The 576,716-nt window shown below is 47.3% G+C and overlaps 4 protein-coding genes and 2 long non-coding RNA genes across 13 annotated transcripts; 3 read left to right on the top strand and 3 right to left on the bottom strand.

The window, feature by feature from the left end:
* The first annotated feature begins 32,898 nt into the window (after nucleotides 1-32,898).
* HSD17B7 (hydroxysteroid 17-beta dehydrogenase 7) lies at nucleotides 32,899-49,026 on the top strand. The gene is made up of 9 exons (XM_084636396.1): nucleotides 32,899-33,046; nucleotides 33,816-34,019; nucleotides 35,710-35,802; nucleotides 37,954-38,068; nucleotides 38,653-38,847; nucleotides 39,885-39,989; nucleotides 42,311-42,367; nucleotides 43,043-43,141; nucleotides 46,546-49,026. The coding sequence occupies exons 1-9, from the start codon at nucleotides 33,012-33,014 to the stop codon at nucleotides 46,645-46,647; spliced, it is 1,005 nt and encodes a 334-aa protein (XP_084492522.1). The 5' UTR covers nucleotides 32,899-33,011; the 3' UTR covers nucleotides 46,648-49,026.
* A 32,711-nt stretch (nucleotides 49,027-81,737) lies between these two features.
* On the bottom strand, nucleotides 81,738-100,698 carry CCDC190 (coiled-coil domain containing 190). The gene is given in 5 exon segments (XM_084637681.1): nucleotides 81,738-84,472; nucleotides 84,474-84,834; nucleotides 86,952-87,081; nucleotides 88,140-88,350; nucleotides 100,650-100,698. Coding segments are annotated over 5 exon segments (981 nt in total). The 5' UTR covers nucleotides 100,656-100,698; the 3' UTR covers nucleotides 81,738-84,199.
* An 8,164-nt stretch (nucleotides 100,699-108,862) lies between these two features.
* Nucleotides 108,863-118,367, bottom strand: LOC311525528. The gene is made up of 3 exons (XR_014712801.1): nucleotides 114,556-118,367; nucleotides 113,731-113,850; nucleotides 108,863-112,842 (listed from the first exon to the last, which is right to left on the bottom strand). It is a non-coding gene; the product is annotated as an uncharacterized lncRNA (long non-coding RNA).
* Nucleotides 118,368-126,381: 8,014 nt separating this feature from the next.
* OLFML2B (olfactomedin like 2B) lies at nucleotides 126,382-223,279 on the top strand. 3 transcript variants are annotated; one of them, XM_084636796.1, is made up of 8 exons: nucleotides 126,382-126,741; nucleotides 128,467-128,730; nucleotides 150,289-150,396; nucleotides 176,924-177,100; nucleotides 184,953-185,178; nucleotides 196,495-197,127; nucleotides 219,767-219,943; nucleotides 221,492-223,279. In XM_084636796.1, exons 1-8 carry the CDS (start codon nucleotides 126,562-126,564, stop codon nucleotides 222,091-222,093), a joined length of 2,367 nt encoding a protein of 788 aa, XP_084492922.1. In that variant the 5' UTR covers nucleotides 126,382-126,561; the 3' UTR covers nucleotides 222,094-223,279. The 3 variants fall into 3 exon arrangements, with proteins under 3 accessions (XP_084492922.1, XP_084492921.1, XP_084492923.1); XM_084636795.1 differs by having other exon boundaries at nucleotides 221,477-223,279; XM_084636797.1 differs by lacking the exon at nucleotides 150,289-150,396 and having other exon boundaries at nucleotides 221,477-223,279.
* On the bottom strand, nucleotides 147,163-567,061 carry ATF6 (activating transcription factor 6). Of its 5 annotated transcripts, none has more exons than XM_084636803.1 (16): nucleotides 566,961-567,061; nucleotides 566,208-566,284; nucleotides 550,681-550,768; nucleotides 550,273-550,364; nucleotides 546,190-546,301; nucleotides 544,111-544,320; nucleotides 521,619-521,770; nucleotides 493,811-493,996; nucleotides 491,943-492,034; nucleotides 442,670-442,810; nucleotides 434,857-434,970; nucleotides 431,449-431,551; nucleotides 395,506-395,570; nucleotides 384,180-384,294; nucleotides 276,402-276,486; nucleotides 147,163-147,341 (listed from the first exon to the last, which is right to left on the bottom strand). In XM_084636803.1, exons 1-16 carry the CDS (start codon nucleotides 567,031-567,033, stop codon nucleotides 147,313-147,315), a joined length of 1,734 nt encoding a protein of 577 aa, XP_084492929.1. In that variant the 5' UTR covers nucleotides 567,034-567,061; the 3' UTR covers nucleotides 147,163-147,312. The 5 variants fall into 5 exon arrangements, with proteins under 5 accessions (XP_084492929.1, XP_084492926.1, XP_084492927.1 ...); XM_084636800.1 differs by lacking the exon at nucleotides 147,163-147,341 and adding an exon at nucleotides 230,726-236,010; XM_084636801.1 differs by lacking the exon at nucleotides 147,163-147,341 and adding an exon at nucleotides 230,726-236,010 and having other exon boundaries at nucleotides 384,180-384,291.
* Nucleotides 366,430-402,415, top strand: LOC311525055. 2 transcript variants are annotated; one of them, XR_014712667.1, is made up of 6 exons: nucleotides 366,430-366,761; nucleotides 369,163-369,284; nucleotides 394,743-394,782; nucleotides 395,567-395,673; nucleotides 400,241-400,360; nucleotides 402,126-402,415. It is a non-coding gene; the product is annotated as an uncharacterized lncRNA (long non-coding RNA). The 2 variants fall into 2 exon arrangements; XR_014712666.1 differs by lacking the exon at nucleotides 369,163-369,284.
* Nucleotides 567,062-576,716: the final 9,655 nt, after the last annotated feature.

The raw sequence follows: 576,716 nt of genomic DNA, 5'->3' as shown, positions 1-576,716 counted from the left end.
ACTCTGTGCACTGCCCTGTCCACAGGCACCACCCCTGCAACTCCCATTGGCCACAGTTCCTGGCCAATAGGAGCTGCAGAGGCTGCACTTGGGGCGGGGGCAGTGTTTGGAGGGGGGACATGCTGCTGCTTCTGTGAGCCATGCAGAGAGGGGCAAGCCCTCAATCCCGCTCCCCGGTGGGAGCTCAAGGGCTGTAATAAAATGTCTGAAGGCCCCCCAGGGCATAGTTTGCTCCTCCCTCCCCCCCAGTCTAGCTAATACTTAGTCCTGCCTTGAGTGCAGAGGACTGGACTAGATGACTTCTCGAGGTCCCTTCCAGTTCTATGATTCATCTGTTTAGCCTTGTGCTTCTCTGTAAATAGTTTGAAGTGTTGTTAGTTAATAGTTAAGTACCAGTTAAGTGTTTAGTTAGATAGTGTCCCAGTGGGGACTTTGCCATGCCCGGATCTCCAGGTTTCAAGCCTGTTCACAGTGTAACAGGCTTATGCCTGTTAGTGACCAGCACAAAAGTTGTTTGCAGTGCCTTGGGGAAACCCATATAGAGGAGTGTTGTCGTATCTGCCAGAACTTTTGTAAAAAGACTCAGAAGGAGCACGGCATCCACCTCAGGGCACTCCTGATGCAGGCTGCCTGCATCCAGCTTCAGAGTCAGTGAGGCCCGAACTGGCACCCAGCTCTTCAGCTTCGGTGCATAGCGCACCTCCAGCACCAGGGTCCTCCCGGCACTGATCCCTGTCACCGGTGCCAAAGAAGAAGCCTAAGAAGATGGTATCAGCCAAGCCTGACAAAGGGGGTCTGGGCAAAGGACCCTGTTCAGGCCTTCCGCCTATTCCGGACCCGTTGAAGGGTTCAGCCACGGAGGGTTCCTCCCACAGAATGGACCCGCCACCAACTCTGGGGAGCGGTAAAGGGCCTAAGCAAATGGCGCAACAGGTCCCCTCTGAAGGTCCAGCCCCGGGAGAGTCCTCAGCACCTCCGCTGCATGTGGCAAAGGACCCGGCTAAGTCTCGCCATGAGGGCAAGCCCGCTGGAAAGGCCTTGCACAAATCAGGTGAGCGCCGCCAATCTCCAGAGCCAAGACAGCCAGAGGTCGCCACTTTCTTGGTCTCCGCATCAGCCCAGGTCTCTGGCTAGCTACTACGAGTCTCTGACACCGTGGTCTCAATCTCCGTCATTGTGCCAAGGTTCGCTCAGGCATTGTTGATCACCCCGGTACTGGTCCTCATCCTACCGTCTGTCACCGTTGCCGAGACCTTGAGGACGCTCCTGACATGACGCCGGGACACCTATCCCCGGCACTGGTTGGACTGGTCCTGGTCTCCGGCGATGACCATGAGCCATCAGACTCAAGCCTTCACAGCTTTGCCCTGGTCGCCGGAAGGAGACAATTTCTCGGGCTCGGAGGCACAATTCAGTCCCTCACCCAGACAGTGTGAGTGGGCTCTGGAGGGTGCATCAGTGGCATTGGTGCTGACCTGGCAACAAAGCCAGTGGCTGACCCAATGGCCATACTGGAACACATGGGGCATTCCTGTCATGTGCGTGCCTCACTCCCGTCAGCCCTCAGTCGCCACATCAGACAGACCACAGGCGGCACCCCCGGCACCTGCAGCACTGGGCTCAGTGCAGGACATCCCGGTGACCACCTCAGATGAGGAACCAGCACCCACCACAAGACTGCAGAGGCCCCCCCAGCCGTCCAGTCATCTTCCTCCTCCCCGGACGAAGTGGTAGCGGGACCATCCAGAGCTAGCCCATTGGACAATTTTCGCGAGCATCAGACTCTGCTCCGTAGGGTGGCGGCTAACTTGGGCCTCAAAGTGGAGGAGATGGCAGAGCAGACGGACACGCTTTTTAACTTGCTTTCTGCATCTGTCCCAACCTGGGTCGCACTTCCGGTTCACGAAGCGGTTCATGGCCATCTGGCAGACCTCTTCCTCCATCCCGCCCACCCTTATATACTTGTCCGCCACCAGGTTCATTGGTTGTGTCAGCTACTTGACTGTGTACTACTTGACACAGTGCTCAGTGATTTCAGCTCGTAGTAGTGGGAGCCTTAGTGCTGGTGCACCATAAGGCTGAAGTGAATTCAGCACAGTACCTGTAACAAAACTCTTAATAGACCCAAAATTAGCTCTGACATTCCACAGTGGAGAGAGACAGAGGTGCAATTGGTGCTTCAGGCCCTCACAAAGGGTCCTGCACCAGGCACTAATACCTGTCTCAAGTCTCTCTCAATTCACAGAGTTTTGGAACCCATGTCCCTTGCCTAGTGAGTGCTACTCAGTTGATGGTGAGTCCTCCATCATAACAAAAAGGCCAAGTACAGTTCCAAGCACAGTTCCCATAATCAGGGTAATAACAATTTATTCTTCCCGCCCCAATAACAGAGACACTGGGGATCCCACAACAGCCAAAGTGACCATTTGGGCAGTTATGGCCTCATTCTAGGCGGGGTGGGTGTGCCTATGCAAATGAGATCAGCCCCTGACGTTCTTTTCCACAACTTGCCACACCTCACCACCAGATGTCAGGGTGGAGCCCACCCTGTCTCTGCTTACACTTAAATAATCATGTTACAATATGTTAGGATTGGTTAGTTAAATTTCAGGAAAATGATTGGTTAAGGTATAGCTAAGCAGAACTCAAGTATTACTATATAGTCTGCAGTCAATCAGGAAGTAAAGGGTGGGGAATGGGAACAGGGAATGGGGGTGGGGAATTGGAATCATGTTTGGCTAAGGGCGGGGAATGGGAACAAGGACACAGGTGTAAGGCTCTGTGGTGTCAGAGCTGGGAAGGGGGACACTAAGGAAGGAAACTGGAATCATGCTTGCTGGAAGTTCACCCCAGTAAACATCGAATTGTTTGCACCTTTGGACTTTGGGTATTGTTGCTCTCTGTTCATGTGAGAAGGACCAGGGAAGTGAGTGGGTGAAGGAATAAGCCCCCTAACACTGCTGATCCACAGGGTCCTGCTCAAGGTGAAGTGAGACAAAGCTTCAGTCATCCTCATAGCCCCGGCGTGGCCTCGTCAGCACTGGTTCGCCGTGCTCCTGAGGCTTTCGGCAGTCACCCCATTACAGTTGCATCTTCGGCTGGACCTACTGTCCCAGAATCACGCAATCTGCTGCACCCAAACCTGGCAATACTGCACCTGATGGCCTGGTTTCTGTGTGGCTGAGTTGGAAGGAGCAGCAGTGTTCCGCCGGTGTCATAGCACTCATAGAACTCATAGAATATCAGGGTTGGAAGGGACCTCAGGAGGTCCTCTAGTTCAACCCCCTGCTTGAAGCAGGACCAATCCCCAATATCCCTAAATGGCCCTCTCAAGGATGGAACTCACAACCCTGGGTTTAGCAGGCCAATCCTCAAACCACTGAGCTATCCTTCCCCCCGAGGTCTTGATGGGCAGGTCTTGATGGGCAGCAGGAAGCCCTCCATCAGGGCTACCTACGTATCGGGGGGAGGGATAGCTCAGTGGTTTGAGCATTGGCCTGCTAAACCCAGGGTTGTGAGTTCAATCCTTGAGAGGGCCATTTAGGGATCTGGGGCAAAAATTGGGGATTGGTCCTGCTTTGAGCAGGAGGTTGGACTAGCTGACCTCCTGAGGTCCCTTCCAACCCTGATATTCTATGAAATGGAAGCAGTTCATGTGTTGGGCCACAGATCGCCGTATCTGGGCAGTGGAGGCCCCCCTGCAGGATGTCCTGGACTATTTGCTACACCTGAAGCTCCAGAGCCTGTCGCTGTCCTCAATCAAGATGCATCTGGTGGCCATTCTGGCTTTCCAACCTTTGTTTCAGGGAAGGTGGTCGGTCTTCGCCCATCCCATGACGGCATGGTTTCTGAAAGGTCTGGAGCGCCTTTACCCGCATGTCCGAGACCTGGTCCCTCCTTGGGACCTGAACCTTGTGCTCTCCAGGCTCACAGGACCCCTCTTCAAGCCCCTGGCTTCCTGCTCCCTTCTGCTGTTATCCTGGCATGTCTCTGATTTGGTCGCTATAACTTCGGCCCATAGGGTGTCTGCGGAAGGGCGCTCACGTCAGAGCCCCAGTATACAATCTTTTATAAGGACAAGGTCCAGTTGCATGTACACCCGGCCTTTCTGCCCAAGGTTGTCTCCCAGTTCCACATGAGTCAGGACATATATCTTCTGTTCCTTTGCCCGAAGCCTCATGTGATGAATGAGGAGCGCAGGCTGAACACCTTGGACGTTAGACAGGCTCTGACCTTCTACACAGAAAGAACAAAGCCATTCCGTAAGTCTACGCAGCTGTTTATTGCTGTCGCAGACCGAATGAAGGGTTGTCTAGTGTCCACCCAGAGGATCTCGTCCTGGATCACGGCTTGTATCCGCTGCCACTATGAGCTGGTGATGGTGCCCCTGCCACCGATTGTGATGGCCCACTCCACTAGGGTGCAGGCCTCGTCATCGGCCTTCCTCGCTCAGGTGCCAATCCAGGAAATTTACCGTGCCACAATCTGGTCATCCGCCCACACGTTTGCCTCGCACTATGTGCTGGTCCAGTAGGCTCAGGCTGATGCTAGTTTCAGAAGAGCAGTACTACAATCTGCACGACTGTGAACTCCAAGCCCATCTCTTGGGATTCTGCTTCAGTCGCCTACAATGGAATCGACATGAGCAAGGACGCAAAGAAGAAAACACGGTTACTCACCTTTTTGTACCTGTTCTTCGAGATGTGTTGCTCATGTCCATTCCATTACCCGCCCTCCAGCCCCTCTGTCAGAGTAATTGGCAAGAAGGAACCGAGAGGGTGCAGGGCTGATGGCCATGAGCGTGGCACTCCTAGAGGGCGTGACAGTGGGCCCTACGGGTACTGCTAAGGCAAAACTCTTCAGCTGCACACGTGGGCATGCACACACCTACAATGGAATGGACACGAGCAACACATCTCAAAGAACAATAGTTACAAAAAGGTGAGTAACCTTGTTTTCCCTTTTAAACTGTATTGCTATGCAGCCTGCCACGCCTTCCCTCAGGCTTCAGACTGCACTTTACCGGCACACTTACAGATAGGGACACATCCAGCTGCAGCTATACACAGAGATGCTGAGATCAGCTCTGCATGGGAAGACTCAGCTCAGGAATTGCCCAGTTACTCAAGTGCACATCCCCCCACTGGAGTGTAAACCCCAAAATGTACCATCTTTCACTGCACAGAGAACTGTACAGCATAAGCTCATGAAATTTGCCCCCTCCCTCAATGTGGAAAGGAATATACACAGCTTTCTGCCCCCAGTTATGATTTCCACACACACTGGTTTTCGACAAAACAAAAACAAGTTTATTAACTATAAAATATAGATTTTAAGTGATTATAAGGGATAGCAAACAGATCAAAACTGATTACCTAGCAAATAAAACAACCATGCAATCTGAGCTTAATATCTCACCCTAAATGTTGTTTTAGACAGATTGCAGAGATTCTTGAAGGCAAGCTGTACTTGCTTTCAGCTTAAAACTCCAGATATTCCTTTCACAGGCCAGACACCCTCTAGTCTGGGCTCAGCCCTTCTCCCTTAGTCCAGCCTTTTTGTTCTCAGGTGTTTCCAGCTGTCCTCTTTCTTGGGTGGGGAGTCAATGAGGAACGAACCATGATGATGTCACTCCCCTGCCTTAAATAGTCTTTGCATATGGTGGGAATCCTTTGTCTCCCAGTTTGATTCCTACCCCTGGTTAGTGGAAAAATACTAGTATTATTATGGAGTCCAGTACCAGGTGTCTTGGGCACATGTCTTTCCAGCCGTAACCCAGAGGCTGTTTGCAGAGTCCCCACGAAGACTTCCTGGTGGGAGATTAGCATCTTCAAAGACCTGTTGTTCTCCCTAATGGCCCTTCCCAGACAGCCCTCTAGATTGATTGCATTCTGTCTAGTGGACATTCCCCAGGTTTAAACATATTTGTAATAGATGCATATACAATATTCCTAACTTCAGATACAAAAATGGTACATGCATACAAAGAGGATAATCATATTCAGTAAATTATAACCTTTTTAATGATACCTCACATGCCTTATCTTGCACAATATACATCATAGTTATGCCATAATCATATCATAACAATATCTTTATGAAGACTATGGGGGCATAGTGCCACAGTGTTCATAGCTGCAAGGAGTGATTTTCTGCACTCACCCAGAACTTTAGCCTATCAACAATTGCAGAGGTGCTTGAAGCTGTGGCTCCGCCAGCCAGATGATAGGGGCTCTGATGCCCCACCCATGTTCCCTTTCTTGTATTTGGATTTCCCCTCAAATCCCTAGGGCTCTGCCCACTGCTACCTAGAACGTTCCCTGAAATTTTGGAACTGAGCAGATGTGGCATTCAGAAAGCAAAATGCTCTCCAAGAGAGTGTGCAGTCTCGCAAGCTTGCCCAACCAGGACTCAGGAACAAGGATTTAAGGTGCTACACTGGCTAAGCCCCATAGACTCTAGCATTTGGCAACTCCACCTAAGCCTGGCTCAGAGGGAAGGATGATTCCTGTGAGCTGGAACCCCAACCCACAGCTTCCCTGGGCTGACTAGCCTAATGATAACAATTAACTATAAAGAGAGCAGCTCCTAGCTTGGCTATGGGGGTGACCATGAGAGGGTTAGGTTTCCTTTGCCCACATCCACAAAGGGACTGAGGTGTTATCAATGCTGAGCATCACGGCGCCTAACCTTTAGGTGCCTAGAAAGTCCCAGGAACAGCCATATGATTCACAGAGCCTGATTAGACACCCAGCTTCCCAGTACAACGAGTGGGAAGACAGAGGGGCCTTGTAATGGGATTCACAAAAGTCAGTGTGGGTGGGTGCCTGTCTAAGCTAGGCAATGGGAGATGCCAATGAGATGGGTGTGCTAAGCTCCCCACCCCCCCACAAGGTCCAGGCTGCTGGGAGGTACCTATCTGTGCCAGTGATGCACAGCTGGGAACTCCTCTCCTGGAGGCAAGTGGGTAAGTTGTTTCTTGTGAGAATGAGTTTGAGGCCTGCCAGCGAGGAGGCATCCACCTTAAACTTTTAGCTCAGTGATTAGCCAACTCCCCTAGGATGTGGGAGACCCAGGTTCAATCCCCTCCTCTGCTTGATGGGGAGAAAGGATTTGAACAGGGTCTCATGGGTGAGAGCTCTAACCATTGTGCCATGTGATATTCTGCTGTGGGGCTCCCTCCATCTCTCCCGCTGAAGCTGTTGCACTGGGGATAACTACTTAGTCACTGGAGCAGGGGCAACTAGACCCTCTGTCTCCCACCTCCCAGGTGGGTGCCCAAGCCACTGAACTGCAGAGTCATTTCCTTGGGCTGTACTCCAATGACTATTTAAGTGTTTATCCCCAGTGGAACAGCTTCCACAGGAGACTGAGGAAGCCCCACATCAGAATGTCTCACAGCCTGGTGATTTAAGCACTCTCCTGAGAGCTGTGAGAGAGTCTTACTCGAAGCCTTTCTTCTCCCCATCAAGCAGAGGGAGGAATTGAACCTTGGCTCACACATCCAAAGTGCGTGTGCTATCCTCTGGGCTCCCAGTGGTAAGGTGGGCTTCTCCTCTGGCCAGATATTGAACAGGAGTCCTGTAGGGTGGCCTCTGCGGACGCCTACCGGATCAGACCCCATGGGAGAGAGACAGGGGAGCACCTATCCGTGTTCCTGTCTGGCCGCAAAAGAAGCCATCAAGGGCCACACACCTGATTACAGCAGGAGTAAACACAGAGGCGTAGCCACAGATGGGCCTTGAGGATATGTAGGGTGAGGTTGGGTATGGGGAAGGGTGAGGTGGGGGGGCAGTCATGGGGGAGCTTGGGGCATGCAGGACTATGGCAGGAAGAGAGGACTCCCCCCAGCCCCAGGGCTGAGGTGGGGAGAGAGGGCTTTAAAAATATATATTTATTATATCTAGGGTTTTTGTTTCTACTGGTGGCACACATCTGCACATTGCCTTGATATTGCCTTGGTGCTGCACGTAACAAAATTCATTCCGCACATGGAGGGAAAAAAATAGAGGGAACATTGGCACCTATCTTCCCCCAGTGTGTGGATCGCACTGGGGCTTTGGCAGGCCATAGTCCAGTCGTGGAGGGAGGCAGCAGTGCATGTGCCCGGAGGCAGAGACTTAGGTGCTGAGCAAACATTTACAGAGGAAATGTAGATGCTGAGTGAATTCAGGCACCTCCAGAGCCCACTGGCAGCTGAGTGGAAGTTTTATGGATTGCGGTGGAGCCTAGAACTGGGATTTAGGGACCACAGTTCCTTTGTGGATGTGGCCCTTTGTGCCTAGCCCCAGGTACTCCCTCTGCCCATCCCTCCCTAGAATCCCCCTGGCCAGGGCTCACAATGGCAGTAGGTCTGTGTGGTGTCCTGCACTGATAGAGTGCCCCCTGCCAGCAGGCTCTCAGCAGATGGAGTGCCTGGAGTCCTGCCAGCACTCCTGCATCACCCCTTCATTACACACTTTATGGTGTGTTTCTCCCTTAGCTAATTTTAGTCAGTGAATGAGGTTATGAAACCATTCACAACTGAATCCAGTTGCCAGCATGTCTTTTTCAATCCAAGTGTGGCTCAGTTGTGCTTTCATCCGTGGTTTGGAAGCCCATGCCACTTGAGGATGGACAGCCCCCAACCCACATTAGCTTGGGTTGACTGAGGGCTTTAGGGGCTAGATCCACAAAGGGGTTGAGACACCTAACTCCAAAGCTTCAATCTGCAAAACTCCCATTCAGCTGCCACCTAACACTGTAGGTACCCATGTTTCTCTTGGCCATGCAAAAAGCCACCCAAGCTCTGATACCACCTAGCTCACATCTAGCCCTGGAGGGATTCTCAAACTAGATGTTCACTTGCGGGGCTTGATCTGTAGGCATTCTCATAGCATACCTACCCCACGGAGGTGGTGGTGGTGTGTGTCCAATAGCCCAGTGGTTAGAGCACTCACCTCTGGTGTGAGCAACCCACATTCAAATCCTCACTCTGCCTGATGGGGAACTCAAATCTCCCACCTTCCAGGCCAGTGCTCCAAACCCTGGGTCCTAGGGTATTTGGCGGGAGGGGGGAAACTCCCAAGCACTCCGTTGAAGCTGTTCCACTTTTTATAAAATAGTGAAATATCCACTGAGACAGAAAGAGAGTGACTCTGTTGCCCTGTGGCTAGGGCACTCACAGGGGAGACCCAAGGTATGTCCCTGTTCCTCCTCTGTCTGTTTTTCAGGAGAAAGAGCCAACCAACACAGGCATCTAAGTCCAAGAGCAGACTCACAGCTGTGAATCCCTAGCAAATGGAGGGACCTTCCTTTGGCCTAGGCGTAGGCACCTAAGGGCATGTCACCCTGCCAGCTGATGGGCTCACAGCATTACCCTGCTGGTAGGGCTCTGGGTCTGGACCTTTAGTTGAGAGACTAGGAGATACACTTCATAAAACGCATGTTGTTTATTGGACAATACTATATCATATGTACACTGTAATAAAACAATGCATGTCCACAGGGCTCCAGGGGGTGCTAGGGCTGGTCATACGGATACCACAAAGGGAAAAAAAATCTCTGGCAACCGTGCTTGTGGCGCATACACACCTAATGTGGAATGGATGTGAGCAACACATCTCGAAGAACAACAGTTATGGAAGGTTAGTACCCCTTTTTCTGGCATCTAACTCTCCCCGTGCATTGTATATGGAGCTTGGGCCCCCAGCTCGAGGCTGTGAATTCCACTGGGTAGTATGGCACCTAGACCTATGCACTGTAATGCTAAGCTGAAGTCCCTTCTGTGGATTTACCCCTTTGATAATAGCTAAATATTTTGAATGACAGTATTTCTGCGAAAGTTATGCTTTTTTCTTGATGATCATCCCAATTTCACTCTGTCTTATCCTCAAGCACCATTCTAAGTGGAACATTTAAACATGACAAATTAGGGACGAATTTGCTTAGATGGGATGACATTGTGACGTTCCCCTCTGGTGTTATCTGGACCGGTGATCTGCTAGGCCAGGGGTGGGCAAACTACAGCCTGCGGGCTGTTTTTATCCGGCCTGCGAGCTCCGGCCGGGGGAGCAGGGCCGGGAGCTTGCTGTGCTCCACCGAGCGCTCCTGCCGGGGGAGCAGGACTATGGGTTTGCTGCTCTTTGCCTGGAGCTCCGATGGAGTGGGACCGGGGGTTTGCCGCACTCCACCCGGTGCTCGTCAGTGATGAGCAGTCATTTTCAGCATCATCTTCAGGGAAGATTCTGCACACAAAATGCCACATTCCTCAGGTATGACCTCAGCACCCCTGCACAGCAGCGTGCCAAATCCCCTCCCTGTTTCCTATGGCCCCATCTTTGAGTGGAGGGAAACAACCCAGGGCCGCAGCTGCTCCCACCTGGGTTCCTCTGCATGTGGCACAGCTGCCTTGGTGTCACACTGCCAGCAGGTCCTGTAGGAGTCCCTGGTACCACCCCATGAAGGCCCCTGCGCGTCACCCCTCACGAGTCCTCTCACCACACCACAGTAAAATCCCTTATTATATTCAAACTTTTAATGAACACAACCGTGCAAACAGAACTCAAAGTACAACAGTAAGAACTTTTTTGGGGGGAGGCTGGGGCATAAAGTTACAGGTGAGTTTACACCTGCCTCTTCTTGTCCACATGGATTCTGAGATAGAGCGCCATGGCTCAAAATTGTCAGGGGCACTGACCCGACAGTGCATGCCATCTTGTAAACAACAGTTTGAAATAAGAGCAGCAGTTAGGATTTTCTTTTCCCTTTCAAAAATGAGCACTGCAAAAAAAAAAGTGGGCAATGAGCATTGGGTTTTCCTCAAAGAATGGAATACAAAATTTTTTTCACAAACAGGAACTCTAAGGCTGTATGCCTCATTTGTCAGGAGAGCATCGCGGTGTTCAAGGAGTACAACTTGAATCGCCATTTTTCAACAGGTTTCAGAGTAACAGCCGTGTTAGTCTGTATTCGCAAAAAGAAAAGGAGTACTTGTGGCACCTTAGAGACTAACCAGTTTATTTGAGCATGAGCTTTCGTGAGCTACAGCTCACTTCATCGGATGCATACCGTGGAAACTGCAGCAGACTTTATATATACACAGAGAATATGAAACAATACCTCCTCCCACCCCACTGTCCTGCTGGTAATAGCTTATCTAAAGTGATCATCAGGTGGGCCATTTCCAGCACAAATCCAGGTTTTCTCACCCTCCACCCCCCCCCACAAATTCACTCTCCTGCTGGTGATAGCCCATCCAAAGTGACAACTCTTTAGACAATGTGCATGATAATCAAGTTGGGCTATTTCCTGCACAAATCCAGGTTTTCTCACATCCCCCCCACCCCCATACACACACAAACTCACTCTGCTGCTGGTAATAGCTCATCCAAACTGACCACTCTCCAAGTTTAAATCCAAGTTAAACCAGAACATCTGGGGGGGGGGTAGGAAAAAACAAGAGGAAACAGGCTACCTTGCATAATGACTTAGCCACTCCCAGTCTCTATTTAAGCCTAAATTAATAGTATCCAATTTGCAAATGAATTCCAATTCAGCAGTTTCTCACTGGAGTCTGGATTTGAAGTTTTTTTGTTTTAAGATAGCGACCTTCATGTCTGTGATTGCGTGACCAGAGAGATTGAAGTGTTTTTTTGTTTTTCAACAAAACATCCTAATTATGGCAGCAATTTAACAACTGAGGAAAGGGCAAGAAAAGCTGAGCAACTCGCCCCAAACTTAAAAACTCAGCAAAATATTTGTGTGTCACAGTCTGCAATTCAGGAAGCCACTACAAAGGCAAGTTATGTTCTGGCATTTAAAATCGCTAAACAAAATAAATCTTTTGCTGAAGGAGAGTTTTTGAAATAATGCATGGTTGATGGTTCTGGCATGCTGTGCCCGGAATACCAAAACAAATTTGAGAACAGTCGTTTGTCATAAAGAACTATTACTTGCTATGTAGAAGTGATGGATGAACATTTGGCTTCTGAGTTGAACAAGAAAGCACAGGGCTTTACCTTGTTTTCATTAGCATTTCATTTCAATGACAGCAGTGACATTAAGGAAACAGCACACTTACTGATTTTTGTCAGAGGAATTGATGACATTTGAAATCACAGAGGAATTTTTATCAATGGACTCAATGAAAGGCACAACTAAGGGATCGGGTGCCGTGAACATCTGAAAAGAGTCCTGTAGCACCTTATAGGCTACCAGGTGTATTGGAGCATAAGCTTTCGTGGGTGAATACTTACTTCTTCAGATGCATCGGGTATGCATCTGAAGAAGTAAGTATTCACCCACAAAAGCTTATGCTCCAAAATGTCTGTTAGTCTATAAGGGGCCACAGGACTCTCTGCCGCTTTTACAGATCCAGACTAACACGGCTACCCCTCTGATACTTGAGCATCTGAAGCTCCTCTGCAGTAAACTGGCAAATATCACCACAGATGTCTCACCAAATTTAACAGGGAAAAACATCGGACTTTTAAAAAGAATTCAGGACAAAGTAAAAGAAGACAACCCTGATAAAGAGGTGATTTTTCTGCATTGTTTTATACATCAGGAGGCCCTCTGCAAAAAAAGTCCTGGACATTGATCATTGATGCCTGATTAATCTAATTGCCTTCTATGATGAGATTACTGGTTTTGTGGATGAAGGGAAAGCAGTGGATGTATTGTTTCTTGACTTTAGCAAAGCTTTTGACACGGTCTCCCACAGTATTCTTGTCAGCAAGTTAAAGAAGTACGGGCTGGATGAATGCACTATAAGGTGGGTAGAAAGTTGGCTAGATTGTCGGGCTCAACAGGTAGTGATCAATGGCTCCATGTCTAGTGAGCAGCCGGTGTCAAGTGGAGTGCCCCAGGGGTAGGTCCTGGGGCCGGTTTTGTTCAATATTTTCATAAATGATCTGGAGGATGGTGTGGATTGCACTCTCGGCAAATTTGCGGATGATACTAAACTAGGAGGAGTGGTAGATACGCTGGAGGGCAGGGATAGGATACAGAGGGACCTAGACAAATTGGAGGATTGGGCCAAAAGAAATCTGAAGAGGTTCAATAAGGATAAGTGCAGGGTCCTGCACTTAGGACGGAAGAACCCAATGCACAGCTACAGACTAGGGACCGAATGGCTAGGCAGCAGTTCTGCGGAAAAGGACCTAGGGGTGACAGTGGACGAGAAGCTGGATATGTCAGCAGTGTGCTCTTGTTGCCAAGAAGGCCAATGGCATTTTGGGATGTATAAGTAGGGGCATAGCGAGCAGATCGAGGGACGTGATCGTTCTCCTCTATTCGACATTGGTGAGGCCTCATCTGGAGTACTGTGTCCAGTTTTGGGCCCCACACTACAAGAAGGATGTGGATAAATTGGAGAGAGTCCAGCGAAGGGCAGCAAAAATGGTTAGGGGTCTGGAACACATGATTTATGAGGAGAGGCTGAGGGAACTGGGATTGTTTAGTCTGCAGAAGAGAAGAATGAGGGGGGATTTGATAGCTGCTTTCAACTACCTGAAAGGGGGTTCCAGAGAGGATGGTTCTAGACTATTCTCAGTGGTAGAAGAGGACAGGACAAGGAGTAATGGTCTCAAGTTGCAGTGGGGGAGGTTTAGGTTGGATATTAGGAAAAACTTTTTCACTAAGAGGGTGGTGAAACACTGGAATGCGTTACCTAGGGAGGTGGTAGAATCTCCTTCCTTAGAAGTTTTTAAGGTCAGGCTTGACAAAGCCCTGGCTGGGATGATTTAACTGGGAATTGGTCCTGCTTTGAGCAGGGGGTTGGATTAGATGACCTCCTGAGGTCCCTTCCAACCCTGATATTCTATGATTCTATGACTCTGTGATATAAGAGTGAGGGTACTTAATCATTGGCAATTCATTTCCTTTCTTGAGGACACTGATGCTGAACACCAGGACTTTATCATACAAATGTCCGCTGGCTCAGCCTAGGAAAGGTATTGCAGCAAGTGTGGGAGCTCAGAGATGAAATCCACACTTTTCTGGAGATGCCAGGGACAGAAAATGATTTCCCTGAATTAAAGAATTCAAACTGGGTGTGTGACCTTGTTTTTGGTGTGGATATTTTGGCACACTTAAATGAACTTGATGTAAACCTGCAAGGAAAGAATGTGTTTGTACACAAATTGTGTTCTAGTGTGACAGCTTTCAAAGCCAAGTTAGTCTTGTTTTCAAAACAAATTAAGGACAAAGTGTTCAATCACTTTCCAACACTGAAATACTTTGAAGTGTCACCAGAGCAGACAGGAAGTACAGCAAAATTTTGAGTGACTTGCATGGAGAATTTTCTTGTCAATTCTCTGACTTTGAGAAGATAGAGGAGACACTGGAGCTGGTGTCATGCCCACTATCATTTGGCTACAAGAAAGGCCCACAAGAATTACAGCTGGAGCTCATTGATCTCCAGAGCGATTCCACCTTGAAGGAAAAGTACAATTCAGAAAAACTGAATGAGTTTTATGTTTCACTCAAGGAGGCAAAGTTCCCAAATATCCACAAGGTGGCAAAGAAAATCCTTGTTGTGTTTGGCTCCACCTATGTGTGCGAACAGACGTTTTCCCTGCTGAATTACAACAAATCTCCGTATAGAACCCAGTTAACTGATCAGCATCTCAGCGCGGTATTGCTGATTTCTGCAATAAGAATGACACTGGACTTTAATGTCATTGTAAAAAAAGGGTGACCAGCTGCATTGTTCACATTAATCAAAGAGGGTGTGGAAAGGGGTTAAGTTTGGTTTAATTTTAATGTTTGATAGTATATTTATAATAAGTAAGATTTTATGTTTATTTCCACTAAAATGTATCTTTATTAAATAGAGTTTATTTGAATATCTCTGAATTGTTAATTTTGTGAGCGTTCATGGCCCACCATGAGGTGGGAAGGGGCAGGGGCCAGGCGCCAGGCTGTTTAGAGGGGCACAGCCTTCCCTACCTTACCCTCCATACAGTTTTTCAACGCTGGTGTGGCCCTCAGGCCAAAAAGTTTACCAATCCCTGTGCTAGGCCTCTCTAATCCTTGACTCTGGGAACCAGCCTTACCCTGCTCTGCTGTGAGAACCGCCATTCCTGGGTTGTTCATGCACAGCCTCTGGTATGTAAGCGGCTCCCAGCTACTTGCAAGCTAATGACACTAGCCAGTATCTCTGGGCCTAGAAACAACCCTAGGAACCTCCATTTGCAATGTCCAGTTATGCCCATTGGATGCTGCAAGCTTATCTAAAGTTTGTCAGTTTAAGACATGGATATCTACCAGGTTTGTGATCCCAAGAGGAGTCTGACACACTGGCCACTCATCATTGGCAAGGGGTTAGGCAACAAATCTTTCATTTTGTTTACATATTCCCCATTACTCATATCAATATCCATCTTAAGATTCCTAAATTTAACTCTATATGTTTCAGGGGTAATCTGAAAACTTCGCAAAACAGTATCTTTAAATTTACAATAGTCTAAAGCATCCTCAATAGGCATTCCATTGAATACATTTTGAGCTTTACCAGTTAATTTCAGAATCAGGGTAGGAACTCTCTTATCATCAAGGATTTAATGTATTACACACAGCCTTTGGAAGGTAGTCAGATAGTCAGCAATATTATCAATCTCACTGTATGATATGGTCTCACTTGCCAGCAAGTTAAAAAAGTATGGATTGAATGAATGGACTATAAAGTGGATAGAAAACTGGCGAGATTGTCGGGCTCAACTGGTAGTGATCAACGGCTCGATGTCTAGTTGGCAGCCAGTATCAAGCGAAGTGCCCAAGGGGTTGGTCCTGGGGCCAGTTTTGTTCAACTTCTTTATTAATGGTCTGGATGATGGGATTAATTGGACCCTCAGCAAGTTCGCAGATGACACTAAGCTGGGGAGAAAGGTAGATATGCTGGAGGGTAGGGAAAGGGTCCAGAGTGACCTAGACAAATTGGAGGATTGGGCCAAAAGAAATCTGATGAGGTTCAACAAGGACAAGTGCAGAGTCCTGCACTTAGGAAGGAAGAATCCCATGCACCACTCCAGGCTGGGGACCGACTGGCTAAGCAGCAGTTCTGCAGAAAAGGACCTGGGGATTACAGTGGATGAGAAGTTGGATATGAGTCAGCAGTGTGCCCTCATTGCCAAGAAGGCCAACGGCATATTGGGCTGTATTAGTAGGAGTATTGCCAGCAGATCGAGGGAAGTGATTATTCCCCTCTATTTGGCACTGGTGTATTGCGTGTAACACCTGGAATATTGCATCCAGTTTTGGTCCCCTCCACTACAGAAGGGATGTAGACAAATTGGAGAGACTCCCGCGGAGGGCAACAAAAATGATTAGGGGTCTGGGGCACATGAATTAAGAGAAGAGACTGACGGAACTTGGGTTATTTAGTCTGGAGAAGAGAAGAGTGAGGGGGGGATTTGATAGCAGCCTTCAACTACCTGAAGGGGGTTCCAAAGAGGATGGAGCTAGGCTGTTCTCAGTGGTGGCAGATGACAAAATAAGAAGCAAAGGTCTCAAGTTGCAGTGGGGGAGTGTAATGTTGCATCCCATAAGGCTTTATGGAAATATGGTTATGAACGTATATATGACATAACTGGAATATGTCTTATGCTACATATGCCATGTAACAGATCTCTGTAAAGGTTATGATCTACTGAATATATTCCTCCTATTTGTATGCATGTATCACTTCTGTGTTCAAAGTTACGAATATTGGCTCTGTACTTGCTTGATTTCTAAGGCTACGCTTACATTTTATAGTGCTCTAACTTGCTGGCTCAGGGGTGTGAAAAATCACCCCCCTGAGCCAAGCAAGTCAGAGCGCTTTAAAGCGCTAGTGTAAACAGGCTCCGAGCGCTAGGAGCTGCACACCCAGCGCTTGGAGCTAATCTCCTCGTGGAGTGGATTACCAGGAGCTCTCCGCGACCACACTCGCACTTCAAAACACTGCCACGGGAGCGCTCCCGTGACAGTGCTTTGAAGTTTCCAGCGTAGCCATGCCCTTAGTAAAGCATTTGGTCAGCTTCTTGAGAAAGGAATATGCAAGTTAAGTGCCCAATCAAAAAACACTTAACGAACAATGGATCTTGGAAGGCTCCAATCCACAGAAGAAATCTACTTGAGGACGTTCAAGGTAGCATGTGAACAATGGCTGCTACCTGTAAGTTCTGAGTCATGCATGGACATGTGACTTGCCCAGGTAAAATGGATTTATTTGGGCTTTGGATCCCATTGGGAGTTGGGCATCTGAGTGTTAAAGACAGGAACACTTCTTAAGCTGCTTTCAGTTAAGCTTGCAGTTTGTGGGACGTGGTTCAGACCTGGGTCTGTGGTTGTGGCCGGCAAGTGTGCGTGGTGCAACCAGGCAGTGTTCTGGAGTCCCAAGCTGGCAAGGAAGGCAGGGGCAGAAGTAGTCTTGGCACATCAGTTGGCAGTCCCAACGGAGTTTCTGTGATCCAACCTGTCACAGGGAGGTCTAGGTTGGATATTAGGAAGCACTATTTCACTAGGAGGGTGGTGAGGCACTGGAATGGGTTACTGAGGGAGGTGGTGGAATCTCCATCCTCAGAGGTTTTTAAGGCGCGGCTTGACAAAGCCCTGGCTGGGATGATTTAGTTGGGGATTGGTCCTGCTTTGAGCAGGGGGTTGGACTAGATGACCTCCTGAGGTCCTTTCCAACCCTAATCTTCTATGATTCTATGCAGGACATAAGTGTTCCCATTTGTGGATTTTTGAAGTGATGGGACTCGTTGGGGTCAGGAGGTTCTGGTTCTGCTTCTCTAGCAGGTCCAGTTGGTGTTTTTGCTCGCTCTCTCTCTCTCTTTCTTTTTCTTCCATGGCCCTTCTGTGTGCAGCTTCCTCCCTGGCTGACTCTTTTTCTTTTTCGTTTATCTCCAGTTCTTTCAGTTGGAATAATCTCTGGTGCTCCCTCTCCTTTTCTGCTGACTGAAGCCTAAAAAGCTCCAACTTCTCAACTGCTTCACTGCTTTCACTCATTTTCCTGCTTTCCTGTTCTTACTTCCCTTTCCCGAAATAAGCAAACTGCTCAAAGGAAGGGGGTGACTCCCTCGAGGGTCTAACAGATTCTTTTGTTGCTGCCTAAGACAGTGTCCATTGTTCCTGTGAGGCTGGGCTGGGTTTGTCTCATCCATGCCCTAACGAGGCGTGAACTGCCTCTCTGTTCTTGGAGAGTTTTTGCTTGGGCTTGCTTTAAGCCAAGAGGATACATTTTCAGCCTCATAACCATATACATGAAATTATAACCTATAACTTTACAAGAACATTACTTATGCCCAAATAAATTTGTTAGTCTCTAAGGTGCCACAAGGACTCCTCATTGTTTTTGCTGATACAGACTAACATGGCTACCATTCTGAAACCTATAACATTACTGTAACAATTACTATAACATCACTATAACCATGCTCAGTGCATTATGAGCCTTCCAAAGACATGCAATGTGCCAAATATTTCCTTGGATACTCAGGGGTGAAAGTAACTCAGGACTTACCGGTACGGGGCTGGGGTGGCTCCAGCCTCTGGAAGGGGCGGGGCCTCAGGCGGAAGGGGTGGGCCTGGGGGTCAGCATCCCTCAGCCAGCCCTTCCAGGCTGCCTGGTCCACGCGGCCCGGGGTTCCCGTGTTGATTTAAAAGGTCCGTGGCTCCGGATGCCACTGCTGCACTAGTGGCAGTGGCATCTGGAGCCCCGGGTCTTTTTAATTGCAGGCAGCTGCTCCCTTTGTCCCCCCCAGCCCATTGGCAGCTGAGGGGGTGCTAACGGGGCAGGGACGTTAAAGCGCTGCAGGGTCCTTTGCCATGGCAGTGCTTTAACATTGCTGCGCCTTCCCCGCCTTGGGCCGCTGCGCTTTAATGTCCCTGCCCCTTTTGCCTCCCCTGTCAGTGGCCCTGCTGATACGGACCCTACCAGCAGGACCACCAACGGGGGAGGCAAAAGGGCCAGGGACATTAAAGCGCTAGCATGGCAGTGTTTTAATGTGGGCTGGGTACAGGCCAGTGCGGGTTCTTACCGGTACACCATACCAGCCCGTACCAGCTCACTTTCACCCCGTGGATATCACACAGTCATTTTATAAAGATGAACATGGGGGTGTAGGGTGTACAGAGCATCACAAACATGTTAAAAAAAAAAAAGTTTCCTGGTGACTCTTGTCTTCTCTGTCTCTCTCTGAGACAGTCTACATGCCACAGAGTTCACCATCTTTATATTTGTGTTATTAAATGTCAGGCTCATTATTGGTGTTAATTAAATGAATGAAATATTAACAGGGCGTGATGTGCTTGCACTCATTGCCTGGCTGTTTCATTTGGGGAGAGCTGCTGGTTTTATGGCACTGATGATTAGAGCCCTGGATTGGGGCATTTCTGTGTGTGGAGGATAGGTCCATTAATGGCTAATAGCCAGGATGGGCAGGGATGGTGTCCCTAGCCTCTGTTTGCCAGAAGCTGGGAATAAGAAACAGGAAATGGATCACTTGATGATTACCTGTTCTGTTCATTCCCTCTGGGGGACCTGGCATTGGCCACTGTCAGAAGACAGGATACTGGGCTAGATGGACCTTTGGTCTGACCCAGTAAGGCCATTTGTATGTTCTTAAACACACCTTTGAGTTGGATGAAGTAAAGTGACCTATCACTGAAGATGATGCCAAAATGAAAATGAAAATTTACTGAAGAACTAAAGACAACATTTCTGTGTTTTCATAGTGGTCGAGTAGAGGGAAGCCAAGTGCTTGATATGCACAGCTGGTACATATATCTCAGTTGGAAATAAAAGTGCTCTTGATTTACAAGCTCATGTAGATTCTGAGAAACATAAGAAGTTTGTTCGAGGAGAGAGCTCACCAGCAAAGTTAATAGATTATTTTGTTAAACCAGGCAGCAAATAGGAGGATGCTGTTACTACAGCAGAAGGCAGTTCTACTGTTTCACACTGTCCTGCATCATAATAATTTCAAGTCAATGGAAAGTTTTTGGAAAGGGTAGGGAACAATTTCCTGGTGCAAGTGCTGGAGGAACCAATTAGGGTCAGAGTTCTTCTTGACCTGCTGCTCACAAACTGGGAAGAATTAGTAGGGGAAGCAAAAGTGGATGGGAACCTGGAAGGCAGTGACCATGAGGTGGTCGAGTTCAGCATCCTGACACGAGGAAGAAAGGAGAGCAGCAGAATACGGATCCTGGACTTCAGAAAAGCAGACTTTGACTCCCTCCGGGAACTGATGGGCAGGATCCCCTGGGAGAATAACATGAGGAGGAAAGGAGTCCAGGAGAGCTGGCTGTATTTTAAAGAATCCTTATTGAGGTTACAGGGACAAACCATCCCGACGTGTAGAAAGAATAGTGAATATGGCAGGCGACCAGCTTGGCTTAACAGTGAAATCCTTGCTGATCTTAAACACAAAAAAGAAGCTTACAAGAAGTGGAAGATTGGACAATGACCAGGGAGGAATATAAAAATATTGCTCAGACATGCAGGAGTGAAATCAGGAAGGCCAAATCACATTTGGAGTTGCAGCTAGCAAGAGATGTTAAGAGTAACAAGATATGTTACAAGATATGTAACAAGATATGTTAGCAACAAGAAGAAAGTCAAGGAAAGTGTGGGCCCCTTACTGAATGAGGGAGGCAACCTAGTGACAGAGGATGTGGAAAAAGCTAATGTACTCAATGCTTTTTTTGCCTCTGTCTTCACGAACAAGGTCAGCTCCCAAACCGCTGCACTGGGAAGCACAGCACGGGGAGGAGGTGACCAGCCCTCTGTGAAGAAAGAAGTGGTTCAGGACTATTTAGAAAAGCTGGACGAGCACAAGTCCATGGGGCCGGATGCGCTGCATCCGAGAGTCCTAAAGGAGTTGGCGGATGTGATTGCAGAGCCATTGGCCATTATCTTTGAAAACTCATGGCGATCAGGGGGAGGACCCGGACGACTGGAAAAAGGCTAATGTAGTGCCCATCTTTAAAAAAGGGAAGAAGGAGGATCCTGGGAACTACAGGCCAGTCAGCCTCACCTCAGTCCCTGGAAAAATCATGGAGCAGGTCCTCAAGGAATCAATTCTGAAGCACTTAGAGGAGAGAAAAGTGATCAGGAACAGTCAGCATGGATTCACCAAGGGTAAGTCATACCTGATTAATCTACTTGCCTTCTATGACGAGATAACTGGCTCTGTGGATGAGGGGAAAACAGTGGATGTGTTGTTCCTTGACTTTAGCAAAGCTTTTGACATGGTCTCCCACAGTATTCTTGCCAGCAAGTTAAAGAAGTATGGGCTGGATGAATGGACTATAAGGTGGATAGAAAGCTGGCTAGATTGTCGGGCTCAACGGGTAGTGATCAATGGCTCCATGTCTAGTGGGCAGCCAGTATCAAGTGGAGTGCCCCAAGGGTTGGTCCTGGGGCTGGTTTTGTTCAATATCTTCATTAATGATCTGGAGGATGGTGTGGATTGCACCCTCAGCAAGTTTGCAGATGATACTACACTAGGAGGACAGGTAGATATGCTGGAGGGTAAGGATAGGATACAGAGGGCCCTAGACAAATTAGAGGATTGGGCCAAAAGAAATCTGATGAGGTTCAACAAGGACAAGTGCAGAGTGCTGCACTTAGGATGGAAGAATCCCATGCTCCGCTACAGACTAGGGACCGAATGGCTAGGCAGCAGTTTTGCAGAAAAGGACCTAGGGGTTACAGTGGACGAGAAGCTGGATATGAGTCAACAGTGTGCCCTTGTTGCCAAGAAGGCCAATGGCATTTTGGGATGTATAAGTAGGGGCATTGCCAGCAGATCGAGGGACGTGATCGTTCCCCTCTATTCGACACTGGTGAGGCCTCATCTGGAGTACTGTGTCCAGTTTTGGGCCCCACACTAGAAGGATGTGAAAAAATTGGAAAACATCCAGCGGAGGGCAACTGGAAAATGATTAGGGGACTGGAATACATGACTTATGAGGAGAGGCTGAGGGAACTGGGATTGTTTAGTCTGCGGAAGAGAAGAATGTGGGGGGATTTGATAGCTGCTTTCAACTACCTGAAAGGGGGTTCCAAAGAGGATGGATCTAGACAGTTCTCAGTAGTAGCAGACGACAGAACGAGGAGTAATGGTCTCACATTGCAGTAGGGGAGGTTTAGGTTGGATATTAGGAAAAACTTTTTCAGTAGGAGGGTGGTGAAACACTGGAATGCGTTACCTAGGGAGGTGGCGGAATCTCCTTCCTTAAAAGTTTTTAAGGTCAGGCTTGACAAAGCCCTGGCTGGGACGATTTAGTTGGGGATTGGTCCTGCTTTGAGCAGGGGGTTGGAGTAGATGACCTCCTGAGGTCCCTTCCAACCCTGATATTCTATGATTCTATGATTGCACGTCTTACTGAAATAGCCAAAAAATCTGAGATAGCCCAAAAACTTTCAACTGCTTGAACAAAGACAGAAGTGATTGTTAACTCTGTACTTGCACCACATTCTGCTGACACTGCTCTGAAAGCACTTGAGTACAATGATATATCTTATTGTGGAGTTACTACAGAAGAAGCAACCATGGTGCTGTGAAAATATTTCCAGCAATAATTCAATATTTTGACTGGAAGAACGGTGGGTTACAATCAAAGCTAATCAAGGTCCAGAACACACCTAATGAGACTGCAGATATGATTGCACAATACAGCAAGAAAATTCTGGAAAAGAAAGGTTTGTCTGAGAAGTGTGTCTCATTTGCGGGTGACAACTGCAGTACAATGTTGGGAGGACTCTGGCATGATGGAGAAGGTAAGACCGTGTTTGCAAATTTAAAGAAGCTGCTGCAGAAAGGGACTTTATTCGGCGTAAGTTGCCTATGCCTAGCACACATTTTGAATAGTTGTGCCCTTCACTGGGCAGACAAACTTGATGTTGACATTGAGAGCATTATTTTGAAACTTTACAACTATTTTCATACGTACACTGGCCAAACTGAGATTCTGAAGGAATATTGTGAGTTTGTTGACAATGAATACAGAGATACAGACACGATGGCTGTGATATAGGTATTATTATCCAGGTATTTACAGATGTTTCCGCTCTTGAAGTTGTTCTTCCTGTCACAGGACAAACCACCCACTGTGATTAAGAAATTTTTCGAAGATGAGTTCAACGAGATTTACTCTGGCACATGCACTCACTCATGAGTGCATTCCATTCACACATTCAGGAACTAGAAAGGGAAAACAACTCCATTGTGGAAGTGGGGAAAAGTTTGGACTCTGTGCACACTATTCTTGAACACAAGATCCAGAACCTCATGTCACTGAAAGTGAAGGGACTACTGGCTGTGACGTACCCCAGGTACAATCTGTACTGCTGAATAGCTGTCTCCTCAGGCCTTGGCTACACTTGCGCGTTATAGCGCAATAAAGCCGCCAAGAGCGCTCTACCTTACTACCCGTCCACACTGGCAAGGCACGTAGAATGCTCTGACTCCACGGCTGGTGCACTCCTGGTACTCCACCTCCCCAAAACGAATAACATTTGTTGCGCTCTCGCTGGAGCACAACGGCACCAGTGTGGACACCTAATGCGCTCTGATTGACCTCCGGAAGTGTCCCACAATGCCTGTTCTAGCCACTCTGGTCATCATTTTTGAACTCTGCTGCCCTGTCCACAGGTGACCAACTGTCAGACTTGCCGTTTAAATTCTCTGGGAATTTTGAAAATCCCCTTCCTGTTTGCTCAGCCAGGTGTGGAGTGTTCTCAGCACATCTTTCCAGGTGACCATGCCTCCACTCACCAGGCGAACCCCAGTATGGAGCAATGGCGAGGTGCTGGACCTCATCAGTGTTTGGAGGGAGGAAGCTTTGCAGTCCCAGCTGTGCTCCAGCAGTAGGAATTACGATACCTTCGGGCACATATCAAGAGCCATGACGGAAAGGGGCCATGACTGGGACGTCATACAGTGCAGGGTTAAAGTACAGGAGCTGCGGAATGCTTACCGCAGAGCCCGTGAGGCAAACGGCCACTCCGGTGCTCCCCCTGCGACCTGCCATTTCTACAAAGAGCTGGATGCAATACTTGGGGGCGACTCCACCTCTACTCCAATGACCACCATGGACACTTCCGAGCCCAGCACAGCAAGGGGGGAGGAGGAGAAAGAGGAGGAAAACGTGAGCAAGGGTGCCGAGGCAGGGGGAGACACCCTGGAATCCCCAGATAAATGCAGCCAGGAGCTTTTCTTGAGCCAGGAGGAAGGCAGCCAGTCACAGAGTCCGGTGCTTGGGGAAGGACAAACACCAGAGGAGGTTCCCGGTAAGCAGCTTTTCTTTTCGGGAAGGAAGTTCTTTGGTGCGGGCTCTTTGGTGAGGAGGGTTTGGAATGCATGCATGCCTAGATGCAGAATAGCGCATTGATGTGGATCACATCACAGCAATCGGCATCAGTGATCTCTTCAAAAGTCTCAGACAGAACGTGGGCAATGAGCTTGCGCAGGTTTATTGGGAGAGCCAGTGTGGTTCTTGTCCCAGTCAGGCTAACATGTCTGCGCCACTGTGCCGCAAGGGGCAGGGGGACCATTGCTGCACATAGGCAAGCTGCGTATGGGCCAGGGCAGAAGCTGCATTGTAGTAGAAGACCCTCCCTTGCTTCCCCAGTCACTCTCAGCAGCGAGATATCTTCCAGGACGATCTCCTGTGGAGAATGTTGTGACAGTGTTCAGTGTATGTTTCCCCTGCAGCTGTTGGCTCTCCCCAAGACACAGAAACCCAGAGGACAGTACATCCATGAAACAATCAGTCCCCCTGGACCCTGTGCTTTCTCACCATTTCTGGGCCTCCTGTGGGTTATATGAGCTCACTTTGGGACAGGCAAAGTATGGTTTTGTATGGACTGATTGCCCTCCTTAAGTGCGGGGGAATCATTATTCTGTCTGGTGTGTACAATGCTTCCTCTGTTGAGTGTTGCATTTTGCCTGCATAGGTGCAACCTTGAGATCTCAGCCGCCAGTGTTATCACCGGCTGACAGACTGAGAGCGCTCAGGAAGAGGCCCCGTAAAAGCAAAGAAGACATGCTGCAGGAAGTGATGCGGCAGTCTGTGGAAGAGAATCGAAAGGCACAGAAGTGGAGGGAGAGTGAAAAGAGGATTCGTGAGAAGAATGATTCATAGATTCATAGATATTAAGGTCAGAAGGGACCACTATGATCATCTAGTCTGACCTCCTGCACAACACAGGCCACAGAATCTCACCCACCCACTCCTGCAATAAACCTCTCACCTGTGTCTGAGCTATTGATAGTTTAAAGCCATGGTTTAAAGACTTCAAGGAGCAGAGAATCCTCCAGCAAGTGACCCATGCCCCATGCTACAGAGGAAGGTGAAAAACCTCCAGGGCTTCTTCCAATCTGCCCTGGAGGAAAATTCCTTCCTGACCCCAAATATGGCAATCAGCTGAACCCTGAGCATATGGGCAAGATTCACCAACCAGATACCCAGGAAAGAATTCTCTGTAGTAACTCAGATCCCACCCCATCTAACATCCCATCACAGGCCATTGGGCCTATTTACCATGAATATTTAAAGATCAATTAATTGCCAAAATCATGTTATCCCATCATACCATCTCCTCCATAAATTTATCGAGTTTAATCTTGAAGCCAGATAGGTCTTTTGCCCCCACTGCTTCCCTTGGAAGGCTATTCCAAAACTTCACTCCTCTGATGGTTAGAAACCTTTGTCTAATTTCAAGTCTAAACTTTCCAATGACCAGTTTATATCCATTTGTTCTTGTGTCCACATTGGTACTGAGCTTAAATAACTCCTCTCCCTCTCTGGTATTTATCCCTCTGATATATTTATAGAGAGCAATCGTATCTCCCCTCAACCTTCTTTTGGTTAGGCTAAACAAGCCAAGCTCCTTGAGTCTCCTTTCATAAGACAGGTTTTCCATTCCTTGGATCATCCTAGTAGCCCTTCTCTGTACCTGTTCCAGTTTGAATTCATCCTTCTTAAACAAGGGAGACCAGAACTGCACACAGTATTCCAGATGCGGTCTCACCAGTACCTTGTATAACGGTACTAAAACCTCCTTATCTCTACTGGAAATACCTCGCCTGATGCATCCCAAGACCGCATTAGCTTTTTTCATGGCCATATCACATTGGCGGCTCATAGTCATCCTGTGATCAACCAATACTTCAAGGTCCTTCTCCTCCTCCGTTACTTCTAACTGGTGCGCCCCCAGCTTATAACTAAAATTCTTGTTATTAATCCCTAAATGCATAACCTTACACTTCTCACTATTAAATTTCATCCTATTACTATTACTCCAGTTTACATGGTCATCCAGATCTTCCTGTATGATATCCCGGTCTCTCTCTAAATTGGCAATACCTCCCAGCTTTGTATCATCCGCAAACTTTATTAGCATACTCCCACTTTTTGTGCCGAGGTCAGTAATAAAAAGATTAAATAAGATTGGTCCCAAAACTGATCCCTGAGGAACTCCACTGGTAACCTCCCTCCAGCCTCACAGTTCACCTTTCAGTAGGACCCGCTGTAGTCTCCCTGTTAACCAATTCCTTATCCACCTTTCAATTTTCATATTGATCCCCATCTTTTCCAATTTAACTAATAATCCCCATGTGGAACTGTATCAAATGCCTTATTGAAATCGAGGTAAATTAGATCCACTGCATTTCCTTTGTCTAAAAAATTTGTTACTTTCTCAAAGAAGGAGATCAGGTTGGTTTGGCACGATCTACCTTTTGTAAAACCATGTTGTATTTTGTCCCATTTCCCATTGACCTCAATGTCCGTAACTACTTTCTCCTTCAAAATTTTTTCCAAGACCTTGCATACTACAGATGTCAACCTAACAGGCCTGTACTTTTTTTAGCTTTCTTAAAAATAGGAACTATGTTAGCAATTCTCCAATCGTACGGTACAACCCCTGAGTTTACAGATTCATTAAAAATTCTTGCTAATGGGCTTGCAATTTCATGTGCCAATTCCTTTAATATTCTTGGATGAAGATTATCTGTGCCCCCCGATTTAGTCCCATTAAGCTGTTTGAGTTTCCCTTCTACCTCAGATATGGTAATATCTACCTCCATATCCTCATTCCCATTTGTCATGCTACCATTATCCCTAAGATCTTCATTAGCCTTATTAAAGACTGAGGTAAAGTATTTGTTTAGCTATTGGGCCATGCCTAGATTATCCTTAACCTCCACTCCATCCTCAGTGTTTAGCGGTCCCACTTCTTCTTTCTTTGTTTTCATCTTGTTTATATGGCTATAGAACCTTTTACTATTGGTTTTAATTCCCTTTGCAAGGTCCAACTCTACTTGACTTTTAGCCTGTCTCACTTTATCCCTGCATGTTCTGACCTCAATAAGGTAGCTTTCCTTGCTGATCCCTCCCATCTTCCACTCCCTGTATGCTTTCTGCTTTCTTTATCACCTCTCTGAGATGCTTGCTCATCCAGCTTGGTCTATAACTCCTGCTTATATATTTTTCCCCCTTTCTTGGGATGCAGGCTTCCGATAACTTGAGGATCGCCAGCAGCAAAACACGGTGCTCTGGCAGCAAAGCACAGATTGGCTGATTAGCATAATGGAGCACCAAGCGGACTCTATCCAGGCGCTCGTCGACATGCAGGCAGAACACTACCGCACTCGCCCCCCCACCCCCGCAGACCTTGTCCCAAAATTCTTTCCCTTGTGTCCCCATGTCCCCTCCAACCCACTTTCCCCAACATCCGGGTTCTTACCGCCCCCAGCTGCCTCCTACACCCCTAGCTTCAGCATCCACCCATGAAAACTATGACCCTTATCCACTGCACTCAACTCCCCTCAACATGCCTTACAGCCATCCTGAAGTGCAACACTCAGTGCATAGCACTCCAGACAGTATTCCAGAGTATGAAATCAGGACATACTCAAGTCTGTGAGTGAACCGGTCCCCACCCCACCCCCTTGCCATTGTGGTATTGCTGAGTTACTTTGTTTTTATTTCAATAAATGAATTTTTTTTCAATAAATGGAGTTTTTCACGTTGATAACACACTTTATTAGTGCATAAAGCAAAATATACCTTAGCCCAGGAAAGCAACAAGCACTACAATTCAGTGTACCAAACACAGCCACTGCACTTAACTCCTGTGCAGAGCAACAGACATTACTGGTGGCTTTCAGCCTCAAATTGCTCCCTCAAGGCATCCGTAATCCTTGCAGCCCCACGCTGGGCCCCTCTAATAGCGCTGCTCTCTGGCTGTTCAAGTTAAGCCTCCAGGTGTTGAACCTCTGAGGCCCATGCCTGAGTGAAGCTTTCACCCTTCCCTTCACAAATATTATGGAGGGTACAGCACGCAGATATAAGCGCGGGGATGGTGGATTCGGCCAAGTCCAGCTTTCCATAAAGAGAGTGCCAGCGACCCTTCAAATGGCCAAAAGCACATCCACAGTCATTTGGCACTGGCTCAGCCTGTAGTTAAACCGTTCCTGGCTGCTGTCCAGGCTCCCTGTGTAGGGTTTCATGAGCCACAGCATTAAAGGGTAAGCGAGGTCTCCAAGGATCACAATGGGCATTTCGACTTCACCTACGGAGATCCTCTGCTCTGTGAAAAAAGTCCCAGCTTGCAGCTTCCTGAACAGGCCAGTGTGCCGAAAGATGCATGCATCATGCACCTTTCTGGGCCAGCCTGCATTAATGTCAATGAAACGCCCATGGTGATCCACAAGCGCCTGGAGAACCATGGAGAAATACCCCTTTTGGTTAACATACTCGGAGTCTAGGTGGTCTGGTGCCAGAATAGGAATATGCACCCCATCTCTCGCCCCTCTGCAGTTAGGGAAACCCATTTGTTCAAAGCCAGCCACAATGTCATGCATGTTACCCGGAGTCACAGTTCTTCTGAGCAGGATGCGATTAATGGCCCTGCAAACTTGCATCAACACAATTCCAACAGTCAACTTTCCCACTCCGACTGGTTAGCTGGAGTTGCCAGCTTCCAGATTGCAATAGCTACCTGCTTCTTCACCATCAGGACAGCTCTCAATCTCGTGTCCTTGCGCCGCAGGGTGAGGGCAAGTTCAGCACACAGTCCCATGAAAGTGGCTTTTCTCATCCAAAAGTTCTGCAGCCACTGCTCATCATCCCAGATTTGCAGAACGATGTGATCCCACCACTCAGTGCTTGTTTCCTGAGCCCAAAAGCAGCATTCCAAGGTGGAGAGCATGTCTGTGAATAAGACAAGCAATTTCGTGTTAAATGCGTTACTTGACTCCATATCGTTGTCGGACTCCTCACTGTCACTTTGGATCTTAAGGAGTAGCTCAAATGCTAAATGTGACATGATGGCGAGACTCGTCAGCATCCTCCTCAGCAGTTCGGGATCCATTCCCACAGACCGAAAGGGAAGACAGAGTGTGCCGCACAGAAACCATTGAAAGATGGCGCCAAATGTGGACAGAAACACGGGGATTGCTGGGATGCGACGTGATGCATCACAGGGCGTTGGGACAGGATCCAAAATGCCCCGCACCCCATGCCCCCTTCCCACAAGCCACAGCGCCAGAATGGGAAGAGGTGCTCTGTGGAATAGCTGTCCATAATGCACCACTTCCAATGCCGCTGCAAGTGCTGCGAATGTGGCCACGCCAGTGCGCTTGCAGCTGTCAGTGTGGACAGACCAGCTTTCCCTGGTGCACTCTCCGAAGGCTGATTTAACCCAAAGCGCTGTACAGCTGCAAGTGTAGCCAAGCCCTCAGTTCTCCAACCTGGGATGCCTTTAACACTGCTTTGCTAATGAACAGCTACTCCTGGCCCACCACACACAGCCTCCAGCATGTAACTTGCTCCCAGCTACACAGTATTGCTGCTAGCTATTCACTCATGAATTACATTGCAGAAGAATACCAGCAGATTCCCAGTCCCAGATTTCCAGAAATATGTATCTTGTACTGCTCAGTACCCTCCTAAACAATACAAGCTCTGAGAAAGTATGTCATTTTATCAAAGAAAAATGGTATGCACAAGGCTTGTTATTGGAAGTGGAGTTCCCCACGCACTTTAATCTAAACACACTGATCGATAAAATCTATCTTTCTGTTGTTAATAAACTTAAGTGATTACAAGTGCTGATACATAAAAGTCAGGACTGATTACAAAAGGAGGGACTTGATGACGCATGTAATGCATTCTCTGCTAAAGTAGAGAATGCATCACAACAAGTCGGTGCTGAGAGCATGTGGAATTGGTCGACGCTATACCTGGCTCATGAGACAGCTCACGGTGTCTGACACCGTCAGGTAGTCCAGAGACATCTACATGGAGCACATCATGTGACACCGTCAGTACCAGGTTGTCAAGGTTCCTTCCCCACTCTGAATGCTAGGGTACAGATGTGGGGACCTGCATGAAAACCTCCTAAGCTTACTTTTACCAGCTTAGGTTAAAACTTCCCCAAGGTACAAACTATTTTACCCTTTGCCCTTGGACTTTCGCTGCCACCACCAAACGTCTAACACCGGTATTATTATTAGGAAAGAGTTTGTTTGGAAACATCTTTCCCCCCCAAAATCCTCCCAAATCTTAACCCCTTTTTTCTGGGGAAGGTTTGATAAAAATCCTCACCAATTTGCATAGGTGACCACAGACCCAAACCCTTGGATCTTAAGAACAATGAAAAAAGCATTCAGTTTTTTAAAAGAAAAATTTTAATAGAAGAAAAAGTAAAAAAGAATCACCTCTGTAAAATCAGGATGGTAAATACCTTACAGAGTAATTAGATTCAAAACATAGAGAATCCCTCTAGGCAAAAGCTTAAGTTACAAAAAGACACAAAAACAGGAATATCCATTCCATTCAGCACAGTTTATTTACTCAGCCATTTAAACAAACAGAATCTAACACATGTCTAGCTAGATTACTTACTAAGTTCTAAGACTCCATTCCTGTTCTGTCCCCGGCAAAAGCATCACCCAGACAGACCCAGACCCTTTGTTTCTCCCCGCCGCCAGCTTTGAAAGTATCTTGTCTCCTCATTGGTCATTGTGGTCAGGTGCCAGCGAGGTTATCCTAACTTCTTAACACTTTACAGGTGAAAGGGTTTTTCCTCTGGCCAGGAAGGATTTTAAAGGTGTTTACCCTTCCTTTTATATTTATGACACAGGTCAAGTAATCAAGAATGCTGGTCAGGGAAATAACCCACTTCCTTCCTTCGCTGATGACCCAAGGGGCACACCACACCCATGTACTTATTCACTACACCAACACTGACTTGGACTCTAAATACATTCTGTGGGTGGCGTACCCGAGATCACTCATCCACTGACGTCTCAAAAACTCCCGCACCCCAATCTGGGTCTATGCTGGTTATCTGCTATGTATATATCTTATGAACCTTGTAACCAACACTAGTAATCCCTCATAACCCAAGCCTGATCACAGATGTACAGTAACTTCCTTCTTAACTTGCATAAATTTGATTTTAAACATTAACTTTAATAAAATCGTTGTCTGTACAGCACATGCTTAGAGTATCTGGAGCTGTGGATGGAACCCCTGGATACTTCTCTTGTTTCATGTGGACAGGATTGCCCTGAGTAAGACACTAAATTGGAATGATGTGGAGTCTTGTATCAAATACTTGACAGAGAAGGGGGTAAAAATTGATGACATTAAGCGCTTTGATCAGTTCAGCAATATCAAGAAATGTATGGAAGGTTCTTACAGTGATGAAAAGCTCAATAATTTCCTAGTAAATTACCAAAAATGGATCAAATATTTTGAGAAGTCCAAAATCATTGAATGTTGCTGTTAAAGTTTGCACAGTTCATCTTTACTGTTCCCTCTCACAATGCAAATGTAGAGCAAGTTTTTTCACTGATGCCAAGCCGGCCCACAAAGGAAAGGAACTGAAGACTGCTGCATTGCTGAAAAGGATCCTGCTTGTACAGTACAACATCAGGCCCACATCTTGCAAAGACTTCCATGGCTCCTTGCTGAGCCATCAGCCACTGCTGGGAAAGATGAGCTCTTCAGAGAAATACGCCTGGGTGGCCTGTCTACAGGAACACCGGACTGATAGTTACTTGGGAGGCTATTACACTTATTTACACATTAGATTAGAGAGTAGCAGCCGTGTTAGTCTGTATCCGCAAAAAGAAAAGGAGGGCTTGTGGCACCTTAGAGACGAACAGATTTATTAGAGCATGAGCTTTGGTGAGCTACAGTTTACTTCATCAGCTGCACGCGATGAAGTGAGCTGTAGCTCACGAAAGCTTATGCTCAAATAAATCTGTTCGTCTCTAAGGTGCCACAAGCCCTCCTTTTCTTTTTACACGTTAGAGATTCCAAGTAGAAACTGTACCCCGCTGCTGCACCCCCTACTGGGGAACTGGAACTATGCTAACCCTAAGCCCCGAGCCCGCGCCAGGATCCCCTCCTGTCACCAGGGCCCGCTCCAGCTTTTCTGCAGAGAAGAAAAATCCGATTGAGCGGCCGCCGAAGACCCGGACCTGCCACCCCTTGCTATTTTTTTTTTTTGAAGCAGAAAAGAATTTTATTTGTATAACACTTACAAAGAATCACCAAAAAGGATAAAGCAAAACTATGCAACAGAACAGAAGCAAACACAAGGTATAACACAGCAGGCAGACGTGTTCACGCTAGCCTGGGCCCAGAGCGGGGTGCTTCCGCCACACTCGTGGTCGCCCCTCGCTATTGGCCGCCCCAGGCACCTCCTTCTGGCGCCCGGAGCCGGCCTTGCCTGTCACTGCCGGCGGGGCTCCACTCGGCCCAGCCCACCCTTGCAGAGCGCCCAGGCAGCCCCGCGATGATTGGGCACCGCTCAGCCCGTGCCCGCCCATGAGCCTACAGTCACGCCACGGCGAGGGCCCCCGCGAGCGTCCCGATTGGTAGGCTGCTGTGCGGGGCGGGGCCTACGGGAGCGAGGCGGGGCCCGCCGAGGGAGCGTGGCCGGGTCTGGGCCGTGCGCGCGGTCTGTAACGGCGCGCGGAGACACTCGCTAGTTTACGGTGCCCGCTCGAGGCTGCGGGATGCAGCCCGTGGTGCTGGTCACCGGCGCCAGCAGGTGAGGAGGGGCCAGGCGGAAGCAGCCTCGTCCATCTGGCGGGGGGCGGGCTCGCTCGCTCGCTCGGGGGTGCCCTATGCAGCCCGCTCACCGGGGGTTGTGTGGGACCCTAGGCCACCCCCCGGGGTCTGGGAGGCAGGAGCTGTTGGGGAGCACTTTTGGCGGCTCCACAGGCGCAGGGGGCTGGGAGCAGCCGGCTCCGCTTCCCTGGCCCCAGCCGTGTCGCTTGGGGGAAGGGATCACCCTGCTCTCACCGGCGGCGGGAAGTGCCGTGCCCCGGCTGGGAGCTGGCGGAGTGGAGCGGGCTGAGGCCAGGTTGTCCCGCTTCCCGCCGCTGCCACTGAGTGTGGGGTCGCTGGGGGAGGAGGTGGAATGGGGGCGGGGGGAACGGTAAGGGGCCGGGTGGAGCGGGGGGGGGGGAACGGTAAGGGGCCGGGTGGAGCGGGGGGGGGGGAACGGTAAGGGGCCGGGTGGAGCGGGGGGGGGGGGAACGGTAAGGGGCAGGGCGGAGGGAGTTGTCCGGGGCCCAGCACCCCCCTAGGGAGGGGCCTGCCCCTTGCAGTGGGCACAGCCTGCTCGGAGGCTGGCCGGGGGCCAGGGCTTGTCGTGGGGGCTTGTGCTGCCTTGTATACAGCACACAGCTGCCTAGGTCACCGTGAAATTTGGGGTGATTTGGTGCCCTAAACTTCCTGGTGCCCTCCGCAGCTGCGTATGCCTAAGTGGTGCGGTGCCAGGCTGACTGGGCTCTTGTCTCCCTGGACCGTTGCAGTGGCATCGGCTCCGCCCTATGCAAGCGGTTACTGCAGGAGGATGCTGGGGTCCGGCTGTGCCTGGCCTGCCGGAGCATGCAGAAGGCTGCTGCCACCAAGGCCATGCTGCTGGCTGCCCACCCTGCCGCCCAGGTTACCTTCGTGCACCTGGATGTCAGCAGCCTGGAGTCTGTCCTGCAGGCAGCCAGCGAGATCCAGTGCAGGTGTGTGGAGCCTGCCCGGGCTCAAGGTGGGTGGGTGCTGTGCCCCTAGCCCTGGCTGAGGAGAGTGAGCAACAGGGACCTCTCTGGTTCAATCCGCTGCATCCAGCAGGTGTGTCTTGCCGGCCCTCAGGCCTGGGAATAAGCCTGTAGCACAGTCAGTTCTTTCACTCTGAGTAGGGGGAAAGGGCTGAGATGTGTCCTCCTTTAGCTCAGCTGGTGGTGGTCAAATGCCATCCTCTAGTGTGTGTAGGGCAAAGAGGGGACTCTTTGCCCAGCTTGCATTTGTTGCAGGCAGCTGTCATAGAATCATAGAAAATTAGGACTGGCAGAGACCTCAGGAGGTCATCTAGTCCAATCGCCTACTTAAAGCAGGACCACCCCCAATCGCCTACTTAAAGCAGGACCACCCCCAACTAAATCAAGGACCAACACCAACTAAGTTCCTGTCAGGCTCTGCAAAGTCCTTGTGCAGCCAGTGGTTTGGGCACCATGCTTCACAAAATGTGGAAATTCAATGTGTACACAGCATAGGAATGTTACAAGCCCCCCTTCTGTTGTGCCCCGTATTCCTCTCTCCCCCCACCCCCCAACTACCAGTCTTACCTCTTCAGCTACTGCAGTGACCTCTTTCACCTACCACAGTCCAAAAGTATACCACTGAGCCTGACCTGCTAAAGCGTTTCCTTGAAACCAGGAGCACTGGATAGCTCCAGACAGGAAGTGATCTGTTTGCCACTTGCCTTAATGTTGCTGGCCACAATGTCCTGTCTTGAACAGGAGAGTCGCAGAACTTAATGATACAAGTTACAGATTTTACAATTGCATTTGAGCGTAACACTCCCCACTGTTGCTTCCACTAGCTCTCCTGGAATAGGAGAGCCACAGGTGTGTTGAGCACCCTGCCATCTAGATCTGGTCTGAGAGGGTTAGACAACACAACAAAAATGCATCCGCCTCAGGAACCTTGTATGTACTAAGGCTCCTGGTATTGCTTCCAACCTCCCAAAAAGAGCTGAACTGGTGGTGGCAACAATAGGAAATCTGATTCTTCCACTGCAGGTCAGGTCACTTCTGGGTTTGTTTCAGGGGTGGTGAAGTTTTGTTTATACACTGCTTTGAGATCTTTAGTTGGAAAGTAGTAACTGCAGAGTTACTCTGGTGATATCTGTGTTATAAAAATCCCAGTCCAAGAAGATATTAGCCTATGGAAGTTAGGTGCCTAAATTCCTTTGAATTAACCTAATCTTATTTTCTCTTGAAAATCCTGGATAGCTAACTGAAATTTGAGGCATACAGAAGTTTGGAAAATGGATTACTTGTGGGCATCAGTTATATTTTAAGAACTCTAGATTTGACCCGCAACACTCCAGATTTTGTGGGATTTTTACATTCAGAGTGAATTTTACAGTTCAGATCCCTATAATGGACTCAATCAAGAACTCTCAGAATCTGGGAAACTTATTCTGGATCCCAGCTCTGGATCATGTCTAGTTTTATTTTGCAAAATGACATTATCATGATTAGCTTAATATTCTTTGAACTTCAAAATAAAGAAATGACTTGTCTCTGAGCTTCTGTCTCCATTGTGGGCTAGCATTAGCTGTGGTGGTTTTTGTTTTTGTTTTTTATTTTTTATGAGATGCTCTAGTAATAGCCATAACCAACCATACTGTTTGTTTCCTTTGTGTAGGTTCCAGCGCTTGGACTGTCTCTTTCTGAATGCTGGGACCATGCCAAATACCCATGTTAGCTTCAAAGCACTGATCTCTGGTCTCTTCTCTGGGTACAGAATACTATCCTTAAGTAACAGTCAGATACTTTTCTCTTCCTGGTTTTGTCCTTGGATGAGTGAGGGGAGATACAAAATGGGTGATGGCATGAATGAATGTTCCAGTGATTCACTGAGATTTTGGATGGCTGATAATGTGAGGGATGGTTAACGAAACACTGAATGAGTGGGTGGTTTAGCTAAAAGGTGAACAGATCTTCTTTCTGTTATAGTCATTACTTAGGAAGTCATAAATGTGCATGGTAGTCTACAAAAGCCTTCTGCTCAGAAGAGTTTGCAGTCCAGGTAAAGCAGAAAGGCTTACCAAACTGGATTCAATGGATTATAACAGGGGTTCTCAAACTGGGGGTCATGATCCCGCAGGGAGTTGTGAGGTTATTACATGGTCACCAAAAAGCTTGTTATGAGAACCCCTGGTCTAGAGAAGGTACTTGAAAGAATAGGGGAAACAGTATGTTTAAGACAGTGGGGAAGGTGTGGGAAGACTGAGAAGGAGGGAGAAACATGTATTGAGGTAGAGAATGGTATTAAAGGTATAGCAGGCAGAAGTAAGGGGCTTCTGAGGTTTGGGCCTCTCGTGAAGGAGGGGAGTGAGGTGATGGTGAGCAACTTCTCTGTTTAAAGAGACCAGCATGATCTTGCTTGGCAGATGAAAATGAAGAGCTGAGACTGCTGTGGAGGCATGCTGGGAATGCCATAGTTAAGGTATCAGAGTAGCAGCTGTGTTAGTCTGTATTCACAAAAAGAGAAGGAGTACTTGTGGCACCTTAGAGACTAACCAATTTATTTGAGCATAAGCTTTCGTGAGCTACAGCTCACTTCATCAGATGCATTCAGTGGACATAAGGTAGTATCGGGTCTCTGCCTCTGATAGGAACTTAACATCTGTGTTTAACAGCTTGGGAACAGGAGAAGAGAAACTGGATGTGGGATGTGAGCCAAGGCTGGGGATGGTTTGAATAGTTTGAGAAATGAGCAAATGGATCTAGGCCTTGTCCAAACATGGAAAACTTTAACTCTACTGGTATGGCTGGAGGGGTACAGCTCACATCACACCATCGGTCACTGGTATACAAGTGCTTATACTGGTACAGTTGATCCTTGTATGGGAAGGGGAAGTAAGCTATACTGGTATAAGGCATTTTTTTTACCAGTACAACCATCTCAGTAAAAAAAAAATCATACCCTTAATGTAGGCTGGTGTATGCACAGGTCTTGTAACAGCATAAAAGTGTGGAGATAAAACTGGTGCTGTAGGTGGAGACTATGGATTTGATAGCTGGAATGAGGAATTAATTCCACCAGACAAGTCAGATGTGTTAATGGCCTACTGGGCATGAAGGGGGCTGTGGGTGGGGAGGCAAAAATATTAATAGAGAAAAATGGGTCACCATGCAGCCCGTAGGTGTGCACAGGAGGCTGGGAGAGAGCCGGAGATCAGCAACAACATTGCAGGGGCATCAAGTTCTTCTCAAATAGCAATGAATTATGGTTTGTTGTATCCCTCTGAAGTAGGGAAATAGGTCATCCCCCTCACCTCCATATATAGGAAAGCTGAGTCATGGAAGTTAAGTGAGTGAAAATTCAGTGACTGACAGAGCCAGGAACTCCTAACTCTTATTTGCTTTAACCTCTAGACTGCTTTTCCTCTGAGTTACAGCCCATGTTACAGGCTCCCATTTAGTTTGTGAGCAGCAAACTGGAAATCAGTTTTGTGTTTTGTTTTAAAAAAAAACTGTTTTCTGTTGTAATAACAAATCTCTAAAATCAAATCTCAGTAAAAATTGGAGCTGGCTGAAGTCTTTCAAAGTTTAGTTGAAAGACTTTTAAACAATTTTTTTGTTTTTAAAAATACAAAGTAAACAAAACACCCTGACACTGGGATCTTTGCTTTTCAAAATGTATGCTGTTAAATATTTAAGATTATCAGAATTTTTCCTTTTTTAAAAAGTGATTTTGAAAAAACAGACTATTTTGAACCTTCAGAATGGAAAACTCCTTGCAGAACCAAATTCAGAAGTAATTTTCAATCTGTTGTAGAGCTGGTCAAAATACTAAAAATGATAAGAATTGTTCAATAAAATTATCACCTGAAGAAGCTATAGCTCTGTCTAAAATTTCCTCTCTCCTCTCCTTGTATTCCAGGAAAGCAGTCCATATGCTGAGCACAGCAGAGGGGCTGTTAACTCAAGAAGACTTCATCACTGCAGATGGCCTGCAGGCTGTGTTTGAAACCAACCTCTTTGGGCACTTTATACTGGTAAAACTGCTACTGACAGTCAGGCCCCGATTCTGCGTCAGTGTGCAGTTTTGGGTAGAGCAGGAATTAAATGGGTCGGTTCACCTCTCTTCCAATGTTCCTGTACACTGACCCAGTCTGGAGTGTATCTGAGTAATGTGCAGTGGTCCAGGCATAGGGCAGGAGGCCGCACCATCCCCTGTACATACCCTGGCCTGGTCAGCTATCTCCTAGTGGCTGAATGACAGCCAGGTTTGGGATTTCCCAATGTGCAGGCAACATTTCTTACTGAAAGAGTTAGAATCACTTCAGGGTTACTCTGCACAGCTAGCAGACATGTTGGCTCCTAAGAGAAACAAAGGCCTGGTTCTCCCTACTTTGCAGCCTGTCTCCTGTGCAAAGTGAATGCAAACAGGCTATAAAATGCTACCAACCAGGATCTGGGTCTGAGGTATACCAGTGACATGATTCTCTGCTTACTTGTTTCTTTTGCGGTCAGTTAACCCAAACCCCTGCCCTCTAGACTAGCGTAACTGAAGTGGGAATTATTTTCAAATATCCTGGGATAACTGCTGAAATGGATAATCACTCTCTTATCTCCTTAGATTCGGCAGCTTAAGCCTCTGCTATGTTGCCTTGAAAAGCCCTCCCTGCTCATCTGGACATCTTCCAGCAATGCCAGGAAGTCTGCTTTCACTCTCACTGACTACCAGCACAGCAAAGGCAAAGAGTCTTACAGTTCCTCCAAATATGCCATTGACCTAGCTAGTGTGGCTCTGAACAAGCACTTTAACAAGCAGGTGAGGCTGTTTACCCTATGGTACGATGCGGAAAGCTGTTGCACTTGAGCATGTTGGTCTGAGAAATGTTGATAAGGTGGCATGCTCGTCAGTGGCAGTAGTATGTTGATGCATAGAAGTACCACGTAGCAGTGTTCAATTGTGTAATAGATTGCTTCATGGATGTGAAGGAGCTTAGCTAGGGTGAGTTTCAAGTAAGTATGATTGGTAGGATGTGGTAGGGAATGTTTGGTATAGAAGTTGCAGTTTTAAACCTCACAGAATTGAGCTCTTACCTTCAGAATATTTGGAAGCTGTAGCCTTGGCTTTGGGACAGACATTATCTCTCTTTGCTGGCTGCATTGTATTGATATTTAATAAACCTTCCACTCTGTGGACTCATCCACATGGTGACTGGCCTGATCTGTCACATGAATTAAGCAGTCCATCTAGTCTAGCAACCTGTCTAAGACTGGCTAAGAAACATTTTAGAGGAAGGTGCAAGAAACTCATATGGGACAACTATAGAATAACTTGCCTGTAAGGGAAACTTCTGCCAACTGATGTGCCTTTTGCTCAGAGGTAGGAGTTGATAGGGCAAGTATTTTTAGAAGGGCCATCTGATATGACTGGATGGCCTGTAAAATCTGTGGCATCGCAGCAGATACAGGCATGGGAGCTGTTGACTATCCCACACTAGAATCTTGGACAAGAGGCAGGGCCTTCCCTGTCATGGGCCTGTGACTGGAATTAATGCTGCTTTCCCTTGTTCTGTGCCAGTCCATAAGTGGCAGCCTTCTTTCTGGAAAGAGTTGCCATCCCTTACTGCTGTTTAACTGCTATTTGGTGGGAGAGGGCTTACCTATATGTTGAGGATGAGGAATGTATGTTTCTCTACACATCTCTGCTCAATGCTGCACAGGGACATCTGCTGACTTTGCATTGTGAGGCCTTTTGGAAGGTGTGAGACACCTTGTAATACTTTTTCTGGTGTGTTCTTTCCAAGCAGATATGCAGCATTTAGTGTTGGCTTGTATCCTCTCTTCCTGCTTCTGCAGGGGCTGTATTCCAGTGTAGTTTGTCCAGGTCTTGTGATGACTAACCTGACTTATGGAATTCTGCCATCTTTCTTCTGGAAGCTGCTTATGCCCATCATGTGGATAGTGAGTAATCCATCTGAAAGTGTGGGTTTATTTCCAACTCTTTGGGCTGGGATGGTCTTGGGCATTTCACTCCTAGGGGTATACACAGTGCCCTGTCTGCCTTATCACCAAGCCGGTTATACAGTGTCCTTTGCTCAGAGTGTGAATGGAAATGTAGCAGATTGCTTCACGTTGGGTTGGGAAGTAGCCTTTTGCCAAAGTGACTCTTCGGCCCTTAGGACCAGCAGGGTCAGTTTGGAAGATGGAGTTTCGGCAAATAGATGCCTAGATAGCTTGGGGCTCCTTATCTGCAGAGGCTTGGAGAGGGCTGGTGAACAGCCAGCCATTTTTTCCCCCATTCATATATTTGTAAATGGGTGCAAAGCCAGGGCTACCAGTTATGTGGTGCCCCATGGTTATGTGACTCGTGGTGGGATACTGCTGTGTGCCATGTGCTGCAACAGCCAGAGAAGAAGCTGTATCTTGATACAGTGGTCCTTTGCCATGCATGTTGTAACAGAATGGCAAGGGTCTCCTGCTGTTTCACTCTGTTAGGTGTTGAAATTCTTAGGGCACTGTAGGTGAATTATGTTCCACCTTGATAGCAGGCAGGTAGAGGTAGCCCTCTGGGGAATCAAGAGCTAGCATCTGGGACAGGCATAGGCTAGATGAGAAAGGAACCTTTATACAGCCACGCCTGGAAAGGAGGCTTAGGCTGAGTTTCAGGGACCTCCGTGAATTTCCCTTCAGTTAATTTAACCCAAAGCACAAGAGTAGGATCATGCTCTGCAGCGAGTGAGACTTTCTGGAGCTGGGACTCTACCACCAATCACCTTTTATGGCCCAAGATCAATATTGCTGCTGAGAGATGGTAGTGGGGGACCCTAGATGGGGAAGCTGATTTTAACCATGGCCTTTGATCTCTGGTTGCTCAGCCTCATGCCTTAGGCTCATTTCCCAGAGGCACTGAGCACTTACCACTCCAATAGCCCCCATCAGAATTATTGGTGCTCAGCACCTGTGGGAATTAAGCAGAAACTGGGCAACTAAAAGCAGATGGACCCCAAATCTGAGACTGTTCTTGATCACCTGAACCATAGTTAATAACTAGGCTGGTATTTTCAAAGCACTAAGCATTGGCATATGGTAAACTTCCCACTCCAGTAGGAACAGAGCTAGGTAATCCATGCCTCTGAACGGCTCACACTCAATTAATGTTCCTACACATGGAAAATGATTCCTAAGAGAATACAAACTTCAGCAGTGAAGTCACCAGCTTTTAAGTGTGTTTTGTTTCTCCCTGGCACCTCTGGTGGAAAGTGGCCTCTTCAACATGCTTCACTTTCTTTCACCTCCCTTTACTCTCCCCACCCCTACACCTTTCCTTTACTATCTCATCCTGTGCCTGTTCTCTTCGTCTGCAGCCCTCAGTTTTCCAGCCTTGCTAATATTCCACACACTATCTACAGACAGCCAGACTTCCTATGTCCATCAGCCAGGCACCTTTCCATCTGTCTTACGAGCAGCTGCCTGTATTTGGCCTTAGCACTGCTGCCACAAACTACTACCTGCTTGCTGTTGGGACCTGCCTGTGCCAGCCCCAAATAAGTCTGCTCTCTCTGCTGGCTGCCACCTCCTAGAATCGTAGAATATCAGGGTTGGAAGGGACCACAGGAGGACATCTAGTCCAACCCCCTGCTCAAAGCAGGACCAATCCCCAACAAAATCATCCCAGCCAGGGCTTTGTCAAGCCGGGCCTTAAAAACCTCTAAGGAAGGAGATTCCACCACCTCCCTAGGTAACACATTCCAGTGCCTCGCCTCCCTCCTAGTGAAAAAGGTTTTCCTAATATCCAACCTAAGCCTCCCCCATTGCAACTTGAGACCATTGCTTCTTGTTCTGTCAATCACTTTTCACTCACTGAATCACTTTTCATTGGATGACAAGGTGTCATAAATTGTACTCCACCCACAGCTTGGGAGCCAGCTCAGAAAGGAGGTGGCTGGAAGAAAGGTATATCGGGGGGGGGGGGGGCGGGGGCTTAGCTGGTCCCCTGCATGCCTGCCGCCCACCTGCCCCCAGCAGCATGGAGAGACTTGTTGGCCGTCTGGATGGTTGTAGTAAATTTGCAGTGGCCCTGGGCTGAAGGGAGTCACCTGGTCATCTAGCTAGAGGCAGGTGGCCCTTACTCAAGGGGTGGGGGAGCTGTTGGCTAGGCCACAAGCAGCAGAGGACCTTGTGCCTTAACACGACTGCTGACCTCCAGGGAGCTCAGTCTTGATTCCTTGCTCCAAGGCATAGGTGTTAGTAAGTTTTATGTCTCGTTTCTTCTTCTCTTTCAGATCCGCTTTTTCACCAAGTCTTACACACTAACTCCATACAATGGAGCAGAAGCTCAGGTATGTAACATGGCTTGCACCTCAAATCACTACTTGTCTGCAGTGTGCAACTCCTCCTAGCCCCCAGGTGTCTGGTACTGGCTGTGAATGCGTCCTCTGCCAGATGAATATATACAAAGCAGTGTTTCTCTCCTCTTGCCCTGTACATCTGAATCACTTTCCACAGTAAGTGCTAAGACACTGAGCTGGTATTTGAGGTTCTTCAAACAAATGTTTTTTCACCCTCTTCTTCCTCACCTATTCAGAGAGACCCTGTGGTCTCTAGATCTCACAGTGATGGTCCCTTCTGCCCTTACCCAAGCCAGGACCTGTATCCCTTCTGGCCTTACAGGTCAGAGCAAATGGTTGTAACACAAGTCATCGAACTGAACCCAGTAACTCCTACCTCAAGCAGAAACCACAAATGGCTTGTGTTGAACCGTGGCATATCTCGCTAAAGACATGGTAAGTGTAACTACTGTCTATTAGGAGCATGGACTGTGGTGTTCCCAGTACCACAGGGAGCACAGCAGCCAGCTGCCTCTCTGGAGCTTAAGTGGAATATCTCATTGAGGAAACTGGGCAGTTTGGCATCCTCTTCCCTCTTCATGTTGTCAAGCTGTTTTGTTCTAAACTGCATGGCTGTCCAAACAAGCTGGACTGCCTGCCCACACAACTATGCTATTGTCTTTAAAGGTATGGCTCTTCAAACAAAAGCCAGAGTCACTGGATGCACTAATGAAATATCACAGCTGTACTTCACCAATGGGGAAGAACTATGTGGAGTCCCAAAAGGTAAATATAGCAATGACTCTGAAGTCCAATTTACTCTTGAGGCAATTCTGCACCAAGAAAACAAAAATCCTGTGCACAATAGTTTAGTTTAAAATTTCTGCAAACTTTATTGGTCAAATAGATGAGAAGGCTCCAGCATGGCAGGGGGGACACAGGTCTCTGGCTGTGCGGAGTGAGATCACCCTGTAGCTCCATCCCCCCCAGGGCACAGATTTGGTGATGAGGTTACACCTGACCGACACAGCACAAGGGCCAGGACTGCCCCAGAAACATCCTGGGGGGCCTGCCCTCTGTCAGGCATGTGGGCAGGCAGGTTCAGCCTGGCAGGATTCAGGTGTGGGGTGAGGGTTCTGTGTGGGACAGTCTGGGTGCGGGCAGCTCAGTGTGGGGGATCTGGATGCACAGGGAGGGGCTCATTCCGGGTGCAGAAGCAATGGGCTCAGCAGGGGAGGGGTCTGAGCTTGGGGTGGGGAGTCGAGGAGCTGGGTGGAGCAGCGTTCGGGGGTGGGCTAGTCGGAGAGGTCCAGGTGCAGTGGGTATGGGGCTTACTGGGGTTCAAGGGGGGGCTCAGCAGGGGTGGTCTGGGTACAGGGGTGGGGGTTTGGATTTAGGGGTGGTGGTGGGGCTGGGCAGGGACTCCAGATGCAGGGAGTGAGGCCAGGTGTGTGTGTGTCTGGGTCTGGGCCCAAATGCAGGGGGTTGGGCCGGGGGGAGGGAGAAGAGCTTCCTGCAGCTGTGGGAGATTTCTGGGAGTGGATCTGACCTTGCCCTGGCCACAGCCACTCCTGCAGGGGAAGAAGTCCTGTAATCCCCCAGCCTAGTTGGGAGTAGCAGGAAAGCTATCATAAACCTACAGCTAAGGGTAGCATAAAATCCCTCGTGGGTAGCTGTACTGAATTTTTACCTATAAGGGATAAGAAGCTCAAATAACCTACTTGGCACCTGACCAAAAGGGCCAATGAGAAAAGAAGATACTTTCAAATCTGGGGGGTGAGGAGGGTTTGTTTGTGCTCTTTGTTCTCTCTCTGGATGGGGAGAGGGACCAGACAGGAGAGAAAAATCTCCTAAAAACCTACCAGAAATGAGCATCTAAGATTACAAAAATTGTAAGTAAGGCAAGGGAATGTGTGAATTTTCCCTATGCAAAGTGAGTTTTGTTCCTGGGTGGTGGTTTGTGTGTTTGTTGTTTTGTTTTTGTAACTTTGAAGCTGAGCCTAGAGGAGAGTTCTCTGTGTTTTTAAATATTTTCATCACCTGTAAAAACACCTTCCACCCTGATTTTTACAGAGGTGCTTCTTTTACTTTTTTTCTTAAGTTCTTCTTTTTAAGAATCTGATTTTGATTTTAGTGCCTTAAAGATAAAGGCTCTTGTCTGTGCTTGTATTAAAGGCAATTGGCTGGTATATTCTCAAGCCTCCCCAGGAAAGGGGTGAAAGGGCTTGGGGGGGTGATATTTTGGGGAAATAGGGACTCCAAGTGGTCCTTTTCCTGAATTTTTGTCTAAATCACGTGGTGGTGGTGGTGGTAGCAATATTGTCCAAGGACAAGGAAAGAATTTGTGCCTTGGGGAAGTTTTTAACCTAAGCTGATAAAAATAAGCTTAGGGGTCTTTCATGCAGGTCCTCACATCTGTACCCCAGAGTTCAGAGTGGGGAGGGAACCCTGACACGAGCCCAACACGTTTTTAGGAGCCACCAGCTGGCATATCTCCAGAACTCCCCTCCTCCCCCACCACTGCAGTGATTTACCTCTCTGCTGGCTGGTCTGGGTGCCCTAAACAATGTGGCCACGCTGCTGGGAAATGGTGCATAACCACTCTCTCAGCTTCCCTGTCAGAAAGTTCCTTTTCTGCAGAGAAGCAAAGAAATCTGCGGGAGGACATTACATTCTGCACAGGTGCAGAATTCCCCCATGAGTACAAATTGTAAGAGCTGGACTGTTATGTATTGGCTCAAAACACTTACCTAAGGACCTGATTCTTCCATCCTTACTGCTATTTATGCTCTACTGCACAGTGCCTAACCTAGCCTGCCAGTCTCTGTATCTCACTGTATGAATGCACTGCCTCTGGACTAACAGCTGAGTGCCTAGGTAGGTGGCCTTCTGAGTAGGCATTATAAGACAGTGTCCCCAGCCCTTCTGTGTTAAGACCAGAATCACCAACACAAGGCTTGATGCAACTTCTTGTAACGAGGATGTAGAAGCCTAATGGACTAGTAGGGGGATTGGCTTGAACTTAATTGGATCACAGGAGTTCAAACAAAACCAGCCTGAGACCCAGCCCTTCCCATTCCCTTCAGAGCCAATGAGAGGTATGAGCAGACGTACAAGATTTCTGCTGCTGCAAGGTGGAGAAAGGATCTCCTCCCACTGCTGCCCACCAGGACATGTGTAGTTCAGTGAGGTGGGGGAGTATTCTTCCTTTTGTAGCCTTATCCTTGGAAAGCTCTGACAAGCCCCCTTCTGTTCCAGTGGTCCTCAAAATGCAGGCTCTGTGCTGACTGTACAGTTTTACTCTGACTTTGTAGCAAGCACACAAGATAATACAACTATTGCGGTCATAACAGTGTGCTAGAAATGGTATAGTTATGACAGTCTCTGCACCAGAGAGCTTACAAAGCAAACTGGTGGTGAGGGGAAGGGCTGTTATACCCCAGCTAAGTGACTGTGCTTATGAGTATTTACTTTGTTCTATCTGATTTTAATTATACACTTGTTCTAATTCTGGGTGGGCAACTGGAGTTGAGTGCAGGAGGCCAGGCAGGGCTGAAATGGAGAGGGAGTGCAATCGGCAGGCATGGGGTGCTTGGCAGCTGAAGGGCTGCAGTCACAGCAGAGCCAGAACCTGCAGCCAATTACACTAAAGCAAGGGAGAATTCCCTCTGCAGAGTCAGAATGAAGTAAAAGATGTTAGGCTGTGATGACTCTAGCTGAAAGGCCTAGATTTCACCCCCAGCTGTGATTAATGCTGGCAGTCTTGAGAAGGAGCCTCAAGGCAGGGGCTTCAGTAGTGTACACCATGCAAGTTCCTCCTGGCTTGTGCTGCTGTTTCCTCACTGCAGAGGCTACAGTTTACACTTGTGTCCTTGGCAGCTTGTGCTAATGCTGGGGGAGCGTTCCTTCTCCTCAAAGGCAGTGATTCCACATCCTATCCCACATGAAGCAGCTTTCTTTTATTTGGGGCTGTTGCTCATCTGTGGGAAATGCTAGCCCTCTGTCATTTGGGGCTACAATCCTAACCTCCAGCTCCCTGGGCACATGCCATAAGTGGCTGAGTGGGTACCTTTCAGGAGGAGACTGAGCCTGTCCTTGGCTTTGCCTATCTCTGGCAACATCCAGAGGTTCTTTGTCGGTCCTCACTGCAGCCCCCTTGGTCTAATATTACTGCTCTGGTTTTCTTGCAGATGGATGTGGAAGAAGAAACTACTGAAATATTTTATCAAAAGCTGTTGGAACTGGAGAAGCATGTCCTAACAAGATTGAATGCTCCCTTTAGCTCTAAGTAACAAGATCCAGACAAGGCCTCCAAGGACAAATCTTTCTGGCACTAGTGACATTGGAGTTCCTTCTAAGTGGGTATTATGTGTTTGCAGCAGAGGCCTTCTTGGAGACCTGTGGCTTTGTAGCACCTCTCATCCTTCGCTCAGTCTGGGAAGGAGTGATTTCCTAGAATGGGAGATATGAGAGGGATTGAATAGTTATTTAGTCTCTTGGAGTCCAGTACGAGATTGCTCTCTCCACTAACACTTTCTAGTAACTTGCCTAAACCAGGCCTCCATTTCTGTACGTCATGGTCTTCACAATAAACTGCAGGTTCCAAGAACTACTGAGAAAAAGTATGAATGGGTTGAGAGCTCAGTGTGAGCACAAGGTGAAAATAGGTGGAAGGGCTGGTCTTGCACAGAAGGCTCCTCAGTTGCCAGGCTTCCTGGATAGCCACATATGCCTGTTAAGGTCAGACTCTTCAAAAACTGATCAACATGTCTACATGGACACTTAGTGTGCATGCTAGAGTACTGCAGATTGACACCCCAGCTTGCAGCACACTATGGCCATGCTGCTCGCTAGAAGCCATGTGTGTGCTTTTCTCTTTCAAGCATGAGTAGATCAAAGTGCCTGATGGAATTTTTAGTGCTCACCAGCAGGATCCACACTATCACTTAATGTGATAGGCTGCAGCTTGATGGAGAGAGGTGACCATGCTCTGCTTCTGCCTAAAGTACAAAGTGCTCTTTACACAAAGAAAGGAGCAGTACTGCTTTCACCCTTGGGTTGTAGCATCTTGTATTGAGGCACAGAGTTGGTGCAGACCTCAGACATAACTGCTTCAGCCTTTGGGAAGGCACTTTTGGTACCTGTTGGTAAACTGTTAGAATCCTGTGAGAGCATCAACAAGGGTGATCCAGTTGATATACTATATGGGGACTTTTGGAAAGCCTTTGACAAGGTCCCTCATTAAAGGTTCTTAAGCAGACATGTGATAAGAGGGAAGGCCTTCTCATGGGTCAGTAACTGGTGAGAAGATGGGAAATGAAGGGTAGGAAAGAAATCAATAGGAGTCATAAATTATCTGGGAAAGGGGGTGAATAATGAGTTGGTAAACTTTTGCTGCTGACCTAAAATAACTCCAGATAGTGAAGTCCAAAGCTGAGTGTGAAGACTTAAAGGGATTTTACAAATCTGGGTGCCAAAATGGCAGATGAAGTTGTTGAATGCAAAGTAATCCTGATTGGGAAACACAGACTGAGAGAACCATAGTCCATTCTGCATTTGTGACCCTTCTCCCAGCCAGTGAATGAGAACCTGGACAAGATAGCATCCTACATGAACATCAGAACAAAAGAGCAATGGCCCAGATTTGTTTTAGGGCCTCTGAGTAATAACCAAGCCATTGAAGAGCAGTCTCCTTGGTTGTTTGGTAAGGTGCCTTTGACCTTTCTGATAAATGGCGTCAGCAGCTTTTCATCCCCCGATGTGGCTTAATGGACAGTGCACTGGACAGCCTTAGGAGATCTGGGTTCATTGCTGGCTCTGTCACTGGCCTGCATCATACCCTCTGCAAATAGGGATGATGCTACCAACATCCTTTATAAAGCACTCTGATCTCTTAATGGAGCATTAAATAAGAAGCAGATCTCGCTATTACCACAGGAACCAGGGACATCTCCATGGCCCTAGAGTGCCAAGGGTCCAGGTGAGCAGAGGCAGTTAGATACTCGGACTCCTCCCACCACAGCCTTCTAAATTTTTCACAAAAAATGGAGGATTAGACTCGGGCTGCTTTGTGGCTGGATGGTCCATGTTCACTAGGTTTTTTTGAGAAATGGCAGCAGGTTCTCCTTTCGAAGTCAGCAGCCTGCACTAGGGCAGTGTTTGCAGTCACCACCTACCATGTACCCAGACCTTTTCCATCAGGCTTCACCAGCCAGTAAAGATACTAGCTGTGAAGTAAAGTATTTTCAACATTCTACTTCCCCAGACACCAACACTGGTCAAAGCTCAACCCAAGATGACCTAGCATGTGTTTCTCTGAACAGTAACACAAAACTTTTTCCCAGCAGAAAGGCGTGAGCACCAAGCACAGTCAGCCTGAATCAAGCTAGCTTACTGCTACCCAGAACAATTCTACCTGAGACTTTCCGGTGTGGTGAGGGTAGCAAAGACCCTGATTTTGGTATCCCCCACAGCCATGGTGCAAGATTTACAAAATCAGTGTGATGAATGTGTGGTGAGCAAATGCTGTATGTCCTAGAGTGTGATTTATGTTCTGAACTTCTGAGTTACTGCTCACCTGGCAGAGGGGAGCAGACAGCTCAATGCTTTCCTCACTGAAGTGAGCTGTAGCTCACGAAAGCTTATGCTCAAATAAATTGGTTAGTCTCTAAGGTGCCACAAGTACTCCTTTTCTTTTTGCGAATACAGACTAACACGGCTGTTACTCTGAAACACAATCACAAGGTCACTGATTGTAAGCCACTGAGATGGAATAGGTCTAGTTATCCAAGCAATGGAACAACTACCATATTCTACAAGATGGCCTGACTCAGGGTGATTGGGGAAAACCAACCTGCTGCAGAAGGAAGAACTCACTCCTGGACCCTGTGACAGACACCATGAGCAATCTGGTAATTGAACCAGGTACATAGAGGGAGAGTGGGAAGATGTAAAGAAACAACTGATCACCTAGGAGAGGAGAGAGTGTTTCTGGGAGACAAAACTGAGACCAGGTAGGGTCCCAGAAGCTCCTTGGCTCCCTAAAAGAAGATAAGCTGGTTCTGTTCTGCTCCTATAATAATAATAATATATAAAAAAGGACCATTTAACTTACCTTGTAGTGAGCTGTAAGATTAGATGAGACTAAAGTGGCACGTTGGCTTTTTAGTGTGAAACTCTGCTCTCTGATGCTTTGTTCAGTTGTCAAACATGGATTGTTTCAGGATGGCTGCTGGTCAAACTCACTGGACACTGAAGGGAGGAAACACAGGTGCCCAAACCTAGTAGGAGCTGTAGGGTGAGAAATGATTGGTACCTGGGACACTCTAGCTCTCTTCCCTAAATGCCAAAGTCAGAAGGGACTATTGTGCTCATCTAGTCTCACCTCCTGTATGACACGGACCAGAGAATTTCCCTACACTAATTCTAGTTTGAACTAGAGCAGATCTTTAGGAAAAACATCCAATCCTGATTGAAAAATTGTTAGTGATGGCAAATCCACCACAACCCTTGGTAAATTGGTTAATTACTCTCACTGTCAAAAAATTGCAACTTATTTCCAGTCTGAATTTGTCTAGCTTCAGCTTCACCTGTTTGATTGTGTTAGACCTTTGTCTGCTAGACTGAAGAGCTCATTATTAAATAGTTGTTTCCCATGCGGGTATGTCAAGGGGTGATACAGCACAGGCTAGACAGTCTGAGCTCCTTGAGTCTAACAATCTATTAATCATTCTTGTGGCTCTTCTGTGAACCTTTTCTCAGTTTATCAACCTCCTTGAATTGTTTGGCTGAAGTTCCTCTGTAAATCAGGATGACCAGTGAGAGTGAAGCTGGGGAGGAGGGCAATAGATAAGGAAGAAAGATAGTTGCACAGTATCATCAACCCATGCATGCTTCTTGCTCTGTCAGAGAAAACCTATTCTTCTTCGAGTGATTGCTTATATCTATTCCCATTAGGTGTGCGACAACCAACACCAGCAGTCATGCCAATACCACAGACTCTGCAAAAGGACCAGTATCTCAGCCGTCAATGCACTGATCTGTCTATGGGCCCTTTGATGCCTGGGATGTGTGCACCAGCCAAAGACCTCTTGACTTTGCCCATACTAGGCTCACCTGGTGCCCAAGAAGCAGCACCCCCAGCATTGTCCAGAAACACAGAAGGCTCCACTCTTTGTAGACCAGTGCCAAGGCCCCTTCCTAGGAGGAAGCCTCCTCTGATCGCCTCCCTGCCAACATCACTTTAGCTCCGATCACCGGCACTGGGAGGGTTGGCACTGCCATGGTCTCCCCGCTCCTCTGCCTCTTCCTCTTCAGGATAGTGTTCTAAGCACTGACAGGATTGTTGGCATTAGACACTATTCCCATGGCCTCGGGAGCTACAGCTGCTCTGGTGGCACAGAACAATTGGCCCATGGGTTCCGGTGGGTTGAACCCATGCAGTGGCCATTCTGGTACCCATGGGAGCCCTGGGCCAGTGCACCAGCTTGCAGCATTCCTACTCAGTCTGGTTGGAGAGTGGGGCACCACCAGCAATATGCTGAGAGACTCCGGAACTGACTATCGGTACCATTGCGGGAGCTGTCCTCAGTACCGACTCCAGTGTGCAACCTGGTACTGAAATCGATACCGACTAGCATGCTCAGGTCTTCCAGATAGAGGAGGCACTTGAAGAAGGGATAGTTTTTCTTGCCTCTTCATGGAGGATAAGTTGCTCTGCCACTGCATGAGGCATTTATGAAGCCTATCAATATCCTGTGGCAGATACCACCCTCCCTCCCACCCACAGCCAAGAGAATGTAGCGGAAATACTTTGTGCTGGCTCAAGGCTGTGAATTTTTATTTTCTCACCCTCCACCTGGATCTCTCGTGGTGGCTGCCACTAAGAGGTACTGGCAGGGCCAGACAGGTCATGCACCAAGGGCAAAAGAACAAAAAAGTTAGACCTACTCGGCAGGAAAGCATATTTAACTGGAGGACTCCAATTTTGCAGAGCGACCCAGCAAATGTGGGAGTTGAACAGATATAGAGACAGCAGGAGTTTTCAGCTCTGGTGGATGAGGGCAAGATGGTTGCCAGAACCCCCCTGCAAGTGGCCCTGGATGTAGCTGATTCTGTGGCCAGATTGATGGTCACAGCTGTCACCCTGAGAAGGAGCTCTTGGTTGCAATCATCTGGGTTCCCGCAGGAGGTTCAGCAGACCCTACAGAACTTGGTCTTTGAAGGCCCCTCACTCTTTTCAGAGCAAACTGACATTAGGCTTCACCGCCTTAAAGATTCTAGGGCAGGGATGGGCAAACTTTTTGGCCCGAGGGCCACATCCAGGAATAAAAATTGTATGATGGGCCATGAATGTTCACAAAATTGGGGTTGGGGTGTGGGAGGGGTGAAGGCTCTGGCTGGGACTGAGGAGTTTGGGATGAAGGAGGGTGCTCCAGGCTGGGAGTGAGGGGTTTGCAGGGTGGGAGGGGGATCAGGGCTGAGGCAAGAGATTGGGGTGCAGGGGGAGGCTCAAGGGAGGAGATGGGTAGGCGCTTAGCTCAAGCGACTCCCAGAAGCAGTGGCATGTCCCTTCTCCAGCTCTACACCGAGGTGTGGCCAGGCAGCTCTGCATGCTGCCCCATCTGCAGGCACCGCCCCTGCAGCTCCCATTGGCCACAGTTCCCAGCTAATGGGAGCTTTGGGGGCAGCGCTTGGGGCAGGGGCAGTATCCTGGTTGCCCCTATGCGTAGGAGCTGGAGGAGGGCCATGTTGCTGCTCCTGGGAGCCACCTGGAGCTGCCCCTGAACCTGCTCCCCAGCTAGAGCGCCGGAGTGGGGCAAGCCCTAGACCCTGCTCCCCAGTGGGAGTTTGAGGGCTGGATTAAAGCGGCTGGCAGGCCCGATTTGGCCCACAGGCTGTAGTTTGCCCATTCGTGTTCTAGGGTCACACTAAACTCTCTAGGGCTGCATAATCTGTTTCAGCCTAGAAGACCATATAGGCCCCAGCTGTTTGGGGGCTATTACCCCTAACAGCCTAGACATGATCATAGGAGGAGAAGAAATAGGGGGTTTGGGCGCAGGCCACATCCACCCTCCTCTGCAACAGGGCGTTCCTAATCGGGCTCACACCATTCAGGCAACTCAAGACGCTTGTTTTGATGGGATGCTTGAGGATGGCATACCATTCCCTATTTTCTCCAACAGCCTTTCTCACTTTCTCAAGGCCTGGGAACAAATTACTTACAACCACTGGATTTTAAATACAGTCGAGTCAGGGTATATCCTCCAGTTTATCCCCCCCCCCTTCCCTGTCCCTCTTCAGGGATCCTCACGAGCTTCTGCTGGAGCAAGAAGTGCAGTCCCTTCTCTGGATGGGAGATGTGGAAAAGTTTCCACTACAGCTAAGAGGAAAGGGGTTACTTCCTGATTCCCCAAAGCCAAGGGAGGTTTCAAACCAATCCTAGATGTGCCCTGGCTCAATCGTTACCTCAAAAAGCTAAAGTTCCGCATTGTCTCTTCAGCATCCATCATTCCATCGCTGGAACCAGGGGATTGGTATACTGCCCTCTACTTGAAAAACACATATTTTCATATCTTGATATTCCAGGGCCACAGATGATTCCTCAGATTTGGGGTGAGCCAGAAGCATTACCAGTTCATTGCCCTGCCATTTGGCCTTTCAGCCTCCCTTTGAGTTTTCACCAAACATATGGGAGTGGTAGCGGTGTTTCTGAGGAAAAGAATTCACTTGTTCCTGAATCTGGATGACTGGCTCATCAAAGGCCGGTCTCTGGCGCAAGTGGAGTCTGACGTCCTCATACAATCAACCTTCTTGGGTCTGGGTCTTCTGATAAATGTACAGAAGTTGACCCTAACACCTGTTCAAAGAACAGAGTTCATCGCTATAGTTCTCGACTGAACGTTGGCAAAGGCCCATCTCCCGGAGGAACGCTTTCAGTCAATCTTGTTGTTAATAGGCTTCCTTCGGTCGCAACCAGTCACAACTGTCAGACTGTGCTGGGGGTGGGGGAGCTCAGGCTAGCCCCAAAGTGTCCTGTTTTTCCTTTGGGAAATATGGTCACCCTACTGATGGGCCACAGCCCAGAGTCCATCATGGATATCTTCCTGCTAACGTGGTCGTCCCATCTGTTTTATGTCTTTCCACCCATCCCGCTGATTCACAAGGTGCTGACAAAGATCAGGCAGGGCCAGGCCCGAGTCATCCTTATAGCTCTAGCATGGCCCAGACAGCACTGGTACAACACACTCATTCAACTGTCAGTGGAGACCCTGGTCAGACTCCTGCTTCACCCAGACCTGATGTCCCAGGACTACAGGTGTCGGCTCCTTGCATCTGAAAACATGGAATCTTCATATCTAAACCCTGATGAGTGAGCGTGTTCTGAGCAGATCTGTAAAATCCTCCTGAGCATCAGAAAACCCTCCACGAGAGCAACTTACTGAGCTAAGTGGAGGCGTTTCTCCCTCTGGTCTTCCCAATGCGGAGTGCCTCCTTTTGGAGGCTTTGTTAGAGCTCATCTTGGACTACCTCCCATCTCTGAAAGAGCAGGGCTTGGCCCTCTCCTCAAATAAGGTCCACCTGGCAGCCATCTCGGCATTCCACCCAAAAATAGGCAATAGATTGGTCTTCTCACATGAGACTGTAATCTTCCTTAAAGGCCTGGAGAGGATATTCCCGCAGATAAGGAAACTCATCCCCTCCATAGGATCTGAATCTTGTCCTTTCGAAATTGATGGGACTGCCCTTCGAGCCACTAGCAACATGCTCACTGCTGCACCTTTTTCTGGAAGGTAGCTTTCCTAGTGGCAATCACGTGGGCCAGGAGAGTGTGGGAGATCTGAGCCCTCACTGTGGAACCTCCTGATACAGTCTTCTTCTTTAAGGATAGTTATGCCCACACCCAAGTTTCCTTCCCATGACGGTGTCCCAGTTTCACACTAACCCATTTTTCTACCAGGTTTTTACCCTAAGCCACATGCAGATGGGGAGGAACACTGCCTGCACTCCTTGGAAGTTAGACGAGTCCTGGCATTCTATGGTGAAAGGACCAAATTGTTCTGTAAGTCTCTGCAGCTCTTCATAGTGACAGCTGAAAGGATGAAGGGGCTCCCTATCTCTGCTCAGACAATCTCGTCATGGAGAACGTCTTGTATCAGAGTGTGTTACAACCTCACAGGTGTTCCCCCTCTGCCGAATCTCACCGCTCGTTCAGCGAGGTCCTAAGCCTCATCAGGGGCCTTTCTGGCTCAGGTCCCTATTCAAAATACCTGTAGCAAGGCAACCTGGTGCTCAGTATATAAGTTTTTGACTCATTATACCATATGCAAACATATGCAAGAGATGATGCGTAATTTGGCTGAGTGGTGCTATTGTTGGCTTGCCCTTGAACTCCGAGCCCACCTCCACTACAACTGCTGGCAAGTACCAAATTGAACTAGACATGTACAAGCACTCGCAGAAGAAAAAATAGGTACTCACCTTTCTGTAACTGTTTATCCAACTGGCCTGGGAGACACCTAAAAGTTTCGTATACAAGGGCATTCAGATAAGTGGAACTGCTGTTCACTCACAAACCTACATTTTGTTTTTATGCTCCTCTCTAAAACATCATTAACTCCTAGAACACAACGGGCCCCATGTACCAGCAAACACAAGGCTGCTTTGTTTGTTAGCATTTTGTAAACACTTAGAGAGTGGAACAGAGAAGTTCCATCCAGATGTAATTCTGAGAGAGTTTTGCAGAGTGACTGACAATACTTTGATTTTGTTTAAATATTGCAGTTCCTATTCCTGGAGTAATGAAGATTCTTTAGAGAACGTGTTTCTAAACTATGGAGGGTTCATCTGTTCTTGGCAAACACAGGTGGGGAAAATAAGGGGCAACTTATAACCTTGTTTTGTATCCTTGATAAGGGAACGGAGTGAGCACTTCCTGATTAAAGGGCCAGAAGGCAAGTAGTGGCTGCTAACAATATATTCAAGGCATGTTGTAACATATATATCCCTTACAGTCCACAACTTCCTATCTCTGCTGTGCTTGGCAAGAATACACTCAACAACCCGGTGCACAACCAAACAATTTTAACAACACTTTTACCCAAGGCAGGGGGAAAGAACACAAAAAATATATAACCAATGTGTTTGGTGAAGCGCAGTGCAAAAAGGCACCGATAGTGCAAAATAGCTAAATGTCAAAGCTCTTCTAAAGCCATGGTTAGTGGTCCTGAGATCAGCTGTTCAGAATGCTGCCCTGGTTTGCTTCCCCCCTGGCAGGATGTCTTGCCTGCCTTGCACAAGGCATGGGGCCAGAGTGCCCTTACGGCCCCTGTCCACTCTAATGGAGTCATCAATGTTCTCTCAGGCCTGTACTAGCTGAAGCATGTGTCTCCATGGAGGAGAGTTGCTGGTAGTTTGCACTGGTGGATACACCTATGGAGTCACACACACTGTAGCCGGCACTGGCATTGATGCTGCAGCAATCATAGAACGTGCTTTGGATCTGGAAGATGCACCCCCTGCTGGCGCACATATTGGCAGCCACTCCATGAACAATCCCTCGAGCCTGGTCCCTGTTCCTTTGCTCTTCCACAAGACACTTGTCCAGGAGTCTCTCCTCCCTTGCCCTCATGCACTTGAGGTGCTCCTCACTCCTGCATGCACTACTATGAACACCTTGTCTATGGCCCTCTTTTGCTTACCCCGCTGCTGGACAGTCCTGACAGTCAGGATCCTGGCCAGGGGATCGGCCCACCTCCTGGAGCAGTGCCTGTCAAGGCAATGAAAGGAAGAGCTTAGTAATTGTATTGCCATGAGGGAAAAAATGAAAGAATCCCTCACCCTTTGCTTTCCACATCAGCACAGTTTGTAGCGTTAATCATTGTGGAATGCGCAAATGACTCCTTTATGAATTCTGCTCAAAAGTGCCAGATTCTAGCAGAGATATAGTTGAGACACACTATGGGATTAGGTTTCAGAGTAACAGCCGTGTTAGTCTGTATTCGCAAAAAGAAAAGGAGTACTTGGGATTAATGATGTATTAATTAAATGCTAAGCAAGGGTATAAAGCCAACAATTTAATTTAATTTTTTTTTTTTTTAAACACTGGGCCAGGCTGTGATGGGTGGGGAGAGGCCTATTACCAGTACTGGCTTCTAGGGTTGCCAATTTTGGTTGGATGTATTCCTGGACGTTTCATCATGTGACATAATCTTTCATTAAAGATTACTCTTTAATTCCTCGAGCCACCAGGACAGTCCTGGAGGATTGGCCACCCTAACTGGCTCTCACTTTGTTTCAGGCCAGGGACACCCTGGAAGATGTAAATATTTTGGAAATTCCAGCATGGAGGAAGGAAGTAGCTTTGCAGGCCATTGGTGGGATCCCATCTACCTGTGCAAAGGAGATATTTAGACACCCTGTGACTGAACAGCATGTCAGCAAGTGGAGAGGTTTCATGAGCGACTAGGGATGGGCAAGAAAATTCATACCACCCACAATTCTGACAGACCATCCAGTATTTTTGCATAAGCAATCTTCTATTGGCAACTGTCAAAAGTGAAGGAAAATTAGCATTAAAATGAACATGGATGCATAGGTTCAAGGTGGCTCCCTCCCTTCTGCCACATCCCAGGAATTGTCACAAAAAAGGGCAGGCCAAGAGAACAAAAATTAATAACCACCACAAAGAACTTGATCTCTTGCTGCATCCCAATGAATTCATAATCCATGCTGGGTGGGAGAATGATTTTCTAGTCAAAGTATGAATCCATATCATTATATCAGTTACTGAAAAACTGTCCCTGCAAAGATAATGCACTCAGACCTGCTAGGCCCCTATGCCTTGAATTGTTTTTCAAACTATAGTTGCAAAGGTAGTTCAAAAGAGTCCCAGTGGTGTGTTTACATGTATTTTCTTCCCTTGGCATCCACCTTGGATCACACCTGTCAGGGGAGCAGTCTCTGGCAGTGGGAGGGAAGACTGGGAATGTGTGGTGTACCACCCTAAACACAGCTCAAGCAGTCTCCACTATAATAACTGTACAGTTCAGAACCTGGAAATCTTTCCCTCAGAAAACTAAGCTTTCCTATGTGACCCTAATAAACATGGCAGGTGGCTCTTACTGGGCTGTGGATCAGTCCCCTGTGCCATGCTTTGTTCTCTAGGGCCAGCCCTGAACAGGTCCTTAGCAAATGGTTCAAGGATCTCCTATAGCCCAACCAACAGCACCTTCTGATCTGGGTCTCCCAGTGCTGTGGGTGGTGGAAGCATCCTCTTGCACTCATCATGGCAGGGGCATGTAGAATGCACATCGCCAGACATCCATGCACATCCTTGCCTTGGTGGTACAGGGATCTCCTGGGCTCAATCCACTCCGCTGAACTCCACAACAGCTGACAGATGCCCTGCTCGGCCCCCTCTATGAGATTTTCTCACGGAGGTGGAGAGCTCTCGAGTGCCTGCTGAGTGCATGGGCTGGGGTGTACTCACACCAAAGGTAAACACTGGGGGATGGACAGCTTCTAGGTAGGATGGTGGGGCTGGGCTGGACTGGATTCAGAAAATGGAGGAAACCATGTGGAAAATGAAGGATTAAATGCCAGGCAAAGGTATATGAACTGGCGGGTAGCTTCTGGTGCATAGAGAGTGAGTGGGAAGTGAGTAGGCAGAATAGGCAAAGGATACAGGAACGGGGAATCATGGGAATGGCAATGGTGAATGAACTAGGGCCAAGGCCAGGTGCTTGCACCTCTGCTATCTGCTGTCTGCAAGTTGCGCAGGTAGTGGGTGGTCACAGCTCAGTACATGTTCTGACCCATACCCCTAGACACGCATGCCAGCTTGGGTTCAACACACACCTACACATGCAGTTAAGGGCTTTGAGTGTGGCTGACGGGGAGGTGGGGCAAAAGCCCACGATGTAAAATGTGGCAAGTGGCATTGTAGACATAGCCAATGTTAGCATGTCATGTTAGTTCTGTTTTTCCAGTTCTGGTACACGGTGCTAGCCCTGTGCGGCCCCTGTAGCAGATCATGCTGTCCATCATAGGGCATCGACTTTGTAATATGGCTGCTGCAACTGTGCACTCACTCTGAATTATTAGAGACTCCAGGGTTTCTAGGCAGAGGCTGCTTGTTGGCAGCTGGTATCAAGTGGAGTGCCCCAAGGGTCGGTCCTGGGGCCAATTTTGTTCAATATCTTCATAAATGATCTGGAGGATGGTGTGGATTGCACTCTCAGCAAATTTGCGGATGATACTAAACTGGGAGGAGTGGTAGATACGCTGGAGGGGAGGGATAGGATACAGAAGGACCTAGACAAATTGGAGGATTGGGCCAAAAGAAATCTGATGAGGTTCAATAAGGATAACTGCAGGGTCCTGCACTTAGGATGGAAGAATCCAATGCACCGCTACAGACTAGGGACCGAATGGCTAGGCAGCAGTTCTGCGGAAAAGGACCTAGGGGTGACAGTGGACAAGAAGCTGGATATGAGTCAGCAGTGTGCCCTTGTTGCCAAGAAGGCCAATGGCATTTTGGGATGTATAAGTAGGGGCATAGCAAGCAGATCGAGGGACGTGATTGTTTCCCTCTATTCGACATTGGTGAGACCTCATCTGGAGTACTGTGTCCAGTTTTGGGCCCCACACTACAAGAAGGATGTGGATAAATTGGAGAGAGTCCAGCGAAGGGCAACAAAAATGATTAGGGGTCTGGAACACATGATTTATGAAGAGAGGCTGAGGGAACTGGGATTGTTTAGTCTGCAGAAGAGAAGAATGAGGGGGGATTTGATAGCTGCTTTCAACTACCTGAAAGGGGGTTCCAAAGAGGATGGCTCTAGACTGTTCTCAATGGTAGCAGATGACAGAACGAGGAGTAATGGTCTCAAGTTGCAGTGGGGGAGGTTTAGATTGGATATTAGGAAAAACTTTTTCACTAAGAGGGTGGTGAAACACTGGAATGTGTTACCTAGGGAGGTGGTAGAATCTCCTTCCTTAGAAGTTTTTAAGGTCAGGCTTGACAAAGCCCTGGCTGGGATGATTTAACTGGGAATTGGTCCTGCTTCGAGCAGGGTTTTGGACTAGATGACCTTCAGGGGTCCCTTCCAACCCTGATATTCTATGATTCTATGATTCCTGCATCTTAGGCTATATCTACACTACTACGGTAAGTTGACCTAAGCTACGCAACTCCAGCTATGTGAATAATGTAGCTGGAGTCGATGTACCTTAGGTCAAGTTACTGCGGGGTCTTTACCTTGCAGGGTCAATGGGAGAAAATCTCCCTTCGACTTACCTTACTCTTCTCATCGGGGGTAGACTGGAGAGCGATCTGCAGTTGATTTGGCAGGTCTTTACTAGACCCGCTAAATCGACCATCGGTGGATCGATCTCAGAGCGTTGATCCCTGCTGTAGGGTTGACCTGCCCTTAGAGATGCGAAAGATGGAGATCTTGGAGCCCCCAACTGTATGCTATGTAGATTCAGAAAGTTGCTATGAAATAGTGTCATGTAATGACAAGTTTAACAAGGCTATCAGCATTAACAGCACCCAGGACACCTGACTCCCTGGTCCTTTCTCAGGCAAATGATCTAAGAACAGGAGCCCAGAACTGGTAGACAATATAGTAAAAGCCCTAAGCTTCTTGAAAAAACTCTCTGACCTGAGGCCTCAGAGAGCATCACAGGTCCCCTGTACCAGGAAAAAACGATTACTCACCTTTCTGTAACTGTTGTTCTTTGTGTTGTTCACATGTCCATTCTGATTTAGGTGTGTGCATGCCCCAAGCTCAGCTTTTGGAACATTTTCCCCTAGTGGTATCTGTCGGGTTGGCTCTGGCGCCTCCTGGTGCCATGCATGCATAGCACTGGTTTGAAGGGCCCCACTGAGCTGGCGCTCCTCAGTTTCTTTTTACCGACTACTCTGAGAGCGGGACCAGTGGGTGAGTGGGTCTTGGAATGGACATGTACAACACATCTCAAAGAATGGGAGTGTACTGTATGATACCGTCCCATCTTAGAAACTATACATTTGTGTGCCTTGTGACTCAGATAAAATATCTCCTTGTGAATAATCTGTCGTGTTACAAATGTGAAGTGAAAAGTACTAAATATAACCAAAGAATGTATGGATCAGGTCCACTAGGCTTACAAAAAGTATGAAGTGGGCTTTAGCCCATGAAAGCTTATGCTCAAATAATTTGTTAATCTCTAAGGTGCCACAAATACTCCTCGTTCTTTTTGCTGATACATACTAACACGGCTACCACTCTGAAACCTGTCAAGAAGTATGAGAGATTTTGTTTGTTTTCTTTGTAAATGAATTGCATTCTAGAAGTGATAGGAATTGTACAGCACACGAAGGGAAAAGGAATGTTGAAAGATAACACCTAACTAGGGTATAACTTTGGAATATTAAGAGAGGTTGCTTAAAAAGTGGGAGTTCCAATCAATAATGTGGGCTAATACTGAAATATGAACCATGAAATGAATTAAACCTCCCACTAAAGGGATCATTGAAGACATTTGTTATACACTAGCACTATCTACTGGTCCCAATAGAAGCAGCAGAGAAACTAAGAGTTGAAAGCTTGAGAGCAGTCTAGCCCATGGCCAGTAGAAATAGGAGGCTTGCCCTTCTTCTAGGAGCCCCAAACGGATATGAGGAAAGCAGTGGATGTGATATATCTTGATTTAGCAAAGCTTTTGATACAATCTCCCACAGTATTCTTACCAGCAAGTTAAAAAAGTATGGATTGGATGAATGGACTATAAGGTGGATAGAAAGCTGGCTAGATTGTCAGGCTCAATGGGTAGTAATCAATGGCTCGATATCTAGTTGGCGGCAGGTATCAAGCGGAGTGCCCCAGGGGTCAGTCCTGGAGCAGGTTTTGTTCAGCATCTTTATCAGTGATCTGGATGATGGGATTAATTGCACCCTCAGCAACTTTGCTGATGACACTAAGCTGGGGGGAGAGGTAGATACGCGAGAGGGTAGGGATAAGGTCCAGAGTAACCTAGACAAATTGTAGGATTGGGCCAAAAGAAATCTGATGAGGTTCAACAAGGACAAGTGCAGAGTTCTGCACTTAAGAAGGAAGAATCCCATGCACTGTTACAGGCTGGGGACCAACTGGCTAAGCAGCAGTTCTGCAGAAAAGAACCTGGGGATTACAGTGGATGAGAAGCTGGATATGAGTCAGCAGTGTGCCCTCATTGCCAAGAAGGCCAACGGCATATTGGGCTGTATTAGTAGGAGCATTGCCAGCAGATTGAGGGAAGTGATTATTCCCCTCTATTTGGTACTGGTGAGGCCACACCTGGAGTATTGCATCCAGTTTTGGTCCCCCCACTACAGAAGGGATGTGGACATAGTGGAGAGAGTCCAGCAGAGGGGTAACAAAAATGATTAAGGGTCTGGGCACATGACTTAAGAGAAGAGACTGAGGGATCTGGGGTTATTTAGTCTGGAGAAGAGAAGAGTGAGGGGGGATTTGATAGCAGCCTTCAGCTACTTGAAGGGGGGTTCCAAAGAGGATGGAGCTAGGCTGTTCTCAGTGATGGCAGATGACAGAACAAGGAGCAATGGTCTCAAGTTGCAGTGGGGGAGGTCTAGGTTGGATATTAGGAAACACTAGTTCACTAGGAGGGTGGTGAAGCACTGGAATGCGTTACCTAGGGAAGTAGTGGAATCTCCATCATAAAATCATAGAATATCAGGGTTGGAAGGGACCTCAGGAGGTCATCTAGTCCAACCCCCTGCTCAAAGCAGGACCAATCCCCAATTAAATCATCCCAGACAGGGCTTTGTCAAGCCTGACCTTAAAAACTTCTAAGGAAGGAGATTCTACCACCTCCCTAGGTAATGCATTCCAGTGTTTCACCACCCTCCTAGCGAAAAAGTTTTTCCTAATATCCAACCTAAACCTCCCCCACTGCAACTTGAGACCATTACTCCTTGTCCTGTCCTCTTCTACCACTGAGAATAGTCTAGAACCATCCTCTTTGGAACCACCTCTCAGGTAGTTGAAAGCAGCTATCAAATCCCCCCTCATTCTTCTCTTCTGCAGGCTAAACAATCCCAGTTCCCTCAGCCTCTCCTCATAACTCATGTGTTCCAGACCCCTAATCATTTTTGTTGCCCTTTGCTGGACTCTCTCCAATTTATCCACATCCTTCTTGTAGTGTGGGGCCCAAAACTGGACACAGTACTCCAGATGAGGCCTCACCAATGTCGAATAGAGGGGAATGATCACGTCCCTCGATCTGCTCGCTATGCCCCTACTTATACATCCCAAAATGCCATTGGCCTTCTTGGCAACAAGGGCACACTGCTGACTCATATCCAGCTTCTCGTCCACTGTCACCCCTAGGTCCTTTTCTGCAGAACTGCTGCCGAGCTATTTAGTCCCTAGTCTGTAGCGGTGCATTGGGTTCTTCCGTCCTAAGTGCAGGACCCTGCAGTTATCCTTATTGAACCTCATCAGATTTCTTTTGGCCCAATCCTCCAATTTGTCTAGGTCCCTCTGTATCCTAAGCCTGCCTTCCAGCGTATCTACCACTCCTCCTAGTTTAGTATCATCCGCAAATTTGCTGAGAGTGCAATCCACACCATCCTCCAGATCATTTATGAAGATATTGAACAAAACCGACCCCATCCTTAAAGGCTTTTAAGGCCTGGTTTGACAAAGCCCTGGCTGGGATGATTTAGTTGGGGATTGATCCTGCTTTGAGCAGGGGATTGGACTAGATGACCTCCTGAGGTCTCTTCCAACCCTAATATTCTATGATTCTATGAACTCATGAAGAAACTGCAGAAGCCAGAAGTGTGAACAGTGCCCAGACCGGCCTTGTGGCAAGGACTCTCTCTTAGTCCAGGGTTAAGAGGGTATGAAGAAGTGGTGAGATTTCATTGCAAAGATTGTATTTCCCTTCTGTTCTTTAACAGAAACAGCTGAAGGTTATTTTGTTGAGTTTAGGGAGACCTCCAGTCATCATACTTTGGATGTTAACTTACTAATGTGATATACATGCCCTCCTTTATAAGTCCAAGCAAACTGGCCTAAGAGACTTAAAACAATAACTTTAAGCAGTTGCTTTTGATATTCTCAATTTGTCCTTTTTTCAGAACCAAACCATTCAAATATCATGAACCACGCTCTTGAAAGTGCCTTAAAGACAAGTGCATCCTTATTCATTGGCAAAATACTGGAAGGGTGATAAAAGCTGGGTACAAAAGAACTGATGATAGATGTTCATAAGCCAGTATTATAAGACATCTTTGTGATTTGCATTGGTCTTTGGTATAACTGCTGAGCCTCAGCCCTAGTGTATGACAGTTGTTTGCAAAGCTGGTGTTATTTAGTACATTCATTGTGTCTACATTAGATCAACAAACTGTTGACTGTATGCTGATGTGGTTCTGAGTGAATTAAAACATTGCTGATTGGTTAAAAATAACCAAGTGTCCTGATTCAAGGAGTACTGTTCAAGGTAAAAGTTGATTTGAAAAGAAACAAGCATAGAATTAGTAAATTACCACTCCCTGGATTCAGTAAAAAGGGGTAATTCTATTAGCGTCCTTACTAATGTTGTGTACAACACGTATCAGATTGGCACTTCTGGTTTGTTAGATTTCAGCTTTAAAACGCTAACTGGCAACTGGGCAGATCCATAACATTGACCCCTATTCATGCTTCCAGGACTAAAATTTGAATACAGTTGCAAAATCTCACAAATCACTTAAGAGGGTTGCATGGTATAGGGAGGATCATCACTTTTTTTTTTTTTTTTTGGGGTGGGGTGGGGACGACACAGGGCTGGCCTTACAGGTGGGTGGCTGGCCAGGGTCCCATGGTCGGGGGGGTGCTGTGGTTCCACCTCCCCTCCCCCAGCCAGCCTAAGGCCTTTTAGCCCCCAAGCACTGGGTCTGGAGCCAGGGAGGGGCAGATTTGGGGGCAAGAGTGCCAGAACTATTGTAGAAGTGGGGCAGTCACTAGCACCGGAACTGAAGGGGCCAGGGGCCATGCCCTCCCACTTTTTAACATGGGTTTAATTTGGGGGGCAGTATTGCCCTCCCCCGAAACTGCAAGCCTCGGGCAGGTGCAGAGTAGTGCTGGCAGGGACTGTGCTTTGCTGTGCGGGAGCTGATAACAGCTGTGAATTTGGTAGGGCCTCCAGGACCCAAATTCATCAGCAAGAGACAGGCCCACTGGTTTGGAAGACATGGCACACATCAGAAGGGCTCAGCTGCACACACCCAGACAAGGAAACTGATTACAGCTAGGACCCCTCCCCTTCAAAGTTGCGCATAAGCATGCCAGCATGGATGTTAATGGGCAGGGAATGGTTCCGGGCAATATGCTGCCATTACCCAGAAGTTGCTATTATCAGGTTTGCTCGTAGGTAGAATCTACTGTACTTCAAATCTACTACTGCCATAGGCTTGAGGCTCCCATTTGGAGGCAGTTATACCAGCCAGTTGTGAATTATGGCAGGGTAGCTGTCCTGGGTTTATACTTGAAGCTGAGTTTCAATTTTAATCCTGAAGAGTCACCGGAGAGCGGTTTCATGAGAAGAGTGTCATTAGCTAGCTAAAAAGCCCATGGGCAACCACCTCCCCATGGGAACAGTGCACTAGAGCCTGGTGAAAGGAGCCACCTGGCCAGAATCCTTGGGAGAATGTGAATTCTCCTTTGTCAGTGTCAGTCAGGAAGTCCTCCCTGGAGGGAGAGCCAGGAAAGCAGATGTTCTCAAGCACAAAAGTCTTTGCTCAATCCTTCCTTCCAGGAGCCTGGAGTTTCACTGAAGTCTCTTCCTCCTAAACAACGAGGAGTCCGGTGGCACCTTAAAGACTAACAGATTTATTTGGGCATAAGCTTTCATGAGTAAAAACTCACTGTTTCAGATGCATGGAGTGAAAAATTACATGCAGGCATAAATATATATTGGGACCAGTGCTAAAGGCCAATTCAGTCAGGATGGATGTGGTCCACTCCCAATAATTGAGGAGGAGGAGTCAATACCAAGAGAGGGAAAATTGCTTTTGTAGTGAGCCAGCCACTCCCAGTCCCTATTCATGCCCAAATTGATGGTGTTAAGTTTGCAAATGAATTGTAGCTCTACAGTTTCTCTTTGAAGTCTGTTTCTGAAGTGTTTTTGTTGAAGAATGGCTACTTTTAAATCTGTTATTGAATGTCCAGGAGATTGAAGTGTTCTCCTACTGGTTTTTGTATGTTATAATTCCTGATCTCTAATTTCTGATCTCTGACTATAAGGTGGGTAGAAAGTTGGCTAGATTGTCGGGCTCAACGGGTAGTGATCAATGGCTCCATGTTTAGTTGGCAGCCGGCATCAAGTGGAGTGCCCCAAGGGTCAGTCCTGGGCCAGTTTTGTTCAATATCTTCATAAATGAGCTGGAGGATGGTATGGATTGCACTCTCAGCAAATTTGGGGATGATACTAGACTAGGAGTGGTAGATATGCTGGAGGGCAGGCTTAGGATACAGAGGGACCTAGACAAATTGGAGGATTGGGCCAAAAGAAATCTGATGAGGTTCAACAAGGATAAGTGCAGGGTTCTGCACCTAGGACGCAAGAACCCAATGCACCGCTACAGACTAGGGACTAAATGGCCCGGCAGCAGTTCTGCGGAAAAGGACCGAGGGGTTACAGTGGACGAGAAGCTGGATGTGAGTCAACAGTGTGCCCTTGTTGCCAAGAAGGCCAATGGCATTTTGGGATGTATAAGTAGGGGTATAGCCAGCAGATCGAGGGACGTGATCGTTCCCCTCTATTCGACATTGGTGAGGCCTCATCTGGAGTACTGTGTCCAGTTTTGGGCCCCGCACTACAAGAAGGATGTGGAAAAATTGGAAAGAGTCCAGCGGAGGGCAACAAAAATGATTAGGGGTCTGGAACACATGACTTATGAGGAGAGGCTGAGGGAACTGGGATTGTTTAGTCTGCAGAAGAGAAGAATGAGGGGGGATTTGATAGCTGCTTTCAACTACCTGAGAGGTGGTTCCAAAGAGGATGGTTCTAGACTATTCTCAGTGGTAGAAGAGGACAGGACAAGGAGTAATGGTCTCAAGTTGCAGTGGGGGAGGTTTAGGTTGGATATTAGGAAAAACTTTTTCACTAGGAGGGTGGTGAAACACTGGAATGCGTTACCTAGGGAGGTGGTAGAAACTCCTTCCTTAGAAGTTTTTAAGGTCAGGCTTGACAAAGCTCTGGCTGGGTTGATTTAATTGGTGATTGGTCCTGCTTTGAGCAGGGGGTTGGACTAGATGACTTCCTGAGGTCCCTTCCAACCCTGATATTCTATGATTCTATGATTTGTGCCCATTTATCTTTTTATGTAAAGACTGTCTAGTTTGGCCTATGTACCTGGCAGAAGGGCATTGCTGGCACATGATGGCATATATCACATTAGTAGATGTGCAGGTGAATGAGGCCCTGATGGTGTGGCTGGTGTGGTTGGGTTCTGTGATGGTGTATCGAGAGTAGATATGGGGACAGAGAAAGCAATGGGGTTTGTTATGGGGATTTGTTCCCAGGTTAGTGTTTCTGTGGTGTGGTGCGTAGTTGCTGGTGAGTATTTGCTTCAGGTTGGGGGGCTGTCTGTAAGTGAGGATTGGCCTGCTCCCTGAGTCGGGGATCATTTTAAAGGATAGGTTGTAGATCATTGATGATGTGCTGGAGAGGTTTTAGCTGGGGGCTGTATGTGATGGCCAGTGGTTTTCTGTTATTTTCCTTGTTGGGCCTGTCCTGCAGTAGGTGAGTTCTGGGTAGCCATCTCACTGTGTCAATCTGTTTCCTCACTTCCTCAGGTTGGTATTGTAATTTTAAGAATGCTTGATAGAGATCTTATAGGTGTTTGTCTCTGTCTGAGGGATTAGGGAAAATGCGGTTGTATTTTAGGACTTGGCTGTAGACAATGGATCATGTGATGTGTCCTGGATGGAAGCTGGAGGCATGTAGGTAAGTATAGCGGTCAGTACGTTTCCAGTATAGGGTGGTGTTTATGTGACCATCACTTATTTGCACTGTAGTGTCTAGAAAGTGGATTTCTTGTGTGGACTGGTCCAGGTTAAGGTTAATGGTGGGGTGGAAATTGTTGAAATCCAGGTGGAATTCTTCAAGGGCCTCCTTCCTGTGGGTCCATATGATGAAGATGTCATCAATGTTGCATAAGTAGAGGAGGGGTGCTAGGGGATGAGAGCTGAGGAAGCATTGTTCTAAGTCAGCCATAAAAATGTTGGCATACTGTAGGGCCATGCAGGTACCCATAGCAGTGCCATTGACTGGAAGGTATAAGTTGTCCCAAATCTGAAATGGTTGTGGGAGAGGACAAAGTCACAAAGCTCAGTCACCAGGTGTGCCGGGGCCTCTTCAGGGATACTGTTCCTGACAGCTTGTAGTCCATCCTCTTGTGGATATTGGTGTAAAGAGCTTCTACATCCATGGTGGCCAGGATGGTGTTTTCAGAAAGATCACCAATGGATTGTAGTTTCCTCAGGAAGTTGGCGGTGTCTCGAAGAGAGATAGGAATTCTGGTAGCGTAGGATCTGAGGAGAGAGTCCAAATAGCCAGATAAACCTGCTGTAAGAGTGCCAATGCCTGAGATGATGGGGCGCCCAGGATTTCCAGGTTTATGGATCTTGGGTAGCAGATAGAATACCCCTGGTCGGGGCTCGTCTGTGTAGATTTGTTCCTGTGCTGTAGCAGGGAGTTTCTTGAGCAGATGGTGCAGTTTCTTTTGGTACTCCTCAGTGGGAACGGAGGATAGTGGCCTGTAGAATGTAGAACTTGAGCTCCAGTATCATAGAATATCAGGGTTGGAAGGGACCTCAGGAGGTCATCTAGTCCAACCCCCTGCTCAAAGTAGGACCAATCCCCAATTTTTGCCCCAGATTCCTAAATGGCCCCCTCAAGGATTGAACTCACAACCCTGGATTTAGCAGGCCAATGCTCAAACCACTGAGCTATCTCTCCCCCATGGTGTTGAAATGTAGTGTTGGAGACTTGCCTGGCAGCCTCCTGTTATAATCTGACCTGTTCATGATGACTACAACAACTCCTTTGTCAGTCCCTTTGATTATAATGTCAGAGTTGTTTCTGAGGCTGCGGATGGCGTTGCATTCTGTACAGCTGAGGTTATGGGGCAAGTGATGCTGTTTGTTCACAATTTCAGCCTGTGCATGTCTGCAGATTCCTGTCTTCGGTGTCTGGGAGAGACCCATCAGGCGGATAAGTGCAAGATTTGCAAGGCATTCAAACCTCACACTACAAAGGAGAGGGACATTTGACGAAAAGGACTCATGGAGTCTGCTCTCCTCCAGTGGTTGTTTCTGAGGCTGTGTAATATACAAGATCCCCATACACCCTTTCCTGGCCAAAACCCCAGAGACATTACTGTTGCCGGCACAGAGTGCCCAAGACAAGCAACAGTTGGGTTCGTTGTCCGGTGTGTGTTGCACCAATGACCACAACGGGGTGGAGAAGCAGAGAGATTTATTTGAAGCTTCAGATAGGGCGCAGGGAGACTGAACTGTCTCAAAGCCTGCAGCCCCGCATGCAGATTCCAGTATATATTTTATACCTTTTCCTACTTCACTACAGAAGCTTATGCAACCAATTACCTGTTGCCCTGCACAATACCATAGCCAATCAGCTAAAGCAGCCAGTAATGTTTTTCCTCAGTAGCATTGCCTGAGCCTTGCCTTATTTGGTTCTATTTATTACTGGTTTTTGCTAAACATTTCTGCCTTGTCTATACGTTTCCCAGGCTGAAGCTGGCCTTGGCTGGCGAGCCGTGTGCAAACCTATCTGTTTATGTGTTAGCTTCCTCATAGTTGTGCAGGGTCACAGAAAGTTCAAGGAGCGAAGGGGCTTCAGTTTGCCTGGGCCTAGAGCAGGAGGGTTTCATCGACACTCGTGGTCTTCCACCCTCCCAAGTTACCTAGAGTAGTGCCCAGTGTCACCAACATAACTAAAGTAGAAACCTTTACAGAGGGGATGAGGAATACAATAAAGGCTGAACAAACTGGCCTGTTTAACAGAGGGTGTGGTATGATAGTCATACTTGGAAGGACTTCCCTGTGATGAATTTGCTGGTAATTTTATGTCTCTTACTATGCACTCTATGGGTTAAAAAGAAAAGAATTGGTACTAATGGCAAATGCTTTAAAAATATGTAACCTGCATGATTTTTGGAAGAAATTTTGGTACAGGCTAGAAGTGATAACAAGAAAGTCCTATAGGACTTCTTTGAGTGCTTGCTCATATCAATTCCAGTTAGGTGTGTGTGTGTGTGCCGCGTGCATGGATGTCGGAAACTTTTCCCTAGCAGCTACCCGTCGGGTTGGCTGTGGAGGCCCCTGGAGTGGCGCCGATATGGCGCTCTATATATGACCCTGCTGGCCCAACCCCCCTTCCGTTCCTTCTTACCACCAGTGACGATTGTTGGAACAGTGGTCTCTTGTTCTCAAGAACTCCACTACTCCCAAGCTATCCTACTTATCTTTGTATATAGTTACCCATTGTTAGTTAATTGTTATCTTTAGTTGTTAAGTATAGTCTTTAGCAGTTGCGGGGACTTTCCCCTCAACAAGTGCCCTTGTAGCTTCTGCGGCAAGCCTATGCCCACGGGCGACCCCCATGACTCCTGTCTTCGGTGTCTGGGAACCCAGCCAGCTATCATCCCTTTCTGAACTGTCTATCCTGCTTCTACTGAGCATGGTCCCTTATTACATTGGACGAGTGTGTCCTCTGCACAGTAGAGGCAGGCTATTCTATCCACTTCTGCTCTTTCCCATCCTCCCACCTCCCTTGCCCGTCCCTCTTCAGGGACCCCTTTCACGAGCAACTCCTTATCCAGGAGGTCCAGTCCCTCCTCACTCTAGGAGCTGTGGAGGAGGTGCCTCAGGAGCTCAGAGGCAAGGGTTTCTACTCACGCTACTTCCTCTTCCCCAAGGCAAAAGGGGACCTACGGCCCATTCTGGACCTTAGGGAACTCAACAAGTACATCATCAGCTTGAAGTTCCGCATGGTCTCCTTGAGCACAATCTATGAATGATGCTTATTTTCACATTTCAATCACCCCATCTTACAGATGGTTTCTCTGCTTCCTGGTGAACAAGCTGCATTATCAGTTCATATCCCTCCCATTTGGCCTGTGCACGACTCCTCACATCTTCACCAAATGCATGGTGGTCATAGCAGCTTTTCTTCACCATCATCACGTGCATGTCTACTCATACCTGGACGACTTCTCTCTAAGGCCTGGAATTACAAGGCCGGTCTCACCAGCAGATAGAATCACAGGTGCAGATGGTCAGAGACATGTTCGACCACTTGGGCATCATTCTCAATGTCAACAAATCTGTTCTCACTCCAACCTGAACAATAGAGTTTATTGGGGCGGTCCTGGATGTGAACCAAGCAAGAGCATTCCTCCCAGAGGCCCAACGTCTAGCCCTTGCACGAATAATCATAGAATCATAGAATCATAGAATATCAGAGTTGGAAGGGACCTCTGGAGGTCATCTAGTCCAACCCTCTGCCCAGAGCAGGACCAATCCCCAACTAAATCATCCTGACCTTAAAAACTTCTAAGGAAGGGGATTCCACCACCTCCCTAGGTAACTCATTCCAGTGTTTCACCACCCTCCTAGTGAAAAAGTTTTTCCTAATATCCAACCTAAATCTCCCCCACTGCAACTTGAGACCATTACTCCTTGTCCTGTCATCTGCTATCACTGAGAATAGTCTACATCCATCCTCTTTGGATCCACCCTTCAGGTAGTTAAAAGCAGCTATCAAATCCCCCTTCATTCTTCTCTTCCGTAGACTAAACAATCCCAGTTCCCTAAGCCTCTCCTCATAAGTCATGTGTTCCAGACCCCTAATCATTTTGGTTGCCCTTCGCTGGACTCTCTTCAATTTTGGAACGATCACATCCCTCGATCTGCTGGCAATGCCCCTACTTATACACCCCAAAATGCCATTGGCCTTCTTGGCAACAAGGGCACACTGTTGACTCATATCCAGCTTCTCGTCCACTGTCACCCCTAGGTCCTTCTCTGCAGAACTGCTGCCGAGCCATTCGGTCCCTAGTCTGTAGCGGTGCATTGGATTCTTCCGTCCTAAGTGCAGGACTCTGCACTTATCCTTGTTGAACCTCATCAGATTTCTTTTGGCCCAATCCTCCAATTTGTCTAGGTCCCTCTGTATCCTATCCCTACCCTCCAGCGTATCTACCACTCCTCCCAGTTTAGTGTCATCTGCAAACTTGCTGAGAGTGCAGTCCACACCATCCTCCACATCATTAATGAAGATATTGAACAAAACTGGCCCCAGGACCGACCCTTGGGGCACTCCGCTAGATACCGGCTGCCAACTAGACATGGAGCCATTGATCACTACCCGTTGAGCCCGACAATCTAGCCACCTTTCTACCCACCTTGTAGTGCATCCATCCAGCCCATACTTCTTTAACTTGCTGGCAAGAATACTGTGGGAGACCATGTCAAAAGCTTTGCTAAAGTCAAGGAATAACACGTCCACTGCTTTCCCTTCATCCACAGAACCAGTTATCTCATCATAGAAAGCAATTAGATTAGTCAGGCATGACTTTCCCTCAGTGAATCCATGCTGACTGTTCCTGATCACTTTCCTCTCCTCTAAGTGCTTCAGAATTGATTCCTTGAGGACCTGCTCCATGATTTTTCCAGGGACTGAGGTGAGGCTGACTGGCCTGTAGTTCCCAGGATCCTCCTTCTTCCCTTTTTTAAAGATTGGCACTACATTAGCCTTTTTCCAGTCTTCTGGGACTTCCCCTGATAGCCATGAGTTTTCAAAGATAATGGCCAATGGCTCTGCAATCACATCCACCAATTCCTTTAGCACTCTCGGATGCAACGCATCCGGCCCCATAGACTCGTGCACGTCCATCTTTTCTAAATAGTCCCGAACCACTTCTTTCTTCACAGAGGGCTGGCCACCTCCTCCCCATGCTGTGCTGCCCAGTGCAATAGTCTGGGAGCTGACCTTGTTCATGAAGACAGAGGCAAAAAAAGCATTGAGTACATTAGCTTTTTCCACATCCTCTGTCACTAGCTTGCCTCCCTCATTCAGTAAGGGGCCCACACTTTCCTTGACTTTCTTCTTGTTGCCAACATACCTGAAGAAACCCTTTGCAACATACCTTTTGGAACATACCTTTTGCAACCTGAAATCACCGGTCTTTGCAGCTTTCCCACCACCACGGTGAGGCAGTGTCTCAAGTTGCTGGGCCACATGGCATCCTGCACTGACATGGTGCAGCATGCCAGGTTGCGGCTCAGGCCCCTGCAGGCGTGGCTTGTGTCTGCGTACCGCCCAGGCCATGACAGTTTAGACATGGTGCTCACCGTTCCGGGGCATACCCTCAATTCCCTATGTTGGTGGCTGGACCCTGACATGGTAGGCGCTGGGGTTCCGTTCCACCCTCCCCAGCCCACTCTGACCCTGGTAACGGATTTGTCCGTGCTGGGCTGGGGAGCATCATTTCCTGACCCTACTTCTCCCTACACCTTCTTCCCAGTCTCCTGTATCACTTCCCCCTGCACTTGATTCCCAGCATTATGACCCCCCTTTGCCATACACCTGTTTCCCAGTCTCCCTGACCCACCTTCCACCTGCACCTGCTTCCCAGCTTACTGACCTCCCTTCCCCCCTGTGATGTTATTGACATGAACTGGAACCGTATAGATCATTGTTGCAACCAAGGTCCTGTAGTGGCACCAAATCTTATATAAAGGGGGTCAAATAAGGTGTCTAAGATAAGGTTATGGTTTGCTGGTTATGGTTATGCTATGTGTATCATTTTTGGAGTTGAAGTTATGAATATTGGCTCTATACTGTCTATATTTCTTATGTTATGCTTCTGGGTGACACCCCAGACAAGTTGGTGTCAGCTCTGCATAGCCTGCTTGATGGCCCATTAAGGACCATCAGGTATACAGTTGACCCACTGAGAGAAGGCAGACACACCTTGTGGCTCAGCAAGGCATGCAGGGACCTGCCTATGGACAGAACTCTGAGGTTTTTTCCATGCCATGTGATGGACAGCTTGTCTTTGGGACAAAGAAAGACCACATGGCAAGAGAATATAAAAAGCTGCTGCGGCTCCTCCATCTGGTCTTCAATCCTGTTTCATTCCTCTGGAGGGACTTTGGGCATGGCTACACTTGCGAGTTAGAGCACATTAAAGGAGCCCCAGGTGGACTAGCTCGCTCCCTGTCCACACTGGCAAGGCACGTACAGCGCTCTGTGTACACGGCTAGAGTGCTCCTGGTACTCAATCTCGGCGAGTGGAATAACATTTGGTGCACCCCTGCTGGAGCACCGTGGAGCCAGTGTGGACGCCCTGGTCTGTTAGTGCGCTGTGATAGGCCTCCAAAGGTGTCCCACAATGCCTGTTCTAGCCACTCTGGTCATCACTTTGAAATCTACTGCCTTGCCCTCAGGTGACCAACCATCAGACACGCACTTTAAATTCGCTGGGAATTTTGAAAATCCCCTTCCTGTTTGCTCAGCCAGTTCACTCAGCGAATCTTTCCAGGTGACCATGCTTCCATGTGCCAGGCGATCCCCAGTATGGAGTAATGGCGAGGTGCTGGACCTCATCAGTGTTTGGGTGCAGGAAGCTGTCCAGTCCCAGCTGCGCTCCAGCCGTAGGAATTACGATACCTTCGGGCAGATATCAAGGGACATGATGGAAAGAGGCCATGACCGGGGTGCACTGCAGTGCAGGGTTAAAGTGAAGAAGCTGCGGAATGCCCACCGCAAAGACCGTGAGGCAAACAGTTGCTCTGGTGCTGCCCCTGCAACCTGCCGTTTCTACAAAGAGCTGGACACGATACTTGCAGGCGACCCCACCTCCACTCCAAGTACCACCATGGACACTTCAGAGCCCAGTTCAACAAGGCGGGAGGAGGAGGAGGAGCAAAGCGGGAGTGAGGCAGAGGAAGACACTCCAGAATCCCTGGATGCATGCAGCCAGGAGCTGTTCTCAAGCCAGGAGGAAGGTAGCCAGTGGCGGCCGGTGCTTGGGGAAGGACAAACACCAGAGGAGATTTCTGGTAAGCGGCTTTTATTTTGGGAAGGAAGTTATTCAGTGCGGGCTCTTGGGGTGAGGAGGGTTAGGGCTGCATGCATGCCTAGATGCGGAATAGGGCGTTGATGTGCTCTCTCACACCACGGTAATCGGCCTCAGTGATCTCGTCAAAGGTCTCATCCAGAACTTGGGCAATGCGCTTGAGCAGGTTTCTTAGGAGAGCCACTCTGGTCCTTGTCCCAGTAAGGCTCACTTGTCCGTGCCACTGTGCCATGAGGGGCAGGGAGACCATTGCTGCACACAGGCAAGCTGCATATGGGCCAGGGCAGAAGCCGCATTGCAGTAGAAGACCCTCCCTTGCTTCCCAGGTCACCCTCAGCATCGAGATATCTTCCAGGATGAACTCCTGTGGAAAATGTGGGGACAGTGTTCAGTATAGGGGCCCCCTGCAGCTGTTGGCTCTCCCCAAGGCACAGAAACCCAGAGGACAATACAGCCGTGAAACAATCAGTCATGCTTGACCCTGTGCTTACTCACCATTTTGGGGCTCCCGTGGGTTATGTGCACTCGCTTTGGAATGGGCAAATTATGCTATTGCGTAGCCTGTGCTTGCCCTTAAGTACAGGGGAATCATCGCTCTGTCTGCTGTGAACAATGCTGCCTCTGTTAAGTGTCGCATTTTGCCTTTATAGATGCAACCTTGAGATCTCAGCCGGCCGTGTTATCACCAGCCGAAAGACTCCAAAGAATCAGAAAGAGACCACGTAGAAGCAAGGAAGGCATGTTGCATGAAGTAATGCAGCATTCAAGTCATGAAAATTGAAAAGTGCAGGAGTGGCGGGACAGTGAAAGGAGGATCCGCCAGCAGAATGAGGAGCACCAGCACAAAAGCGCAGTACTCTAGCAGCAAAGCACAGATCAGCTGATAAACATAATGGAGCGCCAAGCGGACTCTATCCAGGCGTTTGTAGCCATGTAGGCGGAGCACTACCGCCCCTGCTTCCCCCCCCCCCCGCTGCAGCCCTTGTCCCAAAACTCTTTCCCTTGTGCCCCCATGTCACCTCCAACCCACTTCCCCCAACATCCGGGTTCTTACTGCCACCCGCTGCCTCCAACACCTGTAGCTTCACCACCCAGCCCTGAACACTATGACCCTTACCCACTGCACTCAACCCCCATCACCATGCAGTGTAGCCATCCTCAAGTGCAGCACTCATTGCACAGCACTCCAGACAGGAAGGCTGAGTATGATAACAGGACATACGCAAATCTGTGATTGTACCGTTCCCCACCCCACCCCCTTACCCTTTCTGGTTCCCAAGCAGTTGTGTTTCTTTTCAATAAATGAATTTTCTTTTCAATAAATGGATTTTTTTGGCTTTGAAAACATTCTTTATTATTGCATAAAGTAACAGATACCTTAGCCCAGGAAAGAAACAGGCACTGCAAATCAGAGTAGCAAACACAGATTCCTACAAACATTGGAACCACTGCACTTCACTCCTGTGCAGGGCACCAGACATTACTGGTGGCTTTCAGCCTCAAATTGCTCCCTCAAGGCATCCCTAATCCTTGCAGCCCTGCACTGGGCCCCTCTAATAGCCCTGCTCTCTGGCTGTTCAAACTCAGCCTCCAGGAGTTCATAGAATCATAGAATATCAGAGTTGGAAGGGACCTCAGGAGGTCATCTAGTCCAACCCCCTGCTCAAAGCAGGATCAATCCCCAATTTTTTCCCCAGATCCCTAAATGGCCCCCTCAAGGATTGAATTTACAACCCTGGGTTTAGCAGGCCAATGCTCAAACCACTGAGCTATCCCTCCCCCCCAAACCTCCGAGTTTCATGCCTGAGTGAATTATTCACCTTTCCCTTCACAAAAGTTATGGAGGGTATGGCACACAGATGTAACTGCGGGGATGCTGTCATCGGCCAGGTCCAGCTTCCCATACAGAGAGCGCCAGCAGCCCTTTAAATAGCCAAAAGCACACTCCACAGTCATTCTGCACTGGCTCAGCCTGTTGTTGAACTGCTCCTTGCTGCTGTCAAGGCTCCGTGAGGAGGGTTTCATGAGCCACGGCATTAAAGGGTAAGCTGGGTCTCCAAGGATCACAATTGGCATTTCGACTTCCCCTACAGTGATCTTCTGGTCTGGGGAAAAAGTCCCAGCTTGCAGCTTCCTGAACAGGCCAGTGTTCCGAAAGATGCATGCATCATGCACTTTTCCAGGCCAGCCTGCGTTGATGTCAATGAAACACCCACGGTGATCCACAAGCGCCTGGAGAACCATAGAGAAATACCCCTTCCAATTAATGTACTCGGTGGCTAGGTGGGCTGGTGCCAGAATTGGAATATGCTTGCCTTCTATCACTCCTCCGCAGTTAGGGAAAGCCATTTGTGCAAAGCCATCCACAATGACATTGCACGTTACTCAGAATCACGGTTCTTCTGAGCAGGATGCAATAATGGCCCTGCAAACTTGCATCAACACGATTCCAACGGTCGACTTTCTCACTCCAAACTGATTAGCAACCGATCGGTAGCTGTCTGGAGTTGCCAGCTTCCAGATTGCAATATACACCCGCTTCTTCACCATCAGGACAGCTCGTGTTCTTGCGCCGCAGGGTGGGAGGGGGGTGAGCTCATCACACATTCCCGTGAAAGTGGCTTTTCTCATCCAAAAGTTCTGCAGCCACTGCTCGTCATCCCAGTCTTGCATGAGGATGTGATCCCACCACTCAGTGCTTGTTTCCCAAGGCCAAAAGCAGCATTCCACGGTGGTGAGCATGTCCGTGAATGCCACAAGCAAACTCATGTCATATGTGTTACTCGAGTCAATATCATCATCGGAACCCTCACTGTCACTTTGGATCATAAGGAATAACTCATTTCAGAGTAGCAGCTATGTTAGTCTGTATCTGCAAAAAGAACAGGAGTACTTGTGGCACCTTAGAGACTAACAAATTTATTTGAGGATAAGCTTTCATGGGCTACAGCGCACTTCATCAGATGCATGCAGTGGAAAATACAGTAGGATGATTTTATATACACCGAGAACATGAAACAATGGGTGTTACCGTACACAATGTAATGAGAGTGATCAGTTAAGCAAAAAAAGGCCAAAAAAAGGAACACAAACATATTTGCGAAAATCTCCCAGGGCATGACGGACAGAGGCTACTCCAGGGACACACAGCAATGCCGTGTGAAAATCAAAGAGCTCAGCCAAGCCTACCAAAAGACTAGAGAGGCAAATGGGTGCTCCAGGTCACAGCCCCATACATGCCGCCTGTATGATGAGCTGCATGCAATTCTGGGGGGGGAGGGGGACATGCCACCACTACCCCACCACTGTCCGTGGACACCTGCAAAGGGAGACTCTCACGGAGTAGGGAGGATGGATTTTTGGAGGAGGAAGAGGAGGAGGAGGAGAGTGCACAGGCAGCAAGCAGTGAATCTGTTCTCCCTGGCAGCCAGGAACTGTTCATCACCCTGGAGCCAATACCCTCCACCCCCTCCCAAGGTGGAAACCCGTCCATGCTGGCCTGTTGGCGTTTGGCCTAAAGGGTGCGGGGTGGTGTGTGTGTGTGTGAAGCGATCATCCCAGAGAGACTGCAGGCCCTCCTTTTAAATGGCCAATCCACCAGGCATTGCTTGGCATGGGAAAGGAGGGCGCCGCAGTTCGAAAGCATTGTAATGAATGTGGAAGGAGCAGAACCCCTTGTGCCCCTAGGGCTTACCATGGCTGCCTGCAAGCTGAATGCTGTTGCCCAGCCACATGTGATGCAGTCACACCAAACTGGCAGGCACTCAGTATAAAAGGCAAAATGCGACCTTGTACAGAAATAACATGTGCTAGGTACTATGAATTGCTTGTTTCACTGAGAAACAGTCTCCCCTTTGTTCTCTAAAATGTATCTTTTAAACTTCTACCCTCCCTTTTTCTCCTACCGCAGGTGCAAATGTTTCAACACGCCCCCTATCAACTCCGTTGCAGAGGCTGGCCCAGATTAGAAGGCAGGAAAAATGCACTGGGACAACATGTTTGCAGAGCTTATGCAATCCTCCCGCACAGATAGGGCACAGCTGAATGCGTGGAGGGAAACAATGGCAGAGTCAATGCCTTGTTGCCGATGTAAGCAGTGTCAGGATGAGCTCCACCCTGACATCTGGTGGTGAGGTGTGGCAAGTTGTGGAAAAGAACTTCAGAGGCCGATCTCATTTGCATAGGCACACCCACCACGCCTAGAATGAGACCATAGCTGCCCAAATGGTCACTTTGGCTGCTGTGGGATCCCCAGTGTCTCTGTTATTGGGGCAGGAAGAATAAATTGTTATTACCCTGATTATGGGAACTGTGCTTGGAACTGTACGTGGCCTTTTGTTATGATGGAGGGATTCACCATCAACTAAGTAGCACTCGCTAGGCAAGGGTCATGGGTTCCAAAACTGTGTGAATAGAGAGAGGCTGGGGACAAGTTTTCATACTTGGTGGCATGGGCCCCTTGGTGAGGGCCTTACATGCTAATTGCACTTCCTCCTCTCTCCACTGTGGAATATCAGAACTAATTTTGATTTCATTAGAAGTCTAGTTATAGGCTGCTGAGCTCATTTTGGGCTGACAGTGCACCAGCACTGGGGCTCCCCTACTATAAGCTGAATTCACTTAAGAGCTGCAATCACTGAGTGTTGTGTTAAGTAGTGGGGGAGCCTGAAGATATATTGTGGAGCAGTTTGCGGGACGGCTGGTGAAGCAGTTCGACGTGGAGCAGTGTGTGGATGGCAGGAGCTGCTTGTGGGCCGTGGAGCTAAGCGAAGGAATTTGTGGGGTGGCTGGTGGAGCGGAGCGCAGCTGAGCAAAGGAGTTCGTGGGGCGGCTGGCGGAGCGGAGTGCAGCTGAGCGAAGGAGTTTGTGGGGCGGCTGGCGGAGCGGAGTGCCACTATGGAGCTATGGGGCGGTCAGCTTCAGATCACGTAAGGTGCCTCTTACCCCCCGTCCCATTTCCACCCAGGTTGGGAGGTAAAGCTCTGCAGATAAACTTTCGAACTCTGGGGCTGCTCTGACCAGGGACAGAGACTTTTGGGGCATTGGACTTTTGGGACTTTGGGTGATTTGGGGTTGCTGGACTCAAGAACCAAAGGGAAAAGGGCATGCCCCGATTTGCCTGGGATGGGTTTTTTTTGCTCATGGGTTGTGTTATGAATCCTGTTGGTGGTGTTTCCCCAACATAATGCCACATTGTTTCTCTCTGTTATTAAAAGGCTTTTGCTACACTCAGACTATGTGCTTGCGAGAGGGGAAGTATTGCCTCTTGGAGGCGCCCAGCGGGGGTGGTATATATTTGTCCCAGGTCACTGGGTGGGGGCTCAAGCCGGTTTGCATTATGCTATTGGAATGGAACCCCTAGATATTGAACCCGGCCCTTGTTGCTGCCCACTCTGATGGGCAGAAGGGTTACACCAAGAAGGCCAATGGCATTTTGGGATGTATAAGTAGGGGCATAGCGAGCAAATCGAGGGACGTGATCGTCCCCCTCTATTCGACATTGGTGAGGCCTCATCTGGAGTACTGTGTCCAGTTTTGGGCCCCACACTACAAGAAGGATGTGGATAAATTGGAGAGAGTCCAGCGAAGGGCAACAAAAATGATTAGGGGTCTGGAACACATGACTTATGAGGAGAGGCTGAGGGAACTGGGATTGTTTAGTCTGCGGAAGAGAAGAATGAGGGGGGATTTGATAGCTGCTTTCAACTACCTGAGAGGTGGTTCCAGAGAGGATGGTTCTAGACTATTCTCAGTGGTGGAAGAGGACAGGACAAGGAGTAATGGTCTCAAGTTGCAGTGGGGGAAGTTTAGGTTGGATATTAGGAAAAACTTTTTCACTAGGAGGGTGGTGAAACACTGGAATGCGTTGCCTAGGGAGGTGATGGAATCTCCTTCCTTAGAAGTTTTTAAGGTCAGGCTTGACAAAGCCCTGTCTGGGATGATTTAATTGGGGATGGGTCCTGCTTTTGAGCAGGGGGTTGGACTAGATGACCTCCTGAGGTCCCTTCCAATCCTGATATTCTATGATTCTATGATTCTAGTCCTGGAAAGCGTTCAATGACCGGGATGAGAGGAGGGAGGCACTTGATGAGAGCAGGCAGGATGCCATGCTCAAGCTGATGGGGGAGCAAACTGACATGCTCTGCTGTCTGGTGGATCTTATGAGGGAAAGGCAGCAAGCGCACAGACGGCCGCTGCAGCCCCTGTATAATCGCCCTCCCTTCTCCCCAAGTTCAATAGCCTCCTCACCCAGATGCCCAAGAACACGGGGCGGGGGGGGGGGGGAGGAGGAGGGAATAAGATTCCGGGGACCCACCCACTCCACCCCAGAGGATTGCCCAAGCAGCAGAAGGCTGGCATATCCTAAATTTTGATTTGTAGTGTGGCCTTGTCCTTCCCTCCTCCCCTCCCCACCCCTTAATGCCATAAGCCCCTGTATACCAGCTACCAGGCTGATCATCCCTTGTTCACATCTCCTGGAGTCCAGTGATTGCATAAGAACTTTGACTTGGCTTTTAAAAAGTAGTTTTCTCACTCTCCCAGTTGTGGAGAAAACCTGGAACATGTGACCGACCCCCCCCCCAGGGCACTTTAAAAACAGAATCAGTGTAAGCAGGGTCTGAATGAGCTCTCCCCTGACATCTAGTGACACACTGGGGGAAAAAGAAAAGGAGGACTTGTGGCACCTTAGAGACTAACCAATTTATTAGAGCATAAGCTTTCGTGAGCTACAGCTCACTTCCTCAGATGCATATCGTGGAAACTGCAGCAGGCTTTATATATACACAGAGAATATGAAACAATAAAGCCTGCTCATATTCTCTGTGTATATATAAAGCCTGCTGCAGTTTCCACGATATGCATCTGAGGAAGTGAGCTGTAGCTCACGAAAGCTTATGCTCTAATAAATTGGTTAGTCTCTAAGGTGCCACAAGTCCTCCTTTTCTTTTTGCGAATACAGACTAACACGGCTGCTACTCTGAAAACTGGGGGAAAAGGCTTCAGGAACAGACCGTATTTGCATAGACATGCCTATTCTGCCTAAGTGCTTAGCATGATGGAGCTGCTTTGCCAAAGTGATCACTTTTGGTGGGTGTGAGATTACACCGTGCACTGCCCACAGAGGGGTCTGCCTGGGCAGAGCTTCTGGGGAAGCTGGAGGGGTCCTGCGCCCCAACTCTACAGTCAGCAGTGACTCTCAGCCAGTGTTGTAAAATGGAAGGTTTATTAGTTGACAGATACATAGCATAGAGCAGAGCTTGTTAGCACAGAAATCAGTGACTTTCAGCAAAGCCCATCTTGGGGGAATCCTGGACCTGGTGCCCTGGACTCCTCCCCCCACCCCCAGAGTCCCAAACAGGAGACTGACCAGTTCCAGTTGCCTGGCCCCAGACACGCCTGTTGCCCTTCCTCATTCCTTTGTCTCTTTCTCCCGGCCAGCAGGTCACCTGGTCTGCAGCAACACCTTCGGCTGATCCTTGCAGAGGTGGGGGCCCAGCCCTCAACTGCCAGGCTACAGAGAGTCACACACCCTCTTGGGCTGCTGCAATGATCACACACCCTCATCCCACCACCTGAATACTTGAGTAACACATAGGAGGAAACTGAGGCACGCACACAGTATTCAGAGAAGACATTAACAACATTCCCACTCTGTCATAGCTAGCATAGCAACACTCACAGACTATAAAGGCCGAGGAGAACAGAGTTCACCACAAGTTCAGGCCATCCATTAGTAAGGCAGCAGTTTGTTTCCATGCTCCAGTCCCAGGGCCTTTCAGATGGATGTAGTTATGCTGGAAGGTGCTAGCAGATCCCATCAGGTGGGTCTCAGACCCAAGGACAATCACAGACATCATTATGCTCTGTAAACGGAGCAACCAAGCCAGTCTATGTAGTAAAATGAGACGCAGCCAATGGGGGTGCCCGCACAAGACACTGAGCCACGTGGCCAGGCCAGAGGTAATGGAGATAGATTAACCAGGGTTTCCCTGGGTGCAGATGCAGGGGCTGGGCTCTCTGTTGCAGGTGGTGTGTGCTAGGGACAGAAAGCCTGGAGAAGGAGTTGTCAGCATGACCCTGAGAGGCAGTACAGGGGCAGATGTGAGGATTTGTGAGCAAGGAAACTGCCTGCTGTTTGTTTCTGCTGTGTTCAGGGTCACTGGATTGTGTGGCCACTCTTTGACACCAGGAATAGCCCTGACTTGTAGCAGCCAGTCCTCAGCCTAACACAAACAACTCTGCAAGGCCCCAGATATTGTTAACCCCCTCAGACCAACTGGGCAACACTGATTGCTTTGGTGCACTTAAGTTGTATTATAAGACAAATTCACAACCAGCCTAATATTTTGAGTCTCCTGGATGGGCCAAGGGAGGCGAAAACTCAAGGCACAGATTGGAAAAGGAATGTCCCTTACTCTTGTTCTCAGCTGGCAGGAATTATTCCATCATTTATTATTTGTATGTTCATAGCACCTACAAACCCTAGTCATGGATAAGGACCCCATTTTGCTAGGCACTGTACAAACAGGCCACAAACAGCCAATTCCTACCCCAAAGAGCGTCACAAGATACAAACAAGGCTGCCTTAGAAGAACATGCCCAAGTCCTGCCTCTGGACACCAGAAACAGATTGTTAGGGGTGGAGGGAAAGACTTCCCTAGTGGTTAGAGCTTTGGGGTTCAGGAGAGCTGGTCTGATTCTCTGGGTAACCTTCAGCATGTCACTTAACTCCCCAGCCTCAGAAAGGTTTTTAAACATGGCCACAGGCTCCTTCCAACTGCTGCCTATGCCTGCAGCTGCCAGCAGAGAGAGTCCCTGCAGAGCCCTGTGTCTGGGTCCAGGCCAGTAGGAGCAGCACTGCATGGGCATCGCCACATGGGGGCACACTGCACCCAGGAGGGCATGGAATGTGGCCTAGGACTTGCAGAGCCCCAGACCTTGGATGATATTCTGGGTGGTTTTGGGTGACTGGGAACAGTGAGGAGATGTTCCCCTTCATTCCAGAGGAATGAGATCTACAGGGGGCCTGAACTCCCCTGCTCTGCCGTTGCAGGGTTGCCATACACTGTGTGTACTGCATCAGTGAGACCATTACCAGACACTGTGTCCCTTCTGGGGCCCACACTTCTACAAGGCTGCTGAGAAACTGAAAGGATTCGGAGAAGAGTCATGAGACTGATCTGAAGTCTGGCAATCCTGCCTGTGAGTGAGAGAGAAATTCAGCTCAATCTCTTTAGCTGATCAAAGAGAAGAAGGTTAAGAAACCACTTGATTATGGACAACAAGTACCTCGATGGGCAGATGATTTCTGAGAAAAGAGGGCTCTTAATTCTAGCAGACACAGGCAAAATGAGAGCCAAGAGCAGGAAGATCAAGCTAGATAGACTCAGACTGGGAGAAAGTGGCAACTTATTTACAGTGAGGGTAAAACACCTTCTCAAGGGCTGTGGTGGATTCTTCCTCAGATGAAATCTTTCCATCAGGAGGTGGTGTTTCTTTCGAAAAGCTATGCTGTAGGTCAAGCAGAAGCTATGGGCAGTAGCTGGATGAAATTCCATGGCACGTCTTCTACAGCAGGTCAGACTAGATGCCCTAATGGCCTTACAATCTATGAATCTATAACCCTGGCTAGCTGCAGGGCAGACCACCTTTTCCTGTGGTTGACCCTCACAAGCCTCCCTTAGGGGAAGGAGCCATCATTTAGGGTTGTGCTGCTTCTGTTCTTCTGCTGGGGGGCTGGGGTCTAAGCTGTTGACATGCCCAAAGATCTCTTGCAGGCTGAGTTCCTTCCCCGAGGCTGGAATGCCCTTGTGCCGGATAAACCGGGCCTTCCTGGCTTCAGCATACAACTCCAGAAACCCAGGCCTGCTGTGCATGGATCTGAGGTGGCTGCTGTCGGGGGCATAGGCATCTGTATCAGAGCTTAGCTTCTCATGGCCAAGGGAAGGCTTTCTTCTCCCTGTGCAGCTAGCTTCTGCTGGGGGGCTTGGGCATGGTGTCACTGCCATCCACATCGCTGGCCTCTGACTGTCCATGGGGAAGCACTGTGGGGCCTGTACCCAGCTCTCCTTGGCTGCTGGTTTCTTCCTGCTCTGCCAGATTGGCAGAGATGTTCAGCCGCCTGGCGATGGAATATCTGAGGTCAGACAGGTTGATGTCTGGGATGGAGCTTGCAGCTTTAGCCTGGGTGCATGTTGAAGTCGATCCATGCCTTCCAGAGGACTCCTGTTCTGCATCATCCAGGATGTCACCGTTGCGTGTCTGATGCTGCAAGGGTGATTGGGCTGCCCGTGTGGGTCCCTCCATCTTGGGCAAAGTACTTCTCAGTGCTCTATAAAGGAGGGAAGAGAGAGGGGTGGAAACCTGTGCAGTCACTGACCAGCGGCTCTCCCTTAATCACCTCCCTTTGCTTGCCATCCTGACCCCAGTGCCCATGACAGTGCCCAGCTGCTCTGCCCACCCATCGTGCTTAGCTGCTCTGCCACGTGAGGCTACTTCACAGAGCCATGAGCACAGGTGTATACCTGGCATGGGTCACTCCTCTCCCTCACACCTGCCCCTTCTGCAGCGAGAGGGAGACCCTGGTGCACCAGGCTGCAGCCCCCTTTCCCGCTCCTCTAGAACCTTCTCCTTAGGTTCTGGCTGCACTTCTCCCCGCACCTCCTACACTATGCACACCCCATCCGTGGCCCCATAAAGTCACTAGACCTCTTTGCCATTACCTCCTGGCGCTGGCCACAGTGGCCGTCCATTGCACCAGGAGGAGGTTGTTGGATGAGGAGGTGCTCTGCACCTGTGGGGCATATTTCTATTCCTCCCTCAGGTCACAACTCTGGGCAGAGTTCCTCTGGGCCACATCTGCTGGCTCCCTCAATGCCTTAGAGGAGCAGTGGGTGCTGTCCAGGGTTCTCTGTTCGCTGTCCCTCTCTGGCTCCCTGCTTATGATCCTGTGACCCTCACTCCCATCCTTGTTTTTCATTAGTTGTCTCCCGCATTCACTTGAGTGCTGGATCCAGTAGCTCCTCCTCTTAGGCTTTGGGAGGGACCTTCAGCTGTGGGCAGGCTTGTGCCCGACCACCTTTCCAGGACTTCAATAGGTGCTCTGCCAGGTGAGTCCAACAGGACTCCTCCAGCCAAGATTCCCGGTGCTCATATATATGGGCTGGGCATTGCTCCCTTTGGCCCAGACAGGCCATATTTTTCCAGTAAAAAAAATTCTTTCAAAAAATGGGGACCTATAGGCAACAAGCACACATGTTTTTGCAAAGCGAGTTTGTGTACAGTGACATTTTTCATTGTTTGGAAAAATATTGAAGTGAAAAATGTATTTAAAAAGTACCAACATTTTGGGGTATTTGCTACATTTTTTGTTTCAAAATTATTGTAAAATGCCCACTTAGTATATTTTACTCTCTCCCTGCCGTTTTTTCACTGAAACAAAGGAGGAAAAGGTTAAAAATGAAAAGAAAGTGAGAAAATAGCACATTTTTTCACTTCATTACTTTTTGCACTGGCAAATATGAGAAAAGAAACAAAAAATGGAAAACCTGGGGTGTGTGAAATGTGGTAAGTGGATGTTTTTCCTCTTTCTCCCCTTTTCCCTCCATTTCCCTTTGTCTTGTCACTGAGTGTGACAGATTAAATAACATCAAGGGTTTGTTTCTTGTCACTTTGTGCTGTCTCTTTTCCTTTTTTCCTCTCTGTAACTTCAAAACACTCTCAAGCTTTGGCAGGAGCTCAGTTTGCCCTTTGCTGCTCTGTCCCTTACCAAAATCAGGGAAGTTTTGAAATTAGCGAGCAGTAAAAGGAAAAATGCTACAGGAATGAGTGACAAGCGGCTATGCCTCCACCCTGCTCTTTCCACGTTATTACAGTTATTGCATTCAATGGCAATGGGGGGGGGGAGTAACACAAATTTGAAATGTCAAAAATCCAAAATTTTGAAGTTTTAAAAATTCAAAAATTTTTGAAAACTGTCATGAAATTTAAAAAAAAAAATAAAATAACCATGGTTCCATTTCACACCCTGTGATAAAGGGACAATGTTACCATTTCAACATGTTTTTCCAAGTTCTGACCAGTTCTGTTAGTCAGTAAGTGCCATCAGAAGCTGGTTTCATGTGTGGCTAACCTCCCACAGGACAAGACACTCAGCCTGGGATAACCTTGTCCAGTCTGAGAGTTACCCTCTGCTCCCTTTACCCCGTCCTGTGATGGGCATCTCCAGCCATAGGCTGCTTAGCATGTTTGTAACCATCTAACTCCCTCTTGTCACCCATCCCCATCCACCCTGAGGCTTACCCTGCCCAGGGGCAGGAGATGCCTGCAGCACTCAGTACAGTTGTCACCCCTGCCTGGTTGGGCGCTGAGGTTTAATGGACATTTGTGTGTGGCGAGTGACTCTGGTTGCCAGGCTGCAGAGGAAGGTTACATTACACACATCCTTACCTCAGTTGCTCCACTCGGCTGTTGCTGTGCTGCTGCCCTGACGAAGTGGGGAGCGTGGGCAGAGCTGGCTTTTTACCAACCTCCTGGGAGAGGTCCCCTAGAGTGACATGGGCCTTCTTCCGGGAATTGCCTAGGACATGAGCAAACACTGATCACTAATCATGGAGAACACTGGGGAGCAGCGCAGCAGAGCCTGGGGCCACCCCTAGAAATGCACAGCTACCAAGGCACTGCTGAGGGCCAGGCTGGCTGGCTGGAAATCTTACCATCCATTTCGCCCTTCCTTTTGGCTACCTCCACACGCTGTGTGCAATCCTCTCTTGTCACTGGGCCTTTCACCAGTGTCTCCCACCCTCAGCTGTGTGTTTTCTCCCAGGCTGCCTCCAGCCACTTGGCACAGCCATCTAGTTCTCCCCTGCAAAGTGCTCTCTCCTCCTTAAAACCCAGCTGTTCACGCAGTCCCAGCCCTCCCCATTCTCAACATCAGGCCTCTCCGTCTTGGGCCTGATCGTTTGCCTGGGCAGTCTGACAGTGCCTTTGGGCACTGGCTTAGTCAATGTTTGCAAAGAGGCATGCCCAGAAGCAATTTTGAAATCAAGTGATAATTCATAACTAAACCCAGACACTTATGCCAACCGTGTATGCCACCAACGGTGTCATGAACAAACTTCCCAAATAAATCCAACTACAGTATAAAAGATCTAGCAAACTTACTGTCACCACCAACCCACCATGTCCCTGGCTTCACTTGGTCTGGCGACAACCTAACTGACAGCCACATCTTCCAGAAACATTGCCTCCTCTTTCCGCTTACACCCCTCAGCAGCTTAGAGTGCTGCAAAAATGCCGTAATGTGGAAATGCAAAGGCTGTGTGAGCTGCTCGTACACCTAACTTAGGAATGGAATTGATATTGACACAGGCAAGTTCCAGCATAGAAGACAGGCAAGTGCGGTACAGCTACGCAGCACAGACACCAATACCAAATATCCAGTGGCTCTTTAACTGGCCCTTTCTGCGGGTTGCCTCACAGATTCTCTCCTTCACTCGCACTTCCCCCACTGCTTGGATTGCTGAGTTTGCTGCTGGGCAGGATCTCCCCTCACTGCATGTCTAATTTTGGAGGGTTTCTTTGTAATTCATGCTGGGCTGGGGGCTCTATTTGGAGGAGATGGGAAGGGAGCCTCACCTTGTTGCAGTCTCTGTATCTCCCTCTGCTCTTTGATCATTGAATTCATGTGGTAGAGTCGTGCTTCCTCTAAGTCCTGCAGCCTATGGCTGAGCCGGGCTTCAACCTGCTTGACATCCTGTCTCTCCAGCTCCCAGTGCCTGGATGGGTCTCCCTCTGCCATAGGTGTTTTTGACTGATGTATGATGCCGACAGCTGCTCCCCTCGTAGGCTGGAAAGTCCCAGAGAAGAGCACAGCACCATGGAAAGGACCTGTCAAGGCTGATTCCCCATGCTGGCACTTTGAGTGCAGAAGGTGGGGGCCTGCAAGGGTTCTAAAAATTAATACTGGCCACTCCAGGCTTGTATTAAACTCCCAAGGTTACAGCTTCTCTCTGACCCTGGATGGGTAGATGCTGCCACCACCCAAGTGCAAAAAAAAAAAAGAAAACCCCTTTAGACCCAGGAAGGCGCACTTGGGAATTCCTCCCTGTCAGGTACCTTCAAGCCCTTTCACCACCCCCCTCCAGGGAAGAGCTGAGAAAGAAGTCAAAGGAAATCAGCTGTTGCCACCAACTAATTGAACAACATGCACAAACCTCTTAGGACACAAAAATCCTAATCCTGTTCTTAAAAAAGGTAAATTTTATTAAAAACAGAAAGAAAGAAAATACATCTGGAACTTAGGCTATTGCTAGATTTTTAAAAGAGCAAATATAATAATTAAGCATCAAGAATAGTTTTCTTGAGGTCCAGCTTAATGGTTACAAGCAAAACAAAAGCATTTGGGGGTTAGCACAGAGAAGTCCAAAAGCCGTAAAGAAATAAAAGGGATAAACCTAATCACGTCTTCCTAGACATTTCCTGATCTACTTACATATCTGGGATTTCCAATGAGTAGTTTCTAGGTATGATTTAATGATTTTCCATACCTGGCGCAAGCTCTTACAGCCTAGTCCAGCCCTGTCCCTGTTCTCTGGGAGAATAATCACACACAGACAAAAGGGAGCCTTGTTTCAATTTTAAAAAGTTCTAGCCTTCCCATTGGCTCTTTTGGTCAGGTGCCCACTCACTTCCTTTTACCTATGCATGCAGCCAGACTTTTTAACCCTTTATAGGTAAAGTAAGTAGAGAAGAGCTACCAAGAGGGATTTTATAGCTAACTGGCTGGCTGGGTGTCCATAAAAGGAAGCTACCCCTCCCACCCCACCCCCCACACTGCCTCACCTTCATTTATCACAGGACCTGAAACAGGAAGAGCTCCGCAGGCTAAGGAGCACTTTGCCATGAGAGAATGTCTCCATCTCCCATGAGAGGACCTGAAGCACTTTACAGATCTGGCGGGCTTCACCCTCACCACACTGAAACAGCTATTCTCACCACCCTCAATTTGCCAAGGCAGAAAGCCGTTAGAAGACTCACTCAACAGACCAGTGTCACAGGCCATCTTTCCTTACCTAATATCACAGACAGTGCTTTAATCCCCTGACAGGGGGCATCTCCCAAAGATGGACTGATTTGGGATTGCTAACCCTACGGAGTCCCCCCTTGGCTCAGTGAATGTTGGTACTGCCCCCGGTGCCCCAGTGTCAGTGGGCCACTCCAGGTGAGGAGCATCTTGTGCAATGGGAAGGTTGAGATGTTTAAATGCACAAACCCCATGACATGCTCATGGTGCGATTGCCATAAGCATATCCCTCCCCAGCCTCCACCTTACAGCCGTGGTGCAGCAGGGCCACTTGAGTGACAGGTCAGCTTTCAATTGAGGAGAGCTTTGCCTGTCGCTGCTCTGCATGCACTCTACCAAGCAGACATTCCACCCTGGCGTCCGCAGCCATGGGCCCCTCCTCTTCGCAAGGGCACTGTGAAAGCCTCCCTGTAGCTATTAAACTGTTGCCAGGTATTATATTGCTGAGAAGGCATTGCCAGTTTGTAACAGAGGCTCCACTGTGCAGAGGCTCAAGGACAGCAGCAGCATACATCACCCTTATTGGAGTGTGTCATAAATATAAAGGGAAGGGTAACAACCTTCCTGTATACAGTACTATAAAATCCCTCCTGGCCAGAGGCACAATATCCTTTTACCTGTAAAGGGTTAAGAAGCTCAGGTAACCTGGCTGGCACCTGACCAAAGGGACCAATAAGGGGACAAGATACTTTCAAATCTGGTGGGGAGGGGAAGGCTTTTGTCTGTCTGTTCTGTGTGCTTGCCAGAGAGCGATCAAGAAAGCAAGCAATCCAACTACATTAGAATTAATAAGTACTAGCAAGGAAATGCATTAGTTTACTTTTGTTTTGGCTTGTGATTTTCTCTGTGCTGGTTTTCTTTTTGTAACTTTAAAGTTTTTGCCCAGAGGGAAATCCTCTGTGTTTTAAATCTGATTGCCCTATGAGATTAGCTTCCCTTCTAATTTTACAGAGGTGCATCTTTTACCTTTTTTCTTTCTAATAAAGTTTTGTTTCTTTTAAGAGCCTGACTGATTTATCTATTGTGCTAAGACCCAGGGGTTTGGGTCTGTGATCACTTTGTAACCAATTGGTTAAGATATTATTCTCAAGCCTCCTCAGAAAGGGGGTGTAAGGACTTGGGGTGATATTTTGGGGGAATAGGAACTCCAAGTGGTTCTTTCCCTGATGCTTTGTTAAATCACTTGCTGGTGGCAGTGTACCCTCCAAGGGCAAAGAGTTTGTGCCTTGGGGAAGTTTTACCCTAAGCTGGTAGAAATAAGCTTAGGGGGTCTTTCATGTGGGTCCCCACATCTGTACCCTAGAGTTCAGAGTGGGGAGGGAACCCTAACAGAGTGTCATGGGCTTCTCCAGAACGTAGGCAGCTCAGCTCAGCCACCAGCTCAGCCCACTCTGCCTGCTTAGCTCCCTGCTGTGAGTATTTCTAAGTTACCTGTCCCCTGGGTATCTAAGAGCTTAGCAAGGTTATTCCTTTCTCCTTATTTGCTAAGGAGAAAAGCAAGCGTTCTCCTGTGGTGGGCAGGGCCTTCTCCTCCTCCTCCCCATTACTAACATTATCTATACAGTGTTGTTGCAGCCTGTCAGTCCCAGGATATTAGTGAGACAAGGTGGCTGAGGTAGTATCTTTGATTGGACCTACCTCTGTTGGTGAGAGAGACAAGCTCTCCAGCTTACACAGAGCTCTTCCTCAGACCAGATCTCTTGGCTGCTCCTGTGGCTGCATGTTTTATACACAAGTCAGACCTGAGGAAGAGCTCTGTATGGCTCAAAAGCTTTTTTCTCTCACCAGCAGAAGTTGATCTAATACAAAATATTCCCCTCCCCCTTGTGATGTCTGAAGCCAGTCCAGGACATGGCTCCATGGTGCTAGGTGTACAAACACACTGTGACATAGCCCCTGGCCTGACAAGCTTACCGTGTAAATATCTGAAGGGGGGTGGGGAGGCAGTGAGCTACAAAAGGCACACAGAATCAATTAAATGTAGAGCTGGAAGGGACCTCGAGATGTCATCAAGTCCAGCCCCCTGCACTGAGACAGGACCAAGTAATGCTAGACCAGCCCTGTTATTAAAACCCCCCAGTGACAGGGATTCCACAATCTCCCTTGGAAGCCCGTTCCAGAGCTTAACTGCCCTTATTGAAATAAAGTTTTTTCTAATATCTAATGTAAACCTCCGTGCTGCAGATTAAACCCACTGTTTTTTGTCTGACCTTCAGTGGACATGGAGAACAATTGATGACAATCCTCTTTAAAACTACCCTTAACATATTTGATGGCTGCTATCAGATCCCCCCTCAGTCTTCTAAACATGTCCTTTTTAAAAACTTTCCTCAGAGGTCAGCTTTTCTAAGCATTTGATCATTTTTGTCTCTCTTCACCTTATCCACATGTTTCCTAAAATGTGGTGCCCAGAGGGACCATGGGCATGGCTGGTTAGCTCCATTTTTTCTCTATATTCTGAATTTGACCCTGGTGCAGAGAATAATACAGCTTGCTAGGAAAATTCTTCAACAGGAAGTGCCCATGTTAGCATGGCCCACTTTATTCACTGAAATAAGCTGAGCTCAGAAGCTTCTGTATGGGTAGGGCTGGTGGAAAGTTTTCCATCAAAACTGTATTTTGATGGAAAAGTTTCAATTAAATGCAACTTTTCACTACGTGTCTGTTCGCAATGGAAAATTTTGACTTTTTGTTGAACAACTGGACATCCAAACATCAACAAGTTTTTGGTTTTTAGTTGAAAACTGAAAATGTTCAATTTGGAAATACCACTGCTGTGCTTCCCGGGAGTTTTAGTTTGGCTGCCTTATATCCCCATTTTGCTTTATGGGACAGGTTCCCCAGCCAGACTACATCTCCCACGACACATAGTGGTAACTCAGCAAGAGGGGAGAATGTGGTGTATGATGAGAGACATAATCTGGCCAGGGAGCGCAGCTCATAGAGGAGAATGGGGGCATGAGGCACCCAAACTACAATGGCCATTTGTCCACCTCTTCCACGCCACCAGCACTTTTCCCTTCGTAGTAGACACCTTCAGGCCACTCAGCGTCATCTCCTCCTTGGGCTGTAAACTGACAAACCTTTAATTCTCTGGAATAAAAGGGCTTTAGAGAATTAATATGGTAATACCTTAGGCTTTCAGTTGGAGGTGGGGAATGCTATGAGATAATTAACAGCTCCCAGGTGCTCCTGGACCGTGAATAGCCCTTCCCACGATGCTTCCATTTTATGGGCCTGGAGCACTTTTAAGACCATGACCCAGTCCCCTACTTTGAAGGAATGCTCTCTGGCATGTTTATCATACCAGGCTTTTTGCTCTTTTTGAGCATCCTGTAGGTTTTCTTTAGCAAGGGCTAGAGAGGTTCAGAGGGTGTTTTGTAGGTTGGTTACAAAGTCCAGAATGTTAGTTCCTGGAGAAGGTGTAAATCCCTCCCATTGCTGCTTCACCAACTGTAATGGCCCCTTAACCTCACAGCCATATACAAGTTCAAATGGGTAAAACCCTAAACTGGGATGTGGTACAGCTCTGTAGGCAATGAGCAACTGCTGCAACACTAGGTCCCAATCATTGGAGTGCTCATTTACGAATTTACGTATCATGGCCCCCAAAGTTCCATTAAACTTCTCCACCATGCCATTTGTTTGATGGTGGTAAGGAGTGGCAATCAAGTGATTTACCCCATGAGCTTCCCAAAGGCTTTCCATAGTTCCTGCCAGAAAATTAGTTCCTGCATCTGTGAGGATGTCGGAGGGCCAACCTACCCTGGCAAAAATGTCTGCTAGTGCCTGGCACACACTTTTAGCCCTGGTGTTGCTTAGAGCTACTGCTTCCGGCCATCGGGTGGCAAAATTCATGAAAGTCAGTAGGTACTGCTTTCCTCTGGGTGTCTTTTTCGGAAAAGGACCCAGAATATCCACAGCTACTCGCTGAAATGGAACTTCAATGATGGGGAGTGGCTGGAGAGGGGCTTTGACCTAGTTTTGGGGTTTTCCCACTCTTTGGCATACTTCACAAGACCGGACATAGGTAGAAACATCCTTGCCCATTCCCTCCCAGTGGAATGACCTCCCCAAACGGTCTTTGGTCCTGTTCACCCCAGCATGGCCATTAAGATGATTATGGGCTAAGCTCAAGAGCTTGACCCGGTACTTAGTTGGAAATACCAACTGTCTCTGAGGATGCCAGTCTTCCTGGTGTCCACCAGAAAGAGTTTCCTTGTATAAAAGTCCTCTTTCTACAACAAACCTGGATCAATTAGAAGAGCTGTGAGGCGGTGGGTTGCTCCGTGCCACCGTCCAAGCTCTCTGGAGGCTTTCATCTGCTCCCTGTTTGGTCTGGAACTGTTCCCTTGATGCTGGAGACATCAGTTCCTCAGTGGATTGTGGACCTATGCTTGGTCCCTCTGGAAGCAATGTAGGGAATGGGGCTGTTTCCGTTGACTGTGAACTGCTCTCCACTGGTGCACTATGTTGGGGTTCAGGCTCCAGCTGAGCCTCTTGTGTAGGGTTATGGGCTGCTGCCGGTTCAGGTTCGGTGGGGCCCTCTGGTGTTGGGGTTGCAAGTACTGGGTTCAGTGCTGGCAATGGGTCTGGTGCTAGTTCCGCCAGTTCCGGTTCTGGGACTGGCTCCGTCTGGGTCTCTGGGACTGGGACTGTTGCAGACATTGGCCGGGGGTCCAGGTCCATCACCTCTGACCCGGTCCTGGTAGAAGTTTCCGGGACAGAGCTAGGCCTCACGGCTTGTTTAGTCTGGCTGCAGGTGACCATTCCCACTCTGTTGGCTAGCTTCACACGATTTGCCAAGTCTTCCCCCAACAGCATGGGGATGGGATAATCATCATAGACTGCAAAAGTCCACATTCCTGACCAGCCCTTGTCCTGGACAGGCAACTTGGCTGTAGGCAAATTGAAAGAGTTGGACTTGAAGGGTTGAATCGTCACTTGGATCTCTGGATTGATTAAATTGGGGTCCACTAAGGAAGCATGGATAGCCGACACTTGTGCTCCGGTGTCCCTCCACGCTGTGACCTTCTTCCCGCCCACACTTACAGTTTCCCTCTGCTCCGAGGGTATCTGGGAGGTATCTGAGCCTGAGGACCTCTGGTGTGATTCTGGTGCAATGAACTGTAATCTGTTGGGGTTCTTGGGGCAGTTGGCCTTTACATGCCCCGGCTCATTACATTTAAAACATCGTCCAGCTGACGGGTCACTGGGGCGAGGTGGGTTGCTGAAGAACGGTGTGGCGGGACGAGAAGGTGGCTGGAGGGTTCCTTGGGGGGTAGGTGGGACCTTGGGCTGCCCCCGCTAATAGGGTGTGGTCTGGGGTTGTCCCTTCTGGTCTCCGCTCCAACTGCGACCAGTTTTTTTCTTTTCTGCCACCTCCACTCATTTGGCTCCAATCTCTCCTGCCTCGATTACAGTTTTGGGCTTCCCATCTAGGATATATCTTTCTATTTCCTCAGGAACTCCCTCTAAGAACTGCTCCATTTGCATTAGGAAGGGCAAATTTACTGGAGATTTAACACTTGCTCCTGATATCCCGGCATCCCAATGTTTCATAATGTGGTAGGCATGTCGGCTAAATGACACGTCTGGTTTCCACCTTAGGGCTCTGAACCGCCAATGGGAATGCTCGGGTGTTAGCCCCATTCTGACTCTCGCCTTGGTTTAAACAGTTCATACTTGTTCATATGTTCCTTAGGCATTTCAGCCGCCACCTCAGCTAAGGGTTCACTGAGCTGCAACCTCAGCTCTACCATTTATTGGTCTGTAGAGATGCTGTACCCAAGGCAGGCCTTTTGAAGTTTTCTAAGAAGGCCTCGGTATCATCGCCTGCCTTGTAGATGGGGAACTTCTGGGTTGGGAAGTGGTACCTGGAGAAGGATTGCTAGGGTTTGTTGGTATATTCTGCTGAGACTTTGCCTTCTCCATCTCCAGTGCATGCTTCCTCTCTTTTTCCTTCTCCATCTGTCTGAGTTCTACCCGTCTTTCATGTTCCTTTTGTCTTTCTTCAGCCTCAAATCTGGCTAATTCCAGCTTCTGTTGAACAGTGCAGTCTGTCATCCTAACTTCTCTGTTTTAACTAACTTTACACCCGAGAGTTAGAAAGAAAAAAAAAACTTGGCTTGTAAAATTTTGCTGTGCTGTCTGGATACCTGTGTTCTCTGATAGTGATTGTCAGCCTACAGAAAACTCCTTAAAAAAAAACAAACTTAACACCTTTGTCTCCATGTAAATAGGCAGAAAACCCCTCTAGTTGCTCTTAGGGAAAAAAAACTTCTTCAGGTCTGTGAAGACTTATGAATTTCCCTGCAGGAGGTTAACTACCCTTCCTTTAGGTAGAGAAAACTCCAGCTCACAAAAGACAATCCTCTTTTGTCTCTGCTTTGGCCCACAAGCAGAGAAAAAAAAACAAGCTCTAACTGCTTTCAGCTTAAAACCTGCTTTCCAGCAGCCCAAAGGGAAAAAATATTTCCTTTTAAAATCATAGAATATCAGGGTTGGAAAGGCCCTCAGGAGGTCATCTAGTCCAACCCCCTGCTCAAAGCAGGACCGATCCCCAATTAAATCATCCCAGCCAGAGCTTTGTCAAGTCTGACCTTAAAAACTTCTAAGGAAGGAAATTCTTTCACCTCCCTAGGTAAAGCATTCCAGTGTTTCACCACCTTCCTAGTGAAAATTTTTTTCCTAATATCCAACCTAAACCTCCCCCACTGCAACTTCAGACCATTACTCCTTGTTCTATCATCTTGTACCACTGAGAACAGTCTAGCTCCATCCTCTTTGGAACCCCCTTTCAGGTAGTTGAAAGCAGCTATCAAATCCCCCCCCATTCTTCTCTTCTGCAGACTAAACAATCCCAGTTCCCTCAGCCTCTCCTCATAAGTCATGTGTTCCAGTCCCCTAATCATTTTTGTTGCCCTCCGCTGGACTCTTTCCAATTTTTCCACATCCTTCTTGGAGTGTGGGGCCCAAAACTGGACACAGTGCTCCAGATGAGGCCTCACCAATGTCGAATAGAGGGGAATGATCACGTCCCTTGATCTGCTGGCAATGCCCCTACTTATACATCCCAAAATGCCATTGGCCTTCTTGGCAACAAGGGCACACTGTTGACTCATATCCAGCTTCTCGTCCACTGTAACCCCTAGGTCCTTTTCTGCAGAACTGCTGCTGACCCATTCGGTCCCTGGTCTGTAGCGGAGCATGGGATTCTTCCGTCCTAAGTGCAGGACTCTGCACTTATCCTTGTTGAACCTCATCAGATTTCTTTTGGCCCAATCCTCCAATTTGTCTAGGTCCCTCTGTATCCTATCCCTACCCTCCAGTGTATTTACCTCTCCCCCCAGTTTAGTGTCATCTGCAAACTTGCTGAGGGTGCAATCCACCCCATCCTCCAGATCATTTATGAAGATATTGAACAAAACCAGCCCCAAGACCAACCCTTGGGGCACTCCACTTGATACCAGCTGCCAACTAGACATGGAGACATTGATCACTACCCATTGAGCCCGACAATCTAGCCAGCTTTCTATCCACCTTATAGTCCATTCATCCAGCCCATACTTCTTTAAGTTGCTGGCAAGAATACTGTGGGAGACCACGTCAAAAGTTTTGCTAAAGTCAAGGAACAACACGTCCACTGCTTTCCCTTCGTCCACAGAACCAGTTATCTCATCATAGAAGGGAAGTAGATTAGTCAGGCATGAATTGCCCTTGGCGAATCCATGCTGACTGTTCCTGATCACTTTACTCTCCTCTAAGTGCTTCAGAATTGATTCCTTGAGGACCTGCTCCATGATTTTTCCAGGGACTGAGGTGAGGCTGACTGGCCTGTAGTTCCCAGGATCCTCCTTCTTTCCTTTTTTAAAAATGAGCACTACATTAGCCTTTTTCCAGTCATCCAGAACTTCCCCCAGTCGCCATGAGATTTCAAAGGTAATGGCCAATGGCTCTGCAATCACATCTGCCAACTCCTTTAGCACTCTCGGATGCAACTCATCCGGCCCCATGGACTTGTGCTCGTCCAGGTTTTCTAAATAGTCCCGAACCACTTCTTTCTCCACAGAGGGCTGGCCACCTCCTCCCCATGCTGTGCTGCCCAGTGCAGTAGTCTGGGAGCTGACCTTGTTCGTGAAGACAGAGGCAAAAAAAGCATTGAGTCCATTAGCTTTTTCCACATCCTCTGTCACTAGGTTGCCTCCCTCATTCGGTAAAGGGCCCACACTTTCCTTGACTTTCTTCTTGTTGCTAACATACCTGAAGAAACCCTTCTTGTTACTCTTAACATCTTTTGCTAGCTGCAACTCCAGGTGTGATTTGGCCTTCCTGATTTCACTCCTGCATACCCGAGCAATATTTTTATACTCATCCCTGGTCATTTGTCCAAACTTCCACGTCTTGTAAGCTTCTTTTTTGTATTTAAGATCAGCAAGGATTTCTCTGTTAAGCCAAGCTGGTCGCCTGCCATATTTACTATTCTTTCTACACATTGGGATGGTTTGTCCCTGTAACCTCAATGAGGATTCTTTAAAATACAGCCAGCTCTCCTGGACTCCTTTCCCCCTCATGTCATTCTCCCTGGGGATCTTGCCCATCAGTTCCCTGAGGGAGTCAAAGTCTGCTTTTCTGAAGTCCAGGGTCCGTATTCTGCTGCTTTCCTTTCTTCCTTGTGTCAGGATCCTGAACTTGACCATCTCATGGTCACTGCCTCCCAGGTTCCCATCCACTTTTGCTTCCCCTACTAATTCTTCCCAGTTTGTGAGCAGCAGGTCAAGAAAAGCTCTGCCCCAAGTTGGTTCCTCCAGCACTTGCACCAGAAAATTGTCTCCTACATTTTCCAAAAACTTCCTGGATTGTCTGTGCGCTGCTGTATTGCTCTCCCAGCAGATATCAGGGTGATTGAAGTCTCCCATGAGATCATGCCAGCCAGGGTTCCAGGGACAGATGCTGGATCACAAAAGCAGCAGCTACATGCTGCAAAGGGCCATTAGCTCCACTGGCCCTTTCCCCGTCCAGCCACAGGGTTTTCTCCAGTGCAGCTATAGGTGCCTCAGACAATGTCCACGGCCAGAGTAGCAGGACAAAGTGGGGGAGGGAATATCTTTTATCGGACCATCTTCTGCTGGTGAGAGAGACAAGGTTTTGAGCCACATGGAGTTCTTCTGCAGGGCTGGGAAATGTACTCACTGTCACAGCTACATACAAGGTGGAACAGACTGTTTAGTAGACCTAATTAACATATATTTCAAGAGACCATTCAAGGTGGTGTGACTGATTGACACCTCTGCAGTGTTAGGGGGGAAGGGGGGAAAAAGCTGGGGAGGTGGTTTAAGTGGGTTATGGCTTGTTATAATAAGTCATAAATCCAGTGTCTCTGTTCAGGCCATGATTTTTAGTGTCTAGCAAAATTATGAATTTATGCACCCAGGCTCATCTTTTGAAGGCATGCAGGTTTCCTTTGAGGATGAGAACTGTAGAGTGATTGCTTTGTGAGACGGGCTCACCCACAGGTGATATGGTGTTTTTGTCTATCATTTTTCTGTCATCTATAACCCTCTGACCACTGCATACAAGTCCAAATATGCTGAACAGCTCTGCACAAGGCCTTGAGAAAAACTGAGGAACAACTTGCTGCACCTCAGACACTCCAGAAGGGATCATGTCAAACAAGAAATCAATACAAGATACATCAATACAATACATCAAATCCAAAAACAAAAAGTGGAACCAACTACAACAATTCCACAACCCACAAAACACCACGTCCAGGAGAAACCATAGCGCCAGGCACTATACAACAACCCAACCTCACCAATTTATCAAGACTACCCCTAACTGGAGCTGAATTATTTGTACTCTCCAAAGGACTGAACTTCTGCTCCACCACAGAACCTGAATCCATGCTAACATGTGGAGAACTAGAAGAATTCTTCTGCTGACTCTGCCTCAAAGAATTCTTTCATAACAATTTCTTCATCACCCACACCTACCATGTCCCAATTGACAGCCATAAGAAAAAAGAATTATCTGACTAAACACCCCACTCTTGATCATTACATCAACTGCCTCAGGAAAAAAAATGTCTGAAATCCTTAACAAACTTCACATCCACCACAATCGCTCCACTGCAGAGAGGATAGTTATACAGTCCCTGAAATTCAACCACCAAATAGTGATCAAACCAGCAGACAAAGCGGGCACCCCTGTAGTCCTTAACCATGAAGACTATGGCAACAAGGACAATCAACACTTTTCTGACCCCACCTATTATAAAGAACTCAAAGAAGACCACAGTTCACCCAGGAATTTAAGGATCTCATCAAATCCTTCCCCAAACAACTCCAAGAGAAACTCTACAACCTCACCCCCCCATGAACCCACTCCATGGACCTTGTATATGCTTTCCAAATAAGGGAACCCAGGCAGATCCATGGCCCTCTTACAGAAGGAATATTGGGACTCATAGAAACCATCCTCAAAACACTCACCACACAAAGGGGCAGCTTCCTCCAGGACACAACCAACTTCCTCCAGAAACTCTGCAACATTAGCAACCTCCCTACACCATCTTTGCCACCATGGATGTCACCTTTTATATGCCAGCATCCCTCACAATGATGGCATAGCTGCTTGCCTCAAATATTTACCAAGTAATGGACACTAACCTCAGATATCTACCCCAAACAATCGCCAAACTCATCCTCACCCACAACAACTTTACATTCAACAAACACTTTGTCCAAACCATGGGAACAGCCATGGTACTAGGAAGATTCCCCACTGTGCCAACCTCTTCATGGGCCACCTTGAAGAAGAAGTTCTGGACAAATGCAACACGAAACCAATGATATGCTTGAGCTACATTGATGATATTTTCATCCTCTGGCCAGATGATCCAAACTCCCTCACAGATTTCCACAACTTCAACAATCACCACCCATTCATTAAACTCAGACCACTCCTACACCAACATTAAGTTCCTGGACACCATTATCAACTTCAGCAATAGAACCCTACAGACAACTATATACAAGAAATCCACGGACCACCACACCTACCTTCATAGATCGAGTAACCACTCCAAACACACCAAGAAATTTGGTACTGTATCTACAGCCAGGCACAGTATATGCTCTTAGAAGAAAGCCAGAAAATCAGGTGCCAGGCAGTAGTGAGTAAAATAGAGTCATGTAGCTGCCACTGAGTGGCACTGTGCGCTCATCTTGGGAATCTCCGAGACACAGTGAGTGCACAAGATACCCAGGCTGCAAAGTGGGAGAGGGGGAGTCTCTCTCCTTGGCCTGTGTCCAATGGGCTGTGACAGCCAGGACCTGAAAATATGCTCCCCTATTGCCAGCTGGGGCTGCTGTAGAACTCTCACAAAGCACAGCTTGGGGAAAGGTGTGCTCCAGCTTCAGAGGAGGGGGTGAATGGGGGTATCCTCTTATTTCTGTGGGAGCTATCACAGGATATTGGGCCTCCGATTGCTATGATCTCTTATAAATAACTTTTCTGTATGTAATGTTCACCCTGCCCTATACTGAACCACTAACCCGATAATCCCAACCACTCACGTGGACCCTCACCTCTGATCTAGAACTAATCCATTAATCTCATCCTGTCACTCATCCCTGAATTACATTTTTGTTCCAGCCCCCTAATGCTAATTATAGCACAACCCTAAGATGGCATCAGCTCCAACCCTGAAGCACAGGGCTGTTGGGTCCATCAAGCAGTATGGTAGACAATGTATGGGTCCCCAGTGATGAATGGCACACAGTAGTGTGTTGTTAGGGTCCAACAGGAAGTGTTTGGATCCTGGCATAGCTTCTATTTCCCATGTGAAAATATGGCATTGCCCCACTGCGAAAAGCAAGGAAGTGGGAAACCAAGAGGGCACTCAGGTCAGTGCAGACAGAAGTATTAGGGCCCTGTTATATTTTTTCCTACAATGTTAAAAACTTGTTACTCTCCCTATTAGATTGCATGGGGTCTGAGGGTCCAGGCGGACTCTGTGCAATGTACCAGGAAGGTGGGGGTTCATTCTCTGACTGTGGTTTATAATTTTAATTCATGAGGAAATATTGACTAGTTCAGCAAGAACAACGCTTGCCCTCAGCCACCCAGCAAGGGACTAACTGTAGTGGTTGCACTGCATCCAGTTCCAGGATACCCTGGGCCCCCTGCTGGCTCCACCTTGTCTTTCATAAAGTTTCCTTCCTCTAACTCAGAGGTGGGCAAACTATGGCCCGTGGGCCACATGTGGCCTGCAGGACCATCCTGCCCAGCCCCTGAGCTCCCTGCCAGGGAGGCTAGCCACAGGGGTAGTGTATTAAACTGCTCCTTGTAGGAATGTGCTACTGGTAGCAGTTACTGATACGTGGGAGGTTGTAAGAAACTGCTATTGTAGTAAACTGCTATCTGATGTAGCAAATGCCTACAGGTAGCAGTTTCTTGCACTGCACTAGTGTATGTGAAATTACTACGTGTAGAAATGTGCTATCCGTGGCAATTATTTATACATGTAGATTGTAAGAAACAGCTTTTGTAAAAAAATGCTACTTCTCTCATAGGTCATGTTTTCTAGACCTTAATTTTTTTTCTCTTCTCTGGACTCTCTCCAACTTGTCCACATCTTTCCTGAAATGTGGTGCCCAGAACTGGATACCTGGACACAATACTGCCAGCTTGTGGTCCACTATGCTCCCCAGATCCCTTTCCTCAGCAGTACTCCTTCCTAGGAAGTCATTTCCCATTTTGTATGGGTGCAGCTTGTTATCATTCACAAACTTTATAAATGTACTCTTTATGCCATTATCTCAATCATTGATTAAGATTTTGAATAGAAACTTATCCAGAACTGATTTAGAAAAGCTGGACGTGCACAAGTCCATGGGGCCGGACGAGTTGCATCCGAGAGTGCTGAAGGAATTGGCGGCTGTGATTGCAGAGCCATTGGCCATTATCTTTGAAAACTCGTGGCGGACCGGGGAAGTCCCGGATGACTGGAAAAAGGCTAATGTAGTGCCAATCTTTAAAAAAGGGAAGAAGGAGGATCCTGGGAACTACAGGCCAGTCAGCCTCACCTCAGTCCCTGGAAAAATCATGGAGCAGGTCCTCAAAGAATCAATCCTGAAGCACTTGCATGAGAGGAAAGTGATCAGGAACAGCCAGCATGGATTCACCAAGGGAAGGTCATGCCTGACTAATCTAATCGCCTTTTATGATGAGATTACTGGTTCTGTGGATGAAGGGAAAGCAGTGGATGTATTGTTTCTTGACTTTAGCAAAGCTTTTGACACGGTCTCCCACAGTATTCTTGTCAGCAAGTTAAGGAAGTATGGGCTGGATGCATGCACTATAAGGTGGGTAGAAAGCTGGCTAGATTGTCGGGCTCAACGGGTAGTGATCAATGGCTCCATGTCTAGTTGGCAGCCGGTATCAAGTGGAGTGCCCCAAGGGTCGGTCCTGGGGCCGGTTTTGTTCAATATCTTCATAAATGATCTGGAGGATGGTGTGGATTGCACTCTTAGCAAATTTGCGGATGATACTAAACTGGGAAGAGTGGTAGATACGCTGGAGGGTAGGGATAGGATACAGAAGGACCTAGACAAATTGGAGGATTGGGCCAAAAGAAATCTGATGAGGTTCAATAAGGATAAGTGCAGGGTCCTGCACTTAGGACGGAAGAACCCAATGCACAGCTACAGACTAGGGACCGAATGGCTAGGCAGCAGTTCTGCGGAAAAGGACCTAGGGGTGACAGTGGACGAGAAGCTGGATATGAGTCAGCAGTGTGCCCTTGTTGCCAAGAAGGCCAATGGCATTTTGGGATGTATAAGTAGGGGCATAGCGAGCAGATCGAGGGACGTGATCGTTCCCCTCTATTCGACATTGGTGAGGCCTCATCTGGAGTACTGTGTCCAGTTTTGGGCCCCACACTACAAGAAGGATATGGATAAATTGGAGAGAGTCCAGCGAAGGACAACAAAAATGATTAGGGGTCTGGAACACATGACTTATGAGGAGAGGCTGAGGGAGCTGGGATTGTTTAGCCTGCAGAAGAGAAGAATGAGGGGGGATTTGATAGCTGCTTTCAACTACCTGAAAGGGGGTTCCAAAGAGGATGGCTCTAGACTGTTCTCAATGGTAGCAGATGACAGAACGAGAAGTAATGGTCTCAAGTTGCAGTGGGGGAGGTTTAGATTGGATATTAGGAAAAACTTTTTCACTAAGAGGGTGGTGATACTCTGGAATGCGTTACCTAGGGAGGTGGTAGAATCTCCTTCCTTGGAGGTTTTTAAGGTCAGGCTTGACAAAGCCCTGGCTGGGATGATTTAACTGGGAATTGGTCCTGCTTCGAGCAGAGGGTTGGACTAGATGACCTTCTGGGGTCCCTTCCAACCCTGATATTCTGTGATTCTATGATTCTATGATCCCTGCAGAACCCCACGCGTTATGCCCTTTCAGCCTGACTCAGCCCTTTCAGCCTGTGAATCACTGATAACTACTGTCGGAACTGTTTTCCAACTAGTTTTGCACCCATCTTATTTTAGCTCCATCTAGGTTGCATTTCCATAGTTTGTTTATGAGAAGGTCATGGGAGACAGTATCAAAAGCCTTACTGAAGGCAAGATAGACAATGTTGACCACTTCCCCCCATCTACAAGGCTTGTTACTGTTAAAGAAAGCTATCAGTTTAGTTTTACATGTGAGACTGCTTGAATTAGCTACACCAAATGGCCTTTTTTAGCAAAGTAGGACCTGTCGCTGCTGCAGGTAGTACGATCCTCACTGCTGCATATGTTTCTGGATGGTACAAGGCCCTGGAATCTAATGTATACACATTAACTCTCACGGGGCACATCACTATACAAAAAAAGTTGTGTCTGTGCCTGTAGTGGGGCGGCTTCCACTATGTGTGAGGTGGCAGACAGTGAGGAGGGCTGGGCAGGCTTGTGGGTTTAGAAAAAAAGGTGTAAACATTATGTATATGTTTATGTATGGGATACATATAAAATTAGCGGATGGTTAACAACGCATTGTAAGAAGTTGGATCCCATGGCCACAACCACCCCTGTCTGACTTGTTTGGTACCCAGCATACACTGCCAAACCAAAGCTTCCCAAAATACAGTGGAGTCATGATGCACCTCACTCTGAATCTATACAAGTGCTTCTGGTGAGTACCCTGATTGCTGAGACAAGGAATCCAGGAGGCATGCACACAAGTGACATAGTAACCATAGTGACTGTGTGCTGCCATAACTTGAGTTAACCCACACTTAGAGTGTAGATATGGCCTTAGGTATATTAAATGTTTGGGAGAGGTAACAGGAACAGTATGAGGCTAGACAAAGAGTCATTCAGGTGTTTAGGCTCAAGGCATTGGAACTGGCCTTGCTGCATCCTACAGGCTTAGGAACAAAGAGGCACATAAAAAAAAAGATATCATTTATTTATTAAAATTTCTTGACTCGAGAGTGTATAACTCATGATTTTAGAATTCTTGTGGTTGTAAAGGTATCTTGGGGTTGTAGATGTGTGTTCATTATATTTTGAAACGCAAAACTATGAATAGGTTGAACAAAGAATTAGATCAGTCCCTCAGGATAAGTACATTGGCTATTAGCCAAGATAATCAGGGATGCAGGGATGCAGGGATGCAGAGGCATGTCCCTAAACGGTCCTTTGACTGCCAGATGCTGGGAGTGGACAATGGGAGTTCACTGAGTCATTGCCTGGTCTGATCATTCCCTTAGAAGCACCTGGCATTGGCCACTGTCACCAGACAGGATACTAGATTAGGCGGACTATTGGTCTGATCCACGACGTCAGTTCTAATTTTCTGCAAAAATTAGAATAGATTTTTTTCAAGGGAGAAAGACATTATAGGAGATAGTATACTGCCTTTAAAGAATATTTGAGAATCAAGTTGTACACAATGGGATGCGGAAAAACACTAAGGGCTAGCCTGATTGGCAAAATAACAATTGCAAAAATGCAATCCCCATTGGTGGACTGACTCAAAACAAAATTTTGACCCTAGGCCAGAAATTCAGTCAGCTCTAAAATTAGAAGAAAAAATTCAATTTAAAAATTCAGGGAATTCAGGGAATACCAGCAGCAGATAAGACAACTTGGGAAACTGCTATGAAATCAGATACAGTGATAAGGGATACATGTTTCCGAGGGGATATATGTAAAATGTTTCACTGAATTAAGTCTCAGGGATTATCTACACTGGCAAGTTAAAGCCCTTTAATGTGCTGCCTCAGGGGTGCGAAAAATCATCCCCCCGAGCGCAGCAAGTTTGAGCGCTTTAAAGTGCTAGTGTGGACAGAATCGGCTCCCAGTGCTCGGAGCTAATCCCCTCATCGCGGTGCATTACTAGGAGCACTGGCACCCGCAGCAGCACTTTTAACTTTGTCGTGTAGACATAGCCTCAGTAGGTTAAATCAGACAAAGAGGAGTTGCATTGACTAGGCATTGGGATGTCTGTGCCTTTAAGACCCCAGCCCTGGGAAGCCGATGCTGAGAGGTGCTGTCTGTGAGAGGGGAAATAAAAAAGCCCCTTTGCCCCCACCACTTTTGCAAACACCGGTGTCTCAATCCCACTGGTGTAACTGTTTCCCATTGTGCCCCTGCCTGTGCCCGGTTTTGCCCTCTGACACCCTCTGCCGACGCCTCACCCTGAGCTTAACTCCGCCTCCTCCCCCCGCCCTGATTGTGCCCTTTAACCCCTCTCCTAATCCTGCCTCCAGCTGCTCGAGCCCCCTGACCAGTCAATTTCCGCCCCCTGCTCAGACCCTGGCCACCCCCCTGCTCCGATTCGCTCCCTTTGCCACTTTTTAACCCCTGTCAACAGCAGTCCACAGAATCTTCCGGATAATAAGGGCAGGGTGAAGGGCAGTGGCTTCAGCAGGTGTACTGAGCATGCTCAAATGAACTGAGCATGCTCAGTACACCGTCAGTAGCACATTACTAGAGAGAGCACTTTGTGACACCACGCCTGCCCTTCCCCCGCGGCGACGTCACCGTACCGCGCTGTCAGCGCTCTGGCCCGCCGCTCCTCGCGGGCAGCGCGGGTGGCCTGGCTGGCTCTGGTGGGCTGGGAGCTCCTGCTGCTCTGAGCAGCATGGTAAGGGGCCGGGGAGCAGGGGGGGCTGGGTCAGGGTCAGGGGATCCCGGGGGGCTGTCAGGGGACAGGGAATAGGGGGCAGTTGGATAGGGCGGAGGGAGTCCCGGGGGGGGGCTGTCAGGGGGCAGTGGATAGGGGTCGGGGGGGCAGTCAGGGGACAGTGAGCGGGGGGGTTGAATAGGGGGTGGGATTCTGGGGGGCCTGTCAGGGGGCAGGGGTGTGGATAGGGGTCGGGGCAGTCAGGGGACAAGGAGCAGGGAGGGTTGGATGGCTTGAGAGTTCTGAGGGGGGCAGTCAGGGGATGGGAAGTGGGAGGGTGCGGATAGGGGGCGGGCTGTTTGGGGAGGCACAGCCTTCCATACCCGGCCCTCCACACAGTTTTGGAACCCCAATGTGGCCCTCGGGCCAAAAAGTTTGCCCACTCCTGCTCAAAGTGGTATTTTGTGGGGCTTGGGTTTATTTTAAATCAAAGCACTAGGATTCACATGGCCAGTCGAGGGCTTTAGAATCATAGAATATCAGGGTTGGAAGGGACCCCAGAAGGTCATCTAGTCCAACCCCCTGCTCGAAGCAGGACCAATTCCCAGTTAAATCATCCCAGCCAGGGCTTTGTCAAGCCTGACCTTAAAAACCTCTAAGGAAGGAGATTCTACCACCTCCCTAGGTAACGCATTCCAGTGTTTCACCACCCTCTTAGTGAAAAAGTTTTTCCTAATATCCAATCTAAACCTCCCCCACTGCAACTTGAGACCATTACTCCTCGTTCTGTCATCTGCTACCATTGAGAACAGTCTAGAGCCATCCTCTTTGGAACCCCCTTTCAGGTAGTTGAAAGCAGCTATCAAATCCCCCCTCATTCTTCTCTTCTGCAGGCTAAACAATCCCAGCTCCCTCAGCCTCTCCTCATAACTCATGTGTTCCAGTCCCCTAATCATTTTTGTTGCCCTTCGCTGGACTCTCTCCAATTTATCCACATCCTTCTTGAAGCGTGGGGCCCAAAACTGGACACAGTACTCCAGATGAGGCCTCACCAATGTCGAATAGAGGGGAACGATCACGTCCCTCGATCTGCTCGCTATGCCCCTACTTATACATCCCAAAATGCCATTGGCCTTCTTGGCAACAAGGGCACACTGCTGACTCATATCCAGCTTCTCGTCCACTGTCACCCCTAGGTCCTTTTCCGCAGAACTGCTGCCTAGCCATTCGGTCCCTAGTCTTCAGAGTAACAGCCGTGTTAGTCTGTATTCGCAAAAAGAAAAGGAGGACTTGTGGCACCTTAGAGACTAACCAATTTATTAGAGCATAAGCTTTCGTGAGCTACAGCTCACTTCCTCAGATGCATCTGAGGAAGTGAGCTGTAGCTCACGAAAGCTTATGCTCTAATAAATTAGTTAGTCTCTAAGGTCCCTAGTCTGTAGCTGTGCATTGGGTTCTTCCGTCCTAAGTGCAGGACCCTGCACTTATCCTTATTGAACCTCATCAGATTTCTTTTGGCCCAATCCTCCAATTTGTCTAGGTCCTTCTGTATCCTATCCCTCCCCTCCAGCGTATCTACCACTCCTCCCAGTTTAGTATCATCCGCAAATTTGCTGAGAGTGCAATCCACACCATCCTCCAGATCATTTATGAAGATATTGAACAAAACCGGCCCCAGGACTGACCCTTGGGGCACTCCACTTGATACCGGCTGCCAACTAGACATGGAGACATTGATCACTACCCGTTGAGCCCGACAATCTAGCCAGCTTTCTACCCACCTTATAGTGCATTCATCCAGCCCATACTTCCTTAACTTGCTGACAAGAATACTGTGGGAGACCGTGTCAAAAGCTTTGCTAAAGTCAAGAAACAATACATCCACTGCTTTCCCTTCATCCACAGAACCAGTAATCTCATCATAAAAGGCGATTAGATTAGTCAGGCATGACCTTCCCTTGGTGAATCCATGCTGGCTGTTCCTGATCACTTTCCTCTCATGCAAGTGCTTCAGGATTGATTCTTTGAGGACCTGCTCCATGATTTTTCCAGGGACTGAGGTGAGGCTGACTGGCCTGTAGTTCCCAGGATCCTCCTTCTTCCCTTTTTTAAAGATTGGCACTACATTAGCCTTTTTCCAGTCATCCGGGACTTCCCCGGTTCGCCACGAGTTTTCAAAAATAATGGCCAATGGCTCTGCAATCACAGCCGCCAATTCCTTCAGCACTCTCGGATGCAACTCTTAGTTATAGCTTGTTCCTCTTTATTGGCTCAGACAGGATCATCACTCCTGAACTAGCACCATACACAAGGCCTGTGCCCAGCCCCTCTCTCTACACAGTTATCTGGCCCTGGTCATGCAGCAGCTGAGCCCCTCTCAGCCATTAATGGCTTTGTGTCCTCCCCACAGCCTGGTGAGATAGGGTGGTGTACTGGGACTCAGGAGACCCAGTTCAATCCCAGGGTCAGCCACAGACCCCTGTGTATCCTTTCACACATCACTTGTGCCTCAGATCCCCATCTGTTAAATGGGGACAGCTCCCTAGCTAACAGGCCACCAAGGAGTGAGGAACCAATGACATCCAAGTCTAGGTACTTGTCCAGGGATCTCACAGTGGCCAGAGAACTCGATGTGCTCAGCCAACAGCTCTACAAAGGTCTGAGAGCAACAAGCTAGAGGCATTGAACCATTAATCACAGGAAGTCCTCTGGCTGGCCGGCCTGATGTTCTAATAATCGGGGCCTTCATGTAAGCATGGCAAACTACAGGTGCTGATACAATGAAGTTACCCCTTGATATCAGACCAGCCAACTCGCAGAGCTGATTCTGTGACTGTACAGAGCCTGTGTCTTGAAAGAAGCCAAGAAAGGTTCACACTGACAGGAGTGAGCCAGTCACCTGCACAAAAGCCAGCTTTGACATCAGCCCAGAGTGGTGAAATCACTGAGCTAGTGACATCACCGACCAGTCTCTGGACAGCAGGCCGGCAAGCCAGAGGAAGGTGCTAAGCCAGTGACTTCACACAGCCCGAGCCTTGAGGCAGTAAACTCAGAGGGGCTTGTACCTTGACACCAGCCCAGCAAGCCAGACCTGCAAAGCTGGATACTTCAGAGAAGCATGTTCCTTTGCACGATTGTGCTGGATATCAGCCCAGCAACCAAGAGCTGCTCTCAGGCACTGTCATTAGTGCTCAGCCTGGCTCAGCTATGGTTAAAATAAGTGGGAATGCTGGAGATCACAGGCCCTGTTTTCCACTAAAAGCAGAGGGAGAGTTTCCTCCCCTCGCCCTCACTTGAGTTCAGAGCTCAGCTCTCCCTAACCCCCCACTTTCTGCCTCTTCATGGGCTGCTTGGGGAACTGCAGTGGGAGCAACAGGCCACGTTGGTGCTTGGCAGGGGAGTTTTCTGGGACCCAGGCCTTCCCACCAGCACCCTCTCTTGCCACTCCACGGCAGGGTGTGAGGACATGTGGAGGGGAAACAGAAAAGATGGTCTCGCTTGCAGGCCAGTGGCTGCAGAAGGCCAACCCATGGAGTTTTTACAGAACCCAGAATTGCCCTTTCTGAGGTTTCTCCCACCTCGCATTCCCACTGGCTGTCTGGATTCTGGCTGTCCAAAATTTCAGGCCAGTGAAGCAGATAGGGCTCTGTCTGGCTGTGGAAGAGACCACCAACAGCTCTGACTCCCTCTACACTTCTCCTGACAAGGGAGGACACTGCTTATGTCTTGCTCTTTTTCCCAGCAAACCTTGCAATGTAGAGGCCTACCTTTCTTTTTTGAGTGATTGTTCATGTGTATTCCACAATAGGTGTGCGTGCTTGCCATGTGCACCAGTGCTGGAAGTTTTTCTCCTAGCAGTACCCATAGGGGAGCGCCCCTAGCAACCCCTGGAGTGGCGCCTCCCATGGCGCGGTATAAGGGGCGCTGTGTGCTTTCCTGCCCCCTCAGTTCCTTCTTGCCGTCAGTGAAGGTGCTTCGGAACTGCTCTGCTCCAGCTTGTTTGCAGCTCTCCTCCAGAACTCTTGTTCATTCAGTGTAGTAGTACCTGTAGTTAAAGTAGTTTGATTAGTTTTCATTTAGTTTAGTGCGCCCGGGCCGGGGCGTACCCCGGGTTTTAAGTCGTGCAACCCATCTCAGCGATCGCTGCAAGATTTGCAAGTTGTTCAAACCTCGGACCAAGAGAGAAAGAGACCTTCAGCTCCAGGCCATCCTGATGGAGGCGGCGTTGACCCCAACTCCGGCGCGCCACTCCGAGTCAGCACCGGGTACTGCAGGGTTGGTGCATGGCGACCCCACAGCACCATCTACCGATCGGCACTGGTCCCTGTCTGTGGGGCATGCCAAGAAGGCTAAGAAGAGGCCTTCTCCGCTGCGGCACTGGAGCAAAACCAGGAGAGAGGCTAGACCCATGTTGGGCAGTCCTTAGTCCCCATCGGCATCTAGGCCTCCAACTCAGGTCGAGCAGAGTAGCCCGGCCCATTCGGAGCAGGCTTCCCCGTATGTCCGGATGCCTTCCAAGCCGGAGGCCCTGCAAGCGACCCAGGACGTTATATCCATGCCAGTACCAGGTGCACTGCCAACGCTGGCTCCGCAGTCCAGAGGCAAGCCGCCGCTGGGATCTCCACAGTTGCCCCTGGCTCGGCACAGGACACAGTCGAGGGAATGTTCCCGACGCTGTTTGCCGCTGTGTGACCATCCCGTGTGTAGTCCACGCAGGTCACCGTCGTCCCCCACCAGGTTGTCTGGCTGGGTTCTGACTGACGGAGATTCCAGGCACTGCTCCGCCTCGAGGAGCGGACACCGTCGAGACTGTGGCAGATGCTACCAAAGGAGCTATTGTAGCCAGTCGCGACACAAACCTCGATGCCGTTCCCGTTCGTCGTCTCGCTCCAGGACCCCGCCGTGGCACCACTCCTGCAGCCCGAGGTGTCAATCGCTATCGCCTCGCCGTCGCGGATCTGCCTCCCGGAGCTGATTACAGAGTAGCTGTGACCAACGGTACCATTCCTCCATGTCTCGTGGTTGGCACCGCTCCCGGTGCTGCCACTCCTCCCAGTCCAGGGACAGTGGCTGGTCATGGGACAGCGGCCGGTCATACACCAGCCCAGCCTCCCTTCGTAGTCGTCGATCGATGGGACAGGCCAGCCAGGCTGAACAGCTTGCTCCACCGGTGCCCGTGGCCGGCACAGTGGTACCAATGGGCTCTGTGGCACCCGAGACAGCCCCCAGTGGGGGCTTGCTCGGTGGCCACAGCCTCAGAATAGCCATCGGTCTCCCTCTCCTAGCCTCCAAGGAAGCAGTTGGTGGGACGTGCACCTTCGGAAAGCGACCAAGTGGTGGATCCTCCATTGCCGGTGGACACACAAAGTACCGTGCCTGCCTCCTCACCCTCCCCTGATGAGGCGAGGACCCTCCTCTGTCCATCCTGCAGGAGGACTCTAAAGCCCACCAGGAACTATTGAAAAGGGTGGCATCAAGCCTCAACCTTCAGGCAGAGGAGGTGGAGGAGCCCTCAGACTCCCTCTTCAACGTCCTATCCACCTCGTTACCGGGCAGAGTGGCCGTGCCACTCCATGAAGGGGAGGCAAAAATTTCAAATGCCTTGTGGCAAACCCCGGCCTCCTTGTCCCCCATTTCAAAGAGAGTGGAACGCAAGTACTTGTGCCTGCCAAGGGGCATGAATATCTATACACCCACCCTACCCCTAACTCCCTGGTAATCAAGTCGGTCAACCAAAGGGAGCAGCAGGGCCCACCAGCCCCCTACTCCAAAAAATAAAGACTCAAGGAGGCTGGATTTGTTTGGGAGGAACATTTATTTGTCTTCGAGTTTCCAGTTATGGGTGGCGAACCATCAGGCTCTCCTGGGTCGGTATGAATCCAATGTGTGGGGCTCTCTGCCCAAATTTGAGGACTCCTTCCAAGAGCGTGACAGGAAGGAGTTCAAAGCTCTGGTGGAGGAGGGTACAGTGGCTGCCAGGGCAACCCTGCAAGCAGTGTCAGTGCAGCGGACAGGGCTGTGCGGTCCATGGTCTCCATGGTGTCCCTGAGAAGGGCATCGTGGCTTCTACTGTCTGGGCTGTCCAGTGAGGTGCAAACCTCCCTTCAGGACCTCCTGTTTGATGGCAAGGCTCTGTTTGGGGAACAGACGGACATAAAACTGCATGGTCTGAAAGACTCCCGCATTACACTTAAGACTCTTGGCCTCTATGTTCCGGCTCCAGCTAGACCTAAGTTTAAGCCCCAGTAGGCTCCCACCCAGGCCACCCACTCTAAATATGAGCCCCCTTATAAAAAGTCACAGGACTATAAGAAACGCCCATGGAGGCAGTCCTGATCTGCCCCCCAGCCTGGATCCTCCAAGGGCAAACAGGTGGGGAAACGGCAGTTTTGACGGAATGCCCGGGGGAAAATCTACCAGTACTCACCAGGGATCCACCCACAATAAAGCCTCCCTGGACCAACCTATCGTGTGCTTTTCTCCCAGAGCGGTCGTGGCTGACCTTGGAATGATGAGTCCTCAGCACCATCTCCTGGGGCTACACCCTCCAGTTTACCTCTTCCCCACCCAACCACCCGCCACCCCCGTCCCTCCTGGAGGGACCCCTCTCACGAGGCTCTGCTCGAGCAGGAGGTGGGGCAGCTCCTTGGCCTAGGAGCGGTGGAAATGGTGCCAGTGGAGTTCAAACTCAAGGGGTACCACTCCCGCTATTTCCTTATCCCGAAGGCCAAAGGGGGGCTCAGGCCCATCTTGGACCTGCAAGGCCTGAACCAGTACATGGTGAAGCTCAAGTTCCACATGGTTTCTCTGGCCTCCATCATCCCCTCCCTGGATCCTGGGGACTGGTATGCCACCCTCGATCTGCAGGGCGCGTACTTCCACATCCATATATTTGAGGGGCACAGGCGCTTCCTCCGTTTCACAGTTGGGCAAGAACACTACCAATTTACGGTCCTCCCATTTGGCCTGTCCACTGCCCCCAGGGTATTCACAAAGTGTATGTCTGTGGTGGCGGTCTACCTCAGACATCATGGGGTCCAGATCTTCCCCTATCTGGACGACTGGCTGGTCAAGGGCAGCTCCCGGTCGCAGGTGCAGGATCACATGGTGCTCCTCCTGTCCACGTGTGCCACTCTGGGCCTGTTGGTGAATGACACCAAGTCCACATTAGTCCCAGTACAGCACATAGAGTTTATCGGGGCAGTCCTGGACGCTACGTCGGCCAGGGCCTCCCTCCCACTGGACAGGTTCAAGACCCTGAAAGGGCTCATTGACACAGTCACAAGGTTTCCAATGACAACTGCCAGAGCGTGTCTCCAGCTCCTGGATCACATGTCGGCATGCACATATGTGGTTCACCATGCCAGACTCAGGATGAGGCCCCTCCAGCTCTGGTTGGCCTCGGTGTTCTCCCAGGCCAGAGACAGGATGGACAAGGTCCTCACTGTGCCTGAGCCAGGTGATCGCCTCCCTACAATGGTGGTCTTCCCTGGGAACATACTCCGCGGGGTCCCATTCAGAGGCAGACCCTTGTTGATGGAGCTGGTGTCCAACGCATTGGACCTGGGGTGGGGAGCCCATGTGAGGGATGTTTAGACCCAACGTCTGTGGTCTGCACAGGACCTGGCCCTCCACATAAACATCAAGGAACTCAGGGCGGTCCAGCTGGCGTGTGTGGCCTTTCGCTCACACCTGGAGGGCAGGGTGGTCAGGGTTCTCATGGACAACATGGCCTCGATGTTTTACATCAACAGGCAAGGCGGGGCCCGATCCTTTGCCAGGAAGCCCTCAGGCTGTGGGACTTCTGTGTAGCCCACGACATTTGCCTACAGGCCTACCACCTACCGGGCATCCGGAATTCGTGGGTGGATCGCCTGAGCCGGGACTTCTCCTCTCAGCACGAGTGGTCTCTTCACCCAGAGGTGGTGCACAGACTTTTCCAAGAGTGGGGAACTCCCCAGGTGGACCTGTTCAGGACTCGGCAGAACTGTTGGTGTCCCCGGTTCTGCTCCAGGGGGCGATGTTGTGGTTCAAATACAAGACAGCACAAAGCTTTAAGCAAGCAAACAGGCTGGTCTGCCAACGGACTGGTCCTGTCAGCTTTCCACCCTCTCCTTTATTCTTTTTCTCCCCCGCGCATTACATTCTCCAACAGATAAAAGGAATACACTGGCTTTGTTTAACATTCTTATTTACCAATTTCTATCTACCACATTCCTTGCTCTCGGGCCTTGAGCCCAGTCCTGGGAGGCTTCCCACGGTTCATGTCATCTGGGCAAGATTCCAAGGTTCATGCCCTTGAGAGGAGCTGTGTGTGCACTGCTCCTACACAACACTCTGGGTGTGCCCTGAATGTTGTCAAGTGCATGAACCTTGTATGAATCCTACAGGGTGGGGCTGGGACAGGGTGCTATCTTCGATGCCTTCCTCCTATCCTAGTCAGGCCAGTTTTTCTATACCTTCCCCCCATTTCCACTGATCGGCAAGGTCCTGGTAAAGATAAAGATGGACAGGGCCCGGGTCCTCCTGATTGCCATGGTGTGGCCCAGGCAACATTGGTACGGGACCCTCACAAGCATGGCGGTAGCTTCGCCATGGCCGTTGCCGCCCCGCCTGGACCTGCTCTCCCAGGACCAGGGCTGCCTCCTCCACCCCAGCCTAGCGGCGCTCCACCTCTCGGCATGGCTGCCTAATGGTTAGGCTGGGAGGAAAGGACGTGCTCGGAAAGGATTCAGCACGTCCTCTTGGAAAGTAGGCAACCCTCCACGTGCCGAGCCTACTTAGTGAAGTGGTCTCAGTTTTCTCAGTAGGCGGCTGAACGGGGCGTCTCCCCCATTGCTGCCCTGATCCAGCTCATTTTAGACTATCTCCTTCACCTTAGAGACCACGGCCTGGCACCCTCATCCATCAAGGTGTACTTGGTGGACATATCGGCCTTCCACCTACCGGTGTAAGGGCACACTGTATTCTCCCATGCTATGACTGGCTGATTCCTTAAGGGATTAGATTGTCTCTTCCCATACATTAGGCCCTCAGTCCTGCAGTGGGACCTGAACTTGGTGCTGGCCCGGCTCACGGGTCCACCCTTTGAGCTGTTAGCTACATGCTCCTGGTCGCACCTCTCATGGAAGTTAGTCTGCCTGGTGGTGATCACGTCAGCAAGACGGGTCTCGGAACTCAGGGCCCTGACCTCCGAGCCCCAGTACACGGTGTTCCATAAAGATAAGGTCCAGCTCCACGCACATCCTTCATCCCTCCCGAAAGTGGTCTCTGCCTACCACATAGGTCAGGATATTTTCCTGCTGATCCTGTGCCCCAAGCCACATGCGTCCAGTGAGGAGTGCTGCCTCCACACTCTGGATGTGAGATGGGCTCTGGCCTTTTACCTGGAATGGACTAAGCCATTCAGAAAGTCTTCGCAGCTGTTCATCACCTCGACCAAATGCATGAGGGGTTGGCCGATCTCTACTCAGCGGCTCTCCAACTGGATCACCTTGTGCATCCGTACCTGTGATGACCTGGCGGCAATCCCTCCGCTGTCAATTGTGAGGTTGCACTCGACTAGGGCGCAAGCCTCGTTGGCTGCTTTTAAGGAGGACATTTACAGGGCTGCCACATGGTCTTCAGTTCATACGTTTACCTCGCATTATGCGATTATCTCCCAAACCAGGGAAGACGTTGGGTTCAGAAGGGCTGTGCTCCATCCCAAGAATTTGTGAACTCCTACCCACCTCCGACAGATATAGCTTGGAATCACCTATCATGGAATACACATGAGCAATCACTTGAAGAAGAAAAGATAGTTACTTTTTCCATAACTGGTGTTCTTTGAGATGTGCTGCTCACGTCTATTCCACATCCCACCCTCCTTCCCCTCTGTCGGAGTTGTCTGGCAAGAAGGAACTGAGGGTGGGGGGAGCGTGCAGCACCCCTTATATCGCACCATGGAGGCGCTGCTCCAGGGGTCACTAGGGGTGCTCCCCTATGGGTACTGCTAGGGGAAAATCTTCTGGCACCGCTGCATGTGGCGAGCACGCACACCTATTGTGGAATAGACATGAGCAACACATCTCGAAGAACACCAGTTATGGAAAAGGTAACTGTCTTTTTCCATACCCCTGACCCCCCAAGGACTACGTTTCCAAGGAGTCCTTGTGGTGGAGAGGGGAGCCTTGCTCCACCTGACTTCAAGACCTAGGTTCCTGACCCTAAAGCCTGAGTTTGAGCTGTCTCTCAGACCAAACTGTCATGCTGGGATTGCTTCCTCTCTCCCGAGGGTTGTGTCTTTTGTTCCATGGGTCTGTCTTTGCAGTATGACTTCTGGAACAAGGCGGAACAGCATCAGAGACTTCCCTGCTCAGCTCTGAAGGGCCAGTATTCTCTGCTCTGTGTGTGCCATGCACATTTTTGCAAGGCTAGCTATGGGCTTGCTTGGGGACATGGTCTCTTTTCAGATACTGTTATTCCATTGGCCCTGTTCTCCTACCTGTGTTGTGTCCCATCGCACAATATGACAGAGTGTCACTTCACCATGTGCTAGTGCCCAAGATGACATATAGCCTCCCACACTGGGAAAATCCCCCATTTATTCTGATCTTTAACCATTGCCCTCATATTTCACCCTCCATAGCTCTTCAGCCAAATATCTGCAGAGTGCTTTCATTTCCATCACCCTCCTTACACACCCCACTGGAGTCTTCACTTAGCCATACTACACATATTTTAATCTGTCCTCATCACTCAGTCCCTGCACCATACTGTGGCTGTAGTTGCTTTCCTCTGAACTGCTTCCCACTTGTCAGCTCTTCCTGGTGGAGCCTAACATTAAATGCCCTAGTCCAGGTGTAGCTGCACAGAGAGAAAAGGTGAGTAAATCCCCTTTCTATGATGTGATGCCTTTGCATATGCAACCCAAAAATGGCACTGCCTTTTTCTTCCATACTGTATAGCAAATGCATGTCTTTTAGGGCTGTGGTGTTGCCCACCTGAAACATTCAAAAGCCATGAGCCAGGTTCCAGAAAACACAAGATTGGCTTAAAAAACAGGAATTTTTTAAAAACAACATCTAGGTTCTGTTTATTTGCCTTCTGGTGTCATAGCCTTTAGGGGCTGTGTTTTGAGGCATTATACTGCAACCAAGGGGGCTAGAAAATTACTTTTTTAAATGAAAGGTGGGATTCAAGTGTATTCCCATGACTCCAAGAGCTGGGGCTTAAAAAAATAAAAAATCATAAGACATGATAAAACTGCAAGAAATACCACACAGTGGGGCCTACACCACATGTCCAGCCTTCTGTGTGACACTCACCACCTGTCATGCATGCCCACAGGATCGCTTGCAGTTGATTCTCCCAGTCTCTGGGGCTATTGAGGCCTGCTCTGCAGGCAGCAGACAGGATCTCTCTCCCTCTTCTGAGTGCTACTGCTGCCAGCCAGCCAGCCCCACGTGTTGGGGGGAGAGGGGGAAGGGAGAGACTCAGCTGGCAGTGCAGGGCATCAGGGATGATCCATGGTGCACTAGTAAAGGGTGCTGCCTGCAGTGATCACTTTGGACATTTGCTCCCCACGCAGATTGGCTGCTGCCTCCAACTGCTCCAGCTGCCCCACATGTTCCCCTCCCTCTTGCTCCCCCTGCCTGGTCCCCTCCTTCCAGGGGCAGCCTTAGGGAAAATGGTGCCCTGGGTGAACTTGTATTTTGGTGCCTCTGGCCCCCATGAGCGCTGTGCTCCCCATATTGTCTCTGGCCCCCGTGGGCTCCTCTCCCCCTTTCCCCCCCCCAATCCCTGCATTCCCTTCCTGCGATCATGTGGGGAAACTGACCTGGATGTACAAAGCGACTGGCCACTCCACACCTTGAATGCTGCTCCTCTGTACACCTCTAGGGGGCTCTGAGGGGGAGCAAGGAACAACATCAGCACTCTCTGCATCCAGGTCACTTTCGCTACCTGGTCTGCGTAAGGAGAGGACAGGAGAACAGCAGCTCCTGATGCTCCCCTCACAGAACAGCCCAGGCGAGGAAAGTGACCTGGATGCATGGAACGCTTGGTGTTGCTCCCCGCTCACAGCCCCCTATGGCAGGGCCAGCCCACAACATTTTGGCACCTGAGGCGGGGAGCTCGACGCCCCCATGCCCCCTCGCTTGGGCCAAAACTTTGAAAGGTCTCAATTCTGCCTTCTTTCTGTTCTTCTCCTTTCATGGTACTGCTCTGCTACCTACCCCAATAAAGAAGAACTAACAACTTAAAATGCCTTGTTCAAAAATTATAAGTAACACTTAACTTTCAAACGTCTGGACAGCAAATGTAACTTTTCTTGTCTGCATAGTAAACATGGGCATTTTTATCTGTTTGAATAATCAAAGTGGTGCTTTCCGTGCCTTCTTGGTTGCAAAGATTTGAACTGCTTCCTGCTGAAGGTCCACAGTCCAAGCCAGTTCATGCTCTACTGAGATGGCTGCAAGGCCGACCAGCCTCTCCTGTGTCATTGTGGAGCGTAGATGTGTTTTTATTAACTTCAGCTTGGAGAAGCTGCATTCTCCACTGACAACTGTTACAGGAAGTGTTAGAAGAATGTGCAGAGCAACAAAAGCATTTGGAAAGAGGGTGGTTATCTTACTTGTGCACATATATTCCAGAACAGCCTTTGGAGTTGATCCTGCTGAAATGTATCTTGAAAGGGCTTTCAGTTCATCACCTAAATCACTCACATCAATATTGCGCATGTCATCATGTGCCAACACTGTCTCTAGTGCCCTGTATTACCAGTGTAGGTCTTCTTCAGGTATAGTGAGGAGTTTTGGAGTATCATACCACATCGCAAATATACTGCTGTGTTCCTTGAATCATAGAAAATCAGGGTTGGAAGGGACCTCAGGAGGTCATCTAGTCCAACCCCCTGCTCAAAGCAGGACCAATCCCCAATTTTTGCCCCAAATGGCCCCCTCAAGGATTGAACTCAGAACCCTGGGTTTAGCAGGCCAATGCTCAAACCACTGTGCTATCCCTCCCCCCACAGAGCTGCATGAAATGTTCTTCAACTGGCTGTATTGCACAATCTAGCACCTGGTTAAAGAAGTCAACTTTGAATTGTTGTTTGGGGTCTCTTATGGGATTATCCCATGCCTCGTAATCAAAATGTCATCTTCTTCGGTGACTCTTGTATTCTTGAATGGGTGGGAAAATAACTTCAGTGTGAAGTTCCTCTGCCAACTTCTGTGCACTCTTCAGAACATTTTAAAATCCCTCATCTGACTGGTAAGACTGTAGGTATGACTTTGCTTTGTCCAGTTGTTCCATTGCTCCAGATATATCAAGGTCAACATCTTGGAGTCTCTTGCTTACAACATTTATTTCAAACAGTATGTCATGCCTCAATACTAAGCCACACAGAAATTTGAAGTTATGTATGTTTCTGGTGATTCCATTTCCCTCTGCCACTGTTCTCCCACAAACAGTTCCTGTCATAGCATTATCCTCCATAATGGCAACTATGGCATCATCTATCTTCCCAATTTGGTGTTTGATAGGTTTTATCACCTCCACTCGACTTTCCCATCATGTGGCACTTAGTGGTTTCAGTGTCAGAGAGGATGTTCCCAGATGTTGCTTCAAAATTTGTGTGGCTGATATGATTAGGCCTATGATCGTGTCCCCTGAATAGATATGTGGACACAGTTGGCAACGGGCTCTGTTGCAAGGATAGGTTCTTGGGTTAGTGTTTTTGTTGTATGGTGTGTGGTTGCTGGTGAGTATTTGCTTCAGGTTGGGGGGCTGTCTGTAAGCAAGGACTGGCCTGTCTCCCAAGATCTGTGAGAGTGATGGGTCGTCCTTCAGGATAGGTTGTAGATCCTTGATGATGCGCTGGAGAGGTTTTAGTTGGGGGCTTAAGGTGACGGCTAGTGGCGTTCTGTTATTTTCTTTGTTGGGCTTGTCCTGTAGTAGTAACTTCTGGGTATTCTTCTAGCTCTGTCAGTCTGTTTCTTCACTTCAGCAGGTGGTATTGTAGTTGTAAGAACGCTTGATAGAGATCTTGTAGGTGTTTGTCTCTGTCTGAGGGGTTGGATCAGCCACACTATCAGAGGCTCATTCACCTGCACATCTTCCAATGTGATATATGACATCATGTGCTAGCAATGCCCCTCTGCCATGTACATTGGCCAAACTGGACAGTCTCTACGTAAAAGAATAAATGGACACAAATAAGATGTCAAGAATTATAACATTCAAAAACCAGTCGGAGAACACTTCAATCTCTCTGGTCACTCGATTACAGACCTAAAAGTGGAAATATTACGACAAAAGAACTTCAAAAACAGACTCCAACGAGAGACTGCTGAATTGGAATTAATTTGGAAACTGGACACCATTAAATGAGGCTTGAATAAAGACTGGGAGTGGATGGTTCATTACACAAAGTAAAACTATTTCCCCATGTTTATTTTTCCCCCTTACTGTTCCTCACATGTTCTTGTCAACTGCTGGAAATGGCCCACCTTGATTATCACTACAAAAGGATTTTTTTTTTCCTCTCCTGCTGGTAATAGTCCACCTTACCTGATCACTCTCGTTACAGTTTGTATGGTAATGCCCATTGTTTCATGTTCTCTGTGTATATAAAATCCCCCTACTGTATTTTCCACTGCATGAATCCAATGAAGCAGCTCACGAAAGCTTATGCTCAAATACATGAGTTAGTCTCTAAGGTGCTACAAGTACTCCTTTTCTGTTTGTGTCTATGTATCTCAGGAGAGCGCCTTCCTGCTTAGATAGAAAAGCTTCATTTGCTTTCTTTCTTTTTCTGAATGCTGCCCCAGAGGGGTGTTTTCTTCTTTCACTCATGACTGCTGTTCTGTGCCAGCTATAGTGGCTCTCAACACTCAATTGAAGGGGACAAATAAGCAGGCTAGTAGCAGGGCCTGAGTGAGGGAAGATATCAGCGTCTTAAGGGCCTAACTGGCTGCTACTACTTCAGTTGACTGCCTGTTCTCCTCAAGTGGGTTCAGGGAAGCAGCAGGAAACAGGAAGCTCCCTGAGAAGCTGGTGTTAATCAGTCCAGGCTTCTGGGGGTGCTAGAGAGGTACATAAGAGGCTCCTCCTCCTTTCTCTCCCTGTAGCTCCTGCTGCTTTCTGTTATTCCCTCTCACCTTTTCTCCTGCCTGCCTGTTATGTCTCTTGTGCCCTTCTTCCTCCAGCACAGCACTCCACCGTCTCTGTGTATCTAGAGCAGAGAGAATACATATGCACTAGCAGCAGATACAATTTTCTATACTCTGGGTCCTAGTAGCGCCCCCCCACAGCCTGGCACCTGGCGGATGCCTCAGTTCGCCTCATGGTAAGGCCAGCCCTGCCTTAGGGGGCGGCAGAGGAAAGTTGGGAGGAGGTGCCCCCTCCCCCACGTTCCTCTGCTGGATGAATCAGGGAGAAATCTAGGCATTCCCCCACATAGCACTTCCCTGCCAGGTGTGAGCAGTTTTTGACTACACCAGCAGCACACACCTGTACGCTGCTGCGTGAGTGTCCCCTTGACCATGGCACCTCTGTGTGGTTTCCTGGGTGGCCCATCCCCAAGGCTGGGCCCGCATCCCTCCTTTGTCTCTGGCCCTTCCCAACTGATTAATATACATGAAAAACAAACATCGCCCCCAAACCCAGGCACAACAGGATGCTGGTTTGCTCTGCATGGGCTGTAGCCTTCCTCAACCCAGCTTATTGTCTACCTCAGCTATTCAGGCTGTGAGCGTGTGGGGGCAGAGATCACCTTTCATCTTGCATCTGTGCAGCACCTGGCACAAGGGGACCAGATCTCAGGTGGCCTTTATGTGCTGTTAGTTCTAATACTACTATCTCCTGACATGCTGCAGCGCAATGACCCCAGCACCCTCCCCACTAATCCAGCATTAACCTCACCAGCACCTCTCCAGAGCTACCCCCAGAAACCTCCTCACCAGCTACCCCTCAGTCTGGCAGGGACAGGCACAGCACTAACCTACTTAGCACTCGCCCCCTGCCAGATGTAACCCACACACCTTCTGTGTATGCTGCTCTGTCCCCTCTGGTGGCGCTAAGACCACTTAGAGATTAATGAGTCTGCTCTATAGCTTTAGCGAAGGGCCCATGTGGCTTTTAGCTCATGCAGTACAGACTCATGCATTTAGCTCCAGAGGTCCCTGGTTCGATCCCACCTGCTGATGACTGGGGTTTGTCTGTGCCCACCTACCCCAGCTCCTACACACAGCTCCAGCCCCAATCAGCTAACCCCCAGCAACCACTTGGCTACTTCCATCAGCCATCTAGAAACCCTGGTCCCCCCACTACGCATACAGCACCCGTCCAGCATCTCACCTACCCAGCAGTCCTTGCCTCCCTCCAGCCATAGGCAGCCCTTCTAGCTGCCTCCCTCACCTCCCCTGGAGATGGGGAGAATCACAACCGGAACCCTAAACTGTGTGGCTGCGTTCTGCTGGCGGCTGACAGTACCGGGTTTACCTTGGCACCAATGGGCCCTGTCCAGCCCGATCCCCCAGCCGGCTGAGCTGGCCAGGAAATCTGCCCCGCCCCTGCCCTGCCTCTTCCCACCCCTGCTCCACCCCAGACCCGCCCCCACTCCACCTCTTCCCCTGAGCAACATCCCAGGGGACTGCAGCAGGGGTCAGGCAAGCCCTGTACTCAACAGGCAGCAGAAAGTGGAGTGACCTGGCCCCAGCCTGCTCCACGCCGCCAGTGAGTGCTGGGGGGTTGTTTCCCCCTACCCCGCAGTCCCAAGGCTGGGAGCCGGGGAGCAGAGCAGAGCGGGCTGGGGCTGGGTCACTCCACTTCCCACCACCCCATGAGTGTGGGGTCGGGCCTGCCCTGTAATCACCGGGCGGCAGGAAATGGAGTGACCCAGCCCCAACCCACTCCGCTCCGCTGGCTTGTGCTGGGGGGCAGTTCCCCCCTGCCCTCCCAAGCCTGGTGAGGAGATGGAGTGGTGGGGAAGGGGCATAGGATGGGGAAGAGAAGGGGATAGGGGAAGCAGGGGCCCAGCATGCGGATCCCCTTGGCTCCCCTGTTAAGCAGGCCCATCAAACCCTCATCCTGAGAAGCCCCAATTCCCCTCCATCTGTACCACCCCGGTGAGCCCCCCCCTCAGACGCCCTCCCCACTGAGCCCCAACCACCAACACCTGGACCCCCACCCAAATGAATCCCACCTCCCCTGCACCCAGACCCTGCCCCCCACTGATCTCCAACCACTTTCACTTGATCCCCCCTGCAGACTCCCATTGCCCCTGCACCTGGAACCTCCCTCAGCATCCAGATCCCCCACTGAGCTGCCTGCACCCAGACTGCCCCACACAGAACCCTCTTACCCCCATCTGGATCCCCCCACATTAAGTCCCTCTGCACTTGGATCCTGCTGCCAGGCTGAGCCTCCCTGCCCACAGGGTGTTTCTGTGGCAGGCATGACCCTTATGCTGTGTCAGGGTGTCATAACCATACAGCTAAAGGGTAGCATAAAATCCCTCCTTTTCCTGTAAGGGGTTAAGAAGCTCAAATAACCTGGTTGGCACCGGACCAAAAGGACCAATAAGAGAAGAAGATCCTTTCAAATCTGTGGGGGAGGTTTTTTGTTTTGTGCTTCTTTGTTATTCTCTCAGAACAAAGAGAGGGACCAGGCAGAAAAAAAGCCCCTCTCCTAAAACCATACCGGAAATAAGCCTCTAAGATTACAAATTGTAAGTATAGCAAGAGAATGCATTACTTTATCTTTTGTTTTAGCTTGTGAATTTTCCCTGTTCTAAGAGGGAGGTTTATCCCTATTTTTTGTAACTTTGAAGTTTTGCCTAGAGGGGAGTCCTCTGTGTTTTAAATCTTATTACCCTGTAAAATTACCTTCCATCCTGATTTTACAGAGGTGCTTCTTTTTCTTTTTTTCCTTTATAATAAAGTTCTGGTTTTTTAAGAATCTGATTGTTTTTTAGTGTCCTAAAAACCCAAGGGTCTGGTCTGTGCTCATGTGGTTTACGTATCTGGTTGGTAGATTATTCTCAAGCCTCCCCAGGAAAGGGGGTGAAGGGCTTGTGGGAATATTTTGGGGAAACAGGAACTCCAAGTGGTCCTTTTCCTGAATCTTTGTCTAACTCACTTGGTGCTGGCAGTAGTACTCATCCAAGGACAGGAAAGGATTTGTGCCTTGGGGAAGTTTTTAATCTAAGGTGGTAGAAATAAGCTTAGGGGGTCTTTCACGCGGGTCCCCACATCTGTACCCCAGAGTTCAGAGTGGGGAGGGAACCCTGACACAGGGTCAGGTTCAGTCTCACTGCCAAGTCCCTGTCCCAGGGGTCCGGGGGAAGCTGCAGGGTATTCTCCCACCTCCATGCAGCTTGTGGCCTGTGCTCCCTACTGCCAGGGTGGAGCTTCCACATTTATTTATTGTAAAAAAAAAAAAAAAATTGCAGTGTTCTAAAATATTATGCACAGAATTTGATGCAGAATTCCCTCAGGAATATGGGGTGCTGTACAGCTGTCATGGTGGGACCATGAAGGGGGTGCTGGACATTAGGGGATCTGTGGGTGGGGGAGCTGGGCAGGGGGTATGGTGTGCAGGGTGCTGTGTAGTTGTGGTTGGAGGTCAGCGGGAGGGGTCTCTGGGCAGGGGGTGCTGGGCATAGCGGGTCCTGGGGCACTGGGCATAGGGATCTGTGGGGGAGGTCTCTGGGTGAGGGGGCGCTGGGCAGTGTGGAAGGGGCACGCTGGCAGCGCAGGGATGGGTGGGCCAGTGTGTGTCTAGCAGTTGTATGTTTGTAAACAGTGTCCTTGTGCTGGCCTGAGTGGGGCCACTCCCACTGCACTGTGCCTCATCACTCTGTGGACCGCCGCCCCATCACATGCCCTATTTCCCCAAATATGTTTGGCGCTGGGCCCACAAAAAGTTAATCCGTCCGTGGCAGTCGGCACAGTGCCTGCCACCCCGAGCTCCTTCACCAGGAGCCATGCTTTGTCGCAAAGGTTTTCTGGGGCTCCTGCATGGATGCTGTTGTGCCTCCTAAGTCTCTGCCAGAGGGATGGGCGAGGGCTCCCCTCTCTGTTCCCTTCCCCTGGTGCCTGTTGTCTCTGTGTCTGTGCAGGGGAGCCACGTGCCACGCTTGAGGTCAGGGCCTCAGGCACAGCCTCTCGCACCGCTCCTTCGTTAACCCATATAGTCCCTCTCCTCCGTTGTGGCCTGCCTGGTGACGGCAAGCTGGCTGGCACAGCTAGCGTGGGGACCGGCTGCCACTGGCCTGTGGGTGGCTAGGGAGGGGTTCCTGGCTGGACAGAGCTTCCATGGGAGTGAGGTGCGATGGCAGCCCCAGCCCGTCAGTGCCCCCGTGCCCGGGTCGCCCCCATCCCTTTGATACAGGGCTCTGGGAGATGGCACCCCAGCGGGGGAGGCGGAGGAATGGGCTCACTGCCCTGGGCTCTGCTGAGCGCCCTCTGAACGCTGCCCCGAACGGCCGGCTCCGATGCACGGCACCTGCCCGGAGTGAACGGTCGGCCACTGGGCGAAGGGGCTCAGACCCTTGGGGCGGGCGCGGGATCCCCAGCTTCCAGGCGCCGGTGCCAGCCGCTGGCCCGGGCTGCTCCTCCTCTGCCCCTGCCCCGGCCGAGCGGAGACACAATAGCCAGGCTCCTCCTCCCGCCCCCTGCCCTGCAGCCGATCCCAGTCAGCCGCCAGCCCGGCGCGCTCCGCCGACACTCGCTGCGCTAGCAGAGCCCTGCGCCCTCCCCGGGGGACATGCGCGGCGCGCCCCGGCAGCGCCCCTTGCCGCGCACCTAGCCCGAGGGAGCCGTCGGAGTCGGGATCTCCGCTGCGGCCGCCCTGCCCGCTGCCCCCATGGCTCAGCCCCTGGTGCTGCTGTGTTGCTGCGCTGCACTCGTGGCTGCGGGCAGGGGCGCCCCCCCGACTGCGACCCCCGCCCGGCCTGGCCCGGCCCGCACCTCGCAGCCGGAGGGGGTCCCAGAGGAGGAGCCCCTGCAAAACGAGGCGGACAACCAGGAGAACATCTTATCTCAGGTAACCTCCCCCAGTGTGCAGAGCCGAACTGCCCTGGCTCCAACCGGGTTTGGGGATCCCTCGCCAGGGAGCTGCGAGTGTGTGTGTCTCTCTCCCAGCTCTGCACAAAGGCGCTGGGACTTGGCCCTCTGGTGCCAAGTTTCCCTAAAGGACGCTGGCGCTTTAACCCCTCCAGCACCGCTTGCTCTAAGGCAGGGGTTCTAAAACTGGGGGTCCGGACTCCTTAGGGGGTCACGAGGTTATTACATGGGGGGGGGTCACGAGCTGTCAGCCTCCACCACAAACCCCGCTTTGCCTCCAGCCTTTATAAAGGTGTTAAATATATAAAAAGTGTTTTTAATGTATAAGGGGGGTCGCACTCAGGGGTGTGCTGTGTGAAAAGGGTCATCAGTACAAAAGTTTGAGAACCACTACTCTAAGGTGAGGCTCCCAGCAAGGCAGCGAGTGGCTAAGGGAGAGCCAAATTCCTGTGGCTTTACTAATCCAAACTGTCTTGCCCTCCTGCTTTGGGAACTGGATTAGTTATGGGAGCTGAGAACAGGAGAGGTTTATTATTCTGATTATTGCTGCATATAGTTAATTACCAATTCGCATAGTTCATTCCATTCATCCTTTTGTTTATTTGCAACTGCAGCAGAGTAACTGTTCTCTGATCCCTGTGTACAGATGAACTGCTGTACAGGGAACTGGAAAATCAATTCACAGCTTCTCTGTGTCATAGAGAAACGATTGAAAATCAAGAATATTCCATGTATGCAGTGTTGGAGCCTGTTGATCCTAGGATATTAGACAGACATGGTGGGTGAGGTCATATCTTGTATTCTGTTGGTGAGAGAGGCAAACTTTCCAGCTAACACAGAGCTCTTCTTCAGACCAGACCTCCTGGCTGCTCCTGTGTCTGAATGTTTTATACACAAATCAGACCTGAGGAAGAGTTCAATGTAAGCTCCAAAGCTTGTCTCTCTCACAAACAGAAGTTGGTCCAATCAAAAATCTTACCTCCCCCACCTTGTCTCAAGAATAGTGCATCTGGATTAAAGCAGCAAAGTTCAGGGTGTGTTCTCTGTTAGATTTGGCAGATGTACTGTGCAGTATTATCTGTCCTTGGAAATGTCTAACACAGTAGAATATTGAAAACATACTGTCAAGTTATTTTTATACTTCAATTTCAAGACTGATTTCTGTGACTATCCATAAAGGAAACCTGTGGGATTGTAGGAGACTATTCGAAATTATATATTACCAGGAAGTATATGGGTTACGTTTATGCATTATTCCAGACCACGCATTGACTCCCTTAACTCCTAAAACCCACCGAAGTAGGGCACCTTGTATGTAGTTGCAAAGAATTCAATGGATTAACTCTGATGGAATCAGTATAATTAATATAAAATGTAGTGGCTCTGTCCCTTTGTTTAAATTTAAATTTTGCCAAACCCGTTGTAGATAAGGACTGTTTGGGCTTCAGCAATTTCTTTTACAATGGTGAAAGGAAATACCCCACCAGAAATCCCTCTTTCCCAAATAGCTAAGTAGCAAAAAATCAAGCACTCGAAGAAATGTTAGTCAGCAATTTGTGTAAGCAGTGACCTATTTGTGTAAGCAGTGACCTATTTCTGCAAGGTTCAGAGTGTCTGAGCCTTTCTCAAAAACTTTACAAAGCAAACCAAAAGTAAAATCTTATGTTAGGAGCAAACTGATGCATTGTGATTTTCTTGTGATTAGTTGCTAGGTGACTATGACAAGGTGAAAGCAGTGTCTGAAGGCTCCAACTGTCAGTGTAAGTGTCTGGTCAGACCTCTGGGCCGAGGCGCCTGCCAAAGGATTAATGAAGGCACTTCCAAAGCAGAGGATTTTTACACCGTAGAAACCATCTCTTCAGGGCCCGATTGCAAGTGTGCCTGCGTGGCTCCACCTTCTGCTCTGAACCCTTGTGAGGGGGACTTCAGGTTGAAGAAGTTGCGGGAAGCAGAGAGCAGTGACTTAAAGGTATCAGTATAGTTCCTTTTCAATGGGAGGGCAAGTTTGCAGAAGACCATGTGCAGCTGAAGCAGGCTTGGCTTGCCCTTTGTAGGTTCAGCTCCGGAGGAAGATCCGTTATAAGGTGTACAAACCTAGATTGATTACCTCAGCTGGAAAAGCTGCTGCTAACACTTTGGTGCCAAGTTTTGGCGGTGATAATGTGCAAGAAGCCTCAATTACACGAGGGAAATTGTTGCCACCAGCTAGCAAGTGTTAAAATATCCACAGACAAAAGAAAGGCAATATTTTCCTGAACACTATGTACAGCATAGTTCCTATCCACACAGCAGTGATTTTCACTTATTCAGTGTAGAACTACTGCTGACATCAGTGGAAGTCGCACATGCAGACATGAGCGGTGGGTATCTTAGGCCAGGGGAGACCCCACCCATGCTCTGCCCTGAGACCCCGCTCCTGCACTTCCCCCATGGCCCCGCCCACACTGCTCCTCTTCCCGCCCTTGCTCAGCCTCTCCCACAAAGCCGGCTGGGGCTAGGGTGGGCAGGCTGGCGGTCAGGCTGGCCAGAGTGGCTGGTGCGTGGGCCAGCCGGCGGTGGCCCGGGGCTCAGAGCAGCTGGGGCAGGGCTCCTCTGACCACTGTGCGGGGGCTCAGGGCTCCACTGGAAGGGGAGAGGGCGGAAGGGATGGGGTAGGGATGGGTCCTTGGGCAGAAGGGGCAGAGCTGGGGGGTACCCTCCCTGAATGGAGGGCTCACGCGCTGCCCATGCATGCAGAAGAGTACAGAACATGCAATAGATCTGAAATCTGCAATGTTGTAAAGATATTAACAAGTGGATTGGAGAGGAGAATGTTGCCCTGAAAGCACAGAGCATCCACAGCAGATGTTGCCTATTCCAGTCTGAAATAAAATCCAGTTAAAAAGAACTGGTTATAAACTTTGCCAACTCATCATAACATCAGTAGTAAAAAGAAAAGGAGTACTTGTGGCACCTTAGAGAAACCAATTTATTTGAGCATAAGCTTTCGTGAGCTACAGCTCACTTCATCGGATGCATGCTGTGGAAACTGCAGAAGACATTATATACACAGAGACCATGAAACAATACCTCCTCACACCCCACTCTCCTGCTGGTAATAGCTTATCTAAAGTGATCACTCTCTTTACAATGTGTGTGATAATCAAGTTGGGCCATTTCCAGCACAAATCCAGGTTTTCTCACCCTCTGTGGGGGCGAAGGGTGAGAAAACCTGGATTTGTGCTGGAAATGGCCCAACTTGATTATCATACACATTGTAAGGAGAGTGATCACTTTAGATAAGCTATTACCAGCAGGAGAGTGGGGTGTGAGGAGGTATTGTTTCATGGTCTCTGTGTATATAATGTCTTCTGCAGTTTCCACAGTATGCATCCGATGAAGTGAGCTGTAGCTCACGAAAGCTTATGCTCAAATAAATTGGTTAGTCTCTAAGGTGCCACAAGTACTCCTTTTCTTTTTGCGAATACAGACTAACACGGCTGTTACTCTGAAAACATCAGTAGTATAATTTAAAACTCTCTTTTTCTGATCTTGTTGCACTTTAATTACCTAGTACTTCTTTACAAATGTTATCTCTTGGCTACTCTTGTGTCTGCATGTTTTATACACAAATCTAGTTTAAATGAGCCATAAGGGAGTGATTTTAAATGAACACACCATAGTGGTTTTACTCCTAAAGTTGACACTCAATCCTTAAGTCACATTGTTTTCTCTGATTGCTATACCTCTTGCAATGTGAAATTCTCATTTGCTGCTCTGTGGATTCAAATCCATCGTACGCCCACATCTTGAATACAGTGTACAGATGTGGTCCCCTCATCTCAAAAAAGATGGGTTCAGAGAAGGGCAACTAAAATGATTAGGGGTTTGGAACAGGACCCATATGAGGAGAGATTAAAGAGGCTAGGACTTTTCAGCCTGGAAAATAGGAGACTAAGGGGGGATATGATAGAGGTATATAAAATCATGAGTGGTGTGGAGAAAGTGAATAAGGAAAAGTGATTTACTTGTTCCCATAATAAGAACTAGGGGCCACCAAATGAAATTAATGGGCAGCAGGTTTAAAACAAATAAAAAAAAGTTCTTCTTCACTCAGCGCACAGTCAATCTGTGGAACTTCTTGCCTGAGGAGGTTGTGAAGTCTAGGACTATAACACGGTTTAAAAGAGAACTGGATAAATTCATGGAGGTTAAGTCCATTAATGTCTATTAGCCAGGATGGGTAAGGAATGGTGTCCCTAGCCTCTGTTTGTCAGAGGGTGGAGATGGATGGCAGGAGAGAGATCACTTGATCATTACCTGTTAGCTTCACTCCCTCTGGGGCACCTGGCATTGGCGACTGTCGGTAAAAAGGATACTGGGCTGGATGGATCTTTGGTCTGACCCAGTGTGGCCATTCTTATGTTCTTAGTGAACAGTTATGAACAAGTCTGGGGACTTATCAGTTGGAAGTGACAGAGGAGGAGAATGATCTGGGGGTATTGGTCATTCACAGATTGACTATGAACTGCCAATGAGATGCAGCCATGAAAAAGGCTAATGCAGTCCTCCTAGGATGTATCAGGACAGATATTTCCAGTTGAGATTGGGAAGTGTTCTTACCATTGAACAAGGCATTGGTGAGACCTCGTCTGGTATACTGGGTGAAATTCTGGTCTCCTATGTTTAAGAAAAATGAATTCAGACTGGGACAGGTGCAGAGAAGGGCTACTAGGATGGTCTGAGGAACTGAAAACCTACCTTATGAGAGGAGACTCAAAGAGCTTGTCTTGATTAGTCTAATCAAACAAAGGCTGAGGGGAGCTATGATTGCTCTGTCTATATACATCAGAGGGATAAATACCAGGGAGAGAGAGGAGTTATTTAAGTTAAATCCAATGTTGACACAAGAACCAATGGATATAAACTGGCCATCAACAAGTTTAGGCTTGAAATAACATGAAGGTTTCTACCCATCAGAGGAATGTAGTTCTGGAACAGCCTCCCAGTGGGGGCAAAAAACCTAACTGACTTCAAGACTGAGCTTGAGAAGTGTCTGGAGGGGATGGTAATGATGAGACTGCCTACAATGGCATGTAGCTGATCTGTGACTGCTAGTAGCAAATATCTCCAATGGCTGGAGATGGGGCATTGAGTTACTACAGAGAGTTCTTTCCGGGGTGTCTCCCCGGTGAGTTTTCCCCACATGCTCAGGGTCTAACTCATCACTATATTTGGGGTCAGGAAGGAATTTTCCCCTGGGTCAGGTTGGCAGAGACCCTGGGAGTTTTCACCTTCCTCTGCAGCATGGGGCACAGGTCACTTGCAGGTTTAAACTAGAGTAAATTGTGGATTCTCTGTAACTTGAAGCCTTTAAACCAGGATGGATTTGATTTAAAACAACAACATTATGTATCCTGGATTTTTTTCTTCAACAGCAAACATATAATATTTTAACAAAACAAGCATATGAATTTTTGAATTTAGTTAAACATTCAAGTTTTTTAAAATCAGGTTTGTTTTTGTTAAAATTGTTTTTTATAGTTAAATGAAATATTTAAAAAAAAACAAACAAAAATTAAATTGACACTGTCAGCCAGGTCAACATGAGAAACTTAAAATATTGGCTTCTGCAGCTAACTCAGTCGTCTTCACCTTCATTTTCCTGTTTGTTCATAATCTGGAAAAGAAAAATAAGCGTTCCTGCTTTTTCAGGTCTCAAACGATTTCTCAGTTTGGAATGAATTAGTCCAAAGGAAGAAAATATTCTTTCTACACCACCAGAAGAAGCTACTGCTGTTAAAACTGAGATTTTCACTTCAACAGTTTCTGAATTCAAGTGCTTAAGTGACTTCCACTAGTTCACCGATGTGACTTTCTTTAAAACATCATCAGCAAACATATTTCTTGAATGGTTCAGCCTTAGCTCTGAAGTTTATTATGGTTGGCATTATGGAGGGATGATTGCTGGATGTCCACGTCCTAGCCAACTCCTCTTCTTCAGCAGTTCAGGTTTGACCCTGGTACCGAGTATTGAGAATATTTGCAAGAAAATGAGCTGGAGATAGTGCTTGTCCCATTCTTTTTTTTAATGCTTGTAATTTAACTCTGTCTTTGCACATTTCTCTTTTTAAGATCTCACTCAGTTCCTTCCAAATATCAACACCATCAGCAATAAAACAGCGATTTCCCTGCATTTTGTTCAAGGCTACAGAAATAGGCTTCAGGGTACTCAGCATGGGTTCAACATTTCTCTTAAGCCCAATGGTGAGAACTTTGGCTGTGACAGTGCCATCTATTTTTTCATGATTTTGTTCACAAGGTATCATCAGATTTGGCCAGTTCTTGATATAGTGCTCAAAACAGTCCCCTACTGAGTTCCATCGCACGTCTTGTGGGAGAGTTGGCTTGGTTCCTCCCACTTTTTTCAGAGCAGCTGCTGCAAAGTGGTTGTTACGGAAGTATTTTGCAATTTCAACGACATTAGCCTATATTTCTGGAATACTGAAGTCTTTGGCTAGGAGGTACATCAAATGAGCACTGCAACTGTATGTTGTTAGCTTGGGACTCTCTTCTAAATTTCTTCTCATCTTGGATACATTTGCAGCATTGTCTGTGACCAAGTTGCATACTAAACATTTGAATTTTTTTTCACGGTTTGTTATAGCTTTTACTATTACTTCTTGTAAGTATTCTGCTGAGTGTGCATTTCCTGATGTATCAGTTGTTTCTGTAAGGAAGACATTCCCTTATTCTGTCGTTACACAACCACATACAACAGGATCATTGTGGACATTGCTCCACCCATCAAGACTCAGGTTAACAGTTTCACTCTCTAGACCTTTTGCACGGTGCTCAAGTTCTCTTTGATACACTTTATCCAGCAATTTTCCTGCGACATCTGTTCTGTTGGGTGGACTGTATCCTGGTCTTAATGACTGAACCATGTTAATGAAATGTGGGTTCAACGTCTCAATCATACAGAAAGGAGAGTTTGTTGCATAAACAAACGGGGAAATTTTTTCATCAATTACTTCTTTTTGTAATCTGCTGGTTCTTATCACAAACATATCTATGGTTGTTTCTGGATGATGGAGATTTTTTTTTCTTTTTGCTCCAGGTTATATACTGTAGCTATGTGACATACATTATGTGACTGAAGCACAATCATTGGCAGATAACTCTGAAACTATAGAAAATGATGGTGATCTTGAAGGTGGATAGTCTTCAGAATCCTGTATGTTGAAGATGTATTCTTCTAAACAAAATAAGTCAATGCACTTATTTAATTATTATTGCCATACTGCTCATTTAGTATTACTCATTGCACTGACTGACACTCAGTACTACTTTAAAGGTGAAATTGTAAAAGGAAGGTCTGCCTATTTCAGCTCTTTATTTTTTATCACAACTGCATCTAAAATGATAGTACCATAGAGTAACAACTATATTTTTTGCTCAAACATGAGAATTCAAGAATAGTCCAGAAGGAAGACAGACAGTCCTTTAAGAAAGAAGTATGAAATAAAAAAGTTTACCAACCTGAAGATCCTGAATGTTTAGGCATGTTCCTTTCATCATCTTCAGTGCAGCTTCCTCCTGAGAAGGAACACTTCTCATGATGTTGTTTCATTGAGGCAACCAGGCCTTGCATTTCTTTGTTGCACTGTTTGCATTTTTCATGCATGCCTGTTACCCACAGGTAGAGGAACTTCATTAAAATATTCCCAGACTGGGTCTCTTTTACAGTCCGCTGCCATTATAGGTTTTCCCTTCTAGTGAGAGAGTAGTATGGTAGATCTCAAATCAATGAAGGCTACACTCAGAAAGACCTCAAGATTTCTGGAATATGCTGCTCATACAGTTTCACTTTTGTTTCTACTGCCTTCTCACATTTATCTCCAGACTTCTTCTCCTTGTCCAGATCTATTCCGCCCCCAACAGTCTTCTGTTCATTGAACTTTTTGAAACTTTGCACTTTTAGAGAGATGTAAGGGATTGATTCTGTGTACACAAATTTGCAGAGGGACAATAGGGTTGAGATCTGTTATTTCTCTCCTCTATATATTATTTATTTATTTATTTACAAACATTTTTGCTGTTAACAAGCATGTTATCTCTGAAGACACAAATCCACAGTTTGAGAACTGCAAAACTAAGCATCTCTGATGGTATCTTCTAGACTGAGCACTGAGTCCCATTGGGTAGATAGAAAGATTAACCTAAATAATCTATACAGTAGCCCCTAGAACCCCATAAAATTGGGGTCCCTAATCCATGCACTATTGGAAGTCATTTACAAAACTTTTCTTCAACATTACATGAATATATTGTCTAATACTATAGAATTAGAATGTGTAATCCCTATTCCATGATGAGATAGGTTTTTTCCTCAAAAAGCATTTTATCAAAAAATCTGATTTAAATAAAAAATCAGATTTTTTTAATTAAAAAAAAGCATTGATTTTTTTCCCACCCTGCTTTAAACCATGATTTGAGGACTTCAGTAACTCAGCCAGAGGTTGGGGTCTTTTACAGGAGGGGAAGGGGGGTTTCTGTGGCCTGTGATGTGCAAGAGGTCAGACTAGATGATCATGTTGGTCCCTTCTGGCCTTAAAGTCTATGAAACTGTGAGACTTTGCAGCCAATGTCACTGGACCTACAACTTTACTTAGTAGTCTTCCTATTCATTGTCTGCATAGGCCAGGGGGACCCCTCTCCGAGGAGCTGTTACTGTGGATGGTGTCAGTGCATAGTTAGAACAGTACCCAGTGCATGGATAAGCTATATGTTATCCAGCTTTTTGCACAGTTCTATGTTTGGTTTTACATGGTGAATCAGTTCACTGTAATGGCTCCATTACCATGTTTGCAGTCACAGCTCAGACAAAGTGAGAAGTATGGAATCATTATGATGATAAAAGGCAAACCCACACAGGGTCTCTTTGTTTATTGTGAGTTAATTTGAGATTCAAGTGACAGACCCAGACATTGAAGTTCTCTTTATCCACAGACATGTGCAACAGCAGAATGAGCTTCCCGCACAGCATCCACAGCAGCCTGTCCCAAGCCCAGCACCGAGAGCCTGCCTCTAGGAGGAGTTCATTCTCCATGGCTAGTTCAGTCCTTGGCCTCTGCTGAGACTCCCCCCATGGAGGTATTTACAGCCAGTTGTGGTGTGGATACTTGTCAGCTTGGAATGGGCTGAACCCCGCCAGCTCAGTTCAGAAAGATCCCTCAACAGAGTTAGCCAAACATTTTTTTGCTGTAAAAATCAAGCTGCAGAAGTTGTGAGAACAGGCTCTCTCTCACAATGGGCAACACTTCCTAGTGCCAGACAGGCCAGCAATATATAGCCACAATGTTTCTCTTATTATTGTGACATTTCTTGTCTGAGCGGAAGCCATGCACTGTAAAGCCAGGCAGGGGGAAGACATGCACTTCTGATTTTTAAACTTTCGCCATGGGAAATGAATCACTGAGTCACAGATTTTAAGTCCAGAAGGGATCACCTAGGCTGACCTCCTGTATATCACAGACCATTACATTTTACCCAGTTACCCTGGTACTGCCGAATCCCCCACTTCCCTGGAGAGTTTGTTCTAATGGCTAAATTCTGTCCCTGTTAGAAATGTGGTCCTTATTCTCATTGAGATTGGCCTGGCTTCAGCTTCCAGCCATTGATTCTTATTTTGCCTTTCTCTGCTAGGTCAAAGAGACCTTTAGTATTCATTATTTTCTCCCTGTGGAGGTATTGGTACACCATAATCAAGTCACCTCTTGATTTTTTTATTAAACTGAAGAGATGGAGCTCTTTAAGTCTTTCATTATCAGGCATTTTCTCAAGCCCTCAAATAATTTTAGTGGTTCTTTTTTGCACCTTTTCCAATTTTTCAACATCCTTTTTAAGATTTGGACACCAGAACTGGATGCATAATCCAGGATCAGTCTCATCAAGGCCGTATACAGAGGTAAAATCACCTCCCTACTGCTACTCTCCTGTTTATACGTCCAAGCATCACATTAGCCGTTTATCCCACAGTGCCAGACTGAGAGCTCATTTTTAGTTGCTCATCCACTATGACTCCTAAATCTTCCCAGATTGCTTGCCAGGATACAGGCCGTCCTCCTGTAGTTATGGCCTGCATTCTTTGCTCTCAGATGTATGGTCGTGCATGACTGGATGGCTTGGAGGACTTTTAATGGACTCTACAACTTTTCTTTGCTAGGTCAGTGGTACATATCCAGCCACTATTAACAATGTGACTATCTGATGGCTGTTTGGTAGCTTATGTAAACTCTGTTGATGGTCTCAGTCTAGTTCCCAGTGGAGAGTAAATGCATATCCACAAAGCACACTGTGTCACAAAAAGCTGCCATGTTATTTAACACAAAGTCTCCCCTGCTGGCAGGCTTAGCAGCGTAGCCACAGAGCCTGGACTGGAAAGACACTGGGTACCGATCAGATGTGCCTGAGGGAAGCTTGCAGAGAGCTGCCTGTATTAAATGCCATGCTCAAGGGTGTCTGCTGAGCACCTGACTCCCAAAATACAGGGGCGTGGGGAGAAAACTTTTTTCAGAAGCTAAGACGATAAAATTTTGCATTTCTGTAGCATCAGACAAATACTATAAACCTACCTCCCTCCTCACCTCACAGTGACATAGTGAATCTCCACACAATAAGATTTGAAATCATGTTTTCCAGGGGAGGAAATTGAGGCACAGCCAAGTGATTCGCCCAAGGTCATGGAAGGAATCATTGTCAGAGCTTTAACCAGAAGATCTTCCTCCCAGGAATGGATGTTTTCATGATTTTTTCCCAATTCAAAGGGAGCAGTTTTGCAGAGGGATGTAAACGTCCCCCTGCCAGAATGTGAACAGAACTGTTAGAATCTTGTATTACAGACCCCCAGACCATGCAAAACTCGTCTGACTTGGCGTTTTTGTTACAAACTCAAAACTCAGCCTAAATTATATGAAACAAATTTCTGTAGTGCATGAATCTTTTGAGGGACTCTGGGCAGTGTATGATTCCTACATGAAATGGGTGAAACACAGCAGTTGTTGCTGAGTTTTACTGTGGGTTTTTAGGACCATTTCAATTAAAAACTCAAAGCAAAGTTTGAGGAGTGTGGATCAGTGGGAATTGGAATCAAAGAGGAAGTTCCTACAAACCATTGTGGCTTCTGCACTCTCCAGCTGCACCTAGACTGTAGCTGTGGTTTCAGTAATATGTTTATTATGTGGATACTCGTCCATTAAGACATGTATTGAAGGGTTTCTTCAGGTATGTTAGCAACAAGAAGAAAGTCAAGGAAAGTGTGGGCCCCTTACTAAATGAGGGAGGCAACCTAGTGTCAGAGGATGTGGAAAAAGCTAACGTACTCAGTGCTTTTTTTGCCTCTGTCTTCACGAACAAGGTCAGCTCCCAGACTACTGCACTGGGCAGCACAGCATGGGGAGGAGGTGACCAGCCCTCTGCGGAGAAAGAAGTGGTTTGGGACTATTTAGAAAAGCTGGACGAGCACAAGTCCATGGGGCCGGATGCGTTGCATCCAAGAGTGCTAAAGGAGTTGGCGGATGTGATTGCAGAGCCATTGGCCATTATCTTTGAAAACTCATGGCGATTGGGGGAGGTCCCGGACGACTGGAAAAAGGCTAATGTAGTGCCCATCTTTAAAAAAGGGAAGAAGGAGGATCCTGGGAACTACAGGCCAGTCAGCCTCACCTCAGTCCCTGGAAAAGTCATGGAGCAGGTCCTCAAGGAATCAATTCTGAAGCACTTAGAGGAGAGTAAAGTGATCAGGAACAGTCAGCCTGGATTCACCAAGGGCAAATCATGCCTGACTAATGTACTTGCCTTCTATGACGAGATAACTGGTTCTGTGGATGAAGGGAAAGCAGTGGACGTGTTGTTCCTTGACTTTAGCAAAGCTTTTGACACGGTCTCCCACAGTATTCTTGCCGGCAAGTTAACGAAGGGCTGGATGACTGGATGACTGGATTATAAGGTGGATAGAAAGCTGGCTAGATTATCGGGCTCAATGGGTAGTGATCAATGGCTCCATGTCTAGTTGGCAGCTGGTATCAAGTGGAGTGCCCCAAGTGTTGGTCCTGGGGCCGGTTTTGTTCAATATCTTCATAAATGATCTGGAGGATGGTGTGGATTGCACCCTCAGCAAGTTTGCAGATGACACTAAACTGGGGGGAGAGGTAAATACACTGGAGGGTAGGGATAGGATACAGAGGACCCTAGAGAAATTGGAGGATTTGGCCAAAAGAAATCTGATGAGGTTCAATAAGGACAAGTGCAGAATCCTGCACTTAGGATGGAAGAATCCAATGCACCGCTACAGGCTAGAGACGGAATGGCTTGGCAGCAGTTCTGCAGAAAAGGATCTAGCTGTTACAGTGGACGAGAAGCTGGATATGAGTCAGCAGTGTGCCCTTGTTGCCAAGAAGGCCAATGGCATTTTGGGATGTATAAGTAGGGGCATTGCCAGCAGATCGAGGGACGTGATCGTTTCCCTCTATTCGACACTGGTGAGGTCTCATCTGGAGTACTGTGTCCAGTTTTGGGCCCCACACTACAAGAAGGATGTGGAAAAATTGGAAAGAGTCCAGCGGAGGGCAACAAAAATGATTAGGGGACTGGAACACATGAGTTATGAGGAGAGGCTGAGGGAACTGGGGATGTTTAGTCTATGGAAGAGAAGAATGAGGGGGGATTTGATAGCTGCTTTCAACTACCTGAAAGGGGGTTCCAAAGAGGATGGATCTAGACAGTTCTCAGTGGTAGCAGATGACAGAACAAGGAGTAATGGTCTCAAGTTGCAGTGGGGGAGATTTAGGTTGGATATTAGGAAAAACTTTTTCACTAGGAGGGTGGTGAAACACTGGAATGCGTTACCTAGGGAGGTGGTGGAATCTCCTTCCTTAGAAGTTTTTAAGGTCAGGCTTGACAAAGCCCTGGCTGGGATGATTTAATTGGGGATTGGTCCTGCTTTGAGCAGGGGGGTGGACTAGATGACCTCCTGAGGTCCCTTCCAACCCTGATATTCTATGAAAATACCAATTCATTTCACCCTGAGCCAAAGCTGATGGGGGGAACGTCTACCTGTGGCTGGAGGGAGGAGGCGTGTGAGAGACGGGGTGGAGGGCCGGAGGGAGCAGGTGTGTGAGAGACTTTGGTATGCAGGGCCAGAAGGAGCATGCGTGAGAGACGTCAGGGCTCGGGGCCGGAGGGAGTAGGCAGGTGAGAGATGTCGGGGCGCAAGGCTGGAGGGAGCAGGCATGTGAGAGATGTCGGGGCACAGGGCTGGAGGGAGGAGGTGCATGAGAGAGGTCGGGGATCGGGGCCAAAGGGAGCAAGCATGTGAGAGATGTTGGGGTGAGGGACTGGAGGGAGCAGGACCCTGTGAGAGATGTCGGAATGCAGGGCCAGAGGGATCAGGCATGTGAGAGACATCGGGACGTGGAGCTGGAGGGAGCAGGCATGTGAGAGACGTCAGGACACAGGGCCAGAGGGAGCAGGCATGTGAGAGACATCGGGGTGCAAGACCAGAGGGAGCAGGCGCATGAGAGACGTCGGGGTGCAGGGCCGGAGGGAGGAGGCATGTGAGAGACGTTGGGTCATGGAGCTTGAGAGAGCAGCCGTGTGCGAGACAACGGGCGCAGGACCGGAGGGAGCAGGTGCGTGAGAGATGTCGGGGTGTAGAGTTGGAAGGAGCAGGCGTGTGAGAGACGTTGGGGTGCTGGACCAGAGAGAGTAGGTGTGTGAGAGATGTCGGGATGCAAGGTTGGAGGGAGCAGGCACATGAGAGATTTCGGGGCATGGAGCAGGAGAGAGCTGGCATGTGTGAGCGTTGTCGGGGTGAGTGTGTAACAAAGTGGCCTTTGGCGGGACACTACTGAGAGTATCAATTCGGGACAAATTGCATAGAGCAGGGCAGTTACAGCGCAAGGCTGACGTCCTTTGCACACCAAACCAGCCAAACAGAAAGGACTCCAGTTTTACCCCACTGGCTAACCAGAAGTCATACAAGCAATTAGAATCATAGAATCATAGAATATCAGGGTTGGAAGGGACCCCTGAAGGTCATCTAGTCCAACCCCCTGCTCAAAGCAGGACCAATTCCCAGTTAAATCATCCCAGCCAGGGCTTTGTCAAGCCTGACCTTAAAAACCTCTAAGGAAGGAGATTCTACCGCCTCCCTAGGTAACGCATTCCAGTGTTTCACCACCCTCCTAGTGAAAAAGTTTTTCCTAATATCCAATCTAAACCTCCCCCACTGCAACTTGAGACCATTACTCCTCGTTCTGTCATCTGCTACCATTGAGAACAGTCTAGAGCCATCCTCTTTGGAACCCCCTTTCAGGCAGTTGAAAGCAGCTATCAAATCCCCCCTCATTCTTCTCTTCTGCAGGCTAAACAATCCCAGCTCCCTCAGCCTCTCCTCATAACTCATGTGTTCCAGACCCCTAATCATTTTTGTTGCCCTTCACTGGACTCTCTCCAATTTATCCACATCCTTCTTGAAGTGTGGGGCCCAAAACTGGACACAGTACTCCAGATGAGGCCTCACCAATGTCGAATAGAGGGGAACGATCACGTCCCTCAATCTGCTCGCTATGCCCCTACTTATACATCCCAAAATGCCATTGGCCTTCTTGGCAACAAGGGCACACTGCTGACTCATATCCAGCTTCTCGTCCACTGTCACCCCTAGGTCCTTTTCCGCAGAACTGCTACCTAGCCATTCGGTCCCTAGTCTGTAGCTGTGCATTGGGGTCTTCCGTCCTAAGTGCAGAACCCTGCACTTATCCTTATTGAACCTCATCAGATTTCTTTTGGCCCAATCCTCCAATTTGTCTAGGTCCTTCTGTATCCTATCCCTCCCCTCCAGCGTATCTACCACTCCTCCCAGTTTAGTATCATCCGCAAATTTGCAGAGAGTGGAATCCACACCATCATCCAGATCATTTATGAAGATATTGAAGAAAACCGGCCCCAGGACCGACCCCTGGGGCACTCCACTTGACACCGGCTGCCAACTAGACATGGAGCCATTGATCACTACCCGTTGAGCCCGACAATCTAGCCAGCTTTCTACCCACCTTATAGTGCATTCATCCAGCCCATACTTCCTTAACTTGCTGACAAGAATACTGTGGGAGACCGTGTCAAAAGCTTTGCTAAAGTCAAGAAACAATACATCCACTGCTTTCCCTTCATCCACAGAACCAGTAATCTCATCATAAAAGGCGATTAGATTAGTCAGGCATGACCTTCCCTTGGTGAATCCATGCTGGCTGTTCCTGATCACTTTCCTCTCATGCAAGTGCTTCAGGATTGATTCTTTGAGGACCTGCTCCATGATTTTTCCAGGGACTGAGGTGAGGCTGACTGGCCTGTAGTTCCCAGGATCCTCCTTCCCTTAGACACTTAGACTCCTTCCCTTAGACACTCCAGTTTCCCAGTATCGCCACCAGCACCACTCCTTATGAGGATAATGGGTTATGAAAACTAATACCCCAGTAAAAGAGAAAAGGTTATTTTTTCCCAATCTTAAAGGACCAAGCCCCAGGCCCAGGTCAATATACAAGTTAGATCTTATCCACAAATCACACTGTTGCCAATCCTTTAGAATCTAAAATATAAAGGTTTATTCATAAAAAGAAAGAAATATGGATGAGAGTTAAAATTGGTAAAATGGATCAATTACATACAGCAATGGCAAAGTTCTTGATTCAGGCTTCTAGCAGTGATGGAATAAACTGCAGGTTCAAATCAAGTCTCTGGAGTGCATCCACAGCTGGGATGGGTCATTCAGTCCATTTTTCAGAGCTTTAGTTTGTAGTAAAGTTCCTCCATAGACAAGAAGGAGGAATCAAGATCAAATGGAGAAGATGCAGCTGCCTTTTATAGTCTCTTACCATGTGGCCTGCCCAGCCAAACTCAAGCTGCCCAGCACATGGCTTGAAAGCCTTAGAGTCCTCTCCGTAGGCATGCCCCTGCATGCCTTGCTGAGTCATAAGGTGTATCTGCTGTCTCTCAATGTGTCAATTTTATATGTAAGCGGGAGAATAGTCCCGCTATTGTGGGGAACTTTCCTGGCTTCTACACTACCCCGGTGAAGTGGGCTAGCGAAAGGATCTGAGTCCTATCTCCCACTTCCTTTACCCAGTGGTCTCCCTGCCCCTTCCACTCTCCTGTCTGGCAGAGTCCTTGTAATCCCAACAAGGCTGGGCCCAGGATTCCTGGGGGGCTCAACCCCCAACCCTGCTGTGATCATCTAGGACAGAGGCTAGGGTGTCCCCACTCTGGGGTACTCTCTCTGCACTGGGCACTTCTCTGACCCACTGATCATTACATACAATTTAAAGCAAATTCAACAATTAATTTTAAAAAGAATAAGGAAAAATGGGAAAGGTTAAAGGAAACACATCAACCCGCTCTGTGGCAGGGAACATCACAAACAGTGTCTCTGGAATGTCAGGGCAGTTCACAGTCTGTTCCTTGTAAGTCCCAGGCCTCCTGCTCAGGCCCTGGCTGTGCTGCAGGGATGCTGTGGGTTGGACACTTGCTCTGGTGGTGGCCACACGCTCTCAGGCTCTAAGTGGTAGGACCCTTCTGCCCAGTGTCACCTCCGCCCTGTTGGGTTATGATCCAAGCCTGGCCTGCAGAGCCTCTTGGCTGAGGTGTCTCCCTGTGCTGGGCCCGCTGCCCAGGGTCCCCCTCGCTCTCCCCAGCTGCTCACCGCACCCAGCTCAGGACTCTCCAGCCCCACCTCCACCACGCTGTCTCAGCACTGCTGGTGCTGCTCTGCCTCCAGCTACCTGGGCTGCTTCTTTGGCTTCTCTGGCTCTGGTTGCTGCAGCTCTGCTCCCAGGACAGGTCTGCTCCGCAGGCTGCTTCTGTGACTCTGCTCCCAGCACTGACCTGCTTCCTGGGCTGCTTTTCTGGCCCCTCTGGCTTTGGTTGCTGCACCTGTCCTCCCAGGGCAAGTCTGCTCTCTCTGGGCTGTGCCTCTGGCTTTGGGGCTGCAGCTATGCTCCCAGGACAGGGTCTGCTCTCTCTGGATCTGGCACAGCTCTGATCTCCAGCTCAGCTTGGGACCCTGTTTTCTCCTTAGCTCAGCCCCCCTCTGTCTGACCCAGGCAAATCCAGCTCACATGGACGACGGGACCTCCCTGACCTCCTGACTCCCTGAGTAGCCCACCCACCCTGTCTTTCAGGCTGACCTGGAGCACTGGCCTCTCCCCATTGTTCCTGGGGACTGTCAGTCTCAGAGTCCTAATTCCCCATTGACCCTTCCCCCTTTCTAGTACTGGGAGCTAGCAACTAAAACACCCCCACTGAATGTTAGTAAGGGGGCAACAGTCCTCTTACATATAGCTGATGGTCCTTAATGGGCCATCAAGCAGGCTAGGCAGTGCTGATACCAAACTGTCTGGAGTGTCAAGCAGAAGTATAGCACAAGTTTGAAATACAGACAGTATAGAACCAATACTTATAACTTTAAATACAAAAACGATACACACATACAGACAGCATAATCAGAACCAGCAAATCATAACCTTTTAATAGACACCTTACTTAACCTCCTTTGTACAAGATTTGGTGCAACTATAACACCTTGGTTGCAACAATGATCTATACAGTTACAGTTTATGTTGATAATGTCACAGAAGGACGGGAGTGGAGCTCGTGCATTAGAAATGTTGGGACGCGGAGCTGAAGGGAGCAGGCACATGTGAGACTTCTGGGTGCGGGTCTGACAGAGCAGGCGTTTGAGAGATGTCAGGGCACAGGGTGGGAGGAAGCAGGCACATGAGAGACCTCGGGGCTTGGGCCCAGAGGGAGCAGGCATGTGAGAGACGTCGGGACGTGAAGCTAGAGGGAATAGGTACGTGAGAGACATCGGAGTGCGGGGCCAGAGGGAGCAGGCATTGGGCACAGGGCTGGAGGAAGGAAGCATGTGAGAGACTTCTGGGGTCTGGGCTGGAGGGAGCAGGCGTATGAGAGATGTTGGGGCGCGGGTTTGGAGGGAGCAGGTGTGTGAGAGATGTCAGGGCGCAGAGCTGAAGTGATCAGGTGTGTGAGAGATATTGGGGTGCGGAGCTGTAGGAAGCAAGCACATGAGAGACGTCGGGGCCAAGATCTGGAGCAGCAGGTTCGTGAGAGATGTCAGGGCTTGGGGCCAAAGGGAGCAGGCGCATGTGAGATGTCACGGCACGGAGCTGGAGGGAGCAGGCACATGAGAGACGTTGGGGTGCAGGGCTGGAGCAAGAAGGCACGTGAGAGACATCAAGATGCGTTGCTGGAGGAAGCAGGTGTATGAGAGATGTCAGGTCATGGAGCTGGAGGGAGCATGCGTGTGAGAGACGTTGGGGTGCGGGGCCAGAGGGAGCAGGCATGAGAGAGACATTGGGCACAGGGCTGTAGGAAGCAGGCATGTGAGAGATGTCGGGACACGGGGCTGGAGGGATCAGGTGTGTGAGACATGTCGAGGTGTGGGGCTGGAGGAAGCAGGGGCATGAGAAATGTCAGGGCTCAGAGCTGAGAGAGCAGGCACATGTGAGATGTCACAGCACATATTTGGAGGGAGCAGGCATGTGAGACACATCGGGGCGCGGGGCCGGAGGGAGCAGGCGTGTGAGAGACGTGGGGGCATGGGGCAGGAGGGAGCAGGTGCATGCAAGAGACCTTGGGGCATGGGGCAGGAGGAACTGGTATGTGAGAGATGTCAGGGCACGGAGCTGGAGGGAGTAAGTGCATGAGAGATGTCGGGGATTGGGGCCAGAGGGAGCAGATGTGTAAGAGAGGTTGGCTTCCAGTGCCAGAGAGTTGGCGCCCGTGAGAGACGTCGAGGCTTGGGGCTGGAGGGAGCAGGCATGTGAGAGACATCAGAGCACGGGGCTGGAGGCAGCAGGCGTGTTAAAAACCTTGGGGGAAGGAGCCGGAGGCAGCATGTACGTGAGAGACTTCGGGGCCGGAGGGAGCAGGCATGTGAGAGACATCGGACGTGGGACTGGAGGGAGTAGGCACATGAGAAATGTCGGGGCATGGGGCTGGAGGGAGCAGGCATGAGAGAGACATTGGGCACAGGGTTGGTGGAAGTCAGCATGTGAGAGACGTCGGGGATCTGGACTGGAGGGAGAAGGCATGTGAGAGATGTTGGGGCGTGGGGCCGGAGGGATCAGGTGTGTGAGAGATGTCGGGGTGTGGAGCTGTAGGAAGCAAGCACGTGAGAGACTTCTCACCCAGATCCGGAGCAGCAGGTTCGTGAGAGACATCAGGGCCTGGGGCCAAAGGGAGCAGGTGCATGTGAAATGTCACGGCACGGGGCTGGAGGGAGCAAGCGCATGAGAGACATCAGTGTGTGGAGCTGGAAGTATCAGGTGTGCGAGGGATGACGAGATGTGGAGCTGGAGGGAGCAGGTGCACGAGAGATGTCAGGACTCGGGACTGGAGGGAGCCGGCAAGTGTGAGATGTCATGGCGTGGATTTGGAGGGAGCAGGCACTTGAGGAACCTCAGGTCATGGAGCTGGAGGGGACAGGCATGTGAGAGACTTTGGGGCATGGGGCTGGAGGAAGCAGGCATGTGAGAGACGTCAAACTGTGGGGCCGGAGGGAACAGGTGTGTGTGAGAGCCATCAGGTCGCCGGGCTGGAGGGAGCAGGCATGTGAGACACATCAGGGCACGGGGCCAGAGGGAGCAGGCCTGTGATAGACGTTGGGGCGTGCGTCAGGAGGGAGCAGGTGCATGCAAGAGACCTCGGGGCGCAGAACAGGAGGAACAGGCATGTGAGAGTTGTCAAGGCGTGGAGCTGGAGGAAGTAGGTGTGTGCAAGAGACCTCGGGTGCAGGGCCAGTGAGAGCTGGCATATGAGAGACATTGGGGCACGGAGTTGGAGAGAGTTGGCGTGTGTGAGAGATGTCAGTGCAAGGAGCCAGAGGGAGCCGGTGCATTAGAAATGTCGGGATGCGGAGCTGGAGGGAGCAGGCTGTAACGATGCTGCCTTTTGTGGGACACTTCTAAGAGTATCAGTTCAGGACAAATTGCTTAGAGCAGGGCAGTTACAGCCCAAGGCTGGGGTTTCTCCACTTCTAAGGCACACCAAACCAGCCAGACAGAGAGGACTTTGGTTTTACCCCACTGGTTAACCATAAGTCATACAAGCAATTCCCTTAGACACTCCAGTTTCCCAGTATCACCACCAGTGCAACTTGTTATGGGGACAAATGGTTATGAAAACCAATACCCCAGTAAAAGAAAAAAGGCTCTCCTGATCCCAAAGGACCAAGCCCCAGACCCAGGTCAATACACAAATCAGATCTTACCCACAAATCATGCTGTTGCCAGTCCTTTAGGATCTAAAATCTAAAGGTTTATTCATAAAAGGAAAAAGATAAAGATGAGAACTAGAATTGGTTAAATGGAATCAATTACATACAGTAATGGCAAAGTCCTTGGTTCAGGCTTGTAGCAGTTATGGAATAAACTGCAGGTTCAAATCAAGTCTCTGGAGAACATCCACAGCTGGGATGGGTCATTCAGTCCTTTGTTCAGAGCTTCAGTTTGTAGCAAGGTTCCTCTGGAAGTAAGAAGCAGGATTGAAAACAAAATGGAGGGGTTTCCAGGGCCTTTTATATTCTCTGCCCTGTGAAAGGACACCCCTTTGTTCTTACTGTGGAAAATCACAGAAGCAGATAGAGGTTGGAGTCACATGGGCAAGTCACATGTCCAAGCATGACTGAGTTTGCAGGCCGAGGCCATTGTTTACATGTTAGTTTGAACATTCCCAGGAAAGCTCAGATGTTGATTGGAGTCTCCCAAAGTTCATTGTCAGTTAAGTGGTTTTTGATTGGGCACTTACTGAGAATAGGCCTTTCTCAAGAAGCTGACCAAATGCTTCACTGAGGCTACTTAGAATCAAAACACATTGAGATACAACATAAGAACATAAGACTGGGTCAGACCAAAGGCCCATCCAGCCCAGTATCCTGTCTACTGACAGTGGCCAAAGCCAGGTCCCCCAGAGGGAGTGAAGCTAACAGGTAATGATCAAGTGATCTCTCTCCTGCCATCCATCTCCACCCTCTGACAAACAGAGGCTAGGGACACCATTCCTTACCCATCCTGGCTAATAGCCATTAATGGACTTAACCTCCATGAATTTATCCAGTTCTCTTTTAAACCGTGTTATAGTCCTAGCCTTCACAACCTCCTCAGGCAAGAAGTTCCACACGTTGACTGTTCGCTGAGTGAAGAAGAACTTTTTTTTATTTGTTTTAAATCTGCTGCCCATTAATTTCATTTGGTGGCCCCTAGTTCTTATATTATGGGAACAAGTAAATCACTTTTCCTTATTCACTTTCTCCACACCACTCATGATTTTATATACCTCTATCATATCCCCCCTTAGTCTCCTATTTTCCAGGCTGAAAAGTCCTAGCCTCTTTAATCTCTCCTCATATGGGTCCTGTTCCAAACCCCTAATCATTTTAGTTGCCCTTCTCTGAACCCTTTCTAATGCCAGTATATCTTTTTTGAGATGAGGGGACCACATCTGTACACTGTATTCAAGATGTGGGCGTACGATGGATTTATATAAGGGCAATAAGATATTCTCTGTCTTATTCTCTATCCCTTTTTTAATGATTTCTAACATCCCGTCTGCTTTTTTGACTGCCGCTGCACACTGTGTGGACGTCTTCAAAGAACTATCCATGATGACTCCCAAGATCTTTCTCCTGATTAGTTGTAGCTAAATTAGCCTCCATCATATTGTATGTATAGTTGGGGTTATTTTTCCCAGTGTGCATTATTTTACATTTATACACAATAAATTTCATTTGCCATTTTGTTGCCCAATCACTTAGTTTTATGAGATCTTTTTGAAGTTCTTCACAGTCTTCTTTGGTCTTACTTATCTTAAGCAGTTTAGTATCATTTGCAAACTTTGCCACCTCACTGTTTACTCCTTTCTCCAGATCATTTATGAATATGTTGAATAGGACAGTTCGTTGGACTGACCCTTGGGGAACACCACTAGTTACCCCTCTCTGTTCTGAAAATTTACCATTTATTCCTACCCTTTGTTCCCTGTCTTTTAACCAGTTCTCAGTCCATGAAAGGATCTTCTCTCTTATCCCATGACAACTTAATTTACGTAAGATCCTTTGGTGAGGGACCTTGTCAAAGGCTTTCTGGAAATCTAAGTACTTTATTGTCTTTAAGTGCTCCTTTTGTATCTCGATCGTCCAGGGGCCCCACTGGTTGTTTAGCAGGCTTCCTGCTTCTGATGTACTTAAAAAACATTTTGTTATTACCTTTTGAGTTTTTGGATAGCTGTTCTTCAAACTCTTTTTTGGCTTTTCTTATTACATTTTTACATTTAATTCAGCAGTGTTTATGCTCCTTTCTGGTTACCTCACTAGGATTCCACTTCCACTTTCTAAAATACTTCCACTTTCTAAAAGATGCCTTTTTATCTCTCACTGCTTCTTTTACATGGTTGTTAAGCCACGTGGCTCTTTTTTAGTTCTTTTACTGTGTTTTTTAATTTGGGGTATATATTGAAGTTGAGCCTCTATTATAGTGTCTTTGAAGTGTCCATGCAGCTTGCAGGGATTTCACTCTAATCACTGTATCTTTTAATTTCTGTTTAACTAACCTCCTCATTTTTGCATAGTTCCCCTTTCTGAAATTAAATGCCACAGTGTTGGGCTGTTGAGGTGTTCTTCCCACCACAGGAATGTTAAATGTTATTATATTATGGTCACTATTTCCAAGCGGTCCTGTTATGGTTACCTCTTGGACCAGATCCTGCGCTCCACTCAGGGCTTGATCGAGAGTTGCCTCTCCCCTTGTGGGTTCCTGTACCAGCTGCTCCAAGAAGCAAACATTTAAAGTATCGAGAAATTTTGTCTCTGCATTTCGTTCTGAGGTGACATGTACCCAGTCAATATGGGGATAATTGAAATCCCGCACTATTATTGAGTTCTTTATTTTGATAGCCTCTCTAATCTCCCTTAGCATTTCATCATCACTATCACTGTCCTGGTCAGGTGGTCGATAGTAGATCCCTACTGTTATATTCTTATTAGATCATGGAATTACTATCCATAGAGATTCTATGGAGCATGTGGATTCATTTAAGATTTTTATTTCATTTGTGTTGGTCCTGCTTTGAGCAGGGGATTGGACTAGATGACCTACTGAGGTTTCTTCCAACCCTAATCTTCTATGATTCTACATAGCCAATATTCATAACTTCAACTACAAAATGATACACACCTACAAGCTTTGGCCCTGCTGGGAAAAGAAGCATCCAGGGGGTGTATGGAACTGTTGGCTGCTGAGAAGATGGGGTTCATCAGCTGCAAAAAGAAACTGCTGGACTTAAGCTCCAAGTCAAAAAAGCAATGGAAGAACAGCAGAAATTGTATCATCTTACAAGTCCAGTTTATAACAATGTTGGTTTGTTGTATTACTCTGAACAGTTGTCTGTGCTTAACCAGTTTTGCTATGTTTTACAGCTATCCTCAATCATAGAGATGCTAGAAAGTGCTTTCTATGGCTTAGACCTTCTAAAGTTACACTCAGTCACAACAAAATTGGTGGACCGAGTGGAGAAACTAGAGGAGGTAAGATGAGATCCATTTCTTTTTCTTTGGGTTGTTTTGTTAGAGACAACATCATGCAAAATGAAATGGCACCTAATGGTTTGGCATCTGGAGCCAAATCATGGTGTTCCATTCCTTGTGGGAGAACTGGTAATTAGCCACCATTTCATTTAACTTTGTGGCCACTGTCATCATGACCTATGACTGGACACTTGGAGAAAAGAGATCAAGGGGTAACATTTTCAGAAGTGACTTAAATATTCAAAGATCTTTAGGCACCTAAAAATGCAGATAGGTGCCTAGGAAATTTTGGAAATCCTACTTGATGCCTAGCTGCATCTTTAGATGCCAAAAGGTCTTTGAACATGTGGTCTGTAGCTGCCTAAGTTCCACTGTCTTTCACTGAGGCTTAGATTCCTAAATGCCTAAGTCACTTTTGAAAATGGGACTTAGGTTCCTAAATCATTTAGGTGCTTTTGAAAATTTTACCTGACCAGTGTTGTCAATTTTCACAAGTCTTGAGATATTTCATACTCTTCTTAAAGCCCCAGTTCCTGGAGTCATGTGATTTTTGTGAGGATCTCAGCTTTCAATTCAAAGAAGAGTAAGACCTCGTGGTTATGAAGAAAAGCTTGGAAATGTGACCTGAGTGGGTAACCTAAAGTTTTAAAGATTAAACAATAAGAACTTCAAATGTTTTATTTTCGAAGAGCTTCATGATTTCTTGGGGCTTGACTCGTGGTTTTAGAATACTGGGGATTGGCCATGCTGAGCCTGTTTGTAGTAATCCATATGTGTGGCGGAAGCTCACATTTTAGCCAGACACAAACATGTATGACATCTTGCAACTTAGTCAAGGCAGGTCAATGAGAAGGGTCTCTCAGAAGAGGATGCGGGGTGGGAGGGCGATGCTGCATTTATGAACCCTGTGACTCATGTCCTGTATGTAGTGTTTAATGTTTAGTCCAGCAAAAAAAGAGTTAATTATCTAAACTGGAGCCAGTGTGAGCTGCTGCTAGGGTTGCCAGGCGTCCGGTTTTCAACCAGAACGCCTGGTCGAAAAGGGACCCTGGCGGCTCTGGATGGCATGGCTGACCAGGCCGTTAAAAGTCTGTTTGGCAGCGTAGCAGGCTCCCTGCCTGCCCTAGCTCTGCATGACTCCCAGAAGCGGCCACCAGTTCCTTGCGGCTCCTAGGTGCATGGGCTGCCAGGGAGACTGCACACGCTCTCACCGCCCTGAGTGCTGGCTCCACAGCTCCCATTGGTTGGGAACCACAACAAATGGGAGCTGCAGGGGTAGCACCTGCGGGCACAAGCACAGTATGTAGAACCTCCCTGGCCATGCATGTGCCTAGGGGCTGTAGGGACCTGGCAGCTGCTTTCTGGGAGCAGTGGTAAGCGCCGCCGGGACCCCGCACCCGCTCCCGCACCCCAATTCCCTGCCCCAGCCTGGAGTCCCTTCTCACACTCAAACTCCCTCTTGGAGCCCGCACCCTGCACACCCACAACACCCTGCCCCAGCCCTGAGCCCCCTCCTGCACCCCAAACCTCTCATCCCCGACCCCCCCCGGAGCACTCACCCCCCTCCCGCACCACAACCCACTGCCCCAGCCTGGTGAAAGTGAGTGAGGGTGGGAGAGAGTGAGTGACGGAGGGAGGGGGGATGGAGCAAGCAGGTGCGGGGCCTCAGAGAAGGGGCGTGGCCTTGGGAGAGGGGCAGGTCAGGGGGAGGGGCAGGGGTGTTCAGTTTTGTGCAATTAGAAGGTTGGCAACCCTAGCTGCTGCCTCCATCTTGACTCGAAGTGCCTGAGAAATGGATGACACAGTGCTCCCTTTAGCAGTGAATACTGTCTTGGGTTTAATCAAACTGGAGCTGTGCTAATGAGCCGTGTGCTCATGTTCAAGCTGGTTGTAATGGGGCATCTCTGTCCCCATCTTCTGATGCCTAGAAACCTCTCAGACTCTCCAGTGCATGGCACCGCCATCTTGTTTATTGATATTCTGGCTGGAGAATTTGGTTGGTCCTATTGCTGGGAACATGTGGTGAGGATTTTACCTTGAACCAAGTCTAACCAAGTTCCTAGAAAGTGTTTTATTTTTATTTCTTTTGTAACTGTTTCTGACTTTAATGCCTTACACTTGTACTCACTTAAAACCCATCTCTTTGTAGTTAAATACCATGTTTTATTATTTAATTAAAACTAAGACAGTGTTGTGTTTGAACTGAACTGTTTGGGTAACTCCAGTTAAGGTAACATGTTGCATATTGACCCCTTACAGAAAAGGGCTGGAAAGAGCAGAACACATGTTTCTGGGGAAAATCCGGGTCTGGGAGTGTGTTGGGGTTACTCTGCAAGTGGTAATCAAGGCTGGTGGAAGCCGGTGTGATTAGCAGGCTGCAGGTATACGCAGACACTCGTTGTGGGGTGGGGACCTGCACGCTGGTAGCTGTTTGTGAGTGGCCCTGGTTGGAAGCTACAGCAGCAAAGCATTGTAAGGCACCCCAAGTTGCAGGGCAGGCAGTGGTACAACACCTCACTGATCTGGACTGCACACTGGAATGTGACACTGTGTCACTGATTTTACCTTCATTGGGAAGCCAACCTGCAAGTCCGTGGACGTCTGCTGCCCCTCAACAGAGGTATGATACTGGTATCAGAATGGGACACTGGTGCTGAAAGAAGAGGCAACAATACATTCCTGTTGTGTATTGGGCATTGGCCTCTTTTTGTACCCTCCCTGTTGCTGTTTATTATAATTGTTTTCTGGTAATGCCTAGGATGGATCTAGAGATGCAAAAGCGAGTGGAGAGTGCACAATATAAAAGAATGGACGGGAATAAAAAGGCCAGGCTCTCAGCCCCAGTTCCTGCATTCCTCTCCCACCCCAGTGTAGAGGCGGGGGAGTGGTATGTGTGAGGGATGGGGTGGAGCTGTCAGCAGCTCTCAGCTAGTGTACAGTCCTTGAAGTTAGAGCAGCCCTAGGCTGTGTCAGGGCCAAGGCAGCATGAGAATCACCATGACCAGGAGAATAAACTTACAGACCCACACAGCTTTGTGGGAAGGAGAGCAGGCAGTGACCTATGGATAAGGTTGCGAGTCAGTCACGGAGGTCATGAATACCATGACTTCTGCAGTTGCAGCGGCTGGTGTGGCTGGCCCCAGGGGCCACTGGAACAGAGCAGCAGCAGCACCTCAGGGCCCCTCAGCTAAGATTTAGTCTGGGGTATTTATAGTAAAAGTCATGGACAGGTCAGGGACCATGAATTTTTGTTTATTGCCCATGACCTGTCTGTGACGGGTTTGGTCACAGAGATCCCCTTGGGACTGTTACCTGACATGGTGCAATTACCTCTGAGCCTATTTTCCCTGCCAGCTTGGGACATCCAGAACCCTGCCTTGTTGAGCCAGACACACTAGCCTTCTGCAACACGGACCCAGGATCCGGGCCACGCCCCCAAAACTGCAGGATTTTAAGTGAAAACAGCTCTTCATATCTCTCTATCAATGGTATAGAGGGTGGACAAATTATGAGTTTACCCTGTATAAGCTTTATATAGAGTAAAACGGATTTATTTGGGGTTTGGATCCCATTGGGAACTGGGTGTCTGGGTGCTGGAGGCAGGTAACCTGCTAAGCTGTTTTCAGTTGAGTCTGCAGTTTTGGGGGCGTGGCCCGGACCCTGGGACTGCATTGCAGGAGGCTAGCATGTCTGGCTCAACAAGGCAGGGTTCTGGAACTCCCAAGCTGGCAGGGAAAACAGGCTCAGAGGTAATTCCAGCATGTTAGATGACAGTCCCAAGGGGGTCTCTGTGCCCAAACCTGTCACAGTGGTATAGTCGAACACGATCTGTGCACAGTTGATTGCTTTGAGGCACTGGTAGTGATTTTAAGTGAGTTTTAAGTGTTGTGGTCAGAGAATAGACAAAATGGTTACTGGTTTGTTATTTTCTGTTTGCTTATTTCGGGTAAGGAAAATAGAGGCAAGAAAATCAGCAAAATGAGTGAGAGTGAGACTCACAAGAAGATAGAATGCCACAGGTTGCAGATTGCTGAGAAGGAAAATGAACATAAAAGACAGATGGAATTAAGAAAAATGGAGGTTAATGCACAATTGGTTCAGGGAAAAAGCTGCTCACGAAAGAGCCATGGAAGCCCAAAGGTTAGTACAGCAAGCTGCTAAGGAGGAGAAGGAAAGAGAGAGGCAGCAAGCCCTGGAGCTAAGAAACAAAGAAATTGAGGCCCAGAGAGAAGCCCAAATTGAGACCCAGAAGCATGAACTGGCTGTAATGGAGTGGAAGAGACAAAACCCTTCAGCAGCTGGCTCCACTTCCCCCAGAATTCATAAATGGGAGAGGTTATGTCCACCATATGATGAATCCAGTGATATTGCAGAGTATTTCATCACCTTTGAGAGACTGTGCACTCTCCTGAGGTTCAAAAGATGACTACTTTGGTTGCAAAATTGACGGGGAGAGCTCTGGACATATTCAATAAGATGCCTATTGCTGATGCTTCAAACTATGGTATATTTAAGAAATTGGTTTTGAAACAGTTTCAGATTACACCTGAAACCTACAGGGTTAAATTCAGGAGCCTTAAGAGGGGAACTGGATTGAGTAATGTGGCCTATGTAAATGAAATGAGAGATTTGTTAGACAAGTGGGTGAGGGGAAAAGGCATTACAAGTTTGGAAGAAATGTGTGATTTAGTTACTCAGGAACAGTTCCTGAATATGTGCAGGGATGATATATGCCCATCTTTAAAAAAGGGAAGAAGGAGGATCCTGGGAACTACAGGCCAGTCAGCCTCACCTCAGTCCCTGGAAAAGTCATGGAGCAGGTCCTCAAGGAATCAATTCTGAAGCACTTAGAGGAGAGGAAAGTGATCAGGAACAGTCAGCCTGGAATCACCAAGGGCAAGTCATGCCTGACTAATGTACTTGCCTTCTATGACGAGATAACTGGTTCTGTGGATGAAAGGAAAGCAGTGGACATGTTGTTCCTTGACTTTAGCAAAGCTTTTGACACGGTCTCCCACAGTATTCTTTCCAGCAAGTTACAGAAGTATGGGCTGGATGAATGGACTATAAGGTTGATAGAAAGCTGGCTAGATTGTCGGGCTCAATGGGTAGTGATCAATGGCTCCATGTCTAGTTGGCAGCCAGTATCAAGTGGAGTGCCCCAAGGGTGGGTCCTGGGGCCGGTTTTGTTCAATATCTTCATAAATGATCTGGAGGATGGTGTGGACTGCACCCTCAGCAAGTTTGCAGATGACACTAAACTGGGAGGAGAGGTAGATACGCTGGAGGGTAGGGATAGAATACAGAGGGACCTAGAGAAATTGGAGGATTGGGCCAAAAGAAATCTGATGAGGTTCAACAAGGACAAGTGCAGAGTCCTGCACTTAGGACTGAAGAATCCAATGCACCGCTACAGACTAGGGACTGAATGGGTCGGCAGCAGTTCTGCAGAAAAGGACCTAGGGGTTACAGTGGACGAGAAGCTGGATATGAGTCAACAGTGTGCCCTTGTTGCCAAGAAGGCCAATGGCATTTTGGGATGTATAAGTAGGGGCATTGCCAGCAGATCGAGGGACGTGATCATTCCCCTCTATTCGACACTGGTGAGGCCTCATCTGGAGTACTGTGTCCGGTTTTGGGCCCCACACTCCAAGAAGGATGTGGAAAAATTGGAAAGAGTCTAGCGGAGGGTAACAAGAATGATTAGGGGACTGGAACACATGAGTTATGAGGAGAGGCTGAGGGAACTAGGATTGTTTAGTCTGCGGAAGAGAAGAATGAGGGGGGATTTGATAGCTGCTTTCAGCTACCTGAAAGGGGGTTCCAAAGGGGATGGCTCTAGACTGTTCTCAGTGGTAGCAGATGACAGAACAAGGAGTAATGGTCTCAAGTTGCAGTGGGGGAGATTTAGGTTGGATATTAGGAAAAGCTTTTTCACTAGGAGGGTGGTGAAACACTGGAATGCGTTACCTAGGGAGATGGTGGAATCTCCTTCCTTAGAAGTTTTTAAGGTCAGGCTTGACAAAGGCCTGGCTGGGATGATTTAATTGGGGATTGGTCCTGCTTTGAGCAGGGGTTGGAGTAGATGACCTCCTGAGTTCCCTTCCAACCCTGATATTCTATGATGTAAAACAGTATTTGTGGGACAAAAAGGTGAATGCAGTGAGTGGATTAGCTGGGTTTGCATACTCTTCCGAGCAGTCACAAGCTGCAATTAAACACAAACCACTGGCCGTGAGGGACAGGGTTGGGGGAAAGCAGATTCACCATTTTACCCCTGGGAAAAAGGAGGCTGGGAGTTCACCTCCCCATTCCTCTGTTTCTTGTCCCCCATCTCCTGTACAAGGAGAGGAGCCCAGAAGGTGCTCTCATTGTAAGTCCACCGAGCACCTGAGGAATAAATGTCCTTGGCTGAGTGGGAACAGACACCAGGTAACACATGAAGCTGCTGCTTCTTAGAGCACAGGGGTATCCCAGGCTACTCCCTCTTTCCACACAGGGTTTGTAAAGGTTGCTTCGACACAACCAAGCAGTGAGCATATGCATGCTGTTCAGCTTAATGGGAAAGCACTCCAAGGTGGGAGGGATACTGGTGCAGAGATTTCTGTGGTCAGGAGGGACCTGGATCTATGAGAAGGATTTGTTACCAGGAAAAATGGCAGAATTAGAATTGGTGGGAGGTTACAAAGTCCTTGCATCGCTAGCTAAGGTACACATGGACACTGGTGATTTGCAGGCTGAACTGACTGTCACAGCAGTGGCACACAATTTTGCACCATTTCTACTGATGTGGCAGAATCTGTCCCAGGGTTTGTTAGCAGCAAGAAGGAATCTTGTGCTGAAAGCCCCAGAGGGGAGGGTGATGTCACAGGGGCTGCTGGGGAAAAGGGAGAGTGTCTCTTTATTTCCTCTGGAGCAGGGGAAGATGGGCCATTGGGGGCAGGGATGGTCAAGACCAGTTCCTGTAGCCCTAGGGTTTAAGACAGGTCCCTGTGGGATTGGGTGGATAGAGCCAGCTCCTGTTGCATGATCATCTCCCTGACTGCTGCTGACAGCTGCTGACTTCCAGGATCAATGGGTAGTGATCAACGGCTCGATGTCTAGTTGGCCGGCGGTATCAAGCGGAGTGCCCCAAGGGTTGGTCCTGGGGCCGGTTTTGTTCAACATCTTTATTAATGATCTGGATGATGGGATGAATTGCACTCTCAGCAAGTTTGCCAATGACACTAAGCTGCAGGGAGAGGTAGATACACTGGAGGGTAGGGATAGGGTCCAGAGTGATCTAGATAAATTGGAGGAATGGGCCAAAAGAAATCTGATAAGGTTCGGCAAGGACAAGTGCAGAGTCCTGCACTTAGGACGGAAGAATCCCATGCACTGCTACAGCCTGGGGACCGACTGGCTAAGCAGCAGTTCTGCAGAAAAGAACCTGGGGATTACAGTGGACGAGAAGCTGGATATGAGTCAGCAGTGTGCCCTTGTTGCCAAGAAGGCTAATGGCATATTGGGCTGTATTAGTAGGAGCATTGCCAGCAGATCAAGGGAAGTGATTATTCCCCTCTATTTGGCACTGGTGTGGCCACACCTGGAGTATTGTGTCCAATTTTGGTCCCCCTACTACAGAAGGGATGTGGACAAATTAGAGAGAGTCCAACGGAGGGTAACAAAAATGATTAGGGGGCTGGGGCACATGACTTACGAGGAGAGGCTGAGGGACCTGGGGTTATTTAGTCTGCAGAAGAGAAGAGTGAGGGGGGATTTGATAGCAGCCTTCAACTACCTGAAGGGGGGTTTCAAAGAGGATGGAGCTCGTCTGTTCCGAGTGGTGGCAGATGACAGAACAAGAAGCAGTGGTCTCAAGTTGCAGTGGGGGAGGTTTAGGTTGGATATTAGGTAACACTATTTCACTAGGAGGGTGGTGAAGCACTGGGATGTGTTACGTAGGGAGGTGGTGGACTCTCCATCATTAGAGGTTTTTAAGGCCAGGCTTGGCAAAGCCTTGGCTGGGATGATTTAGTTGGTGTTGGTCCTGCTTTGAGCAGGGGATTGGACTAGATGAGCTCCTGAGGTCTCTTCCAATCCTAATATTCTATGATTGTATAATAAGTTGCAGGTCAGCAGGGAACAGGCCCTGCCATAGGGTGCACAGGAACATCTATCCCGGAGATGGAAGTTGGGGTCCTGACAACCGCTGCTGTGGGAACAGACCCCAAGGGCTCTGTAGCTGGAAGCAAGCCCAACCTGAGTGAAAGTGGGAGATTTTGGTGGCCAGTGAAGTGTCTGTCGTAGCTGGTAGTTGTGAGCCCACAGATGGATCAGGGTCACCTTCCCTTTTGGAGAACACTGGGGTGTCTGCCTCAGGGGGGAACCCAGAGAGGGAAGTCCAGATGGAAGGTGAGGGGGAACAGGAGTGTCTTCCCACCTTTTGTAGGAAGGTATTTCTCCAGGAGAAGGTTGAAGGATCTGCATCTGAAATGCCAGACCCCTCACCTGTGGATCAGGTATTAAGGGAAGACCTGGGGTCAAATCTCCTGGAGGGGAGAGTCCACCCAGCTGACCTTTTGGGAACAGAGAATGGGATGACTGAGGGGATCTTACCAATCCAAAGCACTCCATTAAAAGATGTTGTTTCTGCTATGCTTGTAGAAACTAACATTGTCTCTTCAAGGCAGGAGAAGGAAAAAGTTTGCATTTGGGAAGCTTCACAAGCTGGTGGGGCCCAACACAAAGAGATTCCAGAGGGAGGAGCCGAGGGCAGGCATGGTTGCAGTGCACCCTTTCCTTGCCAAAACCTCAAACACATACCTGAATTGAAGCCTTCATCAAAGAGAGAGGAGACTCTGTGTCTAAACCCCTACCACAAAGGGATTGGAAAATGCAATAGACCCTGAATGAGCTAAACTGTGTAAACAGAGCCTGTCCGCTGTAGATTTGCTGGTTATCTTATGTCTTTGGCTACTTCACCTGTGGGTCAAGACAAAGGAGTTAATACTAATGGTAAACACTTTGAAGATGTGTGATATACCTGATCTCTGGAAAAAACTTTTGTACATGCTAGGGGTGGTGACAAGACAGTCCCACAAGCAGGTTGTTTTCAGCTTATACCTGTAAACAGGCTGGAAGCTCAGCACAGCAGCAAAAGCATAACAGGCCTACACTGCTGTGTGGAAGGGGAAACTGAGGCACACTGCCTCATGGCATTGGTGGCTAAATGCCAAGACTCCTACACTTTAATAGATATTGCTGTCTGCATTCTGTTAACAATGCTACACCCCAACATGTTTTCGGGCACCTGGGGACCAGGAACCCAGAACTTTGCAAGAACCCCTGTGAATAGCATTATAGTGTTTAATAACGATGGATGGGGGTATGACCAGAGCTGAACCGGAAGTTTAAATGTACCACCTCTGCTATGGACAGTGTCCAAGTCTCTGGCAGTAAGTTCAGGAGGAGGGTGTTACGTTGCACTCCATATGCTTTATGAAAATATGCTTATGAATGTGAATATGATGTAACTGGAATATGCTTTATGCAAAAGGTCTCTTGTAAGGTATCATTACACAGCTTATAATCTACTGAGTGTGTTCATCCTATTTGTATGCATGTATCATTCTTGTATCTGAAGCTAGAAATATGAAGTATAACTCTGAGGTCCTATTGTAATTATGCAAGGTGTGGGCCATTAATGGTGGTTTAGAATCTTGATGGCTCCCATTGACTCGGACAATTGGTTGTTAATGGTTTATTTACCTGAAAGCCTTTCTGTGTATATGTGGGCCAGCCCAGGGCTAATGAAGAATGAGGTCTCACAGGGACACTTGACCATGTCACCTGATAGTGAAATCCATCTTAAATCTGGTACTTTTCCATTTAGAAGGAGGGGTGGGGACCCAGAGAGACAAAAGATTCTCGCCTTGTGCCAAAGCTATAAAAGGAGCAGGACAGAGGGGGCTGCCAGTCATGAGAGAGCCCCTGATTCCACCTAAGATGTCTGCTGGAGCTAACAAGGACTGTACCAGGGGAGAGGATTGGGCCTAGACTAGGAAGGAGTCCAGTCTGTGAAAGAAGTTTATTGGAACATCTCTGAGGGTGAGATATTACCTGTAATCAGTTTCTTTATGTATTGCTTAGACTTGCGTGTTTTTGCTTTATTTTGCTTGGTGACTTACTTTGTTCTGTCTGTTATTACTTGAAACCACTTAAATCCTACATTTTATACTTAATAAAATCACTTTTGTTTATTAGTAAACCCAAAGTAAGTGATTAATACCTGAGGGAGCAGATAGTTGTGCATATCTTTCTATCAATGTTATAGAGGGCAGACAATTTATGAGTTTATCCTGTATACGCCTTATACAGAGTAAAATGGATTTATTTAGGGTTTGGATCCCATTGGGAACTGGGTATCTGGGTGCTGGAGGCAGGTAACCTGCTAAACTGTTTTCAGTTAAATCTGCAGCTTTGGGGGTGTGGCCCGGACCCTGGGTCTGTGTTGCAGCAGGCTAGCTTATCTGGCTCAACAAGGCAGGGTTCTGGAAGTCCCAAGCTGGCAGGGAAAATGGGTTCAGAGGTAATTCCAGCATGTCAGGTGACAGTCCCAAGGGGGGGTCTCTGTGACCGAACCCGTCACACTGTCCATGACTTTTACTAAAAATACCCATGACTAAATCTTAACCTTACCTCTGGACAGCTTAACCTATAGTTAAGATTGCCTAACAGTTTCCATTGTAAGCCCCTCTTTTCAGTAGCTTGTTACTTTTCCAGACTTCAACTATAGGGGGTAAAATTTTCCATGCTTACTCTTTGCTTCAGGCTCAATTCTCTTAGTAAAGTTCAGCAAAAATGGTTCAGCTGTTTCCAAGAAAGAGAAAAATTGGTAATTTTGTTCAAGATAAATTCTTACAACTCTTTCTTTGAAGAGCTCTAATGTCTTTACACTTTGGCACAGGAAATTTGACACTGACATAGCTCTGGGATCAGAGAGATGTCTTTTGCTGTCCTTATGAAAATCCACTCACACTTGGCAGAGTTAAAAGCCTCTGAAAAATCAACATTTGTACATGCTCAGTAGAGCTTGTTGGAAACTTGCTGCTGAAATCTTGGAACATGCCATCTTCAGTGAGCATGTTCCCACCTCCAGCCCCACAGGGCCACCTCCTTGGCAGTGGATGGTACACAGGCTAAACAGCAGCCCTGGGCCTAAGGAAAGATGTGCTGGGATGAGGGGAGCCAGGAGAGGCTCTGCTCTATGTGCTTCTGCTATCTGGTGTTCGTAATTCTATGCTACCCTAAGAAGCAAGCATCATTCTCTCCAGTTGACAGACGGGGCTACACAAGGTCACTTCCAGCAGAGCTGACAGTAGAACCCAAGTCTTTAATGTGACAGGTCTAAAGCTCATCCCGCCAGCCACATGGCCTCTTGGAATCAATGTGCCTAATCCATCACTTGGCTGTGTTGTCAGTAACCACTAGTCCACACGCCCCTCCAAACCCAGGAATAGAATCCTGGTTCACAACAGTCTTCTGCTGGTTAACAACTGATTGTGTAACCCACTGGGAAAGTGAGTGTCACATCCCCTCTGGTGTTTGGGTTACAACTCTTACCTCAAAGGGTTAAGGTCTGTGCTGTGGCTCTAACACTGCTGATCCAGGCTATCTGACAGTCTGAGAACCACCACTGACCTCTCCTCCTGCTCTGGGAGGATGTCACTTCTCTGCTTTCTCTGGTTTTGTAGTTTCCTTGCAATGGTGTTTTGCCAAAACAGTTTATTTTTGTTATTTCTAATTGCCTTTTATTAGGAGCTCTTGCTTCCCACAAGATCCAGGAAGTGGCTGAGATGTGCTTGGGTAAGGTAGGGTCAGCTGGTAGGGCATGCTAGCCTCTATTACTCGTGCTTGAGAGGGTCAAATAATGGCAAGGAAGGTACACTATGTCTTGAATTCAGAGTACAACACCTAAGTGTGAAAATCCTATATTAAAAGATAACCTAAAATCTTTAATTTTTTTTAAAGTATATTTCCCCATAAATCATTTTCTCTTTCATGCAGTGTAATATTGTTTTGGCCAATAAATTGTGCCTTGCAGCAGGTTGTCAGCTCAAATACTGGAGCTTTTTCCCTCCCTCTGTATCTGGGAGAGTAATTCCACATTCTTTTAAATGCAGACCCATCCCAATAGACTTCAAACATGAGCCAACTGCAGTAGATTCACAAAGCCAAAATTCCACATGCAAAACATTTTGGGAGAGCACTGCACAACTCAGCCAAGAGGTCAAAAAAGAGGCATCTGAAAATGGTGCATGTGAATGTGATATATTGGGTTGCTGAACTGACCACATATGGTGATCTACAAAGGAGGGTAAGGGATATGGATGTTTCTATTTTTATTTGAGATCCCTCCCTCTTAATCTGGTTTGACTTATTCTCTAGTTGGGTCATATGAATTTCCTGCTGAATCGTCAATATTTAAAAAGGCAGAAATGGCTTGACTGAATAAGGGCAGAATTGTGTTCTCAGATCACCACTGGTTTCAAAGTAGCAGCCGTGTTAGTCTGTATTCACAGATTTTTTTATTTATTTGTTAGTCTCTAAGGTGCCACAAGTACTCCTTTTCTTTTCGCAGATCACCACTGCGTCTCTCCACTACAATGTTCTGCTTTCGCAATATCTCTGAATCTGTTGCTGAGAGAACAGAATATTGGAACATGATCTATATGTGGATAGATAGAGCAGAACTTTGCCCTAGGAGAGGGCACCACCAGTAGATACAAAAGGCCAGATTCTGCTGTCAGTTTCCCCCAGTGTAAATTTGAATTCAGAATTTGGCCCAAGAGGAGTATGGAGTTTTTTAGTTTGGGGGAAATTATATGACCAAATTCTGCTCTCAGTTACATCCATGCAACCCTGCTGAATTTGTCTCATAATTCCCAACTCCTTACACCTTCTCACCCCAGATCATAAGTTAGAAACACCAGGATAGTTACTCAACTGAAAAAAAAAGTATTATCTCCCGGTATAATATGAACAGAAATGTACATAGAACCTTTCATCCAAACACCCCAAAGTACTTGACAAATATACAAATAGCTGTGCCCACTATGGGAAAAATTCTCTTCTCTGACCACAGTGCCTATGCCTATTTTCTTCTCTGCACTCCTTCTGTGTCTGCAGTTTTCACTGACATCAATACAACCAGTTCAATGTACCCAATAGACATCTGCACTGTGAATCAGAGTAGAGAAATTTGCACAGCACATACAGGGAAGACAACTCATCACTGAAGCACATCCACTTCTTGGTCAGATGCAGTAGCTTTTAAACGGGTTACAGCAGAACTATACAGAAGTCCAGATCAGAGAGTGAGGTAATCTTTTAACAAGGAAAACACAAATATTTCCCTTTAAAGGTCTCATGTACTGATGAATGGTGTACCAAGGTACTAGTCTCATGTACTGATGGCTTCAGAGGGAAGTACAGCAGAGGCTGTGCAGGAAAATGTAAATAAATGAGAGGTTAAAGCTTTTTAGTAATGATAAAGTTAACTATTAATTACTTGCAAACCTCTCTTCCAACAATAGGTGTCACCACACTTTTAATTAAGTACTTTTTTTGTCTTGACTGGCTGCCTTATTGTTGGTCTAGAAAGAGGAGGTTCCAGCTGGTAGCTTGTTTGATCAGTCTTTGTGTGTTGCAGTGACATGTGGTATATCATTTAACACAATTTCCCAAAATAAGCAAGTGGTGGAAGTGATTTCAGGCAGTGGTTTCAGGCTGTTCTTTTGTAGGAGAAGAAATTATACTGGCCATGTCACTAACTGTGGATTTCAGAAGGATTTAACAGAATTTGAATCTTGAGTCTCTTAGAAGAACATAAGAACAGCCATACTGGGTTAGACCAATGGTCCATCTAGCCCAGTATCCTGTCTTCTGACAGTGGGCAATGCCAGGTGTCCCAGAGGGAATGAACAGAACAGGTAACCATAGAGTGATCCATCCCCTGTCGCCCATTCCCAGCTTCTGGCAGTCGGAGGCTAGGGACACCATCCCTGCCCATCCTGGCTAATAGCCATTGATGGACCTATCCTCCAGGAACTTATCTAGTTCTTTTCTGAACCCCATTATAGTGTTGGCCTTCACAACATCCTCTGGCAAAGGATTCCACAGGTTGACTGTGTGTTGTGTGAAGAAATACTTCCTTTTGTTTGTTTTACACCTGCTGTCTATTAACAATACCTGAAAGTGTTACTGCATGCTCATGTCATAGTCAGCTAAAATTGTATGTGCCATTAGGAGATTGGAAGGAATGGCAGAATTGGAGGTGTGTGCTTTAGACAGAGCTTTTCCAAGTGCACTTAAGGGACTGGATGAAAACAGAACTTGCTGCACTGAATCTTGAAGCAGTGATACAGACAGGTGTCTATGCCCAGAATCAATGAAGGGACCCTGTGTGAAAAGCCAGTTTGTAAGTGGCTTAACGGGTGAATTACTGGTGAAGGAAGGCAGATTCCACACTGGATAAGCCACTAGGTCTGATTTTCTGAATGCCTAAGAACATGAACCAGAGACTGGTGTTGCATAAAAATGTAAGCCTTTAATTTAAAGCCTCACAGGCATGCACTGAGCCAGCTGTAGCAACACATTGAAGTAGCTAACTGATGGAAAAATGATTATGTGCAAGCTCTTTGCTGGAGACCTATTAGTCAGGAGGGAGATGAATTTTTCCTGAGTGGGTCACAGACCAAGCGTCGTTTGCAGGTGATATTGGGCATTGAATCATAGAATATCAGGGTTGGAAGGGACCTCAGGAGGTCATGTGGTCCAACCCCCTGCTCAAAGCAGGACCAACACCAACTAAATCATCCCAGCCAGGGCTTTATCAAGCCTGACCTTAAAAACATCTAAGGAAGGAGATTCTAGCACCTCCGTAGGTAACCCATTCCAGTGCTTCACCACCCTCCTCGTGAAAAAGTTTTTCCTAACATCCATCCTAAACCTCCCTCACTGCAACTTGAGACCATTACTCCTCGTTCTGTCATCTGGTACCACTGAGAACAGTCTCGATCCATCCTCTTTGGAACCCCCTTTCAGGTAGTTAAAAGCAGTTATCAAATCTCCCCTCATTCTTCTCTTCTGCAGACTAAACAATCCCAATTCCCTCAGCTTCTCCTCATAAGTCATGTGCTCTAGCCCCCTAATCATTTTCGTTGCCCTCCGCTGGACTCTTTCCATTTTTTCCACATCCTCCTTGTAGTGTGGGGCCCAAAACTGGACACAGTACTCCAGGTGAGATCTCACCAATGTCGAATAGAGGGGAATGATCACGTCCTTCGATCTGCTGGCAATGCCCCTACTTATACAGCCCAAAATGCTGTTAGCCTTCTTGGCAACAAGGGCACACTGTAGACTCATATCCAGCTTGTCATCCTCTGTAACACCTAGGTCCTTTTCTGCAGAACTGCTACATAGCCATTCAGTCCCTAGTCTGTAGCAGTGCATGGGATTCTTCCGTCCTAAGTGCAGGACTCTGCACTTGTCCTTGTTGAACCTCATCAGATTTCTTTTGGCCCAATCCTCTAATTTGTCTAGGTCCCTCTGTATCCTATCCCTACCCTCCAGCATATCTACCACTCCCCCCATTCAGTGTCATCTGCAAACTTGCTGAGGGTGCAGTCCACACCATCCTCCAGATCATTAATGAAGATATTGAACAAAACCGGACCCAGGACCAAACTTTGGGGCACTCCGCTTGATACCGGCTGCCATCTAGACATGGAGCCATTGATCACTGTGTTGAAATAGCTACCCAACCAAGGAAAAGCACTCCCGGCAGGCTAGAGGATGCAGTGAGGCTTCTAAATCCTAGGGTAGCCTTGTCAAAAGCTGCCCAGATTCCTGTTATCCTGACAATGCTGATGTTTCTAACTGGAAATTCACAATAGTATTAGGTCTTGTCTACACTACTTCGTGGGTACCTCAGCCCCCCGTAGGAGGCTGTAGTTCACAGAGTCTGGAGGCTTAAGAACATAAGAACAGCCATACTGGGTTAGACCAAAGGTCCATCTAGCCCAGTATCCTGTCTTCTGACAGGGGCCCTATACCAGGTACTCCAGGGTGAATGAACAGAATAGTAATCATCAAGTGATCCATCCCCTGTTACCCATTCCCAGCTTCTGGCAAACAGAAGCTAAGGACACCATCCCTGCCCATCCTGGCTAATAGCCATTGGTGAACCTATCCTCCATGAATTTATCTAGTTCTTTTTTGAACTCTGTTATTGTCCTGGCCTTCACAACATCCCTGGCAAAGAGTTCCACAGATTGACTTGTGCGTTGTGTGAAGAAATACTTCCTTTTGTTTGCTTTAAATCAGCTGCCTATTAATTTCATTGGGTGACCCCTAGTTCTTGTGTTATGAGAAGGAGTAAATAACACTTCCTTATTTACTTTCTCCATAGCAGTCATGATTTTATAGACCTCCATCATATCCCCCCTTAGTCATCTCTTTTCCCAGCTGAAAAGTCCCCATTTTATTAATCTCTCCCCGTACGGCAGCCATTGCATGCCTCTAATCATTTTTGTTGCGCTTTTCTGTATCTTTTCGAATTCCAATATATCTTTTTTGGGATGGGATGACCACATCTGCATGCAGTATTCAAGAGGTGGGCATAGCATGAATTTATATTGAGGCAATATGATATTTTCTGTCTTATTATTTATCTCTTTCTTAATGATTCCCAATATTCTGTTAGCTTTTTTGACTGCCACTGCACATTGAGTGGATGTTTTCAGAGAAGTATCCACAATGACTCCAAGATCTCTTTCTTGAGTGGTAACAGCTAATTTACACCCCATCATTTTGTATATATAGTTGGGATTATGTTTTCTAGTGTGCGTTACTTTGTGTTTAGCAACACTGAATTTCTTGTGCCATTTTGTTGCCCAGTCACTCAGTTTGGTGAGATCCCTTTGTAGCTCTTTACAGTCTGCTTTGGACTTAACTTGAACATTGCTTACCCTGGTTGGTAGTTTACGGGATGATCTTCTCTGGAGGGAGGAACTCCAGAAAAATCTTTGCAGAACCTACACACACAGAACCTGAACTTCCTGATCCAGCCCACTCAGTTATGGCGTCATTGACTCAGCAATGGTTGACTCTTTAGGTTGCAACAGTAAGAGTGTGTCTGACTGCAAAATGTCTCACTTCCATGAAGTCAGAGTTAGTCCTGTGCAGTTGGGTGTGATATTAGGGGAGTTAGATATGTTCATTGTTGATGGCTGTACGTGGGAAGGGGAAGGAAATTTGTTTTGGCGGTGAAGAGTCTGTGGGTGTTAAGTTTCAGTGGAGGACATGTGACCCGAGGTCCCTTTCAAGAGTATCCAGTCTTGAAATTCCTTGGCAAGTTCCTGGAGTTTTATGATTACGTTGATAATAGAAAATGCACACTAGCAATCTTCATTCTGGGCGTGTGTGTGTATGTGTGTGTAGTTAGGCTCACATTCTGTCTACTTCTGCAGTAGGCATGCAAGGGAAAGGCACTAAGCCTATTCTGCCACTCTTACCCATCCTGAATAATGCCTTACTCTACTGGCTTTCCCATTGCTTTAACTGGGCCTGTGTGTATAATAAGGTTGTACCCAAGGTGAACAAAGGTAGCATAATTGAGTCCATAGGTTGTAAAATGCTGTAGGAACCTTCTAGATGAAAAGCACTGTAGAAAAGCAAGGTATTATCTGGGATTTTTGTATTTAGATAGCAGTTGGGATCTCCAGTCGAGGATGAGGGCTTCATTTTGGACAGACAAGTAACAAAGAAGAGGGTCCTGTCTGTGACTCCACGTTAAGGCTGTTATAGTGCTGGAGGAATTCACACTTGATACTTGGTGGATGAAATCTAAGTATAGAACACACAACCACTTTGGGGTTTGTGCCCTGGTTTGTGAAGGTCTGCCCTGAGGTTGGCACCCATGTTCATGAGCCACTGCAGACAGCCTGACACTGGAGTAGTCATGGCAGGATTTACATGCCACGGGTCTACTGGATTGATCAATCATAACCCAATGCTGTTAAAAGTTTAAACTTGCCATTGAGAGTTTAGATGTCAGATGATGGGTTTCAGACAAAAGACCTCGAACAGCTATGCTTGCAGAGGGGAATATCCTTTTAAAGGAAAACCCCAGATCAGGAACTGAGAGCTTTGCTCATAAGTTTTGACGAAGCATCTGAGGATCTTCCTGCCCCAGAAGCCCTAGAAGCCACTGCAGTGTTAGCATTTATACAGCAATTTGCAAAGTATTTATAGTTTTCACTGTTCCATGTACTGAAAGTCAGGTACACCTTGGTACCTGCTGTATGTCACTGACCAAAGGCTGGTCCTGTAGAGAGTTGCCTCTGTAATTGTTACCAAGTCTGCTTACTGTGCTGCTGATCCCCTGCTGTACACTGCCCCTCCATGCCAATGTACATCCCTTGCCCCCTCCAGGTCCCCCCAACAGCACATACCAGCTGCATGATACCACTGTGCACATGCCACAAGCCAGCTGCCCATCCACCATGCATCCCTGTCATTGCAGTACTTCCCAGCTGAATTTCTTCTCCAAAGGCACGCACACCCCAGTCTGTTAATGCTACTCATACCAACCAGCATGACATCGATCCTGGGTAAAATGATGGAACAGCTGATACAGGTCTTTACATTTCCACCTTTTACCTCTTTACCATTAATACCAATCAAATGGGGCTTGTCAAATAAACATAATATCATGCTTTGACAAGATCACAGGTCTTGTTTAAAAATGGAAAATCTGCTGACATAATATACTTTGGCTTCTGTCGGGCGTTTGATTTAGTACCACACAACATTCTGATGAAAAACTCACTATATAAACAAGAAAGCATAAAATTGCTGCTTGTAAGATTTGCAGCTGACAGAAAGCTTGTTGGAGTCAGTGAATAATGATGAGTCCAAGTCACAGATACACAGTGAGCTGGATTGCTTTGCTATGTGTGTGCAGTCAAACAAAGCCTATTCTGCCACATGTGTTTTAATACAGCCAAATGCAAGGTCATACATACATACATCAAGAGACAAAGAATGCAGGCCATACCTACGAAACGGGGGACTGTGTCCTGGGAAGGACATAGGGGGCATGATGGAAATCAGCTGAACATAAACTCATAGTGCCTAAAAAGGATGCCTAGCTGAGAACCGCCTCACTCTCTGAACCATATGGCCACAGCTGGGACCAGCAGAAGTGCTTGAGCTGGAGTCCCGTTGGTAGAGACGAGTGGGATGCTGGCAGTGTGTTCTCTGGGAAAGCCGCAACTCAGGAATTTAGCCCCTCCCTGATCTGAAGTAGCCACAGTTTGGATCTACAAGATGCTTTGCAAGGCCCACTGTCTATCCCAGGAATTTGAAAATTTACGAGGAGGGGGTATTGCAAGGGTGAGAAATGGCAGTGGGGAGTGGGATTTGACAGCTAGGATGTAGCATGGATAGGGTCCCTTCAGCATTTTGATAAATCTAATAATTAAATAACCAACTGAATGCAGACTCCCAGGGTGATGCTGCAGCAAGAAACACTAACACGGTACTTAGAGATATAAGCAAACAGCTAGCCAGTAAGAGCAAGAAGATTACATTAAATAAATGTGGAGGTGTGAGACCATTTCTGGATCCTGTGTCCATTTCTGGGGTCCACACTTAACAAAGGAATTTGAAAAATTGAAAGACGTTCAGAGAAGGGCCCCAAAAATGAATCCAGGACTGGAACCTGCCTTGCAGTCCTGCTGTGAGGAGCTCTTACTAAAGAAGTAACAAAGAGAAGGTCAAGAGGTGACTTGCTTATGATCTGTAAGTACCAACACACAGAGGAAATACCGGAAGGCTTTTTAATCTAGCAGCCAAAGGCATAATAAATATCAGTGGCTGGACACTGAAGCCAGCCAATTTCAAAAAGGAAATAAGGTGTAAATTTTGAACAGTGAGGATAATTAACCATGGGAACAGATTACAAATCGGGGGCTTGTCCATCACTTGATGATGATTTAAATCAACTTTGGATGGCTCTTTCTACAGCTCTGACCCAGACTAGTTTAATCACTAGCTTTTGGGCTCGGTGCAGGAATCATTGGATGAGATACTCTGGCATGGGTTATGTATGAGTGTCATGGATCCACAGGATCTGTGCTATGCCCCACCTTAACAGTCCCTGGAGGAACCCCTTCAGTGTACCAGAACCCCCCCCAAGGGACCCAACTCTTCCTTACACACAGCCTCAACCACGGCAGGACTGAGCCTCTAGGCTCAAGCACTCATTTCACACTGGGAGTGCTGCCCAGCGAGTCCCACTGAGCTACACTCCTGGTCAGAGATGTGTAGCTGTTCAGGGACCCATGCAACTCAGCAAGTATTTGCAGTGACACTCGGAAGCCTTTTCAAACACAGAGTCGTTTTTCTTAGTCAACTGGATATAACCTCAGAAAGTCCTCGTGTTAGCAGAGAGAGACAACCATTAAGACAAAAAGAAAAGGAGGACTTGTGGCACCTTAGAGACTAACCAATTTATTTGAGCATAAGCTTTCGTGAGCTACAGCTCACTTCATCGGATGCATACTGTGGAAAGTTTAGAAGATCTTATTATATACACACAAAGCATGAAAAAATACCTCCTCCCACCCCACTCTCCTGCTGGCAATAACTTATCTAAAGTGATCACTCTCCTTACAATGTGTATGATAATCAAGTTGGGCCATTTCCAGCACAAATCTAGGTTTTCTCAACTCCCGCCCCCCCCCCGCCCACAAACTCACTCTCCTGCTGCTAATAGCTTATCCAAAGTGACCACTCTCCTTACATTGTGTATGATAATTAAGTTCCAGCACAAATCCAGGGTTTAACAAGAACGTCGGGGGGTGGGGTAGGAAAAAACAAGGGAAAATAGGCTACCTTGCATAATGACTAAGCCACTCCCAGTCTCTATTCAAGCCTAAGTTAATTGTATCCAATTTGCAAATGAATTCCAATTCAGAGTGCTTCCGCCGATGTGCACGGGCTGAAATTGTGGAAAAGCAGCATCACTTGCCCCATAACCTCAGCCGTGCGGAACACAATGCCATCCACAGCCTCAGAAACAACTCTGACATCATAATCAAAAAGGCTGACAAAGGAGGTGCTGTTGTCATCATGAATAGGTCGGAATATGAACAAGAGGCTGCTCGGCAGCTCTCCAACACCACTTTCTACAAGCCATTACCCTCCGATCCCACTGAGAGTTACCAAAAGAAACTACACCATCTGCTCAAGAAACTCCCTGAAAAAGCACAAGATCAAATCCGCACAGACACACCCCTGGAACCCCGACCTGGGATATTCTATCTACTACCCAAGATCCACAAACCTGGAAATCCTGGGCGCCCCATCATCTCAGGCATTGGCACCCTGACAGCAGGATTGTCTGGCTATGTAGACTCCCTCCTCAGGCCCTACGCTACCAGCACTCCCAGCTACCTTCGAGACACCACTGACTTCCTGAGGAAACTACAATCCATCGATGATCTTCCTGATAACACCATCCTGGCCACTATGAATGTAGAAGCCCTCTACACCAACATTCCACACAAAGATGGACTACAAGCCGTCAAGAATACTATCCCCGATAATGTCACGGCTAACCTCGTGGCTGAACTTTGTGACTTTGTCCTTACCCATAACTATTTTACATTTGGGGACAATGTATACCTTCAGATCCGTGGCACTGCTATGGGTACGCGCATGGCCCCACAGTATGCCAACATTTTTATGGCTGATTTAGAACAACGCTTCCTCAGCTCTCATCCCCTAACGCCCCTACTCTACTTGCGCTATATTGATGACATGTTCATCATCTGGACCCATGGAAAAGAAGCCCTTGAGGAATTCCACCATGATTTCAACAATTTCCATCCCACCATCAACCTCAGCCTGGTCCAGTCCACACAAGAGATCCACTTCCTGGACACTACAGTGCTAATAAACGATGATCACATAAATACCACCCTATACCGGAAACCTACTGACCACTATTCCTACCTACATGCCTCCAGCTTTCACCCTGACCACACCACACGATCCATCGTCTACAGCCAATCTCTGCGATACAACCGCATTTGCTCCAACCCCTCAAACAGAGACAGACACCTACAAGATCTCTATCAAGCATTCTTACAACTACAGTACCCACCTGCAGAAGTGAAGAAACAGATTGATAGAGCCAGAAGAGTTCCCAGAAGTCACCTACTACAGGACAGGCCTAACAAAGAAAATAACAGAACGCCACTAGCTGTCACCTTCAGCCCCCAACTAAAACCCCTCCAACGCATTATTAAGGATCTACAACCTATCTTGAAGGATGACCCAACACTCTCACAAATCTTGGGAGACAGGCCAGTCTTTGCCTACAGACAGCCCCCCAACGTGAAGCAAATACTCACCAGCAACCACATACCACACAACAGAACCACTAACCCAGGAACCTATCCTTGCAACAAAGCCCGTTGCCAACTGTGCCCACATATCTATTCAGGGGACACCATCACAGGGCCTAATAACATCAGCTACACTGTCAGAGGCTCGTTCACCTGCACATCCACCAATGTGATATATGCCATCATGTGCCAGCAATGCCCCTCTGCCATGTACATTGGTCAAACTGGACAGTCTCTACGTAAAAGAGTAAATGGACACAAATCAGATGTCAAGAATTATAACATTCATAAACCAGTTGGAGAACACTTCAATCTCTCTCGTCACGAGATTACAGACATGAAAGTTGTTATTTTACAACAAAAAAACTTCAAATCCAGACTCCAGCAAGAAACTGCTGAATTGGAATTCATTTGCAAATTGGATACAATTAACTTAGGCTTGAATAGAGACTGGGAGTGGCTTAGTCATTATGCAAGGTAGCCTATTTCCCCTTGTTTTTTCCTACCCCCCTCCCCCTGACGTTCTTGTTAAACCCTGGATTTGTGCTGGAAATGGCCCACCTTGATTATCATACACATTGTAAGGAGAGTGATCACTTTAGATAAGCTATTACCAGCAGGAGAGTGGAGTGGGAGGAGGTATTTTTTCATGCTTTGTGTGTATATAATAAGATCTTCTAAACTTTCCACAGTATGCATCCAATGAAGTGAGCTGTAGCTCACGAAAGCTTATGCTCAAATAAATTGGTTAGTCTCTAAGGTGCCACAAGTACTCCTTTTCTTTTTGCGAATACAGACTAACACGGCTGTTACTCTGAAACCAACCATTAAGACACAGTCCATCCCGCTCAAGCTAACGCTCCAGCCAGCCAGGCTACTGTGGAATCCATATCTGTCCCTCTCCGTCTGTTTCTTTGTCAGACCCAAGTGAGAGCTGTTGATTCTCTCCAAAAGCCAGTATACCTGACACCTTTTGGTCCAGTCTCATCCTCCTGCAGACTCATGCTGAGTTCATAGAATCATAGAAGATTAGGGTTGGAAGAGACTTCAGGAGGCCATCTAGTCCAACCCCCTGCTCAAAGCAAGACCAACTTCAGCTAAATCATCCCAGCCAGGGCTTTGTCAAGCCCGGCCTTAAAAACCTCTAAGAATGGAGGTTTCCACCACCTCCCTAGGTAAGCCATTCCAGTGCTTCACCATCCTCCTAGTGAAATAGTGTTTCCTAATATCCAACCTAGACCGCCCTCACCACAACTTGAGACCATTACTCCTTGTTCTGTCATCTGCCACCACTCGGAACAGCCGAGCTCCATCCTCTTTGGAACCCCTCTTCAGGTAGTTGAAGGCTGCTATCAAATCCCGCCTCACTCTTCTCTTCTGCAGACTAAACAAGCCCAGTTCCCGCAGCCTCTCCTCGTAAGTCATGTGCCCCAAACCCCTGATAATTTTCATTGCCCTCCACTTTGTCAACATCCTTTCTGTAGTGAGGGCCCCAAAACTGGACGCAATACTCCAGATGCGGCCTCACCAGTAACGAATAGAGGGGAATAATCACTTCCCTCGATCTGCTGGCAATGCTCCTGCTAATGTTCACATGATTCTCCTGCCAGTTTCCTATGGTAGGGGTCAGTTGCACAGTCTTTGGGCTCCCATTGTCTTTTTGGATGCTCCATTGATTTTGGTCTGTCTCAGCCAAACCTTTGTTGATCCATTTATACCATCCCTGACAGATCTAAGACATGCACACCTGATGTCTCCTGCTCTGCCCAGGGATTATTTAACCCTTTTGCACCTACTAGCAATCCCTAGTCAAGTCGCATGTGCGTATCAAGTAGATCACACCATACACATCATTCATTAAACAAATTACAGAAAATTCCCACTTCGTCACAGTGGGAGGTCAGACTGGGTGGTCATTATAAACCCTTCTGCCATTAATATCAATGAACAGCGCCAACTCTTGTAAAGTAATAGAGGAACTATGGCCCAAGATCTACCAATCTGTGCTCGGGGCAGTGGAGGATGATGTGTCCTGTTTTCTGCCAGTTTCATAGCTGAGAAAATGTAATTAGATAATGAAGCAGCTCAGTTCTGTGGCAGGATCTATGCCCCAAGCAGGGTACTTCTGAGCATGGGAGCATATATGGTGACAGAGGCATGGAAGCGGCAGAGCTGGTGCATGACAGTCATAACATTAAGGCAATCTAGTACAATCTTGGAGTTCTAGTCAACACACTTGGCAATTTTAAGGAACTCACACAGTACTCAAAAAGGGCTTCAGAGCAGTGTAGTCTGCTGTGTATCCAGCATCGTCAGAGCTGGGAGCTCCGTGTGTGCCTTGCACCTGACATGAGAGGCAGTGCTGTGTCAGACTCCAAAGTTAACAACCTAAGGAAACATTGGTTGTACACATGCACATCAATGTGTGCAAAGTGCCAGCAGGGAGCCACCGTTGTCAGTGTGCACAGGATAAAAGGCCAGGCTGGGTTTACAGGGCAAAACCTCCATTGATTTCAATGAGCATTTTGCCTGAGTAGGGACTTATGAATGCAGGATTTTACCCATAGACTGTACAATGCAGTGAGATGAAAGTGGCAGTATAAATCCTGGAAACCAGAAATTCTATCACATGTAACCACAGGGACCCCCCACCTCACCCCCCAATGTGTCAGCAACAGGGCTCAGGCCAGGGACCTTCAGCTCCTCAACACAAACCTGTGCCACTTGAGCCAAAGGAGTGAGTGTTATCCTGTGTGTGGCCCAGCCACTAGCAGGGGAAGTGACACATTCGTGACACAGCTGTCTGCTAGATAGCAGTGGGACGTTAGAGATCAGGAGTTCTGGGTTGTATTCTGGCTTGGGGAGGGGAGTGTTGTCCAATGGTTAGAGCTGTGGTTACAGTCAGGATAGCCATCTTAGATCCTGCATGTTCATTCTGGAAGACATTGTACCTAAGCGGATGAGACTTGGCCTGCCATATTAGAGAATGGGATTCTTTTCCCTGCAGCGACCTTGTGCAACTGCTCAGTCAACTCATTTGTACAATAGGGGAAATGATACTTGCCAGTGATCTAGAGTCTATGGCCATATTTGGTAGTAAGGGCTTGAAGTGGGTAGCAATGTGGACACTGGAAGAACAGAGTTTAGAACTTATGGCCTCCTGGTTCCCAGCCCAGGGCCCTTTCCCCTAAGACAGTGGTTTTCCACCTGAGTTCCATGGACCCCTGCAGGACCACAGACTATGTCTAAGATTTCCAAAGCACCTCCATTCAAAATTTCTTAGGGGTCCGCAAATGAAAAAAGGTTGAAAACTACTGCTCTAAATCAAAGGGCACTTTGAGGGCAAGTCTCAGGCTCTCTCCATGTCCACTCTGTGGAACATCACCCGGCCCAGTGGTGCTGCAGGTTGGGTCAGAGGCCTGCCTATAATGATATGCTCTAGCACTAGATGTCTCTGTGCTGTATTAAAAGTTCCAGAAAGGGGAGTGGTCATAGATGGCTCATGAACCGCTGGCTGGGGGAAGCTAGCCTCCCAGCCCTGCCCCTTCCACCCTCCCTCCCCCATGGCCACTGGACCCTGCCCCAGGCTAGCACCCCCAGCCCTGGAGCGTCGGGAGAGAAGGCAGGCGGCATGGCCCTACCAGCCCCTGGAGCCAGGCAGCAGAGTGGAAGCAGGAGGCCTGGGGGCGGAGCATGGGTGGGACCATGCCTGGCTGTTTGGGGAGGCATAGCCTCCCGCAGCCTATGGTACCTGCCACCCAAGGGAGTGGTCTCCTGGAGAGACTTGAGATGAAAGTGGCTTGTTTTGTCTGTGGCTTCTTGTTCTCTCTATGTGGCAGCTAGTTAAGAACAACATTAGGAAGCCCCCTTGTCTCACCCCAGAAAGGGGTCCTGAAGAATAGTTAGGCAGCAGATCTCTGTCTAGTGAAGGCATTTCTAACTGTCAAGGCGTGCCATTCAGGCTAGCAATAATGCAAGCTCTAAGCACGTTGTGACCAAGGGCCTGAATTTGGAAAATGCCAGTGGCAGTAAAATCACAGCTCTCTCTTTCTCTCTCAATTTCCTAGGAAGTGTCCAGAAACCTCACCAGAGAGAACAAGCCATTCACAGGGAACATGGATGCAATTTGGAGTGAGCCAAACACAAGGGACAAGGAAAACTGTTCCAGCAGTATCTCTAACAGCCTCCCTGACATCCAGAGCTCCCTGCAGAGGGATGCTGCAGCTGCGTACACCCACACTGAGGTATGGCAAGCTGCCTTCTCCTGGCTGCCCGTGGAGCTCTTGTGCAGCCAAGTCCCAGGAACCCCGTTCCAGTCCAAGAGCACTCAGTGCCGCCGGTGCAGGCAATGCTCAGCAGTAGGACTGGTGAAAGGTGTTGAGGGAGAAATGTACTGGAGCTGTAGGGCTAACTCTGAACATCAGCAAAAAGAAAAGGAGGACTTGTGGCACCTTAGAGACTAACCAATTTATTTGAACATGAGCTTTCGGGAGCTACAGTTCACCTCATCGGATGCATACTGTGGAAAGTACAGAAGATCTTTTTATACACACAAGCCATGAAAAAATGGGTGTTTACCACTACAAAAGGTTTTCTGTCCCCCCACCCCACTCTCCTGCTGGTAATAGCTTATCTAAAGTGACCACTCTCCTTACAGTGTGTATGATAATCAAGGTGGGCCATTTCCAGCACAAATCCAGGGTTTAACAAGAACGTCTTGGGGGGGGGGGTAGGAAAAAACAAGGGGAAATAGGTTACCTTGCATATGACTTAGCCACTCCCAGTCTCTATTCAAGCCTAAGTTAATTGTATCCAATTTGCAAATGAATTCCAATTCAACCGTCTCTCGCTGGAGTCTGGTTTTGAAGTTTTTCTGTTGTAATATCGCAACTTTATATTACAGGAGAAAACCTGGATTTGTGCTGGAAATGGCCCAACTTGATTATCATACACATTGTAAGGGGAGTGGTCACTTTAGATAAGATATTACCAGCAGGAGAGTGGGGTGGGGGGACAGAAAACCTTTTGTAGTGGTAAACACCCATTTTTTCATGGTTTGTGTGTATAAAAAGATCTTCTGTACTTTCCACAGTATGCATCTGATGAAGTGAGCTGTAGCTCACGAAAGCTTATGCTCAAACAAATTGGTTAGTCTCTAAGGTGCAACAAGTACTCCTTTTCTTTTTGCGAATACACACTAACACAGCTGTTACTCTGAAATCTGAACATCAGGGTTGGAAGTTGGTGGACTTAGGCATCCCCACATGGCAATATGTGATGGGAGTTGCATCCCCTTGTTATCCTGATGCCTGTAGGTGGCAGGACAGAACAGCTGCTTTCCCACTGAGACCTCCTCCTTTGCCACCACACGCCAGGCATGGCTTTGGATTGGGCACATCTTGTTGTCCAGGCTTGGGTTCCTCGACCTTTGCGTCTCACGCTCAGGTCTCTCCGGGTGGTCGGCCCCCACTCTGCCATGCAGTGTGTCCCTTACAGGCAATGAGGGAGTCACCAGCAGCTACACCCTGCACTGAAATTGTCCCTGTTGCAGCCAGACTTGTTCTTGTGGCTTTAGGCCCTGGGGAGAGGAGCAGGCTTGGTGGCTCTGGAGACTTACTGTCATAGAGCAAGACAGGCAGCACTGCAGGCTTCCCCTGCATGTGAACCTGAGCTCTGACCTGAGGACAGTGGGGTTCCACCTCCATGACTCATTGCGTGCTCGACCTCTGCTCAGACTGCTTAGACAGGCTCCACTGAGAGGAGCTGACGGGGCCTCATTGGCAAAAAATGTCTGATTTTAACATGGGCACCAAACAGCCTCCAGCTGGTCCCTGCTGGTCTATGGTGGGTTAGCACAGACAGGCTGGCTGGCAGGGCTGGCTCCATCCCTCCCTTCTCTTCCCTGCAAAGCTGTTCTCCCACTCACCCTCATCATGACTGTAACTGGTGCAGCTGCTCAGAGCTGTGGGATCAGACCCGTAAGGCACTTGGAAGTGCCACGGGCACCATGACTTGGAGGCACGCACTGAAGGTGCTTCAGCTGCTAGGTCACATAAACACCCAGAGCCATGGCTGAGGGGAGTGGTATTTTACTAGGGCTGGCAGGAAAGGGAAGGGTTGAAAACACCATGGCTTCAGCTGTTACAATTCAAGGTAAAACAGTAGCATTCGCGGCTTGGCCCTGGGGGCACCCAGCCGAGGGTTCAGGCTCTCTTGTGCCTGGGGTGCCTGCTCCAATCTCGTCCTTTAGGACAGGCAATCCGGGAACTTGCAGATACCTCGCCCAGGATCGGCCCATGGCATTTCTCATCGGGGCCCCTCTAGTTACAACAGCACTTCCTGCACAGTTGCTGCTAGTGGCTGCTCCAGCCACAGCAACCATTAGACTACTCGGCTTGGTGTATAATTGAGATGGAATATATGGGCCAAAGGTGTTACTGCACGCCAATCCCTCTCCAGTGTTAAACCAGGTATGGGCCCAGGAGGTGGTGGGGGTGGCAGCCATGACGGTGAAGCTTGCTCCAGTAGCATCTCTCTGGTTTTTGCCCCTCTTTCTGTAAGGAACCCCAAAGGGGGTGGTGGGTGGAACAGCCTCATTATTTTGTCCACCACTGAGTCCTAATATCAGACATACCAATTTTGATGTTTTTAACAAGCATAACTTCTTCTGTCCTTGGCCTATATCAACATGGCCTTTTGCATCAGACTAATGTAGTGTCTCTGTCTGGTTCTCTTGCACCAGTTTAGAACATTCTTTATTGAAAATAACTTGACCTACTTTCCATGGTAAATTCCTAAGCAGGCAAAAGTTATAGACCAATTGTCCCAAAAGGCCCGCAGTCGTCCCTGGCTACATACCATTGGTTCAGCCGCAGGCAAAGGAGACTGCCCCCTTGCCAGGCTGACCCCCAGTGCTTTAGCTTTCTTCTGGATCCTGGGGGTCCAAGAGCCTGAGCCAGCTGCTGGCTCTGTGTTGGGGATAATCTCCTGCAGGCCCCTCTTGCTCAGCTCTCTGGCTGCAGGCCCTCTCGGCTCTGTCTCAGCTCTGCAAGCAGCAGCGTCCTGCTGAAGGGCTGCTGCTTACAGCCTGCTCTGCCCGCAGCTGCTCCCATCCCTGTCTTGCTTCCAGTTCAGTCTGCAGCCCCACAGAAAATCTCCAGTGTCGGCTTCCCACCCCCACCCAGCTCCCCATACAACCACTCCAGCACCTGTTTCCCACCCCCACCCAGCTCCCCACACAACCCCTGCAGTGCCGGCTTCCTGACCCTCTCTGCTCCCATCCCAACCTTTCCAGTGCCTGCTTCCTGTTCCCTCCCGGGTCCCAACACAAACCCTCCAGTGCCTGCTTCCTGCCCCTCCCTGCTCCCCACCCAAGCTGTCCAGTGTCTGATTCCTGCCCCCTCCCAGCTCCCCACATAACCCCTCCAGCGCCTGCTTCCTGCCCCTCGCAGCTTCCCACACAACCCCTTGAGCGCCTAATTCCTGCCCCTCCCTGCTCCCCACACAAGCCCTCCAGCACCAGCTTCCTGTCCCTCCCTGCTCCCCACATGACCCCTCCAGTGCCTGATTCCTTCCCCCTCCCCACACAGCCCCTCCAGCGCCTCCTTCCTGTGCCCTCCCCACACAACCCCTCCAGCACCTCCTTCCTGCCCCTCTCTGCTCACCACAGAACCCGTCCAGCGCCTGATTCCTGTCCCTCCCCACTCCCCACAGAACCCCTCCAGCACCTCCTTCCTGCCCCTCTCTGCTCACCACACAACCCCTCCAGCGTGGGCTTCCCATCCCGTCCCTGCTCGCCACAGAACCTCTCCAGCGCCTGCTTCCCACCCCCTCCCTGCTCCCCACAAAACTTCTCCAGCTCATGCTTGCTGCCCCTCCCTGTTCCCCTCAGAACTCCTCCAACGTCTCCTTCCTGTCCCTCCATGCTCCCCACACAAACCCTGCAGCGCCTCTTTCCTGCCCCCTCCACACACAAACCCTCCAGTGCCTGCTTCTGACCTGGTCTCTCCTCCCAGCATAACCCCTCCAGCACCTGCTTCCTTCCCCCTCCTCGCTGCCTGCACAATCGCTCCCTTGCCTGCTTCCTGCCCCCTTACTGCTTTGCACAGAGGCCCTCCAGTGCCTGCCTCCTGCCCCTTCCAGCTCCCCATACAACTCTTCTAGCGCCTGCTTCCTGCCCCTCTAGTGCTCCGTACATAACCCCTCCGGCACCTGCTTACCTGCCCCACTCCGTGTTTCCCACGGGCCATCCAGCCTGTCCTGGTGTGGCTGCTGACATTCCAGAGAGCAGTCACTTCCAGGGTTTGACCTTTGTCAGAGAATTTCTGCTCCATCCCATTTCCACTAAGAGTGGAGTCTGGGTCTGTGGGGGTTCAGACATCAGCAGGGTGGGGGTCAATGGACCTGTAGTGGCTTCATGAGGGCATTTCCCTTGGGCAAGTAGCCACCCGAATGAGACAAACTAGTTCAAAATGCTTTTTCTCCTTGCTTAGCAAACCTGATTTCCGCTCCTCAGACTCCATCCTGCTGAAGTCAGCACAATCCAGCAAACCCAGAGCGTAGGCTGGAGCAGGACCAGCCTGTTCTGTGCCCCTCCCAAGGGGTGCTGGTTTGAGGTCAGAGATGGATGGGAGGGTTGGTGTCTGGAAATCATGATGTCACTTTGCAGCATGGAGCAGCAATTTGAGGTGGGTGGAATTCTCTGGGAATGTCTGTGCTGCAGTGAGGTAGAGCCAATGATTACTGGGCGTGGGGGTGCAGTGTGTGGACAGCGTGCCACTGTGCAATCCAGAGAAACGATCCTCCCCTGCCAGCTACTACCAGGCTCTACTGCCATCTCCTGTTCTGTGTACAGCCCTGCTGCCCAGCCGAGTGGGCACAGAGCACAGCTTCAGCTGTTAGGGTTTCTAAGAAAAACTGCAGTTTGATTTTACTCATTTCAAAGGGAACAGATGGGAGCACCAAGTTCCCCCTGTCTGGCAGGTGCCACACCCAAAGCTGGTGTGGTCTGCTCAGCATAGGGGGCAGTGCAGAATTGGTACAGCAGTTCCTACCCCATCCCTCTCAGTAGTAGTCATAGGGGGCATGGGAAGAAAGGGGCATGACTGGGGCTTCCCAGTGCAATTTCTAGTTGCTGTCATGGCCCCTTTGGGCCATTGGCAGGTGGTGTAATTTAGAGCAGCCTCATGCTGTTCTAACTCAGGCTGCAGGGAACCAGCCTGATTTAGCATTCGCAGCCTGATCCATGCTGTGCACTGTCCCAGAACCAACAGTGTGGCTCTGAATCTCCCCCTTTCTGTAACGGTGCTGCTGGCAGAGTGGGGGGAGGGGTCTCGTGGGACAAGGGGGCAGGGAGCAGCCCCACAAGGCCTAGTAGAGGCTCTGAGTTCTAGCTCCAAGGAATGGACCAAACTGAGCTGCTCGAGGAGGCTGAATTGCTGGGGGACTTCACCAATGAGCAGCCATGTCTCCCTGCTGAGGAAGGCCCAGCATGGCAAAGCGCTGTGGCACTTGTGTGTGATGTTCACACCACGTAGTGTGCTCAGGCTGTAGTCCGTGACTAAGGCAGCCTCGGCCCCAGGATCATGGGCCCCACAATCATGGCCTCCAGAGGTGGATGATTTTGCTCTGAGTGTTTTGGTGATGCCCAGCTTGGTGCTCAGCTGCAGACTCTGCTGTGCACTTTGTGATCTGGGGAGGTAGATTTAGAGGTGAAGCAGGGAAGCTGTCCCTGAGCATTGGGGCGGGGCCGACAGTGACTCCATCATGAGTGGTGCACTCAGTGGGCTTAGGAGCAGGTGCCCTATGGGTCAGGGTTCATATTAGTGCACACAAGTGTAACTGGTTGATCGGGACCAGGCACGTACGAGGCTGACTGATGGGACTGGATGTACATAAAACCTTCTCTTTCCAATTTTACCATACAGCAGAGAAGGGTTCAAGCACACCTGCTGATGTATAAAATATTTTTCATCAGCAGTAGCACTTCTACCCCCACGAGGTCCATCCCTCACTCTCCTCACCAGCCCCACCTTCGCTAAGCATTGCAAATGCCAAGGAATTTAATACACAGAAATGGCTGTCAAGCAGTGCAGGGTGTAATGCACACAATGTGCCTGACAGAAGCCCACAAAAGGCAATAAAGAGCTAAGCCACCTAGCATGCCTGTCCCTCCACTCCTCCCACCACAGGCACATACCTTGCTATTACCACAAGGACTATGCACCACACATCATAACCTTAACTCTGCCCCACCTGCCCGCAGCCCTTCTGCACACAGCCCTTTCCCAAACTGCCCTCTCCCAGCACAACCACATAATAATGCACCAAACACCCACAACTATTGGTTTTGGGGGGAAATGTTCTGGAAAAGTTGTGTATCCGCAAGAGTAAAAGGGGGTGAAATGAAGATTGTGGTGTGTGTAATGGGTAATGGCACACTGTGTCTCTGGGGCTGAAGGGTTAGGTGGCTTAGCTTTACATTGCCTTGCTTTCGTGGGTTTCTGTCAGGCCTTTTGTGTGCAACACCGCCCAGACTGCTTCATAACAGAGTTTTTGTGTGTTAATCTCACTAGCAGCCAGTTGAGTGCTGGAGAGATTCCATTCCCATCCAGGCTGAAGTGCAAAGCATGGCACTTTTGTTACCCTGAGTGATCTCGCTTCCAAAAATTCTTCTTTTCTTGTAGTTAATTTCAGCAAGGGGTTAAAGGAACCCTGGAGCCATCCTTTCAGCCAACTAGCCATTGCTGCAGTGGTTCTGGTTCTCTTTCCCTTTCCTTTTAATGAGATAAAAATCAGGGGTATTAGCCTGCAACCTGAAAATAGACTGACCTCTAAAGCCAGCCCCTGGGAACTCCTTGCTCCCCCCGGCAGGCTGCCCCAGGCATTCAACAGGCTCGTATTCTCCTTTCCTCATTAAGTATTTTTACCTTTGCTATGTGTAAATAGATCCAACACTCAAGTACACTGTGAAATGCTGGAACCTCATCTGCAGCACATACTTGTACCATCATCATATACAGCCCAGCTGTCTATGATTACACACCTAGCACATGCCCCATGTGTAATATATCCTACGCTCAATATACAGTTCTATCCTCACATACACAATGCAACTGTTTGACATGCAGCATTCCTCATATACAGTGTATACTCAGTTCACACACAGCGCATACACTCAGGGCCAGATTGGGGGAGGGGGGGAAATGATGGTATTCAAGATCCTCCTACAATCCCCAGCTCCATGTGACTGGAGGTTTCTGCAGAAATGATCATTAGTGAAATATTAATGTTGGAATTGCAGTGGTCATTGTTGGGCTTCAGAATGAACAATAAAATGAATGGCTCAGTGCTCTTGTTTTGGTCAGCATTTGTCTGCAGACTCAGGAAGACAGCCCTGCATTGCTTCACACTCGTTGAGTTGTCTTTGCAGTTGTAAAACTAGAAATATTTTTTTTGTAACAAAAGCTCCAATTCTGCAGGAAGCGATTGAATAGAAGGAAGTGAGTAAGCCATGAATATGCTGCTGAACAGCTGGTATGCCCTAACGTAACCAACCATAGCCTCATACGCATACAGATGTTACAGCCATCTTGGGGAATCGAACCCTAGCTTCTCAGCACCTGGAACACAGGCACTGCCTCTTGAGCTAAAAGGTGGTTTCCTTTAGCTGTGAGATGGTATGAGCCATTAGATGGAGACATGAACTCAAAATACTAAGTCCATGTATTACACTAACACTAAGCACCAGCCCCTGCAAACACCCTAACAACATACACTATCAACATCCTGGTATGTGCAACATATAATTTAGAAAAGATCATAGGAACTGTATGTTCCCATCCCATACTGTACCTCATACGCAACATAAGCCCATAGCACTGCTTATCCCTACTATTCACAACAGTCTTTCCACTAGCAAAAAATGAAGTACTGATGACCTTGACAAATTAAACAAGGACAAGGTGTGCTGCTTAAAGGGCAACAAGTCAGACCAACTATGGTATAGATCCACTCTTCCATTTCCCAGCTAAACACACTCAGCAATGCGGCTGTGTATTTTGGCCATCATGTAACATCTCCTTATATCTCATAAAGGAAAAATACAAAGAGAGATTCCTGCAAGATGAGATGGTTTCTCAGCAAATCAACTCTGTCGAGTCCCTGCAGCAGCTGCTTCCCGCTCCAGAGGCAATGAAACCAAAACAGCCCTTGCAGAGGAAGATGCATGTGCGGAGCCGGTTTCCTTCCAAGCCCACCATCATTCGAGGCATCACCTATTACAAGGCCAAGTTCACGGAGTCAGAAAATGACCTAGAGGAACGTGAGTTGTGTTTGCAGCCGTGGCTGGCTTCATGGAATTGGACATCTGGGCCTCTTAGCAATGGGGTGGGTAAAGTCTGTAGCCAATCAGCCTCTTCCCCACTCAGCAGCCTGGCTGTCCAAGCTGCGTACAAGATTGTACCTTTTCAAAATGTGACCCTGTGAGAGAATAGTCATAAGTGAATGTGTGATGGAGAAGCTAGGGTCCTGGGTTCCATGGACCAGTTAGGTTCTGCATCACCAGGCCTTTCATTCTAATGATATCTGCATTCCCTGCAAGCCATTCAGCCTACCCCCACCACTGGCTCTCTGACATCTTACGGGCACCTCTGCAGAAAGTGTGAGGAGGGATTTGAAGGAGCACGTGGCTTGGTTCCATGTATATGGAGCAGTGTGGAAGAAAGCACCACACATTTGTGGGAGAAGCAGCCAAATGGGCATTTAGGGCTGGCATCACTGGCAAAGCAGAGGAGGCAGGGACAATGAAAAACAAGAGAGAAGTGTGGAGGAGCAGATGTGTGAAGATGAGTGAGTACAAGACACTGAAAGGAGCAGGGAAGGGATTGAAAAGGATGGATGAGGTGCTCAAAGTGATGGGCTGCAGAGATAATCTTAGCATAGTCTACATAGCTATTGTTAGAGCAGTAGCATGAGCCCTGCAAGCCCCAGTCTATTGATCCAGGCTGGGAGACTTGCTACTGTGGGCTGCATAGATGTACTCTAAGTGACCTGGGACAGAGGAAGCAGCTAGTCCATGTGCCACCTTAGAATCATAGAATATCAGGGTTGGAAGAGACCTCAGGAGGTCATCTAGTCCAACCCCCTGCTCAAAGCAGGGCCAACACCAACTAAATCATCCCAGCCAGGACTTAAAAACCTCAAAGGATGGAGATTCCATCACCTCCCTAGGTAACCCATTCCAGTGCTTCATCACCCTCCTAGTGAAAGTGTTTCCTAATATCCAACCTAGACCTCCCCCATTGCAACTTGAGACCATTGCTTCTTGTTCTGTCATCTGCCGCCACTGAGAACAGTCAAGCTCCATCGTATTTAGAGCACTCCCTTCAGGTAGTCGAAGGCTGCTATCAAATCCCCCCCCCCCACTCTTCTCTTCTGCAGACTAAATAACCCCAGTTCCCTCAGCCTCTCCTGGTAAGTCATGTGCCCTAGCCCCCTAATCATTTTTATTGCCCTCTGCTGGACTCTCTCCAATTTGTCCACAACCCTTCTGTAGTGGCGGGGGGGAGGGGGGACCAAAACTGAACACAATACTCCAGGTCTAGCCTCACCAGTGCCAAACAGAGGAGAGTAATCGCTTCCCTTGATCTGCTGGCAATTCTCCTAATACAGTCCAATATGCCGTTGGCCTTCTTGACAACAAGGGCACACTGCTGATGCATATCCAGCTTCTCATCCACTGTAATCCCCAGGTCCTTTTCTGCAGAACTGCTGCTTAGCCAGTCGGTCCCCAGCCTGTAGTGGTGCATGGGAGTCTTCCTTCCTAAGTGTAGGACTCTGCATTTGTCCTTGTTGAACCTCATCAGATTTCTTTTATTCCAATCCTCCAGTTTGTCTAGACCTTGGACCCTATCCCTACCCTCCAGCATATCTACCTCTCCCCTCAGGTTAGTGTCATCTGTGAACTTGCTTAGTGTCATCACTACCTGTTGAGCCCGACAATCTGGATAGCTTTCTATCCACCTTATTGGATGGATGGATTCATACAATCCATACTACTTTAACTTGCTGGCAAGAATACTGCAGGAGACCCTATCAAAAGCTTTACTAAAGTCAAGATAGATCACATCCACTGCTTTCCCCATATCCACAGAGCCAGTTATCTCATCATAGAAGGCAATCAGTTTGGTCAGGCATGACTTGCCCTTGGTGAATCCATGTTGACTGTTCCTGATCACTTTCCTCTCCTCTAAGTGCTTCAAAATGGATTTCTTGAGGACTTGGATTTTGCCGGGGACTGAAGTGACGCTGACCGGTCTGTAGTTCCCCGGGTTCTCTTTCTTCTCTTTTTTAAATATGGGCACTATATTTGCCTTTTTCCAATTGTCCAGGACCTCCCCCCATCGCCACGAATTTTCAAAGATAATGGCCAATGGCTCTGCAATCACATCAGCCAACTCCCTCAGCACCCTCGGATGCATTAGATCTGGACCTATGGACTTGTGCATGTCCAGCTTTTCTAAATAGTCCTTAACCTGTTCTTTCACCACTGAGGGCTGCTCACCTCCTCCCCATACGGTGTTGCCCAGTGCAGCAGTCTGGGAGCTGACCTTGTCTGTGAAGACCGAGGCAAAAAAAAAAAAAAAAAAAAGCATTGAATACTTCAGCTTTTTCCACATCATCTCTCACTATATTGCCTCCCCCCTTCAGTAAGGGTCCCACACTTTCCCTGACCACCTTCTTGTTGCTATCATACCTGTAGAAACCCTTCTTGTTACCCTTCACAACCCTTACTAGCTGCAACTCCAATCGAGCCTTGGCCTTCCTGATTACACCCCTGCATGCTCTAGCAATATTTTTATACTCCTCCCTAGTCATCTGTCCCAATTTCTACTTCTTGTAAGCTTCCTTTTTGAGTTTAAACTCAAAGATTTCACTGTTAAGGCAAACTGGTGCCTGCCATATTTGCTATTCTTTCTGCACATCAGGATGGTCTGTTCCTGTGTCCTCAATAAGGCTTCTTTAAAATATAGCCAGCTCTCCTGGCCTCCTTTGCCCCTCATATTAGCCTCCCAGGGGATCCTGCCCATCAGTTCCCTGAGGGAGTCAAAGTCTGCTTTTCTGAAGTCCAGGGTCCATATTTTGCTACTCTCCTTTCTTCCTTTTGTCAGGATCCTGACCTCAACCATCTCATGGTCACTGCTGCCTAGGTTGCCACCCACTTCTACTTCCCCTACCAATTCTTCCCTGTTTGTAAGCAGCAGGTCAAGAGGAGCATGGCCCCTACTTGATTCCTCCAGCACTTGTACCAGGAAGTTATCCCCAACACTCTCCAAAAACTTCCAGGATTGTCTGTGCATTGCTATATTCCTCTCCCAGGAGATGTCAAGGTGATTGAAGTCCCCCATGAGAACCAGGGCCTGTGATCTGGAAACTTCAGTTAGTTGTCTGAAGAAAGCCTCATCTACCTCATCCTTTTGATCCAGTGGTCTATAGCACATGCCCTTCTCTAAAAGGGAGAGCTAGAAATGAAGGAAACCAAAACAACATGGAAATAGAAGTGTTTCTGACAGGCAAAGACCCATCTGCACTAGATGTGGCTGAGAACATGGAACAGAAAACACATTTTGCTACAGTGTGTCACAGAGTTAGAGCCCAAAGCGTCTGTTCACTGGGAGAACAGCAAAGCAATAACCTAGATTATTTGGTGGGCACAATGACAGTTGCACAAATGTGACTAAACAGTATTGTCAGAATTGCACTCTTTAAACTGTCACACTGGAGAGTAATACAGTGTTACTGTGCAGTAGCTAAGGGGATATGGAACTCTTGCCAAAAAGAAAAGGAGTACTTGTGGCACTTTAGAGACTAATTTATTTGAGCATAAGTTTATGCTCAAATAAATTAGTCTCTAAGGTGCCACAAGTACTCCTTTTCTTTTTGCGACTACAGACTAACACGGCTGCTACTCTGAAACTCATCGTTTTCTTTAAAACTCAATACAATAAATGCAAATTCATCACCTGTGTTAGGACAGAAAACCAGCCTAGCCAGGAAATTAGGTAAAAACACATTTACTGAAAATGGCTCACTATGAACCAGAGGCAACAGACAGTACATAGAATTCCATCGGTCTCCCAAGGGCTGTCGTATCTGGAAGGAGACTGCAAATCACAAAACAACTACAGTGATGCATTCAATGAGAGAAATTCCATTGATCTTAATGGAGGAAATAAAAACAGAGTTTGAAAAATATGAAAAGCTGGGAGCGATTGAAAGTGTAAAAGACCTGGGTAAATGACATGGGTGGAATTGAAAAGGCAGTTAAAGTGCAGATGTGCATTGATAAGGGTGAGTTTACATTATGTGGCATTGTCTAACTGTTGACAAGGAGACTGCTAAGCTCTCAGAAGCCAAAATATCCTCTGAATTACATGTTTAAGCAAATGCCAGTTGGCTGTTATATTCTGGAGTGCAAGCTAGGCCAGTGGTTCTCAACTTATTACACATTGTGAGCCACATTTGCAGACCACAGTGTGTTACCTGGGCTGCAGGAGCCGGGTGGCAGGGCAACGGGCAGCCCGGACCCTGACACTGGACCCCTGCTCCACAAGGCCGGCCAGCTGCCCACCTGACCCTCACCACGCAGCTGCCCCAAACCCTACGTGGCTGGTCGGCAGCCCCAGACTCCCACTACACGGCTGCCACAGACCCTCACCATGTGGCTGCTGCAATCCCTGGCCTGCAGGCCACCCTTTAGCACACAGCTGAGCTGGGCTGCAGCTGTGTGCTAATTGGGCTGCAAACTGCTGAGCTAGACCAATGAGGGGTTGTGTCACTGCCTGCCCAGGAACCTACGTGCCCCAAAGTCTCTGCTGCTGTGCTTCTCTTGTCTGGATGTGCCCAGCCAGCAGATAAGCCTGCACTGAGTGTCTGTGGGTTAAACAGCTCTGATTCCAGCAGCTGCGTTGGCACCCCCAGCCACACTCTGATTCACCTGGGAAAGTGACCCCAACACACACATCAATCCCAAATGTCCCCCAAACCATCTGCCCTGAAGTGTCCAGCCCTCTCCTGAGGCACTCAGAGGAATAATACTGTGTATTCACCCCTGTAAGGAGACAAAAGCACATCACTGCTTATTAGCTTAGCTGGGGGAAATACACCCATCCCTAAGTACAGGACTAAATTTGTTTATTTGAAAAATAAAACATGTTTATTAACAAAAGGACATAGGTTAGGGGATACCAAGTAGAAGGAATAAAGTTAGGATTGTAAACCATCAAAAGTAAAAATATGCTTTCTAACGGCAAAGACCTAAATTAACAAGCTACAGTCTTTTGCCAACCTTCATTCCTAGAGATTTCAGCCTCCCTGGCTGAAGGACCCAGCTTTCTTACCTTGCAAGACCTCTGGACCCTGGTATCTGTCCAGTGATGGATGCCAAGATGGCTTCTTTTCCCTCCATACAGCTTCCCAAACTCTGTGTTTGTGTACTGTTCTTCCCTTCCTGTGGCCTGCCCAGCCCCCTGCCGATTCATATGTCAATGGAGCTTTCATTGTTTTTGGTCACACCTTGCTTAATCTCATTGGAGACAGGTAGATAGCTGCCTTTCCTCTAGTCTGGGTGGGAACCTATTTCTCCCTGTGTTTGGTCACAGACTTTTAAAGCATCATATCAGTGAATATCCGTATTTCCTCCTATTGCGCTAATACAAACACTTCACAATGATACTAATTACTAGTGTCATAAGCTTTCAGACAAGCCCTTTCCTGATACACTTTGATAGTACAGTAATATTGCCTATAATCAGATGATGTAATTACTTATCAGTAGAGATCCAGCTCCCCCATCTTTACAGACCAGTAAACCTTTGCAATGTATGCTCTGAAAAGTAAATCGCAGACCACGCTTCTTTTTCCTGCTGGGGTATAAATACCATGCTGTCTCGTCCCCCACTTGTTAGCTTGATAGAGTTGTTTACCCTTTTACATATGTAAATGGACCTTCATTATCCTTACCTGAGGACCAGAATGATCAGAAAACTGCTTATTCCTTTGTCTAGGGCATGCTGTGTTTATGCATTGCTTGCCAAACACATTTTAAGAATATAATTCTAGCCTACGTCCATAAATTCTGCAGAAAAGGACCTGGGGATTACAGTGGACGAGAAGCTGGATATGAGTCAGCAGTGTGCCCTCGTTGCGAAGAAGGCCAACGGCATATTGGGCTGTATTAGTAGGAACATTGCCAGAAGATCAAGGGAAGTGATTATTCCCCTCTATTTGGCACTGGTGAGGCCACACCTGGAGTATTGCATCCAGTTTTGGTCCCCACACTACAGAAGGGATGTGGAGAAATTGGAGAGAGTCCAGGGGAGGGCAATGAAAATGATTAGGGGGCTGGGGCACATGGCTTACGAGGAGAGGCTGAGGGACCTGGGGTTATTTAATCTGCAGAAGAGAAAAGAGGCAGGATTTGATAGCAGCCTTCAATACCTGAAGGGGGGTTCCAAAGAGGATGGAGCTCAGCTGTTCTCAGTGGTGGCAGATGACAGAACAAGGAGCAATGGTCTCAAGTTGCAGTGGGGGAGGTCTCTGTTGGATATTAGGAAACACTATTTCACTAGGAGGGTGGTGAAGCACTGGAATGGGTTACCTAGGGAGGTGGTGGAATCTCCATCCTTAGAGGTTTTTAAGGCCTGGCTTGACAAAGCCTTGGCTGGGATGATTTAGTTGGTGTTGGTCCTGCTTTGAGCAGGGGATTGGACTAGATGACCTCCTGAAGTCTCTTCCAACCCTAATATTCTACAATTCTATGAACTCTTTGTACAGAGCCTGTATGTACATCATGCAAGAATATTAATGATCAGTGACAGGTTTCAGAGTAACAGCCGTGTTAGTCTGTATTCGCAAAAAGAAAAGGAGTACTTGTGGCACCTTAGAGACTAACCAATTTATTAGAGCATAAGCTTTCGTGAGCTACAGCTCACTTCATCAGATGCATATCGTGGAAATTGCAGCAGACTTTATATATACACAGAGAATATGAACCAATACCTCCTCCCACCCCACTGTCCTGCTGGTAATAGTTTATCTAAAGTGATCATCAGGTGGGCCATTTCCAGCACAAATCCAGGTTTTCTCACCCTCCACCCCCCCACACAAATTCACTCTCCTGCTGGTGATAGCCCATCCAAAGTGACAACTCTTTACACAATGTGCATGACAATCAAGTTGGGCTATTTCCTGCACAAATCCAGGTTTTCTCACATCCCCCCCACCCCCATACACACACAAACTCACTCTCCTGCTGGTAATAGCTCATCCAAACTGACCACTCTTCAAGTTTAAATCCAAGTTAAACCAGAACACCTGGGGGGGGGGGTAGGAAAAAACAAGAGGAAACAGGCTACCTTGCATAATGACTTAGCCACTCCAAGTCTCTATTTAAGCCTAAATTAATAGTGAGTTATTAGTTTTCCAGTGTCTTCCATGCCACTTTTTAGATACAGATTATGACACCAGTGTTAGGTGTAGTGAGTATGTCAGGCCAGACAAGAGCTGCTGAACCACCAATGTGTCTCAGTAATTAATACTGCCCCAAGGCATTCTGAAGAGCATTTGCACAGCTACCTGAGGGGATTAAAAAAGTTTAAATGATAATGGATAGTGTTTGAATTTGGGCTGAACATTTTACAGAGCACAATGCAAAATTCTGTAGGAAGCAAGAGGAAGCCTTAAAATGTTATAAATTGGTGTAATAGAAATTTTCTCTATTGGACATAAAATGAGCAAGGGTGTCTTGACTGCTGACCCAAGCACAATAAAAGCAAGAGTTGAAATGCTTGCTTCAGAATTGAAAGTGGGTCTGCAGAGGTTTAGGAGGTTAGTAAACTAATTGGAAAAATTAATGCCCAAACTATCTGTGGGTCATAAACTTGGAAGGAAATTGGTGGGAAATGACCTTTCCTGTCCCTGGGAAATCAGACCCAAATAGCCATCGAATACTGGTCTCCATTCACCAGTTTTCAAGTACTCTGTTATTCAGCCATTTGTGCTGTCAACTAGAGGCATTTTCTGAAGGCCCAGGTGCAGGCCTTCTGCAGGAAGCGCAGCCAGTTGCATTCACGCTGAGATCCCCAAACAGGGAAGAAGGAAACCAATTCCATACTGAAAAGCAGATGCTGGCAATGGATGCGTTGTCTTAAATCCCACATAGAGGAGTATGAGAAAAAAACCATTAAGGCACTTACTATAGACTTCTGGAAAACAATCTATGTGTTTAACACCCCCATGAATCGAGTGTATGATGTTGAATTTACAAATCTATATGAACACATTAGCAGAGCAGTAAACAGACCACCACCTAACTGCCATATTGATGACTATGAACCTCCTGTGTGTGATATCTAGCACGCTTTCCAAACTCACAGAATTTCAGATTGAATACACTGATGAATAGGACCTCTCTTGGGTAGGGAGTGGTTTTTCGTATAAGCTGAAATAGATGGATTTACAGTGATCAGCCAAAGAAAGGACAGGGCTACATTTGCGATGGATATCAAAGGCCAGGGCAGACTAAGCCTCCACTGACCCAGGCTGTGGCCCTGCCCATGTTATACCCTGAGGCCTCCCCCTCTTCCCTTAAGTGGGCGGGGGCTCAGCTCCAGCCGGCAGCCTGGAGCTTGGGCCTGCTGGCACCCACGGCAGCACTCAGGCTGGCCAAGGGGGTCGGGCCAGCAGCTTGGGGTGGTGCTGGGGCCAGCCCAGCTCTGGGAAGTTGGCTGGGGTGGGCGGCCCAGAGCTCCTCCGGCCACAGGTGCAACTCAGGGCTCCTCTGGCTGAAGGGGGTGGGACTTCAGGTGAAAGGGGTGCAGTCAGAGGGGTAGCCTCGTCAAAGGGGAGGTTCACCTACCATCCATGCAGGGCTAAGTCCCAAACTGACACCATACTGGCTATTTAGGGAAGCAATTAGTTAGGGAAACACTTACCTGAAGGAGGAGGACTGATTTTTCCAGCAGCACTGAAAGAAAGTGCCTAGCAGTTATCTAGGAACTGAAAACGATATGTGGAGGGCGAGGGACTAGACTGGGAAACACACTCAGACAGTTCCTTGTGATGATATAATATAGCAGGTTCATACACAGCTCTTACAGCGGGTTACAGAGGTGGTCAGCGTCTTTATTCCCAAAACTGAAGCACAGAGAAGGGGTCCACGGTCACCCAGCAGGCCACTGACAGAGCCAGGATTAGAACACAGGTTTCTGAGCTCTACATTCATGCCCGACCCGGTACCTGATACTGGCTCCCAGTATGATGCACATATTTGCTTCAAGAGAGCATACTCTAAAGAGCCAATCCTGGGTCATTACCTCCCAGAGAGAAAATGGCAAAGGCTAGGAGGGGCCTTTGAACTGAACAAAGGTTCCTATTTGTTAGTTTTGAAGTCTCCAGGAACGCAGCCTAGTAATTGCTCAATAGCAAACACAAGCAAGTGGCCTGCTGATTCCCCATAGGGCTTAAAAAACCCAAGCTGCTGAAAGCCCATGCCCAGTATTGCCAGCCCCAAACAGTCAGAAATCACAAGTCTTACCCAAAAATCAGGGGCTTGGGTGTTCTGGTGTTTTTAAAGTTTAAGTCACATTTTTTGTTTTTTGCTCTTCCCCGCCATCCCCAGCCCTCACAAACGTACATCGAGTCCAGCAGTTTTTGCCCCTACTGCAGGAGCTTATCTCAGCTTGGAGATGCTTTGTGCTAGGCACTGGACAAACTGAGCAAGAGCCATTGCCTGCCCTGAAGAGCTGACTGGCCAGCGCAGAGCAAAGTGATGCCATATGTCCTGTGCCCAGCTGCACTGTCCAGCAGTCACAGCCTATGCCACACATGGCTTCGCATGCAGTTCCTAGGGAATCTGGTGTTCATACAGCTTCACAACAGATCCTGGCACCGATCCTTCCCCTGAGCTGCCTGGGAGGAAGGGGATTTGCAGTGGGGAAGGGGATGATGGGAGTTAGCTATAGGCAAACTAAACAGCTGCCTAGGGAGGTAGATTCTGCCTAGGGTGACCAGGCCAAACCTGAGTGAGTGGTGCTGCAACCTGCAAGAGTTGGCCTCCCTCACTTCTACCATAACCACTCACCATGCCCCCACTCCCTTCCTGAAAGTCTGATGTACCCCTGTGTGGAGAACCTCTGTCCTAGAGGCTGAGCAGGGCAGGGGAAGAATACAGATGTCCTGCCTAAGACAGCAGATTGTCTTGAGCAACCACTGCTCTGTGTAGCAGTTCCACCATCAGGGAGCTCCCCTCTCTGCACACTGGAAATGGCAAAATATCCCTCCAATCCATGCTTCTCAGGCTCAAATCCACTGACAACTGCACCCTTCTCTTAAAAGGACAGCCCCCCCTTACCAAAATACAAATAATAAACATGCAACAGTAAAACAAATATTAACACAACATCCACATTCATAGGTAAATGAATACAGAAGCATTGCAATAATTACTCTGAACTTCCTACACTAATTTTCTTACAAAGATGTGACTTTTCCCCTCTCTCCTACATGTGTTATTAGCAGCCTTTGAACCTGTAGCCTTCAAATCCACAGCATAGACTGCTTCCTCGTCAGCTGTAAGGGGAGGAAGCATGCTGTGTTCTTCCACCAGCCCAGCCCACACAAGGAGACACAGCGCCCATGGGGCCAGTGGGTTACACCAGTCGCTGGGACACTGCAGTGGGGCACTGGGCATCTGGATTCTGGCTCTGGGAGAAGGTTTTGGTCTGGTGGTCACAGGCAGCAGAGCTTATATAATAGCACCTGTGTTTGGGTCCTCTCTGGGGACTAAATCTTGGACCTCTGGATGTAAAAAAGCAGAGGCTTCTAATGCTTGAGTTAAAACCCAGATCTCTTAGCAGGCAAGCAGTAGCAGAGTCACAAACCTTTATATGAGATCAAGCTGCTAAAGAGTGCCCCAGTGCCACGCTGTGTTGTGGAGAATTACAGAAGTACCTAATATGACATGTTCCTTCTGAAAGGCAGATGGACAAGGTGGAAGAGACTGGAATTCTGTTTCCAGCTCTGTCCGCAGTGACCATATGCAAGATCTCAGCTACCTTATCTCTGAAATTGGTGAACAGTTACCCCCCATGGATATGAACTTTGGCCATAGTAATGGCCAAATATTACCACCACCAAATGAAAGAGCTGAGACTTCAACTCTGGGCCTTGTGTGGTTGCACACCTTCCACTGGGCTACATGGCATTGTAGAGAGGAGTGCCCCAAAAGTCACAGGAAGGCTGGAATGTATTGCAATACTGCCTTCAACAGGAGCCCATATCATGTTATTTGTGAGAGTTAGCAGCACTGCATAGTGGGCCCCAATTATCCACTGCTGATGCCTGGGGATTTCCTTTTGAGCAGCTCAGCGCACCCCCAAGGTGCCCCCAGAGTAAATATTGGGGCAGCTCAGTAAGCAATGGAGACAGGGGCTTTGTGCTGTGTCCTCTGACAAGCCTGACTCTGGAGCGCTCTCGAACCATGACAGGCTAGTCCAGGCTCCCCTTGCGCAGCTCTAGTCCCACCATGGCGGGGGCTGCCGTGCACCTCCCAGTGATGCATGTTTTGCTTGCTTGGCAGAGGATGAGTCTTTCAGCGGTGATCACACAGTCGATTTGTTGATTGAAGATCAGCTGTTGAGGCACACCAGCCATGAGCGGAGCAGCACCACGAGGACACCAGCTCCAGCAGAAGGGCCTCTGACACTCCGAAACATCACCCCCACCATGGAGTACATCTCACAAGCTGCCCTTGCCATTGCTGGGTCCCCAGTAGCAGAAACTGCCACAAGGTCTCCACCATTGTCCTCCGCTGCCCCATCCCTCTCCAATGAGCTGACACCAGCACTTACCCCTACAGCTCCCACCACCGTTGTAGATCAGCTCCCAGCCACGCTGGAGACCACCACTGCACCTGGAGCCATCACCACGGGTGCGTCAGTAGATGAACCAGCCACATGGACACCAGCAACTGCGACACAGACAGGTACACAGGCACCCACAACTGCATCAATCCTACCCACAGCCAACCTCCGCAAAGCTACAATTGCTATGGCAGCCACCACGGTCCACATCTCGACAACAGCTGGGACAAGCGTGGCTGCCTCCAGAAGTGAGGAGTCAGCTGCTACTGCCCCTCCGACGCCAGCCAGCCCTACACTTCCTGCCACGCCCAGACAGAACCTTGACGAGGAAGATCTGAGAAGCATCATTGGTGAGTCAGTCCTCCTCCACTCCTCTTGGGTCTTGGTCTCCAGGTAAGTTTGTTGTGGACCAGTGTGTGGAAGAGGAGGTGTGCCAGAGGTTGAGGAGGGCTCATTGCAAAAATAGCTTGGAACAAAGGGCCTGTAAAGAAGCATGAACAGCAATATTTTGGCCCAGCAGGATGCCAACAGCAGCTGGAGTTAAGGACTCAGAGGAAGGGTGGCCCAGTGGTTAGGATACTGGGCTGGCATTTGGTCCACCTGTGTTCAGTTCCCCACTCTGCCAGCATTGCCCTGCGCGACCTGGGACACAGGCTGAGTGTTGCAGTGCCGGGCTTTAGGGGTCCTGCTGCCCAGGCTCCCGTATGGTGCACGGGGAAAGTGAGGGGCCGAAAATAAAAAAATTCACAGTAGTCTGCACGCTGAACAGGGAGCTGCCTAAAGGAGCCAGCAGAAAATGCTGGGAGAGGGTGCGGCCCCAGCCCTGCCCAGAAAAGGGACTTAGGCCCCTCAGTACAGAAGAGAGGCCCCTCTCTGTGAAGCCTCTCCCATTGCCAGGCACCAATCAAGGGCAGTCTTCCTCCCAGATAACCAAGGCAGAGGCGCTCCCTTACACCTAGTGCCCAGAGCACTCACCCCCACTGGGGGAAAGCCACATTTGAGTCTCCCACTGAGACTTGAATCCAGGTCTCCCACGAGTGCCCTGACCACTGGGCTACAGCATGCCTCATGCTGCCGTTGTCCCCAGTGACTAGTCAAGCCCGGGGCAGTGCGACTCCTGCACAAAGCATGGGGGGCAGGGAAACCAGGACATTGTGACCTCTATGGGGTGGGAGACACACTGACATGCCCCTTGCCCTCCTTTCTGCCATCCTGTTCCCTCCCTTGATATACACATGTGCTGCCTGCCACCCCCACACATCCCCTGCTGTCCCCCTGCACACACTCACACCTGCCCACTGCTGTCCCCGACACACATACTCCCTGCTGTCCCTTTGACACTCACTCACACCCCCTGCTGCCCACACACACACACCTGCCATCGCCCGACACACACATACATGTCCCTGCTGTCCCCCTGACACACACACACACACACGCACCCCCTACCTTGCTGGCCTTCTGACACTCACACCTGCCCCCTTCTGTCCACCCCACTCACATACACCCCCTGCTGACCCCCAGATGCATTCACTCACACCACCTGCTGTCCCTTGGATGCACACACACATGCTTCCTGCTATCCCTCTGATGCACACACACCTCCTGCTGTCCCACCTGACACACTCACACCTGCCATTGCCCCTGACATACTCATACACGCCCCTACTGTCCCCCTGATACACCCCCACCCACCCTTCTGGCACTTACACCTACCCCCTGACCCCCAGACACACTCACTCACACCCTGCTGTCCCCCAGACACACTCACACATGCCCCCTGCTATGCGTCTGACGCTCACACCTGCTGTCTGCCATCTCCCCCGACAAACACACCCCCTGCTGGCCCTCTCACACACCTATCATCTCACCTGCCATCTCCCCTGATACACACACCCTGCTGTTCTCAACACACACACACACCAGCGCGACCCGACACCTCCCCTTTGTCCCCTTCACACACACACACACACCCCGCTGTCCCTCAACAGACACACTCACAAACACCCTCTGCTATCCTGGCTGGGCATGGCCAGGGCTCCCTGATTCTACCTGACTGGGCATTGGCTGGGACTGGCTGGTGCAGCCTGGCTGAGGACTGGTCGCTAATGAACAACACACAATCTTATCAGTGATGAAGCACTCATCACTGTATCTGACTGGATGACACCACAAGTTCTGTGCCAGCCCACCTTGCCCGCCCAAGGTGCTCAGTACCTCACAGATCTCAATGGGGCAAGAAGGCATCTGGCACGGCAAATGGGAGAGAGGCGACTCAGGTAAAACAGCTTCGTTTGAATCCTTTCACCTGCCAGTACAAACCAGAGCCAAAGCAGACATGGATTTTATGCTCATTTACAGACCACCACTGAGAACAGGATTCCTAGAGGCGCTCCTGGGCAGGAATGGTGTCCCTAGCCAGAAGATAGGAATAAGCAACAGGGGATGGATCACTTGATGATTACCTGTTCTGTTCATTCACTCTAGGGCACCTGGCACTGGCTACTTTGGTCTGACCCAGTAGGGCCATTCTTATGTGTCATCCTGGGAGATTTCACCAGGCCAAGGCTGCAAATGCAAAACCCCCAAAACTCTCCTCATATGTCTCCCTGGACTTTCACAGGTCAGCTCTCGTCCAGCCGGTCACACCCTGTCCTTTAGCTTTGACCGAGGCATCAACACAGAGGTCAGGACCACTAGCCACTGGCTTAGACACACCGTCCCCTATTAGGCAATGGTGCAAGCTCATCCAGTATGCAGACAAGTCAGACCAATGATCTTGATTTGAGTACAAAGTCTCAGACTCTCACAAATTCCAAAGCCTGCTCAAGGATAACAGCACCCCACCACAGGACAAGGAGCTGAGTGTCTGCTGAATCACTAGCTTGTGCCACTAGCCTCAGCCATTGACACACTGGCTCCTGTGACAAAGTCCCAAGCCTGTATAGGTGGGTCCTGCACTTCCAGGTGGATTTAATGGCCTCAGAAACCCACAAAGGCCCTTAATGTGACCTCCCTTTCTTAGTGTAACAGCAAGAGTTACAGCCTACCTAGCTATTGTCATCACAGGCCAGTATGGAAAAGGGAATACCCCACAGTCTCTGTCACTCCATTGAGCTTAATAGACACAGTTCAACATCCCACCTGGAGCAAGTCCTGCTCCCCCTCTCAAGGGGTGGGGTTTTTTTTTTGGTTTGGGGGGGGGGGGGAAGAGAAGAAACCTAGGCCCACCCACTACTCTAGGTTCCAGCTCAGGGACCCTATAGTAGCAGCTGTTGGTAGCTTCCCCTTCACCACTAGAGCTGCTCTGACTCCCTGGGCCACTTCCCCATGATCCCCTTTTCTAACTTCACCCTAACCTCAGGCTTCAGCAATACTTCCTCTCCTCCAACTCCTTCCACCTTGGCTTACCTAAGGGAACTGGAAGGAGCGCTTTTAAACAGTATAAGTCGAACCTTGATTGGGTCCAGCTGTCTCCATTAGCCTAGGTGTTAATTGGCATCAGGAATCTTAATTGGCCTGGAGTAGCCTTTGTTTGGCTATCTGGGGAACAGGGATCTGCTCCTCCACAGGCTGACCTCCCTGCTTTCCCCTCTGGCCTAGAGAGCAGTCCCTGCTCTGGTCAGTCAGGGAATAGAAACCTGTTCATCCAGTGACCAGTAGACCCACTTTTGGCTCCTCTGCTGAACCCAACTGGCCTGGAGGGAGCGGGGGAGGAGGAGGGAGATTGCTGCTCCTGGGCCTTGGGCTCTTGCTGCTACCACTCCAGCTGCTCTCCTGGCTGGGCTGGACACCACCCACCCCCTTCTCTGCTACCTGGTTGCTGGCTAGCTGCTGCCCCCCCCCTTGGGTGCTGCAACTGCTCCAACTACAGCCCCTGGGGGGGGTCTGGCCTGCTCCCCAGAGGGGGGAAGTAAGAGACGCCTGCCCCAGCCATTGCTACTGCTGCTGAGGACACCACCACCACCTGTGAGGGGTCCTTTTTGCCTGCCTGGCCATTAGGCTGCTGCCTGGAGCTGCTGCCACCTTTGCTGCTTGGAGCTCTTGCTAGACCCCAAAGGAGGAGGGGATGAGGCCATCTGCTGCTGGGGGAGTGCACAGGGACTCTGGAGACCACTGTGGAGGGGGCCTTAAGACTAAGTAACTTTTGAACTGTGCTTTTGTGGTGGGGGTTTTGACTGTGTTTGTGGGGACACGGGGTGTGGCATGGAACCTGACCCCAGTCCATCTGTGTGTCCCCCCCAATTCCCACCACCACTGTAGTTGCTGCCCCCTCAAGCTCCTGCCTCTGGGACTCCGCTGCTTGCTTGGCTTGCTGCACCTTTCACCACCTTTTGGGCCAGAAGCAGCAGCCAGCCTGCACTGACTCTTTGCAGGCGCAAGTGCCCCCTCCCCCCTGGACTGACCCCCTTCAGCAAGCCCCCAGCTTTGTTCCTTGCTATTTGCCCCTTGCAGCCTTTTTGCCCTCCCTTTTACCCCAGCACCTCGCTAGCTTCAGTTTGTTTGCCTGCCCTGCCCTTTTCCCTCCGCAGCTTTTGTTTGTTTGCCCTGCCCCGGCCTCTGAAGCTAGCTCCTTGGTTCCCTGTCCTACCTCCAGCCTGGTTCTCCCCCCTCCCCATGTGGTACCCCTGCCCTGATTGGCCCTTTGCTCAGTACGCCCCTGCCCCCTCCCATGCGCTTGTGCCTTTCCCCTGTTTGAATTTGCCCCTATCTCACTGCACCCCTCTAACGTTGTTATGACCCCCTTCCCTTAGTGCAGCTAGAGGAGCCGGATTCCTGTCCTGAGTCAGTGACTGTCCCCCACAAGCCCTTGATAGCCCCCTTGTCCAGCCCATCCCTTTTGGTGCCCTCCTCCCCTGCCTGCAGCCTAGCGTGGAGGAGTGGTCGACCTGCCTCCCCTTTCCCCTCCTCTCTCTGGTGTTTTCCCCTCCCTCCCTGCTCATTATGGTGGGTGGGGCCCCTCCAGCTGCCCCTCCCCTGCCTGCCCCTCCGTCACCCCCCCCAAGCCTCTACCTCTGCTGCCGCTGCCAAACCACCTGCCACCGCTGGGGTGCCAGCAGCAGCAGGCACAGGGGTGACCTCTGCTGCAGCCACGTCCCTCGCCCCCTCAGATTCGGGGGGAGCCCCCCCAACTGGCGGGAAGGGCCCGGGTAAGAAGAAGGGGAAGGGCCCCGCTAAAAAGACCAGGCCCTCCATGGCAGGGGCTGTCTCCACTGCCGCGGCCCTGCCACTGGCCGCGGCGTCCCTCCCCGCTGCTCCCTCCACCAGCTCTGTGGGTGCCCGGCCCCCAGGGCATACGCCCAGGTGGCGGCAGCCCCCGCACCTGCCGCTATGTCATCTCTCCCACCCACCGCCTCCGCTACCATCTATAGTAGCTGGGGCCCCTTTCCCACCATGACCAGGAAGCACAGCGTCCGTTGCCTCCTGGTGCCCGCCTCGCCCCACGTGGAGACGTATGTGTGGGCGTTGGCAAGGGTGGTGGGGCCCATGGCCATTGTGGCGGCCTCCAAAATGTATGGCAAGATCGTCTTCTTAGCGTTGGAGGCCACCGCCCAGGAGGCGGTGAAGAAGGGCCTGGCAGTGGTGGGCGTGTTCGTCCCCCTGGAGCCACTAGAGGACCTGGGCGTCCACCTGGTCCTGACCTCCGTCCCTCCCTTCCTTCCTTCCCAATGCCGCCCTCTCCCCCGCCCTCTCCACCCTGGGGAAGCCCATTTCTATCATGAGCCCTCTCTCACTGGGCTGCAAAGACCCCGCCCTCCGTCACGTCCTCTCGTTCCGCCAGCAAGTGCAGCTTCAACTGCCACCAGCGGCGCATGATGGAGAGGCGCTTGAGGGATAATTCTTGGTCCCCTACCAGGGGGCCCATTATTGGCTGCATTATTCCACGGGGGAGGCCTGGTGCTACCTCTGCCGGGCAATGGGGCATGTCCGGAGGGACTGCCCCTTGGCCCGGCAAGGAGGGGCATCCGGGACCCCCGGCAGGGCACCGGCTCCGTCATCGCCGGCACCCCTGGCTGCCCAGTGCCTGGAGCCACCCCTCCTCCTACTCAGTCCACCAGTGCTCCCACTCGGGCCCAAGGGGTGCTTCCCCCAGTGCACCCAGATGAGCGGGAGAGCCCCGCCTCTGCTGCCTGCCATCTGGCGGGGCCCCCAGAGCAGGGTGCGGCAGGGATACCACGAAGCTTGGGAGAGGGCCCGCCCTGGGGGAATCTTCCCTCCCTCACTGCCTCCCACAGTCCCTGAGCCATCGCCCCTGCCCCCTGCCCCGACCCCTGTTAGCTGGCCCCCGGATGATGCCATGGAGCGCTGGGTCCTAGTCCAGGGGAAGCGGGGTAAGCGGAAGGCTCGAGCTCCACTCCTTTCCGCCGATGCGGAAGCCCCCCAGAAGGCAAGAAAGGGGGGCACCGATACCGAGCCTTTTGCCTTGCCTGTGGGTGCGTTCCATCCCCCGGTACTGGCCGGGGAAGACGTGGCAGCACATGAGGGCAGTACCACACCTCCATTGGAGTCCCTTCCCTCCAAGGCCCCCGATGGAGCCCCTCCTGCCCCGTTACCATCTGGAGCCCCTGTGAGCCCTGGGGCGAGCGTCGCTTCGGGCACTGGCGGGGAGAACTCCAGGGTGGTGGAAGGAGAGCTCCCTTCCATCTACGAGGAGATCGAGGCCCTGGGTCTGACCCCAATCACACAGGGGGAGGATGACCCTCTGCCAGCGGGCCTCGAACTGAGCGACCTCACCCCAGCCCCCCCTTCTCCATGATCCCTCCCCCTAACCACTGCTTCCGCTCCCGCCTCTGAGGGTTCCCTGGGCTCCTCCATCTGCCCAGCCGCGGGTGGCACCCTGCTGACAGCCGCCGAGCCTACTGAGGTGACGGCTGGCGCCATCACGGAGGGCCCCCTTCCAAACCCCCCAGATTCCTGAGCTTGCCCGAGAGGGGCCATTTCCCAGCGGCCTGGCTACTGGGGCCCAGGATCGTGCCTTTGCCCCTCTCCCTAACTCTGCTCCTGACCCCTGCCCTGCTCCTACTCTGAATTCCTGCCCTGCCCCTGATGCCAGCCCCATCCCAGTCCCCTCCACCTCCCGTGATACCAGTGCCGCCCCTGGGGCCGTCATCTCCTCACTCCTAGAGGATAGCCCCCAGGGAGCTCACCAGGGGCTGCTATCTTCCCTCCACCACCCCCAATTGAGCTGGGGTTTGAGGGGGACCGCGTGGTGCCAGCCCATGGGGTGCCACATCGGGAGTCTGCCCCTTGACTGCCTGTCTCGGTGGGCCACGGGACTGTGTCAGTGGTCACCCCTGGAGGAAAGCTGGGGGCTAGTGATTCCGGCCCCCCATATGCTGCGAGAGGAGAGGATGCCCCCCCCCCAGGATACAGTGGAGATGTGCGGGAGGGCCAGGGCCTTCTACGCAGGCCTTTCTCCCTGGATACGACCGATCCTAATGCTTGCAGAGTGCTCTGGGATGAACTCCCAATGGTCAGTGTGGGCGACTGAGACCGGCTAGAGCTGCCTCTCACTCTGGCCGAGTTCTTGGGAGCCCTCTGCCGCATGCCCACCAATAAATCTCCAGGCATAGACGGGCTGATCATGGAGTTCTACTGCGTGTTCTGGGACGTCCTAGGCCCAGACCTAGTCACTGTCTGGGCTGAGTCTTTGCAGAGCGGGGTCCTTCCTCTTTCGTGCAGGCGAGCCGTGCTCACCTTATTGCCGAAGAAGGGGGACCTCCGCATTTTATGAAATTGGCGTCCCGTCTTGCTCCTCAGCATGGACTACAAGGTCATAGTGAAAGCCATCTCGCTGTGGCTAGGGTCCATGCTGGCGGATGTGATCCACCCAGACCAGACCTACACCGTCCCGGGCCGCACCATCTTTGACAACCTGTATCTGGTCTGGGACCTCTTGAAATTCAGGTGTAGGGACCGTCTGTCATTTGCCCTCCTGTCCCTGGATCAGGAGAAGGTGTTCGACAGGGTGGACCACGGGTATCTCCTGAGCACCCTGCGAGCGTTTGGCTTCGGACCTGTTTGTGGGTTTTCTCCGGGTGCTGTACGCCTCTGCAGAGTGTCAGGTCAGGCTCAACTGGACCCTGACCAAACCGGTCAGCTTCGGGTGAGGAGTACAGCAGGGGTGCCCCCTCTTGGGACAGCTGTACGCTCTGGCGATTGAGCCCTTCCTCTGTCTCCTTCACAGGAGGTTGATGGGGTTGGTGCTGCGGGAGCCGGAGCTGTGGCTGGTCCTGTTGGCGTACACCGACGATGTGCTCCTCATGGCCCAGGACCCAAGCGACTTGGCATGGGTGGAGGCTTGCCAGGCCATCTACTTGGCAGCCTCCTCCGCCCGGGTCAACTGGGTCAAGAGCTCTGGCTTGGTGGTAGGGCACTGGTGGCAGGCGAGCTCCGTCCCACCCGCGCTTCAGGCCATCTGGTGGAGCGCAGGTCCGCTGCTCTATTTCAGGGTTTACCTTTCTGCCACGCAATCCGTCTCCACGGGAGAACTGGCATGGTTTAGAGAGCAGGGTGGTAGAGCGGCTCCGGAGATGGACAGGACTACTCCAGTGCCTCTCCCTTCGAGGGAGGGCACTGGTGCTGAATCAGCTAGTCCTGTCCATGCTCTGGTACCGGCTCAACACCCTAGTTCCGGCCCCGGGTTTCCTGGCCAACCTCCGGACATCGATTCTGGAGTTCCTCTGGTCATTACTACACTGGGTCTCTGCAGGGGTTCTCCATCTACCCCTGGAGGAGGGAGGGCAGGGCCTTAAGTGTCTCCACACTCAGGTCCATGTCTTCTGCCTCCAGGCCCTGCAGAGGCTCCTTTATGGTGCAAGTAGTCCGGCGTGGAGTGTAGCGGCACAGGAAACTGCTCGGGTTTACCTCGACCGGGTCCTAAGAGAGGGCGCGCCCCACCCACCCTCCACTCCAGGCCCTCCGGCCCTTTTCATTAGGCCCCTGCCCCGTGGACCCGACCGACCCCCCCCCCGCCTCTTTACTGTGAGCCAGCTACATGAGCTGCAGCCGGTCCGTTTCCAGACCACACCAAGGAAACATCTATACACGCTCGTGCTCCACACCCTTCACATCCTCATCCTCGTGCCCCGCCCCGACATGAAGTGGCGGACCTCCTGCCACCTTTAGAGGGTGGGCCGGCCTATATTCTACCCTGGTCCTGAGGCCCGCCAGGGATATTAGTTGGCAGTTCCTTCCCGGAGCTGTGAGCACAGGCGTGTACTTGGCGCCGTTTACCCCAATCCCAAACACCTGCCCCTTTTGCAGCATGAGGGAAACCCTGGCACACATATACCTGGAGTGCACCAGGCTGCAGCCCCTATTCCAGCTCCTCACAAATATTTTGTTAAGATTTTGGTTGCACTTTCCCCCTCACCTCCTTATCTATACACTCCATATCCTTGGCCCCACAAAGTCACGGGACCTCCTGGTCAACCTCCTCCTGGCCCTGGCTAAAGTGGCCATCTATAAAACCAGGGTGAGGAGGTTGGCCGAGGGAGTCTGCTGTGACTGTGAGGCCTATTTCCGATCCTCCGTCCATTCACACCTCTAGGCAGAGTTCCTCTGGGCGGCATCCACTGACTCCCTTGATGCCTTCGAGGAGCAGTGGGCGCTGTCTAGGGTTCTCTGCTCGGTGTCCCCATCCGGTTCCCTTCATTTGACCCTGTTGTTCATTAGTTGTCCCCCGTAATTATTTGATTTTCCAGGTCCTGTGGACCCCCCTCTTAGGCTGGGGGGGGGCGATCCTTTAGCAGTGGGACTTCCTGGAGCCCAATAAGGCCTCTGGCCTGGAGGGCGGTAGGGGGCTACTGTTAGGTCCTGGGCTCTTGCTGCTGCTCCAGCTCCTCCCTTGACTGGACCAGACCCCCCACCCCCTTCTCTGCTTCCTAGCTGGCTGGTGCCCCCCCCAGTTGCTCCTGCTCCTGCTGCAGCCCCTTGGAGGGCCTGCTGGCCCACTCCCCAGAGGAGGGGAGTGAGGGACCCCAGCTGCTGCTGTGGACACCATCACCACTTGAGAGGAGTCCTTCCTGCCTAGCTGCTGGAGCTGCTTTTGTGTTTGCTGCCTGGAAACTGCTGGAGCCTCGAGGAGGAGGAAGAAGGGGACCATCTGCTGCTGAGACAGCATGCAGAGACTCTGCAGATCACTGTGAAGGGGGCCTTCAAGGACTGAGTAACTTTCAAACTGTGCTCTTGTGGTGGGGGTCTTGACTGTGTTTGTGGGGACATAGGAGGTGTGGTGTGGAGCCTGGTCCATCTGTGTCCCTGCCTTCCCTCCACCCTACCCCCACTGACCGCTTATCATCTGCCTCATCTCCTGCCTCAAGAACTCACCTGCTCGTCTAGCTTGCCACGCCCTTTCGCTGCCATTTGGGCCTGAAGCAGCAGCCAGCCCACACTGACTTTTTGCAAGCGCACATCGGTGCACGTGCCCCCTCCCCGGTCTGATACCCCCCCACAGCAGACCCCCAGATTTTCCCCTTACTGCCTGCCCCTTCCAGCCTTTGCTCCCGCACTTTGCCCCAGCCCCTCAGCAGCTTTAGTTTGTTTGCCTGCCCCGCCCTTTTCCCTCGCAGTTTTGTTTGCTTGTTTGTCCTGCTCCAGCCTCTGAGGCTAGCACCTTGGTTTCCCTGTCCTGTCTCCCCCGCCCCCCACCACCATGGTCCCTCCTGCCCTGATTAGCCCCTTGGTCTGTGTGTTCATGCCTCCTCCCATGCACTTGTGCCCCTCCCCTGTTTCAGTTTGAACCCTGGTATCACTGCACCCCCCCCACCCACTGCTATTATAACTTTCCCCTCCCCTAGTGCAGCTAAAGGAGCCAGAATCCCATCCTGTGTTGGTGACTGAACCCCATCCCAGTCCTTGCCTTCGTAGCCCCTCCACACATCCAGCCCTCTCCTTCTGGCACCCTCCTCCCCTGCCTGCAGCCTAGCAGGGAGGAGTGGTTGACCTGTTCCCCATTTCCCCTTCTCGCCCCACCAGTGTTGGGCCTCCCTCCCTGCTCACTATGGCGGGGGACAAGATGGGTGGGACCCCTTGAGCAGCCCCCACTGCCCCTCCTCCACCTGCTCCCCCCGTCATCCCCTGTGGCTCCCACCTCAACTAGTGCTGCCAAACTACTTGCTACTGCCCCCGCTGGGACACCGGTGGCGGTGGGCAAAGGGGTGGACTCCACGGCTGCCGTGTCCCTTGCCCCCTCTGATTCCGGGAGGGGGACCCCCAGCTGGTGGAAAAGGCCAAGGGAAAAAGAAGGGCAAAGGCCCTGCCAAACAGGCTAGGCCCTCCATGGTAGGCGCTGCCCCCTCTGCCGTGGCCCCACCACTGGCCGCGGCATCCCTCTCCATTGCTCCCTCTACCACCTCCGCAGGTGCCCCTCTGCTGGCCCCCAGGGCGTACACCCATGTGGCAGCAGCTCCCCTGCCTGCTGCTACATTATCTCTCCCGGCCATCGTCTCTGCTACCATCTCTGGCAGCCGGGACCCCTTCCCCACCTTGACCAGGAAGCATGGCATCCATTGCCTCCTGCTGCCTGCCTCACCCCACGTGGAGACCTATGTGCAAGGGTGGTGGGGTCCACAGCCATAGTGGCGGCCTCCAAAATGTACGGGAAGGTCATCTTCTTCCTGGCATCAGAAGCCACCGCCCAGGAGGCAGTGGAGAAGGGCTTGGCGGTAGGGGGCGTGCTCATCTCCCTGGAGCTGCTGGAGGACCTGGGCGTCTGATTGGTCCTGACCTCTGTCCCCCCGTTCCTTCCTAATGCCGCCCTGCTACCTTGCCTCTCTACCCTGGGGAAACCCCTCTCCATAGTCAGCCCTCTCTCCCTGGACTGCAAAGACCCCGCCCTCCGTCATGTCCTCTCGTTCTGCTGGCAGGTACAGCTTCAACTGCTGCTGGTGGCACATGATGGACAGGCGCTCAAGGGGTCCTTTCTGGTCCCCTACTAGGGGGCCCGCTGCAGGGTGCATTACTTTACGGGGGAGGCCTGGTGCTACCTCTGCCAGGTGATGGGGCATGTCCGGAGGGACTGCTCCTTGGCCAGGCATGGATGAGTGTCTGGGACCCCTGAGCCCCGGCAGGGCGCCGGACCCATCATCGCTGGTGCCCCTGGCTGCCTGACGCCACCCCTCCACCTCCCCGACCCACCGCTGCTCCCGCTTGGGCCCCAGGGGCATCTACCCCAGTGCACCCAGATGAGCGGAAGAGCCCCGCTTCTGCTGCGTGCAGTCTGGCAGGGCCTATGGAGGAGGGTGTGGCAGGATTACCGCTGGGCATGGAGAAGGCGTGCCCCGGGGGGGGAGTTTTTCCTCCCTTGTGCCACCTCACCACTACCTCCCTGAGTTCCCACGCCACTGCCCCTGCCCCCTGGCCCAACTCCTGTTAGCCAGCCCACAGATGACACCATGGAGGGCTGGGTCCATGTACAGGGGAAGCGGGGCAAGCAGCGCAAGTGGAAGGCTTGAGCTCTGCTCCTCCCACCTGATGCGGAGACCCACCCCCCCGCCCCATCCGAAAGACCAGGAAGGAGGCCACCGACACCAAGCCTTCTGCCTTGCCTCTTGGTGAGTTCCATCCACCTGTGCCGGCTGGGGCAGGCATGGCAGCAATGAAGGGTAGCACTGTCCCTCCTCTGGAGTCCTTCCTCTGGGGGAGCCCCGCTGGAGCACCTCCTTCCACCTAATGCCCCTGCAAGCCCCGAGGTGAGCATTGCTTTGGGTGCCAGTGGAGAAGTCCCTGAGGTGGTGGGTGGCGATCTCCCCTCCATCTTCGAGGAGATGGAGGGGCCTGGGTCTGACCCCAGTCACCCGGGGGGAGGATGACCCTCTGCCAGCAGGCCTCGATCTGGGCAACCTTACCCCAGCCTCCCTTTCCCCATGCTCCCTTCCCCTCACCGCTGCTTCCGCTCCCATCTCCGCGGAACCCCTGGACTCTTCCACCAACCCGGCCACAGATGGCACCTCGCTAACGGCCGCCAAATCAATCGAGGTGACAGCCAGTGCCACGCGGATGGGATCTGAGTTACCAGGAGTATCCCTCACTGCTGCTGGACAGCTGACCTCCTTCCCAGGTGGGGGCCCTACTGCTGATTCCTCACCTATCGATGCCGTGGCCACATCACCTGCCATGGAGCAAGAGCCTGGAATCACGAAGGACCCCCTTCCCACTTCCCAGACCCCCACACAGATGCCAGGTGCTCTCCTTCCTTCGGGAGGGAGGGTACTCTGTAGTCTTCCTGCAGGAGACCCATATGGATCCAGCCGTCAAAGCCAGTTGGTGGCTGGAGTGGAGGGACAGTGTTTAGTTTAGCCATCTCACAGCTTGTACGGCTGGAGTGGCAACCCTGTTCTCCCCTGACCTACGGCCCGAGGTGTTGAGGGTTGCCTGCTGCACCTCCAGGGCCGCATGGAGGGGCTGATGGTCAATCTTGTCAATGTCTATGCCCCGACATCGGGCCTGGAGCAGCTGCAATTTTTTTCAGCAGGCGTCCGCCTTCCTCGGCTCTTTGGATCCTCACGAGTGCCTGCTCCTGGGCAGGGACTTTAACACCACCCTTGATGAGCGGGACTGCTCGAGGGGCCAAGCGCTGTCCAGCTGCCACGGATGTCCTCCAGGAGACTGTCGACTGTCACTCCCTGGTGGACGTCTGACGTGACCACCACCCAGATGATGTATCGACGTTCACCTTTGTCTGGGTGGAGGCCCGTTGGTCGCACTACTCCTAGTTGGACTGCATTTACATACCACATTATCACCTTTCACGGGCCCACTCCTCCAACATCCGGCTGGCCCCATTCTCAGATCACCATCTGGTGACTGTGACGGCCTATCACCTTTCACGGGCCCACTCCTCCAACATCCGGCTGGCCCCATTCTCAGATCACCATCTGGTGACTGTGACGGCCTTTCTCAGGTGGAGAGGCCAGGGCTGGCCCATTGGTATTTTAATAACAGCTTGCTGGAGGATGTGGGCTTTGTGGTGTCCTTCCGGGAGTTCTGGCTTGCCTGGTGAGGGTAGCGGTGTGCCTTTCCGTCGGCACAGCGGTGGTGGGACGTGGGGAAGGTGCGCGCCCAGCTCTTCTGCCACAACTACACCCGGGGTGCCAGCTGGCAGAGGGATGTGGCAATAGAGCAGTTGGAACGGGAGGTCTTAGAGCTGGAGAGTCTGGCCGCCAGCCCCGAGGATCCATCCCTCCGTGGAGTATGCCGGGAGAAGTGGGAGGAGTTCCACAGCCCCCCTTTTACCCTGACCCATTGTTCCCTCTACCAGCCCTGGTGGTGCTGCTCCCTTGGCCCCCCAGGCGTATGCCCAGGTGGCTACCACCCCTCTGCTCGCCGCTTTGGCTTCTGCTCCAGCCGACTCCTGGAGTACCATTCCCGGTAGATGGGGACCCTTTCCCACCCTCACCAGGGGGCACAGGGTGTACTGCCTCCTGGTGTCTGCCTTGCCTTATGTGGAAGCCTACATGTGGATGATGGAGCGGGTGGTAGGGCCCGCGGCCATGGTGGCAGGGCCCGCGGCCATGGTGGCAGCCTTTAAGATGTTAGGGAAAATGGTGTTTTTCCTGGCGTTGGAGGCCGCTGCCCAGAAGGCGGTGGAGAGGGGCTTGGCAGTGGGGGGCATTCATGTCCCCCTCGAGCCTTTGGAGGACCTGGACATATGGGTTGTGTTCTCCTCTGTTCCTCCCCAATGCCACCCTTTTGCCATTCCTCTCTACCCTGGGGAAGACCCTGTCCGTCCTCAGCCCCCTTTCATTGGGCTGCAAGGACCACGCTCTCTGCCACATTTTATCGTTCTGCCGGCAGGTGCAGATTCAAGTGCCCCCAGCGGCACATGACAGGGAGGCTCTGGAGGGGTCCTTTCTGGTGCCCCACCAAGGGGCCCAGTATAGGGTTTACTATTCTTCAGGGGAGGCCCATTGCTTTCTCCGCCGGGTGGCGGGGCATGTCCAGAGGGACTGCCCCCTGGCCAAGCTTGGAGGGACACCTGGGACCCCCAATACCTGGCAGGGTGTCAGCCTGATCATTGCTGGTGGCCCTGATCGCCTGGTCCCTGGGGTCACCCCTCCTCCATCTGTGACCATTGTCAACTCCACTCGGGTCCCGGGGGAGGCCCCACTGGTGTGCCCAGATGAACGAGCGGGCCCGCTGCTGTGTTGGGTAACAGACCAGGGCCCATGGAGGAGAGGGTGGCAGGACCGGTGGCGGGAATAGTCTATGGTGAGGCTGTATCACAGGCTAAGAGAACCTTCCTACCAGCCTCCATCGAGGCTGCCAAATCTCACCCTATGGAGCTGTCCAGAGAAGTAAATCACATCATCAACCCTTAGTGCCTACAGCTTGCCTCAGAGCTGAGCACCAAGCACTGCCCAGGTCACTGATGGATCATGCACATTCGAGAGGCCTTCTCAAACAGCATGGCTTCACCTGTCTGCACCCACCAACAGCAGCCCACCCGCACTCCCAGAGTTCATCAGGAGGTCATCTAGTCCAATCCCCTGCTCAAAGCAGGGCCAACACCAACTTAAATCATCCCAGCCAGGGCTCTCAAGACAGGCCTTAAAAACCTCTAAGGATGGAGATTCCACCACCTCCCTAGGTAACCCATTCGAGTCCTTCACCACCCTCCTAGTGAAATAGTGTTTCCTGATATCCAACCTAGACCTCTCCCACTGCAACTTGAGACCATTGCTTCTTGTTCTGTCATCTGCCACCACTGAGAACAACCTAACTCCATCCTCTTTGGAACCCCCACTTCAGGTAGTTGAAGGCTGCTATCAAATCCCCCCTCACTCTTCTTTTCTGCAGACTAAATAAGCCTCAGCCTCTCCTCATAAGTCATGTGCCCCAGCCCATTAATCATTTTCACTGCCCTCCGCTGGACTCTCTCCAATTTGTCCTCATCCCTTCTGTAGTGGGGGGACCAAAAACTGGACACAGTACTTCAGATGAGGCCTCACCAATGTCGAATAGAGGGGAACGATCACATCCCTCGATCTGCTGGCAATGCCCCTACTTATACAGCCCAATATGCCGTTGGCCTTTTTCGCAACGAGGGCACACTGCTGACTTATATCCAGCTTCTCATCCACTGTAACCCCTGGGTCCTTTTCTGCAGAACTGCTGCCTAGCCACTCAGTCCCTAGTCTGTAGCAGTAAATGGGATTCTTCTGTCCTAAGTGCAGGACCCTGCACTTGTCCTTGTTGAACCTCATCAGATTTCTTTTGACCCAATCCTCCAATTTGTCTAGGACCCTATCCCTACCCTCCAGCGTATCTACCTCTCCTCCCAGCTTAGTGTCATCTGCGAACTTGCTGAAGGTGCAATTAATCCCATCATCCAGATCATTGATAAAGATGTTGAACAAAACTGGCCTGAGGATCAACCCCTGGGGCACTCTGCTTGATACTGGTTGCCAACTAGATATCAAGCCATTGATCACTACCCACTGAGCCTGACAATCTAGCCATCTTTCTATCCACCTTATAGTCCATTCATCCAATCCATATTTTTTTAACTTGCTGGCAAGAATACTGTGGGATACTGTATCAAAAGCTTTGCTGAAGTCAAGATCACATCCACCGCTTTCCACATATCCACAGAGCCAGTTATCTCATCATAGAAGGCAATGACTTGTTCAGCATGTTCACTCCTCAAGAAGTCCTGGACACCCTAAAGGAGCCTTGACTAAACTTGTGAAAGCAACCCAGGTACTTCCTGGCTTGAGAAAGTGGTGTGTGCAACTGGCGCCCCTCCTGACCAAAACAGCCAGCACCTCACGCAGGGAAGGAATCTTCCCCTCCTCCTTCCCGCACACACTGGTCCAACCAATACTGAAGCAATCCACCTGAATACTTCAGTTCTAGCCACCTATTGCCCTGCACCAAACCTCCCATTCCTGAGCAAGGTCTGAGCCAAGTGCTAGCAGTATGCAGATGACACACAGCTCTACCTCTTTTTCACCATATACAACTACCTCCCCACAGATTTAGATAAGCTTATGGATGAAGGACAGCTGACTGAAGCTGAACCTGAGCAAGGCAGAGGGATCTGGTGGGCACAGGAAGCTGTTCTGAAGAGCTCGCAGCCATGTTGCAGTCTTTGATTGCAGGTTCACATCCACAGTTGGTCAGTTCAGTCTGTGGTCTAGGAGTTCTCTTGGATTCCTTGCTGATGCTGAGCTATCACATTGAAAAGGCCAAGGGTAACACTTTCTACCATCTCTTCTTGACTAGGGGTCTCCATCCTATCCTGGTGGGTGAAAACCTGCCCTCAGTTATTCATGCCTTCAGCACCTTGTGGCTGGACAACAATGTGATATACCTGGACGTGCATCCTTCAGCACTTAGGAAATTCCAGCGAGTACAGAATGATTCAGCAAGTCTCCTCAGTAAAACAGGCAATGTGAATATCAAACCTGTCCTCCACTCTCTACACTGGCTTCCCATAGAATATCCAATCAAGTTCCAGATCTTAGCCCTTATTGTCAAGGTGCTCCATGGCATGGGCCCAGGATACCTAAAAGACCATCTAAAGCTCCAGCACAGACCACAGTCAGCATAACAGAACTCTCAGCAATAAGGGTAAAGCTTGTCTGTACGGGAGACAGAACTTTCTCCAGGGTAATCAGAGACTGTGGAATGAACTCTCCTGGGAACCAAGGACCATCCCAAACTTCTCCACCGTCTGCTGCAAGGGCCAGGTGCAGTGCTTTGACCTTCCTTCTCTAGTATAAAGACATAGCAACTGGTGTTATTTATTTATTAAATAAATACACTACCTAAACAAGACACTCCATTGCACACACTTCTGCCCCTGGGCGAGGATGAGAGAACAAACACCACGTGACACATGTGTGGTTACATTGCTTAAAGCATGACTGGAAGGTGCTCCGGTGATGAGCATGGTATAAAAACGTAGCTAGACTAGAATAGGACTGGCTTGTGGACGCTGGCTGGATGTGTGACTCCAGCAGGTGGCTGGAGTGGGCTCCATTGCGTGGGGACAGCACAGGCTGAGTGGGTGTCTGATGTGTGTGTGGACGAGTGCCTGGGCTCTGAGGGGCAACAGAGGAGTTGCAGACACCAGACAGTGATGCAGCGTCTCCTGGTGCCCAAGCTGCAGAGTACAGCAGCCCTTGGGAAGTGTGTGCTGAAACACTGCGCTGAATGGTCAGGAAATGAGACTGGCCAATCACGCCCCTGGGCAATCCCCCGTCAGTCAGCCAGAGCAACTGCTCTGCCCCACACCCACTCCCAGATGGGGCTGTCAGGGACTAACTGAGGCAGCTCTTTGAAGAATTGTGCATATTCAGTGAAATGGGGCTCTGTGATGGGGCGCACTCCCCTCTCATTAGTGCCTCCTGTCAGCTGGGTGGGAACCTGCATTCTGGTCTCCCTGCCCAGTCTGCTACCCTCATTAGGTACCCACTACTCCAGGTCCCGACCCAGGGACACTACAAATAGCAGCCACATGCTGCTTCGTTTAACTCACCTTCACTGCTTCTTTTCTGGGGCAGGGTGTGGTAGAACTGCAAGGCATCCAGCAGGGAGCCCTCAAAGGGCTTGATACAACCCATCACATATCTCCCACATGCAGAAAGGATTGGGGTGGGGGGTACTATGGAGGGTAATGTCCCCTCCTATCCAGGCTTTGCATTTCTTAGTGTCTTCTCTCCCAGATCTCTGTCTGGAGAGCTTTTACCAACTTTGCTCCACTCATCAGGGTTCTCACTCTGTTTCCAGTCTCCACCCTGGTTAGTCAGGTGCCCCCCGCCTCTGTCTGGATAGCTTTTCACTTTCTGTCCTGGCTGCTCAGACACCTCTCTCTGAGGCCTTTCTGCCTGAAGAGCTCTTCCAGTTTCTGCCCTGCTTTGGTCAGGATCTTCTCCCTCAGGCCTCTTTGTCTAGAAAGGTTTTACAGTCCGCATTCTGGTTTCTCAGGGTCTCACCCAGGCCTCTTTGCCTGGAGAGCCTGTAGGCCCCAGTTAGTCAGGGCTTTCCCTGTCAGACCTCTCTGCCTGGAAAGCTGTTCACAGTTGTTGCTCTCTTTAGGGTTCTCTGTCTCAGCCCTCGGTCTGGAGAGCTTTTCACAATCTGCCCTGACTTCTCAGGGTCTTCTTCTCTACCTTGGAGGGCTTTTACAGTTCAGGTTCCTTCCTTAATTAGCCCTGTGACACCTTCTGCTGCAGAGCCAAACCGTACCCATAGGTGGGCTCTACGATGGCCGACACTTGGTCAAGTCCTGCAGCCAAGGGGGAACTTCCTGATTAGCAGCAGTCAGGAAATCTACTAACTTCTTGGTAATGTGCTTGTTCTTCTCAGTTACATCATCTGACATGACCAGGACTTGGGCTCAAATGCTTCATATGGTGGGTATATTGCTTCATATCTTGGGTCATGTCATAGTTCACCACATGCTGCACCCTGTGAATATCTGGCTCCCAGCAACTTCTGATGTAGTCAACACCATGATTTCACCAAGGTTGAACTGACTTAAGGCTGCTGCCTGGTCTCAGAGAGGAGACTCCCTGGATGCAAACACAGGCACAGCCCTCAGAATTAAAAATGTCTTTATGCACATCCAACCTCTGTCCAGGTCTTCCAAACTTTAAGGACGGCATCCTATTCCCAAAACATCTCAATGCTTCACTCATCCGCACCCACTTCTCCTGCTGGATCCAAAGTACGTTGTGGCTGATGTTCTGGGCCGTAGAACAATATGGGTCCTTCTCCTTCCTCAAGATAGGCCCTTTCCTGCTTGTGGCCTTGCTCTGCCACTATATCAGGATCCTGGGGGTTTAGACGCACAATTGGGTAGCTCTCTTCTTCAGCAGGTGGATGGATGTACTTGTCCAAGCCATCTTCCTTCTGTAATGACCTCAGTCCACACAATTCCAGCTCTTTTTCTAGGGAGGCCACTTCAGCCTCGAGACTTCCCAGATCTTAGCCAAGGTGGGCTTTGACCCTGGCTGGGCCTTGAGCAAGTTCTGGAGCTTAGTCAGCTCCTTTTGCAGCAGAAAGCACTGCTGTTCCCCAGCCTCCTTTTCAACTTTGAGGCAGATCAGTTCTTGCTCCCTACAATCCTTTCCCATGAAGACCTGGTCTCTGCTGGCTCCTGTTGGTACTATACCCCATAGTTCACAGAACCAGAGGAATATAAGGAACTGCAAGGGTCATCTAGTCTAACCCCTTGCCAAGATGCAGGATTTGTTGTGACTAAACTATCCAAGACAAATGGCTATCCAGCCTCTTTTTGAAAACCTCCAGTGAAGGAGTTTCCACAATCCCTAGCCAGTATGTTCCATTGTCCTGCTGCTCTTACAGTTAGGAAGTTTTTCCTGAGTTTTAATCTAAATCTGTTGTGCTGTAGCATGAACCCATTGCCTCATGTCCTACCCTCTGTGTCAAGAGAGAACAACTTTTCTCCATCTTTTTTATGGCAGCCTTTCAAGTATCTGAAGACTGCTTTCCTATCACCCCTTAATCTCCTCTTTTCCAAACTAAAGATAGCCAGTTCCTTCAGCCTTTGCTCATATGGCTTGCATTCCATCCCTTTGATCAGCTTTGTCGCTCACCTCTGGGTCCTGTTCTGCCTGTGAGTGGCAGGACAGCAGCAGATCACCTCCTCCATTGTCCCCTTGTTTCAAGGGCTGATCTGTAAAGATCCCCCTTCTGATACCAAGTTGTGACAGGGCATGCTCACCTCTCGTTAGTGCCTCTTGTCAGCTGGGTGAGAACCTGCACTCACTGCTGGTGGTGCCCCCGTCAGTTGTTGCCCTCATTAGGTGGGTTTTGAGTGGCTCAGACATCCGGCTGAGTCACACACTGTCTAAACACAGGAAGGAGGTCCAACAGGGCCTGCCTCTGTGCCCTTGTAGTCCTGTCTCTGTCCTAGTTCTAAGTCCATATTTGCCCTGGTATAGAGCAGTGCCGCAAGGCTTCCTCCCTGGAGACTCTTTAAGCCCTGCCTTTCACTTGGGCCTCTAAGAAAGCCCTATCCCCTTCTCAGGACTCAGGCCACCCTGCCAGTGAGGGGGGACATGGGCCCACCCACTACTCCAGGTCCCGACCCAGGGATCCTACAAATAACAGCCACATGCTGCTTCATTTAATAACTGCTGCTGCTGCTGCTATTCCCTGGGCCACTTCCCACGTGGGTCCTTCATCTTCTCCCTCACCTCAGGACTGAAGATCTCAATTCCACTCCTTCCTCACTCTTCTTGGCCCAGCCAACAACTACCCTGCTCAGGCCCTGCAGTGCCTTTTAACTGGGCCTGCTGCGCTCTGATTGGCTGCTTCCCTGTAGCCTCTCTAGGCAGGCCTGGAGGACTCACCTTCACTGCTTCTTTTCTGGGGTAGGGTGTGGTAGGAAAGGCCTCCAGCAGGGGGCCTTCAAAGGGGCCAATACAGCACGTCACAAGCTCTTTGAAAGAGAAGGAGATAGCAGGATAGCCAGGTGCTGGGTAGCCTCCTCCTCCAGCTCTGCCAAAGCCCTGGGATGAGGTTCACAACAGGGTTTAGGCACTATAATACCACCCTCCATTGCCATCCAGTGGAATCCTCTGCCCCAAGTTAGGTGCCCAGGCTCCCATTCATTGTATGGGAAGAGTCAGGTGCTGATGAATGGGATCCTCCAAAGCCATAAGGCGAGCAGGGAGCTGCTTAAGCTAGGCAGGAGTGACCACAGAGGCAAGTAGCAGGGCTTAGGGCGCAGAACCACAAAGGTCTTTAAGCACCTTAACTCCCAGGGAGCTGGGCTGCTAGGCACCTCCCTCTGCGCAGGATTCTCAACTGTGACCCTCTCCTGGGAGTTGGACACCTGAGCCAGGTCAAAGACCCCTCACTACCTCGACAGCCCAAAGGAAGCCCCAGATGCCATCATTGCTGTAGCTGCCTTGGGGCAAAAACTTGAAACCAGGTTTCCCCCTCCGAGGTGAGGGTCCTTCCCCATCAATCTCTCCTAGTGGAGACGTGCCGCTCCATAAACATTCATTGGCCTAGGAGCAAGCAGTCCACGGAGCATGACTGCAGCCCAGCGGGGGGTGCCAGGCCCCAGTGAGTAGGTAGATGTATCACCTTAACTCATGTCAGGCCTTAGCACCAGTCTCTGGGGGGACACTGAAGTGCCTGCAGGGCTGGATGGCAGCTGATTGTGCGTTTGAGAGCATCAGTGGTGCCTACAGGCTGGACTTAGATGCCTAAAGAGGCAGTTAGGGACCCAAATGCCTTTGTGAATGTCGCCCCTGGATCCTGGTCAGCAACACCTTCTGCCACTCCGGTCCTGAGCCAGTCTCGCTAGTCCAGGCCATGGGCTCAGCTGCACAAATGCCTGTCAGCATTTAGCAGGCAGACATCCTTTTGTGTCCATGGCTGAGACAGAGTGAATGTTGCTCTGCTCATGCTCCAGCCTTGGTGCTGCAGGGATTTAAGAGTCAAACCCTTTGAATTTCAGCAATTTTTGGAGAACCCCAAGAAACTGCAAATTTCTCTGGGCTTCGATGGCAAGTGACATGGCCAAGGTTCCCCTGAAAGCATTGTGAACTTCAGCAGCTTGTGCAGTGACGCTGGCCCTGAGTTTGGCTCCTGTGCCAGCACCTGCTGGATGCTGCAATGGCGTTGGGCACATTTGCCATCCCTGCTCCAGGGGAATGGGCTGGTCTCATCCAGGAGCAGACAGGGATAATTTACCAAAGGGAGTTGGCTTTGCTCAATGCAGTAGGGCTGTCTGATAGAGGACCCTGCAGGCCCCAGGCACAGGGCTGCTAGTGCCTATGAAGCATGGCATGGCAGGACATCCATTGGCCTCATGGGGCTGACAATGAGGAACAATTCGAGGCCCTGATTTCTGAAGCAGCTGGGGTGGGTGGGAAATGGCACTTGTTCAGCTGTGTGAAGTGGGCTGATGCCTCAGTCTTGACTAGAGAAGAGTCTCAGCGTAGACCCTGCATCCCCAGTAACTGCAGAGTGAGTGATTGCTCCTTTCCCCTGCCCTAGGACGCTGCAAAGATACGCTCTCCACCATCTCAGGCCCCACCACCCAGAACACCTACGGGCGGAATGAAGGTGCTTGGATGAAGGATCCACTAGCCAAAGATGAACGGATCTACGTCACAAACTACTACTATGGAAACACGCTGGTGGAATTCCGAAACCTGGAGAACTTCAAACAAGGTACGCTCTCCAGCTGCTCACCCGGTCCTCCCCAGTCTCCATACTTGTGCTGGAACCATGTCACTGAGCATCTCTGCACAAACCAACGTACTTCTCCCAGCGGTGCATGTGGGGCATGGACCAGTCTGCCTAGTCCCCAGTCTGTGTCCCGGCTGCTGGACAAAGCACGAGGGTTGTCTCTTTGTACAGTGCCTTGCCCAACAGGATCTGGGCACAGGGCAGGGGGAGGGAGGGATAGCTCAGTGGTTTGAGCATTGGCCTGCTAAACCCAGGGTTGTGAGTTCAATCCTTGAGGGGGCCATTTAGGGATCTGGGGCAAAAATTGGGGACTGGTCCTGCTTTGAGCAGGGGGTTGGACTAGATGACCTCCTGAGGTCCCTTCCAACCCTGATATTCTATGATTCTATGACTGGGCTCCTAAGTGTTACAGCAATACACCCAATATTAATAAGCCATGGCTTGTGGCACAGATCCATCTCTGCTTGTTCCTGTGTTGCTGTTGCTGGTAATGACAGGACTCCTGTGAGCTCCAGACAGGGGCAGGAGGCCCAGCCCAACTGCCCTGGCTCCTAGCCAGGAAGCACTAAGATTTCCCTGCTGTGGGTGAGAAAGCCTGTGATCAGAGCCAAGCTGTAGATCGGGAGCCACCTGGGAAAGGGATGGTTTGGTCCCAAGAAGGGTCAGAAGCTTAGCTAGAGTTAGCCAGTAGGGCCATGTTTGGGGTCACTGAGATAGAGGGATGAAAGTCACCGGGGTGTGGGGGAAGGTGATAGCTGCTGCCCTGAGAGAGCCTGGGAAAGGTGTAGCAGGGCTGGTGGTGGACACATGCAGGGCAGTAGGATGGAGGCAGCATGCATCATAGGTCCAGTGCGGAGGAGCCTCGGTTCATAGCCCAGATTAGCTCCATGATGGAAGCAGGGAGGGGAGTGTGGGAGGGAGCAGGGGCTAGAGAAGGATGGAGAGGAAGGAAGGGCCTGCGATTAGGGCACTAGCTTGGCACGAGGGAGACCTGGGTTCAGTGCCCTGCTGGGCCAGGTGCCCTGTGCAAGTGGGGCCCAGAGCATCAAAGGTATTTAGGTGCCTAACTCCACCAAAGCCAATGGGGAGAAGCTGGGCCTCAGTCCCCCTCTGTGAAAGAGCCCGGCCCTACCTCTGGGTGCTTGAGGAGCAATATGGTGCCCATATACCATGGTGATGGGGGCCATGCATGCACCTGAAGGCACTAGAAAGTGTGGGTTGGAGAACGTGGTCTGGGTGTCGTAGCTGGGCTGGTGCCACTTACTCCAGCAAACTCTGTGCCAGGTTGGGTGGGGAAGGTAAGTGGTGGGGGAGCAACGGGTCACCTGCCTGGAACAGAGAAACTGGCTCTGCCAGCTGGTTCAGCAGAGCATGACCTGAAGTGGAGAGGTTGCAGGTGACCTGTGATGGGACAAAGGGACCACCAAGAGCTAAGGGAAGGAGGGCGCTGAGTGACAGGTGGGGGCAGGGGAGCGGTGAACCTGGAGAGTGAGCCAAGGGTTTAATTTGTGCAAGGTCTCTGCTGTCCAGGGCGTTGGAGCAACTCCTACAAACTCCCCTACAGCTGGATCGGGACAGGACATGCTGTCTACAATGGCTCCCTCTACTACAACCGGGCCTTCACACGCAACATCATTAAATATGACCTGAAGCAGAGGTACGTAGCTGCCTGGGCCATGCTGCATGATGTGGCCTATGAGGAGGTGACACCATGGCAGTGGCAGGGCCACTCCGATGTGGACTTCGCTGTGGACGAGAATGGCCTGTGGGTCATTTACCCGGCCATCAACTACGAAGGCTTCAGCCAGGAGGTCATTGTCCTGAGTAAGCTCAATGCCGCTGACTTGAGCACCCAGAAGGAGACCACGTGGCGGACAGGCCTGCGCCGGAACTTCTACGGGAACTGCTTCGTCATCTGCGGTGTGCTCTACGCTGTGGACAGCTACAACCATAAGAATGCCAACATCTCGTATGCCTTTGACACCCACACCAACACGCAGATCATCCCGCGGCTGCTCTTCGAGAACGAGTATTCCTACATCACTCAGATAGACTATAACCCCAAGGATCGCCTGCTCTATGCCTGGGACAATGGGCACCAGGTCACATACCATGTGATCTTTGCTTACTGAGACCCTGGCCACAGGACACTGAAAGGGCCACCAGCACCTTTTATTATTATTTTGTACAAATCCAAGAGGAAATGCTGTTTTTAAAGTGGATTGTAGATCAGTCCACAGGCCAGAATCAAACCCTTTATTTTTGGTGTAACCTTCCTTCTCTTTTATACTGACACTGCTGCCTCCCACGCCGAGCGGGAAGGATGGGCAGGGTATTGCTTCATGAGTCCATCTGCAGTGGGGTGGCTGCTGGGCATTATCAAGGCAAAGGGACAATACAAATACAGCTAGTTGCTTTTTTGCTAACCAATAAATAATAAAAAAGCCATCAAAGCAAACTTCTTGCTCAGCAAAAACGTCTTGCATGCAGTGGTGGCGAGGCCTGGCCTTCGGGGGTGCTCAGTTTGTTCTGTCTGCACTGAGTCAGGTTTATGACAGTCCCACTGGCCTGCGAACAGCCACACGTGTTAATTCGACAGTCATTTGAAAGCTGGGGCATCGGTTTTTTGCTCTGCAGCCTCCTTCGTGTGAATGGTCCTGGGAGCTGGCGGGGCTGTTATTTGTCTTTGCTGCCATAAGCTGTTGCTGTAGCTCTGCCCCTTGCTCATACGATGTGCCCACACATGCAGCCCAGAGCTGCCTTGGCACAAGCTCTCACACGTCTGTCCTGCTATGGAGAGCGCCTACATGACCAGATGCTGCCATGCTGGGAGGCACGCTGGCAGCTACCCTGCCAGAAATGGGTGGGATGCCCTGTCATTTTGTAAAGAAATATAGCTGATTCTGTCACCCAGATGAGACCCCCCCGCAATATTTGCTTTTACTTGTGTCTCCCTGGGCAGCGGCTCAGCTTTGCCATTTGGTCACATTTTCCTGGAGATGCTCAGTGTGGTCGTCTGCCTGCACTTCCAGGGAGTGCCGTGCATGTGAGAGCCTGGCCTGAGAGCAGCACAGCCCCACAGCTCTCATGGCTGCTTTATGGAGACCTGCACTAATGCTCCATCCTAGCAGAGTAGCTTGGGCCTCAGGTTTGCTCCTGGCCTGTGGTTCCCTATTTATATGGCCCATCCCCCCACCCCCTACTGCTGCCACTCAGCTTTTGTGGCACATTTACAGCCTGTCAAACGCGCTCACAGCTCTGCCAGCAGCTTGTTGTATTTATACACATCCAGTAATAAACATTCTTGTACCTTTGCAATTGTTGGGGACATTTTTGGGGTTTGTTTTATTCTCAGGTGGCAAAAAAATAAACAGAAAATGCTTCCCAGGTGCTGGTCGGCGATGGGCTGGCCAAGGGAGCTGGGAACAGATGCTGAGCATCCTTTCGCCTCCAGGCCAGCAGTGGCTGACAGTTATGGCCCTGCCAGATATTGGGGTGTGCAAAGGAAGCGGGGAGCATCAGGCCAGGGCCTGGCTAATGTCACAGAGACCGTTCTAGGCCCTTCTGTTTGCTTACTTGAAAATTCACTTTCTTGGGATGAGCAGGTACACGAGCCCCTGGGAACAGGCCCCCAGTCAGATGCTCCAGGCCTGGGCTTTACTGGTGCCCTCCAATGATTTCACCCTGGCACAATTCCCACTGAGATTCAGGTGTAGGGTTTCCAAATATTTGTGTCTTTCAGGGCCAGGCACTTTTCTCCATGCTGCCACAGGCAGCCCTGTCATTTCTGAACAGCACTATGGGTGCAGGGCCTGAGAGTCCAGCCCCCACCTCAGGGCTGGGCACATAAAGCCAGGGCAGATGGACTGTTATGTTTGCTGCCCATTGTCAGGGTCTATATCCTGAGCCCAGGAAAAAGGTCCTGCAAAGGAGCACTGCTGGGCATGGGGGCCCTGGAGACACAAGTATGCTGCCCCTCAAGCTGCCAGGCTCAGCGCTAGCAGGTGTGCTCCAAAGCCAGTCGCTCTGCCAACATCCTTAGACCAGCACTGAAGCCAGCTATGAACAGGCAGTGGCTGCTGAACAGAGCACCTGCAGCATCCTCTTGTGTCCTTCAGCAGAGCCTGAGCCCATCCCAGGGCCACAGAACAAGGAGCGGGAGAAGAGGTGCACAGGACCACACACAGCATGGCCGTGAGACTGGGGAACACACACGAACAGGCAATGACACTGACAGCCACCCTTTACGTGGGCAGTGGCAGGAAATCGGGCGCCTCCCAGGGCAGGAAAGGTCTCTTGGTGGCTACTGCCATCTGCCCACCCAGGAGCACCAGTTATTAGGCTGTGTCTCAAAGGAAGTAACCCCTGCCAGTCCTATGCCGGCTGCCCAGGCAGTCCCACAGCACGCATGTGTCCCTGGGGCCACCCTGCACTAAATGAGACTGAGCCAGCCCATGGCAGCAGCCCGAGCCCGCCCATGGCAGCAGCCCGAGCCCCACCTTCACCAAAATCACACTGAGATCAAGTGACGCGTTCCTCTCTGTGCTGTACAGAGAAAGGGTCCATGGCTCAACTAGGTGATAACAACCCGTAATAACCCCAACAAGGCAGCTGGTATTTGGGACCCTCTTTAAGACACCTCATTGAGGGAGGCTGGAAAGGGAGGGAAGAATAAGGGGAGATACTGACTCTACTGAGCTAAACCCCCAAAAGTTAAAGACTTTAAAATAAGCTCCAATACTGACACCTCTTCCCCGCCATACACATACACACCAGAGGAGAGGATGCAGCATATATTCATTCCAGAGTGTTGGGCTTGGGGTGGGGCACTGTGGTCTCCCTGTTTCTCGTGGAGACAAGGTGGGAGGGGAGCCGGCTTTAGGTCCTGTGGGGGTGGGCGGGGGGCGTTTGTGTGGGCAGGGTGCAGGCCCAGGGAAGGGGAGGTGAGGCTCAAAGCCAAGGTGGCCCAATTGGGAAGCAGGGAGGGTGTGTGTGTGTTTGTTTGCCAACAAGGTGAAACGCTGCTTGCAGCCTCCCCCTGTGCCAAGGGGCAGGTGAGCCTCTCCACTCAGGGGAGCAGGGATTTTCCTGCTGGGGCTGAGTGGGGGGTGCTCTGCCCCCACTACTCACTGTGCAAGGCAGGAGCTGGTGGGGGCACTGCCCGGGGGTGGCAGAAGGGCAGGAGCAGCAGAGGCAGCGGTGGAGCCCGGGCTGCTCCTGGGCACACTCTTACTGTCCATCCCCAGCACTGCTACCGTCACTGGATGAGGCAGCGCGTGAGATGTGGGCATGCACTGGTGTGTGTGTGTGTGGGGGGGATGGCTGCTTGCTGCCCCCACCACTGCTGTCTTTCTGCTGCAATCCCCTCGCAGTGCCTCCCTGCTCACCTCCTTGGCCCCCACTGTTTCAGCCCCCTGCAGGCGGCAACTGGACTTTGGGTGTCTGATCAGTGTTTCGAAAACCGGACACCTGGCAACACTACCTCCCATGCTGCGTGCGTGGCAGACAGGGCTGGCCGCTGACACGCTTCCCCGCCCAGCTCATGGGCTCCCTGAGCCCCTCCCCCTCCTGCTATGGGAGCTGAGGGAGGAGCCAAGAGTCAGGCCTGGGTGAGGGAGACAGCTGCTGTTGTGGCCAGGGGGAAGCACTCGAGGGGGACTAGGAATGTCATAAATATAAAGGGAAGGGTAACCACCTTTCTGTGTACAGTGCTATAAAATCCCTCCTGGCCAGAGGCAGAACCCTTTCGCCTGTAAAGGGTTAAGAAGCTAAGATAACCTCGCTGGCACCTGACCAAAATGACCAATGAGGAGACAAGATACTTTCAAAGCTGGAAGGGCAGGGGACAAAGGGTCGATCTGTGTGATGCTTTTGCCGGGAACAGATCAGGAATGCTCTTCGTAACTCCTTAAGTTAGTAAGTAATCTAGCTAGAAATGTGTTAGATTTCCTTTTGTTTAATGGCTGGTAAAATAGCTGTGCTGAATGGAATGGATATTCCTGTTTTTCTGTTTTTTTGTAACTTAAGGTTTTGCCTAGAGGGATTCTCTATGTTTTGTTTACCCTGATTACCCTGTAAGGTGTTTACCATCCTGATTTTACAGAGGTGATTCTTTTACTTTTTCTTTAATTAAAATTCTTCTTTTAAGAACCTGATTGCTTTTTCATTGTTCGTAAGATCCAAGGGTTTGGGTCTGTGTTCACCTATGCAAATTGGTGAGGATTTTTATCAAGCCTTCCCCAGGAAAAGGGGTGTAGGGCTTGGGGGGATATTTTGGGGAAAGACGTCTCCAAGTGGGCTCTTTCACTGTTCTTTGTTGAAACGCTTGGAGGTGGTAGCATAGGGTTCAAGGACAAGGCAAAGTTTGTACCTTGGGAAAGTTTTTAACCTAAGCTGGTAAGAATAAGTTTAGGGGGTCTTTCATGCAGGTCCCCACATCTTTACCCTAGAGTTCAGAGTGGGGAAGGAACCTTGACAAGGAATTACAAAGGTTCTCAAAGCAGCCTGTCCCAGCTGAGCACACGACTCTCCACCCGCAGGAGCTGCCTGTTCCCTCAGCCTGGCCAGGTCACAGGCAGGAGCAGCTACTGAGTCCCACGCCACATCCTGCCCCAGCTGCCATTCCCCCTTGGGTGCTCAGGAAGCAGGGCGGACTGGGGAACAGCAGATTTCCCTTTTGGGCCTCCTCCTCACCCAGAACATGTTGGGCTCAGCTGAGAATCTGGCCCCACCCAGGCCACTTAAAAAGGGAGGGACTCCTGGCAATGTGGCTTGGCAGTTCTTTGTGTTGCCCTTACACACAGCTCTGAGAGCAAGCTCCCCGCACCTGGGTTTTGCTCTAACACAACTGTAAAAGGGGGAGCCACGGGCTTCTGGCAGCTTGTGCCCATCACACTATCCATATTGATGCAAATATGCAGTGTCCTGCTCTGTGGTAAAGGAAGCTGGCAGGGTTGGTCAGTAAGTTTGTACTGAGCCAGTGCCTGACCATGGGAGGCTGGTGCTCCTGGAGGTGCCATGTCCTGAATGAAGTGTAAGCCATGACCTTTCGTGGCCATCTGATGATCCCAAGACATTTTTTTTGTAACAGCTAAAGTCCTGGTGCCTGACCCAATTCCAGCTTGTCTCTCTAAATTCTCTATGGCACTTGTTCACCTGTCCTAAATTCTTACGTTGCATTGCTGTTAATGTTGCTGTCCTCCAAACCGGAGGTGGCTTCAGCTCAGCAGCAGGTCAAGTGATCCTTGTTTGTAGCTGAGCTTGAAAAGTACATTGGGATCCTTTGGGCTGAGAGACGCTCATTCTTATTCCTGGACTTGACCTGAATGCTCATACCTTTCAGACAGCCACCTTGGTCCTTATCTTCTCAGAGCACCAGTAGGGTCAGGAAGCACACATATGACACTTGTTGATGGGCACTTGAGCACTGCTCTGAGAATTGTCACAGGAGTGATGAAGTCAGCACCTACAGTCTGGCTCCCCACCTTGTGCATACTTTCATAGAATCATAGAATATCAGGGTTGGAAGGGACCTCAGGAAGCCATCTAGTCCAAACCCCTGCTCAAAGCAGGACCAATCCCCGACTAAATCATCCCAGCCAGGGCTTTGTCAAGCCTGACCTTAAAAACCTCTAAGGAAGGAGATTCCACCACCTCCCTAGATAACTCATTCCTGTGCTTCACCACCCTCCTAGTGAAAAAGTTTTTCCTAATATCCAACCTAAATCTCTCCCACTGCAACTTGAGACTATTACTCCTTGTTCTGTCATCTGCTACTACTGAGAACAGCCTAGATCCATCCTCTTTGGAACTCCCTTTCAGGTAGTTGAAAGCAGCTATCAAATCCCCCCTCATTCTTCTCTTCTGCAGACTAAATACTTTACCACCATCCCTCCGAAGACAAGCAGCAATAATATGAGAATATGACCGTATGATGTCATAACCACACAGCTAAGGGTAGCCTAGAATTCCTCCTTACCTGTAAGGGGTTAAGAAGCTCAAATAACCTGGTTGGCACCTGACCAAAAGGACCAGTGGGGAAAGAAGATAGTTTCAAATCTTGGGGGAGGGGTGGAGGGAAGGCTTTGTTTTTGTGTGTTCTCTTGGGAAGCAGAGAAGCATCAGGTCAGAAAACTCCTTCTTCTATAAACCATCCTAAAAGTCTCTCATATTACAAAAATTGTAAGTAAAAGCCAGGCAAGTCGTGTTAGATTATCTGTTGTTCTGCTTGTGAATTTTTCCTTTGCTGGAGGGAAGTTTATTCCCATTCTTTGTAACTTTGAAACCAAGCCTAGAGGAAGTTCTGCTGTGTTTTTGAATCTTTTGTTACCCTGTAAAGTTATTTTCCATCCTGATTTTACAGAGGTGATTTTTACCTTTTTTTTAAAATAAAATCCTTCTTTTAAGAACCCGACTGATTTCTCTATTGTCCTAAGACCCAGGGGTTTGGGTCTGTGATCACTTTGTAACCAATTGGTTAGGATATTATTCTTAAGCCTCTCAAGTAAAGGGGGTGTAAGGGATTGGGGGCGATATTTTAGGGGAATAGGAACTCCAACTGTTCCTTTCCCTGATCCTTTGTTAAATCAGTTGTTGGTGGTAGCATACCCTACAAGGACAAAAGGAATTTTTGCCTTGGGGAAGTTTTAACCTAAGCTGGTAGAAATAAGCTTAGGGGGTCTTTAAAGCGGGTCCCACATCTGTACTCTAGAGTTCAGAGTGGGGAGGGAACCCTGACATATGATAACCTGGACTTACCCATCTATGAAAATGCCACCTTAAGTACTTCTTAAGTACACCTTAAGCCCCTTCTGATTAGCTCTTAAAACCTTGGGATTGTCACCAAAAGACAAGTGGCAGAGGCTGTGGGCAAATAGCAGGTTCAAGAATCAAGACCTGATCACGAATCCTACAGCCCAATCACCTGGGTTCACCGTGGCACATAAGACCCAGGACTTCCCACAGGCACTGCAAATACCTACTACACAAATGGAATATGGACCTGTGGAACATCTAGTGACTGCTGGGAATTGAAGCTGTGGTTGGGTGTTGGAAAAAGGATTGGGAGGGCCTCAGCTAGCTCGGGGTGACATACTGGTAATGCTGGACACTTGCACTAAGTGTGCACGCTTCCCCAGTTGAGTCCCATGTGAGACAGGAGGTGCACTGCCCATTCACACAGGCAGTTTTTTGGAAGAGGGTCAAACCAGCAGAAAGGAGTTGGGCTGTGCATTCAGGTGCCACAAGGAACCTAAAGAAAACTGACAATAGCCATTTCTGAGCTAGCCCAGAACCTGCCGAGCCTCTCCCACATGTGTAGTCACATTTCTCAGAGGCCCCTAGACTGTTCCAGGGTGATACCGCTGGGGCCAGAATAACGGGAGCTCTCTCCCTCTGGAAGGGCAGATCTCACTTACAATAGGGGGTGAAGTATCATGTCTTCCCGAGGCCCATGAGAAAGAACCATGGAGCTTTGGAAAAGGGCAAAGTTCAGATCCTTGCAGCAAGAGAACTGGCTGGTACATCTGGAGTCAGACAGAGGGGGGCTGAGTGCCTGTTTCACACCAAGGAGGATGCAAAATGCTCATGGATTTAAGAGCACAACTGTAAGAGTGCACAGCAGAATCTGTATAGACAGCCCTGACACAACAGGAGGATCACGCTAGCTGAGGAGAGACCTTGCCAAAGGGAAGGCCTGCATGAGGAATTTGCATCCTGTCCTGAAAAGGACTCCATGCTCTAGGGTCAGGGTTTCTCAAACTTCATTGCACTGCGACCCCCTTCTGACAAAAATTACTACATGACTCTGGGAAGGGGAACCAAAGCCTGAGCAGCACTGCCCCAGGTGGGGGACAGGGGGAGAGAGCCAAAGCCCTGCCACCCCGAGAGGGGGTGGGGGTGGGGGTGGGTGGGTGGTAGGGGGACAAAGCTGAAGCTTGAGGGCTTCGGGGGACTGTAACCTGAGCCCAACTGCCTAGGGCTGAAGCCAAAGCCTGAGCCCCGCCACCCAGGGCTGAAGCAAGTCTTTGGCTCCCAGACTTTGGCTTCAGGCCCAGGCCCCAGCAAGTCTAACACTAGCCCTGGAGACCCCATTAAAACAGGGTTGTGACCCAGTTTGAGAACTGCTGCTCTACGTACTATAACCCAACAGGATGTGCTGCTGCAGGAGGCTGACAATCAAATATAGCAGCAATAGTGGGTAAAAAAAAAGCTCAACAGAGTTTCTTGTGTTGTTTTACTGGCAAGTAAGGCTGGTTCCCGGTTCCAACTGTGTGGACATTACAATGTAGGGAATTTGTAGTCCCTATCTACTGAAAAAAGGTGACCCCCTCCCCCAACCCTCTAACCACAGCCATTGAAACTAGTGGTAGATTACTTACAGACACATTAGTAGCAATCAAACCTTCAGGGCATAACCCTAGCTACTCTCCCTTCCTTCCCCCAGCTAGTATTACACAGAGTTACAAAACTTGGGTTTTCCCCCTTCTTCTGCAGCATCAAGTCCTGGGTTTTCAAACTGTAAGAACTAGACATGCCAGTTGGTCTCCTCTGCTGTGGCCATTCGGATACTCTCCAGTCCTGTCTCAGAGGAGAGAATTCCATTGGAAAGATTTGGCCTATTCAGAGTAGAGAGTAGAACCTAAGTGCTAAAGCTTCATTCAAGTCCTGGAGGAGACCAGAATTCAACTGCTTTCCTTGCTCCATCAGTGGAGAATTTCTCTGCTTTTCATTCTCTCATTTCAGAAATGGAAATAGATATAAAAACAAAGTTAAAAATGATTTTATTTCCTCTTGTTACAAACACAGATGGACTCATTTATGAGCCTGAAATAAAGTTTTTTTGTTTTGCATATGGTGATCCCACATATCATTTAAAGGCGAAATCAGAGCAGCCTCATTCCCTATCCCCCAAACAGGATTTTATTCTGAGGGTCCAAAAATAATCTGGTAAGAATAACCCTGCTGCATCCATTTTACAAACTTTCCAGGATGTGCTTCACAGTCCGTGACCTGCTGGGCCGCCTTTGCTGGCTTCAGTCAGGCCCCCTGAGTGCTGAGGTCTTTCTGGGGAGTCAATTGCAGGACTGGGTCTATGAATCTAGGGCTGGATTTGAAGCTTTAGGAAGTGCATGGGAGCTCAGCGTGTGAAGAGCCTGCTGTATCACGCTCATGTCTTAATTACTGCCTTTCCAAGATAGAGAGTCCCAAATCTGGTCACTGTTGGGGATGGTGCTAGGGTGTCATGGGGTGAGTCGGCACAAAGCAGCTCTACCAGAGCTAGCAAGGGGGCAGCACTACTTTAGACAAGGCACACGCATTTTTACTATGGTGTGGCCTGCTCCCTGGTCAGCAAGGGATATACAAACGGAGTCCCTGATGCTCCCAGCTGGCTCTAGTCCATGGGGACTAGGACCTCTGCAGCTCTCATTCGAATACATGCTTCCCACAGTTGTTTAAAAGTGTTTTGCAAAATGTAATTGAAATTAAAACAACACATCAAGTAAAACAGTTCTTAGGGTGATTTAAATATTTCCCTGCTATGACAGAAATACAGACATCAGCACTGCGCTGGAAATGGGAGCCAGAAAGTGACACTGATATGAAAGTGAACAGCAGGATTCAAAACAGTGATGAGGGCTATATAAATAAGAACCTGAATAGATTTGCTTTCACCATCTAAAGTGAGTGAAGGGAAAATAGAAAAACAGAGCATCAGGATGAAAAGGATGATTAAAGGAAGTTCACTTCAATAATCCGAGGTATCAGTAACCCAGGGAAGGTGTGTTCTTAAGCAAGATGATGCTATTTTTATCTTGGCTGTCCCTTCAAATAGAAACAAACTACTCAAGATTGAGGGGCCTAAATTAATGAGTTGACCTCTGCAATTTAACCTGTGCAATCAACCCTTAAGGACTCTAGATTGGCTTCCAGTGTTCTTGCTGTCCGCTCTAGCACCACTTATTTTCACAATGAGATTTGCAGTCCAAGTGTGGAAGCCATGCAGATGAGCTTAACAGAAAATTTAATGGTTAAAATACTTAAATATCACCAGAGTCTAGTACAATCCTTCGAAACTCACACATCTTTAATCACAGGTTTCATCACACTTGCCAAGGGCCGGATCCCTTCAATGATCTGCGGTGTAAGAATGCTGGTAAAGGAAGGTTAATATAACTGCAAAGTAAATGCTTTTAACCAGATGTTCCTCATGGATTGTTACAGCATCCACCCTCAGCTGGTACGTCTGCAGACACCATTGTAAGCACTGGTGCAAAATACATGAGTACAAGGACTGGAACGAGGTGTCTGTGCCCCTTCTCCCCTCAGAAGGTAAACACTGGCAGCCACTGTCCTTGAAGGGGATGTCACTGAGTGGTTTTACTGAGCAGTTACAGGAATCTTGTGGCTAAATCCCCTTCAACCTGTGCAGAAAACGTATCCCTGAAAGTCAGCACCATTAGTCCTAAAATGTACAGTGCCATCAGCTGGGAAGTTTGAATGTGCTCTCTCAAGCACTCACAGAAAGCCACAGCAAACTTGCAAAATCCTACTTTGTAAAAGTAACCCCTGCCCCACCCCACTGCCCTGTCTCCTGTCATATCCCATTAGTTAGTGTGCCTGGAGGCTACCACCTTGGCTCTCCTGCCAGAGCTCAAACAGCCAGCGGGTACAAGGTCTAACGGCTAGTGTAAGCCACATCTTACAGTCACTAACATTCCAGGTACTCTTATTTGTAAATCAATGAACTAGGGTGATCAGATGAAACGGACAAAATATTGGGACACATGGGGGAAGCAAAAAAAAAAAAAAAGGCGTCCAGAGTGAGTTACCGAAGCAAAAAACCAAAAAAACCAAACTGCCGGAGCAGCCAAAGCCTCAATATCGGGACAAATGGGCTTTGGTCGGGACGCGGGACAAAGAACTAAAAATCAGGATGTCTGGTCACCCTACAATGGACTCCCACTGCCTGCAGGAATTACTCTGGAGCACTGGGAAAATGGCCACTGTGTAGCCAAAGAGAGTGGTTCCCTGCTGTGGAGGTATTCACCTCTGCTGGTAGCTCTGTTTTTTGTAGCTGGTCTCATTCAGCTGTCTGGCCTGTAACTTAGAATCACAGAATATCAGGGTTGGAAGGGACCTCAGGAGGTCATCTAGTCCAACCCCCTGCTCAAAGCAGGACTAATCCCCAATTTTTTTTTTTTTGCCCCAAATGGCCCCCTCAAGGATTGAACTCACAACTCTGGGTTTAGCAGGCCAATGCTCAAACCACTGAGCTATCCTTCCCCCCCAAATGCAGCAATGCAGCTTGGGCTACTCAAAGGCATTGGTCCCATGCTCCATCACAAACTAGGGGACAGACAAGTGAAAGGGACCCCATGAGATTAGAGAACCACTAGCACAAAATGAACATTCCATAACAGAAAGTACAAGAAATAGCTCAGCTGATTTCTTCTTGCTAGATTTGCCTAACTTGGATCAGAGCCAAGCTGCTCAGACATGGCATTTAAAAAATAAAAATCTCGTATTGCCTAAAATACATTGTAGTGACTCTAAACACACACAGGAGCTGGCAGGGATACTGTCTCCATAGTACAGTTGCCAACTTTCACGTGGTAAATAAGCACCCCGACTTTCACAATAAGACAAAAATCAAGCTAATCCCATTTCAAAACCAGGTCAAAACAAGCCAATCCCTAAGAACCCCAACACTCTATGTGACTAGATCCCCCGGCATGCAGTCTGGGACTGTGGTGAGCCCGCTGTGCACCCCTGACTCTCTCCCCCCCTTGCCCCTGCTTGCTGGGAGCTGATAAAAAAAAAAGAAGCAACAAGCTATAACAAGCAGCAAGTTACAAGCCCAACAAGCTACTAGCCAAAAACTAGTGAACAAGCAACTCACAAGCCAATTAAGTCAAAAACAAGCCCAATTTCTGTGGTTTTTTTTTCACGGGTCTGGCATGTCTGCTTCATGGGAGCCCCATCCAGTTCTGTTCTAGACAAGCCCCATGTTGTAGCAGCAGCTAGGTGACAGACAGGACCTTTCCATGGGGAGCTAGGGCCATTCATGTCTGATCTCATGATTCATACCATGACAGATGATGCAGCAGGTCTGGCAAGTCAAAGGTGCACCACAAGGTGCAGGTGAGGAAGTGCGCTGGCTCTTTAAAAAGCCACTGTGAACCAACACGCTCTGCTCACACAGGGCACAAAGGAAGGTTTGTTGTTAAAACATTTTGTGTATTTTTCCCCAAATCTCCCTTTTAAGGAAGCGTCTGGTGTTTTTTTCCACAGATATTAAATTGCACATAGCTTGGCTTTCTCCAGGGACCAAATGATCCAAGGATAATGCTGGCTGCTACGCTAGGAAGGGGACTTAGCATGCCAAGGGGATGAAGCTTTTCTCAATCATGAGAGTGTTTGAAAAATGGTATTCACTTCCCACAAGGAGCTAGCACAAATTTCCCTAGCAAGGAATCAAATGGCAGGAATTCCCTTCTACTGGTGAGAAGAGTGCGTTCGCCTGGAGAGTGAGGAGCTGCTTAATGTGGTCAGAAACAGACAGTCATATGTGGCATGGGATTCCAGGGCAATACATTCAGACTGAGCAGCCAGAGAGAGTTTGTAGTGGTGACAACTATTAGACTGGAATAATCCCCACCACGTCCTGTGTGCTGCAGGAAGTTAGACTGGGGGAATCCCAACGGTCACTTTAGTCTTAAAATCTAGCCCAAATCCAGTTCCTATTCTTTCTCCATGAGGGCAGCGGCTCTGCAAGCAGCAAAGCTGGTTTGGCTCTGCGGGGGAGGATTCCAGGGGGCCGTGCAGCGTGTGCCTGCTCTGGACAGTGCAGAACTCAGCTTTGCAGCGGTTCCTGCATGGAGTTACCCTTCTTCTTGCCTGTAGGGGGAACCACAGAGGCCAGGCCAGCTGTTCCTTTCTCCCATCCTGGCACAAAGTACAGAGCAGACTGTGAGCAGAATGGTTCACTGTGCACAGTTCCAGACAAAAGCTGCAGCCCTACCTCTGCACAGATACAGGACGTGTCGGTTCTAGGGCACCCCATGTCTCGCTGCCCCCTCCACAGTTAAACTTCCCCTTTCTTCTCCTGCCCTGTTTGCTAACATGCTTGAGTGTAAATAAATAAATACTGCGACTCTGGACTTCTAGCAGAAGTCCTCTAGCAGAAGTCTAGCAGAGCCTCCTTCCACAGAATCCCCAGGTCTCCATAAACAGCAGCTAATCAAACCTCGGCACCCCCTCCTCTGTGAGGTAGGGCAGGGGTTAGCCCCAATTTGCAAATGGGGAAACTGAAATACAGAGGTCAAGGAAGTTATTCCAGATCATACAGCAGGTAAGGCCCTGTCCTCCTGGCCCCAGCCCTGCTTGCTGGCCACCAGGCCATACTGCCACTCCCAGACATCACCACCCTTCTGCCCAGCTTCCTTCACCTGCCTGCCCTGTCCCTGCAGGATGGGTGTCACTCGCCGTCATTCCCAGGCTGTTGTCAAACACTGCCCTGGGCCATCATGGGATGTATCAGACAGGGGAAGAGGCTGGGCAGGGTGCACCAGGAAGGCTGGGAAGGCAATGAGCAGGGCAATATCACAGAGTTCTGATAAAGCGTTCCATTTGAGGAGGCGTATCAATGCTGAGCCCTCTGCCGTTCTAGGAGTCCTGGAAAGGCCAGGTTAACTGCAAGTGGTAGGGCCTAGTGCTGGAGCTGGGATCCCCAGCTGTTTAGCTAGTAATAGTGATAGTGGTGAAGGCTGCATTTCTATCACCAAACATTTCTGCCTCCTTGCTGGGGCTCAGGGACTGCAGCTGTGAGGCTTCTGGGAGCTACTGCAGTGATTCCATGGGTGCTCTCATAGGGTGGGCTGTCTCAGGGACGGTGCGAGCAGCACTATAGAAGGGGTTGGTCTGATTCCATTGCTGTTCTCGAAGGTACCGGGGTATGGAGGAGCTTTTAATATGCAGAATCCTGGTGTCCATCACTTCACAGTCTATCTGCATCATCACCTCGTAGTCCTGCCCATTTATGACATTCTCTGCAAAAGGAAAGGGCAGCGTTAGCACCTCAGCAGCATCTCCTTTCTGTTATGTTGGCCTGAAGTTTGGGAAAACCCTTTGAAACCAGGATATAAAGATACTTTCTAAGGCCTTTGGACCCAAAGAGTTTTCATAAACCATGTGCATGCAGCCAGCTCTGGGGTGTGTAAGGCCCGGGGAGTCTTGAATCTGGGCCTGCAGAGCTGTCAGGCAACAGACACCTCCATGCTACCCTCCAGCAGCAGCTATAACCCGCTCATGCTCCACTACCTACAACCTGCTGTGGACACAGACCAGGAAGTCCTGCCTCAAGGGGTCCAACAGACCACAGCTCTGTGGCTCTTGATTGGCTCCCTGCCGTTCACAAGCCCAAGGGGATTCCAGGACGTGTCCCGGCAACAGTGGGGATCTCTTGTAGCTCCCATGACCTTCTGGCTTTGATCTTGGCTTGATTTGGACTTTGCCTCCTGATCCCTGACTCAGACTCTGATCCTTGGTATCGAGCCCAGCCTGGAACCTGACTAAGAACTCCTCTGCTAGTCTCAGCCTCCAGTCTGATCCTGCTCTGACTGCCCTTGTCAGGATCCTGACAGGGTTGGGGCATCAGTCACTCAGCACACTGCATGTCGGTGACATGGTAACGAGGGGAAATTTTGGCCAGTGACATTAGGGCATAACCACTCTTCTTACAAAAATGCCATAGAAAGTTGGTCCAATCAAAGATATTCCCTCCCCCACCTTGTCTCACCAATATCCTGAGACCGACATGGCTACAACAGCACTGCAAACAAAACATGTCATGGGCATTTCCATGACCAAGCAGAATAGAAAGGAGCTCAGATAATTAGGGATCATAATTATCTGAATGGTCACAGGACCTAGGGATCCTCATGGCTGAGAAACCCCCAGCTCTGCAGCCAGCCAATCCTATATCGCAACACTGTTCACTCATGGTCTTTAACAGAGATGGAAAGTTTGGGCATTCCTGTCTGGCCTTTTGGGTTGGCCCATTATAGAGAGAGGGACCAGACCCAAAGCCCGGGCCTTGTGGGGCCTGCGCCCAGGGTCCATCTCTAAGGTTTGGGCAGGGCTACAGCTGGATATCTGCTACACATGCTCATTTGCCTTTGGAGACAATAGCATTACTTGAAAAATGTTTTAGCATAAAACTCAGGGACAGGAGGAGAGAACAAGTCACCATTTCAGATGGGATTACAATCCTCTGCCCTGCATCAAACTTGTAGTCAATCACCCTGCCAGGCTCTGGACCCATGGCACTTCCACTGTCTAGAGAGCCTGTCTGTTTGCAGAGAGGGGCTAGGCTCTGAGCTGGCTGGGGAATAAAATCCGTGGGGTGTTTACTGTCCAGAGTTTAAAGATGGAGGTGGGAGGGGGGGAAGCACATCTGAGTCATTGAAAACAAAGCCAGTGTCTCTGGGGATCTCTTAGGTTTTTGACTTTGGAGCTAGGTGCTCTAAAGTAGTCAGCTGAGTTTGCTTTCTGTGGCTCAAGATGGAAGATTGTGCAATGGAAAATGTTCGGATCAGAGGCATGAAATACACATTACCAATTTTACTGCTTTCCTGAATTAACTTTGATTCTGGCTGATGGCTCACAATCAGGGCTGCACCATGCCTCATGCCACCTGCAGCAGTCATTACATCAAATATGTCTGGTGCAGTAATGAAAAACAGGAGGCTAAGTCTAAGGGGCTGACGGCCAGTGAGGGAAATGGAAATGCTTGATTTCCCTTGCATTCTGGGTGTGCCGCCCTGTGAGCAGAGCCAGAGCTATCTGTGACTGCCAGGCTGCTGGGAGCTCAGGCTGCTGCTTCAAACACTGGACATAAGAACATAAGAACACAAGAATGGCCATACTGGGTCAGATCAAAGGTCCATCCAGCCCAGTGTCCTGTCTACCGACAGTGGCCAATGCCAGGTGCCCTAGAGTGAGTGAACCTAACAGGTTGTCATAAATATAAAGGGAAGGGTAACCACCTTTCTGTATACAGTGCTATAAAATCCCTTCTGGCCAGAGGCAAAATCCTTTCACTGTAAAGGGTTAAGAAGCTAAGGTAACCTCACTGGCACCTGACCCAAAATGACCAATGAGGGGACAAGATACTTTCAAATTGGCGGGGGGGAGGAGCGGAGTTTTTTGTGTGTCTGTCTGTGTGATACCTTTGCCAGGAACAGATCAAGGATGCAAGCTCTCCAACTCCTGTAAAGTTAGTAAGTAATCTAGCTAGAAAATGCGTTAGATTTTCTTTGTTTTTTGGCTTGTAAATTCGCTGTGCTGGAGGAAATGTGTATTCCTGTTTTTGTGTCTTTTTGTAACAAGGTTTTGCCTAGAGGGATTCTTTATGTTTTGAAGCTGACTGCCTGTAAGATAATCTTCCATTCTGATCTTACAGAGTTGTTCTCTTATCTTCTAATAAAGTTCTGATTTTTAAGAATCTGATTGGGTTTTTTGGGTCTCAAAAATCCAAGGGGTTTGTGCTAATCTTGTTTATTCTCAAGCCTCCCCAGGAAAGGGGGTGTAAGGGTTTGGCCAATATTTTGGGGAAATAGGAACTCCAAGTGGTCCTTTCCCTGTTCTTTGTCTAAAACACTTGGTGGTGGCAGCACTTTACCTAATCCAAGGGCAAAGACTTTGTGCCTTGGGGAAGTTTTAATCTAAGCTGGTAGAAATAAGCTTAGGGGGTCTTTCATGCAGGTTCCCACATCCGTACCCTAGAGTTCAGCGTGGGGAGGGAACCTTGACACAGGTAATGATCAAGCGATCTCTCTCCTGCCATCCATCTCCACTCTCTGACAAACAGAGGGACACCATTCCTTGCCCATCCTGGCTAATAGCCATTAATGGACTTAACCTCCATGAATTTATCCAGTTCTCTTTTAAACCGTGTTATAGTCCTAGCCTTCACAACCTCCTCAGCCAAGGAGTTCCACACGTTGACTGTGTGCTGAGTGAAGAACTTCCTTTTATTTGTTTTAAACCTGCTACCCATTAATTTCATTTGGTGGTCCCTAGTTCTTATATTATGGGAACAAGTAAATAACTTTTCCTTATTCACTTTCTCCACACCACTCATGATTTTATATACCTCTATCATATCCCCCCTTAGTCTCCTCTTTACCAAGTTGAAAACTCGTAGCCTCTTTAATCTCTCCTAGAATCACAGAATCATAGAATATCAGGGTTGGAAGGGACCTCAGGAGGTCATCTAGTCCAACCCCCTGCTCAAAGTAGGACCAATCCCCAACTAAATCATCCCAGACAGGGGTTTGTCAAGCCTGGCCTTAAAAATATCTAAGGAAGGAGATTTCACCACCTCCCTAGGTAACGCATTCGAGTGTTTCACCACCCTCCTAATGAAAAAGTTTTTCCTAATATCCAATTTAAACCTCCCCCACTGCAACTTGAGACCATTACTCCTTGTTCTGTCATCTGCTACCACTGAGAACAGTCTAGTGCCATCCTCTTTGGAATCCCCTTTCAGGTAGTTGAAAGCAGCTATCAAATCCCCCCTCATTCTTCTCTTCCGTAGACTAAATATCCCCAGTTCCCTCAGCCTCTTCTCATAACTCATGTGTTCCAGCCCCCTAATCATTTTTGTTACCCTCCGCTGGACTCTTTCCAATTTTTCCACATCCTTCTTGTAGTGTGGGGCCCAAAACTGGACACAGTACTCCAGATGAGGCCTCACCAATGTCGAATAGAGAGGAACGATCACGTCCCTCGATCTGCTGGCAATGCCCCTATATATACATCCCAAAATGCCATTGGCCTTCTTGGCAACAAGGGCACACTGTTGACTCATATCCAGCTTCTCGTCCACTGTAACCCCTAGGTCCTTTTCTGCAGAACTGCTGCCGAGCCATTCGGTCCCTAGTCTGTAGCGGTGCATGGGATTCTTCCGTCCTAAGTGCAGGACTCTGCACTTGTCCTTGTTGAACCTCATCAGATTTCTTTTGGCCCAATCCTCTAATTTGTCTAGGGCCCTCTGTATCCTATGCCTACCCTCCAGCATATCTACCTCTTCTCCCAGTTTAGTGTCATGTGCAAACTTGCTGAGGGTGCAATTCACACCATCCTCCAGATCATTTATGAAATATTGAATAAAACTGGTCCCAGGACCGACCCTTGGGGCACTCCACTTGATACCAGCTGCCAACTAGACATGGAGCCATTGATCACTACCCGTTGATTCCGACAACCTAGCCAACTTTCTATCCACCGTATAGTCCACTCATCCAGCCCATACTTCTTTAACTTGCTGGCAAGAATACTGTGGGAGTAAAAGCTTTGCTAAAGTCAAGGAACAACACGTCCACCGCTTTCCCCTCATCCACAGAGCCAGTTAATCTCGTCATAGAAGGCAATTAGATTAGTCAGGCATGACTTGCCCTTGGTGAATCCATGCTGACTGTTCCTGATCACTTTCCTCTCCTCTAAGTGCTTCAGAATTGATTCCTTGAGGACCTGCTCCATGATTTTTCCAGGGACTGAGGTGTCTTTGAAAAGCGTCCATGCAGTTTGCAGGGATTTCACTCTAGTCACTGTACCTTTTAATTTCTGTTTAACTTACCTCCTCATTTTTGCACAGTTCCCCTTTCTGATATTAAATGCCACAGTGTTGGGCTGTAGAGCTGTTCTTCCCACCACAGGAATGTTAAATGTTATTATATTATGGTCACTATTTCCAAGTGGTCCTGTTATGGTTACCTCTTGGACCAGATCCTGCGCTCCACTCAGGACTAGATTGAGAGGAGCCTCTCCCCTTGTGGGTTCCTGTACCAGCTGCTCCAAGAAGCAGTCATTTAAAGTATCAAGAAATGATGTCTCTGCATTTCGTCCTGAGGTGACAAGTACCCAGTCAATATGGGGATAATTGAAATCCTGCACTATTACTGAGTTCTTTATTTTGATAGCCTCTCTAATCTCCCTTAGCATTTCATCGTCACTTTACTGTCCTGGTCAGGTGGTCGATAGTAGATCCCTACTGTTATATTCTTATTAGATCATGGAATTACTATTCATAGAGATTCTATGGAGCATGTGGATTCATTTAAGATTTTTATTTCATTTGATTCTACATTTTCTTTCATATATAGAGCCACTCCCCCCCCCACCCCCCTCCACACGACCTGTTCTGTCCTTCCTATATATTTTGTACCCTGGAATGATTGTGTCCCATTGATTGTCCTCACTCCACCAGGTTTCTGTGATGCCTATTATATCAATATCCTCCTTTAACACAAGGGACTCTAGTTCATCCATCTTATTATTTAGACTACTAGCATTTGTGTACAAGCACTTTAAAAACTTGTCACTGTTTATTTGTCTGCCCTTTTCTGATGTCAGATTCTTTATGTGAATGTTTCTCGTCTGATCTGGCCCATACTTTATCCTCTTCCATCCTCTCCTCCTGACTAAAACCTAGAGAATCTCTATCAATAGACTCTCCTCTAAGAGAAGTCTCTGTCCGATCCACATGCACCTCTGCAGCAGTCGGCTTTCCCCCATCTCTTAGTTTAAAAACTGCTCTGCAACCTTTTAAATGTTAAGTGCCAGCTGTCTGGATCCACTTTGGTTTAGGTGGAACCCATCCTTCCTGTATAGGCTTCCCCATCCCAAAAGTTTCCCCAGTTCCTAATAAATCTAAACCCCTCCTCTCTACACCATCGTCTCATCCATGCATTGAGACTTTGAAGCTCTGCCTGCCTACCTGGCCCTGCATGGGGAACTGGAAGTATATCTGAGAATGCCACCATAGAGGTCCTGGATTTCAGTCTCTTTCCTAGCAGCCTAAATTTGGCCTCCAGGACGTCTCTCCTACCCTTCCCTATGTCATTGGTACCTACATGTACCATGACCACCGGCTCCTCCCCAGCACTACACAGAAGTCTATCTAGATGCCTCGAGAGATCCACAACCTTCGACCAGGCAGGCAAGTCACGATATGGTTCTTCCGGTCATCACAAACCCAGCTATCTATGTTTCTAATGATCGAATCTCCCATTACTAACACCTGCCTTTTCCTAATGACTGGAGTTCCCTCCCCCGGAGAGGCAACCTCAGTTTGAGAGGATACCCCAACATCATCTGGAAGGAGGGTCTCAACTATGGGAAGGTTTCCCTCTGTTCCCGTTGACTGCTCTCCTTCTCTGGGCCTTTCATCCTCCTTAACAGTGCAGGGGCTGTCTGACCGGAGGTGGGACAAATCTACAGTGTCCTGGAAAGCCTCATCAACTTACCTCTCTGCCTCCCTTAGCTCCTCCAGTTCCACCACCCTGGCCTCCAAAGCCCGTACACAGACTCTGAGGGCCAGGAGCTCCTTGCACCAAATGCACACATACGCCACCTGCCCATCCAACCTTCCCTGCTCTTCCCGCCCCATGTTACCTGTGGGATGGGGGAAAGAGGGGCTCAGTCCTTTTCCTGTGCATTTCCCCTGCTCGTTTGGCTACTCTCCCTGGCAGTTGGGCAGGGCTTGCTCCCTGTCTGGGCTTACTTGCTGAGGACAGGGGCCAAACATGCTGGGGGTGGAGGGGAGCCCTGGCTTGCTCTGCCCCTGTCCCCGGCAGCAGGGCCCAGGCTCCTTGATGCCCCACTCCTCACCCTCCCGCCCCGGAACTTCCCCTGCTCCCCGCCCCCTGACCATGACGCCCTGGAGCACCAGGTCTGGTGGTGCTTTAGCCATGCTGCCTGGCAGGAGCTGCAGCCACCCTGCCCAGGCGCTGGGGGAACTGTGACTGCGAGGCAGGCAGGGAGGGAGAAGAGGGGCCAGGGGCTAGCCTCTGCCCCACTCACCGTGCTGCCGGGGGAGTTGGGCTGGCTCCTCTGCAAGCCTGCTCCTGGCAGGAGCTTGGGGGCCAGAGGGAAGGGTGTGGTCTGCGGGCCGTAGTTTGTCCCCCTCTGCTTTAGAGTTTAAAATTACACTCAAACAGGCTGGTACAAATGCTGGAAGGCATTGCTAATGCCAGTACAGCTGAACCAACAATGCTGTGGGTGGCAATTATTTGATGAAATGCTCTACTGCAGATTGTAGCCATGGTTGTGGCCTATACTTGCAGCTGAAAAAGTTAAAAGCTGGCTTAGCTCCCTCACTCCTGATGCTGTGTACGTTCACAGATTTTAAGGCCAGAAGGGACCATTATGATCTTCCAGTCTGAGCTCCTGCATAACACAGGCCCGAGAGCCTCACCCAGTGACTCCTGCATCCAGCTCTGGTTGAGTCAGAGCAGATCTTTCAGAAGGAGACTCCCCCAATCTTGATCTACAGATGCCAACTGATGGACAATCCACCACAGCCTTTTGTGGGTCTCCCTCATGGGTCTCTGCACTGTGCAATTCTAATCCTTGGTGCCATCCAGTCTCCCTTCTCTGTAGTAGCCTAACGTGCTTAACCCAATCCTTCCTCTCCAACTCCCAGTCAGCTCAGCCATGTACCCCTGAGGCCTGTGCCCAGAAACCCTCTATTGCCTCAATCAGCAAGGTGGAGAGCCTGGCAGGCTGGCCAAGAATCGGCCGGGATTGAAAGCCCCAGGACCCAATATTGTTCCTATCCCTAGCCTCACAGTTAATTTGCTGGAATGTTTGCACTTTCCAGTCTGCACTAAACTTAGCTGCTTTTCACTTGCATAATGTTCAGAAACATAGAGGGGCCAAGTTGCTTCTAATGTTTACTGCCTTGAGTTACTTGTGACTGATAGTTTTGCAGGGTTATGTAAGTAAAACAGGTCAGTGTAAAGGAATTTGTATTTATAAATAGATTTACTGCTCCTTTTTACACTTCATAACATACAGCCCTGTGTGCTATGCCACCTCAGGACAAAACTCCAGAACATGTTGGGTGTGTTAAAAAAGCCGTACTTTGTTTTTATGCTGAACTGCCACTTTAGCTTAGAATCATACAATCATAGAATATCAGGGTTGGAAGGGACCTCAGGAGGTCATCGAGTCCAACCCCCTGCTCAAAGCAGGACCAATCCCCCAACTAAATCATCCCAGACAGGGCTTTGTCAAGCCTGACCTTAAAAACTTCTAAAGAAGGAAATTCCACCATCTCCCTAGGTAACGCATTCCAGTGTTTCACCACTCTCCTAGTGAAAAAGTTTTTCCTAATATCCAACCTAAATCTCCCCCACTGCAACTTGAGACCATTACTCCTTGTTCTGTCATCTGCTACCACTGAGAACAGTCTAGTGCCATCCTCTTTGGAACCCCCTTTCAGGTAGTTGAAAGCAGCTATCAGATCCCCCCTCATTCTTCTCTTCCGTAGACTAAACATCCCCAGTTCCCTCAGCCTCTCCTCATAACTCATGTGTTCCAGCCCCCTAATCATTTTTGTTGCCCTCCGCTGGACTCTTTCCAATTTTTCCACATCCTTCTTGTAGTGTGGGGCCCAAAACTGGACACAGTACTCCAGATGAGGCCTCACCAATGTCGAATAGAGGGGAACGATCACATCTCTCGATCTGCTGGCAATTCCCCTACTTATACATCCCAAAATGCCATTGGCCTTCTTGGCAACAAGGGCACACTGTTGACTCATATCCAGCTTCTCGTCCACTGTAACCCCTAGGTCCTTTTCTGCAGAACTGCTGCCTAGCCATTCGGTCCCTACTCTGTAGCGGTGCATGGGATTCTTCCATCCTAAGTGCAGGCTTCTGCACTTGTCCTTGTTGAACCTTATCAGATTTCTTTTGGCCCAATCCTCAATTTGTCTAGGGCCCTCTGTATCCTATGCCTACGCTCCAGCGTATCTACCTCTCCTCCCAGTTTAGTGTCATCTGCAAACTTGCTGAGGGTGCAATTCACACCATCCTCCAGATCATTAATGAAGATATTGAACAAAACTGGCTGCAGGACCCACCCTTGGGGCACTCCGCTTGATACTGGCTGCCAACTAGACATGGAGCCATTGATCACTACCCGTTGAGCCCGACAATCTAGCCAGCTTTCTATCCACCTTATCGTCCGTTCATCCAGCCCATACGTCTTTAACTTACTGGCAAGAATGCTGAGGGAGACCGTGTCAAAAGCTTTGCTAAAGTCAAGGAACAACACGTCCACTGCTTTCCCCTCATCCACAGAGCCAGTTATCTCGTTATAGAAGGCAATTAGATTAGTCAGGCATGACTTGCCCTTGGTGAATCCATGCTGACTGTTCCTGATCACTTTCCTCTCCTCTAAGTGCTTCAGAATTGATTCCTTGAGGACCTGCTCCATGATTTTTCCAGGGACTGAGGTGAGGCTGACTGGCCTGTAGTTCCCAGGATCCTCCTTCTTCCCTTTTTTAAAGATGGGACTACATTAGCCTTTTTCCAGTCATCCGGGACCTCCCCCGATCGCCATGAGTTTTCAAAGATAATGGCCAATGGCTCTGCAATCACATCCGCCAACTCCTTTAGCACTCTCGGATGCAGCGCATCCGGCCCAATGTACCTGTGCTCGTCCACTTCTTTCTTCACAGAGGAGTAATGACCACTTACTAAGACCAAAAACAGATCCCAGAAAAAGATGGCATTCACTGTAACTTCCTGAAAAAATGAGATCCCGGCTGCCTGGTATTAACTGCATCAAATGTCCCAATAACAACTATGTGGGTGAAACCATACAATCACTACGATCTCGAATGAACTCACACAGAATAGTGTAAAGACACTATATTACCCGTGGGCCAACGCCTTTCACAGAACGATCACTCCATATTTGACCTCAGTCCTTATCCTCAAATGAAAAAGACACTGGTTTTATGGCTCATTACAACAATTTGTAACCTATTAACCCTTCTTTGACTTATGACTGCAGTGAGGTTAATTGTCAACTTCACTCTAAGTGGGGTTCGGAAACATGGGTTCACCACTTACGCTTGACAAGCTGTCCCATATTGTGGTTAGCTGTGACACTCTGGTTACCTTTTCCAGACTGAAGAAAAGCTCTGTGTAGCTCGAAAGCTTGTCTCTTCCATCTACTGGTGGTCCAATAAAAGCTGGTCCAATAAAAGATATTACCTCGCCCACCTTGTCTCTCACATACTAATTTAGCAGAGAGAGGTCTAACACAATCCAGTGGCTGGAAGTAGAAGCTAGACAAATTCAGACTAGAAATAACAGTCAGGGGAATTAACCACTGGAACAATTTACCATGGGTCATGGTGGATTCTCCATCAAGGCACTTTTTAAATCAAGTTTGGATGTTTGTCTAAAAGAGCTTCTCTACTTCAAACAGGAATTAATTCAAGGAAATTAAGAGGCCAGCAAGTTAAAGCAGTATGGATTGGATGAATGAACTATAAGGTGGATAGAAAGCTGGCTAGATCGTCACGCTCAACGGGTAGTGATCAATAGCTCGATGTCTAGTTGGCAGCCAGTATCAAGCAGAGTGCCCTAGGAGTCGGTCCTGGGGCCAGTTTTGTTCAACATCTTTATTAATAACTTGGACGATGGGATCGATTGCACCTCCAGCAAGTTTGCAGGTGACACTAAACTGGGAGGAGAGGTAGATGGACCCTATCACTACCCACTAGCATAGAGTGACCTAGACAAATTGGAGGATTGGGTCAAAAGAAATCTGATGAGGTTCAACAAGGACAAGTGCAGAGTCCTGTACTTAGGACAGAAGAATCCCATGCACTGCTACAGGCTGGGGACAGACTGGCTAAGCAGCAGTTCTGCAGAAAAGGACCTGGGGTTTACAGTGGATGAGAAGCTGGATATGAGTTAACAGTGTGCCCTTGTTGCCAAGAAGGTTAATGGCATGTTGGGCTGCATTAGTAGGGGCATTGCCAGCAAATCGAGGGAAGTGATTATTCCCTTCTATTCAGCAATCTGGAGTACTGCGTCCAGTTTTGGGCCCCCCAGTACAGAAAGAATGTGGACAAATTGGAGAGAGTCCAGTGGAAGGCAACAAAAATGATTAGGGGGCTGGGGCACATGACTTATGAGAAAAGGCTGAGGGAACTGGGCTCATTTAGTCTGTAGAAGAGAAGAGTGATGGGGGATTTGATAGCAGCCTTCAACTACTTGAGTTCCAAAGAGGATGGAGCTAGGCTGTTCTCAGTGGTGGCAGATGACAGAACAAGAAGCAATGGTCTCAAGTTGCAGTGGGGGAGGTCTAGGTTGGATATTAATTAGGAAAAACTATTTCACTAGGAGGGTGGTGAAGCACTGAAATGGGTCGCCTATGGAAGTGGTGGAATCTCCTTCCTTAGAGGTTTTTAAGGCCCGGCTTGACAAAGCCCTGACTGGGATGATTTAGTTGGGGATTGGTCCTGCTTTGAGCAGGGGGTTGGACTAGATGACCTCCTTAGGTCTCTTCCAACCCTAATCTATGATTCTATGATTAAGTGCTATAGTCTGTGTTATATAGGCCACACTAGATGATCACATCACACAATACTCCTGACTTTACAATCTATAAAACCCACAATGGGATTTATATTCCCAGACTGGACTGGAGTTTGGAGCAATGCAAGCTCCACTGAAGGTGAGGGCTCTGGCTTCTCACAGCTTAGGTGTCTGTCTGTTGAACCAGTACAGTTCTCCCCAAATGTAGCTCACTTGCAGCCCATTTTCTGTTTAAATTTCTGCAAATATTCTCATTCATACTATGCTCAGTAGTCTAGACAATGTTTCCATCGGAAGAGTTGCTATGCACTACCAAATAAGTCTTAACTATAGCAGTGCTACTGTAAGAGCTATGGAGACTAAAAGTACACTCATCCCAAGAACATATCAGTGGTTCCAAAATGTTTACAAATGGGACAGATTTGTCTTCTATGCTGTATTGCTTGAGGCAATGGAGAAAGTATTATTTGCTTTTTGAGCCAAATCACCTTTCTTTTAAAAAGCAGAAGGCTTTTGAGCCCATTTCCAGAAAAATTACTTTCAATGGCCTTACCTAAGTAGTAAAGCTTAACTATCCATCAGACACCAAGATGAGTTAAAATGGACCCTTGGAGTATTCAAGTAAAGGTAGTGTTCCTTCCCAGGTCTCCTTGTGTGTCTCCCACTGAACGCCATTGCTAAGAAAACAAACAATGGGCTAGATTGCTGGGTCTGATTAAGATGTGCTCAGCACAGGGCTTGGGGCTGCCACCTTTCCTCCCCCCAAACCCTGGCCCCCAGCACACTGGCTGCAAGGGTCTCCTAGGTACTGCATTGCTAGCTGGTGATCACGACCATAGCACTCATGAGCTGGCCACAGCCCCTTCCCACCCACCAGCACTGTGCCAGAGCCTCACGAACAGCTAGTGAACTGACTAAATGAGCGAGGATGAAGTTTAGATGCAAAACTACCCAGTTACATTTTTAATCAAACCCTTTATTCAGGCTAGATTTTTTGTTTGGTTTGAGGGTTTTTAAAAACTGTAGTTTTTGGCCTAGTCTAATAAACTGGTGTCGTAATCAAAATGGTGAGGCAGGGAAGGGTCAAAGGTTGGGAACTGCAGTCTCCCGTGACTGTAGCTGCCCTGGAAAAGTTGGGTAGAGTCCTAAGAGCACAATAACTCCTTTCGAGGTCCTCCAAGGGTGCAGAGACCCTCCTGTGTGTAGTGCATGTAGCTAGGCCATGGTTGCATTTCTGTGAACTCCTGCTGTGAACAGTTCAGCAGTGATGTTTTCAGAGCTGCAGCAGTTTGGGGGGAGACAGTGCATAGGGCTACAGGGGGCAATGAACAGTCATGTGAAGGGGGCTTTAGCAGGGATGGGGAGGGGTAGTAGGGTTGTTGCCGTAGGGGATGGGTTCTGTATTGCAGATGGGAAGAGGATTGTGTCTCTAGGCCAAGACATCAGTGCTAGAAGGGCACTCCTGGCACAGTTGTCTGCTTCCCAGTGCACAGAGGCAGCTGGGCCCTGGAGAGTCCTCCAACTCCAGAGTCCTGGTAGAGAGCACAGTCCTTCACCCCAGCTGCCCTGCCCCCAAATAAACATGTTTTTAACAGTTGTTCAGTGAGAAAAAAATCTGCTGGCTAAAGAATGCTGAACTTGAGCAAAGGCGGCACTCCCCTCTCCAGTACAGCTGCCCGGGAAATGCAAACAAAGACTAAGCCCGCAGGCTCAGATTCACCCCCACCCCTTCCAGGAATGAGATGTTACATGAGAACAACTGTGAAGCCAAATTCCCAGAGATTCCCTCTTGGGGTTATAGCACATGGACCATGAGAATAAGGGATTCTATCGCCCCCTGAACTTCAGCAAGCTTCTCATGCTCTTCCGAGATGCAGCCTGTCACAGGGGACATGGACGTGGGAGAGGGAACATTTCACAGGAGGTTCTGTTATTTAAGATGCCAGCATTGTGGTGGAAGGCAGAGATTACACTGTGGCATTCGTCACAATAATAATGGTCCTTTAAAGGATTCGTAGGGCCAGGCAATCCTGTTGTGGCATATCCTGCCAGATTTTGCAGCCTCAGGTGGGAGACCTGTGAGAAGCCCTGGGGAGCTATGCGAGGAGTAAGTAAGTGCCCTTTCCCCCTGAGCTGGCACCTGTAACAGCACAGTGACTCCTAATGCCAGGTTGTGTTTCAGGTGAAAGCTGACGACCTGCCACTAAGGGTGTTAGCCTTGGCACACTGACTGGATTTCTGAGGCTTATTACAGTCTGACAGTCAGATCCCAGCAGCCAGAGTGGGATGGAGGAGACCTGGGAATATTTCACACTGTAGTGAGGATGGTTGGTGGAATCTGGAAAGCTCTTCTTTAAATACGTGGGACATGGCATCTGACCATGGGGATATATGTTTAGTTCTAATTCCTTTCATACTGTGGCACTGACATGCAATCCTTGGATGTGCCTTGGAGTCTTTGGAGCCTCCTTGGATGTGCCTTGGAGTCTTCTGCAGGAGATCCTTTGGAGGTTCATAGCAGGAAGTGCTAGAATCCAAGTCATGGGCAGGGAGGACTTGGTCGAAGTAGTGGCAGAAATCTGCTTTAGAGAAAGACTAGAGCCAGGGTGTAGGACCAGTGGTCTCAGCCAACCAATGGCAGTGCCTAAGGGGCTGGAATCCAAAGACTGAAAAAGGCTGTTATACTTTTCCACCATCATGTTTGTCTTAATCTTGAGAATTGTCTCCAACAGTTTTCTCCAGGCAGAAAACTCATGTCCAAACCTCCTCATTTGCTCCACAGTCCATTTATTTTTTGTGCTATTTAACAGCGTGACCTCATTATGGAATTATGCTTCATTTCACTACAGAAATAAAAACCTATCACCGCTACTAACAATGGGCTGCAAACCACAAAACAACTGTAAAAATGTATTTGCCACCTAGAATTTAATATTAGTAGGAATTATGTAATCTTCAATTTAGAACATTTGCAAATATATTCAGACAGGTTAGTTGGACTCAAACTTAGAATAAGAATGCATGGCACAACCAGAATTTGATGTTACAGAGATGGCGAAGGCAATTTCAGAAAGTTAGGACAAAACTTTGCTCTTTGATCTGTAGAACAGACCTGAGCATGATATTCTTTACCACTGATGTGCATGGAATGGCATGCATGAAGGGAGAGTACAATGTAGCACTGGCTGTGTTGTGATGCTGGCAGACCAGGTGCCAGTTCATGCCAAGGTCCCCATGTCTCAACTGAACACTGACAGATGCATAGATGGAATCTGTCTGGTTCACTTGTGGGTTAATATTCATAGATCAGGTATTTGAATTATAGGAAAGTGTGTAGTGTTTGGACTCTGTTGAATGCTTGTGAGTTGCTGACTGCCTTAAGCTTACTTGTACTATCTGTATTCCATATTGTAATGTAATACCTGAGTGGATGAAGCGTGAGCCTCTCTGACTGTATGAATCACCATATAGGAGAGGGACATAAATTAGTGTGAAGAGCTGCTCTTCTATAAAAATTGCTATGTCCCTCACAAAATAGCAGACCCATTGATACCAGATCGGCTCTAGAAACTCCGTACATCTTTATTGAGAAACGATCAACAAAAGGACTAAAGGCTCTTGTTCTGCTCTCCTCCTCATGAAGATGTGTCATACAAGTGGACTCCTCCCACCAGCTCAGTTTGCAGCTCAGAGGACATGGCAGAAGGGGGATAAAAACCCGAAACCAAAGGAACTAAGGACCTCTGTGCTGCTTGGTCTCTGGGTAGGCAAGGAGTTTCTAGGCATAAGCAAGAGATCCCCAGCTAAAGGACGAATAGAGCTTGTTGATTATAGAAGTCTATATTACTTTTTGAAACCTAAGACTGTAATTCATTTGGGTGTCTATGATTTCTTTCTTTAACCTTATAAATAACTCTTTAATTTCCTTTTCCTATTTATTAAATCTTCATATAGTTTACTATTGGATTGGCTATAAGCTTTGTCTTTGGGGTGCGACCTAAAGCACAACTGACCTGGGGTAAGTGACAGGTCTTTTGGGATTAGGAGTAACCTGAATATTGCTGTGATTCTTGGTATACGGGCCATCTATCACAGAGATATGCACGCTTGGGTGGCAAACAGACTGGAGTACCCAAGGGGACTGTGATTCTGCGCTAAAGCTGTTAAAGTGCCTGAGGAGTTTTCACTTAGTGCAGGTGGTTGGTGAAATCCAAGTTTAGGACTCACAACCGATTTGTGCCTGGTGTTTATCAGTTTGTCTTGACGTTGGTACTTGTGCTCTTGTATTACCATTGGGAGTGTCACACTGGCACTTAGGATTAAAGTGCCTAGAGAACAGAATATTGATAAAAATATCTGCTTTGCAGTTCTGAGAGCAGAATTTGGCTTCATATGGAATTATATCCATATTTACAGTCAATATCATGGATTTTTTTTTAATCTATTTAAGGGATTTTATAGTGTCCTTATCCATCAAATGGAAAAACAAACTTGTGTAATAATCCTAGATTTGCATCTGAAACACTAACTCTGCAGTTCAATTAATTCATGACTCACTTTTTACCCCCTTTGTGTATGGTATGTTCCTAAGTAAATTCCATCCCTGTATAGGGAAAACTAACAGCACCAAAACTTGCTTGTCAAACTACAGTAAAAACCATAATATATTCTCTTTTGTATTAACAAAGGGGCGGGACGCACAGCAGTTCTCTCTGAATACATGACAATGGATTGCTTATTTAGCAATTTAGGAAACCAACGCATTATGAAATATTGTTGGGGAATTGGCCTTTATGATCTCATTTCTCTATTATTTCCTTTCTAGCTACATATGAACTCAAGTGACACAGATCAGTTACTTTTGTGCACAAAATACCTGAACCACTTTTTTCAGGCTTTTTCTTATTAATCTTCTCCTTTCCCATAAAATACCATACACAATACCAGCAAATGCCTAGGATAAGCAAATGGTTTGAAGAGAATACAATCTGTCTGGAAGCTCCAGTCAAAGGTGAATCCAATCCAGGATCTATTTTGATTGAGGTAATGCAGGAAACTGCTACAGTTTTTTTGTCAGTTATGCCTTTTGCACATCTTTGTTTAGTGAAAAGATGGAAAGTGGAACTAGACACTCCTGAGGCTCTTTCACAGTGTGACCAGAACCTGCATGGGAAATTCCATAAGAAAGCCCGTTCTTTTGCAATTTCCATCCCTACTGCTAGATCAGGGCTTTGGATAAGCATATGACTGTTGGGATACATATATGGACTGAACAGAACCACTAGGTTACAGTAGGACTGTACTAATGCACACACTTCTAGGCTATCAGTGAATAAAGAAAATGGCAATCTCTCTCCTCTTCTCAGCCAAGGCTGTAGTGAAATATCACCGACAGCTAGGAAAGCATGGTTCTGACTCCTCTCCAAAGCCCTTCTGTCTACCAGTGGGCAGTCTGTACAGCTTAAAGGAGTTTTAAAGCCACTAAGTGTCTTCGGAGCACATATCCCACTGAAAGTCACTGAGAGTTGTGCTCCTAAATCACTTATGGGCTTTTGGAAATCCCATCCCGGGAGTCTTGGTGGGAGCTAGAAGGGCTGGGGCAGCTCTGCAGGCACGGTGAGCCACAGGGACTTTTACCCCTACCTCTCCCATGCCCTCCCGCACATCGCACTGCCTCCTCAGGTCCTTAGCCCCCCATCCACACACATTGGCTTCCTCAAATCCCAGACTCCAACACGGCTCCCTCCTACCACCCTGGGCCTTTCCTTCTGGCCCTCGCACATGTCTCCAGCCCCATCCACCTCTACCACCCATGCCCCAAGCTCACCTAGATTTCCATCTTCCCATGCTTCCTCCTCGCTGGCTCCTCCAAACCCCATATGGTTCCAGTTCTCCATCAACACCTCTTACCCCATGGTGTCTCTAAACCCCACTCCTCACATCTCTTCAAGGACGATAGCTTTCTCAGTGTTCCGCACACCTCATGGCCCAAAACCATTGCTACCCCTCCAGCCCATCTCCCATAAGGCCCTAGTTCCTCTGCTTTCTCCAGAGCCCATAGGCCTCCTGATATTCCTGCGTTAGCTTGCCAGCCTGTCCTGAGCACTGCTCAGCATCGTATGAGCTTGCTATTGAATCCACAGTTGGAAACAGAAAATATAGAGGAAAGCCTTCCATAATTTCTGTTTGCAAAGTGAGTCCCAGACACACGCTAGAAGGCACAGACCTTCCAGTCTGGGGCCCAGGTGGGTAGCTGTGCCAAGGAGTCCTGGGGGATACAGACTAGGGTTCTGTGTGGAGAGGGAAAGATTAATTGCCAGGGCCTAAAAGTAGGTGGGGCCTATTAGCCTCCTAGGAAACCAGCCTGCAGCAGATTAAAAGAAAGAGGCACTAGCTGTTGGGAATAGCTGAACTGCCAAGAGGCACTGTGAGGAAAATCAGCTGCTCCTAGAACGACATGCTGCTTCAAAACTGAGAAGAGAACTGTGGAGCCTGTTTGGGAGCTCTGTCTCACTCCTGAAGGTTGGAAATAATTGGATGACTTTGTTTGCTTGACCCTGAAGGCAGAGAGAGATGGAGACTTTATTTACTTAACCCTGAGACAAGGGAACTCTGGGAGGAGGTTTTTGTTTTTCTTTGTCATTTGTGTGGGTCTTTTTGGCTGACGGACCATTCACCCACAGTCTAGAGCCTAAAATATGGAAGTGGCATTAGCAAATGGATCTAAGTTGAAAGGACATTCAGAACCCACAGTCTAATTCAGTCACCACCACAGTCCTTGCTACTAATTACTCGCTATTGGTTATTCACTGTTTTAATTGGCATTTTTAAAGATTTAAGAACGTTTTCAAACTATGCATCATACCACTCTGATAAAGAATGCTGACAACAAAGGGTAGAAGGAATCAGGATTGGAGGCTGCTCGGCACAATCAATCAGATGGCCTATATAAGATAGTTTGTTTTCATCAAGTTCACAGAACAGCCATACTCTCAGCAGCCCATCTGGTTGTGAGGCTGAGACGGTTTTGCATCCCATTGCAAGTGGTACTCATGAAACGACAGATAACAAGAGCACAGCTGCTCCGAGAAGCATTTCAAAGGCAGAGTGAAGACAAATCCCATTGTGTAGCAGTAGAACATGGACATATCGAGTATGGTCCAGTATGACGTGTGGCCACTCTAACTCCATAGCACCATACATGCCAATCCCTGGGAAAAAAGATGGGAAATCTTATGGGCATCTGATGACCTGTTCTGTCCTTTGCTCACTCCATGTGCCCCTTGCTCTTCTCCTCCTCCTACTGTCATCCTCTCTGTTTACACTCTCCTTCCAGGAGCTTCTTGGATCCATTGATATGCTGTGACTCTGTTACTGGTATTTGCACTGAGCTGTGTGAATCAGCTCCCATATAAATATCACGTATCACTAATTTCCAAAATGTACATCTTTCCTCTTTTCTTATGCAGGATTTTGTTTTTTTGGGGGTGGGGGGTGGGAGAGAAGAGATAAGAGGAGGTAATACAACCTGCTTTGGTTTGGGGTACTGGATGGCTGAGGGGCCTGACAACAAGATATAACTTTTCACCTCAATGATCATTGAGGACCAACAGACACTATCATCTGAAGTCTATATGGCACATTCATGGGAAATGACTTGGAAGTGTGCAGTCCAGTCTCTCCTGGGCTGGTGTCCATATAACAATCTGCCATCATATCTGACACTAATGGCACCCCTTAACTGATAATCAGCAGTGATGCCAAGGACTGAAGAGAGCATGACATCCCACCTCCACTCGCCTCTAGGCATGCTCACTCCAGATCAGCACTGAGGCACACTGGCAGGGCAGTGACGCTTGCATATGGCTGCCTTTACTGTACCTGTTCTGAGTGGAAAACCCTTCCATCTCCAGGACTGCCAAGCAAATACTTATCACCAGTACTACATACACCTACCAGCAACGTTCCTTCTCTTGTATGCGGGGCCTACCTACTGGTTTTAGGCCAGTGGCCATGGCTGAGTGGAAAATGTGGAGGTATTGCTCAGAACAGCAGTCTCTAGAGTCATGTCAGATAGCTCTGCCAAGCTCCATCACCGGAAATCACACTGGAGCAGCTCAGTCATTCTCTGCGAGGGTGCAATGAGCACTACTGTGTGCCAGCTGTATTCCACTGGCTAGCATGGGGAGGATGTGGTGATGGGGACAGGACCCTGCTCTTATCTTGCCTCCTTTGTAGAGGTTAGAGCCACCAACAGTTCTACTCACTTGCTCAACGACGGGGAGTGTAGGATCCTGGGCCCTCTTCCCCACACTGTGACTGACGCAGGGCCACTCAGTTAATCACTATACATCTACCTGCTAATTCTTTTAAAAGCTAAATGTTTGGTTTCTGGAGCACAATTCTGGGCCAAGTTGTGGATTCAGTGGCTGCAGAATGCAGGGACCCTGGATGCTAAGCAGAAGGATCAAATAGCCTCCTAGGCCACCCTAATGCTCTTGGGAAGGGCCGTAGCTAGAGGCAAGTGATACTCTGCTGGTATCTGTTGCTCTAGCAACTTTGCTAGTAATTTCTGGGAAAATCAGATCTGAGAGATTCAGAGATATTACTCACTGGTGACAGATCTCTTAACTCTTTGAAGGGTTCTTGTGAAAATTTGGTACATCAAGGGGCCTGGATAAATAGGAGCCTCCTGAAAGTTGCCATCAATCTTTCTACCCACCGGTATGTGCGATTCCTAGGAGACATTATTTTAATCCTACTAGAGTGGGAATGAAACTAAGGACAACGTTGGTGTTGAAATGGAATGCTGCTGTTATACTGTCCCTGAAACAGAGAACTGGGTGCTGACAAGGACACACCACTCAGTTCAAACCTTTCCAAGTAAGGGTAACACTTTGATTGTACTATCCCGAGTCTGCTGCCTCCCACTCGATTGGCACGCTCTAACCTACATGGACTATGGGTTTCTCTGTATTCCAGTCTGCTCCATTTTGAGGTAGCTTGCACATACCTGAATGGGACAGGAGCCAACATGGTGCCCTAGGGCCCCCCAAAAATGCTCATAATCAGGTAGGGATGGGAAGCCCATAGTATCGGTGGGGCCAGCTTTTACTTGTGTGGTCACAAGGAAGTGTGGAACTTCAGGCTGCTGGAAGGGATGGGGAGGGGTGTGATGTTGCAGTCTATATGATTTTATAAAAATATGCTAATGAGTGTGAATATAATGTAACTTGAATATGCTAGATGCAAAAGGTCTGTTGTAAGGTATCATTACAAAGCTTATAATCTACTGAGTGTGGTCATCCTATTTGTATAAATGTATCACTCTTGTACCTGAAACTAGAAATATAACTCTGAGGTCCTATTGTAGTTAATGCAAAGTGTGGGCCATTAATGGTGGTTTGGAATCTTAATGGCTCCCATTAACCAGGACAATTACCTGTAGATAGCTCTGTTTTACTTGTAAGTCTTCCTGTATACCTGTGGGCTGGCAAGTGGGTAATGAAGTCTTACAGTGACATGTGATCATGTCACCTGAATTGGAATCCATCTTTAACCTGGTGCTTTTCCATTGAGAAGGAGAGTTGGGAACCCAGAGTGACAAAGGATTCCCACCTTATGCAAAAGATATGTAAGTGGGAGGAACAGAACAAAAGGGGCTGCCATCATGAGAAATCCCCTAGCTACCACCTGAGCTGGAACAAGGGCTGTACCAGGGGAAAGGATTGTGCCCAGACTAGGAAGGTGTCCAGTTTGTGAAAGAAACTTATTGAAACATCTCTGAGATTTTATCTGTATTTGGTTTTATCACTGTACTAGACTTAGACTTGCGTGTTTTATTTTATTTTGCTTGGTAATTCACTTTGTTCTGTCTGCTACTACTTAGAACCACTTAAATCCTACTTTCTGTATTTAATAAAATCACTTTTTACTTATTGATTAACCCAGAGTATGTATTAATACCAGGGGGGGGGAGGGCAAACAGCTGTGCATATCTCTCTATGAGTGTTATAGAGGGTGAACAATTTATGAGTTTACCCTGTATAAGCTTTATACAGGATAAAGTGGATTTATTTGGGGATTGGACCCCATTGGGAGTTTGGCATGTGAGTGTTAAAGACAGCAACACTTCTTAAGCTGCTTTCAGTTAAGTCTGCAGCTTTGGGGCATGTGGTTCAGACCCTGGGTCTGTGCTGGAGCAGACTGGCGTGTCTGGCTCAACAAGACAGGGTGCTGGAGTCCCAAGCCTCTCCTTTTAGTGTCACTGCATCGATATGGGAGAAACTCCCAAAGAGAAGCCCTCCCTCTGTTCTTCTACATGTACACAGGAACTCCAGAAATACGGGCTGCACAGCAGAAGTGAGATGGTCACAATCGTCACACAGAAAAGAACATGCAGTTTCTGGTGATGAATTGAAAAAAGCAGAAAACATGCCCTTCAATGTAGGCATCAGAGGATCAAAAATTAAAGCCAAAGGAAAGCACGATCCACTCCTTTATATTATCACCAGTCCCCAGCTCAACAATTCTCATTTCCTGACCAGCAGAGCAACAACGTCACCCAAAACAAAAATGCTCAAGTCGACAGATTCACAGATTTTAAAATCAGAGAAGACACCATTGTGATAGCAGAGGCCAGAGAATCTCACCCATGAAGCCCATAACTTCTGTTGAGCTACAGCATAAATTTTAGAAAGACATCTAGTCTTGATTTAAAGACTTCTGCAGAATCCAACACACCCCTAGGTAACAGGCCAACACCTGAAACATCAATATGAGAGGTGGTAGAAAAAACAAATAAAACAGCAACCAGCTGGATTGCTTCAGATCCCTGCACAGGACTGTTGCTGTAGCAGATACCTCAGCACAGTGATGTGTGCAAAGCTAAGGCAGACTGGTACCAAAGGGGGAATCTGGGGAAACTGGGAGACACAAAGTACCGTCCAAATCAAGAGAGCACGGATTTATGGCTAATGCACCAGAATGAAGACAGAGATCACTGGAAATAATCAAAAACTTTACATCAAAGAACAGCGATGAAAAGTTGTGAATAATCCTGGGAAAAAGAACAGACTCAGCAGCGATGGCATCCTGCTAAATGGCAGCGTGCCCTCGGATCAGATGGGTGATAAATCTGCTAAAGAGTACAGCCCCGTCCTAGTCAACTCATACCTAACTGACAAACCTGAAAGGCATACCCACCCTCTTCCATTCTGGCAATGCTCCATATGAGTCCATAGGACTGACATGCTGTAACATCTTTTAAACTGTGATCCCCTGGTTGCTGGCTTTGCTTGTGCCCAGGCTGTCCTGACAGTCACAGAAAAAAAAGTGGTTTGTAACTGTTGTTCTTCAAGATGTGTTGCTCATGTTCATCCCACACTATGTGTGTGCATGCTGCATGCAAGGTTGCCGGAGATTTTTCCCTTAGTGGTATCCGTAGGACTGGCCCTCGCACCCCCTGGAGCTCCGTGCACATGTGCCAGTATAAGGGGTGCCGCGCCCTCTCAGTTCCTTCTTGCTGATAACTCCAACAGGTAGGAGGGCAGGTCATGGAACGGACATGAGCAACGCATCTCAAAGAACAGTTATGAAAGGTTAGTAACTGTTTTTATTTCTTTGAGTGCTTACTCATGTCCATTCCATGCAGGTGGGCTCAGAGTTTATGGATGTGCTGTACTGCAATACCACTCTTCTGAAACTGGCATCATCATTTTCTGTTGGTGATGGCATAAAGGGATGTGAAGGTATGAATGGACGATGATGCAGATGTCCTGGACTGGTATTTGCGTGAGGAATGTTGCTGACGAAGCCTGAGCTCTCGTGGAAGCAAGCAGTCATGATGGCTGGAGGTGGAACCTGCTCCTGCTCACAGCAAGCCCAGATACAGGTGGTTATCTAGGACGAGATTCTTTGGGATGACACTGGTAGTCCTTTCATCCTTTCCGATACTGCTAGAAAGAGTTGTGTAGACTTACAGAAGGGCATAGTCCTCTTGATATAGAAGGCCAGGGCCCACCTAACATCTAATATATGGAGCCGACGTTCCTCAGCTGTCTTGTGAGGTTTTAGAAAGAAGACAGGCAGAAAAATGTCCTGGTTGTTGTGGAATTGCGACATCACCTTTGGCAGGAAGGCCGGATGGCGGCGCAGTTGGACCTTGTCCTTTAAGAACACTGTATAAGGGAGTTCTGATGTCAGGGCTTTGATCTCTGAAACCCTTCTGGCTGAGGTGATCGCCACCAGGAAGGCAACCTTCCAAGAGAGGAACAGTAAGGAACAAGATGCTAACGGCTCGAAGGGAGGCCCCGTGAGCTTCGACAAGACCAGGTTTAAGTCCCATGAGGGAACTGGGTAGCGAACTTGAGGGTACAGTCTTTCCAAGCCTTTGAGAAATTTGACTGTCATCTCGTGGGAGAACACTGATCTGCCCTGCACTGGAAAGTGGAAGGCTGAGATGGCTGCCTAGTGAACCTTAATAGATGAGAGAGCCAGACCTTGATGTTTTAGGTGGAGCAGATAGTCCAAGATAGACTGCAGAGAATACTGAGATGGAGAAAGATTCGGTTCAGAGGCCCAACAAGTGAAACACTTCCACTTAGCCAAGGTAGCCCTGGTGGAAGGCTTTTTTCTACCTAGCAAGATTTGTTGAAGCCTTGTTGAACCAGAGCTGCCTGGAGGGAGGTCCTGGCCACTGTCTTGCATTCCCCCAGGATGGCCATGAACTCCTTCCTCGACTCCTGCAGCAGGGAGTCCTTAAACTTGACCACAGAATCCCAACGATTAAAATCAGACCTCCCCAACAGAGCCTGCTGGTTAGAGATACGTAACTGGAGGCTGCCTGTTGAATAAACCTTGCATCTGAACAGGTCCAGCCTCTTAGCCTCTTTATTTTTGGTGGTAGCGATTGACTGCCCTTGTCTGCCCTGCTCGTTTGCAACCGACACCACCAGGGACTCAAGGCGGGGGGAGGGAGATGTGAGTACAGGTACTCAAACGCACTGGCTGGTACATTGTACTTCTTCTCCATCCTTTTTGAGGAAGGGGGCAGAGATGAAGAGGTCTTCCATAGCCCCCTGACAGGTCCCAACACCGCCTCATTAACTGGCAGGGCCATTCTGGAGAGAGCCGCTGCAGCCGGGATATCAACTAAACTGTGCGCAGATTTCTTCAGCTTCTCAGCTTCCAGCCCCAAGTTTGTTTGCTCCCGGGAGTCGGGGGTGTGTCCCAGACTGGACTTGGCACTCTAGGCAAAGTTGCTGGAGCCAACAGTGGCTCTGGGGAGGACAAGTGGCCTGGCATGGGTCTTACTGTGCTAGTTACTCCCCGCTTGTTCCTCTTCAGCACCGGGGAGCGCCCTCTCTCGGTGCATTGTTTTTTATGCTTCTTCCTCAGCATGGGGATGGAGAAAGGTGCCAGGAAGAGCACAGTGTTTGTGGAGCACTTCGCAGGGAAACCAAAGTTCTTGGCACCGATTCGGAGCGGCTCGGCTCCGAGGCCAGTCTGAAGGCTGCCACCATGAGTAAGGCCTTCAGACAAATGTCTCTATCTTTCTGAGTGTGCGGTCTGAAGACCCTGCAGATCTAGCCCTTCTCCTTAATGTGAGTCTCCCCTAGGCACTTTAGATAGCTAGAGTGCGGATCACTCAGTGGCATGGGCTTGCTGCAGGCGGCACACAGCTTGAAGCCCGGGGACTGGGTTGATGGCAGGGACCACTATCCACCCTATATACACTAACAAAGAACTATATACACTGACTACAAAAAAATATACAATATACAACAAAGTCTAAACCACTAGGAAAGAAGCCTTGTAAGAGCGAGATGAATCGTTCCAAGCAACTGTCACGGGTGGAAAGAAGAAATTGAGAGGTTGCAGAGCTGGTGGCACCCCTTATACGACAGCATATACGCGTGACTCCAGGGGGCGCCAGAGCCAGTCCTTTGGATACTACTAAGAGAAAAATCTCCAGCAACTGTGCATGTGGCATGCACACACCTAGCATGGAATGGACATGAGCAAGCACTCAAAGAAGAACCTGGGCTACCAGAACTCATAAAGAAAAGGAGGTTACTTACTTGTAACGGGATGTGCAAGTCCTTGTCTGTATTCCACTGAGGGTCTATGCATGTGCACCATGCATCTGAAGCCAGAGATTTTGAAAGCTGTAGCGTCTGAGATGATAATGGGTGGGATGGATTGACTACATCTCCCATTCCTTCTCCACCGCAAATCCAAGAGATCCACAGCAGAGGGGATGGAAGGCAGGTATTGGAATACAGATAGGGACCACATGTATCAAAGAATCTCCAGTTTCAGGTCAATAAACTTCTCTTCTTCTTCAAGTGATGGGCCCTATTGTATTCCACTGAGGGTGATTAACAAGGACTACCTAAGTTGGAGGAGGGTGCAAGGATGAGGATAGAATGGTTGAGCGAGGGACAGCTGTGCCAAAGGAGGTATCTGTTGCTGAGTCCTGCACCCAGGTGTAATGTGTGGCAAAGATATGTACTAAACTTCACATGGCCACTCTACATATGTCCCAAAGTGGCACATTGTGGATGGTGGCCATTGTCAAAGCTTGGGCTCTCGTGGAATAGGCCCTCACCCTGGGGAGTGGAGCCAGTCCCGACAACTGATAGCAGAGTGTAATCCACTTGGAGATTTTCTGTGTGGAAACTGCTTGACCCTTAACTCTCTCAGTTATTGTGATAAACAATCTAGGAGATTTCCTGATTGGTCTTGGCCTCTGCAGGTAGAAGACATCAAGGGATTGGAGTCATCATTCCTCTTCCAAGGTGTGCAGCTTCAGAAACAAAGCAGGTAAGTGAATGGGTTGGTTGAGATGAAACTAGAATAGGACCTTTGGCAGAATCTTGGGATGCAGGGGCAGGGAGACATTATCCTTATGGAAAGTAGTGAAAAAGGAGGGTCCGCCATCGTGGCCCCATCATTCACCTACCTTTCTTGCCCAAGTGATAGCCATAAGGAAGACAACTTTCATGGAAAGGGGGGATACAGAGCACGAAGCCAGTGACTCAAAGGTCTGTTTCATTAGTGTTGATAGAAATAGGTTGAGGTCCCAATGGGGACCAATGGGTTGTACGAGTGGGAAGGTTCTGACAAGTCCTTTCCAGAACCTAGTAGTCAGTGGGTGCATAAAGACAGAGCCTCCTTCCATGGGGGGAGGAGGGGGTTGAAAGACACTAATTGTCACCAGGTGTTCCTTAAGAGAGATGACAGTGAAACCTGATGACTTCAAGGACCGGACGTAATCCAAGAGGAGGGGAATCTCCACCTCTTCTGGGCCCAGGAGGTGACATGTTTCCACTTGGTCTGGTAGGAATGCCTAGTGGACTCTTTCCTGCTGCTGGAGGGGATGTTTTGCACTTCTGATGAACACGCCCGTTCTAGAGAAGATGCCCAACCAAATACCACACTCTGAGGCGAAGCATTTGCAGATCGGGATTCTGCCATTATGCTGCGTCAGTAGCTCAGGGAAAGTGGGGATGGGAATTAGGGGACAGGCTGACATGCAGAGGAGGTTGGGAAACCAGAATTGTCTGGGCCAGTCTGGGGAGATCAAGATGACCATTGCTCTCTCCTGTCTGATCTTGTGGAGTATTCATGGCAGGAGTGGCAGAGGGGAGAAGGTGTAGTTGATCTAGTCCGACCAACTGAGTATGAGAGCATTGTTTTGAGAGTGGGGATCAATATCCCCGCAGAGCAATATGTGCTGCATTTGTTGCTGGTGAGGGAGGCAAAAAGGTCCCTGGTCAGAGTCATCCATTGGTTGAAGATGTCATGTACTACAGAGTTGTGGAGTTCCCACTCATGATCAATCACAAACCGTCTGCTGAGAGAATCTGCAATCACGTTCTGAGTCCATGGAAGATAGGCTGCAGATAACAGGATCTGGTGGGTGATGCATCAATTCCAGATGTTGACCACCTTAGTACACAGAAAGGTTGACTTTGTGCCCCTTGTTTGTTGATGTAGTAAACAGTGGTGGTGTTGTCCGACATGATAAGAACATGATAGGAATGGATGTGTGACGTTACACCCCATAAGGCTGTATGGAAATATGCTTATGAATGTATATATGACATAGCTGGAATATTTTTTATGCTACATATGCCATGTAACATATCTCTGTAAAGGTTATGATCTACTGAATCTATTCCTCCTAATTGTATGCATGTATCATTTTTGTATTCGAAGTTATGAATATTGGCTGTGGACTTGCTTGATTTTAAGTAGCGTTAGTAAAGCATTTGGTCAGCTTCTTGAGAAAGGAATGTGGAAGTTAAGTGCCCGATCAAGAAACACTTAACGGACAATGGATCTTGGAAGGCTCCAATCCACATAAGAAGTCTACTTGAGAATGTTCAAGGTAGCATGTGAACCACGGCTTCTACCTGTAAGTTCTGAGTCATGCATGGACATGTGACTTGCCCCGGTGACTCCAAAACTGCCTCTTGTAGCTGGGGTTCTACAAGAGGGAGTTTTGGAGTCAGCGGGGCAAGTCACATGTCCTGTCTCTACAGGGGGAGAGAGGGGTGTCCACCCACAAGAGAAGGTCTATTTACACCCCTGGGAGACCCCTCCATTTTATCTTCAGCTGGCTCAAGAGATAGCCTCTTCACCCCCAAAAGATACCTGAAAGAAACTGGAACAAAGGACAGTAACTAGAGGGGGTGTGAGTGATTGCTGGACCCAGACTAGAAGGAGACTAGTCTGTAAAAGAAAACTTACTGGAACTGGTGAGGTTTTTATCTGTATTCTGTTTTATTACTGTACTAGACTTAGACTTGCGTGTTTTATTATATTTTGCTTGGTAATTCACTTTGTTCTGTCTGTTACTACTTGGAACCACTTAAATCCTACTTTCTGTATTTGATAAAATCACTTTTTACTTATTAATTAACCCAGAGTTTGTATTAATACCTGGGGGAGAGGGGCAAAAGCTGTGCATATCTCTCTATCACTGTTATAGAGGGTGAACAATTTATGAGTTAACCCTGTATAAATTTGAGATTACCCTGTATAAGCTTTATACAGGGTAAAACGGATTAATTTAGGGTTTGGACCCCATTGGGAGTTGGGCATCTGGGTTTTAAAGGCAGGAATACTTCTTAAGTTTCATTCAATTAAACCTACAGCTGTTATGGGGCGTGGTTCAGACCTTGGTCTGGGTTTGCAGCAGGCTAGCTGGTCTGGCTCACACCAGGCAGGGCACTGAAGTCCTAAGCTGACAGGACAGGAAAGCAGGAGCAGAAGTAGTCTTGGTACATCAGGTGGCAGTCCCAAGGGGGTTTCTGTGATCCAACCCATCACACATAGTATCATTTTTCTGCCCCCTTGGGGTACGGGTACATGTGGCTGGTGTATGCCAAACTGTTCTAGCTAGCTCAAGGATGGTATCATCTGTCTGGCACTGATGAGTGAAGTATGTCCAGCAGTTTATGCTGAGTGTCTTGGATCTCCTCCAGGGGAATATGCAGCTCTCCTGCTACTCTAGGCAGGAGATCCTGGAATTGGTGGTAGTCATCACAGGATGGAGGGATGCCAAAGCCACCGCTGCATCACGTGAGGATGATGGGAATCTCTCCTGACCCGGTGGTACCACAGGAACCAGATTGAGTGGCTCCTCTTCCATTATAGGTTCTGAATGTCTACTTGAAGGCACCGGAGACAGTGAAATGGATGAAGTCTCCCTAACAGAACTGACGAGTTCCAAGGGTGGGTATTGGGGCCAGGGTCCCCAATAGAGCCAGCATGATGGATCAGGAGGGAGTTGTGGAGGGCCCCACGGAGCAGGGAACCAGTGACTCCGGGGTGATTGGAGTGTAGGATACTGCCATGATGTAGAAGGCCTCGTTGGTATTTGTAGTTGCGGGAAGGGATGGAAAGTCCCTATCCCTCATCTGATTCCTCCGAAGATGAAAATTTGGAGATCAGTTCCATTGTTGGTACCGTCAGAGCTGGCGGAAGCGTGTAAACTGCCGGAGTGAGGGGTGAGGAGTGCCTCAGATGTGGCATGTCCTGTGCTGAGATACAGTCTCCTTCGAAGTAAAGGGTCCCAGAAGGCATGTCGATCTCAGCTCTCCCAGGGCCAACACTTCCTGGGGCTCTGGTGCTTTTCCCAGCCTCCCTGGAGTCAAGGGTACTCTGTCAGTCTCCAAAACTGTCATGGGAGCAATGGTATTCCGCAGCGCAGATGACTCTGTAGATCTTGCATGAGAGGAAAGTGATCAGGAACAGCCAGCATGGATTCACCAAGGGAAGGTCATGCCTGACTAATCTAATCGCCTTTTATGATGAGATTACTGGTTCTGTGGATGAAGGGAAAGCAGTGGATGTATTGTTTCTTGACTTTAGCAAAGCTTTTGACACGGTCTCCCATAGTATTCTTGTCAGCAAGTTAAGGAAGTATGGGCTGGATGAATGCACTATAAGGTGGGTAGAAAGCTGGCTAAATTGTCGGGCTCAACGGGTAGTGATCAATGGCTCCATGTCTAGTTGGCAGCCGGTATCAAGTGGAGTGCCCCAAGGGTCGGTCCTGGGGCCGGTTTTATTCAATATCTTCATAAATGATCTGGAGGATGGTGTGGATTGCACTCTCAGCAAATTTGCGGATGATACTAAACTGGGAGGAGTGGTAGATACGCTGGAGGGGAGGGATAGGATACAGAAGGACCTAGACCAATTGGAAGATTGGGCCAAAAGGAATCTGATGAGGTTCAATAAGGATAAGTGCAGGGTCCTGCACTTAGGACGGAAGAACCCAATGCACAGCTACAGACTAGGGACTGAATGGCTAGGCAGCAGTTCTGCAGAAAAGGACCTAGGGGTGACAGTGGACGAGAAGCTGGATATGAGTCAGCAGTGTGCCCTTGTTGCCAAGAAGGCCAATGGCATTTTGGGATGTGTAAGTAGGGGCATAGCGAGCAGATCGAGGGACGTGATCGTTCCCCTCTATTCGACATTGGTGAGGCCTCATCTGGAGTACTGTGTCCAGTTTTGGGCCCCACACTTCAAGAAGGATGTGGATAAATTGGAGAGAGTCCAGCGAAGGGCAACAAAAATGATTAGGGGACTGGAACACATGGGTTATGAGGAGAGGCTGAGGGAGCTGGGATTGTTTAGCCTGCAGAAGAGAAGAATGAGGGGGGATTTGATAGCTGCTTTCAACTACCTGAAAGGGGGTTCCAAAGAGGATGGCTCTAGACTGTTCTCAATGGTAGCAGATGACAGAACGAGGAGTAATGGTCTCAAGTTGCAGTGGGGGAGGTTTAGATTGGATATTAGGAAAAACTTTTTCACTAAGAGGGTGGTGAAACACTGGAATGCGTTACCTAGGGAGGTGGTGGAATCTCCTTCCTTAGAGGTTTTTAAGGTCAGGCTTGACAAAGCCCTGGCTGGGATGATTTAACTGGGAATTGGTCCTGCTTTGAGCAGGGGGTTGGACTAGATGACCTTCTGGGGTCCCTTCCAACCCTGATATTCTATGATTCTATGATTCTATGATCTGAGGGATGCCAACCTTGATGGTGTGTGTGGTACCGGCAGATCCGTCGATTTATGTGGACTCTTATCATGCTTATGCGCTTTACAGCATGCTCCTTGTCTATGATTGGAACTCATGGAAGGAGTCTCTGCTTTCTTAGGTTTAGTGGAAGACTTACTGCCATGCTTATGTAATTACTTCCTTACCTCTCGACTAGGCCCCAGCGCTGGTACTGCTGTAGCTGGAGGTGCACTCCTAGCAGCCTCGGGTCAATGTACGGGGGAGGGGTTGCCTGGCCAGGGTCTGAGTGAGGTCTCATGAAAGTTCCATGAAGTGCTTCCAGAGGTGGAGAACCCAGCCGCCTCAGGTCTGGCTGGGGAAGGACTGATAGATATTGCACTTGGATGAAATGTGGACAGGCAGCAGAGGCAGAGTTGATGTTCATTGCTGACTGAGAAGGAACGTGGGCAGGAAGTGTGGATTTTAAAGCCTAGAGTCTTCGGCATAGTTCAGTACTCACACATGGGTGCGGAGGCAAGGGATGGTGTGGTTCAGAACAGAACACCCCCCCCAACCCCTCCGAAAAGCCCCAACTCTACTCCCAAAACTAGCAAACTACAAAAATTATTATATGAACAGTAAAAACAGTAAAATGCTCTAAAGCTAACTATGTACAACTACATATTTTTAAAGTGCTTCACACTCTAGAGGACACTAATAGTTCTGACTCGGACCATGCGGCGGTGAGAAGGAAATGGAGACACAGTCTGTCTGCCCTGCCCTTTATCACCTCAGACGAAACCATGAGGCAAGCCAAGGGCACATGCGTGACCCAACAGCCTCTAATACTTTCAAAATCTCTGGGTCCGGAAGCATGGAGAAACCCTCAGTGGAATACAGTAGGGACCATTGCTTGAGGAAGAGTGTGCAAAACCTCACACACACGCCCAACAGAAACAGCACACGTCATGCCAAGAGCCAGAAGCAGTGTGCATCCAGCAGGGTTTAACACTGAGAGGGGTTTCAAACCTGCCTTTTTGCTACCTGAGTTTTCTGCCAGTTTTGTTTCTAGTAGCTAACCTCCAAAATAGGATCAGCTGAACTTAATTGAGCAAAGGGTAACTAATCACCACCTCTCTCACTGCCAACCTGGACTAGAGAGTTCCTCAGCACTCACTGACTGGTCTTTACACAGCCAGTACTAAACATGATTGCTTCTGAGCTACCTGTGAAATTAACTTGATGTTGACAGCAAGAAAACACCATTCTTATGAAAACCCTCAACTTCACACACATGATAAAGATATGGTAATAAAGTCAGAGGTGGTTCATACTACTGAGAAATGTTGTAATGAATGTTGTTTTGGCCAAACTTCTACTACTATCCACTGCAATGAGTTGCTTCAAAGCAATTCTCACTGTATGTTTTTTTTAGGGAGAGAATTGCCAGTGTTTTTAGTAAGAGCAATACTGTTTACCCCATGAAGGGTAACAGAGAGCTTACACAATATGAAACAACCCATGCACCAAAGCAGGAAGAATAGCTTAGCTGTCCAGCACATTGCCGATGATAATTGTGATGTAAAGATGAATACAATCTTGACAGCAGTTAGGTAAATAGGAGACTAATGGCAGATGTTTTTTATTTAAACTGTAAGATCGGCACCTCCAGTGTGTCAATTCTGAATCACTGCCATACAGCCAGTGAGACTCTGAACTGCAAACAAAGGTTTTTTAGGAATGAAATCAACTGAAATCTTAACTAGTCTCTGGTGGATAGTCAGATTTCTAAAATAATACTCATTGCATACCCATAACAAACATGATTTGCTTAAAAATAAAAGCTTGTGTTTAAATTTTAATTATAGTTGGCTTCCCTTCACATGAGAGCCCTCAACAGAGTGCTGGGAAAACCCAGCAAGATCTCTACTGACAATATACACCTCACTAACATGAATGCCAAATGGTGCCTTCAGACAGAGATCAGCAAGACACGCCATTGTGATAGGACCTAGGCTTGGCCATCCTCTGGATCAGCTGTCTCCCACACACAGTAATGAGAATGAGGATAAGGACTTTCAGCTGAGATTTTCAAGAAGTCTAGAGGATTTAGCCATTCACCTTCTATTAGTCTGGATGGAAGACCTGTGGCTAAATCCCTAGACTGGTTTGAACACCCCAGTTTATGTTTGTGTAGCACTTTTCCTCCACAAAGGATGTCCAACATTTTATCAACTAATGGCTGGATTTTCCTTGGTTACACTGCTGTAAATTACAAGATGAAGCCCAGTAAAGAATAGATCTTCCTGGATAACAAGGTGACTAATAACATTCAGCATGTAGCATTCTCCTTAACATGAGGGCAAACAGTTGATGTGCCATGATTAATATGGGGGTCTCTAGCCTCCCAGAACCAAAGAATACCACTACACTGCAAGCAAATAAACAAACAAACAAACCCCCATGACAGTGAGTCTTAGACCATGACAGCTGACTTGGGCTCATGCTGTGAGGCTAAAAATAGCAGTGTAGACCTTCGGGCTCAAGTTGAACCAAGGCTCTGAAACCTGACAGGGAGGATGGGTCTCAGAGCCCTGGCTCCAGCCCAAATGGTAACATCTACACTGATATTTTTAGCCTTGTAGCATCAGCCCTGTGAGCCTGAGTTAGTTGATCCAGGCTTTGAGACTTGCTGCCACAAGATTTTTTTTGTTTGCAGTGCAGATGTACCCACGCTTTGAAGTAAGTTTGCATGTGAGTGTAATTAACATTGGTGAAAGATGCTGGACTGGCAGCCCAGGAGACAGAAGTCCTTTCTTTATCCAGAGAAGAGGTACATCACTAGCAGTTGTGTGCATTCCCCATGTACTTCAGCCCTGATCTGAAGGAACCATATTTTGAGATAGAGGGTAACTCAGTTTCCATGGCTGATCCAAGCCTTGGACTCTCTGTGGAGACTCACAGCACGAAGGACACTTTGGGCTTGTCTACACTACAAAATTAGGTTGACTTAAGTTAGGTCAACCTACAGTCACTGCAGCAATTAAATCAGCTGTTGGTGTCCATATTGCCCTCCTTCTGCCAGTGGAGTGTGTCTTCACCAGGAGCATTTGCACTGACTGAAGTGGGGCATTGTGGGGCATCGACAACCACGCAGGGCTCACAGGTAAGGCCCCCCACCACAGGCTGACAGCAGGAGCTGGAGACGAAATGTGAAATAATAGCAGCCATAAAACTGACAGGAATGTCAATTTCACTGCTGGTACCCTCCCTGCTGTGAAACTGAGCTACAGCTTGACCTGTCAACCCCTGGGTGGGGCTTCAGCTGTGAGCCCGGTGCCTGGCTGACAGCCAACAGATGATATAAGTAAAGCAGTCTACATGGACACTGCATTGCCCTAACTACATTGACCTAACTGCTACGCCTCTTGTGGAGGTGAAGTTATTAAGTCAGTATAGTGGGCAACTTGCATCGGCGGGAACACCATTGTAGCGTAGACACTGACAGAGTTAGGTTGATGTAAGCTGCGTTACATCAAGCTAACTCTGTAGTGTAGACCAGGCCTAAGTCCTAACTGGAACAGTTTGAGAAAAAGGGTTTAAATTCACCTGTAAGGACAGCATCAAGAACTCCATGAGACGGAAAGGAGGAAATTGTTTGCATCTCACTCCTTCAAGTGTCTTAAAGAACTGTGGAACCTACATGTGAAATATCTAAATGATGATGTGAAAGGGGAAAAACAAACAAACCGGCTGATATACAGAAGTTTCTAAGCCCATTTTACTTCCCAATAGTTTGAAACTTGTTTACAGAAACAGCAAAACACACTGACCTCTAATCTCCCTCTTTCAATTGTCCTTTACCCTCCACTCAAAACCCTACACAGGTCCACACAGTGAGAGGCCATTCATTTCTTCTCTCTAATTCTAGCTTGTACCTATTCTCTGCATGAACCCTTCTGCTGTCACTGGGAGTCCCACAAAGAGGATGAGGGCAGAATATAAGAATAGAGATCAGCAGTTCAGATGAGAGATCCTGGGGCCATTCAGAAAGGGATGAGAATCCTGCCTGGGAAGAGATTACCTGAGACTCCCAAACCACTTTCTATTGAACTGCATATTGTTTTTGTGTTCAGAATCAGGGCCAGTGTAGAAGGAAGCAATTGAAGGTATTCTGGGCATCATTTCAAAATTAAGGAGGGCACTGTTCCCTCTAAGCTGTGTGCATGTACACATGCACACAGATCCTAAACACTGTGCACACGGCGAAACACCACGTGCACAAAAATTTGCACAGAAGAAATTTTTTGTGCACACGGCCTGTCAAAAATTAGAGGGAACATTGAAGGATGGTCCAATCACACTCCCCTGATCTGCACTCAAAAGGGCCATGGCAGCAAGAGGAAGGCTGTCAGTCACCTCAATGGCAATGATATCTCCACCTCCCTCAGGGGTGTAGCTGGAGAAGAGGATGGACAGTGGGAGCAGGGGCCAGAGGGGCACATGTTCAGCTCCCACCAGCCCTGCTGACTCCTCTCAGAAAGCGCTGTCCTCTCCCTATTGGGGCAAGTCTTTGAAAGGTGGCTTCTTTCGGAAGCAGCCGCCACCTGGAGAAGCCTTTACCGTGGCTCCATTGCCTACTAACCTCCACATTCCTGGCAGCTGCCCCTGAATATGCCCAGTCCCCATGCCAGACTGTGCAGTGTCTGCAGGAATGAGGGACAGAACTGTGAAGGGGAGGAGCTCCTCCCCCACACAAGGCTCTCAGGGGCATAATCTCCCCCCAAATGAACTGGAATTAATAGGTTAAAAATGAAGCAGAGTCTCCCAGGGTCTCTCACAGATGCTCTGGTATTTCCCGCACCTACTGGCCAATTTGACTGACACACAAGGCAGGGTTTGCTGTATGTTTGTTCTGAAACTGCATTTATGTCTTATTGGTTTCAGTGTCTCTGCCCAAATCCCTTGGCCTCTGATAACCCCCAGGTAATGTTGGTGTTTCCATTTAAAACAACAATTTTACACTGTTTCCTCATTCTGAAGTCTATTTCTCACATTGTTTGAAAGCATTATTCAGTCCAGTTTCTTTTAAAAACTGCTCATATTGTGATCAGACTGAGTAACATTTTCAAATACTTTCCAAATCATCAGAAATATAACTTAGTCTCCAGATGATGAAATTATGTGTATGTGTGTGATAATCCAGCTCAGCCAGGGAAGGATTCTTGTAATATGGACACAAATATGAATTTTCAGGCAGATAAGTGCAAAAAATAATTATGAAACATCTAATGAAAATGTCTCCTCTGCAATACGGTTGACTATATATTACCACATTTGTCTTACCAAACTGCATGGGAAAACAGAACCAGCAAAAATTTTGGAAGCTTGAAGCTAATTCACTCAGTTTATGGAAATTCTGCATCTGACAATGTTTTCAGTGTGCTTAAATGTAACAAAAACATTTGGGTTTATGGTTCATGTGCACTGTAAAGTGCATAATAAGGCATGATTTTGTATAGATTATCTGATGGAAAGTTTAACTAACCTTTTCTGGGGTACAGAGTGTATTCCTGTTCAGACGGCTACTACAGAGACCCTGTGTACCATGTATGTCTTCGCTTGGCATACAGCTTCCTCCCTTTGGGAATTAACTACTGTACATGTTCACGTTGTATCTGTTCAGTCTTTTGGGTGCGACTCAAAATGAGTCTCCTGATCACTGATAGTCATTAATGAGCCTGTGCATTTTATGCAAAATTGGGTTGTTTTCCCCAGAGAGCTGATCTAAGTCCAGTGTATTATTATTAAACATGCTAGTGCCCAAGGGCCCTGATTGGGAAGGGCTCCAGGGTGCTGGGTGCTATACATAGCACAGATAAGAGACAATCCCTGCTCCGGAGGACGTACAGCCTGAACAACACACACACTTGAAGGAGGGGAGGGGAGGGGAGGGGAGGGAATGGGATGTCAGATGCCATCAAATCCATGTGGTATGGAATTGGCCTAGTGTTGTGAATTATGGGTTTGTTGTTTGTTTTTCAGCTGGGAGCAGATGAGGGGTGAGGAGTGGCAAGAATGGTGGCAGCAGAGGTGGGAGGGGATTAGTAAAAGAATGGGAGTTCATAAAAACAAGAGGGTAGGAAAAGGGTCAGTCACAGATCACCTGCCTGGTTGTGGTGAGCACCTGGCGTGAACCTGAAGAAGGGTCTGGCTATTGTTGAATGGCCTTATGGCAGAGGTGAGATTGAAGAAGGGTCTGGCAGTAGCTGTATGGCTTAGAGCAGGCAGATTTTTCCATGCATAATGGTAGAAAGAGTGGAGATGCATAAGGAAGAAGCTGATTGGTGGGAAGTAAAGGCTTGGAGCACTGGGACAAGCGAAGGCAGCAGCTGATGATATTATAGGTCACTATAATTACCCATGCCAGCTAAAACCAGTTGTAAACGCAATATAAGAGCGTCCACAAAGGGGGCTGCACTGGTTTAAATTAAATGGGTTTTAAGAAATTATTTTACTTAAACTTGTGCAAATTGCTGTGTGCAGAGCAAGCCAACATCAGCTGGGTAGGGTGGGACTAAATTGTGAAGGGGCTTAAAGTTAAAGACACGAAGGCTGGGTTTGATGGGGGAGGTGAAGGCACAGCCCATGGAGTATTTCAATGCACTTTCTTAAATCCATTTTCAATTTCAACTGCATAAGTGATTCTTCACTTCCACTTCTAAAAGCTGTGCTATAGTGTTGCTAGTATGGACAAACTGGAGCAATGGTCTGAAGTAAATAGGATGGAATTCAATAAGGACAAATGCAAAGTACTCCACTTAGGAAGGAACAATCAATTGCACACATACCCAATGGAAAATGACTGCTTAGAAATTCCTTACTGCAGAAAGCGGTCTCGGGGTCATAGTGGATCACAAGCTAAATATGCATCAACAGTGCAACAATGTTGCAAAAAAAGCAAACATCATTCTGGGATGTATTAGCAGAAGTGTTGTAAGCGAGACACAAGAGCTAATTCTTCCGCTCTACTCCATGCTGATTAGGCCTCAGCTGGAGTATTGTGTCCAGTTCTGGGCACCACATTTCAGGAAAGATGTGGACGAATTGGAGAAAGTCCAGAGAAGAGCAACAAAAATGAATAAAGGTCTAGAAAACATGACATATGAGGGATGACTGAAAAAAATGGGTTTGTTTAGTCTGGAGAAGAGAAGACTGAGGAGGGAGAAAAATGGTTCTCCTTAAGAGAGGATAAGACAAGAAGCAATGGGCTTAAATTTCCGCAAGGGTGGTTTAGGCTGGACATTAGGAAAGCTTCCTAACAGGATGGTTAAGCACTGGAGTAAATTGCCTAGGGAAGGTTTGGAATCTCCATCATTGGAGAGTTTTAAGAGCAGGTTAGATGAACGCCTAGATATCTAGATATTACTTAGTCCTGCTATGAGTGCAGGGGACTGGTCTAGATGACCTCTCAAGGTCCCTTCCAGTCCTGCAATTCTATGATTGATTCTATGCAAAGGCTGAAGAGAAAACAATGGCTGTTCCATTCCTAACCCTCACATCTCAAGCAGCCCTTGCTATTCACACTGTAGGCCCTCGTACAGCTCTGCCAATGTCTTTCAATCCTGATCCACGGTACCATCAGCTTAGTTAAACCAAGACTGAGCACCCTTCCCCTGACCTCTCAGTTCTGCACAAAACCTCACATCATTAGCCATATTTGCTGGGACTGGAAAAAGAGGGGGTGGGTAAGGTTGAGGTGCACTGGCAAAGTGAGTTGGGAAGTGGACTAAGAGACAATAACAAGCATGCAATTCCCATAAAAAATTATTCCTGCCCAAAGCCTGTGTTGGGAATTATTCAGTTCTTCAGAAGATAGGGTTACAGTGAGATATCTGGTGACCCTACAGAGCTAGAAACATGACCTTTTCACCATCAGAAAGGGAAATTCCCAGCTTCCTAATGGAACACCACCTTTTCTTCCAATCATAGCAGGACTGAGATACTGGACTTTAAAATTATACCATTTAAAGCTATTTTTAGAGGCATTAATGGACTCTACAGAGTTAACTAGACCTGTGTGGGATATGGAAGGTTCATTTTGTGAGAGATTTCGATATTTCAAATCTGGCTGTATTCCGAATTGGAACAAACACTGAATTTCTGAATTCTCAATGAAGAAAAATTCTATTTTGGATCCATCACAGTATTTTGTTTCAACAAAATTAAATGTTTTGTTTTTATTTCAATTTTTATTAAAAAAAATGTAGAAACAAAAAGTTATTTCAAAATGAAAACCAAAATGCTTCGTTGTGAGAACACTGAAACAGGCAGTTTTTACACTGTCTGAACTTTTCTCTGGTTTTCTTTTAAAATAAAATTCCGGTGAAATCAATCTGAGTTCAGATTTGGTTAGATTTGAAGGAAGTTTCTCTGACCAGCTTTAAAGTTAACTACAGCAGAGGGGTACAGTCTGGAGACATGGGTTACAGGTGGAGGGATCTGGAAAAAAGGTTCCAATGAAGGGCATGATTCACCATTGTGCTCCTCTTGTTTTGTGCCAGGTTAATCCACGGGTTTCAGTGAAGTGACATTGGTATGAAACACAAGTATTGCAGGGTGAATCAAACTCCAAATGTTGACGCTATACCTTTGTAAAATAGTCTTTCTCTAACATGTGGCACATATAGGATGTCATAGTGTGGTGGGAGGATTTTATTGCACTTGTCTGAACTGCACCACTCGCGGAGCAGATTGTAGCAGATAAAACCTCTTATGATCACATATTCTATCCTAACAACTATGGAACACACTAAAACTGGATTTTTTTTCTGTTAAAAAGTGTTTATCAGACCGGAACAATGACCCACACAGAGACAGCATTTTGAGTTCTGTGACCAGGAGAAAGCATGGAACTGGAAGTGGTTAGTGGAGGAGGGTTCCGCTGAACTTGGTTCTCAGATACTGGATCAAAAACACATGTGTGCTTGTATTAGATAACTTCTTTGAAAAAGGTTCTGTGCCTACTGTGGCAGGCAAGCCCGGCACTACTGGGATGAAAATGGGACATTCCCCTCCACCCCTACAACTATCTTCCAGGGGCCCCAAATTATTGTCAGAAAGGCCAAAATATGTACAGTTATCCAGTGTTAAAGCAGCAGATTGGAGAGTCCTCAACCTTCATATAAATTATAAATCATAACAAAATACTGACATGGTAGCCAAACTATTTTTTTAAACTCTTAAAATCCAAGGTTTTCCACGGGTCTATCCTGGAATCTTGTTTATTAACTAGTGACATCCAGGGCCTCCAAATAGCCATTTGTTCCCCCAATGGGACCTTAGAACCCTGTTTTGGCAGCCATGTGATTCCTACATTAGGAGTATGTAAAGATATGATATCGCTTCTGCACCAGGAAAGCAGTTTGATTTATGAAACTTACATTACATTTTGGCTTCCATGACCAATCCAGCCATATCTTTTAAAAAGTATTTGTCCTAAATCAAGGTTTGGACTTACCACTGACGTTTATTGCTGGCAACACGATAGACATCTTGGGCCGTCTGGTCTTACTATGGGTGGTAGCAGGCAACAACAAGTGATCCTGGAAAATATGAAAAAATGTGTTACATTTGTATTGAAGCACTGAGTTGTAGAAATGCCTCTCCATTCTGTGCCACTTGCATTCCAGGTAAATCTATTTATGAAGGTTTGGTGATTTCATATTGCTAACAAAAGTCACAGCCATTGCCCATATTGTGTAACCAGAAAAAATCTCTATCGGGTACGGCAACATCAGAAAGCACCTTGATCCTCATGTGGAAGGGGATGGGAACTACTCTTAGGCCCCTGTTCAGTAGAGCCCTTAAATTTGTGATTCAGTTTATTTAACTTGTTGAGTCAGATTTAAGCATGTGGTTAACTACTTTACTGAACTGGAGCCTTCACTGCCCATGCTGTTTGGTTCATGTCATCCTGTTAAATCTGTCATCTAATTGAAAAGGGAAGTCTTTCTTCCCTCTTTTTGATGAACTGTGCTGGGTTTACTGATTGGGAAAATGAAGACCGCGATGCCCAGAACCGGTAATGCTCAAGGAAGCACTATCAGCCCCTCGATTTCATGATAACAATATTCACTTAATTTTTGTTTTAAACAAATGTGAAATTGTTCGGTGTGAGTTTCAGGGTGGTCCTAGGGAGTTCTAAGCTAAGTCTTAGATGTATCTTACATTGGTGAAGTATTTTGCAAGATACCACAAAGAAAAAGAAAAACAGATTACTGTCCTTGCCAGTAAAAAAAACCAACTCAATAAAGAACTCTATTTAAAAATAACCATGGCTCTCAATCTACAACAGTCAATTCTGGCACTAAATACTAAAACCCCATAGTCAAGTATTGCTGAAGTAGTGACAAAACTCAGCAAAGGCCAACAACTCCACAGTAAAGGCTATTGTGAAATTCAACACAGAATATGTCTCCTGGGAATGACTTCATTATAATCTCAGTGTTAGGTCTAAACTTCCTGGCAGTGTTTGTGTCATAATCTGAAGATTGTTTTTAAACACTAGTGCTTGAATCTCATGCCCTTGATTTTTATTTTTATTTTCATTTTCAAAAGGAATTGTTCCTGGAAAGTTATAAAACTGAATATTATTTACTGAATACCTGAGCTGCTTCTTGGAGGACATAAGTAATTGATTAGCAGATTTAACTCAGTGAATCCTAGTTATCTTTTTGCTAAAGAATTTCAAGGTTGATGAAACATTCACACTTTAATTTGGTTTTATTTTTGTCGGTATTATTGTAGCATCCTAGGAGCCTCAGGCACAGACCAGTTGTCAATAGTACCCTTTATTGATTTTGAATAATAAAATGAGAGGAGACCCCTATCTGATCGTTCTAGGACTGCTGGATAAATATTTAGAAATATTTAGCAGCCCCATTGCAAATAATCATACAATAATCATACAAATCAGCATAGAAGTAAAGCAAAATCCCATCTTTCCTTGTACATTGCCCACAACAGTATGTGCTTCCTCAGTTGTCCTCAGTGCTGATGAAAGATGCTGGATTGAAAGGTTACAGCAAACACCTCTTTCAGTACCCTGAGCAGATATACAACAGGCAGTGCCCGTGCCAGTTTATGTTACAACCACCCCTAATCAGCAACTGAAGCCAGTGCAGACATCTCACATGTGATCTGTAAAAATTCCACTAGCTCCATTACGTCACAGCTGAGTTCTAAATCTTGACTCTAATCTAGAAGTACAATGGATTGGAATCTAGCTAACTCAGAGAGGAGTTACCTTCCACGATTCTCCAGGAAAGCTACATTACACAGTGCTGATGCAGCTGGACAGACCCTGGCTCTATCTATCAGCCACAGAGAATACAAGTGGGACCCTGGCTAAGGAACTACTTGCCAGAAGAGAACAGATTATGTCCAAACCTGATGTTCAGATCAAGGTGTAAAACACACCTCTTCTATGAAGTCTCTACCAGATGCAAATCTCTTGCAAAAAAATTATATAGAATCCTGCTCTTCTGTCCAAGAAGAACAAAGAGGAAGAGAACAGAGTGCCCAGTGTCTGGTTGGGCACGAATACACCAAAAAACATGCTAGTGCTGTTTAGATCATTACAGTCCAAACAACATAGCAAAGAAAAAAAAAGAGACTCTCAATGTCATGACAGTGTGAGAAAAGTCATGTGACTTGCATGCTCACATTCAAACTGGATTTGGAGTTTTCATACAACTCCACAGCACTCCCATGGGGACTTTGAAGAAGAAAGGTGTGTGAAAGGCTATTATGTCCAAAGCCCAAAGTCTTGGCCAGTGCTAATTCTGCAGTTGCACCAATCAGTTGAAAGTTGGGGACAGCCCAAATTTTGCCCAAATTCAGGAGTGTTTTGCAACTTGCCAGGAGCCAGTGGATTTCACCCAATTTGTAAGCATCTTTATCTTTGACAAGGAGATGTGTTGGATTTGCCATGGTCTATCTTGATCCAAAGAGAGAGCCCTGTATTGAAGGTTAGGGTAGCAACAGATAGACCCTGTCGCCTATCTTTGGCCTTTGGTCTATACTGGCTACCTATGATGTTAGTCATCCGATTGGAAATCTGGAGTTGTTAAAAATCAAGAGGAAAACAGACTCCTCCCTTCTGAGGTATAATAGCAACCTATCAATTTTAATCTTCAAGCCACTTTGCCAGCATCAACTTTAATCAGTCCTCACAATGTTCCTGTGGGAGAGGTAAATATTATTTATTATCCCCATTGTGGAGATGGGGAACCTCAAGAGTGGGGTAAAGTTACTTGCCCCAGGCTACAGAAGGAGTCAGTGGCAGAGCTACAATTAAAATTTAGCTGCCCTGATTCTGAGTCCCATACTCCAGCCACTAGAGCAAACCCCCTCTCTATGCTCTAGATGTCTTACAGTAAAATTAGGTCTATATTTTATATTTGGGGATTGGTGGATATCCTTATCTGCTCTGGTGCCTTGAGGACCTCCAGTTTCCCTAGCTTTACATCCTGCCCCCCTTAGGGCTGCTAAACATTACGTGCCCAGATATTGCTGATATTTTCTGCAGTCTTGGACAAACTCACAAAGATGTCAACACAGTCTCAAGAGCATCCATGGAGAAGGATGGCACAGACAGCACTCTCTAAAGAGATGCTCCTCAACAGACAGTAAGACAATTTTCTCTGTTCAGCCTCTTACGTACAAGAAGCTGTTGGCTCTGTCTCCATAACCCTTGCTGCAGCCCTAGGCATCATTATTGTAGTGTAAGACACAAACACCTACCCATGCAAAAAATCAATGTAAAGATAAGTGATTAGAAAGAAATGAGACATTTAGAAAAATTCGTAAAAGTATCTCTGTGTAGCATGTGATACATTGGGCAAAGACATTATTCTGCTAAACTCCTAAAGCATTTTTAATTTCACACCAGAAGGGAAAAAAGAAACAATTATTCACCTCTGATTTTAACACTGTAGATATGTATATCTAAAATCAAAATGTTATTTGTAGGCTTGGCAAAATTCTTTTTTTTTTTTTTTGTAATTTCAATGGATAGTATCAATTTTTATTTTAAAGCATTTTTCCCTGATTTTTTTCATTTTGAATTTTCACAGTTGCAGGAAATTAAGGGTGTGTGATAGACAATAATTATTTAATGACAGTAGATGTTGACAGTGGGGCTGCAGGAAAGATCCCTGCATGGCTGAGGGGCCTGAGACATCTGGGCACAAAGTTCTGGAGAGGTTGCAGTCCTGCCCCACCAGAACAGAGACCCCAGCCAATGCCACACTGGGAGGAGAACCCATGGGGGCAGGGAAGGCCTTCTCACTGCTGAGCAGCTCCAGCCCAGGGATGGCTCCAGCACTTGCAGCTGGTGAGAGAGTGAGCAGGGCTGTGACATAGGGGCTACCTGCAGAGGGCTCCCTGTGTGGCTAAGGGCCCAGGATAATGAATCTCTATGGGTGAAAGGTGCTGGGGAGGCTGCCTTGCTGACTGCCATCAATGTTTTTTTCTCCCAGCCAATTTCTGTGCCACGTGAAATTGATGTTTAGTGGACTAATGATTTAAATCAAATCCTTCCAAGCCTAGTTATTTGTGATACTAATACATGAGATAAAACTGAAAAGCAGTAAAAACGAATTCTAAAAGCCAGCATCTGCTTCGTTCCTGAAAGTGTCAGCCAGAAGCAGAATAAATGACATTAGCCTACAACAGATGGCTCTGGCTCAGGCCAAGATATACACTTGGATGAAATGACAATTTCAATAGACGATGCAAAGCTGACAGAGCTGGCACGACCATTGGAAAAATAACAGCCTGGAAAGACAAGATTTCCAAGTGAGACCCTGGCTCCAGCATTCTCCTTTTGTTAACAATCACCTCTCCAGCTTGGTGATAGAAAAGCCAGATGACCTAAATATTCAAAAATCCATCCATACAGACAATATCTTTCTTTAATAAGTTCAAAATACAGTAATTCAGGATTTTCTGGGGCTAAAAGATGTTAACTGTTACTTATTACTCTCCCTGTAATACTCATATTTATCAAGCCACTGACCTCACAAAACAGTCAGGGTCCTGCACAGTTAGAATATAATTAATTGCTGCCTGTAAATCAGCATACGACACACAACATCATGAAACATTTACAAGCTATTTTCCCTATAAAATGGAATGTCTAATCAGATCCTGCTACTCTTTAAGCCACTCTAGTGTCTGCCACCTGCTTCCAGACACAGCCCTAGGGGACACTACAAGTGTTCAACAATGCGATTCCCGAGCATGGTGCAGGAAAGTGAATGTGGTCATTAAAGAATCTAAGGATGTAAGATCAAAGGTAAACTGCTCCAATTCTGGTAGTTATACTCTGTATCTCTAAATATCCCCTGTAGCTTCAAAAGGAAATGGAACTCTTTTTCACTGTGCTAGGATATTTCTGTGTTGCCAGCTCCTGCTGTTTTAGTCTAAGTTTTGTGATATTTGGGGTGTTTCTTAAAACTCCAGCTTCTGAAGTTATGTGAGAATATGCGATAATGTGTGAGAATCTCAGCTTTTGTTTTAAAAAAGTAAATTTCTAGCCCTCATAGCTACAGAGCAAAGCTTGAAAACGTGACCTGACTCTAGCCTCAGAGTCTGTCTACACAGTAATTAGACACCTGCGGCTGGCCTGTGTCAGACAACTTGTGCTTACAGGGCTCTGGCTGCGGTGCTGTTTCATTGCAGTGTAGACTTCTGGGCTCAGGCTCGAGCCCAAGCTCTGGGACCCTCCCTTCTTGCAGGGTCCCAGAGCCTGGGCTCCAGTCCAAGCCCAAATGTCTACACAGCAATGAAACAGACCTGCAGCCCAAGCTCTGGGAGCCTGAGTCAGCTGGCATGGGGCTGCGGGTGTTCTAGTTGCTGTTAGACATACTGTAAGCGTCCAAAAAACAGAAAGTAAATAAAAAGTTCCTAAAATATATTCTTTTTAAAATAATGATTTAGGGACCTGAATCATGGTGTTTGAATGCTTGGGGTTGTCATTGCTGCTATTCTCTGGTTTTGCTATGCCCTGTTAAATAGCTATCATGTTTCACCCCTGCCATAGACGCATTTTAGTGGTGGATGAAATGCAATTTATTTATAGGCATTTCTATGATACTCATCATCAAAACCCTGGAATGCTGCAAAACACTGACTAGGTTATTGTCACTGCACCTGTAACACAGGGAAATATTATGATCCCTTTTGGGAAGACCAGCAAGAGAGAGTTTTGAAAAGTACCTAAGGGACTGTCTACACTTGAAAATGAATTGGATGAAGGTAGGGTGTGAATTTTCAGCACAATAACTCTTTTTGAATACCTCCCTATGTGGGCACTCTTATTTTGGAATAAGACTGCCTTGTTCCTGTTTAGATTAATCTACCTTTAAAAAATAGCTCTTCTGGAACAATTCCGAGTGTAGACAAGCCATCAGAGCCATACAGGCCTAAGGGACAGATTTTCAAAATTAGGTCATGCACCTTAAGAACAAGTTTCAGAGTAGCAGCCGTGCTAGTCTGTATCCGCAAAAAGAAAAGGAGTACTTGTGGCACCTTAGAGACTAACAAATTTATTTGAGCATAAGTTTTCATGAGCTACAGTTCAAATGCAACCGATGACGTGAGCTGTAGCTCACGAAAGCTTATGCTCAAATAAATTTGTTAGTCTCTAAGGTGCCACAAGTACTCCTTTTCTTCTTAAGAACAAGCTCATCCTTCTTCTTTCCCCTATATACTCCTTACCTAACAAGACCATCCTCCCCTGTATTTTCCTTAACAGAACAGTTGTCATATTTATGTATGGACAGTCTGTTTGAAAGTTCTTTTAACAACCTTCTGAATAATAAAGTTACAGAATGAAAAATAATTATAACAGATTTAATGTATCATTATAATTAATAAAATATTTTAATAAATATTGGTTTCACTGGCTTATATTTGTTTAAGTAAGTTTAGAGTGACAAGGTGGGTGAGGTAATATCTTTTATTGGATCAACTTCAAGCTCTTGAGCCACACAGAGCTCCTCCTCAGACCCAGAGATTCCAGTCTTGAATTAAAGACTCCAAAGAATGGGCAGTCTATAACATCCCTAGCAAAATTTTACGGCTGATGTGAGAAGGTGCTTCCAGAAAAGTGATATGAAAGAGATATAAATGAATATACAAAATGAACCAGGCTGGTTCTCTTGAAAAAAACTGTGGTTCTTTTCTCCTAATATGTTACTGTGAAAGTAGAATCACAAAAGGCAGGCTATTCAGAACATCGTGTGCTTATTGTATGGTCAAAACCATGGCATGTAGGCAGCCAGGTTATTTTTCCGATCCCACCCAAAGGGGTGGAAATCCACATGTACAGTAGACTGGAATTGGCATGGCTCCTCCCCAAAATTGGGGGATAAGAGCCAGAGCCACGCACAAAAAAAAAAAACTTTGAAGAACACTGGTATGGACGAGAGCTATTGGACAATTTTAGACAGCTATTAGAGTGGTGCAAAAATTCATTCATCTCCATAAGTGGCCAAGATGCCTCTTGAGGCTTCTCACATACAAAACAACAAACACACAAGGCAAAGGCCGCAAGATAACACAGGTAGTGGAGGGGAGGGCAGAATTGTTCAAAGCCACTCAAACTGTAGTTGCTTGTCCTTGCAGAGGAATGAGTTGTGCACAAATACTATTTCTGGTCACTAAAGACAGACTTCACTTCTACTGGAGGAAACAGAGAAGAACACATTACGCATACCCTTTCTGACAAGACGCATGAGCCTGTAGCAGGTCTAGACAGCAAGGCACTTTTCTAAAGTGAAGTGAGCTGTAGCTTACGAAAGCTCATGCTCAAATAAATTGGTTAGTCTCTAAGGTGCCACAAGTACTCCTTTTCTTTTTGCGAATACAGACTAACACGGCTGTTACTCTGAAACCAGTTACCATATGTGTTCCTATGCTGATTTACATCTATTGTGCCTAGCATGTACTTTATATGGCACGAAATATTCTCACCTAGGCCTGTGAGCCACACCTGGACAGCAATAGTATAGATAAATGGCTCAATCATATAACAGATCAATAGATTTTAAGACCAGAAGGGACCATTCTGACCATCTAGGGTCTGACCTCCTGTATAGCACAGGGCAGAGAGTCCCACCCAGTGATTCCTATATCAAGCCCATAATCTGTGTTTCTACTAGGGCACACCTTGAAACAAACACCCATTCGTGATTTAGAGACTTCAAGTGATGGAGAATCTATCATGTCATCTGGGAAGCCGTTTCAATAGATAATTATTCTCACTGTTAAAAATTTGCACATTATTCCCAATCTGAATTTGCCCAGCTACAGCTTCCAGCCATTGGATCTTGTTCTGCCTTTTCTGCTAGTTTAGAGCCCTCTGCTACCAGAAATCTTCCACCTGCGTACGTACTTGCAGACCATGATCAAGTCATAAGGACATAGGAATGGCCATACTGGGTCATAGAATGATAGGGTTAGAAGGGACCAGAAAGATCATCCAGTCTAACCCCGTCAAGCTACAGGATTTGTTGTGTCTAAACCATCCAAGACAGGTGGTTCTCCAGCCCCCTTTTGAAAACCTCTAGCAAAGGAGCTTCCACAACCTTCCTAGGCAGTCTGTTCCATTGTCCTACTCGTCTTACAATGGTCCATTTAGCTCAGTATCCTGTCTTCTGATAGTGGCTGGTGCCAGAGGCTTCAGAGGGAATGAACAGAACAGGGCAATACACCACGTGATCCATCCCCAGTTGTCCAGTGTCAGCTTCTAGACAGTCACCTCTTACCGTTCGTTCCGTTCTCTTCGAAAAGCTAGGTTTAGCTCCTTAAGTCTCTTACTGTAATTAGGTTTTCCAGACCTAGAATGATTTTTTGGCCATTCTTTAAGAGCGCTCCATTTTTTCAACGTCCTTTTGAAGTGTGATACTACAACTGGACACAGTATTCAGTAATGTTCTCACCAATGCTGTAGACAGAGGTAATACCACCTCCCTACTACAACTCAATATTCCTTTGTTAAAACATCCTAAGAACTTGTCTCACTACTTCTCAAGCTTCACAAGTTGGCAACTCTTTATTTAAAGTAACAGGTTTTTGCGATCACCTTACATTTATTATAAGAAAAGTTAAAATAGTGTACCAATGCTAAGCCTGTAGCACTGATTTGCGTGTGCTTTGCGAAGCGATCAGAGAATATTTGACCTTGAATGGGATGGGTGTGCAGGGATTGGCACAGCCTGATTTTCTTTGCTTTAGACCAGAGGGTCTCACACTGTGGTCTGTGGACCACCAGTGGTCTGTGAGCTCCATGCAGGTGGTCTGCGGATAGTTCCCTCTAAGGTGCACACCTGGGCGCCCACCTAATTAGTGGAGCCGCGCAGGCGTGGCTCCACTAATTAGGTGCCTGGACACTGGAGAAGATGCACATGTAAGGCGAGGTGGTGACCTTGAGGGGAATAGCGGGGAGGTGGGAAGGGTCAGTGGGGTGAGAAGAGGGTATGGGAGGAATTTGGGACATGCAGGGCTGTGGTGGCCAGAGAAAGAGGCAACTTTCCCCAGCTCTAGGTCTGCAGCCCCCGAGCTGGGGCAAGGAGCTGGGGGGTCTCTCCCCCACCACAGCAGCCACAGAGCTGAGGCTGGGAAGGAGGGCCATCTAGTCTGGGCACAATCCTTTCTCCTGGAACAGCCCTTGTTCCAGCTCAGGTGGTAGCTAGGGCATTTCTCATGATAGCTGCGCCATTTGTTCTGTTCCACCCACTTATATATCTTTTGCATAAGGCGGGAATCCTTTGTCCCTCTGGGTTCCCACCCCTCCCTCTCAATGGAAAAGCACCAGGCTTAAGATGGATTCCAGTTCAGGTGACATGATCACACGTCACTGTAAGACCTCCTTCTTCATTACATAGGAGCTGGCCGACACCTACACAGGAAGGCTTGCAGGTAAACAAACCCATTCACAGTTCATTGATTCTGAAGCACCCTTAATGGCTTCCACTTAATGTGCTTACATCAGTAATACAAGTTTATATCTTATTCTCCTAACTTCAGACATAAAAATAACACATGCAAACAAATAGGATGAACACACACAGTAGATTATAACCTTTGTAATGATACCTTACAAGAGATCTTTTGCATAAAGCATATTCCAGTTACACCATATTTACATTCATAGGCATATTTCCATAAAACATTATGGAGTGCAACGTCACAAGGGAGTCTTGTCAGCCCCTGCTGTGGATCAGCTCCCTGAAACTGCCAGCCTATGGCAACACAAGCACTGCCTGCCAGGCCTCGCTCTCTCTGTACAGATTAGTAACAGGCACATACACCAACCTCCAAGTCCTCCGAGTGTTCTTCTTGAGTACTCAGTCTCTGTTCTATTGAACACTCACAGTACTCTTAGATTTGCCACTCCCGAAGGAATAGTACACACCAGCTTGCAAGACTAATACAGGACCACCATTTTACCTAACACACATCACTTCGATATACAGCAAAAATAAGAATAAGTTTATCAAAGAACAGAGATTCAAGTGATGGAAAGTAAGTATATTGGAAACAAATGGTTACATATAAAACAAATTCACAGAATCACAGAAATTTAGGACTGGAAGGGACCTCAATAGGTCATCTAGTCCAGTTCCCTGCACTGAGGCAGGACTAAGTATTATCTAGACTATCCCTAACAGGTTTTTGTCTAGCCTGTTCTCAAAACCTCCAATGAGGGACATTCCACAACCTCCCTAAGTAATTTGTTCCAGTGCTTAACTACCCTGACAGTTAGGAAGTTTTTCCTAATGTCCAACCTAAATCTCCATTTCTGCAATTTAAGCCCATTTTGTCTTTGCCTGTCCTCCATTGATAAGGAGGACAATTTATCACCCTCCTCTTTATAACAACCTTTGACATACTTGAAGATTGTTATCATGTCCCGCTTAAGTCTTCTCTTCTCCAGACTAAAAAAACCCAATTTTTGAATCTTTCCTCATAGTTCACATTTTCTAGACTTTTATTTTTGTTGCTCTCCTCTGGCCTTTCTCCAATTTGTCCACATCTTTCTCCAAGTGTGGTGCCCAGAACGGTACGCAGTACTCCAGTTGAGGCCTTACAAATGCTGCTTAAGTGGAAGAATTACTTCTCGTGTCTTGCTTACAAAAGTATTGCTAATACATCACAGAATGATGTTTGTTTTTTTTGTAAGTGTTACACTGTTGACTCACATTTAGTTTGTGATCCACTGTGACCCTCAGATCCCTTTCCACAATACTGCTTCCTAGGCAGTCATTTCCTGTTTTGTATGTGTGCAACTGATTGTTCCTTCCTAAGTGGAGTATTTTGCATTTGTCCTTATAGAATTTCATCCTATTTAATTCAGACCATTTCTCTAGTTTGCCAAGATCATTTTGAATTCTAATCCTTTCCTCCAAAGTGCTTGCAACCTCTCCCAGCTTGATATTCTCCACTCTCTTTATAAGTGCACTGTCTATCCATTGACTGTTACCTTATTATCTTCCAGGCGCTTACAAATTGATTGTTTGATTATTTGATCCATTATCTTTCTGGGGATCAAAGTCAAGCTGAGTGTCTATGATTTCCTGGGTTGTCCTTATTACTAGGGCTGTCAATTAATCACAGTTTACTCACGTGATTAACTCAAAAAATTAATCACAATTAGAAAAAAATTAATCACATTTTTAATCACACTGTTAAACAATATAATACCAACTGAAATGTATTAAATATTTTTGGATGTTTTTCTACATTTTCAAATATATTGATTTCAATTACAACATAAAATACAAAGTGTACAGTGCTTACTTTATATTATTATTTTGATTAAAATATTTGCACTGTAAAATAATAAAAGAAATAGTATTTTTCAATTCACCTCACACAAGTACTGTAGTGCAACCTCTACCGTGAAAGTGCAACTTACAAATGTAGATTTTTTTTTGTTAAATAAATGCACTCAAAAACAAAATAACGTAAAACTTTAGAGCCTACTAGTCCACTCAGTCCTACTTCTTGTTCAGCCGATCGCTAAGACAAACAAGTTTGTTTACATGTACAGGAGATAATGCTGCCCGCTTCTTATTTACCATGTCACCTGAAAGTGAGAACAGACGTTCACATGGTACTTTTGTAGCTGTCATTGCAAGGTAGTGCCAGATATGCTAAACATTCATATGCCCCTTCATGCTTCGGCCACCATTCCAGAGGACATGCTTCCATGCGCATTAAAAAAATAATACATTCATAAATTTGTGACTGAAGTCCATGGGCGAGAACTGTATGTCTCCTGCTCTGTTATACCCGCTTTCTGCCATTTATTTCATGTTATATCAGTCTCGGATGAAGACCCAGCACATGTTCGTTTTAAGAACACTTTCACTGGAGATTTGACAAAATGCAAAGAAGGTACCAATGTGAGATTTCTAAAGATAGCTACAGCACTTGACCCAAGGTTTAAGAATTGGAAGTGCCTTCCAAAATCTTAGAGGGACGAGCTGTGGCGTATGCTTTCAGAAGTCTTATAAGAGCAACACTCTGATGCGGAAATTACAGAACCCAAACCACCAAAAAAAAAAAATCAACCTTCTGTTGGTGGCATCTGACTCAGATGATGAAAATGAACATGTGTCGGTCTGCACTGCTTTGGATCGTTATTGAGCATGTCTTCTGGAATGGTGGTTGAAGTATGAAGGGACATATGAATTTTTAGCACATCTGGCATGTAAATATCTTGTAATGCCAACTACACCAATACCATGCGAATGCCTGTTCTCACTTTTAGGTAACACTGTAAACAAGAAGCAGGCAGCATTATCTCCTGCAAATTGTAACCAACCTTGTTTGTCTGAGTGATTGGCTGACCAAAAAGTAGAATTGAGTGGATTTGTAGGAATTAAAGTTTTACATTGTTTTATTTTTGAATGCAGTTTTCTTTTGTACATAATTCTACATTTCTAAGTTCAACTTTCATGATAAAGAGATTGCACTAAAGTATTTGTATGAGGTTAATTGAAAATTTTTTTTTGTTTGTTTTTTACAGGGCAAATATTTGTAATAAAAATAAATATAAAGTGAGTACTGTACACTTTGTGTTCTGTGTTGTAATTGAAATTAATATATTTGAAAATGTAGTAAACATCCCAAAATATTTAAAATAAATGGTATTCTGTTGTTGTTTAACAGCGCGATTAATCACACGATTAATTTTTTTAATCACACGATTAATTTTTTTAATCACACGATTAATCGCGATTAATTTTTTTAATCGCTTGACAGCCCTAGTAGGAATGGGAATGGTTTCAGAGTACATAACAAAATAGATTAAATGGGCAAAAGGTGCAAGTACAGAGAATTGGTTTCAATTAACTAGAATCAGTTGAAATTAGGGCTGTCAATTAATCGCAGTTGACTAACGTGATTAAGAGCTTGGCTACACTTAGGAGTTACAGCGCAATAAAGGAGCCCTGAGCGCACTAGCTCACTACCCGTCCACACTGACATGGCACGTAGAGTACTCTGACTCCGCGGCTACAGTGCTGCTGGGACTCCACCTCGGCGAGTGGAATAATGTTTGTTGCACCCTCGCTGGAGTGCCGTGGCACCAGTGTGAACGAGGTGTTGCTTTACTGCGCTCTGATCAGCCTCCGGAAACGTCCCATAATCCCCTTAAGTCAAGTGGCCACTCTTGTCATTGTTTGGAATCGGCAGTAGGAATGCAGAAATGCCCTTTGAAAGCTCCATTTCTGACAGCCGGCTGTTTATCTGCTCCGAGACAAAGAAAGCCATTAGTGTGGAATGTTGTGTGTGAGAGAGAGAGGCGCGGGGGGGGGGGCGAGGAGGGTCTGCTGCTGTCTGAACTTACAAGACAGCATGCTGACATGCTCTCAGCCCCCCAAAAACCCACTCTCTCCCCCTCACATACACACAACACAGTCCCTGTCACACTCCCCCCATTTGAAAAGCACGTTGCAGCCACTTGCATGCTGGGATAGCTGCCCCATAATGCACCGCTCCCAATGCTGCTGCAAGTGCTGCAAATGTGGCCACATCAGTGCGTTTGAAGCTGTCAGTGTGGACAGACTGCAGCGCTTTCCCTACTGCGCTCTACAAAGGCTGGTTTAACTCAAAGCGCTCTACATCCGCAAGTGTAGCCATGCCCTAACTCAATAAAATTTATTGCGATTTTCAAGGCTGAATCCCCACTCTGTCACTTTGAGTACAGAAGGTGGGGACCTGCAAGGATTTTAAAAACTAATACTTGCCACTGCAGGCTTGTTTCTGACTCCCGAAGTTACAGCTTTTTTCTGACCTTGGCTTGGCAAACGCTGCCACCACCCATGCAAAAATCCCCCTTGAACCCAGGAAGGAGCACTTGGGAATTCCTCCCTGTTGCGTACCCTCAAGCCCTTTCACACGCACCCCTCCAGGGAAGAGCTGAGAAAGAAAACAAAGGAAATTAGATGCGGCTACCAGCTATTCAAACAACATGCACAAACCTCATAGGGGGGAGGGATTGCTCGGTGGTTTAAGCATTGGACTGCTAAACTCAGGGCTGTGAGTTCAATCCTTGAGGGGGCCATTTAGGGATCTGGGGCAATAATTGGGGACAAGTCCTGCTTAGAGCAGGGGGTTGGACTAGATGACCTTCTGGGGTCCCTTCCAACCCTGATATTCTATGACACCAAAAATCCAATCCTGTTCTTAAAAAAGGTAAATTTTATTAAAAACAAAAAGGAAGAAAATACATCTGGAACTTAGGCTTTTGCTAGATTTTAAAAGAGCAATTCCAAAAATTAAGCATCCAAAATAGCTTTTTTGGGGGGTTAGCTTAAAGGTTACAAGGAAACAAAAGCATCTGGGGTTAGCACAGAGAAGATCCAGAAGCCAAAATAAAGAAATAAACCTAATTGCGTCTATTTAAATATGCCCTATCCAATGATTACTTCTAGGTATGGAAGATGAATTTTTATACCTGGTTCAAGCCTTACACAGTTTTCCTGCTTATAGCATTGCTGCTCCGTGTCTCCTTCTCCAGAGAAGGACAGACAAAGGGAAAGTTTCTTTCCCAATTTTAAAAAGTTCTACCTTCCTATTGACTCTTTTGGTCAGGTGCCCACTTTTTCCCCCCTTTATCCGGGGGACTTTTTAACCATTTACAGGTAAAGCAAGTAGAGAACAGCTACCAAGAGGGATTTTACAGCTAACTGGCTGGCTGAATGTCCATCAAAGGGAGCTACCCCCACCCCTTCATTTATCACAGCAATTAAAAAAATGAATTGTGATTAATTGCAGTTTCAATTGCACTGTTAAACAACAGATGACCAATTGAAAGCTTAAGAATATTTTGGATGTTTTTCTACATTTTCATATATATTGTATTCTGTGTTGTAATTGAAATCAAAGTGTATATTATTTTTGATAACAAATATTTGCATTGTAAAAATGATAAACAAAAGAAATAGTATTTTTCAATTCACCTCATATAAGTATCATAATGCAATCACTTTGTTGTGAAAGTGCAACTTACAAATGTAGATTTTTTTTGTTATATAATATTGTTTGTTTGAGCGATTGGCTGAACAGGAAGTAGGACTGAGTGGACTTGTAGGCTCTGAAGTTTTACACTGTTTTATTTTTGAATTAAGTTATTTTTTGTATATAATTCTACAGTTGTAAGTTCAACTTTCATGATAAAGAGACTGTTCTATAGTACTTGTATTAGGTGAATTGAAAAATACTATTTCTTATGTTTTTTACAGTGCAAATATTTGTAATAAAAATAAATATAAAGTGAGCACTGTACACGTTGTATTATATATACATTTTCAAATATATTGAAATCAAGATATTTGAAAATGTAGAAAACATCCAAAAATATTTAAATAAATGGTATTCTATTATTAACTGCGCAATTAATCACGATTAATTTTTTAATCGCTTGACATCCCTACTTATTACTCTTTTCATAGAAAGATACTATATTTGCCATTTTCTAGTACTCTGTTATCTCTCTCATCCTCCAAGAGTTCTCAGATAATCACTAATGGCTCAGAGATCTCTTCTGCCAGTTCCTTAAGTATTCTAGGATGTATTTAATTATGGCCTGCCAACTTGAAGACTTCTAATTTCTCTAAGTGAGGGTTTATCTACACTTAAAATGCTGCAGCCGTGCTTCTGTAGGGCTTCACTGAAAATGAACAAACACCAATGGAAGTGCTTCTCCTGGTGAAATAGGAAGAAGAGGCAGCTAGGTCAATCAGAGAATTCTCCCATTGATCAAGTGCTGTCTACACTGGGGGCTAGGTCAGTTCCACTGCGTTGCTGTGGGGTGTGGATTTTAATTAGTTGTAACAACCTAATTTCCTAGTGTTGACCAACTGTATTTCTTAACTTGTTCTTTACCTATTTTAGTGTCAGGGTTCCCTCCACACTCTGAACTCTGGGGTACAGATGTGGGGACGCACATGAAAGACCCCCTAAGCTTATATTCCATCAGCTTAGGTTAAAAACTTCCCCAAAGCACAAATTCCTTTCCTTGTCCTTGGATGGTATCGCTGTCACCACCAAGTGATTTAAACAAACATTCAGGGATTGGCCACTTGGAGCTCTATCCCCCCCAAATATTCCCCCCAAACCCCTTCACTCCCTTTCCTGGGGAGGCTTGAGAATAATATACCAGCCAATAGGTTAACAAGGTGAGCACAGACCAGACCCTTGGGTTTTTAGGACACTAAAAACCAATCAGGATAAAAAAAGAAGAACTTTAGTATAAAAAAAAGTAAAAGAAGCACACCTGCAAAATCAGGATGGAAGATAACTTTACAGGGTAAATAAAAATATTTAAAACCCAAAGGATTCCCTCTGACCTTGCCTCCCAGTTACAAAACAGGAAGAGTAATGTAATGTGATAACTGCAATGAAAAACTTGGAAGCCACTGGACCTTTTCCACTAGCATTTTTTCTGTTCCAGTCACTTGCTGAGCTGCCCCAAATCTCCACTTAGCATCAGGGCCCTTCTTTTGGGTTTCTTCTTTTTTTGTTTTCTTCTCTTCTTTGGTGCTAATCTCATTCCTGACCTTTCCTTCTCTTTCTCTCTTTTCAGGCTGGGTTTCTGACCACATGAAGCATGGGTCTGTGGAAAGAAAGCTCTATCTTTTCAGAGAGCAGGAAACTTGCTTGTAGCTTCAGAAAAAGCAGCCTGCAAACTCTCTAAGGAGCTGAACATTTTAAAATTCAGAGTAGATAAAGAGGTTGCTGGGAGATACCAATTTCATAGAATATCAGGGTTGGAAGGGACCTTAGGAGGTCATCTAGTCCAACCCCCTGCTCAAAGCAGGACCAATCCCCAATTTTTGCCCCAGATCCCTAAATGGCCCCCTCAAGGATTGAGCTCATAACCCTGGGTTTAGCAAGCCAATGCTCAAACCACTGAGCTATCCCTCCCCAATTTGTGGCCAGCCAAATGAGTTAGCTTTGTTTTCATCTGCCACGAGTTTAATATTGTTTGAAGCTTTCAGCTTAATTGATTCATACTGCTTGGCTGTTGTCAGAGATGTGAAGTTTGTGTGCTGATCTGTTAAATATGGTGATGACTCTTACTTGAGCTATACTATAATCTTCTCTATAGAATCATAAAAGTGTAGGACTGGAAGGGACCTCAGTAGGTCATCTAGTCCAGTCCCCTGCATTCAAGGCAGGACCAAGTAATAACTAGACCATTCCTGACAAGTGTTTGTCTAACCTGTTTTGAAAAACCTCCAATAATGAAGATTCCATAAACCACCCTAGGCAACTTGTTCCAGTCCTTAACTACCCTGACAGTTCTGAAATTTTTCCTAATGTCCAACCTAAACTTCCCTTGTTGCTATTCAAGCCTTTTGCTTTTTGTCCTATCCTCGGAGGTTAAGGAGATCAATTTTTCTCCCTCCTACTTAGAACAACCTTTTATGTATATGAAAACTGTTATCATGTCCCAACCCAGTCTTCTCTTCTCCTGACTAAATAAACCCAGTTTTTTCAATCTCCCCTCACAGGTAATGTTCTCTAGACATTTAGTCATTTTTATTGCTCTCCTTTTGACCTTCTCCCATTTGTTCACATCCTTCCCCAAGCGCGTTACCTAAAACTGGACAAAATACTCCAGTTGAGTCCTTATCAGCGGGGAGTAGCACGGGAGAACTACTTCTTGTGTCTTGCTTACTATACTCCAGCTGATACATCTCAGAATGATATTTGCTTTTTGCAACAGTGACTCATATTTATGTTGTGATCCACTAATATACTAAGAACAAATTATGCCAAAACAGCCTGATTTTCTTCTTTCACAGTGTCATAAATATAAAGGGAAGGTTAAACCCCTTTAAAATCCCTCCTGGACAGAGGAAAAATCCTCTCACCTGTAAAGGGTTAAGAAGCTAAACGTAACCTCGCTGGCACCTGACCAAAATGACCAATGAGGAGACAAGATACTTTCAAAAGCTGGGAGGAGGGAGAGAAACAAAGGGTCTGTGTCTGTCTGTATGCTGCTTTTGCCAGGGCCAGAACAGGAATGGAGTCTTAGAAATTTTAGTAAGTAATCTAGCTAGGTATGTGTTAGATTATGATTCCTTTAAATGGCTGAGAAAAGAACTGTGCTGAATAGAATGACGATCCCTGTCTGTGTGTCTTTTTTGTAACTTAAGGTTTTGCCTAGAGGGATTCTCTATGTTTTGAATCTAATTACCCTGTAAGGCATCTACCATCCTGATTTTACAGAGGTGATTCCTTTACTTCTATTAAAAGTCTTCTTGTAAGAAAACTGAATGCTTTTTCATTGTTCTAAGATCCAAGGGTTTGGGTCTGTGGTCACCTATGCAAATTGGTGAGGATTTTTACCAAACCTTCCCCAGGAAGTGGGGTGCAAGGTTTGGGAGGATTTTGGAGGGAAGGACGTGTCCAAACTATGTTTCCCAGTAAACCCAGTTAAAGTTTAGTGGTGGCAGTGGAAATTCCAAGGGCAAAGGGTAAAATTAATTTGTACCTTGGGGAAGTTTTAACCTAAGCTGGTAAAAGTAAGCTTAGGAGGTTTTCATGCAGGTCCCTAGAGTTCAGAGTGGGGAAGGAACCTTGACATGGTGGCAGCGTGGTGGGATTAACCTGAAATCCTTTTGAGATCAATTTGAGATTTTTTTGAACCAGAAAAACAGATTTTAAAAAGGAAATATGTTTTTTTCCTTCGGGGCTGCTGGAAAGGAGGTCCAACTGAAAGCAGCTAGTTTTTTCTCTGCTTTGGGGCCAGAGCAGAGACAAAAGGGGATTATTTTTGTGAATTGCAGGTTTTCTTTGCCTGGAGGCAGGGTACTTAACCTCCTGCAGGGAAATTCACAGCCTTTGCAAACCAGAAGTTTTTTTTTTCCCTAAAAGTAAATAGGGGGGTCGTTCTACCCATTTCCCTGGAGACAAAAGTGGTAGGGGTTTTTTTTTTTAGGATTTTGATTTTTTTTTTTTTTTACAAGGAGCACAGGTTTGAAAGGATTTTCTTTCCTTTGGGCTGCTGGTAGGCAGGTTTCCAAGTAGTTGGAGGTTTTTTGCTTTGATTTGGGGCCAGAGCAGAGACAAAGGGAATTGTCTTTTTCTGTAGGCTGACAATCACTATCAGAGAATAGGTATCCTATTCCAGCACAGCAAAATTTTACAGCCAAGTTTTGTTTGTTTATTTCGAAACCTTGGGTGTAAAGTTAGTTAAAAACAGAGAGGTTAGGATGACAGAATCCACGGCTCAACAAAAGCTTGAATTAGCCATATTTCAGGCTGAGGAAAAACAAAAGGAACATGAAAGACCGATAGAACTCATGCAGCTGGAGTAGGAGGTACAGGAGGCTGCCCACAGAGGGAAATGGAGGCAAGGGCCAAAGAACTGGAGGAGAAGGAAAAAGAGAGGAAGTACGTGCAGGAGATGGAGAAGATAAAGGCTCAGCAGAATATACCAACAAACCCTAGCAATCCTTCCAGGTACCACTTCCCATCCCAGAAAGTTCCCCACCTACAAGGCAGGTGATGATACGGAGGCCTCCTTAGAAAACTTCAAAAGGGTCTGCCTTGGGTACAGCATCTCTACCAACCAATACATGGTAGAGCTGAGGCCGCAGCTCAGTGGACCCTTAGCTGAGGTGGCGGCTGAAATGCCTAAAGAACACATGAACGAGTATGAACTGTTTAAATCCAAGGCGAGAGTCAGAATAACACCCGAGCAGATAACAGATAACACCCGAGCAGTCTTGTCGGAGGTTCAGAGCCCTAAGGTGGAAACCAGACGTGTCATTTACCTGACATGCCTACCACATTGTGAAACACTGGGATGCCTGGATATTGGGAGCAAGTGTTGAATCTCCAGTAAATTTGCCCTTCCTAATGCAAATGGAACAATTCTTAGAGGCTGTTCCTGAGGCAATAGAAAGATACATCCTAGATGGGAAGCCCAAAACTGTAATCGAGGCAGGAGAGATTGGAGCCAGATGGGTGGAGGTGGCGGAGAAGAAGAAAATTGGTCGCAGTTGGAGCAGAGTCCAGAAGGGACAACCCCAGACCACACCCTATTAGCAGGGGCCGCCCAAGGCCCCACTTACCTCCAAAGAACCCTCCAGACACCTTGTTGTCCCACCACCCCATTCTCCAGCAACCCACCTCGCCCCAGTGACCCGTCAGCTGGACGATGTTTTAAATGTAACGAGCTGGGGCATGTAAAGGCCAACTGCCCCAAGAACCCCAACAGATTACAGTTCATTGCACCGGAATCACACCAGAGGTCCGCAGGCCCAGATACCTCCCAGATACCCTTGGAGCAGAGGGAAACTGTGAGTGTGGGCGGGAAGAAGGTCACCGCTTGGAGGGACACCGGAGCACAAGTGTCAGCTATCCATGCTTCCTTAGTGGACCCCAATTTAATCAACCCAGAGATCCAAGTGACGATTCAACCCTTTAAGTCCAACTCTTTCAATCTACCTACAGCCAAGTTGCCTGTCCAGTACCAGGGCTGGTCAGGAACGTGGACTTTTTCAGTCTATGATGATTATCCCATCCCCATGCTATTGGGGGAAGACTTGGCCAATCATGTGAAGCGGGCCAAGAAGGTGGGAATGGTCACCCGCAGCCAGGCTAAACCAGCCGTGAGGCCTAGCTCTGTTCCGGAAACTTCTATCAGGATCCGGTCAGAGGTGATGGACCTGGACCCCAGGCCAATGTCTGCAACAGCAGTAGTGGATCCAGTCCCAGAGACCCAGACAGAACCAGTCCCAGAACCGGAACCAGCGGAACAACCAGCACCAGACCCATTGCCAGCACTGAATCCAGTACTTGCAACCGCAACACCAGAGGGCCCCACCGAACCTGAACCGGCAGCAGCCCATAACCCTACACAAGAGGCTCAGCTGGAGCCTGAACCCCAACATAGTGTCCCAGCGGAGAGCGGTTCACAGTCAACAGAAACAGCCCCATCCCCTACATCGCTTCCAGAGGGACCAAGCATAGGTCCACAATCCAATGAGGAACTGATGTCTCCAGCATCAAGGGAACAGTTCCAGACCGAACAGGAAGCAGATGAAAGCCTCCAGAAAGCTTGGACGGCGGCACGGAGCAACCCACCACCTCTCAGCTCTTCTAATCGATCCAGATTTGTTGTAGAAAGAGGACTTTTATACAAGGAAACTCTTTCTGGTAGACACCAGGAAGACTGGCATCCTCAGAGACAGTTGGTAGTTCCAACTAAATACCGGGCCAAGCTCTTGAGCTTAGCCCACGATCACCCTAGTGGCCATGCTGGAGTGAACAGGACCAAAGACCATTTGGGGGGGTCATTCCACTGGGAGGGAACGGGCAAGGATGTTTCTACCTATGTCCGGTCTTGTGAAGTATGCCAAAGAGTGGGAAAACCCCAAGACCAGGTCAAAGCCCCTCTCCAGCCACTCCCCATCATTGAAGTTCCATTTCAGCGAGTAGCTGTGGATATTCTGGGTCCTTTTCTGAAAAAGACACCCAGAGGAAAGCAGTACATACTGACTTTCATAGATTTTGCCACCCGATGGCCGGAAGCAGTAGCTCTAAGCAACACCAGGGCTAAAAGTGTGTGCCAGGCACTAGCAGACATTTTTGCCAGGGTAGGTTGGCCCTCCGACATCCTCACAGATGCAGGGACTAATTTCCTGGCAGGAACTATGGAAAACCTTTGGGAAGCTCATGGGGTAAATCACTTGGTTGCCACTCCTTACCACCATCAAACAAATGGCATGGTGGAGAAGTTTAATGGAACTTTGGGGGCCATGATACGTAAATTCATAAATGAGCACTCCAATGATTGGGATCTAGTGTTGCAGCAGTTGCTCTTTGCCTACAGAGCTGTACCACATCCCAGTTTAAGGTTTTCCCCATTTGAACTTGTATATGGCTGTGAGGTTAAGGGGCCATTACAGTTGGTGAAGCAGCAATGGGAGGGATTTACACCTTCTCCAGGAACTAACATTCTGGACTTTGTAACCAACCTACAAAACACCCTCCGAACCTCTTTAGCCCTTGCTAAAGAAAACTTACAGGATGCTTAAAAAGAGCAAAAAGCCTGGTATGATAAACATACCAGAGAGTGTTCCTTCAAGTGGGGGACCAGGTCATGGTCTTAAAGGCACTCCAGGCCCATAAAATGGAAGCCTCGTGGGAAGGGCCATTCACGGTCCAGGAGCGCCTGGGAGCTGTTAATTATCTCATAGCATTCCCCACCTCCAACCAAAAGCCTAAGGTGTACCATATTAATTCTCTAAAGCCCTTTTATTTCAGAGAATTAAAGGTTTGTCAGTTTACAGCCCAGGGAGGAGATGACGCTGAGTGGCCTGAAGGTGTCTACTATGAAGGGAGAAGTGCTGGTGGTGTGGAAGAGGTGAACCTCTCCATGACCCTTGAGCGTATGCAGCGACAGCAGATCCAGGAGCTGTGCACTAGCTACGCGCCAACGTTCTCAGCCACCCCAGGACTGACTGAACGGGCATACCACTCCACTGACACAGGTAATGCTCACCCAATTAAAGTCCACCCCACCGGGTGTCTCCTCAAGCTAAAACTGCTAAAGAACGGGAGATCCAGGATATGTTACAGATGGGTGTAATCCGCCCCTCTGGAAGTGCATGGGCATCTCCAGTGGTTCTAGTTCCCAAACCAGATGGGAAGATACGTTTTTGCGTGGACTACCGTAAACTAAATGCTGTAACTAGCCCAGACAGCTATCCAATGCCACGCACAGATGAACTATTAGAGAAACTGGGACCGGCTCAGTTCATCTCTACCTTGGACTTAACCAAGGGGTACTGGCAAGTACCGCTAGATGAATCCGCCAAGGAAAGATCAGCCTTCACCACACATCTTGGTCTGTATGAATTTAATGTACCCCCTTTCGGGCTGCGAAATGCACCCGCCACCTTCTAAAGACTTGTAGATGGTCTCCTAGAGGGATTAGGAGAATATGCAGTCGCCTACCTTGACGATGTGGCCATATTTTCGGATTCCTGGGCAGAATACTTGGAACATCTACAAAAAGTCCTTGAGCGCATAAGGGAGGCAGGACTAACTGTTAAGGCTAAGAAGTGTCAAATAGGCCTAAACAGAGTGACTTACCTTGGACACCAGGTGGGCCAAGGAACTATCAACCTCCTATAGGCCAAAGTGGATGCTATCCAAAAGGCCTGTCCCAAAGTCAAAGAAACAGGTTCAATCCTGCTTAGGCTTGGCCGGTTATTACAGACTATTTGTACCGCAATACAGCCAAATCGCCGCCCCACTGACAGACTTAACCAAAAAGAAACAGCCCAATGCCGTTCAGTGGACCGAAAAGTGTCAGAAGACCTTTAACCAGCTTAAAGCGACACTCATGTCTGACCCTGTACTAAGGGCCCCAGACTTTGACAAACCGTTCATAGTAACCACAGACGCGTCCGAGCGTGGTGTGGGAGCAGTTTTAATGCAGAAAGGACCTGATCAAGAATTCCACCCTGTAGTGTTTCTCAGCAAAAAACTGTCTGAGAGGGAAAGCAACTGGTCAGTCAGTGAAAAAGAATGTTACGCCATTGTCTATGCCCTGGAAAAGCTATGCCCATATGTTTGGGAATGGTGTTTCCACCTGCAAACCGACCATGCTGCGCTACAGTGGCTTCATACCGCCATGGGAAATAACAAAAAACTTATTCGGTGGAGTTTAGCTCTCCAAGATTTTGATTTCGACATCCAACACATCTCAGGAGCTTCTAACAAAGTGGCTGATGCACTTTCCCGTGAAAGTTTCCCAGAATCAACTGGTTAAAATCATCCTTGAAATGTAGAAAATATTGTTAGTCTTTATGTACTTGGTAGTATATTTAGAGGTGCATGTGTCTTATTAACTCTGTTTTTCCTAGAGCTCCAAGAAGAAATCCCAGCCAGAGTTTCATCCTAGCTGAGATTTGGGGGATGTGTCATAAATATAAAGGGAAGGGTAAACCCCTTTAAAATCCCTCCTGGACAGAGGAAAAATCCTCTCACCTGTAAAGGGTTAAGAAGCTAAACGTAACCTCGCTGGCACCTGACCAAAATGACCAATGAGGAGACAAGATACTTTCAAAAGCTGGGAGGAGGGAGAGAAACAAAGGGTCTGTGTCTGTCTGTATGCTGCTTTTGCCAGGGCCAGAACAGGAATGGAGTCTTAGAAATTTTAGTAAGTAATCTAGCTAGGTATGTGTTAGATTATGATTCCTTTAAATGGCTGAGAAAAGAACTGTGCTGAATAGAATGACGATCCCTGTCTGTGTGTCTTTTTTGTAACTTAAGGTTTTGCCTAGAGGGATTCTCTATGTTTTGAATCTAATTACCCTGTAAGGCATCTACCATCCTGATTTTACAGAGGTGATTCCTTTACTTCTATTAAAAGTCTTCTTGTAAGAAAACTGAATGCTTTTTCATTGTTCTAAGATCCAAGGGTTTGGGTCTGTGGTCACCTATGCAAATTGGTGAGGATTTTTACCAAACCTTCCCCAGGAAGTGGGGTGCAAGGTTTGGGAGGATTTTGGAGGGAAGGACGTGTCCAAACTACGTTTCCCAGTAAACCCAGTTAAAGTTTGGTGATGGCAGTGGAAATTCCAAGGGCAAAGGGTAAAATTAATTTGTACCTTGGGGAAGTTTTAACCTAAGCTGGTAAAAGTAAGCTTAGGAGGTTTTCATGCAGGTCCCCACATCTGTACCCTAGAGTTCAGAGTGAGAAGGAACCTTGACACACAGGGTAACTAGTTTGGTGGTAGGGGGAATGCGGTGGACATAATACACCTGAACTTTAGCAAGGCTTTTGAAACAGTCCCACGTGACATTTTGATAAGTAAGCTGGAGAAATGTGGGCTCAGTGGATACAAAATTAGTCAAACAACCACAAACAAAGACTAACTATTTATGGAATGATGTCAGATTGGAGGGAGGTCTCAAGTGGGGTTCCATGGGGATCTGTTCTGGGCCCAGTGTTGTTTAACATCTTTATTAATGACCTGGATGTAGGAATAGAGAACATACTGATCAAGTTTACAGATGACACAAAGCTTAGGAGGTTGCCAACACTCTGGAGAATAGAGCTAAAATTCAGAGGGACCTTGATAAATTGGAGAACTGGGTTATAGACAACAAAATGAAATTCAACAAATACAAATGTAAGGTGCTATACTTAGGAAAGAAAAATCAAATGCACAAATACAGAATGAGGAAAAACTGGCTTGGCAGCAGTACTGCTGAGAAGGATCTGGGAGTAGTGGTGGATTACAACATGAATCAGCAATGTGATGCTGTTGCAAATGCAATTTTAGGTTGCATTAACAAGCACAGTATGCAAGTCATGTGAGGTGATAGTATCACTCTACTTGATGCTGGTTAGCTGGAGTTCTTTGTCCACTATTGGTCACCAATGTATAGAAAGGAAGTGGAAAAACTGGAAAGGATCCAGAGATGAGTGACAAAGATGATCAAAGGCATGGAATGCAAGCCATATGAGCAAAGGCTGAAGGAACTGGATACGTTTCGTTTGGAAAAGAGAAGGTTAAGGGGGCACATGATAGCAGTCTTCAAATACTTGAAAGGCAGCCATAAAAAAGATGGAGAAAAGTTGTTCTCTCTTGCCACAGAGGGCAGAACAAGAGGCAATGGGTTCAAGGTACAGCATAGCAGATTTAGATTAAATCTCAGGAAAAACTGAGTCCTAACTGTAAGAGCAGCAGGACAATGGAACAAACTCCCCAGGAAGGTTGTGGAAGCTCCTTCACTGGAGATTTTCAAATGGAGCCTGGATAACCATCTGCCCTGGATGATTTAGACACAATAAATCCTGCATCTAGGCAGGGGTTAGACTAGACGACCCCTGCAATCCTGTCTATACCTATGATTCTATAACTCCAAGATCCGTTTCAGAAGTACTCCTTCCGAGGCAGTCATTTCCCATTTTGCGTGCATGCAAATGATTGTTCCTTCCTAAGTGGAGTACTTTGCATTTGTCCTTACTGAATTTCATCCTATTTAATTCAGACCATTTCTCCAGTTTGTCCAGATCATTTTGAATTTTAGTCTATCCTTCAAAGCACCTGCAAATCTCCCACTTTAGTGTCGCCTGCAAACTTTAAAAGTGTACTCTCAGTGTATCTACCATACATAGCCTCTTGCTGTACTTCCTATCTTTCCTATGAAGTGGGATAGTTTGCTCGTGTGCTCTTAACAAGGCTCTCTTTGAAAACCTGACAGCTCTCTGAAACTGTTTTTCCCTTAGGCTTGCTTCCCAGGGATCTCACCTACCAAATCCCTGAGTTTGCTAAAGTCTGCCTACTTGAAATCCATTATCTTTATTGTGCTGTTTTCCCTCCTACCATTCCTTATAATCAGGAACTCGATCATTTCATGATCACTTTCACCCAAGCTGCCTTTCACTTTCAAATTCTCAACCAGTTCCAACCTATTTGTTAAAAGAAATCTAGAACTGCCTCTCCCGTAGTTGCTTTTTCCACCTTCTGAAATAATAAACTGTCTCCAATGCATTCCAAGAACATGTTGGATAATCTGTGATCTGCTGTATTATTTTCCCAACAGATGTCCGGGTAGCTGAAGTCTCCCATCCCTATCAAGCCCTGTGCTCTGGATGATTTTGTTAGTTCTTAAAGCTTCATCCACCTCTTCTTCCCAGTTAGGTGGTCGATACAGACCTCCACCATGACATCACCTTTGTTTTTTTACGCCTTTTACCTTAACCCAGAGACTTTCAGCAAGCCTGTCTCCTATTTCCATCTCAGCCTCAGTTCAAGTGTATACGTCTTTGACATACAAGGCAACACCTCCTTTTCCCCCTCCCCTCCTGCCTGTTCTTTCCAAGCAAGCTGGTCCCTTCTATACCAATATTCCTTGGTGGGTGAATTATCCCACAAAGTCTCTTTGGGGGAGGGATAGCTCAGTGGTTTGAGCATTGGCCTGCTAAACCAAGGATTGTGAGTTCAGTCCTTGAGGGGGCCATTTAGGGATCGGGAGCAAAAACTGGGGATTGGTCCTGCTTTGAGCAGGGGGTTGGACTAGATGACCTCCTGAGGTCTCTTCCAACCCTGATATTCTATGATGCCAACTATGGCATAATTGCAATTATTCACTAGTATTTCTAGTTCTTCCTGTTTATTCCCCACATGTCTTGAATAGTTTGGGAGCAGGTGGTAATTTCATGGGCAAGTTAATGATAGAAAAGTAAGGGAAGTGTCATTTAATTCATAAAAATCTACAGAATCATAATTTCAATGGTGTCACTCTCTGTGGCATGGCATGGGTGTTTGCTGCCCCGCCCCGCCCCACCCCACCCACAACTACAGGTCTTCTGGTTGGTGGAAGTTTTGATAATTCAATTTTGTTGGAAATGGGTCAAGTTGAGTATTATTTGAAACTCTTTCTCCGACAAACACAATGGTACCAAACATGACTAACCTAGAACAATTATGTAGACACATCTGAGACAACATTTTAAAAAAATCAACTTTTTAAAATTATACTTTAACACATGCATACCAAGTGTGCAGCTCTCATAAAGTTAAACTGTGGCCCTCGACTGAGAGTGCTGTGTTATCAGTTAATGCTCCGAACAGGATACCAGATTACTTTTTTTAATATTATAGATTACTATAAATGTAAAGAGTGCTTCTAGCTGATCTGCCGTCATCTGCAAAAAAGGATGTTTCAGTGGTATTGATTATAAGCTTTGTTTATTATGCCAAAAGAGTTGTAATGAGGCACTGGTTAGGATGCCAGCACCCAGCTAGAAATTACCTCAACTGGTATGGACATAGTTACATAACATACATTAGACAACATAATTAATTACAATCCCAAATAATTATTTACAAAATCCTTGTTTTTCTTTGGTATTGATCATCTTAGGCATCAATGGGGAGATGAAGAGTACTGACTAGTAGACGAGTCTTTGGAGAAAATCACTATGGAGGACACAATGCTCTGTGGCCCATTTACATGTTATAAGACATGCACCCATAAACTGAATTTGGCAAGGTTGGAGAGGAAGTACATAAAGCACCATGAAAAAAGTTGAAGATGCCAGGAACAAGTGCCAGCTATGGGCGAGATCTGCCTTATACTAGGTCCTATAGCATACATTTTGAGAAGAACACCTGCTTCTTCTGAGGTAAGCTGTAAGTCTTTAGGCATCCATTAAGCACAATTTTGACACAAGACAGGTGAGAAACTGTATGGAGCAGTCACTGTTAGTGAGAATGTTGCATAGAAAGTAGAGTTAAGTGGGTGCATTGACCCAAAAGATGCCCACACATACAACATTGAGTGCTACACCAAGAATGTATGTAATGTGTTGCATCAAAATGATGAAACTGGGTTGCCAAAATATCCACCAACTGGAGGACCTGGAGCTCGGAGCTGGGGGTGAGTGGGGAGGTTGGTCGGGGGCAGTGAGTCCCCCCTCCTCTGCCACACCACAGAGAATGACACCACTGAAATTATGAGTCTGTAGATGTTTACGAATCAGATGACACCTCCCTGACCCTTCTGCCACTGACTTGTCCACAGAATGTAATTTATTACAGTATGTAAGCAGCTCCTCATCAGGCTGTAGCAGGTGAATGTTGGGTGAATGTTGTTCACTCTCAATTCCACCATAATCAGACTTCAGCAGTACCGTAAGTATGTCTGTTTGGACAGGCAAATGGAAAAAGGCCTTTCCAATAAGCAAAAAAAGTGTCTGCAATACACTCAGTGCCTTGTGAAACTGATTCTCAGCTTACCCCTTTCTGACATTCCCAGAGAAGATTTTATAAAGAACAGCTAACCACTACTCCAGAGCAGCCTCTGGCCACTTTATCATGGCAAAATGGAATTTTGTTATTCATTTTAGTTCCTGTATGGACCTGACTTTATAGAAAAGTCTTTGATGCCAATTATCATCAGCTGCACTACTCCAGATGTCATCCAGCCAGAGCTCACAAGTTAAACAGGACAGGCTTTGTCACTATTGCATAGGAGGCACTCGTGAAAAACTCAGCATCCTGTAAGAGATGAGGTGGGCAATTCAATAGGTGGAACTCTCTCTTCTGAACAATTTCTGCCATTGGTTTCTATAGCAGTATTGCTGAATGTGTCTGAGAGCAGACTTTGCCCTACAGAACAATACTAAGCTAATCCCCAGGGCAGGAGGCCCAGTCCTGGGAGGAGACCAGAGCTTGCTGGACAGATGTCACTCCAGATGAGGATGTGAGTGGAGACTCTTGTCGTGATTGAGGTCTAGCAAGCCTACCCCAAAAGTGAGCTCAATTATTGGAAAGTGGATGGAAGCTCACAAACTATTACAATAACTTGTAACAATTAATGTTGATAGAATGGGTATGAAAAGGAAGAAGAAAACGGGATTAGTCCAAACAAAAAGGTCTTCTGACACCACACAGCCTCTGTGCTAAGATTAAAAGGGGCAAACAGAAGAAAATGGAATTGGAAATTGGTGGACCAAAATTGCAGTGTCAGAAATTAGGCCTAATTAGGAGTCGAAATAATGAAGGAATGGGTTATTCTGCCCACTGTTCCCTTCTGGGTTCTTATAAAAGGTACTTTGGAGGGAGAATTAAAATAGCTAGAGAATGGGTGGACTGAAAGGCGTGGGTGCTAATATCATGGCTGCTGCTGTCACAACCACCATCTCCTGAGACCACAGGATCCATCGTGATGCCATTGAGCCTTCATAGTCCAGATTTTTAGAGACACCCTGACCAGACCAGGCTAGAGATAGATGTAGATGACTTCACCTCCTATCTCACTGCAGCTCATGATAGATAAGCAAGCATCAGTGAGATTGGAGCGCTTTCCATTTTATTCCTTCGCTTCCCCTTTTGTGTGTTTGTCATGTTTGTTTAAAGAGCAATACCAATCTTAACAGTAACCGCTCCATCAAAATCCAGCTAAATCCCAAATACTACCTGGAGTGTGAGACTTGGGTTCCTGCTCTTATCTCTTCCTTCATGTGTCATTTTCCTTCCCCACATTATTTCTTCTCTTCTCTCTCTCTCCTTTTGCTTTCAGTATAAAGAAGTCTGGCTTACCTAGTCAAGACTGCTGTGAGCCTGTGATCAAAGGGGCAGCTAAAAGCCATGCCCTGAACAGCTCAATTGTGGTACAAGATCGCCAACTCTCAGAGTGATAGATAAGAGTATATACTGATCCCATGTTTCTCCAGCAGTGAGGCTGCAAGTGAGAGTCAGCACCAGAGAAGCAGCTGCATTTTCAGCCTTTGCTGTTCTTTTCTCTCCCATTTGGTGTGTGTTTTTCTTATATGATCTTAAAGGAAATGGGATGGGACTTCAACAATAACAACAGCAGCACCTCCAGCCCATCTCAACAACCTTTGTCTCTTTTCCCCAAAAAGGACAGTTATTATCTTCTTTAATACCATGTATGACACTGTCAGACAGGTGGGTTTCCTTTTAAAATCTTTCGATAACTAAAGGGAAAGAGAATAAGGAATACTGTATCAATCAAATGAAAAAAAGTTCTATTTCTTGAAATTTCAAATGCTTTCCATCTTTTCTATATCTTTAATAAAATGTTACAAAGATTTTTAATGGTGGGTTTGTCATAAGACTAAGCAGGCCAAGGTCTCTGCAGTCAAACCCCCAACCTTTGTTTATTGTTGTACAGTGACTGGGTCATGTTAACACTTTTGACTGTCTGAGTTCATTTATTCCTTCAAATTTAACTCAACAGGATCCAGAGGCTACAGCAGACAGGACAATGTGGTGCTGACCTGTGTGTGCTGTATCCTCACTGCAGCTCATGATAGATAAACAAGCATCTGTGAGATAGGAGCGCTTTCCATTTTATTCCTTCGCTTCCCCTTTTGTGTGTTTGTCATGTTTGCTTAAAGAGCAATACCAATCTTAACAGTAACTGCCCCATCAAAATCCAACAATGGATTGACTACTTTTCCACAAAACAGAATTTTGCTACCAGCAGCTTTTTAATCAACATTTTCTCTCTGAAAGGCTGGACTGAATGTAAAAAGAAAGTGGAACCTGAATAAAATTTTAATGTCAGAATTTCCAGTATTTCAAAGTTCCTGTTTTGTTTTTCTTTCATGTTTAATACAATTTTTGAAATGTTTTCTATGGTGTGGTTGCTACAGTAAAAGCTGGCTTGAGTCATCACAACCTAATGGGCTGTGCGGGTTCAGAGAAGAACCAGGAGAATGAGTAAAGGATTAGAAAAAAAGCCTTACAGTGATAAGTGAGTTACAGATCACCACTGGACACAAAAATGCATGTTCACCAAAATACCACCAGAAAGCTGGAAGGTGTCTGTTCAAACTTCATTCCCTGCTCTCTTTGATAAGCTGGCCTTTGATCCATACTCAGAATCAGAGAATCATAGAATATCAGGGTTGCAAGGGACATCAGGAGGTCATCTAGTCCAACCCCCTGCTCAAAGCTGGACCAATCCTCAACTAAATCATCCCAGACAGGGCTTTGTCAAGCCTGATCTTAAAAACTTTAAAGGAAGGAGATTCTACCACCTCCCTAGGTAACGCATTCCAATGCTTCACCAACCTCCTAGTGAAAAAGTATTTCCTGATATCCAGCATAAACCTCCTCCACTGCAACTTGAGACCATTACTCCTCGTTCTGTCACCCGCTACCACTGAAAACAGTCTAGATCCATCCTCTTTGGAACCCCCTTTCAGGTAGTTGAAAGTAGATATCAAATCCCCCCTCATTCTTCTCTTCCGCAGACTAAACAATCCCATTTCCCTCAGCCTCTCCTCATAAGTCATGTGTTCCTGTCCCCTAATCATTTTTGTTGCCCTCCGCTGGACGCTTTCCAATTTTTTCATATCCTTCTTGTAGTGTGGGGCCCAAAACAGAACACAGTACTTCAGATGAGGCCTCACCAATGTCGAATAGAGGGGAACGATCACGTCCCTCAATCTGCTGGCAAAGCCCTACTTATACAGCCCAAAATGCCTTTGACCTTCTTGGCAACAAGGGCACACTGTTGACTCATATCCAGCTTCTCATCCACTGTAATCCCTAGGTCCTTTTCTGCAGAACTGTTGCCGAGCCATTCGGTCCCTAGTCTGTAGCGGTGCATGGGATTCTTCCGTCCTAAGTGCAGGACTCTGCACTTGTCCTTGTTGAACCTCATCAGATTTCTTTTGGCCCAATCCTCAATTTGTCTAGGTCCCTCTGTATCCTATCCCTACCCTCCAGCGTATTTACCTCTCCTCCCAGTTTAGTGTCATCTGCACACTTGCTGAGGGTGCAGTCCACACCATCCTCCACATCATTAATGAAGATATTGAACAAAACCGGCCCCAGGACCGACCCTTGGGGCACTCCGCTTGATACTGGCTGCCAACTAGACATGGAGCCATTGATCACTACCCGTTGAGCCCGACAATCTAGCCAGCTTTCTATCTACCTTATAGTCCATTCATCCAGCCCATACTTCTTTAACTTGCTAGCAAGAATACTGTGGGAGACAGTGTCAAAAGCTTTGCTAAAGTCAAGGAACAACACGTTCACTGATTTCCCCTCATCCACAGAGCCAGTTATCTTGTCATAGAAGGCAATTAGATTAGTCAAACAGGACTTGCCCTTGGTGAATCCATGCTGACTGTTCCTGATCACTTTTCTCTCCTCTAAGTGCTTCAGAATTGATTCCTTGAGGACCTACTCCATGATTTTTCCAGGGACTGAGGTGAGGCTGACTGGCCTATAGTTTCCCAGATCCTCCTTCTTCCCTTTTTTAAAGATGGGCACGACATTAGCCTTTTTCCAGTCGTCTGGGACTTCCCCCGATCGCCATGAGTTTTCAAAGATAATGACCAATGGCTCTGCAATCAAATCCGCCAACTCCTTTAGCACTCTCGGATGCAGCCCATCCGGCCCCATGGACTTGTGTTCGTCCAGCTTTTCTAAATAGTCCTGAACCACTTCTTTCTCCACAGAGGGCTGGTCACCTCCTACCCATGCTGTGCTGCCCAGTGCAGTAGTCTGGGAGCTGACCTTGTTTGTGAAGACAGAGGCAAAAAAAGCATTGAGTACATTAGCTTTTTCCACATCCTCTGTCACTAGGTTGCCTCCCTCATTCAGTAAGGGACCCGCACTTTCCTTGACTTTCTTCTTGTTGCTAACATACCTGAAGAAACCCTTCTTGTTACTCTTAACATCTCTTGCTAGCTGCAACTTCAAGTGTGATTTGGCCTTCCTGATTTCACTCCTGCATGCCTGAGCAATATTTTTATACTCCTCCCTGGTCATTTATCCAACCTTCCGCTTCTTGTAAACTTCTTTTTTGTGTTTAAGATTAGCAAGGATTTCACTGTTAAGCCAAGCTGGACGCCTGCCATATTTACTATTCTTTCTACACATTGGGATGGTTTGGCCCTGTAACCTCAATAGGGATTCTTTAAAATACAGCAAGCTCTTCTGGACTCCTTTCCCCCTCATGTTATTCTCCCAGGGGATCCTGCCCATCAGTTCCCCGAGGGAGTCAAAGTCTGCTTTTCTGAAGTCCAGGGTCCGTATTCTGCTGCTCTCCTTTCTTCCTTGTGTCAGGATCTTGAACTCGATCATCTCATGGTCACTGCCTCCCAGGTTCCCATCCTAATTTGCTTCCCCTACTAATTCTACTCAGTTTGTGAGCAGCAGGTCAAGAAGAGCTCTGCCCCTAGTTGGTTCCTCCAGTACTTGCACCAGGAAATTGTCCCCTACGCTTTCCAAAAACTTCCTGGATTGTCTGTGCACCGCTGTATTGCTCTCCCAGCAGATATCAGGGTGACTGAAGTTTCCCTTGAGAACTAGGGGCTGCGATCTAGTAATTTCCGATAGTTGCTGGAAGAAAGCCTCATCCACCTCATCCCCCTGGTCTGGTGGTCTATAACAGACTCCCACCACGACATCCACCTTGTTACTCACACTTGTAAACTTAATCCAGAGACTCTCAGGTTTTTCTGCAGTTTCATACTGGAGCTCTGAGCAGTCATACCGCTCTCTTACATACAATGCAACTCCCCCACCTTTTCTGCCCTGCCTGTCCTTCCTGAACAATATATCTTGGAATGATCACTATACATCAGATTAGCTCTTCTAGCAATGCCTCTTCCAGCAACACACAGTCATGGTTTCACAATAAATGTAGGTGTGACACTACGCCCCATATTCTTCATAGAGATATTGTTATTATATGAATATAGCATAACTAAGATTTGTTTTATGCAAGATGGAGCATGCAAGGTATCACTGGAAAGGTCATGATTTACTGAATATGATTATCCTATTTGTATGCATGTATCATTTTTGTATCTAAAATTAGGAATATTGACTATGTAACAATTACAAGTGGATTTACATCTGGGGTACGCCCACCAGACATAATGCAATCAGTCTGGATGGGCCATTAGAGAGAATAATAGGTCTTTGAAGTTGCTAATCTCCCACCTTCCTGAGAAGCTTCCTGGGATGCTGCTTTGACACTGCATGGTCATGTGATCATGTCTCCTGTTACTGGACTCCATCTTGGACTGCTAGTATTTTTCCACAAATAGGGGGTGGGGATCAAACTGGGAAACAAAGGATTCCTGCCATATGTAAATCCTATTTAAGGCAGGGAAGTGAGTTAATCAGGATCAGTTCTTCACTGAATCCCTGCCCCAGATGAAAACACTTAAGACTGATCTGGGGAAAAGAGGACTGGAACCAGGTTAGATGGTGTCTGGCCTATGAAAGGAATATCTGGAGTTCTAAGATGCAAGCAGGAACAGTTTATCTTCAAGAATCTCTGCAACCTGCTTAAAACAACATTTAGGGTGAGAAATTACTACTTGTAGCTAGTTTCTTTAGTGTATTAAGCTTAATTTGCGTGTTTACTTTATTTGCTCAGTAATTTGTTTTGATTTGTTTGCTATCTCTTACAATCACTTAAAATCTACCTTTAGTAGTTAATAAAATTATTTCTGTTTATTCTAAAACTCAGTTTGTGAAATCCATAACTGGGGTTGGGGGCCAAAAAGCTGTGCATATGATCCTCCACATCGACGGTGTGAATTTCATGAGCTTGTAAGCAAAAGCCTAATGGGAAGAAATTGTCTCAAGTAAAATTGTACTCTATTTTGCTTATTTTGCTTTATACTCCATTTTGCTAGCTTTGAATTAGTAAAAAGAACTTGTGGCACCTTAGAGACTAACAAATTTATTTGAGCATAAGCTTTCCTGAGCTACAGCTCACTTCATCAGATGCATGCAGTGGAAAATACAGTGGGGAGATTTAAAATACACAGAGAACATGAAACAATGGGTGTAACCATACACACTGTAATGAGAGTGATCAGGTAGGGTTAGCTATTACCAGCAGGAGAGAGAGGGGGGGAAAAACAAAAAAAACAAGCCCCCTTTTGTACTGATAATCAAGGTGGGCCATTTCCAGCAGTTGACAAGAATGTGTGAGGAACAGTGTGTATGTGTGTGTGTGTGGGGGGGGGTAGTTTTACTTTGTGTAATGACACATCCACTCCCAGTCTTTATGCAAGCCTAAATTAATGGTTTCCAGTTTGCAAATTAATTCCAATTCAGCAGTCTCTCAATGGAGTGTTTTTGAAGTTTTTTTATTGAAGAATGGCTGCTTTTAGGTCTGTCATCGAGTGACCAGAGAGATTGAGGTGTTCTCCGACTGGCTTTTAAATGTTATAATTCTTGACATCTGATTTGTGTCCATTTATTCTTTTACGTAGAGACTGTCCAGTTCGGCTAATGTACATGGCAGAGGGGCATTGCTGGCACATGATGGCATATATCACATTGGTAGATGTGCAGGTGAACGAACCTCTGATAGTGTGGCTGATATGATTAGGCCCTATGGTGGTGTCCCCTGAATAGATATGTGGACACAGCTGGCAAGAGCCTTTGTTGCAAAGATAGGTTCCTGGGTTAGTGTTTTTGTTGTGTGGTTGCTGGTGAGTCTTTGCTTCAGGTTGGGGGGCTGTCTGTAAGCAAGGACTGGGCTGTCTCCCAAGATCTGTGAGAATGATGGGTTGTCCTTCAGGATAGGTTGTACATCCTTGATGATGCATTGGAGAGGTTTTAGTTGGGGGTTGAAGGTGATGGTTAGTGGCGTTCTGTTATTTTCTTTGTTGGGCCTGTCCTGTAGTAGGTAACTTCTGGGTACTCTTCTGGCTCTGTCAATCTGTTTCTTCACTTCAGCAGGTGGGTATTGTAGTTGTAAGAACGCTTGATAGAGATCTTGTAGGTGTTTGTCTCTGTCTGAGGGGTTGGAGCAAATGCGGTTGTATCGTAGAGCTTGGCTGTAGACAATGGATCGTGTGGTGTGATCTGGGTGAAAGCTGGAGGCATGCAGGTAGGAATAGCGGTCAATAGGTTTCCGGTATAGGGTGGTGTCTATGTGACCATTGCTTATTAGCACTGTAGTGTCCAGGAAGTGGATCTCTTGTGTGGCCTGGTCCAGGCTGAGGTTGATGGTGGGATGGAAATTGTTGAAATCATGGTGGAATTCCGCAAGGGCTTCTTTTCCATGGGTCCAGATGATTAAGATGTCCTCAAATATTCCAAGTAGAGTAGGGGCATTAGGGGATAAGAGCTGAGGAAGCATTCTAAGTCAGCCCATAAAAATGTTGGCATATTGTGGGGCCATGAGGGTACCCATAGCAGTACCGCTGATTTGAAGGTATACATTGTCCCCAAATGTGAAATAGTTATGGGTGAAGACAAAGTCACAAAGTTCAGCCACCAGGTTTGCCGTGACATTATCGGGGATACTGTTCCTGATAGCTTGTAGTCCATCTTTGTGCGGAATGTTGGTGTAGAGGGCTTCTACATCCATAGTGGCTAGGATGGTATTTTCAGGAAGATCACTGATGGATTGTAGTTTCCTCACGAAAACAGTGGTGTCTCAGAGATAGCTGGGAGTGCTGGTAGCATAGAGCCTGAGGAGGGAGTCTACATAGCCAGACGATCCTGCTATCAGGGTGCCAATGCCTGAGATGATGGGGCATCCAGGATTTCCAGGTTTATGGATCTTGGGTAGCAGATAGAATACCCCTGGTCGGAGTTCTAGGAGTGTGTCTGTGCGGATTTGTTCTTGTGCTTTTTCAGGGAGTTTCTTGAGCAGATGGTGTAGTTTCTTTTGGTAACCCTCAGTGGAATCAGAGGGTAATGGCTTGTAGAATGTGGTGTTAGAGAGCTGCCTAGCAGCCTCTTGTTCATATTCCGACCTATTCATGATGACGACAGCACCTCCTTTGTCAGCCTTTTTGATTATGATGTCAGAGTTGTTTCTGAGGTTGTGGATGGCATTGTGTTCTGTACGGCTGAAGTTATGGGGCAACTGATGCTGCTTTTCCACAATTTGTGCCCGTGCACGTTGGTGGAAGCACTCTATGTAGAAGTCCAGTCTGTTGTTTCGACCTTCAGGAGGAGTCCACCCAGAATCCTTTTTGTAGTGTTAGTAGGAAGGTCTCTGTGGGTTATTATGTTGTTACTATGGGTTACTATGTTGTTCAGAGGTGTGGTGGAAATATTCCTTGAGTCGGAGATGTCGAAAATAAGATTCTAGGTCACCACAGAACTGTATCATGTTCGTGCGGGTGGTGGGGCAGAAGGAGAGGACCTGAGATAGGACAGACTCTTCTGCTGGGCTAAGAGTATAGCTGGACAGATTAACAATTTTGCTGGGTGGGTTAAGGGAACTACTGTTGTGGCCCCTTGTGGCATGTAGTAGTTTAGATAGTTTAGTGTCCTTTTTCTTTTGTAGAAAAGCAAAGTGTGTGTTGTAAATGGCTTGTCTAGTTTTTGTAAAGTCCAGCCACGAGGAAGTTTGTGTGGAAGGTTGTTTTTTTATGAGAGTATCCAGTTTTGAGACCTCATTCTTAATCTTTCCTGTTTGCTGTATAGGATGTTGATCAGGTGGTTCCACAGTTTCTTTGAGAGTGTGTGGCACCATCTGTCAGCATAGTCTGTGTGGTATGTAGATTGTAATGGATTTTTTACCTTCAGTCCTTTTGGTATGATGTCCATCTGTTTGCATTTTTTCCTCTCTCTCTCCTGCTGGTAATAGCTCACCTTACCTGATCACTCTCGTTACAGTGTGTATGGTAATACCCACTGTTTCATGTTCTCTGTGTATATAAAATCTCCCCACTGTATTTTCCACCGTATGCATCCAATGAAGTGAGCTGTAGCTCAGGAAAGCTTATGCGCAGATAAATTTGTTAGACCCTAAGGTGCCACAAGTACTCCTTTTCTTTTTGTGGATACAGACTAACACGGCTGCTACTCTAAAAAGAAATTGTAGCCTTGAATTAGTAAGAAGAAATTGTTCTGAGTTTATTCTTTACTGATTGTATTAATGATTGTTCTTAGAAGGATAGAAGCTTTATGGCTGTAATTGCCTTATTTACTGTTTGGTGTGAGTGAAGAATATATGGTAATTAACTGAGAAAGGACAGCTAGGCCAGATGGTTAAGAAGGAAGTGGAGGAGTCGAGAGGTGCCAACTTTCACCCTCGGGGTCGTAGCGAGCCGAGTAAAACAAGAGGAGTTTCTCACTCTAACCCTGAACTCTGAAGGATATAGAAGTGTCAGGCTGTATTTTCTATGTGACACTCAACTCTGAAGGATATAGGAGTTTTTGGAAAATACTTTTTGTAAGACCCAGCTCTGAAGGATATAGGAGTGTGGGGAAATAAGCAGTAGTTTTCTGTAAAACCTCACTCTGAAGGGTATCGGAGTGTGGGCAAATAGTGGTAGCACCTGTGTAAAAATGTTTAAAAGGAAGCAATCCAAAGAGGATACCTCCAAGGGAGGAAGACAAGAATCACTACCTTTTGTTCAAGAGATTACTCCTTTTAAACAGATCTTGCAGTGTTAAACCAAGGATATAGCAATTTGGGCAGTGTAGTTTTTTTTTTTTAAGTGATATTGTTGTGTTTTCACAATATTTGAGAGAAATGTTTATGAAAAGGGACCAGGAGGTGTGGGGGCTAGTTGAGGAGCCCACCGTCCTTGCTAAATTGGTAGTGGAACAAAGCCTGTGTTCATGAAAAGGGACGGTTCCGGAAAAGCAGGATCGGGCCCAGACAAGCAGGCAGGCAGGCAGGCAACAGATAAAGAGATTGGAAAACTTGCTGGGAGCCCTGAGGGGCACAGTGGCAGGAGTAAGGGAAGCAATAAGTACAGGCATGGGGAATTCAAATCCCTGGGACAATACTTGAAATGGTAATATCTGAGCTGATGAAGGTGTCATTTTGGGAGATAAGCAAGTGATTTAAGAAAAAAAAAGTTAACTGGGCAGACGCTGGAGGGAATGAAGCAGTTGAATGTTCTAAAAACATTAGAGGCTAAGAAACAATCTGATTTAAATCATTTGACTATGAGCAATTTAATCAAATTTACTAAAGAACATAAGGGTTTTCTATTGGAATTTAACTGCCCCCAAAAGTATAAAGGGAATGTAATCTATGTACAGCTGTGTAAAAATTAAAACAGCTCAAGGGATGTTAAAAAAAAAGAATGTATGTATGTATCTCTGTGTGTGGAAATATATTATGTAAAAATGTAAAATTTTAAGAACCTAAACCAATACTGCTGGTTTGTAAAACCCTGTTTTGTAGGTTTATGATGAATTGGTTTTGTTTTGTTTTGAAATAATGCCACTAAAAATCCATTTGAATCTTTCATTCAAAGTTGCAAAACTGACAGACACTTTTGGCCAGACACAGGTAATTAGTGTTGTTTGGCTTTGGTATTTAGCATTTAGCCCTTAAGGTACCACAATGCTTTATAAAGTTTAATATCTTTTTAAATAAAGACCAAAGTCATAGATGTAATAAGAGGCAGCCAAGAGCTGCAGTTAAAATATATATATATTATATATATAAATAAAAAGACAGTGCCCTCTGGAGCAACAGCAGGGGTAAGGTGCACAAAGAATCAAGGTTAGAAACACTGAGCCTTAAGGTGGCTCTAAGTAATCTGACTGTCACTGTCATTTTAATAAAAGTACATGAAAACTCTGTGAGCACCAAAAAAAAAACGCATTATAGTAAATACTGGTAAAGAAACTTAAAGCTTAGCACAGCAGAAAAACTATTACAAACCTGGTCTTTTGTATAAAAAGGAAAACTGAGGTACATCACCTCATAACTGCACAGAGATATAATTCATCCTAAACCTTAAAAGGGAGAACTTCGTAGAAGCCATTAAAACATGGCCTACCCATAAAACAAAAACACAGGAAAGTATGGGGGCAATTCCTCTGTTTTGCCTGCAGTCAGCAAGGAAATTTGTGAAAAAAAAGAAGTATTTTAAGGAATATTTCTTCCCCCTCCCACCCCTGGGTAGAACTTCAGAAAAAAAATGGTACCAGCTGAGGAACAACTTAGAATACCATGGATCTACTGTCGCGACAAAAATTATGTTTTGTGTTGTTTGTCTTGTTGCTAGCATTGTTCTGTATTGTGTTTTTTTTAAAAAAGAGAGAATACTGCATTAGAAAAAAAAATGAACATAAATTTTAAGCACAAAATAAAATTACCAAGGAAAAGAATGGTATGTAAAATCATTGGTTGCTAAAAAAATATTTTAAAAAATCAATAATAATTGGCAAATCTTAATTAACTTCCAGCCTCCAAGCCCAGCTAAGTGTACCTGGGTATAGTAATCGGGAGAGAGGGCAGGCAAGTTGACCAGTGAAAAGGCACTGCTAGAAATGCCAGCCCCCACAGATGTACTCTTCTTACAAGTCTTGTTGGGTGGATTTAATTTCCTACGGCCACGTATTTACAAATATGCTGAGATTACACTTTGTTTATGGAAACTGTTAAAGAAAAAGACTCAATAGGAATCGGGGCTAGAACAGGATTCCGCCCTAAGTACTTTAAAACAAAAAGCAGCCGCAGCTCCAGCTTTACACTTTTCCGATGAGTCAAGGCCATTTGTTATCTGTCTGGCTGCTAATGATGAAGCACTAGCAGGTACTCTACTGCAAAATAATGAAGAAAGAAAACTGTGTCAGTAGCCTATGAATCAAGGAAACCGCAAGGCACAGAATTAAATTTTAATCCCTGTGAACACGAATGCCTAGCAGCTGTCTGGGCAGTACAATTCTTTGAATCACTCACAGACACAGCACCCATTACTACTCAAAGTACCCTCACTCCCCTTAAATATATTTTCTCAGGCAAACTGATTGGAGGTAAGGTTTTTAATACCCACATGGCCCAGTGGACCCTCATTCTAGTTAACAGAAGAGTCACTACTGAAACAGTGTCCAAACCAGACATGCTGACACATGCCTTAATTGAAAAAGGAAATAAACATGAGTGCCCAAAGATCACTCTGGAACAGGGGATTGCTTTAGTGCAAGCACCCCCTCTTGAAGAATTGGACACTGTAGGCCAGGAAAAACACATTTGGTTTACTGATGGGAGTTCAATGGTAATCAAAGGGAAAAGATGGATTAAATATACTGCTATTAAGCTAGAAGAGAAGGTTATTCAGGGACATTTGGCCTATGGGTCAGCACAGCATGCTGAACTTCATGCTATATACCAAGTTTTAAAACAGTATGAAGGTTCCCCTACAGAACTGTGTATATCTATGCCAACAGTGGTCTGGTGTGAAAGGGATACAGTACTGGATGTATGACTGGCAAAGAAATGGGTGGAAAACAGCTGATGAAAAGGATAAAGAAGTAGTATGCAGGTATGGGGACCCCCAAGCTTATAGATGCAGACATTGGGGTACATTTGTGGGGGAAATCTTTACTATAATGATGCATGCCTTGAAAATTAAGCAAAAGTTTCACATCCCATACCGACCCCAATCTTCAGGACAGGTGGAGAGAATACATCGCACCATTAAGCACTGCGCAACGTGGTGGACCGCACCGGTAAGAAATGGCCTGAAAAGCTGCCCCTAATCCTAGCTGCCATTCGCAGCAGTGACAGGCTGAGGACAAAAATCCAGCCGTACCAAATCCCGTTTGGGCAGCCAATGCGGTTAATGATTAATCCTGAATGCCTCACTGAAGAACACCCTACAGCAACCCAGCATGACTACTTTCAGTGGCTTAAACAATTGCAAGAAGACAAAGCTATCTTATAATACAGGGTGAATCAAGCCATTGAAAAAATGAAAACAAAACTGTACAAACAAAAAGCCACCGATTCTGATCTATGGGAAGCCGGTGACCAGGTAATGTATTTAAAGCTAGGGAAAAAGGATCACACCCAGGATTCTAAGTGGCCAGGATTCTAGTTGACTGTCTTAGCCCACTAGTGTACCGTACTGAGAAAGACGGCAAACTTAAATGGGTTCATGTGTCACAGATAAAATTGTTTTCCTAACTGGTTTGTGTTTAATTATTACAGGTATTGAATATGGACTAGAAGTATATACCTGCCAATAATCACGTGAATTCCTCCTGAAAGAGATTCCCTCACATCCTACTGGATCCTAAGGGAGTCCTGCCTGAAGCCAGAAACTTGCTAAGGGCAAGATGTTGTTTTGGGAGATATTCATAAGCTTTTGGGGTAGAGGGATAACATACACACGTTGGGGGATACAATGGTTTAACTGGACAGAGTGGAACAGGACTCAGGAAATACCCATGCATAACAATACCCTGTATGGGCCCTTGTCATGAATATAAAGGGAAGGATTACCACCTTTCTGTATACAGTGCTATAAAATCACTTGGCGGTGGCAGCATACTCTTCAAGGGCAAGGCGAAATTTGTGCCTTGGGAAAGTTTTTAACCTAAGCTGGTAAAAATAAGCTTACGGGGTCTTCCATGCAGGTCCCCACATCTGAACCGTAGAGTTCAGAGTGGGGCGGGAACCCTGACAGCCCTTCACACAAATTACATTACAAGCCTGGGTTAATATAACCAGTGAGGATCGTGACTGCACGATGTCAAGAGTAACAAGAAGGGTTTTTTCAGGTATGTTGGCAACAAGAAGAAAGCCAAGGAAAGTGTGGGCCCCTTACTGAATGAGGGAGGCAACTTAGTGACAGAGGATGTGGAAAAAGCTAATGTACTCAGTGCTTTTCTTGCCTCTGTTTTCACTAACAAGGTCAGCTCCCAGACTGCTGCGCTGGGCATCACAAAATGGGGAAGAGATGGCCAGCCCTCTGTGGAGATAGAGGTGGTTAGGGACTATTTAGAAAAGCTGGACGTGCACAAGTCCATGGGGCCGGACGAGTTGCATCCGAGAGTGCTGAAGGAATTGGCGGCTGTGATTGCAGAGCCACTGGCCATTGTCTTTGAAAACTCGTGGCGAACCGGGGAAGTCCCGGATGACTGGAAAAAAGCTAATGTAGTGCCAATCTTTAAAAAAGGGAAGAAGGAGGATCCTGGGAACTACAGGCAGTCAGCCTCACCTCAGTCCGTGGAAAAATCATGGAGCAGGTCCTCAAAGAATCAATCCTGAAGCACTTGCATGAAAGGAAAGTGATCAGGAACAGCCAACATGGATTCACCAAGGGAAGGTCATGCCTGACTAATCTAATCGCCTTTTATGATGAGATTACTGGTTCTGTGGATGAAGGGAAAGCAGTGGATGTATTGTTTCTAAACTTTAGCAAAGCTTTTGACACGGTCTCCCACAGTATTCTTGTCAGCAAGTTAAGGAAGTATGGGCTGGATGAATACACTATAAGGTGGGTAGAAAGCTGGCTAGATTGTCGGGCTCAACGGGTAGTGATCAATGGCTCCATGTCTAGTTGGCAGCCGGTATCAAGTGGAGTGCCCCAAGGGTCGGTCCTGGGGCCGGTTTTGTTTAATATCTTCATAAATGATCTGGAGGATGGTGTGGATTGCACTCTCAGCAAATTTGCGGATGATACTAAACTGGGAGGAGTGGTAGATACGCTGGAGGGGAGGGATAGGATACAGAAGGACCTAGACAAATTGGAGGATTGGGCCAAAAGAAATCTGATGAGGTTCAATAAGGATAAGTGCAGGGTCCTGCACTTAGGATGGAAGAATCCAATGCACCGCTACAGACTAGGGACCGAATGGCTAGGCAGCAGTTCTGCGGAAAAGGACCTAGGGGTGACAGTGGACGAGAAGCTGGATATGAGTCAGCAGTGTGCCCTTGTTGCCAAGAAGGCCAATGGCATTTTGGGATGTATAAGTAGGGGCATAGCGAGCAGATCGAGGGACGTGATCGTTCCCCTCTATTCGACATTGGTGAGGTCTCATCTGGAGTACTGTGTCCAGTTTTGGACCCCACACTACAAGAAGGATGTGGATAAATTGGAGAGAGTCCAGCGAAGGGCAACAAAAATGATTAGGGGTCTAGAACACATGACTTATGAGGAGAGGCTGAGGGAGCTGGGATTGTTTAGCCTGTAGAAGAGAAGAATGAGGGGGGATTTGATAGCTGCTTTCAACTACCTGAAAGGGGGTTCCAAAGAGGATGGCTCTAGACTGTTCTCAGTGGTGGAAGAGGACAGGACAAGGAGTTATGGTCTCAAGTTGCAGTGGGGGAGGTTTAGATTGGATATTAGGAAAAACTTTTTCACTAAGAGGGTGGTGAAACACTGGAATGCGTTACCTAGGGAGGTGGTAGAATCATAGAATCATAGAATATCAGGGTTGGAAGGGACCCCAGAAGGTCATCTAGTCCAACCCCCTGCTCAAAGCAGGACCAATTCCCAGTTAAATCATCCCAGCCAGGGCTTTGTCAAGCCTGACCTTAAAAACCTCTAAGGAAGGAGATTCTACCACCTCCCTAGGTAACGCATTCCAGTGTTTCACCACCCTCTTAGTGAAAAAGTTTTTCCTAATATCCAATCTAAACCTCCCCCACTGCAACTTGAGACCATTACTCCTCGTTCTGTCATCTGCTACCATTGAGAACAGTCTAGAGCCATCCTCTTTGGAACCCCCTTTCAGGTAGTTGAAAGCAGCTATCAAATCCCCCCTCATTCTTCTCTTCTGCAGGCTAAACAATCCCAGCTCCCTCAGCCTCTCCTCATAACTCATGTGTTCCAGTCCCCTAATCATTTTTGTTGCCCTTCGCTGGACTCTCTCCAATTTATCCACATCCTTCTTGAAGTGTGGGGCCCAAAACTGGACACAGTACTCCAGATGAGGCCTCACCAATGTCGAATAGAGGGGAACGATCACGTCCCTCGATCTGCTCGCTATGCCCCTACTTATACATCCCAAAATGCCATTGGCCTTCTTGGCAACAAGGGCACACTGCTGACTCATATCCAGCTTCTCGTCCACTGTCACCCCTAGGTCCTTTTCCGCAGAACTGCTGCCTAGCCATTCGGTCCCTAGTCTGTAGCGGTGCATTGGATTCTTCCATCCTAAGTGCAGGACCCTGCACTTATCCTTATTGAACCTCATCAGATTTCTTTTGGCCCAATCCTCCAATTGGTCTAGGTCCTTCTGTATCCTATCCTTCCCCTCCAGCGTATCTACCACTCCTCCCAGTTTAGTATCATCCGCAAATTTGCTGAGAGTGCAATCCACACCATCCTCCAGATCATTTATGAAGATATTAAACAAAACCGGCCCCAGGACCGACCCTTGGGGCACTCCACTTGATACCGGCTGCCAACTAGACATGGAGCCATTGATCACTACCTGTTGAGCCCGACAATCTAGCCAGCTTTCTACCCACCTTATAGTGTATTCATCCAGCCCATACTTCCTTAACTTGCTGACAAGAATACTGTGGGAGACCGTGTCAAAAGCTTTGCTAAAGTCAAGAAACAATACATCCACTGCTTTCCCTTCATCCACAGAACCAGTAATCTCATCATAAAAGGCGATTAGATTAGTCAGGCATGACCTTCCCTTGGTGAATCCATGCTGGCTGTTCCTGATCACTTTCCTCTCATGCAAGTGCTTCAGGATTGATTCTTTGAGGACCTGCTCCATGATTTTTCCACGGACTGAGGTGAGGCTGACTGGCCTGTAGTTCCCAGGATCTTCCTTCTTCCCTTTTTTAAAGATTGGCACTACATTAGCCTTTTTCCAGTCATCCGGGACTTCCCCGGTTCGCCACGAGTTTTCAAAGATAATGGCCAGTGGCTCTGCAATCACAGCCGCCAATTCCTTCAGCACTCTCGGATGCAACTCGTCCGGCCCCATGGACTTTTGCACGTCCAGCTTTTCTAAATAGTCCCTAACCGCCTCTATCTCCACAGAGGGCTGGCCATCTCTTCCGCATTTTGTGATGCCCAGCGCAGCAGTCTGGGAGCTGACCTTGTTAGTGAAAACAGAGGCAAAAAAAGCATTGAGTACATTAGCTTTTTCCACATCCTCTGTCACTAGGTTGCCTCCCTCATTCAGTAAGGGGCCCACACATTCCTTGGCTTTCTTCTTGTTGCCAACATACCTGAAGAAACCCTTCTTGTTACTCTTGACATCTCTGGCTAGCTGCAGCTCCAGGTGCGATTTGGCCCTCCTGATAACATTCCTACATGCCCGAGCAATATTTTTATACTCTTCCCTGGTCATATGTCCAACCTTCCACTTCTTGTAAGCTTCTTTTTTATGTTTAAGATCTGCTAGGATTTCACCATTAAGCCAAGCTGGTCGCCTGCCATATTTACTATTCTTTCGACTCATCGGGATGGTTTGTCCCTGTAACCTCAACAGGGATTCCTTGAAATACAGCCAGCTCTCCTGGACTCCTTTCCCCTTCAAGTTAGTCCCCCAGGGGATCCTGGCCATCCGTTCCCTGAGGGAGTCGAAGTCTGCTTTCCTGAAGTCCAGGGTCCGTATCCTGCTGCTTACCTTTGTTCCCTGCGTCAGGATCCTGAACTCAACCAACTCATGGTCACTGCCTCCCAGATTTCCATCCACTTTTGCTTCCCCCACTAATTCTACCCGGTTTGTGAGCAGCAGGTCAAGAAAAGCACCCCCCCCTAGTTGGCTCCTCTAGCACTTGCGCCAGGAAATTGTCCCCTACACTTTCCAAAAACTTCCTGGATTGTCTATGCACCGCTGTATTGCTCTCCCAGCAGATATCAGGAAAATTAAAGTCACCCATGAGAATCAGGGCATGCGATCTAGTAGCTTCCGTGAGCTGCCGGAAGAAAGCCTCATCCACCTCATCCCCCTGGTCCGGTGGTCTATAGCAGACTCCCACCACTACATCACTCTTGTTGCACACACTTCTAAACTTAATCCAGAGACACTCAGGTTTTTCTGCAGTTTCGTACCGGAAACTCCTTCCTTAGAGGTTTCCTTAGAGGTAGAATCTCCTTCCTTAGAGGTTTTTAAGGTCAGGCTTGACAAAGCCCTGGCTGGGATGATTTAACTGGGAATTGGTCCTGCTTCGAGCAGGGGGTTGGACTAGATGACCTTCAGGGGTCCCTTCCAACCCTGATATTCTATGATTCTATGATTCTATGATTGAGACGACAACCCCTAAGGAGCCAATTATGGATTTTAATCCTTTTTGTGTACCCAGTAAACCTGTTTCACACATCTTTCCACCATTCACGCCAGGACCATTAGAGGTGCACACGATTACAGTGTGGGTGAACAAAACAATTTTTGTAGGCAACATAACAGTGCTACTGTTAAATGGTCTTCCAATAATGGAAAGACACATTTACTTAAAAAAACAACCGCCTGTTAAGGCAAATGTGGTACCCATGATAACAACGCTACACATCACAGTTAATTGCACAAAGAATAATTTAACCACCACACGGCCCAAATGTGCACCATACAACACTCCCTTATTCAATGCTTGGTATACCTCCTTGAAACAAAAACATTCTCCCCTTTGTGGGAAGAGTGATCTAGCCAGTTCTATACTGGGAGGCATAGGCGCCGAAACAGGAATATTAAATTCAGTGGATCTAAATTAAAAACTAAGGCCAATGCAGTAGAAGCTTTGCACCACACAATAGTACAAAGGCAAGAACAGCAGATCACTGAGTTGGTACAGACGGGGGTGAATACATTAAATCTACAGGTTTCAGAGTAGCAGCCGTGTTAGTCTGTATTCGCAAAAAGAAAAGGAGTACTTGTGGCACCTTAGAGACTAACCAATTTATTTGAGCATGAGCTTTCGTGAGCTACAGCTCACTTCATCGGATGAAGTGAGCTGTAGCTCATGAAAGCTCATGCTCAAATAAATGGATTAAATCTACAGTGGCACACTTGGGACCACATCAATCATACATTTTGGGCTTACTATGCCACTATGCAAGACATAGCTGACAAAACAGCTATAACCTTATGATGTTCTATGTAACAGCTGTTAGCTATTGTTTTAATAGAAAGAGAGATGGACTGGATTCGAGCCAACGATATGTCTGCCTTAACCCCCTCCTTCTCAGCAGATATAGAAATAATCTTTTCTTCCCTTATGTTCCAGAATGGTATAAGCCTATGAAATCATACATATACACAAACACCTTAACAGGATACATCTCTATCCAAGTGATATGGGTTTGCCCTACCAGGCACCTGAACACCCTATGGTCTTTCCTACCACTCCCAACCCTACAGGGAAGGCATGTTTGCGCCCCACGATTGGCAGGAATGTATCTCAATGAGAAAGGAGACATCATTGATCACCATGGGTGTGAAAAATGGACTACCCAACAATGGGTATTCCCCACCTTGCTGATTTTAGAGGAGACTTGCTCAGTGCAAAACAAAAATTTAGCAATATGCTACTGGGATGAATTGGATAATAGCACCACCAAAGTATACTATGATGGAAATAATTGTGTTTGTCTTATTGGATTGAAAAAAATTGTGCAGCAGGAAAAGTATACTCAAAGGCCACTTGTACAACAATGTATGTGTAATGTAACAATATTGCGAACCCCACCATAACTTACTATTTTTCGATTCATGAAAACAAGGATGTTAACCAAGTAGATGCCAATAATGCTTTGAGTTTTAACTTTTCTTTGGGGGTTAATTGGACCACCTCATACCACTGGCTAGCAGGGAATAGGCAAATTAGTCAACTGACTGCAGCACCCCGGACAAAACTACTAACACTTAGTCTGGCTATTCTGCACCAAGGAACTGAAATTCTAAAGGTAACCACACAAGCTCAACAAATGATGGTGCACCATTGATATAACATTTTTAGAGGCTGGTCCCCGTCATGGATATCAGTTTTAAATATTATGATTCATCCCATAATTGTTTTCTTTCTACTAATTGGAATGTTTGTAATAATGTGTTTTACGTGCTGTTGGATGAAGAGAATGTACCTTAAATTAAAACCACAAGCCCAAATTGCTTCGCAATACATTGCCTTAAAGCAATTACACCAGATGTGACCCATTTAATATATTGATATTAAAGGGTCAAAAGGGGGACAATGTAAGCAAAAGCCTAATGAAGCAAAGGCATAAACCCTCAGGACAAGATAAAGAGTGGAGCCAGAGGGACGACATAAGAAACAGCTGAGGATAACGCCCAGTAATAACCCAAATAATGCTAATTGGAGCAACCTTGACTACCTCGTGATTAACAGCTCCAGTGTGACACAGGGAGGTCCAGAGACATGTATGGGAACTTATTACTATAAAAGAAGGGTGTATTGCCATGGGTCTTTGGGTTCATTCTCATCAACATTGGAGCGTCGAACGCGTTTGACAGCGGCCCAGCTCTACTCCCTCGTGTACAGTTTCAGCTGGCCACTGCAACTGACCGAGCAACACTAAGGATTGGTAACTATAAAATCCATCTGCAGAACCTTTTGGTGTGTGTGTTCGGAAGCATGCTGATTTTAATGCTTATATTGTACTCTCAATAAATGCGGCGTATTGCCTTATCCCCTTTAAAAAAATTTGTGTGCTTCTTATAAGCATAACAAGCTTACACTATACAGTTTTTTGTGCAGCGCAAGACAATAAAATTTTGGGTTTACACTCCAGAGGGGGAGTGCACTTGAGTGCTGGGTAATTCCTGAGCTGAATCTTCCCCATGCAGAGCTGATCTCAGTTTCTGTGTCTTTCTGCAGCTGGGTGTGGCCCTACCTGCATGTGTGCTGGAGGAGGCTTGAGGGCCTGGCTCTGCAGGGCAGTGTAAGGGAACCCAGAGTGGTGGAACTGATGGGCTCTGTGGTACCCCAATAAAAACAGGTGGCACCCCGGAAGGAGGGGGTCAACCTGTCTCAGTAGGTTAAAACAATGTGGTACGCTTCATGGTAGGACCCTGAATTTTGGACAGTACAGCTGGATAATTAAATCTCAGGCTTTACAGTCAAAACTGATCACTTGCAGAAAGAAGGAAGGAATTACTATGCAGTGGGTTGGTTGTATGATGGAGATTTTTCATCCTGCTCTGAAGTAGTAGGCACTAGGCACTGCCAGGGACAGGATACTGGACCTGATTGATGGACCAGATCTTTTGGTTCCTCTCACTCCACAGACCAGCTGTGGAAGCCTTCTAAAGCAGTGCATTCAGCATCTGGAGGTTGAGAGTAACAGAGATCTCACTCTGCTCAACAGCAACCCTTGTGGTTCCTTAAAGAGCAATGGGCTCATGGACAATGCTCCAGTCCTTTTAAACTAGAAAGATAACGGCTATAACACAGAGATTGAGGAAAATAAAGATGCCTGGGGAATAGGGATGTTTCAAAGCTCTGACAAGACTAGGCATGTTTCTTTTAAAAGATCTTAACATGACGTTAACTGGCAAGCAGTGGGATACAATGCAAATTATTAATTCCTCTCTCACATTAAAATACAGCTGTAGACCAGCTGCCACATGGGGACAGAGGAGATGACCATAAAATTCTCTCCCTACTGGTCTACTTCTTTATATTTCCCTTACTTAACTTCCAGTGCCTAGAGGAGAAATTATTCCAACACTTGAGATAATACTTGAAATTTGTTACTAGTGAGGCACTTGCTGGTCAAATGATAGCATTCAAATATTGGGACTCACCAGGAAAAAGACAATCTAGCCTGCATTTTACATTGAAATACCATGAACGTGGCATTTTGGAAAGTAGATTTTAGGTCAAACGTTTTTGTTTTAATAGTCAACAAATGTTCTCAAGGGACAGATGACTCCTGCAGTAGGACTCGATATTCAAAGCCACTCCGCAATATCCTTTGAATTTTCCCCTTTTGTTTAACTCTTGGACTTTTGGCATTATTGGCTCATCATATTTTTGATTTCTTTAATGCAGAACAGCAAATGACTATGTGTCATTAGTAACTAAGTTTATGGAGGGATACAACTTATCTATTTTAAACACATTCTGACTGTTTTATTGCATTCACATCTGACCCCCTTAAAAGCATTTATTGCAGTTATATAGCTCCATCCATCTCAAATCCTCACAACATTCCAATGAAGTATGTAGGAAACTACCACTGTAGGGCAAACAAGTTAAATGACTTACTTGTTCAAGGCTTCACAGTCAGACAGTGGTAGAAGAGAATTCAAAAGTTCCGATTCCCACTCCCCACTGAAAGCCACTAGACCACACAGTTGTTGGATGCAATATACACTACATTAAAGCTTATTTTCCATTCAAATTTCTTTTTAGAAGTAAAAAAATTAGGTAATGGGATTAGTGTAAACACAGCTCAAATAGCTAAACAATCCTCAGAGAATTCTAACTTCCCCAAAGGAAGCTGAACTCAAACAGATTTTCATAGGTTGATGGGCATGCCAGCTTTCTGCCTCACAGAAATGTGTCTTCTAATCCTGTCAATAAAAAGAGATCAGCTGCTCCTGAATAGCTTCAGGCTGCCTGGATATGATAAGCTGTTCCTAGTCTTACAGGTCCTCTGTAACCCTGCCATTAGTACAGCTGCCTAGGTCAAATGAGATTCACTTCCATCTGTAACCCTTTTGTATTCCACCTTTGACTTACAAAGCACCCTAACTCAGGAACATTATATATCACCGGCATTCCTCTGCATGCAGTACAGTTGCTCCAGGTACAGCGCAAAGCTAAACAAATTGCAAACAGACACCAGAAGAAATCAGTCCTATTTGCCTTATAAGTGCCTTGAATAGGAATATGATGAGACATCAGAAATTCAGCCTTGCTGCAATGGAGGGGATTAGTAGGTGGCAGGATTTTTTTAAATTTAAAAACCTAAGTAACAGCTTGTGAGGAACAAAATTCTAGGTTTAAGTAAATATTTTTGGTTAAAATCACATAGGAGTTTTAAAGTCTTTAAAGAGCTTTGATAATCATTTCCATGATTTTCGGAACTTGATGTGAAGTGAAAAAAAAATATCCTGAATGTGTGCTGATTGCAGTTCTGTGCTACCATGAAGAAAAGATCAGCCAGTTTTGGCTGCAGAGTTCATGTGACATTTGGTAATGAGATCAGGTTAGGGATCAACTTTCCTTCTATCAGCTTCTTCAATAAAACTAACAAGAGTTAGATTTTTTTAAAAATACTATCTGATCTAAGTTACTGGGAAACCCCTTTGTGTCCATCTGCCTATCAGTTGCATACATGCAGACATACCCATGCTCTTTGTCTATAACCTGCTATTTTCCATTTGAGCCCCCCTTCACCTCCACCTCAGCGAAGTTCTGTTCCATATTACAGCTGGAGACTATTAGTTTTGTGACTGTAAACTATAATTGCAATAACGTGTAATTTATGGAAAGCATGTGAGTGAGATCCAGGAAAATCAAAAAGGATATAATCCAGATTCTCTACTTCTCTGACAAAATGCTAACCAAGAGTTCCTAAAAGCCGTTCCAAGAGATCAGGCCATCTACACTGGACACACAAGCAAATGCTGACGACTCCTCAGCACTACTACACCACTACAGAGGGAGCCCAACAAGAACAGGCAGAGTGCAAACTGTAGCAAAGAAGGTTATTTATTAGTCACTATTCTTCAAATGTATTGCCTTTACAGAGTCACCCTGTATGAATGGCATCCTTGCCCTGTGAGCCAGAGAACCAGCCATAACAGTAAAGCTGTTAAGTGGCATATGTGCATGCTCCTTGGATCCTTCTAACCAATGCAAAAATTCAGTTACATTTGAGGTATTTCAAACTTGCAAGGATCTATCACAAATAAACAGTTTAATAAGGTCAGGAAGTGTAAGGTTCTGTAGGATGACCTCTGCCTCGTGCTGGTACAGGGAACCCATGGTAGGGCTGCATGCATTACCACATAGACCCTGTGGAGATAAATACCACAGGAAGTACTGCCTTGGAAGACCAGCCTGACAGCTTTGCTTATCATTCCTGATTGGTCCAAGCACCCTATTTAGGCCCAAAAGGAGTGTGAGGCTGGCAGACCCAATGCCAGCTCATGCCAAGGCCCCAGGCCTCACTGAACACTGACAAATGCATAGCTGGAAACCAGTCTGGCTCACTTGTATGTCAGTACTGTTCAGATAGATATTACAGTAATAAGAATGTGATTGGTGTTCAGACCTAATGAATAGCTTGGAGGATGCTGCATGTATTAGTCTCACTTATCTGTACCCCATGTTACAAAACTGTGTAACTCATCAAACAGGAAAGAAGTCTTCCTTAATGCAAATACTGGCTTCCAACAAGAGGGCCTTTGAAACCACATGAGTCATTGTGAGACATCAAAAGAACAAGGACTTAGTTAATTGTGCTCCTCCCTCCCTTCCAGAAGAGGAGACCTGTGCTCAAACTCATTCTATCAGTTTTGACTGTGGGGACAAGGAGATAAAAATCCCTGCCAAGGAGAAACTTGTATCTTTTTGCTGCTTGGACTCTAAAGGGGCAAGAATCACAAAACAAAAGTAAAATACCCTCACTGTTTTGCCTGGGTTAGCCCTAAAGGACATATGGAGTTTGCTTATTATTGAAGTTTCTATTATCTTTTGGAATCTAAATCATTTGTGTGTGTACATGACCTGCTTTAACCTCAAAAATAACTCTCATTTCTTTTTTTGGTTAATACATCTTTAGTTAATTTACTACAGGACTGGTTAAAAGCACTGGCTTTGGTGAGAGATCTAAGGTACAATTGACCTGGGGTAAGCGACTGGTCCTTTGGGATTGGGAGTAACCTGAATAGTGTTGTGATTTTTGGTATAAGGAACCATCTATTACAGAGGCAGGCTTGCCTGGGTGGCAGGATAGACTGGAGAGCCCAGGGGACTCTCTGGGACTCCATGTTAAGGCTGTTACAATGCTTGAGGTGTTCACATTTGTTACTTGGTTGGTGAAATCTAATTACAGAACACAGAACCAGTTTGGGATTTGTGCTGTATTTCCTGACAGTCAGCCCTGAGGCTGGCACCCACGTTAGTGAGCCACGGCAGACAGCATGACATTTGGCATAGTCTTGGCAGGATTCACATGCCACAGGTCAATTGGATCATAACCCAGTGCTGTTAAAAGTTCGAACTTGATATTGAGAGTTTTAAAGATTAAAGATAAGTCACAATGGGTGAAACCAACATCATACTGGGCTTGAGACAAAAGACCTTGAAAAGTTATGTAAGGAGAGGGGAATATCCCAGGAAAAGAAAACTCCAGCTGAGGAACTGAGAGCTTTGCTCATAAGCTTTGACCAGGCATCCAAGCACCCTACCGCCCCAGAAAACATTGCAGGGGAAATGGCCCAATTGCAGTACCTGGCTGCCCAGGAAAACATGAGCAACAGAGAATGATGGTAGAACTGTGGATCAGTGAGATTGAGACAGCAGTCAGAGCCAACAAGAAGGCTCAGGAGAGAGCTCAGGAAAGGTGCACGGCCAGTGAACAAGGAACATATTCCTCTGGAGAGCACTGAGATGTGGGAGGGTGTAACAATGTGGCCTTTGATAGGACACTACTGAGAGTATCAATTCAGGACAAATTGCTTAGAGCAGGGCAGTTACAGCCCTAGGCTAGGGGTCCTTCACTACTGAGGCACACCAAACCAGCCAAACAGAGAGGACTTCGGTTTTACCCCACTGGCTGCCCATAAACCATACGAACAATACCGTCAGACACTCCAGTTTCCCAGTATCACCACTAGCGCCACTCCTTATGGGGATCAATGGTTATAAAACCAATGAAAACCAATACCCCAGTAAAAGAAAAAGAGTTCTCCTGATCCCAAAGGACCAAGTCCCAGACCCAGGGCAATATGCCATTTAGATCTTACCCACAAATCACGCTGTTGCCAGTCCTTTAGAATCTCAAATCTAAAGGTTTATTCATAAAAAGAAAGAAATATAGATGAGAGTTAAAAGTTCTTAGTTCAGGTTTGGTTCAGGCTTGATGGGATTACTGCTGATTTAAACAAATTAAGTCTCTGGAGTACAAACATCCCAGTTTGGATGGGTTGTTCAGTCCTTTGTTCAGAGCTTCAGTTTCAAGCACAGTTCCTCTAGTTCCACAGTTCCTCCTCAGAAGCAGGATTGAAGACAAAATGGAGGGGTTTCCAGGGCCTTTTATATCCTCTGCCATGTGGAAGGAAACCCCTTTGTTCTTACTGTGAAAAATCACAGCAGCAAGATGGAGTTTGGAGTCACATGGGCAAGTCACATGTCCATGCATGACTCAGTTTGCAGGCGGCAGCCATTGCTCACGTTACCTTAAACGTTTCCAGGAAGGCCCCTTGGATGTGGACTGGAGTCTCCCAAGGTCCATTGCCAGTTAAGTGTTTCTTGATTGGGCACTTACTCAGAATAGTCCTTTCTCAAGAAGCTGACCAATTGCTTCACTGACGCTATTTAGAATCAAACACATTGAGATACAAGTACATACACACATACAGATCGCTATAATCATAGCCAGCAAATTAGAACCTTTTCACAGACACCTTACTAAACCTCCTTTGTACAAGATTTGGTGCAACTATAGGACCTTGATTGCAACAATGATCTATATGGTCACAGTTCATGTCCATAACGTCACAGAGGGATTGAACCCCACCCAAAAGCAGGAGTTGTTAGACCTTTTGCACCACCACAGACAGGTATTTTCCAATCAGCCAGGTTTAACTGACATGATTGTGCATTCTATTGACACTACAGGGCTCTGCCTTGCTCCCAGCAGAGCCAAAGGAGAAATGCAGAAACATATTCAGGTGGAAGTGGAAAGGGCATGCTGGATATGGGGGTGATTACTAAGCCAAAAAATCCCTGCACATCTCCTATTGTGATGGTACCTAGAAGAGATAAAACCCTGAGGTTTTGTGTGGATTTTAGAAGGTTAAATGCTGTCACCCAAATTTACCCATGCCCTGCACCCCAGATTAAGGGCATCCAATAGGTCCTCTGACGCCGATGTCCAGGAAAAAGTCAGCTTTTATAGCGGAATCTGACCTATGTGAGTTTAACGTTATGCCTTTTCGATTAATTAATGAAGGGGCTACCTTTCAGAGGCCTGTCAATGAGGTGCTACAGAAATTACAGACCTTTGCCAGGGCCTATGTAGACAACTTGGCTATTTTTAGTGACTCCTGGCAAGACCACTTGAACCATGTGGGAATTGTATTGCAGAGGCTTAAAGATACCAACTTCACGGTCAAGGTCTCCAAATGCAAGATGTGGGCCACAGAGGTATCTTATTTGGGACACAAGGTGAACAATGAGTTTGTTCACCCTGAACCTTTAAAAACAGAAGCCATATAAAGTTGAAAAGGAGTACTTGTGGCAGCTTAGAGACTAACCAATTTATTTGAGCATGAGCTTTCGTGAGCTACAGCTCACTTCATCGGATGCATACCGTGGAAACTGCAGGAGACTTTATATACACAAAGAGATCATGAAACAATACCTCCTCCCACCCCACTGTCCTGCTGGTAATAGCTTATCTAAAGTGATCATCAAGTTGGGCCATTTCCAGCACAAATCCAGGTTTTCTCACCCTCCACCCCCCCACACACAAACTCACTCTCCTGCTGGTGATAGCCCATCCAAAGTGACAACTCTCTACACAATGTGCATGATAATCAAGGTGGGCCATTTCCTGCACAAATCCAGGTTCTCTCACCCCCTCACCCCCCTCCAAAAACCACACACACAAACTCACTATCCTGCTGGTAATAGACTAATATTGCGAATACAGACTAACACGGCTGTTACTCTGAAACCTGTCATATAAAGTTGGACTGCCTCACAAACAAAGAAAGCAGGGAGAATCCTTTATTGGTGTGGCCAGTTACTACCGAATAGTTTGTAAAGGGGTTTAGTGACATTGTGGCCCACCATACTGGACCTCACGAAAAAGGGGAAGCCAGATGGAGTTCTGGGTCTGGGAAAAAGGCTTCCAGAGCATAAAAGAGGCTTTGTCCAAAGAGCCAGTTATAGCCAACCCTGATTTCAGCAAACCCTTTTTGCCAGTGGTCCCCAAACTGTGTGTGTGTGTGTGTGTGTGTGTGTGTGTGTGTGTGTGGTCCCCAAACTGTGTGTGTGTGTGTGGGGGGGGCTTGGAGGAACATTCAGCGTACATGGCAGGGCCCGGGCCAGTCCTTGCGGGGGCAGGGAGGGAGCACCACCCAGCCCTGCCCCCAGCTGCAGCTCTGGCCATGGCCCCCAACTCCTGGCTCCGACTGCACCACAGCTCCACTCCCAGCCCTGGCCACAGGTCCACTCCTGGCCAAGGCCCCAGCCCCAGTCACAACTCTGCTCCCCACCCTAGCTGCCGCCCATGGTTCCGGGTGTGTGTGTGTGAGAATAGATTCTATTATGGGTAAGGGGCGGAGTGCAACATAAAAAGTTTGGGGACATCTGCTTTATGATGTGCACTGATGCTTCTAACACTGGGTTAGGTGCAGTGCTAATGTGGGATGCAGTGGGGGACAAGAGGTACCCTATTGCCTTCTTGAGTAAAAAACAGACCCCCACTGAACAGAACTATGCTATCCTTGAGAGGGAATGCTATGCTAAGCTATGCTATTGGTGTTGGTAAGCAACTTAAGCCTTCTTTGTGTAATAAACCATTTAACAGACTCCGCTAATATGGTTGCATTGAGATAAAGGGACAAATTCCAGACGATTACACTGGAGCCTAGCTCTGCAGGAGTATGACATGGATATAATCCATAACAAGGGGAAAGAAATTGTACTGGCAGATGCCTTAACACAAAGAGGGGGACCCTCCGGCATGTTCAGGAGCATTAGCGATGCCCCTTCCTAAACAGGGTGACCAGGTAGCAAGTGTGAAAAATCAGGACACTTTCTTTTTCGGGGGTGTGGGGGTGGGGTTAGTTGCATACATGAGACAACGCCCTTATTGTCGGGACGTCGGTCACCCTGTTGAGTTTTGTGTTGGGAATGCAACACTGGCAGATTCGGTGTCAACTCATGTCAAAGCCCCAGGCCTCACTAAACAGTGACAAATGCATAGCTGGAAACCAGTCTGGCTCACTATGATGCTGTATGATTGAAATATGACCATGTATATCATTGATATTGCCACTGTTAGACAACTGTGACAAAACATGTACAAAGTATATCATGTAAAGTGTCAATGGAAAAGTTATGATTCTCTAAAGATGATTATCCATTTTAAATTCATGTATCATCACTGTATCTGAAGTTATGAATATTGGCTATATAGATCTGTATCCCAAATGAGAAAGTTACTCACTCTGTGCAGTAACGTAGGTTCTTTGAGATGTGTGTCCCTGTGGGTGCTCCACTTTAGGTATTCATGCGCCCTTGTGCTTGTAATTGGAGATTTTTGGTAGTTGTGCCCGGTTAGGTTGCACCCGCGCAGTCCCCGTCTTTCGCTGCCTCAGGCGGTTAACTGCTGCAGTGCCACCAACCCCCCCTCTGTTCCTTCTCTACTGCAGAGACCAAGTATTAAACTCCAAAGTAGAGGGGAGGTGGGAGGGTAGTGGAGCACCCACAGGAACACACATCTCGAAGAACCTACGTTACTGCACAGGGTGAGTAACTTTCTCTTCTTCGAGTACTGTCCCTGTGGGTGCTCCACCTTAGGTGACTTCAGAGCAATGTCCTCCGCTGGAAGAGAGGGCTTCAGAGTTGAAGTTGTAAGAGAAGACAGTACAGTGAGTCCAAAAGAGACATTGGACGTGCCTGCTGTTGTAATGCATAATGCTGTGTAAAGGTATGGACTGAGCCCCAGGTTACAGCCCTACAGATATCCGTGACGGGCACGTTGTTAAGTAAAGCAACAGAGGTTGATAGATCTCTGGTGGAATGTGTGTGAATCCCCATAGATTCATAGATATCAAGGTCAGAAGGGACCATTATGATCATCTAGTCCAACTTCCTGCACAATGCAGGCCACAGAATCACACCTATCCACTCCTGCGAAAAAACTCTCACCTATATCTGAGCTATTGAAGTCCTCAAATTGTGGTTTAAAGACTTCAAGGAGCAGAGAATCCTCCAGCAAGTGACCCAGGCCCCATGCTACAGAGGAAGGCGAAAAACCTCCAGGGCCTCTTCCAATCTGCCCTGGAGGAAAATTCCTTCCCGATCCCAAATATGGCGATCAGCTAAACCCCTGAGCATATGGGCAAGATTCACCAGCCAGATACCCAGGAAAGAATTTTCTGTAGTAACTCAGATCCCACCCCATCTAACATCCCATCACAGGCCATTGGGCCTATTTACCATGAATATTTAAAGATCAATTAATTACCAAAATCATGTTATCCCATCATACCATCTTCTCCATAAACTTATCCAGTCTAATCTTAAAGCCAGATAGGTCTTTTGCCCCCACTGCTTCCCTGGGAAGGCTATTCCAAAACTTCACTCCTCTGATGGTTAGAAACCTTCATCTAATTTCAAGTCTAAACTTCCCATAGGGGGGTGGCAGTCAACTGATGATAGCATAGTTTTATGCAATCAGAGATCTACTTGGAGAGCCTATGTTTGGCTATGGCACTCCCTTTGGAGCGTTCAGTGATGGAGACGAATAGTCTGAGTAATTAATGAAATGTTCTTGTTCTGCCTATTGTGATACAGGAGGGCCAGGGAGCAGTGGTAGAGTGTTAGAGGGGAAATATATAAGCCCTAGGCTAATTAAGGCGTGGTTCCCTGTAGACTAGGGAGGGTTGCTGCAGGTTAATTGGAGCACCTGTTGTCAATTAAGGCCCTGTCAGGAACCTAGTAAAACCCCCTGCTTCAGACAGTCATGGTAGGAGGAGGAGGAAGAAGAGAGGACTGGAGCTTGGAGGTGTGTTGTGAGATTTGGAAGAGAAGAGAAGAGAAGAGAACTGAAGTAAGGGAGACTCTGCCCCAGCAGGACAGGGAGACTCCCTCCCCCTAGCGTCTAAGGACCAAGGTAACCCCTCCTAAATGGGATGAGGGTAAGAAACCTGCAGGGGATAAGAGGGGCTGAGACTCAGAGCAAGGAGCAAACCCAGACCCCTCCTCCACTTCCCTCCTCTATCACCTTCCTGGGCCACCATACGAACATCGGCCATCTTGTCACACTATATAAAAGGCCAATGCCCTCCATACATTGAGAGTGTGAAGTGTGGTCTGCCTTCTATCCTTGTGGGGCTTGGGGTTGAATGTCGGTAAGTAAATGGGTTGATTAAGTGGAAGGCTAAGATGACTTTAGGTAAAAACTTGGGGTGTGGTCTCAGGGATACTTTATCTTTAAAAAAGATAGGGTATGGGGGGGTCTGCCATGAGAGCACCCACCTCTCCTAAATGTCTGGCAGATGAAATAGGGCCTGACAGGGCCTTAATTGACAACAGGTGCTCCAATTAACCTGCAGCAACCCTCCCTAGTCTGCAGGGAACCATGCCTTAATTAGCCTAGGGCTTATATATTTCCCCTCTAACACTCTACCACTGCTCCCTGGCCCTCCTGTATCACAATAGGCAGAACAAGAACATTTCATTAATTACACTAGACTAGAAATGTCACCATCATGGAAAGGTGTAGGAATGAGCATGTAGCCATGGATTCAAATGGGGAACCAGTGAGGGCCTGAAGGACTAGGTTGAGGTCCCATGGTGTAGTAGGATTGCATAGTTCTGGGTAGACATTGGTGAGGCCTTTGAGGAAACGTTTGGTGAGTGGGTGAGCAAAGACAGAATGTTGATCCACTCTGTGGTGAAAAGCTGTGACAGCGGAGAGGTGAACTCTTATTGAACTCATGGAGAGGCCTGACCTTTTAAGTTCTAAGAGGTAATCTAATATTGAGGGTAAGAAGGCTGAAATGGATGCCATCTGTTTTTGCTGGCACTAGGCATCAAATCTCTGCCACTTGAGTATATACCCGTGGCGGGTACTTGCTCTGCGACTATTCAATAATATGTTTTGTACATCTTCCGAGCAGGTCATCTCAGATCCCTTGAGCCATCAAGGAGCCACGCTCTGAGATGGGAGTATTTGTGGATCCAAAGGCAGGTGAGGCAGAAGCGGGAGGGTGAGTGGTGGACACACCACCATCCTGAGAAGGTAAGGATACCAGATTTGTTGGGACCATGCAGGGGCTATTAGGATTACTGTGGCCCTGTTCTGCCTGATCTCGTGGATCACTTGGGTCAGGAGGGGGATGGAAGAGAAGGCATATAGGAGGAGAGTGTTCCACTTGATGAGAAAGACGTCGCCTAAGGAATGTATGCCAAGACCTACCCTGGAGCAAAAACGGGGGCATTTGGTATTTTGTGCGGTTGCAAAGAGGTCTATCATTGGCAACCCCCACTGTTGGAATATGTGTTGGAGTACGCAGTTGTCAAACTCCCACTCATGGTCCTGAGAAAAGTGCCTGCTTAGTGCAGCTGCCATGGTGTTCTGGCATCAAGGGAAGTATGAAGCCAAGATGTGGATATTGTGTCTGATGCACCATTGCCAGAGTCTCATGGCTTCCACGCATACGGAGTGTGATTGTGCTTCCCCTTGTCTGTTTATGTAAAACATACAAGCTATGTTGTCCGTAAGGATCTGAATGGCCTTGCCTTTGATGACTGCTAGGAAGTGGGAGAAGGCATTGCGGATGGCTTGTAGTTCTAACAGATTTATACGGAAAAGGGATTCTGCAGGGGACCAGTGGCCTTGGACAGAATGAGGATGCAGGTGTGCCTCTCATCCCAAGAGCAAAGCATCAGTGGCGACAGTTAGTGTTGGTGGAAGGAAGGGCACCCCTGTGCAGATGTTGTCTAGTTGTGTCCACCAGAGTAGAGAGTCTTTTATTTTGTCCGGCATTGTGAGGCATTTGTTTATGCTGTGTTTGTGTGGGACATAATTTATATGGAGCCACCCTGGCAGGCAACACATGTGTAATCTCGGGTGTCTGATGCTGAAAGTCATGGCAGCCATGTGACCAAGAAGTTGTAGGCAAGTCCTAACAGACACCTGGGGACCTCTTCGTGTCGTGGATATGAGGTTGGTTAGAGTGAGAAAGCACTGCCTTCGTAGAGGGGCGATGGCCTCGGGAGAATTGAGATGGGACCCAATGAACTCCAACTCTTGCACTGGCATTAGAGTGGACTTTTATGCATTTATTTGGAGACCTACTCTCTTGAAGAGGGTCACCATCTGTTCGGTGGCTTGTAACACTGCTTGCCGTGTTGGTGCTTTCAGCAGGCAGTCGTCCAAGTACGGGAATATCATGGTTCCGTTTCTGTGGAGGTAGGCCGCAACCACTGCTAGTACCTTTGAAAAAACCGGAGGGGCAATTGATAGACTGAAAGGAAGAACCTTGTATTGGAAATGTTCCTGGCCAACAGTAAATAGGAGAAACCTCCAATGGGAAGGATAGATCATTATATGAAAATATGCATCCTGGAGGTTGAGAGCCGGCTAATGTAGTGCCCATCTTTAAAAAAGGGAAGGAGGAGGATCCTGGGAACTACAGGCCAGTCAGCTCTCCTTCTAATGCTGGGATTATGGTGCCTAGTGTGACTACAGGCCAGTCAGCCTCACCAAAGTCCCTGGAAAAATCATGGAGCAGGTCCTCAAGGAATCAATTCTGAAGCACTTAGAGGAGAGGAAAGTGATCAGGAACAGTCAGCATTGATTCACCAAGGGCAAGTCATGCCTGACTAATGTAATTGCTTTCTATGATGAGATAACTGGCTCTGTGGATGAGGGGAAAGCAGTGGACGTGTTGTTCCTTGACTTTAGCAAAGCTTTTGACATGGTCTCCCACAGTATTCTTGCCAGTAAATTAAAAAAGTATGGGCTGGATGAATGGATGATAAGGTGGATAGAAAGCTGGCTTGATTGTCGGGCTCAACAGGTAGTGATCAATAGCTCCATGCCTAGTTGGCAGCCGGTATCAAGCGGAGTGCCCCAAGGGTCGGTGGATGGTGTGGATTGCACCCTCAGCAAGTTTGCAGATGACATTAAACTGGGGTGAGAGGTAGATACGCTGGAGGATAGGGATAGGATACAGAGGGCCCTAGACAAATTAGAGGATTGGGCCAAAAGAAATTTGATGAGGTTCAACAGAGTCCTGCACTTAGGACGGAAGAATCCCATGCACCGCTACAGACTAGGGACTGAATGGCTAGGCAGCAGTTCTGCAGAAAAGGACCTAGGGGTTACGGTGGACGAGAAGCTGGATATGAGTCAACAGTGTGCCGTTGTTGCCAAGAAGGCCAATGGCATTTTGGGATGTATAAGTAGGGGCATTGCCAGCAGATTGAGGGAACGTGATCATTCCCCTCTATTTGACATTGGTGAGGCCTCATCTGGAGTACTGTGTCCAGTTTTGGGCCCCACACTACAAGAAGCACGTGGAAAAATTGGAAAATGTCCAGCAGACGGCAACAAAATTGATTAGGGGTCTAGAACACATGACTTATGAGGAGAGGCTGAGGGAGCTGGGATTGTTTAGCCTGCAGAAGAGAAGAATGAGGGGGGATTTGATAGCTGCTTTCAACTACCTGAAAGGGGGTTCCAAAGAGGATGGCTCTAGACTGTTCTCAATGGTAGCAGATGACAGAACAAGGAGTAATGGTCTCAAGTTGCAGTGGGGGAGGTTTAGATTGGATATTAGGAAAAACTTTTTCACTAGGAGGGTGGTGAAACACTGGAATGCGTTACCTAGGGAGGTGGTAGAATCTCCTTCCTTAGAGGTTTTTAAGGTCAGGCTTGACAAAGCCCTGGCTGGGATGATTTAACTGGGAATTGGTCCTGCTTTGAGCAGGGGGTTGGACTAGATGACCTTGTGGGGTCCCTTCCAACCCTGATATTCTATGATTCTATGATTCTAACACATAACTTATGAGGAGAGGCTGAGGAAACTGGGATTGTTTAGTCTGCAGAAGAGAAGAATGAGGGGGGATTTGATAGCTGCTTTCAACTGCCTGAAAAGGGGGTTCCAAAGAGGATGGATCTAGACTGTTCTCAGTGGTAGAGGATGACAGAATGAGGACTAATGGTCTCAAGTTGCAGTGGGGGAGGTTTAGGCTGGATATTAGGAAAAACTTTTTCCCTAGGAGGTTGGTGAAACACTGGAATGCGTTACCTAGGGAGGTGGTGGAATCTCCTTCCTTAGAAGTTTTTAAGGTCAGGCTTGACAAAGCCCTGTCTGGTATGATTTAGTTGGGGACTGGTCCTACTTTGAGCAGGGGGTTGGACTAGATGACCTCTTGAGGTCCCTTCCAACCCTGATATTCTATGATTTTATGACAGGTGGGTAGGTGGTGACCCTTTCTGGTCTGCGGGTTCTTCCTCCTCTTCCTCTCCTTCCCCTTCCAGTTCTGAAGATCCAGGTACTGAAGGTGCAGGCGATTGCTGCGTGCTGAGTCTAGAAGTGGTGGGCAGTCTCTGTTGTGCAGGGTAAGTTGCCCACGGGTTCCAGTATGCCCATTGGGGTGGGAGAGGCATAGGTGGACCCCAGGGTTGGCCATACCACTGTAGATGTCTGGGAGCAATATAATATGCCCCCTGGGGGGTCCTGATTTGGGCGGCTCATGGTGGGCAGAAGATTGTGGAGGAGAACCTCTTTGCCCTTCCTCGCTGTCCTCGTCATCGCTCAAAAAGGGTGGAGCAGAGCATGGTGGAGTCGCAAGTACCGAATGTGATACGGTCATCTCGGTGCCAAGGACGGGAGAGTCAGGCGTAGATCTGACTAGAGACCTTTGTGCTGTAGGAATTGTTGTGGTGTTTGCATGATCTGCACCGTGGGCTGTGTGATCCGCAGCGTATTTGCCGGCACTGTAGGCTGTGCTCGTGTGCGCATCGAGCATGCATTGGGGTTCCAGGAGCGAGCCACAGTCTGCACCGGTGCTGTGCTGCCGTGTGTTGGTTGTGGCTTTGGCTGAGTCGGTGCCTAGGCATGGGGTTTTGATTTCCCCTTAGCGCCTTTGTCCGAGCTGGCTCTTTTAGAGTCCCGCTATCTCAGCTCCAGGCACTGACAGAGCGATTGGTGCTGATGCTGTTTGCCTGTTTGCGGAACAGCACTTCTTGGACGATTCCTACGTTGGGGATGTAGTTACCCGCTTTTTAGACACTTTTTTAGTGGGTTGATCAGAAGTTTGGGTGGAGGAGGGACCCTGTGGTTGACGAGGCTTGTCCAAGTGGGGTCTGGGCATCAGGCTCTGATGCAGGTCTAAGAGACTTCTCCATGAGAGAGTTTGAGTTGCAAGTCACTAGCCTTTTTTGCTCCCACAGTTAATTTGCGGCAATGAGGACACTTCCGTGTTATATGAGTTTTGTTTAGGCAGCGAACACTCTGAGCATGCCCGTCTGAAACGGGTTCTGAAAGCCTGCAAGTGAGGCAACATTTAAAACCCGGGGAACGAGGCATTCCTGTCCGTGGAGGCATTTGCCCTCAGAGAGACTGACTATCCTAAAGGGCAAACTGAAACCTAACTTTAAACAATAATATATATATATATATATATATATTAGAAGAGGTGACAGGGACCAAGAAAAAACAAATCACCTATCTAAACTAATAACGGTAGTAAATAGGCTAAAAGAACTAAGCAGAAAGGCACTGCTAAGTGCTCTGACTTGGAGCCAAGGGAGGTAGAGAAGGAACTGTGGGGAGGGGGAGGGAGGGAGAGGTGGGTCGCACAGTGCCAGGTAACCACCCAAGGGGGAGCGAGACAGGGACCACGCATGTGCGACCCAACCGGGTACTACTACCAAAAATCTCCGATTACGAGTGCAGGGGTGCACAAACACCTAAAGTGGAGCACAAACAGGGACAGCACTCCAAGAAGTGTTTGTTCCTGGGGTAACACCCATCAGGTAAAATCTACATTGAAGCCAAACAGCTTTGTGTTGATGTCCCCTTAAAGACAATTAACTCTCACAATGGGCCATACAAGAAACTCATACTGTCCAGCAAGTCTTCCTGTGGATGTCTTAGCCTCCAAGTGGCCAATGGCTGTCCCTGTGAGTTAGCAACCCATGTAAGGGCATGTGACATGCTCATGTGACCCTGGACTCCCTTGAATCATCTCCATGTTGCCTCTTTCCTGCCCTGACACTCTGGACTTGTGGATTTACAACTGAAAAGAGCATATTGACTATGGACTGTGGACCTTCCAATTTTTTGGAAGTTACCAGAGACTTTACAAGCCAGCAATGTGTAACATCACTGCTACAAACCTGATATAAGAACTTTGCAATGATTGTATGTATATGACCTATTAACCATTTAAAAACCTGGATTTGTGCTGGAAATGGCCCAACTTGATGATCACTTTAGATAAGCTATTACCAGCAGGAGAGTGGGGTGGGAGGAGGTATTGTTTCATGGTCTCTGTGTATATAATGTCTTCTGTAGTTTCCACAGTATGCATCCGATGAAGTGAGCTGTAGCTCACGAAAGCTCATGCTCAAATAAATTGGTTAGTCTCTACGGTGCCACAAGGACTCCTTTTCTTTTTGCGAATACAGACTAACACGGCTGTTACTCTGAAACCTGAAATTAACCATTTTGACTCTCTTCTTCTTTTCTCTTATAAATAAACCTTTAGATTTTAGCTACTAAAGAATTAGAAACAGTGTAATTATTGGGTAAGATCTGAGTTATATATTGATCAGGTGATGTGGCTGATCTCTTGAGATCAGAAGAACCCTTGTTTGATGAAACTGGTTTTCAGTAACCACTCACCATAAAGTCAAGTGTCTGGGTGGTGAAATAAGGGCTTGGATGCCTAAGGACACTGCATTTCTGACTTCTTGTTAACGAGTGTGGTGAGACAGAAGTTTACTTTTGTTACTGGCTTGGTATAGCTAATGATAGAGTCACCATCAGTCTGGAGTCAGTCTGCCCTATTTCTCAGCAGTTTGTCCTGAATCTGGTATCCTCAGCTATAACCCACTGAAGCACGGTGACACTCACCTGTGTGTCAGTATTGTTCAGATAGATATTAGAGTAGTAAGAATGTGTTTGGTGTTCAGACCCTATGAATAGCTTGGAGGATGCTGCATGTATTAGTGTCACTGATCTGTACCCCAAGTTACAAAACAATAGCAAATATTTTCATTGCAAACCATTATAACTCACCAAACATTGTAACTCACCAAACAGGAAAGAAGCTTTCCTTAATGCAAATAGTGGCTTCCAACAGGAACGTGATCGTTCCCCTCTATTCGACATTGGTGAGGCCTCATCTGGAGTACTGTGTCCAGTTTTGGGCCCCACACTACAAGAAGGATGTGGAAAAATTGGAAAGAGTCCAGCGGAGGGCAACAAAAATGATTAGGGGACTGGAACACATGACTTATGAGGAGAGGCTGAGGGAACTGGGATTTAGTCTGTGGAAGAGAAGAATGAGGGAGGATTTGATAGCTGCTTTCAAATGCCTGAAAGGGGGTTCCAAAGAGGATGGATCTAGACTGTTCTCAGCGGTAGCTGATGACAGAACAAGGAGTAATGGTCTCAAGTTGCAGTGGGGGAGGTTTAGATTGGATATTAGGAAAAACGTTTTCACTAGGAGGGTGGTGAAGCACTGGAATGCGTTACCTAGGGAGGTGGTGGAATCTCCTTCCTTATATATTTTTAAGGTCAGGCTTGACAAAGCCCTGGCTGGGATGATTTAGTTGGGGATTGGTCCTGCTTTGAGCAGGCGGTTGGACTAGATGACCTCCTGAGGTCCCTTCCAACCCTGATATTCTATGATTAGGCAGTGCACATAGCAGCATGCCATTCTTTCCTGAGCAGGAGTTATGCAGCTAACAAGAGCAAAACTGGAATGCCACACAAGGAAAAAGGAAAGTGTTTTTCCTCTTTTGGCTATGATCTGTGACTTATTAAAGCAAAGGAGGCAGAGACATGCCTGCTGACAAGGACATGTGCATGAGGGTGCATGTTCTGGTGAATGGGTACTATACATCCAAGTGAAAGCTGAACAATGGCTAATTAAACTAGCCTGTCTTTGCTTGGAGAGAATTCAAGAGTTTTCCCTGTAGTTTATTCAAAATGGTATAAAAGACTTTGTTTTTCTAAAGTAAAAACAGAACTCCAGTGATTCCACTGCAACGTTTCATCCAGCCACAGCTACAAATTATTCTAAAGCACGTATACTAATCCCCTCATATTGTACAAAGAGGCCAGCAAAATGATTCAACCCAACAAATACCCACTGGCAGCATCACATCTCTTGCACCATCTACCTAACATGGAACCTGTCTTAGGATACAGTCTATGCAGCAGACCGAGCATATCCTTTGCAGCTTGTTTGTGAACAGTATAGGAGAGCCAGAATTGGTTCTGAATCTGATTTTTGAGAAATACACTCAAAGCATTAGCTCAACGCTCACACAACACCCAGCTGTTTAAAGTCCCTTCTCCTCTCTTCCTTTAACAACCTCATTCGATGGCAGGTTTTGGACTGCTACCAATTGGCTAGCAAAATACAGATAAGGATAGGTTAGCACATGTATGTGGAGACATGGAGGAGGGAAGAGGAAGAGTGGAAGAAAGCAGGTGGTAGTGACAAAAGCAGCAAGGTGGTAATGAGGAAAAGAGAAGGAGCTAAAACAAAGGATCTGAGAAGGGAGAATGGGGGCAGGGGTGGAAGAAGAGTGAATGAAAGGAATACAGGAACAGGCCATCTTTTGGCCCACATCATTGTTATTTGGGTGCACTGTAGAGATCACCAGTAAGCACTTCATCTCTGCACACTACACTTGTATTCTGTGGAGGTGCCAGCCTATAATGAATCCCAAACCCCAGAAATGCACTCGACTCTCCTTGCTGGGAATGTCCTGGAGGAGACTCTTTTGTGTATGTGTGTGTGTTTTAATCTGTTTACAGAGAAATATTCCTGCTAAGCTAGTGGCACAGGGAAATGAGAAAACTAACGGCAATGACTTCACCCAATTGCAGAAGGTAATTCAGCCATACAAATATTGCAGAGATTTGAACTTATCTAGGTAAGAAGTATTTCTTACCGTGAAACGTTTTGGTGAAAATGATGGACTTGGGAGTTAAGAACACTATTCGTGACCTTGCCAATGTTTCACTATGTCCCTTCATCTCTTTATGCCTCCATTTCCACTTCTGTAGAATGGGGATATTACTTCCTTGCAGGGGTCAGGGCAGTAATGCTTGGGAAATGCTTTGAGGTCCTTAGAGGAAAAGGGTAGTTATAAACATATACACAGTTACAACTTTGAGCAAAAAGCCTTTTGAACTGGGTTTGAGTATTAAAGGTCTTGTTTTCTTTGACACTGATCCCCTTTCCCGCACTCTGGGACTGGTAATTTATGCCTGCTGTAAGGCCCTTGTACATTGCCAGAGTGCAAAGGGGCCTTAGTGTCAAGGAGAATTAGAGCCTAAATATTTATCTTATGGAAGGGGTGCTCTGCGTTCCACACTGTGGGAGGGGAAGGGTGTGAGCAGACACAGGGAAAGGAGATGCTCTGTCAATTCTGCCCAGTGCTCTGACCAGAGTTCACAGAATCATAGAATATTAGGGTTGGAAGAGATCTCAGGAAGTCATCTAGTCCAACCCCCTGCTCAAAGCAGGACCAACACCAACTAAATCATCCCAGCCAAGGCTTTGTCAAGCTGGGCCTTAAAAACCTCTAAGGATAGAGATTCCACCACCTCCCTAGGTAACCCATTCCAGTGCTTCACCACCCTCCTAGTGAAATAGTGTTTCCTAATATCCAACCTAGACCTCCTTCACTACAACTTGAGACCATTACTTCTTGTTCTGTCATCTGCCACCACTGAGAACAGTCTAGATCCATCCTCTTTGGAACCCCACTTCAGGTAATTGAAGGCTGCTATCAAATCCCCCTTTGCTCTTCTCTTCTGCATACTAAATAACCCCAGTTCCCTCAGCCTCTCCTCATGTGCCACAGCCCCCTAATCATTTTCGTTGCCCTCCGCTGGACTCAATCCAATTTGTCCACATCCCTTCTGTAGTGGGGGAACCAAAACTGGACACAATACTCCAGGTGTGGCCTCACCAGTGCCAAATAGAGGCGAATAATCACTTCCCTCTATCTGCTGGCAATGTTCCTACTAATACAGCTCAATATGCCATTGGCCTTCCTGGCAACAGGGGCACACTGCTGACTCATATCCATCTTCTTATCCAATGTAATCCCCAGGTCCTTTTCTGAGCAACTGCTGCTTAGCCAGTCGGTTCCCAGCCTGTAGCAGTGCATGGGATTCTTCCTTCCTTAGTGCAGGACTCTGCACTTGACCTTGTTGAACCTCATCAGATGTCTTTTGGCCCAATCCTCCAATTTGTCTAGCTCACTCTGGATCCTATCCCTACCCTCCAGCGTATCTACCTCTCCCCCAAGTTTAGTAACATCTGCGAACTTGCTGAGGGTGCAATTAATCTCATCATCCAGATCATTAATAAGATATTGAACAAAACCGGCCCCAGGACCGACCCCTGGGGCACTCCGCTTGATACCAGCTGCCAACTAGACATCGAACCATTGATCACAACCTGTTGAGCCCGACAATCTAGCCAGCTTTCTATCCACCTTATAGTCCATTCATCCAATCCATACTTTTTTAACTTGCTGGCAAGAATACTGTGGGAGACCGTATCAAAAGCTTTGCTAAAGTCAAGATATATCACATCCACTGCTTTCCCCATATCCACAGAGCCAGTTATCTCATCATAGAAGGCAATCAGTTTGGTCAGGCATGACTTGCCCTTGGTGAATCCATGTTGACTGTTCCTGATCACCTTCCTCTCCTTCAAGTTCTTCAAAATGGATTCCTTGAGGACCTGCTCCATGATTTTGCCGGGGACTGAAGTGATGCTGACTGGTCTGCAGTTCCCCAGGTTTTCTTTTTTCCCTTTTTAAAATATGGGCACCACCTTTGCCTTTTTCCAATTATCCGGAACCTCCCCCGAGCGCCATAAATTTTCAAAGATAATGGCCAATGGCTCTGCAATCACACCAGGCAACTCCCTCAGCACCCTTGGATGCATTAGATTTGGATCCATGGACTTGTGTATGTCCAGCTTTTCTAAATAGTCCTTAACCTGTTTTTCACCACTGAGGGCTGCTCACCTCCTCCCCATGTTCTGTTGCCTGGTGCACAGTCTGGGAGCTGACCTTGTTTGTGAAGGCTGAAGCAAAAAAAGGATTGAGTACTTCAGCTTTTTCCACATCATCTATCACTATGTTGCCTCCCCCATTCAGTAAGGGGCCCACACTTTCCCTGACCTTCTTCTTGCTGCTAACATACCTGTAGAAACCCTTCTTGTTACCCTTCACATCCCTTGCTAGCTGCAACTCCAATCGTGCCTTGGCCTTCCTGATTACACCCCTGAATGCTCTAGCAATATTTTTATACTCCTCCCTAGTCATCTGTCCAAATTTTAACTTCTTGTAAGCTTCCTTTTTGAATTTAAGCTCACCGAAGATTTCACTGTTAAGCCAAGCTGGTCGCCAGCCATATTTGCTATTCAATACATTTCTTTATTTATATATTTTAACTCAAATATCTGCATGCACTCTACCTCCCAATCAGTGTAAACCCCACCGACAGGACTGCAAAAATGTGACAAAATGAGTGCTGCAAAAAAGCCCCCATACCCATGTAACAGAACAACAGGAAACAAATGCTGTTCCCAATCAGCAGCCAGACTGGGTTTTAGCATTAAACCCCCAGATCTAACCAGTGATTTTAATTCAGGGCTGGGTGGGTCTCTGTACATCTTGGCAGCAAGGCCAGGCAAAGCTCCTAGGCAGCCTAATGTCTACGTGGTGGTCTGGCAGCATGAGTGGGGCGAACATTCATGCCCCCACCCTTTTTTTTCTTCTTCCCAAAATGTTAGTTAAAAAAAACCCAAAGCTTTAGTTAAAGTTACAGTAGACCAAATCCATCCCTGATGGACGTGCTTTGAACTGTGTAATGTGCGCTGCATTTCAAGTGCTCATTGGGAGAATGAAGGTCCTGGAGGACATTCAAAAAGCTAAAAAATTGATTACTGTCTCTTCTCATTAAAAAAGTAGCCAAAGGAATCATGGTAAAACAAATCTTTACCTGTGTTAACAGTAACAGCTTTCATGATTAAAATTTTGAGAAGCAGGTTTCATTTAATCATTTGTGATGTTTGCTTCCTTTTCTGCATTTCTCCCAGACCATACTGTTTCTAGCTAAGTCTCACTTCTGTGCAGTTTTTTTAACAAAAGGTTTGTTCCTGCTGGATTTCCAATGCTGCAGAGGAAGGGATAAATCACTCCAAGAAACAGATTGCAATTCATCGGCTGTTTCACCAATAAAACAGATAAGGGAGATTTTCACAGGCACAAGTATCAGCTAGGTGCCTAACTCCATTGAGTGGCACTGGGAGCTGGATGCCTAGCTGCCTCTGAGATTTCTTCCCCTAATTGTTTAGTTTAAACTACGTGCATATGTCCCTTTATCTTCAGGGGGTAACAATGAATGCAATACTCCAATACACTGGCACGTGGTCCTCTCTAGAAGACTTAGAATTTGAAAACAGCTCACACTAACCAGGGAGGAGAAACAAGTCAGAGGGTAATTTTTTGGGGTAAGAAGTGAGGAAAATCATTGATGCAGGCATAACATTATGCAGTACGCTCATATTCTAGCACAGGACAATGCACTGAGCTGTCAGTAATCAGCTAGCACTGATTCGACTCTAACTATAGTGTCAGAGAGGGAGGCAAATAAATGAGCATTGTACATGTTTCATCACTAATGCTGGATGTTTCCTTTGCAAAAGGCATTCCCAGGTCCCAGCAACAATTTATCTGGACCCCAGTTTGCAGCGTGACAGGGGAAAAAGGAACAGGTAAAGGTTGATGGACACGGTCTATGGAGAACAGTTCATTCTACAATGATAAGAAGGTGGCCCCTGATAACTGGGTCCATAATGGGGCTTTGGAGCCTTCCATAATTTGTCCATCACATGTGCGTGCATGGCCAGTTGCCTGCCAATTCCGTGAATCTAAGCAGCAGGCTCAATACTCTCCCAGATCATAAACACTAAATTACATTGAAAAAAGCAAGAAGGAAGCTCTTGAAAGGCATAAGTACACAGAGACAAGCTCACGTCCTTGTCATTGACAGAAACATCAGTCCACAGCTTTTCAAGCTAGGCCCACAGCTCTCATTGTTATTGTTCCTACTGAAAAGCTGTACATTTGTTCCACCTTCCCAGGCCAGTTTTTAGGCACATGTTTTAAAAACAAAGGTTCACATGAAGAGAAGCCTTTTATCGCCTCATATCCAGTCAGGCACAGCTGGAGAGCACTTAGAATGCCACGTCTCTGGTCTGTTTGTGTTCTCATACTGCACACATCACTGTGGTACCTAAGCATTCCCCTTTGTGCTGGCCCAGGCTGGATGGAACAGATTACGTTTCTCTTACGCACAAAGGACCTCCCCAGGAGAGAATGAAACTCTCTGAGGTATGACGTCTCCAGAGTTTCTTCTGGGGTAGAGCAGCTCCACACTGCCCCCTATGTCTTAAAAGCCACAATCTAGCCCAATGGATTTGACGGGATTCCTTTTACATCCCAAGGAAAGAGAATACCAGAGTTTCAGCATCTCTTATGAATTTTTTTTTTTTAAATAAATAAGGGACCTGGTGCCAGGGACATGTTACTGAAATCATTCACTGGAATTCTTTAGCTTGTGTTATGCATCAGGTCACACTGAGACTATGGCCCCTTCTGGACTTAAAATCTATAAATCTGCCTCAAGTTTTCCATTATGAATTTTCAAGGCCAGTTATGCGCACATTATCATGGATTCAAAAGTATTAAACCAATCTGAACTACTTCTGTAAACTTCCAGCAGAATGTGATGCAATCATGTCAAGCAGCCACAGAAACCATTTACAAAGATGTGGTTTACAAAATAAAATAATGTATTCATAGCACTTTGAAAATTTGCTGGGATTTCCAACTTTCAATAATGCTTAAAAACACAAGATACTATCACAGCCCTACTTTGGTTCTAATCAGAAATGGGAGAAGGGAAGACAACTCCATGAAGTTTATTAGGGACCTTTCTATGTGGATTTAATTTACCTGGGAAGCACTTAAGATGCTGTGACGATGTATGCTAGATACAGCAAACTGATAGATTCGGTAGGTAGGTAAGGGGTACTAGCGAAGACATTTCCAAGGTGACAGATCCATTTGTTTTATTTATTATCTGGATCATACTTCTCCATGACACCATTTGTGACATTCTAGCATATAAAACCTCATCTGGCAGGCGATAAGCACCTTTGGCTCACACTGATTCCAATGAGAGTCTAGGATGATCAGTACAAGAGGGCCGAGCATAGAATCATTAGGGTTGGAAGAGACCTCAGAAGGTCATCTAGTCCAACCCCCTGCTCAAAGCAGGACCAACACCAACTAAATCATCCCAGCCAGGGCTTTGTCAAGCCAGGCCTTAAAAACCTCTAAGGATGGAGATTCTACCACCTCCCTAGGTAACCCATTCCAGTGCTTCACCACCCTTCTAGTGAAATAGGTTTTCCTAATATCAAACCTAGACCTCCCCCACTGCAACTTGAGACCATTGCTCCTTGTTCTGTCATCTGCCACCACTGAGAACAGCCTAGCTCCATCCTCTTTGGAACCCCCCTTCAGGTAGTTGAAGGCTGCTATCAAATCCCCCCCTCATTCTTCTCTTCTGCAGACTAAATAAGCCCAGTTCCCTCAACCTATCCTCATAAGTCATGTGCCCCAGCCCCCTAATCATTTTCGTTGCCCTCCGCTGGACTCTTTCCAATTTGTCCACGTCCTTGCTGTAGTGGGGGGCCCAAAACTGGTCACAATACTCCAGATGTGGCCTCACCAGTGCCGAATAGAGGGGAATAATCACTTCCCTTGATCTGCTGGCAATGCTCCTACTAATGCAGCCCGATATGCTGTTAGCCTTCTTGGCAACAAGGGCACATTGTTGACTCATATCCGGCTTCTTGTCCATTGTAATCCCCAGGTCCTTTTTTGCGCAACTGCCGCTTAGCCAGTCGGTCCCCAGCCTGTAGCAGTGCTTGGGATTCTTCCATCCTAAGTGCAGGACTCTGCACTTGTCCTTGTAGAACCTTGTCAAGGTTCCTCCCCCACTCTGAACTCTAGGGTACAGATGTGGGGACCTGCATGAAAACCTCCTAAGCTTACTTTTACCAGCTTAACTTAAAACTTCCCCAAGGTACAAATTAATTTAATCCTTTGTCCTTGGAATATCCACTGCCACCACCAAACTCTAACTGGGTGTACTGGGAAACGTAGTTTGGAAACGTCTTTCCCCCAAAAATCCTCCCAACCCTTGGACCCCACTTCCTGGGAAAGGTTTGGTAAAAATCCTCACCAATTTGCATAGGTGACCACAGACCCAAACCCTTGGATCTGAGAACAATGAAAAAGCATTCAGTTTTCTTACAAGAAGACTTTTAATTAGGTAAAGAATTCACCTCTGTAAAATCAGGATGGTAGATACCTTACAGGGTAATTAGATTCAAAACATAGAGAATCCCTCTAGGCAAAACCTTAAGTTACAAAAAAGACACACAGACAGGGATCGTCATTCTGTTCAGCACAGTTCTTTTCTCAGCCATTTAAAGAAATCATAATCTAACACATACCTAGCTAGATTACTTACTAAAGTTCGAAGACTCCATTCCTGGTCTACCCCCGGCAAAAAAAAAACAAAAAAAAAACATATAGACAGACACACAGACCCTTTGTTTCTCTCCCTCCTCCCAGCTTTTGAAAGTATCTTGTCTCCTCATTGGTCATTTTGGTCAGGTGCCAGCGAGGTTACGTTTAGCTTCTTAACCCTTTACAGGTGAGAGGATTTTTCCTCTGGCCAGGAGGGATTTTTAAAGGGGTTTACCCTTCCCTTTATATTTGTGACAAACCTCATCAGATTTCTTTTGGCCCAATCCTCCAATTTCTATATAGCATATTGGAGAGAAGGAATAACAGAGCTTTTTTCTAGAGTCTGCTGTTTGGACAGCTATTTGGATCATGTGGTCAGCCAGACTTTAACTCTTCCTAGACTTCCTAGGGAGTTTAAAGATTACTGGAAAAATAATTTTGTTTTAGATTTGTATAATGACACATAAAGGCAAAAAACTAATATGAGTAGGAGAACAGTGGAGAGTCAGTATAAACATGAATGTAAAAATGAGTACGTTCTGCAAATGAGTTTATCTTTCTGAATTAACCAAATATGTGCATGCTGAAGCTCCATGAAGATCAGAGAATCATAGCAGCACAGGATTAGAAAGGACCTCAGAAGTTATCTAATCTAGTCTAACCCCCTGCCAAGATGCAGAATTTGCTGTGTCTAATGGCAATGTATTCACAGGCCGAATCCAAGACATTAATGACATCTAAAGGAAGTTATCTTTCCAGTGACATGGACCATGACTTTCACCTCCTAACAGCCTCAGAAGAGTTCGCGTCCAACTGATCAGAATGTCCAAATAGAGAATACTAGAAAACAAATCTTAGACCACTTTTTCTAGTGTAAAGAGAAAAGGAGTACTTGTGGCACCTTAGAGACTAACCAATTTATTTGAGCATAAGCTTTCGTGAGCTACAGCTCACTTCATCCTAACCCCCCCCCCCCATGTTTTTAGGAGATAAGCATGAAAAATGTACAACAAAATGGTTCATTTCAAGACTAATGGATCAAATTCATCCCTGGTGTAACTCCACTGAAGCCAATGCCATTACACCAAGGATGCTCTTGTCAGCTACAGTGATTTTGCTGTGGAATGGGACAAATGTTGGTTGTCAAGAGATGATATTTCCCTTTTTCCTTCTAGAGCAGGGGTAAACTCTAATTAAAAAAGACTCCTAAGAGCTGCCAACTTCAAACTGTATGAAGAGGTCCTGAGTTTCACAGGCCTGTATCTATTTTGGGATAATGGGAGGTGATAATTGCAACTGCTCTGGGAACAAAGGAGGAAACATGACTTGCTTGATTAAATGACAGCTCCTCATGAACACAAAAGAATGTAGAGATTCCCATGTGATCCTTCTTTCATCTCCAAAATGCATAGTCTGGCTCCCCTGGCTGACAGACAAAGTTACACTGGTTAAACAGATTGAGGCTTTGTCTACTCTGGCACTTTCAACGTTAAAACTTTTGTCTCTCGGTGTGTGAAGAAACACTCCTCCGAACGACAAAAGTTTTAATGACGAAAAGTGCCAGTGTGGATAGCACTTTGGCGGTGGGAACTGCACTCCCAGCAATGAAGCTACTGCCCCTCATCGGAGGAGGTTTTATTTTGTCTCCAGAAGAGCTCTAACATGGTGACAAAGAGTGGCTAGACAGCACATCTTACAATGGTGTGGCTGCAGCGGCACAGCCGCGCTGTTGTAAGGCGTACAGTGTAGACATAGTCTGAGTAAAACCATTGCAACACTGCGTGTACCTTCTAGGAACAAACGAAACACGTACAAGCCAGCTTTAAACTGAGATCAGAGCATTCATGCACAAAGCTACAGCAATTTAACTGAAATGGTTTAACGCTGCACCTTTAGTTAAACTGGTACAACCTCTGTGTTCAGCTCAGGCCTCAGAGAAATCTGTATGCATGCGTATTTGTACTTTTTACCTCAGTCCTGGAGCCTTAAAACTCCCTGCCAATAAACATTGTACACAAGAGCAATTTTAATGTGCCCGGACTCCATATTTGAGCAGCTCTCTAATATCACATACTGGATATTAGTCATGCCATTTCTTTCTAACTTTTATCTCATCTTTTCTGTGTTGTATGTTATTGGCCTTATAAGTATAGATTTAAAAAATGCATTGTACCTAAGGGCAACACACAATTGGGAATCCCCAGAGATATATTACTCAAAAGAGTCCTCATCAGATCATATAGGAGTCGGTTTGAATCACAGCCCCCCAACCTGGAAAAACAGGTTATTTAAGGATAAGCCAGGGAGACTGTACCAATGGGAGACAACCTATTAAACTTTCACAGTTAGTCTCTTACAAAGGAAGCACTAAACAGATGGCATCAAGACATCTAGGAGAGAAGTCTGCGATGTTTCCATTCCATATATATTCTGTGTACCTACACTCCCTACATCACTAATCACCTCCCTCTGTTGAAATATTTTACACTTGAACCCTAGCTCAGAGGTTGCTTCAGCCCACACAGGAACCCAAGGGCAACTTTTATTTTTGAACACATGGGCTATTTCTTGGAGCCTTTGCTAAATGCTCTCCTAATGCACTGGCCAGGTGATCCGATATGTGATGTGATGAGACAATTTTAGTGTAGGGCTGGCAGGGTTTATTTCTCTTACAGAATCATTTTCCTGGTGCAGTACATATGCTATTGAAATTGTTTACATGTCCCTCTTGCTTAGTTCAGTCTTCTGTTGCTGTGAAGTGTTTTCTGTTACGAAAATTTATAGGCACATTCTGTTGCTTGCCATTGGACCAGTGAACCAAGAGGCTTTGCTGAAGAGCAGTTGCTACAAGCAGTGGGCAAAAGTGCACATTTTCTTTTGGCTGTGGTGACATTGCCTAAATTTCATCATCACTCTGACAAAATCTTCCTAAGCTGCTTGGATCAGACTGCCCAGGCATGATGGCGATGAGCAAACTATACATAATACAGTAACTCCTCACTTAACGTCGTCCCAGTTAACATTGTTTCGTTGTTACATTACTGATCAATTAGGGAACATGCTCGTTAAAATTGCGCAATGCTCCCTTATAACGTTGTTTGGCAGCTGCCTGCTTTGGCCACTGCTTGCAGGATTCTCTGGAAGAGCAGCCCCTCCTCGTGGGGATTAGAACCAGGGGGGGCCGGCAGCCCCCCCCCCCATCAGCTCCACAAAATTTCCTAAAAAATAAAAGGAGTACTTGTGGCACCTTAGAGACTAACCAATTTATTAGAGCATAAGCTTTCGTGAGCTACAGCTCACTTCCTCAGATGCATATCGTGGAAACTGCAGCAGGCTTTATATATACACAGAGAATATGAAACAATACCTACTCCCACCCCACTGTCCTGCTGGTAATAGCTTATCTAAAGTGATCATCAGGTGGGCCATTTCCAGCACAAATCCAGGTTTTCTCACCCTCCACTTTTCTCACCCTCCACTTTTCTCACCCTTCACTGAGGAAGTGAGCTGTAGCTCACGAAAGCTTATGCTCTAAGTTTCCACGATATGCATCTGAGGAAGTGAGCTGTAGCTCACGAAAGCTTATGCTCTAATGGAGGGTGAGAAAACCTGGATTTGTGCTGGAAACGGCCCACCTGATGATCACTTTAGATAAGCTATTACCAGCAGGACAGTGGGGTGGGAGTAGGTATTGTTTCATATTCTCTGTGTATATATAAAGCCTGCTGCAGTTTCCACGATATGCATCTGAGGAAGTGAGCTGTAGCTCACGAAAGCTTATGCTCTAATAATGGAGGGTGAGAAAACCTGGATTTGTGCTGGAAATGGCCCACCTGATGATCACTTTAGATAAGCTATTACCAGCAGGACAGTGGGGTGGGAGTAGGTATTGTTTCATATTCTCTGTGTATATATAAAGCCTGCTGCAGTTTCCACGATATGCATCTGAGGAAGTGAGCTGTAGCTCACGAAAGCTTATGCTCTAATAAATTGGTTAGTCTCTAAGGTGCCACAAGTACTCCTTTTCTTTTTGCGAATACAGACTAACACGGCTGTTACTCTGAAACAAAATTTCCTGTAAGGTATGTGGCTCGGCAACTGCCCAGCCTCAGTTCAGGTGGCTCTCCCCGCATTGCCATGCTGCTCCTGACCTGCCCTCTATCTTGCAGCTGCTCTCGGGAGTTTCTGCTTGCTGAGGAAGGGGGGGAGAGGGGTGCTGATATCAGGATGTCTCCCTGTTCCTGCCCCCACCCCCCCGCTCAGTACCCCCTCTCCACAAAGCGGAGGAGGGGACAGTCACAGGGCTGGAGACAGAATCGGGGGGAGCTTGCAGGAAGCTGTTGCTTCCTGGCTGATCTGCTTAAAAGGGCAACATACCTGAAGTGGCATCAGAGTACTTAAAGGGGCATTGCACATCTCTCTCTCTCACTCATGCATGCACCCCCCAGCACTCTGGAAAGTCAGCACCTATGCAGCTGTGCATGTGCTGTCAGGAGGAGGGAATGGTGCTCTTCAGCTGAATAGCATGGGTTTATCATCATGTTCAGTTTTCGCAGGGAAGTGTTTGCAGCTACTGCCCTGCATCTATTGTGTTTCCTCCCTCCTGCCTCAGTCCATGCTGCCTTGTAGAGTGTGAGGCTTCATTCACAACAGCATATGAACCCTTGCGGGCTCAGCCGAGTGCTAGTTCATCATTTAGTGGAAAGGCATTCCTGGGAAATATTCCACCCTCTTACTCCACCACCTCAACCAAGCTTTACAATCATTCATTGCTGTGTACAATATTAAACGGTTTGTTTAAAATTGTTTAAAACTTATACTGTATATGTACATAATGTCTTTTGTCTGGCGAAAAAAAATTCCCTGGAACTTAACCCCCCGATTTACATTAATTCTTATGGGGAAATTGGATTTGCTTAAGATTGTTTCGCATAAAGTCGCATTTTTCAGGAACATAACTACAACGTTAAGCGAAGAATTACTGTACTTGGGAGAGAAACTGTCATGAAATAGGTCTATCTTCTTGAAATAACTTCATGTTCAGAAGTTTCTCCTACATAGCAACTCCTATGGCAGTAGCGTGTAGTTTCCTAGAGAGTTCTACTTGATGAAAAAACACTGCTGACAATAAAAGACAGAGGGGTATTTATACAGAAATCCCTACAAGAATTTTTATTCATACCATATGACTTTTGAATTTAAAACCATTTAGACCCATTGACAAAATGCAAAGGAGAAAAGAGACTGCAGTATGGAGAACTGGATCTTCTGCTTTTTGTATTTAAATTAAGTAAATTCATTAAAACATATATTTGAACTGATAAATATTTTGTTTTAAAGCCCTACATATTGGCCATTTATATTTTGTGCTCCATGGTCCCATGTTAATCACCCTAGCATTAGACTGGCTAGAAACAGCCTAAAACAATGGCAGAAAATGGAAATAGCTTGTAATTTCTCAGCTTAAACCCATATTTAACAAGTCTCTATATTAATTTCAGCATATTTCTTTTCCTGGGAATTCTCTGGTTTAAATATAAAGACTGAAAGCCTTAAATATAAATGTTTGGGCTGCTTAGTTCTCTTCTGTCCACTGGGCAGTGATGATAGCCTTCACACAGTTATCTGCTCATAACAGCACCTGGACTCTTATTTATAAAATATTAGGCTTTACATTTTAGCAATTAAAAACCTGGCAAAAGAGTGAATTCACACAGAAATCAGATGGCTTCATCTGACCAGAATTAACTGTTAAAATGGGTTTAATCTATTAAAAGCCAAATTCATTTTTCCTGCACATTTAAAAATGTTAACTTTATAACCAAGAATAATGACCAATTTGGTAGCTGGTGGAATTTCTACTGTGACAAATCTCCCGTACCAAACTCTACTTAAAACAGCCAAGAGCGCCTAGGCTACTTACAATGAATCTTTTAGTTATATAATCACAAACCACATGCAGGGCTGCCAGATATAACGCAGTTGGAAACAGCCAAAGAGAAAACTGTGCCTGGAAGCAGTGAAAGCAAAATTAATGTACACTAGTCTACACTACTGCAGTAAATCGATCTAATTTATGTAACTTCAGTTACGTGAATAATGTGACTGAAGTCGATGTAGTTAGATCCACTTACTGTGGTGGCTATACCGCGCTGTGTCGACGGGAGAGCGTCTCCTGTCGACTTCCCTTATGCTTCTTGGGGAGGTGGAGTACACAAATCGATGGGAGAGTGCTCTCTCATCGATTTAACGTGTCTTCACCAGACCCACTAAATCGACACTCGCTGCATCGATTGCAGCAGTGCTGATCTATTGGTAAGTATAGACATGCCCTAAGGGTGTCAGTGTGTGCACTCCAACATGCTCTAGGAGAATGCTGACTATTGTCAAATACAAGTATACTCAAAATGTTCCTTTTTCATGCAGGGGCAGTTCTCTTATAGGCAATGGTCAACTCAGCGAAGGAGGAACTGTACAGCTGGGTATTGTCTGCACATGGGCAGTATCTGAGGTCTTGTCTACACTGGCAAGTTTCTGTGCAGTAAAGCAGCTTTCTGCACTGTAACTCCCAAGAGGTATACACTGCCAAGCCACATAATGTGCAGAAACGGCGCAGTTGTAGCACTCTAAAAAAACCACTCTGACGAGAGGCGTACAGCTTTCTGCGCCAGGGATATAGTGCTGCGGTGCCAGTGTAGACACCATGGTGATTACAGCTGTGATTGGCCTCTGGGAGGTGTCCCACAATGCCAGAGAGGTCATTGGTTTGAACTCTACTGCCCTGCCCTCAGGTGACCAACCATCATCCCCACCCCGTACATTCCTTTGCAAATTTTAAAGTTCCCTTCCTGTCTGCAGTTTGGCACTGCTGAAGTACAGCACCCACTGCATTGTACTCCAAAAGAGAAGGTTGGGTATGATCCCTGGACATACACAAATCTGTAGTCGTCCTGGAACCCTTCCTCCTCTTGAGACCTTCCCTTCCCCCATCCCTCCTTCCTCTCGCCGCTGATGAATTTTTTCATTTGACTCTCTCCTCCGTGTGTTGTCTTTTAATAAAATAATTGTTCTCTTATTCTCGTGTCCTTGCACCACAGGGCTGGGGTGAGCTCATCACACAGTCCCATGAATGTGGGTTTCCTCATGCAAAAGTTCTGAAGCCACTGCTCGTCATCCCAGACGTGCATCACAATGTGATCCCACCACTCAGTGCTTGTTTCCTGAGCCCAAAAGTGGCATTCCACAAGCAATCTCATGTTGTAGCTACTTTGCATGGCGAGATAAATGTCACACTCCTCTTGCCTTTGTAGTTTAAGGAATAACTCCACTGCCACTCGTGATGTGTTGGTCAGAACGAGCAGCATACTGGTCAGTAGTTTGGGATACATTCCTGCAGCTTGAAAGAGGCAGGGCGCGAAGTACACAAACCATTGAAAGATGGCGCCAAATGCAGATGGAAGCACAGGGATTGCTGAGATGCCCCGCGACCCCTTCCGCCTTCCCACAAGTCTTAGCAGCAAAAGAGAAAGATGTGCTCTGTGGGATAGCTGCCCAGAGTGCACCGCTCCAAATAACGTCGCAAGTGTGAACAGGCTATTGCTTAGGCAGCTGTCAGTGTGAACACACAATAGCGGTTTTCCTTCTGCACTCTGAGCGGCGCTGTAACTTTGCCAGTGTAGACATGCCCTGAGTCTGCTTCATTGCAGGACTTGCCTCAGGTGGCTGTTATGCCATTCACTCAACTTTGTCTGTCTGTCTGTAAAGCGGTAACCTTTGAACTCCACATCTGAGCAATTCCAAAATTCCAGGAGATGTTGTTGACAACAATGGGCAGAACTCTACTGATCTTGGGGAAAATCAGAAAACCAAAAGGGGGAAAATATGGGACACTTCGAGTCTCTGACATCTGTTTGCACAGCCACAGTTCAAGCATCTTTGCAACTGTCTACAGAAAACAACTGGTTCATTGCACCCATTAACACCTTCAAGCATAACACCACCCCCAACACATTTCTGCTCATCCTCTCTACAGAGTTTAACATGTTGACATTTTGACACTCTAAATGACTTACCTCCCAAACAAATAATGGTGCTGGGGGACAGGGAGAATTGGGGAGTGCACAATTCTAACATGGCAGGGAGAAAATGGGAGATTTTGGTATGGGAGAAGAGAGCCACATGAAATCCCTGGTGGTGGTGGGAAACCAGGGGACCCTGGAATGGGGGGCACACAGAGCCTCTAGCATGGAGGGGAAGGTGGGAATGGGGCAAACAGAGCCCCTGGCATGAAGGAAAGAGGGATGAAAATGGAGGACCCTTCTGTGGGGAGGAGGGGCACACAGAGCCCCTGAAAGGGAAAGTGGGACAGAGGGTGAAAACAGAGCCACTGGCATGGGGAAGATAAATGGGGGGCCCTGGTATGGGTGGAGGGAGGAATGAGGGACACACAATGAGGGAGCGGGGAGCCCACAGAGCCTCCGGCAGGAAGGAGATTGGAGGAGCTGCAGGAAGTCCCTGAAATAGAAAGGGATGGAAGATTGGCACTCAGAGAGCTTATAGGATGGAGTGGAAGGGTGCAAAGAGTTCACCTTTGAAGTACAGATTACAAAGTATGCAACCTTCTAGTGTACAGAAGTGACCCTGGCATGACTCCACACTGGAGTGCTCTTGAGGATAATGAGCAAGAGCAAGAGCTCATCATCCCTGTCTAGGACCTACTTGGGCAGAGTGACTGAAGACAATTTTGTGCTGCTATTTGCTCCTGCTGTGCCTAGCATACATGGGTATGGTGAAAGTTGCCCTATGATCACATTCTCACCGTGTACCATTTATGGATTAGATTGGGTAGTATAAGCCGAACGGATGGTCTCCGGGGCCCAAACACACACATCTGTTAGACCCCACTTGTAAAAGATGAGATTCTTTCCCCCATTCTCCAGAAAAGAGAGGTGCAAGGAGCCATCCTAAGTTTGATGAATGCTATCTCAAAAAGGTACCATATCTAGCATCCCGCTAATGAGTTAAGGCTTGGGTTATCACTTTCATGGGTAGGAGAAAAAGGAGTTCTTTCGCAGTCATATTTCCATTATCTCCTTGCACTTGAAGTACTTTGGCTTATTATTTGCTTAAGGATAAATAAATGTGTCTGCTTGTCTGAGTACAACTATCTTTCTATTGTGCAAAACAACACACATTGTTTGGTAAATGACACTTCTCTAGTTATGAAATCCAGCTTTTATTCTCTCTGCTGAGGCCTCATTTGCCTTCTGATTACATCCAAACGCTTTCTCCCGCTCTCACTTCCTGGTTATTTTTCCCAGCCATTATCATGAAGAGTAGGTCTTTCATGAAAACTCTGCAAAACCATACTGTCTCAATCTATTTCTTGCCCACAATTCTTTGTCTGCCAAATCTGCAGCACACATTTTATATACATATATATTACTGGTCACATCTGTCTGCAACCACGCTGTTTTTTTGTTCTGGCGACATCTTTTGCAAGCTGTTCTATATTCATCATAATTATCTACAGTGTATGTTGTCCTTCCAAATGCTAGTTAAAAAATAATGCAGTATTGGTTAGATCTGAGAACTGGGACATTTGATGCTGAAGGAAGCTCAGTCATAGGATTAATTTCTGACTCATGAAGTTCCAGCAAACTGTACAGAAGACAATAGAATCAGGAGTAAGTAATAAAGAAAATGGACTGCAATCTGTCTCCCACACTACGGCCTTCAAGTAACTTCTGCTCTTCTTAATTTACACGTATACACTTGAAACAGACACAGCAAGCTTCAGTGCAGTACTTCATTCCTGGTTTTATTCAGGGACTTTTTTAAACAGCAGTTCTGTTTCCAAGGAGCTAAGTCTTAGAGAGTTTTCTTCATTTGAATTATCCACACTTTGTATTTTCAAACATCTTCCTGGAGCCACCTATTGGACTCTAGAGTTTATACAAATATGACAATTAACACTGGATGTGATACAACTACAACAGGCACAAAAACAAAGTAGCTTCTCTCCCAGGACCATTTCATGGATGAGACTACAGTCCCTGCTAACTGCCCTTTAAGTCTGGCTGAGCCAAGCAGTTGAAGCCCCGAAGTGGGCATTGTGCAGCTGGCAGCTGTTCCTCTATCACTTTTAGTGCATAAGGATCAGCGATGTCTCTTCCCTTCTTTACTGCTGAGGAGAAGGCATATGCTCCGCTGGGAAACAGCTTCCAAACATTGCACCAAAAGCAGAGGAAGAAGGGAGAACTTGCGATTCAACTGGAAAGTGCCACAGCGCATACACTGCCCTCTTCTTTCTGAAATTGTTTTTTATTTTGCAAAACAGCCAAGATTTTTTGGGTTTGTCGTAACCTAATATTTGAATGTCTTAGTTCCCTTGTATTCTGATAACTCCCATGCCATGAGTGCACCAGTCCCCAATAGGTTCTTTTCGTCTTAACTCCAGGTTAACAATGATTCTCTGGAGATTTCTGGATTTTTGTTTTCATGGCCCTAAGGCCCTTGAGCAAGGAGTCCTGCTCCTGCAGACATTGCTCCAGAAGAGAGAGTTCAAAGGCGGGAGACTCAGGAAGTGAAGAGTCTCCCATCTGGACACCAGTTACTTCCTCCTGCTTTATGAGCTTTGTGGAGAAGAACCAAGGAGTGAAGATTTCCTCCCCTGCTCCGCTTCACGAGAGACACTCTGCAGCCAGTAGTGGGGATTGTCGCTTTTGAATGTGGTATGAGGGCTAGAACTAAATTGTGTTACGTTGTGTCATGGTGCAGAGTGAGACTGGGGAGGGAGATTTCTTTTTTTTGTGGAGGGAGGAGACAGTCTGCACTGCGAAAAGGAAAATTGTCGTAAGCACTGCAGCAGCATGGAGTTCTTTTGTTGACAGAGGGTGTGCGGGGAAGGGCGGGAGAGGAGTGTTGGGGGATGGTGGCAAGGGATTTTCCATGAAGGGTCCTTGACCTTGGAACTCAATCCCCGGCTTGGTCTGAAAGAGCCCACACTCTCAGGTTTTTCCTGAAGTAGCAGGTGGAGGGAGGATAGATAGGTGAAAGGGTGACCTCTGTTTTGTAAGCTTTTACTGGTCTTGATGAGAGCTGGTACATCTTTTTATTGTGGATAAACAGACTCTGGACTGGCCACTTGCAGTCCCTTCTAAGCTTCTGGTTCTATGACTAGTTTAGTCTTGGCACAAGGTCCTAGTGTCCTGGATAGCAACTTTCAAAACAAAATAAACAGCTAGAATTTTGAAGATGAATTTCACTATGAAAGCAGTATCACGGGAAGAACAGTTTTTTGGAAATGATAATGTGGGCCATGCGTGGTTTTAACTCAATCCATCTTGAGTAGACTGTGATTATTTCTTTCCTTACCAGGGATCTTACCATCATCTGGGCAGCTCATGAGCAAATCCTCTTAACTCAGCCACCTTGCATCCAATCCCTTCAGCATACATTGCATCCAGAAGCTGTATATAACTCTAGTACGTAGGGATCCCAAGATAAAGGCATGCTCTCCTCCCCCATGCATGGACCAGTTTCATTGAGGACAAGGGGTGTTCATAGAAGCCTTTGAAAATCTACAGTTTAACTACCAGTAACTGGAAAACCATATAATCTACCATAGCCATATACACAGTTAGCTACCATGTCTTTCACATTAATACAACACCAGCCAGCAACATTGTGCTATATCTGAGTGAGTGGTCAAATTATATGTCCCAGCCCACAGAAACCAAGGGCAAAGTCCATGGAAGGAAATGCCAAGTTTAATAATGAAATACCCAGTGTAAAGCATAGCAAAATGAGAGAAAAGTATATGTTTGGGGGTTGACTTTCCTGCTATGGAACATTTGAAGCAACTTTCACAGAGCAGTTTGGGTTACATGACATACAAGGCACAGAGGGTTCAATGCAATGACAAAGCTAATCACCTGTATCAGAACCATTCACTCTCTTCCAAAATAAACTCATGAGTAATTGTTGCCACCACATGAGTGACATTAAATGCAACAAGTCTGAAGCTACCAGCCAAGTAACACCTTTCAGCAAATGAAAGGTCGCACGTGTCCCAAAACAGCAAAGGAACCAGCAAGTGGGAATAGTGGAGAACTGGGGTTAGGTAAAAAGAATAGGAGTACTTGTGGCACCTTAGAGACTAACAAATTTATTTGAGCATAAGCTTTCGTGGGCTACAGCCCACTTCATCGAATGCATAGAATGGAACATATAGTAAGAATATATATATATATATATACACATACATACAGAGAACAGGAAAAGGTGGAGTAAGAGGCTAAATAATTAAGGTGAGCTATTATGAGCAGGAGAAAAAAAACTTTTGTAGTGATAATCAAGATGGATCATTTAGACAGTTGACAAGAAGGTGTGAGGATACTTATACAGATTCAATATGTGTAATGACCCAGCCACTCCCAGTCTCTATTCAAACCCAAGTTAATGTTATCTAGTTTGCGTATTAATTCAAGCTTAGCAGTTCCTCATTGGACTCTGTTTTTAAAGCTTTTCTGTTGCAAAATTGTCACCTTTAAATCTGTTACTGAGTGACCAGAGAGGTTGAAGTGTTCTCCTACCGGTTTTTGAATGTTATGATTCCTGATGTTAGATTTGTGTCCATATATAAGATCTGTTTCCTGCAACTGCCTGGGGCAGCCACTGTTTGACCATGGCCCTTCCCACTGACTTCCACGTGGATAGTTTAGAAATGTTTTCTAACTGGGCACAGCAAATGGCATCTATCCATAGCCGCTGAACTCCAGAGGCACTTCCTTTGGCCATCAAAAGCAACACAAATAATCTATTGGAAATATTTATATTTACATTTAAAAACAAAGGTGTGACTCCTCTAAACACAAATGCATACATTCAGTTTCTTCCCTCTCCTTGTACAAGACAAAGCCTCGCCTTACTCCCCAGCAGCAATCCCTTGAACACCCCATCCATGTGGGCCAACAGCTTCTCCTTACCAACCTGCTCTGCTGCTCCACTGCTGTCAGTGCCTTTTGATCTCAGACCTGAACTCCCACTGTCATTGATTTCCCTCTGCTGGTGCCAGGCTTAAAGACTAGATCACAAGCGGAAGCAGGTAGAGGAAGGTCATGTAGAGAGGGAGAGGCAGTGTGGTCTAATAGCCAAAGCACTAGACTGGGACCTGGGATCTATTCCCAGCTGTGCTACTAGGTGACCTTGGGCACCTCAGTTTCCTTTTCAGTAAAATGGGGCTAATGATACGGTACCTCCATTGTAAAGGGCTGTAAGATCTGCTGAGAAGAGCTAGGGGTTACTATTAAAGAGCCCCTGCCACAGGGAGCATAGGACATCTCTTCCCAAGAGTCATCCTAAAGTCTTTACATGGGAAAGGAGCTTTAGCCCAGTGCTGCTAACAGGCACTGCATCATCCCAGAGATGTGACTGCTGATACAACTGATAGGTTTTTACCAATTTAAATTCTTCTATTGGTAAATTCAATTACCAGTTCTTCTATGATTCTAAACAAAACTGAAATAGGACACTTTCATTCCCAAGTACAAGTGTCCACACCAGACTTCCACTGAAAAAGAGTGTGAATTAAATCTGGTTTAGTTATTTCAGTACAAGTTATTGAGACGGTGCCAAATTATTCTGAATTGCTGTGATTGATATGAATAAATATGGCAAGCCTGAAGTTGGTATGGCTTGGTATGTCTGAACTTGCTAGAGGATTCTGGGAGCAGGATTCTCTTAGCATTAGATAAATGAAGTGGAAAATTACTGGAGGTGCTGAAACTGCACTGGAATGGTTAATAACGGCTCGATGGGCATGTATGTTTCAATTCCGAACTTTGGAATATCAGCAGGGACCAGCTCACAAAGTAAAGAAAACGTAGTATCATGTGATTGGTGGGCTTGGCACAAGCTGACCTGGATCAAAATGACCAGTTCAGATGGCAGCACGCTGAGAGCTTATGTGAATGATTTATGAGAGGGTAAACGATGATTGAGCTTTGGTCTGTTTGTGTTCACTTTGCAATCCCTTCCAAAGTATTAATTAGAGTATACCAGTAATAAATGCCCACAAGGCATATTTTTGTGACTCCTCTGAGAACAAAAGGTATAAATGATAAGCAAAGTAAATTAGTCAGACTAATTTCCTCAATTAACATCTGAAGAGGATCGTGATGCTGTGAGACAGAGGGCTCGGAGTGACCCAGGCTCCACACCGAGGGACCTTTGCGGGATCCTCGAACCAGAGGGCTCAGAGTAATCAAGACTCTGCTTCGGGGGAACACTGACAGTTCAAGTACCTGATAGCGGAAAGAAGAGAAGAGAAGAAGTATTCATCCAGAATTGGTAGATATGCCTGCTTTGTTTGCCAATCAGGATACAGTATAGAGCTAACATAGTTACTAAGGCCTTATGCTTGGGGAACTAAGGCTTATAGGAAACGATGTGTCCCATGTAACCTTAACTGCTTGTGTAATTTTCTCTCAAATAAATGACTGTGCATTAAATACATTGGTTTCCGAATTCTCACTGGTACCGGTAATCTCTGCCCAGTTACGGGTCACAAATGGTCTGTTTCAACACAAGTTTGTGTCTAGACCATGGAAAACCCCTCAGCCTCCTGTTGCAGAATTCTGGATCCTAGGGATAAAAACGCAAACCCCTAATGATTCACTACTGTAACGTGTTCCAATGGCTCATTACATGGCACCACAGAGGGTCTGCAGAGACTGGATGAAACCCTGGCTACACTGAAATCAGTGGTAGCTTGGCCTCTGACTTCAGTGGGCCTAGGATTTCATCCATTGTCAAGATGGAGAGTAACCAGAGCCAAACTTGCATAGGTTTAATCAATATATATTTTATACTGACCCTAAAATGCATTCTAAGACATTGCACAGATCATAGTATTAAATGCAGTTAGTTGGCGAAATCGTAATTGTGATATTGGGAAGCATCTGTGCTTTGAAAAGGAATGGAAAAAGTGGTGACTGGGTATGCTACTGTCTTTTTAAACTCCTTAAATGAATCAGACTTTAAATCATCTGCTTTCCCTAATTACAGCAATTGTTTCTCACCCTGAAGAGATGTCATCATAATTAATAAGCCTTTCGTGATGTCATCAATGGTCTTTAACAAAATCTTATAGGAGTAGGATGCTGCTTGAATATCGGAATTAGAGTGGAATAGATCAATTTTTTTTCTTCTAACCACATATATGAGGGGGGAGGGGAAAAGGGAGGCGAAAATGAATTTGAATGAATTTGCTTTCTCAAATACAGGTATCAGAGTAGCAGCCGTGTTAGTCTATATTCACAAAAAGAAAAGGAGTACTTGTGGCACCTTAGAGACTAACCAATTTATTTGAGCATAAGCTTTCGTGAGCTACTTCATCGATGAAGTGAGCTGTAGCTCACGAAAGCTTATGTTCAAATAAATTTGTTAGTCTCTAAGGTGCCACAAGTACTCCTTTTTTTTCCTCAAATAGTTTACTTTAACTACCTTTCAAAAGCAAGTCAGTTATCCATGGTTTAAAGAGCAGCTGACTCCTCTTGGAAAACGTAGGAGAGTCTCTTTAGAAACCATTCTGCACCTAGATTCTGTTTTCTGTATTTTTTACCCTAGGTTCCTAATTAGCAATAGCTCTATGTGTGCAAGAGAGAGATATCATAATTAGCCTTACTTCACTATCATCTTCACAGCAGCTCAGTGATGTCAAAGAGAGACTTATAAATGACTTCCAATGAGGAATCAACAGCACAAGCAGATCAAATCCTAAACATGCAAGTTATAGTGATATTACAGGTCCCTATGTACTTCACAGCAGGTAGGCCCTAAACCTGAAGAAAGGTATCTTCATTTAGGGTTGCCAACTCTCCAGGATTGTCTTGGAGTCTCCAGGAATTAAAGATGAATCTTTAATTAAAGATTATGTCATGTGATGACACCTCCAGGAATACGTCCAACCACAACTGGCAATCCTATCTTCATTTCTCTTGCACTGCTGTGCTGAAATGTGTGGGAAATGTCAACGTGAGCTGTGTGCCTAACTCCCCTAGGCATTCTGAACATCCCAGATTGTTAATGGACTGAATATAAAAATGATTAATACAATGATTCTAGTATTTCCTTGTGTTAAATTCATTTTACTGAATGCTGGAACAATATTTCCAATGGGGGTTTAGCACTGTACTGATTAAGCAGACTTGGCAGCATAGAAAGCTATCAGAAAGGTTGGAGGTTTTGGTAGCTGTGTGGACATGCTCTGGAATAAGTGGGAGGCAGTTTGGCACCCATGGGAGATTCTGACACACACACCAGACAGAATGAATGTCTTCTTTGCCTCCCCCTTGTGGGTAGGAGGGGAAGTGACTTGAAATTTTGGGTGGGGGAATTTGAAAAAACGGTTACTCACCTCTCATAATTGTTGTTCTTCAAGATGTGTTGTTCATATCCGTTCCAATTAGGTGTGCGCGTGCTGCGTGCACAGTTATCAGAAAGTTTTTCCCCTAGCAGAACCCGTCGGGGTATGCTGTGGAGACCCCTAGAGTGGCGCCTTCATGGCGCTCAATATATGACCCTGCTGACCTGGTACCTCCTCAGTTCCTTCTTGCCGGTTACTCCGACAGAGGGGAAGGTGGGCAGGTTTGGAATAGATATGAGCAACACATCTTGAAGAATAACAGTTACGAGAGGTGAGTAATTGTATTTTCTTTTTCGAGTGATTGCTCATGTCAATTCTAATTAGGTGTCTCCCAAGCCATACCTAGGCGGTGGGGTTGGAGTTAAGGAAACGCTGATTGTAGCACCGCTCTGCTGAAAGCTGCATCATCTCTGGCGTGCTGGACGATGGCGTAGTGAGAGGTAAAGGTATGTACCGAGGACCAAGTTGCTGCCCTGCAGATTTCTTGGATTGGGACCTGGGCCAAGAATGCTGCTGACAAGGCCTGAAGAGCCTATGCTCCCGGTTATGGCATGAGGCTTAGGATAAAAGAGACAGGAAAATGTCCTGATTGGTGTGGAAGTGTGACACCACCTTGGGAAGAAAGGCCTGGTCAGGCCTGAGTTGCACCTTATCCCTGTGGAAAACCGTATAAGGTGGGTTAGAGGTGAGGGCCTTTAGCTCAGACACCCTCCTCGCAGAAGTAATGGAGTCCAGGAAGGCTACCTTCCATGACAGATACAGGAGGGAGCAAGTCGCCAATGGTTCAAATGGGGGCCCCATGAGTCTGGAGAGGATCGGGTTAAGGTCCCACGTGGGGACAAGCTGCCTGATCTGGGGATGTAGGAGGTCCAACCCTTGAGGAAGCGACCAACCATAGGGTTGGCGAACTGGACGCTCCTGGGTGGAAGGCCAAGACAGCAGCAAGGTGTACTCTTATGGAAGACGCCACCAGGCCTTGCTGTCTCAGGTATAGGAGGTACTCCAAGATGAGAGGTACAGGTGCCTGGAGAGGGGGTGTATGACGGTGGTCACACCAACACGAGAATCTCTTCCACTTTGCCAGATATGTGGCTCTAGAGGAGGGTTTCCTGATGCTTAGGAGAACCTCCCTGACTTGTTCTGAGCACAGAAGTTCCACAGGGTTCAGCCATGAAGCTTCCAAGCCGTGAGGTGGAAAGAGCACAGGTCGGGGTGATGGAGGCGACTGTGGTCCTGAGTAAGTTGTGGAGGAGAGGCAACGTGACCAGGGTGTCCACCAACAGCTCCAGGAGCGTGGTGTACCAGTGTTGTTGAGGCCACGCTGGAGCTACCAGAATTATCTCTGCACCATCCCTGAGGACCTTGAGCAGGACCTTGTGCACAAGAGGGAATGGGGGAAAGGCGTAGAGCAGGCGACCCGTCCAGGGTAGAAAGAATGTGTCTGTGAGTGAGCCTGGGCTGTGACCCTGGAAGGAGCAGAATCATAGAATATCAGGGTTGGAAGGGACCTCAGGAGGTCATCTAGTCCAACCCCCTGCTCAAAGCAGGACCAATCCCCAATTAAATCATTGGGCACTTCCTATTGTGGCGGGCGGCAAACAGGTCGACACGGGGAAACCCACACCTTTGGAAAACGAGGTATATGACATCATGCCGGATGGACCACTCGTGTGTGTGGAAGGACCTGCTGAGGTGGTCCGCCAGCATGTTCTGAACTCCTGGTAGAAGGGATGCTTCCAGGTGAATGGAGTGGACTATGCAGAACTCCCACAGCCTGTTGATGTAAAACATGGTGGTGGTGTTGTCCATTAGAACTGCTACGCACTGGCCTTGTAGTCGGGCCTGAAAAGCCTGACAGGCTAGGCGCACCACCCTCAGCTCCTTGATGCTGATATGTAGGGAGAGCTCATCCTGCAACCATAAGCCCTGTATCTGGAGGTCTCCCAGATGCGCACCCCATCCCAGAGCTGATGCATCCGTAACCAGGGACAAGGAAGGCTGAGGGTTGTGGAAGGGGACTCCTTAGTACACTGCTTGAGGGTTTCTGGGATCCAGGGAGGGAATAATGGTGCCCAGGGAGACCATGCGGAACTTCAACTTTACCATGAATTTGTTGAGTCCACACAGATCTAGAATGGGTCTGAGACCCCCCTTGGCCTTGGGGATTAGGAAGTATCGGGAGTAGAATCCCTTGCCCCATAGCTCCTGAGGAGCCTCCTCCACCGATCCCATGGCAAGGAGTGCCTGCACCTCCTGCATGAGGAGTTGCTTGTGAGAGGGGTCCCTGAAGAGGGACGGGGAAGGGGGGTTGGGGGGTGGGTGAGAGCAGAACTGGAGAGGATATCCCACTTCCACCGTACGGAGGACCCAGCAGTCCGAAGTTATTTGGGACCAAGCATGGTAGAAGTGGGACAGACGATTAAAAAAAGATGGGGAAGGATCCAGAAGCAAGGCTGGTGCACCGTACTAGGGTGCCCCTTCAAAAGGCCTGCTTGGAACCCTATGAGGGTTTAGTCGAGCCCTGGCCCTGCCCAGAAGGGGAGTTGGAAGGCTTCCTTCTCCTTCTCCTATAGAAGTCCTGCCTTGGCCAAGGAGGGTAGGAGCTCTGCTGCTGCTGCTGGGGCTTGAAATGTTTCTTTTGGGTTGCCAGGGTGTTCATATCCAAGGATTTCATAGTAGCCCTTGAGCCTTTTAGGCTATGCAGCCAAGAGTCAGTCTGCTCCATGAACAGGCCTGCCCCATCAAAAGGCAGGTCCTGCATCATCTGTTGAACCTCGGGCAGAAGGCCTGAGGCCTGCAACCATGAGCTATGCCTCATGGTGATACCAGAGGACGAAGTGTGTGCCGCCAAGTCCACAGTATCCAGTGAGGCCTGTAAAGAGGTCCGTGCCACCGCCTTGCCCTCCTCCACTATCGCTACAAAGTCCTCCCTGGACTCCATTGGCACCAGCTCCTTGAACTTGAGCATTGAGTTCCAACAGTTGAAGCTATACCGGCTCAGAATTGCCTGCTGATTGGCAATCCTGAGTTGCAGCCCCCCCGTCGAGTACACCTTGTGCCGAAACAAGTCCAGGCACTTGGCGCTGGGGCTTGTTGCCTCTGCCTCTCCTTCTCGTTCACTGCCACAACCACCAATGAACAAGGCAGGGGTGCATGAAGAGGTATTCGTACCCCTTTGATGGGATGAAGTATTTCCTCTCAACGCCCTTGGCGGTGGGAGGGATAGAGGCTGGGGTCTGCCAGATAGTCTTGGCATTGGTCTATATGGTCTTGATGAGGGGCAGAGCCACCCTCGAAGGACCTTCCAGGGCCAAGATGTTGACCATCGGGTCCTCCGATTCCACCACCTCCTTGGCCTGCAGAACCACGTTGTGCGCCACCCTGCGAAGGAGATCCTGGTGGGCGTGGCTGTCTATGGGGGGCAGTCCGGAGACAGAAGTGCCTGCAATGGCGTCATCTGGGGAGGAGGATGAGGAGGCTAATAGGGGGACAGGGTCCTCCTGTCCCTCCTGCACTTCAGGGACCTCCTGTCCTGTCTCGCTGGGTGGACCAGGTAGACCAGTGTTCTGCTCAAGAACTGGAGTTGGAGTTGGTTCCATGGAGGGGCGTGGGCATGGCACCTCCTCAGCACCCCTGGAGTGGGAAAACTGGCGGAAGCCTCCAGCACTCGCAGTTTAGAGGTGGCCGATCGGAAGCCTTTAGACTGGGTGCCCTATGCTTGGTGGTATGCCCAGGGGGTCCAGAATGGCTGTCACTGCGAAGGCAGAATCTGCCCCCACCGCAGAGCATCCACGGCCCGACTGGTGCCGACCCGACTGGTGCCGACCCCACTCGGAGTATCTTGATCCTGTCTCTGAGTCCGAAGATCGGGATCGGGACTGCAATGGTGAGAGCGGTGCCACTGAGGAGCAGTGTCACGATGTTGGAGAGTGGTGCCGCGAGGCTGGAGAGTGGTGCCATGACCTGGATCGGGGCCGCTATCTGGAGCTGCGTGGGGTCACTGAGCAGCACCGGGACCGGTGCCAGGACTGGGACCTGCTGCATGACAGGGATCGACACACAGATCGGTGTCACGAGCGGGAGCTCTGGTGTGACCTGGAGCAGTGCCGCAAGTCGGACCGGTGCTGTGATTGTGTGAGAGGGGTCGTGATTCTATCAGCGGTGCAGAGGGATGGAGCATCGCCGGTTTGCTTCGAGACAGTGCCACTTGATGTGGTACCAGAGGCTTGCTGCGAAGAGTGGGTGACCTTGGCACTGTCATGGCTAGCTCCAGAGGGGTGGGCCTCTGGGATGGAGAGCTGCTCCTCCCTTGCTTCCGATGCTGCTTCTGCACCGTGGAGTGGGAGCACAGCCAGGTCGATCCTGCCGGTTTCGGTGCTGGGGAGTTGCGGTGCCATGAGTTTCTGCCAGAGTCCTTCCGCTGTGCCGCTTCCACCACTGTCACCGGCGCCAGGTCTTGCCGTGCTGCTGGAGGCTGTGGTCTTAGTGCCACCTCCATAAGGAGCTGCTTGAGGTGAAAGTCTCGCTCCTTTTTAGTTCTGGGGCGAAACCCCTTACAAATCCTGTACCTGTTGGCTTGGTGAGCCTCCCCCAGACACTTTAGACAAGTGTCGTGGGGGTCACCCATTGGCATGGGCTTGCTGCAGGACTTGCAGGGCTTGAACCCCTGGGACTTGGGCATGTAAGCCCTCCCAAGGAAAAGCGGTTGGGATAGAGGGTAAACCCCCCAGCCCAACTGCTAACTAACTAATAAGTACAGAGAACAATAAACAAACGAAGCTAGGGAAACGTGGCAGAACTTGCTGAGCAAGACGCTACAGTTCCAACGACTGTCACTGCTGGTAAGAAGGAACTGAGGAGGCGCTGGGTCGGCATGGTCATATATTGAGCGCCATGAAGGCGCCACTCCAGGCAGGGGGCTCCACAGCTGACCTGATGGGTGCTGCTAGGGGAAAAACTTTCTGACGACTGTGCACACGGCATGTGCACACCCAACTGGAATCAATATGAGCAATCACTCGAAGAATTCCTACTTCTCCACCCCAGGAACTGGCTTTCTGCTACTGCATCCAACTGTAAGCATTTTAAGGTGTTGCTTAGAACCAGATTACGCAAGCAAGGCCACTCTCCCCATACCAGCCTGTTATGGCCACAGCCAGCAGCACACCTCAGGCTGGCTCTCCCTTGGCAGAGAAACATGGCAGCTGTTGGCAAAGCACTCTGCAAGGAACCCTTGTTTCTGAACTTGCTCCCTAACTTGCTCCACAGTAGCTGAACTCTTCTGAGCTTTCAGGCGTGCTGCAAAGACCTAGACTCTATGTCAGCATCTGGGGAGATGACAGCATGGGTTTGGGTGTGAAGGGTACTGGGGTGAGTATGTGAAGGGCACTAGTGTAAAGGGCACTGGGAAAAGCCCACTGTGTGTAGGCTTTGTTATGCTGCTGGATGGTTATTCTCATCAGGATTATTATTATATGAGATACCTACAGCTGAGGATAGGAGTCTCAAAAATTCAAAATAGAATAAAATGAATGAGTTAATGGAGTATTTCTTAAGAAACAATCAGCAATGATATTGACATCAGCATTGTTGGGCTTCACAGTTCAAACCTCTAACAGCCATCATTTCAGGGCACTTGTAGATGCAGAAATAAGCAGCACTGCACTGATTCCTATTTATTACATATTCAAAGGAGTTCTTTGCAAGCCAGGCTCCAAATACTAACCATGATGTACCCCAGACAGCAGTGACATTTGAACCGAACGTGTATGAGCACCAATAAAAAATATGAGCAAGACTGTGTGGGAGTCAGGGCTTCTGGGGTCTATTCCCAGCTCTATCACTGGCTTGGGCACATTACATTGTCTCTTGATTCCTTTGTTTCCCCTTCCATGCTTTGTCTGCCTTGTCTATTTCAACTGTAAGCTCCTTGGCATAGGGACAGTCTTATACTCTGTCTGTGCACTGCTTGGAACAATGGGGCTTGGATCTCAGTTGGGGCCTCTAGCGGTTTGTCTACATTGGCTATTGAACACCTGTGGCTGGCCGAGGTGAGCTGACTGGCTTGTGCGGCTCAGGCTGTACAACTGTGGGGGTGTAGATGTTTGGGCTCGGGCTGGATCCTGAGGTGGGAGGGTACCAGAGCTTGGGCTGCAGCCTGAGCCCAAACTGCAATTTTGGACTGCAAAGTCTACACTGCAATTAAACAGCCCCACGAGCCTGAGTCAGCTGACTCCGGCCTGCTGTGGGTGTTTAATTGCTGGTTAGACATACCCTAGGTTGTTCTGTAATACTCTACTAATACTGTATTATACTAATAGTGCCTTTTCCCATTAGCCACTGTCACTACGAAACCGCCTAGATTGAAGCAAACACTTCTCAGGGCCCTGGCACATTGTAATGCTGTGGCTGATGCCGACTAAGAGGCAGGCTAGAGTCCACATGTGCATGTGTGGTCAGGTAGCTGGGGGTTTCAATTGATATCAGAGGCCTCCAGGACAATGGTCTGAGCTCTTGCAGGGGTCAGTAGCTGGATGATTCAATGGGGCCAGGTCAGCGGATTAGGGAGACAAGGTTGGCAAGGTAGGGTGAGGCAGGGCAGTGGGGCAGGGTTGGGAGAAGCAGGGTCAGATGGGGCAGGGTGTGGTGGGGTGGAGTGGCGAAGCAAGGTCAGGCATGCTGGGTGGGGTAGCAGGGCAGGGGCAGATGAGGCAGTGTCGGGCGGGGCCACATAGGCCATCGTGGGGCAGAGGGGCATGGTCAGGTAGGGCAGTAGGCAATGGCCTGTTGCTCAGACAACTTCCTCTTCCTGTTGGGGTCTTTATAGAGTCCAGGTACTCAATCAGAATGCTGTCCAGCCAATTACGGGTCTGTGGCATGACTGCAGTGTGGCTATAGGCCTTTAGCACTACTTCTGTTGGTTAGGGGGTGATTCAGTGTGGCATGGAGACTAAGGATGCCATCTAGGGACCCAGAAGGGTTGGGTTCAATATTGGAGTCCTGACAGTACCTCCTCCCTTGGGACTGAGCTTATCTGGGCAGGCCCTGTGGAAGGTCCTGACTTTTTCAGGAGTGTGCACATACTGGGCTCGTTCCCAGGACAGCTCCTCTGGCCTGTACCCTTCCCAGTTGATGAGGTACCATATCTTCCTCTTCCTGTCTAGGATCAGGACAGGAGGTTGGTTTCATTTGGAAAAGAGATTGTCAGAGAAGAGTTTAAGGGAGGAGACATGGAACACAGGGCTCATCTTAAAGGAGGGGGGAAGTTGAAGTTTGAAAGTTACTGGGATGATTTGCCTGTGAATCTCATACAGTCTTAGGAATAGGTGGTCCAGGTTACGTATGGGTCTGCCTGTCTTGAGATTTTTAGCCAACAGCCATCTTTTGTCCTACACCAATGTAGGGCCCTCCTGCTGGTGATGGTCAACATGATGTTTGTATGCCATCTTAGCCCCATCTAGGTTTTGTTTGAACTCTTCCTGTGTTTGATGGATTTGATGAAGCAGATCTGAGACTGTGGGAACTGTAGGCAGTTTGGGGTGGAAATAGCCATGGAAACCAGAATTTGCAAAGAAAAACAGGCTTATGTTGGTCGAGGCATGGTCTTGTTGTAAGTGAATTCCACGTGTGGAATCAGTGAGGCCCAGTCATTTTGGTGATAGTTTGTGAAGCATCACAAGTATTGTTCTAATACTTGGTTTACACTTTATGATTGGATGTCAGTTTGTGGATGGGATGTAGCTGATGCATGGAGACACATCTATAGTAGGCAGAACACCACATGTCAAAATCAAGACATGAACTGGGAACCCCACTGTAAGGTGATGTGGTCTGGGAGGCCATGGAGGCAGAAAATGTGTGTGATGAAGAGACAAGAACTATCCTTGGTAGCAGGAAGATGTGCACAGGGAATGAAGTGCACCATCTTTGTCAGTTGATCCCTATTGACAGTATGGTATGGCATCCCTCAGAATCTGGCCGCATTTAATGCATGGAAATCTATTGTCATTCTGTAAGTGACCCTGTCCGCCTTAAGGACTGGCCATACAGGTGAATTTGCTGATACTTTGCATAGGCGCAAGCACCCCTTGTTCCAAGAGACAATCTATAGTATTTTTAATGCCTTCCTCTGCTGCAATTTATATTACCTTTGAGGAGGGGGATCTTTTCCCTCAATCAAAACTTCAGCATCTATTTTTCCCACCAATACACACTCCCCATGAGTTATAATTTTAATTTCTCCACAGAGTTCATTGAAATGTTCTCTGACAAAGCCAAGCCTCTGTACCAATTATTAAAGAAAAACAGGATTTGGGAATGGGGACCAGACCAACAGACTGCCCTGGCCACCTTGAAACAAGGTTTGGCTAATGCTCCTGCCCTGCCTTATCCTGACTCTGCCCTTTGTGATTCAACTGGCCTCCTCAGAGACAAGCGTCCAAGCTACTCTCAACCAAAGACAATGTGACAAGCTTAGAGCCCCATTGCCTGGTGGCTTGGAGCTCCGGGGCCTCCCACTGACTGACAGCGCCAGCCCTGCCACCCCAGGGAAGGGAAAATGTCAATGAGGTCTCTGAAAGTCACGGAATCTGTGACTTCTATGACAAAATCGTATCCCTTACTGATGACTTAAAGAAGAGAAGTGTACTGATCCTCCAGAGGGAATAGTTTCAGAAAAAAATATTTTTCCAATACCTAATACACAATGAAATGTGAAACCTCGCTGAGAAGGAGTGTGGGACAGTGATCCCTAATGAAGAAGGGAAAGGACACTTCCCAGGCTGAGTTCCTGGTAACTACACCCCAGGGCATGTGTAGGAATTTTTCCTTTTCATTTACAAAGGGATCTGTGTAGTTCATCTAAGTGGCAAAGAGTTTGCCTCTGGGGAAATAATTTCACTAGTTCAGGTTTACCCTAAAAAAGCAATAAATGGGAGATGCACAAAACAGCTACATTAGCAAGCTTACAGCGGCACAGCTGTACCAATGCAGATGCACTACTATAAGGTTGCTCATGTAGCCACTCTATAATGACAGGAGAGAGCTCTCCCGTCAACATAATTAAACCAACTTCAACGAGGTGATAGCTATATTGGTGGGAGAGCAACTCCCGCCGACATAGTGCTGTCAGAATGGAAGTCAGTGATTCTTTCTAATCATTATCTGCCAGTCTGTACAATCTAAACAGAATACATGAACTGGCTAGTGTATTCAGGTAGGCCCATGACAAGCAACTGCAGAAGATGAAGAGCCTGACAAATACAATTTTGCTCTTTGTTATGAAGTTGCTTGGGAAAGTTTCATAATTAACCACCCCACACAAAGCTATTTCAAGTCTCATTCTAACTATATTTGTGGTATTAGGGATTGCTGAAAGAACAGACTCATTTGCCAAGCATTTAATAACAAAATTCCAACCCTGTGACACAAGCCAAGAAACTAAGCATTATTCAACATAAAACCCTCAATTCCAGTAAGAGTGTCACTATTTGATTGTGCCTGAGATTTTTACAGACACAACACTTCACACGTTAACCGAAAGTACTGTAGAGAGGCCCAGTGAAGTAAGGGATGTATTCAGAGATCAATCACACATTCTCATGGACATACAGTGAAGAGGAATTTTTGAGGCTGGGAAAAATAAGGTTTTAAAAATAATCAGTTACCCAACATGTCTTTTGATAATGTATCTCTTTAAAGAGCCTTTTAGGAAAGGCTGAATATTTGGTGTCAGGACCAAGTGCTCAATGATTTGCAGTAGCGAGTCCTTATGGATCCTCTAATCCAGTGGTTCTCAATGCCGGTCTGCCGCTTGTTCAGGGAAAGCCCCTGGCGCGCCAGACCGGTTTGTTTACCTGCCACGTCCGCAGGTTCGGCCGATCGCGGCTCCCACTGGCCGTGGTTCACTGCTCCAGGCCAATGGGGGCTGCGGAAAGGGTGGCCAGCATGTCCCTTGGCCCGCACTGCTTCCCGCAGCCCCCATTGGCCCAGAGCAGCGAACCGCGCCAGTGGGAGCCGTGATCGGCTGAACCTCCAGACGCGGCAGGTAAACAAACCAGTTGCTTGTTCACACCATTCCAAAGCACTTGTAGGGTTTAGTGCAAAGAGGTGCATGGACAATATAGACACTCCTGGGTGCCTTTAATAATAGCCTCGGTACAGATGTGTGCTACATATGCTTTCTACATACTTTTAGCTCACGTCTTCATGTTTAATGTTACCTGTGTTTGGCTGTCATAGAATATCAGGGTTGGAAGGGACTTCAGGAGATCATCCAAAGCACTTGTAAGGTTTAGTGCAATGAGGTGCACGAACAATATAGACACTCCTGGATGCCCTTAATAATAGCCTCGGTATAAATGTGTGCTACATATGCTTTCTACATACTTTAAGCATACGTCTTCTAATTTAATGTTACCTGTGTTTGGCTATCATAGAAACACAGAATATCAGGGTTGGAAGGGACCTCAGGAGGTCATCTAGTCCAACCCCCTGCTCAAAGCAGGACCAATCCCCAACTAAATCATCCCAGACAGGGCTTTGTCAAGCCTGACCTTAAAAACTTCGAAGGAAGGAGATTCCACCACCTCCCTAGGTAACGCATTGCAGTGTTTCACCACCCTCCTAGTGAAACAGTGTTTCCTAATATCCAACCTAGACCTCCCCCACTGAAACTTGAGACCATTGCTCCTTGTTCTGTCATCTGCCACCACTGAGAACAGTCTAGATCCATCCTCTTTGGAACTCCCTTTTAGGTAGTTGAAAGCAGCTATCAAATCCCCCCTCATTCTTCTCTTCTGCAGACTAAATAATCCTAGTTCCCTCAGCCTCTCCTCATAAGTCATGTGCTCCAGCCCCCTAATCATTTTTATTGCCCTCCGCTGTACTCTTTCCAATTTTTCCACATCCTTCTTACAGTGTGGGGCCCAAAACAGGACACAGTACTCCAGATGAGGCCTCATCAATGCCAAAGAGGGGAATGATCACGTCACTCAATCTGCTGGCAGTGCTCCTACTTATACAGCCCAATATGCCATTAGCCTTCTTGGCAACAAGGGCACACTGTTGACTCACATCCAGCTTCTCATCCACTGTAACCTCAAGGTTCTTTTCTGCAGAACTGCTGTTTCGCCACTCTGTCCCTAGTCTGTAGCAGTGCATGGGATTCTCCTGTCCTAAGTGCAGGACTCTGCACTTGTCCTTCTTGAACCTCATCAGATTTCTTTTGGCCCAATCCTCTAATTTGTTTAGGGCCCTCTGTATCCTATCCCTACCCTCCAGCGTATCTACTTCTCCTCCCAGTTTAGTGTCATCTGCAAACTTGCTGAGGGTGCAATCCACGCCATCTTCCAGATCATTAATGAAGATATTGAACAAAACCGGCCCCAGGACCCACCCTTGGGACACTCCACTTGCTACCGGCTGCCAACTAGACATGAAGCCATTGATCACTACCCGTTGAGCCCGACAATCTAGCCAGCTTTCTATCCACCTTATAGTCCATTCATCCAGCCCATACTTCTTTAACTTGCTGGCAAGAATACTGTGGGAGACCGTGTCAAAAACTTTGCTAAAGTCAAGGAATAACACATCCACTGCTTTCCCCTTATCCACAGAGCCAGTTATCTTGTCATAGAAGGCAATTAGATTAGTCAGGCATGACTTGCCCTTGGTGAATCCATGTTGACTGTTCCTGATCACTTTCCTCTCCTCTAAGTGCTTCAGAATTGATTCCTTGAGGACCTACTCCATCATTTTTCCAGGGACTAAGGTGAGGCTGAATGGACTGTAGTTCCCCAGATCCTCCTTCTTCACTTTTTTAAAGATGGGCACTACATTAGCCTTTTTCCAGTCATCCGGGACCTCCCCCGATCGCCATGAGATTTCAAGATAATGGCCAATGGCTCTGCAATCACATCCACCAACTCCTTTAGCACTCTCAGATGCAGTGCATCCGACCCCATGGACTTGTGCTCATCCAGATTTTCTAAATAGTCCCAAACCACTTCTTTCTTCACAGATGGCTGGTCACCTCCTCCCCATGCTGCGCTGCCCAGTGCAGCAGTCTGGGAGCTGACCTTGTTCGTGAAGACAGAGGCAAAAAAAACATTGAGTACATTAGCTTTTTCCACATCCTCTGTCACTAGGTTGCCTCCCTCATTCAGTAAGGGGCCCTCACTTTCCTTGACTTTCTTCTTGTTGCTAACATACCTGAAGAAACCCTTCTTATTACTCTTAACATCTCTTGCTAGCTGCACCTCCAGGTGTGATTTGGCCTTCCTGATTTCACTCCTGCAGGCTAGAGCAATATTTTTATACTCTTCTTATTGGTCATTTGTCCAATATTCCACTTCTTGTAAGCTTCTTTTTTGTGTTTAGGATCAGCATGAATTTCACTGTTAAGCCAAGCTGGTCGCCTGCCATATTTACTATTCTTTCTACACATCGGGATGGTTTGTCCCTGTAACCTCAATAAGGATTCTTTAAAATACAGCCAGCTCTCCTGGACACCTATCCCTCTCATGTTATTCTCCCAGGGGATCCTGCCCATCAGTTCCCTGAGGTTGTCAAAGTCTGCTTTTCTGAAGTCCAGGGTCCGTATTCTGCTGCTCTCCTTTCTACCCTGTGTCAGGATCCTGAACTCAACCATCTCATGTTCACTGCCTCCCAGTTCCCATCCACTTTTGTTTCCCCTACTAATTCTTCCCGGTTTGTGACCAGCAGGTCAAGAAGAGCTCTGCCCCTAGTTGGTTCCTCCAGTACTTGCACCAGGAAATTGTCCCCTACACTTTCCAAAAACATCCTGGATTGTCTGTGCACCGCTGTATTGCTCTCCCAGCAGATATCAGGGTGATTGAAGTCTTCCATGAGAACCAGGGCCCGTGATCTAGTAACTTACGTTAGTTGCTGGAAAAAAGCCTCATCCACCTCACCCCCCTGGTCCGGTGATCTGGAGCAGATTCCCACCACGACATCACCCTTGTTGCTCACGCTTCTAAACTTAATCCAGAGACACTCAGGTTTTTCTGCAGTTTCATAGTGGAGCTCTGAGCAGTCATACTGCTCTCTTACATACAATGCAACTCCCCCACCTTTTCTGCCCTGCCTGTTCTTCCTGAACAGTTTATATCCACCCATGACAGTGCTCCAGTGATGTGAGTTATCCCACCAAGTCTCTGTTATTCCAATCACATCATAATTCCTTGACTGTGCCAAGACTTCCAGTTCTCCCTGCTTGTTTCCCAGGCTTTTTGCATTTGTGTACAGGTACTTGAGATAGCATGTTTTTTGTCCTGCTTTCTTAGTACGAGGCAGGAGCCCTCCCTTTTTGCGTTCTCCTCGTGCTTCCTCCCGGTATCCCACGTCCCCACTTACCTCAGGGCTTTGGCCTCCTTCCCCCGGTGAACCTAGTTTAAAGCCCTCCTCACTAGGTTAGCCAGCCTGCTTGCGAAGATACTCTTCCCTGCTTTGTTAGGTGGAGCCTGTCTCTGCCTAGCACTCCTCCTTCTTGGAACACCATCCCATGGTCAAAGAATCTAAAGCCTTCTCTCTGATACCACCTACGTAGCCATTCGTTGACTTCCACGATTCGACGGTCTCTACCCAGGCCTTTTCCTTCCACGGGGAGGATGGACAAGAACACCACTTGTGCCTCAAACTCCTTTATCCTTCTTCCCAGAGCCTCGTAGTCTGCAGTGATCCACTCAAGGTCATTCTTGGCAGTATCATTGGTGCCCACGTGGAGAAGCAGGAAGGGGTAGCGATCCGAGGGCTTGAATAAAGATGTTAAACAAAACCGGCCCCAGGACCGATCCCTGGGGCACTCTACTTGATACTGGCTGCCAACTAGACATCGAACCGTTGATCACTACCTGTTGAGCCCGACAATCTAGCCAGTTTTCTATCCACCTTATAGTCCATTCATCCAATCCATACTTTTTTAACTTGCGGTCAAGAATACTGTGGGAGACCATATTAAAAGCTTTGCTAAAGTCAAGATATATCACATCCACCAGTTTCCCCATATCCACAGAAGAGCATAGCTGTCCCCCAGAAAGCCTGTGAAGTAGCAAAGGTCATATTCAGCCCGATGAGAACTGTGTGAAAAGCTTTTACCGAAACCTGAGTAAATACTAAGGACTGCCATTGTTGCTTTACCTACTCCTTGAGGGATATGGATCTCTAGCTGGGAAGCCTTGAACTAGTGGTTACTATAAATGAATCTGCAATCTGATTTTTAACAACACTGATCAGTTACTGGCCTTTCAGTAACAATAGCCCCATTAGAAACTCAGAAATGGTACCTTTTGAGTTTACTTACAAGAGTAGTTATTCCCCTACCACCTGATAACGTCCATCACCAGCTGGAATACAGAGCAATCAGTCTGCTCACAAATGTATGGCTCTTTAAGAAAGACTGATGCTTAAGTAAACTGATCCCAGCGTGAGTCAGGGGCTGGATCAACGTTAAGCCATGGTGCAATCCTGTTCTAGAGCACTCCGGATTTAAACTACATTCCATGGATTTACTGGTAGTCATCAAAAGAGAGAAAACCTTATCCTTTGGGCTAAGTTTGCAACCAAGATTTATTCAGTAATAGTCATAGACAAAAAAAAAAATTGTAGCCAATATTTAAGACAGAAAAAAAAATCCATCCTTTGCTTTATCCAAAAACCACTAAAACAATGCTGCAGTTTTCACAAGACCCATAGAAAGCTTGGGGTTCCAAATGAGTGTGCCACCCTACAACCTTCCTGAAAAGGTCTAAACTATGGAAATACACCATCATTTCAGCCACGCAAGACTAGCTGTACCCCGAGTATGACACCTTGAGAACAACTAGAAGCTGTGAAACAACCATATCCATCCATCACATAGGTTCATCTCATTAGTGACCACTCCATAATTGCTACACACATCGCCTCAAATCCCATGAAAGACACTTCCATTCAGTAATGACACTTGGAGATTAAGTGAAGCTTCCACATGAATTAGGAGCTAGAGTAATCAAAACAGTTTAGAAAACATCTGTAAAGAAGGGAGTAACCAGGAAAAAAAACAAGCTTTGTATCTTTGAAACTTCTTGTGTGATTCATCCCAGACTTTCCAGACAACTTCTACCCTGGAATGAATTGTGGCATATACAATTTCTGGTAGATTGGTTTTTTTCCCAGTAAAACAAGGGATTTTTGAAAAAAATCAGACTTAAAAAGGTAAACTAGCTTCAACTTCAGCTGTGGACTAGCACTCCTCCCCTAACTCAAGGACCAAACGCTGAACCATCATGACCTTTACCACCACCCCATTTACCAGTTCAATAATGAATGTGTGTTGCACTTACCCTACGAAAAGATACCACGTAGAATGTATCCCTCCTTCTGTGAATAGCTTCAAAGAAGTCTTGGTAATTTCTCGGAGAGGCATAATACACCTGCAACTCATTCCCTGAGTTCCTGCTGAAATAGAGAGGGGAGATACCATCTTTACCTGCTTTACCATCTTTACCTGCTTTAAATAGAGAGGGGAGATACTTAAGTGAGATACCATCTTTAAGGGCCAGATTTTCAAAGAGCTCAGCATGCAGCAGCTCCAGTTGTCTTCTGGTTCTTGTGTGATACAGATTATGAACACATGGGCATATAATAAGGGCTGCTGGATGACAATCTCTTTTGAAAATCTAGCATTAAGAACATTTATATGAACATTAGGTAAGAGTAAACCAGAGGCAGGAATAAGAACAGAATTTAGGAATCCTAGCTACTACTCTTCTGCAAGTCTAGATTTAAGTATTATCACGGGTCTGGGGATAAGAGTTCTCTTCAGCACGTTTAAAATATTCTGGGCAAAAATACCTGCTTGCCTGACTCTCACAGAATTGCCTCACTGCTCTCGTAGGACAGTGAGAAATTCCCATGACATGTTGCTACCAAAATTTTTCCCTAATAGGTATTTTAAGAAGTAAATATGTTCTCTAATTTGAGGGACTGATTTATACAATTCATTGGATTTCAGCGTAATTTAACTTTCAAGAAGTTCTACTTTAGTGGCATACCATCTGCTTGCAGTATTTGCTGTGGTAATACCATAGCACATTGGCACAAAGCAGTACTGCGCTCTATCAGCAGATACCATTGACTTGGATTTTCAGATGATGGCCTTGCTTTTACTGACCCAGTTTAAAATGCAGTGGAAGCAATGGGTTAGTCTGGTTTTATATTTCTGAAGCGTACTACTTATGCAGCTCAGGGCACAAACACATGACAAAGTGCCCTCTCTGCTGCGGTACTGTATGGCACCACCTCCTGCTGCTAGCAACGGCTAGTACTGTTGCTGCGGTGGCAGCACTACAATTGCTAGCCTAGCAGGATCCCAGCCTGTCAGAGGGCTGGCTGAAGATTCGGAGATAAGAAAGTGCTGTGGCCTTAACATATTAAATCCATGGTGTGGAGGTTAATTTCCCAGGCAGGGTATGGTGGTTTTTTTAAACAAACCTCTAGAAATATTATTTTTGATAGTGGGGGAAGGATGGGCTGGCACAGGAGCTAGGAGCAAGAAGTGGCAGCGTTTTAAAGTATAAAGTGGGTGGTCCCCCCTTTCAATCGGAATGAAGGTGTAAGCAAATAATAATAATTAATATCAAATAGCAATAAGCAGCGGGCACAATAGGACCATGACACTAACACTGAGACATAGTATCAGTCTTACCATATAAAAGACATCACAAACATATTATACAATAAAACACATTGAAAAGAGAAAATATATTCCTCAAAAGAAACAGGTTCAGCAGTTCCTCACAAAACATACTATATCTAGATCAGAAATAGAATAAACACTCTTCAAACTCTGGACCAAGCTCTTCATTAGCCTCTGATCCAAAACCCAGTAGAATCCGTGGGACCTTTCCAACGCTCTGCTGGTAGAGGTTTTCCATGGAACCATGCTAGTACAGATGTCAGATTCTAAGTAACCCCAGTGGATTAACCCCCTGCCTTTCAGCATTTAAGTGTGCACAGTGAGGGCTGCTGAACAAGAGCAAAGGAAAGTCAAAAGAAGTCTGGAGATAGAGGCAACACTACCCATTGCTATAGTAATAGATTACCATATTACTGAAAAGCACCTTATTACATTGTATATCCAAATGCCAAGCACCTTGGAATTTTCAGAACCTGCACATTACTTTTACTGAATCAGACCTTACATTGAAAGGAAAGCAGCATTTCTTTTTAATGGCTAAAATGTGCTCAGTTATCACAGGCCACCACCACTATAGAAGGTGATTATATTTATGATAAATCCATGCCATGAAGGGATGAGGACTCTGATACATTGGTGTATGTACTGACTGCACAAATACACCTTTTACTAGCATGTAGTAGAGGAAGAGGGGGAAAATCCATAAAGCCCTTTATTATCTGATATCCTTTCCCCTGTGTATTTGCTTATAGATCCTCATCAAGTCACCTCTTAACCTTCTCTTGAACAAGCTGAAAAGACTGAGTTTTTTCAGTCTCTCACTGTAAGACAAGTTTTCCAGACTTGGAATCATCATTGTGGCTCTTCTCTGAATCCCTTCCAATTTGGCAACTTCCTTTTTAAAGTGGGAACGGAGTATGCCACTACTCCTCTCACCAGTGTTCTGTACAGAAGTATAAATCATTGCTTTCTCCTGCTTGATATTCCTTCGGCCATGCATCCTTTGATCATGTTAGTCATTTCAGCCACAGCATCACAGGGAGAGCTCACATTCACGTAGTTCCCAGACTGTACGGTCCTTTTCAGTCACTGCTTTCCATATGAATTCCTTTGGAGTAGAGGGCAGCCATGCCCATGACTGAGAGTGACAGAGACCAGCATTACCCCTGATAGCAGACACGAAGGAACCTGCAATGAAAGTTCCTGATCTGGATAGGCAGGGAAGCCATATGACCATCCCACATACAAGGCTTCCATGGTTCCATGCCAGGAGTATCCAGGATTTTCCATGCATCTGTAGAGAGACTTTAGATATATTACAGTTCCCCACAGGCTGTGCCTCCTGGGCTATATGAATACAATAGAGCAGAGCAAGGGAAATCTCTCATCTTCTCTCTTATTGTCCTGTCTGGAACACATGCTTTATTTCAGTATGACTTAGTGCATCCAGTTGTTGGAGGCTTGGGAGAGAAAAGAAACCTGCTCTTTGGGATCTTATCAATTCCAGGACACAGACACTTCTCCTTCCCCGGACATCTCCTGGAGGGGTTAGGACCAAGGTAAAAGGCAGCTTGGCAGTGTCTACACCTAGTCAAGGTCTCCACAGAAAAGGCATGGATTTCTTGGTCCACTCACTACCATGCACAAAGGCAGAGCTGCCTCCTGAACAACACTCCTGGATGAGGATCTTAGAGCATCCAAGGAAGCTCCAATATATAAGAGGCTGCCAGGGTGATCTTATGCAGTACAGACTTGACTCATTATTAGGTTCATTCTCATCATTTGTCTAAGCCAGATGGCCTTCTGTGGGTCTCGGAAAAGATGTATACTTGAAGGACGATAGTTAAAGCTTCATACATTTTTTGAGGGATGCCTAAATACGCCTATTGGTTTGGTGTTCAGGAAAATAGTAGGCCTGTGTCTACTGTGTAAGGAATTTGGAGAGTCTTATTTATCTTCAGGGAAACGACAGAACTTGGGAGCCTGTTTTTCAGAATATCTGTCTGTAGCTGGTTCTTCCCATTCAGATTGATCCTGCTTTCAAATAAGGAATGCAAAGGAAAGAACATAGCTTTCTTAGTCTCATTTTGAGCCTTCCCCCACCCAAAGGTCCATCCTCCATTCTGACCTTTCTTGTTCTCCTTCGTCTGCTGGGCTTGGAGTCCCAGTGTAATAGAGACCCTTTTAAACATCACCTCCAAGAATTCAAGAGGGACTAGTCTATTGGGTCTCATTCCTCCATCTCTTCCTTGGGAGTTATGTTGGGGTGCCCCTTTAAGGGACAGTCTGGTGCTTACAGCCAAAATAGGTTGGGTGCAATCAAGGAGCCCTCTCTGGGGCTAGGCTATATGAACAGAACATGGAAGCTGAGTGAGGGAGAGAAGGGACCTGAAGTCATGCTGGCTGCTATGGGTTGCAGAACACCTTGGACTCCAGATCGCTAGCCTGTTAACACAACAGTGGCCTCACCGCCTCCTTGACTGAACCTCTGAGCTTCAGCCCTCCTGCTTCACCCATGAGCTCTGTTCAGCAAGTCCAACTAAGACTCCTTTTCTTGAGACTTGTCCACTCTTCAGGAATTAATGCACCTCAGCAAGTATTCGCAGTGACTCAAACAACACTGTCAAACAGTAGCCTGTATTAGTCCACTAGAACACAGCACAGGATGCCCATTGGTTAGCACAGAGAAATGAAGGCTAAAGCATAGTCCATTCTGGTCAGCTCAGAGCCCAGCCACACTGTAGTGAACTCATGTTCAGGCTTTGTGTGTGTTTCTCTTCATATCATCGTCTTAGTTCCCAAGTGGGAGCCCCTCCAGCTTCCTCCAGAATCCAACACTTATCCCCCACCTCACACCTTCCAGTCCTTTGTTCTCAAGCTGGGGTCTATGCTCAGCTTCCCTGCTGAGAGGTGGGAAAAATCCCGTCCTCACTGGGTCACCGGTTGCTAGGTGTCAATGTCCTGGTGATTGGGTTTTCCACTGTCTTCTCAGAATGGCCTCGGTCGGTCCTTTTTAATGACCCATTTTGGCTCAGACACCAAGGTGACACACATGCATGTATATCTCTCAGCCTGCCCTGAGAGCAAGCTTATTCCTTTTTCCCCACTGCGTAGTCATGCAAAATATCAGCAAAACCGAGGCACACACAGACTTCATAAAAATATTACAGAAAATTCCCACTTTGTCATATCTTTTCCTCCTTTGACAGCAAACCAAGCAGGGTCACTTTACCCAGTGACCTGAGGAAGTTCAAACCCACAATTGTTATCCACAGATGACCCGGCATATTTCTCATCACCTTGGTAGCTGTTCTACCAGGCACTTTCATGATTCTTACAGCAAGTTTCTAATCAGTCAAACTTACTGTTTCCAATACACCGTTCAGAGCAGTTTCATATCTTCCCTTTCAAAAATTCTGTCACATAATTCGCTCTCTGAGCCTGAACTGCTGGCTGCTTTCTTGGCTGCACAGAGTATGTGTCTGTCTCTCTATCCCGGGCAAACCTTACTTCATCAATTCTTAGATATTATGCCCTGTTTTCGACAAATGTTGCATCTCAGGTCTTTACAATCCCTTAGCAGGGGCTACTGGGGTCAGCTGCTCCCCCCACTGTGGGTGTACCTGAATCCTACTTCTCGGGTACCTCTACTGGTTCCCTATCCTGGGACAGATGCTTAGACCAGTCCCCATTGGGTCTCTTTTCATACTCAGACCAACTGTCCATCTGCCAACCAGCTTGTATTACATAGCTCCTTAGGCTTCCTGTCCACTAACTACATTTTAAGCTCATGGGAACACATCTGAGAGTTTTCCAACCTCACCAGCATTGAATCATAAAATCATAGAAGAGACCTCAGGAGGTCATCTAGTCCAACCACCTGCTCAAAGCAGGACCAACTCCAACTAAATAATCCTAGCCAGGGTTTTGTCAAGGATTTATACAAATCCTCCACCTGCACCCTTATCCCATTTGTGAAGATATACTCCCATCAGCATGGTGGCTTCCATATATGTCACACAGTAAGTCCTTTGCACACCCTGAAACACTTTCTTATAACCATCAGGTGTTAATGCAAACTTAAGCAGTAACACCTTTTTGAACTGTTCATAGTCTCCATCAACTATGCCTATCTGGCTGTATGCCTCTATAGCTTTGGGACTAAGTAAGGGAGTCAACCAGGTTGTAAACCTTCTCAAAGTGTGTAGCGGCAGTCAAAAAAGCAAACGGGATGTTAGGAATCATTAAAAAAGGGATAGAGAATAAGACGGAGAATATCTTATTGCCCTTATATAAATCCATCGTACGCTCACATCTTGAATACTGAGTACAGATGTGGTCCCCTCATCTCAAAAAAGATAAACTGGCATTAGAAAAGGTTCAGAAAAGGGCAACTAAAATGATTAGGGGGTTGGAACGGGTCCCATATGAGGAGAGATTAAAGAGGCTTGGACTTTTCAGCTTGGAAAAGAGGAGACTAAGGGGGGATATGATAGAGGTATATAAAATCATGAGTGGTGTGGAGAAAGTGAATAAGGAAAAGTAGTTCACTTGTTCCCATAATATAAGAACTAGGGGCTACCAAATGCAATTAATGGGTAGCAGGTTTAAAACAAATAAAAGGAAGTTCTTCTTCACTCAGCACACAGTCAACTTGTGGAACTCCTTGCCTGAGGAGGTTGTGAAGGCTAGGACTATAACAGGCTTTAAAAGAGAACTGGATAAATTCCTGGAGGTTAAGTTTTAACCTATTAATGGCTATTAGCCAGGATGGGTAAGGAATGGTGTCTTTAGCCTCTGTTTGTCAGAGAGTGGAGATGGCTGGCAGGAGAGATATTATTTGATCATTACTTGTTAGGTTCTCTCCCTCTGGGGAACCTGGCATTGGCCACTGTCGGTAGACAGGATACTGGGCTGGATGGACCTTTGGTCTGACCCAGTATGGCCATTCTTGTGTTCTTATCTATATCTCCGCCTGCCTCCTCAAATTGGGGCAACAATTTGGTGTCTAGACTCCCTGAAGAACTGGCATCCTGGGGTCTTTCACCACTTACCCCTCTATGGGACCCCTTGCTCCTCAGCTTCTCCATCTCCAGGTCATGCTTTCATTACTTTGCCTGATGTTTTCACCATTCTTCATGTTTTTGCTGCCTCTCACAATCTGCTAGTTCGTTTGCTCTTAGCTCCAACTCCCACTACTTCTAATCTATTCAAAGGCAACTGTGTTGTGATGATACCATACTAGTTGGGGAACCAGGTCTTGAGGATGCCCTGCTGCTGCCTGTGTCACTCTCCGATTCTCTGGGAACCCTGCCTGTGCCTGGAAACTTCTTCTTGGTCTGATCCTTCTCCAGCTGTGCAATAAGCTGCGCCTTGTTGAACTTCCCAACACTTAACCCTCCCTCCTTGCATGGGTTTCTGATGACCTTCTCACAGTGGTTATTATACACCATTTTCTTGATGTTTCCTTTGATTAACCTTGTTTCTACTGCTGCAAGTCACTTATTGCAAAATACTATGGGTTGATTCAGCATCCCACTTCTCCCATCAACTGTCATAGATTCACAGCATAAGGACTACACCCCCAGCTTTGGGGCAGCATCATTTGAGAAAGGTGAGTAGATGAGGAAGTAATACCAATTAATATATCTTCCTTCTTGCCTGATGAGGTGGAAATGCCACCTCCTTCTTCCTATGCAAATGACTTCAGGCAGTTTCAAACTTAGTTTTCTTTCCCGCACTGGGTAGCAATACAAAATATATTTGTATTGTATATTTGTGAAACTGAGGCACACATAGGGTGTCAAATATATTACAGAAAAATCCCACTTCATCACAGTATTACACTCACATTATTATATTATATATATATATTATATTATATTATTACATTATTAAGTTATCACAAAGTTAAGTTCACTCTTGCCCACTTATATCTACAGTGATACTTCCTATAATATCTTCCAAAGCTAAACACAGCATTTGGCACTATCAAATATAAACCCTGTCAAAATCAAGATACATGAGTATTTCCTTCAGAAATGGGAACTATACAAAAATGAGAAAGTTAGTTAAAAAGTTAGCGGGTAGAGGCAAAAAGAAGACGGTAGAGGCAAAAAGGCACCTTTAAAAATTGGAAGTTAAATCCCACTTAAAATAGAAAATAGAAGGCAGGCCAAGAAAGAATTTGAAGAGCAGCTAGCCAAAGACTCAAAAACTAATAGCAAAGAAATTTAAGTATGTAAGAAGCAGGAAGCCTGCCAAACAATCAGTGGGTCACTGGATGGTCGAGGTGCTAAAGGAGCACTCAAGGAAAAGAAGGCCATTGCAGAGAAGCTAAATGAATTCTTTGCATCGGTCTTTACTGCAGAGGATGTGAGGGAGATTCCCACACCTGAGCCATTCTTTTTAGGTGACAGACACATCTGAGGAACTCTCTCAGATTGAGACTTTGGAAAAAAACCAAATAAGGAAGTTTTATTTACTCTGTCACATAACAAGAACCAGGGGTCACCCAATGAATTTAGTAGCCAGCAGATTTTAAACAAACATAAGGAAGTACTTCTTCACACAACAATCTGTGGTACTCATTGCCTGGGGATGTTGTGAAAGCCAAAAGCACAACGGGTTTAAAAAAAAAATTAGATAAGCTCATGAAGGCTATTAGCCAAGATGGTCAGGGACGCAACCTCATTCCTGGGTTTCCCTAGCTTCTGACTTCAAGAAGCTGGGGGTGGACAACAAGAGGATGAATCCAGCTTCTCGTCCACTGTAACTCCTAGGTCCTTTTCTGCAGAACTGCTGCCGAGCCATTCGGTCCCTAGTCTGTAGCGGTGCATGGGATTCTTCCATCCTAAGTGCAGGACTCTGCACTTGTCCTTCTTGAACCTCATCAGATCTCTTTTGGCTCAATCCTCTAATTTGTCTAGGGCCCTCTGTATCCTATCCCTACCCTCCAGCGTATCTACCTCTCCTCCCAGTTTAGTGTCATCTGCAAACTTGCTGATGGTGCAATTCACACCATCCTCGCAATTCACACCATCCTCCAGATCATTAATGAAGATATTGAACAAAACTGGCCCCAGGACTCACCCTTGGGGCACTCCGCTTGATACCGGCTGCCAACTAGAAATGGAGCCATTGAGCCTGACAATCTAGCCAGCTTTCTATCCACCTTATCGTCCGTTCATCCAGCACATACTTCTTTAACTTGCTGGCAAGAATACTGTGGGAGACCGTGTCAAAAGCTTTGCTAAAGTCAAGGAACAACACGTTCACTGCTTTCCCCTCATCCACAGAGCCAGATATCTCGTCATAGAAGGCAATTAGATTAGTCAGGCATGACTTGCCCTTGGTGAATCCATGCTGACTGTTTCTGATCACTTTCCTCTCCTCTAAGTGCTTCAGAATTGATTCCTTGAGGACCTGCTCCATGATTTTTCCAGGCACTGCGGTGAGGATGACTGGCCTGTAGTTCCCAGGATCCTCCTTCTTCCCTTTTTTAAAGATGGGCACTACATTAGCCTTTTTCCAGTCGTCCGGGACCTCCCCCGATCGCCAGGAGTTTTCAAAGATAATGGCCAATGGCTCTGCAATCACATCCGCCAGCTACTTTAGCACTCTCGGATGCAGCGCATCCGGCCCTATGGACTTGTGCTCATCCAGATTTTCTAAATAGTCCCAAACCACTTCTTTCTTCACAGATGGCTGGCCACCTCCTCCCCATGCTGCGCTGCCCAGTGCAGCAGTCTGGGAGCTGACCTTGTTCGTGAAGACAGAGGCAAAAAAAACATTGAGTACATTAGCTTTTTCCACATCCTCTGTCACTAGGTTGCCTCCCTCATTCAGTAAGGGGCCCACACTTTCCTTGACTTTCTTCTTGTTGCTAACATACCTGAAGAAACCCTTCTTGTTACTCTTAACATCTCTTGCTAGCTGCACCTCCAGGTGTGATTTGGCCTTCCTGATTTCACTCCTGCAGGCCAGAGCAATATTTTTATACTCTTCCCTGGTCATTTGTCTAATCTTCCACTTCTTGTAAGCTTCTTTTTTGTGTTTAGGATCAGCAAGAATTTCACTGTTAATCCAAGCTGGTCGCCTGCAATATTTACTATTCTTTCTACACATCGGGATGGTTTGTCCCTGTAACCTCAATAAGGATTCTTTAAAATACAGCCAGCTCTCCTGGACTCCTTTCCCTCTCATGTTATTCTCCCAGGGGATCCTGCCCATCAGTTCCCTGAGGTTGTCAAAGTCTGCTTTTCTGAAGTCCAGGGTCTGTATTCTGCTGCTCTCCTTTCTTCTCTGTGTCAGGATCCTGAACTCGACCATCTCATGATCACTGCCTCCCAAGTTCCTGTCCACTTTTGCTTCCCCTACTAATTCTTCCCGGTTTGTGAGCAGCAGGTCAAGAAGAGCTCTGCCCCCAGTTGGTTCCTCCAGCACTTGCACCAGGAAATTGTCCCCTACACTTTCCATGTGCCATGGTACCAGAAAAAGAAGCTAACAAGCTGATTGGTGAAGATTAGACTTGGGTGCTTTTAACTTGTAATCAGGTCTACTGTAAATATAGGTAGTTTGGGGGCCTATTTAGGGAGCACACCTTCTGTGTAAGGTGAACTGTGAGAAACACCTGTCCAGAAGGATCGGTAATATAGTAACCCTTTCTTTCCTATAGTGCACTGTTGTTTGCTTTTAGCAACAAAATTGGCTAAGTTTGCTTATTTGGCCTCTTGAACATTTTTCATAACAAAACACAGGTGTAGTCGGTCAATTGGCTATACTTTTAATCAATAAGCCTGATATGAGTTCTAGAGACTTTGCCTGCTCAGACTCAAGACTCTGAGATAAGGGCCTTATTAATTGGGTGAAGCTGCTCCTTCCCTGACCTAAGGAAAAGGGAGAAAGCCTGCCTGCTTCCTACAATCAGAAACTCCGCTGGCTGGATTTGGTTTGGAGGCCTTCTTAAAAAGGACAAAAAGAAAAGGAGTACTTGTGGCACCTTAGAGACTAACCAATTTATTTGAGCATGAGCTTTCGTGAGCTACAGCTCACTTCATCGGTAGCTCACGAAAGCTCATGCTCAAATAAATTGGTTAGTCTCTAAGGTGCCACAAGTACTCCTTTTCTTTTTGCGAATACAGACTAACACGGCTGTTACTCTGAAACCTGTTAAAAAGGACACATTTTCTTTTTTTTTTTTTTGCAGTGTTGTAGCCGTATTGGTCCCAGGATATTAGAGAGACAAGGTTGGTGAGTTACTATCTTTTTGGTCCAATAAAACATGTTTTCTTTTTGTCAGTTTGGTTTTGGTCTCACAGTTTGGATCCTGTAAAGGAGAAGACATTGAAAACTCCCCTTCTTCCAAAGGTGAGTGGGCAGGGAAGATCAGTAGGAGATAACAGAGCTATTTGTCTGTTTTAGGTTTTTTTGGCCCTAGCATAGAAGCCTTCTCTCTTGTGTTGAGAGTCCCTTGAATGCTCTCAAGGAGAAGAAACCCTTCCCTTACTGGAGCTACTACACTTTGTAGCCTTCTTGAGCACTTGAATATTCTCGGAGAGCCCTCCAGGCATCTTCCTAGCTTAGGGCCTGGATTGATGAATGGACTTCTCACCGAGACCGGCCCTATGCTTTTTTCTGAAGGTTCTCTATTCTTAGGAGGGGACTCAGTGGAGCGAGAGGAGAACTCAGAGTCATTGATAGAAACTCTAGAGGAAAAGGAGAAAGTAGAGCCATAACATGAGGGTCTCTCCAACTTAAAACGCCCCAGAGAGTGAACAGAAAGATTCAAATACACTAGTTTAATAAGGGTCAGTAGTTTTGCCAATAGATGTAGAGGGAGTCTGAGGCAAATTATGAGAGCCAGATGGGGTATTCAGAGGTGGGTGAGAGAACAGGTAAGTGTAAGGTAATAACCAAACAGAATATCTAAATACCACTAATCCAGATGGACAGGATTTGTCCTACCTTACCTGATGCTGGGGTCTGTGTTTGGCATGGCCATCAGCTGAGAATCTGTTTTCTCCCCTGTAGAGCTCTGAAAAGGGAAAAATAAATCACATCACACAAAAGGGAAATCAACAAACAGGCTCACTGAATTCAACACTACACTGTACATGAAACCAGGTCACCAACAAATGGTGAGTATGGATTACCTTGCAGCATAAATCTGAGACAGGTGATCACAGATTCAAGTCCAACAGCAGGGTTTATGTCCAAGTCTGACAATAAGGCTATAAATTACTTAGGAGGAAGGGGAGGAAAATGGCTGTTTCAATTTAAGAGGTGCCATTTTGGGAAGAACAGTTGGTAAGCCCACTGCTTTCTGTCAGTCGCAGGTGGCTATCCACGGTAAAACGTAAAGCTCAAGGGAATTTTAACAAATATAGTGAATAAAGCATGACACCCTGACTAACGTTCCCTCGCCTCATAAAACAGATACTAATGTTGAAGGTCTGTGTGCAAGCTACTGTGAACACATGACCGCTGCAGTGTTCCCTAGCAGCTACTCCATTAGCAGTATCTAATTAGATGCCTCAAGAATGAAAGACCCTGTATAGGAGCCAAAAACGTTTCCACTGCAGAATGGTTTAACTGCTTCAAAAATAGCCAACACAACATTCTAATTGAAAATAACACTATACAAAAATCAATATGGTACCTATTAAATGGATCAAATACTACTAACTGATAGAGCTCAGGGCCGCCGGAGCCACATGCTGCCCAGGCCACAGAAAAGTTGCCAGGACTGCCGCAGGCCTTCTACCCTGACAACTTGGGGAGAGCCCTTTACAGACCCAGGTACAACCCGAGGGGGAGCTGGGAAGTGGCCCAGGGACAGCTGACCCTAGTCTGGCTGCAGCACCACCTGAGCTTATGTCAGCATGTTGTGGTCAGAATCCCCGCTGACCCCGTGGCAGACCACTCTTCCACTATTAGGGCCCTGGGCAAGGACGCAGTGGAGTGGGTGTGCCTGCGTCCCCCCTGCCACCCCTAACTCTGGGGTGGTAGTCTCCCCCTCTCTCGGGCAAGAGGCCAGAGCTTGTCGGCCATCCACAAGAGACAGACTGCCTGAACCCATTGCTGCTCGACCCTGAACACAGGCCTGATTCATAGACCTGCATTGCCCCACCCTGACTGAGGGCGCAGGGCTACCTAACTGCAGTTGCTCAGCCCTGACCACAGGCCCAAGCTATAGACTCATTACCCTGTCCTGACTAAGGGCCTGGGCTACCCTGACTGTGTCTGTTGCTCACCCCCCTGAACACAGACCGAAGCTATAGATTCTTGTTGCCCCACTAATTCCCCATGGTAGGTGACACACTGAGACATAGTGAGGCAGTGTGGCCTCCCATGGACCCGGAGAGGGAGGAACCCCGCCGCTAAGCCATTACAAGCTGGTGTAAACTGATGTGGACACATTGTCTTAAACGGAGCTATGCCAATTGTCACCACCTTAGGATCTGGCCCTTCATTATTACTACTGAAACATCAGTGAGTTGGGGTGTTTCCAGAGGGGTCCTGTTTGAATTGGTTCTCAACCCTATGCTGCTCAATATTCTTATCAATACTCTGGAATAAAGAATAAACTTATTGCTGATAAAGTTCGCAGATGACACAAAGCTTGGTGAGGTGATAAATAATGACAGCAACAGGGCACTGAGATAGTGTGACCTTGATTGCTTGGTAAGCCAGGCCCAATCAAACAAAACATGTTTTGCCACAGCCAAATGCAAGGTCACACACGTAGGAACGAGGAAAAGACGGTAACCTTTCGTAACTGTTGTTCAAGATGTGTTGCTCATCTACATTCCATTGTAGGTGTGTATGCTCGCCACATGCAGCAGAACCAGAAGTTTTTCCCTCAGTGGTATCCATAGGGGACCAGCTCTGGCACCCTCTGGAGTGGCGCACATATGTGCTGGTATAAGGGGCACTGCCAGCCCCCTCCTCTTCAGTTCCTTCTTGACGGAACTCTGACAGAGGGGAAGGAGGGTGGGTCATGGAATGGACATGAGCAACACATCTCGAAGAACAACAGTTATGAAAGGTAGCCGACTTTTCTTCTTCAAGTGCTTGCTCATGTCCATTCCATTGTAGCTGACTCCCAAGCAGTACCTATGGAAGCACGTAGGAGTTCATGGACACGGCTCTGCCAAAGCCAGCATCATCTTGGGCCTGCTGGGTGATGGCATAGTGCAGGGGTGGCCAACCTGAGCCTGAAAAGGAGCCAGAATTTACCAATGTACTTTGCCACAGAGCCACAGTAATATGTCAGCAGCCCCCTATCAGCTTCCCCACTCCCCCCGCTCCCAGTACCTCCCACCCACCGGCAGCCCTGGTGCTCAGCACCTCCCGCTCCATCCCCACACCTCCCAGTCAACTGTTTCGTGGCATGCAGGAGGCTCTGGGGGGGAGAGGGAGGAGCAATGGCACGGCAGGCTCAGGGGAGGGCATGGGAAGGGGTGGAGCGGGGGCAGGGCCCGTGGCAGAGCCAGGAGTTGAGCAGTGAGCACCTCCCGGCACATTGGAAAGTTGGCGCCTGTAGCTCCAGCTCTGGAGTCGGTGCCTAAACAAGGAGCCGCATATTAACTTCTGAAGAGCCGCATGTGGCTCCGGATCCACAGGTTGGCCACCCCTGGCATAGTGCGTCGTGAACGTGTGTACCAGTGACCACGTCATGGCTCTACAGATGTCCTGGATAGCCCTTGGGGAATGAGCCTTCACTATCTTGTAGCAAGTACGGATGAAGATGGTGATCCAAGCCAAAATCCTCTAAGAAGACACTGGGAGGTCCTTCATCCTGTCAGCCGCTGCAATGAAGAGTTGAGTAGATCTGTGGAAGGGCTTGGTGCGCTCCAGGTAGAAAGCATGGCATGCCTGACGTCTAGGGTGTACAGACGCCTCTCCTCGTTGGATGTGTGAGGCTTTGGACAGAACACAGAGAGGAAGATATCCTGGTTGACATGGAATTGCAACACCACTTTCGGCAGGAAGGCCGGATGGGGATGCAGTTGGACCTTATCCTTATAGAACACCGTGTACAGGGGCTCTGACGTGAGGGCTTTAATCTCAGAGACTCACCTCACCATGGTAGTAGCTAGAAGGAATGCAACTTTCCATGACAGGTGTGAAAGGGAGCAGGAAGCGAGAAGTTTGAAGGGAGGGCCAGTGAGTCTGGAGAGGACTAGGTTGAGATCCCACTGGGGAATTGGGTCCCAAATCAGCGGAAAAAGTCTTTCAAGGCCTTTCAGGAACTGAACATTACCTTGTGTGAGAATATAGCTCTACCCCGGGACATGAGGGTGGAAGGCTGATATGGCTGCTAAGGCTGATATGGCCTTGATCAATGAACATAAAAGGCCCTGGTGCTTTAAGTGAAGCAGGTAATCTAGGATGGATTGTAGAGACGACTGGATCGGAGAGATATTCCGCTCCAATGCCCATCAGGAGAAGCACTTCCACTTTGCCAGGTACATCGCCCTGGTAGAGGGCTTTCTGCTCTCCAAGAGGACCTGCTGCACCTGACTAGAGCAGGCTTGTTCCTCGGGCTTCAGGCACTCAGCAACCACACTGTGAGGTAGAGAGAGGCAAGGTTTGGGTAATTGTCCGTGATCCTGAGAGAGCAGGTCCAGGCAGCTGGGAAGTGTCCACAGGGCTCCCACTGCTAATCCATGAGCATGCTGAACCAATGCTGGTGCAGCCAAACTGCGATCATAATGACTTGTGCCTTGTCCCTCTTGATCTTCAGTGGGACTAGTGGGAAGGCATACATCAGGTTGCCTGACCACAACAGGACGAAGGCATTGGATAGTAAGCCATTGTCAAGACCTTGCAGAGAGCATAACTGGTGACATTTTCTGTTTTGTCTGGTGGTGAACAGGTCCACTGTGGGAGTTCCCCACTTCTGGAAGAGCATCCTAACGACCTCCGAGTGGAGGGACCACTCATGGTGAGAGAAAAAGGACCTGCTGAGGCAATCCGCCAGCATGTTCCTGATGCCGGGGAGGTGTGAGACTTCCAGGCGGATAGCATGTGGGATAGAAGTCCCACAGCCGATGGGCTTCCAGACAAAGGGCCAATGATTGAGCTCCTCCCTGTCTGCTGACATAGAACATGGAGGCTGTGTTGTCTGTCAACACCTGCACTACACAACTGGACAGATGGGGAAGGAACAGCCAGGCGGATGGGCCTGAGCTCTCTGACGTTTATGCGCAGTGACAGCTCCTCTCGAGACCATAGCTCCTGAGTTTTGAGTGTACCAAGGTGCGCTCCTCAACCAAGGTCAGAGGTATCCAAAATCAGGGACATTGTGGGCCATGGATTCACAAACAGCACACCTTCCAACACCGGATTCGGGTTGGACCACCACCACAGGGAGGTGAGTACCCGTGGCGGGATCATGAGAAGTTTGTCCAGGTGATGTCTGGCCGGGGAGTAGACCGATGCCAGCCACATCTGGAGAGGTCGGAGGTGAAGTCTCATGTGCTGGACAATGTAAGTGTATGCAACCATGTGCCCTAGTAGCCTGAGGCAGTCTCGGGCTGTGGTAAGTGGGTGGGCAGTGACCTGGGTTATCAGATCTGACATTGCCCTGAACCAGGCCTCTGGCAGGAATGCTCGGGTTCAGCTAGAGTCGAGTACCGTTCCGATAAATTCTGTCCTCTGCATTGGTACCAATGTTGATTTCTGTTCGTTTATCAACAGGCCCAGTGCTTGACAGGTGGCTCGCAGCATTGTGACTCGGCGTTGGACATGGTCCCTTGAGCAACCCTTGATGAGCCAGTTGTTGAGGAACAGGTAGATCTGGATACCCCAACATCTGAGGTAGGCTGCGACTACCACCATACACTTCGTAAATACCCTTGGTGCCATAGCTAGGCCAAATAGGAGCAATGTGAATTGGTAGTGGGTGTTCCCAACTACGAATCGTCAGAACCTTCTGTGGCAGTGAAATATCTAAATAATATCTAAGTAAGCAACTTTCAGATCGAGGACAATGAAGCACTTTTCCAGATCCAGGGAGAGAATGATGGAGGCCAGGGAGACCACGTGGAACTTCAATTTCTTGAGATACTTGTTGAGGTTTCACAGATGAAGCATGGGGCGTAGGCCCCCGCTTGGTCTTTCGAATAAAACAATAGTGGGATCAGTGGGACTAGTGGGAAGGCATACATCAGGTTGCCTGACCATGATAGGAGGAAGACATTCGACAGTGAACCATTGTCGAGACCTTGCAGAGAGCAGAACTAGTCACAAATGCTGTGGAACTTCCTCCACGGTTCCCACTCACAGAAGACCTTGCACCTCCTGAGCAAGCAGATGCTCATGAGAAGGGTCCCTGAAGAGGGACGGGGAGGGGAGGTGGGAGGGAGGTATAAAAAGGAAATGCAGGGTATACCCCCCCTGCCACAGTGCTGACCACCCATTGGTCTGATGTTAAAGAAGCCCAAGCAGTGAGGTGGGGCAATAAACCTGTCATAAATATGAAGGGAAGGGTAAACCCTTTTAAAATCCCTCCTGGCCAGAGGAAAAATCCTCTCACCTGTAAACGGTTAAGAAGCTAAACTAATCTCGCTGGCACCTGACCAAAATGACCAATGAGGAGACAAGATACTTTCAAAAGCTGGGAGGAAAACAAAGGGTCTGGGTCTGTCTGTATGATGCTTTTGCTGGGGACAGAACAGGAATGGAGGAATTAGAACTTAGTAAGTAATCTAGCTAGGTATGTGTTAGATTATGATTTCTTTAAATGGCTGAGAAAATAGCTGTGCTGAATAGAATGAATATTCCTGTCTGTGTGTCTTTTTTGTAACTTAAGCTTTTCCAAGAGGGATTCTCTATGTTTTGAATCTAATTACCCTGTAAGGTATCTACCATCCTGATTTTACAGAGATGATTCCTTTCTTTTTACTTCTATTAAAAGTCTTCTTGTAAGGAAACTGAATGCTTTTTCATTGTTCTAAGATCCAAGGGTTTGGGTCTGTGGTCACCTATGCAAATTGGTGAGGATTTTTACCAAACCTTCCCCAGGAAGTGGGGTGCAAGGGTTGGGAGGATTTTGGGGGGAAAGACATGTCCAAACTCCGTTTTTTCAGGAATCCAGATAAAGTTTGGTGGTAGCAGTGGAAATCCAAGGGCAAAGGGTAAAATAATTTGTACCTTGGGGAAGTTTTAACCTAAGCTGGTAAAAGTAAGCCTAGGAGGTTTTCATGCAGGTCCCCACATCTGTACCCTAGAGTTCAGAGTGGGGAAGGAACCTTGACAAAACTGTTGGAAAACAAACAGTTGGATCCAGGATACAGACTGGGAGGTCACCTTCGAGTGCACCCTTCAAAATGCCTGTTTGTTACCCGGCTGGTTGCGGGTAGAGCTCAAGTGAGCCGAGGAGGCCAGCAGTTGGCCCTTTCGGAGCTTATAGCCCTTGCCCTTTTTGCGGAAGGGCTCTGATTGGGATTGGCTCATGAATCTGGGTCTGCTGCGGTTTGAACCGCTTCCTTGTGGGCGCTGGCATGTAAAGGTTCAGGGAGCGCAAAGTATCCCAAGAATCTTTCAGGACAGGTAATCTGTTGTCTGTTTACTCTGAAAATAGTGCCAGGCCACCAAAGGGGAGGTCCTGGATCAACTGCTGAAACTCCACCAACAGCCCAGATGATTGCAGCCAAGACTCTCTCCTCATGGAAATGGCCAAAGCCATGGTCCTGGCTGTGGAGTCCACCGTATCCAAGGCTACTTGGAGGGCTGCCCTCGCCACTGTCTTGCCCTCTTCAAGAAGAGCCAGGAACAAGAAGTGCCAGGCAGCAAATCCACAAACCTGGCCTTAGACTGCGAGATGTTATAGTCATAGCAGCCAAGTATGGCCTGGTGATTGGCCACTCTCAATTGGAGGCTGGCAGTTGAATAAATTTTTCTGCCAAAGAGATCAAGCCTCTTCACCTCTTTGTTCTTAGGGGGTCAAGACCAGCTGCCCCTGTCTGTCGTGCTCATTGGCCGCGAATACGACCAGCGAGCTTGGGGAAGGGTGGGTCTTAAGATATTCAAAGCCTGTGGCCAGGACATAACACTTCTTCTCCAGCTGCTTGGAGAAGGGAGTTTGCCACAAAGCCTTGATCAGTTTCACCACTCCCTCGTGGATGGGCAAGGCTGCTTTAGATGGGGCAGCTGCATGGGCGGCATGTGAACCACCAGCTGGGGGAGGCTAGCCCCCAGCCCCACCCCTTCCGCATGAGGCCCTGCTTCTTCCGCTCCCTGCCAGAGCCCAGAGCCTCAGTGTAGTCCAGTGGTTAGAGCGCTCATCTAGGATGTGGGGGACCCAGCGTTCAAGTTTCTGATTCTGAATTATTTGCAGTGTTGTTGTAGCCATGTTGGTCATAGGACATGAGAGAGGCAAGGTGAGTAAGATAGTATCTCTTACTGAACCAACTTCCATTGGTGCGAGGACAAGGTGAGCTGAAGAAGAGCTGTGTTGAGCTTGAAAGCTTGTCTCTTTCACCAATAGAAATTGATCCAGTAAAAGATATTACCTCACCCACCTTGTCTCTCTCTCTGATTCTGAATGAGGATCTCAAACCTGGGTCTCCCACCATGGCTGCCAGCCCCTGCCCCAGGCTTGCCCTCCCCCACAGCCCCAGAGCGCCAGGAGGGTGGACTGTATGGCCCCAGCCCCTCCTCTCTCCCCACCCCTAGCCCCAGAGCACCAGGAGGGTGGGCGGCATGGCCTCAGCCTTGGAGCGGTGGGAGGGCAGGCTGCGTGGCCCCAGCCCAAGCCAAAGCACCACATAAGGGGAGCCACAGAGGGAGAGTCTGGGGGCAGTGCATGGGTGGGGCCACTCCTGGCTGTATGGGGAGGCACATGGGCGGCCTCACTCAACATGTGAAACACGGTGTCAGAGGGTTCCAACAATTCTTCAGCCTCTAGTCCCAGGTTCGCAGCAACCCTTTTAAGTAGCTCTTGGTGAGCTTTTATATCATCCTGGGGAACAGTGAAGGAAGGCCCCGCTGCTGCCTCATCAGGTGTAGAGGATGAGAAGGCAGACTCAGGCAAGTCAGTCAACTCCGTTTCCCCCGCCAGGGGAGCCTTGGCTGAGGCTGGCCGCTCTTGGGGACCCTACTCTGATTCCTCCTCTGAGTCAGGGGGCGAGCAAGAGACTGTTGCCGACTGCTGCTCAGATGTCCCTGAGACTGACGGGTGCACAAGCTCCAACATCTGAGAAAACCCCCAGAGAGGTGCCACAGAGCCAGCCACTGGCTCTGAGGCCTTGCACTCACTGGCAGTGCCAGCCGTAATCCCGATGCTCCTGGTGGGTGACCTTGGCCAGCAGGAAATACGCCTTCCTCGCTGTCCGAGCTTGAGGAAGAAACTTGTTTCAGGGACCCGGGCAGTACAGCTGCCGCCAGCCTGCCCGTTCCATGCTGGCTGTCCCCATGTTCCTCTTTTGGGGACTGGTGCCAGGATGTTGGAGCTCAGTGCTGTCTCTTCAGCGACAGCGACGATAACCTGGCGATCAACGCCTCACGCTCCGACAGCAGTGCCACTCCGTTGACCTGGAATGGGAATAGGAGCAGGGAGACATGAGTCTTGACTCCGGAGACTGGCGATGGGCCTCTGGAGACCTGTATCGATGATCCGCAGATTGGTGATGAGACTCCAGAGACCAACGCTGCGACTCAAGGGATCAGTGCCGCAAGTCCAGAGAGCAACACAAACGCTCAAGGTACCGGTGCCAGGCCTTTGGGGACTGGCGATGCACCTCTGTGGGTCTGCGCTAGACAGTTGGTGATCAACGCGGGGATCCTGGAGAGCAATACCTAAAGTCCAGGGAGCAGAGCCGGAACTCTGGCAGGTAAGCCAACTCCTATCGGAGGGCCGATGGTGCTGCTCTGGAGAGCATTGGCAGGATGCAGCCTTCAGTGGGGAGTGGTGTTGTAAAGACGGGGACACCTGAAAGAGTCCCTAGGCGGGTTTGCCACTAAAATGAACAGTCTCATTGGCCAGTGTGGAAGGGACAATATGCCCTTAGTGGCCTGGTATGCCTCCGGTGTGGAAGGCACTGCTAGATGCTTCTGCCGCTTCCTGGGGTGGCAGGCGGGTCTCGGAGGGGGCTCGACAGCTCCTTGGATGCTGGAGCCTGGCTGTGGTCCGGAGGAGATGAGCTGCCCTGCATGGATCTTTTCCCGCCTCCGACTCTCTCCTTCCCCTTACATGATGTAGAAGACCACCCTCTCCCAGGCTTTTTTTGCTTCTTAGAGAGCACTAGGGACCGGCAGTGCTCAGGGCAGAGTCTGATCTGGCTGTCTTGAGGCCGCTGCAAGGGCCAACTCCATAAGGACCTCTCGAAACCAAATATCCCTCACCTTTTTGGTGTTCAGCTTGAAAATTTTACAGATGCGACACTTGTCGCTCATGTGGGTTTTCCCCAAGCACCACAGACAGATTTGGTGGGGATCACTGACAGGCATAGTTTTTTTGCAGCAATCACAAGGCTTAAAGCCTGGGCTAAGTCCCGTAGGGGACTAACAAACTACTTCCACACTAAACACTAAGGGAACTGTTAAACTATATAGAAAAACACTCTAACAACTATATACAGTAGTAGGCATCCTTCAGTCTCGAGAGACCATGGGTATGCGCCCCTGAGAGGTGTGGTTAGATGTTTGGCCGCATGTGTGTGTTCTCCGTCTGTGCTGCCCCAGGTCTGCACAGACAGCCGGCACAGCAGACCTTGAGCGGACTGCCCAACGACCACAAGATCTGTTAAGGTACGAAGGCACCAGGCCAGGTTTATTGTTGACAAAGCATGGTAATAGCACCTGGAAGACTCTATGAGGATACTAAGACATGTATGCCCGTGACAATGGATGCAGCTCAGTGAATGGCGGGGCTTTCCATTCCCCCCTTGGCTGGACAAAGATACTCCCCCTGAGATGCATCTTTATACCCCGATACAAAAAAGTTATGTACTACCTCTGACATAGTTAGTTACTGCCCCCTGACATGGCTAGTTATCACCCATCACTTTGTCCATGTTTGTTTGATCAAAACATCTTTATTATGTACTGTCATTCTGACCGTATCTTTTAGGAGGGGTCAGTGTGTTCTTGTTATCCTTGGGGAATGTTTTTGTACCATTCTTGATATCGGGATGTTCTGGTACCACTTGATATCGGGATGTGTTTGTGTGAGTACTTTGTGCCTTGCGCTTCTTAGGAATGCGTATTTCTGCAATATCAGCCCTGTTCTTGCCAGATTCTGTTAGCAGGTCCTGCCTCATACGAGGCCTCTATGTCTCAGGCTCTCTTCCTATTAGAAGAGTAAAGAATTTACTCAGTTGATTTTATGGCAGCTGCGGCTGTGGCGGAAGAGACCCACTCAAGAGAGACAATCTCTGCCGCAACTGTCACATTTAAAGGTAATGTTTCGACCCTTTGGGTTCTGCTTTCTGTGAGCTCTTTTCTCCTCTGCTAAGCTGGACTGCATTGCTCTCATAACTCCGGAGACCTTTGTTAAGCTCTTGTTTCCAAAGGCTGCGGTCTTAGAATCATAGAATCATAGAATATCAGGGTTGGAAGGGACCCCAAAAGGTCATCTAGTCCAACCCCCTGCTCGAAGCAGGACCAATTCCCAGTTAAATCATCCCAGCCAGGGCTTTGTCAAGCCTGACCTTAAAAACCTCTAAGGAAGGAGATTCTACCACCTCCCTAGGTAACGCATTCCAGTGTTTCACCACCCTCTTAGTGAAAAAGTTTTTCCTAATATCCAATCTAAACCTCCCCCACTGCAACTTGAGACCATTACTCCTCGTTCTGTCATCTGCTACCACTGAGAACAGTCTAGAGCCATCCTCTTTGGAACCCCCTTTCAGGTAGTTGAAAGCAGCTATCAAATCCCCCCTCATTCTTCTCTTCTGCAGGCTAAACAATCCCAGTTCCCTCAGCCTCTCCTCATAACTCATGTGTTCCAGTCCCCTAATCATTTTTGTTGCCCTTCGCTGGACTCTCTCCAATTTATCCACATCCTTCTTGAAGTGTGGGGCCCAAAACTGGACACAGTACTCCAGATGAGGCCTCACCAATGTCGAATAGAGGGGAATGATCACGTCCCTCGATCTGCTCGCTATGCCCCTACTTATACATCCCAAAATGCCATTGGCCTTCTTGGCAACAAGGGCACACTGCTGACTCATATCCAGCTTCTCGTCCACTGTCACCCCTAGGTCCTTTTCCGCAGAACTGCTGCCTAGCCATTCGGTCCCTAGTCTGTAGCTGTGCATTGGGTTCTTCCGTCCTAAGTGCAGGACCCTGCACTTATCCTTATTGAACCTCATCAGATTTCTTTTGGCCCAATCCTCCAATTTGTCTAGGTCCTTCTGTATCCTATCCCTCCCCTCCAGCGTATCTACCACTCCTCTTCAGTGTGATCTTCCCAGTTGTCCACATCCATGTCCATTTCTTTGAGGTCTCACTTGAACACATTCTTGAAACGCAATTTTGGGCATCCTATGGGTCTTTTTCCAGATGCCAATTCGCTGGAAATTCTTAGGGGCAGTAGAATCAAAATAGTGAACACTGGAAAAAGGTAAAGCTTGCCGAGGCAAGGGAACATTTCAGCACCATCGTTGGTGGTAAAAAGGAACTGAAGGGGCGGGGGGGCCCCAGCAGCGCCCCTTATACCGGTGCATACATGCACCACTCCAGAGGGTGCCGAGCCAGTCCCCTATGGATACCACTGAGAGAAAAACTTCCGGCATTGGCACATGAGGTGCCACACACACACACCTACAATGGAATGGACATGAGCAAGCACCCAAAGAAGAACAGAGGTCACACCCACAGAATGGGGGACTCTGTCCTAGAAAGCAGTGATTCTGGGAAGGGTTATGAAGTCTGACGGAAACCAACTGAATCCTGAGCCCCTTCCCCCATACCAACTCTGCCCACAGCCTTAGAAGGTCTGAGCCCTCCCCACACTTCTGGCTTGGGAGGGAGGAGATGCTGAGTACCTCTCTGTCCACGAGCAGTGGGAAGCCGTGCCTTTGCAAAGGCTGCTCATTGCTCTCCCTCCCGATGGCTGCTCAAATAAGTGCTGCCTTGAGACTTTGCTAATCCGCTCCTTGTCCTGCAGCACCAACGCCTAGTGCCTCCCTAGACGTCCTCCTCCTTCTTCTGTGGCTCCTCCTAAGAAAGTGGTGTTATAACCATACAGCTAAGGGTAGCCTAAAATTCCTCCTTACCTGTAAGGGGTTAAGAAGCTCAAATAACCCAGTTGGCACCTGACCAAAAGAACCAATGGGCAAAGAAGATACTTTCAAATCAGGTTGGAGGGGAGGAGGCTTTGTTTGTGCTCTTTGTTTTTGTGTTCTCTTGGGAAGCAGAGAAGTATCAGCTCAGAAAATTCCTTCTAAAATCATCCTAAAATGAGTCTCAATATTGCAAAAAGAGTAAGTAAATAAGGCAAGGCGCGTTAAATTATCTTTTGTTTTTAGCTTGTGAATTTTCCCTGTGCTAAGAGGGAGGTTTATCCCTGTTTTATGTAACTTTAAAGTTTTACCTAGAGGGGAATCCTCTGTGTTTTGAATCTGATTACCCTGTAAAGTTACCTTCCATCCTGATTTTACAGAGGTGCTTCTTTTACTTTTTTTTTTTTTATTATAAAGTTCTGTTTTTTAAGAATCTGGTTTACCTATTTGGTTGGTATATTATTCTCAAGCCTCCCCAGGAAAGGGGGTCAAGGGGCTTGGGGGGATATTTTAGGGAACAGGAACTCCAAGTGGTCCTTTTCCTAAATCTTTGTCTAACTCACTTTGTGATGGCTGCAGTACCCATCCAAGGACAAGGAAGGATTTGTGCCTTGGGGAAGTTTTTAACCTAAGCTGGTAGAAATAAGCTTAGGGAGTCTTTCATGCGGATCCCCGTATCTGTACCCTAGAGTTCAGAGTGGGGAGGGAACCCTGACATGGTGGTAGAGGTGGGATCATTTTGAACCAAAAGCACAAACAAAGCCTTCCCCCTGTCTTCCCCCAGATTTAAAAGGAGAGCTAAACTCCACCGAAGAAGTTTTTTGTTATTTTTCTTGACGGTATAAAGCCACTTCAGCGCAGCATGGTCGGTTTGCAGGTGGAAACGCCATCCCCAAATGTATGGGTGTTAGCTTTTTCAGAGCATACACAATGGCGAAACATTACTTTTCAGGGATTGACCAGTGGCTTTCCCTCTTAGACAGTTTTTTGTTCAGAAACACAACAGGATGCAATTCCTGACGATCATAAAATAACCACATTGGTAGCAAAATTGACTAAAAAAGCTCTAAAGGTATTTAACAAAATGCCTATTAAAAATGCTTCTAACTATGGTAAATTTAAAATTTCGGTTTTAAAACAATTTCAGATTACACCTAAAATTTACAAAGTAAAATTTAAAGCCCTTAAATAGGGGCTGAACTAAGTAATGTGGCTTATGTAAACCAAATAAAAAATCTGTTAAATAAATGGGTCAAAGGCAGAAATGTAACCAGCTTTAAAAAAAATGTGTAATTTGGTTGTCCAAAAGCAGTTCCTAACTATAACCAATAATAATGCAAAACATTGTTTATAAAATAAAAAAAATAAACTCAGAAAAAAGTCTTGCTTCTTATGCTAATCAATACAAGCAGTCCCAGACCATCAAAAAGGCAGGGCAAATCAAAACAAAACGGGTAAAGGTAGCAAAAAAACCCAACTCTGGTCGCAGTTTGGGCGAATACCAAAAGGAACACCCCAAAACCACACCCTACCACCGGGGGCAACCCAAGGCCCCAACTATACCCCCCCAAAACCCCCAAACACCTTGTCGTCCCACCACACCATTCTCCAGCAACCCACCCCGCCCCAGTGACTAGTCAGCTGGGCGATGTTTTAAATGTAACAAGCTGGAGCGTGTAAAGGCCAACTGCCCCAAAAACCCCAATAAATTACAGTTCATTGCACCAGGGTCACACCAAAGGTCCTCAGGCCCAAATGCCTCCCAAATACCCTCAAAGCAAAAAAAACCCTGTAAGTGTGGGCAAAAAAAGGGTTATCGCATAAAGGGACACTGAAGCACAAGTGTCAGCTATCCACCAATCCTTAGTAAACCCCAATTTAATCAACCCAGAGGTCCAAGTAACAATTCAACCCTTCAATTCAAACTCTTTTGACTTGCCTACAGCCAAGTTGCCTGTCCAGTACAATGGCTGGTCAGAAATGTTAACTTTTGCAGTCTATAATAATTATCCCATTCCCATGGTGCTGGGAAAAAACTTGGCCAACCATGTAAAGCTAGCCAAAAGGGTAGGAATGGTCACCTGCAGCCAGGCTAAGCAAGCCTTCACACCTAGCTCTTTCCCTAAGCCTTCTACAAGGGCCCAGTCTGTGTTACCAAAAACCCAGACTAAGGTGGTAAAACCAAACCCCATGCCAATGTCTGCAACAGCAATAGTAAATCCAGTCGCAAAAACCCAGCCAAAGCCAGGCCCAAAACTGGAACTGGGAAAGCAACCAGTACCAAAACCACTGCCAGCACTGAATCCAGGGCTTGCAACCCCATCTGCAACCCCAGCGCCAAAGGGCATCAGCGAGGCCGCCCCGGCAGCAGCAAATAAACCTACGCAAGAGGCTCAGCTGAAGCCTAAACCCCAACATAGTGCACCAGAAAAAAGCGGTTCACAGTCCACAAAAACAGCCCCATCCACTACATCGCTTACAAAGGAACCAAGCCCACGGCCACAATCCAATAAAAAACAAATGTCTCCAGCATAAAAAAAACAGTTCCAGGCCAAGCAAAAAGCAAATGAAAGCCATTTTTTTCAAAAAGCAAAAAACCCAGCACCGCTCAGCTCTTCTAATCAATCCCAGTTTGCTGTAAAAAAAACCCCTTTTATAAAAAAAAAAACTCTTTCTGGTGGGCACCAGAAAAACTGGCATCCGCAAAAACAGTTGGTAGTTCCAACTAAGTACCAGGTACAACTTTTAAGCTTAGCCCACAATCATCCTAGTAGTCATGCTGGGGTAAACAGGACCAAAAACCGTTTCGGGAAGTCCTTCCACTGGAAGAAAATGGGCAAAAATGTTTCTACTTATGTCTGGTCTTGTAAGGTGTGCTAAAAAGTAAAAAAAAAACCCAGACCAGGTCAAAGCCCCTCTCCAGACACTCCCCATAAGTAAGGTTCCCTTTCAGCAAGTAGCTGTAAGTATTCTGGGTCCTTTCCCCAAAAAAACACCCAAAAGAAAACAGTACATACTGACTTTCATGGATTTTGCCACCCAATGACCAAAAGCAGTATCTCTAAGCAACACCAGGGCTAAAAGTGTGTGCCTGACCTTAAACATTTTTACCAGGGTAGGTTGGCCCTCTGACATCCTTACGGATTCAGAAACTAATTTCCTGGCAGGAACCATAAAGAGCCTGTATAAAGCTCATGGGGTAAACCACTTGCTTGCTACACCTTACCACCGTCAAACAAATGGTCTGGTGAAAAAGTTTAATAAAACTTTGGGGACCATAATATGTAAATTCGTAAATAAGCACTCCAACAATTGCAACCTAGTGTTACAGCAGTTCCTCTTTGCCTACAGGGCTGTACCACATCCCAGTTTAGGATTTTCACCATTTAAACTTCTGTATGGCCGCAAGGTTAAGGGGCCACTGCAGCTGGAAAGCAGCAATGGGAGGGGTTTACGCCTTCTCCAGGAACTAACATTCTGGACTTTGTAAACAACCTGAAAAACACCCTCCAAACCTCTTTAGCCCTTGCTAAAAAAAAAAACTAGAAAATGCTCAAAAAGAGCAAGGCCTGGTATAATAAACATGCCAGAGGGTGTTCCTTCAAAGTAAGGGACCAGGTCATGGTCTTAAAGGCGCTTCAGGCCCATAAAATAAAAGCATCATAAAAAGGGCCATTTACGGTCAAAGAGTGCCTGGGAGCTGTTAACTATCTCATAGCATTCCCCACCTCAAACCTAAAGCCTAAGTTGTACCATGGTAATTCTCTAAAGCCCTTTTATTCCAAAAAATTAAAGGTTTGTCAGTATATAGCCCATGAAGAAAATAACGCTGAGTGGCCTAAAGGTGTCTACTACAAAAAAAAAGTAATGGTGGCGTCAAAGAGGTGAATCTCTCAATAACCCTCAAACATATGCAGCGCCAGCAGATCAAGGAGCTGTGCACTAAATTCCCACCGATGCTCTCAGCCGCCCCAAAACTAACCAAACGGGCATACCACTCCATTAACACAGGTAATGCTCGCTCAATTAAAGCCCAACCCTACCGGGTGGCTCCTCAAGCCAAAACTGCTATAAAACAAAAAATCCAAAACATGCTACAAACGGATGTAATCCGCCCCTCTAACAGTGTGTGGGCATCTCCAGTGGTTCTAGTTCCCAAACCAAATAAAAAATATACGCTTTTGCGTGAACTACCATAAGCTAAATGATGTAACTTGCCCAAACAACTATCCAGTGCCTCGCACAAATAAGCTATTAAAAAAACTGAAACGTGTCCAGTTCATCTCTACCTTAAACTTAACCAAGGGGTACTGGCAAGTACCGCTAAATAAATCCGCCAAAAAAAAATCCGCCAAAAAACCTATGTAGGGCTGTATAAATTTTATGTGCTCCCTTTTGGGCTGCAAAATGCACCTGCCACCTTCCAAAAACTTGTAAATAGTCTCCTAGCAAAATTTAAAAAATCTGCAGTTGCCTATCTTGACAATGTGGCCATATTTTCTAACTCATGGGCAAAACACCTAAAGCATCTCCGAAAGCTCTTCAAGCGCATACAAAAGTCAAAACTAACTGTTAAGGCTAAAAAGTGTCAAATAGGCCTACACAAAGTAACTTACCTTAAACACCAGGTGGGTCAAAAAACTATCAATCCCCTAGACGCCAAAGTAAATGCTATCCAAAGGTGACCTATCCCAAAGTAAAAAAAAACAGGTCCAGTCGTTCTTAGGCTTGGCCAAATATTACAGGCGATTTGTACCGCACTACAGCCAAATTGCCTCCCCACTGACCAACCTAACCAAAAAAACCCAGCCAAATGCAGTTCAGTGAACTGATGAGTGTCAAAAGGCCTTTAACCAGCTTAAAGCGACACTCATGTCTAACCCTGTGCTCAGGGCCCCAAACTTTAACAAACCTTTCCTAGTAACCACAAATGCATCCAAGCGTGGTGTGAAAGCAGTTTTAATGCAAAAAGGTCCAAATCAAAAATTGCATCCTGTTGTGTTGCAAAAAACTAAGCAAAAAACTCTCTAAGAGGGAAAGCCACTTGTCAATCCCCAAAAAGAAATGTTTCGCCATTGTGTACGCTCTAAAAAAGCTATACCCATACATTTGGGGAGGGCGTTTCCACCTGCAAACCAACCATGCTGCACTGAAGTGGCTTCATACCATCAAGAAAAACAACAACAAACTTCTTCGGTGGAGTTTAACTCTCCAAGATTTTAATTTTAAAATACAAAGCATTCCAGGAACTTCTAACAAAGTGGCTGATGCACTCTCCCGTGAAAGTTTCCCAAAATCAACTGGTTAAAATCGTCCTTAAAATGTGAAATATATTGTTAGTTTTTATATAATCAGTAGTATATCTAGAGGTGCATGTGTCTTATTAACTCTGTTTTCTCCTAGAGCTCCAGGAAGAAATCACAGTCAGCGTGGTACAGGCTGTCCAGCATCATCTGTGATTTGGGGGGGCGTGTCAAAACCATACAGCTAAGGGTAGCCTAAAATTCCTCCTTACCTGTAAGGGGTTAAGAAGCTCAAATAACCCAGTTGGCACCTGACCAGAAAAAAAATGGGGAAAAAAAAAACTTTTAAATGTGGGGGGGCCTTTGTTTGTGCTCTTTGTTTTTGTGTTCTCTTGGAAAGCAGAGAAGCATCAGCTCAGAAAACTCCTTCTTCTAAAATCATTCTAAAATAAGTCTCAATATTGCAAAAAGAGTAAGTAAATAAGGCAAGGCGCGTTAAATTATCTTTCTGTTTTTAGCTTATGAATTTTCCCTGTGCTAAGAGGGAGGTTTATCCCTGTTTTTTGTAACTTTAAAGTTTTACCTAGAGGGGAATCCTCTGTGTTTTAAATCTAATTACCCTGTAAAGTTACCTTCCATCCTAATTTTACAAAGGTGCTTCTTTTACTTTTTTTCCCTTTATTATAAAGTTCTGTTTTTTAAGAATCTGGTTTACCTATTTGGTTGGTATATTATTCTCAAGCCTCCCCAGGAAAGGGGGTCAAGGGGCTTGGGGGGATATTTTAGGGAACAGGAACTCCAAGTGGTCCTTTTCCTAAATCTTTGTCTAACTCACTTTGTGATGGCTGCAGTACCCATCCAAGGACAAGGAAGGATTTGTGCCTTGGGGAAGTTTTTAACCTAAGCTGGTAGAAATAAGCTTAGGGGGTCTTTCATGCAGGTCCCCACATCTGTACCCTAAATTTCAGAGTGGGGAGGAAACCCTAACAAGTGGACAGAGGTGAGAGGAAGAGCTCAGCGACCCTAACACCCTCTGTTTCTTCTTCTGGCTGGTAAGAGGAGTTCTGGCACTTCCTCGCCTCTTGTAGCCACCACTGCTCCTTCCAGATGAGGTCCCACAACCTTCTTTACATTTTGAGAAACCCAGAACTCCCCCAAGCCTTGCCACTACTGGCTATCTGGCTACAAGCTAGTGGTTTGTCCTCCTCCCACTGTTTAGTAGGGATGAGGGCACGTGAGGGGAGACCTGGGACTTTTGCTCTCCACAAAGAAACGTCACTCATGATACAGCACAGACCTTGGCAGCTGTGATTTTAATAAGGCTAAATGTAAATGTATACATCTAGGAACACACAATGTAAACCACACTTACAAGATGGGGGACTCTATCCAGGGAAGAAGTAACTCTGAAATAGACTGGGAGGGTGGGGGTGGATATTCAGCTGAACATGAGTTCCCAGTGTCACTCTGTGGCTAAAAGGGCTAATGTATAAATGAGGGAATCGTAGTAGGAGTAGAGAGGTTATTTTACCTCTATACTTGGGACTGGTGCAACTGCTGCTGGAATAATGTGTGAAGGAACATGTGGAATAATTCTGGTGCCCACAATTCAAGAAGGTTGTTAATAAGTTGGAGAGGGTTTAGAGAAAAGCCTCAAGAATGACTAAAAGATTAGAAAAAGACAGTTACCTTTTCCGTAACTGGTGTTCTTCGAGATGTGTTGCTCATGTCCATTCCACAATAGGTGTGCATGCTCGCCACGTACGTCGGTGCTGGAACTTTTTCTCTTAGCAGTACCCGCAGAGGAGCGCCCCAGCGACCCCTGGAGTGGCGTCGCCATGGCACAGTATAAGGGACGCTGCACATTCCTCCCACCCTCAGTTCCTTCTTGCTAGACAACTCCAACAGACAGGAAGGAGGGCAGGATGTGGAATAGACGTGAGCAACACATTTCAAAGAACACCAGTTACAGAAAAGGTAACTGTCTTTTCTTCTGTGAGTGACTGCTCATGTGCATTCCACAACAGGTGATTCCAAGCTATATCTGTTCAAGATGAGTAGGAGTTCACAGACACGGGACGGAGCACTGCCCTGCCAAACCCAGAGTCCTCCCTAGTCTGGGAGACGATCGCATAATGCGAGGTGAACGTGTGGACTGATGACCATGTGGCAGCCCTACAAATTTCCTGAATAGGGACGTAAGCCAGAAAGGCAGCCGAAGAGGCTTGCGCCCTAGTCAAGTGCACCCTCACAATCAGCGGTGGGGGAACTCCCGCCAGGTCGTAACAAGTACAGATACATGAAGTGATCCAATTGGAGAGCTGCTGAGTGGAGATTGGCTGACCCTTTCATGCACTTGGCCGTGGCGATGAACAGCTGCGAAGACTTCCTGAACTGTTTTGTATGCTCTAGGTAAAAAGCCAGAGCCCGTCCCACATCCAGCATTTGGACAGACTAGGGACCGAGCATGATTCTATGTGAAGGTGGTACTCCCCACTGGATGCGTGGGGTTTGGAGGTCAGGGCCTAGAGCTCGGAGACCCGCCTAGCAGACGTGATTGCCACAAGAAAGGCTACTTTCTATGACAGGTGGGACCAGGAGCATGTAGCAAGCGGCTCAAATGGAGGTTCTGTTAGCCTGGCCAGCACCAAGTTCAGGTCTCACTGAAGGAGTGGGGGTCTAACATAGGGAAAGAGGTGATCCAAGCCCTTAAGGAATCTACTGGTCATGGCATGAGATAATATCATGTGGCCCTGTACTGGCGGGTGAAAAACCAATATGGCTACCAGATGCACCTTGACGGATGAGCGTTTTAGGCCCTGGGCCCTGAGATGAAGGAGGTAATCCAGTTTGAGCTGGATGGGGGCAGCCCCTGGCGAGTCCACTGAGAAAACCAAGACCATTTTGCCAGGTAGGTCTGACGCATGGAGGGCCTCCTGCTCTCCAGGAGGACGTGCTGGACTCCTTCCGAGCAAGTCCTCTCCTCCTGGCCTAACCATTGAGCAACCACAGCGTGAGGTGGAGGGTTGCTAGGTTGGAGTGGAGGAGGCGACCTTGGTCCTGGGAGAGAAGGTCCAGGCGGGTTGGCAACGGCCACGGCAGGGCAAATGCCAAGCTCATGAGAGTCCTGTACCAGTGCTGTCTGGACCATGCCGGGGCGATCAGAAAGACGTGAGCCCTGTCCATCTTGATCTTTTCCAAGACCTTGCTGACCAGTGGAATCGGGGGGGAAGGCATACAAAAGCTGACCTGACCAGGACAGAAGGAAGGCTTCGGAGATCGCACCCATGCCCACCCTCCATCCTTCCCACCCCGAGCAGAAACGGGGACACCGGTGGCTCTGTCTCGTCACACAGATGTCTACTTGGGGAGTGCCCCATGTTCGGAAAATCCTGTGCACCATCTCCAGGTGCAGTGACCATTAGTAATGAGAGGAGAAGTCCCGGCTCAGCTGATCCACCCGAGAGTTTCAGATGTCTGGTAAGTGGTGGGCTGCCAAGTTGATATCATGGGCTATACAGAAGTCCCAGAAGCGGTTTCACGGCAGGGACCACGAGCGGGACGAAAAGCAGGAGAAGCATCGATGTCCATATCACGAGGCACTACGATAGCTTCTCGGAGTCAGCGATCTCTGGTGCCATCTGTCCCAGTCCCGGCGGGGCATGCTCTGATCGCAGGGTCTTCGTTCCCTCGAGGCAGAGCGGTGCCTGGAAACCCTGCTGCTCAGCACCCAGCCAGGCAACCTGGTGGGGGTCGATAGGGACTGGTGCAGGCTGCAAGCAGAACGGTCACTGTATGGAGAACGTCGTCGGAAACCTTCTCTCGACCGTGAGCGGTACCATCCAGACGGCAACTGTGGAGGTCGAGTGCTGGCTTGCCTCTGGACCCGGGAGTCACTGGCGTCAGTGCAACCAGTACTGTTAGAGACATAACGTCTCGAGCCCCCTGCAGGGCCTCCAGTGTGGAGGACACCCGAATGTGGCCACTAGTGCCTGGGGAGGTCAGCTCGGAGGTGGCCGGTCTACTCCGCTCGACTTGAGTAGGTCGCGAGGTCGATGGGAATCGAGAGCTGCCCAACGCAGGTCTAGTCTCTCTGGCAGCCTTGCCCTCCTCTTCGCCTTTTTAGAGTGTCGACTAGTGAAAGGCACCGTTGGGTCGCTGTGCACCGATGCTGCGGTGCTCTGTGCCAACTTGGACCGGTGCAGCGGTGTCGGGGTCAGGGCCAACTCCATCAAAATGGCTCGGAGCTGTATGTCCTGCTTCTTCTAGGTCCGAGGCTTAAAGGATCTGCAAATTTTGCAGCGTTCGCTGAGAAGGAGGGAAGAAGTAGTATCCTGGGAACTACAGGCCAGTCAGCCTCACCTCAGTCCCTGGAAAAGTCATGGAGCAGGTCCTCAAGGAATCAATTCTGAAGCACTTAGAGGAGAGGAAAGTGATCAGGAACAGTCAGCATGGATTCACCAAGGGCAAGTCATGCCTAGCTAATCTAATTGCCTTCTATGACGAGATAACTGGCTCTGTGGATGAGGGGAAAGCAGTGGACGTGTTGTTCTTGACTTTAGCAAAGCTTTTGACACGGTCTCCCACAGTATTCTTGCCAGCAAGTTAAAGAAGTATGGGCTGGATGAATGGACTATAAGGTGGATAGAAAGTTGGCTAGATTGTCGGGCTCAGTGGGTAGTGATCAATGGCTCCATGTCTAGTTGGCAGCCGGTATCAAGTGGAGTGCCCCAAGGGTCGGTCCTGGGGCCGGTTCTGTTCAATATCTTCATTAATGATCTGGAGGATGGTGTGGATTGCACCCTCAGCAAGTTTGCAGATGACACTAAACTGGGAGGAGAGGTAAATACGCTGGAGGGTAGGGATAGGATACAGAGGGACCTAGACAAATTAGAGGATTGGGCCAAAAGAAATCTGATGAGGTTCAACAAGGACAAGTACAGAGTCCTGCACTTAGGATGGAAGAATCCCATGCACTGCTACAGACTAGGGACCGAATGGCTCGGCAGCAGTTCTGCAGAAAAGGACTTAGGGGTTACAGAGGACGAGAAGCTGGATCAGAGTCAACAGTGTGCCCTTGTTGCCAAGAAGGCCAATGGCATTTTGGGATGTATAAGTAGGGGCGTTGCCAGTAGATCGAGGGACGTGATCGTTCCCCTCTATTCGACATTGGTGAGGCCTCATCTGGAGTACTGTGTCCAGTTTTGGGCCCCACACTACAAGAAGGATGTGGAAAAATTGGAAAGAGTCCAGTGGAGGGCAACAAAAATGATTAGGGGACTGGAACACATGACTTATGAGGAGAGGCTGAGGGAACTGGGATTGTTTAGTCTGCGGAAGAGAAGAATGGGGGGGGATTTGATAGCTGCTTTCAACTACCTGAAAGGGGGTTCCAAAGAGGATGGATCTAGACTGTTCTCAGTGGTAGCTGATGACAGAACAAGGAGTAATGGTCTCAAGTTGCAGTGGGGGAGGTTTAGGTTGGATATTAGGAAAAACTTTTTCACTAGGAGGGTGGTGAAAGACTGGAATGCCTTACCTAGGGAGGTGGTGGAATCTCCTTCCTTAGAGGTTTTTAAGGTCAGGCTTGACAAAGTCCTGGCTGGGATGATTTAGTTGGGGATTGGTCCTGCTTTGAGCAGGGGGTTGGACTAGATGACCTCCTGAGGTCCCTTCCAACCCTGATATTCTATGATTCTATGGGTTTCCCCCAGACAGCATAAACAGTCTGCGTGCAGATCACTCACGGGCATAGGTCTTTTACAAGTTTTGCACGACTTAAAGCCTGGAGCACGGAGCATGCCCCAACCCAGGCGCTGAACTATTCTAACTTCTTTCTTATTCTTCTTTTTTGTTTTGGTAACTACAGGTACTAACTATGAACAAAGAAGTCCAAAGAGGGAAAGCTACAGCAGAGCTGGAGCAGAGCAGATCCAAGGCACCTTCACTGGCAGCAAGAAGGAACTGAGGGTGCAGGGATCCTTATACCGTGCCATGGCGGCGCTCCCCTATGGGTACTGCTAAGGGAAAAACATCCGGCACTGGTGCATGTGGTGAGCACGCACACCTATTGTGGAAGGCACATAAGCAATCACTCAAAGAAGAAACCTGCCCCTTATAGTGATAGATTCAAGCAACTCAAACTATTTAGCTTAAGAAAGAGAAGGTTAAGGAGTGTCTGGATCACAGTCTTTAAGTACCTGTATGGAGAACAAATATTTAATAATGGGATCTTCAATCTAGCAGAGGAAAGTATAATACAGTTGGAAGTTGAAGCTAGACAAATTCAGACTGGGAATAAGGCATACATTTTTAACAGTGAGAGTAATTAATCATTGGAATAACTAATCAGGGGTTGTGGTGGATTCTCTATCACTAACAATTTTTAAATTAAGACTGGATGATTTTCTAAAAGATCTGCTCTAGGAATTATTGTGGGGCAGTTCTCTGACCTGTGTCATACAGGAGGTCAGACTACATGATCACAATGGTCCCTTCTAGCCTTGGAATCTATAAATAGTAATTGAATTTCAGCTCACCTGCTTTAGTTACAGCAAAGGGTTCAGAATTAAACTAAACAGACTCTAAAGAAAAGTCATGTTTCCAAGAGACCCAAGATGAAAATCAACCCTGCTTCAGTTCATATGCTTTCCCTGAGGGCTTCTGCCTCTTGGAAAATCTTCACATCCCCAAATTCACTACGGACATTCTACCCAGTATCACACGTGATGGGCACAGCTGGACAATATGGGGCACAATCTCTTGGAATCACAGAAGTCAGTAATAGAAAAATCCTATTAGATCACATCCACTCCATCTACCTTCCAATGTCAGATTGTTCCCTTCACGGCATTTCTAGTGCTTGCCAAAGGTTCTGAGCCATGGGGTTGTACCACTTCCCAGGGGAAAACAACAAGAGGAAACTGAGATTTAATACTTAATAAATATTTCCCACAGTGTATGTCCCATTGCCCAGGATGCTTCAGTTCAGTCCTTTTAAATGCTGCATTAAGATCTCTTTATTAAATGAGATGTTTGGAAAGTTCACAGAAACTCAGCCTACTGACAATGAAGATGATGTTAAAAATCTGAACCATAAACACAGATCTCATTAATTCTGAGCCTGCATTATTGCCAGCAACTTATCCATTTGGCAGTGTTTTAAAACATGAACAGCAATCCCTGTACAAAAATGTTAAATTGTGACTCATAACACTAAACCTAAAAGGTTTGCTGTAGTATATGTTTAGCTGCGCAAAACAATTATATGCATTTGCATAGTCTACAGAGCTAGCTATCCAATAGAGTTTATAAAAATGGAAATTTTCAATTTCTCTTGTACTTTCATAAGTACAAGAGGGGAAAATTCCAATCAGTAGATTTCAACTAGGGCTGCCAAGTGATTAAAAAAATCAATTGCGATTAATTGTGTGATTAAAAAAATTAATCACGATTAATAGCACAGTTAAACAAAAATAGGACACCATTTATTTAAATATTTTTGGATGTTTTCTACATTTTCAAATATATTTATTTCAATTACAACACAGAATACAAAGTGTACAGTGCTCACTTTCTAATTTTTTTTATTACAAATATTTGCACTGTAAAAAGACAAAATAAATAGTATTTTTCAACTCACCTAATAAATGTACTGTAGTGCAATCTCTTTATAATGAAAGTTGTACTTACAAATTATGTGTGGAGCATGCTTTCAGAAGTCTTAAAAGAGCAACACTCCGATGCAGAAACTACAGAACCCAAACCACGAAAAAAGAAAATCAGCCGTCTGCTGGAGGCATCTGACTCAGATGATGAAAATGAACATGCATCGATCCGAACTGCTTTGGATTGTTATCAAGCAGAACCCGTCATCAGCATGGATGCATGTCCTCTGGAATGGTGGTTGAAGCATAAAGGCACCTATGAATCTTTAGCGCATCTGGCACTAAATATCTTGTGACGCCGGCCTCAACAGTGCCATTAGAACGCCTGTTTTCACTTTCTGGTGACATTGTAAATAAGAAGAGGGCAGCATTATCTCCTGTAAATGTAACAATCTTGTTTGTCTTAGCGATTGGCTGAACAAAAAGTAGGACTGAGTGGACTTGTAGGCTCTGAAGTTTTATATTGTTTTGTTTTTGAATGCAGTTATGTAATGTGGCAGAGCTCCAACCTTCTCCCTGTGGGTCCCATGCTTCCAGGCAGTTTATGCTAGCCTCAGGGGCTCACTGAAACCCTCCACGTAGCCCTTCTCTCTCTAGGGCCAGGGTTACAATCTACTGAGCCCTTTTGATCATAAGCCAGCAAGGAGGTTGGTGACAGAACTCCCACAGTCTCTGTTGTCCCTATGGGCTTATTCCAGAACAGTTTAGCCTCCCGTCCTGACAGGGGCCTGTATTCCCTTCCCAGGAGGTGTTTCTATAGTGGCGGGTTGGGGGGAACCCAGGCCCGCTCTTTACTCCAGGTTCCGGCCCAGGGACCCGAATGGCAGTAGCTGTTGGCAACCGAACTTTCACTGCCAGAGTTGCTACAGTTCCCTGGGCCACTTCCCCACAGCTCTCCTGCTTCTCTCCTCTTCACCCTTACCTTAGGGCTCCCTTTCCAGTGGCTTGAGGGTATCTCTTCATTACACAGCCCTTCAGCCACACTTCCTCCCCTCTGGTTCCCCGGCTCTCTTCGGCCTGACCGGAGTGAGCCCTTTTATAGAATCAGAGGGGCCTTAATTAGAGTCAGGTGTTCACATTAGCTTAACGGCCTCACCTGACTCTTTGCAGGTTAACTGGAGTCAGGTGTTCTCATTAGCCTAACGGCTTCAACTGATTCTTTGCATGCTAATTGGAGTCATGTGTCCACCCTAGCCTGGAGCAGCCCCTGCTCTGGTCAGTCAGGGAACAAAAAACTGCTTATCCAGTGGCCTTCTACTGCCTTCTACTACTCTGCTGTATCCAACTGGCCTGGGTCTATCACAGTAACAAAAAAAAAATCTATATTTGTCCTCTGGAATGGTGGCTGAAGCATGAAGGGGCATGCGAATGTCTAGCATATCTGGCACATAAATACCTTGCAACACTGGCTACAAAAATGCCATGCGAATGCCTGTTCTCACTTTCAGGTGATGTAAATAACAAGGAGGCAGCAGTACTTCCCGTCAATGTAAACAAACTTGTTTGTCTTAGCAACTGGCAGAATAAGAAGTAGGACTGAGTGGACTTGTAGGCTCTAAAGTTTTACACTGTTTTGTTTTTGAGTGCAGTTATGGGGGGGAGGGATAGCTCAGTGGTTTGAGCATTGGCCTGCTAAACCCAGGGTTGTTAGCTCAAAAAAATCTGCATTTGTAAGTTACACTTTCACGATAAAGAGATTGCACTTCAGTACTTGTCTGAGGTGAATTGAAAAATACTATTTCTTTTATCATTTTTGTAGTGCATTTATTTGTAATAAAAAATAATAATATAAAATGAGCACTGTGCACGTTGTGTTCTGTATTGTAATTGAAATCAATATTGAAAATGTAGAAAAACATCCAAAAATATTTAATAAATTTCAATTGGTATTCTATTGTTATAAGTGAGATTAATTCTTTTAAAAAAACAAGGAGTCCTTGTGGCACTTTAGAGACTAACAAATGTATCTGGGCATAAGCTTTTGTGGGCTAAAACTCACTTCATCAGATGCATGGAGTGGAACATACAGTAGCGAGGTATAAATACACAGCATATGAAAAGATAGGAGTTGCCTTACCAAGTGGCGGGTCAGTGCTAACGAGCCAATTTGATTTAAATTGGAAGCAGGCAATTCTTAACAGTTGACAAGAAGGAGTGGAAATCACTTTTGTAGTGTTAATGAGGCCAATGTAAATGACATGGCCCATTTCAAACAGTTGACAAGAAGGTGTGAGTATTTAGCAAGGTGAAATTAGTTTTTGTAAAAACAATGAGGAGTACTTGTGGCACCTTAGAGACTAACAAATTGATTTAGTTTCTGTAGTGACCATCCACTCCCAGTCTCTATTCAGGCCTAATTTGATGGTGTCCAGTTTGCAAATTAATTCCAGTTCTGCAGTTTCTCATTGGAGTCTGTTTTTGAAGTTTTTTTTGTTGAAGAACTGCCACTTTTAAATCTGTTATTGAGTGACCAGGTTTTTCTTCTACTGGTGTTCTCCTACTGGTTTTTGAATGTTATAATTCCTGATGTCAGATTTGTGTCCATTTATTCTTTTGCATAGAGACTGTCTGGTTTGGCCAACGTACATGGCAGAGAGGCATTTCTAGCACATGATGGCATATATCACATTGGTAGATGTGCAGGTGAACGAGCCCCTGATGGTGTGGTTGATGTGGTTAGGTACTATGACGGTGACCCTTGAATAGATATGTGGACACAGTTGGCACCAGGGTTTGTTGCAGGGTTTGGATCCTGGGTTAGTGTTTTTGTTGCGTGGTGTGCAGTTGCTGGTGAGTATTTGTTTCAGATTGGGGGGCTGTCTGTAAGTGAGGACTGGCCTGTCTTCCAAGGTTTGTGAAAGTGAGGGATCATCCTTCAGGATAGGTTATAGATCCTTGATGATGCGCAGGAGAGGTTTTAGTTGGGGGCTGTAGGTGACAGCTAGTGGTGTTCTGTTACTTTCTTTGTTGGGCCTGTCTTGTAGCAGATGACTTCTGGGTACCCTTATGGCTCTGTCAATTTATTTCTTCGCTTCACCAGGTGGGTATTGTAGTTTTAAGAATGGTTGATAGAGATCCTGTAGGTGTTTCTCTCTGTCTGAGGGATTGGAGCAAATGCGGTTGTATCGTAGAGCTTGGCTGTAGACAATGGATCGTGAGATGTGGTCTGGATGAAAGCTGGAGGCATGTAGGTAAGTACAGCGGCCAGTAGATTTCCGCTTTAGGGTGATGTTTATGTGACCATCGTTTATTAGCACTGTAACGTCTAGGAAGTGGATCTCTTGTGTGGACTTGTCCAGGCTGAGATTGATGATGGGGTGGAAATTGTTGAAATCTTGGTGGAATTCCTCATGGGCCTCCTTCCCAGGGGTCCAGATGATGAAGACGTCAACAATGTAGCACAAGTAGAGGAGGGGCATTAGGGGAGGAGAGCTGAGGAAGCATTGTCCTACCTCAGCCATAAAAATGCTGGCATACTGTGGGGCCATGCGGGTACCCATAGCAGTCCCGCTGACTTGAAGGTATAAATTGTCCCCAAATCTGAAATAGTTGTGGGTGAGGACAAAGTCACAAAGTTCAGCTGCCAGGTTTGCCGTGACATTATTGGGGATACTGTTCCTGATGGCTTGTAGTCCATCTTTGTGTGGAATGTTGGTGTAGAGAGCGTCTACATCCATAGTGGCTAGGATGGTGTTTTCTGGAAGATCATCAAAGGATTGTAGTTTCCTCAGGAAGCCAGTGGTGTCTCAAAGATAGCTGGGAGTGCTGGTAGCACTGAGGAGGGAGTCTACATAGCCACAATCCTGCTGTCAGGGTGCCAATGCCTGAGATGATGGGGCATCCAGGATTCCCAGGTTTATGGATCTTGGGAAGCAGATAGAATAGCCCCTACCGGGGGCATTCCTGTCCTTCTTCAGGGAGTTTCTTGAGCAGATGGTGTTGTTTCTTTTGGTAATCCTCAGTGGGATCAGAGGGTAATGGACTGTAGAATGTGGTGTCAGAGAGTTGTCTAGCAGCCTCTCGTTCATGTTCCGATCTGTTCATGACGACAACAGCACCTCCTTTATCAGCCTTTTTGCTTATGATGTCAGAGTTGTTTCTGAGGCTGTGGATGGTATGTTCTGCATGGCTAAGGTTATGGGGCAAGTGATGCTGCTTCTCCACAATTTCAGCCCGTGCATGTCGGCGGAAGCACTCTATATAGAAGTCCAGTCGGTTGTTTCGACCTTCAGGAGGAATCCACTCTGAATCCTTCTTTTGGTTGTGTTGGTAGGGAGGTTTCTGTGGGTTAGTGTGCTGTTCAGTGGTGTGTTGGAAATATTCCTTGAATCAGAGACATCAAGAGTAGGATTCTAGGTCACCGCACAACTGTATCATGTTCGTGGGGGTGGTGGGGCAGAAGGAGAGGCCCCGAGATAGGATAGACTCTTCTGCCAGGCTAAGAGTATAGCTGGATAGATTAACAATATTGTTGGGTGAGTTAAGGGAACCACTGTTGTGGCCCCTTGTGGCATGGAGGAGTTTAGATAGTTTAGTGTCCTTTTTCCTCTGTAGAGAATCAAAATGTGTGTTGTAAATGGCTTGTCTAGTTTTTGTAAAGTCCAGCCATGAGGAAGTTTGCATGGAAGGTTGTTTTTTATGAGTCTCCAGCTTTGAGAGCTCAATGTGTGCATCTTATTTGAACATAAGTGTACCTTGTGAACTACCTCCCATCCCATTCATGATCCCATAACATCCCTGTGGAAACTACACACATATTAAAAGTAAACCATTTAATGTGTTTTAACTTATTGAAATTTAACAGCTGGAAATTCTTATTGAAGACGGAAACTTTTTTTTAGAAATCTTGTTCTTAAAATTATATAAGATTTGCTATTTACTAAACCTCAATATTTGTAGTATTCAAAGTATTTCCTACTGCATGTAAAAACGTCACTAAAAAAAACATTCAGGATGCAAAATCAAACACTCAGTTAGGAAATGCCTGAATTAAGGTTGCCCATGCAGCTATAATTTGGACCCCTCATGCTGTGACGTTCCCCTCTGGTGTTGTCTGGACTGGTGATCTGCTAGGCCTCTCCAATCCTTGACTCTGGGAGCCAGCCTTACCCTGCTCTGCTGTGAGAACCCCCATTCCTGGGCTGTTCATGCACAGCCTCTGGCATGTAAGATGCTCCCAGCTACTTGCAAGCAAATGACACTAACCAATATCTCCAGTCCCATACACAACCCTAGGAACCTCCGTCTTGCAGCGTCCACTGGACGCTGCAAGCTTATATAAGTTCATCAATTTAACAAAGAAATTGATATGTGCCAGGCTTGTTATCCCAAGGGGAGCCTCTGACACACTTCAAACCAAACGTACTGCTTTAGATAGAATAAACAGATTTATTAGCTATAAAGATAGATTTTAATTGATTATAAGTCAAAGCATAACAAGTCAGGTTTGGTCAAATTAAATAAAAGCAAAACGCACTCTAAGCTGATCTTAACACTTTCAATGTACTTACAAACTTAGATGCTTCTCACCACAGGCTGGCTGGTTACTTTTCAGTCAGGCTCTCTCCTTTGATCAGCGTTTCAGCCACTTGATGGTGGTGGTGTCAGTAGATGTAGGTGGAAGAGAGAGAGCATGGCAAAATGTCTCTCCCTTTTATTATGTCCTTTCTTTCCTCCTGGCTTTGCCCCTCCTCCCCTTCAGAGTCAGGTGAGCATTACCTCATCGCAGTCCCAAACTACCCAAAGGAAGGAGGTGACTCCCTTGAGGGTCTAACAGATTCTTTTGTTGCTGCCGAAGCCAGTGTCCATTGTTCCTGTGAGGCTGAGCTGGGTTTGTCCCATCCATGCCCTGACAAAGTGTGAACTGCCTCTCTGTTCTTGGAGAATTTTTGCACAGGCTTGCTTTACGCCATGAGGATACATTTTCAGTCTCATAACTATATACATGAAATTATAACCTATAACCTTACTGTAACAACAAAAGGAGTACTTGTGGCACCTTAGAGACTAACACATTTATTTGAGCATAAGCTTTCGTGAGCTACAGCTCACTTCATTGGATGCAGTTACTATAACATCACTATAACAACCATGCTCAGTGCATTATGAGCCTTCCAAAGACACCCAACATGGCAAACTTTACACTGGATACCACATATTTTATAAAGATGAATGTGGGGGTGTAGGGTGTTCCCCTGAGATACATGCATCCTCAATGCCATCTCACTGTTTTCAACCCTCTGCCTCATTCTCTGTCCAACTTGTGCACTGAATGAGTCAGAGTATTGCAGCACAAAAAACAGTAAATGATCATATAATTAGGCTGTATCATAATGCATATGCATAAGGGGATGAATTAGCTTTTACAGGCTACATTAATTCTTTTAACTTTTGAGTACTTGGCTTTGCAAACATAGTTTTAAAATGTAATTTCCTAGGTATTTTGTTAAAACAAGGAAACTGAAAAACACAGAATTTCTATCAAATGGAAACATCATGACCTTCATGGATCATCAGCAGGATTTGAACCTCCTAAGCTCCAGAGCACAGCACAAACCTCTACTGCTTGAACTAAAGGAGTAACTAGTTACAGTAGCAGGCTGCTATTCTCTGCATGGACAAGCCACTAGCAAGAGAGAATTCAGTGACTTGCACAATTATTTGCTAAACAACAGAAGACTGTTCGGATTCAGTCAGAATTCCTAGCTTCTATTTCAGACTGGAAATAAGGCTTTAGCCCTGAAGGTAATTAATCACTGGAACAATTTACCAAGGATTTACCATCACTGGCAATTTTTAAATTAAGATTGGATATTTTTCTAAGAGATCTGCTCTAGTTCCAACACAAATTATTTCAGGGAAGTTCTGTGGCCTGTGTTATGCAAGAGATCAGACTAGATAATCATTGTGGTCTCTTCTGGCCTGGGAATCCACGAATCTATGAAACTTCTGGCTCTGAAGAGGAGTGTGGTCTAGGGTTATAAATAGCACAGCCAAGCATATAGGTTTGGCACAGTGAGCCTTTGGATGAGACTTGGATCTGTGATATTACAGACAGGAGTCCATTCCCAGCTCTCCCAGAAGTGACTCTGCACTATTTAAAAAGGGAAGAAGGAGGATCCTGGGAACTACAGGCCAGTCAGCCTCACCTCAGTCCCGAGAAAAATCATGGAGCAGGTCCTCAAGGAATCAATTCTGAAGCACTTAGAGGAGAGGAAAGTGATCAGGAACAGTCAGCATGCATTCACCAAGGGCAAGTCATGCCTGACTAATCTAATTGCCTTCTATGATGAGATAACTGGTTCTGTGGATGAAGGGAAAGCAGTGGATGTGTTGTTCCTTGACTTTAGCAAAGCTTTTGACACGGTCTCCCACAGTATTCTTGCCAGCAAGTTAAAGAAGTATGGGCTGGATGAATGGACTATAAGGTGGATAAAAAGCTGGCTAGATTGTCGAGCTCAACGGGTAGTGATCAATGGCTCCATGTCTAGATGGCAGCCGGTACCAAGTGGAGTGCCCCAAGGGTCCGTCCTGGGGCCGGTTTTGTTCAATATCTTCATTAATGATCTGGAGAACGGTGTGGATTGCACCCTCAGCAAGTTTGCAGATGACACTAAACTGGGAGGAGAGGTAAATACGCTGGAGGGTAGGGATAGGATACAGAGGGCCCTAGACAAATTGGAGCATTGGGCCAAAAGAAATCTGATGAGGTTCAACAAGGACAAGTGCAGAGTCCTGCACTTAGGATGGAAGAATCCAATGCACCACTACAGACTAGGGACCGAATGGTTAGGCAGCAGTTCTGCAGAAAAGGACCTAGGGGTTACAGTGGACGAGAAGCTGGATCTGAGTCAACAGTGTGCCCTTGTTGCCAAGAAGGCCAATGGCATTTTGGGACGTATAAGTAGGGGCATTGCCAGCAGATCGAGGGACATGATCATTCCCCTCTGTTCGACATTGGTGAGGCCTCATCTGGAGTACTGTGTCCAATTTTGGGCCCCACACTACAAAAAGTACGTGGAAAAATTGGAAAACGTCCAGCGGCAGGCAACAAAAATGATTAGGGGACTGGAACACATGACTTATGAGGAGAGGCTGAGGGAACTGGGATTGTTTAGTCTGCAGAAGAGAAGAATGAGGGGGGATTTGATAGCTGCTTTCAACTACCTGAAAGAGGGTTCCAAAGAGGATGGCTCTAGACTGTTCTCAGTGGTAGCAGATGACAGAACAAGGAGTAGTGGTCTCAAGTTGCAGTGAGGGAGATTTAGGTTGGATATTAGGAAAAACTTTTTCACTAGGAGGGTTGTGAAACACTGGAATGCGTTACTTAGAGAGGTGGTGGAATCTCCTTCCTTAGAAGTTTTTAAGGTCAGGCTTGACAAAGCCCTGGCTGGGATGATTTAATTGGGGATCGGTCCTGCTTTGAGCAGGGGGTTGGAGTAGATGACCTTCTGAGGTCCCTTCCAACCCAGATATTCTATGATTCTATTTCTGTGCAAAATCTGTAAACTGGTGAGAATGATGTTCACACTGCCTCCTACGGTAAAGTAGATTGATAATAAGGACTGTTCAGTGCACAGAATTCACACTACCCATTCGTGGAAGGTTTCCCCCTGGCTCCTACACCAAGCGTGAACTAGGGGCACATTGCTGCTGCTGCACATTCATCCTCTCTGGAGCTCTAGCTCTGGGCCTGGCCTACCATGTAGGAAGCTGAGTGGGCCCTGGCAGCACCCTTGGTGCAGATCAAGGTCAGCAGAGCTGGAATTATGTTTAGAGCAGATGGACTCTTGAGAGATTTTTGCAGCAGGCCTCTAAAAAGCTTTATTGGGCTTGTGCATATGACAATTTTCAGAAGCCTATAACTCTGCCAATGCTGGATGGATTTTCATGAAATCAGCCAAAAGCACCTCCCTGGCCCTTGGACCATTCTCCTCACCAAATTTCAAATTCCTGCTCCAAAGTATACAGATGCTAAAACTTTTCAGTTAAATGGCAGGAAATATTTTCTTAAAACAGGGGAAAAGGTTGTTTTGCATAATCTTGTTCTTTCAAATGGCTGAACCAATTTTGATTTTTTTTTTTAAATTCAGCCTGAAGCAGAGTTCAAGCATGGAAAAATTCAGCTTGAATACTTAAAATCTGGCAAAGTAAAAATCATCTGAAAACAGTGACTTATGCTGGAAAGAGTCAGGCAATCTTAACTATAGACATTGCTGCCATCTCAGCCTATAACACCAAGCATAGAGAAATAAAAGGAATCATTGCAGATACAGAGATAACCACATGTATTAAGTTAAGTAAAAAAAGATTTACAGTCTCAACACTCTCTTTTGGGTCTCTTTCTTGAAACTTTATTTATATTGATTTTACTATTCACAGAAGACAAGACTCAAGCAAGGCATAGAGTAGAGGAGGTATCTACAGCTTTCCTTCACAGCTCTTGTAACACCACTCAATCCTTATCTGCCAAATCCACTGCTATGCCAGTCTTAGCATTCCTTGAACAGAGGCTTACAACCATGCCAAACTCTGTGGCAGTTCTGTGATGTGGACGAATATCTGCCAAGAACTTAAGGTGAGACCATTTTTTGAGACGATCAAGCGGAGTGCCCCAGGGGTCGGTCCTGGGGCCGGTTTTGTTCAACATCTTCATTAATGATCTGGAGGATGGGATGGACTGCACCCTCAGCAAGTTCGCAGATGACAATAAGATGGGGGGAGAGGTAGATATGCTGGAGGATAGGGATAGGGTCCAGAGTGACCTAGACAAATTGGAGGATTGGGCCAAAAGAAATCTGATGAGGTTCAACAAGGACAAGTGCAGAGTCCTCCACTTAGGAAGAAAGAATCCCATGCACCGCTACAGGCTGGGGACTGACTGGCTAAGCAGCAGTTCTGCAGAAAAGGACCTGGGGATTACAGTGGACGAGAAGCTGGATATGAATCAACAGCGTGCCCTTGTTGCCAAGAAGACTAACGGCATATTGGGCTGCATCAGTAAGAACATTGTCAGCAGATCGAGGAAAGTGATTATTCCCCTCTATTCGGCACTCATGAGCACACATCTGGAGTATTGCGTCCAGTTTTGGGCCCTCTACTACAGAAAGGATGTGGACAAATTGGAGAGAATCCAGCGGAGGGCAACGAAAATTATTAGGGGGTGGGGCACATGATTTATGAGGAGAGGCCAAGGGACCTGGGCTTATTTAGTCTGCAGAAGAGAGGAGTGAAGGGGGATTTGATAGCAGCCTTCAACTACCTCAGGGGGGGGTTCCAAAGAAGATGGAGCTAGGCTGTTTTCAGTGGTGACAGATGACAGGACAAGAAGCAATGGTCTCAAGTAGTAGTGGGGGAGGTCTAGGTTGGATATTAGGAAAAACTATTTCACTAGGAGGGTGGTGAAGCACTGGGTTACTAAAGGAGATGGTGGAATCTCCATCCTTAACGGTTTTTAAGGCCCAGTCTGACAAAGCCCTGGCTGGGATGATTTAGTTGGGGTTGGTCCCACTTTGAGCAGGGGGTTGGACTAGATGACCTCCTGAGGTCTCTTTCAACCTTAATCTTCTATGATTCTATGAACCAGGGACTCCAGAAATAACTAATGCGTTAACCCTTTGCTCTACCAATCTGCAGCTTTCTTTCATGTTTAATCTTCTATCAGTTTCACTACACACAAAAGCCTTGTGGAATGAGCCGTATCTCAGGAAAGCTGGTCATGTTGCCAGCAATTAATTTGTGTTGCTGATGATTCAACAGTACAAACCTACCTGGACAACTCTTGTTTTCTGCTGTTGGTTATCTGACATCCTTCTAGATTTTGTCCTTTCCACTTCATGCCTATGAACCCACCCTCGAAGTTCATGATTTAATCTGTAAAATGCAACATTAAATTAGGCATGTCTTTAAAAAAGGAGTCAAAAAGTCTTGGGTTTTGAGCAGCATTTTAACAATCCACTTGAAAATTATTGTGATTTAACATTAGGGTTTTTTTCATCTTAACATTTTATATTGTGTTCCTTTTAACACTGGGGCATGAATGTTAGTCACAAGTTCAAAGAGAATTCATAGCTAAATATCTGCCATGTGTTAATATTGGACTGGATTTTTCCACCTACAGTGGTTCCTAAATATAATTAAACAACACAAATCCTGAAAGCAATGGGGGAATATTAAGAATTTAAATCATAAGGCTACCAACTCAAGAATAAAATTCGGTGAATTCCTCAAAAATTAAATTTAACAGAGTAAAGGGGAAAAAAAGAAGAAAAGAAAAAATATGCAGTGATGAACTCATGTCTTTAGAAACCACAGAATTCCAGTTCTTCCATCAAGGCAAAGAAAGTATTCACTACTTCAAATATATCTTTGTTTACTTTATGATGCTGAAGGGAAAAAGTCATGACCTGTGTATCTCTGTCTTTAACTGGCTTCTAAATCCATTTTATAATCATTTTTCCAACTACATAATTTGATTAATGAAAAAGCTTTGGACACTTGCACACAGGCAGATTTGTGATGGACTGGATGGCTCAGAGAATTGTTACGATATTTTATGATTGTTACTAGTCTCTAGCAGTGAGCGGGCTAGGCTGCTGGTTCCAAGTGAGCGAAGGCTGACAGTGAGTGAAAGTCATTACCCCACCCGACAGCATCAGAATGGAGGGTCCAGTACCTCCAGGGGAATTGGGAGTCTCTGATTATCTTATGACGGGGGGAACTGCTTTTCTTATATAACAGAGAAAAATAGGTCTCCTAGAGTTCCCCATCCTGCAGAGAAATACACTGGACTTTCTAGGCAATTGGAAAAATTGCTCCTTCTTCCCATTGCTCCCTCTTCTCTTTGCCACCCCTCTCTCTTTACTCCCAATGGCTCTTCTTGCTCCACATGAATGCTTTCCCCACCTTTCCTACCCTAAACTCCACAGATAATCCCCTCTCCCTCCCGCACCAGGAATGTGTATGTGTGAAGGAGAGAGGGATAACTCAGTGGTTTGAGCACTGGCCTGCTAAACCCAGGGTTGTGAATCATAGAATCATAGAATATCAGGGTTGGAAGGGACCTCAGGAGATCATCTAGTCCAACCCTCTGCTCAAAGCAGGACCGAACCCCAATTAAATCATCACAGCCAGGGCTTTGTCAAGCCTGACCTTAAAAATATCTAAGGAAGGAGATTCCACCACCTCCCTAGGTAACGCATTCCAGTCTTTCACCATCCTCCTAGTGAAAAAGTTTTTCCTAATATCCAACCTAAATCTCCCTCACTGCAACTTGAGACCACTACTCCTTGTTCTGTCATCTGCTACCACTGACAACAGTCTAGAGCCATCCTCCTTGGAAGCCCCTTTCAGGTAGCTGAAAACAGCTATCAAATCCCTCCTCATTCTTCTCTTCCGCAGACTAAACAATCCCAGTTCCCTCAGCCTCTCCTCATAAGTCATGTGTTCCAGTCCCCTAATCAATTTTATTGCCCTCCGCTGGACATTTTCCAATTTTTCCACGTCCTTCTTGTAGTGTGGGGCCCAAAACTGGACACAGTACTCCAGATGAGGCCTCACCAATGTCGAATAGAGGGGAACGATCATGTCCCTCGATCTGCTGGCAATGCCCCTACTTATACATCCCAAAATGCCATTGGCCTTCTTGGCAACAAGGGCACACTGTTGACTCAATGCTTGAGGGGGCCATTTAGGGATCTGGGACAAAAACTGGGGATTGATCCTGCTTTGAGCAGGGGGTTGGACTTGATGACCTCCTGAGGTCCCTTCCAACCCTGATATTCTATGATTCTATGAAGGCCAATAGTCTCCAGTGCTCAGTAGTCCATTCCCAGCTCCCTGCTGGCTGCTCCACTTTCCTAGCACATGGCTCCACATCCTCTCCATGCAGCTGCCTCTCAGCTGTTCTCAATTCAATGGAGGATGAAACCTCAAGCCCAGTGCTCCTTCTAAGAGTGGGGACTGCTGAATTGCCAGGAAGGAGAAGTAGCTGCTTTCTGTTGGAAACAATCCCAGGATTCTATTTCCCTAGACGTCTCTCTAAAACCCCAGGGAGCTGTTGGCAGGGGCCCCTGAGGAAAGTGTGTGTATGTAGCACTCTGGGATCTCTTGGGGGCAGTGTAGCAAGGTAGGATGGCAGTCACCCGAATGCTTCTACTAGTGCTGGCTGGGGTATTGGAGTCTTCTGCTAAATGCTATTGCTGCCAAGGGAGCCCTGACTGGAGGATTGCCCAGCTCCACCAATTGGCCCATCCATGCTATTTAAGCCAGAAGGTGGCACAGAAAATTTATTCGAGCCACAAGGTGTTCTCCTATTGTGGCTGCATTGGACCCTGCTGGTGCCTGCCCCCGCACCCAACCCTGTTCCTGATTCCTGCTATGCTCCTGCCTCGCCCCTGTTCCCACCATGCTCCTGCTCTGTGCCTCTCCTCCAGTTCCTGCCCTTACACCTCACCTTCAATCATCAGTGACCAGTCCTGGCTCCGACCCCAGCCTCTGACTTCTGACCCTGATTCCAGCTTGACCCTTGGCTCTGGCATTTTGTATCTGACCTTGGTTCTGACCCACAGCTTTCTTTCCTGGATCTGACTCTAGCTTAACTCCTGGCTCTGATAACTGGCAATTGACTCTGGTGCTGACCCCTTGGCTTGGTTCCCCTATCTGGATGCCAGTGCCGTCCACTAAACCTGACTCCTGCTCTGACCACTAGGTCAGACTGTCTACATCGTGGTACAAAACAGTGCACTGGTTTAACTAAAGGTGAAAAGTTAAACCAAGTTAATTAAACCAGTGCAACATTGTGTGTGGCCACTCTAACATTGGTTTAAACATGGCTTCTATTGGTTTGGCTTGCACTTATAAGTTACAGGTATCTGTAACCTGATATAGGTCAGGTTGGTGTAAATGGATATTAGAGTGTCCGCACACAAAGTTACACTGGTTTAACACACTACGATCCATTTAAAGCAACCCTGTTTATACTGGGTTTCCCACATCTGTAACTTACAGATGCCAGCTAAACCAAAATTCAAACACACCTGTAGAACAGAGGGGAAGCTTGTGTTGCCACTGACCACAATGTATCTAGTACAAAAAAACAAAGAAATGCCAGGCACCCTACAGAGAATTCACACAATAATTACAAACTTGGAAATACACTTGGAAATCAGTTTGCTAACCTGAGAGACTCAGTCCGGTTGATCAGTGGCTGACACGGTGGTGGAGAAATATACAATAGTGGGTCTTCTGTTACTACCATTAAGGCTTTGTTATCAGAAATAGAATGTTCATACCTAGAAATAAAGACACCAAAAAATCCCTTCAAATTTCTTTCAAAGTTCCTTCAGCCTCCCCCAATGAACATGAATCACCAAGAGCCAATGAGAGAGCCAATGAACAGATTACTGTTGCTCCAACAGATTCTTCTTCTAGAAGAGATGACAATTTGTGCCTAGTAACCCAGTATTTTGCTCTCTCTTCCCTCAGGATTTTTGTAGAACCCAATGCAGAGAAACACAACAGCAGTATGGGAGCCAGAAACAAAATTTGCCTCTTAAGCCAAAAATCTTAGTGCTCACACAAACGAGCCAAAGAAGTTAGCAGTTTCATTGTAAATTTTATTTCGACTGTTAGTTCCATGGAGCAGGGACTGTTGTTTTTGTTCTGTGCCCAGGACAATGGGGTTATGGTTTATGATTAGGGTTCCGAACTGTTAAGTTGATACAAATAAAATGATAAAAGAAAAGGAGTACTTGTGGCACCTTAGAGACTAACCAATTTATTTGAGCATGAGCTTTCGTGAGCTACAGCTCACTTCATCGTTCAGATTAGATTTGCAGATGTCACTAATCACTTGTAATAAGTTCATCTCTAGATCAACAGTTCAAAACAAGCCTTCTGCCCACAGCAATTGTTTTGCTCCTACAGCACTGCGCTTGTACGTGGACTAGTGAACCTGGGTGAACCTTGACTCCAGTGTACAGGCTCCACGAGGTGACGCTCTGCATGGCTGGGGGAGAAAGAGCCCTAGCCATGAAGAAGTGGAAAATACTGAAGCAGGGGTTACCTAAATCTGCACCACAGGCCATTCTGGCCAATTGGCAGGAGCTCAAAGACATCATCTCATTTGCATGCATATTGTAACCATACTTTTAATTGATTTAAAGTTTTATAAAGTGACACAAATGTAAGGGACATGGACCAAACAGCAGCTCTACAGATTTCCTACCCAAAGACAGAGCCTCCTCTGGCCTGCTCTTTGCTCTGGTGAGATAGGACCTGCCAACTCATACTCTAGGCAGATACAAACCTGAAGCCACCTACCCACTGTAGTCTTGGAAGCCTCTTTCCTTTTTAGGGCCCTTGGAACACACCAACAGCTATGTGTCAGCTCTGAAACTTTTAAGGAGATACAGATTTAACCCAATAATTCTACAGTATCCAAAGCCTCTTCTGCCTCTGTGAAAAGTGCAGACTTAAAAAAATGGCAATACAATTGGCTGGTTAATATGAAACCTCAGGTTAACCTCAGGAACACAAGAATGGAGTGAATCAATAATCAAAGCTATTCTCATCAGTCTTCCTGGCAGAAGTGATGACAACCAAAGTAGTCGCTTTCATCCAAAATTGGCAGAGGGACATTTTCCCATCTGGTTCAGATGGCTGTAGCACGTACACCTGAAGACTAATACATTGCATCGGGGGAAGTGGGTTTGAAAGCTTCACACTGAACTGTTAGGAATCTAACCAATGGAGAGCACAGGCCAGCCCCTGGCCGTGGAAGTAGCAGATGTATGGACTTCTTTGGTCTTAATCTTCCACTTTTAAAACCCTGAGGAACAAACTGTAGTAACCTGCAAAAAGAACAGGAGTACTTGTGGCACCTTAGAGACTAACAAATTTATTAGATCATAAGCTTTCGTGGGCTACGGCCCACTTCATCAGATTCATAGAATGGAACATATAGTAAGAAGATATATATATATATATATATACACACATACAGAGAAGGTGGAAGTTGCCATACAAACTGTAAGAGGCTAATAGCTCATCTTAATTAATTAACCTCTTACAGTTTGTATGGCAACTTCCACCTTCTCTGTATGTATTGTGACGGGGCAAGGCCGCATGGCTATAGAAAAGTAGTGGGAGATAGATATATTAGCTCCAGGCTAAACAAATCCCTGGTACCAGGATAAGTGAAATGGCAGCTGCTCCAGGTCAATTAAGACACCTGGGGCCAATTAACAACTTTCCAGAAGGTAGGGAGAATGCTAGGTTGATTGGGACACCTGAAGCCAATCAGGGGGTGGCTGAAACTAGTTAAAAGCCTCCCAGTCAGTCAGGTGGGTGTGCATGTCAGGAGCTGTGGGAGGAAGTTGCACTGTTGGAGAGACTGAGCAGAACACACCATATCAGGCACAAGGAAGGAGGCCCTGAGGTAAGGGTGAAGTGGAGCTTGAGGAAGTGAGGGCTGCTGTGGGGGAAGTAACCCAGGGAATTGGACGTGTCATGTTTCTAAAAGGACAGCTACCATAGCTGATACTATTAGGGTCCCTGGGCTGGAGCCCAGAGTAGAGGGTGGGCCCGGGCTCCCCCCCTTGCCCCCTGATTAATCACTGAGACTGGGAGACAACAGAGACTGTGCAAGGAAGGATAACTTCTCCGCATCTCCCTCGCTGGCTTAGGATGAAAATGGCTCAGTAGACTATGACCCTTGTCTCTAGAGAGAGAAGGGTTACGTGGAGGGTCACAGTGAGCCTCTGAGGCTAGCGAAATCCACCAGGAAACGCGGGACCCATGGAGGCAAGGGCAGAGCTTTGTCACAGTATATATATATATCTTCTTACTATATATTCCATTCTATGCATCCAATGAAGTAGGCTGTAGCCCACGAAAGCTTATGGTCTAATAAATTTGTTAGTCTCTAAGGTGCCACAAGTACTCCTGTTCTTTCTGTGGATACAGACTAACACGGCTGCTACTCTAAACCTGTAATAACCTGGTGGGTGGTGCAATCATCACAGGAGAAGCTGTTAGTTAAACACCACACCAGCTTCATTTCTACGTCCTGGTTTAGGAATCCTTGTAACACTTTGACAATCACCCAGCATCTGGTACATACCCCATCCCAGAAGCCACTGGTATGCATTCACTCTCCAACTTCCTGGATGCACAAAGTGAGCTGGCTCTTGGAGGAGAAAATTGGTTCTTCTCACTGATACATTCTAACAGTACCCAACTGCCTGGCCACCAAGGCAGAGAAAAATTACTTCCACTTTGACTGGTTTGATCTTGCAGAGGATTTGGAGAATCAGAAGAAAAGATGGAAAGATGCAGCCATCTCTGCACCCCAATTAATCAAAACAGCATCTGACACCATGGTCAACTGGTCAAACAGCTGAGAGCAAAACCTGGATAGACTTGCAGCATTTTTGCTGGCAAACTAGTGGTCAGCCGGACAGCCTCAATATTGACAAATGGACTGGAAAGCTTCCAAGTTCAAGCTCCATTCCCCTGGGATCAGTTCCTTCTTGATTTGTAGATTCCAAGGCCAGAAGGGATCATTGTGATCATCTAGTCTGACCCCCTGTACAATACAGGCTATAAGATTTCCCCAAAACAATTCCCAGACCAAATCTTTTAGACCAGTGTTTCCCAAACTTGGGACGCCGCTTGTTCAGGGAAAACCCCTGGTGGGCCGGGCTGGTTTGTTTACCTGCCGCGTCCGCAGGTTCGGCCGATCACGGCTCCCACTGGCCACGGTTCGCTGCTGCAGGCCAATGGGGACTGCGGGAAGTGGCGGCCAGTACGTCCCTCAGCCCACGCCATTTCCTGCAGCCCCCATTGGCCTGCAGCAGTGAACCGCGGCCAGTGGGAGCCGCGATCAGCCTAACCTGCTGACGCGGCAGGTAAACAAACCAGCCCAGCCCATCAGGGGCTTTCTCTGAACAGGCAGCGTCCCAAGTTTGGGAAACACTGTCCTAGACAAACATCCAATCTTGAATTAAAAATCATAAGTGATGGAGACTCCACCATGACCCTTGGTAAATTGTTCCAGTGGTTAATTACCCTGACTGTTAAAAAATGTATGCCTTGATGAGCCAATCCACCAGGACATTGTGTTCATCCTGGAAATAAAGCCACAGTAGTTTCCTCCCACTGAAAAAGGCTCAGTTTAACAGTAAGATGGAGCTCCCAGTGCCCTGCTGATGTAGGACAATCCTGTATGCTTGCTGTACCATTCTAGAACAGGAAATCCCCTGAGCAGCATTTCCCAAGCTGAGGTGGCTAGAACCATCCTTCACAGTAACAGCAGATTGCATTTCCACCCCAGGATGGACAGAGTTCTGACTGTATGGGCTTCTGCCTGATCAGGTACGGAGGTGAAGGCAATTACTCCCCAAGGGTCCACTTTGGATACAGCTGGTCCTTCTCCAAGAAAGGAGCCACCCTACGTGCTCGTCCTTCAATTTATATTTTTTGTGAGGGGAGCTAAGGTGGGCAGTAGGGGGGCAAGCCAAAAGAGCAAGACAACACTGCCAGCTGCTTGCGGGGAGGGGATCCAGAATTGAGGGCAGCTGGAGAGGCCAACAGAGCCAGCAGGGACTAAAAGTGGCAGAACAGGCAGCAAAGAGCTGCCTATATGTCCATGGTAAGGGGTTGTTCTGGCAGTAGCCACAGGATAGCACTCAGAATTGCCTTTCTGACTTCTCACAGACATAGGCATTGCCATTTTGCAGCCTAAGAGGGCCTGGGAGAGAGGTTGCAGCTGAGCCTGCTACACAGTAGCTGCTAGTAGATCAACAGCTCTTCCAAATGGGAGAAGTCTGGGGAAAGAAGAGCCTGAGGCACAGAGGCTCACAGGGCAGCAGGGACTTGGAGAAAGACAGAAGAGAAATCCCAATCTCAATCCCAGCTGGGATCTCAGCCATAACAGTGAGGAGAGGAAGGAACTAGCCCTCCCTTTCCCAGAGTCCCTAAAGAACCACAGGGACTCCCCTTGTTCCAGTTTTGAGAGGGGAAGGCATATGAAAAGCCAGACCATCTCTTTCATATGTGGAGTAGCAGAGGAAAAGTTTGTCCGTGAAGGAGACCTTGCCTGAGAAGCTGCTGGCAGTCTGGGAAATCCTTGGGCCTGCCCAGAGGAGAATTGGGGAGGAGGCCAGAAGCAACGCAGAAGTCTTGGCTTTGCTCTTAAATTCAGGCAGTTAGCTCCAGGTTCTTTATGATAATCCTTGGGTAAAAAATGTTAAAGCACTTAAATGACTTAGGAGCTGAAGTCCCAGAGACTTTCAGTGAGACTCAGGCACTTAAATGCCCAAATTCCTTTTGAAAATGATACTCATTTTTTTTTCCTTTATCCTTCTTTCCACCTTCCTGCCTTGTCCCTCTTCTGGTCTCTGCTTCTAGCACAGCTAGAGAGGAGAAAAAGAAGAGGGTTCCACACTTACCAAGCAACAAGGTGAAAGAGACTGGAGGGAAAGAGGAGGTGTTGGCTCTGACATACCTTCCTGAGTGAGCATCTCTGCTACCTCATCACATAATTCATAGTTTAAAATGTGCCACACATAGGACACAGGCCCTTCATCATAGCCACATATACTAAGTCATTAGAGTATTCCTGATTGATTGCCTTCTTTCCACATGGCAAAAATCTATTAGTGCTTTCAGCACATTTGCGGCTGTCTCTATTCAGCTAGCCAAAAAATATTTTATTGGAAAAGACAGATCTGATAGGACAAACTCTGTGAAGGGGAAAAACACAGTCTGAATAAGCCAACCTTCAATCTGGACACAATCCAGAACATACGCATCCACTGCCTGCTGGAGATCTAGAAAGGCTTAAAGTGACTTTATGTCAATTGAATACACCCCTGTAAATGATGAATAAAGATATTAATGGATAAAATAAAAATTATTCTTTGGGAATACTTGGTAGGCAGCCTCTGGAGCCGACTGTAACCATACACTCGTGAGGTGCATTTCTGTAGATCTCCAGAAATAATGGCTTACACAAGCATCCATGAGGTTTCTAACAAAGCAGACTGCTCACAGAGTTTAGGATCCAGTCCTTTCCTCTGTAAGTATCTTGAACTTTGCTGAACACATTTTGAGTGATTAAGAAAACAAATATCATAGTTTGAATTTTAAGAAAGGCTGAGTAACATGACAAATATTAACATTCATAGCCCATTCATAGGTGCGTGCACCCCAGGTTAAGAACCACTGCTTTAGAGGAACTTTGCTACAAACTGAAGTTCTAAACAAAGGACTGAATGACCCATCCAAGCTGTGAATGTACTCCAGATATTTGATTTGAACCTGCAGTGTATTCCATCACTGGTACAAGCCTGAACCAAGAACCTTGCCATTACTGTACATATTTGATTCCATTTAAACAATTTTAACTCTCATCTATATTTCTTTCTTTTTACAAATAAACTTTTAGATTCTAAAGGATTGGCAACAGCATGATTTGTGGGTAAGATCTGATTTGTATATTGACCTGGGTCTGGGGCTTGGTCCTTTGGGATCGGGAGGACCCTTTTTCTTTTACTGGGTATTGGTTTTCATACCCATTCATCCCCATAAAAAGTAGCTGCTGGTGGTGATACTGGGAAACTGGAGTGTCTAAGGGAATTGCTTGTATAACTTCTGGATAGACAGTGGGGTAAAACCGAAGTCTTCTCTGTTTGGCTGGTTTGGTGTGCCTTGGACTGTAACTGCCCTGCTCTAAGCAATTCGTCCTGAATTAATACTCTCAGTTGTGTCCCGCCAGAGGCCGTATTGTTATACCTGTGCTGATGCAAGTCTATGATAGTAACATTCGGCTCTGTAGGAGGTGCACAACCGCCCACAGTGCTGCCTGGAGGTCAGGCAGGATTGACAGATCAGCATCCTGCCCCAAGGGTTACCTGTCGTCTCCTTCAGCCCAGGTAATTTGAGGGCTAGGCTCTTGGCCAGTCAAGCTCTATTCCAGTGCGACTCTCACCTTCGGTGAAGGCCCCTGTTGTTGTAATGTCCTCTGGGGGTTGAGAGGGGAGCCCAGGCCTACACTCTACATTGGGCTATGCTCCAGGGCCTAGTGGTGGGCAGCTACCTTCGACACCTTGGGGTGCTAAGATTCTGCCCCCCACCCCCTGGGCCACCTCTCTATCCCCGTTAGCTTCATGAAGTGAGTCAGTTCCACCAAGCCTCTTGCCTGCATGCTCAGCCACTTAACTCTCCTTTGTACATTTCCACTGGTCTGTGTGGTCAGACCTCAAGCAAGGAGCTCCAGGACACTGCTCTCCTTTCACAGCCGCTGCCTACGCCCTTCCACTGCCTGCCTGCTCTGAGCTGCTCTGTTCCCCTTCTTAAAGCCCTGCCTCCAGCTTGTGCAGGCCCTGCAAGTGCGACTGGGTGAGGCCACCTGGGCCCAGAGCTCCTCCTTAACCCCTTGCTCTGCAGTGTGGGTGTTGTACACCCCATCAGAGCCCCACACATGGAAAGCTGGCAGCAACTTCTTGCCTGCTATGCTGGAAGAGACAGGGAGCTGCTCTTTGAGTTGTATGCAAGTGCAGTGTCAGGGACTGTCCCAGGACTTGCTCAGCACCAGAATGAGGCCAGGCATGGCCTGATGGAACTGCACATCAAAAGCAAGACACCATACCTGCTTGTTCCTGCTTTGCTGAGGCAAGAGTGCTCACACAGCTTGCTCTCTCACCATGGAATGCATGCACTGGTTTGTCTGATTCAGGGGTTGGTTAGTTTTTATATTTCAGTGCATCAAGGTTGGGCCTTAAAGAGGAATCTCGTCAGGAAGATCCTGTAACTACAGTACAAGAGGAATCAGCTTTCATGGCACTCAATTTTTAGGCTTAGCTGCCCTAACAATGCTCACTTAATAACTATGCTTCATGATGCACAGGGAAATGGAAGGCAACAGAGCAAAGCATAAAAGCATTATGGACAGCGAGTACTTTTAAATTTTAAATATATTCACCTCACCTCTCCTTATTCTGGGAGATGATGTTAGGCATTTGTTGAGCAGTGTTGAGCTTCTGGCTGGCTGAGAACTCCAGCAGATTTCTGCTGCGGTGGGCAAGGCTCCCGCTGGGTTCAGCTCCATTGGGATCCCTTTCAAATACACTGAAATTCAAAAATACATACCCATAACTATAACAAGAGGAACAGAACAGATATATACGATGTGGAACTCACTGCCATATGGTACTAAATACTCTAACTGGATAACTAATGGCTTTTCATATTTGTTGTCCCACATGGTAAGATATGTATCACCAAATCCCATGCCCATGGGCAGAAATTGTTCACTTATATATTTAATTGCCATCGCTTCACAGTAGCACTAAAGGAAGAATGGAAGATGGAAGCCTTCACGGGGCCCACTCTGTTAAGTGAGAATTCACAATGAATGCCATCAACTCAGCGACCGAACATCACTCAATGATCTCCTGGTCATCAGAACAGCAACTCAACAAATCCTAAAGTTCCTCCTCAGGGCCATACAACGTGCCAAATAGGCCCTGGAATAAGAATCCTGCAACTTAATGTTGAAGAACTCTCATGGTCAAAATGTGAGTACCTTGGAAACTTGCTGAAGACTTACAACATCAATATCCTCATGTTGCAAGAGACCTATGTTGGCAACGAACAACAGGCTAGGCGATACCGTATCTATGGATACAACCTAACAATTAGCCATTATCATTCTAAATATGGCTTGGCAATATACATAAAGGACACTAACACAGATTTTAATATTATTCCATCAACCAAATAGGAGACCACATTTACCACAGCTGTCAAAGTAGGGGAGCTCCACATTACCAAACTCTATAAAGCCCCTAGAACAAGATGGCCAAAACCAGCGCTACCTAGCACTCCTCCTATTCCATGCATCTATGCAGGTAATTTTAATAGTCACTGTTAGGGGGCTTATTCCTTCACTCGCTTACTTCCCTGGTCCTTCTCGCATGAACAGAGAGCAACAATACCCGAAGTCCAAAGATGCAAACAATTCAATGTTTATTGGGATGAACTTCCAGCAAGCGTGTTTAATGATTAATTTGCCCTGGCATTCGCGGCCAGTACAGCTACTGGAAAAGTCTGTTAACGTGTCTGGGGATGGAGCGGAAATCCTCCAGGGACATCCCCATAAAGCTCTCCTGGATGTACTCCCAAAGCCTTTGCAAAAGGTTTCTGGGGAGGGCAGTCTTATTCCGCCCTCCATGGTAGGACACTTTACCATGCCAAGCCAGTAGCACGTAGTCGGGAATCATTGCGGAAAAAAGCATTGCAGCTTATGGTCCCGTTCTTTATCTTTCTGTGTTACCCTCAGGAGAGTGATATCATTCATGGTCACTTTGTTGAAATAGGGTGGTTTTAGTAAACGGACATTCAGAGTTGCCCGTTCCTGCTGGGCTGTTTGCCTGTGGCTGCACAGAAATCTTCCCCGCTTTTAGCCACGTGGTGGGGGGAGGGGTGAAGCCATCATCCCAGAGAATTGGGGGGGGTGTATGGGGGGGGGGTGTTATTTGGGTTTCTGCTGCACATGAACCTGGAAAAAGCAGCCCCTCCTTTTAAATTGCCAATCCATTTTTAATGGGCAACCCAACAGCTACTTCGTATGGGAAATGAGGGCGTTGCTGTTTGAAGCCATTCCCACATGTTATGAAGGTTAAAGAGCCAAAAGACTGTGGCTTACCATGGCTGCCTGCAAGCCAAATTCTGCTGCCCGGCCCTGCGTGAGTAATCTCTCACACCAAACCGGCATACCCCCAATGACAGGCAAAATGCGACCTTGAAATAAAAGCACATGTGCTATGTAATGTTAACAGCAAGGTTTACCGTGAAAGAGTGTACCCATTGTTCTATAAAATGTGTCTTTTTAACTTCCACTCTCCCTTTCTTTTCCCTCCAACAGCTGGATATGCTTCTCCTTCCCAGAGGCTAGCGAAGATTAGAAGGCAAAACAACCGCACCTGTGATGAAACAAATCAGCACCTGACACCAGAACTAAAGCATTACTGCAGCCGATAGCACCTGGCCTCCAACTGGATCCTCCAGGAAGAGAGGCTGTAAATCAGTGGAAGACTGGACATCAATGCTACAGACTTGCTTGCAGACAGGTCACTGTTGTATTTATAAGTACTCCACAGGATTGAGAAACAATTAAAGTGTTCCAGTCCAGCTTCTATGAGATCTTCTAATTTACTATCAAAGGGGCCAGAGTAACTGGGAACAGAGTACATATTAAAATACCCCCCCAATACACCCTTTTCATAATAAAATACGGCAGCACTCTGCATTCCTTTCATAAGAGGATGCGAAAACATTTTACTAAAAGACCTGAGAGGCAGTTATTGTACAAAACAATGTGTGTAAACTCCATAACCTGGAAATATTTGGTAGACACTATCAGCTCTCACACAAGTTTGGAGGGACACAGGAAAGAACCCCCTCACGTGCCATAGGAGCTCCACACTGCAGAATCATGCTCCCCATCTCTAGTAGTCCCAAGGTCCAAAGGTGTAGGGGAAGCAAGCAAGATGGCTGAAGCTGGAGGCTATAAAAGCTAACGCTGGCTCAGCTAATTTCATAGCACAGCTAGTTTAAAACTCTAATGAAAATTAAGGCAGTGAATGTGTGTGTAGCTAAGTGAAGCATCCATGTGCAGCACACTGTTTTCTTACCTTTATGCTTCCCCAAAACAATAAAACTATAACTCAGTCAAATCCAAACCAATTTCTTCTAAAATAAGGGTGTGAATGGAATGAGTTTATAACAAATGCAGACATTTGTCAGAGAGTTCAACAACTTCATATCTCTAAAGTGACTCAGAAAAGAAGACAGAAATATCTGGGACAGGTGTTAAGAATTAAGTCAGGGCATCTGCTATGGCAGTTGTGCCACTGGGCAGCCAGAGGAACATGCGAAAAGGGCTGACCAAGAGAATGCCTCTGTCAAAACAGACTGACCAAAGAAGATATGCAGAGAGCATCCTGGGATAGGCGAAGATGGTGAAAGTCTTGTTTCATTCACTATGCAACTTTTGACAGTTCAGGAAGGATTCAGATTCAGAAGGGTGTGCAGTGCTCCACAATGAGGCTATTTCCAGGCCAGTTTCAATTTTCATATGTCAGTTGTTTTGGCTCTCCAGCAGCTTTAAAAACAGTTAACAATTGCTTTAATAAAGGAAATATGTCTCTCTTTATTCTCCTCTCCCTAAATCTTTTCACTGAAACTTTTATAACAGAACCATAAAATGTAGGATTGGAAGGGACCTCAATAGGTCATCTAATCCAGTCCCATGTACTGATGCAGGACTAAGTATTATCTAAAACATCCCTTACAGGTGTTTGACTAACCTGTTCTTAAAAGCCTCCAATGATAGAGATTGCACAGCCTCCCTAGGTAATTTATTCCAGTGCTTAACTACCCGACAGTTAGGAAGTTTTTCCTAATGTATAACCTAAATCTGCTTTACTACTTATCTTGTCCTCAGTGGTTAAGGAGAACAATGTATCACCCTCTTCATTATAACAATCTTTTACGTACTTGAAAACTGTTATGCGCCTCGCTGTCTTCTCTTTTCCAAACTAAACAAACCCAGTTTTTTCAATCTTTCCTCATAGGTCATGTTTTCTACACCTTTAATCATTTTTGTTGCTCTCCTCTGGACTTTCTCCCATTTGTCCACATCTTCTCCCAAGTGAGGGGCCCAGAACTGCACACAGTACTTCAGTCGAGGCCTTATCAGCGCTGAGTACAATGGAAGAATTACATCTTGTATCTTGTTTACAACACTCCTGCTAATACACCACAGAATGAAGTTCCCTTTTTTCTAACAGTATTACATCGTTGACTCATATTTCATTTGTGATCCACTATAAAGCCCAGATCCTTTTCTGCAGTTCTCCTTCCTAGGCAAAAAGAAAAGGAGTACTTGTGGCACCTTAGATGCATCCGATGAAGTGAGCTGTAGCTCATGAAAGCTCATGCTCAAATAAATTGGTTAGTCTCTAAGGTGCCACAAGTACTCCTTTTCTTTTTGCGAATACAGACTAACACGGCTGTTACTCTGAAACCTTCCTAGGCAGTTATTTCCCATTTTGTATTTGCGCAACGGATTATTCCTTCCCAAGTGGAGTTCTTTGCATTTGTCTTAATTGAATTTAATCCTATTTAATTCAGACCATTTCTCCAGTTTGTCAAGATCATTCTGAATTCTAATCCTGCCCTCTAAAGAGCATGAAACCCCTCCCAGTTTGGTATCAACTGGAATTAATTGATAAACTTAACAGTAACAAGTCACCGGGACCAGATGGCATTCACCCAAAAGTTCTGAAAGAACTCAAATGTGAAATTGCGGAACTATTAATTATGATTTGTAACCTGTCCTTTAAATCAGCTTCTGTACCCAATGACTGGAAGATAGATAATGTAATGCCAATATTTAAAAAGGGCTCTAGACGTGATCCTGGCAATTGCAGACCAGTAAGTCTAACATCAGTACCAGGCAAATTAATTGAAACAATAGTAAAGAATAAAATTGTCAGACACATAGAAGAACATAAATTGTTGCACAAAAGTCAGCATGGCTTCTGTAAAGGGAGATCATGTCTTACTAATCTATTAGAGTTCTTTGAGGGGGTCAACAAACATGTGGACAAGAGGGATCCAGTGGACATAGTGTACTTAGATTTCCAGAAAGACGTTTACAAGGTCCCTCACCAAAGGCTCTTACATAAATTAAGTTGTCATGGGATAAGAGAGAAGATCCTTTCATGGACTGAGAACTGGTTAAAAGACAGGAAAGAAAGGGTGGGAATAAATGGTAAATTTTCAGAATGGAGAGGGGTAACTAGTGGTGTTCCCCAAGGGTCAGTCCTAGAACCAATCCTATTCAACTTATTCATAAATGATCTGGAGAAAGGGGTAAACAGTGAGGTGGCAAAGTTTGCGATGATACTAACCTGCTCAAAATAGTTAAGATCAAAGCAGACTGTGAAGAACTTCACAAAGATCTCACAAAACTAAGTGATCGGGCAACAAAATGGCAAATGAAATGTAATGTGGATAAATGTAAAGTAATGAACATTGGAAAAAATAACCCCAACTGTGCATACAATATGATGGGGGCTAATTTAGCTACAACTAATCAGGAAACAGATCTTGGAGTCATCGTGGATAGTTCTCTGAAGACGTTCACACAGTGTGGAGCAGCAGTCAAAAAAGCAAACAGGATGTTAGGAATCATTAAAAAGGGGATAGAGAATAAGATGGAGAATATCTTATTGCCCCGGAGCTGATGGGTGGGACTCCAAGCCCCACCGCCCTGGGGCTGACGACCAGGGCTGACACCACGAGCACAACGCCCCGAGCCCCACTGCAAACCCGGGGCTGAACTCTGCGGTTGAGTGGCGGAGCCTCATTGCCTTGGGCAGATCGCCAGAGTCCCGCTATCCTGGGCTGACTGCCGTTGCTGTCAGCTGCATACGAGGCTGACCACCGTATCCCTGCCACCCCAGGTTGACCGCTGGAGCTGCCATACGTAGGTCGACCTAACTCTGTAGTGTAGACAAGGCCTGAGTGGCTTCCAATATTTGCAGGAAGAGAGATGTGGCCCAAGCATCATGGGCCAAGAAACAGGTCATGATCTAGAAACGGATTACTGGCTGAGTACACCAACAAGAAAGACAGTAGCTAATCATCTCTGTCCTCCCTCTGCAGTTACATGGGGAGAGCAACCATAGGCTGCATTTGGGCACTGAGCTGGCTGATCTATGGGCCATCATTTAAAATATGGAAATAAATCCAAAGGAACAAAGAAAGGAGAACCAATTACCTTGTACAGACATTTGTTTAGAAACATGGATAAATTAGACAACGGGGGTGGGGGGGTGGGGGGGCGTGTACAGCAGTGCCCTTGTCTCTGAAAAGATTCTAGTTCTCCAGGCATTCTACAGCACCTGGTATTTAGCAGTATTTTATTTCTCCGGTTTGTATGTCAGTTTGATAAATGTGGAAAGCCATTCTTGCCAAGAACTTTAACTGGATTTGATTTGTAAATCTGGCTCAACAAATCCTGTGCACTTAGATTTTTGAACACTGACATTTAAGTTGTACAGTAACTTGTACACTCAAGCCAACAGTGATATCATACCAACAAACGCGTTCAGTTATAAAAGCTTTTTGGGGATGGGATAATCTCTGAATATGAGCTGGGGTTTTTTTCCTAACAGGATAAATGACCAGTTGACAATGCCTGGAAATACCAGAACAAAGTTGTTTCCTTCCCAACAAACTCCAGACAAATCTGCCACAATGCCAAGAGCTCTCTCTACCCACCTCCTCCTTATTACTATCCTGATAAGGGCACCATCTGCTGGGCCACTTCAGAGCAACATCAGCAGAGATTCAGACCCTCTCCTAGAAGCAGCGCCCAAAATACTATCCAAAGTGGTCAGAAGAGTCCAGCTTCTCTCCCCTACAACTGCAGGGTGAGAAAAAAAAAATTGTCAACTGCAGGAGTTATTTGCTAGTGAACTCAAACCACAAGAAGTTTCTATTAAGTCAGTCAAGGAAGATGCAAGTATCGTGCATTAATTTTTGCTTTTAAAAATCAGGTGTGATTATTTGCAAACTATATATGACCCTTAGCGTCAAGTTTGGGTAACCTTACTGTGAGCAGTATCAGCTTCAGTTTAAATGTCAGAGGAGGAGCCTGGGGTATTTCATTGCCTTCCCATTACTGGAGTGGCCTCTCAGACCTTAATCACTCCGTAGCCTCTGAGACCTTATTCACACAGTTCCCAAGAACTCAGCTCAACTCCAAACTCATCACTGAGATTTCTTTATTGGCATACAATCAAACTACACTTCAGTTGTTCAGGCTGAAGAGTAGGGGGTGGGTACAGGACATATCAGTTGTCCAAAGTTACACAGCAAACTTCTTTTATATACACTTACATGTTACATTGCATTCACTATACATTGCATTTCACGTCTTGGGGATAGCTTGGTCACTTTGGTAGGAACCAGTCCCTGTACAGCATGCAAGGTTCACACACTGTCCATGCACAACTTACTCATTACCTTATCTTAAATGTCAGGCTTATCCTACCCATTGTTATCTTATGCAGTGTTATTGTAGCCTTCGACAAGCTTGATGCCACCTTAAACCGGGACATCATAAAGTTAGCTGATTACTGAAAGACTTGGTGCCTCCAGCCAAGCATCATAAAAACAGTCTCCAGTTTGTTCCATCTTCATCATGCAAACACAACCCAAGAACTTAAGGTTTATCTGAATGGTCAGAAGGTGAAGCATGAAGTAGAACCGGTCTATCTAGGTGTGACCTTAGACCGCACACTGAGTTATCATGCTCACCTGAAGAAGACAACAGCTAAAGTTAAGACATGCAAAAATCTTGTTAGCAAACTGGCGGGTTCATCATGGGGTGCTCGTGCTCCAACTTTGCGGACATCAGCTCTTGCCACTTTGTATTCAGTGGCGGAGTACTGTGCACCAGTTTGGAGTTGATCATCACACATCAAACTGGTGGATACACAGTTACATGCTGCCATGCGTATCATCTCTGGCACCCTGCGTCTGACTCCACTCCCATGGCTTCCAGTCCTGAGCAATATTGCTATTCCTCAATCAGACGAGAGGTTGCCACTGGCAAGTTACTGGAGAAAGTATGTGCCAATTCAAGCCTGCCACTGCACAACAACTTTTTTAAACCACCAGCTGCACATCTGCCATCACGTCACGCATTATGGTCTCATCCGCCATGCCAGGATGTTAGGATGGAAACACTCTGGCGAGAGGAATGGATATTTTTTATAAATTCCCAACCAGTCCCTCGTTGCCGACCCCATAATTTGCCTGCCTAATTTTGACCTGCCCCGTCGCCAATGGTCCCTGTTGAACAGGTTCCGAACCGGGCAAGGTCTCTGTGCAGTCAACCAGTATCACTGTGGCCTTTCTGACAGCCCTTTGTGCAGCTGCAGGGCAACACAGACGATGACGCACACTGTCGATTAATGCCTGGTGACTAGGTTCAGCGGTGGCCTAGAAGAACTGCATCACACCACTGAAGATGCCATCCTTGGCTAGACGACTATGCACATGCTAAATAAAAATTGTAGCCTTATAGATCCCAGGATATGAGAGAGACAAAGTGGGTGAGGTTGTATATTTTATAACTTCTGTTGGAGAGAGAGAGAAGCTTTCAAGTTATACAAGCTTATAAGCTTCCTCAGGTCTGGGAAAGGTACTAAGGCTATGACTACACTACCACTTTTGTCAGCAAAACTTTTGTCGGTCGCGGTTTGAAAAAAACATGCCACTATGACGGGATCTCAGGGGGTGCAGCCTGGGACTGCGGAACCATTGTGCTCCCTTATCTCTCTCCAGCCTGGGCTGTCTCTCACAATGCCTTGCTAGTGACCAGCAGCAAACCCCTCCAGGTGCTGTTATCACTCAGCACAACTGCATGTGGAGCCCCACACCCAGCTAGATTGTATGATAGCTCCCAGAGACACTAAAGAATTACACAAAAAAAGGCACCAGCCAAATCCACCCAGCTCCCAGCACTGAACCTCAGGGAATATATTAATTGGTTCATCACTTAATCAATGGAAAGTGGATATACACCAGCCTTTGCAAACCTGAGCAAGCACCATTACCAAACACTTTGGGCAAACTGGCTGGTAAAGATAAACAGTTAAACAAATTGTGATATACCCAGGCCAGTTGGGCACAGCAAAGTAGCCCTTATTGGGATCCAGAAAGAGGGGGGTCCACAAGACCTGGAAATCCAAATAATTACGGGGGACAACTAATGAAATAACAGGGACAGGAGTGTGGTCAAAGGGTCAAACGAAGGGAACCAGACGGGGACACCAAGCAGAGAACCCCGGACAGCGCCCACTGCTCTTCAAAGGCGTCAAGGGAGTAAGTGGACGCAGTCCAGAGGAACTCTGCCCCAATGCATGAACAGACGGAGGATCGGAAATAGGCCCCACAGTCACAGTGGCCATCTGCCAACCTCATCTCCCTGGTTTTATAGATGGCCACTTTAGCCAGGAGGAGGTTGTGGAGCATCAGCGTGTATAGAAGTTTCCTTGGCGTGGTCTGGAAGCAGACAGGCTGCAGTATCTGGCTGATGAATCTTGCCCATATGCTCAGGGTTTAGCTGATCGCCATATTTGGGGTCGGGAAGGAATTTTCCTCCAGGGCAGATTGGAAGGCCCTGGAGGTTTTTCGCCTTCCTCTGTAGCATGGGGCACGGGTCACTTGCTGGAGGATTCTCTGCTCCTTGAGGTCTTCAAACTACAATTTGAGGACTTCAATAGCACAGGTATAGGTGTGAGGTCTTTTTTAGGAGTGGTGGGTGAAATTCTGTGGCCTGCATTGTGCAGGAGGTCAGACTAGATGATCATAATGGTCCCTTCTGACCTAAATATCTATGAATCTATGAAGGGGCAGGGGAGTCGGTTGGGTCCACGGGGAAGGAGCCCGATGAAAAGGTCCGGAGGGCCTGGGGTGGAGGGTAGGCGGGTGCAGGACCCGGTCGAGGTAAACCCAAGCAGCGGGCGGCAAAGTGGCCCTCACCTCCTGAAGTATGTGCCGGGGAGTACAAGGTCTGAAGAGCCCCATGCGCTGAGCGAGCATCAGAGGATCCAGCCAGTCTCTCCGGTCGTAGTCCAGGAGGTCTCGGACTCTTTTGACTTCTGCCAGGACCAACCTCTGGCACACCTGGGGGGACTCCGCCACCTGCACACGGAGCTGGGAGTTGTGTAGCAGGGGCTCCACGAGGAGATCTGCCCCCTCGGTGGCCACCACGGACCTGGTCATTGAAAGCAGTTTCCAGGTCCGGAGGAGGTCCTGGTAGAAGACTGGCAGCCCGGAGAGGTCTCGTGGAAGACCTCTCGGATGGAGATAAAGGAGCTGCTGGTCATATTGGAGCCCTCGGAAGCGGCGCAGGAAGGCGTGCGCCAGTATACTCCCCGCCGGACTACCTGCACCATAAAGGAGCCTCTGCAGGGCCTGGAGGCAGAAGACATGGACCTGAGTGTGCAGACACTTCAGGCCCTTCCCTCCCTGCTCCAGGAGTAGATGGAGAATCCCTGCAGAGATCCAGTTCAGTCCTGACCAAAAGAACTCCAGAATCGAGGTCCGGAGGTTGGCCAGGAAACCTGGGGCTGGGACCAGGGTGTTGAGCCGGTACCAGAGCATGGACAGGACTAGCTGATTAAGCACCAGTGCTCTCCCTCGAAGGAAGAGGCACCGGAGTAGTCCTGTCCATTTCTGGAGCCGCTCTACCACCCTGCCCTCTAAATCGTGCCAGTTCTCCAGCGGAGAGGGATGCATGGCAGAAAGGTAAACGCCGAGATAGAGCAGCAGACCCGCGCTCCACCAGATGGCCTGAAGCGCAAGTGGGAGGGAGCTCGCCTGCCAGCCATCCCCGACCACCAAGCCAGAGCTCTTGATCCAGTTGACCTGGGAGGAGGAGGCTGATGAATAGATGGCCTGGTAAGCCTCCACCAGCGCCAAGTCGCCCGGGTCCTGGACCACGAGGAGCACGTCGTCGGCGTACACCGACAGGACCAGCAGCAGCTCCGGCTCCCGCAGCACCAACCCCGTCAACCTCCTACGGAGGAGACAGAGGAAGGGCTCCATCTCCAAAGCGTACAGCTGGCCCAAGAGGGGGTTCCCCTGCCGTACTCCTCGCCCGAAGCTGACCGGTTCAGTCAGGGTCAGGATCCAATTGAGCCTCACCAGACACTCTGCAGAGGCGTACAGCACCTGTAGAAAACCCACAAACTGGGGTCTGAAGCCAAACGTTCGCAGTGCTCAGGAGATACCCATGGTCCACCCCGTTGAACGCCAAGGACAGGAGGATGAATGATAGACCATCCCTACTCCTGAGTCCCAAGAGTTCCCGGACCAGACACAGCTTGTCAAGGATGCTGCGGCCCGCGACAGTGGAGGTCTGGTCTGGGCGGACCACGTCCGCCAGCAGGGACCCTAGTCACAGCGAGATGGCTTTTGCTACGAATTTGTAGTCCATGCTGAGGAGCGAGACGGGACGCCTGTTTCGTAAATCACGGAGGACCCCCTTCTTCAGCAATAAGGCGAGCACAGCTCGCCTGCACGAAAGAGGGAGGACCCCACTTTGCAAACTCGGCCCAGACGGTGACTAGGTCTTGGCCGAGGACGTCCCAGAACATGCGGTAGAACTCCACGGTCAGCCTGTCCATGCCCAGAGATTTATTGGTGGGCATACGACAGAGAGCTTCTGAGAACTTGGCCAGAGTGACAGGCAGCTCTAGCTGGTCTCGGTCGCCCGCGCTGACTGTAGGAAGCTCTTCCCAGAGCACTCTGCAAGCGTTAGGATCGGTCGGATCTGGGGAGAAAAGGTTTGCATAGAAGGTTCTTGCCCTCCCGCACATCTCCACCGGATCTGTGAGGGGGCTGCCATCCTCTGCCAGAAGGCAGGTGACATGCTTCTTGGCCCCCCTCCTTTTCTCCAGGTCATAGAAGCGGGACAGGGAAACAGAAAGGCCGCTCCCTGGGGGTTATCTACTGGAAAGGGGAAGGAGACAGCCCCAGGGGCGGCAATAACATCACGGGAGGTGGAGGGGATAGGGACAGGGTCGGCATCAGGTGCAGGGGCAGAGGTGAGGTTCTGGGCTCCACAAGCCAAGCAACTGGGCGGTGGCACTTCCTGGTCAGGCTCAAGGGTTCGTGAGGTGGGGAGGGGGTTCTCACCAATGCCGGGTGCAGGCTCTATGGTAGGTTTGGCAGCCATGGCATCAGGAGGTGGACTATCTTCTGTAAGGCCTCTGCCCGGGAGGGAGGTAGATTGCTCCACACCAAAGAGGGGTGCCCCTGGTGGCTCGGGTCCCGGCCATATGGCACTGGCCATCGCCTCAACAGGCTCGGCGGCTGTCAGCGAGGTGCCTTCTGCGGCTGGGTTGATGGAGGAGTCCAGGGGCTCCTTGGAGGCGGGAGCAGAAGCAACGGTTAGGGGGAGGGAGCATGGGGAAATGGGGGGTGGAGTGAGGTCACCCAGATTGAGGCTCACTGGCAAAGGGTCGTCCTCCCACTGGGTGACTGGGGTCAGACCCAGAGCCTCCATCTCCTCATATATGGAGGGGAGATTGCCTTCCACCACCTCGGAGTTCTCCCTGCCGCCACCCGAAGTGACCGTCGCCTCAGGGCTCACAGGGGCTTCAGATGATACCGGGGCAGGAGGGGCTCCACTGGGGGCTCAGAGGGGAGGGACTCCCGTGGAGGGGCGATATGCTCCTCCGGTGCTGCCACGTCTTCCCCAGCTGGCACCGGTGGATGGAATACACCCATGGGCAAAGCGGAAGGCTCGGCATCGGTGACCCCTTTCTGGTCAGGGGGCAGAGGCAATGGTTCAGGGACTTGGGGGGGTAACGGTAGGGCAGCACGAGGGAGGGAAGATTCCCCCTGGGACGGGCCCTCTCCCATGCCCGGTGGTATCCCCGCCACACCCTCCTCCACAGGCCCCGCCAGATGCAAGCAGTGGAGGTGGGGCTCTCCCGCTCATCTGGACATAGTCGGGGAGGTGCCCCTTGAGCCCGAGAGGGAGCAGCGGTGGGCTGGGAAGGAGGAGGGGTGGCTTCGGGCGCCGGCAATGACGGGGCTGGCGCCCTGCCGGGACTCAGGGGTCCCTGATGCTCCTCCTTGCTGGGCCAATTGCCCGGCAGAGGTAGCACCAGGCCTCCCCCGTTGAATAATGCACCCGGTACCGGGCCCCCCGGTATGGGACCAGGAATGACCCCTCGAGCACCTCTCCGGCGGAATGAAAAGACGTGACAGAGGGCAGGGTCTTTGCAGCCCAACGAAAGAGGGCTGACAACGGAAATGGGCTTCCCCAAGGTGGAGAGAGCAGCTAATAGGGTGGCATTGGGCAGGAAGGGAGGGACGGAGGTCAGGACCAGGTGGACTCCCAGGTCCTCAAGCGGCTCTAGAGAGACGAACACCCCGCCCCAACTGCTAGGCCCTTCTTCTCCGCCCCCTGGGCGGCGGCCTCCGATACTAGGAAGAAGACGACCCTGCTATACATTTTGGAGGCCACCACAATGGCCATGGGCACCACCACCCTCGCCAACGCCCACATGTAGGTCTCTACATGGGGCGAGGCAGGCACCAGGAGTCAATGGATGCCATGCCTCCTGGTCAAAGTCGGGAAGGGGTGCCCGCCGCTATAGATGCTAGCAGAGGTGGTGGGCGGGGGAGACGTGGCAACAGTGGAGGTCATCCCGGTGTCCACCACTGCCCGTGCCCCAGTAGGGGCAGTAGCAGGTGGTTCAGCTGCAGCAGCAGAGGTAGAGGCTCGAGGGGACAACGGGGCAGCAGGTGGGGGAGGGGCGGCAGGGTCTTCTGGAGGGGTCCCACCCACCTTATCCCCCGTCATCACGAACAGGGAGGGAAGGGGAAAAAAACACCGAAGAGGAGGGGAAAGGGGAAGCAGGTTGACCACTCCTCTCCGCTAGGCTGCAGGCAGGGGAGGAGAGCGCCAAAAGGGGTGGGCTGGACCAGGGGGGCAAATCAGCGGCTAGGGGGTCAATTACTGACACAAGGTGGGATTCTGGCTCCTCTAGCTGCACTAGAGGAGGGAGGGATACAACAGCATTGGGGGGTGCAGTGAAGAGGGTTCAAACTAAAATGGGGAGTGGCACAAGCGCATGGGAGGTGGCATGGGCGCATGGAGCAAGGGGCTAAGCGGGCTGGAGGTAGGACAGGGAAACCAAGGGGCTAGCCTCGGAGGCTGGGGCGGGCCAATCAAACAAGGCTGCAGAGGGAAATGGGGAGGGCAGGCAAACAAACTGGAGCTAGTAAGGGTGCTGGGGCAAAGGGGAGGGGCAAAACGCTACAAGGGGAAAATGGGCAGTTAGCAAGGGAAAAAGCTGTGGGGTGGGCAGTCCGGGGGGGGGGGCACATGCACCCACGTGCGCTTGCACAAAGTCATTTTGGGCTGGCTGCTACTTCAGGCGCAAATGGTGGAAATAGGGAGTGGCAAGCCAAGCAAGCAGTTGAGTCCAGAGGAAGGAGCTGAGGCAGATGGTAAACAGCCAGTGGGGGTAGTGGAGGAGGCAGCGGTGGTGGTGGGGTGAGCAGTGTCTCATGAGATGAGTCCCTGAAGAGGGACAGGGAAATGGGGGGGGTGGAAAGGAACTGAATGGCTTAGCCCGATCTGACAGTTTCTAGGACCCAGCTGTCAGAGGTTATCAAGTCTCAAGTATTGTAAAAGCAGGCCAGCCTGTCCCCAAAGGGATAAGGGAGGGACGGGGGGGGGGGAGGGGGCAGAGGAATGACTGGACCAGTGCTATGAACAAACCAGTTAAATGGGTGTTGGCCTGCACCAAGGTAGGGAGTGCAGACTGTCCAAAGCCTGAGCCCGACCGCTTCTCTGGTGGGATCTATCCCTCTTTCTAGGGTAGTCTTGCTGTTTTGGGGGGGAAACGTTATACAAAGGAATGTTGTGAGCATTATTGTTGCTGCTGCTGAACCCCATAGTGGCGTCTTTGTGCAAAGGGCATGTACACTCCCAAGGACCTCAAAGTAGCCCTGGAATCCTTGAAGCAGTGCAAGGTATCATCCATCTTGTCCAAGAACAAGACTCTGCCATCAAAGGGCAAGTCCTTGATGGCTTGCTGGATGTTTAGAGTGATCCCAGAGTTTTTCAACCAGGAAGCCCTCCTCAGAGTTACTGCTAAGGCCATTACCCTGGCCACAGTGTCCACAATATCATTTTAGTCACCAAGCAGCCTGTCATAAACATACAGCTACGGGTAGCATAAAATCCCTCCTTCACCTGTAAGGGGTTAAGAAACTCAAATAACCTGGTTGGCACCTGACCAAAAGGACCAATAAAGGAAGAAGATCCTTTCAAATCTGTGGGGGGAGGTTTTTGTTTGTGCTCTCTTTGTTGTTCTCTCTTGGACAGAGAGGGACCAGGGCAGGAAAAAAAATCTCCTAAAACTCTACCTGAAATAACCATCTAAGATTACAAAAATTGTAAGTTATAGCAAGGAAATGTGTTAGATTATCTTTTGTTTTAGCTTGTGAATTTTTCCTATGCTAAGAGGGGGGTTTATTCCTGTCTTCTGTAACTTTGAAGTTGAGCCTAGAAGGGAATCCTCTGTGTTTTAAATCTTATTACCCTGTAAAATTACCTTCCATCCTGATTTTACAGAGGTGCTTCTTTTACTTTATAATAAAGTTCTTCTTTTAAGAACCTGATTGGTTTTTAGTGTCCTAAAAACCCAAGGGTCTGGTCTGTGCTCACTTGGTTTACCTATTGGTTGATATATTATTCTCAAGCCTCCCCAGGAAAGGGGGTGAAAGGGTTTGGGGGGATATTTTGGGGAAATAGGAACTCCAAGTGGTACTGTTCCTGAATCTTTGTCTGGTGGCAGCAATACCGTCTAAGGACAAGAAAAGGATTTGTGCCTTGGGGAAGTTTTTAACCTAAGCTGGTAGAAATAAGCTTTCTTGCGGGTCTTCACATCTGTACCCCAGAGTTCAGAGTGGGGAGGGAACCTTGACACAGCCTTCCGCAACAAATGGCCAGAATTCTTCATGCGAGGCCTCGGGCAACTGCTACTGGAATTTAGCCATGGCTGACCAACTGAGGAAATCATACTCGGTCAGAAAAGCTTGTTGATTAGCGATCCTCATCTGTAGGGATAATGAGGTATAGATCTTCCTACCCAGAAAATCCAAACATTTGAAGTCTCTGTCCTTGGGGACAGACCAGAACCGACTCTGCTGGCCCAGTCATTTACCACCATTACTACCAGGGAGTTTGGGGCCAGGTGGGACTAAAACCCCTCAAATCCCTGTATGGAAACAAAAGTAGTGCTTTTCCATGCATTTCAACACCAGCGATATTGAGGTTGGTGTACCCTGCAGAGCTCTCGCCAGCTTGAGGAACACATAATTGATCAGGAGACCAACTGTCCTGGGGATGGCGGGCTGTAAAATGCCCATCTGTTTACGCTTGTTCTATTGAAGGAACTCTGCCTGGATGCCTACAGATGTGGCTATGTGGTGTAAAAGGTCCTGGTATTCCTTAAAATCCTCCGGGAGAGAAGGGGAGGATGACCCAGGCAGTACAGCATCATCCAGCAACAAGGACATAGGTCTGGTCTGAGCTAGAACTGGTACACCTTCCTGGAAGGGAGCACTCCAGCGGTTCTGTGGGGAGGAAGACCACCGGTGCCTGGGCCTGAGGCTGATCCAAAGCCACAACCATTGACCATGCAGGTGACTTTGGCTTTTAGCGCGATGAAGAGCGGGATCTCTGTGAACGAGGAGCATCCCAAAGAGTACAAAGCCACTGATACAGGTAGGGCATTGGTAGCCAGTAGGGGCTAGGCCAGGGACCTCTGCTGCAGCCTTGGGGCATATGCCAACTCTGGGAGCCATACTGGTCCATTGGCAGTCCCGAGTTCATTGGGTGATGCAGAGCAGGAGGATAATGACTCTGACTTTGACCCGGGACCACAGTGACATGGGCAGAGCGACGCCCAAGAGAGCCAACAGGCCATCTGATTCATTTGTCTCCCAATACGAGACATGAATCAGTGCCCCCCGATGAAGGTGGTACTGCTGGTGCCATAGGCAGCGTCGGTTCTGATGGAGAAAGCGGTACCGGAATGCCTGAATGCACCATCAAAGGTGGTGAGAGCCACCATGGGAGCACTTGCAGCATTGAATGCGGCAGTGCCAAAGAGGATTCCAAGGTCAAGGTCCCCTGCACTAATTCCAGCACTTGCCCTATCCCCACCATGGAAAGGGAAGCATCTGAGTGCAGTGCCGACAGACATGGCGGCTCAACTGCTGCGCTGGGCATCACAACATGGGGAATAGATGGCCAGTCCTCTGTGGAGAAAGAGGTGGTTAGGGACTATTTAGAAAAGCTGGACGTGCACAAGTCCATGGGGCCGGACGAGTTGCATCCGAGAGTGCCAAAGGAACTGGCGGCTGTGATTGCAGAGCCATTGGCCATTATCTTTGAAAACTCGTGGCGAACGGGGGAAGTCCCGGATGACTGGAAAAAGGCTAATGTAGTGCCCATCTTTAAAAAAGGGAAGAAGGAGGATACTGGGAACTACAGGCCAGTGACCCTCACTTAAGTCCCCGGAAAAATCATGAAGCAGGCCCTCAAAGAATCAATCCTGAAGCACTTACATGAGAGGAAAGTGATCAGGAACAGCCAGCATGGATTCACCAAGGGAAGGTCATGCCTGACTAATCTAATCGCCTTCTATGATGAGATTACTGGTTCTGTGGATGAAGGGAAAGCAGTGGATGTATTGTATCTTGACTTTAGCAAAGCTTTTGACACGGTCTCCCACAGTATTCTTGTCAGCAAGTTAAAGAAGTACGGGCTGGAGGAATGCACTATAAGGTGGGTAGAAAGTTGGCTAGATTGTCGGGCTCAACGGGTAGTGATCAATGGCTCCATCTCTAGTTGGCAGCCGGTGTCAAGTGGAGTACCCCAGGGGTCGGTCCTGGGGCCGGTTTTGTTCAATATCTTCATATATGATCTGGAGGATGGTGTGGATTGCACTCTCAGCAAATTTGCGGATGATACTAAACTGGGAGGAGTGGTAGATACGTTGGAGGGCAGGGATAGGATACAGAGGGACCTAGACAAATTGGAGGATTGGGCCAAAAGAAATCTGATGAGGTTCAATAAAAGGATAAGTGCAGGGTCCTGCACTTAGGACGGAAGAACCCAATGCACAGCTACAGACTAGGGACCGAATGGCTAGGCAGCAGTTCTGCGGAAAAGGACCTAGGGGTGACAGTGGACGAGAAGCTGGATATGAGTCTGCAGTGTGCCCTTGTTGCCAAGAAGGCTAATGGCATTTTGGGATGTATAAGTAGGGGCATAGCGAGCAGATCAAGGGACGTGATCATCCCCCTCTATTCAACATTGGTGAGGCCTCACCTGGAGTACTGTGTCCAGTTTTGGGCCCCACACTACAAGAAGGATATGGATAAATTGGAGAGAGTCCAGCGAAGGGCAACAAAAATGATTAAGGGTCTGGAACACATGACTTATGAGGAGAGGCTGAGGGAACTGGGATTGTTTAGTCTGCAGAAGAGAAGAATGAGGGGGGATTTGATAGCTGCTTTCAACTACCTGAGAGTTAGTTCCAGAGAGGATGGTTCTAGACTATTCTCAGTGGTGGAAGAGGACAGGACAAGGAGTAATGGTCTCAAGTTGCAGTGGGGGAGGTTTAGGTTGGATATTAGGAAAAACTTTTTCACTAGGAGGGTGGTGAAACACTGGAATGCGTTGCCTAGGGAGGTGGTGGAATCTCCTTCCTTAGAAGTTTTTAAGGTCAGGCTTGACAAAGCCTTGGCTGGGATGATTTAATTGGGGATGGGTCCTGCTTTTGAGCAGGGGGTTGGACTAGATGACCTCCTGAGGTCCCTTCCAACCCTGATATTCTATGAACAGCTCACTCCATCAGAGGAGCCATAGGTGGTGCAGTCCTGGGAAATTCCTGGGCCAACAGTGAGGTCAGGACCAAAAGGCAGAGCAGGTCTGTGGCAGCATGGTACACAGATGACATAGGGACAGTCAGTACCAGCATCTCCCTCGTCACCACCGGAGTCAGTGGATGCCAGAGACCAGAACTGGAATCAATGGTATGGGGTTTCTGCCCTTCCCACTCAGTACCAGGGAAGGGTCAGAGGTACCTGCACCAACTCATGCACCAGAACCAGCACTGTGCTTGTCCTCACAGTACTTGTTTTCCTAGGGGAAGAAGAGGAGTTGCCCTGAGACTTGGAGCGGTCCCAATTGGTCTTACGAGACCTCTTCCTTGGCGCTGATGACAGAGAATGGCTTCTCCACATCTTCAGTGAGGCACCTGCTCCAGAACAAGAGGCAGCAGCACTCTCCAAGGGCGATCTTCAGACCGAGCCTGGCCTTGGTACTGAATCAGGCTGCATGGCCTGTTGAAGCAGGTGCTGCTTGAGGTGAAGGTCCCATGCAACCTGAGTCTGCTTCTTGAACGATTTACAAATCAAACAGTGCTCTTTAAGGTGAGCCTCACCGAGGGTGGGGACTGTTGTTGGCAATCACCCCTCCACACGAAGGACAGTATTTAAATCCCAGTTAGGGCATCACGAGGGAAAACTTAACTATCAACTAACACTATCTAACTATATTCAATAAACTAGGCTAAGATGAAAGGCAAGGTTGTGAGGCTACAACCACACAGAGCTCTGACTCCAGCCATGGGTGGTGAGAAGGAACTGAGGGAGGTTAGGGCAGCGCTGCCTCATATAGCCAGGGGGCATGAGTGCCACACCTCTACAGCGCCCACAGACCTATTCAAAGAACTCTCGTTTCTTTTTCCTAGTTAATAAGCCTTTAGTTAGGATTCGCTACAAGCGCTGTCTTTGGTGAGAAATGGAAGGTACAACTGACCTGGGGTAAGTGATGAGTCCTTTGGGAGTGGGATTTTTGGTGCAAGGGATGATCTATCACAATGGTAGGCTTGCCTGGGTGGCAAGATAGAGGAGTGCCCGAGGTCCCCCATGAGTCCATGTTAAGGCTGTTATAAGGCTTGAAGAGTTCATACTTGATACTTGGCTGGTGAAATCTAATTATAGAACACACAACCACTTGGGGGTTTGTGCCCTGCTTCTTGACAGTCTGCCCTAAGTTTGGCACTCATGGTCATGAGCCACTCCAGGCAGCTTGAATACACTTTCAAATTCTGTATTTACATTCTTTGCAATAGTTTGACAGCATTATCCATAGTTTTAAATTTCAGATCAGATCTTGTAAACAAACAGTTGAGTAACTTGAAGTCAATGGGACTAACTTGTATGAGCAAAGTTATTCATTTGTTTGCAGGGTTGAGACCTGAATAGTTAAGTGATTTAATTTACTGTCCATCTTTTCTCTGAGTTTTCATGGCAAACATTAGTCTCTTCAAATAATTATCCCATGAACCTAAAAAAATTCCCCCTGGAAACAATAGTCTGACACATTAGAGGACGATACATGGAGCGGGACTAGACCAAACACATACTACCTCTTCAGAGCTGCCTAAAATCTAACATTTCATTGATTAACTTATTTATTTCAATTTATGCATACAAAAAGATGCCTATGCCATGGACTAAGCACCTCTGACACCAAGTTTGCCAGTAAACTGGTGTATGTGTGTGGAGAAATACTGTAACAAGGGCAGTGGTTAATCATGCCTAGGACTGAACTAATTTGGAGTCTTTTCTGTCTCAGAAGCCATGGTTTGCATTATCTTGGTTAACCTGCTTTGTTGGGTTTCTGGGTGCCCACCTCTAGAAATCAGAGAAGGTACCTGATACAATGGCATGCCAGACCAAGCTTCAATCACCACTGTCCCAACAGTATGCTTCATCCCTGTCCTGATGGGACAGTGATGGGAGCTCCACTCACAATTTGTCCACTAAACTCTTGGACTGTCTGCTGAGGTGGCCAGCTGAGGCAGTGGCTTTATGATGTGTGTACTTTCTTCCTAGGAAATACCCTGAAATTACAATCCATTTCACATGGGCATCAGATGGAAGTGACTTCTGGTCATGGCGCAGCAGACCAGTGAGCTGGAAGGAGAGGTTCCAAATGCTAAATTAGCGATTTTAAAAACTGATTTTGTATTTAACCCTAAATTAACTGTAGGGTTTTTTAAATAAACCCATTTAAAACTAAATTTGAAATTATGACAACCTATATTAAGGACTAAACTTACTATAATTATTTAAATGATTTAAATTAAATTGAATAATATTAAGCTTTACATATTTGCTGCTGAAGTTTAAAAGAAAGTCAATTGAGCTGGTGAAAGTCACTGGCTAAGCACCTGGAAACAGAATTTGTTGAAGTGCTAAACCAGCTTTTGACAGCAGTAGCTTCTTTTGCATGTGCAGAAAGGATATTTTCTTCATTTTAGTTTAATCAGCTAATTCAGTTCAATGGTTATCTGATTCAAAATTAAAAAGTTATTGCAAAGTTGCTTGCAAGCACTAGGTCTATGCACTCAGGTTTGTTAATGATGGTTGTTACACTAAACCCTACATGCACTTGAGCTCTTAGCATGCTCCAGCCCTCTTCGCTGCACCATACTGTGCAGTACATCCTGCACCCCAGCCAGTTTGGGCTTTATGCTCTGCTGCACCTCTGCAGCAGGAGGTTAGCACCTGCTAAGCCTCTCAGTAGACTAGGCAGGGCCCTCCTACCAGAGCCACACATGGCTAAAAAGGGGAAAACCTGTGTTTTGCTGCATGTTATGCCATAAGCAACAGATTACAACAGAGTATGACTATAAACCTGTGTAGAAAAAAATCTGCAATCTCTAACCAAATCTCCGTGCATCATTAATTGGTTAAAGACTCCAAAAAGGGTTTACTTTCAAAACATTAGGAACTGTTGCTTATGGTACAATACACAACAGAACACAGGTGTGGCATATTTTGCTGTTTCTGTCAGACACTGGCAGAATCTAAGGCAGACACCGGAGACTCATGGATTGTTCAAAATAGGTGAAAGCTCATAGGAAGGTCATTTAACCTACCAAAAGGCAATGCAACATTTTGTTTACAAAATTTATATTATTTATTTATATTCTATCAAAAGTTTGTCTGAACTAAAAGAACTGTTGATTAGGTGAGCTGCTGGTGCAGTGGTTACATGGTTGTTTGTGCATCAAAACAGAACATTATGATTAAAGGAACAATCCATGTATGAGCTGTCTGAGTGGGCAGTTTTGATGGAGTAAGATTGCCACGCCTTTTGGACATCCTGTTTCTGAAGACTACTGGGCAGCTGTAAAGGAGTCGAAACTCCCCCCAAGTAACAGATATGCCAGACTCTCATTAGTAACAAAGAAAAATCCTCCCCTCTCCTTCCCAATCCTCCCTTTCCCCCCACCCCTGGAGCAGCATGTTTATTTTAGGATGGCAGCACAAGAAACCAAACAAAAGCATAAGACCCGCCATGGATCTCTATCTCAAGGCCTAGACCCACTGCTTCTTTATAAGATTTTACATAGCAACAATTCTAAAAGAGAAACAGTGTGAAGCAAAGACAAATCACTCCTCCCAGCTACTTGGGCTAGAGTCCCTTATGCCTGGCTGGTCTGAGCTCTCAGCAGATTATATGGTTCCCAAGCATCAGGCTGAACAAGCTGAGGCCGCAGCCTCCCCACCAAGATCAGGGGCTGACAGCTGGGCCAAGCTATGCTAAGAATGTCTGCAGGCAAGCAAGCTAATGCAGTTCCAGTGCCGCCATGGACGGTAAGAAGGAACTGAAGGGGGGTTGGGTGGGCAGAGTCATATATGGAGCACCATGAGGGCGCCACTCCTGGGGGCTCCCTGGCTGACCCAACGGGAGCTGCTAAGGGGAAAAGTTTCCTACGACCGTGCACACAGAGCGCGCACATCTAATTGGAACTGATGTGAACAATCACTCGAAGAATATATGGTTCCCAAGCATCAGACTAAACAAGCTGTGGCTGCAGCCTCCCCGACCAGGTCGGGAGCTGACAGCTGGGGCCACAGCCTCCCCGCATGGGAGGAGTGAGTGACAGCTGGAGCCGCGGCCTCTCACCTGGTTAGGGGGCTGACAGCTACCCTCATTTCTGTGCTGCCTTCAGAGCTGGGCTCCCAGCCAGTAGCTGCGGAGCTTCCTGCAGCCCAGGGAGATTCCTGGAGGTGGGTCTGACCCGGCTCTGGGAATTGCCCCGTCATGGGAATTGGAAGTCCCATCCTGTGACGGTGCCCCCCATAAGGCTTTATGGAAATATACTTATGAATGTATATATGACATAACTAGAAGGTGGTTTATGCTACATATGCCATGTAACGTATCTCTGTAAAGGTTATGATCTACTGAATCTATTAATCCTAGTTGTATGCATGTATATCATTTTTGTATTTGAATTTATGAATATTGGCTGCATACTTGTTTGATTCTGAGTAGGTTTTAGTGAAGCAGTTGGTCAGCTTCCTGAGAAAAGACTATTCTCAATAAGTGCCCAATCAATGAGCCCTTAAACCAACAATGAATTTGGAGATGCCAATCCACATCTGGGCTTTCCCAGGACTGTGGCTTGGCTGGTAGGGAATGTGACTTGCCCAGGTGATTCCAAAACTCCATTTTGTAGCTGGACTGTGCATAGGAGTGAGGAGTGGGTCTCCACCCACAAGAGAGAGTCTATTTAAACCCCTGGGAGACCCCTCCATTTGGTCTTCAGCTGGCTAAGGAAATAGCCTCTCCACCCCCCAAAGATACCGGAAAGAAATTGGAACAAAGGATAGTAACTACAGGGAGTTTGAGTGCTTGCTGGACCCAGACTAGAAGGAGGCTAGTCTGTAAAAGAGGCTTATTGGAACACCTCTGAGGGTGAGATTTTATCTGTATTCAGCTTCTTACTATATTAGCATAGATTTGCAGGTTTTATTTTGTTTTGCTTGGTAATTCACTTTGTTCTGTCTGTTACTACTTGGAACCACTTAAATCCTACTTTCTGTATTTAATAAAATCACCTTTTACTTATTAATTAACCCCGAGTATGTATTAATAGTTTGGGGAGGGGGGCAAACAGCTGTGCATATCTCTCTATCAGTGTTATAGAGGGCAAACAATTTATAAGTTTACCCTGTATAAGCTTTACACAGGGTAAAACAGATTTATTTAGGGTTTGGACCCCATTGGGAGTTGGGCATCTGAGTGTTCAAGACAGGAATACTTCTGTAAGCTGCTTTTAGTTAAGCCCACAGCGGATGTGGTTCAGACCTGGGTCTAGGTTTGCAGTAGGCTAGCGGGTCTGGCTCAAACCAGGCAGGGCACTGAAGTCCTAAGCTGACCGGGCAGGAAAGCAGGAGCAGAAGTAGACTTGGCACATCAGGTGGCAGCCCCCAGGGGGTTCCTGTGATCCAACCTGTCACACATCCCTCCCCAGCCCGGGCCAGGACTAGCAGCTGGAGCCCGACGCACAGTGCTGCTCTGACCCCCAGCCCTGCTCCTCCCCTACAATAGCCAGATTTCACAGGGGAGATCAGATTTCACGGTCTGTGACACATTTTTCATGGCCGTTAATTTTGTAGGGCCCTACATGTAGGATAACTTAAAATGATAACATGCTAAAGATTATCTGATCTTCACAACAGGTTACTTGTAACTGTGCGGCAGGTGCACACAGATTATTGGAGGGTTGCTAATACATTAGGGAGTGTCTGATTCAGAAGTATTTCAAAGGAGATCCTTATCCCGCCTCTGAACCTCACTGATAATTCCCAAATATAAAAGACTTCATTAAGCTTACAGATAAGGTTGCTAAGTCCAACCTGTAATAATATACCAAAATTAATACACAGTTAATTCACAGAGCCACACAAGAAATTTCTACACAATACTCAAAAACAATTAAATGAGACTAGCAATACAGTCTACCAATTAGAAATGGACGCTAATAGATATTCCTCACAATTCCCTCTCCTAGGTGAATTTATTTATTTGTGCATCCAGTACATCTGAAAACTCCTGTTTTCTGCACAGATATCCATTACCAATATCATTTAGCAGTACAGTACTATATTAACACATAAAGTGACGAACAGTTCCATTCACCCCAATTCTACAAATCATAGTAGAGACAAAACAAACATTATTAATATATCCCACTGAGGTGATGGAAAGGGCTCTCTGTTCACATTCTCTTACCAAACAAAGAGAGGCTCGTGTAATTTCCATGCCAATGAGGGAGGTTCTGAAGAGCAACATCCTTGTCACTGAAATAGATGAGACTGGACTAGCACATAAGTATTTTATACAAATTCCTGGGGACGATATGCTGAGATTGCCCGACGAGGCTGCAGCCCTGCCACTCACTTCAGATTTTACACACTCAACATTGTGCTGCGCTGTTTGTATGCTCAGAGAGATTAATAACTTCCAGCAGAAAAACGTTTCCTGCTCAATTTGTTTGTCCAGGGGAGTCACCTCGCTGGGTTGGTGGTAGGGTTGCCAAATTTCTAATCGCACAAAACTGAACACCCTAACCCTGCCCCTTGCCCGAGGCCACGCACCCTGCCCCACCCCTTCCCCGTGGCCCTGTCCCCTGTTCACTACATTCCCCCTCCCTCAGTGGCTCGCTCTCCCGCACCCTTACTCATTTTCACTGGGATGGGGTGTGCGAGGAGGTGAGGGCTCTCACTGGGGTTGCGGACTCCGGGGTGGGGCCAGGAATGAGGGGTTCAGGGTGTAGGAGGGGGCTCTGGGCTGGGGCAGGGATGTGTGGTGTGGGAGGGGGTATGGGCTCTGGGCTGGGGGTGCGGTCTCTGGGGTAGGCCCAGGGATGAGGGGTTTGGGGTGCAGGAGGAGGCTCCAGGTTTGGGGGATGCTCAGGGCTGGAACAGGGGGGGTTGGGGCTTGGGATTGGGGGCTCCCAGTCAGCGCCACAGCGGGGCGGGGGGCGGGGGGAGGGAAGGCAGGCTTCCTGCCTGTCCTGACTCCGCGCTGTATGCAGGTCCGCCTCCTAGGAGAAGGTGCAGCAGGTGGCTCTGTGCGTTGCTCTTGCCTGCAGACACCACCGCCACAGCTCCCATTGGCCACGGTTCCCAGCCAATGGGAGTGCGGAGCCGGTTCTTGGGGCGGGGGCAGCGCGCAGAGCCCCGTGGCACACCCCACCCCTACCCCCGCCTAGGAGCCGGACCTGCTGGCTGCTTCACGGGCACAGCACGGAGCCAGGACAGGTAGGGACTAACCTACCTTAGCTCTGCAGAACCGCTGACTGGACTGTTAACGGCCTGGTCGGCGGTGCTGATCGGAGTCACCAGAGTCCCTTTTTGACTGGGTATTCCAGTTGAAAACCGGACAACTGGTCACCCTAGCAGGCGGGCTTACAAGAACATGTCTAAATGGGAAAAACAAAACAAACTCCCTCATCTGCCCCTTTCTGCATGCAACACAGCTATTCCTAGGACATCGAGTTTATCACAGGCTAAGGATGAGAATTTTCTTGCAAGTCTATTAAAATTTAAAACAACTCTCACTGACATATCCCATTAATAACTTTGACTCAAGATCAGAAAACAACCTTCCTTGCGTAAAAATTGAGCCTTGATGCAACACACTTTATTAATACAACCCCCAATTGTCTGTAAATTTCTTTGTTACTTCACCTCAAAACATTATACACTACACTCACTACTCAATAAAGCATGTAACAGGGAGAAGGGAAGAGGTATGGTTCATGAATGTTGTTCAGACAGAAGTTTCAAGGGTTTTCAGTAAACTGTTGAGCTTGGTGTCAGAACTGATGATGCCTTAGTGCAGTTTGTGATTTCAATAGGCTTTAATTGTGTGTATAGTGGTGTCTTGTTTGGAATGAATTGCACTTAGCAACCTCAACTATCAGTTAAAGAAGTTTTTCTTTAATAAGATCTTGTTGACAAAGAGGCCTATAGATGGCCAAATAACGATTCATATCGTTTACTAATACCTCAGAAATTACCAAGAGTTTTATATGATTAAAAAGGACAGTAAAACAGATACACCATCTTAAATGCCTGGTTCACCCTTAACATTTTATACATGACAAACCTCTCACTTCTTCATGTCCATTTACAAACCACTGCACACCCCATTAGAGAGGCATAAAGAGGATGGGGCAGAACATGGGGGCATTTGGGATTGAGGGGACATAAAGGGCACCATGTCACCACTTCCCCTTCCTCCATTTCCTATGGGACCCTTCCTATCCTACACTTCCACCCCCTGAATCCCACACCTAGGCCCAGTTTCATACGTTTAATGTTTTATGGGCATTCATTTTCAAAAGACACATCTGGAACAGGGAATAGTGTTCCCAGGCTCCTCCAGAACACACGGTTCACACTCAGCCAGGTTGCCTCTCATGCCTCTACATAGAATTATAGAATATCAGGGTTGGAAGGGACCCCAGAAGGTCATCTAGTCCAACCCCCTGCTCGAAGCAGGACCAATTCCCAGTTAAATCATCCCAGCCAGGGCTTTGTCAAGCCTGACCTTAAAAACCTCTAAGGAAGGAGATTCTACCACCTCCCTAGGTAACGCATTCCAGTGTTTCACCACCCTCTTAGTGAAAAAGTTTTTCCTAATATCCAATCTAAACCTCCCCCACTGCAACTTGAGTGCAGCTCCCTGACCCCTCTTTCCTCCAGCCCATATTCTTTCCACCACCACCTGCAGTACTTCAGTGTTCTGCAAGAGAAACCCACTCTCATGCGCCTCAAGGCTCAATGGGCTCTCTTCTACCGACTCTCAGGTCTGGTCACTGGAAGAACATACTGCCCCCAGCCAGCCCCTCACCCCACACTGTCTCTTGGCTTCCCCAATGCCACCAACCCCTCCATTCTTCCTTTCACAAGACTACTCTTGCAGTTCTCTGAAGGTATGCAGGAATGGTCCCCACTCACATGAACCTCAGGAATGGGAATCCGCTCCTGTAGGCTGCAAAGGGTCCACAACAGGGGCACAGAGGCAGTGAGACAGCACAGCCATGGACTCCCAGGACTACCAGCTATGCTGCCTACCACTCCAGCTGCCTAGTAGCCTCTCCAAGGCTGCGGAGGGAAGAGTGAAGGTAGACTCATATACTCTTTCCTTACCCTTTCCTCTGAATTTCCCCAAGTATGCAAAGAGCACCAGCGCTCATACTTCTAAAGGCCGATACCTCAGTAGAGATAAGGGATAAGATTTTTCAAGAGCATAAGTCCTACTGTATACATTCTTTCAGATGACAGCATCTTTGCATGCTGGGTACCTAATGATCATTATTCAGTGAATCTGCATTCACTTTTAAACTTTAGTACAATGCACATAGTTCAAAACATTATCCTGTGCTTGAATGTCACCACACAGCTATATGCGTGTGAATTCTGAACAATAAAGCTATTGGCTGCGTTGAGAAAAACACTGCTGTGAATTTTCAAATCAGGAGTGACCTCAAACTGACTCACACTGAGAAAGAGGTATCCTACAACTGTGAACATTTCAGAAAATATTAAAAGATACTTTCTTTTTCCTCAGCCACCTTCTCTTTCTAACATAATTCTTCTGCCGAACTACAGTGAGCACTGAAGTTTTCAGAGAAACTGCCTACTCCAATCAAAAGCTAGAGGGAGTGGAAAACACATATAACGGAGTCTATTACTCGTACAGACTTAACACTGGAGCTGCAACTTACACCTCCGTAATAGGGACAAAATGCATAAGTGACGACATGAATTATATATGAAGCAGTACTTTGTGCAATACAAAATGACGTGGAGCCCCACATATGGAGACTCCCAACCACTATGGAGTATTTGTACAATGGCGTTTACTTTCATCTACAACCTAAACACTCACTCTGCTGTAGCAAAGCAGAGGTTTACTTATCTTTCACTGGAGGTTCTTCAAGATGTTTGGTCCCTATCTGTATTCCACACATGAGTATGCATGTGCACCGAGTTCAGAGATTTTTAGCATGCACAGTGGCTTGCCATGTGCTCTGATCCAAGCGTATAAAGAGCAGTGTAGATCAACACCTCTCCAGTTCCTTCTCTTACCGCAAATCCACAGAGAATCTGAAGCAGAGGGAAAGGAGGGCAGGCAGTGGAATATAGATAGGGATACAGGAATACAGATAGGCTCCCTTTGAGCCCTTGTCTACAGCTACTCTGGAGCAGTACAAGGAAGTTTCCTGTTCATCTCTGAGGTGAAAAGGTCCAAAGACAGCATTCTGAATCACTGAATTGTGAATCTCCCATTCATGGTCCACAGAAAAATGCCTGCTGAGACTATCAGCTAGTGAGGTCTGCACACCTGGTAAATATGTTGCTGAAAGAGTTATGTGATAGCTGACACACCAATTCCACTACACAAAGAGGGAGCGATGTCATCCCCACCTCCCCCGTCCCCCACATGTTTATATAAGAACGGCCATACGGGGTCAGACCAAAGGTCCATCTAGCCAAGTATCCTGTCTTCCAACAGTGGCCAATGCCAGGTGCTCCAGAGGGACTGAACAGAACAGGTAATCGTCAGGTGATCCATCCCGTCGCCCATTCCCAGCTTCTGGCAAACAGAGGGTATGGACACCATCCCTGCCCATCATGGACCTATCCTCAGTGAAGTTACCTAGTTCTTTTTTTTTTTATCCCTGTTATAGTCTTGGCCTTCACAACATCCTCTGGCAAGGAGTTCCACAGGTTGACTGTGCACTGTGTGAAAATATACTCCCCTTTGTTTGTTTTAAACCTGCTGCCTATTAATTTCATTTGGTGATCCCTAGTTCTTGTGGTATGAGGAGAAAATAACACTTCCTTATTTACTTTATCCACACCAGTCATGATTTTATAGACCTCTATCATACTCCCCCCTTCGTCGTCTCTTTTCCAAGCTGAAAAGTCCCAGTCTTATTAATCTCTCCTCGTATGGAAGCTGTTCCATACCCCTAATCATTTTTGTTGCACTTTTCTGAACCTTTTACATTGTTTGATTTTTTGACTATCACTGCACATTGAGTGGATGTTTTCAGAGAAATAGCCATAATGACTCCAAGATCTCTTTCTTGAGTGGTAACAGCTAATTTAGACCCCATCATTTTAAATGTATAGTTGGGATTATGTTTTCCAGTGTGCTTTACTCTGCATTTATCAACATTAAATTTCATCTGTCCTTTTGTCGCCCAGTCACCCAGTATTGTGAGATCCTTCTGTAACTTTTTGCAGTCTGCTTGGGACTTAACTATCTTGAGTAGTTTTGTGTCATCTGCAAATTTTGCCACCTCACTGTTTACCCCCTTTTCCAGATCATTTATGTATACATTGAATAGGACTGGTCCCAGTACAGACCCCTGGAGGACACCACTATTTACCTCTCTCTATTCTGAAAACGGACCATTTATTCCTACCCTTTGTTTCCTATCTTTTAACCAGTTACCAATCCATAAGAGCATCTTCACTCTTATCCCATGACCGCTTACTTTGCTCAAGAGCCTTTGGTGAGGGACCTTATCAAAGGCTTTCTGAAAATCTAAGTACACTATATCCACTGGATCCCCTTGGTCCACATGCTTGTTGACCCCTTCAAAGAATACTAGTAGATTGGTGAGGCATGATTTCCCTTTACTAACACCATGCTGACTCTTCCTCAACAAATTATGTTCATCTCTATGTCTGACAATTCTGTTCTTTATTATAGTTTCAATCAATTTGCCCGGTACTGAAGTCAAGCTTACAGGCCTGTAATTGCCAGGATCGCCTCTGGAGCCCTTTTTAAAAATTGGTGTCACATTAGCTATCCTCCAGTCATCTGGTACAGAAACTGATTTAAATGATAGGTTACAGACTACAGTTAGTAGTACTGCAATTTCACATTTGAGTTCCTTCAGAACTCTTGCATGAATACCATCTGGTCCTGGTGACTTATTGCTGTTTAATTTATCAGTTTGTTCCAAAACCTCATATAATGATACCTCAATCTGGGACAGTTCCTCAGATTTGTCACCTAAAAAGAATGGCTCAAGTTGGGAATTTCCCTCACATCCTCAACCATGAAGACCGATGCAAAGAATTAATTTAGTTTCTCCACAATGGCCTTAACGTCCTTGAGTGTTCCTTTAGCATCTCAATCGTCCAGTGGCCCCACTAGTTATTTAGCAGGCTTCCTGCTTCTGATGTACTTAAAAAAAAATCTGCTATTACTTTTGAGTCTTTGGGTAGCTGTTCTTCAAATTCTTTTTTGGCCTTCCTAATTATATTTTTACATTACACTTGCCAAAGTTTATGCTCCTTTCTATTTTCCTCACTAGGATTTAACTTCCACTTTTTAAAGGATGCCTTTTTGTCTCTCAGTGCGTCTACTTTGTTGTTAGCCACGGTGGCACTTTTTTTGTTCTCTATGTTTTTTTAATTTGGGGTATACATTTAAGTTGAGCTTCTATTATGGTGTGTGACAAAGTTCCTCCTCTACCTTGGTGGGTCTTGCGCTTATTGGCGGATTTGCTTGCCTTAGAGCTTCACGGCAGCCCTCAGTTTGGCCGTTTTCGTGAACCCACGGTCCAGGTCAACTCCTCCTGTGTCTGACCAGGAGTTGGGAGGTTTGGCGGGAACCCGGGCCCGCCCTCTACTCCGGGTTCCAGCCCAGGGCCCTGTGGAATGCAGCTGTCTAGAGTGTCTCCTGGAACAGCTGTGCGACAGCTACAACTCCCCATGGCCTCCTCCCAACACTTTCTTTATCCTCACCATAGGACCTTCCTCCTGGTGTCTGATAATGCTTGTACTCCTCAGTCCTCTAACAGTATGCATTCTCACTCTCAGCTCCCAGCACCTCTTGCTCCCAGCTCCTTACACACACACCACAAACTGAAGTGAGCTCCTTTTTAAACCCAGGTGCCCTGATTAGCCTGCCTTAATTGCTTCTAGCAGCTTCTTGATTGGCTGCAGGTGTTCTAATCAGCCTGTCTGTCTTAATTGTCTCCAGAAGGTTCCTGATTGTTCTGGAACCTTCCCTGTTATCTTACCCAGGGAAAAGGGACCTACTTAACCTGGGGCTAATATATCTGCCTTCTATTACTCTCCTATAGCCATCCGGCCCGACCCTGTCACAGGTGTCTTTAAAAATTTTCCATGCAGCTTGCAAGGATTTCATTTTTTGCACTGTACCTTTTGATTTCTATTTAACTAACTTCCTCATTTTTGTGTAGTCCCCCTTTCTGAAATTAAATGCTACAGTGTTGGGCTTCTGTGGTGTTTTCCCCACTACAGGGATGTTAAATTTAATTATATTATGGTCACTATTACCACGTGGTCCAACTATATTCACCTCTTGGACCAGATCCTGTGCTCCACTTAGGACTAAATCAAGAATTGCCTCTCCCCTTGTGGGTTCCAGGACTAACTGCTCCAAGAAGCAGTCATTTAAGGTGTCAAGAAACTTTATCTCTGCATCCCATCCTGAGGTGACATGTACCCAGTCAATGTGGGGATAGCTGAAATCTCCCATTATACTTAAGTTTTTTTTATTTTTATAGCCTCTCTAATCTCCCTGAGCATTTCACAGTCACTATCACCATATAGAAGACAGTTATCCACTGGTCCAACACTATTTGGATACAGATGAGCGGGAGGAAGGCTTTGCAGGGCCGAAGGAATGCTCTCACTTCTAGTAAATATGCATCCTGGACTCCTAAGGGGTCCAGATGCCTTGTGCAGCATGATCATCCATATGAGCACCCCAACCTAAGAGAGAAGCATTGGTAATGATGGTTGCCTCGGGAGGGATCCCCATGCAAAAGTTCTCCAGTTTTGTCCACCAGATAAGAGTCCAGACCCTTGGATGGAATTGTCACTTTGGCACTGATGTTGCCCTTTCTGGTGAATAGATAGACAAGCCAGGTTTGCTGACAATGGAGATGGAGCCTGGCAAATGGCGTCAGATGTGTGTATGAGGCCACATAGCTTAGGGGAGGCAGGCATGATCTGACTGAAGTCTGGGGCCTGAGGGTGACCTGGTTTATGAGACCACGCATAGCATGGAATCTCTCGAGAGATAGATAAGCTGTGTGCTGTGGTCAAGTCCAAGGTCACTCATATGAAGAATGTGGACCTTGTGGGGATCAACAAGGACTTCTCGTGATTGAAACAAATTCCTAGAGAAGGAAGCAAGGAAAGAAGGAAACAGGTTGCCAAATGGACTTGCTCGTATGATACGCCCTAGTTAGGAGCCTGTTGTCGAGGTATGGGAAGACGGTGAACCCATTTCTTCTCATCCAAGCTGCCACCACTGAAAAAAGCTTTTGTAAACATTCTGGGTGCTGTAGCTAGCCTTAATGGAAGGACCCTGAATTGGCAATGGTCTTGACTGAAGAGGAACCTGAGGAACTGATACGCCTTCTCTCCAATCCCATTAATACCACAGGTTCTATGGAAAATCTATCATGACAGAGCTTGAGTCATCCTTATTATGCCCAGCTGGCCAAGACGGTTCTGATTCACGGATCTACTGAAGCTCTCAGCTCATCTGCCCATAAGCATCTACTTGTGGTATGGGTAAATGTTTATGTGAAAGTATATGTCTTTCATGTGGAGAGCTGCAAACCAAGCTTCCTCCTGATGCAAATATAATCATGTGGAATTTTAATTTTTGGATGAACATATTTAGTTGCTGTAGGTCCAGAATGGGCCTCCATACCCCATTCTGTCTGGGAATTAAGAATTATGGGGAGTAGAATCCTTTTCCCTGATGGGGAGATGGAGTCCACTTCTTGACAGACAATTTCCTTGTGAGATTGGTCACCTAAAAGGAACCAAGAAGGGGGTTTGTGGGTAGGAGTTGACAGAAACTTGATCAGATAGCCGCAATGAATAATTTCCAGTCCCCATTTGTCAACTGTTAGGGCCCTCCAGTTCCAGGCAAACTGGGTAAGGCAGCCTCCAAAAAACTGAAGAGTGTGTGTGTGTGGGCAGGGAAGGAATGATGTGGCATCAGTAAAGGGACACAATTCTGAACAGTCCCATCAAAAGAAATTCTTTGATTGAGGGTTACAGTGAGGTGTGGAAATGGATGTCACAGGTGCTGTGTGTCTGGGCTTGTGCACCCTCTGTTATTTACAGAGGCATTGGTGGTAAAAAGGCTGAGGAGGTGGTCTTGCTCTGTATCCCTGCCTGTGATGCTTTCTCTTAGGGGCAGGAGTATACATGTATAGTGAGCAAAGAGTTGTACTCAAGTATTTGAGGAGGTGGACAGACTCAGCCGTCTTCTTATGGAACAGATTAACTGTATTGAAGGGCAGACCCCGCATGGTATTCTGCACCTCCCTAGAGAAACCCGAGGACTGTAACCAAGAATCTCTCCTCATAAGAATGACTGTAGCCATCCCTCTGGATGCAGTGTCTGCAACATCTTCTGCAGCTTGGAAGGAATTCTTAGCCACTAGTTTGCCCTCATCAATTAAGGACTGGAAGTGGGCTCCATTTTCCTCAGGTAGCTTGTCTTTGAATTCTAAAAACTTTGTATAATTGGTGAAATCATATTTAGCTCAAAAACCCTGGTAATTTGAAATCCTGAATTGGAGAGAGGTGGAGGAGAAGTCCTTTGCTCCTTGGGGATTGAGCCATTTGGCACCCTTGTCTGAGAGAGTAGTTGTTGGATGTTGCAGCCTGGATCTCTCAATGACCACTTGTACCACCAAGGAGTTAGAGTTAGGCACGGGGTGCAAGACTAGAAACTCTTCCCCCCCGGATGGAACAAAGCAGTGCTTCTCGGCGCTCTCTGTGGTGGGAGCACAAGAAGCAGGAGTGCGCCACACTATTTGTATTGGATTCATGATGGCCTCATTGATTGGGAGGGCCTCTCAACTGGGACCAGAGGGCTGCAAAATGTCCAGCAATCTGTGCTGAGGCGCCTGAACTTCTTCAAGCTGGGTGACGAAGTAGGACTGTTCTTAATGTTTTCTCTGAATATTGACTACTGTGTGAGTGCCTCAGTTTCCCCTATGCATTTCTTAAATATCTAGGTGGTGGGATAAGGGTGTATGATTGCTGCAGAGCCCTAGAGGCCCAGTATGAGGCTGTCTGCACAGAGAATGGCCGACACCCTGTCTCCTGGCAACTGATGGCCTAGGCCCCTCCCCTGCAAGGTGACAACTGAAGGTGTTGGAGAACAAAAAGATCAGGTGGCCTCCTGGCCCGGGAAAGAGACAAAGGCCAGAGGAGGGGCTGGAGGGAGTTTCAGTTTGGAACTGGCTGGGGAGACCGAGGGAGGCCCAGAACCTTGGTCTGGGCTCCCCACCCCCAAGATGGACCTACTGAAGGGTCCTGTTTTCTGTACCTACAAGCTCTGGTTAAGACTGTGTTCCTGTTGTCTAATAAATGTTTTATTGTTCTGTTTTAATGGCTGGCTGAGAGTCACGTCTGACTGTGGAGTTGGGGTGCAGGGCCCTCTGGCTTCCCTAGGAGACCTGCCCGGGCAGACTCACTGCGGGAAGCGCACAGTGTGGAAGAGGATGCTGAATGCTCCAAGGTCAGACCCAGGAAGGTCAAAGCTGTGTAAGCTTCTTGCCCTGGAGACAGTATGCTCAGAGAGAGGAGGCACGCTCCCGCAGAGTCCTGACTGGCTTCGTAGGGAGTAGTTCCAGACCATCGCCTGGTGACTCCATGACAAGCTGTATCTGCAGCTTGGATGCCACCCTGTGCAGTAGTTCCTGATATTGCCTTCTCATCCAGGGAAGATGATGAAATTGCTTCCAGAACTGTTGGATCTGGTTTATCTTCATCCACTGAATATTCCGACACGACCGGTTGCAGTTGGCCAGGAGATGGTAAATGAGGCACATGCACCGATCCCACGTGCTTAGGGTAGGGATCCCAAGTGCCCCAGTAGTACCAGTACAAGGGATCAATTGGAAGGGGAGGACCCCAGGGCACTGGGTATCACCTGTCTCTTGACAAGTCAAGTCTGGTCCAAGGACAGAACCTTGATCTCCTAGGGCTCCTATCCCAAGCCATCTTTGTTTGGTAAGACAGAGACTCCTGCGTTGTTGGAAACTCAGGAGAAAAAGCTGGGTCCCAAACCACCAGTAGAACCGACAGTACTCAGGCCTGCAGACAGGAGAGCAGAGCAGCTCTGCATCCTCAAACCAGCTTCCTCTTCAAAAGTAACTATGTCTCTGAATAAGGATGGACCCAAGAGGTGGGGTGAGTGAACCTACAGGAGAATAAAAATGTTCTCTAGGGGAAGCAGATCTCTGATCGCCCTGGGGTGCAGTGAGCCCACTGGTGGAGCCATCAGATCTCTGTAACTTGAAGTCTTTAAATCAAGATTTGAGTACTTCAGGAATTCAGCCAGAGGTTACGGGCATATTATGGGAGTGGGCAGTTGAGGTTGTGCAGCCTGTGATGTGCAGTAGGTCAGACTAGATGATCATGATGGTCCCTTCTGACCTTAAACTCTCTGAGTCTTAGGCCATGTCTACACAAACAGCACTGCAGCATGACAGCTGTATTGATACAGCTGCGCTGCTTGCAGTGTGTGTGGTGAAGACACTCTCTGCTGACAGGACACAGCTCTCCCGTCAGCATAAAAAAAAAAAAAAACACCTTCACAAGCGGCATAAGCGATGTCATTGGGAGCAGCTCTCCCTCCAATATGTTACCAGTGCTTATGTCAGTGTAACTTTTGTCGCTCAGGGGAGTGAAATATTCACACCCCAGAGAGACATACGTTTTGCCAACGTAAGTGGTAGCATAGACATAGCCTAAATGCTGCACTTGGCTGAGATGTGAGCCCTGCCTAGGCAGTAGAGACAGCACTGGTGTTCCTCACTCATAGAAAATGAGTGGGGTCAGGAAACAAAGTTCTTGAACCCCAGGACTCTGGGCATAATTCCAGCTTTCCTAGGGGGATCTCCCTGGGGTGGGGGAAAAACAACTAATACTACTTCATAATAAGTCTAAAAGATACAAATACTGAAAAGCTATTGACAATATATTTACAGAATGATGCAGTTCAAGCAGCATCCATGGTCACACAAGATTCCGACTCAGACCATGCAGTGGTAAGAAGGAATTGGAGAGGTGTCGGTCAGAGCACGAGAGCAACTGCCCATGCGTGGTCCAATACACACTGCTTACTAAAAATCTCCAGACTCAGGTGCTTGGTGCGCATGCATACACGTGTGGAATACACAGTGGGACCATCACTCGAAGAAGAAAAAACAATTTCCTGCTAATTCACGGTAGCAGATATACTATTCACTACTGCAGTGGTCTCTGAACTGTGGGGTGCGCCTCCTTAGGAGGCACAGAGGAACGTTGGGTGGGACGGCAGAATCTGGGCCGGCCTCCACGCAGGGCGGGAGGGAGCACCACCCAGCCCTGCTCTGCCCCCAATCTGCTCTGGCCCCATCCCCAACCAAGGCACTAGCTTCGGTTCCCACTGTCTAAAATCAATATTGATGCAGGCCATCCAGTGCAGGCTGACCTATTACAATGAGTGCCAGGAATGGCTAGACGCCTAGGAATTCCCTTCCACTTTCTCTCTCTACTGAACATCAAACAGGTTAAAAAAATAAGTTATGTTTGTGTAGTTGTCAATTTTTATTGTTATTCGAACACACACAGACCACAGACACTACACTGACAGCAACTTTTACTGTCAAATTCAGCACAGTCCCTAGGGTGAGAGATCATTTGCAGTGATGGGGGTGGGGGAGAGGAAGCACGGGGCTAGGGACAACCCTTCCATTCTGTTTTTTGCTCCTCGAACAGGAGCAGGTCTTATGCATTCCCTCTTCCTGGTCCTTCATATTTTCTTTTTAATGTCTTTCTACCAAAAGTGGGTGCACTTGAAAAATTTCTACCAGACTGAGAGATATTACTGGTTCTGCCAGCATTCCTCATTTTAAGTAAAGGGGCTCTCTCTCAATCCTGTAGAATCCTGGTGGACAAGGCCCTGAGGCCCCAGCTGGAGGCTTTGTGGCCCTGCCAAACCCCACCTCAGAAAAGGGCAGTAGAGAGGTCCTCCAAGTTGCCGAGAGCAGCTGTATGGCAAGCAGTCAATCAGGGCCCAGCAGGTCAGTATAAGATAAGCTGCAGCATGTGAATAGGTTCAGTTCCTTCCTAGAGCTGAAGTAGAGTGGATGGTGCTCCAGGCTTGCTGCTGGGACTCCACAAGAACAAGGCTCTGAGGTAAGGATGAAGAATGTGCAGGAGCCACATGAAGTGGCCCAGGGAATTATAGCAGCAATGCACTTTATTTCACAGAATCATAGAATATTAGGGTTGGAAGAGACCTCAGGAGGTCATCTAGTCCAATCCCCTGCTCAAAGCACAACCAACACCAACTAAATTATCGCAGCCAAGGCTTTGTCAAGCTGGACCTTAAAAACCTTTAAGGATGGAGATTTCACCACCTACCTAGGTAACCCATTCCAGTGCTTCACCACCCTCCTAATGAAATAGTGTTTCCTTAAGGGTACGTCTACAGTACGAAATTATTTCAAAATTATTCTATTCGAATTTTCAGAAGCTATTTTATACATTCGGTCTTGTGTGTCCCCACTAAAGCACGTGAAATCGGCAGACTGCATCCACAGTACCAAGGCTAGCATCGAATGTCAGAGTGGTGCACTGTGGGTTGCTATCCCTCAGTTCCCGCAGTCCCCGCCGCCCACTGGGTTAAGCTGCCAGTGCATGATGGGGCAAAAACATTCTCGCGGGTCTTTCTGGGTGTGCGTCATCAGAAAGTTACAGCAGAAAACGGTTTCACGCCTTTTTGGCGTGCAAATGCCATACTGCTTTCAGCAGACGGTGCACCACTGCTCTCCTGCTACTATGAATTCACCTCTCCAACTCCACTCTGCTCAGCCATTGTGAACCGAGAAGCACAGCTTCCGCCACCAACTCTGCTCTCCTGCTATTGCCATGCTTCTGAGCTTCTCCATGTTCTCTGTCCTGGGCTCCCACCTCCGTGAAAGCCACAGAAGACAACCGTTTTCCGCCGTTGTTCGGCTACCGTGAACCAAACGGCACAGCTTCCGCCGCCAACTCTGCTCTCCTACATTTTGCACCCTATTTCTAGGATTACCCGTGCAGGTGCCATACCATGGAGCCCGATCAGATCTCCACTGCAGTTTTGACCATTGTAAATACCTCGTGCATTACCCAGCAGTATGTGCAAAACTGCAAAACCGGGCGAGGAAGCGACAACAGTGCGATTACTATAATGATGAGGACATGCACACAGACGGCACAGCATGTGGCGATTGGGAGATCATGGTGGCTTTGGGCCAGGTTCATGCCGTGGAATGCTGGGCCCGGGAAACAAGCACAGACTGGTGGGACCACATAGTGTTCCCAGTATGGGATGATTCCCAGTGGCTGCGAAACTTTCACATTCGTAGGGCCACTTTCATGGAACTTTGTGACTTGCTGTCCCCTGCCCTGAAGCGCAAAGATACCAAAATGACAGCAGCCCTCACAGTTGAGAAGCGAGTGGTCATAGCCCTGTGGAAGCCTGCAATGCCCGACAGCTACCGGTCAGTCAGGAATCAGTTTGTAGTGGGCAAATCTACTGTGGGGGCTGCTGTGCTGCAAGTAGCCAACGCAATCATTGACCAGCTGCTATCAAGGGTAGTGACTTTGGGAAACGTGTAGACCATTGTGGATGGCTTTAATGCGCTGGGGTTCCCTAACTGCGGCGGGGCGATAGACGGAACGCATATCCTTATCTTGGCCCCAGAACACCGGGGCTGCCAGTACGTAAACCGCAAGGGGTACTTTTCCATGGTGCTGCAAGCACTGGTGGATCACAAGGGACGTTTCACCAACATCAACGTGGGATGGCTGGGAAAGGTGCATGATGCTCGCATCTTCAGGAACTCTGGTCTGTTTGAACAGCTGAAGGAAGGAATTTACTTCCCAGACCAGAAAATTACTGTTGGGGATGTTGAAATGCCTATAGTTATCCTCGGGGACCCAGCCTAACCCTTAATGCCATGGCTCATGAAGCTGTACACAGGCACCCTGGACAGTAGTAAGGAGCAGTTCAACTACAGGCTGAGCAAGTGCAGAATGGTGGTAGAATGTGCGTTGGGATGTTTGAAAACGCGCTGACGCAGTTTACTAACTCAGTTAGATCTCAGCACAACCAATATTCCAATTGTAATTGCTGCTTGTTGTGCGCTCCAAATTATCTGTGAGAGTAAAGGGGAGATGTTTATGGTGGGGTGGGAGGTTGAGGCAACTTGCCTGGTGGCCAGTTTCACACAGCCAGACAACAGGGCGATTAGAAGAGCGCAGCAGGGCGCGCTGCACATCAGAGAAGCTTTGAAAGCCAGTTTCATGACTGGCCAGGGTACAGTGTGAGAGTTGTGTTTGTTTCTCTTAAAGTTATATACATAAGGAAATAAAGTCACAATTGTTTAAAAACCGTTCTTTACTACTTGTTGCACAAAACATTAAGAGAAATCAGAAGCTAGATGGGGGAAGGGAAGTATTGGGTTAGGGGGATGGAGGAGGAGGAGGGAAGGACAAATCCAGAAACCAAATCAAAATTTAGGATATGCCAGCTTTCTGCTGCTTGTGCAATTCTCTGGGGTTGAGTGTGTGGGTCCCCGTAGCCTCCGCCCCCGTGTTCTTGGGTGTCTGGGTGAGGAGGCTATGGAACTTGGGGAGGAGGGAGGGCGGTTATACAAGGGCTGCAGCGGCAGCCTGCGGTCTTGCTGCCTTTCCCGCATTAGATCCACCATACAGTGGAGCATGTCAGTTTGCTCCCCCATGAGCTTGACCATAGCATCCTGCCTGCTCTCATTGTGTGCATCCCTCCCTCTTCGTATTCATGTAACGCTTTATGCGATTCCGCAATTGTTTGCCTCCACACATTCAACTGGGCCCTATCAGTGCGGAAGGACTGCATGAGCTCAGCAAACATCTCATCCCGAGTTCGTTTTTTCCGCCTTCTAATCTGGACCAGCCTCTGGGACAGAGTAGATAGGGGCTGCATTGAAACATTTGCACCTGCTGAGGGAGGAGAAAAAGGGAGGGTAGTATTTTAAAAGATACATTTTAGAGAATAAAGGGGACACTCTTTCTCAGTGAAACAGGTAATTCATAGTACACAGCACATGTTCTTTCTGTACAAGGTCGCATTTTGCCTCCGATACTGAAATGCCTGCCACTTTGGTGTGAGTAAGCCATCACATGCGCCCAGGCAACAGAATTCAGCTTGCAGGCAACGGCCAGACAACAGAATTCAGCTTGCAGGCAGCCTGCGGGGTCTCTGGGATGATCGCTTCACACAACGCACCCCCCCCACACACACACACACACCGCGGGGCTCCGATGAGGCTCTGAGCAGGGATGAGCCCTTTAAACTAAACACGAACAGCCCAGCGCGGCTGGGTTTCCCCCCACCCCTCACTGCATGGCTCCGATCAAGCTCTCACTCACCAGAAGTGCTTTCTCCAGGGTCATGGTCTGGGAGCATGCTTTGGAAGTAGGGGGAAGCTATTGGCTCCAGCATTAAGAATAGTTCCTGGCTAGGAGGGAAAACGGATTCCCCACTTGCCGCCTGTGCACTGTCCTCCTCCTCCTCCTCCTCTTCGTCCTCCAAAAACTCATCCTCCTCGCTCCTTGCTACTCCCCCCTTGCAGGTGTCCACAGACAGTGGTGGGGTAGTGGTGGCGTCATCCCCCATAATTGCATGCAGCTCACGGTAGAAGCAGCATGTATGGGGCTGTGACCCAGAGCGCCCATTCGCCTCCCTGGCATTTTGGTACGCTTGCCTGAGCTCCTTGATTTATGTACGACACTGTTCTGTGTCCCTGGAGTAGCTGCTTTCTGTCATAGCCCTGGAGACTTTAGCATATGTATTTGCGTTCCTTTTTTTGGAACGTAGTTCTGCCATAACAGATTCGTCTCCCCAACATGCAATGAGATTCAGTACCTCCTGTTCGGACCATGCTGGAGCTCGTCTACGAATCCAGGACTGCGTGGTCTCTTGAAATGGTGGACTCTGCATGGTCGCCTGTGATGGTGGACTGCGCTGAGGGTCACCTGTGCTGATGGTGACCAAACAGGAAATTCAAAAGTTCCCGGGACTTTTACTGCCTACCTGGCAAGTGCATCAGAGTTCAGAGTGTTGTCCAGAGCGGTCACAAGGGAGCATTCTGGGATAGCTCCCGGAGGCCAATATCGTCGAATTGCATCCACAGTACCTGTAACTCAGAACTGCGATCTCGATTTTAGCGCGACTCCACTTCCGAGATGGAGTACAGAAATCGGAGTAAAGAGCCCTTTAAATCGAAAAAAATAGTTTGGTCGTGTGGACGGAACCAGTTTTATTTCGAGGTAACTCGGCTAATTCAAAAATAACCGCGTACTGTAGACCAAGCCTAATATCCAACCTAAACCTCCCGCACTGCAACTTGAGACCATTGCTTCTTGTTCTGTCATCTGCCACCACTGAGAACAGCCTAGCTCCATCCTCTCTGGAACCCCGCTTCAGGTAGTTGAAGGCTATCAGATCCCCCCCCTTCACTTCTCTTCTGCAGACTAAATAAGCCCAGTTCCCTCAGCCTCTCCTCGTAAGTCATGTGCCACAGCCCCCTAATCATTGTTGTTGCCCTCTGCTGGACTCTCTCCAATTTGCCCACATCCCTTCTGTAGTGGGGGGGGGGGGCGCAAAACTGGACACAATACTCCAGGTGTGGCCTCACAGTGCCAAATAGAGGGGAATAATCACTTCCCTCAATCTGCTGACAATGCTCCTACTAATACAGCCCAATATGCCATTGGCCTTCTTGGCAACAAGGGCACACTGCTGACTCATATCCAGCTTCTCGTCCTCTGTAATCCTCAGGTCCTTTTCTGCAGAACTGCTGCTTAACCAGTTGGTCCCCAGCCTGTGGTGGTGCATGGGATTCCTCCTTCCTAAGTGCAGGACTCTGCACTTGTCCTTGTTGAACCTCATCAGATTTCTTTTGGCCCAATCCTCCAATTTGTCTAGGTCACTCTGGACCCTATCACTACCCTCCAGCGTATCTACCTCTCCCCGCAGCTTAGTGTCATCTGCAAACTTGCTGAGGGTGCCATTAATTTAATTTGAGAGTGCAATTTAAAAGGACATTGTGGATGGCTGCTATGTATAGGATCCCAGGGCAAGGACCTGGAGTAGAGGGTGGGCCTGGGTACCCAGCCACTGGTAAAATGGCCTAGATTTTGAGGCACCCCAGAAGGAGAACTGAACTGTAGTGGCCTAGCTTAAGAGCTGGGGCCAGAAAGGCCCCGGGAGGGCGAAGACACTGCCTCCAGCGAAGGAGCCCTGAGGTACTGCTCTGTTGCAGAGCAGGGACAAACTGAGAGACATCAGAGAAGGCACTGAGAGAGGCCCCTGAGGGACTTGTATCCTGAAAGGGGTTTGTGTTGCTTTTATCGCACAGACTGTGTATGAGTTTCCCAGAGGGCTGAGTCACCAAAGACCCACTACAAACAGAGAGAGAGTGCAGGCACACGCACTTGGCCAGGGGACACTTGTGAGAGATGAGTGCAACCCTGTTACACCTTCCAAGCAGAAGAATATTTTTATGTGCATTCTCTCTCCAGGGTGGAGATTTTTGGGGTAATTAAAAAACAAACCCACCAAAGAAAGCCATCCAAACACCCCAAACTGACATTCAAACTTAGAGACACAGCCAGAATTATTCCCAAACCCTCATAGCACAAAGGCAGCAATTACTTCAGTCCCACAAAAACATTTGTTCTTAGAACTTTTAAACTCTCAGAACAGAGCAGTACCTTGTCTTGTAACCATTATTTTTCCAGTTCTATAGCACATTTCACCCTGAAAGATCCAAAAGCAATTTATAAACTATGCAACCATTACCTAATTCATGGCTAACAGCTGCTGTGTTCCATGCTAAACGGCACATAGCAACTCCACATGCCAATTTAGGAGAGGAAGTAGAAAACCCTGTGCAACTGAAACTACACTGAGATTTAAGGAGGCAGAAAGTAATTAGCCAAACTGGAAGTGTTGCCAGGGCACCTGAATTAGCTTCCCTACTGCTATAGACAATGCCATGGGCTCTTCAATCACAAGTGGTCAGGAGCTCAGCTTTATGCAGTAATGGTGTGATCTCCTATATCACAACCCATTGCTTCCCAAAGTACCTATACTTTCTTTGGATATCTCCCATTCCTGCACTCATTAGCCCCAATGCTTATCTTGTAATATCTGAAAGAATCACTGTCTGAAAAGGCAGGACATAAGAATTTTAAAGGACTTGTTTTACTTCTCTATAACCCGCCTGGGTTTTATGTAGACTAGATTATAATAAATCCATTCATTGTATTTTCAGTTGCTGGGTGAAAAGTGTAGTTTAAATTAATACAAAATTGCAGAAATCCACATAGTGGGCTCTATGTAAAACACCTATAAAGTTCCACAAAAGCCAGAAAATCCACCAATTGTTCTGTGCTTATAAAATAAAGCCCATGAGCATTTCCATGGCATATACTCACACTCACAGTCACAAAAGAACTAACTTCATTTGGTCAAACATTCAAGGCACAAAAACAAGTAGTGTAGGTCCAAATTTTATGTACCAGTGGAAAATGTGTATTTTCAGAGTTTTAAAAATCAGTGTAAATGAGGTGGTTTGAAGATCAATACAGGTTTTAAACCTTTCTCTGCAGTGTCTGAATCACAAATATAACTGATGTGCAGCAAACTGGGCTTAATATCAGAAATAAGCAAAACTGTCCTGTCCAGTTTCACTGCCGACACTGAGGGAAGTGAAGGCGAAGACAGATAGCATCAATACTGGCAAGTCATTTAGAGTTTAATGCCCTTTCAGTTTAAACAATTTTGCTGGTGTCAGTAAACATTTTGTTTTCAAATATAGGATCATCTTGGCAGTATCCTTTTAAGAAAATCCAGATTTTTCTAATCTCTCTCTCTTACATTAAGAGGGATTTTTCATGTACTGAACAGGAACATACACAGTATACAGCAACTGGAGGTCTACTGTAATGCTCCATCTGGGGAGCAGGAAGGAGTTCCACAAAGGACAGAGCCCTACTTTCCAAAGCCAGGTTTAGTGAACAGGGATGTAAGTACCAGAATCCGTCCCCCTCTCCCCCCAAAAACCAGCTTTGTTTTTTTCTCCATTATGCTAAAGACTTATTTATAACAGACCTGGGAGGGAGTGGAATCATAGAATAGAATATCAGGGTTGGAAGGGACCCCAGAAGGTCATCTAGTCCAACCCCCTGCTCAAAGCAGGACCAATTCCCAGTTAAATCATCCCAGCCAGGGCTTTGTCAAGCCTGACCTTAAAAACCTCTAAGGAAGGAGATTCTACCACCTCCCTAGGTAACGCATTCCAGTGTTTCACCACCCTCTTAGTGAAAAAGTTTTTCCTAATATCCAATCTAAACCTCCCCCACTGCAACTTGAGACCATTACTCCTCGTTCTGTCATCTGCTACCATTGAGAACAGTCTAGAGCCATCCTCTTTGGAACCCCCTTTCAGGTAGTTGAAAGCAGCTATCAAATCCCCCCTCATTCTTCTCTTCTGCAGGCTAAACAATCCCAGCTCCCTCAGCCTCTCCTCATAACTCATGTGTTCCAGTCCCCTAATCATTTTTGTTGCCCTTCGCTGGACTCTCTCCAATTTATCCACATCCTTCTTGAAGTGTGGGGCCCAAAACTGGACACAGTACTCCAGATGAGGCCTCACCAATGTCAAATAGAGGGGAACGATCACGTCCCTCGATCTGCTCGCTATGCCCCTACTTATACAGCCCAAAATGCCATTGGCCTTCTTGGCAACAAGGGCACACTGCTGACTCATATCCAGCTTCTCGTCCACTGTCACCCCTAGGTCCTTTTCCGCAGAACTGCTGCCTAGCCATTTGGTCCCTAGTCTGTAGCTGTGCATTGGGTTCTTCCGTCCTAAGTGCAGGACCCTGCACTTATCCTTATTGAACCTCATCAGATTTCTTTTGGCCCAATCCTCCAATTTGTCTAGGTCTTTCTGTATCCTATCCCTCCCCTCCAGCGTATCTACCACTCCTCCCAGTTTAGTATCATCCGCAAATTTGCTGAGAGTGCAATCCACACCATCCTCCAGATCATTTATGAAGATATTGAACAAAACCGGCCCCAGGACCGACCCTTGGGGTACTCCACTTGATACTGGCTGCCAACTAGATATGGAGCCATTGATCACTACCCGTTGAGCCCGACAATCTAGCCAGCTTTCTACCCACCTTGTAGTGCATTCATCCAGCCCATACTTCCTTAACTTGCTGACAAGAATACTGTGGGAGACCGTGTCAAAAGCTTTGCTAAAGTCAAGAAACAATACATCCACTGCTTTCCCTTCATCCACAGAACCAGTAATCTCATCATAAAAGGCGATTAGATTAGTCAGGCATGACCTTCCCTTGGTGAATCCATGCTGGCTGTTCCTGATCACTTTCCTCTCATGCAAGTGCTTCAGGATTGATTCTTTGAGGACCTGCTCCATGATTTTTCCAGGGACTGAAGTGAGGCTGACTGGCCTGTAGTTCCCAGGATCCTCCTTCTTCCCTTTTTTAAAGATTGGCACTACATTAGCCTTTTTCCAGTCATCCGGGACTTCCCCCGTTCGCCACGAGTTTTCAAAAGATAATGGCCAATGGCTCTGCAATCACAGCCGCCAATTCCTTCAGCACTCTCGGATGCAACTCGTCCGGCCCCATGGACTGGTGCACGTCCAGCTTTTCTAAATAGTCCCTAACCACCTCTATCTCCACAGAGGGCTGGCCATCTATTCCCCATTTTGTGATGCCCAGCGCAGCAGTCTGGGAGCTGACCTTGTTAGTGAAAACACAGGCAAAAAAAGCATTGAGTACATTAGCTTTTTCCACATCCTCTGTCACTAGGCTGCCTCCCTCATTCAGTAAGGGGCCCACACATTCCTTGGCTTTCTTCTTGTTGCCAACATACCTGAAGAAACCCTTCTTGTTACTCTTAACATCTCTGGCTAGCGGCAGCTCCAGGTGCGATTTGGCCCTCCTGATAACATTTCTACATGCCCAAGCAATATTTTTATACTCTTCCCTGGTCATATGTCCAACCTTCCACTTCTTGTAAGCTTCTTTTTTATGTTTAAGATCCGCTAAGATTTCACCATTAAGCCAAGCTGGTCGCCTGCCATATTTACTATTCTTTCGACTCATCGGGATGGTTTGTCCCTGTAACCTCAACAGGGATTCCTTGAAATACAGCCAGCTCTCCTGGACTCCTTTCCCCTTCAAGTTAGTCCCCCAGGGGATCCTGGCCATCCGTTCCCTGAGGGAGTCGAAGTCTGCTTTCCTGAAGTCCAGGGTCCGTATCCTGGAGTTCTTTCCCGATCCCTCACTCTGTGACCACTGGGTGTTCTACCAAAAGACCTTCACTTGCTCCCTTGGCTATCTACATTAATTTAAATTCCCAGCTTAAAAAGCAATAGCGCATATGCTTTATGTTCAACTGGACATTGTTTGGTCCACAGGCAACTAGTGAATCAAAGGGAATTCACAACATTCTCTCTGCAGCATTGCTTTCTTGTTCTGATGGGAATTTTGTACATCAGATTATCAGAAAAGACTAAACAGTTTGGACTATAACTTACACATCCAGGAGCCTGGCCCTGCTGTAATGAGGAATGTGCCCATGACGGAGAAGGAAAACAAGAGGAACTCACAAGTTTAAGCCATGCCTACTGTGACTCTTTATGGGGAAGCACCCAAGAGCCAGACAAAAGTTCCATGATAATAGAACAAATACATTAGTATATGCTCATGGGAGGATTCTGCGCTACTGCGCATGCACAGAATGTATATCCCCTGAAGATTTCTTTGCTTCCCTGCAGAAAAATGACTTCCTCATGGGGAAGCAAAGGGAAGCCACAAGAGCGGTCATGTGCTCCTCCCCAGCAGTATGTTTTGGGTGCCCAGGGCAGGTGGCAGAGAGGTAGGGGCCTCTGGGGCAGGGGGCTGGGGAAGACCCAGCTGGTGGCTCCTACCCTGTGGGCTCAGCTGCTAGTCCTGGCTGGGCTGGGGAGGACGGGACTTCCTCTCTCCCGGCATGGCATCCAGAGCCGGGTCAGACCCACCCCTAGGTTTCTTCTCCCAGCTGCAGGAAACTCTGCAAACTGCCTCTTCTCTCTCTCCTCCCCCGCCCTGCTTCCTGCACCCATTGCTCTTCAGCTGTACAGGGAGCTGCTCCCCTATGCATGCAGACCCCCTCATACCCAGACCCTCCTGCCGAGCCTTACCTCCCCCGCACTCAGAACCCCCTGATGAGCCCCACTTCACCTGGACCACCCCAACAAGCCACCCACACACAGATCCCACCCCACCAAGCCCCAACCAGCTGCATGCGGAGTCCTACTCCCCCAGCATCTGGACCCCCCACTAAGCCCCAACATCCAGACCCCCTGCCAAGCTCTATCCCCCCAACCCCCCCCTCTTGCTTAGCCCCAACCACCTTCACCTGGAGCCCCCTGCAGAGTCCCATTACTATTGCACCAAGAACCCCTCAACAAGCCCCTGTGCATCCAGATCCCCCACTGAGCTGGTCACACAGATTGCTCTGCACAGAACCCTCTCAACCCACATCTGGATACCCCACACTAAGCACCTCTACACTTGGATCCTGCCTTGCTCAGTCTGTCTGCCCACAGCTGGTGCACCTGGCAAAGAGGGGAAGAACCCTGGGGTGTTTCTGGGGCAGGCACAGTCCTTGCCCTGTGTCAGGGTTGTGTGCAGCCTCACTGCTGAGTCTGTGTACTGGGGGAAAGAGGGGTGGGACCTGCACAGTGATCTCCCACTTCTGTGCAGCCAGTGGCCTGTGCTCCCCAGTGTCATACTGGAACCTCCACATTTATTTGACAAATAAAATTTGCAGAATTTTAAAATATTGTGTGCAGAATTTTTAATTTTTTTGGCACAGAATGTCCTCAGGAGTAATTATTTTGTTTCTAAACTAACTCCAGCTGCTCAGCTGAAAGGGATGCTGACACAAGAGCCAAATTTTAAGACTGACTGTATCAAAGTCAAGGAGCAAGAGACAACGGGATTTTTTTCCCCCCAAAAAAGAGGGGGAAATGGGGTTTCACAAAAACTAAGGGTTTTTTTTTGTGTGTGAGAACTTGTCATTTGATTTTTTTTAAATTGTTTTGAATTGAGATTTTCACTTGTTTTTGAAAACCAAAATCATTTTGAAACTTGGGATTTATTTTCTCCCCTTTTTATCACTGAATGCAAGAGAGTAAATTATATCAAGAGATCCTCCCCATCCCTTTTTCAACTATTACTTTTCAAAGCTTCTCCAACTTTCAAAAATTGAGAGTGGAGAAAGAAAAGGGGGTGGGGGGGAATTGGAATACACCCCCACCCCACCCCCAGTATCATTCACTGTTACATTACGTGGTAACAAGTCAACTACTGAGAAGCTCTCTTAGCGTGGAAGATAGCAAAAAACTATGCTGTGAGTCCATGGCCTCCCACCACCAGACAGACAGTATTAAAGATCCAGGTAGAAATTAACTGGTGGTGGGGAGGAGATAATCAAGACGATGGAGTTAAATCAATAATTAATTCTATTGTTGTAGGGAGAGGATGGAGGAAGGCAACTTACCTAAGTGGGCCATAGTTCAACATTACAAAGGCCAATATCACCATCACACACACAGCTCTTCTCTTTGGAGAAGGGATTTTAAGATTCTGGTTCTAAACAGGGAGACAGAGCGCACATACAGTGTAAGTGAGGGTTTAAAAACACAAATGCATTTCAGACATTCTAACTCCTGTTGTTTCCTTTTATATTAAGGATGACTTGCAAAGCGTAAAACTTCAGAGGTAAAAATGAGCTTCCCCTTTTTCATAAAGATGTATGAGTGCAGTCAGACCTATTTAAAAATATATCTAGTCTTTTTTTACATTCCATTCAAGTCCCATCTACCAAATTTTCTATGGACAACTGAAGAACCAATAGATTTACAACAAGGAATTAAAACTAAGGCTATCTGCCTCCTATCACCATAGTATCAACACCTCACAGTCTGTAATATATTAATCCTTTCCCCCTCCCCACCCCCTTGAAACAGGGCAGTCCTATTATCCCCATTGTACAGATGGAAAGATGAGGTCCAGAGTGACTTCCCCAAAGCCATCAGGGAGTCTGTGGCAGAGATGGGAATGAACCCATTTCTCCTAAGGTATGTCTACATTGGCAGTTGAACGACAAACCTTTTGTCTTTCAGAGGTGTTAACCTCCCCCACCCACTGCCAAAAAAAACCCCCACAATTTTTCCATGATGAGCACCAGAGTGAACAGCATGAATGCCACTTGTTGGGGGTGGAAGTTTTATGTCAGCAGGAGAGCCAACAAACAGCGGCTACGCTGCATGACTTCTAGCAGCATGGCTGTAGCGAAACAGCCATGTCACTAAAAGCTGTGTAGTGTAGACAAAATTGAGGAAAGGGAGACCTTTCCAGGCCTTCTTCACACATTTAGATACTACAAAGGCCAGTCTAACACTTGCTTTTTCAGCCCCTCTTTCAGTCACCTTTAATGGGTTTGATCTGAAATAAAGACACCTTGCTGGAGCATGAGGTATTTAAGGAAGTCTCCAGAATAATCTCTTTTCCGCAGACAGTTGCTAAAGGAAACTGAAGTGAATTATAATGGGAATTATGTAGCAGGGTTAACATTTGGAAGCTATCGCACAGAAATCTGCAATCCTGAAATTGTCCTGCAGATCGTTTCTCCCTTCTTCCATGCCAGCGAAAGTAGAGGCTCCTACCAGTGCTGCTCCTGCACACAGCATGTCCAAGCAGGAGAAAAAAGGGAAACTGACTAGGACTGTCACTTGGTTTCCTTCTGCTGCAGTTATTGCTTGAGAAGCAGAAACACCCTCCCAATCATGTGGGGAAAGAAGAACAAAGAGCAGCATAGGGATGGAGTGACAATTTTTAAATCAAGATTGGGTGTTTTTCTAAAAAGATATGCTCTAGAACTAAGTCCTATGGCCTAAGTCCTATAGGATAGACCAGATAATCACAGTGGCCCCTTCTAGCATCACTCTAGGCTTCTATGCCAACAATTCTGAATGAGGGCATGGAGGGAGCATAACTGCATGTGAGAAGCACATCACTTAATTTAGTGTGGAGTTTCGTTCAAATACCAATTTAATTAACAATGGTAATTAGCTGTGTAAGTAAACAAACGTAATTCAGAAATGATGCATCTAGCAGTGCATCTAGACAGCATGCTGACATGGGGACTCTGGCTCCAGACCAGCGGGTGAGGGAAAAGGAAGGGGGAAAATGATGAACATGTGCATTATTTTAAACTAATAGCCGACAGAGGTCCGTAACAGCCATCCCTATTGCCCCCAGTTGTTGGCACATGCCATTATGATGCCTGTACCAACACAAGTTCATTACCATGCTGTTCTAAACAAATCACTGCATGGATTTCGTCCTTCCACAAACACTTCTTACCTCTAACACCAATTCATCCAGCTGCCTCTTCAGTGAACCATTCTCTCTCTTGAGCTGCTCATTCTCCAGCAAGGCAGCCTTCAGCCTGGCCTCCAGCCCCAACATGTATTCCTTCTTCTTCCTGCGTGACTGGCAGGCTGACTCCCGGTTTTTGATCATGCGCTGCTGTCTTCTCAGGAGGTTACTCTAGATGGGGACCAAGCAGTCCGGTTAAAATGGGGAACCCTAACCTACATGCACATTGGTCATCTCATACACAATTTCTGCTCTGCCACTTTTTCAGCCAACTGAGCACTTCTATCCAAAAGTTCCTAATGTGTTGATCATTGCAGCATCTAGTCTCTTATCAGGTTACACCCCCAAGAATTAGCTCACAAAGGGAATGAAAGAATTATGTCCCAATTTCTTCTCTTCTCTGACCTGTACTTTCATATTTCCTTGGCACAAACTGGTTCCCACCATATACAGGAGTGCAGAACAACTGCTGTGCTTGTGCAGCAATGTGCTTGTCCAGCAAATGATTTTTAGGGACCAATTTATGAGGAAAGGTAAAGAACTTAACATGCACAGCTTGTAAAAATCTTGACTAAGACGGGACACAGTCAAAAACTATAGTGATTATATGCCTTACAGCATACTGTAACCAACAGGTATGAGCATCAAACAGGCAGGATTGCGCACGGTGGTATTGGGAGGATGAAGAGCAACAGAATGAAATTAAAGAAAATGTAGCCTCAATGTCAGGAAATTTTTAAATAGTGACTTTAACTCATGAGATTTCTACCAGTCCCCTTGGGATACTATTTCAGGGGCTATTTAAAACTGGACTGAACAAGGCACTGGTAAATAAACTCTTGCGTTTGCAGGCAACAACCTTGCACTGCATTGCAGGGGAAGTTTCTTTCTATTGCCTTCAATTTTCGTTTATAACCTAAAGCCTAAGAATTTATCCTTCCAAACTCTGGGCCTGATTCTCATTTACACTAAGTCCCATTTACTGAACCAAATGAGTTGCCAACGGAGGGACTGAACAGGCAGGAAGAGAAGCAGGAAAAGCCAACAGAGGACAGGATTTTAAAAAGTACAGAGTGGTTGACCATGTCAAAGGTCAAGGAGGATGAGAATGGAGGCCTTGCTGCTCTTTAATTTAGCAGTTTGTTCCAGCACCTTCTCTCTCAACATCCCAACCTGACACTAGACACTGCTTCAACTGGAATAAAACCAAGCACAGAAACATTTCCATTGATCAATTTAATAAAAATATAAATTTGACACCTAAGCTGACCTGAAAGCACCCTGTTAAAGACAAGAACGGTCATGGTCCACACTAGCATTATCTGGAGTTAGTTTGCCTTAACAAATCTTCCATTGAGTTTCTTTTCTGCATAGGCTAGGAATGGGAACTGTGTTCTTGCTTTATCATGGAGACGCATAGTTAAAGATAAGGAACAACTTCCAATAAACCACAACAGGGTCTGTATTGTTGTTACATTTGTATCGGCCTGGAGTGCAGTGGAGACATACAAGACTGAAAGCTAATTGTTTTCATCCACCTGAAGAGTACTCCAATAGCCTAATAATGGACACACTAGTGGCTTACAACTGTTAGAGTATTAAAAAGGCACATAATTTATTAAAAAGGAATAGAATTTGAATAATTTTGGGAGTAGGGGTTTGTGAAAATCAGTAGAATGATAAAAGAATAGCAGAGTCCGTAAACTCTGCAAGCCAGAAAGCTTTGGTTGAGGCAAATACAAGAGACAAAGTTAAGGTTATTTGTGGCCACTTTAAGTTTCCTTCTTGCAGATAACTGTCTCATAACTACAGTATTTTGCTGTGCAGCATTTGCAGCTAATTTTCCTTGCAGACACTGACAGTCATTCTATCATTCTGAAGAAGCCACGTGGCTCACATTTCACTATTCTTCTTCATGATATTACAGCAGGGTTACAGAGACCAAGAAAACAAGCTACAATGCACTAAGGTTTTGGCTTCTCTCCCTGCTGATCTAATTGCGTTCTGTAAAGATCATTTATAATATGGATAGTCTGCTGCCACTGACACAATCCTGTGAAAATTAAGCTGTGTGTACTTATTCCAACTTCTTGGAGGGGGGGGTATTTTTTTAATGTTCTCTGTAAGCATTGAGCTTTGTGCACAAACACGTTTCTGGTCACTGCTGACTCTTTTCAGATACTGCAAAACACATTAGATCTTACAAGCATATAAAGCCTTTTAAGAAAACAGGGTTTTAGATAAGCAAGGCATTTGGATATGATATAGTCTGGAGGCTGAGAGCGCTTCAACTACCCAGAGTCCAGATAATCAGTATTATATTGGAAATGTAAGATCATCGACATATTCCACATTCACACAGTAGTTGATGGACGATAGATCCATCAATGGTAATCAGCCAAGATGGTTCGGGATGCAACCTCATGCTCTGGGTTTCCCTAAATCTCTGACTGCCAGAAGCTGGGACTGGATGACAGGGTATGGATCACTCAATAAGTTGGTGTGTTCTATTCATTCCCTTGGAAGCACATGGCACCATTCACTGTCAAAAGAGAGAATACTGTGCTGGATGGAGCAATGGTCTGACCCAGTATAGCCATTCTTTTTGTACGTATAACTGGCACTATTTTTTCCAATGTTTGCATTTATCAACACTGAATTTCATCTGCCATTTTGTTGCCCAGTCACCCAATTCATAGAATCATAGAATATCAGGATTGGAAGGGACCTCAAGAGGTCATCTAGTCCAACCCCCTGCTCAAAGCAGGACCAATCCCCAATTTTTGTCCCAGATCCCTAAATGGCCCCCTCAACGATTGAACTCACAACCCTGGGTTTAGCAGGCCAATGCTCAAACCACTGAGCTATCTCCCTACCACCTTGGTAACTCTTCTCAGTCAGCTTTGGACTTAACTATCTTAATTAATTTTGCATAGTCTGCAAATTTTGTTAACTCACAACAGCCCACATTCCAGATCGTTTATGAATATGCTGAACTATACAATAATTTTTTGACTCATAGCAGACATTCAGAACATGCCAAAACTTAAACACTAGAATTAACGGCTCAACCACATATTAAAGAGCTACATATAATGTCATATGTCTTGTATATTTTCTTTTAAAAAGAAGTCCAAAATAAGTATGGGAAAGTTTTCCCCCTAAATAGTGTTTTTTTACAACACTAATAACTAGGCTCATATTGTCCTCTCATCTTCAAAGTTACCTACAAAATTCAAGCACTTTACAAACTGAAGTTGCCATTTCAAATTAGTCCTACAAATAATACTGTTCTGAGCAAACTTTAAGCCCCTAACACGTGACATCTGGCACTGCCTTAACCATGTGCTCACTACCACTCCACATAATGTGGTAGGAATGTCCCACAGGACAATTATTCTGCTAACAAGTTATGGAAAAAATGGTTGGCCACCTTTTGTCACTGTTGTTCTTCAAGATGTATTGCTCATGTCCATTCCATTCTTGGTGTGTGCACGCCCATGTGTGCGGTCATTGGAGATTTTTGCCTTAGCAACAGGCATAGGGCCGGGAAGGTGCCACCTTGAGTGCCGCACTCACGCGCTGGTATTTCAGGCGCCGCCGGCCCTATGCTGTCTCAGTTCCTTCTTGCCAACAGCTCCGACAGAGGAGCAGGAGGGTGGGTAATGGAATGGACATGAGCAACACATCTCGAAGAACAATAGTTACGAAAGGTGGGTTACCATTTTTTCTTCTTCAAGTGCTTGCTCATGTCAATTCCATTCTAGGTGACTCACAAGCAGTATCAATGGAGGTGGACTCGGAGTTCACAGTCTTGCAGCACTGCTCTGCCAAAGTCAGCGTCGTCTCAAGCCTGCTGGGTCAGCGTGTAATGCGATGCAAATGTGTGGATGATGACCAGGTAGCGGCCCAACAGATCTCTTGGATCAGTACCTGTGCCAGGAAGGCTGCCGATTGATGCCTGTGCCCTAGTTGAGTGTGCCGTCACAATCACCAGCTGAGGCACCTTCGCCAGCTTATAACAGTAGCAGATGCAGGCTGTGATCCAGGGCGAAATCCTCTGAGCAGACACTGGGCGACATTTCATCCTGTCTGCCACAGCAAAGAACAATTGCATTGACTTATGGAATGGCTTCGTTCTACTTATGTAGAATGCCAGCACCCTCCTGATGTCCAGGGTGTGAAGCCTGCGTTCCTCATCCAACGCATGGGGATTTGGACAGAAGACTGACAAGTATGAAACTGAGAAACAAACTTGGGCAGAAATGCTGGATGCAGGTGCAGCTGGACATTGTCCTTGTAGAAGACTGTATAGGGTGGCTCCGAGGTGAGCGCCCTGATCTCAGACATCCTGCGGGCCAGTGTTGTTGCAACCAGGAACAAAACCTTTCAGGAGAGAAGCAGGAGGGAGCAGGAAGCCAGAGACTCAAAGGGAGACCTCATAGCTTTGACAGCACAAGATTCAGGTCCCGGGAGGAACCGGGCCCCAGATGTGTAAATAGAGGAGCTCCAGACCCTTCAAAAACCACACTGTCATAGGATCTGCGAAGAGAGACCTGCCTTGGAATGGAGAATGCAATGCTGAAATGGTGGCCAGATGGACTTTGATCAAAGAGAGGGACAACCCTTCAAGTTTGAGGTGCAGCAGATAATCCAATATATCCTGCAGCGAGGCCTACTCGGCCCAAAGAGGCTGCTCCAAGACCCAGCACACAAAACTCTTCCATTTAGCCAGGTAGGTTGCCCTGGTAGAGGAGTTCCTGCCACAGCAAGACCTGCTGAACACGGGTCGAGCATGCCCGCTCATCTGCGCTTAGCCATGCAGTAGCCAAGCTGTCAAGTGCAGCGCTGCCAGGTTCCGGTGCTGGAGATTGCCGTGGTTCTGGGACAGCAGATCCGACCAAAGAGGCAGTAGAAGAGGGGTGGCTGCCGAAAGGCTCAGCAACATGCTGAACCAGTGCTGATAGGACAGGGCCATGCGGGAGCTACTAGGATAATCATCGCTCTGTCCTGCTTGACTTTCATGAGGACCATGTGAATTAACAGCACTGGCAGGAAGGCATACATCAGCACTCCTGACCATGGAATGAGGAAGGCGTCCGCAAGGGAATCTCTGTCCAGACACTGAATAGAACAGAATACATGGCGCTTTCTGTTCTGCCTGGACGCAAATAGGTCCACCTGGAGAGTCCCCCACCTCTGGAAGATTATGTTGACCACCTCCAGATGGAACAACAATTCATGGCAAGACAAGAAGGACCTGCTGAGGTGATCTGCGACCAGATGAATGGCATGCTGGACACAAAAGTCCCGAAGACTGAGCACCTCCTGACAAAGGGCCGAGGACCTGGCACCACCCTGTCCGTTGATGTAATACATTGATGTAATACTGTCCGTTAGGACCTGCACCCCCTTGCCTTCCAGGTGAGGCAAGAATTCCCAGCAGGCCAAGTGAACCACCCTGAGCTTGCTGACGTTGATATGGAGGGCGAGATCATCCCGCAGGCAGTGGCCCAGGGTGCTCACCTCACCCAGGTCAGCTCCCCAGCCCAGATCTGAATCTTCGGAAACCAGGGTCAACGACGGGGACGGGGTCACGAAGTGAACTCCCTGCAGCACCGACTTGGGGTCCTACCACCAATGCAGGGATCATAGGATGTGGTTCAGCACCCTGACCACCCGGTCCAGCCCATGTCTGCTGGGAATATAGACCAAGGCCAGCCATGCTTGCAGAGGCCGTAGATGGAGTCGAGCATGGGTGACCACATATATGCACATTACCACATGGCCCATCAGACGTAGGCAGGTGTGGGCCGTAGTGAGCAGGTGCTTCTTTAAAGGGGAGATCAAGTCTGACACGGCCTGAAAATACGCTTCCAGAAGGAAGGCTCTGGCTCGCGTGGAGTCAGGGACCGCCCCGATGAATTCTACGTGCTGGTTTGGCATCAATGTGGACTTTTTTGTTTATTAACAGGCCTGGATCCTGGCAGGTGGAACATACCAGATGGAGGATCCTCTGCACCTGCTCCCGAGACCTGCCCTTGATGAGCCAGTGGTTGAAATACCAGAAAATCTGGACCCCTCAATGTCTCAAGTAAGCCGCCACTAGCACCATGCATTTTGTGAACACCCTTGGGGACGAAAACAGGCCAAAGGGCAGTGCCATGAATTAAAAATGGCGCCTGCCCACTATGAAGCGGAGGAAACACCTGTGACCCGGGAATACGGAAATGTAGAAATAAGCATCCCGTAAATCGAGAGCGGCGTACCAGTCTCATGGATCTAGGGAGGGGATGATGGAAGCCAGGGAAATCATGCAAAACTTCAACTTCTTGAGAGACTGGTTGATGCGATGCAGTTCTAGGATGGGTCTGAGGCCTCCTTTTGCTTTCAGAATTAGGAAGTACCAGGAGTAGAACCCCTTTCCATTCATATCCCAAGGGACCTCTTCTACTGCCCCCAGGTGCAAAAGGTTTTCAAACTTCCTGAACAAGGAACTGCTCACAAGAAGGGTCCCTGAAGAGGGAAGGGGGGGTGAGAAGGAGGGGTGGCTGAAAATTGCAGGGTATAGCCCCAGGGTACTATGTCCAGTACCCAGCGGTCTGAGGTGACCTGCAACCAGTCCGAACAGTAGGGGTGAAAGCGGTTGAGGAAAAGGATCTGCAGATCCAGGGATTTGGCTGGGGCATCACTCTCAAGCATGCCATCATAATGAGTGCTTCTGGCCTCCTGATTGTTTTGCCAGGCCAGGCTGCACAGGTGAGTGGGAGGTAGAACGGTGGTGACGACTAAATCCAGTATCTGTGTCCCTTCTTCTAGGAGACCCCAGACGAGGCTGCCATGGCCTCAGCGGCGGAGGCAGCCAGAACTGCTTAAGCATTGACTACGGTGTGTGCATACTCAGCAAGAAAGGGTGGCTCTGGTTTCTTTCACCCCATGCAGCCTCACATCTGTTTGGTCAGAGAATAGACCGTTCCCATAGAATGGGAGGTCTTGGATGGACACTACCAACCTGGCAGCTGAGTCCGCTGCATCCCATGCCATTTGCAGGGAACACTGGGCTGTTGTGGTGACTTCCTGCACCAGAGTATCAAACTCTTGGGCGAAATCCTGTGGGATATACTCCTTAAACTTACGGAGGGAGTCCCATAAATTAAAGTTGTAATGGCCCAAGAGGGCCTGATGGTTTGCCACCTGAAACTGTAAACTGGAGGTGTAATCAATCTTCCTCCCAAACAAGTCCAGTCATTTGGCCTCATTATATTTCAGGGTCAAGCCGGAACGTCCCTGTTTTTCTTTCTCATTGGCTGCTGAGACCACCAGCGAGCCGGAGAAAGTGGGTGGGTGAGTATACAAGTATCCAAAACTTTTGGCCAAGACAAAGTATTTCTTCTCGGCCCATTTTGAGGTGGGAGGGATGGAGCAGGGGGTTTGCCAGATGGACTTGGCAATTTTGAGGACCCCGTCATGCACCAGTAGTGTGACGCGAGTCGGGCTAGAGGCTGAAAGGACATTGAATAGGGTGTCGATCGGCTCAGCAATCTCCTCCACTTCCAGGCCCAAGTTCTCGTCCACCCAACAAAGCAGAGCCTGGTGGTGGTCCTTAAAGTGATCTGGCAGACTGGACCTGGAGAGGCCTGTGACTGCCTCATCTGGGGACAAAGACGAGGACTGTACCACAGGCGAGGACCCCAGGTCCTCCATCTCTGCAGGAAAGGGAAGCTTAGGAGTGGGCACAGCCTCCTCAGTCTCGGCTTCCAGGCATGCCTCCTGTACCAAGCCCAGTGCTGTCGGTGCTGGCAGCTGCTGCTCCAAGGCTGCGGCCGACGAGTGGCGCGAAGGGGGCATAGCCATGACCGGAATTCCCCCTGCATTCCAACAAGGCCAGTGCATGGGTCACTGACCTGGCACTGCGGTCTTGGTCATCCAGTCACGCCGTTGAGGTCTAGGCAAGAGGCTAAACTGTCCTTCAGTGCCAGAGGAACCGCCTTCCGGAGACCACAGAGGGGCCATGGATACCTGGATCTGCCTAGAGACCACAGATAATGGTGCCCGGTACGAGGGGACCGGTGACTGGGAGACCAGTGTCAGGGGGACTGGAGGTGGGATAGAGAATGCTCCCATGGGGGAGGCGACCTGGATCAACATCGAGATGGCGACCAGCGGGAAGGTGATCAGTACCAGTAGTAAGGGGACTGGCACCTCCCTCTAGGCAATCCACATTAAGATGACGGGGACCGCGATCTTGGTGCCAGCAATCAATGGCGAGTCCCAGACTATCTCGGCAGTGGCTCCGGTGATCGGCATCACAGAGGTGGAGACAGTGGAGATGGCGCGACGGGAAATGGTGCTGGGCAGAGCTCAGTGCCGGGCGTGCACTTCACACTGATGCCAAGATGCTCGGCAAATCCTGTCGAGATGGTTTGGAGGTCGAACAGAGGGCGGACTCCGTGAGGAGAGCCGGAAGTCAAATATCCCACTCTTTCTGTATGCGGAGCCAAAAGTTTTTACAGATACGGCACTTGTCTTTTACCTATGTCTCCTCCAAGCACTTGAGACAGCTCCTGTGGGGGTCACTAACAGGTATAGGCCTGTTACAATCAGTGCAGGGCTTGAACCCCAGAGACTCGGGCAAAGTCCCCAATGCGACTCTAACTACTAAGATCACTTAACAGGTACTTAACGCTAAATACTGAAGAATCAACTATATACAAGGCCCTACGGCACGAAGTCCAAAGACGAAAAATGGTTAGCCCTTGCAAAGCAAGAAAGGCACTCCGACTAACCATCACGGGCGGTAAAAAGGAACTGAGAGGATGTAAAACCGGTGGCACCTGATATACCAGCGCATGAGCGTGACACTTAAGGGGGTGCCACAGCCAGCCCTACAGATACCGCTAAAGCAAAAATCTCAGATGACCGCGCATGTGGGTGCACACACACCTAGAATGGAATCGACGTGAGCAAGCACTCAAAGAAGAACTAACTTTTCACATAACTGGAACTAAGCTACCTATGGAATTACTTTGGATAATGCTGGGTTTACCATCTGATGGGAGTTATCCCATGAAAAAATGAGACAGCAATTACTCATTTGTAAGCATTAGCATTAGCAAGACATGCACTAGTCACATAACAGAAGAGAAAGAAACCCCCATGCACAGTTTTAGGCCCTCATAATGGAAAAGATAATGCGCACATTAAAAGACAAGACCATCCAACTTTACGTGCGCTGGCTTTCTGTGCTGGTTTATGAAGAATCTGACACTTCTGGAGTTGCCTCTAAGCTGGATAAGTACAAAGCTGTATAAACATTGCTTTTTCCACCCAAGTCAAACATACTCTCTCATCTACTTATCTATGTAACTCAGCAGTAATGTATAGCTTCCCCAAGAGGAATTTTATTTTTCACTGAAATGTATGAACACAGCCCAGAGCCTAAGATTCTGTAATAAGAGACCTCTGTTGTACCTGTTTTAGGTGATGGACAATTGCTTGCATTTTTTAAAGACTAAAGGCTGGGCGGTAGAACTGAGGCCCTGTCTTTCACATGGCAGTTCAGAATACTAACCACAAGGCCCTGTGGGAACACATGAATGTTGTATTCCCTCATGTGCCGACTGTTTGGTTAGATCATTATAACATCTAAATGCAATAGGTATGGCTGTTTTTCAAACCTCTTCCCCATTTCTCTGCTGGAATTAAATATGTTGTTGTCCGAAAGATTGACTCTTCTTGTTTGATTGCACTCAAAGGCTGTCACTTTCTTACTGTTGGTGAGCTTTATTACTAAAGCCTGGGAGATGAGAAGCACATTATTCTGCCTTCTCACATTCACCTTACTATCTGCTGATCTTATTCCAATCCAATTCATCTGAAAAGCTGAGTATTAATTTGTTAACAGTTCATGTTGCTACAGTAGTGTTTCCCAAATTTGGGACACCATTTGTTCAGGGAAAGCCCCTGGCGGGCCGGGCCAGTTTGTTTATCTGCCGCGTCCGCAGGTTTGGCCAACCGTGGCTCCCCCTGGCGACGGTTAGCTGCTGCAGGCCAATGGGGGCTGCGGGAAGTGGCAGCCAGTATGTCCCTTGGCCCGCACCGCTTCCCGCAGCCGCCACTGGCCTGCAGTGGCGAACCGTGGCCAGTGGGAGCCGCAATCAGCCGAACCTGCGGACGCAGCAGGTAAACAAACCGGCCCAGCCCGCCAAGGGCTTTCCCTAAGCAAGTGACGTCCCAAGTTTGGGCAACACTGTGCTAGAGTATAAAAGAGGAAGTCCTGCAATGCTTTCCTCATCCTGTGACATCTGCTTAGACGAGCAAACGAAATCTGTTAGAATGTTCTTACGAGAGCTACATCTGTGCAGCTGTAACCATCACATCTGGTCCATGCTACAGTCACAAAAAACATGTAACCCTTTTAGTGCCGATTTATTGGTACTGGTAGCGTTCCCCCAGGGCAAAACTCCTGAAACATTAGCAATAAGAAAATAATACTATTTAACATTTATGTACCAGTAAAGGTCCATTTCCTCATTAAACACACACAAGTGTCGTGGGTCTGACCTCTCATACCATTTCTTCAGATTGCTACCTATCAGATTAGCACCTCACTCTACTTCAACACCAAGAATTGCAGATTTTTTCCTGGTGGAAACAGGCAAAAAACCTCACCTAAAATGGACTGTCATCTGCTGAGCCAGTCATTAATTTGGTTCCAAATCTGCAACAGTTTTGTATACACAGATGGACTAGGGTATGCTGGATGAAGTTAGGAATAACTATATAGATTCACAGCATCCAAGGCCAGAAGGGACCCTTGTGATCATCTAGTCCAGTGGTCCCCAACCTTTCTGTGGGAATAGCATATTCCTATCCCCAGAAGACTGTGGGGGGCGCCAGACGCCCCGCTGCCTAGAAGCGGCAGTGGCAAGAAGCGTCGCTGCTGAAATGCCGCCGAGAAACGGCAATGCTTCCCGGCGACATTTTGGTGGGCGGTTCTGTGGCAGCCGTGGTTCTCCGGCGGCCCGGTGTCCTGCGGGCATACACAACTGCCCCAGCGGGCGCTATTGTGCCCACAGGCAGCGCGTTGGGGACACCTGATCTAGTCTGACCTCCTGTATAATACAAGCCATAGAACTTCCCCCTTCCCCAATTCTATAACATATATTTTAGCAAAACATCCTTGATAAAGGGCTCAGAAGCATATACTTTAGCAGTGAGAAGTTGCACTGCTAGACATATAATGTACCGTTAGGACTGTAGGCCTTGCTAGAGCCACAGACATAACTAAAAGTATGAACAAGAGTAGGTTAGAATATTAACACACCAGGTATCTGCTAACCAAGTAAGCACATTCCAGACTGGAAAGAATGGTACAAAAACACACAGATCTCTCCAGTAACTACATAAACACACGCCTAAGAGATGGTACAAAAACACACCAACTCCTCAAAACAATAAGGAGGAGATTACCAGATAATGGATGAGGATCATAGAATCATAGAATATCAGGGTTGGAAGGGACCTCAGGAGGTCATCTAGTCCAACCCTCTGCTCAAAGCAGGACCAATCCCCAATTAAATCATCCCAGCCAGGGCTTTGTCAAGCCTGACCTTAAAAACTTCTAAGGAAGGAGATTCCACCACCTCCCTAGGTAACGCATTCCAGTGTTTCACCACCCTACTAGTGAAAAAATTTTTCCTAATATCCAACCTAAACCTCCCCCACTGCAACTTGAGACCATTACTCCTTGTCCTGTCCTCTTCTACCACTGAGAATAGTCTAGAACCATCCTCTCTGGAACCACCTCTCAGGTAGTTGAAAGCAGCTATCAAATCTCCCCTCATTCTTCTCTTCTGCAGACTAAACAATCCCAGTTCCCTCAGCCTCTCCTCATAAGTCATGTGTTCCAGTTCCCGAATCATTTTTGTTGCCCTTCGCTGGACTCTCTCCAATTTATCCACATCCTTCTTGTAGTGTAGGGCCCAAAACTGGACACAGTACTCCAGATGAGGCCTCACCAATGTCAAATAGAGGGGGACGATCACGTCCCTCGATCTGCTCGCTATGCCCCTACTTATACATGTTTTCTCTTAACTAGCAGGTACAAGGTATAAGGGAGGTAACTAACAACATCTGGAGTGACAAGATGGGTGAGGTAATTATCTGTTATTGGACCAACTTCTGTTGGTAAGAGAGACAAGCTTTCAAGCTTACACCAAATTCTTCTTCAGATCTGGGAAACTAACTCAAAGTGTCACTGTTAAATACGAGGTTTGAACAGATGGCTTAGCGTAAGTAGTTAACACATTTCAATGGACCATTCTGGGGCCAACAAAGCTACAACAACATTGCATACAACATCTAGAGCGTAATGTGGAACTTGTCTGTATCAATGTATAAAAGGAGAAGTCATAGGAGGCACACCTTTGTGCAAGGCTAAGGAACAGCATCATGTTATGTTGATTGAGTTGATACCTTGTTGCGGGCATACATGGGTTAGTGTATCTGTAGCTCCTATGGTGCACTAGGACCGTGCTTTGTCGACAATAAACCTGACCAAGTGCCTTCGCCACGGAACCAAGCCTATGGTCTTTCTTATGAACAACACTGCGGTCTGCTGAATCCACACTGTGCACTTCTGCTAGTGCAGTCGACACCGGAGCTCCAAGAACAGCAACACTAGCAGCATTAATAATGCTGCAACAACAGCAACACTAACAACAGGACATATTACACAGTGTTCATATTCTAACAGGAGCACAGGACTCTGAGAAGAGGGAGTTGCAAATTTATCTATTGCTCCAAAGAACTAGAGTTTTATTACATGTTTCTGAAATCACTGATATTAAAGCAGGTGGGTTTTTTTCTAAGATAACACCAAACAACCAGTTGGTCCTTCAGCTGAGAGGCCTGGATGTATAGGCAAGCAAAGGAAGGCTCAATTCCTCATTAAGCAGTGACTGAACTGTTCTAAAGCAAGTCTTCATTTAAATAATTTGGTTCATACACATGCTTAGAAGTGGTTAGCAAATGCTAATCTCAAACTAGACGCTAATGATTCTCAAATGTTATGTAACTGTTACGAATTACATTTCTATAAGCAGTTGGAATGCTCCTCAAATGTTCAAGAAATTCATTAAGCTTTGCCTATTCCAAGCAGAAAGGAATGGTATGGAAAAATGCAAGGAAGGAGAGTGGGGCAAGGAAACAAGGGGAGTAACTAATTGGGAAGTTTGAGGGGAGCACAGATAGTGAGGGGAAGGGAAAGTATAGGAAGAGAAGAGTAATGTAAGCTGGCTCAGAGCTGTACACATCTACAACGTGAGTACAATTTGATGTAGAAAGTAAGTACAATACAATTAAAGGGTTCAGAGAGAGCAGGAGTCAAGTGGCAGGAAAGGAAGATTGTTTTAGCAATGGCATTCTGGATAAACTGCAAACAGGGAGAGGGGAAGAAAAAGGGATGAATTTGCAGTAATTAAGGCTCCAGTATAGCAAAACATATAAACATGTTTAAAATGCACTCTGATCCAGGATAGCACTTAAAGTTAAATACAGACTTAACTCCCACTGACTCTGGTTAAACACATGCTTAAGTCCTTTGGGCTCTTCAGTCTAAGCAAGATCCAGAAGCTGGAATCTGAAGCTAGACAAGCTGGAAAGGCAATTTTTTTTTAAACAATGTGGGTAATTAAGCATTGGAACAGGTTGTGATGGAGTCTCCATCGCTGCCAATTTTTAAATCAAGACTGGATGTTTTTCTATAAGATCTGCTCTAGTTCAAAGAGGAATTGATTCAGGGCAGTCCTATGGCCTCTGTTACGCAGGAGGTCAGCTCGTCCCTCCTGACCTTGTAATCTATGAATCAGGACCCAAGGCAGGACAGTATCAAGGTACGGACCAAAATTCTGGCAGTCAGAACAGAGAGTACAGAGCAGGCTTTAGAGACAGCAGAATGGAGGAGCTAATAAAGGCTGGCAGCAGCCTGGATGTGGGCATGGGAGGGGATACGAAGAAAGAGAGCAGAGTCAAAAGTGACGCCAAATTTGTAGAAAACTGGGTGATGTGGACACTTGTGGAGTTAAACAGTAATCAGGAAGGGAATGGAGGGAGGAGAGAAACCCCACACCCCTTTCACTGTCTCATCTCTTTCATCAGTGAGAAGAGAGTTTTAACCCCACGGTGCAGTGCCAAGAGAAGAGACTCAACGTTGGCTCTGAACTCTCTTCCTTTTGGGAGTTTAAATTAAGCTCTTAGGGCACTTTGAAAATTCTGAGGCTTATTTCTTAAATGTGTGCTGTCTTTAATTGTGCTTTGGCTCAACTCACAGGGCTGATGTGTCTGTTAATATATAGTATCATTTCATTCTGAGATGGGCGTGCTTTGCAGCAAGAATGCTTTGTAGTAGAAGGTTCACTCGTTCCCTAAGAAACCCCCAAAGAGAAATTCCACAACAGGAGAAAGGCTGCATTCACTTTTTCCAGCAGGTCTGGAGCCAATATATAGTCTTATGGCTTTTAAAATATTATGTGAGGTTTTTAAAGAAGTTAAACCAAAATGGCTTTACCATCAACAGACAGGAAGAATGGGAAAATAATTTGTTTAAAATAGGAAGATGGCTTCATAATAGAAACTGGAACGAACACTAGGAGCGGTTTGTCTCTCTCTACGTGCCAGAAAAACTGAACCCAGCCAATAAGGATGGAAATATCCATACAAAAAAGAAGAGGTGATGGGGAAGGTCTCAGCACTACTGAAGGGAGATCAGCATACCAGAAAGTCACCCAGCACCTACACAGCCATTCACTAACATCTTTTTCCTGTTCAACATAAAAAGTCAGGTCTTCAGCAGGTGTCAACCAGTGCTGCTTCACTGAAATCAGTGGCACTATGCCCATTTGCATCAATGAAGGATGTAGCTTAGATGCTTATTTCACATCACATCCTGTTAAAAGTTCAGTCACTGCATTTTCTCTACAGCCCTTTTTCACCATTATTTGTCCATTGGCCATTTCTTGGAGAACAACGTTTTATCAAGCCTCCCATTCCCGGGTTTCTTCTAGGAGGCTTGAAATGTTTCTTCTAGGAGGCTTGAACTGATTTGTTTTAACTTTTTTTTTTTTAAACACAGTTGTTTCTTTCAGAAAGCAACAGCCAGGTCAGCTAATGAGAAAGAAAGTTATTTAATCACCTTACCTTCATCTAAGAGCACTACAGAAACACGCAGCCAGAACTCAAAGCTAAAATTTTGCCAACAGTGCTGTGTAGTTAAATGCCTGATGCCCAGCTAACTTGGCAGAAGGACCTCACTGCAAAATCCATCTGAAAGTGATACCAGAGCTGTCTGCTCATACAGTCAGATTCCTCACAGAGCCCCCAGTTTAACACTGTTTGCACTGGAGATGAAATAGTGGAATCTGCTTTTCAATACAGTATTTCCCTTTCCCCCACCCACACACGCAAAAATATAACCAGAAATCGCAGCACTATGCCTTTCCCCAATTGTGTAACTTTTCTTCATCATGGAGCATAAGGGAACTAAATGGTGTTTGGCTAAAAATCATTTGAAATACAATTCTTTTTAACCTATTTCTTATTACCACCTCAAAATACTGAGTGAATTTTTGAAGTCTAATATATTTGCTTAATAAATTCTGATTGCTCTTTCACTTCATTCACCATGCAACACTCAAACACACAAGGCAGTTTCTAATCAGCTCAATTTTCCAGCATTCATGCATTAGCACAACAATAACATTTTGAGCCAAATATTGTAGGACAATGTCTTAATCTCAGCAAAAAGTTGCTTTCATTTGACCAATAAAGATATTGAAATTTTTTTTAATTTTAGAGTCTGGGAAATCATATCTCCACAAAGCATAGCATTCTGGTCTAATCAGCCATAATCACAGAGGGACTGATCCCATCACATGGCTTTTTCCACTACAGCTCTTCACAGTGGTTCTAAGGGTTTCTCCACTAAATGGAGAGCTAACAGCACCCACACTACAAGACCTACATCACTTTTTCCTACCCATTTAGTTACATTGGTCAATACCAGGTTTACAATGGTGCCAGGCCCACACTCAGAAGAGGCCCCAGCACCCGAACCATTGTTCCTCTCCCCCACTCCACCCAGAGGCCCCATCCCCACTCAGTCTCTTCCCCCTGAGATCCCACTTGCTCCTCTCTGCAGCCTCCACCCCGTGTGATCATCTGGTGGGGCCTGGGGGAGGAAGAGGTCAAGTGGGGATGGGGCCTCAGGGCAGAGCACAGGCAGAGCAGGGGCCATGGTACCGGTGCCGGGGCCCACAAAAGATTAATCCGGCTCGGACATTGGTACAAACCCCAATTTAGCCTCCCTGTAAGGATACAGCCACACCAGTATAAAAGTATTTACCATCCACTATTTATAGAAATAAACTATAGCAGTGATGCCCAAACGCTTCCTGTTGCGCCCCCCCCACCCCCCCAATGGAATCTGTCCACCCCTCACCTCCATTACTACACAGTTGCTCAGCAGAGAAGCTTGGGCTGGGGGCTGAACTGGGGGTGGAGGAGGAGCTGGGGATAGAGGTAGAGCTGGCCTGGAAGTGGAGAGGGAAGGAAGGCAGAGCTGGGTTGGGAGCGGAGCAGGGAGTGGAGTTGAGCTGTGGCTGGAATGGACCTATGGCTGGGGCCAGAGCAGGGCTAGGTGGCGCTTCCTCCCCATCCCCCATGAGGACTGGCTTAGGCTACGCCACATGCCCCCCCCCAAACATTTCTCCACACCCCCCCATGGAGGTATGCCCCACAGTTTGGGAACCACTGAACTTTAGCTACATGAATACCGGTACAACTGTGTCCATACTGGAGAGTTGCAACAATTTAACTAAATTAGTTTTACTAGGCCTAAATTTATAGTACTGTTCATCACCCCCCAGCCCCACATCACTTCCTCTGCCTTTCTCTCTTTTGTACCCTTTTAAATGGATGTGAAAGGCGACAGGGAAGCTTGAGCAGGGTAGCGAGCAATGCCATAAAGGAAGGGAAATTCTGTGAACAACTACAGTAGAGAAAGCCATGTGATGGCCTTCATTTCTGCACTAAAATTGCTTGTTAAAGAGACACTAACAATTTGAAGTCTAGCCACTTAAAAAACCCTAAAAGTAGTTTCAAGGTACAACACCTGTTGTCTGTGTCTGAGTCCACCTGTGTCTGAGTCCACTGCCAATTTCTGCTTCGAATCAACTGACTATAAGCACAACACATAGCACATTATAGTGTACGGAGTGTACATCACCTTTCATTCATATACATAATATACAAAAAGAAAGCCAGGACACTCAGATTCAAGGTTCCACATGACAACAGTTACAAAGGACTTGTCTATACTGCAAAATTACATTGTATTAGAACATGTGTTAACGCACTTTCAGGGTAGAGATAAAGCTATCATCAGGAAGCCAGGTACTCCACAGCAGAATGGGAAAAATTCTGCAGCAAGCACCCTTATAGTTGTGCAGCAATATCACTGTATTCCATCTGTGACAGGGTGTGCATACCCTGCTCTGGACAAGGGGGGGTTAACCCCACGCTATGGGTGGCGGAAGTCCTGCCCCTCAGACCGTGCTGGGCATGCGCCAACTACTGGCTCAGTATAAAAGGAAGTAGCCCAGCTTATTCTAGGCTGACTGCTGAAGAGGAAGGACCTTCAGTGGAGGCTCCAGCTGAAGCACCATCACAGCCTTTGATTGTAGAAACTGGAGACCCTGAGAGCCAGATTGGAGGGCTGCGGCCAATGGAGCTGGAGGGACTCACCCGTGCTGAGGAGCCCGGGAACCCCAATGCTCAATGGACTTACAGTGCCTGGAAACGCAGTAGGAAGTGACCTAGGCAGGGTGTGTGAGTGGTACCTCCCACCCGAGTAAGGTCAGTGTGTTTCAGTGGGAGTCCCTGCTGACCCAGTGGCAGACCATTCTGCCACTGTCAGGGCCCTGGGTCGAGGCCTGGTAGAGTTGGATGGGCCTGGGCTTCCCTACCTGGGCCATCACCCCCCTGGTGGCGGCTTCTTCCTTTTCCTTAGATACTGGCCATTGTCCTGTGCCTGAAGGCGGTTATAGTGACTCTTGCCCCGAACGCAAGGGCTGACAGAACTGACTCTAGCCACTTTCTGCCTAGAGCAGTAGTCACCAACCAGTTGATCATGATCTCCCAGTTGATCGCGATCTCTGGCGGTGTACTGCTAAAGCAGACTCCCTGGCCCTGTGCCACTCCTGGAAGTGGGCAGTGCGGCCCTGAGGGCAGGGAGACAGCGGTCTCCCTCTGCGTGCTGCTCCTGCCTGCACAGCTCCCATTGGCCAGGAGAACCGCGGGAGCGGTGCTTGCAGAGAGGGCCAGAGCCACGTGTTCCCCGCAGCCTACAGGGGCGCTTTGCCACCTTCTGGGGGTGGTGTGGGGAGCCTGTCTTGCCTCGCTGCGTCTGCCACTGACCAGGAGCTGCCAGAGGTAAGTGCTGCCTGGTGGGAGCCAGCACCTCATACCACCTCCTGCACCCCAACACTCTGCCCCAGCCCTGACCCTCATCCCAGAGCCAGCACTTCGTGCCCACACCTTGCACTCGACAGTCTGCCCCAGCACAGAGACTCGACAGTCTGCCTCTTGCACCCAAACTCCCTCCTAGAGCTTGCACCCCTCGCCCACTCCTGCATCCCTACGCCCTGCTTCGGGCTCAGCCCAGAGCCCCCTCCCACACTGTGAACCCCTCAGCCCCAACCCAGAGCCCACACCACACCCAACCCCCTACCCCAGCCCAGTGAAAGTGAGTTAGGGTGTGGGAGAGTGAGCGATAGAGAGAGGGGAGGATGAAGTGAGTGGGGCAGGGCCTCGGGGAAGGGGCGAGGTGTAAAAAGGTTGAAGACCACTGGCCTAGAGGCTGTCGGGGAGACTGTAACAGCAGTGGTATCACAACCCCACCCCAAAAGGGGGACAGGGTGTGCATACCTATTGACACCATCTCTAGAAAGATGAAACCCTTCATTCCCATCCTCCTACAACTACAAAAATCACACCGCTATGGCTCATGATTAGGATTAGTCAATGATTATTTTCAACCATGATTATTTCTAAGAATAGGTTTTTTTATTCTGTTCTGTAGCCAGCCCAGATTCACTCCCCATGCCTCAGATCCTGCAATGTTATCCAGGCAGCAAGTGAGAAAGGCAAAGAGGAGACTGTATCCAGTTTCAGTAACTGGGTCAGACCAATGGTCCATCTAGAACAATATTCTCTTTGGACAATGGACAGTGCCAGATACTTCAAAGGGAGTGAACAGGACAGAACAATTTATTAAGTGATTCATCCCCTGCCATCCAGTTCCTGGACAGTCAAATCTGCCAGTCAAATATTTAGGGAATATGACTGAGAGCACGGCATTGAATCCCTGACCATCTTGGCTAATAGCCATTGATGGACCTATCCTCCATCAACTTCTCTCATTCTTTCTTGAATCCTTATACTTTTCGCCTTCACAACATCCCCGGCAACGAGTTCCACAGGTTGGCTGGGCATTCAGGGCCATTCCTACCCATGAGCAAAGTACGCAGCTGCGTAGGGCATCAGGAAATTTGGAGCATCACATTTTCCTGGTGCCCTGCGCAGCTGCATGCTGCTCCAGCCCCTGCCCCGCCTCTTCCCCATGGCCCCCGCCCCTGCTCTGCCCCCACTCTACCCCTTCTCCAAAGCCTCTTGCCAGCCCTGCCCCCACTCCCCTAAGGACTACAGCAGGGCTGGGCCTGCACTCACTGGTGGTGGGAAGTGCAGCAACCCAACCGGCGGCCCAGGCCCCACACACACACCCCCTGCAGGGGGGCTGTGTAGGGCCCCAAAATAGCTAGGGACGACCCTATGTGCATTGTGTGAAGAAGTACTTCCTTATGTTTTAAACCTACTGCCTATTAATTTCATCAGGTGTCCCCTGGTTCTTGTGTTTATGTAAAGGGGTAAATAACACTTATTCACTTTCTCCACACTATTCATGACTTTATAGACCTCTATCATATCCCACCATGGCTTTAGTCATCTCTTTCTTAAGCAGAACAGTCCTGCTCTTTTTTTTTTACTCCCCTCTCCTCAGGATGAATGCTGTTCCATACTCAGATTTTTTTGCCCTTCTCTATACTCTTTCCAGTTCTAATACATCTCTTCTGAGATTGGGTATTCAAAACTGCATGCAGCATTCAAGGTACGGGTGTACCAGGGATTTATACAGTGGCATTATATTTTCTGTGTTATTATCTAACTGTTTCCTAATGGTTCCTAACAGTCTGTTAGCTTTTGACTGCCACTGCACATTGAGCGGATGTTTTCAGAGACCTTTTCCTCCTCCCGGCTCCATGGACTCCAGCTCTGGCTCCCTGCTGCCAGACTCACAAGACAGTGCACGAAGCATGCACTCTTACCCAACTCACTGCCCCTTGTGAGGAAAGCAACAGAGCAAGAGGCAGCTGCAGGCAGACAGAAACCAAAATGCCAAGCACCTAACTAAATAAGGTCTGGGAATATACACTCGATGAAAATTGGGGGGGGGGGAAGAGCTGCTCATTCAGTGGGCACCATTCCCCTGACTCATGCACAAGATGACCTAAGGAAAAAATAGTATGTGATCATGTCATTAAAGGCTATCAAAAACATACATGAACAAGGTTGCATAGGTAATGCCAGAATTAAGATTACCTATCTTCTGAATCCTTGATTTTTGCAATCTCAAACATTCCTTTAGCAGTTTCTTTTGCAGGCAATTGTATAGAATTTGTTCATTAAGAAGGAACAGTATTCACCTTTGAACTTCTCTCAAAAAAAGGAGCAGAAAACATTTTTTCAGTTGCATAAAACAATTGAACATAAACCTAGCATTTGGGATGTGCATATGAAAAGTGAATCTCTGATGGAATGCATTGTGAAATCCATTAATTAGGGCTTCTCTGCATGGAGTCCAGCTTCTACTGTAGAACCACAGACCTTTTACGCATGCTTCCAGGTGGACTGTTAATGTAACAGAATGCTGTCCTTTCACCCCAGACCCAAGTATGTTTTTCCACACTGTTAACCTTAACTTTGCCCCAAGAAAGACATGGTGCTCTTTGACTATGACTTGTTATGGAATTGTAACCTTACCTGTGGGTTTCCTAGGCTTCAAGCTTTTCTCTAAACCCTAATGCTCTTGAGGTAATGTTCCCTCATAGTACTGATGTTTGTCAATTTTTTGTTTAAGGAATTACTTTATTTTCTTAAGAGATCTAAAGGTTTGCTAGAGAGGAGCTCTGTTCCTGCAGACCCTGAGATGCCCACAAGAGGGAAGCACCCATTCAGCAGACTTTAGGTGTTCCACAGCAATGAATGGAAATGCTCCCTTGGTCTGTTAGCTACCAAGTCTCCTGCTAACTGTGTCTCCTACCCATCATTCCATGGAGAAGAGCCCTCATGCTGCAGACCTCCAATGGCCCACAAATAGGGGCCCACTCTTGTGAACTTCTATAGGTCCTATCACACAGACCCTGAGTTGCACAGTAGTGCAGCTTCCCTTCTATTGGCTTCATACTGTCTGCAGGGCTGAGGCTCACCTGGAAAGGTCAGCTGGCAAGAGGCTTGGGAGTCAGCAGAAGTGGGGGGTGGGAGAAGCTGCCTCCACCACACTGAGGGAAGTACAGTGAAAGATGAACCCTTTCCCTGCTCCACTGGGTTGCTTCCTCCTGCCCCCAGTCTCTGTTGAGGGGGTCCAGAAAGTGAAAATTCCCTCCCATACAACCTTGGAAGGTTCTTCAGTCACCTGACAATCAAAGTCCCTTGGGAAGCTCATTGAGGACCCTAATATCGCTCTCATTAGGAAGCTCCAGGGCAAGTCCTACGAGACTCCAGGCCCAGGCGCCAGTTGGCCCTAGGAAAGGCTAGTTGGCATCCTAATAGCCACTACCCAAGCCTTTTTGGGGTCCCCAGAACAGCCTAAGTAGGTTTGTCAGCCCCTCAGTCTCTCAATAAGCCAAAATAGCCAAGGAAATAACAAGACTTAGTCTCATAGACTTTAAGGCCAAGAGGGGACCATCATGATCATCTAGTCTGACCTCCTGCACATCGCAGGCCACAGAACCTGAACCACCCACTCCTGTAATAGACCCCTAACCTCTGGCTTAGTTACTGAAGTCCTCAAATCATGGTTTAAAGGCTTCAAGTTACAAAGAATCTGCCATTTACAGGAGTTTAAACCTGCAAGTGACCCATGCCCCATGTTGCAGAGGAAGGCGAAACCCCCCCAGGCCTCTGCCAATCTGACTTAGGGGAAAATTCCTTCCCGAACCCACATATGGTGATCACTTAGACCCTGAGCATGTGGGCAAAACCCATCAGGTTGGGATTACATACTTGTGGGTGATGCTCGACAAAACATCTCCGGTATGAGGGGGTGAGTTCCCAATCAACCTCCCAAAACTGATAAGGGTCAACACAACCTCCCAGACATACTGCAAGAATCAATAAGGGTTTGCAAAATGCCTTGAAATCCTTGGCTGAAAGGACCTGAAGCCAGGGAGCTTACCCTGACATCTTTCGAAAGATACATTACACATCCGAAATTGTATGTTCTGTGCAACATAAATACACAGAGGCCAGTCTGTCCAACAAAATTCACTCTAAGAAAACATTTTCCCATATACTGTTTCTAGTGTACTTTGTAAATGTTTATTTTGTGCATGAAAGCATGCACTCCTCGCACTTTCATTCATCACTGCATGCTCTAAAAAAGTCAGCAATGCTTAACATAACTTAAACAAAATAACTTTGTGTTGCTATGTGCCATTAATCATTCAGCAAAGCAATCCAATTCAAGCAGGTCACTACTTTTCTGATCTTTGTTAATTTAAAAGCAGATTCCAAGTTATTTCCTTGCTAAAAATGTTTTAACCTTCAGAAGACCATCTGTATCATTTCCAAAGATGTAACAGCCAGATCATTGCTGCCACTTCCAGTGTCTTCCCAGGAACAGTATCTGCTGAACAACAGAAGCCACCTCACAAAAGTACCTGGATAAATTTGCCTCTTGCTAAGGCTCATTTGTAGCTAATTCTAAAAACGCTGCAGGTCCTGCACTATATTTAAGCTTGGCAGGATTCGATTTAAATGCACTGATGTCAGTAAATGTTAATTTCAGCTGACACACTGAAATCGACAAAAAACATATCCATTGGGGAGTGGGTGGAAGTGCAGCCTCCCCCACACACCCCTGAAGCCCTGCTGCCACAGCCTCACTCACCAGCCAGGAGTAAAGTAGCCATCCTCAGGCCGGAGCTGTTCAGTAGCACGGTGGCCTCACCTGCGGCCGGGGGCTTGTCCTTGCAGCCCTGGTTGTGGCGGTGTGCTCCACCAGACCAGGACCGCAGGATTCCCCTGAACCTTGTGCCCCAGTGTCTTGGGCACCTCAGCCATAAAGGGAGCTCCTGAAGTCTCGTTACCAGTGCCACAGCTAACCCTAACCTCAACCCTTCCCATCTTCCTTTTTTAATTTCCCGCAGCTATAAAAATAGAAATTGTTAAAAATTAAAAAATAAACACATAAGTTAATCAACAAAACTGCAAAAAATAAGAACAGAATTCTGCCAGCAAAACTATATTTCCTGTTCTCACATGACCCTCTTGTGGAAAAGGATAGATTGCTACCTGACAGCTTTTTAAACCCAAGGGTGAACTTCTAAAGGTTGGGATTAAATACTATCCTAACAGCTTGAATCTCCAAGATCGGGCCAGAAACCTCATGAAAACACTCTTTTGCTCCCATGAGAACATTTTTATTCAGTGAATTATAGTACTGCATAGAGACCCCAACCCATGGCAAGACCCTGCTGCACTACTCCCTATGTACACACAGTGAGAGCCCCTGGAGAGCTAACAGTCTAAGTAGACAAGACAGACAAAGGCAAAAACCCAAGACTCACCTCTGTCATGACATCCAGCCTGCTGATAAAGGCTACAGAGGTGACAAGCTGTGCCTATTCTTTCTCCTTTCCTTTCCCTACTCTCTTCTTCCTATCCTCTAACCACAATGAAATAAAAATACCAACGTCCACATAACACTGGGCCAATTCTTCACCCCCTCATTTCCCTGTATGTTGTATCCCCATCCTCTACCCTTTGTCTGTTTGTCCGAAGGGATCACGTCTCTGCTGTGTTTGTACATCACCCAGCCCAACTAGTGCTATTATAATACAAATATTTAGTAACAGTAAAAGGTGGAAGAAGAGGATAATATACTTTCCTATTTTACAACTGGAGGAATGAGGAACAAAGAGGTTAAGTGTCTTGCCCACGGTTACCCAATTAATCTGTAGCAGAGCTCAAATCTCCCAAATCCCAGTCCAGTGCCCTAACTTCAGGGCCAGCCCTCCTTATCTGGGGTATGCGGGCACTTCCAGTTTCAGGCCCAGAGTACACAGAAATAAAGACCATCAGTAAAATCTTCATCCAAACACTTCAGAACTTTCTAAAATAGCATGGGTTTGGTCCTAGAGATGGGTGAAGGCCCACAAATGTGGGGCTGGGGTGTCAAATTCAATGATTTACCCATTCAATGATTTACCAATGACAGACAGACAGACACACACACAAACACGCAAAGGTTCTCAAACTTCATTGCACCGCGACCCCCTTCTGACAACAAAAATTACTACACGACTCCAGGAGAGGGGACAGAAGCCTGAGCCCGCCCAAGCCAAAGCCTGAACCCCACTGTCCTGGGTAGAGGGGCCAAACCCAAAGCCCAAGGGCTTCAGCCTGAGGAAGGGGGCCTGTAACCTGAGCCTCGCTACTCAAGGCTGAAGCCCTTGGGCTTCAGCTTCGGCCCCAGGCAGTGGGGCTCCAGCTTTGACTTTGGCCCTGAGCCCCAGAAATCTAACGCCAGCCCTGGTGACCCCATTAAAATGGGGTCGTGACCCACTTTGGGGTTCCGACCCACAGTTTGAGAACTACTGGACTGTCTTAAAAAAAATAAAAGGTATCCAGCAGAATGACACACCCTCTTTCCTGGTTAGACATTAGGAAAATATTTCGTCCTGGATAGTTAGACAATGGAACTGTTTGCCAAGTGAGGCTTCTGAGCCCCAGACACCAGTGGTGTGAAAACACCTATCATTTCAGAGCTCCATCCAGCAGAACCAAGACACCTTCTTCCTAAGGATGCACAGCCCACAAGCACTCCCACACCATGTGCCAGCAGCTGAGGGGACAGGTGGTTTCAACCCAAAAATAACTACCATAAAACAGCTGGAACTTACATCCATGCCTTACAACCATCCCGATGTGTAGAAAGAATAGTAAATATGGCAGACAACCAGCTTGGCTTAACAGTGAAATCCTTGCTGATCTTAAACACAAAAAAGAAGCTTACAAGAAGTGGAATATTGGACAAATGACCAGGGAGGAGTATAAAAATATTGCTCACGCATGCAGGAGTGAAATCAGGAAGGCCAAATCATACTTGGAGTTCCAGCTAGCAAGAGATGTTAAGAGTAACGAGAAGGGTTTCTTCAGGTATGTTAGCAACAAGAAGGAAGTCAAGAAAAGTGTGGGCCCCTTACTGAATGGGGGAGGCAACCTAGTGACAGAGAATGTGGAAAAAGCTTAATGTACTCAATGCTTTTTTTGCCTCTGTCTTGACAAACAAGGTCAGCTCCCAGACTACTGCACTGGGCAGCACAGCATGGGGAGGAGGTGACCAGCCCTCTGTGGAGAAAGAAGTGGTTCAGGACTATTTAGAAAAGCTGGACGAGCACAAGTCCATGGGGTCAGATGCGCTACATCCGAGAGTGCTAAAGGAGTTGTTTCAGAGTAGCAGCTGTGTTAGTCTGTATCCGCAAAAAGAAAAGGAATACTTGTGGCACCTTAAAGCAGTGGTCTCCAAACTTTTTGGCTCACGCACCCGCATGCTGAAGACCGGAAGACTTGCCACAGATGAGTCACCGAAGGAAGAAGACCAGAAGACCAGCCGCAAGTGCGCTGCCAATGGAAGAAGAACGGAAGACTTACTGCAGGTGAGCCGCCGAAGGGGAACACCAGCTGTGGGCCTGTAGAGCTGCCAACAAAGAAAAAAACGGCAGAGTGCCGTCTGGCAGTGCTCCTGGTGCCACGCACCCCCTGGGATCATCTCACACACCCCAGTTTGGAGACCCCTGCCTTAGAGACTAACAAATTTATTTGAGGATAAGCTTTTGTGAGATACATCCAATGAAGTGAGCTGTAGCTCACGAAAGCTTATGCTCAAATAAATTTGTTAGTCTCTAAGGTGCCACAAGTACTCCTTTTCTTTTTTTCTAAAGGAGTTGGCGGTTGTGATTGCAGAGACATTGGCCATTATCTTTGAAAACTCATGGGGATCGTGGGAGGTCCCGGACAACTGGAAAAAGGCTAATGTAGTGCCCATCTTTAAAAAAGGGAAAAAGGAGGATCCGGGGAACTACAGACAGCCTCACCTCAGTCCCTGGAAAAATCATGGAGCAGGTCCTCAAGGAATCAATTCTGAAGCACTTAGAGGAGAGGAAAGTGATCAGGAACAGTCAGCATGCATTTACCAAGGGCAAGTCATGCCTGACTAAACTAATTGCCTTCCATGACAAGATAACAAGCTCTGGTCTCCCACAGTATTCTTGCTAGCAATGGACTATAAGGTGGATAGATTGTCGGGCTCAACGGGTAGTGATCAATGGCTCCATGTCTAGTTGGCCGCCGGTATCAAGTGGAGCACCTCAAGGGTCGGTCCTGGGGCCAGTTTTGTTCAATATCTTCATAAATGATCTGAAGGATGGTGTGCATTGCACCCTCAGCAAGTTTGCAGATGACACTAAACTGGGAGGAGACGTAGATAAGCTGGAGGGTAGGGATAGGATACAGAGGGACCTAGACAAATTAGAGGATTGGGCCAAAAGAAATCTGATGAGGTTCAACAAGGACAAGTGCAGAGTCCTGCACTTAGGATGGAAGAATCCCATGCACCGCTACAGACTAGGGACCAAATGGCTAGGCAGCAGTTCTGCAGAAAAGGACCTAGGGGTTACAGTGGACGAGAAGCTGGATATGAGTCAACAGTGTGCCCTTGTTGCCAAGAAGGCCAATGGCATTTTGGGCTGTATAAGTAGGGGCATTGCCAGCAGATCGAGGGATGTGATCGTTCCCCTCTATTCGACCTTGGTGAGGCCTCATCTGGAGTACTGTGTCCAGTTTTGGGTACCACACGACAAGACGGATGTGGAGAAATTGGAAAGTGTCCAGCAGGGGGCAACAAAAATTATTAGGGGACTGAAGCACATGACTTATGAGGAGAGGCTGAGGGAACTGGGATTCTTTCGTCTGCAGAAGAGAAGAATGAGGGGGGATTTGATAGCTGCTTTCAACTACCTGAAAGGGGGTTCCAAAGAGGATGGATCTAGACTGTTCTCAGTGGTAGCAGATGACAGAACAAGGAGTATTGGTCTCAAGTTGCAATGGGGGAGGTTTAGGTTGGATATTAGGAAAAACTTTTTCACTAGGAAGATGGTGAAGCACTGGAATGCATTACCTAGGGAGGTGGTGGAATCTCCTTCCTTTGAGGTTTTCAAGGTCAGGCTTGACAGAGCCCTGGCTGGGATGATTTAGTTGGGGATTGGTCCTGCTTTGAGCAGGGGGTTGGACTAGATGACCTCCTGAGGTCTCTTCCAACTCTGATATTCTACGATTCTATGACTGTTTGTGTGGTGGCTTGGAGGAGGGGTTTAGCCAGTGCTATTTTACCACTCACTGAACTGCTTCCTGTAGCTGGTGCTACGTTCACAGTGTGACTGGGCAGCTGCGTGACCCCTCCAGTGACAGCAATGACCGGCTGTGATGCAGGGTGAACTGCAGGACTCTGGAGCTGTACCACAGTGGACTGAGAAAGCACCAGTGGCTGACCTAGAATGGAGACAGAAAGACAATAGTCACTGAGTGTTCAGTGGGGAATGGGGAATATGTTTTTATACTATCAATTTGTGGGGGGTGGTTTTGATGGGTAGGGAGGCTTCACTCCCAAAAGCACCTGGCACTGCTCCCTTTGGATTCAGTTCTTAAGCATCAATATACTCTCAAATAAAACTCAGTGAAACAAAAGAAGTCTGCAGGGTTCTGTATTTATTCCCCCAATTGCATATCAGTTGATAAACCAAAACACAGCTCTTCCATCTGCCACACCACAAATTTAATCTGGGATCAGATAATTCATCTAGACTTTTTCTGCTTCTTACACTATAACTGGTAATCAGATTTTGCACTGAGAATTTGGCTGGCACTTTTGCTAATAATACACAAAGCAGAATAGAGTTCAGATCACTCTCTCAGAATTGTGCTGGCTCCTCCGGGCTCACAAGAGTAAACACCGGTTGGTGTCACTACGACAAGTGTAACAGCCTTAACAAGGCTGTGATCCCTAAGCCTTTTAGCACCCATCAACCCTTAACCAGGGGGCGGGGCTCCTCAGGGCTCCGCAGGGAGACCACGGCTTTAAAAAGCCTGCTCCTAAGTGACCAGAGGAGCGGCTAACGGGAGTTTTGCGAGGGAGTTTACAGGCGTAGTGTGAGCTGGGGCTAGAACGCAACTTTCTTTAAACTTAAAAGCCAAAACCACCCCCTTGATATAAACAAAACAACAACAAAGAAACCAGCTGCAGGAGGAAAAAGAGAATGCAGGCAGAAGTCCAGCAACAGAGTGGGGGCCACCCAGTTTATTGCACCCAATGCAGCATGTATGATTACCTGCCCTATGGGCAGTTGGTGTATGTGTGCATTCGGAGCAAGGAGCTCCTGGCCTTCAGAGACCATGTACGGGCTTTGGACACCAGAGTGGCTGAACTGGAGGAGCTGAGGGAGACAGAGAGGTATGTTGATGAGACTTTCCAGGACACAGTAGAACGGTCCCACCTCTGACAGCCCCTATGCTGTTGAGGAGGATGAAAGTCCCAGGGAAGGAGAACATCTAACTGGAGCAGAGGGAAACAATCCCATAGTTGGGACCCTCCTTCAAGATGATGTTGTGGTATCCTCTTGCACTGAGGATACCTCTCCAGAAGAGGGAACTCCAGCTATTAGAAAGACAGGTATTAGTAATGGGCGATTCGATCATTGGAAACATAGATAGCTGGGTTTGCAATGACCGGGAGAACCGCATGGTAACTTGCCTGCCTGGTGCGAAGGTTGCGGATCTCTTGAGACATCTAGATAGACTTATGTGTAATGCTGGAGAGCAGCGGGTGGTCGTGTACATGTAGGTACCAACAACATAGGGAAGGATAGGAGAGAGGTCCTGGAGGCCAAATTTAGGCTGCTAGGTAAGAGACTGAAGTCCAGGACCTCCATGATAGCATTCTCTGAGATGCTCCCAGTTCCATGCACAGGGCCAGTTAGACAGGCAAAATTGCAGAGTCTCAATGCGTGGATGAGACAATGGTGTAGGGAGGAGGGGTTTAGATTTATTAGGAACTGGGGAAACTTTTGGGAAAGGGGGAGCCTATACAGGAAGGATGGGCTCCACCCAAACCAAAATGGAACCAGATAGCTGGCACTTAACATTAAAAAGGTTGTAGAGCAGTTTTTAAACTAAGGGCTGGGGGAATGCCAACAGGTATGGAGGAGCACATGGTTTGGACATCCCTTAGGGGTGGATCTATTAATAGAGAATCTCTATGTCCTAGTGAGGACGAGAGGATGGAAAATGATAAAATACAGGCAGGGTCTGATCAGAAACAGTCAAATAAAAAAGAGTCCCATTCAGTTACACCGTGTAATTGCAGACAGCTAAAAGGAGACACATTTTTAAAGTGCTTATACACCAATGCTAGAAGTCTACAAAATAAAATGGGTGAACTAGAGTGCCTTGTATTAAATGAGGATAGGGATATAAAAGTCATCACAGAAACTTGGTGGAATGAGGCTAATCAATGGGATACAATAATACCAAGGTACAAAATATATCGGAAGGACAGAACAGGTCATGCTGGTGGGGGAGTGGCATTATATGTGAAAGAAGGCCTAGAATCAAATGAAGTAAAAATCGCAAATGAATCAAACTGTACCCTAGAATCAATATGGATAGAAATTCCATGCTCTAATAATAAGAATATAGCAGTAGGGATATATTACCGACCACCTGACCAGGACGGGGATAGTAACTGTGAAATGTTCAGGCAGATTAGAGAAGCTATTAAAATAAAAAACTCAATAATAATAATGGGGGATTTCATATTGACTGGGTACATGTCACCTCAGGATGGGATGCAGAGATACAGTTTCTTGACACCTTAAATAACTGCTTCTTGGAGCAGCTGGTCCTGGAACCCACCAGAGGAGAGGCAATTCCTGATTTAGTCCCAAGTGCAGCACAGGATCTGGTCCAAGAGGTGAATATAGCTGGACTGCTTGGTAATAGTGACCATAATATAATTAAATTTAATATCCCTGTGGCAGGAAAAACACCACAGAAGCCCAACACTGTAGCATTTAATTTCAGAAAGGGGAACTACACAAAAATGAGGTGGTTACTTAAACAGAAATTAAAGGGTACAGTGAAAGTGAAAAGTGAAATCTCTGCAAGCAGCGTGGAAACTTTTTAAAGACACCTTAATAGAGGGTCAACTTAAATATATACCCCAAATTAAAAAACATAGTAAGAGAACCAAAAAAGAGCCTCCATGGCTAAACAACAAAGTAAAAGAAGCAGTGAGAGGCAAAAAGGCATCCTTTAAAAAGTGGAAGTTAAATCCTAGTGAGGAAAATAGAAAGGAGTATAAATACTGGCAAATGAAGTGTAAAAATACAATTAGGAAAGTCAAAAAAAATTTGAGGAACAGTTAGCCAAAGACTCAAAAAGTAATAGCAAATTTTTTTTTAAGTACAACAGAAGCAGAAAACCCGCTAAACAACTAGTGGGGCCATTGAACGATCGAGGTGCTAAAGGAGCCCTCAAGGACGATAAGGCCACTGCGGAGAAACTAAGTTAATTCTTTGCATCGGTTTTCACTGTTGAGGATGTGAGGGAGATTCCCAAACCTGAGCCATTCTTTTTAGGTGACAAACCTGAGGAACTGTCCCAGATTGAGGTATCATTATACGAGGTTTTGGAACAAACTGATACATTAAACAGCAATAAGTCACCAGGACCAGATGGTATTCATGCAAGAGTTCTGAAGGAACTCAAATGTGAAATTGCAGTACTACTAACTGTAGTCTGTAACCTATCATTTAAATCAGCTTCTGTACCAGATGACTGGAGGATAGCTAATGTGACACCAATTTTTAAAAAGGGCTCCAGAGGCAATTACAGGCCTGTAAGCTTGACTTCAGTACCGGGCAAATTGATTGAAACTGTAATAAAGAACAGAATTGTCAGACATAGAGATGAACATAAATTTGTTGAGGAAGAGTCAGCATGGTGTTAGTAAAGGGAAATCATGCCTTACCAATCTACTAGTATTCTTTGAAGGGGTCAACAAGCATATGGACCAAGGGGATCCAGTGGATATAGTGTACTTAGATTTTCAGAAAGCCTTTGACAAGGTCCCTACACCAAAGGCTCTTATGCACAGTAAGCTGCCTCGGGATAAGAGGGAAGGTGCTCTTGTGGATTGGTAACTGGTTAAAAGATAGGAAACAAAGGGTAGGTATAAATAATCAGTTTTCAGAATGGAGAGAGGTAAATAGTGGTGTTCCCCAGGGGTCTGTTCTGGGACCAGTCCTATTCAACATGTTCATAAATGTTCTACAAAAAGGGGTAAACAGTGAGGTGGCAAAATTTGCAGACGATACAAAATTACTAAAGATAGTTAAGACCCAGGAAGACTGCGAAGACCTACAAAAGGATCTCTCAAAACTGGGTGACTGGGCAACAAAATGGAAGATGAAAATAAAAGTTGATAAATGCAAAGTAAAGCACACTGGAAAACATAATCCCAACTATACATATAAAATGATGGGGTCTAAATTAGCTGTTACCACTCAAGAAAGAGATCTTGGAATCATTCTGGATATTTCTCTGAAAACATCCACTCAATGTGCAGCGGCAGTGAAAAAAGCGAACAGAATGCTGAGAATAATTAAAAAGAAAGGAGTACTTGTGGCACCTTAGAGACAAACAAATTTATTTGAGCATAAGCTTTCGTGAGCTACAACTCACCTCATCGGGTGCATCTGATGAAGTGAGCTGTAGCTCACAAAAGCTTATGCTCAAATAAATTTGTTAGTCTCTAAGGTGCCACAATACTCCTTTTCTTTTTTGTGGATACAGACTAACACAGCTGCTACTCTGAAACCTGAGAATAATTAAGAAAGGGATAGATAATAAGACAGAAAATATCATGTTGCCTCTATATAAATCCATGGTTCGCCTACATCTTGAATACTGTGTGCAGATGTGGTCGCCCCATCTCAAAAAAGATATATTGGAATTGGAAAAGGATCAGAAAATGGCAACAAAAATTATTAGGGGTATCACACGGCTTCCATATGAGGAGAGATTAATAAGACTGGAACTTTTCAGCTTGGAAAAGAGACGGCTAAGGGGAGATATGATTGAGGTCTATAAAATCATGACAGGCGTAGAAAAAGTAGATAAGGAAGTGTTGTTTACTACTTCTCATAACACAAGAACTAGGGGTCAGCAAATGAAATTAATAGGCAGCAGGTTTAAAACAAATAAAAGGAAGTATTTCTTCACACAATGCACAATCAACCTGTGGAACTCCTTGCCAGAGGATGTTGTGAAGGCCAAGACCATAACAGGGTTCAAAAAAGAAAAAATCCAATCAGGTTTGTACGCACGCACGTGCACGTTGCCTGGAAGATTTTTCCCTTAGCAGCATCTGTCGGGTCGGCCTGGGCAGAGGGGTAGGAGGGTGGGTATTGGAATGGACATGAACAACACATCTCGAAGAACAACAGTTACAAGAAGTGAGTAACTGTTTTTTCTTCTTCGAGTGCTTGTTTATGTCCATTCCAATCAGATGACTCCTAAGCCAAATTTAGAAGGTGGGGTCAAAGCTGTCCACTGATTGGAGTACCACTCTTCCAAAGGCAGCATCGTCTCTGGCCGGACAAGTGATTGCATGCTGCATGGCGAAAGCGTGTATGGATGACCACGCTGCCGCTCTGCAGATTTCCTGGGTGGGAACTTGAGCCAGGAACGCCATCGATGAAGCACCCTGGTAGAATGTGCTGTTATCTGCGGCATGGGAACCCCTGCTAGACTGTAGCATTCACTAATACAGGCCACAATCCATGGTGAAATTCGCTGGGCTGCAACTGGCTGACCCTTCATCCTGTCTGCCACTGCAAAGAAGAGCTGGACTGACTTCGTGAATGGTTTCATCCTCTCAATGTAAAAAGCCAGCACTCTGAGGATGTCCAGACTGTGGAGCCTCTGCTCCCTGGCTGCTTGAATGAGGTTTAGGGTAGAAAACTGGAAGGAAAATGTTCTGGTTGATGTGGAACTGCGACACAACCTTCGGGAGGAAAGCCAGATGGGGTCTGAGCTGAACCTTGTCCTTAAAAAATACGGTGTAAAAATGGAATATCGACACCTTCCACCTTGATCCCTGGCCCTGTCAGGAAATGTGTCGCCATATGTCCTATGCTTTTCCAGGGATACCTGGGCAGGAGGATCCCAAAAGAAAAAAAAGGGGTGGAGTGTAAGGATAAGGGGTGGAGTATCGGAGAGAAGGCTTTGAATTCTTTGACCATGGGATGGTGTTCCAAGAAGGAGGAGTGCTAGGCAGACACAGGCTCCACCTAACGAAGAGAGGGAAGCAGGCTGGCTTCACAAGCAGGCTCATAAACCTAGTGAGGAGGGCTTTAAACTAGGTTCACTGGGGAAGGAGACCAAAGCCCTGAGGTAAGTGGGGAACTGGAATACCGGGAGGAAGCACGAGCAGGAGAGCGCAAGAAGGGAGGACTCCTACCTCATACTGAGAAAGCGGGACGATCAGCGAGTTATCTTAAGTGCCTATACACAAATGTAAGAAGCCTGGGAAACAAGCAGGGAGAACTGGAAGGCCTGGCACAGTCAAGGAATTATGATGTGATTGGAATAACAGAGACTTGGTGGGATAACTCACATGACTGGAGTACTGTCATGGATGGACATAAACTGTTCAGGAAGGACAGGCAGGGCAGAAAAGGTGTGGGAGTTGCATTGTATGTAAGAGAGCAGTATGACCGCTCAGAGCTCCGGTATGAAACTGCAGAAAAACCGAAGGTTTCAGAGTAGCAGCCGTGTTAGTCTGTATCCGCAAAAAGAACAGGAGTACTTGTGCACCTTAAAGACTAACAAATTTATTTGAGCATAAGCTTTCGTGGGCTACAGCCCACTTCATCGGATGCATACAGTGGCAAATACAGTAGGACGATTTTATATACACAGAGAACATGAAACAGTGGGTGTTACCATGCACACTATAACGAGAGTGATCAGTTAAGGTGACCTATTACTAGCAGGAGAGAAAAAAAACCTTTTATAGTGACAATCAAGGTGGGCCATTTCCAGCAGTTGACAAGAACATGTGAGGAACAGTAGGGGGGAAAAATAAACATGGGGAAATAGTTTTACTTTGTGTAATGACACATCCACTCCCAGTCTTTATTCAAGCCTAAATTAATGGTGTCCAGTTTCCAAATTAATTCCAATTCAGCAGTCTCTCGTTGGAGTCTGTTTTTGAAGCTTTTGTTGAAGAATTGCCACTTTTAGGTCTGTAATCGAGTGACCGGAGAGATTGAAGTGTTCTCCAACTGGTTTTTGAATGTTATAATTCTTGACGTCTGATTTGTGTCCATTTATTCTTTTACGTAGAGACTGTACAGTCTGGCCAATGTACATGGCAGAGGGGCATTGCTGGCACATGATGGCATATATCACATTGGTAGATGTGCAGGTGAACGAGCCTCTGACAGTGTGGCTAATGTGATTACGCCCTATGATGGTGTCCCCTGAACAGATATGTGGACACAGTTGGCAACGGGCTTTGTTGCAAGGATAGGTTCCTGGGTTAGTGGTTTTGTTGTGTGGTTGCTGGTGAGTATTTGCTTCAGGTTGGGGGGCTGTCTGTAAGCAAGGACTGGCCTGTCTCCCAAGATCTGTGAGAGTGATGGGTCATCCTTCAGGATAGGTTGTAGATGCTTGATGATGCGCTGGAGAGGTTTTAGTTGGGGGCTGAAGGTGATGGCTAGTGGCATTCTGTTACTTTCTCTGTTGGGCCTGTCCTGTGGTAGGTGACTTCTGCGTACTCTTCTGGTTCTGTCAATATGTTTCTTCACTTCCGCAGGTGTAGTTGTAAGAATGCTTGATAGAGATCTTGTTGGTATTTGTCTCTGTCTGAGGGGTTGGAGCAAATGTGGTTGTATCATACAGCTTGGCTGTAGACAATGGATCATGTGGTGTGGTCTGGATGAAAGCTGGAGGCATGTAGGTAAGTATAGCAGTCAGTAAGTTTCCGGTATAGGGTGGTGTTTATGTGACCATCGCTTATTAGCACCGTAGTGTCCAGGAAGTGGATCTCTTGTGTAGACTGGTCCAGGCTGAGGTTGATGGTGGGATGGAAATTGTTGAAATCATGGTGGAATTCAACAAGGGCTTCTTTTCCATGGGTCCAGATGATGAAGATGTCATCAATGTAGCGCAAGTAGAGTAGGCGCATTAGGGGATGAGAGCTGAGGAAGTGTTATTCTAAGTCACCCACAAAAATGTTGGCATACTGTGGGGCCATGCAGGTACCCATAGCAGTGCCGCTGATTTGAAGGTATACATTATCCCCAAATGTGAAATAGTTATGAGTGAGGACAAAGTCACAAAGTTCAGCCACCAGGTTTGCCGTGACTTATCGGGGTACTGTTCCTGATGGCTTGTAGTCCATCTTTGTGTGGAATGTTGGTGTAGAGGCCAAAATAAACTATTTCCACAAGTTTATTTTTCCCCCCTACTGTTCCTCACACGTTCTTGTCAACTGCTGGAAATGGCCCATCTTGATTATCACTGCAAAACAGTTTTTTTTTTCTCCTGCTGGTAACAGCTCATCTTAACTGATCACTCTCTATATAGTGTGCATGGTAACACCCATTGTTTCATGTTCTCTGTGTATATAAAATCATCCTATTCTATTTTCCACTGCATGCATGTAGCCCATGAAAGCTTATTCTCAAAAAAATTTGTTAGTCTCTAAGGTGCCATAAGTACTCCTGTTCTTTTGAGAAAAACCTGAGAGTCTCTAGATTAAGTTTAGAAGTGTGAGCAACAAGGGTGATGTCGTGGTGGGAGTCTGCTACAGACCACCAGACCAGGGGGATGAGGTGGAAGGGGCTTTCTTCCGGCAACTAACAGAAGTTACTAGATGGCAGGACCTGGTTCTCATGGGAGACTTCAATCACCCTGATATCTGCTGGAAGAGCAATACGGCAGTGCACAGACAATCCAGGAAGTTTTTGGAAAGCATAGGGAACAATTTCCTGGTGCAAGTGCTGGAGGAACCAACTAGGGGCAGAGCTCTTCTCGACCTGCTGCTCACAAACCGGGAAGAATTAGTAGGGGAAGCAAAAGTGGATGGGAACCTGGGAGACAGTGACCATGAGATGGTCAAGTTCAGCACCCTGACACAAGGAAGAAAGGAGAGCAGCAGAATACGGACCCTGAACTTAAGAAAAGCAGACTTTGACTTCCTCCGGGAACTGATGGGCAGGATCCCCTGGGAGAATAACATGAGGGGGAAAGCAGTCCAGGAGAGCTGGCTGTATTTTAAAGAATCCTTATTGAGGTTGCAGGAACAAACCATCCCAATGTGTAGAAAGAATAGTAAATATGGCAGGTGAACAGCTTGGCTTAACAGTGAAATCCTTGCTGATCTTAAACACAAAAAAGAAGCTTACAGGAAGTGGAAGATAGGACAAATGACCAGAGAGAATAAAATATCGCTCAGGCATGCAGGAGTGAAATAAGGAAGGTCAAATCAGACTTGGAGTTGCAGCTAGCAAGAGATGTTAAGAGTAACAAGAAGGGTTTCTACAGGTATGTTAGCAACAAGAAGAAAGTCAAGGAAAGTGTGGGTCCTTTACTGAATGAGGGAGGCAACCTAGTGACAGAGGATGTGGAAAAAGCTAATGTACACAATGCTTTTTTTGCCTCTGTCTTCACGAACAAGGTCAGCTCCCAAACTACTGCACTGGGCAGCACAGCATGAGAAGGAGGTGACCATCCCTCTGTAGACTGGTCCTGCTTTAAGCAGGGGGTTGGACTAGGTGACCTCCTGAGGTCCCTTCCAACTCTGATATTCTATGACTGTATGGTATAGATATTCAGGCCTGTCTGCAAAGGCCTATACTTTAGGAATTTAGGTGTATTTTTATCAATTAGCTAGTTATTAGTTATAGAGGTATAAAAGAAAGGATCAACATCACTGTCTGCCAGTGTAAGAGCATTCTCTTACTGTGACAGTCTGAGGCCCTGTTCTTAGGCTAAGGCCTTTGGCTAAGCAGCTGGGAAGCAAATGGTCACTTCCTCACCAGTCACACTGACATAAGGTGCTACTGGGCTGTTAGGCATTATCAGGACAGGATTGTATTCCTATCACCTCCAGAGAAAGGGAAGAGCCTAGAAAATGTAAAAGGAAACTTAGTTTGATTGCATCCTGTCTGGGAAGAACTCATTTATCAATAGCTGGGATGTGAAATCCTCATTTCTTTGTTGTCTCTGTAGTCCTCATTTTCCTATTTCAGAGTGGTAGCCGTGTTAGTCTGTATCAGCAAAAAGAATGACGAGTATTTGTGGCACCTTAGAGACTAACAAATTTATTTGGGCATAAGCTTTCATGCCCAAATAAATTTGTTAGTCTGTAAGGTGCCACAAGTACTCCTCACTTCCCTGTTGTTTTTCTGTATAATCTCTGTCTGGTTCTGTGATTTTTCTGTCTGCTGTATAATTAATTTTGCTGGGTGTAAACCTAATTAAGGTGGTGGGATATAATTGGTTAGATAATCATGTTACAATATGTTAGGATTGGTTAGTTAAATTTCAGGAAAATGATTGGTTAAGGTATAGCTAAGCAGAACTCAAGTTTTACTATATAATCTGTGGTCAAACAGGAATTAAGGGGGGGAATGGGAACAGTGAATGGGAGTGGGGGAATTGGAATTATGTTTCGCTAAGGGGGGAATAGAAACAGGGAATGGGAACAGGGACACAAGTAAGGCTCTGTGGTGTCAGAGCTGGGAAGGGGGGCACTAAGGAAGGAAATTGGAATCATTGCTTGCTGGAAGTTCATCCCAATAAACATCGAATTGTTTGCACCTTTGGATTTAAGGTATTGTTGCTCTCTGTTCATGCGAAAAAGACCAGGGAAGTGAGCGGCTGAAGGAATAAGCCCTCTAACAGCCCTGAGCTCAGACACCATCCGGGCTGAGGTTACTGCTACCAGGAACACAACCTTGTAAGAGAGGTAGAGCAGGGAGCATGTCGCTAAAGGCTCAAAGGGATGCCCCATGTGTCGAGAGAGGACCAAGTTGAGGTCCGAGGCAGGAACCGGTCGGGGGACATGCAGGTACAACCTGTCAAGCCCCTTCAGGAAGCGGCTGACCATAGGGTTAGCAAAAACTGAGCTGCCCTGTGCCCCTAGATGGAAAGCCGAGATGGCAGCCAAGTGCACTCTTATAGAAGGCAATGAGAGGCCCTCCTGCTTCAGGTGTAAAAGATAGTCCAAAATGTGGGGCACTGAGGCTCGCATCAGGGGCGAGTCGCGCTGGGCCAATCAGACTGAAAATCTCTTCCACTTGGTAAAGTATGTGGCCCTTGTCGAGGGCTTCCTACTGCCAAGGAAGACTTGTCTGACCTGGTCTGAACAGGAAAGTTCCAAAGGGTCAACCATGGAGCTTCCATGCTGTGAGATGGAGCGACTGCAGATTCAGGTGTTGGAGACATCCGTGGTCCTGTGTGAGAAGGTCCAGGAAGAGCGGTAAGGTAATCGGGGCTCCCACGAACATGTCTAGGAGAGACGTGCACCAGTGCTGACAGGGCCAGGCCGGTGCTATGAGAATGACCCGAGCACATATAGAAGGCGTATAGAAGGCCCCCCCAATGGAGGAGGAACATGTCCATTGTGGAACCCGGGCTGTGATTCTGGAAGGAGCAGAACTGCTGACACTTCCTGTTGCGTCACGTGGCAAAGAGATCGATCAGGGGACATCCCCACCTCTGGAAGACTGAACATGCCACATCCAGGCAAAGGGACCACTCGTGACTGCGGAACGATCTGCTGAGGTGGTCCAACAGCTCATTCTGAACCCCAGGGAGGTACAATGCCTGCAGGTCGACTGAATGTTCTACACAGAAGTCACATAGCATGAGGGCTTCCTGGAACAGGGAAGAGGAGCATGCAACCCCATTTGTTGATATAGAACATCGCAGTCGTATTGTCCATCATGACCGATACGCATTGTCCGGTTAGATAGGCGTGGAATGTCTGGCACACTAGGCGCACCACTCTGAACTCTCTGACATTGATATGGAGTCGGAGATCTGCTTGTGACCAGAGGCCCATCCCAAAACGGACGCGTCCATCACCAGGGATGGCTGTGGGGCAGCGAAGGGAACTCCTGAGCACACCTGCTGAACATCTGTCCACCACTGGAGCGAGTCGAGGATAGGGCAAGGCAGGGTCATGATCCTGTCCAAGTTGTCTCGGGCAGGTCGGTATACTGACGCAAGCCACGACTGAAGCAGCTGAAGCCTGAGCCTGGCATGTCGTACCACATATGTACAGGTTGCCACGTGCCCAAGAAGTTTCAGGCAATTTCTCACGGTGGTGGGGAACTGAACAAGTCCCTCAATCATGCTGTTGAGGGCCTGAAATCTCGCCTGCAGGAGGAATGCCCTAGCTTGGGTTGAGTCCAGTACCATCCCTATGAACTCTATCCTCTGGACTGGGGACAGAGTCAATTTTGCTTCGTTCAGGAGCAGACCCAGATTCTTGAAGGTGGCTCTGATAAACACAACCTGAGCTTCCACGTGTGCCCTGGAGTGGCCTTTGATCAGCCAGTCGTCGAGGTACAGAAACAGCTGTACCTGATGTCTCCACAGAAAGGTGGCGACGATTGCCATGCACTTCGTGAATACGCAAGGTGCTGTTCACAGGCTGAACAGGAGGACAGTAAATTGGTAATGGGACCCATTGACCACAAACCGGAGGAAGTTTCTGTGGTTGTGTGTGATTGCAATGTGAAAATATGCATCCTTCAAAACAAGGGTAGCATACCAGTCTACTGGATCCAGTGAAGGGATGGAGGCCAGGGAGACCATGCGGAACCCGAGTTTCCTCACGAACTCTATGAGGTCGTGCAGGTTCAGGATAGGCCTAAGGCCGCCATTGGCTTTCGGTATTAGGAAATAGTGGGAACAGAATCCCTCTTCCCTGTGTTCCAGAGAAACCTCCTCCAACGCCCCTAGTGCTAGAAGCGACTGCACCTCCTGAATGAGAAGCTGCTCGTGAGAAAGGTCCCTGAAGAGGGATGGGGAAGGGGGGTGGAAGAGCGGGAGGGCACAGAACTGGATGGAGTATCCCCTCTACCATGCGGAGCACCCAGCAGTCCGAAGAGATATGGGACCATGCATGGTAGAAGTGGATAGTCAGGAGGAAAAGGTAAGGCGGGGTAGATCCAGTCTCTGATCCGGAACGCAATCCTCGATTGCACCTTCAAAAGGCTGGCTTAGGGCCAGGGGGCGGTTTGGGCTGGCCCGAGCTTTGACAAGTGGAGGGGTGTTGCCTCCTCCTGCCGCTCCTGTTCCTCCTCCAAGAACCGTCCTGGCGGTTCTTTTCCTGGAACCTTTGAGGAGGTTGTGGGTGGAAGTGTCTCTGCTGCATTGTGGGGGTGTGCAGGCCCAAGGATCTGAGGGTGACCCAAGAGTCTTTTAGGCTGTGGAGCCGTTTGTCTGTCTTCTCTGAAAACAGAGACTCACCCTCAAACGGGAGGTCCTGAATCATTTGCTGGACCTCATAGGGTAACCCTGAAACTTGTAGCCAAGCCCCATGTCACATAGCCACCCCCGTCACTATCACTCTGGTGGTGGAGTCTGCAGCGTCTAATGGTGCCTGCAAGGAGGTCCAGGAGACCAGTTTCCCTTCTTCCACCAAGGCAGTGAACTCCAACCAGGAATCCGAAGGGACAAGCTCCCTGAACTTAGCCATTGCTGCACAGGTGTTATAAGAGTACCTGCTCACAATGCCCTGTTAGTTAGCAATATAGAATTGCAAACCACTGGTTGAGTAGACCTTTCTACCCACAAGATCAAGGCATTTAGCGTCCCTATTCTTTGGGGAGGAACCCTGGAAGCCCTGTCTCTCCCGCTGGTTAGTTGCATCAACCACCAGGGAGTCAGGAGGCAGGTGGGAGTAAGGATGCTTGAATCCTCTGGAGAGCACAAAATACCGCCATTCGTTGCATTTGGCAGTAGGTGGCAAGGATGCCGGCATCTGCCACAGGGTTTTAGTGGTGTCCAAAACCGTCTTTATAAGGGGCAAGGCTATGCGTGAAGGTCCCGAGGGTGCGAGGATGTCCACCATGGAATCTGTGTCCTCTACCACCTCCTCAGCCTTGATGCCCAGAGGACAACAGAGTCTTGCAGCAGTTGCTCCGCAGGGGCTATGGCCACCCCCACCAACGCTTCATTCAGCGACGAGGAGGAGGAAGCGTGTGCCAGTACTGGAAGCTCCCTACCATCTGCCCCTGAGGGGTCACATGACTCCCGGGGCAGCGTTGGAGGAAGTGGTGCTGCTGACGGTGCCAGGGCCATAGGTGTCGGAACAGGCGTCAGCATCATCAACAGTCTCATCGGAGGGAGTTGTGTCGGCATATTCACAGGAGTCACCAGAGTCGAGGGGCCCGGTGCCGACATCAGCACTGGGGCCATAGGTGCCTACAGCGAGGTCAACGTCGACAAGGGTGCAGGCATGGGAGATGGGTGTGTCGATGCTGTGAAAGGCGGTGCCGAGGTCGGAGCCGACGACGGAGCTGGAGGCAAAGGCATCGGGACCATAGGCAACAAGGGCAGATGCACAGCGGAAGGTGGCACAAAAGTGGCGGAGGCCACGGAAGATGTTGCTGAGCATGGACCTGGTGAAAAGCCCAGGGGGTCCAGAAGGGCCACTAAGGCGGGTTCTGCCACTGCAGAGGCCATGCTTGAGGCACTCTTCTGTCTCTGCCAGACCTCAATCTACGACTTCTGCTCCTACTCAGACTCCAAGGTCTAAGACACTGAAGACCACGGAGGAGCCAATCCTCGATGCCCCAAACGTCGAGAGCTTGGGGAGCAGGTAGGCGGGTAGGTGCTGACGGACAAGGCGAGGGGGAGTGTCTCGACATCATAGCCAGCTTCCCCTTCAAATGTACCAGAGGACGCAGATCCACCAGCTCTGTGTAGGCGCCGGTGATCCAGGCAGGGCCGGACTCAACTGCCGCACCTGGGCAGGAATCGACATGGCCCCGGGAGGAGATCCCAAGGAGCGGCCCGCCTGGGGTCGCACATCTCACAGCTTGGCCAGAGGAGAACAGTTGTCCGGCTTCCTCTTATTTTGAGGCATCGGCGAGTGGGAGCAGTGACTACTGTCAGATGGGCCCAGTGAGGAGCCGTGACAGTGCCGAGCATCCCGGGAAGAGTTCTTCCTTGGCGCCGAGCTCGCCAACGGCGCCAGAGAGCTCTGCGTCGAGGACGACGCTGTAGGGGTCAGGTCTCTCGAGCCTGGGTCAGAGTGGGGGCGTACAGTTGCCTCCAGGAGGATCACCTTGAGCCGCCGTTCCCTTTCTTTAAGAGTTCTCAGACAGAACTTGCAGCAGATCTTACAGCGATCTTTCTGATGGGTCTCCATCAGGCACCATAGACACAACGAGTGCAGCGCTTGGCACAGGCCCACACAGTTCTTGATACCCGGACACTGTGGCATACCATGGCACCAGGAACTGGAGCAAGGGGGAAAACCCCCAACAAACTCTAAACTAAACTCTAGTAACTTGAACAACTCTAAGAACTATATACAACAGAATAGAGAGGAAACTTGCTGAGCAAGAGCCCAGGGAACTTCCAGCCACCGTCACTGGTGGTACGAAGGAACTGAAGTGGTGGTGGGTCGGCAGGGCTATATATTAGGCGCCATGAGGGTGCGACTGCATGGGGCGCCCAGGCCGACCCGACGGATGCTACTAAGGCAAAAGTCTTCCGGCCAACGTGCACGTGCACACACCTGATTGGAATGGACAATTCCCAATTAGCTTTCTCCTTCGTGCGCACTGGAAGCCCCGTAATAACTGTTAATATTTCTGGGACTGGTCACAAGACAGACCCCTGCCAAACCACAGAATGCAAATTAACACATGATCAAGCAACACTGCTTCATGCTCTCCAAAATCTAGGCCTCCATTAAAATAGCATAAAGGACAGTTTGCAAGCAGTTTTTCAACCAATTTAAATCGGTAGAAAAACTGATTTAATTCAAATCAGCCACTGCACCACTTGAAACCTTAGAAGTGTGGAAACTTCAGAAGACTGCTGAGATTGCCCAATGCTATTGGCTAAGGAATATTGATACACCTCTACCCCAATACAACGCGGTCCTCGGGAGACAAAAAAATCTCACTGCATTATAGGTAAGACCGCGTTATATCGAACTTGCCTTGGCCCCCCCTGCTCCTTGTTCCCTGACCGCCCCCTCCAGTGACCCCCGTCCCTAATCACCCCTAGGACCCCACCCCCTACCCAACTCCCCTGCTTCTTGTCCCGGCTGCCCCGACCCCCATCCACACACCCCGCCCCCTAACAGGCACTCACCAGCAGCGGCAGGAAGAGGAGCAACACAGCCCCAGTCCACTTCACTCCACCACCTCCCAGCTGCGGCACTCTGCTTCCCACCGCCGGTGAGTGTGGGGAGGTTGGGGAAAAGACGCCCCCCACACTCTCCTGCGGCAGGAAGCGGAGCGCTGCACCTGGGAACTGGCGGAGTGGAGCAGGCTGGGGCTGGGCTACTCCGCTTCCCAACGCCGGTGAGTGCGGGGAGGTTGAGGAAAGGACACCCTCCGCACTCACTGGCGGCGGGAAGCAGATTGACGCAGCCCCAGCCCGCTCTGCTTTCCTTGCCCGGCCCCAGCCGTGTCGCTGGGGGGGGATTGGGGAAAGGTCCCGCACTCACCAGCAGCGGGAAGCGAAGCGCCACGGCTGGGAGCTGGCGGAGTGGAGCGGGCTGGAGCCAGGCCGCTCCACTTCCACCGCTGCCGGTGAGTGCGGGGGGGATCCCTTCCCACAAGCCCCCTCCTCTAAGTGACACGGCTGGGGCTGGAGAACCAAAGCGGGCTGCTCCTGGCCCCCCGCTAATCCCCCGGGCCACTCTGGGACTGCGGGCCCCCAAAAAAGTGCCCCCCCCCAGCTCCTGCCTCCCAAACCCTGGTGAGGGAGCCCCTGACCACCCCCGAGACCCTCTGCCCCTTATCCAACCCTTCAGCCCTGGCCCACCACCTTTAACGTGCTGCTCAGAGCAGCATGTCAGAGCTTTACCGCGTTGTACGTGAACCTGCGTTATATCGGGTCGCGTTATATTGGGGTAGAGGTGTATAACATTTATAGATAACTAAAGTTTATGCATCTTTGGAGCTAGAATACAATGTTCAGCTTTGATGGGGGAGGTTACTAAGCTTCCTCCAGGAACTAAAATTGGTGCAGGGGGAGGAAAAGGAAGGGGAAAGATTGGTATTTACTGCAGATCCCAAGACAATTCCAAAGAAGTACCACCCCTTGGGGGAAATTGAACATACAGGTTCAGAATCATAGAATATCAGGGTTGGAAGGGACCTCAGCAGGTCATCTAGTCCAACCCCCGGCTCAAAGCAGGACCAATCCCCAGTTTTTGCCCTAGATACCTAAATGGCAACCTCAAGGATTGAACTCACAATCCTGGGTTTAGCAGGCCAATGCTCAAACCACTGAGCTATCCCTCCCACCCAGGAGGCAAAGAAAGGGCATAGAGGAACAGCCTGAACTGCCTCAGAGTCCCTCATTCTGATCCAAAAAGTGACATGAGATTGTAACCAAGTGGGCAAAACCCCACTAAAAAGATTGGAAGGACTGGAACTGCCCAGGTTTAGATGTGGAAGATAGGTCACACCTGATGCACTTAGCATGTGTGAAGACTTACTGTTTTAGGATACGTTTTCACTGTATTGCTTTTTTCCTAAATAAATGTACTGTGGTGTGTGAAATCTGGTCAGTAGTAAAGAGGACCCCTATGTCATTCAGTGCATGGGACGAACACTGCTGAAATAATGATCAGCTGTTCAATATTTTGTTTTAATGTACGGCCAGCCACTGCTCTGAAGACAGAACTATTCATTTCCTCATGGGGTTTTCTATGGTGATCATTACAGTATCCAAGTGCTTCACAAATATTAATACGCCCCTATGAGAGAAGGGAGTATTATCCCCATTGTACAGATGGGGAACTGAGGCATTAAGGAAATACAGATAAGGAAATTCATGAATTCGTTAATGTAAAAAGTATCCACTAACTTCAGGTGCCCCATTTGAGACACCTAAGACTGGTTTTTCAGAGAACTTAGCACATACAGCACTTCATATGTTCAAAGCTCCTACTGAACTCAGTTGCAAGTGTGAGTTCTCAGCATGTCTGCAAATCAGACCCTGAACTAGTGGGTGCCGCACTTTCTGGCTGCCCAAATTAGTGACCACCTGGGAAAAATTTGGTTTAAGTGACTTGACTGATATTATTACACAGGAACTCTGGGGCAGAGGCAGGAATAGAATCCAATTCTCCAGGGCTGCATTCAACTGCCTTAACCCTGAGACCATCCCTTCTCTTTCTGCAGCCCGCTGTCTCATTCGCTACACACCTTCCAACTCCTGCAACTAATGGGGGAGGGCTCGTACAGACAGCAGCCTCCTTCACTCCTAGTCTGCAAAACTTGTTTCTGCACAGTCCAGCCCTCTCCTGGACAGTTCAGATACGGTATTTTAAGTCCATTTCCCCTCTAAGAGGATCAATATCAACAGTTTGCTACTTTAAATGGAGTTACCCACACAATTCAGTTTAAACACAGCAGTGGAGTTACCCTGCAAGTGGTAATCAAGGCTGGTGCAAACTACAGTGTGACTGGAATGTGCTGGAAAGCTGCAGCTATGCACAGACACCAGGTTGGAAGCTACAGCAGCAAAGCATGATGAGGTACCGCAGGTTGCAGGGCAAGAGTGACACAGCTTCTCACTGGCCTGGAATGCACTCCAGAATGTCATATCCTCTCTTCCCTCCCCACATCTATTGTGTCACTCACTATTAAGATGTTGACTCATACCTCCAATTGGCCCATGATCCCATCTTCCATTGCCCTCTTGTTAAATTTTCAAGTAAGCATCCCCGTGCTTTCTACCACGCTGCTGCTCATGCTTGGGAGGAGCTCCCCGTAAATGTCCATAAAGCCACCTCACTATCCTCCTTCAAATCTCTCCCTAAAACTACTTTGCTGTGATATCAACAAACATCTTGACAACAGTTAAGCCACTGGTGTCCTCAGACCACTGCCCATAATGCTGACCAATCTCACTGTAATCACTCTGTCTGTCTGTTGTGCCTTGTACAGCACCTAGCACAATGGGGTCCCAGGCCATGACGAAGGTGACTAGGCACTATGGTAAAACAAATGACAATATAAAGGTCCACACATTATATATTTGTACAGTGCCTGGCAAAATGGGCCCTAGCCTCTAAGCACTGCTGTAATACTAATTAGATTAAGAAGATCTGTAACCAAAATCAAAAGGTCATACTCACTACACCAAATGCAGAAGGAAAAACCTCTCTTCACCTGAGCTCCTATTTGTGACTCAAGAAGCAGCCCAGGGTCTAAACAACTGTAATTTACAAACACAGGCTGCTTACCATAAGTTAGCAAATCTGATCTAACTAGTCAGTTCTTCCGGTTGCTTCCTGATTTCTTTAGCACCTTTAATCTCAAGATCCTAGTGCTTTGCAGTACTGAAATTCAGCCACCCCAGAGATGGAGAACACCAACTAACTATTGCCCACTTAAAACCACTTAGGTGGAATTTTGGCTAAGGACACCCTGTAAGCTGGGGGAACTGCTCCACAGAAGAGTTTTCTTCCTCAAGAGTTTATGACAAAGTTTACAATCAGAAAGCAAACAGAAAATTTCGGCAGGAGCCCTGGGTGTGGATCCTGACCTCCCAAATGATATTCCCTCCCCGCATGCTCTCCCCAAGCCACATTCATACCACCTATGCTAGGGAAGGGGGAAGCTGATCTTATGTTAAAACTTGTTCACAAGGGCCAAGTAGTACCCCTTCTCACCACTGTCATATTTCCACTCTTACAGAAAGGGATCTTTTCACCATTTTATTCCAGATACTACTGAAATGCATTGCATCTCATTGGACAAGTACTTCGAAAGGATTAAGGGCTGTATTACCCCAACTAGAAAGTGAAATTGTAGTTCAGGCAGTCTGATAATTTAGGCAAATCACACCTGACAAAAACTTTCTGCCAGTCTCTCTGGCTTTAGCCTAACTCCTAGTGAAAAAGCAATCAATAGTGAAGACATATTTCCTTAGATCTCTACCAAAGCATTTACACACACACACACACACAAAACAAGTTTTCACATTTCCCGGTACTTGCATTCAAAGCATTTTTAGTTCAAACAGCTGCTGAACTACAAGTATTTTTCGCCATCCGCTGGTCAAAATATGCAACTACATGAGACAGTTTCAGAGAATCAGTGGCCATTCCACACAATGTCTGTTCTGAATTTGCTAGAGGATAAAATACAGCTCTGAGATTGTCAATGAAGACTGAGCCCACTTCAGCAAATAACAGAGCAAGTATGGCAGCCAAACCCAAGAATGCAGAGCTTAGGGGACTGTTAATGAGATAAGGAACCTTTCCTCTCTAGTTCCCTAGTTCAAAGCTGGCACAGGGCTGGGTGTGACCAGTCAGCAACCTCCGATACCTCTTTGGTGGCCTATCTGAACTGAAATAATAGTTCCAGTTCTTTTGCTAGTAAGAAGCTTTCATTATCAAAACATGCACCAAAATTAAAATTAATAATAGTTTCACGTTATGAATTCTTGAGGGAAAATGTCTTTTGTAGTGTGTTATCCCTCTGTTGATATTCACCCCTTCTTGCCAACATCCACCCTAATTGAATTGGCCTCGTTAACACTGACCTGCCCACTTGATAAGGCAATTCCCATCTTTTCATGTGCTGTATATTTATAACTGCCTACTTTTTTTTCACTCCATGCATCTGATGAAGTGGGTTATAGACCATGAAAGCTTATGCCCAAAAAATTTGTTAGTCTCTAAGGTGCCACAAGGACTCCTCTCTGTTTTTGAAGGAGGTTTGTAACCCTAACCTAACTGTGGCTATTTTCATTATTCATACAAATGTCTCTTATTTTCTGGATGCTACTAAATTCTTGGGCTCTGATTTCTGGGGCAATGAGTTACACATGGTGTGATAAATAAAGTGGGGGGAGCTCCCTTTTATGGACACCCAGCCAGCCAGTTCGCTATTAAATCCCTCTTGGTCTGTTCTCTGTTTGCTTTACCTGTAAAGCATTAACAAGCCCACAGGTAAAAGAAAAGGAGAGGGCACCTGACCAAAAGAACCAGTGGGAAGGCTAGAACTTTTAAATTTGGGAAAGAGAGTTTCCCTTTTGTCTGTTGTTCTTTGGGCTGGAGGGACAGGGCAGCAATGCTGTAAGCAGCTTTAAGCCAGGTATGATCATAAATCATCAGGTCATACCTAGAAATACTTATCTGAACTCCAAATGTGTAAGTAGATCAGACTGTTTAGCTAGATGCGATCAGCTTTATTTCTGTTTATTTTTTAAGGCTTGTGGATCTCCTCTGTGCTAATTCCAGATGCTTTTGTTTGCTTGTAACCTTTAAGCTGAACCCCCAAGAAAGCTATTTTGGGTGCTTAATTTTTGTAATTGTTCCTTTTAAGATCTAGCCAAAAGCCTAAATTCCAGATGTATTGTTTTCCTTTTTGTTTTTAATAAAATTTACTTTTAATAACAGGATTGGATTTTTGGTGTCCTAAGAGGTTTGTGCATGTTGTTTGATTAGCTGATAGTCACAGCTAATTTCCTTTGTTTCTTTTCTCAGCTCTTCCCCGGAGGGTGGGGTGAAAGGGTTGAGGGTATCCCACAGGGAGAAATTCCCAAGTGCTCCTTCTTGGGTTCAAAGGGGGTTTTTTGCATTTGGGTGGTGGCAGCGTTTACCAAGTCAAGGTCAGAGAGAAGCTTGGGAGTTTAATACAAGCCTGAAGTGGCAAGTATTAATTTTTAACATCCTTGCAGGCCCCCACTTCTGCACTCTGAGTGACAGAGTGGGGATTCAACCTTGACATGTGGTCATTATGCAGTGGGTAGAACAGCATTTTCTTTTTTCTCTTTTAAGTGTCATTTAATCACTTCAATCAATTCTGTGGAATGTCCTCTTGGTCTTTTATTATGAGAAAGGATAAACAAAAGCACTCTGTTAACCTTGCCTAGACCATTTGTTATCACAAGCAAAGCTGGCAGACCCATCAACTCTGATTCCCTCCACATGCTCTTTCCTCCCTTCTCATGTACTGCTTCCTCGCGTGAAACTGCCTCTCTAAACCTGTTTGCCACGCAGCCACCCTCTCCTCAAAACCCACCTCTTCACATAATCCTACGATTTTTATTTTTAATAGATCTTAGGAAACTATGAGTGTCCCAACTCCTCTCCTGCTTCTTTGTCAGTATGTGGTAGTCTTGATAGCATTTTGGAGAGTATTTATATCTTTGCAAAAAGAAAAAAGAAAAGGAGTACTTGTGGCACCTTAGAGACTAACAAATTTATTTGAGCATAAGTTTTCGTGGCTGAATGCATCCGATGAAGTGAGCTGTAGCTCACGAAAACTTATGCTCAAATAAATTTGTTAGTCTCTAAGGTGCCACAAGTACTCCTTTTCTTTTTGCGAATACAGACTAACACGGCTGCTACTCTGAAACCTGTTTATATCTTTGCATGTCAGTAAAGCTCTTACCCCCCCCCCCTTTCTGGGTCCTCTGTTTCAGATGTCAAAGCAAGCTTCACTCGCTTTACTTGCCTCAGAATATGGCATTTTCCTGTGTACCTTGAAAGAAAAAAAGAATCCATCTCAAGCCCTGCTCAACCACAACTAGTCACGTACCTTTAGGAGGGGCCGGCTGGATACTAACAACTGGCTGCTGCTTTGTCAGTGGCAAAAGCGTTGGAAGAGCCCGAATAATGATGGCTTTAGCCTGAATGCCAAGGCTGGCCTGAACTTCAGGTACTGCAGGCAGCAAGAGAGGCTTAGGTTGAATTGACGGTTTGGATGTTGTCTGACTAGACCTTTTTGGTGTCTTCACAGAGCTGTTTGCTGGGGAAAGAAAAAATCTGAGTTGAACCACGAGATCTAAAAATAAAAATTCTATACAGCACTGTGTGAGGGTTACTGAAGTCTTTCTTTGTCCATCTATTTATTAAAAGATGCCTCTTATACACAAATGGATTAATCTATCAGAAATAAAAGGGCTGCCTGCTAGAACTGGACTGCTGACACCTTTCAGTCAACATTTTCTCATACAAAGCATGTGATAATTGGGCCTGCAAATTTACCCTAATTGTGAGCTCAACTGTAAAGAGTATGTGAAAGTTCATAAAATGAACTCAAGGACTGTGTTAATATCATGCTTGGTACACAACAAGTGTGGGACTGGAAATTAAACAAACAAAATTGGTGTGTTGGATAATAGGCCTAATTAGTTTGTCCACCAATGAGGGGATGGACTGTTCCACTGATAATTCCCTTTTGTGGTCCCTAAAAAGAGAGACTTTTGGGGAGAAAAATCGGCTACTTGCACGAGCTGCATCATCATGGCTGCCAGCCTCACCATCTCCTGGGATCCCAGGACTTAATCCTAATCCTGAGAGATGTCCTGACCAGACCAGGCCAGAGAGGGGGACCCAGATGACATCACCTCCTCTATCAGCTCCAGCTTAATCCCAACCACCACCTAAGATGAAACAGGATCAGACTGTAACAACAGCTCTAGCCAATCTCAACTAACGTCTCTTTTCCCCAAAAGGACAGTTCCTATACTTGGATCCCGCGTAAGAGACTGTCCAACAAGGGATTTTTTTCCTTCTAAAGCTCTCTCCAGCCAAAGGAAAAAGGAGCAAGAGATATTAAAACAAAAGCCTTACTTAATACTTTTACATTTCAAACGCTTTAATTGTTTTTTCTTCTTTTCTTTATCTTTAATTAAAGGTCAAAAGGACTTTAAATGGTATGTTTGCCACACTACTAAGCATGCTGAGCTCTCTGTATACATAAGCATGGCCACACTGGGACAAAACAATAGTCCATCTAGTCCAATAGCCTGTCTTCTGACAATGGACAGTGCCAGATGCTTCGGAGGGAGCAAACAGAACACAATTTATTAAGTGATCCATCCCCTACCGTCCAGTTCCAGCATCTGGCAGTCAAAGATTTAGGGACACCCAGAACATGTCCCTGATCATCTTGGGTAATAGCCACTAATGGATGTATCCTCCATGAACTTCTCTCATTCTTTTTTGAACCCATACTTTTGGTCTTCACAACATCCCCTGGCAACTAGTTCCACAGGTTGACTATGCTTGTGTGAAGAAGTAGTTCACTACGTTTTAAACCTGCTGCCTATTAATTTCATCAGGTATCCCCTGGTTCTTGTGTTATGTGAAGGGATAAATAGCACTTCCTTATTCACTTTCACCACACCATTCATGATTTTATAGACCCTCGGACATCTCTTTTCTAAGCTGAACAGTCCCACTCTTTTTAGTCTCTCCTCAGATGGATGCTGTTCCATCCTCCTATTCATTTTTGCTGCCTTCCTCTGTACTTTTTTGAATTCACATATATCCTTTTTGAGATGGGGTGACCAGAACTGCATGCAGTATTCAAGGTGTGGATGTAACAGGGATTTATATAGTGTATTACGATATTTTCTGTCTTATTATCTATCCCTTTCCTAACGGCTCCTAACATTGTTCGCTTTTTTTTATGGTTGTGGAACACTGACCAGATGTCTTCAGAAAACTATCCAGAATTACTCTGAACCCTGAACCTTGTTTAACACTGTTTAATACTGGACAGTGACTTGGTTATGTTAACACCTTTACCTCATATATTCCATCTAAATTAATACAACAGGCAATGATATATGTGCCAATTGTGTGGTTAAAGTAAGCAGATCACTCTTACCAGACTGATGTGCAGCACTGGAAGTGAGCTTTTTATCTTTCTGACTTCCAGATCTCTTGCTGTACAGAGAGAGAGGAAACATCTGGGAGCTGGTGCTGAAGTCTAAGTCTTCCTATTGACAAAGAATATATAAAACAAATGACAAATCCTTCTTAGAACAGAAGAATGTGCTTATAAAAGCATTCAAATGCTGTCCGGATTCTACTTTCAGATCTGTGCTACTGACCACAAACCTAGTATTCCACTGTTCCTCTATAAATTATTTGTACTCCAGTAGGGTGCAAAGGCCCCAGTCAAGATCTAGCCCCATTATGCTCGGGCAGGGGTGGGCAAACTTTTTGGCCCGAGGGCCACATCGGGGTTGCGAAACGGTATGGAGGGCCGGGTAGGGAAGGCTGTGCCTCCCCAAACAGCCTGGTCCCCGCCCCCTATCCGCCCCCTCCCACTTCCCACTCCCTGACTGCCCCCCCGCCCCTAACTACCCCCCCCCGGGACCCAACCGCTATCCAGCCCCCCCTGCTCCCTGTCCCCTGACTGCCCCCCGGTACCTCCATCCCTAACTGCCCCCCAGGACCCCACCCCCTATCCAACCTCCCCTGGACTCCACCCCCATATCAAACCCCTCCTGCTCCGTCCCCCCGACCCCCAAGGACCCCACCCCCTATCCAACCCCCACTGTTCCCTGTCTCCTGACCACCTCCAACCCCCAAACCTCCGCCCCATCAAACTGCCCCCTGTCCCCTGACTGCCTCCTGCCCCTTATCCCACCACACACACCCCCACCCCTTACCTTTACCATGCCGCTCAGAGTGGCAGGACAGGCTTATCTGAAAGCCTGGGAGGTGAGCGTTGCTGCAGGGGAGGGGGGACAGCGGGGGAACGGCCAGGGGCTAGCCTCCCCAGCCGGGAGCTCAGGGGCTGGGCAGGACGGTCCCGCAGGCTGGATGTGGCCCGCGGATGATAGTTTGCCCATCCCTGTGCTAGGGGTTCTATATATACACATGAGATATTCCTGTGGATTCTGAAGGCTAAGACAGATGATGGATGAAATAGAGAGCGGTGAAGAGACTTGCCCAAGTCACCCAGCATCTCAGTGATCAGGAACAGAATCCAGGTCTCCTGAGTCCCAGTCCAAGGCCACTAGACCATATGTAGTACTCTCAAGTACAGATTTCCCTGCGGGCCCCTGTGACTTCAATGGGTGCAGGCCCAATATAGCACTCCAAAGTACAGAGCTCCCATGTAGAGAGAGCAGAACACAGGAGTCACAATGACAGAATCTAGAGATCAAAAGATCAGTGAGTCCCTCTCCTTGTTAAGACAGCATTTAGTCTCCCTACAGATGACGAATAATATTCAACTGATAACTGAAACAAAGAGTCATTCAAGCTGCGCCTGAACTAAGTTGATCTGAAAAGCTGTTTCTCATTACCGAAGAAACCAAATCACAATGCATAGCTGCTTTAAAAAAAGACGAAACAAAACACTATGCTCCTAACATCCTCTGGGGCTGAACACAACCTCTCAAATGAGGCACATACTGGCACAGCATGCAGCCAGCAAGCCTCATTGGTAAGGCTAAGATTTAGTCATGGGTATTTTTAGTAGAAGTCATGGATAGGTCACAGACAGTGATGCTACTACAGCTAGGGGGGACGGGGATGGCCCAGGACCACAGTTACTGTAGCTCGGGGGGACCAAGCAAGGGGGTTGGCCCAGGGCTGCCCCAGAAGCAGACAGTGCGGCTGGCCTTGGGGGCTGGCCTCAGGGTCAGCCACACCGGCCACTGTAGAAGTCATAGAGGTCACAGAATTTGTGACTTCCATGGCATATTTGCAGCCTTACTCATTGGAAGCAAAGCAAATAATTCACACTGATGCTCTTCAGATGCCACAGGCGCCCAACACTTCAGAACATAGCTCATCGTCCTGGCCTTATGGTACACACTTGTTTAAAGGATTAGGACCTAGCTACCTCAAAGACCACTTTATCCACTACATTACCCCTGTGTTGCACTGACTGCCTGCAAGTTCCTGGATGGAGTTCAGATAGTTGCTTGTAATCTTGAAAGCCCTAAATGATTTGAGGCCTAATTACTTGAGAGACTGCCCTTCTCCTCATGTCATGCTGGTACAGTTGCAATCAGCAGAGCCACCCAAGCTGCAGCTCCATCATTAAGTGAAAGGAAGCAGTTGGCAGGAGTACTCCATAAAGGTCTCTCAACTCCCTTCAGTTTGCCAGGCCCTGGATTTAACCTTGCCTTTAATGTGAAGGCTCATCTCTCTCCTTCCCAAATGCCCAGAAGGTGATTTATGGGCTGGGAAGTTTTATGTGGACTCAGGATGTTTATACACAGAGGGAAAAGCAGTCTGCTGTGATATTTATATTTTATTTTAATTTTTTAAAATAAATTATAGTTGTTGCAAGGACACGCAGGGCATGAGTTTGAATGATTTAAAAAACAAACAAACAAAAAACAATGTCCTTCAGTAACTATTCACATTAGCATGATGCTACTGGATAGACCCAGATTATCAGACACAGACAACACTCTTGGGGCCCGGAAAGTCTGCACACTGACCTCAGTGGTGATGCTGTTCAGTCCTTTTTGTGTTGCACTTAAATAAAGTGGTACTAAATGCTGTTTAGAAACGAGAGCACCTGTCCTTCCATCTGTCGGACTGGGGAGAAAGGAGGCAGCAGCTGTTGGAGGGGCAGGCCTATAGTGAGTGCTGTCGATTTCAAAACAGGCAGCTGTACATGAGCACAGCATAGTGTAAGATCTGAGGCCTTTTGCTGCAGTCATATTAGGAGAGCAGCAGCAATGAGCCAAGAAACAGAAAGTGACAGCCTCACATTTCTTCTAAATGATATCAAAACAATGTAATATCGGACTGTTAAGAAGGCACCCTTCCCAATAGTACCCACAATCACCAAATAAGCAAGGTATCTCTTGAGATGTTTAAAGAAAACTTTGCTTGATGGCATTCTGTCTGACAAGGAATCACTTATCAACAGTTGTGATTGTAAAATCTATATTTCTACTGTTTTGTCTTTATGGTCCCTACTTCTCTATTGTTTATGTGTATGGTCTCCATCTGGTTCTTTGATTGTTTCTGTCTCTTGCATAACTAATTTTGTAAGATTTATATCAGCTAAGGTGCTGGGGTATGATTGGTTAAAGAATTGTTTCACAATATGTTAGGATTAGTCAAAGAGTTATTTTGTAATATTTTAGTAAAATGATTGGTTATGGTATAGCTAAGCAGGACTCAAGTTTCACTATAAACACAGGTCCAAGAAGGAGTCCAGCTGGGAAAAGAATAAGAATAAGGAAAGACCTGGAAGAAGAACTCACCTCTAAGACAAAGCCTGAGATCAGAGCTGCTAAGAATCCTCTGCACGACCGTGACCTGCAGCAACCACAACCCAGACGAGACCGACCTTGCCTGGCCAACAGGGAAAGTTCACCTGCATGATCAGGATCGGTGAGCATAGCATTGTATGCTTAGTGAGTGTATTCTGCTTGGTAATTGTTAATAAATAGAGGATAAGGATATTACCGGGTAAGGCCCTTTCACTGGTAAAAGGTCCTGCAAACCTGCAGAAGATTACGCCTTGAGCCCTACGAACTGGGTAAGGATGGCCCGGAGCCCTAGAAACTGGGTAAGAGTATGTGCCTTTCGCCCAGAGCCTTAGGAACTGAGAAAGGGTGGGGGTGCCTAAATCAACTGGGTTACCCCTTGAGCCCTAGGAACTGGATAAAGGTGGATGCCCTAGAATGTGTGCAACAATAGGACGCTTGTACATGCTTCCATACCCCATGCTGTGTACATATATGCCCCTGTTTATTTGGGTCACCCACAGTGGCAAGGAAAGAAAACACTTTATACAGGAGAATGTCAGAAGAAAAGTCAGTGTTTCAGATGTAGGTATAACAAATTTTCTCTTTCATTTATACTGTGAAATTGAACAGAATTTAAGATGAGATTGCTCCTTTCATTTGTATTTTCTATATGAACCATAAGTCAGTTCATGCAACATAACTGCACACACGTGAGGCACCAAGACTTTACTACTTACAGGTACATGCTGCACTGAAGAGTCTGATAATGGTGAAGGGACAGAACAAATTGAAGTAGCTGGCGACTGAGGGTCTTCCTTCAAGTTTTCACCTGCAAGAGAGTGGTAAGTAGGCTTTCACACTGTAAAATCTTCTAACAGTAGGAGTTTAGCTCATGCAAGAAACATGCTGTTGTATTCCAAACATTAATTTCTGGAGTAAACCACACAAGTGAATGTAGTAAGACTACAGCAACTAATCAGTCTGAGACTCGTAGGGGAGACCAAAACAGTAGCCATGTCCCATCCCAGGAAAATCAATGAAGTACACAAAAAAGCCTACTCCAGCAAGCAGTACCACTGAAGTCAATATCCCTAGTAGTCACTCTTCTAAGATAATCATAGCTGAAACATTTGGCATGTAATTACCTATATAAGTATGGCTTGTCACATCCCACGGGCCTGAATCCCAAGACATCAAGTCCAAATCAAAGCCAAGGTTATAAAGACTGTTTTCCTGTAGATGATAAATTTAGCAAAAATAAGTTAGAGATGCAAAACAGAAAGTACTAAATATTGCAGCCACCAAGCACTACAGCTCTTAAGGAGGCAAAAGGATTTAGTCACCTCAATTTGCATGTTTCAGGTGGCATAGCAAGGCCACAAATATACATGAGAAGCCTTGAAAGAAGAGAGCTCTCAGTTAGATTTCACAAGACAGGGTTTCCAACTAAACAGACTTGAGCTGGGGAGTTATTTGTGGCTTTAGTTCAAACCTAAAACCTGACCTGAGTATAGGGAAGTGAGAGTAATTATCATTACTACAATTATTTGTACTCCAGTAATGCCTTATTAGTAATTATTTGTATTGCAGTAGTGTCTAGAAGGCCTAGGCACTGCACTCAGTGCTGTACAAACATGTAACAAATAACTCCTTTTTAATTATTTTTTGTAAGCTGTCACTATGGAGGGGTTGCATTTTATTTCATCTTTACAGTAAATTGATCTCTTCAATTCTAAGAAAGAGTCTCCATCTCCCCTTCCAAACAAAGGAAGATTAATTCAGTTCAGCTGCTCTGAGGCTGTGCAATACATTGTGAGCGTCTTTTGTAGAAAAGTTTCTGTTGGCACATTTAACTAAACAAGATGCTTTCATTCTGAGTAGATGGGTGGGGAAGGGCCATTAGAAAAACAACAGGCCTTAAAAGAAGCTTATTTCCCACATGGGGGCCTTCCTGAGGATGCTACAAACAGCCTCCTACAAATGGCTGCTGTGATACTACAGGATCATGTGACCAGGTCACCTGGTGCTGGACTCCATCTTGGGATATCAGTATTTTTCCACTGACTGGCATGGGAACCAAGCTTTGAAACAAAGGGTTCCCGCCATATGCAAAAGCTATATAAGGCAGGGGAGTGACATCATCTTGGTTCTTCACTGACTCCCCACCCAAAGAGACTCTTGAAAACACCTGAGGAACAAAGACTGAACTGCGGGAAGTGCTGAACCCAGGCTAAAGGGATTTTTACCCCGTGAATGGAACACCTGGGGATTCTAAGCTGTAAGCAAGTACAATTTGCCCCTTAAGAATCTGCAGCCAGCTTGTATCATTTCTTTGGGTGACAATTTTCTATTGATAGCTGATCTATGTAGTATATTCAGTTTGCGTTTCCTGTTTATTTGCTAGGTAATCTGCTTGGATATGTTTGCTATCCCTTACAATCACTTAAAATCTATCTTTTGTAGTTAATAAACTTGTTTTTGCCATGTGTGGGAGTCATAACTCGGGGCAGAAAGCTGTTGTATATTCCTCTCCACATTGAAAGAAGGAGCGAATGTCCTGAGTTTATGCTGTATAGTTCCCTGTACAGCGCAAGACCGTATAATTTTGGGTTTACACTCCGGGGGGGGCGGGGGAGAGGTGTGCCTGAGTAGCTGGCGCCTTCCAATGCAGTAGCTGGTCAAAGCGTCTGTATGTATCTGCTGCTGGGTGTGTCCCTACCTGTATGTGTGCTGGTGAAAGTGCAGGCTGGAGCCTGGAGAGAGCTTAGCAGCTTGTCACAGAAGTACAGTGTAAACAGGAGCCCAGGCTGGTGGGACAGGGAGGCTCAGTGGTACCCCAGTTCCAGATGGCATCCCAGGGGGAACCCATCACAGTGGTGCAGCGAGCAGGGTCATATGCACAGTTTGTTACTCTGAGTGAGATTGGCACTTGGTTCACTGGTGGTGATTTTAAATGAGATTTAAGTGTCTTGGCTAGAGATCAGTCAAAGAGGTTACCAGTTTGTTATTTTCTCTTCCCTTATTTTGGGCAAGGGAAGTAAGGACAGGAAAGCAGGAAAATGAGTGAAAGTAAAACTAGTAAAAAGCTGGACCTATGCAGATTGCAGGCAGACAAGAAGGAGAAAGAACACAAAAGACATATGGAATTAAAACAAATGGAGATTAACGCGCAAGAAGCTGAACACCAAAGAACCATAGAAGCAGACAATGCCAGGCAAGAAGCTGCACACTGAAGGGCTCTGGAACTGGAAGCCAAAGAAATGGAGATTCTTGTGATTGCAGAGCCATTGGCCTTTATTTTTGACAACTCATGGCGATCGGGGAGAGGAAGCATCAATTGAATTTGATAGAGAAGCAGAACCAGAACCCCCAGGCACCAACGAGCCCCACCTCTTCAAAATCCACAAATGGGAATGGTTGTGTCCTGCATGCAGCAAAACAGGGGACATTGTTGAATATTTCATCACCTTTGGGAAGCTGTGTGTACTCCATGAAATTTCTGAAGACCAAAAGATGCCCACTTTGGTTGCAAAGTTGTCTGGGAGAGCTCTGGATATATTCAATAAGATGCCAATTAGAGATGCTTCAGATTATAGTAAATTCGAAGATATGGTTTTAAAACAGTTTCAGATTATACCCGAAACATATAGAATAAAATTTAGAAGCCTTAGCAGGGGGGCTGGGATGAGTAATGTGGCATATGTAAATCAGATGAAAGATTTGATGGATAAGTGGGTCAGGATGTAGTAGGAAGAGGGCCTGAAACATAAGCCCATGAGGCCTGAAGCCTGAGGTAAGGTAGTCAAAACTTTGCTGATATAAAGCAAAGTTAAGTTGTGAGCAAGAGGCAGGGCCTGCTCACAGAATCTGGCAAAAACAGGACTGATATTGCAGAAACACACATTCCTAAGTAGTGCTAGGCAAAAGAATATATACACAAAAACATTTTAGGGTTTAAGGTGGTACCAGAACACCTCGCTACCAAACATATTCCCCAAAGATAACAGGGACACACTGACCCATCCTAAAGATGAGGTCAGCATGACAGCATGATGGATAAAGATGTTTTAATCGAACCAACATGTACAAGGTAATGGGTGGCACACAAATACATCAGAGGGTGGCACCTAGATACTTCAGGGATAACGCATAACTTGTTTGTATCTGTGTATAAAGATGTATCTCAGAGGGAGTCTCTCTGTCTGGCCTAGGGGATAGTGGAAAGTCCTACCACTAACTGAGCTAGTCGATTGCAACGGACATACATGTGTTAGTGTACCTATAACCATTGAGCCGAGACATTAGGACCGTGCTTCATTGACAATAAACCTGACCAAGTGCCTTCGCTACGAACTAAGTCTGTGGATTTATTGGGCGGTTCGATTGGAGCCTGATGTATGGGCTTTCTGGCCAGAGTCAGTACAGCACGCAGAGAGAACACAGACATGTAGCCAAATATCTAATGACAAGGGGAAAAGATAAGCTCTGAAGAAATGTGTGATCTTCTTGCTCAGGAACATTTCCTGAGTATATGAAGTGATGATGTAAAACAGTGTTTATAGGATAAAAAGGATGAAAATTGTTGATGAACTTGCTACTCTGGCTGATGAATTTGAGCAGACACAGGCGTCTATTAGAAATAAATCACAGGCAGAGAGGTTAAAACCTGGGGGGGGGGAAGGTTACCCCTGGGAAGAAGGAGGGTGGATGGGTGGCTGGACGCTCACCTCCCCAGAGCTCTTCTTGACCTGTTGCTCACAAACCGGGTAGAATTAGTAGGGGAAGCGAAAGTGGATGGGAACCTGGGATGCAGTGACCATGAGATGGCCGAGTTCAGCATCCTGACACAAGGAAGAAAGGAGAGCAGCAGAATACGGACCCTGGACTTAAGAAAAGGAGACTTTGACTCCCTCGGGGAACTGATGGGCAGGATCCCCTGGCAGAATAACATGAAGGGGAAAGGAGTCCAGGAGAGCTGACTGTATTTTAAAGAATCCTTATTGAGGTTACAGGGACAAACCATCCCGATGTGTAGAAAGAATAGTAAATATGGCAGACAACCAGCTTGGCTTAACAGTGAAATCCTTGCTGATCTTAAACACAAAACAGAAGCTTACAAGAAGTGGAAGACTGGACAAATGACCAGAGAGGAGTATAAAAACATTGCTCAGGCATGCAGGAGTGAAATCAGGAAGGCCAAATCACACCTGGAGTTGCAGCTAGCAAGAGATGTTAAGAGTAACAAGAAGGGTTTCTTCATGTATGTTAGCAACAAGGAGAAAGTCAAGGAAAGTGTGGGCCCCTTACTGAATGAGGGAGGCAATCTAGTGACAGAGGATGTGGAAAAAGCTAATGGACTCAATGCTTTTTTTGCCTCTGTCTTCACGAATAAGGTCAGCTCCCAGACTGCTGCACTGGGCAGCATAGCATAGGAAGGAGGTGACCAGCCCTCTGTGGAGAAAGAAGTGGTTCGGGACTATTTAGAAAAGCTGGACGAGCACAAGTCTTTGGGACTGGATACACTGCATCCGCGAGTGCTAACGGAGTTGGCGGATGTGATTGCAGAGCCATTGGCCATTATTTTTGAAAACTCATGGCGATCGGGGGAGGTCCCAGACGACTGGAAAAAGGCTAATGTAGTGCCCATCTTTTAAAAAGGGAAGAAGGAGGATCCGGGGAACTACAGACAGCCTCACCTCAGTCCCTGGAAAAATCATGGAGCAGGTCCTCAAGGAATCAATTCTGAAGCACTTACATGAGAGGAAAGTGATCAGAAACAGTCAGCACGGATTCACGAAGGGCAAGTCTTGCCTGACTAATCCAATTGCCTTCTATGAAGAGATAACTTGCTCTATGCATGAGGGGAAAGCAGTGGGAGTGTTATTCCTTGACTTTAGCAAAGCTTTTGACACTGTCTCCCACAGTATTCTTGCCAGTAAGTTAAAGAAATATGGGCTGGATGAATAGACAATAAGGTGGATAGAAAGCTGGCTAGGTTGTCGGGCTCAACGGGTAGTGATCAATGGCTCCATGTCTAGTTGGCAGCTGGTACAAGCTGAGTGCCCCAAGGGTCGGTCCTGGGGCTGGTTTTGTTCAATATCTTCATTAATGATCTGGAGGATGGCGTGGATTGTACCCTCAGCAAGTTTGCAGATGACACTAAACTGGGAGGAGACGTAGATACACTGGAGGGTAGGGATAGGATACAGAAGAACCTAGACAAATTAGAGGATTGGGCCAAAAGAAATCTGATGAGGTTCAACAAGGATAAGTGCAGAGTCCTGCACTTAGGACGGAAGAATCCCATGCACCGCTACAGACTAGGGACTGAATGGCTAGGCAGCAGTTCTGCAGAAAAGGACCTAGGGGTTACAGTGGACGAGAAGCTGGTTATGAGTCAACAGTGTGCCCTTGTTGCCAAGAAGGCCAATGGCATTTTGGGATGTATAAGTAGAGGCACTGCCAGCAGATTGACGGATGTGACCGTTCCCCTCTATTCAACATTAGTGAGGCCTCATCTGGAGTACTGTGTCCAGTTTTGGGCCCCACACTACAAGAAGGATGTGAAAAAAATGGAAAGCGTCCAGTGGAGGGCAACAAAAATGATTAGGGGACTGGAGCACATGACTCATGAGGAGAGGCTGAGGAAACTGGGATTTTTTAGTCTGCGGTCCCTTCCAACCCTGATATTCTATGAAATCCATTCCTCTAGTCCTTGTCCCAAATGTCACTTATCATACAAGGTTTGTAAAAATGGCCTCTGCCCAGCCAGGCAGTAACCACATAAAGGCTGTCAAAATTAATGGCAAGGAACACCTTTGGTGGAGGGACATAGGTGCAGAAATGTCTGTGGTCAGGAGAAGCATTGTTCAGGAAAGACATACTGCCAGGACAGATGGCAAAGCTTTTGGTAATAGGAGGTCACAAAATCCTTGTGCCTTTGGCTGAAGTGCACATAGAAACTGAGGATTTGAAAGCTGAACTGACTGTGGCAGCAGTACCTACTAACCCATCACAATTGTTACTGGGGAATGACTTTTTCAATGTAGCTCGGGCTGTCTGCAGCAAGGAGGAATACTGTGCTGAAACCCCAGAGAAGAAAAATAAAGTCCCAGAAACTGCTAAAGGAATGGGGGAGGGTCTCTTTAATTTCTCTGCAGCAGTGGAAAACAGTATGCTACCAGGGGTGGGTGTGGTTTAGACCAGCTCCTGCTGCCCAGTGGCATCTTTAATTGGCATCTTATTGAATATATCCAGAGCTCTCCCAGACAACTTTGCAACCAAAGTGGGCATTTTTTGGTCTTCAGAAATTTCATGGAGTACACACAGCTTCTCAAAGGTGATGAAATATTCAACAATGTCCCCTGTTTTGCTGCATGCAGGACACAACCATTCCCATTTGTGGATTTTGAAGAGGTGAGGCTCGTTGGTGCCTGGGGGTTCTGGTTCTGCTTCTCTATCAAATTCAATTGATGCTTCCTCTCCCCGATCGCCATGAGTTGTCAAAAATAAAGGCCAATGGCTCTGCAATCACAAGAATCTCCATTTCTTTGGCTTCCAGTTCCAGAGCCCTTCAGTGTGCAGCTTCTTGCCTGGCATTGTCTGCTTCTATGGTTCTTTGGTGTTCAGCTTCTTGCGCGTTAATCTCCATTTGTTTTAATTCCATATGTCTTTTGTGTTCTTTCTCCTTCTTGTCTGCCTGCAATCTGCATAGGTCCAGCTTTTTACTAGTTTTACTTTCACTCATTTTCCTGCTTTCCTGTCCTTACTTCCCTTGCCCAAAATAAGGAAAGAGAAAATAACAAACTGGTAACCTCTTTGACTGATCTCTAGCCAAGACACTTAAATCTCATTTAAAATCACCACCAGTGAACCAAGTGCCAATCTCACTCAGAGTAACAAGCTGTGCATATGACCCTGCTCGCTGCACCACTGTGATGGGTTCCCCCTGGGATGCCATCTGGAACTGGGGTACCACTGAGCCTCCCTGTCCCACCAGCCTGGGCTCCTGTTTACACTGTACTTCTGTGACAAGCTGCTAAGCTCTCTCCAGGCTCCAGCCTGCACTTTCACCAGCACACATACAGGTAGGGACACACCCAGCAGCAGATACATACAGACGCTTTGACCAGCTACTGCATTGGAAGGCGCCAGCTACTCAGGCACACCTCTCCCCCCCCCCCCCCCCGGAGTGTAAACCCAAAATTATACAGTCTTGAGCTGTACAGAGAACTGTACAGCATAAACTCAGGACATTCGCTCCTTCTCTCAATGTGAGGGAAGCATATTGCCTGTCAGTGAGAAAACTGTCCAGGTTGCTGGCTGCCAGCAGGATGCAGCTAGGCAAGGGGAAGACCTCACTCTCGGGTGCATAGGAAGATGAGTCCTAGAGGGAAGCCCAGAGAAGGGTGATGGAATCCTAGAGACCACTGAAGTGGGTGAGAGTTCCATGGACTCTGTAGCTGGAGGCAAACCCAATTCAAAGAGGGAGGAGAATGTACTGCTTGCCAGAGAAAGGACTGTTCTAACTGTTAGCTGTGAGCCCTTCACATCTGAAGAGGGGATAGATCCCACTCTAGAGAGCACAGAGGTGTGTCTTAGGCCTTGTCTACACGACAAAGTTTTGTCGACAAAACTGATGTCGACACTCAAAAATCAACATAACAACAATCGGAATGTCATGTTCACACTCGCTCCCTCTGTTGGCAGAGCATGTCCACAGCGGGGGCACTATCAACAACACTGTGAGCAATGCAGTCCAGCTCGACGCCTTCTGTCATTAGGTGTTGAGGGAAGGCGGATCGGATTGTGGTGCATCTTGGGACTGAGCCCAATGTCCCATGATGCATTGCTTTCTGTCCCAGCACTCCATGGGCTTCTGGCTTTCTTTCATGGCATTTTTGCAACAGCCCTTCTTTGCTGTCCACCTGTGAGAGAAAGGATGGATCCCACACTGCTCTCCTATGCTGTTAACTGTCATGAAGACATTACGGACAGCAGTGCAGTTAATTGTGAGCTTCCTAAATGAAGAAGACTCACAGGCACCTGACATGCTGCGTGATATGGACAGGAGCAAGTTTAGATTGCTTTTGGCATTCACAGAACAGCTGCATAGTGTAGATCATCGCTTTTGAGCTTGGGAAACAAGCACAGAATGGTGGGATCGTATCGTCATACAGGTGTGGGATGAGCAGTGGCTGCCCAGAACTTTCACATGTGGAAAGTCACCTTCCTGGAACTGAGTGTGGAGCTCACATCAGCACTGTGGCACAAGAACACCAGAATGAGAGCTGCCCTATCGGTAGAGAAACATGTGGCAATCTCTGTGTGGAAGCTGGTGACTCCAAACTGCTACTGGTCGGTCACTAATCAATTTGGAGTCGGGAAGTTGACCGGTGGGGCTGCGTTAATGCAAGTGTGCAGGGCAATAAATCACATCCTGTTACGAAGGACCGTGACTCTGGGAAGTGTGCGTGAAATAGTGGACAGCTTTGCAGAAATGGGTTTCCCTAACTGAGGAGAAGCAATTTTGGCACCAGACCACCTTGCAACAGAGTAAGTCAATAGGAAGGGGTACTTCTCCACAGTGTTGCAGGCGCTTGTGGATCACCGTGGGCATTTCACGAACATCAACGCAGGGTGGTCTGAGAACATGCATGATGCACACATCTTCAGGAACACCAGCCTGTACAGAAAACTACAAGCAGAGACTTTCTTTCCAAACCAGATTACAGTGAGGGTTGTTGAAATGCCCATAGCGATCCTGGGAGACCTGGCATACCCCTTACAGCCATGGCTCATGAAACCTTACACAGGACACCTTAACAACAGTAAGGAGTGGTTCAACAAGAGGTTGAGTAGGTGCTAGGTGACAGCTGAACGTACCTTTGGAATATTAAAGGCATGCTGGGGATGCTTTTATGGCAGGTTAGCCCTTAATGAGGATAATATTCCCATGGTCATAGCCGCATGCTGTATGTTGCATCACCTTTGTGAAGCTAAGTGGACTAGTGATTTTGAGTAGCCAAATACCAAGGTATCAGAGGAGCACAGAGCAGACAATTCGAATCAGGGAGGCTTTGAGGCAACACTTTGAAAAGGAGAACCAGTAATGTATATCTCTGTAATTGGTGCTTCAGTGTTACATTACATGTAGCTTTCCTAGGGGGTAATGGTGACATTTGGAGCCTTACACTCCAGTAAGCGAATGGTTAAAATGCCTGTGCATGTATTGGTACTGCCTGCAATCTCAATTTGTAGAAAACAAATAAAGATGAGTTATCCTTCAAAAAGAAACAACACACACAAAGATGCTTGGTGGGAAAGGAGGAACCAGGGAAGGGCAGACTTTAACAGCTGTGTACAGGTTCTGCTATCATTGTGAAAGTTGTCCGAGGGGGGGTAGTGAAGTGGAAACCTAGAAGTCCCAGAAAGTGGAAAGGAATGTGTGGGTGGAGTTTGGGGGGGTCATGGAAAAGAGTTCTGAATGTGCTGCAGGGGAGGGCAGGCATAAATCTGCTCAGTCTGCAGCATTATTAAGGACTTCAGCATCTGCATTTGCTCCTCCATTACTTTAAAAAAAAAGAAAAGGAGGACTTGTGGCACCTTAGAGACTAACCAATTTATTTGAGCATAAGCTTTCGTGAGCTACAGCTCACTTCATCGGATGCATACTGTGGAAAGTGTAGAAGATCTTTTATACACACAAAGCATGAAAAAATACCTCCCCCCACCCCACTCTCCTGCTGGCAATAGCTTATCTAAAGTGATCACTCTCCTTACAATGTGTATGATAATCAAGTTGGGCCATTTACAGCATAAATCCAGGTTTTCTCACCCCCCCCCCCGCCCCCAACACACACACACAAACCCACTCTGCTGCTGGTAATAGCTTATCTAAAGTGACCACTCTCCTTACAATGACAGGTTTCAGAGTAACAGCCGTTACTCTGAAGTGTTCTCCGACTGGTTTATGAATGTTATAATTCTTGATATCTGATTTGTGTCCATTTATTCTTTTACATAGAGACTGTCCAGTTTGACCAATGTACATGGCAAAGGGGCATTGCTGGCACATGATGGCATATATCACATTGGTGGATATGCAGGTAAACGAGCCTCTGATAGTGTGGTTGATGTTATTAGGCCCTGTGATAGTGTCCCCTGAATAGATATGTGGGCACAGTTGGAAACTCCCTGAAAAAGCACAAGATCAAATCCACACAGACACACCCCTGGAACCCCGACCTGGGATATTCTATCTACTACCCAAGATCCATAAACCTGGAAATCCTGGGCACCCCATCATCTCAGGCATTGGCACCCTGACAGCAGGATTGTCTGGCTATGTAGACTCCCTCCTCAGGCCCTACGCTACCAGCACTCTCAGCTACCTTCGAGACACCACTAACTTCCTGAGGAAACTACAATCCATCGGTGATCTTCCTGATAACACCATCCTGGCCACCACGGATGTAGAAGCCCTCTACACCAACATTCCACACAAAGATGGACTACAAGCCCTCAAGAACACTATCCCCGATAATGTCACGGCTAACCTGGTGGCTGAACTTTGTGACTTTGTCTTTACCCATAACTATTTCACATTTGGGGACAATGTATACCTTCAGATCAGCGGCACTGCTATGGGTACCCACATGGCCCCACAGTATGCCAACATTTTGATGGCTGACTTAGAACAACGCTTCCTCAGCTCTCATCCCCTAACGCCCCTACTCTACTTGCACTACACTGATGACATGTTCATCATCTGGACCCATGGAAAAGAAGCCGTTGAGGAATTCCACCATGATTTCAACCATTTCCATCCCACCATCAACCTCAGCCTGGTCCAGTCCACACAAGAGATCCACTTCCTGGACACTACAGTACTAATAAACGATGGTAACATAAACACCACCCTATACCGGAAACCTACTGACCGCTATTCCTACCTACATGCCTCCAGTTTTCACCCTGACCACACCACACGATCCATCGTCTACAGCCAAGCTCTGCGATACAACCGCATTTGCTCCAACCCCTCAGACAGAGACAAACACCTACAAGATCTCTATCAAGCATTCTTACAACTACAATACCCACCTGCGGAAGTGAAGAAACAGATTGACAGAGCCAGAAGAGTTCCCAGAAGTCACCTACTACAGGACAGGCCTAACAAAGAAAATAACAGAACGCCACTAGCCGTCACCTTCAGCCCCCAACTAAAACCCCTCCAACGCATTATTAAGGATCTACAACCTATCCTGAAGGATGACCCAAGACTCTCACAAATCCTGGGAGACAGGCCAGTCCTTGCCTACAGACAGCCCCCCAACCTGAAGCAAATACTCACCAGCAACCACATACCACACAACAGAACCACTAACCCAGGAACCAATCCTTGCAACAATGCCCGCTGCCAACTGTGCCCACATATCTATTCAGGGGACACCATCACAGGGCCTAATAACATCAGCCACACTATCAAAGGCTCGTTCACCTGCACATCCACCAATGTGATATATGCCATCATGTGCCAGCAATGCCCCTTTGCCATGTACATTGGTCAAACTGGACAGTCTCTATGTAAAAGAATAAATGGACACAAATCAGATATCAAGAATTATAACATTCATAAACCAGTCGGAGAACACTTCAATCTCTCTGGTCACGCGATTACAGACATGAAAGTTACAATTCTTCAACAAAAAAACTTCAAATCCAGACTCCAGCGAGAAACTGCTGAATTGGAATTCATTTGCAAATTGGATACAATTAACTTAGGCTTGAATACAGACTGGGAGTGGCTAAGTCATTATGCAAGGTAACCTATTTCCTCTTGTTTTTTTCCTACCATCACCCCCACCCCCAGACGTTCTTGTTAAACCCTGGATTTGTGCTGGAAATGGCCCAACTTGATTATCATACACATTGTAAGGAGAGTGGTCACTTTAGATAAGCTATTACCAGCAGGAGAGCGGGTTTGTGTGTGTGTTGCGGGCGGGGGGGGGGGGGGGGAGAAAACCTGGATTTGTGCTGTAAATGGCCCAACTTGATTATCATACACATTGTAAGGAGAGTGATCACTTTAGATAAGTTATTGCCAGCAGGAGAGTGGGGTGGGGGGAGGTATTTTTTCATGCTTTGTGTGTATAAAAGATCTTCTACACTTTCCACAGTATGCATCCGATGAAGTGAGCTGTAGCTCACGAAAGCTTATGCTCAAATAAATTGGTTAGTCTCTAAGGTGCCACAAGTACTCCTTTTCTTTTTGCGAATACTGACTAACACGGCTGTTACTCTGAAACCCGTCCATTACTTTAATCATCTGCTTAGCTGCACCCTTAACAAACTCCTGATTCTTTTTTCTGTCCTGCCGTTCAGCTTCCCAGAACTCCTTGCATTCCCTTTTCTCTGCATTGGAGCAGTGCGGTACCTCCTGGAACATGTCTTCTTTGCTGCATCTTGGGCGCTTTCTTATCTGGCGGAGACACTCGGCTGGGTCATGTGGAGTATTCCTGAAGAGCACATCTTCCAAAGCACAAAGGACAATGCACAGATGCGGGATTTTTAAATTCACTCACAGTATTGAAACATTTCAGTTAAATACAACTTTTGAAACATAACAATCACTTTCTCACTGACTCTTGGCAGGCACATATCTCTCTTCAAACACCCAAAGCATGGTGAGCGTTGGTGGGTGGGGGTGCTTCACATGGGGAAAAGAGCACACACTCTGCAAGGTTCGTGGTGCAGCATGCTAGAGAAAAAATTCTAAAATTCTCCCATACTTTTCCACAGGCGAGGATCATTCTGGCAGATATCTCACTGCTAAGGGTAAGCAGGGAAACAAGGGCACATCTGCTCCATGCTTGTGGCTTCCACCCTGCTCCCTATGCTGCTCACCTATGTGACACTTTGGCTCCTGCACAACTGATTGCCAAATGGTGTGGGAAAGTTTCCTAAAATGTGGGAAGGAACAAAGTTGCTCTGCCACTGAATCTTTGGCAGAGGACTACAGAGTACCTCTAGGAAACTTTCCTGGAGATCTCTCTGGAGGATTCCCGTGGGATCTTTGCACGCATCAACACCCTGTTCCGCTGTACCAATTAGCTACACAGGAAAATGTCCAGCTCACAGAAACAGCCAGACTTCCACATTTCTATACGCCGAACCCACCTCCGCACTACACAAACCACAACCATTTAACAGGCGTCTCCTCTCCTGCTTCTTGCTCGCCGGAGAGCAACTGCTGAGACTGACTAGACACCTCTGGAGTGGAGAACAGTTCCTGGCTGCCTGCCCCACCGGGAGACCCCACTGGGAGCTGCACATCATCATCTAACTCCACCTCTTCATCAATATCTTCATCCTCCAGGTCAGGCCCTCTTTCCATCGCCTCCAGACCCGCCGAAATATCCATGGGGCTCTTGATGGTAGAGGTGGGGTCGTCACTGAGGATGGTGTCCAGCTCCTTATAGAACCGGCAGGTCTTAGGTGAAGCACCAGAGTGACAGTTTGCCTCCCTCGCCTTATGGTACGCCTAACTCAACTCCTTTATCTTCATTCTGCACTGCAGCATGTCCCGATCATAGCCCTTTTTGCACAAGCCTTGAGAAATATGCCCGTAGGTATCCCAATTCCTACAGCTCAAGCGAAGCAGTGACTGCACAGCCTCCTCTCCACATATACTGATCAGATCCAACAGCTCCACAGTGGTCCAAGTGGGAGAGTGTTTGGTGCAATAACCCACCATGGTCACCTGGGAAAATGCGATGAGACCTCTCCATGCCGAGCCAGCAGGAAACTGAATTTCAAAAATTCCTGGGGCTTCTAAGGGGGAGGGCGGATGGTTGTTTACATGGCTGCAGAGCAGTGGAATTCAAACTGCCGACCAGAGCGGTCACGATGGGCATAGTGAGACACCTCCTGGAAGCCAATTAAAGTGACGAAATCAAGCGTGGTGTCTGCACTGGCACTTTGTCAAGAAAAATTTAGAGAGAAAAGACGTACATCTCTTGTTGGGGTGGCTGTATTTTGTCGCCAAAACTGGGCATTTTTTCCAACAAAAGTCACATCACAGTGTGTACGCATTCACTATTTGGTTGACAAAAGGCAGTTTCTGTCAACAAAACTTGGTAGTATAGACAAAGCCTAAGAAGGGCGCCCAGAGAAGGAAGCTGAGAAGGAATTTGGGGAAGTACAGGAATGTCTCCTCATTGATTACACGGGAGGGTTTGCCCAGGACAGATTTGCTGGGTTGGCGTCTATGCTCCCAGGCACCCAACCTGCAGCTCCGGTTTTAAGAGGGAACTGTGTAACTGACCTCCAGGAAGGGAGCAGTGATACAACTGACCTCTTGCAGACAGAGAGAGGGGTGACAGAGGCTACCCCAATCCAGGCCCCACTTTTGCAAAATGCTGTTCTTGATGTACTTGTGGAAACTAACTCTGTCTCTTTAAGACAGGATGGGAATCCTACTAAAGACTTATCGGGTAATTCAGATGGCTCAGGATGAGTGACCTGGTGTCATTACCAACCACCCTTCCTATCTTTAAAATCTTCAGACTATCAGCAATGATTTAATATCTTCCAAGTCACTGACATAAAACATTAAATTGCATTGTGTCAGGAACCAATCTCTGTGGGACTCTGTAGAAACACATGCATTTGATGATGATTCCTTATTAAACAATTATGTTTTGAGATCTCATTTAGACACTTTTTAATCCTTTTAATATGTGGTTTATTGATCTTGTATGATACTAATTTCCTCTTCAAAGTACTTAAGTCAAATGATTTACAGAGGTCACATCATATTAGGTCACAGTTACCCTTGCTGACCAGACTTGTAATCTCAGAAAATAGTGTCAAGTTCATTTGACAGGAATTATTTTCCATATAACCATGCTGGCTGGCATGAACTATACTACCATCCTTCAAGTTCTGTAGAGAAAAAGTCAAGCATCCGTCATTTCATAAATTCATCCAGGATCAGTGTCAGGCTAGCAGGCATACAATTACCATCTTCTTTACAGATTTTGACTATTAATGAAACACTAGCTTTCTTCCAGTCATCTGGAACTTTCCCAGTATTCCAAGATTTATTAAATCAAATATAATTTGTGCTATTATTTTCCACTATCCATATATTCTGTACCTCTGTACTTGCTACTGGACCTTTACAATAAATATTTTAACAATTTTTATATATATGAGCCATTTTCTACTGCTGTTTATCAAACTGTTCCATTTCATATAATGTCTTTTTTTCTTGTTAAAAAGATACCTTAGCACATTCTATATAAAAAACTATGTTAAAAGAATGTTAACATTATAATACACACAGAATATTGAGGATAAAAACAAACATTAAACAAGTGCCTCTTTTGTTTTCTGTCATCCAGTCTGCACACTGAGTGAAACAAGGGGCCTGTGAAAATAAGAATAGTCTACCACGCAATTAAAAACTGCATAGCAGTGCATTCACACAAAGGGACACAGGTGCCATTCACTTTGGCATCTTCTAGCTTTTGAGTACTTCACTTTGCAAACTTAATGTACTGTTTAGGTACACCTAAAAGGGGCTGTTAGCCCCAGGAGCAGAGCAGGAGTCTGTTTAGGCAACAAATTATTAGACAACCAAATGCACGTACTAAAAGCTACTCACATAAATCTCATTATCCACATCCAGCTGTACTTCACCTGTGTCAACCAAGTCACTGAGCTCATCAAAGAGGGCAGACTCTAAAGGCAAAGCAAACGAAGTTGTACATCAACATATCCTAAAAGTTAAAGATGGGAGTTTCAAAGAAGCTGAACGGGGAAATTCAATGGCAGTCAAGGTTATCCTAAAGTTTTAAGCTGAAAATTCCAGTCTAAGACAGTATTTGTACTACAGTACTGTACCAGCCACAGGAGAGTGGCAGATCAGATGTTCATGTTGTAAACCTCACTCACGCAGGCTCTGTGGATATTAAGGCCCCAATTCAGCAAACACGTCAGTGAGGAAGCTTACTCGCCCAGGCAGCTCCATCAGTATCACACGCAGGAGTGTTTGCAGGACTGGGATAGGAGTTCATAGGATCTCACAAGGAGTCCACATGTCTAAAACACCCCACAGGCCCACACCAATCCACCCGGATCCCAACCCCGGGCCGCACGACTAGCCACGCGGCCCTGTCAGCGCCCAGCTAGCCCAGGCTCGGAGACTGGCCCGAGAGGCCCAGCGGCCGCGCCGGGAACAAGAGCCAGCCAGGCCTCTCGCCAGGAGTCCGCGCTGCCTGCCCCACGCCCCTGGGCTGGAGCAGCCAGACCCGGCAGCGGGGACACCGCTGGGCTTTTGCCCCTCCCCGCCAATGCCCCTCACATCGCCCGCCCCACCCGCTCAGGAACACGCTCCGCGCCTCCGGGCCCGGCTCACCCCAGTCGGGTCCGACCCCGGGTGGCCGCAGCCCCGGCTCTGCGGCGCCCCGATCAACCTCCCCGGCTGCCATCTCCCTTCCGGGTCCCCTTAAACACACGTCTCCCAGCTCAGCGCAACGCGCCGCCGTGCTACGGTGGCCGGGAGAGGACATGGGGCCGGGCGGCGTGGGGCCAGCGCCTTGTCTCTGAGCCGGCTGGTACAGAGTCACCCGCAGGAGCGCTCAGAGACCGGCGCGCCTCAGGTGGCTGGGGACAAACACCCCGAGGGCGGGCAACTCTGCATGTGCCCAACGAGGCGGGGGCTCTCGTGGTCCGGGTTCAGCTCCCCAATGGGGTGGGGGCCCGCACGGGGTCCGGGTTCAGCAGGAGTGCCCTTTCGAGGGGGCGGGGGGGGGGGCATTTTAACCCTGATTCCAAAGGCTACTTGGGCACCTAAAAACTTTTATCTTTTTGCAGATAACTTAGATACAGTGCTCCTGTCAGCTAATAATTTCTAATTCCTACATAAAGAAAGAAAATTGAATAAATATTAAACCCACTCATCTTAAAACCTACAAATGGCCCTACTGGGTCAGACCAAAGGTCCATCTAGCCCAGTATCCTATTTTCTGACAGGTTTCAGAGTAACAGCCCTGTTAGTCTGTCTGTGCTGGGAATGGCCCATCTTGATTATCATGCACATTGTAGGGAGAGTGGTCACTTTCGATAAGCTATTACCAGCAGGAGAGTGAGTTTGTGTGTGTGGTTTTTGGAGTGGGGTGAGGGAGTGAGAGAACCTGGATTTGTGCTGGAAATGACCCACCTTGATTATCATACACATTGTGAAGAGAGTGGTCACTTTGGATGGGCTGTTACCAGCAGGAGAGTGAGTTGTGTGTGGGGGGGGGGGGGGCGGAGGGTGAGAAAACCTGGATTTGTGCTGGAAATGGCCCAACTTGATCATCACTTTAGATAAGCTATTACCAGCAGGACAGCGGGGTGGGAGGGGGTATTGTTTCATGGTCTCTGTGTGTATATAATGTCTCCTGCAGTTTCCACGGTATGCATCCGATGAAGTGAGCTGTAGCTCACGAAAGCTCATGCTCAAATAAATTGGTTAGTCTCTAAGGTGCCACAAGTACTCCTTTTCTATTTTCTGACAGTGGCCAGTGGCAGGTGCCCCAGAGGGAATGAACAGAACAGGTAACCATAGAGTGATCCATCCCCTGTCGCCCATTCCTAGCTTCTGGCAGACAGAGGCTAGGGACACCACCCCTGCCCATCCTGGCTAATAGCCACTGATGGACCTATCCTCCATGAACTTATCTAGTTCTTTTTTGAATAACATTTCCTTGTTTACTTTCTCCACACCAGTCATGATTTTATAGACCTCGATCATATCTCCCTCCTTAGTCATCTCTTTTCCAAGATGAAAAGTCCTAGTCTTCTTAATCTCTTCTCATATTGAAGCTTTTCCATACCTCTAATCATTTTTGTTGCCCTTAGATATAGAAAATTGATCATACTCACACTCATTGCAGGTTCATACTGGGGAAGAGCATTTATGATCATATTTCTCAGTGCCTCAGTTCCGCATGTCAGATACCATCTGCCCCCCAATTAGCCAGTTAGAGGGTCACACTCTTCATTGCTTTTGCAGGCCAAGTGGCAGGCAGTGGGAGGGGCAGCAATGCAGTTTAGCCCTGAACTCAGCCAGCAGTCATTCATTCCCTCCACTAACCCTAACCCGGCTCCCTGCCTTGGTCACTCCCCCTTTGACAGTGCCCATTTGATACAGGAGGCCTCTCTGCCTGCAGCACCACTACTACATTTTTCACTGGGCAAAGATAATGATTTCACCAGAGGGAGGCACAGGGAGACTCTTCAGCCTCATGGCAGCTCAGGCTGTATAGTCATGGTTTGAAGCAGCTCCCTCTATTCCACTCCTGAACCCCCAGACCTCCAACTCTGACAAAGCACCCCATTCCTGACTTGTAGGCAAGAAAATGCCAGTAAGTTGAGTGTTGGGCCTCACTGTTTGGCCAATTAGCAATTAAACATCTTAACACCAATTGGCAAATATTCTCCCCTACATGCACAATCCTGTGCAGGGTCAGATAACAAGGTAACACCTTACAGCACAGATCCAACACCACCACCGATAACACTATTCCACAGCAGCCAGATCAACCAAGCTGACCAAAAGCAATCTGAAGCAGCTTTCCTTGAGGGACATATGTGTTAGAACACTGGCAAACACAAAAATTTCCAAACGTCAAGAGCTGAAATTAACCAATCAAATGCTATATTTGTTTGGGTTCATTATCCTGGTGTGAAAGTAAATGCTGCAATTCATGCCTATGACAGACTGCTACTAAAAATCTTAACAATCCCACCAGCAATTGGTGATCACCTGGTAGACCCCTCCACTGTAAGAGTCTCCACTCAGCAGTAGCACCACCAGGAGAAGCTTGAGCACATTCACAACTTTCAATGCATTCACACTCTGGAACATACTACTACCATAACACTACTGCTATATCTCTCACCACTGCCAAGTCAAGTCTATGCCTCTTACATGTCATGCTTCCTCAAACAAGGAAAAAGTTACAAGCTCTAATACTAACTAGGACTGTCAAGCTATAAAAAACTTAATTGCGCTATTAAACAATAAGAGAATACCATTTATATAAATATTTTTGGCTGGAGTTATCATAGGAAAAATGGGGTTGGTATGGAATTGTATTAAAAGGTTCCAAACTCTGTGTCATAATCCACAGACTTCCATACCACAGGCTCTTCAGTCTCACCTATTGAGCTAGAGGCTCAAGGCAAGGCTCCCTTTTCCCCATTATTATGATTTAGTCTAGGGCTTTCTAGGCCTCGTGACAGTTGCACTTGCTTTCTGTAACCAGGGGTAGCACAGCTGTCTGAGCTGCTCCCCAGAGAGGAAGCACACTGCTCCTGTAGCTGCAGGCTTGTGTTCAAAACCAGCAATGTTCCACACAAAGAATATATCTACACATCAGTTAGAGGTGGGATTGCAACATGAGTAGACAGACATACCTCAGCTGGCATTGATTGAGCTCAATGGGAATGTTTACACAGTAACTAGATACCTGCACCTGGCCCATGTCAGTCAACTTGGGCTCCTGGAGCTCAGGCTGCAGGATTCTTTGATTGCTGTGTAGACTTCCAGGCTTGGGCTGGAGCCCAATCTATGCATGCTCTAGTCACACTTCTGATTGCAGTGCAGACAGACCTTAGTTACTGTTTCCTAGTGGGAGGTATACACTGCATGCTCCCAGTGATGATTCCCCAGTTATGTTGAGAGCTATCAGTGACCCACTTCCTCTGAGCTCTTCATCCATCCATCCCTGCTGCATTTCATGCCCCACAGGGGCATACTGAGGACAGGGTGTCTTCCCAGGTTGGTAATGGCTGCATTGTGTACTGTAATATTTAAGGCTGAGCTTTGCGAGATGGGTCTGAATTGCTAACATGTTCTGCCATCTTGTGTCAATTCACTTAAGAGACACTGGTTAAGTTTAAAAGTTTAATGTATATTCTTACTTTGTTACTAACTCTTGAATACAAAAATTGAAACAATTGTAGAAAAATCTGGATTACTTTCTATCACTTTTTTGCAGTTCATCAACCTTGGACTAGATCATTTAACTTTTGGAAACATCCTATTAGGGCAAGGCCCCTTGAGTTTATACTGCACCTGCCTTGGGCTCTAGGGCACAGTTGCCAACTTTCACACAGTAAATAAGCACCCCGACTTTCACAATAAGCCAAAAATCAAGCTAATCCCATTTCAAAACAAGGCCAAAACAAGCCAATCACCAAGAACCCCAACACTCTATGTGACTAGATCCCCCTGGTGTGCAGTCTAGGACTGTGGTGGGCCTGCTGTGTACCCTTGACTCTTTCCCCCCCTCTTGCCCCTGCTTGATAGGAGCTGATAAAAAAAAAAAAAAAAAGAAGCAACAAGCTACAAGCCAAAAACTAGCCATCAAGCAACTCACAAGCCAATTAAGACAAAAACAAGCCCAATTTCTGTGTTTTTTTCACAGGTAAAGTAACTTGTTTATATCAGGGTATAAAGATGTATCTCAGAGAGAGTATCTTTGTCCAGCTGAGAGGTGAATGGGAAAGTCCTGCCATTCACTGAGCTTGTCCATTGTCACTGGCATACATGTCATAGTATCCTCGTAGAGTCTGCCAGGTGCTATTACCGTGCTTTGTCAACAATAAACCTGTCCTGACACCTTTGTACGTTAACAGATCTTGTGGTCATTGGGCGGTTCACTCGAGGTCTGCTGTGTCAGCTGTCTGTGTACAGCTGGGGCAGCACACAGGGAGAACACATGCAGCCGAACATATAATCACAGATAACACTGGCAATAATTAGGGGTGTTGTTATGTCTAATGCGCTTTGGAATCTTTTCTCTTTATGTCTAATAAAGGTTATTTGTTTTGTTAAGGAAAGTGAAGTAGGTGTAGGGTGACCGGATAGCAACTGTGAAAAATTGGGATGGGGGTTGGGTCTAATAGGCCCCCATATAAAACAAAGCCCCAAATATCGGGACTGTCCCTATAAAATCGGGACATCTGGTCACCCTAAGTAGGTGCTTTGTGATTCAGTGCACAATATTATTTGCTAAATACATCACTAGAGTTCAAGAGCTTCAGCACTAATGTGGAAATGAGCTGTAGCATATGTAAAATAATCAATAAAGATTTCAACCGTCTAACATGGCTTGCAATATGTTCTAATGGTCCCTTGTGCCATGAAATTGAAGTCAGCTAAATTCACACTGAGGGTAATTAAGCATTGCAACAGATTACAAAGGAATGTGATAAATTCTCCATTTTAAATCTTTAAATCAGGACTGGTTACGTTTCTTAAAGATATACTCTTGTTCAACTAGTTAATGGCTAGAAATAGGCAGGAATCAGTTGGTGTATTCTTTGGCCTTTTTTATGCAAATATCTCAGAGTAGATGATCATTTGAATCCCATTTGAAGGCCTGTTTTATCTGCTATTTAATTCAAGGTATTGATTTTGCCTTGCTTCTTACATAGTGCTCAAAAGTAAGATGAGCAAAAACCAGGTTTCACATTCACACTTTTGTTATTGAATTCTACTTTATTGGACCCACTTCTGAAAGACAAAAAAAGTAAATTACAAGATAGCCAATAAAGTACTAATGCTCCATGTCCATATTTATATTTTTCCGTCTCCCGTACTGATTATTGAGGAAGTACTAGGGTGGCATTGGCAATACAAGAGATTCCTCACCATGTCTGCATAGTAGCTTCAGAAGGAGCAAGGGTGGGCAGCAAGCCTGGCATTCTACAAAGTTATTATTCAACATTCATAGACTGTTGTAAACTGGGTTCAGTTCTCCTCCAAATATTTTGTGCAAAAAAGTGGAGGTTTGGGGGAGGAGGCGGGAGTTGGGACAGTCTTGTCAGGAAACTTTGGAGGAGAAAGGCAAATATGGAGAAGTCATCAAACACTGTGTACATCTACAGTACGAAATTATTTCGAAATTATTCTATTCGAATTTTCAGAAGCTATTTTATACATTCGGTCTTGTGTGTCCCCACAAAAGTGCGTGAATTCGGCGGAGTGCATCCACAGTACTGAGGCTAGCATCGAATCTCGGAGTGGTTCACTGTGGGTAGCTATCCCACAGTTCCCACAGTCCCCGCCGCCCATTGGAATTCTGGGTTAAGCTCCCAGTGCATGATGGGGCAAAAACATTCTCGCAGGTGTTTCTGGGTGTGTGTCGTCAGTTGCTCCTCCCGCCATGAAAGCTACGGCAGACAATCGTTTTGCACCTTTTTGGTGTGTAGATGCCATACTGCTTTCAGCAGATGGTGCAGTACGGTGCTCCGCTTCTCTCCTAGTACTATGAATCCACCTCGCATTTCCTCTTGTCTTTCTATGTAATCTCTGTAAGTATCTACTCTTTCTCTTCCTCATCAACCACTTCCACCACCAACTCTGCTCTCCCACTCTTGCCACGCTACTGAGCTTCTCTATGTTGTCTGTCCTGGGCTCCCGCTTCTGTGAAAGCTACAGAAGACAACCATTTCCCACCTTTTTTCAGCTGTCGTGAACCAAACAGCGCCTCTTCCGCTGCCACTCTGCTCTCCTACGTTTCACACCCTTTTTCCAGGATTACCCGTGCAGGCACCATAGCGCAGCAAGCATGGAGCCTGCTCAGATCTCCGCTGCAGTTTTGACCATTGTAAATATCTCACACATTATCCAGCAGTATGTGCAATACCTGCAAAACCGGGCGAGGATGCGATTACTATACTGATGAGGACATGGACACAGACGTTCCTAGAAGCACGGCATGTGGCGTTTGGGAGATCATGGTGGCATTGGGCCAGGTTCATGCCGTGGAATGCCGATTCTGGGCCCGGGAAACAAGTACAGACTGGTGGGACCGCATAGTGTTGCCAGTGTGGGATGATTCCCAGCGGCTGCAAAACTTTCATATGTGTAGGGCCACTTTCATGGAACTTTGTGACTTGCTGTCCCCTGCCCTGAAGCACAAAGACACCAAAATGAGAGCAGCCCTCACAGTTGAGAAGTGAGTGGTCATAGCCCTGTGGAAGCTTGCAACACCTGACAGCTACTGGTCAGTCAGGAATCAGTTTGGAGTGGGCAAATCTACTGTGGGGGCTGCTGTGCTGCAAGTAGCCAACGCAATCATTGACCAGCTGCTATCAAGGGTAGTGACTTTGGGATATGTGCAGACCATTGTGGATGGCTTTAATGCGCTGGGGTTCCCTAACTGCGGCGGGGCGATAGACGGAACGCATATCCCTAACTTGGCCCCGGAACACCAGGGCGTTCTGGTGTAAACTGCAGGGCGTAAACTGCAAGGGGTACTTTTCCATGGTGCTGCAAGCATTGGTGGATCACAAGAGACATTTCACCGACATCAATGTGGGATGGCCGGGAAAGGTACATGACGCTCGCATCTTCAGGAACTCTGGTCTGTTTCAAAAGCTGCAGGAAGGGACTTTATTCCCAGACCAGAAAATTACTGTTGGGGATGTTGAAATGCCTATAGTTATCCTCGGGGACCCAGCCTACCCCTTAATGCCATGGCTCATGAAGCCAGACACAGGCACCCTGGACAATAGTAAGGAGCAGTTCAACTATAGGCTGAGCAAGTGCAGAATGGTGGTAGAATGTGCTTTTGGACTTTTAAAAGCTCTCTGGCTCTGTTTGCTGACTAGGTTAGATGTCAGCACAACCAATATTCCAATTGTAATTGCTGCTTGTTGTGTGCTCCACAATATGTGTGAGAGTAAGGGGGAGACATTTATGGCGGGGTGGGAGCGTAGGCGTGTGCAGCACATTTCATTAGGGTGTGCACCCAGGGAATTTTTTTTTTAAAGGCGAACATTTATTGAATACTCAATCATAAAGGACATTTTTATTCATCAAACTAACTAAAGAAACTAAAACTTAACTAAACTTATTTTTTTTAAAATTAACAACTAAACTTTACTTAAAAAATGAGACACAAAATACCAAATTTTTGCTGTAGTGATAACCAGGCGTATACAAAGATACAGTCAATTTTCATGATCTTTATCTTTAACCAGATAATGAGCTAACCCAAATTGACCAAAACAGATTAAGCTTTCTTCATCTTTCTGTCCTAAAGAATGAGATATCGCTCACCAGGTGTTGTGGACTTAAATTCCTCAATCACATCATTGTAATTAACTGACGAAGCCAATTCTTGTTCAGTGTACAAAATCATGAGTGAGTCGATGCGCTGTTGGGACATTGTCCTTCTTAGTTTGTTTTTTACATGTGCTAGTTTCGAAAAGGCTCTTTCACATGAACAGCTTGTCTGCTCCTTTTCTTATCTTAACAATGAGCTGATCCATATTTTAAAATTAAAAGGGGGAATCATGCGATTGAATTAAAACGTAAAGCCACGGGCTTGTTATGCTATTTCAGTAACGTACACGCAACAAAGATTACAAACACTGCAGACACTGCGCTGGGCATGCCTGATGCGGCCGCTTACATAGATCAAAGAATTTTCTAGAATAGTAGTTGGAGGGGAGGGGAGGACCAATGGTAACGTGGCGCCGCAGTATTGGGGATGCATGCTGCGAGCAAATGCAGGCTTTCTATATAGAGCGTATCATGCGATTAAATTAAAACGCAAAGCCACTTTTTTTTTTTGAGACATTAGGGCAGGCATGGGCAAACTTTTTGGCCTGAGGGCCACATCAAAGTTCCAAAATTGTATGAAGGGCCAGGTAGGGAAGGCTGTGCCTCCCCAAACAGCCTGGCCCTGCCCTCTATCCAACCCCCACCCACTTCCTGCCCCCTGACTGCCCCCCTCAGAATCCCCGACCCATCCTGCTCCTTGTCCCCAGACACCCCCCCAAAGACCCCCCCTCAACCACCACCCCGGGACCCCACCCCTCACCAACCCCCCCTGCTCCCTGTCCCCTGACTGCCCCAACCCCTATCCACACACACACCCACCTCCTGACAGATCCCCGGAACTCCCACGATCCAACCCCCCGTTCTCTGTCCCCTGACCCCCCCCGAACCTCTGCCCCATCCAACCCCCCCCCCCCGTCCCCTGATTGTCCCCAGGACTCCCTGCCCCTTATCCAACCCCCACACCTGGCCCTAGCCCCCTTACCATGCTGCTTACCCCCGCCTCCCCCTCCTCCAGAGCCTCAGCGTGCCACGTCCAGGAGCGGCCCTGGACAGCGCTGCAGCGGTGTGGCTCTGGCAGGACCAGTCCTGGACGCGGCGCTCTGAGACGTCGGGGACTGGGGGAAGGCGGGGGGGGGGGGCGGGGGAGCCTCCCTGGCTGGGAGCTCAGGTGGGCCGGGCAGGACGAGCTTGCCCACTCCTTCACTGGGGTGTGCCTGAGCACACCCGACACACCCCATACGGACGCCTATGAGTGGGAGGTTGAGGCAACTCGCCTGGAGGCCAATTTCGCACAGCCAGAAAACAGTAGAGGAGCGCAGCAGGCTGCGCTGCGCATCAGAGAAGCTTTGAAAGCAGTTTTATGACTGGCCAGGGTACGGTGTGACAGTTGTGTTTGTTTCTCTTGAAGTTACCCGCCCCCTATATATATGAAAGGAAATAAAGTCACAATTGTTTAAAAACCGTTCTTTATTATTTGTTGCACAACACATTGAGAGAAATCAGAAGGTAGACCGGGCTTTTGGGGGTGTGGGGGGGTTACTGGGGGAGCGGGGTGGAGGAGGATAAACCCTACAGGGTGAAAACCCAGAAGTGAAATACTTCACCTGCCCCAAAAAAACCCTTTCATTTTTAAAAAGAAAAAATCTTGTCTGACCAGAGCACCCTCCTACACCCCAAACTCCTTATCCCCAGCCCCACCCCAGAGCCCACACCCCCAACCAGAGCCCTCAACCCCTCCCGCACCCCAACCCCAATTTTGTGAGCATTCATGGCCCACCATACAATTTCTATTCCCAGATGTGGCCCCCAGGCCAAAAAGTTTGCCCACCCCTGGACTAGAAAGTGATTGAGGGTGTAGACACTAGGGCCCAGGTCTGGAGGACCTTTTCAAGCGTCCAATAGGCAGATGGATGAAGGAACAAGTGGCTTGGGGACATGGGCAGTAGGTATGATAGGCTGGGGGAGGCTGAGCCTCCCCAAACAGCCAGGTGTGGCCCCAACCACACTCCGTCCCCAGTCCCCTCCTGCTTCCCACTCTGTGAGCGA

The sequence above is a fragment of the Lepidochelys olivacea genome (assembly GCF_965140295.1).
Source record: "Lepidochelys olivacea isolate rLepOli2 genome assembly, chromosome: 8".
Classification (NCBI taxonomy): domain Eukaryota; kingdom Metazoa; phylum Chordata; order Testudines; family Cheloniidae; genus Lepidochelys; species Lepidochelys olivacea.
Note: the sequence above shows the minus strand (reverse complement) of the source record. Positions and strands in the feature narration are given on the sequence as shown.

Coding starts and splice junctions, on each gene's coding strand:
- HSD17B7 (XM_084636396.1), top strand. CDS start 33,012: ATGCAGCCCGTGGTGCTGGTCACCGGCGCCAGCAG. Junction 33,047..33,815: donor CTGGTCACCGGCGCCAGCAG/GTGAGGAGGGGC, acceptor GGACCGTTGCAG/TGGCATCGGCTCCGCCCTAT. Junction 42,368..43,042: donor ACAATGGAGCAGAAGCTCAG/GTATGTAACATG, acceptor TTGTCTTTAAAG/GTATGGCTCTTCAAACAAAA.
- OLFML2B (XM_084636795.1), top strand. CDS start 126,562: ATGGCTCAGCCCCTGGTGCTGCTGTGTTGCTGCGCTGCACTCGTGGCT. Junction 126,742..128,466: donor AGGAGAACATCTTATCTCAG/GTAACCTCCCCC, acceptor TCTTGTGATTAG/TTGCTAGGTGACTATGACAA. Junction 177,101..184,952: donor CTGCGTACACCCACACTGAG/GTATGGCAAGCT, acceptor TATCTCATAAAG/GAAAAATACAAAGAGAGATT.
- ATF6 (XM_084636800.1), bottom strand. CDS start 567,033: ATGGCAGCCGGGGAGGTTGATCGGGGCGCCGCAGAGCCGGGGCTGCGG. Junction 566,285..566,960: donor CGGGGTCGGACCCGACTGGG/GTGAGCCGGGCC, acceptor CTTTGCCTTTAG/AGTCTGCCCTCTTTGATGAG. Junction 384,295..395,505: donor AACACAGACCCCAGCATCAG/GTAAGGTAGGAC, acceptor TCTCTATTTCAG/CAGGAACTCAGGGAATGAGT.